General features: G+C 45.0%; 2 protein-coding genes across 2 annotated transcripts; both read right to left on the reverse strand.

Moving 5' to 3' along the window:
- Nucleotides 1-4,379: 4,379 nt before the first annotated feature.
- LOC143775586 (cysteine repeat modular protein 2-like) lies at nucleotides 4,380-427,120 on the reverse strand. Its single transcript, XM_077263910.1, has 16 exons — nucleotides 426,863-427,120; nucleotides 414,370-414,573; nucleotides 339,803-339,871; nucleotides 331,310-331,352; nucleotides 297,361-297,506; nucleotides 294,894-295,088; nucleotides 223,748-223,834; nucleotides 221,612-221,810; nucleotides 195,161-195,384; nucleotides 170,747-170,989; nucleotides 80,961-81,206; nucleotides 57,635-57,830; nucleotides 45,540-45,745; nucleotides 34,374-34,474; nucleotides 11,010-11,181; nucleotides 4,380-4,917 (listed from the first exon to the last, which is right to left on the reverse strand). Exons 1-16 carry the CDS (start codon nucleotides 427,044-427,046, stop codon nucleotides 4,508-4,510), a joined length of 2,925 nt encoding a protein of 974 aa, XP_077120025.1. The 5' UTR covers nucleotides 427,047-427,120; the 3' UTR covers nucleotides 4,380-4,507.
- Nucleotides 427,121-552,653: 125,533 nt separating this feature from the next.
- Nucleotides 552,654-553,316, reverse strand: LOC143773564 (chromobox protein homolog 5-like). Its single transcript, XM_077260971.1, has 2 exons — nucleotides 553,208-553,316; nucleotides 552,654-553,003 (listed from the first exon to the last, which is right to left on the reverse strand). Exons 1-2 carry the CDS (start codon nucleotides 553,307-553,309, stop codon nucleotides 552,770-552,772), a joined length of 336 nt encoding a protein of 111 aa, XP_077117086.1. The 5' UTR covers nucleotides 553,310-553,316; the 3' UTR covers nucleotides 552,654-552,769.
- Between the last annotated feature and the right edge of the window lie 23,400 nt (nucleotides 553,317-576,716).

Below are 576,716 nucleotides of genomic sequence, written 5' to 3' on the forward strand. Positions count from 1 at the left end.
ATCGTCGATTTATTGCTGGTTTTTCGGATATTGCTAAGCCATTGACCGATTTGACTAAGAAGGGTGCTGATGTTGCTGATTGGTCCCCTGATGCTGTGGAGGCCTTTCGGGAGCTTAAGCGCCGTTTTTCCTCTGCCCCTGTGTTGCGTCAGCCTGATGTTGCTCTACCTTTTCAGGTTGAGGTCGACGCTTCTGAGATCGGAGCTGGGGCAGTGTTGTCGCAGAAAAGTTCTGACTGCTCCGTGATGAGGCCTTGTGCCTTCTTTTCCCGTAAATTTTCGCCCGCTGAGCGGAATTATGATGTTGGGAATCGGGAGCTTTTGGCCATGAAGTGGGCTTTTGAGGAGTGGCGCCATTGGCTTGAGGGGGCCAGACATCAGGTGGTGGTATTGACGGACCACAAAAATTTGATTTATCTTGAGACCGCCAGGCGCCTGAATCCTAGACAGGCGCGCTGGTCATTATTTTTCTCTCGGTTTAATTTTGTGGTGTCATACCTACCGGGTTCTAAGAATGTTAAGGCGGATGCCCTTTCTAGGAGTTTTGAGCCTGACTCGCCTGGTAACTCTGAGCCCACAGGTATCCTTAAGGATGGAGTGGTATTGTCAGCCGTTTCTCCAGACCTGCGGCGGGCCTTGCAGGAGTTTCAGGCGGATAGACCTGATCGTTGCCCACCTGATAAACTGTTTGTTCCTGATGATTGGACCAGTAGAGTAATCTCTGAGGTTCATTCTTCTGCGTTGGCAGGTCATCCTGGCATTTTTGGTACCAGGGATTTGGTGGCAAGGTCCTTCTGGTGGCCTTCCCTGTCACGAGATGTGCGAGGCTTTGTGCAGTCTTGTGACGTTTGTGCTCGGGCCAAGCCTTGTTGTTCTCGGGCTAGTGGATTATTGTTGCCCTTGCCTATTCCTAAGAGGCCTTGGACGCACATCTCGATGGATTTTATTTCAGATCTGCCTGTTTCTCAGAAGATGTCTGTCATCTGGGTGGTGTGTGACCGTTTCTCTAAGATGGTCCATTTGGTTCCTCTGCCCAAGTTGCCTTCTTCTTCCGAGTTGGTTCCTCTGTTTTTTCAAAATGTTGTTCGTTTGCATGGTATTCCTGAGAATATCGTTTCTGACAGAGGGACTCAATTCGTGTCTAGATTTTGGCGGGCATTCTGTGCTAGGATGGGCATAGATTTATCTTTTTCGTCCGCTTTCCATCCTCAGACGAATGGCCAGACCGAGCGGATTAATCAGACCCTGGAGACATATCTGAGGTGTTTTGTGTCTGCTGGATGATTGGGTTGCTTTTTTGCCATTGGCGGAGTTCGCTCTCAATAATCGGGCCAGCTCTGCCACTTTGGTGTCCCCGTTTTTCTGTAATTCGGGGTTTCAACCTCGATTTTCCTATGGTCAGGTGGAATCTTCGGATTGTCCTGGAGTGGATGCTGTGGTGGAGAGATTGCATCAGATCTGGGGGCAGGTGGTGGACAATTTGAGGTTGTCCCAGGAGAAGACTCAGCTTTTTGCCAACCGCCACCGTCGTGTTGGTCCTCGGCTTTGTGTTGGGGATTTGGTGTGGTTGTCTTCTCGTTTTGTCCCTATGAGGGTCTCTTCTCCTAAGTTTAAGCCTCGGTTCATCGGCCCGTATAAGATATTGGAGATTCTTAACCCTGTTTCCTTCCGTTTGGACCTCCCTGCATCCTTTTCTATTCATAACGTTTTTCATCGGTCATTATTGCGCAGGTATGAGGTACCGGTTGTGCCTTCCGTTGAGCCTCCTGCTCCGGTGTTGGTTGAGGGTGAGTTGGAGTACGTTGTGGAGAAAATCTTAGACTCTCGTGTTTCCAGACGGAAACTCCAGTATCTGGTCAAGTGGAAGGGATACGGCCAGGAGGATAATTCTTGGGTGAATGCATCTGATGTTCATGCCTCTGATCTGGTTCATGCCTTTCATAGGGCCCATCCTGATCGCCCTGGTGGTTCTGGTGAGGGTTCGGTGCCCCCTCCTTGAGGGGGGGGTACTGTTGTGAATTTGGATTCTGGGCTCCCCCGGTGGCTACTGGTGGAATTGAACTGGTGTCTTCATCTTCTCTGTTCACCTGTTCCCATCAAGATGTGGGAGTCGCTATATAACCTTGCTGCTTTGTTAGTTGCTTGCCGGTCAACAATGTTATCAGAAGCCTCTCTGTGCTTGTTCCTGCTCCTAGACAACTACTAGATAAGTTGGACTCTTGTCCATGTTTGTTTTTGCATTTTTGTTCCAGTTCACAGCTGTAGTTTCGTTACTGTGTCTGGAAAGCTCTTGTGAACAGGAATTGCCACTCTGGTGTTATGAGTTAATGACAGAGTTTTAAAGTAATTTCTGGATGGTGTTTTCATAGGGTTTTTAGCTGACCATGAAAGTGTTCTTTCTGTCTTCTGCTATGTAGTAAGTGGACCTCAAATTTGCTAAACCTATTTTCATACTACGTTTTGTTATTTCATCTTAATTCACCGCCAATACATGTGGGGGGCCTCTGTCTCCTTTCGGGGTATTTCTCTAGAGGTGAGCTAGGACTAATATTTTCCTCTGCTAGCATTATTTAGTCCTCCGGCTGGTGCTGGGCATCTAGAATCAACGTAGGCATGCTACCCGGCCACTGCTAGTTGTGTGTTAGGTTTAGTTCATGGTCAGCTCAGTTCCCATCTTCCAAGAGCTAGTTCCTATATATGCTGATGCTATGTTCTCTTGCCATTGAGATCATGACATACAGTCATATGAAAAAGTTTGGGCACCCCTATTAATCTTAAGCTTAATGTTGTATAAAAATTGTTTTTTTTGCAACAGCTATTTCAGTTTCATATATCTAATAACTGTTGGACACAGTAATGTTTCTGCCTTGAAATGAGGTTTATTGTACTAACAGAAAATGTGCAATCCGCATTCAAACAAAATTTGACAGGTGCAAAAGTATGGGCACCCTTATCATTTTCTTGTTTTAAATACTCCTACCTACTTTTTACTGACTTACTAAAGCACTTTTTTTGGTTTTGTAACCTCATTGAGTTTTGAACTTCATAGCTAGGTGTATGCAATCATGAGAAAAGCTACTTAAAGTGGCCACTTGCAAGTTGTTCTCCTGTTTGAATCTCCTCTGAAGAGTGGCATCATGGGCTCCTCAAAACAACTGTCAAATGATCTGAAAACAAAGATTATTCAACATAGTTGTTCAGGGGAAGGATACAAAATCTGTTTTAGAGATTTAACCTGTCAATTTCCACTGTGAGGAGCATAGTAAGGAAATGGAAGAACACAGGTACAGTTCTTGTTAAGGCCAGAAGTGGCAAGACAAGAAAAACATCAGAAAGGCAGAGAAGAAGAATGGTGAGATCAGTCAAGGACAATCCTCAGACCACCTCCAGAGAGCTGCAGCATCAACTTGCTGCAGATGGTGTCACTGTGCATCGGTCAACTATACAATGCACTGTGTTTTTTTGCCGCCATGCATAACGCCTTTTTGTATTACCAAACAACTCAATCTTGGTTTCATGAGTCCACAGGACCTTCTTCCAAAAAGAAATTGGCTTCTCCAAATGTGCTTTTGCATACCTCAGCCGACTCTGTTTGTGGCGTGCTTGCAGAAATGGCTTCTTTTGCATCACTCTCCCATACAGCTTCTCATTGTGCAAAGTGCGTTGTATAGTTGACCGATGCACAGTGACACCATCTGCAGCAAGTTGATGCTGCAGATCTCTGGAGGTGGCCTGAGGATTGTCCTTGACTGATCTCACCATTCTTCTTCTCTGCCTTTCTGATGTTTTTCTTGGCCTGCCACTTCTGGCCTTAGCAAGAACTGTACCTGTGTTCTTCCATTTCCTTACTATGCTCCTCACAGTGGAAATTGACAGGTTAAACCTCTGAGACAGCTTTTTGTATCCTTCCCCTGAACAACTATGTTGAATAATCTTTGTTTTCAGATCATTTGACAGTTGTTTTGAGGAGTCCATGATGCCACTCTTCAGAGGAGATTCAAACAGGAGAACAACTTGCAAGTGGCCACTTTAAGTAGCTTTTCTCATGATTGCATAGACCTGGCTATGAAGTTCAAAGCTCAATGAGGTTACAAAACCAAAAAAAGTGCTTTAGTAAGTCAGTAAAAAGTAGGTAGGAGTATTTAAAACAAGAAAATGATAAGGGTGCCCATACTTTTGCACCTGTCAAATTTAGTTTGAATGCAGATTGCACATTTTCTGTTAGTACAATAAACCTCATTTCAAGGCAGAAACATTACTGTGTCCAACAGTTATTAGATATATGAAACTGAAATAGCTGCTGCAAAAAAAACCATTTTTATAAAACATTAAGCTTAAGATTAATAGGGGTGCCCAAACTTTTTCATATGACTGTACAAAGGATGGTGTGATATGTCCATTTCCATTGATCTCAGGCACTTTAAAATGTGCACATTGATTTCATGCTATCGAAGATGTGCGTAAACACTGTGATGATGGTCATCCTAGCATTTCATCCAAAAAAGCTACTATACTTTATTCATACAATCTTCATTATTCAGTAGCCCACTTTCAGCTGTGTGTATCTTGAAAGGTAGCTTCTTGTACACAGTCCCATCTTTAGTACTATATACTACATCACATTCACCTAAATTCTCCTCATCTTCTTCGTACTCCTGTTTGCAATCTTCATCTTGACATGACACATCCTGAGGACTATCTGCTAACCTTTCATAGCTCTGCTTCCAGCAAAGCATCTTCTTGGATTTGACCCCCCATATACTTAGTAGTGCAACAGCAATAATCAAAAGTAATGAAACCAAAACAGGAGCCACAGCAGAAAAATGTGGAGAGAGAGAGACTGTGGAGCTGGCTGGAAACTTCAGGTTCTTCAAAGAAACTTGCTCAGCTTCTAGTTGTAGATGTTTTATGCACAAAACTGCAATGCAGGAAAGTATATGATTAGTTACAGTAAGTCTTTCATGACCTTTTCTAACTCAAGTACTAACATTCTAACTATTCATAAATGAGAAGAAAGAATCCTAGGCAGCAATGAGTTCCCTGGTTGTCACAAAGGGGTTTGACAATACTCGGACACCCCCTTCCGGATCCCTATGTTTCCTCCCACTAAAATAATAACACCTATACTCACCTCCGGTACTGGCACCATTCCAGCGGTGTCGGTACTGGCTCTCCAGGGGCCCACATGACATTGATATATCACTTGATAACTGATAACTACAGTCAATCAGCACTAGCTTCATTCTCCCCTCCTTCAGACAAATCAAGACATCTGGAGGAAGTGAGAGCTGCTGCTGCCTTCTCACTTCCTCTGGATGTCAATTATGTCCATCTGAGAGGAGAGTGAAGGCAGCACTGACTCACCACAGGAATCGTGTGACATAACAACACCACATGAGCCCCGGAAGAGCCCGTGCTGACACCTCTGGAATGGCGCCAGTACCAGAGGTGAATATAGGTGTTTTTTTTACTGGAGGAGAATTCGATGTGAATACTTTTCTGTCCAATGATGACAAAAGTATTCTAGGAGTGATACCTTTATTGACTAACCAGAAAATAATATGTTTGCAAGCTTTCAGAGCAAAGTGGCTCCTGGAGGGGAAATAAAGGCATTTATAAGGGGTTGTCTGAGTAGTGGACAACCCCTTTAACGTCTTAACAGGAACCTGTCAGTATGATTTTACTAATAAAGGTAGCACTTCAGATTACTACAAAACAGGTATACTGTATATCAGTGTTCTCCAACATGTTCAGCCATACCATTTGATTAGTAAAAACATACTGAAAGGTTACACTCCTACATATAAGAATATACACATAGTATCTTTTCCCTCCCAGCTCAGTTGTCAACACATGACAACTTTATATACCTTTCTGGATTAGTATACCAGGAAATACACTTCTAGGCTCTACACTACAGCCCCTTACACTAACAATGGATATTCTTCACCACAATTGAGAGAAGAGTTTGGGAGAAAATCTACTATATAATTGCCTAAGGGTACTTCCGTCTTTCTGTAACGGTTATTCGTTCGCTGATTGGTCTCGGCAGCTGCCTGTCATGGCTGCCGCGACCAATCAGCGACGCGCACAGTCCAGAAAAAAATGGCCGCTTACTCCCCGCACTCACTGCCCGGCGCCCGCATACACCGCTCACACAGGGTTAATGCCGGCGGTAACGGACCGCGTTATGCCGCGGGTAACGCACTCCGTTACCACTGCTATTAACCCTGTGTGTCCCCAACTTTGTACTATTGACGCTGCCTATGCGGCATCAATAGTACAAAATGTAATGTTAAAAATAATAAATAAAAAAAAAAACCTGCTATACTCACCCTCCGCCGCCTTTCTCACTCCTCGCCACGCTCCCCGGACCGCTCCATTACAAGCGTCAGCTTGCGGTGAGGTCCCGTCCCAGGGCTGGTGTGCGGCAAGGACCTGCCGTGACGTCACGGTCACGTGACCGCGACGTCTTCATAGGTCCTGCTCCCACCAGCCCTGGCACTTGCAATGGAACTCGGCTTCAGGAAAATGGCCACTGCGATCTCGATCTGCGCACGCGTGGCATCCCGCGGCCATTTTCCTGAAGCCGAGCACTACCATCTGCACAGGATGAGGATCCCAGGAAGAGGAGACACGGGACGCAGAGGAGCAGCGACAAGAATGGTGAGTATGATACACTACAAGGGGCCCTCGGATCGTTAGGTGAGTATGTTTATTTTTTATTTTTTGGACCTGTGACATACGTGCCTCGGTAATATACTACGTCACTGGGCAATATCCTACGTGGCTCTGCTGTATACTACAAGGCTGGGCAATATACTACGTGGCTGGGCAATATACTACGTGGCTGGACAATATACTACAAGGCTGGGCAATATACTACAAGGCTGGGCAATATACTACGTGACTGGGCAATATACTACGTGACTGGGCAATATACTACAAAGCTGCGCAATATACTACGTCGCTGTGCTGTATACTATGTAGCTGGCCAATATACTATGTGGCAGGGCAGTATACTACGTGCCAGGGCAATATACTACGTGGCTGGGCAATATACTATGTGACTGGGCAATATACTACAAAGCTGTGCAATATACTACGTGGCTCTGTGCAATATACTAGGTAGCTGCGCAATATACTACATCGCTGTGCTGTATACTATGTAGCTGGCCAATATACTACGTGGCAGGGCAGTATACTACGTGCCAGGGCAATATACTACGTGGCTGGGCAATATACTACTTGACTGGGCAATATACTACGTGACTGGGCAATATATTACGTGACTGGGCAATATACTACGTGCCAGGGCAATATACTACGTGGCTGGGCAATATACTACGTGGCTGTTCAATATACTACATGGCTGGGCAATATACTACGTGGCTGGGCAATATACTACATGGCTGGGCAATATACTACGTGGCTGGGCAATATACTACGTGACTGGGCAATATACTACGTGCCAGGGCAATATACTATGTGGCTGGGCAATATAGTACGTCACTGGGCAATATACTACGTGGCTGGGCAATATACTATGTCGCTGGGCAATATACTACGTAACTGTACTACGTGGACATGCATATTCTAGAATACCCGATGCGTTAGAATCAGGCCACCATCTAGTGACTATATCTATAATATAACGCTGGGAGCGTCACTCTGTCCGAAGCCTCTATAGACTGCGCAAGCGCAAGCGCCGGCGCAGTCTGGACCGCACAGAGCGACGCTCCCAGGAGATCGCGGTATGCGTAAGCGCTGAACGCACACCGCGATCTCCACCGGACAAGCAGGGACGAGCCAGGAGGCGGAGGGTGAGTATACTTACCTGACCCGTTCCACCGACGCGCTTCCGGGCTGTGACTGTCCCCCTGCTCCCGGAATCGGCGCCTGCGCAGTCCGCGCTTTCCGGCGCCATTTTCTTGAAGACACATTGCAGTGTCTTCAAGAAAATGGCGCCGGAAAGCGCGGACTGCGCAGGCGCCGACTCCGGGAGCAGGACCAAGAAAATGGCCGCACCCAGCACAGCCGCCGCGCCCAGCACAGCCCCGCACAGCCGCCACCAGCAACGCACAGCCGCCGCACCCAGCACAGCCGACCATAGCCGCCCACAGCCACGCACAGGCGCCCACAGCCACGCACAGCCGCCGCACCCAGCACAGCTGCCCACAGCCACGCACAGCCACCCATAGCCACGCACAGCCGCCGCACCCAGCACAGTCGCCCACAGCCACGCACAGCCGCCCACAGCCGCCGCACCCAGCACAGCCGACCACAGCCACGCACAGCCGCCGCACCCAGCACAGCCGCCCACAGCCACGCACAGCCGCCCACAGCCACGCACAGCCGCCGCACCCAGCACAGCCACGCACAGCCGCCGCACCCAGCACAGCCGCCCACAGCCACGCACAACCACTGCACCCAGCACAGCCACCCACAGCCGCCGCACCCAGCACAGCCGCCGCACCCAGCACATCCGCCCACAGCCACGCACAACCGCCGCACCCAGCACAGCCACCCACAGCCGCCGCACCCAGCACAGCCGCCGCACCCAGCACAGCCACGCACAGCCGCCACAGCCACGCACAGCCTCCGCACCCAGCACAGCCACGCACAGCCGCCTACAGCCACGGACAGCCGCCGCACCCAGCACAGCCGCCGCACCCAGCACAGCCACGCACAGCCACCCATAGCCACGCACAGCCGCCGCACCCAGCACAGCCGACCACAGCCACGCACAGCCGCCGCACCCAGCACAGCCGCCCACAGCCACGCACAGCTGCCCACAGCCACGCACAGCCGCCGCACCCAGCACAGCCGACCACAGCCACGCACAGCCGCCGCACCCAGCACAGCCGCCCACAGCCACGCACAGCCGCCGCACCCAGCACAGCCGCCGCACCCAGCACAGCCGCCCACAGCCATGCACAGCCACCCATAGCCACGCACAGCCGCCGCACCCAGCACAGCCGACCACAGCCGCCGCACCCAGCACAGCCACGCACAGCCGCCGCACCCAGCACAGCCACCCACAGCCGCCGCACCCAGCACATCCGCCGCACCCAGCACATCCGCCGCACCCAGCACATCCGCCGCACCCAGCACATCCGCCGCACCCAGTACAGCCATGCACAGCCGCCACAGCCACGCACAGCCGCCGCACCCAGCACAGCCTCCCACAGCCGTCCACAGCCACGCACAGCCGCCCACAGCCACGGACAGCCGCCGCACCCAGCACAGCCGCCGCACCCAGCACAGCCGCCCACAGCCACGCACAGCCGCCGCACCCAGCACAGCCACGCACAGCCGCCGCACCCAGCACAGCCGCCCACAGCCACGCACAACCGCTGCACCCAGCACAGCCACCCACAGCCGCCGCACCCAGCACAGCCGCCGCACCCAGCACATCCGCCCACAGCCACGCACAACCGCTGCACCCAGCACAGCCACCCACAGCCGCCGCACCCAGCACAGCCACCGCACCCAGCACAGCCGCCGCACCCAGCACAGCCGCCCACAGCCACGCACAGCCGCCGCACCCAGCACAGCCACGCACAGCCTCCCACAGCCACGCACAGCCGCCTACAGCCACGCACAGCCGCTGCACCCAGCACAGCCGCTGCACCCAGCACAGCCACCGCACCCAGCACAGCCACCGCACCCAGCACAGCCACCGCACCCAGCACAGCCACCGCACCCAGCACAGCCACCGCACCCAGCACAGCCGTCCACAGCTGCCGCACCCAGCACAGCCGCCCGCACCCAGCACAGCCACGTCACATACAGCCGCCCGCACTCAGCACAGCCACATACAGCCGCCCGCACTCAGCACAGCCGCCCGCACTCAGCACAGCCGCCCGCACTCAGCACAGCCGCCCGCACTGATGGGGGCGCAGGATGGAGCAGCACGTGATAGGATGGGGGCGCAGGATGGGAGCACATGACAGGATGGGGATGAGGATGGAGCAGCACATGACTCGGTGGAGTGGCACATGACAGGATGGGGGCGCAGGATGGAGCAGCACATGACACGGTGGAGCAGCACATGACAGGATGGGGGCGCAGGATGGAGCAGCACATGACACGGTGGAGCAGCACATGACAGGATGGGGATGCAGGATGGAGCAGCACATGACACGGTGGAGCAGCACATGACAGGATGGGGGCGCAGGATGGAGCAGCACATGACACGGTGGAGCAGCACATGACAGGATGGGGGCGCAGGATGGAGCAGCATATGACAGGATGGGAGCAGCACATACCAGGATGGAGACCATATTCCAATATAAATGCTCGCCACCCGGGCGTAGAACGGGTTCAATAGCTAGTAATATAATAAAACTTCTATGTGTTCCAATAACAACACATTTCTCCTGGACTATTAGAATTATGTGCTGTTTGGGACAGCTCATAGAATCTGAGGGTTATCAGTATCATCTCTATGCTGATGACACACATATTTACATCTCTGGACCAGATATCACCACCCTACTAACCAGAATCCCTCAATGTCTGACCGCTATTTCATCATTCTTCTCTGCTAGATTCCTAAAACTTAACATGGACAAAACAGAATTCATCGTCTTTCCCCCATCTCACGCGATCCCCCCAACGAACTTATCCATTACAGTAAACGGAGACACAGGGCAGGATGGAGACATGGTGCAGGATGAAGACAGACGGGGCAGGAATATGGGGCAGGATGGAGACAGATGGTGCAGGAGACATGGGGTAAGATGGAGACAGATGGTGCAGGAACATGGGGCAGGATGGAGACAGATGGTGCAGGATTATGGGGCAGGATGGATTCAGATGGGGCAAGATGGAGACAGATGGGGCATCATTATGGGGCTGGATGGAGACACATGGTGCAGGAATATGGGGCAGGATGGAGACAGATGGTGCAGGATCATGGGGCAGGATGGAGACAGATGGTGCAGGATCATGGGGCAGGATGGATATGATGGAGAAGAAAAGCATATTATATTCCAGTGCTCATACCTGAATTGACATCACAAAAACAGCAGTCATTTTGATCAGCCTCTGAATCACAACAGTTAATACATCTCATTTCTTCAGGAGACCATGCAGTTTTACTATTGCAAGATATACAATGGTCAGATCCAGGTCCAGAGCAATGTCTACAGGAAGGATCACACGGCTGACAAACACTCTGCAATTAGAAAGATGTAATTATGGAAGTTTGACCTTATGGCATTTAGAGATTTACAAAAATATAAAAATCACTAAACCAAATCACTGTAGAAAATGGAGAAAGAGCACTCTTACAATAAAGAAAAATGTAGTAAAACACTTGTTTTCTTGAATGGATACTTTATATAGGTGTCTACATGTCCATGTGTTTTACATATATGTCTTTGATAAATACAAGTATTACTAATAGGACTAGAGTAAAAAAAACTACTTAAAGGGTTTGTCCACTTCTGGACAACCCCTGCTTAATCAATTTAGGGCTTCGCGGAGAATAAAAACAATGTACTGACCTGCTGCAGCGCTGCTGTTCCCAATGGAAGATGTGACATTGTTGTGTCACGTGCCCACTGCAGCCAAGGTGGGTCAGCCCCTACTATTTTGTCAGAGTAGATGGCCGACCTCATGGAATATTGATGCACTGCCACTGATCAGTCACCACTGATTGGCTGCAGTGGTAGATAGCGCCATTGGCGCCATTGTGAGAGGGCAGCTTACATTGTTTTATTTTCCAGTAGTGGACAGCCCCTATAAGTCTGAACTAGCTTCACATGTAGGCACATACAATAAAGATATTCCAGTGAAAACAAAGATTACAACCCAGCAATAAATATGAGACAATCCACAGAAAAGGAAGGAAGGTAGCTCCATCACCCTAACTACTCGAATTCTTTGTCTTGGGCTGGTCGGTCATCTGAAAAAACACGTTCAGTATTACTCAATGGGCATCAGTTTTGACATGCACAGGGCTGGTCCTATTTTGGGTTATGCCCTTTGATATATTCAATACAAAAAATGTCATCACGGTGGCTCATTGGTTAGCACTGCAGCCTTGCAGCACTGGAGTCCTGGGTTCAAATCCCACAAAGGACAACATCTGCAAAGAGTTTGTATGTTCTCTCCGTGTTTGCGTGGGTTTCCTCTGGGTTCTCCGGTTTCCTCCCACATTCCAAAGACATACTGATAGGGAATTTAGATTGTGAGCCCCATTGGGGACAGAGATGATGATGTGTGCAAACTGTAAAGCGCTGCGGAATATGTTAGCGCTATATAAAAATAAAGATTATTATTATATAGTACCAATGGCACGCATTGCTAAATTACAGTTACCTAAATAAGAATTATGAAATAGAGTGCTCAAATAATACCAACATACAGTGACCAAATAACTGCTCCAGATGTAATACAATTGAATAACACTGCTTTACAATGTATACATACCATTACTACACAATTCATAATAAGTTTTAACACCTCCTTGCCTCTTTTACCACTATATAAGGTTGGTCTGCATGCACTTATAGCATTGATAAGTATTCTGTAAACCTGCTGCAGGTCTGCCATGTGTGCATCCCCCCTGCATCTTTGCATTGTAAAACCAAACTATGAATCATTCACTTCTTTTATTACCAGAAAAAAGAAGTTAATGTCCTAAGTATAGTGCACCATCTAGTGGAAAAATGAAGGTATTTCATGCAAAAGTTTGCTACAACTGTAAATAGTTTAGGTATTCAAGTGTAGACTGTACAGCCCGATGCTGACACGCTTAAAGGGGTGGTTAAAGAAACAAATTAATTTTCATTCTATCTATTTAATGCTATATTCTAATCTCTTGTCTAATATACTTTAATAAAATAATTATAATTTTTATTTCTATAGCATGAATATATACTGCAGCACTTTACATTTCAGAGGGAACAAAAAAATCCCTATCCTTCCTTAGCTACACTGACTGCTTTTTCTTGGGGGCGGAACTGGTCTCTGCGTGCCAGGTATTCGTCTGTTATGACCCCAATGGCGAGGGTCTCAGAGAAACAAGTAAGTCTGAGACGTACAAAAATCCAGCTCATAGGGCAGTGGTAACTGGGTTGACCATATATCTACTCCTAACGCCAACACTAGCAGTAGCCGGGGAACATGCCTACGTTGGTCGCTAGATGTCTCGCGCCAGCCGGAGGACTAACTACCCCTAGAAGAGGAAAACAAAGACCTCTCTTGCCTCCAGAGAATAGACCCCAAAAGTAGGATAGTAGCCCCCCACAAATAATAACGGTGAGGTAAGAGGAAATGACAAACACAGAGATGAACTAGATTTTAGCAAAGAGAGGCCCACTTACTAATAGCAGAATGTAGTAAGATAACTTATATGGTCAACAAAAACCCTATCAAAATCCACGCTGGAAATTCAAGAACCCCCGAACCGTCTAACGGCCCGGGGGGAGAACACCAGCCACCCTAGAGCTTCCAGCAAGGTCAGGAAACAGATTATATACAAGCTGGACAAAAATGCAAACCAAAACAAATAGCAAAAAGCAAGAAAGCAGACTTAGCTTAATCAAGCAGGAACCAGGATCAGTAGACAAGAGCACTACAGATTAGCTCTGATATCAACGTTGCCAGGCATTGAACTGAAGGTCCAGGGAGCTTATATAGCAACACCCCTGACCTAACGACCCAGGTGAGCATACAAGGGATGAATGACATACCCAGAGTCAAATCACTAGTAGCCACTAGAGGGAGCCAAAAGGTAAATTCACAACAGTACCCCCCCCTTAGTGAGGGGTCATCAAACCCTCACCAAGACCACCAGGGCGATCAGGATGAGCGGCGTGAAAGGCACGAACTAAATCGGCCGCATGCACATCAGAGGCGACCACCCAGGAATTATCCTCCTGACCATAGCCCTTCCACTTGACCAGGTACTGAAGCCTCCACCTGGAGAGACGAGAATCTAAGATCTTCTCCACCACGTACTCCAACTCGCCCTCAACCAACACCGGAGCAGGAGGCTCAGCAGAAGGAACCACAGGCACAACGTACCGCCGCAACAAGGACCTATGAAATACGTTGTGGATGGCAAACGACACCGGAAGATCCAGGCGAAAGGATACAGGATTAATGATTTCCAATATCTTGTAAGGACCAATGAAACGAGGCTTAAATTTGGGAGAGGAGACCTTCATAGGAACAAATCGAGAAGACAGCCATACCAAATCCCCAACGCGAAGTCGGGGACCCACACCGCGGCGGCGGTTGGCAAAACGCTGAGCCTTCTCCTGTGACAACTTCAAGTTGTCCACCACATGCCCCCAGATCCGCTGCAACCTATCCACCACGGAATCCACCCCAGGACAGTCAGAAGGCTCCACATGTCCCGAGGAAAAACGAGGATGGAAACCAGAGTTGCAGAAAAATGGCGAAACCAAGGTGGCGGAACTAGCCCGATTATTAAGGGCAAATTCAGCCAACGGCAAGAAGGTCACCCAATCATCCTGATCAGAAGAGACAAAACACCTCAAATAAGCCTCCAGAGTCTGATTAGTTCGCTCCGTTTGTCCGTTAGTCTGGGGATGGAAAGCGGATGAAAACGACAACTCAATGCCCATCCTACCACAAAAGGATTGCCAGAACCTGGAAACAAACTGGGATCCTCTGTCCGACACAATATTCTCAGGAATGCCGTGCAAACGAACCACGTTCTGGAAGAACACAGGAACCAGATCAGAAGAGGAGGGCAGCTTAGGCAAAGGAACCAAATGGACCATCTTGGAGAAACGGTCACATATCACCCAGATGACAGACATGCCCTGAGACACCGGAAGATCAGAAATAAAATCCATAGAGATGTGTGTCCAAGGTCTCTTCGGGACAGGCAAGGGCAAGAGCAACCCGCTGGCACGAGAGCAGCAAGGCTTAGCTCGAGCACAAGTACCACAGGACTGTACAAACGACCGCACATCCCTTGACAAGGAAGGCCACCAAAAGGACCTTGACTGGATCCATCTCCACAGCAGAAGGGGAAAAAATAAACCCCAAAAAGGGAACCTTCTGTACACCAAAGAGACACTTTGAGCCTTTTACAAACAAAGAATTTTCACGCAGAATCTCAAAAACCATCCTGACCTGCTCCACATGCGAGTCCCAATCATCAGAAAAAAACAGAATATCATCCAGATAAACAATCAAAAATTTACCCAGATACTTCCGGAAAATGTCATGCATGAAGGACTAAAAAACTGAAGGTGCATTAGAGAGACCGAATGGCATCACCAAGTACTCAAAATGACCTTCGGGCGTATTGAATGCGGTTTTCCATTCATCGCCCTGCCTAATGCGCACAAGGTTGTACGCACCATGAAGGTCTATCTTGGTGAACCACTTGGCATCTTTAATCCGGGCAAACAAATCTGACAACAGCGGCAAAGGATACTGAAATTTGACAGTGATCTTATTTAAAAGCCGATAGTCAATACAAGGCCTCAAAGATCCGTCCTTTTTGGCCACAAAAAAGAATCCCGCACCATGAGGGGAAGAAGAAGGACGGATATGCCCCTTCTCAAGAGACTCCTTGATATATGAACGCATCGCGGTATGTTCAGGTACCGACAGATTAAACAGTCTCCCCTTAGGAAACTTACTGCCAGGAATCAAATCTATTGCACAGTCACATTCCCTATGAGGAGGCAGCGCACTGGACTTAGACTCGCTGAAGACATCCTGATAATCAGACAAATACGCCGGAACTTCCGAAGGCGTAGAAGAAGCAATAGACAAGGGCAGGGAATCTCCATGAATTCCATGGCAGCCCCAACTTGACACTGACATAGCCTTCCAGTCCAAGACTGGATTATGGGTCTGTAACCATGGCAAACCCAAAACAACCAAATCATGCATTTTATGCAGAACAAGAAAACGTATTACCCCCCGATGTTCGGGAGTCATGCACATGGTAACCTGTGTCCAAAACTGCGGTTTATTTTTTGCCAATGGCGTAGAATCAATACCCCTAAGAGGGATAGGATTTTCCAATGGCTCAAGAACAAATCCGCAGCGCTTGGCAAATGACAGATCCATAAGGCTCAGGGCAGCACCCGAGTCCACAAACGCCATGACAGGATACGATGACAGTGAGCAAATCAAAGTTACAGATAGAATAAATTTAGGTTGCAAATTACCAATGGCGACCGGACTAACAACCTTAGTAAGACGTTTAGAGCATGCTGAGATAACATGTGTAGAATCACCACAGTAGTAACACAAGCCATTCTGGCGTCTATGAATTTTCCGCTCATTTCTAGTCAGGATTCTATCACATTGCATTAAATCAGGTGTCTGTTCAGACAACACCATGAGGGAATTAGCGGTTTTGCGCTCCCGCAACCGCCGGTCGATTTGAATAGCCAGGGCCATAGAATCATTCAGACCTGTGGGAATGGGAAAACCCACCATCACATTCTTAATGGCTTCAGAAAGGCCATTTCTAAAATTAGCAGCCAATGCACACTCGTTCCACTGGGTCAGCACGGACCATTTCCGAAATTTTTGGCAATACACTTCAGCCTCGTCCTGGCCCTGAGACATAGCCAGCAAGGCCTTTTCTGCCTGAATCTCAAGATTGGGTTCCTCATAAAGCAAACCGAGCGCCAGAAAAAACGCATCAATGTCAGCCAATGCCGGATCTCCTGGCGCCAGCGAGAAGGCCCAATCCTGAGGGTCGCCCCGTAAAAAAGAAATAACAATTTTTACTTGCTGAGCGGAATCTCCAGATGAACAGGGTTTCAGGGACAAAAACAATTTACAATTATTCCTGAAATTTCTAAATTTAAATCGGTCTCCGGAAAACGGTTCAGGAATCGGTATCTTAGGTTCTGACATAGGACTTCTGATAACATAATCTTGTATGCCCTGCACACGAGCAGCAAGCTGGTCCACACTTGTAATCAAGGTCTGGACATTCATGTCTGCAGCAAACACAAGCCACTCAGAGGTAAAGGGGAAAAGAAAAAAAAAATGAGAGAGAGAAAAAAAAAAACTCAGAACTTTCTTTCTTATAATCCCGCTTCTGCAATGCATTTAACATTTAATACTGGCCTGGCAAACTGTTATGACCCCAATGGCGAGGGTCTCAGAGAAACAAGTAAGTCTGCGACGTACAAAAATCCAGCTCATAGGGCAGTGGTAACTGGGTTGACCATATATCTACTCCTAACGCCAACACTAGCAGTAGCCGGGGAACATGCCTACGTTGGTCGCTAGATGTCTCGCGCCAGCCGGAGGACTAACTACCCCTAGAAGAGGAAAACAAAGACCTCTCTTGCCTCCAGAGAATAGACCCCAAAAGTAGGATAGTAGCCCCCCACAAATAATAACGGTGAGGTAAGAGGAAATGACAAACACAGAGATGAACTAGATTTTAGCAAAGAGAGGCCCACTTACTAATAGCAGAATGTAGTAAGATAACTTATATGGTCAACAAAAACCCTATCAAAATCCACGCTGGAAATTCAAGAACCCCCGAACCGTCTAACGGCCCGGGGGGAGAACACCAGCCACCCTAGAGCTTCCAGCAAGGTCAGGAAACAGATTATATACAAGCTGGACAAAAATGCAAACCAAAACAAATAGCAAAAAGCAAGAAAGCAGACTTAGCTTAATCAAGCAGGAACCAGGATCAGTAGACAAGAGCACTACAGATTAGCTCTGATATCAACGTTGCCAGGCATTGAACTGAAGGTCCAGGGAGCTTATATAGCAACACCCCTGACCTAACGACCCAGGTGAGCATACAAGGGATGAATGACATACCCAGAGTCAAATCACTAGTAGCCACTAGAGGGAGCCAAAAGGTAAATTCACAACATTCGTCTAAGAGCGCTGTGTTGCCAGCTCGTTTGTGCAGGGAGAGGCTTGTAAGACAAGGGGATCAAGGCAGGAACAAGCTCACCATAGACCTGCAATGAACTAGTTAGTTGAGGAACATAGGCCCTGAGTCATCAAGACCGACATTGTTCGAGCCAGTCTTGATGAAGGGGCATACTGCTGTGAAACCCTCCTGATTCATTAAAGGGAACCTGACAGCTGAGAGATCCTGTCCAATCTGTGGGCAGCATGTATCTGTTGTGAATTAGACTTTTTTGGCTCCCTCTAGTGGTTACTAGTGATATGACTCTGGGATTTCCTTCCCTCTGTTTGCACCCAGCTGGGTCGTTACTTCAGGGGTGTTGTTATTTAAACCTCCTGGAACCTTAGTCCAGTGCCTGGCATCGGTGTTATCAGACACATTCTGTTTGCTCCTGTTTGCTGGTCCTGGTTCATGCTAAATTAAGCTAAGTCTTGCTTCTTTGTTTTTTTTGGATTATTTGTTTGCTATCATTTTTGTCCAGCTTGTACTAAATGTTATTCCTGACCTTGCTGGAAGCTCTAGGGGGCTGGTGTTCTCCCCCCGGGCCGTTAGACGGTTCGGGGGTTCTTGAATTTCCAGTGTGGATATTTTTGATAGGATTTTTTGCTGACCATATAAGTTATCTTTCTATATTCTGCTATTAGCTAGTGGGCCTCTCTTTGCTAAATACCTAGCTCATTCTTATGTTTGTCTTTTCCTCTTACCTCACCGTTATTATTTGTGGGGGGCTTCTATCCAACTTTTTGGGGTATTTCCTCTGGAGGCAAGAAAGGTCTTTCTTTTCCCTTCTAGGGGTAGTTAGCTCTCTGGCTGGCGCGAGACGTCTAGGATCAACGTAGGAACGTTCCCCGGCTGCTGGTATTTGTGGTGCTAGGATTAGTTATATGGTCAGCCCAGTTACCACTGCCCTATGAGCTGGTTTTCTGTATTTACAGACTTAGCATTATTCCTGAGACCCTCTGCCATTGGGGTCACAACAGTATGCCAGGCTAACATTGAATGTTTAAAGCATTGCAGAAGTGGGATAATAAGAAAGGAAATTCTGAGTTTTTTTTTTTTTCTTTCCTTCTCTTCCTCCCCTTTACCTTTGAGTGGCGTGTGCTTGCTGCAGACATGAATGGGCAGACCTTGATTACAAGTGTTGACCAGCTGGCAGCTCGTGTGCAGGGTATACAAGATTTTGTTACCAGTAGTCCTATGTCTGAACCTAAAATACCTATTCCGGAATTGTTTTCTGGAGATCGATTTAGGTTTAGGAATTTCAAGAATAATTGTAAATTGTTTCTTTCTCTGAGACCCCGTTCATCTGGAGATTCAGCTCAGCAAGTTAAAATTGTTATTTCTTTTTTGCGGGGCGACCCTCAGGATTGGGCTTTCTCGCTAGCACCAGGAGATCCGGCATTGGCGAATATTGATGCGTTTTTTCTGGCGCTCGGATTGCTTTATGAGGAACCCAATCTTGAAATTCAGGCAGAAAAAGCCTTGCTGGCTATTTCTCAGGGTCAGGATGAAGCTGAAGTGTATTGCCAAAAATTTCGGAAATGGTCCGTGCTTACTCAGTGGAATGAGTGTGCTCTGGCCGCAAATTTCAGAAATGGCCTTTCTGAAGCCATTAAGAATGTGATGGTGGGTTTCCCCATTCCTACAAGTCTGAATGATTCTATGGCGCTTGCTATTCAAATTGACCGGCGTTTGCGGGAGCGCAAAACCGCTAATCCTCTGGTGGTGTTGTCTGAACAAACACCTGATTTAATGCAATGTGATAGAATTCAGACTAGAAATGAACGGAAAAATCATAGACGTCAGAATGGGTTGTGTTTTTACTGTGGTGATTCTACACATGTTATATCAGCATGCTCTAAACGCCTAACAAGGGTTGTTAGTCCTGTCACCATTGGTAATTTGCAACCTAAATTTATTTTGTCTGTGACTTTAATTTGCTCTTTGTCTTCTTACCCTGTTATGGCGTTTGTGGATTCAGGTGCCACCCTGAGTCTTATGGATCTGTCATTTGCCAAGCGCTGTGGTTTTGTTCTTGAACCGTTAGTAAATCCTATTCCTCTTAGAGGTATTGATGCTACGCCATTGGCGGAAAATAAACCGCAGTTTTGGACGCAGGTGACCATGTGCATGACTCCTGAACATCGGGAGGTGATTCGTTTTCTTGTTCTGCATAAAATGCATGATTTGGTCGTTTTGGGTCTGCCATGGTTACAGACCCACAATCCAGTCCTGGATTGGAAGGCAATGTCTGTGTCAAGTTGGGGCTGTCAGGGAATTCATACTGATTCCCCGCCGGTGTCCTCTACTCCTTCGGAAGTTCCTGAGTATTTGTCTGATTATCAGGATGTATTCAGTGAGTCCAGATCCAGTGCTCTGCCTCCTCATAGGGACTGTGACTGCGCCATAGATTTGATTCCAGGTAGTAAATTTCCTAAGGGAAGATTATTTAATCTGTCAGTACCTGAGCATGCCGCAATGCGTTCATATATCAAGGAGTCTTTGGAGAAGGGGCATATCCGTCCATCCTCTTCCCCTCTTGGTGCGGGATTCTTTTTTGTGGCCAAGAAGGACGGATCTTTGAGACCTTGTATTGACTATCGGCTACTGAATAAAATCACTGTAAAATTTCAGTATCCTTTGCCTCTCTTGTCGGACTTGTATGCCCGGATTAAGGGTGCCAAGTGGTTCAACAAGATAGATCTTCGTGGTGCGTACAACCTTGTGCGCATTAAGCAAGGTGATGAATGGAAGACTGCATTTAATACGCCCAAAGGTAATTTTGAGTACTTGGTGATGCCTTTTGGGCTTTCTAATGCTCCCTCAGTATTTCAGTCCTTTATGCATGATATTTTCCGGAAGTATCTGGATAAATTTATGATTGTTTATCTGGACGATATTCTGGTTTTCTCTGAAGATTGGGACTGACATGTGGAGCAGGTCAGGATGGTGTTTCAGGTTTTGCGTGAGAATGCCTTGTTTGTTAAAGGCTCAAAGTGTCTCTTTGGAGTACAGAAAGTTCCCTTTTTGGAGTTTATTTTTTCCCCTTCTGCTGTGGAGATGGACCCAGTCAAGGTCCGAGCTATTCATGAGTGGACTCAACCCACGTCAGTTAAGAGTCTTCAGAAGTTCTTGGGTTTTGCTAATTTCTACCGTCGTTTTATCGCTAATTTTTCTAGCGTTGTTAAACCTTTGACGGATATGACCAAGAAAGGTTCTGATGTTGCTAACTGGGCTCCTGCAGCCGTGGAGGCGTTCCAGGAGTTGAAGCGCCGGTTTACTTCGGCGCCTGTTTTGTGCCAGCCTGATGTCTCACTTCCCTTTCAGGTCGAGGTGGATGCTTCTGAGATTGGGGCAGGGGCCGTTTTGTCACAGAGAGGCCCTGGTTGCTCGGTAATGAGACCATGTGCTTTCTTCTCTAGGAAGTTTTCGCCTGCTGAGCGGAATTATGATGTTGGCAATCGGGAATTACTGGCCATGAAGTGGGCATTTGAGGAGTGGCATCATTGGCTCGAGGGTGCTAAGCATCGTGTGGTGGTCTTGACTGATCACAAAAATTTGATGTATCTCGAGTCTGCTAAACGCTTGAATCCTAGACAGGCCCGCTGGTCATTGTTTTTCTCCCGTTTTGACTTTGTGGTCTCGTATTTACCAGGTTCAAAGAATGTGAAAGCTGATGCTCTTTCAAGGAGCTTTGTGCCTGACTCTCCTGGAGTCACAGAACCTGTTGGTATTCTTAAAGAAGGAGTTATTTTGTCAGCCATTTCTCCTGATTTGCGAGGTGTGTTGCAGAGATTTCAAGCTGGTAGACCTGACTCTTTTCCACCTGACAGACTGTTTGTTCCTGATAAGTGGACCAGCAGAGTCATTTCCGAGGTTCATTCCTCGGTGTTGGCAGGTCATCCGGGAATTTTTGGCACCAGAGATCTGGTGGCTAGGTCATTTTGGTGGCCTTCCTTGTCACGGGATGTGCGGTCATTTGTGCAGTCCTGTGGGACTTGTGCTCGAGCTAAGCCTTGCTGTTCCCGTGCCAGCGGGTTGCTCTTGCCCTTGCCTGTCCCGAAGAGGCCTTGGACACATATTTCCATGGATTTCATTTCTGATCTCCCGGTGTCTCGGGGTATGTCTGTCATCTGGGTGGTATGTGATCGCTTTTCAAAAATGGTCCATTTGGTGCCTTTGCCTAAGCTGCCTTCCTCTTCCGATCTGGTTCCTGTGTTCCTTCAGAATGTGGTTCGTTTACACGGCATTCCTGAGAATATTGTGTCTGACAGAGGATCCCAGTTTGTTTCCAGGTTCTGGCGATCCTTTTGTGCTAGGATGGGCATTGATTTATCGTTCTCGTCTGCCTTTCATCCTCAGACTAATGGACAAACTGAGCGAACTAATCAGACTCTGGAAGCTTACTTGAGGTGTTTTGTTTCGGCAGATCAGGATGATTGGGTGACTTTCTTGCCGTTGGCTGAGTTTGCCCTAAATAATCGGGCTAGTTCCGCTACTTTGGTTTCGCCATTTTTCTGCAACTCTGGTTTCCATCCTCGTTTTTCCTCGGGACATGTGGAGCCTTCTGACTGTCCTGGAGTAGATTCTGTGGTGGATAGGTTGCAGCAGATCTGGAATCATGTGGTGGACAACTTAAAATTGTCACAGGAGAAGGCTCAGCGTTTTGCCAACCGCCGCCGCGGTGTGGGTCCCCGACTTCGTGTTGGGGATTTGGTGTGGCTGTCTTCTCGATTTGTTCCTATGAAGGTCTCCTCTCCTAAATTTAAGCCTCGCTTCATCGGTCCTTACAAGATATTGGAAATCCTTAATCCAGTGTCCTTTCGCTTGGATCTTCCGGTTTCGTTTGCCATTCACAACGTGTTCCATAGGTCTTTGTTGCGACGCTACGTTGTGCCTGTGGTTCCTTCTGCTGAGCCTCCTGCTCCGGTGTTGGTTGAGGGCGAGTTGGAGTACGTGGTGGAGAAGATCTTGGATTCTCGTCTCTCCAGGCGGAGGCTTCAGTATTTGGTCAAGTGGAAGGGTTATGGTCAGGAGGATAATTCCTGGGTGGTTGCCTCTGATGTGCATGCGGCCGATTTAGTTCGTGCCTTTCACGCTGCTCATCCTGATCGCCCTGGTGGTCTTGGTGAGGGTTCGGTGACCCCTCCTTAAGGGGGGGGTACTGTTGTGAATTAGACTTTTTTGGCTCCCTCTAGTGGTTACTAGTGATATGACTCTGGGATTTCCTTCCCTCTGTTTGCACCCAGCTGGGTCGTTACTTCAGGGGTGTTGTTATTTAAACCTCCTGGAACCTTAGTCCAGTGCCTGGCATCGGTGTTATCAGACACATTCTGTTTGCTCCTGTTTGCTGGTCCTGGTTCGTGCTAAATTAAGCTAAGTCTTGCTTCTTTGTTTTTTTTGGATTATTTGTTTGCTATCATTTTTGTCCAGCTTGTACTAAATGTTATTCCTGACCTTGCTGGAAGCTCTAGGGGGCTGGTGTTCTCCCCCCGGGCCGTTAGACGGTTCGGGGGTTCTTGAATTTCCAGTGTGGATATTTTTTATATGATTTTTTGCTGACCATATAAGTTATCTTTCTATATTCTGCTATTAGCTAGTGGGCCTCTCTTTGCTAAATACCTAGCTCATTCTTATGTTTGTCTTTTCCTCTTACCTCACCGTTATTATTTGTGGTGGGCTTCTATCCAACTTTTTGGGGTATTTCCTCTTGAGGCAAGAAAGGTCTTTCTTTTCCCTTCTAGGGGTAGTTAGCTCTCTGGCTGGCGCGAGACGTCTAGGATCAACGTAGGAACGTTCCCCGGCTGCTGGTATTTGTGGTGCTAGGATTAGTTATATGGTCAGCCCAGTTACCACTGCCCTATGAGCTGGTTTTCTGTATTTACAGACTTAGCATTATTCCTGAGACCCTCTGCCATTGGGGTCACAACAGTATCAGGCCCTGGGTGTATGATCTCAGCCAGGTATGTTGGACTCTGAAATGCTGCGGTAGACTATGTAGACTAGTAGACGATGTAGAGTAGTAGGACTGGCAGGTCCCTGGTGGATTCTCCCCTCCCAATGCCTTAGATTGACAGGTCTCTCCCTATATATGCACACAAAGGGAGCCAGTGAGGGAAGCCATCAGGAACCCGCTTGTCTGAATAGTTTCCAGTGTGACTCAGTCTCTGGCGGCTTTTAAAGAATGTTTTCCTCTGAAATACCGCAGTGATCCAGAGTCAAAGCTACCTGGCTGAGACCATGCAACCCATGTCTGATACAGGTTACCCTGTATGTAATAGATGTCAAGGTTTCTTTTAAGAAATAATAGCAAGAAAACGAGCACTCACCATCTGTACAAAAGTCTTCCTTTATTGCGGCTTCATGTTAAAAAAGCAGGATATTACAGGGAGAACTGTGGTTCCTAATGACGACGATCGTTTCGCTCCTCTGAGCTTCTACGGGTCTGCAGAGTGCGGGTGAGCAGACCCGTAGAAGCTCAGAGGAGCGAAACGATCGTCGTCATTAGGAACCACAGTTCTCCCTGTAATATCCTGCTTTTTTAACATGAAGCCGCAATAAAGGAAGACTTTTGTACAGATGGTGAGTGCTCGTTTTCTTGCTATTACTGCTATATAGACATTGTTTCCTGTTTTCACGAGCACCCGATTCTGTTGTGGCAGTAACAACGCCTGGTTATTTCACACTTGCGTTTTGATCGGCAGCGTTTCAGCGCTAAAAAACGCATGCGTTTTTTTTCCTATACTTAACATTGAAAAACGCATGCGTTTTTTAGCGTGTGTTTTGACGCGTTTTCGGCAACGCATGCGTTATTTGACGCGTGCGTTCATTTGCAGAAATGCAACATGTAGTAATTTCTAGCGGCGTTTTTTTGCCGCAAAAAACTCATGCGTTTATTCGCGGCAAAAAAATGCATTGCTGTCTATGTAAACGCATGCGTTTTTAAGCACATGCGTTTGCTTGCGTTAAAAACGCATGCTTTTTTACCGAAAAACACAAGAAAACAAGAAAAAACAAGAAAACTCTAACCCTAACCCTAACCCTAAACACAAGAAAAAACAAGAAAACCCTAACCCTAACCCTAACCCTAAACACAAGAAAAAACAAGAAAACCCTAACTCTAACCCTAAGGTTAGGATCCCTAGTAACCCTAGGGATCCTAACCCTAACCCTAACCCTAGGGATCCTAACCCTAACCCTTAGGGTTAGGATCATAACCCTTAGGGTTAGGGTTAGGATCCCTAGGGTTAGGGTTAGTGTTACAGTTAGGGTTAGGGTTAGGATCCCTAGGGTTATGGTTAGGGTTAGGGTTAGGGTTTGGATCCCTATGGTTAGGGGTAGGGTTAGGGTTTGGATCCCTTTATCACCTTGATGGTGGGGGGTGGCTTATCAGTGACCTGGTGACCAGGACATTCTAATAAAAAGCTACACCTAACCCTAACCCTAGGGATCCTAACCCTAACCCTAACCCTAGCTAATTCTATTAATAGTGTGTTTTCTAGTTGATTTTGATGTTTGGCAGCTGTCACACACTTCTCAGCATGCGTTTCAAAAACGCAAACGCGGGAAAAAACGCATGTAAACGTGGGAAAACGCCGCGTTTTGCCGCGTTTTTTTTTTTGCCGCAAAAACGCATGTTTCTAAAAAACGCAGCGTTTGCATGCGTTTACATGCGTTTTTTCACCACGTGCGTTTTTTTAAAAAACGTTGCAGATCAAAACGCAAGTGTGAAACCAGCCTTAATGAATTAGGCACTTTTGAAAAGTGATATGTGCATCTCGCCACAAATCTTTTTTTTTTTTTTTTTTTAAATCATGTATTTTTTATTAAAGCATGACACGCCATTAACACAGTCCGATACAATTTCCAGACAAATACTGTACATTAGATACATGACCTGACAATATATTTTCATTTTACTAAACAACACCCTTACCACCTAACCAACCCCCCTCTCGCTCCCCCAATCTCTTGCCCATTATCCAATACAACCATCTGACAGCATCACCTCTTAAGAAAAGATAACAAGCTTCAGAAAAACACGCCTGTACATGTAGGAGTCCCCCCAGAATCAACTACACAACACCCATTCTACTTTGCAGTAGCTCAGCAGACGCCACACCTGGGCAATCCATCCATCCACCCCACACATTTTCAAAGTTTGTATTCTGACCTCTCTAAAGGCCCCGTCTCACATAGCGAGATCGCTAGCGAGATCGCTGCTGAGTCACTAGTTTTGTGACGCAACAGCGACCTCAGTAGCGATCTCGCTATGTGTGACACGTACCAGCGATCAGGCCCCTGCTGTGAGATCGCTGGTCGTGTCGGAATGGCCTGGACCTTTTTTTGGTCGTTGAGGTCCCGCTGACATCGCTGAATCGGTGTGTGTGACACCGATCCAGCGATGTCTTCACTGGTAACCAGGGTAAACATCGGGTTACTAAGCGCAGGGCCGCGCTTAGTAACCCGATGTTTACCCTGGTTACCAGCGTAAATGTAAAAAAAAACAAACACTACATACTCACCATCTGATGTCCGTCAGGTCCCTTGCCGTCTGCTTCCTGCTCTGACTGAGATCCGGCCGTACAGTGAGAGCGCAGCACAGCAGTGACGTCACCGCTGCGCTCTGCTCTCACTGTACGGCGACTCAGTCAGAGCAGGAAGCAGACGGCAAGGGACCTGACGGACATCAGAAGGCGAGTATGTACTGTTTGGTTTTTTTTGGTAACCAGGGTAAACATCGGGTTACTAAGCGTGGCCCTACCTGATCGTTGGTCGCTGGAGAGAGCTGTCTGTGTGACAGCTCCCCAGCGACCACACAACGACTTACCAACGATCACGGCCAGGTCGTATCGCTGGTCGTGATCGTTGGTAAATCGCTATGTGAGACGGGGCCTTTACTGTATATATTTCTTTCCATAAGGACAATAAAATTTATCTTGTTGATAAATTCCTTTTTCCCTGGCGGTTTTTCATCCAACCAGTGCATTGCAATAAGCTTTCTCGCAGCATACAACAATCTTGCGATAGTCAGCCTTCCACATTCATCCGTAGCAATATCATCCATACAGCCCAAAAGGCAAGTCAGCGGGTTACGCACAACATCTACTCCTGTCACCTCCTGGATCAAGTTAAGCACCTTCACCCAAAAGGGTTGGAGGCGAGCACATGACCACATCATATGTAGCAGATCAGCGCCTTCCTCACCACACCTGGGACATTCTGAGTCACCTCTCAGTCCTGCCTTCCTCATCCATGCTGGGGTCCTGTACACCCTATACACCAGGTATAGCTGTGACACCCTCTTAGCCTCACTCAGGGAAGCCCTGGGGATATATTGAAGTATGGACTCCCAAGGAGCCCACATCCGCCACCCATTTCTCCTTAATCCTTAATGGATGCTTCAATAAAAAGGTATCCATCAGACCCCTGTACATCAAGATAATGAACCCCCTTGTACTCCTCCGAGGCCCAACAAGATTCAACAAGCTATCTGACTGCAGATTCACGCGCGACACCTCATTTTGACAGTTTAGGGCATGTCTCAACTGCAAGTACTGAAAGAATGACTTCTGGGTTAAAGGAAACTCAGTCCTAAGTGTCTCGAATGTTTTAATAACATCTCCATCAAGCAACTGAGACACGAACCAAATGCCAATGCGCCTCCACTGACCGAACCCCCGCAATCTCATGAGCTCTGCCAACCTAGGTTCAAACCAAATTGGCGTATATCTCGTAAATTCCGTTACTCCCCTCCATTGCTTAATTTTCTGCCATACTTTCCCCATCATAGCTATTGTTGGGAATTTTGGGGGGTTAATTCTAAATCTACCGGCTTCAAGACTGGCCAACAATGGGCCCTTCCCTACCGCGCGTTCAATGATTATTCCCGCTGAAGAGCTCTGTTCTGGCTCTCCCCAACCTATCATGTGCTGGAATTGAGATTCTATATAGTAGATCCATGGATTAGGGACCGCCAGACCACCCTCATCCTTTGCCCTTTGCAGATGTTCCAATTTGTTGCGCGCCCGTCCACCCCTCCAAATTAAATCCCTAAATAGAGTATTGATCCTATAAAATTTACTCTGAGGCAGCCACACTGGAGCATTATGCAATATGTAGAGGAGCTGAGGGATAAGTATCATTTTGATCAAATTGGCTCTGCCTGCGACCGACAGAAATAGCTTCTTCCAGGCCCCAATCTTCTGCTGGAACTTCCCAAGCAAAGGAGTCAGATTGAGCCGCACATAGTCCTCTATTTTGTCCGAAACCACAATGCCCAGATACTTCAACTCATGTACTACTCTTAAGGGAACCCCAAGGTCAAGAGTCAGAGGAGCCACCGCGTCCATGGGCAACAACACAGACTTCTCCCAATTAATAGATAATCCGGAAAGAGCCCCAAATTTAGAAATACTCTTCATAGCGGTCCCCAGAGACTCCTGTGCATCTTCCAAGAACAATAACACATCGTCAGCGTACAGGGCTATTTTTTCTTCATAGTTTCCATACTGAAAACCCTTTACATCCCTGTCCCTCCATATTGCCGCCAAGGGCTCAACAGCAATTGCAAATAGCAGAGGAGACAAGGGGCACCCTGCCGCGTTCCCCTATATAAAGGGAAATCCCCTGACAAGACTCCATTCACCAGTATCCTGGCTCTTGGAGACGCATACATCAGCTGCACCCAAAGTATGAACCTCTGACCAAAACCCATAGCCTTCATGACCGCCCACAAATACCACCACTCCACACTATCAAACGCCTTAGCGGCGTCTAAAGACACCACAACCCTCCGACCCATATTATCCGTCGTTACCTGCATATTGAGAAACAGTTGTCGAAGATTACATGCTGTAGAACTATTGGGCATAAATCCGGACTGGTCCCGGTGTATTAGTGTTGTTATCACCTTGTTAAGATGGTTAGCCAATATCTTGGCCAAGATTTTGATTTCTATCGTTAATAACGAGATTGGGCGATACGAAGCTGGGTCCCTCGGATCCTTACCCTGTTTTGGCAGTACAACAATTATTGCCTCCCGCATGGACCTCGGCAGCTCCCCCTCCACCAGACCAGCAGCATACACCTCCAATAAGGCAGGAAGCAGTATCTCTTTATATTTTTTATACACCTCCCCCGGGATCCCATCTACCCCCGGGGCTTTATCATTGGGCATAGAGACCAATGCGGCGTCAAGCTCCTCCAAATTAAACGGCTCCTCGAGAAGTCCCCGATCGGCCACTGAGAGTCTGGGAAGCTGTACCCCTGTCAAGAAACCATCCACCTCCTCCATCGTTGGCTGTACCCGTGATTTATAAAGATCCGAGTAATACTCCGTCATCACCTCCAAAATTGCTTTGCAACCAGTGTGCTCCCTCCCATCCCTTCCCTTCAAAGCGACTATATGTGTGGAATCTCTCCGCGCCGTCACTATTCTGGAAAGGAGATGGCCCGCCCTGTCCCCCTCTTCAAAGTATTTGGCAGTTTGAAACATTCTTCTACGTTCCGCTGTTTTCATTGCCATCTGACATACTCTATTCTGTGCCACCTTTAACCTTCCCTGTGCCTCTGGGGATTGATCGTTAATTAATGCCTCCTCAGCCTCCTCCAACTCTTTTATCAACATCCGATCCTTCCTGCCTGTTTCTGCCTTGATTCGGGATATCCCCTTAATACAGAGCTCTCTGAAATAGGCCTTCATGGCCTCCCATACCATCAATACCGAAGCCGACCCAGCATTAATTTTAAAATACTCCTTAATTTCCCCCCCTATGTGTCCATCTAAATCAATAAGGTGTAGCCAGAACGGATTCAGCCTCCACATGCACCCCACACCCTCAAGTATCACACTTATGGGGGAATGATCAGATATTGTTCTAGCCATATACGTTACCTCCCCTACAAGGCCCAACATTTGTGAATTGCCCAAGGCCAGATCTATTCTTGACAAAGAAGCGAAAGAGGATGAAAAACAGGAATACTTATACACCCCAGGATGAGAAATCCTCCATAAATCATGCACAGCAGTTTCCCTCAGGACGGCACCAAATGGTGTGCAATTACCACCCGACTTCAATGGCTCTTGTCTCCCCTTATCCCAGTGTGCATCCGGAATGTTGTTAAAGTGCCCTATTATCAAAAACAGTATCCCCGGTGTCTCCTCCAATATTCCCAGAACTCTGTGGATAACTTTTCCACAATATGGTGGTGGAATATAAATTGAAACCAGACACATCAGACATCCGTACAATTTACAAAGCAAACATGCAAATCTACCCGACTGATCTATAACCACTTTGTGATACACAAAAGGTACCCCGGCACAAATGAGAATGCTGACCCCCCTGGAATATGCTGAAAATGTGGCATGGTACCCCACCTGAACCCATCTCTTAGCCAGAAAATGCGTTCTCTCCTTCACCATATGAGTCTCCTGCTGACAGATCACTGGCGGCTTGGCATCATTCAAAAATTTAAACACAGCTTGCCGCTTCACACCAGATGCCAAACCCCTGACATTCCAACTCACAATTCTCATTCTTCCCGCCATTTTCCCTCCTCAGTATATATTATCCCACATTCTTTCATCCATTTGCGGCCAAAGCCACAACCACAGTAACCATGGTGATGTACATTATACAAATATTTCCCCAACCCCACCCCCCTCCCCCCACACAACAGAAACATCCCCAACAAATCCCCATCCCATCCTTCCATCCCCTCCTATCATGGAGGGGAGAGCGCACTTTATCCGGAACAGTCTGTTAACCCCGTCCAACAGTCCCGCCGCTTGTCCCAAACTATTGGGACTCTCACATGACTTGTGGATTGCAGCCTATTTAAATTTCAACTCGAGATCCAACAAGGGCCCATCCCCACCTCATAAGAACACAAAAAACCCAGGGGGGGAAAAAGGAGCCAATGGATCCCTCAAAAAAGGAGGCAGTAAAAGAGAAACAAGAATAAGAAAGAACCGTTCTATCATCCCACTGAGTCCTTTAATTTCGCTTGACGCAAATGTTGCTCATTGCTGTCCAGCCATCCGAGTGCCTCTTTATCCTCCGTGAAGAAATGCACTTTCCCTTCAGCGACCACTCTTAGTTTGGCCGTGTACAGCATCGAATAAGTGACGCCGATCTCCCTCAGCCTCTTCTTGATATGGACAAATTTGTCTCTCTGCTTCTGCACCTCTATGGAGAAGTCCGGAAATATGGAAATCCTGGAGCCATTTATCTGCAAATCCGGGTTCTCTCTGGCATGTCTGAGAATGGCGTCTCTGTCACGGTAGTGCAAGACCTTGACTAGTACTTGTCTAGGAGGACGCCCAGGGGGGAGGGGATACATAGGCACGCGGTGTGCTCTTTCAATAGCATACATCCGAGATAACTTGTTGGCTCCAATATGGTTTAATGGCCATTTTCAAAGAACTCTGTTGGCGCCGCGCCTTCCGTCTTTTCAGGCACCCCAATCAGCCACACATTATTGCGCCTGGACCTATTTTCAAAGTCGTCCGTTTTCGCTTGTATGGCAGAAATCGCAGCACTCATGCGTTTTGTAGCCTTATCCGCCTTAGCAATACAGTCCTTGGCACCGCTAATGCGTTTTTCTTGCCACAAATCTTACTCCAGTGAAGAGACTGGAATAAGATTTGTGGCTTAAAACATTGTTATAAACTAGATGATCTGCTGCATCAAGTCCCTATTCCATCCCAGCTCTGCCTGTTTCAGCAAAGCTGGGTTTTAATGGCAGACTTCTGGCATATTCACTTTTGATCAATTGTGGCCATAGTCCGTGGCCAGCTATTCAGAGTATTTCAGAATAAAGCATAAATGGCTGCAATCACACAGCCAGGCTCTAAGTTATGCTGCCTGTGGTTTGGGCAGCACGAGTTTGATGACTGGTTCCTTTTAAAGAGGACTTGTCACTGTTCTATTCTCACTGCTCCCCTTAGGGTACCGTCACACAGTGGCATTTTTATCGCTACGACGGCACGATTCGTGACGTTGTAGCGATATCGTTACGATCTCGCAGTGTCTGACACGCTACTGTGATCAGACACCCTGCTGAGAATCGTACGTCGTAGCACATCGTTTGAAACTTTCTTTCGTCGCTGGATCTCCCGCTGTCATCGCTGGATCGTTGTGTGTGACAGCGATCCAGCGATGCGTTCGCTGGTAACCAGGGTAAACATCGGGTTACTAAGCGCAGGGCCGCGCTTAGTAACCCGATGTTTACCGTGGTTACCAGCGTAAAAGTAAAAAAAAACAAACCGTACATACTCACCATCTGATGTCCATCAGGTCCCTTGCCGTCTGCTTCCCGCTCTGTCTGTCTGCCGGCCGGAAAGTGAGAGCAGATCACAGCGGTGACGTCACTGCTGCGCTCTGCTCTCACTGTACGGCTGCACTCAGTCAGAGCAGGAAGCAGACGGCAAGGGACCTGACGGACATCAGATGGTCAGTATGTACTGTTTCTTTCTTTTTACTTTTACGCTGGTAACCACGGTAAACATCGGGTTACTAAGCGCGGCCCTGCGCTTAGTAACCCGATGTTTACCCTGGTTACCAGCGAACCTCGGCATCGTTGGTCGCTGGAGAGTGGTCTGTGTGACAGCTCCCCAGCGACCACACAACGACTTACCAACGATCACGGCCAGGTCGTATCGCAGGTCGTGATCGTTGGTAAATCGTATAGTGAGACGGTACCCTTAGTATTCCATTTTTGTTTTTAAATCTGAAAATTAGTCCTAATTTTTATCGTTTTTTATCAGTGCTCACAGATTGCTGGGAGAACGTGCTTTTCTGCGGCTCTCCATGATGAAATGGCGACCAATGCCCCCTTGAAAAAGACCAAACTGTATGGTGGAATTAAACAAAGGGAGGGAGGAGCAGGAATAATGAACTAAGAGCAAAATGTGGCCACTTTTAAAGGGAACCTGCATGTTCCCCATGCTCTCCAGCCCACCAGCATTTGTATATATCTTTATGACTTCCCTGCCTATTAAGCCCTTTATCCTGGATGACACATTAACAGAGATTTAAAAAAAGTATTTTTTTTAATATGTAAATAATATTTTAACTAGTAAGTGGAGGGCATTTGTTTCCCCAGACTAGTCACGGTCCGTCAGGCTTATTCACCCTGCTCACTCCCCTGCCCCCTTGCACACTGCACTATGCACCTTATTGATATGTTGATACCATTCTATATGGATTAAAGAAATTCAACATGAAGGACTGGGTGAGTGCTCCATTTTTTTTCTTCTTGTCTATATATTTTACGAACACTTCATGTGTAAGCACCACCCTGAAGAGATGCTTAACATGTGAGGAATTATTTGTATTTAACAAAGCACTGCCATCAGCTGAAGAAACTGGTGCCCAATCTTCTAAGTTTATTTAGAAAAATAATTAATTTAATCGGTAAACAGCGTAACAAGAAAAAAAAATTAAAACGCCAGAATTGAGGTTTTTTTTAGTCACTGCAACATTGCAATAAAATGTATTAACAGACGATCAAAACATTGTATCTACACCAAAATGGTATCGAAAAAACATCAGCTCAGCACACAAAAAAATAAGCGCCCACCCAGCCTCAGGTCCTGAAAAATGGAGACGCTACGGGACTTGGAAAATGGCACTTTTTTTTTTTTTTTTTTTTTTTTAACAAACGGATTTTTATTTCACCACTTAAATAAAAAAGAACTTATACGTTTGGTCTCTGCAAACTCTTAATGACCTGGAGAATCATAATGGCAGGTCAGTTTTAGCATTTAGTGAATATGGTAGAAAACATAAAATAGTTGTGGAATTAATTTTTTTCTGCAATTTCACTGCACTGGAATTTTTTTCTCACTTTCCAGTACATTATAGAGTCAAATCAATGGTGTCGTTCAAAAGTACAACTCGTCCTGCAGAAAACAAGCCCTCACATGGCCATATTGATGGAAAAATAAAGAAGTTGTGGCTCTTGCAAGAAGAGGAGCAAAAAACAAAAATGCAAAAACGGAAAAACCCAAGGTGGAGAAGGGGTTAAGGCAGGGTATTTATAAAGGAATATACAAATGCTGATGGGTTGGAGGGCATGGGGGTCTCTTTACATCATTCTGTTGTAGTTCAGGAATTATGCAGAAGTTGTTACTAATCTGAGGTATTTCAATGTGGTCTCTTATCTCATATGCTAAAGATATATCTGGAAGTTTTGCATCAGGTCTGATCTGTCATAGCTATGCTCTAAGTTGACAAAATGTGTTTTTTGATACTGACAGAGAATAACATATTACGCCCCTGTAGACACTCCCGGTTGCTTCTACTTGTACTGTCATGGATACCTTGGTAATATAGCACACTATGAGACATATATCTTATGTGAAACAAAGTCTGCCATGTAAGATTCGACAAAATCATTAAATTGTTTGATGAATATAAAGTAACAAACAGTGATAAGACTAGATAAGTGCAGAGCTCACTTACATCATCATCCAGGTACCGATGTTCCTCACACTGCGGGTAACAGATTCCTGCTTTAAAGCTGCTGCCTCGATCACAGGTTTTGCATCCTTGAACGGAAGAGTCTATATAGAACATATAGTCACATGTGGGTCATACTATAGAAATGTAGTGCGTAACCTTTCAGATAACGCTAATTAGGAATAGATTATCACAATATACCCCTTAAAATGGAAGACATCAGTAATAGTTCAAAAAATTGTGTTCGTGAATGCTATAGTGGAAGTTATTACTAAAGATGAGTGGATCTTTTGAAATTTTTATTCACCCACCTGGCCAAATGTTTCCAGAAGTTCGATTTGCGGCAAATACATTTGTGTGACTCTCAATGCTAGGAAACTTGTAATTGCTCAGAAGATACACGTGGGGAGAGGAAGGAGAGAATCCCGCTGACCATAAGAGCTTACATTCTGGGAGAGGTGGAGGGAGCGTGAAAGAGAGAGGGAGAGAGTATCAGAGAGATTGAGGGAGGAAGAGAGGGAAGAAGAGAGGGTAGACAAATGTAGGAGGGAGAGATAAAGGGAGAGAGAGAGATGGAAATGGAAGGAGAAAGAGGGAGAGAGGGGGGTTGGAAAGGGAGATAAGTTGAGGGAGAAAGAAGGAGAGAGAGAGGGAGAGGACCCCATTGATCATAAGAGCTTACACTCTTTGAGAGATTACCCGGTTGATCATAACAGCTTACACTCAGGAGAAAAAGATTTATTCAGTGCCTCTGGAAACGGAAAATGATTCTGCCATGCAAAAGTGCTTTGCTGGGAACCGCTGATGGCCCAGATGTTATGGCTGCAGGGCATTAAAGGGAAGCTTGTGCGCCGCAAAAATACATTAGCCTACTCTGATGCATCAGCAGTGTAGAAAATGGTGCAAAGCAATTTTTTGGGTGACAAGCAGAACAAATCTCAAATAGTTCGAATTTGAGTGAAACCACAAATTTCAGGAGATTCGATCCTTCGCAAATCGATCTGCTCATGAGTCGTTAGTACATTTACAGTGCCTTGCAAAAGTATTCGGCCCCCTGGAACTTTTTAACCTTTTCCCACATATCATGCTTCAAACATAAAGATACCAAATGTAAATGTTTGGTGACGAATCAACAATAAGTGGAACACAATTGTGAAGTTGAACAAAATTTATTGGTTATTTTAAAATTTAGTAGAAATTCAAAAACTGAAAAGTGGGGCGTGCAATATTATTCGGCCCCTTTACTTTCAGAGCAAACTCACCCCAGAAGTTCATTGTGGATCTCTGAATGATCCAATGTTGTCCTAAATGCCTAATGATGATAAATATAATCCACCTGTGTGTAATCAAGTCTCCGTATAAATGTACCTGCTCTGTGATAGTCTCAGGGTTCTGTTTGAAGCATAGAGAGGATCATGAAGACCAAGAAACACAACAGGCAGGTCCGTGATACTGTTGTGGAGAAGTTTAAAGCCAAATTTGGATACAAAATGATTTCCAAAACTTTAAACATCCCAAGGAGCACTGTGCAAGCGATCATATTGAAATGGAAGGAGTACCACTGCAAATCTACGAAGACCCGGCCGTCCCTCTAAACTTTCATCTCAGACAAGGAGAAGACTGATCAGAGATGCAGCCAAGAGGCCCATGATCAATCTGGATTAACTGCAGAGATCTACAGCTGAGGTGGTACAGTCTGTCCACAGGACAACAATCAGTAGTCAACTGCACAAATCTGGCCTTTATGGAAGAGTGGCAAGAAGAAAGCCATTTCTCAAAGATATCCATAAAAAGTGTTGTTTAAAGTTTACCACAAGCCACCTGGGAGACATACCAAACATGTGGAAGAAGGTGCTCTGGTCAGATGAAACCAAAATCAAACTTTTTGGCAACAATGCCAAACGATATGTTTGGCGTAAAGGCAACACAGCTCATCACCCTGAACACACCATCCCCACTGTCAAACATGGTGGTGGCAGCATCATAGTTTGGGCCTGCTTTTCTTCAGCAGGGACAGGGAAGATGGTTAAAATTGATGGGAAGATGGATGGAGCCAAATACAGGACCTTTCTTGAAGAAAATCTGTTGGAGTCTGCAAAAGATCTGAGACTGGGACAGAGATTTGTCTTCCAACAAGACAATGATCCCAAACATAAAGCAAAATCTGCAATGGAATGGTTCACAAATAAATGTATCCAGGTGTTAGAAAGGCCAAGTCAAAGTCCAGTCCTCAATCCAATCGAGAATCTGTGGAAAGAGCTGAAAACTGCTGTTCACAAACGATCTCCATCAAACCTCACTGAGCTCGAGCTGTTTGCCATGGAAGAATGGGCAAGGATTTCAGTCTCTCGATGTACAAAACTGATAGAGATATATCCCAAGTGACTAGCAGCTGTAATCGCAGCAAAAGGTGGCGCACCAAAGTATTAAGTTAAAGGGGCCGAATAATATTGCATGCCCCACTTTTCCGTTTTTGAATTTTCACAAAAATTTAAAATAACCAATACATTTCGTTCAGCTTCACAATTGTGTTTCACTTGTTGTTGATTCTTCACCAAAAATTGACATTTGGTATCTTTATGTTTAAAGCATGATATGTGGGAAAAGGTTGAAAATTTCCAGGGGGCCGAATACTTTCGCAAGACACTGTATGTATCCATATTTCTGCATAAGTGTTACTTAAAACTAGATAAAGAGAACCAAACAAAACAACTGAGTCAAAAATGCTAGACTTTGTACCTTTTAAAATAAGGAAAATTATCCAATATCTCAAGTCTAAATTGCAAAAGTATGTCTGATTAGCAGATAATTTGTCTGGTGTTCATAATTAATGGGCTGACAATCAAAGGCATTCAGACCTGTTTTAATTAAAGAATATTAATTTATCAAAGTCTGATATTCACAAAACATTTGTGGAAGTGTATCATGGCACAAAATTCAAAGTCCTGACCAGAAATGTTGTAGAAGGACCTGAAGTGAGCAGTTTGTGGGAGAAAACCAAACATAACAGAGATTAAGCTGTTTTATAGAGAAGAATGGGCTACAATTCCTCCAAGTCAATGTGCAGTAAAACAGTTACTGGAAATGTTTAGATACAGTTATTGCACAAGGGGGTCATCGCTTCCATGACTAAATACTGAATAAAGATAATTTTCTCCCCACTGAATTCAGATGCGTGCAGGCGCCGGGGGCAGCATATTAACACTGTTAACCTGTAGATTAACCGCATATTTGCAGGTTAACAGCTTTATTTTTGATGACAGGTTCCTTTTAGGGCCAAATCTGGAAAATTGGAACATTCAACAACTTTGAACCTCATATTTTGATTTAACTGTAAATTTTTATTGAAAATTTAAAGATGAAACATAGTAAGTATACATCAGGATATAACGATATAAACAATTAGGTGGAAACAGAGAGGGAAACAATAGAGGGGAATGTAGTAGGGTGAAATGAGGGTAGAGGAAAAGAGAGGAAAAGAGAGGGAAAAGCCCAAGTGGGGAGCCAGATCTATCTTTTGAATGAAAGTTTATTGAGGGGAGTTAGGAATGGTGGAAGCCTGCAGACGTAGTGGAGGTGACACAATGGGAGTGTGGTTAGTTAATTCTGACCAAGCTAACTAAATTTTTTCGAATTTGTGCACTTAATCTGTAAGTATAGCTGATAGTTTCTCATTGATCATATACCAAGAAATTCATCTCTTGACTTCTTTGAAATCTAGTCCTGTTTTTATCCAGGCTGAGGTTATAGTTTGTTTGGCCACTAGGAATATAAAGGAGATCAGGGTGTGAGTGTGAGAGTGTTTGGGTATATTGTGGATATGCTTTAAAAGCAGAGTTTCCCAGGGATCTTTCTTTAGGTTATGATCTTGACAGATAAAATTAAAAAAATATACCCTAATCCAGAGCGTGCGTGCTTTGAGGCAGAGCTACCATATGTGGTACATGTATACTTGCAAACTCTAAAGCACCAGGTCTATAGTTATGATCAGCTTCAGTAATTCTGGCTGGGGTGAGGTACCATTGCATCGTAACTTTATAGTTTGTTTCTAACATCAAAGTGTTAAAAGGGTATTCCGATCTCCAAGATCCTCTCTCAATACGTAGTAGCTGTAACAATATTAGCAAACAATTCCACTTAGAAGTGTAGTATAATTCTTCTGAATTGCTCAGTTGCTTACCTCATGTGCAGGGCATTGCAGCAGCTAAGCTATTCATGCTTGCGACCACTCATATAGTGACAGTTAGTTAGCTGTTAGCGGTCAGAACCATGGATACCTAAGCTACTGCAATGCACTGCACATGGGTTAAGCGATATAGAGAATCAGGAGAACTATGCTACATTTCTAATTGGAGTTTTTTGCTAATATTATTATTACAGCTACTACATGTTGTGATAGAATCTTTGAGAAGGGCTATACCCCTTTAAGTATACCGCTCGTGGTGGAGGACCAAAACTGTGTCCATTGTGTTGAATTTCATATTTTAAATGAAAAATATATACATTGTCATAAGATAGTAATAAATGCCATAAGCGGTAGGATAGAATTATGTTATGTATACATTGGGTTCAAACAATATACAAACCCTATAGATCCACTAGACAACGTATGTAGAGAGAGAGAGTCCTCTGTAGGCTAAGTACTATTGTACAATAGCAGTAGATCAACAGCCAAGTTAGCGATACAAAGTAATCCTCTAGGAAGGTATGTGTGCACAGACTTGTGGCCCACTATGGAGCTGGTGAATCCCATGGTGGGTCCCTGAGGAGGCTACCTTAAATGGACTACCACGGATGTTAAAATGACATATGAACAGTAAAAATAAACTACCCAATTTCCTATATACATGCTGCTGGCTAAGATGACTCCTGAGCCTGAGCAGAGGGTCTCATCTCATCCCTCCATGTGTACAGCTGCTGGGAGGTCACCATCACCTTGGCAATCTAGCACTTTCTAGTTTCTTGCTGCCAGCCGCTATACTCTTAGGTGACAAGCAGCAAATCCCTGGCATCCATCCACATTCTGGAGTTTAGCTGCACATGACAACAGTGGTATCTATGAACCCAAGCACCAACCTGCCAAGCACTAAAAGTGAGACCCCCCACGGAAAAGGATAAAGAAAGCAACTGTATTAATGCTTTGTTTTTACATTCTTTGTTTTATCCTCTGTCTCCTTTTGTTTGAGAACTATAACTCCCAGTAGGTCACAACAGCTGTAGATCTAAAAAACCAGCAGGGAGTTTGTTTTCTTATAGCTGGGAAGCTGCATATTGCATTAATCTCTTACCATCCCTGTAGTATTATACAGATAGGTCCATATATATTTGGACAGAGACAACATTTTTCTAATTTTGATTATAGACATTACCACAATGAATTTTAAACAGAACAATTAAGATGCAGTTGAAGTTCAGACTTTCAGTTTCATTTGAGGGTATCCACATTAAAATTGGATGAAGGGTTTAGGAGTTTCAGCTCCTTAACCCCTTTCTGACAATAGACGTACTATCCCGTCGAGGTGGGGTGGGCCCGTATGACCACCGACGGGATAGTACGTCATATGCGATCTGCCATGCTCACGGGGGGAGCGCAGCAGATCGCGGCCGGGTGTCAGCTGCCTATCGTAGCTGACATCCGACACTATGTGCCAGAAGCGGTCACGGACCGTCCCCGGCACATTAACCTCGGCACACTGAGATCAAAGATGATCGCAGTGTTCTGGTGGTACAGGGAAGCATCGCGCAGGGAGGGGGCTCCCAGCATGCTTCCCTGAGACCCTCGGAGCAACGCGATGTGATCGTGTTGCTCCGAGGGTCTCCTACCTCCTCCTCCCTGCAGGCCCCGGATCCAAAATGGCCGCGGGGCTATATCTGGGTCCTGCAGGGAGGTGGCTTACCAAGCGCCTGCTCAGTGCAGACGCCGGTAAGCCTGCAGCGCTGTAAGTCAGATCGCTGATATGTCACAGTGCTCTGCAAAGTGTCAGAATAGCGATCTTACACTATAACATGATGCCCCCGAGGCAATGTTACAGTGTACAAGAAAAAATATTCAGATGTGTAAAAAAAATTAAAAAAAATTCCTAAAAAAAAATATATATATATATTGTTCCCATAAATAAATTTCTTTATCTAAATAAAAGTACAAATATTTAGTATTGCCGCGTCCGTAACGACCCTACCTATAAAACTGTCCCACTAGTTAACCCCTTCAGTGAACACCGTAAAAAAACAAAAAAAAAAATGAGACAAAAAACAACGCTTTATTATCATACCATGGTACCGCTGAAAACGTCATCTTGTCCCGCAAAAAACGAGCCACCATACAGCATCATCATCGAAATTATAAAAAAGTTATAGTCCCCATAAAATAGTTTTTATCGTATAAAAGTGCCAAAACATTAAAAAATTATATAAATGAGGTATCGCTGTAATCGTACTGACCCCAAGAATAAAACTTCTTTATCCACTTTACCAAATGCAGAACGCTATAAACGCCCCCCAAAATAAATTCATGAATAGCTGGTTTTTGGTCATTCTGCCTCACAAAAATCGGAATAAAAAGCGATCAAAAAATGTCACGTGCCCGAAAATGTTACCAATAAAAACGTCAACTCGTCCCGCAAAAAACAAGACCTCACATGACTCTGTGGACCAAAATATGGAAAAATGATAGCTCTCAAAATGTGGTAACGCAAAAAATATTTTTTGCAATAAAAAGAATCTTTTAGTGTGTGATGGCTGCCAATCATAAAAATCCGCTAGAAAACCCACTATAAATAGTAAATCAAACCCCCCTTCATCACCTCCTTAGTTAGGGAAAAATTAAAAAATTAAAAAAATGTATTTATTTCCATTTTCCCATTAGGGTTAGGGTTAGGGCTAGGGTTAGGTTTAGGGCTAGGGTTAGGGCTAGGGTTAGGGTTAGGGCTAGGGTTAGAGTTAGGGCTAGGGTTAAGGCTACAGTACGGTTGGGGCTAAAGTTAGGGTTAGGGTTGGGGCTAAAGTTAGGGTTAGGGTTTGGATTACATTTGCGGTTGGGAATAGGGTTGGGATTAGGGGTGTGTCAGGGTTAGGGGTGTGGTTAGGGTTACTGTTGGGATTAGGGTTAGGTGTGTGTTTGGATTAGGGTTTCAGTTATAATTGGGGGGTTTCCACTGTTTAGGCACATCAGGGGCTCTCCAAACACAACATGGCGTCCCATCTCAATTTCTGTCAATTTTGCATTAAAAAGTCAAACTGCGCTCTTTCCCTTCCGAGCTTTCCCATGCGCCCAAACAGTGGTTTACCCCAACATATGGGGTATCAGCGTACTCAGGACAAATTGTACAACAACTTTTGGGGTCCAATTTCTTCTCTTACCCATGGGAAAATAAAAAATTGGGGGCAAAAAAATAATTTTTGTGAAAAAATATGATTTTTTATTTTTACGGCTGTGTATTATAAACTTCTGTGAATCACTTAATGGGTCAAAGTGGTCACCACACATCTAGACAAGTTCCTTAGGGGTCTACTTTCCAAAATGGTGTCACTTGTGGGGGGTTCAATGTTTAGGCACATCAGTGGCTCTCCAAACGCAACATGGCATCCCATCTCAATTCCAGTCAATTTTGCATTGAAAAGTCAAATGGCGCTCCTTCATTTCCGAGCACTGCCATGCGCCCAAACAGTGGTTTACCCCCACATATGGGGTATCGCTGTACTCAGGACAAATTGTACAACAACTTTTGGGGTCAATTTTCTCCTCTTACCCTTGGTAAAATAAAACAAATTGGAGCTGAAGTACATTTTTTGTGAAAAAAAGTTAGATGTTCATTTTTATTTAAACATTCCAAAAATTCCTGTGAAACACCTGAAGGGTTAATAAACCTCTTGAATGTGGTGTGGTTTTGAGCACCTTGAGGGGTGCAGTTTTTAGAATGGTGTCACACTTGGTTATTTTCTATCATATAGACCCCTTAAAATGACTTCAAATGAGATGTGGTCCCTAAAAAAAAATGGTGTTGTAAAAATGAGAAATTGCTGGTCAACTTTTAACCCTTATAACTCCCTAACAAAAAAAAATTTTGGTTCCAAAATTGTGCTGGTGTAAAGTAGACTTGTGGGAAATGTTATTTATTAGGTATTTTGTGTGAAATATATCTGTGATTTAATTGCATAAAAATAAAAATTTGGAAAATTGCAATATTTTCAAAATTTTCGCCAAATTTCCCTTTTTTTCACAAATAAACGCAGGTAATATCTAAGAAATGTTACCACTATCATGAAGTACAATATGTCACGAGAAAACAATGTCAGAATCACCGGGATCTGTTGAAGCGTTCCAGAGTTATAACCTCATAAAGGGACAGTGGTCAGAATTGTAAAAATTGGCCCGGTCATTAACGTGCAAACAACCCTTGGGGGTAAAGGGGTTAACATGTGCCACCCTGTTTTTAAAGGGACCAAAAGTAATTGGACAGATTCAATAATTTTAAATAAAATGTTCATTTTTAGTACTTGGTTGAAAAGCCTTTGTTGGCAATGACTGCCTGAAGTCTTGAACTCATGGACATCACCAGACGCTGTGTTTCCTCCTATTTGATGCTCTGCCAGACCTTCACTGCGGTGGTTTTCAGTTGCTGTTTGCTTGTGGGCCTTTCTGTCTGAAGTTAAGTCTTTAGCAAGTGATATGCATGCTCAATTGGGTTGAGATCAGGTGACTGACTTGGCCATTCAAGAATATTCCACTTCTTTGCTTTAATAAACTCCTGGGTTGCTTTGGCTTTATGTTTTTGGTCATTGTCCATCTGCAGTATGAAATGTCGACCAATCAGTTTTGCTGCATTTGGCTGGATCTGAGCACACAGTATGTCTCTGAATACCTCAGAATTCATTCGGCTGTTTCTGTCCTGTGTCACATCATCAATAAACACTAGTGACCCAGTGCAACTGGCAGCCATGCATGCCCAAGCCATCACACTGCCTCCGCCGTGTTTTGCAGATGATGTGGTATGCTTTGGATCATGAGCTGTACCATGCCTTCGCCATACTTTTCTCTTTCCCTCATCCTCGTATAGGTTGATCTTGGTTTAATCTGTCCAAAGAATGTTCTTCCAGAACTGTGCTGGCTTTTTTAGATGTTTTTTAGCAAAGTCCAGTCTAGCCTTTTTATTCTTGATGCTTATGAGTGGCTTGCACCGTGCTGTGAACCCTCTGTATTTACTTTCATGCAGTCTTCTCTTTATGGTAGATTTGGATATTGATACGCCGACCTCCTGGAGAGTGTTGGTCACATGGATGGCTGTTGTGAAGGGGTTTCTCTTCACCATGGAGATTATTCTGTGATCATCCACCACTGTTGTCTTCCGTGGGTGCCCAGGTCTTCTTGCATTGATGAGTTCACCAGTGCTTTCTTTCTTTCTCAGGATGTACCAAACTGTAGATTTTGCCACTCCTAATATTGTTGACATTTCTCGGATGTTTTTTTTCTGTTTTTGCAGCTTAAGGATGGCTTGTTTCACCTGCATGGAGAGCTCCTTTGACCCCATGTTTACTTTACAGCAAAATCTTCCAAATGCAAGCACCACACCTCAAATCAACTCCAGGCCTTTTATCTGCTTAATTGAGAATGACATAACAAAGGGATTGCTCACACCTGTCCATGAAATAGCCTTGGAGTCAATTGTCCAATTACTTTTGGTCCCTTTAAAAACAGGGTGGCACATGTTAAGGAGCTGAAACTCCTAAACCCTTCATCCAATTTTAATGTGGATACTCTCAAATGAAAGCTGAAAGTCTGAACTTCAACTGCATCTGAACTGTTTTGTTTAAAATTCATTGTGGTAATGTCTATAATATAATTAAAATTAGAAAAATGTTGTCTCTGTCCAAATATATATGGACTCAACTGTAGTTTGTCATTGTACGTGGATTATTCCTGCAGCAGTACGCTAAAGAAATCATGACCTCTGGAAAACCCAGGGATTAGTTCTTGGAATCTAGGTTTCCCTAGTACCAAGTTTCCAAACCTGAGCTGTAGATGAATTACCTTTTTCTATGTGACAGTTCTTTGGGGATGTCACGGGGCCGTGACCAGACTCCGTGGCCCTGGGCATGCAATAAAAATGTGAATGGGAAAGTATATGGGATTGATTTGTGACGCCACCCATGGTGTTTGGCAGGGGATTGCCGACGCTGCAGGTCAGGTCCACTGGGGCCTGTGGTGACACAGCAAAGATGGTGCCGCTCCCCACGGGTAGAGCGGGGTCCCAGAGCAGATATAGGGTAAATTTGATCATAGTCACTGTTGTAGTATTGGGCAGGTGATGCAGTAAATAATTCTGAGGACACAGCAGAGTGCAGTTTTCACACTTTACTCACAGTCTTAGGTTACAATCACCAGCTGGGTGCTGTGTCCTCTGGGTCGGTGGTCCAGCCAGCTTTCGTGTAGGTTGGGTGCACTTTTCTGGAATCCCCTTGTTGTGTACATTTCAAGGTCGTCTCTGCACTGGCTCACACACTCCTGCCCTGCGCCTCATACACAGTGTCCCAAGCCAGCAGCCTCAGGTCCTTGACCCTATGTGGCTGCCTTTTTCGCGAATGTGTGTAGATTTGGCTGTGGCACCTACAGACACCAATGCCTCCGGTTTGCTAGCCGAGTCCTACAGTCTCTCCACTAGTCTGGGGCCAGTCCCCACTGTGACCTGGTCCCTCCACCCGACTATGGTCGGCGTGGATTCTGGCCCACGGGTGGATTCTTCACTTTCCTGGCCAGTAGGACCCCTTTTCTCTGGAGCTCCTCTCCGACTCTCTCACCACTCTGACTCCTCCACCTACTAACTCCACCTCACTCCTGTTTCCATGACAACACTACACTACCAACTGTCACTCTACCTCCAAGTTTCCTACCCTTATCTGCTTCCTCCACCCACACCCTCTACCTAGTTCCCCTTCCAGCCTGAGATGGGGCTCTCCCTAAATAGGGTCCGCCCAGATCCCTTGGCTAGGAGTGGTGTGGTGCTGGATGCTAGTGTGCGAGTACCGGGTAGTGCCCCCTCCTTACCCGAAAGTGGGGTATCATACCTCTGGTTGAGGTGCAGTACCTCTGTGGTGACTTGACCCTCAGGGGCGCCACGTTTACATGTGAGCAAACATCTCAGACATAATGTTGTGACTACAGTAGAGTCTTACCATTACAGGTTCTGCAGCTTGGGTGACACTTTTTGCACTTGTTCCCATGTATGTAAAATCTCTCGGGGCACTTGCTAACACAGTGAGTGGTACCCTCCACTTGGAAAATACCTGGAGGACATTCTAGACAAGAATCCAAGCCAGGACCAGAGCAGAGCTGGCAGCGAGAGTCACATTTATCACATTGGTTATTTCTTTTATAATATCTGTGGACAAAAAAAAACTGTTTAAAATTAGGTTTTCCAAAAATGCTATGTTTTAGACATACAACAACCATAAGTTGCTCTCATAAGAGTAAATTTAAGTTCTGTATTTTCTTTAGTAGTAATGGTGCTTATAGGGATTGTGAATGAAATATGTGTTTGGTGTGTAAATTTAATGGAAAATGTCCATTGAAAGCACAAGTAAAGCTGGCTTTAGTAGGCAGAGCTGTAGGGGTACCAAGGTGTTACAGGGATTATCCTTACAGCTCATATTGTACATAAAGTGCAAAGTAGAGACACATAAGAACAGTAAATCATCAACTTTTTGACACTTTCCATGTGTCTCACTGCTTCTTTTTAGCATTACACAGTTCATTATAAGTTGAGTAAGGATCGCTCAAAAAATACCAAAAATACACTCCATAGATACATTTTACAGTATGGCACAGGAAAGCACAATGTCAGCATCGCTCCACCTGTACATGGATGGTTAGTAGAGGACCTACCTGGTGGGCTTGTCGGAGACTCTGGGTTAAGGCCGGGTTCACATTAGCGTATATGTGCGCAGAGTATGATCCGTATAGATCTGCATGCGTCATGCATACATATCTTTAACATGATGTACGCAGGGACATGTTTTTGCATGCTTTCGCATGTGGATGCGTAAGCATGCGTCGTTTCACAGTGTGCGGCAGTGTCCGGTGAACGCAACATGTTGCATTTTTTGAGGCATCAAATATTGTGCAATCATGCGCATGCGGATGAGTGCATAAAAAACGCATTACTGTCTATCGGAATGCATTGGTACGCAACGACATACGTACGCATGTGTTTGACACTCATGCATACTTTAGACTGTGCATGTCCAGGAAATGATTTTACCACCTCTACCATGCACATAAACAATGCAAACGCATGCCAAAACACATTTAAACGCATGCACATGCAGCAGGTTTTTTTTGTGTCATTCGTAAGATGATGCGGAGGCGTAAGCTTGCGTTTTGGCATTTGTTTGCTCTTGCAGATGATACGCTGCGCACAGAAACGCTAATGTGATCCTGGCCTAAGTGAGTACAATTTTTTTCTATCTGGGCCATAACCATAGTTGGAATAAATATATACTGATCCTGGCAACTAGCTGAAAAGGACATTTAGGCTGGAGACAGATGAGCGTATAACAGCTGATGCGAGAGCCTGAGTGCAATGTGCTACGATCGTCTCGCATGAAAGCATTGAAGCACAGGTGCAAAGGAGACAGAGAAAGTCATTTCTCCATCTCCTCCATCGTCTGTCTCGGTGTATCTCGGACTGCACTGGGATGACATATAAGTGCAGTCTGATGTTTCACATGCACCCATACATGTATCACCATGAGAAAATAATTGCTGATGTGCACTGCCCCATAGTATAACATTGGGCCGAGTGCTATCAGATAAAACATATCACTTGGCCGTGTCATACGCTCGTGTGAGCAAGACTAAGCACTGCAAATTTGCTGTTCAAGCCAGCAACATTGCTGATAACATTTTCAGAGATGCTTGTTGACTGTGACCAGCTGATAATTAGGGTTCTCCTCATTATTAGGGTTCACTTTTCGCCTGGGTGTCAGGCACAACTGCCCACTTTGGTCTCGGCTGCGGTAGGTTTTAATTTTTTATGAGAATTTTACATAGTTATAGAACAAGGTCAACTATAAAAAATTCTCATGACCGAGACACTTTACTGATTGCCAGTGTTTTTTAAAGATTGCTCCCCGTAATTTAGTTGCCTATTAGGTCACTATTGTGACTTGAGTTTCTGTTCCATTAGGCGGTTATCTAACCACTTTTCTCCTTGACTTGAAGTTCCAAAGCAGAATCTGTACAGTTACACCCATTTCAAGTAGACAGTCACAGCAATTGGCTCTTTTTATCATCTACAATTTTTTAATAATTTTTTTGCATTCAACCTGATGCTCTTGATATTCTGTCAATTGCTGGTCAGGAATAATAAGCTTTCTAAGTCACTAGTATGTATAACTTTAGTGGGTATTTGTATGGTTTTTATCTCCAGTCTATCTGGAGAATATTACTGACAGCTGCCATATCACATTTACAGTGCCTTGCGAAAGTATTCGGCCCCCTGAAAATTTTCAACCTTTCCCCACATATCATGCTTCAAACATAAAGATACCAAATGTAAATTTTTGGTGAAGAATCAACAACAAGTGGAACACAATTGTGAAGTTGAACGAAATTTATTGGTTATTTTACATTTTTGTGGAAATTCAAAAACTGAAAAGTGGGGAGTGCAATATTATTCGGCCCCTTTAACATAATACATTGTTGCACCACCTTTTGCAGTGATTACAGCTGCAAGTCACTTGGGGTATGTCTCTATCAGTTTTGTACATCGAGAGACTGAAATTCTTAACCATTCTTCCTTGGCAAACAGTTCGAGCTCAGTGAGGTTTGATGGAGATCGTTTGTGAACAGCAGTTTTCAGCTCTTTCCAGAGATTCTCAATCGGATTGAGGTCTGGACTTTGACTTGGCCATTCTAACACCTGGATATGTTTATTTGTGAACCATTCCATTGTAGATTTGGCTTTATGTTTGGGATCATTGTCTTGTTGGAAGACAAATCTCCGTCCCGGTCTCAGGTCTTTTGTAGACACCAACAGGTTTTCTTCAAGAATGGTCCTGTATTTGGCTCCATCCATCTTCCCATCAATTTTAACCATCTTCCCTGTCCCTGCTGAAGAAAAGCAGGCCCAAACCATGATGCTGCCACCACCATGTTTGACAGTGGGGATGGTGTGTTCAGGGTGATGAGCTGTGTTGCCTTTACGCCAAACATTCGTTTGGCATTGTTGCCAAAAAGTTTGATTTTAGTTTCATTTGACCAGAGCACCTTCTTTCACATGTTTGGTGTGTCTACCAGGTGGCTTGTTGCAAACTTTAAACAATACTTTTTATGGATATCTTTGAGAAATGGCTTTCTTCTTGCTACTCTTCCATAAAGGCCAGATTTGTGCAGTGTACAACTGATTGTTGTCCTATGGACAGGCTGTCCCACCTCAGCTGTAGATCTCTGCAGTTCATCCAGAGTGATCATGGGCCACTTGGGTGCATCTCTGATCAGTCTTCTCCTTGTTTGAGATGAAAGTTTAGAGGGACGGCCGGGTCTTGGTAGATTTCCAGTGGTATGATACTCCTTCCATTTCAATATGATCACTTGCACTGTGCTCCTTGGGATGTTTAAAGTTTTGGAAATCATTTTGTATCCAAATCCGGCTTTAAACTTCTCCACAACAGTATCATGGACCTGCCTGTTGTGTTCCTTGGTCTTCATGATGCTCTCTGTGCTTCAAACAGAACCCTGAGACTATCACAGAGCAGGTACATTTATACGGAGACTTGATTACACAAAGGTGGATTATATTTATCATCATTAGGCATTTAGGACAACATTGGATCATTCAGAGATCCACAATGAACTTCTGGAGTGAGATTGCTGCACTGAAAGTAAAGGGGCCGAATAATATTGCACGCCCCACTTTTCAGTTTTTGAATTTCCACAAAAATTTAAAATAGCCAATAAATTTTGTTTAACTTCACAATTGGGTTCCACTTGTTGTTGATTCTTCACCAAAAATTCACATTTGGTATCTTTATGTTTGAAGCATGATATGTGGGAAAAGGTTGAAAAGTTCAAGGGGGCCGAATGCAAGGCACTGTAAATGTGATATGGCAGCTGTCAGTAATATTCTCCAGATAGACTGGAGATAAAAACCATACTTTTGCAAGGCACTGTACATTGTGTCTACCATTTGGGAGACAAACGTTAGTAAGCAGGAAGCAAACGGGCAGTTTTGTGGATAGCCAGCTTCTTTAGCCACTATAATATCATCAGTTTTCATAATAAATCATCAGCCTTAGATTCTGACGGAATGTTTCTATACAGCTGTATGGTCTTTTAGTTCTAAAGTTCTAAGCATCTATTGCTGAAGGATACAGGCACATTCTGTATAGTTTTAATGCAGTTAATAGTGTAATAAACTAAAATCTTTATAATATATGAAAATTAAAGTGTATAGAATCTAAGTAATTCACACATATTTAGCCTATTAAGAAAAAAAAGTAAATGGAGAAAACGTATTCTCTATCTAAACTAGAACCTCAAACTGAATTTGTATTTCATATAACAAATTCCCGAGAACGCTCAATCTGAGCCAGATTTCCATGTAACAGACACCTATACTAAGGAATCTGAAGTGCAGAAGGCATTTTATATGTCATTATTTTATTACAGTCTGATAGCTTTATGCGTGTTCTAATGAGATCATTTTGCAGAGGAAGTAGTAATGAGCTGGACTCATGCGAGGTCTCATATTCTCTATGTATTATTTGAAATATACTGTGTGCCATAAATGAAATGCTGAAAACTTTATGGCTTTTCCCAAATGATTTGAAGTTTCTTCATTTTCCTTTTTTTCCCCTTTCTTACTCTAGAGGAATTGACATATATTTCAGAAAGTAGCAAGACTGTGGAGAGGCAAATCTTTTATATTTTAACACTTTACCGTTCACGGCATGGATATGTATCAGATTTGAGATACAATGAAGGGGGCAATAGTTTGTAAACTGTGTTCAAGGTCTTAAATGGGTAAAATTGCAAAGTGATCATAAGAACAAGCAACTTTGCACACTTTACCTTATTAAAAATCTTCCCTGTTCTTAAGAAGAGAGAGATCTTTAATTTTATAGTGTGCTACTCTTTACAACTGCGGTCTAACATCATTGGATGGCTTTCCAGGCAAGGAGCGTGCACCTGCAAGCTCCCTTCTTAAGAGCTTGCAAACTCAGCTCTGAAGTCAACTGGATTGCTGGATCCTACCAGCTTCAATGTCCCTGCGCTCCTCCGAACCTGCAGAGGAAAAGTTGCCTCTGCAGCAGACCAGTGGAGCGACTTTGCTGTTGGTCTGAACTGTCGCTCTTCAGGAGTACAGCATCCCTTTGCAAGCTGAAAGAGAGGCAGGGGAGTGGTGAGCATTCAAGAAAAAAAATTAGCAACCCCTTTAAATAAGGATACTTTTCAGCCTCTTCTGCATCCTCAATCTCAATTTCCATTTACTTCTACTCCAACACTCTCCCCCATGCTTCTCTGTGTGTAAGTAGTCGAATAGGCTATGATGGTATGAACTAATGGATGAGTTCTATAGTATTTTTACGGTGGAGTTTTTAATCTAAACTTTTTTGTTCTCTAAAGTAGGGCTGGGCCAGGGCATAACGTATACAGGGGGAGGGGACACAATTTTAAGTTAAAATATATATTTTTTTTATAGATGAAGGTGTACTCTGCAAGTGCATTGTGATTATAATGAATTCAATGATTGCCCTCATCTGTCTTGTTAAAAAAAATACACTAAAGCTCACCATCAGAAGGGAGGGAGCGTAATGGAATTTTTGCCTTGAGTACACAAATGCCTAGTACAAATGAGTACTGTGCCAATGCTTTGTACATTATCACTAATAACTTCATTAATGTTTCCATTACTTTTGTGCTCGGACATCATGGATTGAAGCACATAGAGTAGATCTCCATAGAAGATGCTTACACAAAACAACAGGAACCTTTTACATCAGCAGGAGCAAAGTAATACAGCAGGTGTCTAAATTAACAAATCCTATTATTTCTATAATATGACAAAACAATGTGGTTGCTATCCCCTTATTGTTGTATTATGAGCAATTTATCTTAAAGATTTGCAAGACCCTGGTCCAGTGACCACATCAGTAGTCCATGGCAGCCTGACCAGACCCCTGAAAACCTGCTCCTACCTGCTGGCATTGTTTTAGCATCCTTTCTAATTAGTAGATCTGGTGTGACAATTGCTATGGCTCAACAGGGTGTATGAAGGGCACCAATTCCCATTGTTATCATTCCCTTGCATAGTGTGCCAAGGGATTGTCATGAGAGTTAGGTGCCTGCTGAAGGACACACTTACTGGGCTTCATACAAGAATGTCAGTTATATTATACTAGATGGAGGCCCGATGCTATCGCATTGGAAGGGCGGTAATGTCACGATGGGGGCAGGCTTTGCAGAGTTGAGAATCTCTCCCACCCATGTGCTCACCCAACTATCCACTCTCTCTTTCCCCATGTGCTAAATTCTCCCGTCTGTGCTCTCTTCCTTGACCTGTCTACCCCATGTGCTATGCGCTCCTCCTGTACAAAGATGGTGGAGGGCAGTGAATCATTCGTCTGATTCCTGCAGCGGCGTGTTTCTGACAGTGTTCTGCTGGTGGTACCATGTAAGAGGCTGCATATGACGTATTCAGTGTGTGTGTGGTGAGTACAGCATATACAGTGCGTGTTTGTGTGTGTGTGTGTGGTGCGTACGGCGTATGCAGTGTGTGTGTGTGTGTGTGTGGTGCGACGGTGTTCTGCTGGTGGTACAGCGCAAGAAGCTGGTACCACCAGCAGTTTCCATAATGAGACACCCTTCACTTGGGTGTCCCAATATGGAGGTCGGTGAACGTCCGCCGCATGGAATTCTGGGATCCAGACACATCTGGACGGAACAGGATGTGAAGACATTACAAGGTAAGTAAACTGTATATTAAGATACTGCAATACAGTGGTTTTTTGGTATTGCAATATATACAGTTAGGTCAAGAAAAATTTGGACATTTACTGAATCTTCGTAATTTGGGCTCTGCAGGCCATTATTTTTTCATTTAATATTAAACAACTGAGATGTAAATGAAGTGTCAACTTTCAAGTTTAACAAAAGGGGTTGAACAAAAATATCCTGTGAAACATTTAAGAACTGCAACCATTTTTTCTACAAAGCCTCCTCATTTTGGGGGCTCAAAAGTATTCGGACAAATTAACTTTGTCATAAATAAAATGTTCATTTTAATACTTTGTAGAGAATCTATTGCAGGCAATGACCACCTGAATTCTGGAAGACGTGGATATCACTAAACGCTGGATTTCCAGCTTTGATGCTTTACCAGGCCTTTCTTGCAGGTGACTTCAATTGTTGCTTGTTTGTGCGTCGTTCTGCCTTAAGTTTTGCCTTGTGAAATGCATGCTCGATGGGGTTGAGATCTGGTGACTGACAGCTTTTGCAGAATATTTCACTTATTTGCCTTAAAAACTCCTGGGTTGGTTTTGCAGTATGTTTTGTGTCAGTGTATATCTGTGAAGCGCTATCCAATCAACCTTGCTTCATTTGGTTGAATCTCAACAGAAAGTATAACCCTGTACACTTTAGAATTCATCCAGCTTTTTCTGTCTTCAGTAACATCATCAGTAAACACTAGTGACCCAGTGCCATTGGAAACCATGCATTCCCATGACATAACACTGTCTCCACCATGTTTAACAGATGATGTGATATGCTTTAGATCATCAGCCGTTCCAAGCCTTCTCCATTCTTTCTTCTTCCCATCACTGCGGCACACTTTTATTTTAGTTTCATCTGTTGAAAGAATGTTATTCCAGACTTTAGCTGACTTCTTTTGATGTTTTTTGGCGAATTCTAATCTGGTTTTTCTATTTTTTGTAAAGGATTCTGTGATCATCCACCACTGAAGTCTTCTGTCGACCGCCAGGCCTTTTTGAGTTCCCAAGCTTCCCATTGCGTTCTCCTAATGATGGTCTGTTTCTCTTACATTGAGAGCTCCTTTGACTGTATGTTATGGGTTCACAGCAAAGCTTCCAAATGCAAATGCCTGAAACACCTGAAGTCAGATCCAGTCCTTTTAGCTGCTTAATTGATGATGGAATAATGAGGGAATAGTCCATGCAATCCATTAGGCCGGTTTCACACGTCAGTGGCTCCGGTACGTGAGGTGACAGTTTCCTCACGTACCGGAGACACTGACACACGTAGACCCATAAAAATCAATGCATCTGTTCAGATGTCATTGATTTTTTGCTGACCGTGTCTCCGTGTGCCAAACACGGAGACATGTCAGTGTTCGTGGGAGCGCACGTATTACACGGACCCATTAAAGTCAATGGGTCCGTGTAAAACACTGACCTCACATGGACGTTCTCCGTCTGGGGTCCGTGTGCGTGCAGGAGACAGCGCTACAGTAAGCGCTGTCCCCCCCACATGGTGCTGAAGCCGCGATTCATATGTTCCCTGCAGCAGCGTTTGCTGCAGAGAAAATATGAATAATAGTGTTAAAAATAAAGATCTATGTGTCCGCCGCCCCCCCACCCCCTGTGCGCCCCCCCCCCGCTGTTCAGAAAATACTCACCCGCTCCCACGTTGGCTGTCACTCCTTCCTCTCTGCCCCCATCTTCTCCTGTATGCGGTCACGTGGGGCTGATCATTTACAATCATGAATAGTCGGCTCCGCCCCTATGGGAGGTGGAGCCACATATTCATGACTGTAAATGATTGGCCCCACGTGACCGCATACACTAGAAGCCGCGGCCAGAGCAGGAAGCAGCGAGGGAGGCGGGTAAGTATTTTCTGAACAGCGGGGGGGCGCACAGGGGGTGGGGGGGCGGCGGACACATAGATCTTTATTTTAAACACTATTCTTCATATTTTCTCTGCAGCAAACGCTGCTGCAGGGAACATATGAATCCGCGATGCAGGGTACCACACGCGTGGGTACCACACGCTCCGTGTGGTACCCACTCGCCATACGGGCAGCACACGTGTGCCGCACGTATGGCCTACGTGAGTTCCCAGGCACACGGACACGGATAACTCCGGTACCGATTTATTCCGGTACCGGAATTATCTGGACGTGTGGGACAGCCCTTAAAGAGATTTTGAGATAACTGTCCAATTACATTTGGACCCTTTTAAAAGAGGCAGCTACATATTAAAGCAAAAACATCACAGGAAAAAGATACAGCCGTACAAACACTAGGTCAGATTACCAATGCACTAGCAGGATGCAGCAGATCCCCCTGATGAAGGTGGGGGCAGAACAGGTGCAAAATACTGATGCAAACAGCCACTCACAAACCTACCAATTCATGAAGGGGAAGGCTGTGTAGTATTAAGCATCACTGTGCATCACACGTATATGTGTGACTGGTGTCCTATGCATTTGTAATACTACACAGTCTATTAATATCAGCCTACAGCTGTCTGTTTAGCCTTTGCTGGTGAGTAATATTAGGGCAAAAATGCCACATCACTTTTTTCGTGTGGTCCCTCATTTACTAACCAGTAAAAGCTACGCAGACAGCTGTGAGATAATATTAATAGCCTAGGAAGCTTAATGGATATTGGCCCCTTCCCAGAATAATAACATCAGTCCCAGCTATCAGCTTTTTCTCAGATGGAGATAAAAATTAAGGGTGACACCACACCATTTTCTCAATTATTTATTTATTCATTTACATGTACAGTAAGCTCCAGTGCTGTATGTAAAGAAAAAAAAATTAAAAAAGACTTTGGGTCTTCCCTATTCTTGATAATCTGCGCAAATAAAGTTGACAGGTGCGAGATGCAGCCTCCAGCTGTCAGCTTTATCTTGACTGGTTATCAAAAATAGTGGGGTCCCCACGCTTATTTTAATTATTGAAATAAATAATTTTAAAACCGGCGTGAAGTCCCCCACATTTTTGACAACTAGCCAAGCTAAAGCAGACAGCTAGGGGCTGCTATTCTCAGGCTTAGTAGGGGCCATGGATATTGGCCGTCCCCAGCCTAAAAATAACAACCCACATCCTCCCCAGAAAAGGTGCATCTATTAGATTCTGGTGCTTTGCCCGACTCTTCCTACTTGTACAGGTGCGGTGGCAAGTGGAGTAATATATGTGGGGTAGATCTCAGCTTTGTATTGCCAGCCGACATGAAGCCCAGAGGTTAGTAGAGGCAGCTATCAGTTTCTCATAGATTCACGGCTGGATTCGCATCATGCTACCACTCAGCCATGCAATCTACATTAAGCAGAGTTGTCCTCTTCATGGGACAAATGGATTGTTATTGGACAGGTGAGGAATATGTTTTATTATTTTTAATTTTACAGTAATCAATGGATAAAAAAGTGTGGAGTGTTTATGTCAAATAAAGGATTTTTAATGTGTGTTTTGTACAATTAAAGGACTTTTTCACGTGTGTGTGTCCTTCTTACTTTCAATTACGGGGGTTATTAATGGAGCGTGTTACAGATGCCTTTCCATTACTAATCCCCGAGCTTGACGTCAGCTGACATTACAAAGCTGACATCAACTCCACAAACAAAGTTGGAAGAGTCGGGCAAAGCGCAGAATTAGCGCATATAATAGATGTGTTTTTTCTGGGGTGGCTGCGGGCTGCTATTTTTAAGCTGGGGAGGGCCAATATCCAAGGCCCCTTGTCTGAGAATACCAGCCCCCAGCTGTCTGCTTTAGCTTGGCTAGTTGTCAAAAAGGATGGGGGGAACACCCCATTAGTTTTTTAAATTATTTATTTAAATAATTTAAATTTAAAAAAACGGTGAGGGGACCCCTCTATTTTTGATGACCAGCCAGGATAATGCTGACAGCTGAGGCCTGCAGGCCCACAGCAGCTGGTTTTGCCTGCGCTGGTTATCAAGAATACTCCATACCATTTTTTAATTTTATTTATTTATTGCACAGTTGCCGGCTGATGAAAACTCATCATCATATGCCTGTACTTGCTACTATCAGTGAGACCATGTGTAGGTTGATGAGAGTAGTACTCTCATCAGCCAACGCCTGTGACCAGCGGTAACCTTTTTGCCACCGGTCACAGCCGCTGACAAACATGCTGTCAACTGTATGACAGCATGACAGCGTGGGAACCACAGCTCTCTGGCCGGCGGTAAAAAACTTACTGCTGATCAGAACTGGTATTTCATGCGCTGTCACACAGATGACAGCATGTTAAACGATGGTTATTCCGGCTGCCGAACATAAACAGTAACACAGACTACAAGGAGAAGTCCTTGTTCAGGGTCTGTGCACAGACCCTAGGTATTCAGTGCGGACCCCGAACTTTACCTTTCGGATTTGCCCATCCCTACTTCTTAATACATAAACATGTAACACATATACAATACATGTTCTCAATGTAATATTTGTATTGTTTGTCTTTGTACATCTATTTCTGCACATCACAAATATTTGTTTGCATGCATATGTATAGTGAGTTTTCATATGTGTCAGTGAAATCCCCCACTGTACTGTAAGGCCAGATTCACACATACATTTTTCAGGGTCTGAGTATGGACTACCATGCACAGATAATCTGCAGACCTCCTAATGTGAATTCAGTAGCCTCATATATGTGCTGGTCTATTGCATCACAGTCCATCATCTGACTCCAAAACACAGATATGTGAATGTAGTCTGACACAGATTGTCAGCACATCAGGGAAGGGATCATTACCCCCTTTATTTTATCCATTTGTATTATGTACTTACTTTCATAACACAGTAGTGCATCATAAATATAGAAATAATAGTAATAAGGAAATGCATTCATTCTTAACTAGGCAGATTCATTATAAAAGGGTATCATCTGGGTTCTTTAAAATTAATGTCTGAACCTTGTCGTATTCTTGACACCCCCACCAATCAAGTGTTTGAAATGGCCATGGTAATCTGTAGAGTGGTACTGCACCCACTTCATTACTTAGACTCCATACTTTTAGAAGTTGCTGTGGTCGTTATTGCTTTTCAGCCCATTTCACTTGAAACAATGAAGGAGACTTGCCATATTTCCTCAAGTATAATTAGAAACACAGGAACACATGAATTAACCAGTAGTAGCTAAATATACAATACACAAGCAGTAGACCGAACATAGCATGATTCGATGTTAGATATGTAAGGTAAGTGAAGATACAAAGCGGCAGTTATTAGCATGGATGACAGTACACATAAGCTACTAGAACATTAGAGCACATCAATGTACTTACCCAGGGGGGCAATGTAGTATGCAGAGGTGAAGCAGTTTGTAGTATCCCGAAGCACACAAATCACAGTCCTTGGCTGATCCTCCATGGCATGTTGTGCATACCTGGTGGCATGCTGAACAGAAGCCAAGTGTAATCCCATCTGCTTCTTCGCTTGTATTGTATGTCCCAGTGGGACATTGCTTTACACAAGTGCTTTCTGCAGTGAACAAAAGTTACATTATGTGTTGTTGTTGAGTTGACTTTAGAATGTCTCCTGTGTAATTTGCAATGAATTCTTCATTAACTAAAAATTCTGTAACTTTTTTTTCTTATGATTATTTATTGTGCCATTCCATTAAATTCTTCCTCAACATTCATGAATAAATTGACATCTGGGCGCTACCAGTTGTGGGTGATTAAAGCAAGGAGAGATACTTTGTTTGATTGGCTTGTTGTCCTGAGAGCCCATTTCTTGGCTTTTCATGAAATTATATGTAATGTGTGGGGACGGGGACTGATAGTAATATAGCAGAGATGAGTGAATTGATTCAATGGAAATTTAATTTGTATCATATTTTCGAAAATTAGCAGGTACAGGAAAATTCAAACAATTTGTAATTTTATCGTTATTAACCCCAATGGCAATCTCCTCAAAAATGCCTGCTGTAATTTTACACATAGCAGAAGTTTGCAGCAGCCAGAGAGGGATCATATGACCTAAGATGAGGCTGCACATGCTTCTTTATATGACATCACATGTTATAGCACAGCCAATTAACAAATTAAGCTGCACTCTGAAACGCTATAACATGTAAAGACTCAATACATGAAATTGGAACTGCATTACTGCTATAGAAAACATGTTAAAAAAAATTAAGGTACTTAGCGCACCAATTGGTCAATTCATGTGAGACCAATAGCCAGTCATATCCCTTTGTTGGGTCCTTAAACCTAACATGATGCCTCTTCAGGGCTAAAACCCTACAATTATATGGGAAGATAGGATCAAGCTCTATTTAAAAATGCCTTAAAGGGAACCTGTCACCCCCAAAATGGAAGGTGAGCTAAGCCCACCAGCATCAGGGGCTTATCTACAGCATTCTGGAAGCAAAGTACTGCAGTGCGCAGGCGCCGGGCCTCTCTGACCTTTCCCGGCGCCTGCGCACTGCAGTACTTTGCTCTGCCCTCAACAGGGCAGCCAAAGTATGTCTGCACCGGAGCCACAGAGTGAAGAGAAAAAGAGGACATCATCTGATGAAGATAGGAGGCGCCGGACCGCAGGCCGCGACACCCATCGGACCAGAACTGGACTGGGACCGCCCCTGGGTGAGTATAATCTAACCTCTTTTTCTCATCTTTTAGGATACATTGGGGCTTATCTACAGCATTACAGAATGCTGTAGATAAGCCCTTGATGCCAGTGGGCTTAGATCACCTTCCATTTTGGGGGTGACAGGTTCCCTTTAAGCTGATGGGAGGAGTGTTCAGCAGGGGAGAATAAAGATAATTTTCTCCCTGCTGAATTTGGTTGCGCGTAGGTGCTGGACAGCATAATAATGCTTTTAAGCTGCAGATTAATTGCATATTTGCAGGTTAGCAGTGTTATTTCTGGTGACAGGTTCTTTTTAAATTACACATTTTTTACGTCATTCTTCAAGCACTAGAAAGCAGCAATCCATCACAATATTTTCTAATAAAAATTTAACTTTGTGCCAGAGAAAGTGTGATTGTCACACGCGAGATAATGTACTGAGTTTTCACATTTCCTTTGCAAGTCTTTTGGCTGAGAGGGAAGAATTAATTATTTTTTAAAACAAAATTAACCAAAGACCAAACATTTATCTGTGACTGTATACCTCAAAATGTGTTGTCCGTGTCTGATGTGCGTCACAATTTTTTTTTTTGCATTGGAAGATGAGGAAAAGGTGTGTACTCCAGCTCCTTAGGAGCTGGAGTACACACCTTTTCCTCATCTTCCATTGCTGCACGTCTTGGTCGGGACGAAATCTCCGTGCTCCTTCGGTCTGTCGGTAAGCTGGCTGTGGCTTTTAGCCTTATTTTTCTATATATTTTTTTTTTGCATACCTGTTTTACTGGTCAAATTTCACATCTGCACAAGCCAATGCATGTCACAGTTGATGACTTTTTGGATATGTACCCTCCTAACATTTCTTGGTATGTCCTTTTTTGGGAAGGAATAATTGATTTTTAATAAAAATTATTAATATAAAAATCAAAATCCAAACATTTAACTTTGCATATACTGCATGGTTTTACACATTTTTTTTGTTTCACAACCGTACACTTCACGGATGTACTGTGTTTTTTGCTAGTTGTAGTTGTTTTGGATGTGGAAGTACCTACCTAGCATTTCTTGTTATATCCTTTTTGGGAAAAGGGGAGAATTTTGCTTAAAAATAGGAAGAAACTTGTATATAAAATAAAGACATTTAAATGGGACTTTGTTGTTTTGCACACCTGCATTACTAAGCAAATTTAACAACCACACATGACACACCAATGCTGTGTTCTGTTGCATTTGCTGGCTTTATGGATGTGTAGGTACGAACCTAACATTTCTTGTTACATTCTTTTTGGGAAGGAAAATAATTTTGTGAAAATAGCAAAAAAATTATTAATACTAAATAGTGTGTTTTTGCACATCTGTTATACTAGTCCAATTTAAGACCCATAAACACCATGCCAATACTGCATGCTGTTGCCACATATTGCTTTTTCAATGTGTACCTACCTACCTAGCATTTCTTTTTGTGTACTTTTCAGCAAGGCTAGAATAATTGGAGTTAAAAACAATTACTAAAGTTAATTATGGAAACAATGCATAGTAAAAGAGTAACGCAAAAAAACTCCATATCATAGCAGCTAAATCACTATCACTGGCACCAGCCATCTAGGCAGGAATACTACCAAATACAAGGGTATTAGCTGGGGAGTAGTGGAGAGTATTATGAATACATGGCACATCACTCATCTCAGTCATAGCAAGATGATACTTTTAACAAGAACACCATCAGCTTGCGTCAGTGTCCTTATGCATTGCCATAACAATTCATGTTTTACAATTCAAACTTTCAATGCTGTCAATGACAACTCTATCAGTTCTGTCCCTTAGTCCCCTAAGCCACAGTACTCTGGGGGCCAATATATAAGGAAAAATTTAGGAAATCGTTTGTGCCAACTGCTATGGGGATGTACAACAATAACATTAGGGTTAAATCATAAAGGGGATTGTCTACTTTATTTCTTCTACTTTTCAGTTCACCCGCTGTGTATGTCCTATTCTAATGTATAATGTCCTTCTGTCAACAAACTGTCATGTCAATTAAGTAATTCATTTTATGATTCTTATGATGTAAGTTGTGCTGCTGTGATACCATAATTTCCCACGGGATCAATAAAGTGTATCGTATCGTATCGTATCGTATATAAAAACTAGTGATGAGCGAATATACTCGTTACTCGAGATTTCTCGAGCATGCTCGGGGGTCCTCCGAGTATTTTTTAGTGCTTGGAGATTTAGTTTTTCTTGCCGCAGCTGAATGATTTACATCTGTTAGCCAGCATGAGTACATGTGGGGGTCGCCTGGTTGCTACGGAATCCCCACATGTACTTATGCTGGCTAGCAGATGTAAATCATTCAGCTGCGGCAAGAAAAACTAAATCTCCGAGCACTAAAAAATACTCGGAGGACCCCCGAGCATGCTCGAGAACTCTCAAGTAATGAGTATATTCGCTCATCACTAATAAAAACTTCTTCCAGTTGATTTGATGAATGAGATGAAGAGTTAGCATTTGTACTCAAATGACATGAGGCTGGAGAAGATGGAGAACATCATTCAAACACCTAGCTGTTTTTGTGGCTCTGTCAGCCATGGTAGTAGGGGCACTGGCACTGGCACTGTGAGTCAGGGTAAATCTAGAGAAGGGATCAGGTGAGAGACAAGGAGCTCTCGAAACTGAGGCAAAAGTCAGCCAAGTTAGGGATGATGACGATTGTGTGGAGGAAAGGCCTGAAAACCAGATCTGGGTATTTTGGCCAAAAGGTCTAACAGGGACTTACAGTACAGACCAAAAGTTTGGACACACCTTCTCATTTAAAGATTTTTCTGTATTTTCATGACTATGAAAATTGTACATTCACACTGAAGGCATCAAAACTATGAATTAACACATGTGGAATTATATACTTAACAAAAAAGTGTGAAACAACTGAAATTATCTATATATATAATTGTCTAAGGGTTTTTCTGTCTGTCTGTCTGTCTGTCTGTCTGTCCTGGAAATCCCGCATCTCTGATTGGTCGAGGCCGCCAGGCGACGGGCACAGTATCGACGTAGATGTCATAATGGTTGCCATGGCGACGATGATGTCATAAAGGTTGCCTCGACCAATCAGCGACGGGCACAGTCTGCCTCGAATTCTGGAATCATCATTGTCCATATACTACGGGGACATGCATATTCTAGAATACCCGATGCGTTAGAATCGGGCCACAATCTAGTGTCTTATATTCTAGGTTCTTCAAAGTAGCCACCTTTTGCTTTGATGACTGCTTTGCACACTCTTGGCATTCTCTTGATGAGCTTCAAGAGGTAGTCACCGGGAATGGTCTTCCAACAATCTTGAAGGAGTTCCCAGAGATGCTTAGCACTTGTTGGCCCTTTTGCCTTCACTCTGCGGTCCAACTCACCCCAAACCATCTCGATTGGGTTCAGGTCTGGTGACTGTGGAGACCAGGTCATCTGGCGTAGCACCCCATCACTCTCCTTCTTGGTCAAATAGCCCTTACACAGCCTGGAAGTGTGTTTGGGGTCATTGTCGTGTTGAAAAATAAATGATGATCCAACTAAATGCAAACTGGATGGAATAGCATGCCGCTGCAAGATGCTGTGGTAGCCATGCTGGTTCAGTATGCCTTCAATTTTGAATAAATCCCCAACAGTGTCACCAGCAAAGCACCCCCACACCATCACTCCTCCTCCATGCTTCACGGTGGGAACCAGGCATGTAGAGTCTATCCATTCACCTTTTCTGCGTCGCACAAAGACACGGTTGGAATCAAAGATCTCAAATTTGGACTCATCAGACCAAAGCACAAATTTCCACTGGTCTAATGTCCATTCCTTGTGTTTTTTAGCCCAAAGAAGTGTCTTCTGCTTGTTGCCTGTCATTAGCAGTGGTTTCCTAGCAGCTATTTTACCATGAAGGCCTGCTGTACAAAGTCTCCTCTTAACAGTTGTGGTAGAGATGTGTCTGCTGCTAGAACTCTGTGTGGCATTGACCTGGTCTGTAATCTGAGCTGCTGTTAACCTGCGATTTCTGAGGTTGGTGACTCAGATAAACTTATCCTCAGAAGCAGAGGTGACTCTTGGTTTTCCTTTCCTGGGGCGGTCCTCATGTAAGCCAGATTCTTTGTAGCACTTGATGGTTTTTCAAATAAATAAATCACCTGTGCTTGTGGAGTGGTAGTACTGGAAGGTGTCCTACATACTACCTTCCACCATAGGGAAGTCCTGGAAGTTGGCAAACACAGTAGTTCAATGATAAGCCTGGATCCTCAAAGGATTGTGCACATATGAATACGGACAAAACCTCCCCGAATAATCCACCCGATGGTAGCCCGTAATGCAAGCATGCTTACTGGTGTAAACACATGTACTCACTAGGTGTAGAAGCAGGAGTGAACACAGCGTGGAGAGTATCAGTCGTCCTGCTTGAGAGCGATGTTGTACTGGGCTTGGTAAGTGCGGACTGCACCATAGGGCTGCGGGGTAATGTGGAGGCTGGCTAGGCTGAAAGAATGTCCGCTCACTCAGCGATGTGTGTGAGCGGGGTGTTATGGACCTGGTGGTTAGGAGCACCCGAAATGACCTGATGGTTAAAACAGAAAAACCTGGGACAAGCTCTGAGAAGGTGGTAACTCTACTGACCGCAATCCCTAATCCTATCACACACACTAGAAATAGCCATGGAGCGTACCTAACTCTCCCTAGACGCCTCTTCACAGCCTAAGAGCTAACTACCCCTAAAGATAGAAATAGCAGCCTACCTTGCCTCAGAGAAATTCCCCAAAGTAAAGGTAGCCCCCCACAAATATTAACTGTGAGTTAAGAGGAAAGTAACAAACACAGGAATGAAACAGATTTTAGCAAAGGAAGCCGAATCTTCTCTAGATAGACAGAGGATAGGAAAGGGAACTATGCGGTCAGTATAAAAACTACAAAAACCACGCAGAGTGTGCAAAAAGACCTCCACACCGACTCACGGTGTGGTGGTGCAGCTCTGCACCCCCAGAGCTTCCAGCTAGCAAGGAAATATCATAATAGCAAGCTGGACTAGAAACATAGCATGTACTGAAAAATATATACAAAAAACGATGAACAGCAAATGACTAGCAAGGACTTAGCTTCTGCTGGAGTAGACAGGTCATCAGAGAAATCCAAGAGAGATCTGAACCAGTACTGAGACATTGACAGCTGGCATGAACTAACGACCTGGGCAGAGTTAAATAGGGAAGCCAGCAGAAGCAATAAACGAGGGCAGCTGAGAAAGCCAACCTCAAAGATCAGCAGTTCCACTCAAAGCCAGATTTAGTCTAGTGCCACCAATCAGTTCAAAAATGAAAAATAGCAAGGTAGGGCTGTAGTTACATAAATAATATATAGTAAAATATAACTTTTAATCTTATCTGTTTAAAATGAGCTGTAATATCTCATAAAATCCATATAATACACAACAAACAACATTTAAATACTCCTTAGTGCTTCAATCATGCACTATATTCTCCAGCACAATGCACTTTTTTTTCTTTTTCAATATATGGGATATTGCTTCCCCCAAAGAGAAAAAAATGCTTCTTAAAGTGGTCCAATCTATGTCTGAATATGCCACTTATATTAACCGTTGAAATACAGGAACAATCTCACCAAATAAAGTCCCTTGTTTCACGGTCTGAGTCAGGGTAGGTTGCGATGCTTCTATTCATGAGGGGGCTCTCCACTTGCCCTTTTCGAGACCTCATTACTCTAAGTCTCATCCAACTCTCCCGACGTCCTCCTTCATAACAGAATCTCCCGACGCGTTTCTTATTTCCCAGTCATCAGGGGAGAGGTCATTCAATATAGCGGCAAGTGTGCCATACACCATACAGGCATGCACACTTAGGAGGGTAGGTCACCGCGCGTACGATGTCTTACTTTTATACTGAAGTGTCCATCTCTCTGCGCGTGTGGATTGCCGGAGCTCCATTTCCGGGTGCCTGGCGGTCACATGATCTACGACGCAATGCGCTCCCTTCGGAGGTGTGTCATCATGAAACGCATGATGGCACGCAAGCTTCTCCACATGTAACTAAGGAGTCGCATAGTTAATCTGCAGTTTTCATTTTAATGCGGCGCATAATACTAAGCCAGCACCATTACCGGTCCGGAGGATGGTAGAATTCACTCCTTCTCCGGAGGGAGCAGAAAAAAGTGCCTGCCATGTATAACCTTATTTCACCCCTCCAATCCTCCTAACAATTCGTTATATATTTTGTATACAGGGGGGAGGGTATATTCCCATATTTCTTTAACACATCCTACAACCTCCAATCCTTGGAGGGAGGATCTAGTAGGCAATGTCTTTATGGTTTCCTAACTTCGGGTTTTCAACACATCTATCCCAGTGATTCCTCCAGGAATTTTCCCAGAGCTAATAAAGCCATATCCATTTCTTTTGATTTTTTAATTACTAATGATTTATTAATCAAAGATTTTTAATCAATGATTTTTAATCTTTTAATCAGAATTCCTATCCTAGGGGTTGTAGAGGGGGGTTTCCCTTCAGGTTGCAAGATATAGGGGAGTGGTAAATAGGGTCCTTTACTTTAAAGAGGTTCACCTTTATTTGTTTCAAATGTATATTTGGTTCCAGAAATTAGTCTTAGAGGGGGAGTGACGATTGGAGACCTAGTGGGCCTTGGGCTTGCTACTTCACCCTAATACATCCCTAATTTCCTTCCTACCTTGTCAGTGGGGGTTGGCACCCTAAAAACGAGAGCTGGCGCCCCCAACTCCACGGCGGCTGTCCCTACATAATCCTATCATTCCCTATCTTAATCAGTATTCTACCTATGTGCCAGAAAAAGGAACGCCATAAGTGTGATAGATCAGGATAGAATAGAGAGGGGTTTCTTTTAGAGGAATGAGACAGGGGGGTCGTTAGCAACACTAATTATAAAAATTGATATATGTTGCCAGGGTTACCGTTTTATAAGAAACAAGAAAAAGTCAGGTTCTCATTGAGACCCAGGGGTTGCTGTGTTTTAAGACGAAATATCCACTTCGTCTCGCATTGCAACACCCTCCTGTCCCAGTCTCCACCCCTTTTTGGTGCCTCTATCTTATCAATCCCCATGAATCTCAAGCCCGATACATCCCCATCATGTACAGTGGCAATGTGTCTTGCCAGGGGTGTATCTCTCCCCAAGGCAATGTCCCTCAGGTGTTCTCCCACTCTTCTCCTCAATTCACGTGTGGTCTTTCCCACATATTCCATGCCGCATGAGCATGTTGCCTTATATATGATTCCTCTAGACCGGCAATTTATAAAGTGGCGAATTTTGTATTCCTGGTTGGTAACATTGCTTTTGAAGTATTGGCCCGTTTTCATTACTGGACAACCTACACATCCCTTACATCTGTAACAACCTTTGATTTTATTGGTCAACCACATTTCATTTTTTGGAGGAGTAAAGTGGCTCCGTACAATCCTATCGCTTATTGATCTCCCTTTTTTATAGGTGATCAGGGGATAGGGTCCCACCAGGTCTCCAATGTCATCATCCATCCTCAAAATTGACCAATGTTTTGTAAGGATTGACCTAACTTTATCCGCTCCCGAACTATAAGTCGTAATGAATCGACTTTTCAAGTCTCCCTCTTCTCGGTTTGTTGGATTCAATAAACCCGTTCTATTCATGCCTCTCGTTTCTCTATAAGCTTTCCTGAGTATCCCATCCGGGTATCCTCTATTTTGGAACCGTTGACGTAAGTCCGTCGCCTGTTCCCTGTAATCCATTTCTGAGGAGCAGTTTCGGCGAATTCTTATATACTGCCCTTTGGGGATGCCCTTTTTCAAGGGAGGGGGATGGTGACTCTCCCACCTTAGAAGGGCATTTGTAGAGGTAGGCTTGCGGTATGTTTTTGTATGAATGTGCCCTTCAGCTCTCTTTTGGATACAGAGGTCTAAGAAAGGAAGTTGGTCCTTATTATATTCAAAGGTGAATTTTAGGCCTAAGGGATTTACATTCAATTTAGTGACAAAATTAACCAACTCCGATGTTTCTCCATTCCAGACTAATAAAACATCGTCCAGATATCGTGCCCAGAATATTATCTTTGAGCATTCATCCTCATAATCATCCCCAAAGACTATTGTCTCCTCCCACCAGCCCAGGAGCAAATTTGCGTACGATGGCGCACAAGAAATGCCCATCGCAGTGCCCCTGAGCTGGTGGAAGATTTTGCCATTGAATGTAAAGATGTTTCTTGTCAGACAGAATTCAAGTAACTCGAGAACAAACCTGTTGTGTTCCTGACATTGTTGACCTCTACCCTTCAGAAAATATTCTACCGCCCTTATTCCATCAGCATGGTTGATAGATGAATATAGGGCTTCAACGTCTATACTGCAGAGTATAGATTCTCGATCTAGGGTTAAGCCATCTAATTTTCTCAAAAGGTCCGTTGAGTCCCTAGTATAGGAGTTCAGAGCTGATGCAAAAGGTTTTAAAATCTTGTCTAGATATATCCCAACACAATAGCTAACGCTCTCAATTCCAGATACTATTGGCCTTCCTTTTAAGGGTAGTAAGCCCTTATGCACTTTCGGGAGGCAATAGAACGTTGCCATTGTTGGGTGTTTCGGATATAGGAAATTATATTCATTTTTATCAATAAGTATTTAAATGTTGTTTGTTGTGTATTATATGGATTTTATGAGATATTACAGCTCATTTTAAACAGATAAGATTAAAAGTTATATTTTACTATATATTATTTATGTAACTACAGCCCTACCTTGCTATTTTTCATTTTTGAACTGATTGGTGGCACTAGACTAAATCTACTAAATAACGGCATGGCCGGTTTTCTGACTAAGGGAATCAACACAGACACCTGGGTGGCAGAGGTAAAAGAGGTTTTCTCAGAGAATACCTTTATACAACCAAAATATACTCCTTCCTATAATAACGCATTTAAAGAGCTAACTAGAATCTACAAGAACCAAGTCTCTAGTTGGTGGGAAGTGCAGAGTTTGGAAAACTATATAAAGGCAGGAATAGTTCCAAGACACCTGAGAATAACTCTGCAACCAGGATTTAGGTACAGGGGGTGCCTCCTGGGAGAACGGTGGGAAAAAGAGGCAACGGCAGGCTCCTTGAGGTTTATGAATATCCTTCTTGAAGAAGAAAAAAAGACTCTATCAAAAACTAGTGATCAGTTGAAAGAACAAATAGAGATCACAAAAAAATTCTCAACGGAGCCTGACTTTGCCTCAAAAGAGACCCTTCTCCAAAACGTAATTGAAAGATACCAATATAATATAAAAGAAAGGAAGCATCGTAACTTTGTACGGGACCTACAAGAATTTAAAGAGAATAAGGCATACAACATCCCAGTGAATAGGAATTTCCAAAGTAATTCTAACAGAAATTTTGAGACGGACATATCCTCTACGGATACGGACCTCTCGGATTCAGAGATACGTACGAAACCACCTAGGGGGAGACAAAGAGGGAGGGGAAATCAAAGAAGTAGACCAGGGGACAGATTAACCAACAACCGTTTTTTAGATCAGGGCTATTTCCTGAGAAGCAAACCAGGAACAAACAACTGACAGAGGCCGAACCCAATCAGATCATTAATTTGTCTGAAAAGGTCTTGAATGATACAGAATTACAGGTGCTAAATAGAGGTTTGAGCTTTGTACCTACATCCGATTTTCAACTGTTTGAGAGCGTGAAAGATTTGCATCTCTTTGTGAGAAAATTGAAGTGGAGGAAGCACTTCATTAGGGAAGATAAACGCACAAGTATGGAGATGAATGTTCCAGACACATTGCTACCAGATATAAGATTACTCTATGGGCTATCTGACCCTTTACCAGAACATACAGGGGAGGGCCCGTTTACAGACTGTAGGGCCAAAAGCCATAAAATGCCCCCTAATTCAGGAGATCAATCCACACTGGATGTATTCCTTGAATTAGTAACGAAAGATCTGGAAAATCTAGCCAAGAAAAGGAATAGGGGGACTACTTTTAATCTATCTAAGCAAGAAATGGAGGCGCTGTTGAATTTAGAGCAAGATCGGAATATAGTTTGTAAGCCCTCAGACAAAGGTGGGAATATAGTAATAATGGATGTCACGAAATATCAACTTATGTGTGAGAATGTACTAAACAACTATGAGTCTTATCAACAGTTATCGAGTAATCCCACTCCCACCTTTGTCAGAACTCTAAAAGAGATCTTAGATAGAGGACTTACCAAATCACTTATTGATAAAAATGAATATAATTTCCTATATCCGAAACACCCAACAATGGCAACGTTCTATTGCCTCCCGAAAGTGCATAAGGGCTTACTACCCTTAAAAGGAAGGCCAATAGTATCTGGAATTGAGAGCGTTAGCTATTGTGTTGGGATATATCTAGACAAGATTTTAAAACCTTTTGCATCAGCTCTGAACTCCTATACTAGGGACTCAACGGACCTTTTGAGAAAATTAGATGGCTTAACCCTAGATCGAGAATCTATACTCTGCAGTATAGACGTTGAAGCCCTATATTCATCTATCAACCATGCTGATGGAATAAGGGCGGTAGAATATTTTCTGAAGGGTAGAGGTCAACAATGTCAGGAACACAACAGGTTTGTTCTCGAGTTACTTGAATTCTGTCTGACAAGAAACATCTTTACATTCAATGGCAAAATCTTCCACCAGCTCAGGGGCACTGCGATGGGCATTTCTTGTGCGCCATCGTACGCAAATTTGCTCCTGGGCTGGTGGGAGGAGACAATAGTCTTTGGGGATGATTATGAGGATGAATGCTCAAAGATAATATTCTGGGCACGATATCTGGACGATGTTTTATTAGTCTGGAATGGAGAAACATCGGAGTTGGTTAATTTTGTCACTAAATTGAATGTAAATCCCTTAGGCCTAAAATTCACCTTTGAATATAATAAGGACCAACTTCCTTTCTTAGACCTCTGTATCCAAAAGAGAGCTGAAGGGCACATTCATACAAAAACATACCGCAAGCCTACCTCTACAAATGCCCTTCTAAGGTGGGAGAGTCACCATCCCCCTCCCTTGAAAAAGGGCATCCCCAAAGGGCAGTATATAAGAATTCGCCGAAACTGCTCCTCAGAAATGGATTACAGGGAACAGGCGACGGACTTACGTCAACGGTTCCAAAATAGAGGATACCCGGATGGGATACTCAGGAAAGCTTATAGAGAAACGAGAGGCATGAATAGAACGGGTTTATTGAATCCAACAAACCGAGAAGAGGGAGACTTGAAAAGTCGATTCATTACGACTTATAGTTCGGGAGCGGATAAAGTTAGGTCAATCCTTACAAAACATTGGTCAATTTTGAGGATGGATGATGACATTGGAGACCTGGTGGGACCCTATCCCCTGATCACCTATAAAAAAGGGAGATCAATAAGCGATAGGATTGTACGGAGCCACTTTACTCCTCCAAAAAATGAAATGTGGTTGACCAATAAAATCAAAGGTTGTTACAGATGTAAGGGATGTGTAGGTTGTCCAGTAATGAAAACGGGCCAATACTTCAAAAGCAATGTTACCAACCAGGAATACAAAATTCGCCACTTTATAAATTGCCGGTCTAGAGGAATCATATATAAGGCAACATGCTCATGCGGCATGGAATATGTGGGAAAGACCACACGTGAATTGAGGAGAAGAGTGGGAGAACACCTGAGGGACATTGCCTTGGGGAGAGATACACCCCTGGCAAGACACATTGCCACTGTACATGATGGGGATGTATCGGGCTTGAGATTCATGGGGATTGATAAGATAGAGGCACCAAAAAGGGGTGGAGACTGGGACAGGAGGGTGTTGCAATGCGAGACGAAGTGGATATTTCGTCTTAAAACACAGCAACCCCTGGGTCTCAATGAGAACCTGACTTTTTCTTGTTTCTTATAAAACGGTAACCCTGGCAACATATATCAATTTTTATAATTAGTGTTGCTAACGACCCCCCTGTCTCATTCCTCTAAAAGAAACCCCTCTCTATTCTATCCTGATCTATCACACTTATGGCGTTCCTTTTTCTGGCACATAGGTAGAATACTGATTAAGATAGGGAATGATAGGATTATGTAGGGACAGCCGCCGTGGAGTTGGGGGCGCCAGCTCTCGTTTTTAGGGTGCCAACCCCCACTGACAAGGTAGGAAGGAAATTAGGGATGTATTAGGGTGAAGTAGCAAGCCCAAGGCCCACTAGGTCTCCAATCGTCACTCCCCCTCTAAGACTAATTTCTGGAACCAAATATACATTTGAAACAAATAAAGGTGAACCTCTTTAAAGTAAAGGACCCTATTTACCACTCCCCTATATCTTGCAACCTGAAGGGAAACCCCCCTCTACAACCCCTAGGATAGGAATTCTGATTAAAAGATTAAAAATCATTGATTAAAAATCTTTGATTAATAAATCATTAGTAATTAAAAAATCAAAAGAAATGGATATGGCTTTATTAGCTCTGGGAAAATTCCTGGAGGAATCACTGGGATAGATGTGTTGAAAACCCGAAGTTAGGAAACCATAAAGACATTGCCTACTAGATCCTCCCTCCAAGGATTGGAGGTTGTAGGATGTGTTAAAGAAATATGGGAATATACCCTCCCCCCTGTATACAAAATATATAACGAATTGTTAGGAGGATTGGAGGGGTGAAATAAGGTTATACATGGCAGGCACTTTTTTCTGCTCCCTCCGGAGAAGGAGTGAATTCTACCATCCTCCGGACCGGTAATGGTGCTGGCTTAGTATTATGCGCCGCATTAAAATGAAAACTGCAGATTAACTATGCGACTCCTTAGTTACATGTGGAGAAGCTTGCGTGCCATCATGCGTTTCATGATGACACACCTCCGAAGGGAGCGCATTGCGTCGTAGATCATGTGACCGCCAGGCACCCGGAAATGGAGCTCCGGCAATCCACACGCGCAGAGAGATGGACACTTCAGTATAAAAGTAAGACATCGTACGCGCGGTGACCTACCCTCCTAAGTGTGCATGCCTGTATGGTGTATGGCACACTTGCCGCTATATTGAATGACCTCTCCCCTGATGACTGGGAAATAAGAAACGCGTCGGGAGATTCTGTTATGAAGGAGGACGTCGGGAGAGTTGGATGAGACTTAGAGTAATGAGGTCTCGAAAAGGGCAAGTGGAGAGCCCCCTCATGAATAGAAGCATCGCAACCTACCCTGACTCAGACCGTGAAACAAGGGACTTTATTTGGTGAGATTGTTCCTGTATTTCAACGGTTAATATAAGTGGCATATTCAGACATAGATTGGACCACTTTAAGAAGCATTTTTTTCTCTTTGGGGGAAGCAATATCCCATATATTGAAAAAGAAAAAAAAGTGCATTGTGCTGGAGAATATAGTGCATGATTGAAGCACTAAGGAGTATTTAAATGTTGTTTGTTGTGTATTATATGGATTTTATGAGATATTACAGCTCATTTTAAACAGATAAGATTAAAAGTTATATTTTACTATATATTATTTATGTAACTACAGCCCTACCTTGCTATTTTTCATCCACTCAAAGCCACCAGAGGGTGTCCAAGGACAGAACTCACCAAAGTACCATTCACGACCACAGGAGGGAGCCCGAGAACGGAATTCACAACAGTACCCCCCCTTGAGGAGGGGTCACCGAACCCTCACCAGAGCCCCCAGGCCGATCAGGACGAGCCAAATGAAAGGCACGAACCAAATCGGCAGCATGGACATCGGAGGCAACAACCCAAGAATTATCCTCCTGACCATAGCCCTTCCATTTAACCAGGTACTGAAGCTTCCGTCTCGAAATACGAGAATCCAAACTCTTCTCCACCACATACTCCAACTCCCCCTCAACCAACACCGGAGCAGGAGGATCAACGGAAGGAACCATAGGAGCCACATATCTCCGCAACAACGACCTATGGAACACATTATGGATGGCAAAAGAAGTTGGAAGGGCCAAACGAAACGACACAGGATTGATAATTTCAGAAATCTTATAAGGACCAATGAAACGAGGCTTGAACTTAGGATAAGAAACCTTCATAGGAACATAACGAGAAGACAACCAAACCAAATCCCCAACACGAAGTCGGGGACCAACACAGCGACGGCGGTTAGTAAAACGTTGCGCCTTCTCCTGAGACAACGTCAAATTGTCCACCACGTGAGTCCAAATTTGTTGCAACCTGTCCACCACAGAATCCACACCAGGACAGTCAGAAGGCTCAACCTGCCCTGAAGAAAAACGAGGATGAAAAACAGAATTACAAAAAAAAAGCGAAACCAAAGTAGCAGAACTAGCCCGATTATTAAGGTCGAACTCGGCCAATGGCAAGAAGGTCACCCAATCATCCTGATCAGCAGAAACAAAGCATCTCAGATAGGTTTCCAAGGTCTGATTGGTTCATTCGGTTTGGCCATTTGTCTGAGGATGGAACGCTGAAGAAAAAGACAAATCAATGCCCATCTTAGCACAAAAGGACCGCCAAAACCTAGAAACAAATTGGGAACCTCTGTCCGACACAATGTTCTCCGGAATGCCATGCAAACGAACCACATGCTGAAAAAATAATGGAACCAAATCAGAGGAGGAAGGCAATTTAGGCAAGGGTACCAAATGGACCATCTTAGAAAACCGATCACAAACCACCCAGCTGACAGACATCCTTTGAGAGACAGGAAGATCAGAAATAAAATCCATGGAAATATGTGTCCAGTGCCTCTTCGGGACAGGCAAAGGCAAAAGCAACCCACTGGCACGAGAACAGCAAGGTTTGGCCCGAGCACAAGTCCCACAGGACTGCACAAAAGAACGCACATCCCGTGACAAGGAAGGCCACCAAAAGGACCTGGCAACCAAATCTCTGGTACCAAAAATCCTAGGATGACCAGCCAACACTGAACAATGAACCTCAGAAATAACCCTATTAGTCCATCTATCAGGGACAAACAGTTTCTCCACTGGACAGCGGTCAGGTCTATCAGCCTGAAACTCCTGCAGCACCCGCCGCAAATCAGGGGAGATGGCAGACAGAATCACCCCCTCTTTAAGAATACCAGCCGGCTCAGAGACTCCCAGAGAATCAGGCAAAAAACTCCTAGAAAGGGCATCAGCCTTCACATTCTTAGATCCCGGAAGGTATGAGACCACAAAATCAAAACGGGAGAAAAACAGTGACCATCAAGCCTGTCTAGGGTTCAACCGCTTGGCGGACTCGAGGTAAGTCAGATTCTTGTGATCAGTCAGGACCACCACGCGATGTTTGGCTCCCTCAAGCCAATGTCACCACTCCTCGAATGCCCACTTCATAGCCAACAACTCCCAATTGCCGACATCATAATTACGCTCAGCAGGCGAAAACTTTCTAGAAAAGAAAGCACACGGCTTCATCAAGGAGCCATCAGAACTTCTCTGAGACAAAACAGCCCCTTCCCCAATCTCAGAAGCATCAACCTCGACCTGAAAAGGGAGCAAAACATCTGGCTGACGCAACACAGGGGCCGAAGTAAAACAACGTTTAAGCTCCTGAAAAGCCTCAACGACCGCAGGTGACCAATTCACCACATCAGCGCCTTTCTTCGTCAAATCAGTCAAAGGCTTAACCACACTAGAAAAATTAGCAATGAAGCGACGGTAAAAATTAGCAAAGCCCAGGAACTTCTGAAGACTCTTCACAGATGTAGGTTGAGTCCAATCATAAATGGCCTGAACTTTAACAGGATCCATCTCGATAGTAGAAGGGGAAAAAATGAAGCCCAAAAAGGAAACCTTCTGAAATCCAAAGAGGCATTTAGAGCCCTTCACAAACAACGCATTAGCACAAAGGACCTGGAACACCATCCTGACCTGCCTTACATGAGACTCCCAATCATCCGAAAAGACCAAAATATCATCCAAATATATGATCATGAACCTATCCAGATACTTTCGGAAGATGTCGTGCATAAAGGACTGAAACACAGATGGAGCATTAGAAAGCCCGAATGGCATCACCAGGTACTCAAAATGGCCCTCGGGCGTATTAAATGCTGTTTTCCATTCATCGCCCTGTTTAATACGCACAAGATTATACGCCCCTCGAAGGTCAATCTTGGTAAACCAAATAGCCCCCTTAATCTGAGCAAACAAATCAGACAACAGAGGCAAAGGGTACTGAAATTTGACCGTGATTTTATTGAGAAGGCGGTAATCTATACAGGGTCTCAGAGAACCATCCTTCTTGGCCACAAAAAAGAACCCTGCTCCCAACGGCGACGAAGACGGGCGAATATGCCCTTTCTCCAAGGGCTCCTTTACATAACTCCGCATAGCGGCATGTTCTGGCACAGATAAATTAAACAGTCGGCCCTTAGGGAACTTACTACCAGGAATCAAATTAATAGCGCAATCACAGTCCCTATGAGGAGGTAGGGCACTGGACTTGGGCTCTTCAAATACATCCTGGTAATCCGACAAAAACTTAGGGACTTCAGAAGGAGTGGAAGAAGAAATTGACATCAAAGGAACATCATCATGTATCCCTTGACAACCCCAACTAGACACAGACATTGATTTCCAATCCAGTACTGGATTATGAACCTGTAACCATGGCAAACCCAACACGACAACATCATGCAAATTATGCAACACCAAAAAGCGAATATTTTCCTGATGTGCGGGAGCCATGTACATGGTCAGCTGAGTCCAGTACTGAGGTTTAGGTTTATTCTTGGCCAATGGCGTAGCATCAATCCCCCTTAAGGGAATAGGACTCTGCAAAGGCTCCAAGGAAAAACCACAGCGCCTGGCAAACTCCAAGTCCATCAAGTTCAGGGCAGCGCCCGAATCCACAAATGCCATAACAGAGTAGGACGACAATGAGCAAATCAGAGTAACAGATAAGAGAAATTTAGGCTGCAAAGTACTAATGGTGACAGACCTAGCGAACCTCTTAGTGCGCTTAGGACAATCAGAGATAGCATGAGAGGAGTCACCACAGTAAAAACACAGCCCATTCTGACGTCTGTGTTCTTGCCGTTCAGCTCTGGTCAAAGTCCTATCACATTGCATAGGCTCAGGCCTCTGCTCAGAGGACACCGCCAAATGGTGCACAATTTTGCGCTCGCGCAAACGCCGATCTATCTGAATGGCCAAAGACATTGACTCATTCAGACCAGCAGGCGTGGGGAACCCCACCATAACATCCTTAAGGGCTTCAGAAAGACCCTTTCTGAAAATTGCTGCCAGGGCACACTCATTCCATTGGGTAAGCACAGACCACTTTCTAAACTTCTGGCAATATGCTTCTGCTTCATCCTGACCCTGGCATAGAGTCAGCAAGATCTTTTCTGCCTGATCCACAGAATTAGGTTCGTCATAAAGCAATCCAAGCGCTAGAAAAAATGCATCCACATTAAGCAATGCAGGATTTCCTGGCTCAAGGGAGAATGCCCAGTCTTTCGGGTCACCACGCAACAAAGAAATAATAATCTTTACTTGCTGAATGGGATCACCAGAGGAGCGGGGTTTCAGAGCAAGAAACAGTCTGCAATTATTTTTGAAATTAAAAAATTTAGATCTATCCCCAGAATACAAATCAGGAATTGGAATTGTAGGCTCTAACATCGGATTCTGAACTACATAATCTTGAATACTCTGTACCCTAGCAGTGAGTTGATCCACACAAGAGGACAAACCTTGAATATCCATATCTACACCTGAGTCCTGAACCACCCAGAGGTTAAGGGGAAAAGAAAGACAAAACAAGCTGCAAAGAAAAAAAAATTGACTCAGAACTTCTCTTATCCCTCTTTTGAGATGCATCAACACTTTGTTGGCCAGCTGTACTGTTATGGACCTGGTGGTTAGGAGCACCCGAAATGACCTGATGGTTAAAACAGAAAAACCTGGGACAAGCTCTGAGAAGGTGGTAACTCTACTGACCGCAATCCCTAATCCTATCACACACACTAGAAATAGCCGTGGAGCGTACCTAACTCTCCCTAGACGCCTCTTCACAGCCTAAGAGCTAACTACCCCTAAAGATAGAAATAGCAGCCTTCCTTGCCTCAGAGAAATTCCCCAAAGTAAAGGTAGCCCCCCACAAATATTAACTGTGAGTTAAGAGGAAAGTAACAAACACAGGAATGAAACAGATTTTAGCAAAGGAGGCCGAATCTTCTCTAGATAGACAGAGGATAGGAAAGGGAACTATGCGGTCAGTATAAAAACTACAAAAACCACGCAGAGTGTGCAAAAAGACCTCCACACCGACTCACGGTGTGGAGGTGCAGCTCTGCACCCCCAGAGCTTCCAGCTAGCAAGGAAATATCATAATAGCAAGCTGGACTAGAAACATAGCATGTACTGAAAAATATATACAAAAACCGATGAAGAGCAAATGACTAGCAAGGACTTAGCTTCTGCTGGAGTAGACAGGTCATCAGAGAAATCCAAGAGAGATCTGAACCAGTACTGAGACATTGACAGCTGGCATGAACTAACGACCTGGGCAGAGTTAAATAGGGAAGCCAGCAGAAGCAATAAACGAGGGCAGCTGAGAAAGCCAACCTTCGTCCCTGACGAAGAAGGAGTGTATCCTTCGAAACGCATCGGATTGGTTGCCCTGTCCAAAGCCCGCCCTCCTACCCTGTGACGTCACATCAGGTACCACACCCCCAACAAACACCGCTACGGCTCTGGCGTTGCTTCCGGCCGGGGCACACTAGGAGTTCGCGGTCCCCGCTCACACACATCGCTGAGTGAGCGGACATTCTTTCAGCCTAGCCGGCCTCCACATTACCCCGCAGCCCTATGGTGCAGTCCGCACTTACCAAGCCCAGTACAACATCGCTCTCAAGCAGGACGACTGATACTCTCCATGCTGTGTTCACTCCTGCTTCTACACCTAGTGAGTACATGTGTTTACACCAGTTAGCACGCTTGCATTACGGGCTACCATCGGGTGGATTATTCGGGGAGGTTTTGTCCGTATTCATATGTGCACAATCCTTTGAGGATCCAGGCTTATCATTGAACTACTGTGTTTGCCAACTTCCAGGACTTCCCTATGGTGGAAGGTAGTATGTAGGACACCTTCCAATACTACCACTCCACAAGCGCAGGTGATTTATTTTTTTGTACTTCAGTATTTATTTCAGACGTGGTGCAGCACAGACCCCGTCACCTCACCAGCTGCTCACTACTCTTTGTTCTCTTTCTCCCGCTACCTGCTATACAATAATCCCCCTTTTTCTGGTCAAGTGCAGCGCCAGTGTATATCATTATTTTTATCCACTTGATGGTTTTTGCCACTGCATTTGGGGACACTTTCAAAGTTTGCCCAATTTTTTGGACTGACTGATCTTCATTTCTTAGAGTAATGATGGCCACTCGTTTTTCTTTACTTAGCTGCTTTTTTCTTGCCATAATACAAATTCTAATAGTCTATTCAGTAGGACTATCAGCTGTGTATCCACCAGACTTCTGCACAACACAACTGATGGTCCCAACCCCATTTATAAGGCAAGAAATCACACTTATTAAACCTGACAGGGCACACCTGTGAATTGAAAACCATTCCCGGTGACTACCTCTTGAAGTTCATCAAGAGAATACCAAGAGTGTGCAAAGCAGTCATCAAAGCAAAAGGTGGCTACTTTGAAGAACCTAGAATATAAGACATAACAAAAAAGTGTGAAACCACTGAAATTAAGTATATAATTCCACATGTGTTAATTCATAGTTTTGATGCCTTCAGTGTGAATGTACAATTTTCATAGTCATAAAAATACAGAAAAATCTTTAAATGAGAAGGTGTGTCCAAACTTTTGGTCTGTACCGTATCTCCTTCTTAAGGCATCAGCTTGGGAGCAGGAGATCCAAGAGTTGCTGTTGGTGGAAAAGGTTCAATATTGCCTGAAAGTTCTAGCCATGGTTGTGCTGGTAGCAAGTCTTACAATCAGGATTATTGGATACTAGATTGTGGCCCGATTCTAACGCATCGGGTATTCTAGAATATGCATGTCCCCGTAGTATATGGACAATGATGATTCGCGGCAGACTGTGCCCGTCGCTGATTGGTCGAGGCCCAGGCGGCCTCAACCAATCAGAGACGCGGGATTTCCAGGACAGACAGAAAAACCCTTAGACAATTATATATATAGACTAGATTGTGGCCCGATTCTAACGCATTGGGTATTCTAGAATATGCATGTCCCCGTAGTATATGGACAATGATGATTCCAGAATTCGCGGCAGACTGTGCCAATCGCTGATTGGTCGAGGCAACCTTTATGACATCATCGTCGCCATGGCAACCATTATGACATCTACGTCGATACTGTGCCCGTCGCTGATTGGTCGAGGCCCAGGCGGCCTCGACCAGAGACGCGGGATTTCCAGGACAGACAGAAAAACCCTTAGACAATTATATATATAGATAAGCCTACACATAGCCTTTTATATACAGTATGTGCTTCCACATGTCCTCTCTATATATACAAAATGAGTCCTCACATACCCCCCTGCATACAGTATGAGCCTCATATAGCCTCCAATATATAGTATGATCCCCACCTAGCCTTTCTATATACAATATGATCCCTCACATAACCTCCTATATACAGTGTGAGCCTGTGGCCCGATTCTAACGCATCGGGTATTCTAGAATATGCATGTCCCCATAGTATATGGACAATGATGATTCCAGAATTCGCGGCAGACTGTGCCCGTCGCTGATTGGTCGAGGCAACCTTTATGACATCATCGTCGCCATGGCAACCATTATGACATCTACATCAATACTGTGCCCGTCGCTGATTGGTCGAGGCGAATTCGCGGCAGACTGTGCCCGTCGCTGATTGGTCGAGGCAACCTTTATGACATCATCGTCGCCATGGCAACCATTATGACATCTACGTCAATACTGTGCCCGTCGCTGATTGGTTGAGGCGAATTTGCGGCAGACTGTGCCCGTCGCTGATTGGTCGAGGCAACCTTTATGACATCATCGTCGCCATGCTGTGCCCGTCGCTGATTGGTCGAGGCCTGGCGGCCTCGACCAATCAGAGACGCGGGATTTCCAGGACAGACAGACAGACAGAAAAACCCTTAGACAATTATATATATAGACTAGATTGTGGCCCAATTCTTAAGCATCGGGTATTCTAGAATATGCATGTCCCCGTAGTATATGGACAATGATGATTCCAGAATTCGCGGCAGACTGTGCCCGTCGCTGATTGGTCGAGGCAACCTTTATGAGATCATCGTCGCCATGGCAACCATTATGACATCTACGTCGATACTGTGCCCGTCGCTGATTGGTCGAGGCAACCTTGATGACATCATCGTCGCCATGGCAACCACTATGACATCTATATCGATACTGTGCCCATCGCTGATTGGTCGAGGCAAATTCGCGGTAGACTGTGCCCGTCTCTGATTGGTCGAGGCGACCTTTATGACATCATCGTCGCCATGCTGTGCCCATCGCTGATTGGTCGAGGCCTGGCGGCCACGACCAATCAGAGACGCGGGATTTCCAGGACAGACAGACAGACAGAAAAACCCTTAGACAATTATATATATATAGATGGGAATTCTTTTTCACATTTCTGGCTGATGAATCTTTTGCAATTTGCAGGCTCTGAAGGAGGAAACTGCCCTATGGCTAAGAGGAAAATTACTCAGGTCACAGTCACCTGAATACATTTGAACTGGGCTGTGATGTATTTCCTCATACAGCCTGTGACAAGAACCTGTATGCAGGAAACAAACAGTAAAAATAAAACAGTTCCTCACCATTGCTATGTCCCCTTCATTCTCAGGATCTGAGGGGATTACAGAGGTGACACCTCAATGATTCTATTCTACACATCACTTTATGAAATGGGAAACCCTTGTTGTCTGATAGTATTTCTATATTTACTCAAACTTACTCATTTGCAAACATTTTGAATGTTTGCTGACATAGAAATCTAAGATCACATTATTATATCTAGTACTTACTATATAGGTAGTACGGTACCAAGCAGGTTACACAGTTTTCAGCTGAGCGACCATCACATGATTCACATGTCTGATCACAAGAACTACATGTGAATAAATCATCTTCAAGGAAAGTTTTCGGAGGACATTGTGCATTCCCTTGCACACCACACATTTCACTTTCCTGGTCCAGAGTCAGTTGGCTTTGGCATTTTGTGCAGTCAGTTGGCTGTGGTCCAGAACATTTGGCACATGTTTTGTGACACTCTAAAAAAAAATAAGCATGTTATAAAAAAAATTATTAAAAAATAAGTTTTCTTAAAATGGAAAATAGTTCATCATTTGTTAATTTAAACATTTAGAATCTTGAAACAAAAATGAAAAGTGTTTTTGGAATTATTTTCTTTAGTAGACATCATGTTTTTTTTTACCATGTTCCCTAAATCCAGAAACTAACCAATTATTATGACTCTCCAGGTCATTACAAGTTTGTAGATACAAAACTTGTATAGGTTCTTTTTTTATTTAAGCAGTGAAAAAAAATCCAAAGATTGCAAAAAAAAATGTCACCATTTTCCAAGACCCGTAGGGTCTCTATTTTTTGTGATCTGGGGCCAGGTGAGGGCTTATTTTTGCATACCGAGCTGACAATTTTATTGACACCATTTTGGGATAGATACAATATAAAACCATAATTCTGGCGTTTATATTTTTTTCTCGTTACTTTTTATATATTGATAGATCAAGCGTTTCTGAATGCGTCAATACCAGATTTTTTTTATTGTTTTATTTTGAATGGTGCAAAAGGGGGGTGATTTGAACTCTTATATTTTTTTCATTTTTTTATTTGTTTAAAAACATTTTTTTTTCACATGCTTCAATAGTCTCCATAGGAAACTAGAAGCTGCAATCATCCGATTGAATGTGCTACACCCAGCAGGGTTGCGCAAAATGGGGGAACTCATGGCATTCCGGCAATTACAACCACAGGGGTTTCCTGTAGACCCCGGGTTGTCATGCCAACCCATTGGCGACCCGCAGTCATGTGACACGGGTGGAGATTGACAGCGGCATTTGAAATGTTAACAGCAGTGGGTGGATTGTAGCACTGTTTTTTGGCACAATATTCCCACAGAAACAGTTGAAGATTAAAAAAAATTGTTTTTACGTCCAGTACTCCCACAGACTCGAGTGCAAAGTATATCTCTTTAGAACCACAACTCGTACAGACACAGTGGCAAAGTATAATTATTTTTTAGCACACACACTGCTGCAGTGTACGCAGAAGATTTTTGGCACAGTACTCCCAGAGGTTTTTGTTACAGTACACACAGAGGCTTTTGAGCACAGTACTCGCAAAAGTTTCTGGGCACAATACATGCAGAGGCTTTTGGGCACAGATCAAACAGAGGCTTTTTGGCACAGTACTCCCAGAGGCATTTTGGTACAGTACAGAGGCTTTTTGGCACAGTACAAACGGAGGCTTTTTGGTACAGTAGAAATCAAGGCTTTTGGAACAGTACTCCGAGAGGCTTTTTTTTATAGTATAAACAGATGGTTTTTGGCACAATGTTCACAGAAGCTTTTTTACTCTACAATTTCGTTATGGCACAGTACTCCCAGAGTTTCTTTTGTACAGTACAAAGGCTTTTTGGTACAGTACTCCCATAGGCGTTTTGGTACAGTAGTAACAGAGGCTTTTTGGCACAGAACTCCCTTGGGCTTGATATGGAAATTTGGGTTGGATAAATTTATCCCTGTGTGTGCTGTGGCCGCTCCCAATAAGACTGAGTATTTTGAGCGCTCAAGGAATGAGACTGCACACCATGTTGTGTCAATAACATTCCATCAATACTGATACTTTATTATACATACATAGTTTTATATTTTCATATAGAAAGGAGTGGTTAGGGGTTGTTAGGGGTGGCTAGTTAATTACCATATTGTCTAGCTCCTCTGTCATTGGTTATCTAAACATATATGGAATATTGTGATCTTGTGATCTATACTGCATCTAGGACAGATTTGAGACATCTGATCAGCACTTAATACATCTGGCGTTGTTCCGCTTTTGAGATGGAAAACCCCATACAATCTGTCTGGCTTATATCAGTTTATGTCAGCCATTTTAAGCCATTGATTATAATGTATATATTAGCTGTGAATATATGAGTATATGTGATTATAGAGCAGTATACATGCAAGTGAGATCTACATGATATATATATTTCTATCACAAACCCCCCTTAGATATCACTTGCCCTAATCCTAGCCTCCTGTTCCAAAGCGCTGCAACTCTTTTGTGCTGTCGGTGAACTGACACAAGCCTAATGCCTGCGCCCCACTCCGTACAGACTTTTCGCAAATGGGCGGTGGGTCAGGAGATCTGTCCCTAACGGGGGTTCGTTGCAATCAGTCTCTTAGTCAATAGCATGTGTAGTGAGCGATGGGTATTCTTTATCAGGTAGGTCATCTATTCGGTCAGGCCACAACATCATTCTGGCTTGGATGTCATCTTCTGGTAGGGGAGCTTTCTTGCAATGCGATGAGTGGATCCAAGTGGGTCTTCCCTCCAGTTTCACAGAGGTTGGTGTCATCAGCAGCATTTGAACAGGACCATCAAATCTGGGATCAAGTGGTGTTCTCCTTACAAACTTTTTCACCAACACCCAGTCTCCTGGTTTCAAGGAGTGTGTACCGGACACTGAATCTGGATCTGGCAATGAAGAAAAAACTCGAGAATGGATGTTAGCAAGTTTCTTGGTGAGTTCAATTACATAAACAGACAAAGTATCATATTGCATAATCAGCTGCTGAGGGAAAGGATACCCCTGACCTGGGACTAGACCCAAACAAAATTTCATATGGTGACAGCTTTTCTGGGCCTCTGAGAGTGTGCCTAACACTGAGTAGTGTGATTGGGAGTGTGTAGGCCTAAGTCTGACCCTACTGCTGACTAGATCTCTCGTGTGAGATTTTGCTGTGAATGTGGGTCCCTGGTCACTCTCTATCACTTCTGGGACCCCATAGCTGCACATCTCGTCTCTGAGAGCAGCTTCTTTGCAGTAGTCTCTGCTGACTGGTTCCTCACTGGGAAAGATTCTGGCCATCCTGAGAACACATCCACGACCACAAGGGCATATTCGAAACCCCCACTTGGCGGCATCTGGATGTGGTCTATCTGGATCCTCGGGAAGGGGTACAGTGGTCTGGCAAGACGATGTGTGGGAACTTTTTCCATTCTTCCAGGGTTGCATTTGCCGCAGGTCAGACAGCTGCAAGTGAACTTGGCTGTTAGGTTGGGGATCCCTGGAGCAAACCAGTAAGCACCAATCAGATCATTCATCTGTGTCTTTAATCTGTGTGTGGGCCCATGTGCCCACTGGACCACGATAGGGTACATGCTTCGGGGTAAACAGGGTTTGTAGTCCATTGAGTATACCCTTCCTTCTTCATGTGTTGCTCCCTTCCACATCCAGCATTCCTTTTTGTCCTTTGGGGCTTGCTCTTGCAGCTTTTTTGAGCAGATCCCAGGATGTCATCTTGTCAGGAATCCTGTCTTCAGCCGTCCTGTAGTAGCCGTCCGGCTCTACGACCTCTTCCACTTTTCCATATTGTCTTCCCTTGACTGCTTCTTTGGCTGCCATGTCCGCCATGTTGTTGCCTCGTGCCTCTACTGTGCTTAGTTATCCATGCACTTTGACTTTTAGTACTGCCACCACTTTTGGAAGTTGAAGTGCGTTCAGCAGGTCCTTAATGGCTCCATGATGCTTCACGGTTGTTCCGCTTGCTGTGATGAAGTCCCTTGCAGCCCAGATGGGTCCGAAGTCGTGTGCTATGCCATGCGAGTACCTCGAATCGGTATACATTTTCTCAGTCTTGTCTTCTGCCATCTGGTAGGCCTTCATCAGCGCTATCAGTTCTGCTTCCTGGGCTGACAGACTGGGCGGCAGACTTCTGGACCACAGGATCTCTTGATTGCTGGTCACTGCACATCCCGTGTGGAATCTTCCTTCATCATCTGCAAATCTGGAGCCATCCACATAGAGGATCAACTCTGGGTTGGTCAGTGGCTCTTCTGCCACCTTGGGTAGTCCTTCTGTTTCCTGTTGCATGATGCTGAAGCAATCATGGTCATCCGTCCGGAGCAAATTCAGATCCCTGCAGAAGGTATCATGCAGATTTTGATCAGACTTTTTATCTGAAGGTCCATATCTGTATCCTCCCTTGGGAGTGGGAGTAGAGTGGATTGGTTGAGGACTGTGCATCTGGAGATGGTGACATTGTCGGGCAGCAGTAGAGAGCACTGGAGGCGAAGATGCCTGGCGGTGGAGAGATGTTTTAGCTGGGTTTGGTTGAGGATCGCTGAGATGTCATGCAGAGCCAGGATTTCCAATGGTTTTTCCACTGATGTCAGTAGTCCTGTCCAGGAGGGCGTGTGCTGCAACTGCTGCTCTCAAGCGGGAGGAAGAGGCTCCCCTTGCAACTGGATCCAGGCGAGCTGAAAAGTAGTCCAAAAGTCTCTGCTTCCCCCCCTGAAGCTGCGTCAGGACTCCAGTAGCAAGGCCTTCTTTTCTCATCAAGTAGAGACGGAATGGCTTCTCGTAGTCAGATAGGCCTAGTGCTGGCGCTGAGACTACAGACCCTTTTAACTTCTTGAATGAACTGAAGGCCACATCTGTCTGGAGGAACGGGGTCACGCTGACGTATTCACACAGAGGCTGCATTAGGACGGAAGCATCAGGGATCCAGGCTCTGCAATACGAAACTAGATCAAGGAAGGCCTGTAGCACCTTTGGAGTTGTTGGAGGAACCATCTTCTCCACTGTGGTCTTCCGGTCATCTGTCAGGTGTTTCGTCTGGTGAGCAATACAGTGTCTCTGGAACGTAACTCGCTTCAGACACCACTGGACTTTGTTCTTTGAGATCTTGCAGTGCTGTTCCACCAGGTAGAGTAGGAGATACAAGGAATGGACTTTACACATGTCAAAGTCAACTGCACAAAGGAGTAGATTGTCCACGTATTGTAGCAGGGTTACTTCTGCTTGTTCTGTGAACCAGTTGGTGAGGACTGTGGACATTGCTTTGGTGAACTGTGAAGGGCTGTTCTGGGCCCACTGTGGCATCACTGTCCATGTGTGGTGTCCCCCCTGGTGCGTTAAGGCAAACAGAAACTGGTCATCCGGGTGAAGGGGAACACTGAAGAAAACATTAGCCAGGTTGGTCACTGTGAACACTTTTGCTGTGGCAGGCAGATTTGAGAGCAGAGTGTGCGGATTCGGCATAATTGCAGTTTCAAACACCGTGGCGTCATTCACAGCTCTCAGGTCATTAACCATTCTGAACTTGGCTGGCTCTCCTTTTACAGTCTTTTTCTTGACGGGGAAAAGAGCAGAGGATTGCAAGGCGATGTGCAAGGAACAATGATTCCTATTTCCAGGCAGACCTTCAGTTGGTCAGAGGCAGCTTGACTCTAGGCCTGGCCTGGGCCTTACGAGGGTACGGGGTACATGGCTTGAGTGACACCTGTACTGGGGCAACTTGAGGTTTTCTCACGTGCTGAGGTCCCTTAGACCATAGACTTTCTGGTACTACATCCAGTACCTCCTTGGGTAGGCCTCATCGGTTGTTTAACATTCTTGTAGGGACGCCAGCATTCTTCTTGGGTCAGGGATGAAGAAAGTGTCACGGACCCATTTTCCTGGAACACTGTGGTTGCCTTCAGCTTCTGCAGTAGGTTCGCTCCCAGCAGGTTGAGTGGAAGGTCCTTGACACCACAAACTGGGACAGGATAGTGTCCTGGCTGAGTGCACACGCTCAGTGGCTTTGTAAGCTGAGAATGTCTGACTTGACCATAAATGCCCATGCGAGACACAGAGGATTCTGATAGGCAGGTGTGATCAGCGAGTTCCGCAGGTGTCGTCACACTTCTGGCTGTACCACGTTGGATCTGACAACGTCATCCATTTTAAGGGTAATTTGAGGTATTGGTCTTGCAGATGAAGTTTTACATGTCAGGAGCGTAGTGTCTTGCGGACCTGGCTTGCTTGCCTCTGTCCTATGGACGGGGTACTTCACTGCTTTCTGCACTTCTTCCTTGACCTGTTTCTCTGGACCAACTCTTGGATTGCATGGCTCCAGTCTCTTCGGGGGCGTGGGTGCTTTGCACTGGTTCTGGTAATGGCCAAACTTGCCACAGATGTAACATTTGACACTTCTTCTGTCCTTGTAGGGTGGTTGCGCTTCCAGGTCAGTGGTCACCATGAGAGGGGCTGTCTTCTGCACCCCTGGTTGGGACTCAATCCCTTTGGCTACTGTGGACAATGGCATGATGGGTACTGTAGCGGCAGCGGGGTCCGGCCTGCTGATTGAAGCTGCGGCGGTAAGATGGGGCCTGCAGGTGCATTCGTGGCGAGGCCCGGGGGTGCCATGAGACCGGCGACTGCATCCAACCCAAGGTCTTGGGGCATTACAGGGGCTGCGGCTGCATCTGCCGTCACTTCTTCCCCCCCAAGCAATCTGCTTGGTTCCGTCCCGGATCTCTTCTCTGGAGTCTGCAGCGGTTCTTCCGGTGTGTTGCTCGGCACTTTGCAGCGTCTTCACATCTGGCTCCCCTTCTGGTGTTCTCAGCAGTACGGCACCCATTTCCTTCTACGCGCTCTTTGTGGTGCTTTAATGGTGGCAGTTTTGGTGACAATTGGCAATAAACAGTCTCCTAGGCGCACATAAAACATTTTGCTGGGTCAGTCCACTGCTATTGACCTGTTCTCAGGCCTAGCCACTATCAGTGGTTTCCTAATTGGCTGTCTCAGTCCATGCACAAAGGCCTGTGCCAACATTTGCCTGTGTATCTGGTCATGAATGGTGAAGCCCAAGTCTTGGAATACTTGCATTACTCTGCCATGAAACTTCTTTACAGACTCTGTCTTTTCTTGGCTCATGTCCCATAAGCCGAGGGCTTATCCTGCCAATCTGCCTTCGGCCCACTCTCTGAGCAGTTCAATTAGCTGTGGCACTGACTCCCAAGCCTGTACATCTAATTCTGCTGGAAATTTGGATTGTTCCTTCATGATTGGCCAGAGTGCATCACCTGCTTCTATTTCCATTCATGGCCCAGAGATCGTGGCTGCATATGTTCGCTGGTTCTGCTACATTCTTCGGTAAAATGGCATGGGATGCATCCCTGGGTCTGGAAGATTGTCACCTGACTTGAAGTGCAGTGCACATAGTGTAATGGTGGTGCCTCTATCTGCCCCTGCATTCTTGGTGCCTGTGGGTTTCTTTTCCTAGTACTGGACAGCATGTATGATGGTCACTATTCCATGCTAATTCTCTTGGATCTCTCCGCAGCATTCGACACTGTGGATCATCAGCTCCTCCTCACTATGCTCCGCTCCATCGGCCTCAAGGACACCGTTCTCTCTTGGTTCTCCTCCTATCTCTCTGGCCGATCCTTCACTGTTTGTTTTGCTGGTTCCTCCTCCTCTCACCTTCCCCTTACTGTTGGGGTTCCTCAAGGATCAGTCCTAGGCCCCCTCCTCTTCTCTTTGTATACTGCCCCTATTGGACAAACAATCAGTAGATTTGGTTTCCAGTACCATCTCTATGCTGACGACACCCAATTATATACCTCTTCTCCTGTTATCACGCCGACCTTTTTAGAAAACACCAGTGATTGTCTTACCGCTGTCTCTAACATCATGTCCTCCCTCTATCTGAAACTGAACCTGTCAAAAACTGAACTCCTCGTGTTCTCTCCCTCTACAAACCTACCTTTGCCCGACATTGCCATCTCTGTGTGCGGTTCCACCATTACTCCAAAGCAACATGCCCGCTGCCTTGGAGTCATCCTTGATTCCGAGCTTTCATTCACCCCCCACATCCGATCACTGGCTCGCTCTTCTTATCTGCATCTCAAAAACATTTCCAGAATTCGCCCTTTTCTTACTTTCGACTCTGCAAAAACTCTTACTGTCTCACTTATTCATTCTCGTCTGGACTATTGTAACTCTCTACTAATTGGCCTACCTTTTACCAGACTCTCCCCGCTCCAATCTGTCCTGAATGCTGCTGCCAGGATCATATTCCTCGCAAACCGTTACACCGATGCCTCTACCTTGTGCCAGTCATTACACTGGCTACCCATCCAATCCAGAATCCAGTACAAAACTACTACCCTCATCCACAAAGCACTCCATGGCTCAGCACCACCCTACATCTCCTCTCTGGTCTCAGTCTACCAACCTACCCGTGCCCTCCGCTCTGCTAATGACCTCAGGTTAGCATCCTCAATAATCAGAACCTCCCACTCCCGTCTCCAAGACTTTACACGTGCGGCGCCGATTCTTTGGAATGCACTACCTAGGTTAATACAATTAATCCCCAATCCCCACAGTTTTAAGCGTGCCCTAAAAACTCATTTGTTCAGATTGGCCTACCGCCTCAACGCATTAACCTAATTATCCCTGTGTGGCCTATTAATAAAAAAACAACAACATAATCACGTTCCTCCATCATGTTCTCATACACTTTATGCAGTTAATAGCCTCTGTGTCTGTACTGCTACACACTTAGGCTGTTAACTGGTTCATGCAGCTTTACATGAACACCCGAGCCTTACACTATGGCTGGTCCAAATAACTAAAGCAATTGTTACCATCCACCTCTCGTGTCTCCCCTTTTCCTCATAGATTGTAAGCTTGCGAGCAGGGCCCTCATTCCTACTGGTATCTGTTTTGAACTGTGATTTCTGTTATGCTGTAATGTCTATTGTCTGTATAAGTCCCCTCTATAAGTTGTAAAGCGCTGCGGAATATGTTGGCGCTATATAAATAAAATTATTATTATTATTATTATTATTCCCTCTTCATCTTCATCAGAGGAATAGTTGTGATAGCGTGTACTGGGGTCATACACTGGCTGATATTGGACTTAGAAGTTGCCTTGTTCTTTTTCTTTGAGGGTGGATGTCTCCCCCCTTGCAGAAGCTGTGATGGATTAGGCTTATAGTTTCATGTTGGTGTGAATGTAGGCAGCTCTGACCGGTTCTGAAATTGTACATTATCAATACATGATGATATCAGTCCTCCCCCCTCTGCACCCAGGGCTGAGCTGTCTGCTACCTGATGTGTCTGGGGGCTGCCCACTGCAGGGGGGGGATTTTCACCTTCTTTCCCCGATATCACAACTGGCAATGGCTGGACTGTGCCAGGGGCATGGAAGGGGAACCTTGTGCTGTAACCACCACATTGTTTGAATTGGGCATTGGCCCAGCCGGCAACGAAGAGGAAAAAAGAGGAAGAAGAAGGAGGAGGGGTTGATTGAAGAAGGAGGAAAGAGGTGTGGAGGAGGAGATAGAGAGAGAGTGAGGAGAAGAGGGAGGAGAGATGGGTGTGGAAAAGGAAGTGGAGAGAGGAGGAGGGATGGGTGTGGAGAAGGAAAAGAAGGATGAGATAGGTGTGGTGGGGGAGTGGAGAAGGAGGAGAGAGAGAGTGAGGAGAAGAGGGAGGAAAAGATGGAAGGTGTGGAGGAGAGAGATAAGGAGGAGAATAGAGGAGTGGAGATGGGTGTGGAGAAGGAAGAGAAGGAGGAGATAGGTGTGGTGGGGGAGTGGAGAAGGAGGAGAGAGAGAGAGGGTGAGGAGAAGAGGGAGGAGAAGAGGTGTGGAGAAGAGAGAGAGGAGAATAGAGGAGTGGAGAGAGAGAAAAGTGTGGAGGGAGAGAAGAATGAGGAGAGAAAGAGTGACAGAGAAAAAGGAGGATAGAGGAGAACAACAAGAACAATAGAGTGGAGCAATGATGCCTTCTCCCTGTAGGGAGGGACCGGGCGCGCCACATACTGTGCAAAAAACTCCTTATATCATGGATTCTGTCTTATACACTCAAATAAAAACAAAAAAACACTTCCTGGTTTGCTCACATAACTTTCTATACCACCTAAACGATGTAAGCTCTGCTGCCACTTCATACCATGTATTAGTATTCAGCAATTTAACATCAGCTAACTTCCCTTATTTTCTTTCTACGTCATGCCATTCCGCAGCTTGAAGTCTGCCATTCTTAAGAATTTCACATACTTTATACCTTCCAAAATTCTTCACATACTTAACACCTTCGTGTTCTGCCACTATCTGGGGGCTGTTTGCTCTCCAGGAAGTAAAAGACCCTCCTGCTGCTTGGCCACCTTATTCCCCATAGCAAAAGCAAAAAAAATAAAACACCAAAAAACTTCTAAAAATGAGTATATAGAACTCCAAAAAAAACCAAAATGATAAAACCGTCAAAAACTTAGTACACTACCAAAAACTCAAAATTTTGATACACAGGGGAAAAAAAACTTCTTTTAAACAAAAAGTAAACAGGCAGAAAGGAAAAAACTTTGGAAAACTTTAAAATGTAAAAAAAGACAGAAGGAAAGAAGAAAAACCTTCAAAAAAAAACAAAAAAAAAAGTTGAAACGGCTTCTCTCTCTTTTTCTTCTTTTTTTTTTCCCCCTAAACTCTCTGCGCTTAAATGCAGTCAGAGACACACTTCCCCTTTTCTTATGCTATTGTATCCAATGCCACTAAAATCACGTATCTGAAAACACGTATGTCACATAAAAAATAATAGATACAATTTGTTTCATTTCTTCACAAATAGCTTCACATAGCCCAGCATTGCAGAAACAGCCAGAAAAAAACCAGATGTGACTGTGTGATTTACAATGCATATACAGTATCTCTGCTACGGCAGCTGGAAAAGAGGAAGTTCATAAGAGAGAGAGGAAAAAAACTTTCTTAACAGTTGTATGCTCTTAAAGCAGCGATACATGAATCGAACCAAACAGAAACAGAAACAGATAGATGTCCAGGAGATAGCCCTTTTTATTCTGTGACACGTGCAGGTTGTGCTGGGAACAGACTACTGCCAATCGCACTGGGCACACCTGTGCCCGGGCCGCCTGAGTGAGAAGCACAACAAGCGGGAAATCTACCACCCCGCTCCGGTCGTCCTGACTGGATCGCCGGCACTACGGGAATCTGTGGCAGCCCTCAAAGCTATCACCATCCGAGCCTGGATCCTGGAGCCACCTGCCCCGGAACTACCTGTTCCTCCTATTGCACAGGAATCTGTGATAGCTTATTCAGCAATTTGACCTCCTGCGGTCTGTTACCCAGCGACCACAAACAAAAGTCACTGCTCCAACTTTTTCTCCCGGATCTCACACAAACATGGAACACATACACGGCACACAGCAGACACTTTGACTAAAATCCCAGGGTTTTGGATTCAGGCTTTGGACTTTTTACACTACCTGGGTGGTGACCATACCTGACCGGCAAGAGGCATAGACCCGGACTGGGCACAGGGGACTTTCAGGTAAGATGATAACATTTTCTTACCTTACTTATGGAGCTGCGCAGTCTCTGTCCCGTGAACCAAGGCCGTGGCCAACACCTCCATCTCTCCGGTCAGCAGGGTCCCCGTGTGCGTTTCATCCCTTTGCCTCGCTGTTGGGGGCCATTTGATATGGAAATTTGGGTTGGATAAATTTATCCCTGTGTGTGCTGTGGCCGCTCCCAATAAGACTGAGTATCTTGAGCGCTCAAGGAATGAGACTGCACACCATGTTGTGTCAATAACATTCCATCAATACTGATACTTTATTATACATACATAGTTTTATATTTTCATATAGAAAGGAGTGGTTAGGGGTTGTTAGGGGTGGTTAGTTAATTACCATATTGTCTAGCTCCTCTGTCATTGGTTATCTAAACATATATGGAATATTGTGATCTTGTGATCTATACTGCATCTAGGACAGATTTGAGACATCTGATCAGCACTTAATACATCTGGCGTTGTTCCGCTTTTGAGATGGAAAACCCCATACAATCTGTCTGGCTTATATCAGTTTATGTCAGCCATTTTAAGCCATTGATTATAATATATACAGTATTAGCTGTGAATATATGAGTATATATGATTATAGAGCAGTATACATGCAAGTGAGATCTACATGATATATATATTTCTATCACAGGCTTTTTGGTACAGTACAAACAAAGGCTTTTTGGTACAATACTCCCATAACATTTTTCGTACAGTACAAGCAGAGGTTTTTAGGCACAGTACTCCCAGAGGTTTTTTGGTCAAGCACAAACAGAGACTTTTTGGCATGGTACACAGAGACTTTTTAGTACAGTACAAACAGAGGCTTTTTGGCCCACAAATGGGCTGCATGCAAGAATTTTTTTAAAATACATTACTCACAAAAGATGGCTTAAGAGACAAAAATAATTTTGGGCATACTACTCATACAGACATGGCTGTAGAGTACAGGATTTTTGGAACAGTACTCCCACAGGTGGGGTAGCAGAGTACATACAGAGGCTTAAATGCCCAGTATTCCCACAGGTGGGAGCAGGGCCGGTTTTAGACAAAGTGGGGCCCTAGGCAAAAGTTTAAAATGAGGCCCCCAATGCTCACATACATATTGCACCATGACGCTCACACATTTTGGTTGCATTTACATGCATTGAGTTCAGACCGTTTGATGCGTGCGATTGACAACATTGAAGTCGTTTGGCTCTTGTTTCTCGGCCTCTTTACACCGTCTGAGGATGAATGATGGGGACAGAACACTAGTAGATCAATCTGTCCCCATATAGTATAATGTTATAAGCAGCAGGGCTGTGTATACACACACATACACACACACTCTAGTCTGTTCAACCAATATTTTAAAATGTGCATGGAACACACACACTATCGCTGTATGTTTATATAGAATAATGCAAAAAATTATATTTATATATATATATATATATATATATATATACACACACATGACACATGCTTATACACACATACATGTACACGGCACACACTTATATACATACACACACACACACACACACACACATATATGGCATGCACTTATACACAGACACATACATAGCACACACATTTTATATATATATATATATATATATATATATATACACACACACACACAAACACACACATGGCACGCACTTATATACACACATACGTACATGGCACGCACTTAAACACATATATGGCACGCATTTATACACACACATACATACACACTTATATATACACACACACACGGCAAGCAAAGACACACTTATACACACACACATACACGGCACACACATGCAGCACAACAAATGCTCATTTGATACATGTGATTCACATAAGCACACACTACACATGACACACATAATACACACCACACACACACACACACACACACCTTTATGCTGGAGGGAATGAGATGATGCACACTATCAGATGCAGCTCCTCCTGCTCCCAGCAGACACCTTCCTGCCCTCTCCTCTGCTGGGACTGCCGACAAGAGCAGGAGGTGCTGACAGCAGGACAGGAGCCATCATCACCAGGAGCAGCACACACAGTGGGACGGTGCTCTTTACTTATCTGCCGGCTCAGGTTGTTACTGGTGCTGGGTCTCTCTCCCTTCCCCTCAGAGGCTCCGTACAGCAGGACAGGGCACTGGCCAATGAGCACTTCTATCACGCTGATGGGGGAGGTTCAGTGGCCGCTGCTCCTGTGCTTCACTGCAGGCTCCTATTTTACTGCTACAAACATTCCCAGAGTACATGGCCTGTGGTGACATCACGGTCACATGGCAGGTCACCTGATCATGATGTCACTACAGGTCCTTAACCAGTCTCTACTCGGAAGCTTCACTGATAATGCTATTATCAGTGAAGCTTCTGCTGTAGATGCTGGGGGCCCCCAAGGGACTGGGGCCCCAGGCAGCTGCCTAGTCTGCCTGGCCCTAACGCCGGCCCTGGGTGGGAGAGCAGAGTACACACTAAGGTTTAAAAGCAAAGTACGACAACAGGCAGGGTTGCAGAGCACACTTAAAGGCTTAAAAGCACAGTAATTCTACAGGTGGGGTTGCTAAGTACACACAGAGGTTTAAAGACACAGTCTAAGGGTGTGTTGAGGTCAAGTCATGCCCTGCATCCCTTTCTAGGAAAATAGGTACGTTTTAGTGTAACATGGTTTATTATGTGATGACATATGTGTAATGTATAGTTGTGTATTTTTCTAAGACTAGGGACAGAGTTAGGAAACTATAGCACAAATGATAGATTTAGTTAGAGTAGTAAGAATGGTTAGACTCAGGTTTAGTACAGTGGAGGGCACTGTAGTTTAGGATGTTAGGCAAGTTCAGTACAGAAATAGTTACTGCTATAGGGAATTTCCGAATTGGGAGAGGTTTGAGTAGGTATACTTGTGACACATCCTAGTTTAAGGCAGTTAAAGAGTTGGATGGAGATATGTGAGGTTGATCCAGAAGCAAGTTCAAAGAAGGACCAACAGTTCAGGGCCATAACTCTAAAAGTCACACGGATACGAGGAAACGGGAAAGCATGAGAATGGTAGCAACTTGGTTCAGTGGGATATCCAGGAAGGTCCGAGACCTACTGTCTGGAAAAGAGCCATCCTATATTTCGCCCTCAGAAGGGAAAATAGGTGGGGATCCCCAAGCAACAACTAGCCCAGGAAGTCAAGAAGCTGCGGCATTGGATGATACGTTTCAGGGACAAAGATTGCCAGGAGAGAAAGGGACAGCACAGCAGAAAGGAACTGTGATCAGTGAGAATTACTGTGTGGTATCTGTGACTGAACTGAACTTTTTGAGTACAAGTGATATGTTAAAAATGGACTCGGAGTCTGTCAGTCAATGTGTGGTGAAATCTGGAAACGGGACTGTGCACCCTGAGGAAATTGCCAATCCAAAAGTGAGTGATATGCACTTTACCCAAACCCCACGACAGACAGGATATTATCTTTTCTTTGCAGGGTGCCAGGGTGTGCCGGAACAGCAGCACATCGCCATGACTACTGTTATGATCCTAGTGGCAAGGATCGCAGGTCGGACTAGCTAAGTAACTGAACAGACTACTAGCTCTGGGGAAGTGGTAACTAGATTGACCGCAACCTGATCCTATCCGCAAACAACTATAGGCAGCCGTGGAACGTTACCTAAAAATCCTAGACGTCTCGTCACGGTCTGAGAAACTGACTATTCCTGGAGGGAAAGTAAGTCCTCACTTGCCTCAGTGGAATGACCCCAAAGATATAGAATAGCCCCCCACAAATATTAACGGTGAGTTAGGGGGAAAGCACAAACGCAGAGATGAAATCAGATTTAGCAAATGAGGCCCGCTAATACTAGATAGCAGAAAATAGGAAGGAAACTGTGCGGTCAATAAAAAACCCTATTCAAAATATCCACGCAGAGATTGCTCGAGCCCCCACACCAACTAACGGTGCGGGGGAAGCAACTCCGTACCCCAGAGCTTACCAGCAAAAAGAAATCACATGTTAGCAAGCTGGACTAGACTCATCATACACAGAAATCATATTGCAGGCAGATGAGCAAAAAATATTCAAACAGAACTTAGCTTATCCTGAAGAGGCAGAAAACGAGATAATCAGGAGTAATCAGAATAGCACTGAATACATTGACAGCTGGCAACAAGTGGAAGTGAAGCAGAGCTAAATAGGAGCCTCCCTGGTGAATAACGAGGCAGCTGATCCAGCAGACCCACAGGATAATAAACCAAACCACCAGGGGGAGCCAAAAAACCAAAGTCACACAATACCATCTGTGACCACAAGAGGGAGCCTGAAAACAGAGTTCTCAACAGTACCCCCCCCTTGAGGAGGGGTCACCGAACCCTCATCAAAACCCCCAGGGCGATCAGGGTGAGCCACATGGAAGGCACGAACCAAATCGGCCGCATGAACATCAGAGGCGACAACCCAGGAATTATACTCCTGACCATAGCCTTTCCACTTAACCAAATACTGAAGCCTCCGTCTAGAAATACGAGAATCCAAGATCTTCTCCACCACGTATTCCAATTCTCCCTCAACCAGCACAGGGGCCGGAGGCTCAACCGAAGGAACCACAGGCACCACATACCTCCGCAACAACGACCGATGGAACACATTATGAATAGCAAACGATGCCGGCAGGTCCAAACGAAATGACACAGGGTTAAGGACTTCCAAAATCTTATAAGGACCGATAAACCGAGGCTTAAACTTAGGAGAGGAGACCTTCATAGGAACAAAGCGAGAAGACAACCACACCAAATCCCCAACGCGAAGTCGGGGACCCACACAGCGACGGCGATTGGCAAAGCGCTGAGCCTTCTCTTGTGACAGCTTCAAATTGTCCACCACATGATTCCAAATCTGATGCAACCTATCCACCACAACATCCACTCCAGGACAGTCAGAAGACTCCACCTGACCCGAGGAAAAACGAGGATGAAACCCTGAATTACAAAAAAAAGGCGAAACCGAAGTAGCAGAACTAGCCCGATTATTAAGGGCAAACTCGGCCAATGGCAAAAAAGTCGCCCAGTCGTCCTGATCAGCAGAAACAAAACATCTTAAATAGGTTTCCAAAGTCTGATTAGTGCGCTCGGTTTGGCCATTCGTCTGAGGATGGAAGGCCGACGAAAAAGACAAATTAATGCCCATCTTAGCACAAAAGGTCCGCCAAAATCTAGACACAAACTGGGATCCTCTGTCGGAAACAATATTTTCAGGGATCCCGTGCAAACGAACCACATTTTGAAAAAACAGTGGAACCAACTCGGAGGAGGAAGGCAACTTAGGCAAGGGCACCAAATGGACCATTTTAGAAAAACGATCACACACCACCCAAATGACCGACATTCTCTGAGAGACAGGGAGATCTGAAATAAAATCCATGGAAATGTGCGTCCAAGGCCTCTTCGGGACAGGCAAAGGCAACAACAAGCCACTGGCACGAGAACAGCAAGGCTTAGCCCGAGCACAAATTCCACAAGACTGCACAAAGGAACGCACATCCCGCGACAAGGAAGGCCACCAGAAGGACCTAGCCACCAAATCTCTGGTACCAAAAATCCCAGGATGGCCTGCCAACACCGAAGAATGAACCTCGGAAATAACTCTGCTGGTCCATCTATCCGGGACAAACAGTCTCTCCGGTGGACAACGGTCAGGTCTATCCACCTGAAACTCCTGCAGCACTCGTCGCAAATCTGGGGAGATGGCAGACAAAATCACCCCTTCTCTGAGGATACCAGCTGGCTCTGAATCACCAGGAGAGTCAGGCACAAAACTCCTAGAAAGAGCATCAGCCTTCACATTCTTCGAACCAGGCAGGTATGAGACCACAAAATCAAAACGAGAGAAAAACAACGACCAACGAGCCTGTCTAGGATTCAGCCGCTTGGCCGACTCGAGATAAATCAAATTCTTGTGATCAGTCAAGAAGACCACCACACGATGCTTAGCTCCCTCGAGCCAATGTCGCCACTCCTCAAATGCCCACTTCATAGCCAACCACTCCCGATTACCAACATCATAATTCCGCTCGGCAGGCGAAAACTTTCTTGAAAAGAAAGCACATGGCTTCATCACAGAGCCATCAGAGCTTCTCTGCGACAAAACAGCCCCCGCTCCAATCTCAGAAGCATCAACCTCGACCTGGAAAGGAAGGGAGACGTCTGGCTGACATAAGACCGGAGCCGAAGAAAACCGGCGCTTCAGCTCCCGAAAGGCCTCCACAGCCGCAGGAGACCAATTAGTAACATCAGAACCCTTCTTGGTCAAATCCGTCAATGGCTTAACAACACCAGAAAAATTAGCGATGAAGCGACGGTAAAAATTAGCAAAACCCAAGAACTTCTGAAGACTCTTAACAGATGTAGGCTGAGTCCAGTCATGAATAGCCTGAACCTTGACTGGGTCCATCTCAATAGCAGAAGGCGAAAAAATGAAACCCAAAAAAGAGACCTTCTGGACTCCAAAAAGACATTTTGAGCCCTTCACAAATAAAGCATTGGCACGCAGGACCTGAAACACCATCCTGACCTGCTTAACATGGGACTCCCAATCATCCGAAAAAAACAGAATATCATCCAGATACACAATCATAAATTTATCCAGATATTCGCGGAAGATGTCGTGCATAAAGGACTGAAAGACAGAAGGAGCGTTAGAAAGTCCAAAAGGCATCACCAAGTACTCAAAATGGCCTTCGGGCGTATTAAATGCAGTTTTCCATTCATTACCCTGCTTAATACGCACAAGGTTATACGCACCACGAAGATCTATCTTGGTGAACCAACTAGACCCCCTAATGCGAGCAAACAGATCAGATAACAATGGCAAAGGATACTGAAATTTGACCGTGATTTTGTTTAGAAGGCGATAATCAATACAAGGTCTCAAGGAACCATCCTTCTTAGCCACAAAAAAGAACCCCGCACCAAGAGGGGAGGAGGAGGGGCGAATAAGTCCTTTCTCCAAAGACTCCTTTATATAACTCCGCATAGCAGCATGCTCCGGCACTGACAAATTGAAAAGTCGTCCCTTAGGAAACTTACTACCAGGAATCAAATTTATAGCACAATCACAATCCCTATGAGGAGGTAGAGAACTGAGTTTGGGCTCATCAAATATATCCTGGTAATCTGACAAAAACGCAGGGACCTCAGAAGGAGTGGATGAAGCAATTGACACCACAGGAGCGTCGCCATGAATTCCCTGACAACCCCAACTTGACACAGACATTGCTTTCCAATCCAGGACTGGATTATGAGTCTGCAACCATGGCAGGCCCAACACGACAACATCATGCAAATTATGCAATACAAGAAAGCGAATCACCTCCTGATGAACAGGAGTCATGCACATGGTCACTTGTGTCCAGTACTGAGGTTTATTTGTAGCCAATGGTGTAGCATCAATTCCCCTTAGTGGAATAGGGAATTTTAAAGGCTCCAAAACAAAACCACAGCGCCTGGCAAATGACAAATCCATCAGACTCAGGGCAGCACCTGAATCCACAAAAGCCATAACCGGGTAAGATGATAGGGAACAAATCAGGGTAACAGACAAAATAACTTAGGCTGTAAAGTACCGATGGTGACAGATTTATCAATCTTTTTTGTGCGCTTAGAGCATGCTGAGATAACATGAGCTGAGTCACCACAGTAAAAGCACAACCCATTTTGCCATCTGTAATTTTGCCGTTCACTTCTGGTCAGAATTCTATCACATTGCATAGACTCAGGTGTCTGTTCAGAAGACACCGCCAAATGGTGCGCAGGTTTGCGCTCCCGCAAACGCCGATCAATCTGAATGGCCAGAGTCATTGACTCATTCAGACCTGCAGGCGTAGGGAACCCCACCATGACATTCTTAATGGCTTCAGAAAGACCTTTTCGGAAATTTGCAGCCAGGGCACACTCATTCCATTGAGTAAGCACCGACCATTTCCAAAATTTCTGGCAGTACACCTCTGCATCATCTTGCCCCTGAGAGAGGGCCAATAACGCTTTTTCAGCCTGGTTCTCAAGATTAGGTTCCTCATAGAGCAATCCAAGGGCCAGAAAAAATGCATCCACACTGAGCAATGCAGGATCCCCTGGAGCCAATGCGAAAGCCCAATCTTGAGGATCGCCACGCAAGAAAGAAATAATAATCTTAACTTGCTGAACAGAATCCCCAGAGGAACGAGGTTTCAAAGAAAGAAACAACTTGCAATTGTTCTTAAAATTCAGGAACCTAGATCTATCTCCAGAAAACAACTCCGGAATAGGTATTCTAGGCTCTGACATAGGACTGTGCACAACAAAATCCTGAATACTTTGTACCCTTGCAGCAAGATGATCTACACTGGAGGCTAAACTCTGGATATCCATATCAGCAGCTGAACTCAGAGCCACACCAAGATTAAGAGGAGGAGAGAAGCCAGACACACAGCAGCTAGACACACGGCAGCAAAAAAAAAAAAAAAAATATCTCCAAGCTTCTTTTCTCCTGCTTCTGCCATGCAATTAACACTTTATAGGCCGGCTGTACTGTTATGATCCTAGTGGCAAGGATCGCAGGTCGGACTAGCTAAGTAACTGAACAGACTACTAGCTCTGGGGAAGTGGTAACTAGATTGACCGCAACCTGATCCTATCCGCAAACAACTATAGGCAGCCGTGGAACGTTACCTAAAAATCCTAGACGTCTCGTCACGGCCTGAGAAACTGACTATTCCTGGAGGGAAAGTAAGTCCTCACTTGCCTCAGTGGAATGACCCCAAAGATATAGAATAGCCCCCCACAAATATTAACGGTGAGTTAAGGGGAAAGCACAAACGCAGAGATGAAATCAGATTTAGCAAATGAGGCCCGCTAATACTAGATAGCAGAAAATAGGAAGGAAACTGTGCGGTCAATAAAAAACCCTATTCAAAATATCCACACAGAGATTGCTCGAGCCCCCGCACCAACTAATGGTGCGGGGGAAGCAACTCCGTACCCCAGAGCTTACCAGCAAAAAGAAATCACATGTTAGCAAGCTGGACTAGACTCATCATACACAGAAATCATATTGCAGGCAGATGAGCAAAAAATATTCAAACAGAACTTAGCTTATCCTGAAGAGGCAGAAAACGAGATAATCAGGAGTAATCAGAATAGCACTGAATACATTGACAGCCGGCAACAAGTGGAAGTGAAGCAGAGCTAAATAGGAGCCTCCCTGGTGAATAACGAGGCAGCTGATCCAGCAGACCCGCAGGATAATAAACCAAACCACCAGGGGGAGCCAAAAAACCAAAGTCACACCACAATACCATCTGTGACCACAAGAGGGAGCCTGAAAACGGAGTTCACAACAGACTACCACCTTGGCCACCTCACAACAGTACTCCCTCAGGCAGGGGTGCAGAGTAGACACAGAGGTTTTTTAGCACAGTACTCTCACAGGCGAGGTTGCAGAGTACACACAGAGGTTTAAAGGCACAGTACTCCCACAGTTGGGGTGCAGAGTACACACAGCAGCTTTTTGGCACAGTACTCAGACTCAGACATGTGTAGAATACACACAGCAGCTTTTTGACAGAGTGTCAAGTCTAATTTTGCCCCTCACAACAACTGCGTCCTGTCCCTACCCTAATCAGAGCAGAATGGCGGCGACAATAGTGACTCAGCATTTATGTGATGGCTCCGGAAGTGCCCACAGCCTAAAAGCTTGATGATTGGCCACACTGCAGCCTTTCAACAAACCTTATTTGGCATTCGAGCCCAAACTGCAAACCAGACATTCTGTTAAAAGTCCGTGTTCAGGGTTTGGTACCAGACACTAGGTTTCTGATACAGCCCTCGAAATTTATGGGTTTGCTCATCCCTACATGAATATTTTTTCAAAGCACTGTAAATCCCAAAATGCTCACACATATCTAAAATAACTTGCCATGATATGGGCCACTATGATATTAACAATGTGGAAAACTGTAAAATATTTTAGTGAATCAGAGTTTAATTTTGCTCATGAGAAAATAAGAAGAAAAGAGCAGATGAAGCTGACTGCATGTATAGAAGCATGGTAAGTAAGTGACTGTATAGTCTATCTAGTTTAGATATAGCCTTAAAGATTTCATAGCCAATTGAGAACAATGAGGCCGGGATCACACATGCGAGAAATATGACCGAGTCTCGCATGTTAATACCCGGCATTGCCGCCGTCTCTCTGGAGCGGAGCGTGCAGCCTCATGTATTGCTATGCGGCCGCACTCTCCGCTCCTGAGTGACGGCGGCAATGCCAGTTATTACCATGTGAGACTCGGACGTATTTCTCGCATGTGTGATCCCGGCCTTACTCATAAAACTGTTGGTATATGGATAGTATTACACTGCATACAGTAAATCTACAAAAGAGGGCATTTTTTGTATTAAGCAGTGTTCACATGCAGTGACCATACTGCGGGCGAAACCCACAGTAGCAGCTGCAGTGTTTAAGTTTCTTCCCTGCATAATTACTTAATTTTGCATTGAAACAGCTGTTTCACCAGCAAGACTGGGTGGCTGATTGTTATAGTCATACAGTTTTTCAGGTCAAACAGATATTTCTGTGTAAAATTAAGTCCACAGCAGGACAGGGTAACTCTTGAATGTGAGCGGAGACTTAAGAGTAGAGCTGAGTGCTCTTGCAGACTATTTCCCTCCACCCGTGCTTCCAGGCATAGTCCGTAGATGTATTGAAAAGTTCTGATATAAAATCAAAAGAGCACTATTTTACTTTACAGTGCCCGAATAATAGCACTATATGAATAGAATATGTAAAGTAAAATAGTCCAATACAGCGGCCAAAGTACAATTGTACATTGGTGTTAAATTTAGGAATAAGTGATTCTGAACTGCAAAGTTTAAAGAAGCACTCCACCCATGAAAGGTTTCATCCTCTTAATATATTTCAGTCATATTATATATCACTGTGTAGTGACAATTGCTCATTTTGCCTTTATATCCAGTTAATTTGTCATGCTTCCTTGAGTGGACCCTCTGCATCATGATACTAAACCTCCCCTGAGTGAGCTGACCTAGGGAAACCCACCCATAAACAGGGATCATCAGGGCAGGCCCAGGGGGGTCAAAATACCACAATGGCTGGTACCAAGAGGACGGCTCGTAGGAGACAGAGGAAGCAATGAAGAACAGAAGACTCTGAGGAGCAAGGAAAGAACCAGGAACAAAATTGGAATGCAGGAACCAGAGGCGGGAAACTGAGGTGAAGGAATGGGTACCGTAGAGCAGTGACCGAGGAGACAGGACTGGATCCAAGGACCACTAGGGGCCCAAGCGATTGCTGGCACTAAAAAGAGAGTGAAAGCGAAGCTGGGTAAGAACTGGGCAGAGAGAGCACTTGGAAGCACACTAGGACCTGAGTTACAAGGAAGCACCTAACTGAGCACCAGGACAGCAACAGAGCAGGCACTAATGTAATAATCAGGCACCTCCTCTAGCAGGAAGCAGCCTTATATACCGGAACATACCGCCAAGTCGGGAGGATGCTTCCGGGTCAGGACTTCCTGGTTGCGTAAAGCGCAGGAGGAGCACGCGCCCATGACCTAAGCTGCCCAGCGTGCATGGGCAAGCAGCGGGTTCCCTAGAGGAGCTGCACACCAGGAAATGCCATAGAGATGAGCAGGGATCCCCGCTCAGCCCCATGCTGGGAAGAGCAAGGAGAAAGGTGAGCATCGCAAGCATGAGGAGTGAGGCAGCGCTTGTAACAGTACCCCCCTCTTACACCCCCTCACACATCTTAAGGTTGGAAAGAAATTTCCCAAGAATATGAGGTGCATTGATGTTCTCCCGAGGTTCCCACAACCTCTCCTCAGGACCAAACCTTTTCCAATCAAGAAAAAAGTTCTCCCTCTAACCTTTTTATGGCGAGTATATCGCTTACCTCAAAAATGTTTTCGGTGCAAATGGGTTTAAGGGTGTAACAAGGAGAAGAATGAAAATGGTTAAGTACTACGGGTTTGAGGAGGGATACATGGAAGGTGTTTGGAATTCAGAGCAAGGCAGGTAGCTTAATCTTGTAGGCAACCTTATTAATTTGTCTCAAGATCTCAAAGGGTCTGATGTATCGAGGTCCCAATTTGTAGGAAGGAATCTTAAGTCTGATATACTTGCATGAAAGCCACACCTTATTGCCAGAACAATAAGGAGGAGAGTCCTAGCGCCTTTTATCGGCATATCTCTTCATCTTGTTACACGCTTTAACAAGCGCTTCCTTAGTCTCCTCCCAAATCTTTCAGAATTTCAAGGACAGAGAATAGGCTGCTGGCGCACCCGAGATGGGAGGAACTGATAGAGGCATATTAGGATGTTGTCCAGAGACAATGAAAAAAGGAGACTTGGAAGAAGACTCTCTGGTGTGATTGTTATAAGCAAACTCTGCCCAGGGAAGAAGACTGACCCAATCATCTTGGTGAGCATTGTAAAAATGCCAAAGATATGAAGTCAGGATCTGGTTAGTTCGTTCTACCTGACCGTTGGTCTGTTGGTCTGGGGGTGATACGCAGTCCAGTGTCACGTCCATAAGTTTGCAGAGGGCACTCCAGAACCAGGAGGTAAATAGAACTCCTCTGTCAGACACAATGTGTTGCTGGAATCCATGAATTCTGAAGATATGACTAATGAAAGTCCTAGCCAGTTCAGGAGCAGAGTGTAAGTCTGGCAGAGGGATAAAGTGAGCCATTTTAGAGAAATGGTTCATGAGTCACGACTAGCGTTGAGCATTCTGATACCGCAAGTATCAGGTATCGGCCGATATTTGCTGTATCGGAATTCCGATACCAAGTTCCGATATTTTTGTGATATCGGAAATCGGAATCGGAAGTTCCCAGTGTATGGTTCTCAGGGTCTGGAGGAGAGGAGACTCTCCTTCAGGCCCTGGGATCCATATTCATGTAAAAAATAAATAATAAAAATAAAAAATAGGGATATACTCACCCTCTGACGCGCCCTGGTTGTAACCGCGGCAACCGGCAGCCTCCGTTCCTACGAATGAGTGAGTGAAGGACCTTCGATGACGTCGCGGCTTGTGATTGGTCGCGTGAGCGGTCACGTGACCGCTCACGCGACCAATGACAAGCCGCGACGTCATTGCAGGTCCTTCACTCCCTGCATTCTTATGAACAGAGGCAGACGCTTGGACCGGTGAGAAGCGGGGCCGCCGGAGGGGTGAGTATATCAATATTTTTTATTTTTATTCTTTATTTTATACATGAATATGGATCCCAGGGCCTGAAGGAGAGTTTCCTCTCCTTCAGACCCTGGGAACCATCCAGGATACCTTCCGATACTTGTGTCCCATTGACTTGTATTGGTATCGGGTATCGGCGATATCCGATATTTTTCGGATATCGGCCGATACTATCCGATACCGATACTTTCAAGTATCGGAAGGTATCGCTCAACACTAGTCACGACCACTAGAATAACTGTACAACCAGAGGAATGGGGGAGGTCGGTGATAAAATCCATGGCTATATGTCACCAGGGAACCGATGGTACTGGAAGAGGATCCAGAGACCCAGAGGGTAGTTGCCTTGGAACTTTGTTCTTGGCACAGGACGGACATGAAGCTGTAAACTCCTTTATGTCTTGGCAAAGAGAGGGCCACCAATAGTGGCATGAGATAAGAGAGAGGGTCTTCTTAGTTCCAGCATGTCCAGCTAATTTAAAAGAATGACCACAGAGTAATACCCATTCTCTGTCTTCCTCCGCAATGAATATCTTACCCGGAGGTAAGGTAGCAAGATTTAGGGGAGCCAGTGTGATAATTCTTGAAGGATCGATATGTGGGATGGATCCTCTTCTGCATCAACAGGCTGGAAGGACCTTGACAGGGCATCAGCCTTGACGTTCTTATTGCCTGGTTAGAAGTGAAGTTCAAAATCGAACCGGGTGAAGAATAGAGACCACCTAGCTTGCAGGGGGTTGAGCCTTTGAGAGGATCAGATATAAGCCAGATTTTTGTGGTCAGTGAAAATTCTGAATGGATGAACTGCCTGTTCAAGTAGGTACTGCCATTCCTCTAATGTCAACTTTATGACCAGCAGCTCCCTGCCTACGATGGAGTAATTGCATTCAAACGTAGAAAACGCCTTGGAGAAAAAAATGCAGGTGACTAACCGACTGGAAGAAGACATCTGGGAAAGCACAGCTCCGTCTCCCGTGGAGGAGGCGTCCACCTTGAGAATGAATGGTCTGCTGGCCTCTGGAAGAGGAAGCACAGGGGTGGCTGCAAAGGCTTGCTTCAAGGACAAAAAGGCATTCTTAGCATCTGAAGACCAAACATTGGGATTGGCTCCCTTGTGGATAAGAACCAAAATTGGCATGGATAGCAAAGAAAAATGAGGAATGAACTGTCTGTAGTAGTTCACGAAGCCGAGGAACCGATGAATGGTCTTATCCCCGAGAGGTAGTGGCCAGTTGAGGATGGCAGACACCTTTTAAGAATCTATTCTTAAACCGGAGTCAGAGATGATGTACCCCAAAAATGGTAAGGATGTGTGCTCAAAAATGCATTTCTCGAACTTGGCATATAGTCGGTTTTGCCTCAATCGTAGCAGCACTTGGCAAACATTCTGTCTCTGAGATGGCAGGTCCAGAGAGAAAACGAGAATGTCATCCAAGTATACTACAATGCAGGAGTACAAGAGGTCCTGGAAAATTTTGTCAACAAACTCCTACCGTGGGAGCATTGCAGAGGCTGAAGGGCATGACCAAATATTCATAGTGTCCGACCCGCATGTTAAACATGTCTTCCACTCGGCCCCAGAGCGAATACGGATCAGGTTGTAGGCCCCACGAAGATCAAGCTTGGTGAAGATCCGTGCTCCCCTCAGACGATCAAAGAGCTCCGGGATAAGCGGCAGAGGGTATTTGTTCTTGACTGTGATATTGTTCAGTCCTCTCTAGTCAATGCAGGTATGAAGTGAGCCATCCTTCTTTTTGACAAAGAAGAACCCCGTGCCTGTGGGAGGACTTCCGAAAAAAACCCTTGGCCAGATTCTCCTACACATATTCCGACATGGCCTGAGTCTCTGCTGCAGATAGCGGGTAGATTCTGTGCACAGTCATATGGCTGATGAGGCGGAAGACTCTCTGCCTACTTCTTGTTGAAGACATCTGTGAAAGACCAGTAGGCCAATGGTAACCCAGCGGGAGCAGAAGGAAGCTGTGAAGCACCGATGGGATGGAAAGACAGCAGACACTGTTCCTGGCAGAACAAGAGATGTATGTCACCTGAACGCCAGTCGAGGGTTGGCTCATGCGCCCTTAGCCAGGGGAGACCGGGAAGAAGCACGTGAGACAAATTGGAAAGAACGTAGAAAGCTATCTTTTCTGAACGCAGGGCTCCCACCTGTAACTGTACCTCTTCGGTGACCTTAGTTACGGCTTCTTGTAAGTCTTTGCCGTCCACCGAAGGAATCATCCTAGGGTTCTCCAGGGTTTTAACTGGAATCCAGTACTGATTATCTTCTTCAAGCCTAATGAAGTTACCTGCCACACCAGAATCCACGCAAGCGACTTCAGAGTAACCATTAGGACACAGGATCAACTGGACAGACAAGGCTAGGGGTAGAGAGGAATCACATACACCCAAGACGGCTTCTTTTACTTGACCTAGGTGGAGGAGTTTCTCGGATGCTCAGGACAGGAACGGAGTAAGTATGAAGCACCCCCGCAGTAGAAGCATAGTCTCTCTTTGCGACGTTCCACTAACTTGAGCCTATCCACTTGCATTGGTTCAGGAGCAGCCACAGAGGTAGACACCATAGGTCGCTGACTGAGTTGTTTGTGGACGAAAAAGAACAGGCGACTAGGTCTCCTTTCCCGAGCAAATTCATGAGAACACTCCTGCAAGCGTAGGTCAATACACGTGGCGAGGGTGATTAATCCTCAAGAGAAGTTGGAGTATCCCGGCCCGTGAGCTCATCATTAATGCAACCCAACAATCCCCGCCTGAAGGCTCTGACCAGCACCTCGTTATTCCACCCTAACTCCGAGGACAAGGTGCAAAAGTGAATGGCATATTGGCCAACAGTAAGAGAACCTTGGCGAAGACTAAAGAGGGGCTTAGTAGTAGAGGCTAGACAACCCGGCTAATCGAACACTCTTAGAAAGGTCTCCAGGAAAATTGGCAACTGAGAAACTATGGGATCATCTCGCTCCCACAGTGGATTCACCCAAGCCAGAGCCTCCCCCTCCAGGTGTGAGACCACAAGCGCCACCTTAGCCCGATTGGTGGGGTACTGCTGATGCAACAGCTCAAAGAGAAGGTGACACTGATTCAGGAAGCCTCTGCAAAGCTTGGGATTGTCATTATACCTGGATGGCTTTCCCAGGCGAGGTGGAGGATGAGGTATAGCAACAGGATCAGGATCTCGGGGTAAGACTTGAGATGAGGCTGAGGCAGCAGACTGAAGATTGTAAAAACAATCATCCACTGAGGACATATAACTTAACATACAGGACTGTGTGTCACGTTGTTGGGATAGTTCCTGCTGGAGACTAGCAGGCTGAGTAGCATTTACTGGGTCAGAGGACTGCAAAGAAGTCATACAAGACTCCATGGATTGCATAAAAAACATAATGCAGTTCTGATTTTCTCGCAGAAATGCCAACTCCTTTAGTGAAACCGACCCCTATACAGGGATCGTCAGGGGCAGGCCCAGGTAGGTCAAAATACCACTATGGCTGGTACCAAGAGGATGGCTCGTAGGAGATGGAGGAAGCAATGAAGAACAGAGGACACTAAGGAGCAAGGAAAAAAACAGGAACAAACTGAAATGCAGGAACCAGAGGCGGGAAACTGAGATGAAGGAATGGGTACCGTAGAGCAGTGAACGAGAGACAGGACCGGAACCAAGGACCACTTGGGGCCCGGGCAATGGCTGGCACTAAAAAGAGAGTGAAAGCAAAGCTGGGTAAGAACTGGGCAGAGAGCGCACTGGGAAGCACACTGGGACCTGAGTTACAAGGAAGCACCTAACCGAGTACCAGGATAGGCAACAGAGCAGGCACTAATGTAATAATCAGGTGCCTCCTCTACCAGGAAGCAGACTGACATACCCGACACATGCCGCAAAGCTGGGAGGAAGCTTCCGGGTCAGGACTTCCTGGCTGCATAAAGAGCCGGAGGAGCACGCGCCTGCGACCTAAGCTGCCCAGCGCGCATGCAGCGGCAGCGGGATCCCCGGAAAGGTCGCACACCAGGAAGTGCCGGAGAGACGAGCAGGGAGCCATACTCAGCCACACGCCGGAAGGCACGAGGAGGAAGGTGAGCATCGAGGGTGCGAGGAGAGAGGTGAATATCGTGGGCGGCAGCGCTTATAACGTAATTATTTAATTTTCTTTGCTCATTGCAGAAACAGGAAGTCTCTTGTCCCTTCATGACTCATTCCCCTCTTCAAATCCCAACCCAGCTGCTGCCTCCTCCCCTTTGTCATAGACTTTTGCTGTGACTCATAACTTGTGCAGAGAATATTCACCTATTGTTTCTACACAGAGCTTAGAAGGATTCAGCTAGTCAGTTTTTATTTACATGATATCATGAGACCTAATGGATGTGTGATTGTGAATTTTGCACAGTGCTAGCGATGACGTCATGAAGTTTTCCCTAGTTCATTGGCTGGCTGACACTGAACTGAGCTTGGGAAGAGCTGGCAGTGACCGGCGGTAACCTCTATGTCATTATCGCTCATCACTGAAGCTGCACCCCAAGTTCAGCTCAGTGTGTCCTGGATTCAGGGCTGAGAAGTGTCATTATGCCATTGCTCAGCCATGTAATGCAGATGTAGCGGAGATGGAGTTATTCATGGGACAAATGGATTGTTGTTGGACAGGTGAGGAACTTTTTTAATATTTTGATTTTTACACTTATAAATGTGAAAAAGAGGGTGTGGTATATTTGAAATAATGGAGTCTGTGTATTTCTTTTAATTAAAGGACTTTATTATTGATGTGTATTTTTTACAATATGACTAAGGGGTTAGCAATGGGGATGTCTTATAAATGCCTCTCCATTACTAACCCCTGGATTTAATGTCAGCAGCTGTAAAACAGCTGACATCAATCCCAACCCTATTACCCAACTGCCACCGCACCAGGGCAAGTGTGAAGAGCGAGGTTAAGCACCAGATTTAGCGCATCTTATGAATGCATTATTTCTGGTGTGGCTGAGGGCTGATGTTGTTAGCCTGGGAGGGGGCCAATATCCCTGACCCATTCCCAGGCTATTAATATCATCCTACAGCTGTCTGTTTAGCTTTTGCTTTTTTTTATCTGGGGTTCCAAATAAACTAGTTAGTAAAGGCTAAGAAAACATTTGTGAGCTGATATTAATACCCTGAGAACCTTTTAGGATATTGTCACCTTTCACAGATTAGTAACATCAGCCCCCAGCCATGGGCTTTCCCTCTGCTGATTATTAAAATTGCAAGGGAGACCATGCCATTTTTTTTTAAATTCTTTATTTTACACACGATGTACACAGCAGGTGTTGAATGCAACCCCATCTTTGTTGCCTGGCTGAGCTGAGCGCAGGGAAACCAGGCAACAATGATCCGAGATGTATTAAGCACCCGGCACCTGGGAACAGCACAAACTGTGACGCTTTTTCCCAGGCATGTATGCAAGACGTTTTGCAGCCCATATTGCTGATAAAAAACATGTCCACTTTTTTTGCCCACGGACACACGGTCCATGTAAACACACTATGCACAGGCCCATTCATTTGAATGGGTCTACAAGAGTAAGCAGGGGCGACACTGACAGCTAGGGGTCCTTGTGCAATAAATGTGTCTGGGTTCCCCTCCTTTTATGGCAACAAGGCTATATATATATATATGTGTTGTGCTCAAAAGTTTACATACCCCAGCAGAATTTTTGTATTCTTGGCCTTTTTTCAGAGAATATGAGAGATAACACCAAAAGTTTTTCTACACTCATGGTTAGTGATGGGGTGAAGCTATTTGTGGTCAAACCACTGTGTTTTCTCTTTTTAAATCCTAATGACAACCCAAAACATCCAAATGACCTTGATGAAAAGTTTACATAACCAATTTCTTAATACCGTGTATTGCCCCCTCAAACATCAATGACAGCTTGAAGTCTTTTGTGGTAGTTGTGGATGAGGTTCTTTATTTTCTCAGATGGTAAAGCTGCCCACTCTTCTTGGCATAATGGAGCGCCCCCAGATGCAGGGCCGAGGGGTACTCGGTAACGGGCTTCTGTGTCTCAGTTCTGGGGTTGTCACGGTGGCTAGACCCGGTCCGTGACCCTGCTAAGGGGCGTCCAATGAAAGATGTAAGTGGTGGTGCGTGGTGCAAGTCGCAATGAATAACGAGGACACAGAGTTACAGTCTCTTTACCTCTTTACTGAAGGCTTCAAGGTCCTCAATCCAGAGTACGGTTAACAGGGCTGTAAGAGACCGGCCGGTCCGATGGCACCTCCAGAGTTCCCTTTGCAGGTGGAAATCTGTGCCTACCTTCTAGCGCCTGTGTGTTGTAGTACTTCCCTGCTGAGCACCACGGGATAGTCCTCACAACTGTTGTGTCTGTTTCTGATGGTATTTCCCACAACTTATGTCTGTTCTGATGTTCTTCTCCGTCCCCCAGATGATATGGATAGGACGCACCCGTATGACGGGAAGGCCTGGAGTTCTTCCGGGACCCTAGTATCGCCCCTCTCCCACAGTTGCTCCCTATGTCTTCTTAGGTGATTTTGGTGAGACAGCAAACCTAAATTCAACTGTCCTGCCTCTGTTTGAAGTATTGCTTGGAGCCTAATACTTCCTCAGCGTTCTGGCCACTGGCTACGCGCCTCAATAGGATGTTGCCTCGATCTTACAGCACGACTCCTACTGGTGTTATCTCCTTTTTGCTTTGATCTTGTTTCTCACTCTCCACAATAAACCTCGCTTCTTGTCCTTTCTTGAGATACCGCAACGATGTAGTGCAGGCGCGGTTCCTTAACGTTCTTTCCTGATCGCTAGGCCTCTGTCAGGATCCCACCCCTGACAGGGACCCACCTAAATCTTCCCCTGCAACACCCTCTGCCACAGGATGTTGCTTGGTTCCAACCCAGTCAGCTTTCTCCCTAACTTTCTATCTAACCCCCAGTTTTACCAGATTGTGAGGAGTGGCCTAATACATAGCGCCCTTAGCTCCCCCTGGAGGCCAGACTATGAAGTGTATTGGTGTCTGTGATACCTGGTCAGGTGAACTCTTTCAATGCCATCAGACATACCATCACTCCCCTTAGCGGCGGAGCATCAGTACTGCAACGACCAGGACTCTGGGGCGCTGCAATAACGCTTCCAGTTCCTGTAAATTCCTGGGCTGTCTAGCATGAACTGCACATTTGAGATCTCCCCAGAGTGGCTCAATGATATTGAGGTCAGGAGACTGAGATGGCCACTTCAGAACCTTCAATTTGTTCTGCTGTAGCCAATGATAGGTCGACTTGGCCATTTGTTCTGGATCTTTGTCATGTTCAATATGTCCAAGTACGTCCCATGCGCAGCTTCCGGGCTGATGAGTGCAAATTTGCCTCCAGTATTTGCTGATAACAAGCTGCACTCATCTTTCCTTCAACTGTGACCAAGTTTCCTGTGCCTTTGTAGCTGTACAGGACTCCTTTATTATGTATATTGCTGTCCCTTAACATACAGTGTCCTCTCTTGTTATGTACAGCACCATCCCTTACATATTGAATTATACAGAGCCCTGTTTTTTATTACATACCGTCCTGTCTTGTTAGCTGTATAATGGAATGATGGGTGATGGAGCATGGGAAAGCTTATTTTCTAATGGAGGAGATGATGGACTGGTAGTCTGGTCACCGGCTCTTCCATCAGCAGTCATTTTATATCTAGCAAGAGAGGGGACTATGTAATAAAAGAGGGTGCTGTGAATAACAAAAATAACAAGAATACATTATGTAAGAGACAGCACTGTACATAACAGCAGAGGAAGCTATATAATAAGGGATGGCATCAGATATAACTAGAAAGGATGGTACGTAATAAAGGATGTGTTATACATAATAAAAGAGGAAACTATGTAACTAAAGATGGTGTTATACATAATAAGTGAGTACACTATATACTAAGGGACTGTGTTATACATAATAAGTAAGTACACTATATACTAAGGGACTGTGTTAGACATAATAAGCTAGTACACTATATACTAAGGGACTGTGCTATACATAAGTGAGTACACTATATACTAAGGGATTGTGCTATAAATAATAAGAGAGTACACTATATACTAAGGGGCTGTGCTATGTATAATAAGTGAGCACACTATATACTAAGGGACTGTGTTAGACTTAATAAGCTATAATAACATTTCCCTCCACCTCCCCCTGTTCTTAAATCCATTATAAACCCTCCTTCCTCCAATCCCAATCTCCCACACCCCTCATTATCCTCCTCCTCCCTCCGCATCCCATTATTGTCCTCTCCCCTTTGCCCTCTTTACCACCATCATTGCCTTCTTCACCACCTCAATCATTGTCTTCTCCCACTCCACCCCATCATTGCCCATTCCACCACCTCCATCATTTCCTTCTCCCCCACCACCCCATCATTGCCCATTCCACCACCTCCATTATTTCCTCCTCCCCCACCACCCCATTATTGCTCTTTCCACCACGACCATCATTGTCCTTTCCACCACCACCATCATTGCTTTTCCTCCACCACCCCATCATTGCCCATTCCACCACCCCCATCATTGCTTTCTCTCCCACCACCCCCATTGTTGTCTTTTCCACCACCTCCATCATTGCTTTCTCCCCCACCACTCCCATCATTAGCCTTTTCACCACCTCCATCATTGCTTTCTCACCACCACCCCATCATTGTCTTCTCCCCTACCATCCCCATCATTGCCCTTTCCACCACCTTTATAATTGCCTTCTCACCCACCACCTCCATTATTGCCTTTTTCCCCACCACCCCATCCTTGTCCTTTCCACTGCCTTCATCATTGCCTTCTCCCCTACCATCCCCTTCATTGCCCTATCAATCACCTCCATAATTGCGTTCTTATCCACCACCTCTATCATTGCCTCTTTCCCCACCACCCCATCATTGTCTTTTCCACTGCCACCATAATTGCCTTCTCCACCACTATCCCCATCATTGCCCATTCTACCACCTCCATCATTTCCTCCTTCTTCACCAGCCCCATCATTGCCCTTTCCACCCCCATCATTGTCCTTTCCACGTCCACCATCATTTCCTTCTCCACCACCTCCAACATTTCCTCCTTCCACACCATCCCCATTATTGCCCTTTCCAGCACAAACATCATTATCCTTTCCACCACCTCCATCATTGCCTTGCCCCCCACCACCACCATCATTGCCCATTCCACCAACTCCATCATTTCCTCCTCCCCCACCACCCCCATTATTTCCCTTTCCACCACCCCATCATTGTCATTTCCTCCACCTCCATCATTGCTTTCTCCCCCACCGCTCTCATCATTGCCCTCTCTATCACCCCCATCATTGCCTTCCCCGCCAACACCTCATCATTACCTGTTGTGAATTTGGATTCTGGGCTCCCCCGGTGGCTACTGGTGGAATTGAACTGGTGTCTTCATCTTCTCTGTTCACCTGTTCCCATCAAGATGTGGGAGTCGCTATATAACCTTGCTGCTCTGTTAGTTGCTTGCCGGTCAACAATGTTATCAGAAGCCTCTCTGTGCTTGTTCCTGCTCCTAGACAACTACTAGATAAGTTGGACTCTTGTCCATGTTTGTTTTTGCATTTTTGTTCCAGTTCACAGCTGTGGTTTCGTTACTGTGTCTGGAAAGCTCTTGTGAACAGGAATTGCCACTCTGGTGTTATGAGTTAATGCCAGAGTTTTAAAGTAATTTCTGGATGGTGTTTTGATAGGGTTTTTAGCTGACCATGAAAGTGTCCTTTCTGTCTTCTGCTATGTAGTAAGTGGACCTCAAATTTGCTAAACCTATTTTCATACTACGTTTGTTATTTCATCTTGATTCACCGCCAATACATGTGGGGGGCCTCTGTCTCCTTTCGGGGTATTTCTCTAGAGGTGAGCTAGGACTAATATTTTCCTCTGCTAGCTTTATTTAGTCCTCCGGCTGGTGCTGGGCATCTAGAATCAACGTAGGCATGCTACCCGGCCACTGCTAGTTGTGCGTTAGGTTTAGTTCATGGTCAGCTCAGTTTCCATCTTCCAAGAGCTAGTTCCTATATATGCTGATGCTATGATCTCTTGCCATTGAGATCATGACAGTTTGACCGGCCCACTAAAGGGTTAAAATCCTTGGCTGAGAAAGGAGAGAAATAAGTAGTCTGCTGAAATTTTTTTTTTTTTTTTTTTTTCTCTCCTTTGAATGGCTCTGTGTTCACCTGTTTGCAATGGATCTTCAGAGTGTAACTGCAGGTTTGAATAATCTCGCCACGAAGGTACAAAATTTGCAAGATTTTGTTTGTCATGCACCTGTATCTGAGCCGAGAATTCCTTTGCCGGAATTTTTCTCGGGGAATAGATCTGGGTTTCAGAATTTTCGAAATAATTGCAAATTATTTTTGTCCCTGAAATCTCGCTCTGCCGGAGATCCTGCACAGCAGGTCAGGATTGTGATTTCCTTGCTCCGGGGCGACCCTCAAGACTGGGCTTTTTCATTGACACCAGGGGATCCTGCGTTGCTCAATGTGGATGCGTTTTTTCTGGCCTTGGGGTTGCTTTATGACGAACCTCATTTGGAGCTTCAGGCAGAAAAAACTTTGATGTCCCTATCTCAGGGGCAAGATGAAGCGGAAATTTACTGCCAAAGATTCCGTAAATGGTCTGTGCTTACTCAGTGGAATGAGTGCGCCCTGGCGGCGACTTTCAGAGAGGGTCTCTCTGATGCCATTAAGGATGTTATGGTGGGGTTCCCTGTGCCTGCGGGTCTGAATGAGTCCATGACAATGGCTATTCAGATCGATAGGCGTTTGCGGGAGCGCAAACCAGTGCACCATCTGGCGGTGTCCACTGAGAAATCGCCAGAGAGTATGCAGTGTGATAGAATTCTGTCCCGAAGCGAGCGGCAGAATTTTAGACGGAAAAATGGGTTGTGTTTCTATTGTGGTGATTCTACTCATGTTATATCAGCATGCTCTAAGCGCACTAAAAAGCTTGGTAAATCTGTTTCCATTTGCACCTTACCGTCTAAGTTTATTCTATCTGTGACCCTGATTTGCTCTTTGTCATCTATTACCACGGACGCCTATGTCGACTCTGGCGCCGCTTTGAGTCTTATGGATTGGTCCTTTGCCAAACGCTGTGGGTATGATTTAGAGCCTTTGGAGACTCCTATTCCTCTGAAGGGGATTGACTCCACCCCATTGGCTAATAATAAACCACAATACTGGACACAAGTAACTATGCGTATTAATCCGGATCACCAGGAGATTATTCGCTTTCTGGTGCTGTATAATCTACATGATGATTTGGTGCTAGGATTGCCTTGGCTGCAATCTCACAACCCAGTCCTCGACTGGAAAGCTATGTCTGTGTTGAGCTGGGGATGTAAGGGGGCTCATGGGGATGTACCTGTGGTTTCCATTTCATCATCTATTCCCTCTGAAATTCCTGAGTTCCTGTCTGACTATCGTGACGTCTTTGAAGAATCCAAGCTTGATTCGTTACCTCCGCACCGAGAGTGCGATTGTGCCATAGATTTAATCCCGGGTAGTAAATACCCAAAGGGTCGTTTATTTAATCTGTCTGTGCCTGAACATGCTGCTATGCGAGAATATATAAAGGAGTCCTTGGAAAAGGGACATATTCGTCCATCGTCATCTCCCTTAGGAGCCGGTTTTTTCTTCGTGTCAAAAAAAGACGGCTCTTTGAGACCATGTATTGATTATCGGCTTTTGAATAAAATCACTGTTAAATATCAATACCCATTGCCGTTGCTGACTGATTTGTTTGCTCGCATAAAGGGGGCCAAGTGGTTCTCTAAGATTGACCTTCGTGGGGTGTATAATTTGGTGCGAATCAGGCAGGGGGATGAGTGGAAAACCGCATTTAATACGCCCGAGGGCCACTTTGAGTATTTAGTGATGCCTTTTGGTCTTTCAAATGCTCCGTCAGTTTTCCAGTCCTTTATGCATGATATTTTTCGCGATTATTTGGATAAATTTATGATTGTGTATCTGGATGATATTCTGATTTTTTCGGATGACTGGGACTCTCATGTCCAGCAAGTCAGGAGGGTTTTTCAGGTTTTGCGGTCTAATTCTTTGTGTGTGAAGGGTTCTAAGTGTGTTTTTGGGGTACAGAGGATTTCCTTTTTGGGATATATTTTTTCCCCCTCTTCCATTGAAATGGATCCTGTCAAGGTTCAAGCTATTTGTGATTGGACGCAGCCCTCTTCTCTTAAGAGTCTTCAGAAATTTTTGGGCTTTGCTAACTTTTATCGTCGATTTATTGCTGGTTTTTCGGATATTGCTAAGCCATTGACCGATTTGACTAAGAAGGGTGCTGATGTTGCTGATTGGTCCCCTGATGCTGTGGAGGCCTTTCGGGAGCTTAAGCGCCGTTTTTCCTCTGCCCCTGTGTTGCGTCAGCCTGATGTTGCTCTACCTTTTCAGGTTGAGGTCGACGCTTCTGAGATCGGAGCTGGGGCAGTGTTGTCGCAGAAAAGTTCTGACTGCTCCGTGATGAGGCCTTGTGCCTTCTTTTCCCGTAAATTTTTGCCCGCTGAGCGGAATTATGATGTTGGGAATCGGGAGCTTTTGGCCATGAAGTGGGCTTTTGAGGAGTGGCGCCATTGGCTTGAGGGGGCCAGACATCAGGTGGTGGTATTGACTGACCACAAAAATTTGGTTTATCTTGAGACTGCCAGGCGCCTGAATCCTAGACAGGCGCGCTGGTCATTATTTTTCTCTCGGTTTAATTTTGTGGTGTCATACCTACCGGGTTCTAAGAATGTTAAGGCGGATGCCCTTTCTAGGAGTTTTGAGCCTGACTCGCCTGGTAACTCTGAGCCCACAGGTATCCTTAAGGATGGAGTGGTATTGTCAGCCGTTTCTCCAGACCTGCGGCGGGCCTTGCAGGAGTTTCAGGCGGATAGACCTGATCGTTGCCCACCTGATAAACTGTTTGTTCCTGATGATTGGACCAGTAGAGTCATCTCTGAGGTTCATTCTTCTGCGTTGGCAGGTCATCCTGGCATTTTTGGTACCAGGGATTTGGTGGCAAGGTCCTTCTGGTGGCCTTCCCTGTCACGAGATGTGCGAGGCTTTGTGCAGTCTTGTGACGTTTGTGCTCGGGCCAAGCCTTGTTGTTCTCGGGCTAGTGGATTGTTGTTGCCCTTGCCTATTCCTAAGAGGCCTTGGACGCACATCTCGATGGATTTTATTTCAGATCTGCCTGTTTCTCAGAAGATGTCTGTCATCTGGGTGGTGTGTGACCGTTTCTCTAAGATGGTCCATTTGGTTCCTCTGCCCAAGTTGCCTTCTTCTTCCGAGTTGGTTCCTCTGTTTTTTCAAAATGTTGTTCGTTTGCATGGTATTCCTGAGAATATCGTTTCTGACAGAGGGACCCAATTCGTGTCTAGATTTTGGCGGGCATTCTGTGCTAGGATGGGCATAGATTTATCTTTTTCGTCCGCTTTCCATCCTCAGACGAATGGCCAGACTGAGCGGATTAATCAGACCCTGGAGACATATCTGAGGTGTTTTGTGTCTGCTGACCAGGATGATTGGGTTGCTTTTTTGCCATTGGCGGAGTTCGCTCTCAATAATCGGGCCAGCTCTGCCACTTTGGTGTCCCCGTTTTTCTGTAATTCGGGGTTTCATCCTCGATTTTCCTCTGGTCATGTGGAATCTTCGGATTGTCCTGGAGTGGATGCTGTGGTGGAGAGATTGCATCAGATCTGGGGGCAGGTGGTGGACAATTTGAGGTTGTCCCAGGAGAAGACTCAGCTTTTTGCTAACCGCCGTCGTCGTGTTGGTCCTCGTCTTCATGTTGGGGACTTGGTGTGGTTGTCTTCTCGTTTTGTCCCTATGAGGGTCTCTTCTCCTAAGTTTAAGCCTCGGTTCATCGGCCCGTATAAGATATTGGAGATTCTTAACCCTGTTTCCTTCCGTTTGGACCTCCCTGCATCCTTTTCTATTCATAACGTTTTTCATCGGTCATTATTGCGCAGGTATGAGGTACCGGTTGTGCCTTCCGTTGAGCCTCCTGCTCCGGTGTTGGTTGAGGGTGAGTTGGAGTACGTTGTGGAGAAAATCTTAGACTCTCATGTTTCCAGACGGAGACTCCAGTATCTGGTCAAGTGGAAGGGATACGGCCAGGAGGATAATTCTTGGGTGAATGCATCTGATGTTCATGCCTCTGATCTGGTTCGTGCCTTTCATAGGGCCCATCCTGATCGCCCTGGTGGTTCGGGTGAGGGTTCGGTGCCCCCTCCTTGAGGGGGGGGTACTGTTGTGAATTTGGATTCTGGGCTCCCCCGGTGGCTACTGGTGGAATTGAACTGGTGTCTTCATCTTCTCTGTTCACCTGTTCCCATCAAGATGTGGGAGTCGCTATATAACCTTGCTGCTCTGTTAGTTGCTTGCCGGTCAACAATGTTATCAGAAGCCTCTCTGTGCTTGTTCCTGCTCCTAGACAACTACTAGATAAGTTGGACTCTTGTCCATGTTTGTTTTTGCATTTTTGTTCCAGTTCACAGCTGTGGTTTCGTTACTGTGTCTGGAAAGCTCTTGTGAACAGGAATTGCCACTCTGGTGTTATGAGTTAATGCCAGAGTTTTAAAGTAATTTCTGGATGGTGTTTTGATAGGGTTTTTAGCTGACCATGAAAGTGTCCTTTCTGTCTTCTGCTATGTAGTAAGTGGACCTCAAATTTGCTAAACCTATTTTCATACTACGTTTGTTATTTCATCTTGATTCACCGCCAATACATGTGGGGGGCCTCTGTCTCCTTTCGGGGTATTTCTCTAGAGGTGAGCTAGGACTAATATTTTCCTCTGCTAGCTTTATTTAGTCCTCCGGCTGGTGCTGGGCATCTAGAATCAACGTAGGCATGCTACCCGGCCACTGCTAGTTGTGCGTTAGGTTTAGTTCATGGTCAGCTCAGTTTCCATCTTCCAAGAGCTAGTTCCTATATATGCTGATGCTATGATCTCTTGCCATTGAGATCATGACAATTACCCTCTCCTCCATCAACACACACACACAGATACACACAGCACCATTCACCTCTCTGCACGTTCCTCCACAGCGCTATGCATGCACGCACACACACCATTACTCATCTCTGCACAAACATGTACATACATCTACAAACACAGCACCTCTCAGCTCTCCGCACACTCTCCCGCAGCCGCAGCATCACCATCGCCGGAAGCTTCCTCTCTCTGGCACAGCTGCATGCAGAATCATGTCATCCAGCCATTCTGCTGACTGCTGTGTGAGACAGGAAGCGTGAGTAGGAAGCAGGACAGATCTCTCCCTGCCCGCTGCACATGAGGGCAAGCTGGCCAGGGGTCCCCCAGAGCCTTGGGGCTGGAAAAACAGGCCAGATTACCCTCATTATTAGCCACCCTGCAGGGGCCCTATCCACCTCTGGGCCCCGATGCAGCTGCACTGGCTGCACATGCGGTATGTCCGTCTCTGAGTGAAAGTGTCTCCGATACGTGTGAAAGTGTCACCACACGTGCCGGAGACACTGACGTATGAAGGAGGCCTTATACCTCCTAAAACACGCAGAGCTGCTTCTGAAAAGATACTTGAAAGTATAGTTATGCTTTAATATTTCACAGCAGTAACTAGGTGGTTTTCTGTGGTGTTTACATTTAAATTAAAGCCTCTTAACCCTTGCAAAATGTGCTTAAATTCCTAGTATAAAGCATAATTTCTATATTATGCATTCACTGTTTAATTTCACATATATAACCTTTGAATAGCTTCTAGGAGAGATAAGTTAAATCAGCTGGAAGATCTTACTGTGATTTTCCAGAGTTCCATTCACTTGCTAACAATTTGCTTTTCGCTGTGGCCAGGTGCCTCTTCTGAGAAGGTGGCATTTATATACTACAGTAGAACCTGTTATTACTTCCCTCTTGCTAACCACACATGCTAGTTCCTCTTCAGTAAAACGTATAAAAGGCCCATTCATTGAGCAGCATTGAATGACTGCACCGTTTTCCTTGCAACTTGTTTTCTGGCCACCAATCTATAGCAGTACTATGTGCCAAACAAGCAGTGCAAGGAAGTGTGAATCTCCTTCCGAAACCTCATTATTATTCTTTCCGTCAAGAGACTTTTTGACCTTCTTAATCATATATTTTGTGTGTTGTTTGCCGGTTTCTCACCATGTTTTCAGGTACTGCACAGTAAATGTACTAGCCAGTTAAAAGTTAAGTGGATGGGCAGTACATTTCAAGCAATAGTTCCTCAAGAGAAACATTTTAGTGTATTATACAAATATACTTATAAATGAAACATCAATTATTTATGGCAGGAATACAGGTTATAAAGTAAAGCAAGCATGAAAGGGGGGTCCAAAGGCATACTCATTTTGCTCCTAACTCCTTACCTATTTGATGCTATAATCTAAGCTATTTTCTAATATACAGTACTTGCTTTAAAAAAAAATCCCTACAATTCCGTAACTACACTTTATAACAGCTATTATACTTTTTTCTCTACTTCATATGTGAGGACGATTTTGTTAATCAAACAAAGTGTCATCATTGGGCAGATGCTGCAGTCACTGTTACAGCTCCTACCCTCTCCCTGAAATGAAGCATAAGTAAAACTTGTTTTAGTGACGATGCTGTCCCCAGGGCAGCCAATAGGTATTTTGGGACCCCATATTGACAAAATTTTCTGGGCCCCCTTGAGACTCTACCCTAGCTCTGCCTCCACCCCTCAAACCGTCCACAGTCTCACCACCCACTCTAGGAAAAACTCCACTTCTGCACTACATTCTCACCAATCACACATTAACAGTTCCCATCACCAGATCACATACATAGCAGCTTTTGTTTTGGCCAAAAAGATTTGTTAATCCACCACAACAACAAGGTAGACTCCGTTGGCCGGGCCCTACTCTACTGTAACTTATTAAACATTTGTAAAAATATCCAATACTCTTTAGGTATATTTTTATATATTTTTCAATTTTTAAAATGACCAATAATATCACATACAAGGAACAAATACCACCGCACCATTACCAGACCACATATTACCACCACAGTGACCAAATAATACCACATACAAGGAACAAATAACGACACACCATGACCAGACCACATATTACCACCACATAGTGACCGAACAATACCACATACAAGGAACAAATACCACCACACCATGACCGGACCACATATTACCATAACATAGCGACCGAATAATACCACATACAGGGGACAAATAGCGCCACACTATGGCCAGACAACTTTTTACCACCACAGTGACCAAATAATACCACATACAAGGAACAAATACTGCGACATCATGACTAGATCACATATTACCACCTCACAGTGACTGAATAATACCACATACAGGGAACAAATAACGACACACCATGGCCAGACTACATATTACCACCACAGTGACCGAATACTACAATACTGATCATTAATACAAAAACACAGTACTAATATCACTGTAAGTGACATTATACACAGGAGATCTGCATTTAGTATACAGTGTCAGTGTACAGATAATACAGTGATCACCAGTGACATTATATACAGTAGCTCTGTATATAGTGTCAGTATATAGGTAATTCAGTGATCACCAGTAACAATATACACAGGAGCTCTGTATATAGTGCCAGAGTACAGGTAATACAGTGATCACCAGTGACATTATACATAGGAGCTCTGTATATAGTATCAGTGTACAGGTAATACAGTGATCATCAGTGGCATTATACACAGGAGCTCTGTATACAGTGTCAGTGTACAGGTAATACGTTTATCACTGTTCATATTATACATTAAGCTCTGTATATAGTGTCAGTGTACAGGCAATTCAGGGATCACCAGTGAGATTATACACACGAACGCTGTATTTAGTGCACAGATAATACAGTGATCATCAGTGATATTATGCACATGAGCTCTGTATACAGTGTCAGTGTACAGGTAATACAGTGATCACTGGTGATACTGTACACAGGAGCTCTGTATATAGAGTAAGAAAAACCTTAAGGCACGTAGTTGATTCTCTTTTCATTTTATTTTTTCCTTCCCTGTAAAACAGCAAGTTGACTCGTTTTGGCGTTTGTGGCTATTATTCCTATTATGATCTATTTTACCCCCCAAGGGAATATTACATACTTATATTACAAGGGAATATTACATATTTTATGTACCTTAGGTTACTTGTGTACTTACCTATTTACATTATTCAGAAGATATATAGGTTATCTCATATATATTTCTATGTTTTCGCATAGTGTCCTATATACCTGAGGGATGAGGACCCTCTTCTTTCAAGCATACCCCTATTTACAAATAAAATGTCCATATACAGTATTATATTGATGTTATGTTATATTGATGTATATTTGCTTATATGTCTCCTTTCTGTTTGTTTAGATAACTGCAAACAAGGTCCTTAACGGCTGAAACTTTGTTTTTTTTCACTATACCAAATTATTGTTTATGCCAAGCGTGTATCAGTGATCATGATCAAATAAATATACAACATATCCTTGGAATCAACGACGTGCCTTTAGGTTTTTCTTATATTATTAATTCCATTTCCTGATGGGCACTTTTTTTGGTCAGCAATCCCCCTTGCCGCTGCTCTGTATATAGTGTCAGTGTACAGGTAATACAGTGATCACCAGTGACATTACACACAGGAGCTCTGTATATAATAATCAGTATATATTGTGTGTGTACATGTAATACACTGACTCACCAGTGACATCTGTAGTTGAAGTCCTTCATCTTCGCTTTTCATCTTCATTTAGCACAGACCGCCATCATTTCTTCTAGCCAGTACTCGTCTCTGCAGGAAATAACACAGTTATTAGAGCACTGTTTGCAGAGCACATTACTTAATCTTTTCCCAAATTCTACACTACACCAGATGAAGAAAAAGGCAACATAGTGTCACTCTGCACAGTAACAGGACCCCCCATTGAAAACAGAATCCTTAAAAAATAAAATACATCACTGCAGTAATAATATCCGTTAATTAGCCCCTACAGTAATAATATCCCCATCCTAGCTCCCTTGTGTCTCATTCATTCCTGGCTCCAGCCATGTGCTCTCCCCATTCTGCCCCATCTGTCTCCATTCCGCCCCATCTGTCTCTATCGTGCCCTATGATCTTGCACCATGTGTCTCCATCTTGCCTCATGTGTCTCCATCCTGCCCCATGATCCTGCCCCATCTGTCTCCATCCTGCCCAATCTGTCTCCATGCTGCCCCATCTGTCTCCATGTTGCCCCATCTATCTACATCCTGCCCCATCTGTCTCCATCCTGCACCATTTGTCTCCATCCTGCACCATCTGTCACCATCATGCCCCATGATCTTGCCCCATCTATCTCCATCCTGTCCCATCTGTCTCCATTGTGCCCCATGATCCTGCACATGTCTCCATCCCTCCCCATCTGTCTCCATCCTGCACCATGATCCTGCACCATATGTCTCCATCCTGCCTCATTTGTCTCCATCCTGCCCCATGATCCTGCACCATGTTCCTGCCCCATCTGTCACTATCGTGCCCCATGATCCTGCCTCATCTATCTCCTTCCTGTCCCATGTGTCTCCATAGTGCCACATGATCCTGCACCATGTGTCTCCATCCTGCCCCATCTGTCTCCATCCTGTCCCATCTGTCTCTATCCTGTCCCATCAGTTTCCATCCCTCCCCATCTGTTTCCATCCTGCCCCATCTGTCTCCAACCTGCCCCATGATCCTGCACCATGTTCCTTGTTGTGAATTCCGTTCTCGGACTCCCTCCTGTGGTCATGAATGGTACTTTGGTTAGTTCTGCTCTTGGACTCCCTCTGGTGGCTTTGAACGGAACTGCTGGTCACTGAGGTTGGCTTTGTCAGCTGCTCTCGTTTATTGCTATGCTGGCTTCCCTATTTAACTCTACTCAGATCGTTACTTCATGCCAGCTGTCAATGTTTCAGTATTGGTGCAGATCTCTCTTGGACTTCTCTGAGGACCTGTCTACTCCAGCAGAAGCTAAGTCTTTGCTAGTTCATTTGTTGTTACTGCTTTCTGAATATATTTCTTAGTACTGCTAATTTCTAGTCCAGCTTGCTATCATGATATTCCCTTGCTAGCTGGAAGCTCTGGGGGTGCAGAATGGCACCTCCACACCGTGAGTCGGTGTGGGGAGTCTTTTTGCTTACTCTGCATGGTTTTTTGTAGTCTTTTGTGCTGACCGCATAGTTCCCTTTTCTATCCTCTGACTATTTAGTGAAGTATGGCCTCCTTTGCTAAAACCTGTTTCATTCCTGTGTTTGTGACTTTCCTCTTAACTCACAGTCAATATATGTGGGGGGCTGCCTTTACCTTTGGGGAATTTCTCTGAGGCAAGGTTAGGCTTCTATTTCTATCTTTAGGGGTAGTTAGCTCTTAGGCTGTGAAGAGGCGTCTAGAGAGAGTTAGGTACGCTCCACGGCTATTGCTAGTGTGTGTGATAGGAGTAGGGTTTGCGGTCAGCAGAGTTCCCACTCCACAGAGCTAGTTCCGATTTTGAGTTTACTCATCAGGTCATTCCGGGTGCTCCTAACCACCAGGTCCATAACAGTTCCTGCCCCATCTGTCTCCATCCGGTCCAAGATCCTGTTCCATCTGTCTCCATCATGCCCCATGATCCTGCCCCATGTATCTTCATCCTGCTGCATCTTTCTCCATCCTGCCCCATCTGTCTCCATCCTGCCCCATGATCCTGTCCCATTTGTCTCCATCCTACCCCATCTGTCTCCATCGTGCCCCATGTGTCTCCATCTTGCCGTCAAAACATACTTGGGTTTGCTGCTTTCAATAAAAAAAACAAAAAACACTGTTTCCTTACCTGGCCCGGGTCCAGCTGTGACGTCCCCTCCAGCCATTTCAAGTTTGGACTCGCCAGCAAATGACATTGACATCATACACTGGTGACGTGCATGCTGACGTCAGCTGCCAGCCTCCGATTGGATGGCAGCTTTTAATTATTGCCGTGCGGGCCCCCATGGCAATAGATTTTAACTGAACCTGCATCTCGGATGCAGGTTCAGTTACTGCACCGACAGAATCCTGATGCTTGGGCCTGGTGAGCAGAAGAGAGGGTGCCCCATACAGAAGTAATGCTCTGATGGCAGTCCTGCACATATATACTCACATTACAACACAAACAACCCGCACACATACCATACACAGGTGACATATGGAGCGGCCCCCAAACGCAGGGCAGCGGGGTACTCAGTACCGGGTCCCTCGGTCTCGGTTCTGGGGGTGTCACGGTGGCCCGACCCAGTCCGTGGCCCTGCTAAGGGGCACCCAAATAAAGGTGTAGGTGAGAGTTTGTCAAGTGTTCGTGACGCTACCTGTGGTGTTCGGTCAGGGTGACCAATGCTGCTAGGGGTCCGCTGGGGTGATGGAATGGCAGCTAGATGGTGTAACTTCCCACAGGTGAAGTAAGTTCCCAGGGCTTCCTTTGATGAGTAGATGGTGATGGTGTAGGTTGCAGTAAATGACGAGGACACAGGGTTGCAGTCTCTTTACCTTTTTACTGAAGGCTTCGGCATCCACAATCCAGAGCACTGCTAACCGGGCTGGCTGAGACCGGCTGGTCCGAAGGCACATCCAGAGTTCCCTTTGCAGGTGGAAATCAGTAGCCTTCCTACTAGCGCCTGTGTGTTGTAGTACCTCCCTGCTGAGCACCACGGGATAGTCCTCACAACTGTCATGTATGTTTCTGTTCTCTCCCTCCGTCCCCCAGATGGTATGGATAGGACGCACCCGTATGACGGGGTAGGCCTGGAGTTATTTTATAGGGACCCTAGAGATGCCCCTCTCCCACAATTGCTTCCGCTGTCTTCATTAGGTGTAAAGGTGAGACAGCCAACCTAGAGTTAACTGCCCTGCCGTAGTTCAGAGTAATGCGTAGAGCCTATTACTCCCTCGGCGTTCCGGCCGCCGGCTACGCGCCTCAGAAGGATGTTGCCGATCTTGGGGCACGACTCCTCCTGGTTCTATCTCCTTTGTGCTGTGATCTTGTTTCTCACTTCTCCACAATATACTTCGCTTCGTGTCCTTTCTTAGGATGCCGCCGCAATGAGGTGCAGACACGGCTCCGTAACGATCTGTCTCGTACTAGGCCACTGTCAGGATCCCACCCTGAGTCTTCCCAAGCAACGCTCTCTCTCACTAGATGTTACCTGGGCAAAACCCAGTCAGCTTCTCCCTAACTTCCTATCCGACTCCCAGTTTTACCAGAGTGTGAGGAGTGGCCTAATACATAGAACCTTTTGCTCCCCCTGGTGGCCGGAGTGTGAAGTGTAGTGTGTGACTGTGATACCTGGTCAAGTGAACTCCTTTAGTGCCATCAGACGTACCATCACTCCCCCTTGTGGAAGAGCGACAATACTGCAACGACCAGGACTCTGGGGCGCTGCACATACACATACAGTTGGGGAAATAAGTATTTGATCCCTTGCTGATTTTGTAAGTTTGCCCACTAACAGAGACATGAACAGTCTATAATATACACTCACCAGCCACTTTATTAGGTACACCATGCTAGTAACGGGTTGGACCCCCTTTTGCCTTCAGAACTGCCTCAATTCTTCGTGGCATAGATTCAACAAGGTGCTGGAAGCATTCCTCAGAGATTTTGGTCCATATTGACATGATGGCATCACACAGTTGCCGCAGATTTGTCGGCTGCACATCCCAAAGATGCTCCATACAAGGCAGGATGGATCCATGCTTTCATGTTGTTTACGCCAAATTCTGACCCTACCATCCGAATGTCGCAGCAGAAATCGAGACTCATCAGACCAAGCAACGTTTTTCCAATCTTCTACTGTCCAATTTCGATGAGCTTGTACAAATTGTAGCCTCAGTTTCCTGTTCTTAGCTGAAAGGAGTGGTACCCGGTGTGGTCTTCTGCTGCTGTAGCCCATCTGCCTCAAAGTTCGACGCACTGTGCGTTCAGAGATGCTCTTAGGCCTACCTTGGTTGTAACGGGTGGCGATTTGAGTCACTGTTGCCTTTCTATCAGCTCGAACCAGTCTGCCCATTCTCCTCTGACCTCTGGCATCAACAAGGCATTTCCGCCCACAGAACTGCCGCTCACTGGATTTTTTTTCTTTTTCGGACCATTCTCTGTAAACCCTAGAGATGGTTGTGCGTGAAAATCCCAGTAGATCAGCAGTTTCTGAAATACTCAGACCAGCCCTTCTGGCACCAACAACCATGCCACGTTCAAAGGCACTCAAATCACCTTTCTTCCCCATACTGATGCTCGGTTTGAACTGCAGGAGATTGTCTTGACCATGTCTACATGCCTAAATGCACTGAGTTGCTGCCATGTGATTGGCTGATTAGAAATTAAGTGTTAACAAGAAGTTGGACAGGTGTACCTAATAAAGTGGCCAGTGAGTGTATATAGAAATATATATAAAATAGGTTGATTTTAACATTGAGAGATAGAATATTAAAAAAAATCCAGATAATCACGATGTATAAATTATATAAATTTATTTGCATTTTGCAGTGAGAAATAAGTATTTGATCCTCTACCAACCATTAAGAGGTCTGCCTCCTACAGACCAGTTAGACGCTCCTAATCAACTCGTTACCTGCATTAAAGACATGAACAGTCTATCATTTTAAGAGTAGGCTAATTTTAACATTGATAGATAGAATATCAAAAATAAAATCCAGAAAATCATATTGTATAAATTATATACATTTATTTGCATTTGGCAGTGAGAAATAAGTATTTGATTACTTTGGCAAATAAGACTTAATACTTGGTGGCAAAACCCTTGCTGGCATGCACAGCAGTCAGACATTTTTTGTAGTTGATGATGAGGTTTGTGTACTTGTCAGGAAGAATTTTGGTCCACTCCTCTTTGCAGATCATCGCTAAATCATTAAGATTTTGAGGCTGTTGCTTGGCAACTCGGAGCTTCAACTCCCTCCATAAGTTTTCAACGGGATTAAGGTCTGGAGACTGGCTAGGCCACTCTATGACCTTAATGTGCTTCTTTTTGAGCCACTCCATTGTTGTCTTAGCTATATTTTTTGGGTCATTGTCTTGCTGGAAAAACAAGTCCACGACCTATTTTTAATGTCCTGGCAGAGGGAAGGAGGTTGTCTCTCTGGATTTTAAGGTACATGGCTCCATACATTATCCCGTTGATGCAGTCAAGTAGTCCTGTATCCTAAGCAGAGAAATACCTTCAAAACATAATGTTTCCACCTCCATGCTTGACAGTGGGGATGGTGTTCTTTGGGACATAGGCAGCATTTCTCTTCCTTCAAAAATGGTGAGTTGAGTTAATGCCAAAGATCTCAATTTTTGTCTCATCTGACCAAAGCACCTTCTCCCAATCACTCTTAGAATCATCCAGGTGTTCATTGGTAAACTTCAGACAGGCCTGCATATGTGTAAACAACAAAGGGCAGGGTGGTCCACAGTATATATTTCAAATGCAATTATAATAATCACAGGGTGCTACTAACGCATAGAAGGGAGGAGCAATAACTGGAGGAAAGACTAATGCGTATGTAGAAAGTGCACACCCGAGGTACAGAAAATATCAAAAACTACTTTATTGTCACCAAAGCACAAACATGATTAAAAACATTTAAAAACAACAATGATAACACCCCCATCCATGTACTATAATACATCTATGTGACCCTAGGACATGATACCGTAGCAACATAGGCACTCATACGATATGCGTGGGGCTCTCCCACACTCCCATCTTTCCACGCCATCCATCTCCCTCCCTTCATCCACGGGCTTCCTGCTGCCATTATCTCTATTGTTTTGGGGACTTTTTAGCTATTTACATGGGCTCTCCCCTGTGATTACCACCTCGTTCTTTTGCAGTGCAGCATATCTATTTGACATTGCAGGTATTCAATATTGGATAATAACTTTGTCCACTATCATACATTTTTTCTCCGCTCTTGTTCCAATTTGTATAGTGCTATTTTGCAGGCATGAGGGACTTAGGATGGCATCCTGTCACAGTATGTGACCCCCCTTCTTTGGACAATTGCTTTATCTTTCTCAGAAACCGAGCTTACACCTGTGGGGACACCCACATTCCAGGGTTCATGGTATGTGCACTCAGCCAACTATATTGACTTAATTGATTGTTATTTTATTATTTACAGCTGGATTGTTATGACCTTATGATAACTTTTTGGTGTTTATGGTCCTGGTTGTTGCAGTACTGTGGCTCCGCCACTATGGGGAGCTATGGTACGTCTGATTGCACTAAAGGAGTTTCTCTAACCAGGTAACACCTCACTACACTTCACACTCCGGCCACCAGGGGGGGTGGTCCTATCTAGTAGGCCACTCCTCACACTATGGTAAAACTGGGGGTTGGACAAGAAGACAGAGAGAAGTAACTGGGAAGAGCTAGTGAGAGGACCTGTCAGGGATGGGATCCTGGCAGACTTCTAAGAACAGAACTAACCAGTGAACAACGGGAATACAGTAAAAAGGAATTAGGACCAGAAGGAGTCGTGCTGCTAGACCGAGGCAACATCCTTCTGAGGCGCAAACAGTCGGTGGCCGGAACGCCGAGCAAGTAAGAGACTCTAAGTACTACTGCAAACCACGGCCGGACAGCCGATTATAGGTTGGCTGTCTCACTTAACACCTAGTAAGCAGACAACGGAGGCAGCTGTGGGAGAGGGGCGACTCTAGGGTCCCGGAAGAACTCCAGGCCTACCCCGTCATACGGGTGCGTCCTACCATATCATCTGGGGGACGGAGAGAACGAACATCAGAGACAGACAGAAACAGTTGTGAGGACTATCCCGGGAGCTTAGCAGGGAAGGACTACAACACACAGCACTAGAAGGTAGACACTGATTCCCACCTGTAAAGAGAACTCCTGATGTGTCTTTGGACCGGCCGGTCTCTGACAGCCCTGTTGACAGCGCTCTGGACTGAGGACTCTAAAACCTTCAGTAAAGAGGTAAAGAGACTGCAACCTGGTGTACTCGTTATTTGCTGCACCGCACCACCATTCACCACTATTCTATCACCGGACGTCCCACACCGCCGCAGGGCATCCCTGACAGGTCCTCTCACTAGCTCTTCCCAGTTACTTCTCTCTGTCTTCTTGTCCAACCCCCAGTTTTACCATAGTGTGAGGAGTGGCCTACTAGATAGGACCACCCCCCCTGGTGGCCGGAGTGTGAAGTGTAGTGAGGTGTTACCTGGTCAGAGAAACTCCTTTAGTGCAATCAGACGTACCATAGCTCCCCATAGTGGCGGAGCCACAGTACTGCAACAACCAGGACTCTGGGGTGCTGCACTCCCCCCCGGTTAAATCCAGTACTCCGGGACTGGGAAAACAAGAACAATAATACATGTTAACAGAAAACACACAAATTTTTGAAATAGCATAACAATTGCTTCCCTTTACGGGAGGTGAGGATTCTTGAACGTTGCGAAAGTTAGGTCATACACAGTTTATGACTCTCAGTTCAGTGGTTGAAAGGCGGGGACCCCGGGTAAACAAAAGGGGTCCCCCTTATGAAAGTTTTTGAGCAATTCACCGTCCATTACTCTATTGTCCATTTAAAACCTGTAACAAAAATACACACAAAGACATTCTTAACTAAAGAGCAGCCCTATTTAATACCTCCAAGTTTTGTAGCGGAGGGGAGTTTGGTTTTGAGTGCTGCGTGTGGACCTTCGCAGCGCAGGGGTTGCTATTGGCCTAACAGGGCCCGCTATGCTTGCTACCGCTGGTGTAGTGCACTGTCTTCTAGCTACACTTCTAGTGAGTCGGGGTAGCACTGGCAGGTTAGGGCTCTCAGAGCTGCTGCTATCAACAGTGGGTACAGCAGATTCACCGATAGCAGAGGGAGGATTTGTCGGTTCAACGGTTGGCATGGCGTTTTCAGGTAAGGCTTGTTGAGGTAGCGGGACCAGATGATCTGGTACCACAATTGCTTCTGGTGGGTCTGGCTGTTGAAACATTATAACAGGCACCACGACGGCTTGATTTATCTGAGTCCAGGACTGGGGAAAGTCACCAAGGACGGTATGGATCATCTTCTCCTTTTCTTCCGGCGGGGAGATCTCTGGGACCGTCTCCCTCTCTTTCAACTTATCGGGGCAGACCTTAAGGTGATCCCTGGATACCGCTGTTGAGGTCTCCCCTCGGTCCTTGCTGATGAGACAGACCTTCGTGTTGTCGAAGTCGGACGGCAGGATGGTATACGGTTCCGCTTCCCATTGGTCATCGAGTTTATGTAATCTCCTCTTTCGTTTAAGTACTTGCTCACCAGGTGATAGAGGAATCGCAGGAGCGTGTTGGTTGTAGTCCCTTTCTTGTTTCTGCCTAGCCTGGGCGAGGCTCTTCTCTACACACTCCTGTACTTCGCGATATCTTCGCTGCCATCCTGTATCCCAATCTGCCTCCGGTGAGGTATCTTCGGGTACTAGGACCCCCATGTCCAGATCAACGGGTAACCGACTAGATCTTCCTCGCATCAGGTACGCTGGAGTACAGTTGGTGGAGCTCACTGGGTTGTGGTTGTACATATCCACCAAGTCAGGTAACTTTATTGGCCACAGGCTCCGTTCCTCCACCGGTAGGGTCTTCAATAAATCGATTACCACCTGGTTCATCTTCTCGCACATCCCGTTGGTTTGAGGGTGGTATGGTGTGGTTCTGATCTTCTTGCACCCGTACAGTTGGCAGAATTCCTGGAACACTTCTGCTTCAAAGGCAGGTCCCTGGTCGGTCAGTACCTTCTCTGGGTAGCCATGGGGCCTACAAAAGTGCTGCTGGAAGGCCCTGGCGGCAGTCCTAGCCGTTAGATCTTTAACAGGCACAACCACCAAAAACCTGGAGTAGTGGTCCACGATGGTAAGGGCGTAGATATAGCCCGACCGGCTAGGTGTCAGCTTCACATGATCCAGCGCGACCAGTTCCAGCGGTCGTTTGGTGATGATAGGCCGCAGGGGAGCCCGTTGACTGTCACGGTCCTTTCTGCGCAGACTACATGGACCACACTCCCGACACCACTTCTCAATGGTTCTCTTCATGCCAATCCAATAGAACCTCCCTCGGAGCAGCTTCTCCAGCTTCCTCCATCCGAAGTGTCCGGCTCCATCATGGTAGGCTCCCAGAACCATGGGCGCATCTCGCCTTGGCACCACTATCTGCCACACCAATTCATGAGTACGTGGGTCGATGCTCCTCCTGCACAGCTTGCCATCATGGATAAACAGTTTGCTTCTCCCCTTCCACAGCTGTTGGGTTTCTTGTGGATCATCTGGGCCAGGGTGCAACCCAGCCTGCGTCAAGAGCTCCTTCACCTGACGGACCGCGGGGTCACTATCCTGGGTTTCTGCCCATCCGTGGTGGGGCAGGGGATTCAGCGTGGCATCCGGTTGGTTCTTGTGCCTGTTCTTCACATGGTGAGAGTTCTGAGTGGCTTCGGGGCGATGGAAGGCAGGCAGCTCCACCTCTTCAAGTGCCTCCGGGTCTTCTCCCACTTCTGGTAAATTGGGCATTCGGGACAGGGCATCGGCATTGGCATTCTGGTGTCCTGCCCGATATTTGATGGTGAAATCATAGTTGGACAGCCGGGCCATCCACCGCTGTTCCAAAGCCCCGAGTTTGGCAGTATCCAGATGCGTTAGCGGATTATTGTCCGTGAAGACCGTGAATTTCGCGGAGGCCAGGTAGTGCTTGAACCTCTCGGTCACTGCCCAGACAAGGGCAAGGAATTCCAGTTTGAAGGAACTGTAGTTGTCAGGGTTCCTTTCTGTGGGACGGAGTTTCCTACTGGCGTAAGCGATCACTCTTTCTTTGCCTTTCTGGACTTGAGACAGCACGGCTCCTAGTCCCACATTACTGGCACATGTGTACAGCACAAACGGTTGGTCGTATTCGGGGTAAGCCAGTACCTCTTCTCCCGTCAGCGCCGACTTCAAGCAGGTGAAGGATTCCTCCAGCTCCCCGTTCCAGTCAAAGGGGGTGTTCTTCCCCTTGGTCTTCTTTGGTTGGCCCACCAACAGGTTTTGCAAGGGTGCGGCCTTCTTGGTGAAGTCTTTAATGAACCTCCGGTAATAGCCTACCAGCCCGAGGAACTGCCGGACTTCATGGAGGTCACTGGGCTTTGGCCAGTCCTTGATCACTGTGACTTTGTCGGGGTCTGGGGCCACTCCTTCAGCGCTCACCACATGGCCCAGGTACTGCACTTTAGGTTTCAGCAGATGACACCTGGACGGTTTCACTTTTAGGCCGAAGTTGGACAAGGCTTCAAACACCTCGGCCAGGTGCTTCAGATGGTCTTTGTAGGTTTTAGAGAAGACTATGACGTCATCCAGATACAGCAGCACAGTTTCAAAGTTCATGTGTCCCAGGCAGCACTCCATCATCCTCTGGAACGTCCCGGGAGCATTGCACAATCCGAAGGGCATGTAGTTGAACTCGCAGAGACCCATTGGTGTCGTGAAGGCCGTCTTCTCTTTGTCCGCCTCCGCTACAGGAACCTGCCAGTACCCACTGGTGAGATCTAAGGTAGAGAAGTAGTTAGCAGATTTTAAAGCAGCCAGGGACTCCTCTATCCTGGGCAGTGGGTATGCGTCCTTATGTGTAATGCGATTCAACTGCCTGTAATCCACACACATCCTCATTGTACCATCTTTCTTTTTAACAAGGACTAACGGAGCTGCCCAGGGGCTACAGCTGTCTCTCACCACCCCAGCCTCCTTCATTTCCTGCAACATGTCCTTGGCACACTGGTAATGAGCTGGGGGTACAGGGCGATATCTGTCTTTTATGGGTCGGTGATCTCCCGTGGGGATGTGATGTTGGATTCCTTTCACCTGCCCGAAATCTAAGGGGTGTTTGCTGAATACCTGCTCGCATTCATGTACCACCCTGTAAGCCCCCTGTATTTGATGAGATGGGGTAGAGTCAGTGCCCACATGCAATTCCCGACACCAGTCTTTCGAGTGCTCTGCGGAACCTATGTTCTCCGCCACGTTTGACGGGACCAAGGGTTCAGGTGTCTGTATTACACTATTATTGACAGTGAACAGTTTGGCGAGCGTGGTATACTTGGTTAGGTGGACCTCTTCCTCCCCACAATTGAGGACACGTACGGGCACTCTCCCCTGACGGACGTCGACCACCCCCCGGGCTGTCAGAACAGTAGGTCTATTGTCTGAATATACGGGTTCTACCAAGGCCTGGTAGTCCTTACCCCTGAGGCCTATGGCTGCTCGACACCATATTAACATTTCACTCTTGGGGGGTATCGCGATGGGGTTTGAATCACTCACAGTGACACGACCAATCTCACCACCAGTCAGCTCTACCTGCTGTCTCTGCATCAGAGCTCTGATTTCCTTCTGCAGGGCACGTTGCTCACTGTGGCCAGCGGTTTCTGCCACCTGTTGCAACAAAACAATCACTTCTGCAAGACAATTTTCTATAACATTAGTACCAAGAGTCATCATGGGATTACATTCTCGACGATCAATATCAACAATCACAATCCCTTGGGCTTTCAATTCCACCCGCCCCACTTTGATGGTGACCTCCTTATACCCCACTTGTGGCAACGGCTGACCATTACTAGCTATTATGGTGAAATCATCGTCAGGGCCACAAGTAACATCAGTGTCCTCCCAATACCGTTTGTAGAGCACGTAAGGTATAGTCGTCACCTGAGAACCGGTGTCCAGCAAAGCATTCAAGGGGATTCCATCAATCACTACAGGGAGAACTGGTCGTCCTCCAATATACTTGGTTCTCCAATGCTGCGGGCCTGACCGTCCTACTCCTGGGGGTTGGCCCTTTGCCCCAGGGGTTGCTCGTTTAAAGGACAGTACCTTGCAAGATGGCCCACCTGGTGACATCGGCGGCAGATGGGTCATCCGTCCTGATGGAAGCGATCGCTGTCCCGGCCTCTGGTCGGTGGGGTCCTCTTCTGTCGCGTCCAGGGAACATCCTCTGGTCCGGAGGCTAGCTGGATCTTTTCTTTGGGGGCCTCCTGTAAGGACTGCACTGTCCGGGCTAGGGCAGCAACGCTCTTGGTCAGCTCCTGCATCTGAAGACGGAGTCCTGCAGGGGAGTCATCCTCGAAGCTCTGGGCGTCGGCCTCCGCGGCAACTGGGGTATCCGATGCCACCTCCTGGTGGTATGTGAGAGCGGGGCGCCTGGGTGGTATTGCGCGGCTGGGCTGTCGCTCCTGCAATGCCTGGATAGCTTTATCTTTGAATTGCGCAAAAGTCAAGTCTGGATTTTGCATGGCCAGGAAGTGCAATTGGCCCCGCTGGTGACTGCACAGGAGCCCCTCAATGAACCGCTCCTTCAGGAGTTTATCCTCATCCTGCATGCTGCCGGGGTCACTCTGCTTAATGGCCCGCATCGCCTCCTGGAGATTAAGGGCATAGTCCCGTAAGCTATCCTGCGGTCTCTGTTTGCATCCATAGAAAGTCAGTTTAATTTCTGTAGCAGTGCGAGTATCGAAGGTGGCTTTAAGCTTTGCAAAAATCTGTTGTGCAGTTCCCTTATCCTCGGCGGGCCAGGACTTCAATTCTCTCAGAGCTGCCCCAAAGAGTTGGCCGGTTATCATATGAACCTTCTGAGGCTCTGTCAGGGGATAGAACTCGAGCAGGCTGCAAAGCCCTTCCTTAAAGTCAGTGAATGTATGCGACTCCCCAGAGTATCGTGGGAGCCAGGCCGCTCCGGGCAGGTACGGCATAGAGAAGGGCATTATGGCTTTTGTGTTAGCGGCAGTGTCCGACTGGCTGAGGGGGACAGCGGGTTCTGCGGCAACCGGTGGTGGTATTAGGGCCGCGGCTTCGCTCGCTGCGGGGACCGGAGCTGCCCCTGCGTCCGCGGCTGACACCTCCTCTCCTCCCGACTCGGACATGGCTGTCCCTTCCTCCCACTAACCTGCTGGAGGTTGGAGTTCCTCTTCCGGGATTGGCGCCTTACCGCGCTTTCCGTTCCGCGCTTCTTTTGGCCGGTTCCGCCCACGAAGCTAAGGCTCCTCCCTCCGTGCGCGGCAATGGCGAATTTTGGCGGTAAATGGCAATACACAGTCCAAGCACAATAAATCACAGTTCCAAGGCACACATGACCTGATTCTTCAGGCTTAAGTAGATCCTGTTCGTGACGCCAAGTTGGAGCGCCCCCACACCGCCGCAGGGCCGAGGGGTACCCGGAGCCGGGCCTCTGGGTCTCAGTCCTGGGGTTGTCACGGTGGCTAGACCCGGTCCGTGGCCCTGTCTGTCAGTGGGGGACGTCCGGTGATAGAATAGTGGTGAATGGTGGTGCGGTGCAGCAAATAACGAGGACACCAGGTTGCAGTCTCTTTACCTCTTTACTGAAGGTTTTAGAGTCCTCAGTCCAGAGCGCTGTCAACAGGGCTGTCAGAGACCGGCCGGTCCAAAGACACATCAGGAGTTCTCTTTACAGGTGGGAATCAGTGTCTACCTTCTAGCGCTGTGTGTTGTAGTCCTTCCCTGCTAAGCTCCCGGGATAGTCCTCACAACTGTTTCTGTCTGTCTCTGATGTTCGTTCTCTCCGTCCCCCAAATGATATGGTAGGACGCACCCGTATGACGGGGTAGGCCTGGAGTTCTTCCGGGACCCTAGAGTCGCCCCTCTCCCACAGCTGCCTCCGTTGTCTGCTTAGGTGTTAAGTGAGACAGCCAACCTATAATCGGCTGTCCGGCCGTGGTTTGCAGTAGTACTTAGAGTCTCTTACTTGCTCGGCGTTCCGGCCACCGACTGTTTGCGCCTCAGAAGGATGTTGCCTCGGTCTAGCAGCACGACTCCTTCTGGTCCTAATTCCTTTTTACTGTATTCCCGTTGTTCACTGGTTAGTTCTGTTCTTAGAAGTCTGCCAGGATCCCATCCCTGACAGGTCCTCTCACTAGCTCTTCCCAGTTACTTCTCTCTGTCTTCTTGTCCAACCCCCAGTTTTACCATAGTGTGAGGAGTGGCCTACTAGATAGGACCACCCCCCCTGGTGGCCAGAGTGTGAAGTGTAGTGAGGTGTTACCTGGTCAGAGAAACTCCTTTAGTGCAATCAGACGTACCATAGCTCCCCATAGTGGCGGAGCCACAGTACTGCAACAACCAGGACTCTGGGGTGCTGCATTTACATTACTCATGCATATTGCACTTCCATTATGAATGCCTATGTTGCTACGGTATCATGTCGTAGGGTCACTTAGATGTATAATAGTCCATGGATGGGGGTGTTATCATTGTTGTTTTTAAATGGTTTTAATCATGTTTGTGCTTTGGTGACAATAAAGTAGTTTTTGATATTTTATGTACCTCGGATGTGCACTTTCTACATACGCATTAGTCTTTCCTCCTGTTATTAGGCCTGCATATGTGGGCACTGCAGCATTGTAAATCTTTATGGCGTAATGTGTTAGCAATTATTTTCTTGGTGACTGTGGTCCCACCTGCCCCCCCCCCCCTGTAGTTTTAGGTTAATCTCTCACCTTCCTCATGATCAAGGATACTCCACTAGGTGACATTTTGAATGGTGCCCCAGATCAATGTCGACAATGTTGACAGTCATTTTGTATTTCTTCCATTTTCTTACTATTGCACCAACAGTTGTCTCCTTCACACCCAATGTCTTACTTATGGTTTTGTAGCCAATTCCAGCTTTGTGCAGATCTATGATCTTGTCCCTGACATCCTTAGAAAGCTCTTTGGTCTTGCCCATTTTGGAGTAGAGTCTGACTGATTAATTGAGTCTGGGGACAGAAGTCTTTTATAAAGGTGACTATGTAAGACAGCTGTCTTTAATGCAGGTAACAAGTTGATTAGGAGCATCTAACTGGTCTGTAGGAGACAGAACTCTTATGGTTGGGGATCAAATACTTATTTCTCACTGCAAAATGCAAATAAATGTATATAATTTATGCAATGTGATTTTCTGGATTTTGTTTTATATTCTATCTCTCAATGTTAAAATTAACCTATTTTATATATATTTATATATATTATAGACTGTTCATGTCTCTGTCAGTGGGCAAACTTACAAAATCAGCAAGGGATCAAATACTTATTTCCCCCACTGTATATCTCTACATAAATATATACACAAACAAGCCTACTATGTAATAGATCTGTAATTTAGTTTTGCATCCTTCTTCACTCTACATATCACAAGAGAAGGAAGGAAGGCTCTGGAACAAGAGTGATCTACAAATATCAGAGAAGAGGAAGGCAGCACTGCAGACAACTTCCTGCCATGTTGTTCTATCTCTAAAGTATGTAGAACTATGACTCTTCCCTGTTCGTTCCTCCCTTCTCTGTCTGACACTTGAGATTCATGGCAAAGGCTCTGCACCTTTGCCTCAGATGATTACTGTTGCAGCTGCTGTCCACACAAAGCAGTAGGTGAAGAAAACAAATAGGTGCTCTGTGTGTAACCTGTTATAGATTGCTGTGACTTTGACACCCCCACTGACTTTGCCCAGAGCATATGCCCACTTGCACTCCCACCTTTTTATTCCCCTACCGGAATCTTCTGGTTAGATTTGTGTCTCACAGGGGTTTTTAATGTAAACAATTATTCAGCACATCAATTAGACATGTTGTTAGAATGTGATCACTGGAAGTCCAATTACTGCAACCTTTACCAATCCCAAAAACAAAGGGTTCCAGTCTTATTGGAGAGTACACACATATGGTCACTCTCCCTGAAATGAATAAAAAGATAAGCCACACTTAAGTCAGAAAACTTGGATTTTTGTCTACTCCCCATTTATTGAAGTACTGACTCCTTCTTTTCAAGTTCTGAAAAGTTCCATTGGTTGGATGTCCTATGATTGCACATCTCTAGCATATTTGACTTAGTATGGAGGACATCATTAATTCTTTTAGTCATTTAGTTCAAGTTGGCACTTAAGTACTGCCTTCTCAACTGTTAACACAGCAAAAAGTCCAATGATTTACAGAATTAAATGGCATTAGGACATTTTAGCCATCTTTAGCTCCCAAATGTCTATAATTACATGCAATCAACAGTAAGTAGAGCACTTAAAAACTGCTAGATGGAGTGATTATAGTGCAAGATTTTACTTAATGGTTTTACTAGAAGCCGTTGTACTGTTCATTGAACACAGGGAAATATACAGATTTTCTCTGTTTAAAAACCATCAGAAAAAGTTAATTACAGTTCTTCTGATCCTAAAATAATATGCATGTATATTATGTTACTAAATAAAATATTATATGGCTGACCAATAGAAATGAGCAAATCAATTTGATGCAAATTGAATTTGTGTGGAATCTCATAAAATCCGCATGTCTGTTAAAGAAATGGTTTAAATCTGCTTTTCAGAATATATTTGTTTTTCTGTGGGTATCATCTGTGTCTCCATAAGCATTCTTGTTCTCCTAAAATTGAGCAATGGATGACCTTGCCCATATGAACGTTTTTGGCTGTACAAAACCCCCTTTTCTTAGAAATCATGGCAAAGCACATTGTGACGGGGTGTACGGCAGAGCAAGAAGGGACAACAGGCCAAGGGATGATTCCACAGATTTATTATTCAGAACGCTGGAACAACACATGCAGGTAGATCTACAGAGTCCACAATTAGTCCACCGGAACCGGTTCGGGGGCACTTCCCGATAATCCTTGTGCCAGCTAACAAAACAATAGTCCACACGAGTCCAAGGGATCCCAAAACAATCCCACGAACGACGAGATATGTCCTCAGCTCAAGTCTCGCCCCGTTCGCTTCCGCAGTCACAGATGGACATGGGGTCTTGCCTCAGCTAAGAATCCCCACTCCTCCTTCAAGGATCAACTCACATCTGATCTCAAAAATAAGAATGGCTTGTCTGAGCTCCTGGGATCCGCCCATGAAGGGGGTAGGGGTCACACCTTCTATTCAATGGTTGGGTTCACCAGAAGATTCTATTCTGGTCGGCTCCGCTTAGTCTACGTAGTATGTACATTTGACTAGCCACCTGCTGTGAGGAAGAATGGCTATTCCTTCACTAGTTGACAAAGCTTAATTACATTAAAGCTTAGGGCTGCAAGTATTGGGGGAAGGAGACATTGTTACAGGTGAACTCCCAGCACAAGAAAATACATAAATTACAGCTAATAGAAACCAGAGAACAGTTATATACATCAAATGGCATATTTTCAAATACAGGACAGGGCAAAAGTACATATCATGACACACATAATTTTCAATTCCAGCCAAGGACAAACTGTTTATGGTGATTTTTGAGACATAAACATAGACATCACGATGGCGGCACAAGTATAATCCATCATATCAAAAGTCGTGGTCTCTGCCAAATAATTGTGTCTATCAATAATCATGCCAAACATTGGGTAATATTGTGAAATACTCTACGTAATCAGATCCCCAATAAAAGATGGGCCCATCACATAATAAACTTGAATTCCTTGAAAGACAACCTGGAGGGTGTGTCTTTGCTGTTTAATCTTCAACCAGCTTTTGTATCTAGGCTGATCAGCTCTACCTGAGAGAACATCATGTCTCTGACATGTTGCAGCAAATTCAAACAATTTGTGATTTGATTCATATGAATAGTCAAAAAAGCTCACCATCATATTACATATTGCAAAAGATTGCATCAGCCACCAAAAACTCACATGACTTCAGGGTAATTTAGTATCTTACTGCGATTGCTATAGGAAGAGAGAGCTCTAAAACATCAGGCAAATACCCCAAACAGTAAGGCGTTGTACAACTGCAGCACTCAAAAAACATCTTTCTAGTTGATAGTGTTAGAGAGAGATATTAGCGATGCTAGCAGCAGTGCCAGACTTGAGGTTATTGGTTAGTGATATAGAGTAGCTTGCATTTGTCTTCCTGTATTTGAATTAATAATTTTTTTATTTTTAATACAATAGACAGCAGCAGCAAGCAAGAACAATATTTTTACAGGGATAAAAAATCTAGGGTCAGAAATGATATTAGCTAGTCATAAATGACTGTACTGAGTTTTTGATTCCTTGTGCAATCCTATTTGTGAAGAGGCAAAAAATGAATAAGTCGGTTCACCCAACAAAAGATCTGATGCATGGAAGCTTGTAGTACCACAAGAAATAATGTAGTAACTGAAAAAATCTAGTATCAAGATCGTCAGATAAAAACATATGTTTATTGAAAGAGAACAAGAACAAAAAAAGTCGCAACTCCCATACCAGGATAAATTAGCAAACATGTTTCAGATATAGTTTAGAGTCATTGCATATTTTTGTGAAGGGAGTATAAATGCTTTTTAAAAAACAAAATAAAATTCCCCAAAATCCAGGCATCTAACTGCAACTGTCTTCCTCTCAAAGTGTGCATATCGCAAATAAATTTTTCTTAGATAAAAACATATTACAAGACTTTGTTTTATGAATGGGCACTGTCTAAAATATTCTAGTATACCAGTGGGATTTGCATTCAAATTAAATGTATTCAGGAGTCCCACACTTCTACAGTCCTTCTACTTAAAATAGACATTTGGTTACTTCATTCTGGGCTAAAGATATTACACAAAAACAAGTATACACAGAGGGGAAAGAAAAGTATCTAGTCAGCCACCAATTGTGCAAGTTCTCCCACTTAATATGACAGAGGCCTGTAATTGACATCATAGGTAGAACACAACTATAAAAGTCAAAATGGGTCATTCCATGTCAAGTGAACCAATGATTTTTACCACTATATTTTTAATTCTTTTGAGATTTTGTTATTTGGTAATAGTGTGTCAGAGAATGCAAAATGTGAAGAAAAAAAAATTCTAGATATTTTTTTATTTTTTATTGATTTTCAAAGTTCGGAAAAACTGCGAATTTCGGTGTTGCCTGCCTTTACATTTCTCCCCATAACTCAGGCTAGAAAAGAGATAGAGAAACAAAATAAACACCATTCTACTCAGAACTGTACAGGTTTTCACCAGATATGTCACAAGAGTATCTTTAATAATATTTTACCTATGCGAACGCAAGCGCAAAACTTTAAAAAGCATTTCCGAAAAAAACGTTTAATTTAAAAATGTCAAAAACTGCCCATGTACCTGCTATGCTCCTAGCCACTTCTGCACCAAAATACAAGCTGGGATCGTGGTGGGATCATATTTTAAAAAATAAAACTATTACAGTGTCAGTTCAAAAATCTTGATCTCAGATCTGTTCAGCCTGTGGTCTAACAGTGTGGGGTCTAGATTTACCAAATAATCCATGATTGCTAGATATTACGGTATTATTTATTATGTTACAGAGTATTAGAAGCAGGAGAGGACAGAGGAGAAGCTTTGTTAGGGCTGAGGATGACCAGGGGTAGACGGTGACTGCAGAGCAGATGACCGGCCGGCAGCTCCAGAGGCCATATTCACACCAAATCTTATCACCCAGGAGAGGTAACTCCTCAAGTGGAGGGAGAAAAATATTCTTAACATCCAGTTCATGTATTGTACAAACCAGGACTACGAAAAGGAGGAGAGTTTGTTATATCGGTTACAGGAAGCAGAACCCATCACAGGGACTCCGCAATACCGGACTGTCATCCCATGTAGTGGAAATAAAGACAGTGACGTCCATGAAGTGGTAGAAAGCGGCACAAGATCGGCAATGGATGACACAACTGGCTATGTGACTTGTGAATATGATTAGCGCTGACGGCTACTGGACTCTCCAAAGATTGTGAAAATGAAGACGTAGAAGTGACTCTTCTGCACCTTCTGGTCCAGCGCCGTCCTTTGTGTATCCAAGAAAATCAGACATTGTAAAAGTGAACAAAAATCAGATATAACTCAGGTGGAGCCGAACACCATGACAGCCGCACATACTCCGACACAGAAGGAAACGGCCATTGCTAGTGAGCGCTTATGGGCAAGATGACATTTCACCCACTAGAAGGGACACATTGATGATAGAAGGCCAGTGTAACAACCTACTATTAATTGTCTGATTAGTTCATATTTTATAGTACGAGGATTTAACTACTGGACTATTTTTCTTAAACACTTCATAAATTACATGTTTAGTGATATAGTTGAAAAAAAATTGTTCCATGTATAAATAGGTGGTAGAAATATTGGTTCTTTTAATCTGGTTTTTAACATATAATTAGGATCAGACTGTATTTAGAAAACCACACTTGAGGATATGATCACGTTTTTTCTTTTGGCTTGTTCAATGCATTCAGGTTGAAAATGCTGAGCAAGTTGTGTTATGATGATTAAGATGTATTTATTCTGGCACTTTGGTATTTGTTTTTTGTGTTTCTTTATTGTTACATATAAATGTTGAATGCAATAAGTTGTAATTTGAAAAGAAAAAGGGAAGAAACTCACACAAACATAAAATCAGATGATTCAAGGCTTAAAAAAAAATACAAATGTGATAGGTCCCAAGTTGAATCCCTGTACAAATATAAACAAGGTCACAAGTAACACACATGCATGTTTTCACAATTTTAAAACATACGTTTTTTTCAGAATTGCGCATCAAAATGTTTAATTTGATTTCACCAAAACAAAATATAAAGAAACATAGTCTTGTGACATATCAAATGAAAGCCGGTACCGTTCTGAGAAAAATGCTGCCTCTCCCACCTCTATATCTTAATTCTAGCCCGAGATATGATAAAAAATGTAAAGCCATACCAGGCCAAAATCTGCGCTTTTTTAAAACTTTAAAAATCTGTAAAAAATTAACTGATGAAGGAAAAAATTCTAAACTTTTAATTTGTAATTAACTAAAGTTGTACTTCATAAAAACAAAAAATAAACAAAATCTAAAGACGTCAGGTAAAAAAAATATTCATATTTGGATCACTTGATATGGAATGACCCAAATGAGAAAACAAATTCAGAAAATCACTTTGCCTGATTTGGCAAGATTTATTTTGCAAATTATGGTGGAAAATATGTATTTGGTCACCTAAAAACATGCAAGATTTCTGGCTCTCATAGACCTGTAACTTCTTCGTTAAGAGGCTCAGCGCAAAGCTCAGAAGGCAAGGAACACCAGATTTTACTGTTATGGGTTGCATGTGCCATGATCCACTGGGAGAGCCCATGAGGTGCCAGAACAGCAGAGATCCCCGTAAGTAACCCAATTTTACAAACTACACCTCTCAATTAATTCATCTAGAGGTGCAGTGATCATATTGATACCACAATTTTATACCATTTGGCAGTTAAGAAAAAATAACTACATTTTTACCACCAAAAATTTGTTTTAGCTCCAGATTTTACATTTTCACAAAAGAAGTGAGTAAAAATGTCAGAAACATTTGCCCCACAATTTCTGCTGAACGTGGCAATACCCCATATGTGTCTGTACAGTACTACTTAGTTATACAGAGAGACTCGAGAGGAATGGAGCGCTATTTGCCTCCTGGAGCGTAGATTTTCTTAGAACAGTTTGCAGACTCCATATACAGAGCCCCTAATTGCTAGAAGAGCAGAATCCCTTCTCAAGTGACCCCATTTTGGAAACTATATCCCTTGGGGAATTTATGTACAGGCGTAGTGACGATTTAGACTCCATGGGTATTTTCCAGAAGCTAGCAGCAATGAATGTTGCCGAGTGAAAATTGCAAACTGCCGTTGTAGTGACCAGTACGTTGCATTTACCAGTATGTTATGCCCAGCTTCCTGTCAGCACTGCTGTGCCCGCTAGGTGTGCCAGTTTGGATCAGTGGCATCATCGACCATGTCATCTTCCAATTCCTCATTTTGATCTTCCTTCTGAGTTGCGATTTCAGACAGACCTGATGGCAACTGTGCATCATGATTATCCTCCATCTTTTCAGATATGAATTCTCAAATTCATGTGATACAAATAAGTGTGTCCACAGAATGTAGCCCTACTGCATAAGTATAATAGGTTCAGACCATACCCTTATATTAGTATCCCAGGGATAGTTAGGCATATATTTATAAATATAGTGCCATTACCTGGAGGAGATTACAATATATCTAATAGATTACCTCTACAATTGTCTCTACTACCTATACCAGTGATGGGCAACCTTTTGAGCTCGGTGTGTCAAAATTCGCCAAAAAAACGAGCATAACTTGGGTGGTGTGTCACCTTGATAAAAAAACATAATTTTGCGACATGTATAGTTTAAATAACAAATATGTATAATTAGAATTAACTTACCTGCTTAGTGACTTCTTTGTTCATCTGTCAGTTGGTTTCTTTTGTTGGTCTTGCTATTATTTAACTTGTGTGGGGTGCCGTGAACTAAGGGTACTGTCACACAGTACCATTTTGATCGCTACGACGGCACGATCCGTGACGTCGCAGCGATCGTATGATTATCGCTCCAGTGTCGTAGACTGCGGTCACACGTTGCAATCACGGCGCTGGAGCGATGCCGAAGTCCCCGGTAACCAGGGTAAACATCGGGTAACTAAGCGCAGGGCCGCGCTTAGTAACCCGATGTTTACCGTGGTTACCAGCGTAAACGTAAAAAAAACAAACAGTACATACTTACATTCCGGTGTCTGTCCCCGGCGTTCTGCTTCTCTCCACTGTGTAAGCGCCATAGCCGGCAAGCACAGCGGTGACGTCAGACGTCACCGCTGTGCTCGCTTTCCGGCCGGCAGACGCTCACACAGTGGAGAGAAGCTGAGACGCTGGAGGACAGACACCGGAATGTGAGTATGTACTGTTTGTTTTTTTACGTTTACGCTGGTAACCACGGTAAACATCGGGTTACTAAGCGCGGCCCTGCGCTTAGTTACCCGATGTTTACCCTGGTTACAAGCGAACACATCGCTGGATCGCTGTCACACACAACGATCCAGCGATGTCAGCGGGTGATCAAGCGACAAAAGAAAGTTCCACACGATCTGCTACGACGTACGATTCTCAGCAGGATCCCTGATCGCTGCTGCGTGTCAGACACTGCGATATCGTAACGATATCGCTAGAACGTCACGAATCGTACCGTCGTAGCGATCAAAATGGTACTGTGTGACAGTACCCTTAGATAAGTGAGGGGGAGGGGGAATTCTTCCAGTGATGGCGAACCTGTGGCACTCCAGCTGTTGCAAAACTACAATTCCCATCATGTCTTCACAGCCAAAGCCTTTGCTTTGAATGGCCAGTCATGATGGGAATTGTAGTTTTGCAACAGCTGGACTGCCACAGGTTCGCCATCACTGATGCCTCCCTCTCACTTATCTCAGTAATGGCCAATGACACCCCACAGTTCACTGGATGATGGTTGCTGTAGTAGTCACAGGGCCTCCAGACAGCAATCACAGGGCCTGAGTCCAGACAGCAATCACAGGGCCTGAGTCCAGACAGCAATCACAGGGCCTGAGTCCAGACAGCAATTACAGGGCCTGAGTCCAGACAGCTATCACAGGGCCTGAGTCCAGACAGCTATCACAGGGCCTGAGTCCAGACAGCTATCACAGGGCCTGAGTCCAGACAGCTATCACAGGGCCTGAGTCCAGACAGCTATCACAGGGCCTGAGTCCAGACAGCTATCACAGGGCCTGAGTCCAGACAGCTATCACAGGGCCTGAGTCCAGACAGCTATCACAGGGCCTGAGTCCAGACAGCTATCACAGGGCCTGAGTCCAGACAGCAATCACAGGGCCTGAGTCCAGACAGCTATCACAGGGCCTGAGTCCAGACAGCAATCACAGGGCCTGAGTCCAGACAGCAATCACAGGGCCTGAGTCCAGACAGCAATCACAGGGCCTGAGTCCAGACAGCTATCACAGGGCCTGAGTCCAGACAGCAATCACAGGGCCTGAGTCCAGACAGCTATCACAGGGCCTGAGTCCAGACAGCTATCACAGGGCCTCCAGACAGCTATCACAGGGCCTCCAGACAGCAATCACAGGGCCTGAGTCCAGACAGCAATCACAGGGCCTGAGTCCAGACAGCTATCACAGGGCCTGAGTCCAGACAGCTATCACAGGGCCTGAGTCCAGACAGCAATCACAGGGCCTGAGTCCAGACAGCAATCACAGGGCCTGAGTCCAGACAGCTATCACAGGGCCTGAGTCCAGACAGCTATCACAGGGCCTGAGTCCAGACAGCTATCACAGGGCCTCCAGACAGCTATCACAGGGCCTGAGTCCAGACAGCTATCACAGGGCCTCCAGACAGCTATCTCCTCAGGCCTCAGAAGTGCAGCCTGGGACTTCTGGTCGGTGCAGCCTGGGACTTCTGGTCGGCGCAGCAGGGAGCAGCGCAATGTCGCCCAAACAACACAGATCCGACGCAGAGGCCTGGGACTTCCGGGAGCTGCGCCTGGCCTACCGCAAGTCCCAGGCCTAGACGCTCTGCACCGGAGCTCTGTTGTTTGGACCCACAGACCTCCTGCATGGCATCCGATCCGATAAAAAATCGGATCGGATGCCATTGTTTACTTTAGTATTCCGATACCGCAAGTATCGGGTATCGGCCGATATTTGCTGTATCGGAATTCCGATACCGAGATCCGATACTTTTGTGGTATCGGGTATCGGTATCGAAACAACATTAATGTGTGTAAAATAAAGAATTAAAATAAAAAATATTGCTATACTCACCTCTCTGACGCAGCCTGGACGTCCGCGAGGGAACCGGCAGCGTTGTTTGCTTAAAAATCGCGGTTTTCCTTCCTTACTTGAAGTCCCGGCTTGTGATTGGTTGCGTGCCGCCCATGTGACCGAGACGCGACCAATCACAGCAAGCCGTGACGTAATTTTAGGTCCTTCAGGATTTTAAAATTACGTTCCGGCGTTGTGATTGGTTGCGTGCGGTCACATGGGCGACGCAACCAATCACAACGCCGGAACGTAATTTTAAAATCCTGAAGGACCTAAAATTACGTCACGGCTTGCTGTGATTGGTCGCGTCTCGGTCACATGGGCGGCACGCAACCAATCACAAGCCGGGACTTCAAGTAAGGAAGGAAAACCGCGATTTTTAAGCAAACAACGCTGCCGGTTCCCTCGCGGACGTCCAGGCTGCGTCGGAGAGGTGAGTATAGCAATATTTTTTATTTTAATTCTTTATTTTACATATTAATATGGTTCCCAGGGCCTGAAGGAGAGTTTCCTCTCCTTCAGACCCTGGGAAAGAAGCAATTTCTATGGGGCCGCGGCCGGCGGCCGGCATGTCACTGAAAATGACTACGCGTGTCAGCACTGACACGCGTGTCATAGGTTCGCCATCACTGACCTATACTAATAGCACTGTATACTAGCACATTGAACTTTTTTATACATTTGGTATGATAGCTATTTTTGTGCATTAGATATCAGTTTTATTGGTTCAACTATCTATTTAGGTTTATTCCACCCTTGGACCCTTCATCTCCCTGCCGCATTGGAGGTTTTTTGCTTTATCTTATTAATATCTTATTTATGTCTTTCTCCTTATTGTTATAAATAAACATCTATTTTTAATCTTAACATTTTTAGTTAGAATCTCTTCTTGTATAGCGGCTAATTACCGCAAGAGACAATGTTGATGTATTAATGTGAAGTGTCTAACGAATTTTGACCTTTTTGGACACAGGAATTACTCTTGTAATAACTGCAAAGTGTATTGTGAAGTCCCCATCACGATGTCTTTCAGCGTGTATGATGCAGACCCCTTAGTTTAATTTTTGGAAACCTTTATACATTGGGCAAAGCTCAAATTTCTACTCTCAATCTCTATATATTCTATTATAATTAGTTTTTCGTGTTGCCTTTCTCACGGTCTCTTTAAGCACGTATCTGGTAGCCTGATGTTGATTTTTGGTTGTGCACTTGGGCATTTTGGTATATGAATGCAGCAATATGCTCTACACAATTCTTCAGGTTTCAGCCTTAGACAGAATAATAATATGAGTAATGAAGCATGCTCTATATATATGCTGCTAATTCTAAAATCTTTATAAAAGGGAAAATCTTTATAAAGGGAAATTCGACATAATACCTCTGTTTGCATACACCATATACTGCTCATATACACAGCACCCCAGTATGTGGCTGGAACGCCTGGGTACAAAATCTGTGTCCGACGGTGAAACGACTGGCCCTTCCCCTATGTTACATCATTCCCACTCTGCAGTCCAGGAAGGAGACGCTGAGGCCTCCAGTCAACAACCTGCAGTTGCACAGACACAACAAAAGTCAGCAACCACGTCCAGTTCGTTGTCCCAGCGCAGCGTTCAGTTGTGCCTTGTCAGCATATATATCTGTTCACAAATTGTTAGTTAGATAGGTCATACTTAGCACTTTACATTGTCCAGTGCTGGACAAAGACCACTGCTCACTTCTCCAGGATCCTAAATGAGACTTCTGTTTCTTTATTAAACTGTCGCTACCCTTACATTTTCTGCATTTGGGTCCTGACAAAAAAATGGTGGTGGGGTATTGGCCAGTTTCAGTACATTTTAATCACATCTAAGAGACTGGGTTAAAACACTCCACTGACCTATTCAGGCCGCAGCCTTACACATATTGGAACATGGGCATTGTCACACTAAGGCTTTTACTTGAGCTCTGTAGCACTGCCTGTCACCTGAATAATACACTCCACAGACCTCAACACTGTCTGGGACATATCCTCTCATTACTCCAATGTTGCTCAAAACCATGCAAAAGATACAGTACATTTTGCCTGGTTGAGTAGTTTCCAGAAGAAGTGCTTGGTCTTGTGCAGATTGGTCAATGGTACTCCTGTCTCTTTCCCATGCTTCCAAGTAAAATAAAGGCTTGTACATGTTCCTGACATGGGTTTCTGGCATGACAGACTGACCACAATACAGGCCCTCACTTGCATACACTGTATTCAGAATTTAATTCTAATGCTTTTGGTGTCTGGTAGAATCCAATTTCCTGACATTGATCATACAGCTCCCCCAACTTCTGTATTATATTTACCTTACAGCGGCTTAACCCGCTATGACAGTGGTTCCATTGTGATCCGGTAGCAAAAATGAACTGTGGACCTTACAAAATGCAGGTTTGACAGCACCTGGCACTTTTCAAATTGTACGCGAGAACCACATAATGACATCACAGTGGATATGGTGGTGGTGGCGGACAAAGCCCAAAATTCAAATGGGCATGTTTGAAATGGCATTGTAAAGGGATGGAAATATGTATTCAACTATCTTGCTAACTATTTGGCATGAGGGAGGGACCTCCCAAATGTAGGAGTGAGAGCTCTCCCAAATATATGATACAGAGCCACCTGAGGGCCCTTACCACACTCAGGTTTCATGGCACCTGCCGACACTCTGCAAATTCTAAGCGAGGGCCGCATAATGACATGGCAGTGGACATGGTGGTGGTGATGGGCGAAGCCCAAAATTCAAATTGACATGTTTGAAATGGCATTCTAAAGGGATGGGGAAAATGTATTCCACTATCTTGCTAATTATTTGGCATGAGGGAGGGACCTCTCAAATCTAGGAGTGAGAGCCCTCACAAATGTTAAAGGAAAAACTAAAGTCAAAACGCTCTGTGTGAACATATGCTAAAGGGGAGGTATAATTTATTTATTTTTTTTATTTTTACTTAGCATTATATACATGTAATTATGAAGGAAAAAAATGTTACTAAGCATTTTTCCCTTAAAAAATTTTTTTTTTAGTTTGGTTAGGTAGTAGTGTTGAGCGATACCGTCCGATACTTGAAAGTATCGGTATCGGAAAGTATCGGCCGATACCGTCACAGTATCGGAATCCAATCCGATACCGATACCCGATACCAATACAAGTCAATGGGACTCAGGTATCGGACGGTATTCCTGATGGTTCCCAGGGTCTGAAGGAGAGGAAACTCTCCTTCAGGCCCTGGGAACCATATAAATGTGTAAAAGAAAGAATTAAAATAAAAAATATTGCTATACTCACCTGTCCGACGCAGCCGGGACTTCAGCGAGGGAACCGGCAGCGTTGTTTGTTTAAAAATCGCGCTATTACTTGGTTACGTGAATTCCCGGCTTGTGATTGGTCAGGTCGGCCATGTTGCCGGGACGCGGACCAATCACAGCAAGCCGTGACGAAATTACGTCACGGCTTGCTGTGATTGGTCCGCGTCCCGGCAATATGGCCGCCCTGACCAATCACAAGCCGGGACGTCACGGGAGGCTGGACACGCGCTCATTTTAAAATGGGCGCGTGTCCAGCCTCCCGTGACGTCACGGCTTGTGATTGGTTGCGCCGCGATCAACCAATCACAAGCCGGGAGGCTGGACGCGCTCATTTTGAAATGGGCGCGTGTCCAGCCTCCCGTGACGTCACGGCTTGTGATTGGTTGCGCCGCGATCAACCAATCACAAGCCGGGAGGCTGGACGCGCTCATTTTGAAATGGGCGCGTGTCCAGCCTCCCGGCTTGTGATTGGTTGACCGCGACGCAACCAATCACAAGCCGTGACGTCACGGGAGGCTGGACACGCGCCCTTTTTAAAATGAGCGCGTTTCCAGCCTCCCGTGACGTCACGGCTTGTGATTGGTTAATGGCGGCCATGTTGCCGGGACGCGGACCAATCACAGCAAGCCGTGACGTATTTTCGTCACGGCTTGCTGTGATTGGTCCGCGGCCCGGCAACATGGCCGCCCTGACCAATCACAAGCCGGGACTTCGCGTAACCATGTAAAAGCGGGAATTTTAAACAAACAACGCTGCCGGTTCCTGCGCTGAGGTCCCGGCTGCGTCGGACAGGTGAGTATAGCGATATTTTTTATTTTAATTCTCTATTTTACACATTTTAACATTAATGTTGTTCCGATACCCGATACCCGATACCACAAGAGTATCGGAATCCCGGTATCGGAATTCCGATACAGCAAGTATCGGCCGATACCCGATACTTGCAGCATCGGAATGCTCAACACTATTAGGTAGGTCTTTTTAAAAATCCGTAAAATCGGCGCAATACTCTGACAACTGTCATGAATCCCCAAAGGCTAGGGATAGCACAGGACAAACAAAGTACAAATAAATAACGGACGAGCTCTAGGGTGATGGAACCTGGGCTGACCGCTGCCCTACGCCTGACAAACGCAACTAGAGATAGCCAGGGAGCGTGCCTACATTGGTTCTAGACGCCACGCACCAGCCTAAGAGCTAGCTAGTACTGCAGAGAAAATAAGACCTCACTTGCCTCCAGAGGAATGAACCCCAAAAGATATAGTTGCCCCCTCACATGTATTGACGGTGAAATGAGAGGAAGGCACACACATAGAGATGATATATATAGCTTTAGCAAATTGAGGCCCGCTGTAAACTAGAAAGCAGAAAGATACAAAAGGGGACTGAGCGTTCAGCAAAAAACCCTAATCAAAAATACCATCCTGAGATTACAAGAACCCATGTGCCAACTCATGGCACATGGGGAGAACCTCAGTCCACTAGAGCTACCAGCTAGCATAGAGACATAATAAGCAAGCTGGACAAAAAACCAAACAACTGAAAATCAGCACTTAGCTTATCCTGAAAGATCTGGGAGCAGGTAGGCAGGAACCAAACAGAGCACATCTGAATACATTGATAGCCGGCAAGGGAATGACAGAAAGGCCAGGTAAAATAGGAAACACCCAGCCTCTGATGGACAGGTGGAAACCAAAGGCCGCAACCCACCAAAGTCACCCAGTACCAGCAGCAACCACCAGAGGGAGCCCACAAACAGAATCCACAACAGTACCCCCCCTTGAGGAGGGGTCACCGAACCCTCACGAGAACACCCAGGGCGATCAGGGTGAGCTCTATGGAAGGCGCGGACCAAATCAGTCGCATGAACATCGGAGGCGACCACCCAGGAATTATCCTCCTGACCATAACCCTTCCACTTAACCAAATACTGGAGTTTGCGTCTGGAAACACGAGAATCCAAGATCTTCTCAACAACATACTCCAATTCTCCCTCTACCAGCACCGGAGCAGGAGGCTCAACCGAAGGAACAACGGGTACCTCATACCTCCGCAACAACGACCGATGGAACACATTATGAATAGCAAACGATGCTGGGAGATCCAAACGAAAAGATACAGGGTTAAGAATCTCCGAGATCCTATAAGGACCGATGAACCGAGGCTTGAACTTAGGAGAAGAGACCTTCATAGGGACAAAACGAGAAGACAACCACACCAAATCCCCAACAAGAAGTCGGGGACCCACGCGGCGACGGCGATTAGCAAACTGTTGAGTCTTCTCCTGAGATAACTTCAAATTGTCCACCACCTGATTCCAAATCTGATGTAGCCTGTCCACCACCACGTCCACTCCAGGACAATCCGAAGACTCCACCTGACCAGAGGAAAAACGAGGATGAAACCCCGAATTACAAAAAAAAGGAGAGACCAACGTGGCAGAACTAGCCCGATTATTAAGAGCAAACTCGGCCAGTGGCAAAAAAGCAACCCAGTCATCTTGATCAGCAGAAACAAAACACCTCAAATAAGTTTCCAAGGTCTGATTAGTTCGCTCCGTCTGGCCATTCGTCTGAGGATGGAATGCAGACAAAAAAGACAAATCAATGCCCATCTTGGCACAAAACGTCCGCCAAAATCTAGACACAAACTGGGATCCCCTGTCAGAAACGATATTCTCCGGAATCCCATGCAAACGAACCACGTTCTGAAAAAATAACGGGACCAACTCAGAGGAGGAGGGCAACTTAGGCAAGGGCACCAAATGAACCATCTTAGAAAAGCGGTCACACACAACCCAGATAACGGACATTTTCTGTGAAACCGGGAGATCAGAAATAAAATCCATGGAAATGTGCGTCCAAGGCCTCTTCGGGATGGGCAAGGATAACAACAACCCACTGGCCCGAGAACAGCAAGGCTTAGCTCGAGCACACACTTCACAAGACTGCACAAAGGTACGCACATCCCTAGACAAGGAAGGCCACCAAAAAGACCTGGCCACCAAGTCTCTAGTACCAAATATTCCAGGATGACCAGCCAACACAGAAGAATGGACCTCGGAGATGACTCTACTGGTCCAATCATCCGGAACAAACAGTCTTTCTGGTGGACAACGATCCGGTTTATCCACCTGAAACTCCTGCAATGCACGTCGCAAGTCTGGGGATACGGCGGACAATATTACCCCATCCCTAAGGATACCAGTAGGCCCAGAGTCTCCAGGAGAGTCAGGCACAAAACTCCTGGAAAGAGCATCTGCCTTTACATTCTTTGAACCTGGCAGGTATGAAACCACGAAATTGAAACGAGAAAAAAATAACGACCAACGAGCCTGTCTAGGATTCAAATGCCTGGCAGACTCAAGGTAAATGAGATTCTTGTGATCAGTCAAGACCACCACATGATGTTTAGCACCCTCAAGCCAATGACGCCACTCCTCAAATGCCCACTTCATGGCCAAAAGCTCCCGATTACCCACATCATAATTGCGCTCGGCGGGCGAGAATTTTCTAGAGAAGAATGCACATGGCTTCATCACCGAGCCATTAGAACTTCTCTGCGACAAAACCGCCCCCGCTCCAATCTCGGAAGCATCAACCTCAACCTGAAAAGGAAGTGAAACATCTGGTTGACACAACACAGGAGCAGAAGAAAACCGGCGCTTAAGTTCCTGAAAGGCCTCCACAGCCGCAGGAGACCAATCAGCAACATCAGCACCATTTTTAGTCAAATCAGTCAAAGGTTTAACAATACTGGAAAAATTAGCAATGAACCGATGATAAAAATTAGCAAACCCCAAGAACTTCTGAAGGCTCTTAACAGATGTAGGTTGTGTCCAGTCACAAATAGCCTGAACCTTGACGGGATCCATCTCAATAGTAGAAGGAGAAAAAATGTACCCCAAAAAAGAAATCTTCTGGACTCCGAAGAGACACTTTGAGCCCTTCACAAACAGAGAATTGGCCCGCAGAACCTGAAACACCTTCCTGACCTGTAGAACATGAGACTCCCAGTCATCAGAAAACACCAAAATATCATCCAAATACACAATCATAAACTTATCCAGATATTCACGGAAAATATTGTGCATAAAGGACTGAAAGACTGACGGAGCATTGGAGAGTCCAAAAGGCATTACCAAATACTCAAAATGGCCCTCAGGCGTATTAAATGCGGTTTTCCACTCATCACCCTGTTTTATCCGCACCAGATTATACGCACCGCGAAGATCTATCTTAGTGAACCACCTAGCCCCCTTAATGCGAGCAAACAAATCAGTTAATAATGGCAATGGATACTGATATTTGACTGTAATCTTATTCAAAAGGCGATAATCTATACAAGGCCTCAGGGAACCATCTTTTTTTGCTACGAAAAAAAAACCTGCTCCCAGAGGGGACGAAGATGGACGAATATGTCCCTTTTCCAAGGACTCCTTAATATAATTCCGCATAACAGTATGCTCTGGCAGTGACAGATTAAATAAACGACCCTTAGGGAACTTACTGCCAGGAATCAACTCTATAGCACAGTCACACTCTCTATGAGGAGGGAGCGAATTGAGCTTAGGCTCCTCAAAAACATCCCTATAGTCAGACAAAAACGCAGGGATCTCAGAAGGAGTAGATGAAGCAATTGAAATCGGAGGTGCATCACCATGAACCCCCTGACATCCCCAGCTTAACACAGACATTGTTTTCCAGTCCAGGACAGGATTATGAGTTTGTAACCATGGCAGACCAAACACTAGTACATCATGTAAATTATACAGTACAAGGAAGCGAATCACCTCCTGATGAACGGGAGTCATGCGCATGGTCACTTGTGTCCAGTACTGCGGTTTATTCATAGCCAATGGTGTAGAGTCAATTCCCTTCAGAGGAATAGGAACTTCCAGAGGCTCCAGACTAAAACCGCAGCGTTTAGCAAATGACCAATCCATAAGACTCAGGGCAGCGCCCGAATCCACATAGGCATCGACGGAAATGGAAGACAGTGAAAAAATCAGAGTCACAGACAAAATGAACTTAGGCTGCAGAGTACCAATGGCAAAAGATTTATCAACCCTTTTTGTGCGTTTAGAGCATGCTGATATAACATGAGCCGAATCACCACAATAAAAACACAATCCATTTTTCCGCCTATAATTTTGCCGTTCACTTCTGGACTGAATTCTATCACATTGCATAGTCTCAGGTGCCTGTTCAGAAGACACCGCCAACTGGTGCACGGGTTTGCGCTCCCGTAAACGCCGATCAATCTGAATGGCCATAGCCATAGACTCATTCAGACCTGTAGGCGTAGGGAACCCCACCATAATATCCTTAATGGCCTCAGAAAGACCATTTCTGAAGTTTGCAGCCAGGGCGCACTCATTCCACTGAGTAAGCACCGACCATTTCCGAAATTTTTGACAATATATTTCCGCTTCATCATGCCCCTGAGAGAGGGCTAATAAAGCCTTTTCAGCCTGAATCTCCAGGTTAGGTTCCTCATAGAGCAATCCCAGTGCCAGAAAAAACGCATCCACACTGAGCAATGCAGGATCCCCTGGTGCCAATGCAAATGCCCAATTCTGAGGGTCGCCCCGCAGGAAAGATATTACAATCTTGACCTGTTGAGCAGGGTCTCCAGAGGAGCGAGATTTTAAAGAAAGAAACAATTTACAATTGTTCCTGAAATTCAGGAAGGTAGATCTATCTCCAGAAAAGAACTCTGGAATAGGAATTCTAGGTTCAGACATGGGAGTGTGAACAACAAAATCCTGTATGTTTTGAACTTTTGCCGCGAGATTACTCAGGCTGGAAGCCAAACTCTGGACATCCATGTTAAACAGCTAAGATCAGAGCCATTCAAGGGTTAAGAGGAGGTAAGAAGCAGCTAGACAGCAATTAAGGGCTAGGCAGCAAAACTCTGAAGGGAAAAAAAAAAAAAAAAAAAACTTAAACACTTCTATTTCTCCTGCTTCAGCCCAAAATATTAACACTTTGTGGGCCGGCTATACTGTCATGAATCCCCAAAGGCTAGGGATAGCACAGGACAAACAAAGTACAAATAAATAACGGACGAGCTCTAGGGTGATGGAACCTGGGCTGACCGCTGCCCTACGCCTGACAAACGCAACTAGAGATAGCCAGGGAGCGTGCCTACGTTGGTTCTAGACGCCACGCACCAGCCTAAGAGCTAACTAGTACTGCAGAGAAAATAAGACCTCACTTGCCTCCAGAGGAATGAACCCCAAAAGATATAGTTGCCCCCTCACATGTATTGACAGTGAAATGAGAGGAAGGCACACACATAGAGATGATATATATAGCTTTAGCAAATTGAGGCCCGCTGTAAACTAGAAAGCAGAAAGATACAAAAGGGGACTGAGCGTTCAGCAAAAAACCCTAATCAAAAATACCATCCTGAGATTACAAGAACCCATGTGCCAACTCATGGCACATGGGGAGAACCTCAGTCCACTAGAGCTACCAGCTAGCATAGAGACATAATAAGCAAGCTGGACAAAAAACCAAACAACTGAAAATCAGCACTTAGCTTATCCTGAAAGATCTGGGAGCAGGTAGGCAGGAACCAAACAGAGCACATCTGAATACATTGATAGCCGGCAAGGGAATGACAGAAAGGCCAGGTAAAATAGGAAACACCCAGCCTCTGATGGACAGGTGGAAACCAAAGGCCGCAACCCACCAAAGTCACCCAGTACCAGCAGCAACCACCAGAGGGAGCCCACAAACAGAATCCACAACAGACAACATTATTCCCAGATAGCATATGTGAGTCAGAAAGGCATGCATGCATCTTCTCCATGCTGTTCCCATTTAGTTTTAGCTCTTTCCCATCAATTTCGGCTTTTTGTCTCATGCCCCCAGATCTGTTTGTTGGGTCCAGCAGAAAAATATTCTGCTTTCCCATTGACTTGCATTGGATTCGTTATTCAGTACGAATACACGGATATTATAAATTATTTGTGCCGATTTTCCCGAATCCGAATATTTCACTATTTATGAACAAAAGCTTCTCCAAGGACATATGGGAAAAGCAAATTTTTGTGTTAAGACCTCATCTTCTGATTTGTGTCTGCTGAGTCATTCATAGGATGTTCTTGTCTGCAGAGCACAATCTTGTTAATTTTATTTATTATGTTGCCAGTGCCAGCTTAGATTTGCTCCAACAGGCATTCTGTTCTATTCTGAATAACAAAACTCTCCACCCTTTCATGTTTTCTGTACCAAGACAACCAGACATATGGTACAGGTGCCAATGACTAGCAGTGCGTTTTTATGCAAGTTTGTATTTTCCTTGAAAATTCTATTGGCAGACAAGTTATTCTCTGTAAATTTAATGTCCATTATTATGCTCTGAGGTTTTTCCAGACCCCAGAGCATAATAAATTTAATACGTAAAAAATAAAGGGAATCCTTATACTCAACTTACCGTTCACATCTCCTGCCCCTCAGCTGCTCACTGTCAAAGACAAATAATCCTTATACTCACCTAACTGTCTACCTCTCCAGCCTCTCTACTCCTCTATCAGGTCATCATCATATCTTCAGATCCACGCCCCACTCAGCCAGGTCTTTTGGCTCTGATAAGGCCCGTGAGGGTTCTTCACAAGCACGCAAAAGATCATGACACCATGACATCACAACGTGTGTTGTGAACTTGTGCACAGATGCACAGAACCTTTCCAGGCCTCATCAGAGCCAGAAGTCCTGGTTGAGTATGAGAGGCCTGGGAATTTCAGCGTATGCGGCGGGGATCAGAAGATGTGACTAGGACCGGACGGGTGGTAGTGAGTGACAGTTAAGTGATTATCAGGATTATTTGTCTTTTAACCTTTTGATAGCCCTTTGCGGTTCAAAAAAACGGTGGCCAGCAGATTTCGGCATCCGCACAGAAGCAAATTATAAAAAAAAATCAGCATTTTGCCGAATGCTGATTTTGTAGAATTCAAGTAGAATTGAAAGTCCACTCAAATTCAATCGCTCATCTCTAATTAGCAGCAATGGAAAAACTGAAATTGGTCACAAATCTTCCATATGAAACGTTTTACTATAGAAGAAGATTTGGGGGAAAATTTATCAATACTGTCTATTTGTTACTGCAAACTTAAGACTAGGTAGTCTAAAATGAGCAACATTTTTCAAAGTGGTTCATGCTATTTGATAAATCTAATTTTAAGACTGTCTAAATGTAACTTTGCACCATCTATTAGTTGGCTTACATTGTGCCAGAAATAGTTCTACCACTCATAAAAATTGTCTAACCATCATAATTACGGTGCAAGTCATTAAAGACAGTTTTTAGAGCAAATTGTGCCAGAATTGTGGGGCATTTAGCTTGATAGATAAGCCCAATTTCTGCCAAGAAACTGAAGCTGAATTCCCAGAAAAGTTTTTTTTTACTTCTGCCTTGTTTACATGAAGTAAATAAAAGTACGTCGGTGACGTACAATGGGTGCAACGCAAACAAGAACCTATGATGTAAAGGAGCCACTGCCACCTCCAAAACCGCAATCAGCTTCTGTTACATATACATCAAAATGTGTTATGATAAAGTAACCCCCGGATAAGGCACGGAGGGTCCGAAAGGAGGGGGCCATGACCGGGCAGGTTGCAAGTGACGGATATGGGGGGGGAATTGGAAAAAGGCAATGGGACAGCAAGAATAAGCAGGGGGGGTGAGAAGTAGTGGGGGTTTGATAAAAGGGGAAGTGACATAGGGGAAGTGACCTAGGACGGGGGAAGGGGGGGCACAGGGGGTTAAAAAGAATGCAGGGAGGAGCCGGGATCCTCTTTCGCTCAGGATGGCCGGACATCAAGCAGCTCTCCCACCCGCAGGCACACCGAGCTCCCCCACATCTTACCAAGCATGGACGTCATAGCCAGGCTCCAGGCGGCTGCCAGCGCTCACCCCCCAGGATGGTTGGAAGGTATCCTGGGGGGGCGGCGGTGGTAGTAGCGGGGAGTCCTCGGTGCCAGCTGGTGGGGCAGGTACGGGGCACAGGAGTGAGGGCAGCGCAGGATCCCGCAGGACGAGCGCAGGGGGTTCCATCGGCAGGAGGAGTGCACCTGTGAGTAGGTGCCAGGCGGCGGATGCTGCACGCTCCACTGGGCAGGAGAGGCAGGGGGAATGGGGTCCGGAGCCGACAGTGGGGCGGAGGAGGGAGTCCACAAGACCCACCGCAGCACAGCAGCAGGGACAGGGATCACCAAGGGGGCATCCGGTGGTAGTTCCAGCAGCAGAAGGGCCCAGGGGTGTGAGCATTCTCCCCGCAGCCAGGCAGGAGAGCCAGGACACATGGGTCCTTTTCAAAGGCCCCCGGGAAGCGGGCTGCCCAGCGAGGCGCCGGTTGAGAAAATGCAGATTCCGGGGCCGTCTAACCAGATGCCTGTGGGGGAAGAGGGGGGGAGGAGGACAACCCGCAGGACTAGGCCCCCCGAAAGGCTGTCCATGGAGATGCCTGTAAGGGGGCAGCAGCGCAGGACGAGGAGCCCTTCCAGGGAGCGGGGGGCAAGCGTTAACAGAAGGCGACGGCCCAGGACTATGAGCACCCCCAAGGAGCCAGGGCCACGCATCGGTTTGCAGGGCCAGAGCCACCAGAACACCCAGGGCAGAGACAGGCAGGTGCATAGAACTTGTGACAGGGCGGCCACCACACAATATAGCCACGGGAGCCAAGAAAGAATGGGTGAGGAGCGCGCTGAGGATGGACGCTGGTCGCAAGGAACAAGATGGCCCTCATCCCTGGACGCGGACAGCGACAGCAAGGAGGATTCCAGGAGCACAGCGGCCGGGGGGAGGATGACTACCGGCGGCCTGGTAACTATGAATCCATGTTTCCATCATACCCAGATGCAGGCCCATTGCTAGCGGATGGGGGGAGCCAGAGATCACAAGTGGGTAGTATAGCCCCTATTTTAGGGTCCTTGGAGGCCACCGCTAGGGAAATGAGAGCAATGATAGCAAGCCTGGCAGACAGAATGGATCGTTTTGAGGGACGCGGGCCTGGGCATTTATCAGCTTGGACGAGCCCATACTTGCAGCCTGGGGCCGCTGGGGGTGGGGATGATATAAACAGGGCCACCGAGTCGGCAGCAGCTGGGGATGAGGAGAATGGGCAATTAGATGACACGCACGGGGATATATATTTTTGTTTTACGGGTAACTTGGGTATCCATCTTAAGAAAGAATGAAAGAAAAAATATGGAGGAACGAGTATGTGGACATCTTCGCGCTTTTGCCGGTAGAGAGGTTGAGCACAAAGTTAGGAAAGGAAGGAGGGAGGAAAGAGGAGGAGTGAACAATTACGGTGGCACATACGTTTACAAATTGGTGGCATGCATTCACGATATTGGGTAGCGTGATTGGGGAAAAGGCGCCAGAAAATTGCTCTCAACTGTTTTGCTACATGGACGCAATTGGGGAGGCTTACAAGTCGTATGGGGGACAAGCTTGGCTGCGGTATGATGAACAGTTTCGTCAGCGCAAGGCCATGCGGCCATCTATGAGATGGGATCAAAAAGATATTGGCCTGTGGCTTCAGATCATGTCTCAGAATCACAGACATTGGATGCCCTTTCAGGGAGGGGCCGGTGGCGCCGGCCATACAGGATACAGCGCAGGAAGCATGGCAGGGGGGAACTTCCAAGGTCGGGGCGGGAATCAAAAACATGGGCTCTGCTGGCAATTCAACAAGGGACAGTGCAAATTCGGAACGGGCTGTAAATTTAGGCACACATGTTCTAAATTTTGGGGGATCGGCACATGGGGCCAATAGGTGTCCTAGGAAGTACCACCGTAAGGTGGGAGGAGCCGGTCATGGTCAAGGGCAAAACACCAGTCAAGCTACACGCAATGCTCCCTTATCTAAGTAGATACCCGGATAGGGAAAAAGCAGACTTATTAAGCAAAGGTTTCAAGGATGGGTTTGTTATCCCTTCCCCGGCGTGCCAAACGCCACAGAAGCTGAAGAATCTCAGTTTGGCCTATCAGCACCCCGCAGTCATAAAGCAGAAACTTGAGAAGGAGGTGATGATGGGCCAGATGGCGGGTCCTTTTAGTTTCCCACCCGTTTCGGACATGGTGGTTTCTCCATTGGGCATTGTACCAAAGAAGGAACCAAACAAGTTCCGAATGATACATCACCTTTCATATCCTCGTGGTAAGTCCGTCAACGACGGCATCGATCCGGAGTTATGTGCGGTGCTATATGCATCATTTGACCGGGCGTTATATTGGGTAAGAAAATGCGGAAAAGGGGCGCTGATGGCAAAAACGGATGTGGAATCTGCCTTTCGGCTACTGCCGGTACACCCGGACAGTCAGCGATTGCTCGGGTGCTATTGGGAGGGAGAGTATTTCATAGACAGGTGTTTGCCAATGGGATGCTCGTTGTCGTGCTCATTGTTCGAAGCCTTTAGCACATTCCTGGAGTGGGTAGTGAAGGATATCACGGGATTGGGATCGTTGATCCACTACCTCGATGACTTTTGGTGCGTAGGTCCTGCACAATCAAAGGTGTGCGATACCATCTTAAAAAGTTTGAAGTGGGTTGCTAAGGAGTTCGGGGTGCCATTGGCTCCCGAAAAAACGGTTGGCCCAACGTCATGCATTTCCTTTTTGGGAATCGTGATCGACACTATACGGTGGGAGTGTCGTCTCCCAGGAGAGAAGGTGGCAGCCCTAAAAGAGGAAATAGGCAGGGCCAGGAGGGTTAAAAAACTGAAGCTGCGGGAGGTGCAGTCCTTGCTGGGGAGTTTAAATTTTGCATGTCCAGTCATGCCGATGGGCAGGATATTCACGAGGAGATTGGCGGCGGCGACGGCTGGTGTAAGATCGCCACATCATTATGTGCGATTGACGGCGGACAACAAAGCAAATCTGGCAGTTTGGGACACATTTTTAGAAAAGTACAATGGGCTTTCACTGTTGATGGAAAGGGGATGTTGTAATTCGGATATTGAATTATACACGGATGCAGCGGGCAGTCATGGTTTTAGAGCTTACTGTCAGGGGCAGTGGTGCGTGGCAGCATGGCCAGAGGAGTGGGTGCGCTCAGGGCTGACAAAAAACATCGCATTACTGGAAATTTTTCCAATCCTGGTGGCGGTAACACTATGGGGACATCGGCTGAAGAACCGGAAAGTTAGGTTTAAATGCGATAACATGGGAGTGGTCATGGCCATAAATAACATCACCGTGTCTTCGCCGCCAGTAATTAGAGTATTGAGACAGCTGGTGTTGGAATGCTTAGTTATCAATGCTCATGTTACAGCATCTCATGTTCCAGGAGAATTTAACTCGGTCGCTGATGCACTTTCTCATTTTCAGTGGCAGCAGTTTCGGGCGTTGGCCCCCGAAGCGGAAGAAGAGGGCTTACCCTGCCCTCCCGGACTATGGAACGTGGCATCAGGGCTGCCGAACCGCTGATCAAGTAATCCGTAACAAGTAGCACGTGGGCGGCGTAAGGATGGTCGTGGAGGCAGTGGGAACAATGGCTAGGCCGAGGGAGCAAGGACTTGTCAGAGGAGGAACGGATTGGGGTGTTATTGATGGGAATTAGGCGGGCCGCAGATGATAGCTGGTCAAAAAATTAGTCAACTAATTGCAGGATTAGCATTTGGGTTTAAACTGAGGAACAGAGCGGATTTGACAAAGAGTTTTTTAGTCAGACAGGCATTAAAAGGTTACCGTAAGGGAAGGGTTAGAAAGGACAGCAGGCAGCCGGTGTCATTCGGCCTGTTAGAAGAGTTAGGAGGGCAGTTAGAAGGGGTGTGCAGGACACAATTTGAGGTGGGCCTGTTTAGGTTGGCCTTTTCACTTGCATTCTTTGGAACTATGAGGGTAGGGGAACTGGTAGCGCCAGGCAAGGCCATAGCGGGGGGCATTCTATCCGAGGACATTATGAAGACAAAAGGCGGGTTGGAATTTTGGATTAGGAGATCAAAGACAGACCAAAATGGAAAAGGAAAAAGGGTGTTATTGGGAAAAGTAAGCGGTTCTATTATGTGTCCATGGAAATGTTTCGGTATATTCTCGGCAGGCAGGCCTAAACAAGGGGGACCGTTGCTATGTCACGAGGATGGGTCATTTTTGTCCAGGTATCAATTTATTAAGGTATTCTGGATGTGTGTGGTAAGGGCAGGTATGGATCCTGGTGGATACACGGGCCATTCCTTTCGGATCGGGGCGGCAACGGAGGCCGCGGTGGGTGGGCTGAGCCCGGAGACAGTGAAGCGAATTGGCCGGTGGGAGTCGCAATGGTACAGGTCTTACGTATGACCTAAAGGTTACGAGGCAGGGATTCCCCCCAGAGTTGGTACATCACACTAATTTCTTTTGGTTTGTTACAGGACAAGGTCCGATCATCATTTGGATCTTAGAACATTCATACGTTTACTGGGGAGGACAGCGGGCTGACAGACGGATGGGTGGGAGACAGTTAGGTATTGCAAGGGATAGGGCGGTGATTAGGTGGTTGGGATATCGGGGTTTAACATGGGGCCGGGTACTGCACAAGTTTGACAGGGCGGTATACCTCTACGGGGTCCCAGATATATTAATATTACATGCCGGGGGTAATGACTTGGGGTCTAGCTCGGGAAAAGGGTTGAGTGCCAAAATCAGAAAGGATGTAAGACAACTTGGGTTAGCATGTCCAAACTTGAGGCTAGTCTGGTCTGACATGTTACCTAGAAGGAAGTGGCGAGGGGCGCGGACAGTTGGAAAGATTAACAAAGCCCGGGTAAAAGTTAATAAAGAGGTATCTAAGTTCGTGTTAAGGAACGGAGGGGTGACGATACGTCACGCAGGCTTGGATTCTACAGAGCGAGATTGCTGGTTAGGGGACGGGGTGCACTTGAACACTGCGGGTACTGACCTATGAATTGAGGGCTTGCTCGAGGGTATACGGAAGGCCACAGCAGGGTCAGTTGGTGGGGTCTCGAGCACTTGAGGGGGGGTCAAGTGCTCTCGGTGTGGCGTTGGTGGGTCCTCGAAGCTGGCAAAAAGTCCGGTAAAGGGGGGATTCTTGCATAGCGGGACCCCCACTACCATGGATAGTTACTTTGTTGGTGGTCTGGTGATACTTGGGTGATACCCGACGAGGCAGGTCGGGGTCACGTTATCGTGGGACCCGGAGGGCCACCTGATGTTGGAGGTCGGGTGCGTGGTACCGATGGGTGGGTACCCGACGATGGAAGTCGGGTACAGGTTAACTGTGTGTAGGCAACCTCTTCCCTCAACTCGTGGTGCTTCCGAGCATGGGGAAAACGCGGCTGGAAGTAAGGCTGAGAGGGAAGAGGCAGTGCCGACGAGATAATCACCAGACCAGAATCGGGTTAGCTTCGAGGGCCTCACCAAGGGTCTTTTATTATTATCAATAATAAATTGGCTGCTGTGGCCGTTATTATCCAAAATACTGGTGTGGTGTGTTTATTCAAGAAAAGTGTGGGGAGTCACGGGGAGTCAACCGTGCCAAGGTCAAGTATTGCACTGGAAAGTGCCCTTATACTGTAGTCAATCTTCTGGCCATGTATTCTGCTAGAAGTGCCTTTAAGTTACCCATCGGTAATTACTGAATTATCGGCTCCTTTTTAGTTCTTTAGTTATATGAGGTGATTTTAAGGTCTGGATCATACGGGCTCTTATGTGTGCACTGTAGGTCAGTTTCTCTATGCACTTTAATGACGCAATGTAGTTCATAGAAATGACTTGTATTTGACATAGAAATGAGGATGACAGTCATAGGAATGCATAAAGAACATAATTTTCTGTATCATATTTATCATTGATTTTATATCTTGCTCTAGACTTTAAATCAGTGATTTCTGAACCTGCACAGAATGTATGAGTAATGTACAGTATCCTTCTTTTATCCCACTATGATAGAAAAATAGGACTGTCATCCTGTGGACATGATGGGATAATATGTCAAAGAATGAAGATGTGAAGCTCGTCTTCACTCCATTTATTATGAAATATGTAGGGTCCAATTTATTATTGCATTTGTGTCTATTTTTTTACTTTTAGGGTACGTTCACACAGGACTTTTTTGCTGCGTATTTTTGCTGCGTTTTTTTATGCTAATTTTCAGCTGCTTTTTACAGTACCAGCAAAGCCTATGAGATTTCAGAAATCTCATGCACACACATTGGGTTTTTGTTTGATCAGTATTTTCTGCTTTGCTGCGTTTTTTGGACATAGGGCATGTCACTTCTTTCAGCGTTTTTGCAGCGTTTTTGCAGCGTTTTTTCACCCATTGACTTGAATGGGTGATGGAAAAAACGCTGCAAAAACGCTGCAAAAACGCATGTAGCATTATTTGCTGCGTTTTTTGTGCAGAAAAATCATGGCCAGCAGGAAGTGATCTCACAGCCAAGAGCTTTGAGGTGTGGTTAGTGAGGTGTGAAGAGCCATTGTGAACCATTGTGAGGTGTGAAGAGCCATTGTGAGGTGTCCTGATTGTGATCTATTGTGAGGGAGTTCCTGGTAGTGAGGTGTGAAGAGCCATTGTGAGCCATTGTGAGGTGTGAAGAGCCATTGTGAGGTGTCCTGATTGTGATCTATTGTGAGGGAGTTTCTGGTAGTGAGGTGTTAGCCATGTCTTGGTATAGGAGGATGAGCATTAATGTTTCCCAACTAATCATGGAGGTAATATTTTTTTTAATTTGTGATATATCTATATCCGATTGTTTGCAATGGTACACTTTGCGATGCTCATGTGCTGTTATGTACATGTTCATGTGTTCTGCATGTGTATGTTTGTATCTTCCTTGTCATGAATGTTGGCTTCATTTCATCTTGCATTTGGTAATTACTTTTTCATTTATTTTTCCAAGGTGGAAGCAATGCCTGTAATTTGGGATGTAGCTTGCCCAAACTACAGTGATCGTCAAAAAAAGGCCGATGCATGGCATGTAATTCGCCGTAAATTGTTCCCCCGCTGGGATTCAGGAAGCGATGCTAAGCTCCACTGGGGTCACTCAACTTTATTATCATGCACAAATAGACAAAAAAACTCACCAAAATCGCACAAAAAACGCATCTGTAAGCAGCTGAAAATTGGCATAAAATATGCAGCAAAAATACGCAGCAAAAATACGCAGCAAAAAAGTCCTGTGTGAACTTACCCTTAGTGTTTTGTGCCATTTTTGTTTTAGCCATATTCATTTTTCCATTGACACCTCTTATGAAGTCTATTTTTTATGTGTTCATTGGATTTTGTTTAAATTTGCCATTGAAAGCAAAAACAGCCACATGTAAAAAGAATGTCAAAAGAGTTATAAAATTAGAAGTGAAGATTCAGATGATGAGCAAACATGGATATAAATAGAGATGAGTGAATCTCTTTGGGTCAAATACTTAACATCCAGCGCATCTTTGGACGAATGATCCCAGGAAATCCAAGGTTTCTTAAAACATCAATTTATTTCTTCATATTAAAAACAGGTAACAAAAAAGGTCAGGCAGTTTGGATACACTCATGATTTTAAAAAAAGGCATAGAAACCAACATTTTTCGACCCAGGCAGGCCTTAATCATGGAGTTTATCATGGAGTACAACAAACTTTATTGTTCATCATATTTTGTGGTTCTATGACTTGTGAGGCAGTGACCCCTGTTACAGCTAGGGGGCACTGTATGTTCTCCTCAGAATATGCAAGGAGGCGTATTGAGGCCATGTGAGTGCATAGCAGTCGCAGGCGTAACTGTGATGGTGAGACAGTGACTGGTGTCATTGTGAATGGCCGGTATGTGTCGCAGAGATGGAGAATGTCCTCTACGCTGTAAGCCCGTAATGTCGTTGTAGTACCACAAGTATTGGTTTAGTTTAAAGGGAGGCTTACATGGTTAGTGGGAGAGCTGGGCGGGCTTGACTAACCTCACATACACTGCCCACCTCTGGGGTGGTTACAGCTACATAATGTGACCAATGTTTGGGTCACGTGGCCTGTGTTAAGAGTGTAAGGACCTGAATGGTCAGTGTGTAAGGTCCTGGATGGCCTGTGTGTTGGAAGGTGCTGGGAGTAGGACTGGATTCCTGAAGAGCACATGAAGAGGCCATGGACCTGAAGGCCTGTGTGTTGGGTGGTCCTATGAGTGGACGGATGTCCTGAATAGCACACAGAGAGGCTGTGGACCTGGATGGCCTCTGTGCTGGAAGGTCCTGGGGGTAGGACCGGATTCCTGAAGAGCATGGGGTAAGGCCATGGTCCTGCAGAGCCTGTGATGGCTACTGTGTTGGGGAAGCTACAGTCCTTCTGTGATTTCTGTGATTCTGGAATGGTCGGGTGGCCAGGTGAGCAAGGCATGGTCTGGGACGGTGATCCCAGTTAGGCAGCTTCCCCAGGAGAGAGGACTGACGAGGATTCAGAGTGTGGAGCAGGAGCTCCTGGAAGGTAACAGAGTATGGGGGACTGTGTGCACTGACGAGGGTCAGTTAATGAACTGTGCGGTCGCCCATGGTAACTGGACGGCATATGGTCCGGCGTGTTTAGAGACTGCAATCTAATGTTGTGTAATGCTATGTGAGTAGAGACATTGATACGGCACATGGACAACCCTGGGAACTAGTCAGAGGAGGACTGGCGAGTGTATTGTCTGTCAAATGAAGGAAGCCGTGTAGTATGAACTATATGTGTGTGATGTGTAACATGACGATTTATGACATGTAAATATACTGCATGGACTGTTTAATGGAGAAAATCGTGCCTGTGAGACTGAATCCCGTTGCTAAGCGAATGTCCCCCAACACATGCAGTAAGCGCTATCTTACAGACTCTATTTTCCCTGTAGGATTACAGATGCATTTGTAGAAGTAGCACTTGTCGGCCACTCAGTGAAGATGAAGATTCCATAGGAGGGACTCATGCAAATTGTCTCTTCAGAGAGGAAGAGGACTAGAACTCTAGTGCCACCTATTGGAAGTAGCAATCCTAAAAGTCAATGTCGACCCTTTAACGAGACTTGTCACAAGACTTAGGAAAAAAGCCAAATCAGAATCTCATAATGTTGTGCAACTATGACAGCAGAGGATTTAGCCCTCTCCATAGCTGGCAATACATATAAAAGTATATCACACATGCAGGCATTTTGTGGCTCTAAAGACATGAGCGCCCACATGCACATTTTTTTAATGTGTTAAAAAAATTTGATAGAACTCATAAGTACAAAATTGATGTCTGAATGAACCCTTCCAAGTAAGACTAAGACTTGGGGAGAATCCTCTTGGTGCTACTGCAATCAGACTACATTATAGAAATAGAAAACGTTGCCATACCTTGGCACTCACTGAGTGCGTAGTTATAAAAGGTTGCAGGAGGACAGCTAGTCAGACACTTCCCTTGGTACAGCTTTGGGTTAGCAGAAGGACAGGTCTCACAATCATCATCTGATGTTCCTGAGCATGTCTCACAGCTGATGTGACAGGAAACACATCTTCCAGCATCCAGATCCTCATAGTAGCCATTAGGGCAGGAAGCCTTGCAAGTGCCATTGTAGAGAAGATACAAGTAACTGCATTCTTTCAGGAGGAAACAAGAGAAAACCCTTAGTAAGGCTAAATGTAAGAGTTTATCATTAATTATTTCTGCACTTTGAGGTTTTTGAATTTTGCTGTCTGTAAGATGAATCTAAACAATATGAAATATAAGTTTTCTATGGAATGATTTCTTATGTAGTCCCTTGGCTAAAAGATATATAATCCGATCAAATGAATAATTATTTAGAAATGTTTACTGAAAATATAATCAGGGTCATAAACCACAGTGAACGCACAGATAGCTGTTTTACCCAGGACATGTAGTTTGAGGGGACCTAAATGCCCCATACCAAATAAGAAAACATCGGGCTTATAGATGGCAAGTATTGGATGCAGAGCTCTTACTTGTAGGAACTTGAACTTAACATTGTGATGTAAGAATGCTTCAATAAAAGTAACATGAGTGTTTCCATAACAGACACAACTAAGCATCAGAAAAGGAAAACGGACCCCGATAATAGAACCGTGTGCAACCACTAGCTATTTACAGTACTCAAGTAGATAATGACACCCTAATGACACCCTAAAAGTTTTTAGACCAGTTCAGTGCAACTCTGATTATTAGATATTTACAGATTTGATAAAACCTCCATAAGATTTAATAAGTACAGTGAACAGTGAACCTCTGCCTTGAGAAGTATCATTCTGACTGTTTCTTGCGTGTTCCTGCATATATTATGTATGTGTTGTATGTGTGTGTCTGTATATATATATATATATATATATATATATATACACACTTCGAATGTGTCTACATGTACAATATTGTAATTTAGATTTCAGCTATTTAACCTCTTCGATATTATTAGTGCTCATTCAGACGTCAGATTTTCTCACATATGAGAAAAACGTGTCAGTTATTCAGATCAGACTTTGATCAGAGTGTGGTCCAAGTGTCATTCAATTTTCACATAGGTGGGGAGAAAATAAAAAAGCCTTTTTCTCCATCTTCTCCATTCTAACAGTGTGTGAAAACTGGACCATGCTAAGATGTTATCCGAGTGCAGTCTGATTTTTCCATGGACTCATAGACTCCCATTGCCGATTTTGATTGGATCAAAATAGGACACGTCTCCAATGTTTGCCATGGTCCACTCGGTCTGAGGAAAAGAATCGGACATGTGAACAACTCCAAAGAATATCATATGTATGAATGCTATCTGTAAAAAAAATGGATAGCACTCATACAAGAAAAACTGACATGAATGAGCCCTTAAAGAGGATGTCCGGCCCTGAAATCTCTCCCAAATTTTTTTTAAAGGGAACCTGTCACCAGAAATAATGCTGCTAACCTGCAGATATGCGGTTAATCTGAAGGTTAACAGTGTTATTATGCTGTTCACTGAATACAGCAGTGAGAAAATGAAGTTTATTCTTCCCGCCAGCATTTGTTTCAGTCATCGGGGTGGGGGCTCCGCAGGTTCAGTCACCACTCTGAGTATACAGAGCAGTGTCTGTAACTGTGTACCTGGCCCTGACTGACAGCTGAACCCCCTACATAGCGAATGTCAGTCAGGGCTGGGGGCACAATTACAGCTGTATACTCAGAGTGGTGACTGAACCCTTGGTGTCCCCGCCAAATTCACTGGAAGCCTCTGAGATGACTCATTTCATTTAAGACACAGCAGCAATTGGTGAACACTTGAAATACTTTTAGGAAGAAAGTGTGATGTTTAATGCTGGTTTATGTTCTCACTGCAGAATTTTTTTATTTAGTTAAATTAGTACTAGCGATGATGAGCGAATATACTCGTTACTCGAGATTTCCTGAGCACGCTCGGGTGACCTGCGAGTATTTTTTAGTGCTCGGAGATTTAGTTCTTCTCACCTCAGCTGAATGATTTACATCTCTTACCCAGCTTGATTACATGTGGGGATTCCCTAGCAAACAGGCAACCTCCACATGTACTTATGCTGGCTAACAGATGTGAATCATTCAGCTGTGGCGATGAAAACTAAATCTCCAAGTACTAAAAAATACTCGGAGGCCACCTGAGCATGCTTAATTTGTACGACTTTATGCTTCAGGTTATAGAAAAAGCTAAATGTGCAATTGTGTAATACCAACATTACAACATTGTGATTATAGGTGGGATGAACCCACCCCATAATGGCGTAACAGAGAGGTGACAAATCCAAAGTATGACTGCACTTTCAGGTAACTCTTCAGGAACATTTTTGGCCGCTATATGACTTATATACTGCATTATTTATCTCATCTGCATACTCTAGTCACTAGAAGCCTCTACACATTCTCTTTGACTGTTTCTGCCTCTTTCTCTCTTACTTTCCCCCCTTTGTAGATTCCTATAAGCAGCAGGTGTAATTTGATCCTTCACAAAAGACAGATCTATAGACAGATTTTAGCAGTTTTCTGAATTTGAGAGTGAATGTGAGAGAAGTGATTGATCATGCGTAAAAGGGAGCTTAATCTTTTATACTGTAACACTTTTCTTGTTTCTTTTCTATTGATTTATGAAAAAATAGAAATATTGCTCCTTTTTAACACCTTTGTGACCAATTAACTTTTGCAATATGTGTGAGTGCTTGTTTAATGCAGTGTGACACTATTCACTACTCACGGACAGAGCGTAAGGCAGAGAAGTCAGACAATCTGGGGTCAGACCCAAGAGAACATGTGGATAATCAATGGAAAAGACAAAGGCATAAGTCAGTTCATGGTCCAAGGGTCAAAATACCAGGAGATAGCGGATCAAAGCAAAAGGACAAGAAAAAGGGATAATCAGAACATGGTCAAAAGAGTCAGGCAGCAGAAGATCAAAACTCAGAACAACAGAATCATACAAATGCTCACCAAGAATCACAAACTATGTTGGCAGGGATCAGGGGCAGACAGCTCAGTTAAATGGCTTTGGCAATTGCCAGAACACCTGGAGAAAGTCCCGCACCGCTCAGTCACAGATTGGACAGCCGAGCTGTCAATCAAAGCACCAACAGCTCAGCATGCGCGTCACAAGATTAGACAGCGGAGCTGTCAATCAAAACACTGGCAACTCACCATGGCCCAGTTTCCATAGGACAGTATAACAAGCACTCACTGAGTGGAGGAATCATGACATGTGGTAGGAGTTGCAGATTGGAATGACACCATTAATTTTACCATTCATTTTTCATTATTCACTTTTCTATAACTTACTGAAAAATGGGAAAAAAATCCAACTAGGTTGAAATTGTAATTTTAAAAAACTGCAACTCAGATATTGTTTTTTGGGGTTTTGTTTTTATCGTGTTCAGTAAAAATGACCTGGCCAGATCAGGGTGATTACAATTATATCAAATTTGTACGTTTTAAGTTTATAAGTATTTCTTTAATTTTCTTTGTAGAATATATTTGGTTAGTGTTGCCATTTTCTGACACATGTATCTCTGTAACCACAGATGGGGCTGGTTGAGGATTTTTTTTGTGCACCAAGCTGATGTTCTTATTGATGTTATTTTGGGGCACTTAAGTTTGTTAATTTTTTTCTTTAGTTAGAGGGCATTTCACATATTGTTTAAATAATTTCATAATGTTGTACGTCTGAATTTTATGAATATAGATATACCAAATAAGCTTATTTATTTTTTTAAGGGATTTGAACCTGCAATCATTTGATCGTTTATATTATATACTGCAATGCTGCTGTATAATGCACAGTTTTGCAGTACTGTATATAGTTTTACTAACGTCTTCCAGCCACAAGCTTTTCTTCATAGGACAAACATGACAAAAAACGAAGATGTTCAGCAGACCTCTATTTGCTATATTAACCCATTAGCAGACTGCAATTGAATTGTGGGGCACAGGGAGGACAATGGGAGCTAATGCAAGAGCACACCTGCAAATGCACCTTTAAGAGTAGATGTACAAGGTCAGAAATTGGCAGCATTGCATCCAAAGCGCTGCCGGCTTTTGAATGCAGTTGATTCTGCATTTGTTTATTGAACCGTGTGGAATCACCGCATCCAATACCTTGTATGGGTCAGATTTATCTTGCGGAGACTCTCTGCGCTCTGGAAAGACATGCTGCATGTCTGTCTCCACAGGTAAGTTGCGGGCGTCGGAGCACGCATAGTGGACATAGAATTTCTCGAAATCCCATCCACTATGCTGTAACATCAGGATGCTGCGAGTTGGATGCTGCAGGTGAACGTTGTCCAAACTGCAGCGTTTACTGACCGTGCCACGTACCCTTACATGTCATTATCGGTGATTGTTAGTGACATTTAATTGGTTGAGAGAGTTTTTCACATTCAGTAATGTGGACCCCAAACACTCTAAAATACCAAACAGATCAGGTATTCACCATCCCCAGGTTCACCACCGGCTCCCCACTGCTGCTGCTCGGGTCTCAGTGTAGGCAATCACTTGTCTGTGAGGTAAATGATATGAGTCACTGAGCTCAGTAACTAGCTATTAGAGATGAGCGATGTTCGAGTTGAACTGTTGGCCAATTTCAAATTCGAGCTGTTTTGGGCGGTGTTCGAGTCGTTCGACGAACCCGAACAATTTGCTTAAAATTCGGCTGTTCGAGTTTCTGTTCGGTAACTGTTCGTTCACCAAAAGCCCAGCTTGATTTGCACATTAAAACTGTTTATCATTGTTAATGGACTGTTTCAGTGTATAGTGGGCGGGGGCGGGGATAGATCTGTGCTGAAATAACACCGATCTCCATTTTTTTTTCTTTCCCGCATCTACAGAGGGGCGGTGCAGTCTCTCAGCTTATCAGCAGTGCGCACACACACAGCAATGTGCACGTGATGCAGACAAGCAAGGGCATGTGTCATTGGCTGTGTATGTCACATGTCACTCCTTGCCCAATGAGAACAAGCCATTTGCCCCGTTGTCACCATTTCCTCACTGCTGCAGCTTAGTGTTAGACGGCACCGCTGCTGCTGTGGGTGCTATACAGTCAAAGAGTCTTTTTCTGGCAGCGAATTTTCTGAGAGATAGGTTTAGGGAGTCGGGAGTTGGAACTAGTTGTAATATCTGCCCTTTTCAGGGTAGGTTACAGCAGTTCATAGCACTGTTTGCCAGGCAGGTCTGAGCCAGTGCTGTGCAAGTGTTAGTCACAGCATTTGGTGTAATCTAGCTCAGCCAATCCTTTTGAGCTAGAAGCATTGTCTGATAGTCATCTGAGTAGCCCGCCTGTGAAGCTAGCTACACCGACTGTGTATCTCAATTTTTACTGCATCTAACCCAGTAAATCGTTTTGGGGTTTTGGGCTTAGTAGCAGTGTCTGCACGTCAGCAGAGTAGCCCGCCTGTGAAACAAACTATACCGCCTGTTTATCTCTATTTTCACTGCATCTAATCCAGTTGATAGTTTTGGGCCTAGTAGCATTGTCTGCACATCAGCAGAGTAGCCCACCTGTGAAACAAACTATACCGCCTGTGTATCTCTATTTTCACTGCATCTAATCCAGTTGATAGTTTTGGGCCTAGTAGCATTGTCTGCACGTCAGCAGAGTAGCCCGCCTGTGAAACTAACTATACCGCCTGTGTATCTCTATTTTCACTGCATCTAATCCAGTTGATAGTTTTGGGCCTAGTAGTATTGTCTGCACATCAGCAGAGTAGCCCGCCTGTGAAGCTAGCTACACCGCCTGTGTATCTCAATTTTTACGGCATCTAACCCAGTAAATCGTTTTGGGGTTTTGGGCTTAGTAGCAGTGTCTGCACGTCAGCAGAGTAGCCCGCCTGTGAAACAAACTATACCACCTGTGTATCTCTATTTTCACTGCATCTAATCCAGTTGATAGTTTTGGGCCTAGTAGCATTGTCTGCACGTCAGCAGAGTAGCCCGCCTGTGAAACAAACTATACCGCCTGTGTATCTCTATTTTCACTGCATCTAATCCAGTTGATAGTTTTGGGCCTAGTACCACAGTTTGGCCACTCAGTTCTGCTCAGTTTTCATCCATCGGTTGTTGTGCCAACAACTTCAGATACAGAGTTGCCAATTAAGCACTAAAATGAGTGGCAAAAGGCCTGCTGCTGGTGGAAAGGGGAATAGGCGTGTTGGAAAGGGAAAAAAAGGTTGTGTCCGTGAGGTAGTTGGCAAAGCAACAGTAACATCTGCAGAAGAAAGACCATCTTCCAGCCAAAGTAAGATGTATAATTCTTTTCGTGGACAATCTGATATGATCCCTTTCTTACGACCATCGCTACAAGCATCGCTTGTCTCCAGCTGCCCGTCTGAGCATGGGGTAGCACACATGGTTGAGTCTGTAGAGTTGTTTACGCATACTATAGCCTGGGAATCAGAGGTCTGCTCCAGAGTTTCTGTGAATCCAGACGAGGAAATGATATGCACTGATGCCCAGAATCTTTGTGAGTCGGATCCAGGCCCAGATGAAGAAGGTTCTGAGCATAATGTAGACCCTCGTTCCCAAACTGTAACTCCTGTTGGTGGAGACAATGAGGAAGATGATGATGAGACTGAGATACCTGATTGGAACGAAAACTTGACTTCTCGGTCGGGGCAGGAAGAGGTTGGCTCTGAGGACGACGGGTGTGAGAACACACAGGATGATGATGACGAGGTTGTAGACCCCACTTACTATCAACCTCCAGTCCGCCAGTCCATGAGGACAGCAGAGGAGTGGAGGAGGATGCTAGTGACGAGTCTGATGACGAGGTAATGGTGCGCCTTCCTGGACAGAGACGGAGTACTGGAAGCACGTCAACAACTGCATCCTCAACCCCAATTGTGCCTCAGACCAGAAGTCGTGGTGGCTCTTCAGGTCACACAGGCTCTAAGCCTGGGCATTTTTTGACATCACAAAGGATGACCCAACTCATGTTGTCTGTAAGATTTGTCTACAAAATCTCAGTAGAGGCCAAAAAATCACTAGCTTGAGTACTTCATGCATGAACCGTCACATGGATATGAGGCATAAATTGCAGTGGGAAGCTCACTGTGCTACAATGCGGCCTAGTGGGCCGGGTCAACCACTGTCTGCCCCATCAAGTGCATCCATGTCCTTTTCATCCTCTGTGACTGTGGGGACAGCAGTCGCACATGGTTTTGGAAGCAGACCTTCCACCTCTTTACCGCAACAGCCAGTGTGATTAGCAGGTCGTCAGGACATTTGCTAGTGGAAACACCTGCTGGTGTTGAGCGCTCTCCGACATAAACACCACATTTTGATCAAGGCAACATAACATCTCCGCCTGCACCTTCCTCACAGACCAGCAGTTTGCCGGGGACACCCTACTCAACTCCGTCTAAGCACGGCAGCCAGCCCTCAGTCCCTCAGATGTGGACAAGTAAAAGACCATTTCCTCCTAGCCATGACAAAGCTAAGAGGTTGAATTTCTCCATCTGCAAGCTGTTGGCTACAGAAATGCTGCCTTTCCGCCTGATGGACACAGAGGATTTTCGAGACCTTATGTCCGTCGCAGTGCCCCAGTACCAGATGCCCAGTCGCCACTACTTCTCAAAGAAAGCTGTGCCTGCGCTACACCAGCATGTCGCACACAACATCACCACTTCCTTGAGAAACTCTGTGTGTGACAGGGTGCATTTCACCACAGACACTTGGACGAGTAGACATGGACAGGGGTGTTACATGTCGGTGACTGGGCACTGGGTAACTACGGCGACATCAGGAGAAGGGGTTGCTGTCCAAGTCTTGCCGTCCCCACGAGTTGCTCGTCAATCCTCTGTATCTAGAAGTTCCTCCACTGCTTCTGCCACCTTAACCTCCTCTCAGTCCTCCACCTGCACCCAAAGCCTGTCTGGTAATGCCACCTGCGTTGTAACTGTGCAGAAGGAATCCTGCACACCTCCTCACTATGCTGTCACCAGCGCTCAACGGCATCAGGCAGTGTTTACATTGAAATGTCCGGGAAATGTGAGTCACACAGCTAAGGAGTTGTGGTCAGCTCTGGAGACCGAGTTCCATCAATGGTTGTCTCCACTCAACCTGCAGCCAGGGAAGGCCACGTGCGACAATGCTGTAAACCTGGGTGCGGCCCTTCACCGGGGCAATGTCACACACGTGCCTTGTATGGCTCACATTTTGAACCTGGTTGTAAAGCAATTTTTATCCCACTATCCCGGACTAGATGGGCTTCTGCAGAGGGCACGGTCGCTGTGTGCTCACTTCCGCCGTTCGCATCCCGCAGCTCAACAACTTGCATCTCTACAGAAGTCGTTGGGCCTGCCAGTTCACCGGCTGAAATACGACACACAGTAATTCAACTCTGCACATGTTGCAGCGACTGTGGCAGCACCGACGAGCTCTGGTGCAATACATTATGACGTATAGCCTGGGTCAACGAGATCAAGAGGTGGGGCAAATCACGCTGCAGGAGTGGTCTCAGTTCAGGGACCTATGCACCCTTCTGCACAGTTTTGAAATAGCAACGAAGATGTTTAGTGCTGACGATGCCATTATCAGCATGACCATTCCGGTGATTTACATGCTGGAGCACACCTTACACAGTGTTCGGAGTCAGGTGGTGGAACAAGAGGAGGAGGAGGAGGAACAGGAGGAGTCGTATGCAGAAGGGATCATATCTCCAAGGTCAAGAAGGTTGGCAGCATCAAGGCGGCTGGCATTGGAGGCTGGGGGAGAGGGATTACCGAGGGTTCATGGTAGCAGCCAAACTGTTGAGGAAGGTGCAGGAGGTGAGGAAGAAGTGGAGGACGAACTGGCGCTGGGCATGGAAGACTCATCAGATGAGGGAGACCTTGATCAAATTTCTGTTGTGCGAGGTTGGGGGGAGAGGGCAGACGATGGAAGCATGATTCTCACCTCGCCACCACCAAGACAACAAGGACTTGGTCCTCCTGGATGCGCAAGACACATGAGTGCCTTCTTGCTGCACTACCTGCAACATGACCCTCGGATTGTCAGAATCCGAAGTAATGCCGACTACTGGGTTGCCACACTCTTAGATCCCCGGTACAAAAGCAAATTTGGCAAAATAATTCCTGCCATAGAAAGGGATTCACGCATGCAGGAGTATCAGCAGAGACTGTTACAGAATCTAACATCTGCTTTTCCACAAAACATCAGTGGTGCACGTAGTGAATCTCTGAGTTCTAACTTGCTAACCGTGGGAGTATTGAGTCATCACTCAATCCGTAACAGTAACATCATATCTGGTGGTAACAGCAATTTTTTCCAATCATTTCAAGATTTTTTTAGACCATCCTTTGCAAGGCCACAGGAGACAAGAAGTCTGACGCACAGCCAATGCCTAGAGAGGATGGTACAAGAGTATCTCCAAGTTAACATCGATGCCATGATTGTGGAACTGGACCCTTGCTCATTTTGGGCTTCCAATCTTGAAAAATAGCCTGAGCTCGCCACTCATGCCTTGGAGATCTTGTCGTGCCCCGCAGCCAGCGTTCTCTCTGAACGTGTGTTCAGCGCTGCTGGTGGTGTGCTGACAGATAAGCGCACGCGGCTGTCCAGTGACAATGTAGACAGACTAACGTTCATCAAGATGAACAAATCCTGGATCCGCAAGGACTTTTCTACCCCTGTGTCATCTTGGGGAGTCTAAAAGCTTGATGATTTTTGAAAATCACCTCACCAACCATTTTAAAAAACTCGAAATTGGCAAAATTGATGCCACTTAAGTGGTGTCTGTGGCCACATTTTTGGAAAAAATGGAGACTCTTTGATTTAGTCTTCTTGCTAAGTTTTACATGACGTTGCCATCGTCAATTCCAGGTGGGTGGGGTCATCTGCAGAGTTGTTTACTCATACTATGGCCTGGGATTCAGAGATCTGCTCCAAAGCTTCAGTGTCTGCTAGTCAGCAGAGTAGCCCAGTCACCCACCGCCTGTTTACCTAAGTACTATTTTTAACAGCATCTGGCCCAGGAAATCCTTTGGGGCCTAGTAGAATTTGGTGCTACTCAGCAGCGTACCCCACCCATGAAGCAAGCTACACCTCCTGTTTACCTAACTACTATTTTGTAACGGCATCTAGCCCAGGAAATCCTTTTGGGCCTAGTAGAATTTAGTGCTACTCAGCAGCGTACCCCACCCATGAAGCAAGCTACACCGCCTGTTTACCTAACTACTATTTTGTAACGGCATCTAGCCCAGGAAATCCTTTTGGGCCTAGTAGAATTTGGTGCAACTCAGCAGCGTACCACACCCATGAAGAAAGCTACACTGCCTGTTTACCTAACTACTATTTTGTAACGGCATCTCGCCCAGGAAATCCTTTTGGGCCTAGTAGAATTTGGTGCAACTCAGCAGCGTACCCACCCATGAAGCAAGCTTCACCACCTGTTTACCTAACTGTTATGGACCTGGTGGTTAGGAGCACCCGAAATGACCTGATGGTTAAAATGGAAAAACCTGGGACAAGCTCTGAGGAAGTGGTAACTCTACTGACAGCAATCCCTAATCCTATCACACAGACTAGAAATAGCCGTGGAGCGTACCTAACTCTCCCTAGATGCCTCTTCACAGCCTAAGAGCTAACTACCCCTAAAGATAGAAATAGCAGCCTACCTTGCCTCAGAGAAATTCCCCAAAGTAAAGGTAGCGCCCCACAAATATTGACTGTGAGTTAAGAGGAAGTAACAAACACAGGAATGAAACAGATTTTAGCAAAGGAGGCCGAATCTTCTCTAGATAGACAGAGGATAGGAAAGGGAACTGTTATGATCCTTAGTGGTTGAGGATCACAAATTACTCCAGCTAAGTAACATACATAGGACAAGCTCTAGGGAGGTGGCAAACTGGACTGACCGCAAATCTGAACCTATCCAAACACACTAGAAGTAGCCGGTGAACGTGTCTAAAAATCCTAGACGTCTCGAGCCAGCCTGAGGAACTAACTACCCCTAGAGAGAAAGAAAGACCTCTCTTGCCTCCAGAGAAATAATCCCCAAGATATAGAAGCCCCCAACATATAATAACGGTGAGGTAAGAGGAAGGCACATACACAGGGGTGAAAAAAGATTTAGCAAATGAGGCCCACTAATACTAGATAGCAGAAAATAGAAAAGGGGTCTGTGCGGTCAGTAAAAAACCCTTACAAAATATCCACACTGAGATTTCAAGAACCCCCGCACCAACTAACGGTGTGGGGGGAGAAACTCAGTCCCCTAGAGCAACCAGCAAGCGAGGAAATCACATTTTAGCGAGCTGGACTAAAAACATAATAAATGCTGATAATCAAAAAATGATCAAACAAAAACTTAGCTTGTCTTGGAGAGACTGGGAGCAAGGTAGTCACAAGGAATCTGAAGAGCACTGAATACATTGAGAGCAGGCAAGGAACTGAGTATCCAGGTGAGCTAAATAAGAAACCAACCAAGGATAACGAACCAGCTGATGCTGCCAACCTGCAGAAAGACAACACTACACAGTACTGCTTGTGGCCACTAGAGAGAGCCCCAAAACAGAGTTCACAACAGTACCCCCCCTTGAGGAAAAGTCGTCCCTTAGGGAATTTACTACCAGGAATTAAATTTATAGCACAGTCACAATCCCTATGAGGAGGCAGGGCACTGGACCTGGCCTCATCAAATACATCCTGGTAGTCAGACAAAAACTCAGGGACCTCAGAAGGAGTGGAAGAAGCAATAGACACCAACGGAGCATCGCCATGAATTCCCTGACAACCCCAACTTGACACAGACATAGCTTTCCAATCTAAAACTGGATAATGAGCCTGCAGCCATGGCAGACCCAAAACGACAACATCATGCAAATTATTTTTTTTTTACAACAGAGTATTTTTGACCTCACTGTGCTCTTTTGTGTCTTCAAGTTTTCTGGTGGTGTGAACAGGTTCCAACAGACTTGTTCAATGTGCAAGTGGCACATGTGTTTCTGGTTCTATAATTGTTCTCTTGTTTCTACAAGACTGGGGAGTCCACCACTCCTCTGTGGGTCATTTGCATTTAAGCTGTTCCATCCTGCATGTCCACATGGATAGTCCTTCACTGAACCCTGCTTATACAGGTACTATACAGATGATCAGGTTTTAAATACATCAGATAGGGATTCTATACATTAGTTAGGACTGCTCTATAAGGGTATACCTTGACGATTTGGTGGAGCAGCTTAGTATACATTTTTTTGCAAAAAAACGTATCAACCAAATACCCTGTTTTCTTTACATCTTTTGACTAGCACTTGCTGATTACTGTGATTTTTTTTTTTACAACAGAGTATTTTTGACCTCACTGTGCTCTTTTGTGTCTTCAAGTTTTCTGGTGGTGTGAACAGGTTCCTACAGACTTGTTCAATGTGCAAGTGGCCCATGTGTTTCTGGTTCTATAATTGTTCTCTTGTTTCTACAAGACTGGGGAGTCCACCACTCCTCTGTGGGTCATTTGCATTTAAGCTGTTCCATCCTGCATGTCCACATGGATAGTCCTTCTCTGAACCCTGCTTATACAGGTACTATACAGATGATCAGGTTTTAAATACATCAGATAGGGATTCTATACATTAGTTAGGACTGCTCTATAAGGGTATACCTTGACGATTTGGTGGAGCAGCTTAGTATACATTTTTTTGCAAAAAAACGTATCAACTAAATACCCTGTTTTCTTTACATCTTTTGACTAGCACTTGCTGATTACTGTGATTTTTTTTTATTACAACAGAGTATTTTTGACCTCACTGTGCTCTTTTGTGTCTTCAAGTTTTCTGGTGGTGTGAACAGGTTCCTACAGACTTGTTCAATGTGCAAGTGGCCCATGTGTTTCTGGTTCTATAATTGTTCTCTTGTTTCTACAAGACTGGGGAGTCCACCACTCCTCTGTGGGTCATTTGCATTTAAGCTGTTCCATCCTGCATGTCCACATGGATAGTCCTTCTCTGAACCCTGCTTATACAGGTACTATACAGATGATCAGGTTTTAAATACATCAGATAGGGATTCTATACATTAGTTAGGACTGCTCTATAAGGGTATACCTTGACGATTTGGTGGAGCAGCTTAGTATACATTTTTTTGCAAAAAAACGTATCAACCAAATACCCTGTTTTCTTTACATCTTTTGACTAGCACTTGCTGATTACTGTGATTTTTTTTTTTACAACAGAGTATTTTTGACCTCACTGTGCTCTTTTGTGTCTTCAAGTTTTCTGGTGGTGTGAACAGGTTCCTACAGACTTGTTCAATGTGCAAGTGGCCCATGTGTTTCTGGTTCTATAATTGTTCTCTTGTTTCTACAAGACTGGGGAGTCCACCACTCCTCTGTGGGTCATTTGCATTTAAGCTGTTCCATCCTGCATGTCCACATGGATAGTCCTTCTCTGAACCCTGCTTATACAGGTACTATACAGATGATCAGGTTTTAAATACATCAGATAGGGATTCTATACATTAGTTAGGACTGCTCTATAAGGGTATACCTTGACGATTTGGTGGAGCAGCTTAGTATACATTTTTTGCAAAAAAACGTATCAACTAAATACCCTGTTTTCTTTACATCTTTTGACTAGCACTTGCTGATTACTGTGATTTTTTTTTTTTTACAACAGAGTATTTTTGACCTCACTGTGCTCTTTTGTGTCTTCAAGTTTTCTGGTGGTGTGAACAGGTTCCTACAGACTTGTTCAATGTGCAAGTGGCCCATGTGTTTCTGGTTCTATAATTGTTCTCTTGTTTCTACAAGACTGGGGAGTCCACCACTCCTCTGTGGGTCATTTGCATTTAAGCTGTTCCATCCTGCATGTCCACATGGATAGTCCTTCTCTGAACCCTGCTTATACAGGTACTATACAGATGATCAGGTTTTAAATACATCAGATAGGGATTCTATACATTAGTTAGGACTGCTCTATAAGGGTATACCTTGACGATTTGGTGGAGCAGCTTAGTATACATTTATTTGCAAAAAAACGTATCAACTAAATACCCTGTTTTCTTTACATCTTTTGACTAGCACTTGCTGATTACTGTGATTTTTTTTTTACAACAGAGTATTTTTGACCTCACTGTGCTCTTTTGTGTCTTCAAGTTTTCTGGTGGTGTGAACAGGTTCCTACAGACTTGTTCAATGTGCAAGTGGCCCATGTGTTTCTGGTTCTATAATTGTTCTCTTGTTTCTACAAGACTGGGGAGTCCACCACTCCTCTGTGGGTCATTTGCATTTAAGCTGTTCCATCCTGCATGTCCACATGGATAGTCCTTCTCTGAACCCTGCTTATACAGGTACTATACAGATGATCAGGTTTTAAATACATCAGATAGGGATTCTATACATTAGTCAGGACTGCTCTATAAGGGTATACGTTGACGATTTGGTGGAGCAGCTTAGTATACATTTTTTTGCAAAAAAACGTATCAACTAAATACCCTGTTTTCTTTACATCTTTTGACTAGCACTTGCTGATTACTGTGATTTTTTTTTTACAACAGAGTATTTTTGACCTCACTGTGCTCTTTTGTGTCTTCAAGTTTTCTGGTGGTGTGAACAGGTTCCTACAGACTTGTTCAATGTGCAAGTGGCCCATGTGTTTCTGGTTCTATAATTGTTCTCTTGTTTCTACAAGACTGGGGAGTCCACCACTCCTCTGTGGGTCATTTGCATTTAAGCTGTTCCATCCTGCATGTCCACATGGATAGTCCTTCTCTGAACCCTGCTTATACAGGTACTATACAGATGATCAGGTTTTAAATACATCAGATAGGGATTCTATACATTAGTTAGGACTGCTCTATAAGGGTATACCTTGACAATTTGGTGGAGCAGCTTAGTATACATTTTTTTGCAAAAAAACGTATCAACTAAATACCCTGTTTTCTTTACATCTTTTGACTAGCACTTGCTGATTACTGTGATTTTTTTTTTTTTTACAACAGAGTATTTTTGACTTCACTGTGCTCTTTTGTGTCTTCAAGTTTTCTGGTGGTGTGAACAGGTTCCTACAGACTTGTTCAATGTGCAAGTGGCCCATGTGTTTCTGGTTCTATAATTGTTCTCTTGTTTCTACAAGACTGGGGAGTCCACCACTTCTCTGTGGGTCATTTGCATTTAAGCTGTTCCATCCTGCATGTCCACATGGATAGTCCTTCTCTGAACCCTGGTACTATACAGATGATCAGGTTTTAAATACATCAGATAGGGATTCTATACATTAGTTAGGACTGCTCTATAAGGGTATACCTTGACGATTTGGTGGAGCAGCTTAGTATACATTTTTTTGCAAAAAAACGTATCAACTAAATACCCTGTTTTCTTTACATCTTTTGACTAGCACTTGCTGATTACTGTGATTTTTTTTTTTTTTTTTTTTACAACAGAGTATTTTTGACCTCACTGTGCTCTTTTGTGTCTTCAAGTTTTCTGGTGGTGTGAACAGGTTCCTACAGACTTGTTCAATGTGCAAGTGGCCCATGTGTTTCTGGTTCTATAATTGTTCTCTTGTTTCTACAAGACTGGGGAGTCCACCACTCCTCTGTGGGTCATTTGCATTTAAGCTGTTCCATCCTGCATGTCCACATGGATAGTCCTTCTCTGAACTGTCATGTTCTCAATGGCAAGAGAACATAGCATCAGCATATATAGGAACTAGCTCTTGGAAGATGGGAACTGAGCTGACCATGAACTAAACCTAACGCACAACTAGCAGTGGCCGGGTAGCATGCCTACGTTGATTCTAGATGCCCAGCACCAGCCGGAGGACTAAATAATGCTAGCAGAGGAAAATATTAGTCCTAGCTCACCTCTAGAGAAATACCCCGAAAGGAGACAGAGGCCCCCCACATGTATTGGCGGTGAATTAAGATGAAATAACAAACGTAGTATGAAAATAGGTTTAGCAAATTTGAGGTCCACTTACTACATAGCAGAAGACAGAAAGGACACTTTCATGGTCAGCTGAAAACCCTATCAAAACACCATCCAGAAATTACTTTAAAACTCTGGCATTAACTCATAACACCAGAGTGGCAATTCCTGTTCACAAGAGCTTTCCAGACACAGTAACGAAACTACAGCTGTGAACTGGAACAAAAATGCAAAAACAAACATGGACAAGAGTCCAACTTATCTAGTAGTTGTCTAGGAGCAGGAACAAGCACAGAGAGGCTTCTGATAACATTGTTGACCGGCAAGCAACTAACAGAGCAGCAAGGTTATATAGCGACTCCCACATCTTGATGGGAACAGGTGAACAGAGAAGATGAAAACACCAGTTCAATTCCACCAGTAGCCACCGGGGGAGCCCAGAATCCAAATTCACAACACTGAACCCTGCTTATACAGGTACTATACAGATGATCAGGTTTTAAATACATCAGATAGGGATTCTATACATTAGTTAGGACTGCTCTATAAGGGTATACCTTGACGATTTGGTGGAGCAGCTTAGTATACATTTTTTTGCAAAAAAACGTATCAACTAAATACCCTGTTTTCTTTACATCTTTTGACTAGCACTTGCTGATTACTGTGATTTTTTTTTTTTTTTTTTACAACAGAGTATTTTTGACCTCACTGTGCTCTTTTGTGTCATCATGCAAATTATGCAGAACAAGAAAGCGAATCACCTCCTGATGTACGGGAGTCATGCACATGGTCATTTGTGTCCAATACTGAGGCTTATTCTCAGCCAATGGCATAGCATCAATTCCCCTCAGAGGAATAGGAAATTCCAAAGGCTCCAGGACAAAACCACAGCGCCTGGCAAACGACAAATCCATCAGATTCAGGGCAGCACCCAAATCCACAAAAGCCATAACCAGGTAGGATGACAAAGAACAAATCAAAGTAACAGACAAAATAAATTTTGGCTGCATAGTACCAGTGGTGACAGGTTTAGCGATTTTTTTTTAAGCGTTTAGAGCATGCTGAGATAACATGAGTAGAATCACCACAGTAAAAGCACAATCCATTTTGACGTCTATGACTTTGTCGCTCAATTCTGGTCAGAGTTCGGTCACATTGCATAGACTCAGGTCTCTGTTCAGAAAACACCGCCAAAGGATGAGCAGATTTGCGCTCCCGCAAACGCCGATCAACCTGAATGGCTAAAGCCATAGAATCACTCAGACTTGTAGGGGTGGGAAACCCCACCATAACATTCTTAACAGCCTCAGAAAGACCTTCTCTGAAATTTGCAGCCAGGGCACACTCATTCCATTGAGTAAGCACCGATCATTTCCGAAATTTTTGACAATACACCTCTGCTTCATCCTGACCTTGAGAGATAGCCAGCAACGCTTTTTCTGCCTGATTCTCAAGATTAGGCTCCTCATAAAGCAATCCAAGAGCCAGAAAAAATGCATCTACATTAAGCAATGCAGGATCTCCTGGTGCCAAAGAGAAAGCCCAATCTTGAGGGTCGCCACGCAACAAGGAGATAACAACTTTAACTTGCTGAGCGGAATCACCAGAGGAACGAGGTCTCAGAGATAGAAATAACTTACAATTATTCTTAAAGTTTAGAAACCTAGATCTATCACCAGAAAACAACTCCGGAATGGGTATCTTTGGTTCTGACATAGGGCTATGAATAACAAAATCCTAAATACTTTGCACCCGTGCAGTCAGATGATCCACACTAGAAGTCAGAGTCTGAACATTCATGTCTGCAGCTGAGCTCAAAACCACCCAGAGTTCAAGGGGATGAAAGAAGCTAAACAGACTGCAGCAAAGGAAAAGCGGGAGGAAAAAAAAAAAAATTTACTCAGGTCTTCTTTTTATCCCACTTCTGCGATGCATTAAACACTTTTGAGGCCTGCTCTATTGTAATGATCCTTAGTGGTTGAGGATCACAAATTACTCCAGCTAAGTAACATACATAGGACAAGATCTAGGGAGGTGGCAAACTGGACTGACCGCAAATCTGAACCTATCCAAACACACTAGAAGTAGCCGGTGAACGTGTCTAAAAATCCTAGACGTCTCGAGCCAGCCTGAGGAACTAACTACCCCTAGAGAGAAAGAAAGACCTCTCTTGCCTCCAGAGAAATAATCCCCAAGATATAGAAGCCCCCAACATATAATAACGGTGAGGTAAGAGGAAGGCACATACACAGGGGTGAAAACAGATTTAGCAAATGAGGCCCACTAATACTAGATAGCAGAAAATAGTAAAGGGGTCTGTGCGGTCAGTAAAAAACCCTTACAAAATATCCACACTGAGATTTCAAGAACCCCCGCACCAACTAACGGTGTGGGGGGAGAAACTCAGTCCCCTAGAGCAACCAGCAAGCGAGGAAATCACATTTTAGCGAGCTGGACTAAAAACATAATAAATGCTGATAATCAAAAAATGATCAAACAAAAACTTAGCTTGTCTTGGAGAGACTGGGAGCAAGGTAGTCACAAGGAATCTGAAGAGCACTGAATACATTGAGAGCAGGCAAGGAACTGAGTATCTAGGTGAGCTAAATAAGAAACCAACCAAGGATAACGAACCAGCTGATGCTGCCAACCTGCAGAAAGACAACACTACACAGTACCGCTTGTGACCACTAGAGGGAGCCCAAAAACAGAGTTCACAACAGGGAACTATGCGGTCAGTATTAAAAACTACAAAAACCACGCAGAGTGTGCAAAAAGACCTCCACACCGACTCACGGTGTGGAGGTGCAGCTCTGCACCCTCAGAGCTTCCAGCTAGCAAGGAAATATCATAATAGCAAGCTGGACTAGAAACATAGCATGTACTGAGAAATATATTCAAAAACCAATGAACAGCAAATGGACTAGCGAGGACTTAGCTTCTGCTGGAGTAGACAGGTCATCTGAGAAATCCAAGAGAGATCTGAACCAGTACTGAGACATTGACAGCTGGCATGAACTAACGACCTGGGCAGAGTTAAATAGGGAAGCCAGCAGCAGCAATAAACGTGGGCAGCTGAGAAAGCCAACCTCAAAGATCAGCAGTTCCACTTAAAGCCACCAGAGGGTGTCCAAGGACAGAACTCACCAAAGTACCATTCACGACCACAGGAGGGAGCCCGAGAACGGAATTCACAACATCTAACTACTATTTTGTAACGGCATCTCGCCCAGGAAATCCTTTTGGGCGTAGAAGAATTTAGTGCTACTCAGCAGCATACCCCACCCATGAAGCAAGCTACGTCGCCTGTTGATCTAATTACTAATTTCTAACTGATCTAGCCCAGGAAATCGTTTTGTACCTAATAGCATTTTGTGCTACTCAGCAGAGTACCCCACCTATGAAGCAAGCTACACCACCTGTTTACCTAACTACTATTTTTTAATGGCATTTGGCCAAGGAAATCCTTTTGGGCCTAGTAGCAATTTCTGCTACTCAGCAGAGTACCCCACCCATGAAGCAAGCTACACCGCCGTCTTTCTTTCTAACCCCTCGGCTCTGGGGTGTCCACTCTCCCTCCAGCTCTCTCCTTCTCACAGGTGGACTACCTCGTGTTTTCACACTGTGGCGAATCTTTTGGGCCCAGGCATAAGAAGTCGTCGAGGTAATGGATAATATGCGCCGCCTTACAAACGTCCATGACGACACATTCGAGGAAGCAACTAAACGCCTCAAATAGTGAGCAGGATATGGAGCACCCCATGGGCAAACAGCGATCTATGTAGTATGCTCCTTCACAGAAGCAGCCCAATGGGAGGACACTATTCGGAGGCACAGGCAGTAACCGGAGCGCCCCCTCAATGTCTGTTTAACCATTAGGGTGCCCCTTCCCAACTTCTTGACCCACCTGATTGCCTCGTCAAAGGAGGTACAGTACATAGTACTGTACTTGGTTCCGCGTCAATGTTGTCGTTTACTGACCTGCCCCTTGGATATGACAAATGGTGGATTAGTCTGAATGTTTTGGGTTCATTTTTTGGCACAACTCCCAACGGGGGTACCACTACGTCTTCTAAGGAAAGTGTTCTGAATGGACCCGCCGCCATTCTACCTAAAGATATTTATTTTGGTTTTTTTTGTCAAGACGTCTGGGTGTTGGTAGAGTGAGTTTAGATTTTTACTCCAGCCTTTCTTAACTTTAGAAGGGCATGACATGCCTATATCTGTGTCTCCTCCTCCTTTTACTCCTCCACCTCTTGTCTTTTCGCATGACTATGTGTGTAGTTGTGACTTTTCCATGTGTTTGTTGTGTCTTCTGAGCAGTTTGTCAGCTTTTGGACATCTTTTAAGGTGTTTTCTATGTGTTTTCCATGTGTTTGTATGTGTTTGTGTTTGCCTGCCATTGGTTTCAATGGGGTTTGACGGTGTTCGTCGAACATTTCGGCGAACATCTCCCTGTTCGACGAACCGAACCGAACCCGAACACTAGGGAGGTGGCTCATCTCTACTAGCTATATCAGTGATGCACGCTTTAAATGTAACTTCACCCTATAGAAAAAATACTGAGACCCAAGCATCGGCATGGATCTGCCGTCAGACCCAGGATGGAGAATACCTGCTCTATTTCTTAATTGCCGTATTTAGAACATTTAGGGTTCACTTTCCTTAAAGTGGTAAACCTCTGTAAACAGCCTCTATCAGAGCTAATTCCAGTTTCTCCTGTTACCGGTAGATGTTGGCTGTGTAAGACAACCTGCATTTGCCAGTATAGAGCAGGATCGGGGTTAGCAATGTGGCATGGAGTGTTCAAAAGGGTTAACCTTGCAGATCAGTAATCCTTATGTAAACTAGGATCTTTGCACATATGTTTCAATCATTTAATGTAATTATTTAACTGAGCATGACAAAATACAGCAATCCTTGAAAACTAATATAACTATATAAAAAAAACCTGTTACCTACAGGGACAAACTGTACATAAGCATGACTTTCATGCACCATGTTTAAAGAGTACGAAAAATAAATTACTGACTTATTTTCTATATATTATTATAGACCTTTTAATTAACTACTGATAAGTGGGTTCTGGATCCTGAGACCTCTGAGAAGTGCACAGCTCAGGAGTGCAAGCTAATTCTGAACTTATACTCTGCCGTCTGTTCACTCATATATGAGCTGTGCCTTCCTGCCGCCTGAGATATGCACTCCTCAGGTCTTTTGAGCATTCAATGAGGGTCTCAGGATTAGGATACCGTCCAATCTACAGAATTTCAATAGGCCTTACAAATCTACAAAAATTAAGTTAAAAGATTATTTACTTGTTAATAGCAAGATATTCACAAGACAGAGGGCAGTATATCACAGTGGGTCACAATGGCCTTAACAAATATTATATTAATGTTTTGTAGTGCTCTGTCACAGTATAGAATTGTCTATGTAAAAAATGAGACTGGAATTTTGAGGCCACATAATAATAATAATAATAATAATCTTTATTTTTATATAACGCTAACATATTCCGCAGCGCTTTACAGTTTTGCACACAATTTCGTCATAATAAGTGCTATTTGCTTAGGAGTTGTTTTAACTAGATATTTTAAAACATTCATGAATAGACAATAATGTTCATTGCGATGTAGTTTAACTTTAGATAAAATTGTAACTTTATAAGTTATTTGGACAGTATTGGCAAAATATCCTCCTGGGTTTGGATTACAAATAGTAGGGTAAAAAAAAAAATCACCAAATATTATAAGTGTGCGTGGCCTTAAAGATACATGGACATTATATCAGAGTCCCCCACTCTTGATTTCTCCTTAAAGTGAAGAAACACTAACAAACTGCATGTCAGCATGATGGACCCAACCCTATTACATTTCTTCTAACTACTTCAGGAGAAATATATGGTCATCACATCACAGCTTTTCCTGGTGATTACAGCAAATCATCTAATTATAATTTTAGCTTTTCTTTTAACTCCTTTATGACGGAGCCCTTTTTCGTTTTTGCATTTCTGTTTTTCACACCCCTTCTTCCCAGAGCCATAACTTTTTTATTTTTCCATTAATATGGCCATGTGAGGGCTTGTTTTTTTATGGGACAAGTTATATTTTTGAACATCGCCATTGGTTTTACCATATCATGTACCCTAAAATGGGAAAAAAATTCCAAGTGTGGTGAAATTGCAAAAAAGGGCAATTCCACAACAGTTTTTTAGATTTTATTTTTACCATATGCACCAAATGCTAAAACTGACCAGTCATTATGATTCTCCAGGTCATTACAAGTTCACTGACACCAAACATGTCTAGGTTTTTTTTAACTGGTGAAAAAAAATCCAAAGTTTGTTAAAAAAAAATTGCATCATTTTCCAAGACCATGGATATTGCCCCCCCGGCTACAAATACCATTCCGCAGCCGCCCCGGAAATGGCTCCAATTCTGGCACTTAGCCCCTCTCTTCCCACTCCCGTGTAGCGGTGGGATATGGGGTAAAAAGGGGTTAATGTCACCTTGCTATTGTAAGGTGATATTAAGCCAGGTTAATAACGGAGAGGCGTCAATAAGACGCCTATCCTTTATTAATCCAATACTAGTAAAGGGTTAATAAAACACATACACATTAGGAAAAAGAGTATTTTAATATTCTTCATTTCACCATACTTACCATACTTCAGCGCCTGCAAAAAACATAAAATAATAAACTGTATACTACCTGTCCACCATAGTCCAATTAATAACGAGTGTCCCACGACGATCTCCCCTATAGAACAGTGACATCAGGTGATGTCACTACTCTATAGGACCTTCATTGACACACTGACAGAAGACAATGGCTCCTGCAGTGCATCACTGAGAGGTTACCTTAGGACAAAGTCTTACTTTATGGCAATTGCTGTGTGGGAAAATGTCTCACACAGCAATGGCATAAAGTGAGACCATGGACTTTTTTTTACAGCGGAGGAGGAATACAGTGCGGAACGATACCTTCCTCCCGTCATTGTGTTCCTGGAGCCCCTAGAGAGCGGTCGCATCAGCTGATGCTGCCGTTCTCCACGGGAGATCGTCGTGGGACACTCGTGGATTTCTGCGGACAGGGAGTTTATTCGTTGTTTGTTATTTTAATCTTTTTTACAGATGACACTGGCTTCGGGGAACAAAGTGACAAGTAATGGTGAGTATGAACTCTATGTTTAATGTACTGTATGTCTATATGTATGTATTGTATGTAATGTATGAATGTATTGTATGTATGTATGTAGTATGTATCTAGTATGTATGTTGTATGTTGTATGTATGTTGTATGTATGTATCTAGTATGTATGTAATGTATGTATGTATGTAGTATGTATGTAGTATGTATGTAATGTATGTAGCATGTATGTAGCATGTATGTAGCATATAGTATGTATGTAGTATGTAGCATGTATGTAGCATGTATGTGGCATGTAGTATGTATGTAGTATGTAGTATGTATGTAGCATGTATGTAGCATGTAGTATGTATGTAGTATGTATGTAGCATGTATGTAGCATGTATATGGCATGTAGTATGTATGTAGTATGTATGTAGCATGTATGTAGCATGTATATGGCATGTAGTATGTATGTAGTATGTATGTAGCATGTATGTAGTTTATAGTATGTATGTAGTATGTATGCAGCATGTATGTAGCATATAGTATGTATGTAGTATGTATGTAGCATGTATGTAGCATGTATGTAACATGTAGTATGTATGCAGTATGTATGTAGCATGTATGTAGTATTTTTTTTACATTCAACACATTAGCCGGATGATGGGACTACTACTGTCCCATCATTGGCTAATGTGTCAATCACTGTCACTGTAGCAGGCATCGTCTGATGGGACTTGTAGTCCCATCGGACAATGCCTGCACACACGCACAGAGCCCCGGCAGCCCACACAGAGCCCCGCACAGAGCCCCGGCAGCCCGCACAGAGCCCCGGCACGCCGCACAGAGCCCCGCACAGAGCCCCGGCAGCCCGCACAGAACCCCGGCACGCCGCACAGAGCCCCAGCACGCCGCACAGAGCCCCGGCAGGCGCGCACAGACCCCCCCACAGTCCCGCACAGACCCCGCCTGCACAGAGACACGCAGTCTCCGCCCACACCCCAATATAGTGCATTATTGCACTATGGGAACTTCTGATTCTGATATCGCAAAAATATCGGAACTCGGTATCGGAATTCCGATACAGCTAATATCGGCGATACTTGATATTTGCAGTATCGGAATGCTCAACACTATCCGTAACACGTCATGTTTTCAGGATTTCCTAAGTATACACGCCTAGAACATACCTAGATTGCTGCATATAAAAGCTTTATTTGTACAGTATTTCCATAAAAAAATCTAATAACTAAACATGAGTAAACTATGTAGCAATGTTCAGTTATACCTAAACATGTTCTTTCATCTGCACAGACAGTGCAGTGGGCTGGACAGTGCTTGCAGATACCCTCCTCATCAGGATAATACCTCACTGAGCAGTTCTGAAGGCATTTATTATTCTCCAGATATAGGCCATCCACACAAGACAAGCAATTTCCTTTGTTTCCCTCACACGTCCAGCAGGAACCCTCACATGTTTCACATGAGCCTTCAAGGTTTTCATAGTAACCTCTATAAGAAATGACAAAAAAAAGTCAAACTTCTGCAACAGAAATCACTATAGGAAGAAATAAACTCAAGAGGATTAAAATTATCCAATAGCACACACTGAATCCTGCAATATATTATACCTGGTCAGGTATTCGTAAGTAGGCACTTTTTATCTGTTTTTGGTTCAAAAATAGAATGAAAATCTCAGCAGGCTCTTGAAAAAAAACATCTAACAATGACTGTCTTGCATGTCTCCCGGCATTACCTACATGCCTTCCTTAAAACTTGTTTTTCAAATAAACGTAATTTTCTTTTAATTTTACTTATACAGTGGCTTACAAAAGTCTTCACCTGCCCTTGGCATTTTTTGTGTTTCTCTACGTCACAACCTGGAATTTCACTATGTTTTTGAGGCTTTGCATCAGTTCATGTAAAGAACATGCCTACAACTGTAAACATTTGGCTTTCTTTTTATTTTGATGCAAACGACAAATAGGACAAAATAACTTCAGTGTGCATAACTATTCAACCCCCTAAAGTCAGCACTTTGTAGAGCCTCTTTTTGCAGCAATTACAGCTGCAAGTCACTTTAGATAAGTCTCTAGGGGCTTTCCTCATCTTGCCAATTGGATTTTTGCCCATTCCTTAAGGCAAAACTGCTCCAGCTGCTTCAAGCTGGTTTTCTCTGGTGAATAGCAATCTTCAAAGTCTGACCACAGATTCTCAATTGGATTAAGGTTTGGGCTTTGCCTAGGTGACTCCAAAACATTTCCACTTTTCCCCTTAAACCGCTCGGGTGTTGTTTTAGCAGTATGTTTTGGGTCATTGTCTTGTTGGAAGGTGAACCAGTCTCAATTCACTGACAGACAGAAACAGGTTTTGCTCAAGAATATCCCTGTATTTCGAACCATCCATCTTCCCTTTGATTTGGACCATTTTCCCTGTTCAAGCTGCCGAAAAAAACCATCCCCACAGCATGACGTTGTCACCACCATGTTTTGTTGTAGGGATAGGGTGATCACAAGGCCTTGGGTACTGCCCTTGTAAGAGCATGAGCAATGTAGGGGCATGACAAGGAGTTTTAGAAGAAAAGAGTAACTTCTCCCTCCCCGCTTCCATTACTGTTGTTCCTCGCCTGCTCCTGTCCTGTCAACCTGGGACAGAAAGACAAAAGAAAAAAACTACATTGGTGAGGTCAAACCAATTTTTATTATGAGCACTGATTTTGTTTTGTTTGTTTTTACATCCCAACCCTGACTTGTACTTTTCAACAACTTTGTCCCTGACTTGTTTGGAGATCTATTTGGTCTTCAAGGTGTTGCTTGGTTAGTGGTGCCTCTTGCTTAATGGTGTTGCAGCCTCTGTAACCTTTCAGAAAAGGTGTGTATATACTGATGAGGGGCAAACACCCCGAAACAGCTGCCTGTGGATGGATACCATGCTTGGCATAGGTGGTTTTCCTGTATTGGATGTTTTCCTTTATTGGATGCTGCCCTTCCCGTGGTTGTTCCCTCCCGGGGAAAGGTCTGGCTATTCACTGCTTGCGTCGAGAAACACGTGATGGTGTCTCCGCAGCTATCCTACATGTATTTGCATATTTCCCATAAGGGATGGGGGCAGTGTTCTGGATCACTGCGTTGAGAAACACGTGATGGTGTCTCCGCGGTGTTGGATGTTTTGGTCTCCCCGAGGCCAATCATCTGTTCCTTCACAGCCTTTTACTAGGCACTGCTCCTAATAGCCAGATTCCTACTCCACACTGATGAGGGGCAAACACCCCGAAACAGGTGTCTGTGGATGGATACCATGCTTGGCATAGGTGGTTTTCCTGTATTGGATGTTTTCCTTTATTGGATGCTGCCCTTCCCGTGGTTGTTTCCTCCCGGGAAAAGGTCTGGCTATTCACTGCTTGCATCGAGAAACACGTGGTGGTGTCTCCGCAGCTATCCTACATGCATTTGCATATTTCCCATAAGGGATGGGGGCAGTGTTCTGGATCACTGCGTTGAGAAACACGTGATGGTGTCTCCGCGGTGTTGGATGTTTTGGTCTCCCCAAGGCCAATCATCTGTTCCTTCACTGTATATACTGACAGACATGTGACACTTAGATTGCACACTGGTGGACTTTCTTTCACTAAGCATGTGACTTATGAAGGTAATTGCTTGCACCTGTAATTTTTAGGGGCTTCATAGGAAAAGAGGTGAATACATATGCACATGCCAATGTTTAGTTATTTGATCCCATAAATGAAATTTTGTAATGTAACAAAATAGGTATAACGCCAAGGGGATGAATACTTTCGCAAACCATGGTATACACAGCCAAAATTGTTAAAACATTTTTATTTATTCAGTATCGAGTGTAAGTGCCACATGAAGAAATACATGTACTTACTGCCTTGGTTGCTATCAATGAGATTATTAATGGTTGCCTAAGGAATGTGCTGGCATGTTGAATGCACTTTGCTATGCAAATCATCAAGATCCTCTACTGGCAGCTCCCTTTGCTAGTCGTGAAACCAGTAGTATGGCCATTACACCAAAGTGTCACTGAATCGGTTTTCAACATGACAATACCAGGCCGCATGTTGTTCATACTACTGTAAGCAACCTGCGTGGCCTAAACATGTTAACCATGGTGTGCAGCATCTTCAAACTTGTCTCCTTTCGAGCACATCTGGGATGTCATTGTTCGACAATTGCAAGGAGCTGACAGCAGCGAATCCTGATGATTTGCATGTTAAAGTGCATTCAAGGTACAGTAGCAGAGCATTCCTCAGAAAACCATTAATAACCTCACTGATAACATGCCAAGACATGTTCATTCGGGGATTACTAGCATGACGCTATACTTAATGCTGAATAAATTGAGATACTTTGAAAATGTTTTTTCCATTTTTTTCATGACTTCTATATCATTAACATGTCTATCGATCCTGTGATTTCCATAACTCCATGACTTTTCCTTGTTGGTATTGCAATTTCAATCTTGAGGAGTGTAAAATTTTGCAATGTTCATTACTGGGTTACTGCATTTAACACAGTTGAGTTTCAATGTAAATGAAGGTACATACAGTATATATATGTAAAAAGTCTACACACTAATATTAAAGGGAACCTGTCACCCCCCTCAGGCATTTGTAACTAAAAGAGCCCCTGAAATCGTCCCGGGGGCAGGTCTTTCCTTCCAACGCAGGCGCCGGGACGACAATGCAGCAAGAGGAGGTGGCGCCCGGCGCGCACAGCTCCGGAGTGACAGCTGTGCGGCATCTAATTAGGAAGGAAAGACCCGCCCCGGGACGATTTCAGGGTATGAGGGGGCACATTTTATAAGTGTTTATTTCAGCGTGTGCAGGTGTTTGTAACTAAAAAGCCACCTTGTCAGAATGCAGCATTAGTGCTGCACAAGGTGGCTCTTTTAGTTACAAACGCCTGAGGGGTGACAGGTTCCCTTTAAAATCCTAAGTTTTTGTCATGGAAAAATAATCACAATCAAAAACTTTTCCACCTTTAATGTAATTTATAATCTGTACAATTCAATTGAACAATAAACTAAAAAATTTTCAGGTGGAAAAATTAAAATAAAGAGCTAAAATAATATGGTTCCATTAATTTGCACATCAGCACATAGAAAGCTGAATAACTTTGGAAATACATCAGTGTATAAGCTATTCTTAACTTAATCAATTCCCATTCAATTCATAGTAGATGGCTGGCTACTGGGCTTATACTGCCAGAAGATCAATATTGCAATAGCAACCAAATGTAAATTGTATAATACTATAAACAATGAATAAAAATGCAAAAATAAATTACACATAGTGAAAAATTGCTAATAAGGTTGAGGGATATACATTTACTGTATGGACTTCATTACTGACAGTATGTCTTCCCATAGCTTTGTGGTGCTGTGGAGTGTGAAAGGTATTGTCTTATAGACGCTGCGGATTTGTTTAAACTGATTTTAGTATTCTCAATACAAAGGGTGAAATTTGAAGAACATCAGTAGAATTTCCAAGATTTGGTTACAGGAAAGATATATATCTTGGTACCGTGTTAGCCAATAGATAGAAAATATTTAGAATTGAGAGTCCTCAGTGGTTGATACCTTTTAATGGCTAACTGAAAAGATGGTAACAAATTGCAAGCTTTCAAGACTACTCAGGTCTCTTCATCAGGCACAGACTAAAAGAAATTCTGAAGAATCACATATTTATGCACAACATAGCACAGAACAAAAAAAAAAAAAAAAAACATGGATAAGACAGGTGGCATGAAGCAGAATTACCATGAGTGATAAACAGTTATGTCCATAAATATTGGGCCAGTTCTTAGATAAGGATTGTTTTATTGTCCTCTGATTGGGGTCTCGTTCTGTTGTGATGACCCCACATGGTCTGAGGGGCAAGTTTCTTAGTTGATGTAAAAAGACATAAATCCATGCGACACATTCATTCCTGCAGTGAGAGTGTCAAAGGTCGTCATCAGTTTATATTCCCAGACTCTTCTGTCTATCTTAGATTTGAAGCTACCTTTTAACACAAGTAATTTCATGTCCATAATGTTATGATTTGGGAGACAAAAATGTTTGGCCACAGGTAGATCCATTCTTTTTTCTTTTATTGTATGGCGGTGAGAATTTATCCTTGTTCTCAGTTTTTGCCCTGTCTCCCCCACACACAGACCCCCAGCTGGACATTTGGTACAAATAATTAAGTACACCACATTAGATGTGATGCAGCTGAAGGTACCTGGGATCTTGAAATCCTGATGTGAGTTGGGGATCTTTATCTTGTCCGTGGTCATTATAAATAGTCAGGATTTACATTTTTTCTGGTTGCAAGGAAAGGTTCCTGCCGCTATTGGATAGGACAGGGAACTTCATCTGCAAAGAGTTTGTATGTTCTCTCCGTGTTACCATCTTTTCAGTTAGCCATTAAAAGGTATCAACCACTGAGGACTCTCAATTCTAAATATTTTCAAGATTTGGTTCGCATTTTGCCCTGTGAACAGTGTCAAAATATTAGCAGTACAAGCACCCAGAAATTCTACTCTGAATCTCTCTGACTCCAAATATATAAACTAGATACAGCAAAGTCAGCCCTTAAATATCAGTTAAAACTTAACATTTAATATATATATACCTAAAAAAAGACATAAGTAAACATTAGACATAAAGTGCTCGTGATTATCAGTGCACTAGATAAAAAATGGCACAATCTCACCCAAATTGCTGTTTGCTGGCATTCAGAATTTTGCTCCAATATCATGAAACCAGACGATGGGGAGAAAGGATATCAAGACCAGAAAACTACGGAGGGGGGAGGGGGGGAACACGGGGGCCTGTTTACCCTGTCGTGCCCTCTGCAATCAACTCCTGCCCTTACAAGGGCAGTACCCAAGTGTGAGCCTGTTTCGTAGTGTCCATGATCAAATATAGCCTCCCTTAAAATTTGTGTCTTCCCTACGCGTTTCCCCTCCCGTTTAGGGGGTTCATCAGGGGAAGTTTATCCAGGCTAGAAAAAACAAACGAGGTCACCTGCAGTGGCAGAGTGTGACCTCTCTGTATGCCGAGATCCTGTGTGTGAGGAAAAAGTGGTCTCTCACCTATTCCATGTTAACTGCCATTATATAGAGGGGGGATATAAATTGGAGGGTGGTGCTAAAGTTTAGCGTCTGACCTCACTTCCTCCTTTATTCCAGGAGCAGATATATTTCTTTTTTTCTGCATAACATTATGTTTTTTATAGATTGATTTCATACCCCTTATTTTCACTTATTTCTCCCATGAGAAATAGCGTTCCCTTTGTTACCTGTTTATAAATATGTTTTTTATCGTTTGCTGAAGTTTGCGCAGGCGCCGTGGCAACCGTACAGACCATGTGACTCCAGGTCCTGATCGGCGCTAGTTTACTTCTGCGCATGCGTTCTCAACTCAATACAAAAGACCCGGTCAGCTGATCACAGGTCCTAGGCATCCTACATTCGTGACAGTTTACAGAAAAAAAGAAATATATCTGCTCCTGGAATAAAGGAGGAAGTGAGGTCAGACGCTAAACTTTAGCACCACCCTCCAATTTATATCCCCCCTCTATATAATGGCAGTTAACATGGAATAGGTGAGAGACCACTTTTTCCTCACACACAGGATCTCGGCATACAGAGAGGTCACACTCTGCCACTGCAGGTGACCTCGTTCGTTTTTTCTAGCCTGGATAAACTTCCCCTGATGAACCCCCTAAACGGGAGGGGAAACGCGTAGGGAAGACACAAATTTTAAGGGAGGCTATATTTGATCATGGGCACTACGAAACAGGCTCACACTTGGGTACTGCCCTTGTAAGGGCAGGAGTTGATTGCAGAGGGCACGACAGGGTAAACAGGCCCCCGTGTTCCCCCCTCCCCCCTCCGTCGTTTTCTGGTCTTGATGTCCTTTCTCCCCATCGTCTGGTTTCATGATATTGGAGCAAAATTCTGAATGCCAGCAAACAGCAATTTGGGTGAGATTGTGCCATTTTTTATCTAGTGCACTGATAATCACGAGCACTTTATGTCTAATGTTTACTTATGTCTTTTTTTAGGTATATATATATTAAATGTTAAGTTTTAACTGATATTTAAGGGCTGACTTTGCTGTACCTGTGAACAGTGGACATACCTATAGGCCACTATCATACGTTTAGTATTTTGTTATTATTTTACATTTGTATTTAAACCAGGAGTGGGTGAAAAATACAGAGGTGGTGATTTGTTTCTATTATACTTTTCCTCAGATTGTTCCCCTCCAGGTTTTGGCTTCCAAATACTGATGTAAAATACTGACTAAATACTGAATGTGGCCTAAAGAGACTCAGAAAAGCGAACATTTTCTAAAAAAAAGACGGTGAAGAGATTAGTAAAGCAAATATGTTACCAATAGCCCCGTCCATGAAAGCCTAATATGCAGGAAACATGGACAGGGGACAATTCCTTTCATCTTGTTTGCAGTAATTTCTTAAAATTGCTTAATATGTACATTCTCCAAGAATTTAAGTAAAATTATTAATTATTTTTATTCCCAACATGCCTCACTCTGGACAAGATAAAATATTCTGTCTACACTGGTTTTTATCAGCTAAGGGAAAAATAAGGTGAGTATAGCCTTTTCTTTTTTCAAATCAATCTGATCATTTTGTCTCCACAGAAAACCCTTTAATTCAACAAACTTTAAAAGTATATAAATGTATAAGTGTTTTCACTTCTGTGCAATCTATAATCTTCCTAATGCAATATTGAAACTGAATTTAATTGTTAGATTAGTGAAAGCTGCAATAGTTTCATAAATAAGGAAAAGATGAAGATCAATTCACATCAATCGCAAGCTTGGGACTTTACATACTTTAGTATGTAACACAATAGATAAAAATAGCAGTACCAAATGTGACCAACAAGTGGCAGTATAGAACTCCTTCACTTCTAGTGTACATGTATCATTGCGATTTAATTTTGGCTTGTTGCTTCGTGCTCGAGACAGTATATGATTAAGTGACATGTTATATACATGTGTATATATATATATATATATATATATATATATATATATATATATATATACTAAAAGATGGGCACACACAGAAGAGGACTCCTGTGCAAGAATGTATTGGCTCTTTGCAAACAATTGTTAATCATAATACACCCTCTTATGTGTCTGTAACAGAAATTACTTGCTGATTTTAGAGCTGTTAGTTGCCACCCCTATGTTGGGCCCATGTGCAGCTGCACAGGTTGCACCGATGCTATGTCCAGGGGAGTAAGGATCACGGGGATATACAGTGAGTACATAAAGTATTCAGTCCCCTTTACATTTTTCATTCAAATTCAAAAAAGTTCATTTTTTTCTCATTAATGTACACTTTGCACCCCATCTTGACTGAAAAAAACAGAAATGTAAAATTTTTTGCAAATTTAATAAAAAAGAAAAACTGAAATACCACATGGTCATAACTATTCAGACCCTTTGCTCAGACACTTATATTTAAGTCACATGATGTCCATTTCACTGTGATCCTCCTTGAAATGGTTCTACTCCTTCATTGGAGGCCAGTAGTGTTTAATTAAACTGATAGGACTTGATTTGGAAAGGCATACACCTGTCTATATAAGACCTCACAGCTCACAGTGCATGTCAGACCAAATGAGAATCATGAGGGCAAGGGAACTGGCCAAGGAGCTCAGAATTGTGGCAAGGCACAGATCTGGCCAAGGATACAACAGAATTTCTGCAGTACTCAAGGTTCCTAAGACCACAGTGGCCTCCATAATCCTTAAATGGAAGACGTTTGGGACCACCAGAAGTCTATCCAGACATGGCCGTCCAGCCAAACTGAGCAATCGTGGGAGAAGAGCCTTGGTGAGAGAGGTAAAGAAGAACCCCAAGATCACTGTGGTTGAGCTCCAGAGATGCAGTAGGGAGATGGGAGAAAGTTCCACAAAGTCAACTATCACTGCAGCCCTCCACCAGTCAGGCCTTTATGGCAGAGTGGCCCAACGGAAGCCTGTCCTCAGTGCAAGACATATGAAAACCTGCGTAGAGTTTGCTAAAAAACACATGAAGGACTCCCAGACTATGATAAATAAGATTCTCTGGTCTGATGAGATGGAGATAGACCTTTTTAGTGATACCGGTAATTCTAAGCGGTATTAGTGGAGAAAACCAGGCAGTGCTCATCACCTGCCCAATACAATCCCAACAGTGAAACATGGTGGTGGCAGCAACATGCTATGGGGGTGTTTTTCAGCTGCAGGGGCAGGATGACTGATTGTCATTGACGGAAACATGAATTCGGCCAAGTACAGAGATATCCTAAATGAAAACCTCTTCCAGAGTTCTCTGGACCTCAAACTTGGCAGAAGGTTCACCTTCCAACAAGACAATAACTCTAAGCACAGTTAAAATAACAAAGGAGTGACGTCAGAACAACTCTGTGACCATTCTTGACTGGCCCAGCCAGAGCCCTGACCTAAACCCAATTGAGCATCTCTGGAGAGACCTGAAAATGGCTGTCCACCAACATTCACCATCCAACCTGACGGAACTGGAGAGGATCTGCAAGGAAGAATGGCAGAGGATCCCCAAATCCAGGTATAAAAAAACTTGTTGTATCATTCCCAAGAGACTCTTGGCTGTACTAGCTCAAAAGGGTGCTTCTACTCAATACTGAGCAAAGGGTCTGAATACTTATGACCATGTGATATTTCAGCTTTTCTTTTTTATTAAGTTTGCAAAAATTTCTACGTTTCTGTTTTTTTTTCAGTCAAGATGGGGTGCAGAGTGTACATTAATGAGGAAAAAATTAACTTTTTTTGAATTTACCAAATGGCTGCAATGAAAGAAAGAGTGAAAAATTTAAAGGGGTCTGGATACTTTCCGTACCCACTGTACATTTGTGTGCAAAAGTGTTTGCCCCCTTCCTGATTTCTTATTCTTTTGCATGTTTGTCACACTTAAATATTTCAGATCACCAAACAAATTTAAATGTAAGAGAAATATAACACAACACAAAATGCAATTTTTAAATAAAGGAATTTTTTATTAAGGGAAAAGAAATGCAAGCCTACAGGACCCTATGTAAAAAAGTGATTGCCCCTAAACCTAATAACTAGTTGGGCAACCCTTAGCAGCAACAACTGCAATCAAGTGTTTGCAATAACTGACAATGAGTCTTTTATAGTGATGAGTGAGCATACTCGGTAGTGCTTGTTACTCGCCCGAGCATCGTTGTACTCGCGGTACTTGGCATGTACCGATCATTTCTGGGTTTGCTCGGCGGGAGCTCGAGGTCTCCGCCCTGCATGATTGGCGCTCTTTACAGAGCCAATGAACATGCAGGGATTGTCTGCCATGCACTGTAATGCCGCAGCCATCTTTGTTGTGGTATTTACAGTGATTGGCTGGCCACACAGCCTCATCAGGTCTATAAGAGACCTAGCGCTGCCCGGCTCGGTGCATTCAGCTCCGGAATCAGACAGTGTAGGGACAGCTGCTGCTGAGATAAGGTCAGATTTGTGCTTTTATTAGTTAGTGTGAGTATATCATAATTGAATCCATATACACATATCCAACTAAACCAACAGTCCTTCTAAGGACTAATAACGGGGTATATACTGTCGATTGGTAGGTAGGCAAGGGAGTGTATGTGTGTATTTACACATCAGTGCAAGGCATGCAAGCACTGTATGTGGCTATTAAGGTATTGCATACATCAAGAGGTTCCATTACTGTCTGTTGCTGCCTATTACATATATACCTAGCTCCAGGTATCAGTGGCTAGCAATATTTTTTTTTGCACCTTAATCCAGATTATTTTATTTCAAAACAATCCAGACCCCCTTTTTTCTCCATTTGCTTTTTGACAATTCAGACTACAGCAAGATCATTTTAATACTACAGTGTGAAAATCCAGCAATTTTAAATGGCTTTTCCCATCCCAGACATCACATCTGAGTGCGAAGAAAATTCTGGCATTTTTTGTGTAAGGCTGGTTTCACACTTGCGTTTTGATCTGCAGCGTTTTAGCGCTAAAAAACGCATGCGTTTTTTTTTCTATACTTAACATTAAAAAACACATGCGTTTTTTGCATGCGTTTTGACGCATTTTTGGCAACGCATGCGTTTTTTGACGCGTGCGTTTAGTTGCAGAAATGCAACCTGTAGTAATTTCTAGCGGCGTTTTTTTGCCCCAAAAAAACGCATGCGTTTATTCGCGGCAAAAAAATGTATTGCTGTCTATGTAAACGCATGCGTTTTTAAGCACATGTGTTTGCTTGCGTTAAAAACGCATGTGTTTTTATAGAAAAACACAAGAAAACACAAGAAAAAACAAGAAAACCCTAACCCTAACCCTAACCCTAAACACAAGAAAAAACAAGAAAACCCTAACCCTAACCCTAACCCTAAACACAAGAAAAAACAAGAAAACCCTAACCCTAACCCTAGGGTTACTAGGGATACTAACCCTAACCCTAAGGTTAGGATCCCTAGTAACCTTAGGGATCCTAACCCTAACCCTAACCCTAGGGATCCTAACCCTAACCCTTAGGGTTAGGGTTAGGATACTAACCCTTAGGGTTAGGGTTAGGGTTAGGATCCCTATGGTTAGGGTTAGGGTTAGGATCCCTAGGGTTAGGGTTAGGATCCCTAGGGTTAGGGTTAGGGTTAGGATCCCTAGGGTTTCTAGGGATCCTAACCCTAACCCTAACCCTAACCCTAGCTATTTCTGTTTATAGTGGGTTTTCTAGTTGATTTTGATGATTGGCAGCTGTCACACACTTCTCAGCATGCGTTTAAAAAACGCAAACGCAGGAAAAAACGCATGTAAACGCGGCAAAATGCCGCATTTTTTTTCTGCATGCAAAAACGCATGCGTCTAAAAAACGCGGCGTTTTGCCGCATTTACATGCGTTTTTTCACCACATGTGTTTTTTTTAAAAACTCTGCAGATCAAAACGCAAGTGTGAAACCAGCCTTACTGTAGTATTTTTTGTCAAAAATTTTTGAGACCATTTTGCTGACCAAAAAAATATTTATCTTCCCAAAATATATTTAGCTGCTCAAAAAATATTTCTGTCCAAAAAAACTTTAGCTGCTCAAAAAGATATAGCTGCCAAAAAAATGTAGCTGCCCAAAAAATATTTATCTTGCCAAAAAATTTTTAGCTGCCCCAAAAATATTTAGCTACAGTTCATATATTTAACACTGTGTTTTGCATCGCATATCATTGCGCTAAATATACAATTTTAGTCCTCCCAATTTTTTTTTTTTTGTAGTGTCATAGCCTAGTTATTGACACAATTTTGGTGGGCAAAAAAAAAAATCCAGGCCACATATTTATCAGTGTGCTATCTCCGTCAGAAGCCTGATCTATCTGTGGCCTACAAATTGTGGCATTACAGGCCTACATTCTTCTTTTCTGCCTGTGTCTTACCGAAATTCTATACAGTATTTTTCATTAAGAAAACAAACATACAGACCACATATTGAACAGTCTGGTATCTCCGTCAGATGCCAGATCTATCTGTGGGCTACAAATTGTGGCATTTCAAGGCTACATAGCCCTTTTTTTGCTGTGTCTTACCCTAGATCAATAGACTACTTTGGGGTAAAACATTTAAAAATACAGGCCAGATATTGAGCAGTCTGGTATTTCCGTCAAACGCCAGATCAATCTGTGGGCTATAAATTGTGTCATTTCAGGCCTACATTCCCTCTTTTTGCCTGTGTCTTACTGTAATTCTATACAGTATTTTTCATTACAAAAACAAACATACAGGCCATATATTGAACAGTCTGGTATCTCCGTCAGATGCCTGATCTATCTATGAGCTAAAAATTGTGACATTTAAGTGCACCTTTGAACTGGTTTTCCTGTGTCTTACCCTAGTTCTTAACAACAACATTTAAATAAAAATACCTACATTCCAGAGAATTAAAACTGTGGTTTTTACGCACACTGATCATGTATAAGTTTGCACCAAATTCAGCCACTTGTAGTGAACGTGGAGAATATTTTAGTAGTCCATGTAAAATGGGCAAGGTGCGTGGCAAGGGACGGGGAAGTGGACGTGATGCTGATGATGCATGCAGAAACCGAGGACATGGGCAAGCTGAAAGTGGGTCACAACAAACACCCACATCTTCTCGCTCAACCTTCCTGTCACAATTACTAGGGGACCGCAGCACACCTCTATTAAACCCAGAGCAGTGTAAAAAGGTTGTTGGTTGGATAGTGGATAATGCTTCCAGTCACTTTGCCGCCTCCACCACCACTGCTACCACGTCTTCCACAGTCAAGTCTGAGTAGCTGTGAGTCTGGTCCGCATATTACTCACCCTGATCCTCCTTCTTCCCACCATGACGAGTGGCCACAGACAACTGATCGCACAGTTGGACACTCCGAAGAGCTGTTCACTTTTCCATTTATAGATTCGGGACTCTCGTATGGTCCACTTAAAGCAGGGCAAGATGAGATTGCATGTAGCTATGCCCAAATATTGAGCAGCCACGGTCACAAGAGGTGGACGATGATGAGACATAATTGCCAGAAAATCAGGAGGAGGACCAGGGGGCGGATGTGGAAGACGAGGAGGTGGATGATATAGTAACTGATCCAACCTGGCAGGAGTACATGCAGAGAAGGACAGCAGCACACATGTGGAAGGAGTTATAGCACCCCAACAAGCAGGAAGAAGCAGTGTGGTGGCTGCAGACAGAAGGCATGCATCCATTCCCCATAACACCAACATGACGGAAGTTGCCATTCCAACTTTTAGGTCTTCCCGAGTCTGGTTGTTTTTTAAAGACTCTGCCGTTAACCCCAAACAGGCCATTTGCACAACCTTCCATGCCCGTATCAGCAGGGGTAGCAAAACTACCAGCCTGACCACCACCAGCATGATCAGGCATATGGCAGCAAGGCACCTGACTTTGTGGGCCAAACCCCAGGCTCCAGGAACAGTGTCTGCGGGTGACACCACTGCTTCCTCCACTGTTTTGCGTGTCAGCCAATCCCCTGTCCATGGTGCATGTGAAGATGCCTCGTGCACTGCACTGTTGTGAATTCCGTTCTGGAGCTCCCTCCTGTGGTTGCTAATGGTATTTTTGGGAGTTCTGCCCTTGGGCTCCCTCTGGTGGTTTCGAGTGGAACTGCTGCTCCTTTAGGTAGCTGTAGCAGCTGCCATCACTGATCGCCTTGCCTGGGTTTGTTATTTAAACCTGCTCTGGGCTTTAGTTCATGCCAGCTGTCAATGTCTTAGGTTGGATTTTGTTCTCTCCTTGGATTTCTCATATGGCCTGTCCTTGTCAGCAAAAGATAAGTTTCTGCTAGTTCTTGTTTGTCCATTTGCTTTGGACTTATTGTTTTGCAAATATGTCTCTTTTTGTCCAGCTTGTCACTATGTCATATTCAGGCTAGCTGGAAGCTCTGGGAAGCAGATTTGCCCCTCCACACCGTGAGTCGGTGTGGAGTTCATTTTTGTAAACTCTGCGTGGATTTTTGTAGTTTTTAATACTGACCGCACAGTATCCTTTTCTCTCTATCAAGTTTAGTATTGGCCTCCTTTGCTGAAAACTGATTTCATTTCTGTGTATGTCATTTCCCTCTTTACTCACAGTCAATATTTGTGGGGGGCTATCTTTCCTTTGGGGGTTTTCTCTGAGGCAAGATAGCTTTCTATTTCCTTCTTTAGGGGTAGTTAATTCTTAGGCTGTGAAGAGGTGTCTAGGGAGAGTCAGGAACATCCCACGGCTATTACTAGTGTTGTTGTTAGGATTAGGGATTGCGGTCAGTAGAGATACCACCTCCTCAGAGCTCGTCCCATGTTGCGTTTTAGCCACCAGGTCATATCAGTGTGGCCTTTTAACCACCAGGTCATAACACTGCACCTGTCATTGCCCACAGTCAACTAGCACCATCATCAAGCACGTCCACGTCCTTGTCCCAGCGCAGCCTTCAGTTGTCCATACCCAAGTCATTGGAACGCAAGTGGAAATACACAGCCAAAGCCCCACAGTCCACAGTAATAAATTTACACATTTCTCATCTGCATGCAGTCAAAATGTTGCCTTTTAGGCTTGTGGAGATGGAAGATTTCCACAACCTGATGGTGGTGGCCATCCCAAGGTACTCGGTCCCCAGCTGCCACTATTTCTCCCGGTGTGCCACACTGGCATTACACCAGCATGTGTACCAAAACATTACCCGTGCCCTCAACAATGCTGTTACTGAGAAGGTCCACCTAACCACGGACAAGTGCTTGTGGGCAGGGACGGTACATCTCACTGATGGCACACTGGGTTAATATAGTGGAAATTGGGACCCAGTAGGACCTTGGGATGGAACACATCCTCCCGACACCGAGGATTGCAGGCCCTACATCAATCAGGGTTGCCCCCACAGTCTACAGCTCCTGCACCTCCTCCTCCTCCTCTTCAGCCTCCATCTCTGAAATGAGCACATCAGTCACAAGCTGGAAGCACTGCAGCACTGCCTCAGCCAAGCGACAACAGGCTTTGCTGAATCTAATCTGCTTAGGTGACAGGCAGCACAATGCTGAAGAGTTCTGGACAGCTCTGAAAAAGCAGTCAGATTTGTGGCTGACCCCTCTGAACCTACAGCCAGGCACGTTCGTGTGTGACAATGGCCAGAACCTGGTGGCGGCTTTGAGGTGAGGTAAGCTCACACATGTACCTTACCTGGCCCATGTGCTTAACCTCATCATTCAATGATTTCTCAAAGGCTACCCGGAGCTGCCGGATCTGCTTGTGAAAGCACAACGCCTTTGTGCCCATTTTAGAAAGTCAGCTACAGCTTTAGCCGCCCATGCCATGCTTCAGGAGCGTTTGCAGCTTCCAGCTCACTGACTGGTGTGTGATGTCCCCACGCGTTGGAACTCTATGCTGCATATGTTGGAAAGGATTTGTGAGCAGAAGAGAGCAGTTGTTGACTAACCAGCATCAACAAGGCCGTCATTATTCAGTTCAGACTCCACACATAAAACCTCAGGAGTGGACATGGATGTCAGACATATGTACCATCCTACAAAACTTTGAGGACTCCATCAAGATAGTGAGAGGTGATTATGCCATAATTAGCATCACCATCCTGCTTCTCTGCATTCTGAAAAGCTCTGTGCTCACAATGAAAAATGATGCATTGCAGGCGGAGCACGAGGACATGGAGCAAGGAACCATACAGGGTGATTACACACAGCCCAGCCTCATGTTGTCCCAAAGTGGATTGGTAGACAATGAAGAAGAGGAGGAAGAGGAAGAACAGGAGCTACTTTCATGCGCTACAGATGGTACTACAAGCACAACTGTCATGCCGTCTGTTCAGCATGGATGGCCTGAGGACAGGGAGGAGGAGGACAGCATGGTCAGTCATTCTGTTGGTGAGGACACGCAAGTCTTGCCTGTTAGCAGTCTGGCATGTTGCGCTGCCTTTCCCATGACCCTCACATTATGAAAATTTTCGGTGACATTCATTACTGGTTGGTGATACTTCTAGACCTATGCTACAAGGAGAAATTTCAATCTCTTCTTCCAGAGGCAGACAGGTCTACTAAAATGGTGCAGTACCAGAGGGCTCTTGTTGCGAAATTACTAAAAAAATTCCCATCTGAGAACATTGGCGGCAGATGTCATAGTTCCTTGGACAACCAAGGTGTACAGACGAGAGAGACACAACTCCAATCCAGTAGAAGTAGGGGAACACTGGCAAAGTTCTGGGAAAGTTTTCTCAGACCCTCCCATCACCCTGGCACAGAGGCAAGGGGTACTGTCAACAGGAGTGCAATGTTTTGGAAGATGCTGAGGGAGTACCTTGCTGACCGTACCAACGTTCTCTGTGATTCCTCAGTGCCTTTTAATTTTTGGGTATCCAAGCTGGACAAGTGGCATGAACTTGCTCTCTACGCCTTGGAGGTCCTGGCCTGCTCTGCCTCTAGCGTTTTGTCAGAGTGGGTTTTTAGTGCCGCTGGTGGAATGATAACTGATGAGCGCATCCGCCTGTCAACTGAAAATGCTGACAGGCTGACTCTTATAAAAATGAACAAGGGCTGGATTGGGCCACACTTCTCTACACTACTGAGTGATAACAGTGAAACATAACCTCCAATTCAGTGTCTTTTTTGAGAGGTGTATTCCCATGCACCTCTTCACACCCGCACATGGGTATATTCTTCCTGATTTTGGCTGTTTGGAGTTATCCTCCTCTTTCTCCTCATCCTCATCATCGACCACCACTAGAACACCAGGGTCAATGTGTTCCGTGATGGTACTGCCACTCTATTTTTTTGCAAGCGTGTTTACGATGCCTGTAAACAATTAAATTGAAAAAATGTGTACACCCCATGTCCCCAGGGACATTCCAAATATAGGAATAGAATAGATTCTTAGGAGGACATCCTCCATGTCCCTTCAGACACCACCACTAGAACACAAGGGTGAACATATTCCGTGATGCACCAGTCACACTATTTTTTGTCAAGGGTGTTTATGATGCCCGTAAATAATTTAAAATAAATAAAAAATGGGTACCCCCCAGGGCGAAATGTTTGTCAGCCCATACACTTAGGGTATGGGCATTACAAGTATAGGAGACCTGCTCCTTTAAATTGAGAATAGATTCTTAGAAGGACATCCTCCACGTCTCTTCAGACACCACCACTAGAACACCAGAGTGAACGTATTCCGTGTTGCAACAGTCACTCTACTTTTTGGCAGAGGTGTTTATGATGCCCGTAACTAATTAAATTAAAAAAAAATGTGTACCCCCCAGGGGGAAAAGTTTGTCAGCCTATACACTTAGGGTATGGGCATTACAAGTATAGGAGACCCGCTCCTTTATAATATGAACATTTTTTTTTTAGGCGCTCCTCCACATCTCTTTCACGGGGCATTGGAGTGCATCCTAATTTTTTGCAGGCCTTGCATTCATTGCATAGGCAAACAGTATGGGAGTCCCACTTCCTAATAATGGGAACATTATTTTCAGGAGGCCCACCTCTGCGTCTCTTCCAAGGCTTATTGTGGTGCGTGTTACTTTGATGCAAGGCAGGCCTTGCATTCAATGCATAAGCAAACAGCATGGAATTACCAAATTCATATTAATGGGAACTTTGGTTTCATGTGGCCATCCAGGACGTCTGTTCCAAGGGTTATTGGGGTGCGTGTAACTTTGGTGCAGGGTAGGCCTTGCATTCAATCCATAGGCTAACAGTATGGCAGTACCGAATGAAAAAAATGGGAGCTTTGATTTCATGTGGCCATCCAGTATGTGGGCTCAAAGGCTTATTGGGGTATGTGTTATTTTGGTGCAGGGCAGGCTTTGCATTCAAAGCACAGGCAAACACTATGGGAGACCCACTTTCTTATAATGGGAACATTATTTCAGGATGCCCTCCTGTACGTCTCGTGAAAGAGGTATTGGGGTGCATCCTAATTTTTGGCAGACCTGCCACTCACTGCATAGGCAATAACAGTATAGGAGACCCACTGTATAATAATGGCCCTTTAAGAATATTAATGCCGCCTGGTGCCACTATAAAAATAGGCTTTGTGACTTTAAGAGTCCCTCCTTTATAAATTAAACAAGATGTGTCTGATGATGTGTCACACACCACATGGCCAGCTAAGTTTGTTCAATGTTACAATGACATTTCCCAGTGAATTCATTTGTATTGGTTGAAAGCAATGTTAAAATTGAAAAATGCATCAAAAACGCTACGTGTGAACATAGCCAAAGTGGTGGAGGAACATTTTTGTTTTTGGTTAATTATTTTGCCTTATATATAATTCATTACCCTGGAAAGGATTTTCATTAACATATTTCCCAGGAAAATCCATTTTGGTTTTGTTTTGGCATGTTTTTGGATGCGCCTGTAAAAATGGCATAAGACTCTGACAACATTGATCAAAGCTGTGACCTGGGAATTAGAAATGCTTCCTGGGGCATTCCCCATGATGTTCCTGCAGCTCCCCAGAGTCCTGGTCATTGCAGTACTGACGCTCCACCACTAAGGGGAGTGATGGTACGTCTGATGGCACTTAAGGAGTTCACCTGACCAGGTATCACAGTCACACATTACACTTCACACTCTGGCCTCCAGGGGGAGCACCTTCCCCTCTGCGTTCAAACATGCCACAATCACGCCTATGCTTTAAAAAGCCAACCCTCGATCCAACTGCTATGTCCAGCTATCGCCCAATATCGCTGCTCCCATTCGCTTCCAAACTCCTGGAGCAGCACGTCCATGCTGAACTCTCCTCCCACTTCTCATCTAACTTGTTGTTCGACAATCTACAATCTGGTTTCCGCCCCCATCACTCAACTGAGACTGCCCTGACCAAAATCACTAACAACCTACTTACCGCCAAAGCTACTGGACAATACTCTGTACTCCTCCTTCTAGACCTGTCCTCTGTTTTCGTCACAGTTTACCTCTGCCTCCTACTACAGATCCTCTCCTCCTTTGACATCAAAGACCTCGCCCTATCCTGGATCGCCTCGTACCTTTCCAACCGCACATTCAGCGTCTCCCACTCCCACACCACCTCCTCATCCCACCCTCTCTCTGTTGGAGTCCCCCAAGGCTCTGTTCTAGGACCCCTACTCTTCTCAATCTATACACTTGGCTTGGGACAACTCATAAAGTCCCATGGATTCCAGTACCACCTCTATGCTGATGACACTCAGATCTACCTCTCTGGCCCAGATGTCACCGCTCTGCTGTCCAGAATCCCAGAGTGCCTATCATCCATATTCTCCTTTTTCTCCTCTCACTTCCTGAAACTCAATGTGGACAAATCTGAACTCATCATCTTTCCTCCATCCCACAAATCTCCTTACCTGACCTATCTATCGCAATCAATGACATCATGCTTTCCCCCGTACCCGAAGTCCGCTGCCTCGGAGTAACCTTCGACTCTGCCCTGTCCTTCAAACTGCACATCCAAGCTCTTTCCATCTCCTGTCGCCTCCAGCTCAAAAATATCTCCAGAATCCTTCCTTTCCTCAACCCTCAATCTACTAAAATGCTTGTGCATGCCCTCATCATCTCCCGCCTTGACTACTGCAACATCCTTTTCTGTGGCCTCCCTGCTAACACCCTTGCACCTCTCCAGTCCATCCTTAACTCTGCTGCCCGACTAATCCATCTCTCTCCTCGCTACTCCTCCACTTCCCCCCTCTGCAAATCTCTTCACTGGCTCCCATTCCCTCAGCGTATCCAGTTCAAATTACTAAAACTGACCTACAAAGCCATCCATAACCTGTCTCCTCCATATATCTCTGAACTAATCTCCCGATATCTTCCCTCATGTAATCTCCGGTCCTCCCAAGACCTCCTTCTCTCCTCCACACTTATTCGCTCCTCATCCAATCGCCTCCAAGACTTCTCCCGAATATCCCCCATCCTCTGGAACTCTCTGCCCCAACACGTCCGACTATCAACCACAGTCGGATCCTTCAGACGGAACCTGAAAACTCATCTCTTCAGGAAAGCCTACAGCCTGCACTGACACCGCTGCCGCCTCATCACTATCGAAGCTACTGCCTCACCAACACCGGAGCTCATGCAACCCCCAACCTACTGTCTCCTTCCCAATAATCCTGTAGAATGCAAGCCCGCAAGGGCAGGGTCCTCGCCCCTCTGTATCAGTCCCTCATTGTTAGTTTGTTTACTGTAAGTTATATCTGTAACTTGTATGTAACCCCTTCTCATGTACAGCACCATGGAATCAATGGTGCTATATAAATAAATAATAATAATAATAATGTATTAGGCCACTCCTCACAATCTGGTAAAACTGGGGGTTGGATAGGAAGTTAGGGAGAAGCTGACTGGGTTTGATCCAGGCAACATCCTGTGGCAGAGGGTGTTGCGGGGGAAGATTCAGTCAGGGGTGGGATCCTGACAGCGGCCTAGCGAAAAGGACAGAACGTTACGGAGCCGCGCCTGCACCAGTTGCGGTGGCATCCTAAGAAAGGACACGAAGCGAGGTTTATTGTGGAGAAGTGAGAAACGAGATCACAGCACAAAGGAGGATAGAACCAGTAGGAGTCGTGCCTTAAGATCGTGGCAACATCCTACTGAGGCGCGTAGCCGGTGGCCAGAACGCCGAGTAAGTATTGGGCTCCAAGCACTACTTCAAACAGCGGCAGGGCAGTTGACTTTAGGTTGCCTGTCTCACCTAAATCACCTAAGCAGACATAGGAGGCAATTGTGGGAGAGGGGCGACTCTAGGGTCCCGGAAGAACTCCAGGCCTACCCGTCATACGGGTGCGTCCTAGCCATATCATCTGGGGGACGGAGAAGAACATCAGAAGAGAAATGATAGTTGTGAGAAAGAACATCAGAAACAGACACAACAGTTGTGAGGACTATCCCTTGGTGCTCAGCAGGGAGGTACTACAACACACAGGCGCTAGAAGGTAGGCACTGATTTCCACCTGCAAAGGAAACTCTGGATGTGCCTACGGACTGGCCGGTCTCAGCCAGCCCTGTTAGCAGTGCTCTGGATTGCGGATCCTGAAGCCTTCAGTAAAGAGGTAAAGAGACTGCAACCCTGTGTCCTCGTTATTCATCGCACCTTGCACCATGCACCACCATCATACCTTTCATTGGACGCCCCTTAGCAGGGTCACGGACCGGGTCTAGGCACCGTGACAACCCCAGGACCGAGACAGAGAGGCCCAGTACCGAGTACCTCACGGCCCTGTGTCTGGGGGCGCTCCATTCCCATGTCATTTGAGCACTGTTTCCATCATTGTCAGATGTTTTTAGACCTTAAAAGGACCCCTGGGGGGATTGTGGTAAAAATGCTCGGGTTTCCCATAGACTTACATTGGGCTCGTTGTTCTGGCCAAGTACCCGAGTACTACAAATTACTCAACCTGAGCAACGAGCACCTGAGCATTTTAGTGTTCGCTCATCACTAGTGTTTTACAATGTTCTGGAGGAATTTTAGCAAACTAATTTTTGCAATATTGTTGTATTTCAGCCAAATTGGCGGGTTTCCTAGCACAAACAACCTATTTAAGGTCATGCCACAGCATCTCAATTGGATTAAAGTTAAGAGTTTGACTAGGCCACTCCAAAGTCTTAATTTTACTTTTCTTATGCCATTCAGAGGTGGACTTGCTGGTGTGTTTTGGATCATTGTCCTGCTGCATAACCCAAATGCGCTTCAGCTTGAGGTCACAAACAGATGGCCCGACATTCTCCTTCAGGATTTTTTGGTAGACAGCAGAATTCATGGTTCCATTAACCACAGCAAGTCTTCCAGGTCCTGATGTAGCAAAACAGCCCCAGACCATCACACTAACAACACCATATTTTACTGTTTGTATGATGTTCCTTTTCTGAAATGTTGTGTTACTTCTACACCAGATGTAATGGGACATACACCTTCCAAAAAGTTCAACTTTTGTCTCGTCAATCCACAAAAGTCTTGGGGGTCATCAAGATATTTTCTGGCAAAACTGAGATGAGCCTTTATTTTCTTATTGCTCAGCAGTGGTTTTTGTCTTGGAACTCTGCCTTGCAGGCCATTTTTGCTCAGTTTCTTTCTTATAGTGTAGTCATGAACACTGACCTTATCTGAAGCAACTGACGCCTGCACTTCTTTGGACTTCTTCTATGTTGTTGTGGGGTTTTTGTGACATCTTAGATGAGTCGTCACTGCGCTCTTGGGGTAATTTTGGACACTCCTGTGAAGGTTCACCACTGTTCCATGTTTTTGTCATTTGTGAATAATGGGTTTCACTGTTGTTCGATGGAGTCTCAAAGCTTTAGAAATGGCTTTATAACCTTTTCCAGACTGATTGCTCATTACTAGTGTTGAGCATTCCGATACCGCAAGTATCGGGTATCGGCCGATATTTGCGGTATCGGAATTCCGATACCGAGATCCGATACTTTTGTGATATCGGGAATCGGTATCGGGATCGATATTAATGTGTAAAATAAAGAATAAAAATAAAAAATAATGATATACTCACCTCTCCGACGCAGCCTGGACCTTACCGGTGTAACCGGCAGCTTCCGTTACTAAGAATGAGCGCTTGAAAGACCTTAGATGACGTCGCGGCTTGTGATTGGTCGCGTGGCGGTCATCTATTTTTATTCTTTATTTTACACATTAATATGGATCCCAGGGCCTGAAGGGGAGTTTCCTCTCCTTCAGACCCTGGGAACCATACAGGAAACCTTCCGATACTTGGTGTCCCATTGACTTGTATTGGTATCGGGTATCGGTATCGGGCGATATCCGATACTTTTCGGGTGTCGGCCGATACTATCCGATACCGATACTTTCAAGTGTCGGATGGTATCGCTCAACACTACTCATTACTGATTCCAGACTCAATTACTTTGTTTCTTATTTGTTTCAGAATTTCTTTGGATCGTGGCATGACGTCTAGCTTTTGAGGTCCTTTTGGTCTATTTCACTTTATCACACAAGTCCTATTTAAGTGATTTCTTGATTGTGAACAGATGTGGCAGTAATCAGGCCTTGGTGTGGCTAGAGAATTTGAACTCAGCTTCTCAAAGATGTGATAAACCACACTTAATTTATGTTTTAAGGGGGAAAAAAATCACTTTTTCATACAGGGCATTGTAGGTTTGGAGTTACTTTTCCCTTAATAATAAAGACCTTCATTCAAAAATCACATTTTGTGTTTACTTGTGTTATATTTGTCTAATATTTTAATTTGGTTGGTGATCTGAAACATTTAAGTGTGGCAAATATGCAAAATAATATGTTCTATGTTGATAGAAGATATATAAGAGAATGAGGGGCATATACAACAGGATATGACCATAATATGGGACATATATACAGGACGAGGGTCATATATATCAAGATGGACCCAGGATGGCAAAATATGTACCAGGAAAAGGGACACATAAAGCAGGATGGGTGCATATAACCCGGAGTGGGCCTAAAATGGGGGACATGTATAGCAGGATGCTGGACATACAGTGCCTTGCGAAAGTATTCGACCCCACGGAACTTTTCAATCTTTTCCCACATATCATGCTTCAAACATAAAGATACCAAATGTAAATTTTCAACAGCAAGTAGAACACAATTGTGAAGTTGAATGAAATTTATAGGTTATTTTAAATTTTTGTGGAAATTAAAAAATTGAAAAGTGGGGAGTGCAATATTATTCGGCCACTTTACTTTCAGTGCAGCAAACTCACTCCAGAAGTTCATTGTGGATCTCTGAATGATCCAATGTTGTCCTAAATGCCTAATGATGATAAATATGATCCATATGTGTGTAATCAAGTCTCCACATAAATGCACCTGCTCTGTGATAGTCTCGGGGTTCTGTTTGAAGCACATAGAGCATCATGAAGACCAAGGAACACAACAGGCAGGTCCGTGATACTGTTGTGGAGTTTAAAGCCAGATTTGGATGCAAAACTTTCAACATCCCACGGAGCACTGTGCAAGCGATCATATTGAAATGGAGGTAGTATCATATCACTGCAAATTTACCAAGATCCGTCCGTCCCTCTAAACTTTCATATCAAACAAGGACAAGACTGATCAGAGATGAAGCCAAGAGGCCCATGATCACTCTGGATGAACTGCTGCAGAGATCTACAGCTGAGCTGGGACAGTCTGTCTATAGGGCAACAATCAGTCATACGCTGTACAAATCTGGCCTTTATGGAAGAGTGGCAAGAATAAAGCCATTACTCAAAGATATCCATAAAAAGTGTCGTTTAAAGTTTGCAACAAGCCACCTGAGCGACACACCAAACATGTGGAAGAAGGTGCTCTGGTCAGATGAAACCAAAATCGAACTTTTTGGTAACAATGCCAAACAATATGTTTGGCGTAAAGGCAACACAGCTTATCACCCTGAACACACCATCCCCACTGTCAAACATGGTTTGGGGCTGCTTTTCTTCAGCAGGGACAGGGAAGATGGTAACAATTGATGGGAAGATGGATGGAGCCAAATACAGGACCATTCTTGAAGAAAACCTGTTGGAGTCTGCAAAAGGCCTGAGACTGGGACGGAGATTTGTCTTCCAACAAGACAATGATCCCAAACATAAAGCAAAATCTACAATGGAATGGTTCACAAGTAAACGTATCCAGGTGTTAGAATGGCCAAGTCAAAGTCCTGACCTCAATCTAATCAAGAATATGTGAAAAGAGCTGAAAACTGCTGTTCACAAACGATCTTCATCAAACCTCACTAAACTCAAGCTGTTTGCCAAGGAAGAATGGGCAAGAATTTCAGTCTCTCGATGTACAAAACTGATAGAGGCATACCCCAAGCGACTTGCAGCTGTAATCACAGCAAAAGGTGGAGCAGCAAGGTATTAAGTTAAAGGGGCCGAATAATATTGCACACCCCACTTTTCAGTTTTTTGAATTTCCACAAAAATTAAAAAAAAAACAATAAATTTCGTTCAACTTCACAATTATGTTCCACTTGTTGTTGATTCTTCACCAAAAATTTACATTTGGTATCTTTATGTTTGAAGCACAATATGTGGGAAAAGGTTGAAAAGTTCCAGGGGGCCGAATACTTTTCCAAGGCACTGCATATACTAGGATGTGTTAGGTGTTGAGTTCCCGCCGCTGCACAGGGGGAATCTCGAACCATGTCTGCTGCGGTCTCACATTCTCCAGCCGCAGTGGAGCCTGCTCAGCGGAGACGTCGGTCCCAGCGTCTGGCTCAGGCTGACACTGGACGACTGGTTACTACTGCCCTTCCAGGCTCTGTCATTGTAGCCAGCAATGGTCAGCAGCGAGCAGGTCTTTTTGGGACTAAGTCCCGCTTTTCCCATACTGAGCATACTCATGGGACGATCTCCCATTGGAGGTCTGGAGTGACATGATCAGGTCCTGCAGCAGCTCCTATTGGACCACCAAGAAGGTCCTTGTCTGCTACAGCTATAAAAGGTTTGTATGGCAGCACGGCCATGCGCTAGTATCAACCTGTGTTTTGAGCTTTGCTACTGTGTGGTCATGTTTCCATGAGGTCAGGGTTGGCTGAAATAAGCCCCTAAAATATCGGCACCTCCGGTGAGGAGTTTTGTGTGTTTGGATTAGGGTCTTGGCTGAAATAAGCCCCTAGAATACCGGCACCTCCAGTGAGGAGTTGTTTGTGTGCTATGCTGACTGCATTACCATAGTTTTGCTCTGTTTGGTAGCTGTGTTTCTCTGTGAGGTTAACAGGGCACAGCGTTTCCCTATCCTAGCAATTCTGTGAAGTAACAGAGTTCGCTAATACCGCCATATAGCGCTGCCAATTGCTAGCAGCAGGTTCCTCTCCTGCATGGTGGACCCCGGGTTGCGAACGCACCTATTATTACATAAATTTATACTCGGTGTGTTCTGCCAACCCTAACAGGATGGTCCCAGGATGAGTGCAATATATACCAGGTTGGGGGACATATATACCTGGATGGGTCCAGGATGAAGGACATTAGTACAGGTAGGGGGATATTACTACATAATGGTGGAGGGGGGCAACAAAGTATGTCCTTATAAGATTTAGAGTTTTACAAGGGCCCAAGCATCTAACTAACATGCAGGGGAGCACCAGGTGCAAATTCTGCAACAGGCCCATTGGATTCTAGTTACGCCACTGGCTATGTCCGCCCCTGATATGCATAGGTAAAAAGTGTGATACCAGATGGATTGTTTCTTTTCTCACCACACTACTACTTACTCCAGACAATCAGGAACACAGCGCCCTTCATGTAGAAAGAGGTTCTCCTCTTTTGTGTTACATTTCAGGCAGTTTTCACTGCTACCTGCACAGCTTTCACAGGTCACTGAACACTTTTCACATGTTTGAGTGAATGGATCACCAAAGAATCCCTGTGGACAGGTTTGCACACATTGGTTTTCTTCATCCAGATAATAACCTAGAATACATATGAAGCATGTGTTATTCACCCAGCAAGGTCACATTGCATCGGGCGATTCTGATTAATGACATCATTTAGAGTTACCGTCATTGCACATACATACCATGCAAGAAGGCCATACAGGTTGTTGAAATTTAGATGACCACAATACAGTATGTTAAAGTGAAAAATGACTTTAAATCTCAATATATATGTCCCTGGGAGGTTCTAGAAATTGTAGAGAATGTGATCATAAAGGCTACTATATGACCCAGCCTAACGAAACACAAACCAAATAGACAGTGCTTAGTTCTATGGCACTACTAAGTAATACATTTAGTGTTCGTAAGTTTACTTTATCAGAACTCAGAGTCATATGAAAAACCTCAGTGTAATGAATCCCAATCGTCAACTATTTTTTTTTCAAAGGTAGAAATAGTGGTTATCCAAAATGTACTTACATTTCAGATCGATGAAAATATGTTAATGCCCACATAGAAGAACGCACAACTGGAAGATGTCTATCTAAGTCTCAGTGTAAGGGCTCGCTCACACTAGTAGATAACATGGCCGAGTGCTGTCTGATGTTTTATCGTATAGCTCTTTAGCCCAGTGATATACTATGGCGCAGTGCAGATTTGCAATTATTTTTTCATGCCAATTTGACATGAGAAAACAATCACACTATGGTGCAAGTGCATCCAATAATCCAAAGCACCCATACAAGTCTATCTGAGCACTTGAAACTGACTGCACTCGGATGATGCCAAGCACACCATTGTTTTTCTTGTGAAATTCTCAATAAGTTTGATGTGTCTCCTGCTCTGTGGCCTCCCCTCGAACACTCTCGCACCCCTCCAATCTATTCTAAACTCTGCTGCCCAACTAATCCACCTGTCCCCCCGCTATTCCCCGGCCTCTCCCCTCTGTCAATCCCTTCACTGGCTCCCCATTACCCAGAGACTCCATCCACAACCTGTCTCCTCCATACATCTGTGACCTCGTCTCCCGGTACTTTCCTGCACGCAACCTCCGATCCTCACAAGATCTCCTTCTCTACTCCCCTCTTATCTCCCCTTCACATAATGGCATATAAGATTTCTCTCGTGCATCCCCCCTACTCTGGAACTCTCTACCACAACATATCAGACTCTCGCCTACCATCGAAACCTTCAAAAAGAACCTGAAGACCCACCTTTTCCGACAAGCCTACAACCTGCAGTTACCACCGATCGACCAAACCATTGCACGACCAGCTCTATCCTCACCTACTGTATCCTCACCTATCCCTTGTAGATTGTGAGCCCTCGCGGGCAGGGTCCTCTCTCCTCCTGTTCCAGTTGTGACTTGTATTGTTCAAGATTATCGTACTTGTTTTTATTATGTACACCCCTCCTCACATGTAAAGCGCCATGGAAAAAAATGGCGCTATAATAATAAATAATAATAATAATGTGTCACATGACCCTCTTCCCATTGGAAAAAATAAAGTTGGATCCAAAATGGCAGACTTCAAAATGGCAGCCATGATCACCTCCCATCTTGAAAAGTTTCCCCCTCCCATATACTAATGTGCCACAAACAGGAATTTGATATCACCAACCATTCCCATTTTATTTAGGTGTATCCATATACATGCCCCACCCTGTAGATAGCTACATAGTATGGTCTAGTTGTTCAGCAATAAAAAATGAATTAAATTGTCTATTCAATGACAAAATGCACAATACTGAACTGTTCTGTATCACAAAAACACACATTGTCATCACAATTACACAAACAGAAAATGTCTTGCACTTTACTAGCACACGCATGCACTTTGAGAGTACAATTTGTGAGATTATATTAGTACCTTTGCCTAGTAAATATCTCCCTCTATGTTACAAATGTAATAAAATAAGAAAATGATCCTGACACACACAGCAATTGGAAAAGAGAAGATGGCTATACAATACCAGAATGGCAGGAGAAGCAATCTTGTGCTTGTGGGCCAAAGCAACTTTGACAGGACTGGTCACAGGCATAGCACTTGCTGTCTGCCACTTAAGAATAAAATTGTAATTATTATATTGTTCATTGACATTTTACTTTGCATTCATTTGATTGCAACAATGGATTATGTCCTATAGATTGTTTGTATGATCTAGCTAAATACTGAATTTTGTAGACAGAAGAAGCAGGACAAGGAGTCATCCCGCTAATTCAAATAAATACTTTTATTCTCACATTATTAAAAATATATTCAAGGACATGTATAAAAAAAAGTGGGAGGCTATAGTTAAAAATGTTCTCAATACTATGACCAGACCAACGATCTGTGACCCAAGAGGCTGGCAAATAATACACCTAGCAGAGCCATTCAAAATGTTCATAGAATAAAGTGCTTTAAGATCATTAAGACCAATTACACATACTGTATCTAGATCATAACACGAGTATCATGATGTATGTGTTTGTTTTACCCATCTTCTATTTGACCAACTCTCACTTCCTCAGCCTATTCAGTGGGGGAAATAAGTGTTTGATCCCTTGCTGACTTTGTAAGTTTGCCAACTGACAAAGACATGAACAGTCTATAATTTTAAGGGTAGGTTCATTTTAACATTGTGAGATAGAATGTCAAAAATTAAATCCAGAAAATCACATTGTATAAATTACATAAATTTTTGGAAACACAATTTTTTTTGTTAGGATGTGATAAGGGTTAAAAGTTGACCAGCGATTTCTCAGTTTTTCAGCAAAATTTCCAAAACCATTTTTTTAAAGGGAACCTGTTACCTGAATTTGGCGGGACCAGTTTTGGGTCATATGGGCGGGGTTTTCGGGTGTTTGGTTCACCCTTTCCTTACCCGCTGGCTGCATGCTGGCCGCAATATTGGATTGAAGTTCATTCTCTGTCCTCCAGAGTACACGCCAGTGCAAGGCAATATTGCCTTGCGCTGGCGTGTACCTCGGAGGACAGAGAATGAACTTCAATCCAATATTGCGGCCAGCATGCAGCCAGCGGGTAAGGAAAGGGTGAATCAAACACCCGAAAACCCCGCCCATATGACCCAAAACTGGTCCCGCCAAATTCAGGTGACAGGTTCCCTTTAAGCACCACATTACATTTGAAGTGACTTTGAGGGGTCTATATGACAGAAAATACCCAAAAGTGACACCATTCTAAAATCTGCACCACACAAGGTGCTCAAAACTACATTCAAGAAGTTTATTAACCCTTCAGTTGCTTCATGACAACTGAAGCAATGTTGAAGGAAAACATTAATATTTAACTTTTTTCACCAAAAAATTACTTTAGACCAAACTTTTTTATTTTCACAAGGGTAACAAGTCACATTTGGAGAGCTCCTGATGTGCCTAAACAGTGAAAAAAAACCACATGTGATGCCATTTTGGAAACCACGCCCATCAAGGATTTTATCCAGGGGTATAGTGAGCATTTTGAACCCACAGGTATGACACAGAATTTTATAACATTATGTTGTCATACTGAATATGTCATCATTAGTGTTGAGCGCAAGTGCTCCAGTTTGCATGAGGTACTCGGGTATGCACCGAATATCGCAGGGTGCTCGGATGACATGCTCTAGTCCCTGTCCCATGTTTTGTGGCTGCTAAACACCCCCAAAAATGTGGGGAGTCGCAATACTCCGTGCATAATCGACCAACCGATGCAAACTCGAGTAGCGAGCACTTGCTCTCAACACAAGCCGTCATATCGCCATATTTTTTTTTTACTTTTGAAAAAAACCAATTCTAACTCTAACCCTAACAAAACCCTAACCCTAACATAACCCTAACCCTAACACAACCCTTACCACAGTCTTAACCCCAAGTGTAACCCTAACCCGAACCAAACCCCAACCCTAACTGCAAAGAATGGAAAAAATTAAAACATTTTAATTTTAGCATTTTTATCTAACTAAGGGGGTGACAATGGGGATTTGATTTACTACATTTTTATTTTGATCACTGTGATAGGGTCTATCACAGTGATCAATAAAATCCAGTAGAAAAATGTCCCTATTGTTGCCGGGTACCCGCTGGCAGATCACGGCAGGCACACTGCGTGAAAAGCCTTCCTTTTTTCCAGAAAGATGACTCAGAGGGCCGGGGGACAGATCAGGAGGGCCCGTGATTGCCAGCAGTACAGGGAAAATCAGGGAACCCGATTTCTCTCTTTTCTGATACCCATACTATACATCCGTACACACATACACCCATAAATTAGTATAATGCAAGAATACAGTATATTGTATTTGGAATTCTTCCTAGCTGATAGGACTCTTGGCAACTGGCAATCTACCTGTAGGATGATAAAGAGTTTGTTGCAACCACTAAGTGCAAGCATGCCCATTTATTGACATTGCTTAAACATGGGACACAAGGTATATAATATGTATGGCATCCCAGCACTGGTAATTCAGTTGTCACTCAAATTTCAATTATGGATGGGTTTGTCCTTAATTGTGTTTACCTTGCTGCAAATTGATTTAGAGCTATGATAGGCTGGTACAGAATATCATATTATCCCTTACCTTTCTGAAAAAAGACCAGCTAGATATTATTTCATTATTCATAGATTTTTGTATCTGTAAATAAAACTTCTTTGAGATCTTGTGCACATGTAATGTGAAGTATTCATGTGGCCTCTGTAATGTTGCACCCAATAGACCATGTGACTTTTTTTTCCCACAGCAATTTTTCTGTAGCCTGCTGTTGGTGTTGGATTATGGATCTCATGGATATTACTAAAAACAGCATTTTATAAGTATTTTTATGTCCGTATGCTGATATAATGGTTTAGTCTTCGCAGCGAGTTGTCATGGCTTTACGCAGTATGCTGCTTTGCAATATGAGAATTGATCTCCTAGACGTTCGTACCCGACTTTTTGCTTCTTACAGTTTTAATAGTTATATTTCAGGAAATATTTTTTGAGAGCTATTGATTTTTATGACACAATACGTACCCTTAGGGCGCAGTCAGATGGCCATATAACATGGACGAAGGTCGCATGGCAATGCTCGGACTGGCCAGCTGCTCTCTAGAGCTAAGCGTGGCAACCTTTATTTCTATGCAGTTGTCCCGCTCAGGTCAGAAGAGCCACCGGCAGTCCGTGAACTGCGATGTGATCGTAATCTGTGTTATACAAACATCTGACTGAGCGCTTACTTCTGTAATAGGCTCTCTTTAAAATAGCAGTCATTCCAATTGATGAATACTTTACTGTAAAAACCAAAGTTATTAAATGCCACAAATTGGTAAGCTGACACGTTTGAAATCAAAATATTACAAAACTGTCTAATTTTTATAGTACAACTGTTAATATGTTGTACCTTCTGGGTGAGGAAATAAGGTTGGAGGATGCAGTTTAGTGTAGAACTGTGAATATCGCTTATCTAGCACTCGTGGGAATTTCTAAAAGCTTGGAACATTGACTACTTCAGCATTTCCCAAATTCCCAGCATCAGGACCATAGCGTGGGATTAATCATGTTACACTTGGCTATCTTACCTCAGCACACTAGGCTGTACTGTTGTTCCTATAACAATAGCCAGGTCTGTCTAATTAATCAAGATGTGATAGATGCTGCTTTGCAATAGCCAGGAAAGTCAAAAATACATGCTCCAATTAGTTATTTAAATGACCAACCAATCTGAATTTCTTCAGAGCCAAATATTCTGTATAGATTTATGGATTTCTAATACTTAATGGAAATCTGAACTCAACATTATCCTAATCAAAAGTAGCATAATTGGGGGAAATCAATATCCTTGTGGTTTCCCCATTATCTAATCCGTAAAGTGCAGGAATCTGGGGAACCGTACAAAATCTGCAATTTCCCCTGCTTTCTTTTGCTTATTTTAAACATTTTTCACATTAATTTAAATAGCAAGTTTATGAATACATAAATCTATAGCATTTAAAAGCTATACAGAGCTGAATAGAATCTTTAAATAATATAACTAAATCAATTAAAGTAGAAAATAAAAGGCAGGAGCCTAGGAAAGCAAGGCAAATCCGAAGAGATTCTTTAAAAAAAAAAATGAATAAAAAAAAAACAAAGTTTGCACACATGAGTCCAATAAATAATGCTAAATATTGGTAATGGGTAGGGTTGAGCGACTTTTACTTTTTCAGGATCGAGTCGGGTTTCGCGAAACCCGACTTTGTCAAAAGTCGGGTCGGGTGAAATCGGCCGATCATTGCGAAAAGTCGGGGGCCGACTGAAACACGAAACCCAATGCAAGTCAATGGGGAATAAAAGTCGGCAGTGAGTGGAGGACAGGAAAATACCTACAGAGCCCATTTTAATGTCAAAAACATCAATTATTGTTACCTAAGCTTGTAAATCTTAATTAACCTTATAATAATAGTCAGGTATTGAAAATTGGGGGTCATTTGGTTAAAGTTGTGGGGGGGGAGGGCTGGCTCAATTTTTTCTTGGGCCCAGGAAATGTGGAATACGCCACGGCGGTGAAGCAGGGAGAGGTAAGTATTTCAACTTTGCAAGTGCTGTGATCCAGAGCAAGCAGGGGGGCCCACTCGTTCGCATTGGCACTGGCACAGGGCCCCTCAAAGTACGGCGTTGTGTTTGACGGCGGGGGCGCCTCCCACCGGCAGTGACACTTTTGCGTACTATGACGGGCCCTGTGACAGTGACGTCGCCAACGAGTATGCCCCCCCCCCCCACCTGATGAAGGAACCTGCACTTTCATATGCACCTTCCTCTTTGTCCCCGTGTAAGGTGGTATAGTATGCGGGAAGGGGGACCTGACTTTCAGCAGGGTCAGATTCTGGCTGTGTAGAGTGCAAGGGGAATGTAGTGGTCTGGGTCAATGTACCAGCAGACACATCTAGCAGTGGCTGGGCAATGAGCAGGACGAGGAGGAAACACAGATATAGGCCCAAAATAAAAAAAGGAGGCTAAAAGCAGAAAAAAAATGGTAACAGGAGTAAACAGGCAGCATTGCTTTGTTCAGTGGAGGACAACAACAAGCAGCAGCAGGCACTGTTATTAGGGCCCAACCAAACTAGTAGGGCAAATACAGTTTCAAATTCTAAATACAGGCCGAAAGCCTGTAGATTGAAACTCAGCTTTGTTTCTTTGAGGAAACCAAGAGGCAGCAGCAGACGTCACTAGGCCCAAACCAAGAACCAGGCCAAATGCAGTTTCATATTGTTGATAGAGGCCGAAAGCCTGTAGATTCAAACTCAGCTTTGTTTCTTTGAGGAAACCAAGAGGCAGCAGCAGACGTCACTAGGCCCAAACCAAGAACCAGGCCAAATGCAGTTTCATATTGTTGATAGAGGCCAAAAGCCTGTAGATTGAAACTCAGCTTTGTTTCTTTGAGGAAACCAAGAGACAGCAGCAGACGTCACTAGGCCCAAACCAAGAACCAGGCCAAATGCAGTTTCATATTGTTGATAGAGGCCGAAAGCCTGTAGATTCAAACTCAGCTTTGTTTCTTTGAGGAAACCAAGAGGCAGCAGCAGACGTCACTAGGCCCAAACCAAGAACCAGGCCAAATGCAGTTTCATATTGTTGATAGAGGCCGAAAGCCTGTAGATTCAAACTCAGCTTTGTTTCTTTGAGGAAACCAAGAGGCAGCAGCAGACGTCACTAGGCCCAAACCAAGAACCAGGCCAAATGCAGTTTCATATTGTTGATAGAGGCCGAAAGCCTGTAGATTCAAACTCAGCTTTGTTTCTTTGAGGAAACCAAGAGGCAGCAGCAGACGTCACTAGGCTCAAACCAAGAACCAGGCCAAATGCAGTTTCATATTGTTGATAGAGGCCGAAAGCCTGTAGATTCAAACTCAGCTTTGTTTCTTTGAGGAAACCAAGAGGCAGCAGCAGACATCACTAGGCCCAAACCAAGAACCAGGCCAAATGCAGTTTCATATTGATGTGCGTCAAACTTTGCATCAGCAGACGCATAAGTGGGATGCTCATGCTTATGATGGCGTTGTCTGCACTTGCCAGCCATGTGCATTCCTCGAAACACTGAAGGACTTGACAGAGGTCTTGTAGCTTGGACCACTGCACACCAGATAACTTCATGTCTGCCATCCAACTGCCTGCCCGTGTATGCGTATCCTCCCACAAATACATGACAGCACGCCTCTGTTCACACAGCCTCTGAAACATGTGCAGTCTGGAGTTCCACCTTGTTGCAACGTCGATAATTAGGCGGTGCTGTGGAAGATTGAGCGATCGCTGATGGTTCAGCATACTGCTGGAGTGTACGGGTGTTATGATCCTAGTGGCTTAGGATCACAAATCTAACCAGCTAAGTAGAAAATAATAGGACGAGCTCTGGGGATGTGGTAACTGGACTAACCGCAAACCTGATCCTAACCGCACACACTATAGGCAGCCGTGGAACGTTTCCTGAAATCCTAGACGTCTCTTCACGGCCTGAGAAACTGACTACCCCTAAAGAGAAAGTAAAGACCTCACTTGCCTCAGAGAAATCCCCCAGAGATATAGATGCCCCCCACAAATAATAACAGTGAGTTAAGAGGAAAAGACAAACGCAGAGATGAAACAGGTTAAGCAAATGAGGCCCGCTAACGCTAGATAGCAGAAAATAGCAAGGGATCTGTGCGGTCAGTAAAAAACCCTATGCAAAAATATCCACGCAGAGAATGCGAGAACCCCCACACCAACTAACGATGTGGGGGGAGCAACTCAGCACCCCAGAGCACCAGCAAGCAGGGAAATCACATATTAGCAAGCTGGCCAAAAACTCATCATATACTAGGAAACATCTTGAACACAGATGAGCAAAAATAAGCAAACAGAACTTAGCTTCTCTTGGAGAGACTGATAACGGATGTAGACAGGAGCAATCAGAATAGCACTGAATACAACGGCAACAGGCAAGGAATGAAGGACCAGGTGGATTAAATAGGAAACCTAACTAGCAGATGACGAGACAGCTGATCCTGCCAGAAACCTGCAAAATAACAAAAAGAGCCACCAGGAGGAGCCCAAAGAGAGAACTCACACAGTACCACTCATGACCACAGGAGGGAGCCCGGAAACAGAGTTCACAACAGTACCCCCCCCCCCTTGAGGAGGGGTCACCGAACCCTCATCAGAACCCCCAGGGCGATCAGGGTGAGCCACATGGAAGGCACGAACCAAATCGGCCGCATGAACATCAGAGGCGACAACCCAGGAATTATCCTCCTGACCATAGCCCTTCCACTTAACCAAATACTGAAGTTTCCGTCTTGAAATACGGGAATCCAAGATCTTCTCCACCACGTATTCCAATTCTCCCTCAACCAGCACCGGAGCAGGAGGCTCAACAGAAGGAACCACAGGCACCACATACCTCCGCAACCAAGACCTATGGAACACATTATGGATGGTAAATGATGCCGGGAGGTCCAAGCGAAATGACACAGGGTTGAGGATTTCCAAAATTTTATAAGGACCGATAAAACGAGGTTTAAACTTAGGAGAAGAAACCTTCATAGGAACATAACGAGAAGACAACCACACCAAATCCCCCACACGAAGTCGGGGACCCACACAGCGACGACGGTTAGCAAAGCGCTGAGCCTTCTCTTGTGACAACATCAAATTGTCCACCACATGGTTCCAAATCTGCTGCAACCTATCCACCACAGAATCCACCCCAGGACAGTCAGAAGACTCAACCTGACCCGAGGAAAAACGAGGATGAAAACCAGAATTACAAAAAAAAGGCGAAACCAAAGTAGCCGAACTAGCCCGATTATTAAGGGCAAACTCGGCCAATGGCAAAAAAGCCACCCAATCATCCTGGTCAGCAGAAACAAAACATCTCAAATAAGTTTCCAAGGTCTGGTTAGTTCGCTCGGTTTGGCCATTCGTCTGAGGATGGAAGGCCGACGAAAAAGACAAATCAATGCCCATCAATGCAAACCACCCAGATGACAGACATTCTCTGAGAGACCGGAAGATCCGAAATAAAATCCACGGAAATATGCGTCCAAGGCCTCTTAGGAACCGGCAAAGGCAAAAGCAAACCACTGGCACGAGAACAGCAAGGCTTAGCCCGAGCACAAATCCCACAGGACTGCACAAAGGAACGCACATCCCGCGACAAGGAAGACCACCAGAAGGATCTAGCCACCAAATCTCTGGTACCAAAAATCCCAGGATGACCCGCCAACACTGAAGAATGGACCTCGGAAATAACTCTGCTGGTCCATCTATCTGGGACAAACAGTCTCTCTGATGGACAACGGTCAGGTCTATCCACCTGAAATTCCTGTAACACCCGTCGCAAATATGGGGAAATGGCAGACAAAATTACCCCCTCTTTGAGGATACCAACCGGCTCAGAAACTCCAGGGGAGTCAGGCACAAAACTCCTAGAAAGAGCATCAGCCTTCACGTTCTTCGAACCAGGAAGGTACGAGACCACGAAATCGAAATGTGAGAAAAACAACGACCAACGAGCCTGTCTAGGATTCAACCGCTTAGCCGACTCAAGATAAATCAAATTTTTATGATCAGTCAAGACCACCACACGATGGTTAGCTCCCTCTAGCCAGTGTCGGCACTCCTCAAATGCCCACTTCATTGCCAACAACTCCCGATTACCAACATCATAATTTCGTTCAGCCGGCGAAAATTTTCTTGAAAAGAAGGCACATGGCTTCATCACAGAGCAATCAGAGCTTCTCTGTGACAAAACAGCCCCTGCTCCAATTTCAGAAGCATCAACCTCGACCTGGAAGGGAAGAGAGACATCTGGCTGACATAAAACTGGAGCCGAAGAAAACCGGCGCTTCAGCTCCTGAAAGGCCTCAACGGCCGCAGGAGACCAGTTAAGGCCCCGGCACACATAGCGATTTACCAATGATCACGACCAGCGATACGACCTGGCCGTGATCGTTGGTAAGTCGCTGTGTGGTCGCTGGGGAGCTGTCACACAGACAGCTCTCTCCAGCGACCAACGATCAGGGGAACGACTTCGGCATCGTTGAAACTGTCTTCAACGATGCCGAAGTCCCCCTGCAGCACCCGGGTAACTAGGGTAAACATCGGGTTACTAAGCGCAGGGCCGCGCTTAGTAACCCGATGTTTACCCTGGTTACCAAAAAAAAAAAAACAGTACATACTCGCCTTTCGGTGTCCGTCAGGTCCCTTGCCGTCTGCTTCCTGCTCTGACAGTGCGGCCGGTACAGTGAGAGCAGACCACAGCGGTGACGTCACTGCTGTGCTGTGCTCTCACTGTACGGCCGGATCTCAGTCAGAGCAGGAAGCAGACGGCAAGGGACCTGACGGACATCAGATGGTGAGTATGTACTGTTTGTTTGTTTTTTACATTTACGCTGGTAACCAGGGTAAACATCGGGTTACTAAGCGCGGCCCTGCGCTTAGTAACCCGATGTTTACCCTGGTTACCAGTGAAGACATCGCTGGATCGGTGTCACACACACCGATTCAGCGATGTCAGCGGGACCTCAACGACCAAAAAAAGGTCCAGGCCATTCCGACACGACCAGCGATCTCACAGCAGGGGCCTGATCGCTGGTACGTGTCACACATAGCGAGATCGCTACTGAGGTCGCTGTTGCGTCACAAAACTAGTGACTCAGCAGCGATCTCGCTAGCGATCTCGCTATGTGAGACGGGGCCTTTAGTCACATCAGAACCCTTCTTGGTCAAATCCGTCAAAGGTTTAACCACACCAGAAAAATTAGCAATGAAGCGACGGTAAAAATTAGCAAAACCCAAGAACTTCTGAAGACTCTTAACCGATGTAGGTTGAGTCCAATCATGAATAGCCTGGACCTTGACTGGGTCCATCTCAATAGAAGAAGGAGAAAAAATAAAGCCCAAAAAGGAAACTTTCTGGACTCCGAAGAGACATTTGGAACCCTTCACAAACAAGGCATTGGCACGCAGGACCTGAAATACCATCCTGACCTGCTTCACATGGGATTCCGAATCATCTGAAAAGACCAAAATATCATCCAGATACACAATCATAAATTTATCCAGATATTCTCAGAAGATATCGTGCATGAAGGACTGAAACACAGAAGGGGCATTAGAAAGTCCAAAAGGCATCACCAAATACTCAAAATGGCCTTCGGGCGTATTAAATGCTGTTTTCCATTCATCGCCCTGTTTTATACGCACAAGATTATACGCACCGCGAAGATCTATCTTGGTGAACCAACTAGACCCCCTAATCCGAGCAAACAGATCAGACAACAATGGCAAGGGATACTGAAATTTGACCGTGATTTTATTTAGAAGGCGATAATCTATACAGGGTCTCAACGAACCATCCTTCTTGGCCACAAAAAAGAATCCCGCACCAAGAGGGGACGAGGAGGGGCGAATATGTCCCTTCTCCAAAGACTCCTTTACATAGCTCCGCATAGCGGCATGCTCTGGTACAGACAAATTAAACAGTCGTCCCTTAGGGAACTTACTACCAGGAATCAAATTTATAGCACAATCACAATCCCTATGAGGAGGTAGGGCACTGGATTTGGGCTCATCAAATACATCCTGGTAGTCCGACAAAAACTCAGGGACTTCAGAAGGAGTAGAGGAAGCAATTGATACCAAGGGAGCATCGCCATGAATTCCCTGGCAACCCCAACTCAACACAGACATAGCTTTCCAATCCAGGACTGGATTATGAGCCTGCAACCATGGCAGACCCAACACGACAACGTCATGCAAATTATATAACACAAGAAAGCGAATCACCTCCTGATGTGCAGGAGTCATACACATGGTCACTTGAGTCCAGTATTGAGGTTTATTCTTGGCCAATGGTGTAGCATCAATTCCCTTCAATGGAATAGGGAACTGTAATGGCTCAAGGATAAAACCACAGCGCTTGGCAAATGACAAATCCATCAGATTCAGGGCGGCACCTGAATCTACAAAAGCCATAACTGAGTAGGATGACAGAGAGCAAATCAAAGTAACAGACAAAATGAATTTAGGCTGTACAGTACCAATGGTGACAGATCTAGCAAAGTTTTTTGTGCGCTTAGAGCATGCTGAGATAACATGAGCTGAATCACCACAGTAAAAGCACAACCCATTCTGACGTCTATGATTTTGCCATTCAATTCAGGTCAGAATCCTATCACATTGCATAGACTCAGGTTTCTGTTCAGAAAACACCGCCAGATGGTGCGCAGGTTTGGGCTCCCGCAAACGCCGATCAATCTGAATGGCCAAAGCCATTGACTCATTCAAACTCGCAGGCGTGGGGAACCCCACCATAACATTCTTAATGGCTTCAGAAAGACCTTCTCTGAAATTTGCAGCCAGGGCACACTCATTCCATTGAGTAAGCACCGACCATTTCCGAAATTTTTGACAATACACCTCAGCTTCATCCTGACCCTGAGAGAGAGCCAGCAAGGCCTTTTCTGCCTGGTTCTCCAGATTAGGTTCCTCATAAAGCAATCCAAGCGCCAGAAAAAACGCATCCACATTCAGCAATGCAGGATCTCCTGGCGCCAGGGAGAAGGCCCAATCCTGAGGGTCGCCGCGTAACAGAGAGATAACAATTCTAACTTGCTGAGCGGAATCACCAGAGAAACGAGGTCTCAAAGAAAGAAATAATTTACAATTATTCTTAAAATTCAGAAACCTAGATCTATCTCCAGAAAAAAACTCAGGAATAGGTACTTTTGGCTCAGACATAGGACTGTGAACAACAAAATCCTGAATGCTTTGCACCCTTGCAGCAAGATGATCCACACTAGAAGTCAGACTCTGAATATCCATGTCTGCAGCAGAACTCAAAGCCACCCAGAGATTAAGGGGAGGAGAGAAGCAGGACAGACTGCAGAGCAGAAAAAAAAAAATTTAACTCAGGATTTCTCTTATCCCACTTTTGCGATGCATTTAACACTTTAGGCCTGTTGCACTGTTATGATCCTAGTGGCTTAGGATCACAAATCTAACCAGCTAAGTAGAAAATAATAGGACGAGCTCTGGGGATGTGGTAACTGGACTAACCGCAAACCTGATCCTAACCGCACACACTATAGGCAGCCGTGGAACGTTTCCTGAAATCCTAGACGTCTCTTCACGGCCTGAGAAACTGACTACCCCTAAAGAGAAAGTAAAGACCTCACTTGCCTCAGAGAAATCCCCCAGAGATATAGATGCCCCACACAAATAATAGCGGTGAGTTAAGAGGAAAAGACAAACGCAGAGATGAAACAGGTTAAGCAAATGAGGCCTGCTAACACTAGATAGCAGAAAATAGCAAGGGATCTGTGCGGTCAGTAAAAAACCCTATGCAAAAATATCCACGCAGAGAATGCGAGAACCCCCACACCAACTAACGATGTGGGGGGAGCAACTCAGCACCCCAGAGCACCAGCAAGCAGGGAAATCACATATTAGCAAGCTGGCCAAAAACTCATCATATACTAGGAAACATCTTGAACACAGATGAGCAAAAATAAGCAAACAGAACTTAGCTTCTCTTGGAGAGACTGATAACGGATGTAGACAGGAGCAATCAGAATAGCACTGAATACAATGGCAACAGGCAAGGAATGAAGGACCAGGTGGATTAAATAGGAAACCTAACTAGCAGATGACGAGACAGCTGATCCTGCCAGAAACCTGCAAAACAACATAAAGAGCCACCAGGAGGAGCCCAAAGAGAGAACTCACACAGTACCACTCATGACCACAGGAGGGAGCCCGGAAACAGAGTTCACAACAACGGGTGACCGGCGGATGTGCGAGCAAAGTCTTCGCACCTTCAGGAGCAGGGCTGGTAACTCCGGATAATTTCCAAGAAAGCACTGCACCACCAGGTTCAAAGTGTGAGCCAGGCAAGGTATGTGTTTGAGTTGTGAAAGGGCTATGGCAGCCATAAAATTCCTTCCATTATCACTGACTACCTTGCCTGCCTCAAGATGTACACTGCCCAGTAGAGTTGAGCGACTTTCATTTTTTTAAGATCGAGTCGGGTTTTGTGAAACCCGATTTTGTCCAGAGTCGAGTCGAGTGCAGTCGGCAGATTATCGCTAAAAGTCGGGGATCGACCGAAACACGAAACCCAATGCAAGTCAATGGGGAAGCATAGTCGGCAGTGAGTGGAGGCCAGGAAAACACCTACAGTGCCCATTTTAATGCCAAAAACATCCATTCTTGTTTCTGAAGCTTGTCAATCTTAATTAACTTTATAATAATAGTTGGGCATAGGGAATTGGGGGTCATTTGGCAAAAGTTGTGGGGGGAGTAGGGCTGGCTCAAGTTTTTCGTGGGCCCAGGAAATGCGGACTACGTCACGGCGGTGTTGCAGGGAAAGGTAAGTATTTCAATGTTGCAAGTGCTGTGATCCTGAGCAAGCAGGGGGGGCCCACTCGTTCGCATTGGCACTGGCACAGGGCCCCTCAAAGTACAGCGGTGTGTTTGCATGGCGGGGGCGCCTCCCACCAGCAGCGACACTTTTGCGTACTCTGAGGGGCCCTGTGCCAGTGACGTCGCCAACGAGTATGCCCCCCCACCTGATGAAGGAACCTGCACTTTCATCTGCACCTTCCTCTCTGTCCCTGTGTAAGGTGGTATAACATGCGGGAAGGGGAACCTTACTTTCAGCAGGGTCAGATTCTGGCTGTGTAGAGTATAAGGGGAATGTAGTGGTCTAGGTCAATGTACCAGCAGACTCATCTAGCAGTGGCTGGGCAATGGGCAGGATGAGGAGGAAACAGATATAGGGCCAAAGAATAAAGTAGGCTAAATGCAGTTCAAAATTGGTAACAGGACTAAACAGGCGGCATTGCTTTGTTCAGTGGAGTAGCAAACCCAACAGCAGCAGACACTGTTTCAAGGGCCTAACCACACTAGTAGGCCAAATGCAGTTTAATATCTGATAGTATAGGGCAAAAGCCAGAATGTGGAAGCTCAGCTTTGTTCAGTTGAGGACAACATTAGGCAGGGGCAGACAGACACCTTTAGTAGGCCGGAACAGCCAATTTTTTTAAAAAACAGCAGTTAGTAAGAGGCAGAAGGTAGAAGCTCAGCTTTATTCAGTTGAGGACAACACCAGGCAGGGGCAGACCCCTTTAGTAGGCCGGAACAGCCAATTGCATTTTTAAAAATGGTAATTTGGAACTGAAGGTTGAAGCTCAGCTTTATTCAGTTGAGGACAACACCAGGCAGGGGCAGACAGACACCTTTAGTAGGCCGCAACAGCCAATTGCATTTTTAAAAATGGTAATTTGGAACTGAAGGTTGAAGCTCAGCTTTATTCAGTTGAGGACAACACCAGGCAGGGGCAGACAGACACCTTTAGTAGGCCGGAACAGCCAATTGCATTTTTAAAAATGGTAATTTGGAACTGAAGGTTGAAGCTCAGCTTTATTCAGTTGAGGACAACACCAGGCAGGGGCAGACAGACACCTTTAGTAGGCCGGAACAGCCAATGGCATTTTTAAAAATGGTAATTTGGAACAGAAGGTTGAAGCACAGCTTTGTTCAGTTGAGGACAACACCAGGCAGGGGCAGACAGACACCTTTAGTAGGCCGGAACAGCCAATTTTTTTTAAAAAACAGCAGTTAGTAAGAGGCAGAAGGTAGAAGCTCAGCTTTATTCAGTTGAGGACAACACCAGGCAGGGGCAGACCCCTTTAGTAGGCCGGAACAGCCAATTGCATTTTTAAAAATGGTAATTTGGAACTGAAGGTTGAAGCTCAGCTTTATTCAGTTGAGGACAACACCAGGCAGGGGCAGACAGACACCTTTAGTAGGCCGGAACAGCCAATTGCATTTTTAAAAATGGTAATTTGGAACTGAAGGTTGAAGCTCAGCTTTATTCAGTTGAGGACAACACCAGGCAGGGGCAGACAGACACCTTTAGTAGGCCGGAACAGCCAATTGCATTTTTAAAAATGGTAATTTGGAACTGAAGGTTGAAGCTCAGCTTTATTCAGTTGAGGACAACACCAGGCAGGGGCAGACAGACACCTTTAGTAGGCCGGAACAGCCAATGGCATTTTTAAAAATGGTAATTTGGAACAGAAGGTTGAAGCACAGCTTTGTTCAGTTGAGGACAACACCAGGCAGGGGCAGACAGACACCTTTAGTAGGCCGGAACAGCCAATTTTTTTTAAAAAACAGCAGTTAGTAAGAGGCAGAAGGTAGAAGCTCAGCTTTATTCAGTTGAGGACAACACCAGGCAGGGGCAGACCCCTTTAGTAGGCCGGAACAGCCAATTGCATTTTTAAAAATGGTAATTTGGAACTGAAGGTTGAAGCTCAGCTTTATTCAGTTGAGGACAACACCAGGCAGGGGCAGACAGACACCTTTAGTAGGCCGGAACAGCCAATTGCATTTTTAAAAATGGTAATTTGGAACTGAAGGTTGAAGCTCAGCTTTATTCAGTTGAGGACAACACCAGGCAGGGGCAGACAGACACCTTTAGTAGGCCGGAACAGCCAATGGCATTTTTAAAAATGGTAATTTGGAACAGAAGGTTGAAGCACAGCTTTGTTCAGTTGAGGACAACACCAGGCAGGGGCAGACAGACACCTTTAGTAGGCCGGAACAGCCAATTTTTTTTAAAAAACAGCAGTTAGTAAGAGGCAGAAGGTAGAAGCTCAGCTTTATTCAGTTGAGGACAACACCAGGCAGGGGCAGACCCCTTTAGTAGGCCGGAACAGCCAATTGCATTTTTAAAAATGGTAATTTGGAACTGAAGGTTGAAGCTCAGCTTTATTCAGTTGAGGACAACACCAGGCAGGGGCAGACAGACACCTTTAGTAGGCCGGAACAGCCAATTGCATTTTTAAAAATGGTAATTTGGAACTGAAGGTTGAAGCTCAGCTTTATTCAGTTGAGGACAACACCAGGCAGGGGCAGACAGACACCTTTAGTAGGCCGGAACAGCCAATGGCATTTTTAAAAATGGTAATTTGGAACAGAAGGTAGAAGCTCAGCTTTATTCAGTTGAGGACAACACCAGGCAGGGGCAGACATTCACCTTTAGTAGGCCGGAACAGCCAATTGCATTTTTAAAAATGGTAATTTGGAACTGAAGGTTGAAGCTCAGCTTTATTCAGTTGAGGACAACACCAGGCAGGGGCAGACAGACACCTTTAGTAGGCCGGAACAGCCAATTGCATTTTTAAAAATGGTAATTTGGAACTGAAGGTTGAAGCACAGCTTTATTCAGTTGCAGCTTCTTGGCAATAATATAAAGAAGACGAGACAGGACAACACTCGTTGGATGCCATATCTGTGTTTTCACTGGAAAAAAAACTGTCATTTAACTACTTGTAGGAGAAAGTTTTTGTAGCTGGAGGCCACTTTTTGTATTGTACCAGTTTTTGGTTGTATGTTTGGAACTGAAGGTTGAAGCTCAGCTTTATTCAGTTGAGGACAACACCAGGCAGGGGCAGACAGACACCTTTAGTAGGCCGGAACAGCCAATTGCATTTTTAAAAATGGTAATTTGGAACTGAAGGTTGAAGCTCAGCTTTATTCAGTTGAGGACAACACCAGGCAGGGGCAGACCCCTTTAGTAGGCCGGAACAGCCAATTGCATTTTTAAAAATGGTAATTTGGAACAGAAGGTTGAAGCACAGCTTTATTCAGTTGCAGCTTCTTGGCAATAATATAAAGAAGACGAGACAGGACAACACTCGTTGGATGCCATATCTGTGTTTTCACTGGAAAAAAAACTGTCAGTTAACTACTTGTAGGAGAAAGTTTTTGTAGCTGGAGGCCACTTTTTGTATTGTACCAGTTTTTTGTTGTATGTTTGGAACTGAAGGTTGAAGCTCAGCTTTATTCAGTTGAGGACAACACCAGGCACGGGCAGACACCTTTAGAAGGACGGAAAAGCCAATTTTTTTAAAAACAGCAGTTAATCTGAGCCAGAAGGTAGAAGCTCAGCTTTATTCAGTTGAGGCCAACTTGAATTAGGGACTGCAGACAGACTTTGCAGGCTGTCCCTTGTGTGGACCATGCATCCAATACATTAACCCATTGAGCCACAAAGGACACGTAACCTTCCGTGGCCAGGCCTACAGGTCCATGTGTCTGTTGTCAGGTATACCTTTGGACTGACAAATTGACAGAATGCAAGGACAATGCGGTCTTTAACATGCAGGTGGAGGGGTGGGATGGCTTTTCTCGCAAAAGAATTGTCAACTGGGTAGCTCATAGCGTGGTATATCGTAGTTCATCCTGGCTTTATTAATATTAAATTAAATTAAAAAATAGGCTCTATGCACTTTATAATTGGTTCCAGGGGTACACGGGCAGCAGTGGTCTGGTCAGTGGAGGCCTAGTGGAAGGAGGGACCGCAGACAGGCTTCGAAGGCCTAACATAATTAAATTGGGCTGGCTGTAGGCACTTTATTATTAGTTACAGGGGTACACGGGCAGCAGTGGTCTGGTCAGTGGAGGCCTAGTGGAAGGAGGGACCGCAGACAGGCTTCGAAGGCCTAACATAATTAAATTGGGCTGGCTGTAGGCACTTTATTATTAGTTCCAGGGGTACACGGGCAGCAGTGGTCTGGTCAGTGGAGGCCTAGTGGAAGGAGGGACCGCAGACAGGCTTCGAAGGCCTAACATAATTAAATTGGGCTGGCTGTAGGCACTTTATTATTAGTTACAGGGGTACACGGGCAGCAGTGGTCTGGTCAGTGGAGGCCTAGTGGAAGGAGGGACCGCAGACAGGCTTCGAAGGCCTAACATAATTAAATTGGGCTGGCTGTAGGCACTTTATTATTAGTTACAGGGGTACACGGGCAGCAGTGGTCTGGTCAGTGGAGGCCTAGTGGAAGGAGGGACCGCAGACAGGCTTCGAAGGCCTAACATAATTAAATTGGGCTGGCTGTAGGCACTTTATTATTAGTTAAAGGGGTACACGGGCAGCAGTGGTCTGGTCAGTGGAGGCCTAGTGGAAGGAGGGACCGCAGACAGGCTTCGAAGGCCTAACATAATTAAATTGGGCTGGCTGTAGGCACTTTATAATTGGTTCCAGGGGTACACGGGCAGCAGTGGTCTGGTCAGTGGAGGCCTAGTGGAAGGAGGGACCGCAGACAGGCTTCGAAGGCCTAACATAATTAAATTGGGCTGGCTGTAGGCACTTTATTATTAGTTACAGGGGTACACGGGCAGCAGTGGTCTGGTCAGTGGAGGCCTAGTGGAAGGAGGGACCGCAGACAGGCTTCGAAGGCCTAACATAATTAAATTGGGCTGGCTGTAGGCACTTTATTATTAGTTACAGGGGTACACGGGCAGCAGTGGTCTGGTCAGTGGAGGCCTAGTGGAAGGAGGGACCGCAGACAGGCTTCGAAGGCCTAACATAATTAAATTGGGCTGGCTGTAGGCACTTTATAATTGGTTCCAGGGGTACACGGGCAGCAGTGGTCTGGTCAGTGGAGGCCTAGTGGAAGGAGGGACCGCAGACAGGCTTCGAAGGCCTAACATAATTAAATTGGGCTGGCTGTAGGCACTTTATTATTAGTTACAGGGGTACACGGGCAGCAGTGGTCTGGTCAGTGGAGGCCTAGTGGAAGGAGGGACCGCAGACAGGCTTCGAAGGCCTAACATAATTAAATTGGGCTGGCTGTAGGCACTTTATAATTGGTTCCAGGGGTACACGGGCAGCAGTGGTCTGGTCAGTGGAGGCCTAGTGGAAGGAGGGACCGCAGACAGGCTTCGAAGGCCTAACATAATTAAATTGGGCTGGCTGTAGGCACTTTATTATTAGTTACAGGGGTACACGGGCAGCAGTGGTCTGGTCAGTGGAGGCCTAGTGGAAGGAGGGACCGCAGACAGGCTTCGAAGGCCTAACATAATTAAATTGGGCTGGCTGTAGGCACTTTATTATTAGTTAAAGGGGTACACGGGCAGCAGTGGTCTGGTCAGTGGAGGCCTATTGGAAGGAGGGACCGCAGACAGGCTTCGAAGGCCTAACATAATTAAATTGGGCTGGCTGTAGGCACTTTATAATTGGTTCCAGGGGTACACGGGCAGCAGTGGTCTGGTCAGTGGAGGCCTAGTGGAAGGAGGGACCGCAGACAGGCTTCGAAGGCCTAACATAATTAAATTGGGCTGGCTGTAGGCACTTTATTATTAGTTACAGGGGTACATGGGCAGCAGTGGTCTGGTCAGTGGAGGCCTAGTGGAAGGAGGGACCGCAGACAGGCTTCGAAGGCCTAACATAATTAAATTGGGCTGGCTGTAGGCACTTTATTATTAGTTAAAGGGGTACACGGGCAGCAGTGGTCTGGTCAGTGGAGGCCTAGTGGAAGGAGGGACCGCAGACAGGCTTCGAAGGCCTAACATAATTAAATTGGGCTGGCTGTAGGCACTTTATAATTGGTTCCAGGGGTACACGGGCAGCAGTGGTCTGGTCAGTGGAGGCCTAGTGGAAGGAGGGACCGCAGACAGGCTTCGAAGGCCTAACATAATTAAATTGGGCTGGCTGTAGGCACTTTATTATTAGTTACAGGGGTACACGGGCAGCAGTGGTCTGGTCAGTGGAGGCCTAGTGGAAGGAGGGACCGCAGACAGGCTTCGAAGGCCTAACATAATTAAATTGGGCTGGCTGTAGGCACTTTATAATTGGTTCCAGGGGTACACGGGCAGCAGTGGTCTGGTCAGTGGAGGCCTAGTGGAAGGAGGGACCGCAGACAGGCTTCGAAGGCCTAACATAATTAAATTGGGCTGGCTGTAGGCACTTTATTATTAGTTACAGGGGTACACGGGCAGCAGTGGTCTGGTCAGTGGAGGCCTAGTGGAAGGAGGGACCGCAGACAGGCTTCGAAGGCCTAACATAATTAAATTGGGCTGGCTGTAGGCACTTTATTATTAGTTACAGGGGTACACGGGCAGCAGTGGTCTGGTCAGTGGAGGCCTAGTGGAAGGAGGGACCGCAGACAGGCTTCGAAGGCCTAACATAATTAAATTGGGCTGGCTGTAGGCACTTTATTATTAGTTACAGGGGTACACGGGCAGCAGTGGTCTGGTCAGTGGAGGCCTAGTGGAAGGAGGGACCGCAGACAGGCTTCGAAGGCCTAACATAATTAAATTGGGCTGGCTGTAGGCACTTTATTATTAGTTCCAGGGGTACACGGGCAGCAGTGGTCTGGTCAGTGGAGGCCTAGTGGAAGGAGGGACCGCAGACAGGCTTCGAAGGCCTAGCATAATTAAATTGGGCTGGCTGTAGGCACTTTATTATTAGTTACAGGGGTACACGGGCAGCAGTGGTCTGGTCAGTGGAGGCCTAGTGGAAGGAGGGACCGCAGACAGGCTTCGAAGGCCTAACATAATTAAATTGGGCTGGCTGTAGGCACTTTATTATTAGTTACAGGGGTACACGGGCAGCAGTGGTCTGGTCAGTGGAGGCCTAGTGGAAGGAGGGACCGCAGACAGGCTTCGAAGGCCTAACATAATTAAATTGGGCTGGCTGTAGGCACTTTATTATTAGTTAAAGGGGTACACGGGCAGCAGTGGTCTGGTCAGTGGAGGCCTAGTGGAAGGAGGGACCGCAGACAGGCTTCGAAGGCCTAACATAATTAAATTGGGCTGGCTGTAGGCACTTTATAATTGGTTCCAGGGGTACACGGGCAGCAGTGGTCTGGTCAGTGGAGGCCTAGTGGAAGGAGGGACCGCAGACAGGCTTCGAAGGCCTAACATAATTAAATTGGGCTGGCTGTAGGCACTTTATTATTAGTTACAGGGGTACACGGGCAGCAGTGGTCTGGTCAGTGGAGGCCTAGTGGAAGGAGGGACCGCAGACAGGCTTCGAAGGCCTAACATAATTAAATTGGGCTGGCTGTAGGCACTTTATTATTAGTTACAGGGGTACACGGGCAGCAGTGGTCTGGTCAGTGGAGGCCTAGTGGAAGGAGGGACCGCAGACAGGCTTCGAAGGCCTAACATAATTAAATTGGGCTGGCTGTAGGCACTTTATAATTGGTTCCAGGGGTACACGGGCAGCAGTGGTCTGGTCAGTGGAGGCCTAGTGGAAGGAGGGACCGCAGACAGGCTTCGAAGGCCTAACATAATTAAATTGGGCTGGCTGTAGGCACTTTATTATTAGTTACAGGGGTACACGGGCAGCAGTGGTCTGGTCAGTGGAGGCCTAGTGGAAGGAGGGACCGCAGACAGGCTTCGAAGGCCTAACATAATTAAATTGGGCTGGCTGTAGGCACTTTATAATTGGTTCCAGGGGTACACGGGCAGCAGTGGTCTGGTCAGTGGAGGCCTAGTGGAAGGAGGGACCGCAGACAGGCTTCGAAGGCCTAACATAATTAAATTGGGCTGGCTGTAGGCACTTTATTATTAGTTACAGGGGTACACGGGCAGCAGTGGTCTGGTCAGTGGAGGCCTAGTGGAAGGAGGGACCGCAGACAGGCTTCGAAGGCCTAACATAATTAAATTGGGCTGGCTGTAGGCACTTTATTATTAGTTAAAGGGGTACACGGGCAGCAGTGGTCTGGTCAGTGGAGGCCTATTGGAAGGAGGGACCGCAGACAGGCTTCGAAGGCCTAACATAATTAAATTGGGCTGGCTGTAGGCACTTTATAATTGGTTCCAGGGGTACACGGGCAGCAGTGGTCTGGTCAGTGGAGGCCTAGTGGAAGGAGGGACCGCAGACAGGCTTCGAAGGCCTAACATAATTAAATTGGGCTGGCTGTAGGCACTTTATTATTAGTTACAGGGGTACACGGGCAGCAGTGGTCTGGTCAGTGGAGGCCTAGTGGAAGGAGGGACCGCAGACAGGCTTCGAAGGCCTAACATAATTAAATTGGGCTGGCTGTAGGCACTTTATTATTAGTTAAAGGGGTACACGGGCAGCAGTGGTCTGGTCAGTGGAGGCCTAGTGGAAGGAGGGACCGCAGACAGGCTTCGAAGGCCTAACATAATTAAATTGGGCTGGCTGTAGGCACTTTATAATTGGTTCCAGGGGTACACGGGCAGCAGTGGTCTGGTCAGTGGAGGCCTAGTGGAAGGAGGGACCGCAGACAGGCTTCGAAGGCCTAACATAATTAAATTGGGCTGGCTGTAGGCACTTTATTATTAGTTACAGGGGTACACGGGCAGCAGTGGTCTGGTCAACGGAGGCCGATTGTAATGAGTGTCTGCCAGTTAGTAGTCCAAAACAACAACTAAATGTGAATGTCTCGCATTAAAACAAAACAAAAACACTAAAGGGTGCAATCATTAGGTTCAGGGGTGGGATCCTCTGCGTTGTTTCAGACCTACTAATTTTGCGCAAAGTATTTACTGTGGTAAATAGAGGACACTGCCCCTGACTATGTTAAGTACCATCATACATGTCAACACAATGGTATTGTCAGTGGCAGGTATGGAAGGATGTCAGCGCATAGACTTAACATTGGTGGAAGTGTGAGAGATAACTGTGGACGTGGTAGAGCAATGTTTGACCTGGGGGTGGGTGAACTCTCTTGTGGCCGGCGTTACAGGCCCAAGGCCCCTCATGTTACAACAGTGTGTCTGACGTTGGGTGCGCACCACCACCGCCAGAGACACTTTATTGTACTATGAGGAACCCAGTAGCAATGCCGTCGACCAAAAGCGAGTACACCCACCTCTTCAGACAAACAGCAGTCTCACGGGTGCTTGCGCCAAGTCGCGATACCACGGCCCCGTGTGGGGAGTTTGGCCATTTAGGGAGGTGTAAACATGTCGTATGCTGGACAATCAGCTGCAGCAAATTAGACATTAGAAAAGTAATTCACAGTAGTCCACAGGCAAGAGCTTTTCATAGGAAAGCTAGGTGTCGGCCGGGCAAGGTGGGGCAAAAGATTTCGAAATCCAGTTGTGGTTCATTTTAATGAATGTTAGATCGTCAACATTTTGGGTAGCCAGACGAGTCCTTTTTTCGGTTAATATTGAACCTGCAGCACTGAATACTCTTTCTGATAGGACACTTGCTGCCGGGCAAGCAAGCTCCTGCAATGCATATTCTGCCAATTCTGGCCAGGTGTCTAATTTTGATGCCCAGTAATCAAATGGGAATGACGGTTGAGGGAGAACATCGATAAGGGATGAAAAATAGTTAGTAACCATACTGGACAAATGTTGTCTCCTGTCACTTTCAATTGATGCAGCAGTACCTGTCCTGTCTGCGGTCATAGCAAAAACACTCCACAACCTGGTCAGAAAACCCCTCTGTCCAATGCCACTTCTGATGTGTGCACCCCTAACACTCCTAGTCTGTTGCCCCCTTGAGCTCGTGTGAGAACGATCACGTGCGCTGTGTGCTGGGAATGCCTGAAGCAAACGGTCAACAAGAGTTGATTGTTTGGTTGCTAATATTAGTTCCAAGTTCTCATGTGGCATAATATTTTGCAATTTGCCTTTATAGCGTGGATCAAGGAGGCAGGCCAACCAGTAATCGTCATCGTTCATCATTTTCGTTATGCGTGTGTCCCTTTTTAGGATACATAAGGCATAATCCGCCATGTGGGCCAAAGTTCCAGTTGTCAAATCTCCGGTTGTGATTGGGTGAGGGGCAGTTGCAGGCAAATCTACGTCACTTGTGTCCCTCAAAAAACCAGAACCCGGCCTTGACACGCAACCAATTTCCAGTGCCCCCGGGAAAGGTTCCGCATTAAAAATATACTCATCCCCATCATCCTCCTCGTCCTCCACCTCCTCTTCGCCCGCTACCTCGTCCTGTACACTGCCCTGACCAGACAATGGCTGACTGTCATCAAGGCTTTCCTCTTCCTCTGGTGCAGACGCCTGCTCCTTTATGTGTGTCAAACTTTGCATCAGCAGACGCATTAGGGGGATGCTCATGCTTATTACGGCGTTGTCTGCACTAACCAGCCGTGTGCATTCCTCAAAACACTGAAGGACTTGACACATGTCTTGCATCTTCGACCACTGCACACCTGACAACTCCATGTCTGCCATCCTACTGCCTGCCCGTGTATGTGTATCCTCCCACAAAAACATAACAGCCCGCCTCTGTTGGCACAGTCTCTGAAGCATGTGCAGTGTTGAGTTCCACCTTGTTGCAACGTCTATGATTAGGCGATGCTGGGGAAGGTTCAAAGACCGCTGATAGCTCTGCATACGGCTGGCGTGTACAGGCGAACGTCGGATATGTGAGCAAAGTCCACGCACTTTGAGGAGCAGGTCGGAGAACCCAGGATAAGTTTTCAATAAGCACTGCACCACCAGGTTTAAGGTGTGAGCCAGGCAAGGAATGTGTTTCAGTTGGGAAAGGGAGATGGCAGCCATGAAATTCCTTCCGTTATCACTAACTACCTTGCCTGCCTCAAGATCTACTGTGCCCAGCCACGACTGCGTTTCTTGTTGCAAGAACTCGGACAGAACTTCCGCGGTGTGTCTGTTGTCGCCCAAACACTTCATAGCCAATACAGCCTGCTGACGCTTGCCAGTAGCTGGCCCATAATGGGACAACTGGTGTGCAACAGTGTCATCTGCCGATGGAGTGGTTGGCCGACTGCGGTCTGTGGAAGAGCTGTAGCTTCTGCAGGAGGACGAGGAGGAGGAGGAGGAGGGGGTGCGAACGCCTACAGCCAACTGTTTCCTAGACCGTGGGCTAGGCACAACTGTCCCGAAATTGATGTCCCCTGTGGACCCTGCATCCACCACATTCACCCAGTGTGCCGTGATGGACACATAACGTCCCTGGCCATGCCTACTGGTCCATGCATCTGTAGTCAGGTGCACCTTTGTACTCACAGATTGCCTGAGTGCATGGACGATGCGCTGTTTAACATGCTGGTGCAGGGCTGGGATGGCTTTTCTGGAAAAAAAGTGTCGACTGGGTAGCTCGTATCGTGGTTCAGCGTACTCCATCAGGGCTTTGAAAGCTTTGCTTTCAACTAACCGGTAGGGCATCATCTCTAACGAGATTAGTCTAGCTATGTGGGCGTTAAAACCCTGTGTACGCAGATGCGAGGATAAGTACTTCCTTTTTCTAATCAGAGTCTCATTTAGTGTGAGCTGAACTGGAGAGATGGAGATCGTGGAACTTGCGGGTGTGCCGGTGGACATGGCAGACTGAGAGACGGTTGGAGACGGTATTGTTTCCGCCGGTGCCCTAGATGCAATATTTCCGCCTACAAAACTGGTGATTCCCTGACCCTGACTGCTTTTGGCTGGCAAAGAAACCTGCACAGATACTGCCGGTGGTGCGGAAAATGGTGGCCTTACAGTGACGGAAGGGATGTTGCGTTGATGACTAGCTTCATTGGCCGAGGGTGCTACAACCTTAAGGGACGTTTGGTAGTTAGTCCAGGCTTGAAAATGCATGGTGGTTAAGTGTCTATGCATGCAACTAGTATTGAGACTTTTCAGATTCTGACCTCTGCTTAAGCTAGTAGAACATTTTTGACAGATGACTTTGCGCTGATCAATTGGATGTTGTTTAAAAAAATGCCAGACTGCACTCTTCCTAGCATCGGATCCCTTTTCAGGGATTGCAGACTGAGCTTTAACCGGATGGCAACGCTGTGCTCCAACAGGTTTTGGCTTTGACACGCGTTTTGGGCCAGATAGGGGCCCGGCAGATGGAACCTGTTGCGATGTTGATGCCTGCTGCGGCCCCTCCTCCACCTCCGCTTCTGAACTACTGCTGCCTGCACCCTGTTCCCCCAATGGCTGCCAATCGGGGTCAACAACCGGGTCATCTATTACCTCCTCTTCGAGCTCGTGTGCAACTTCGTCTGTGTCACTGTGTCGGTCTGTGGTATAGCGTTCGTGGCGGGGCAACATAGTCTCATCAGGGTCTGATTGTGGATCTGTACCCTGAGAGGGCAATGTGGTGGTCTGAGTCAAAGGAGCAGCATAGTACTCTGGCTGTGGCTGTGCATCAGTGCACTCCATGTCAGAATCTACTTGTAATGGGCATGGCCTGTTAAGTGTTTCACTTTCTAAGCCAGGGACGGTATGTGTAAAGAGCTCCATGGAGTGACCCGTTGTGTCACCTGCTGCATCCTTCTCTCTTGTTGTAGTTTTTGCTGAGGAGGACAAGGAAGCGACTTGTCCCTGACCGTGAACATCCACAAGCGACGCGCTGCTTTTACATTTACCAGTTTCAGAAGAGGAGGCAAAAGAGCTAGAGGCTGAGTCTGCAATGTAAGCCAAAACTTGCTGTTGCTGCTCCGGCTTTAAAAGCGTTTTTCCTACTCCCAGAAAAGAGAGCGTTCGAGGCCTTGTGTAGCCAGACGACGAAACTGGCTCCACAGCTCCAGACTTAGGTGGAATATTTTTATCCCCACGACCACCTGATGCTCCACTACCACTACCATCATTACCAGCTGACAATGAACGCCCACGGCCACGACCTCTTGCACCAGACTTCCTCATTGTTTTAAAAAATTAACCAAAGTAACTTTATTTGTTGCTGTCAAACAACTTACACGGTGAGCTATAACTTCAGTATGATTTCTATATCCCTTAACTGGTTGGTGAGACCACAAGGAAAATCAGGCACAATGTTACACACTCTGTTTTCTGTGGCACAAAATCACAGAGATGACACACACGCAGGACTGTCACTCAAGCACTAATGTCAATATTATTCTCCCACCTAATTTTTTTTTTTTTTTTTTTTCTCAGGGAGACTTTAGAAACCAAATAAGATAAAATGTTTTTTTCAGGGACAATTTAGAAACCAAATACTAATAAAAAAAATAAAAAAATAAAATAGCCTTTCTATGGCCCACAATTAGAGAGAGAGAGGTGGCACACCCAGGAGTCAAGACTGGCACACAAGCTGAAAGGGCAATATTACTCTCCCACTGTTTTTTTATGTATTTTTTTTTTTTCAGGGAGACTTTAGAAACCAAATAATATTAAACAAAGCAAAAAAATAAATAGGCTTTCTATGGCCCACAATTAGAGAGAGAGAAGTGGCACACCCAGGAGTCAAGACTGGCACACAAGCTGAAAGGGCAATATTACTCTCCCACTGTTTTTTTATGTATTTTTTTTTTTCAGGGAGACTTTAGAAACCAAATAATATTAAAAAAAGCAAAAAAATAAATAGGCTTTCTATGGCCCACAATTAGAGAGAGAGAGGTGGCACACCCAGGAGTCAAGACTGGCACACAAGCTGAAAGGGCAATATTACTCTCCCACTGTTTTTTTATGTATTTTTTTTTTTCAGGGAGACTTTAGAAACCAAATAATATTAAACAAAGCAAAAAAATAAATAGGCTTTCTATGGCCCACAATTAGAGAGAGAGAGGTGGCACACCCAGGAGTCAAGACTGGCACACAAGCTGAAAGGGCAATATTACTCTCCCACTGTTTTTTTATGTAATTTTTTTTTTTTCAGGGAGACTTTAGAAACCAAATAATATTAAAAAAAGCAAAAAAATAAATAGGCTTTCTATGGCCCACAATTAGAGAGAGAGAGGTGGCACACCCAGGAGTCAAGACTGGCACACAAGCTGAAAGGGCAATATTACTCTCCCACTGTTTTTTTATGTATTTTTTTTTTTTTTCAGGGAGACTTTAGAAACCAAATATTAAACAAAGCAAAAAAATAAATAGGCTTTCTATGGCCCACAATTAGAGAGAGAGAGGTGGCACACCCAGGAGTCAAGACTGGCACACAAGCTGAAAGGGCAATATTACTCTCCCACTGTTTTTTTATGTATTTTTTTTTTCAGGGAGACTTTAGAAACCAAATAATATTAAAAAAAAGCAAAAAAATAAATAGGCTTTCTATGGCCCACAATTAGAGAGAGAGAGGTGGCACACCCAGGAGTCAAGACTGGCACACAAGCTGAAAGGGCAATATTACTCTCCCACTGTTTTTTTATGTATTTTTTTTTTTTCACGGAGACTTTAGAAACCCAATAATATTAAAAAAAACAAAAAAATAAATAGGCTTTGTATGGCCCACTGAATGAGAGATGGCACACACAGGAGTGGCACACAAGCCCTGACTGAGGCCAATATTTTTCTCCCACTGATTGATGTAGTGTTTTTGTGTTGAGGTAGATTTTAGAACACAAATCAAGGAAAAAAATAAATAGGCTTTCTATGGCCCACTCAGTGAGAGATGGCACACACAGGGATGGCACTGTAGCAGAAATGTCAATCTTAATCTTCCACAAAAAAAAAAAAAAAAAACAGGGACTGTCCTACAATTACTATCTCCCTGCAGTAATGTAAGCCAGGTATGGCAGGCAGCAATAGGAGTGGACTGATGCACAAATTAAATAAAAAGTGTGGACAAACAAAAAAGATAGCTGTGCAGAAAGGAAGGAACAAGAGGATATGTGCTTTGAAAAAAGCAGTTGGTTTGCACAGTGGCGTACACACAGCAATACAGCTATCAGGGAGCCTTCTAGGGCAGCCCAATGAGCTACAGCGCTGAGGGAAAAAAAAAAAATGTAGCTTCCAGTGTCCCTGCACACCGAAGGTGGTGTTGGACAGTGGAAATCGCTACAGCACAAGCGGTTTGGTGGTTAGTGGACCCTGCCTAACGCTATCCCTGCTTCTGACGAAGCGGCAGCAACCTCTCCCTAAGCTCAGATCAGCAGCAGTAAGATGGCGGTCGGCGGGAACGCCCCTTTATAGCCCCTGTGACGCCGCAGACAGCAAGCCAATCACTGCAATGCCCTTCTCTAATATGGTGGGGACCAGGACCTATGTCATCACGCTGCCCACACTCTGCGTTCACCTTCATTGGCTGAGAAATGGCGCTTTTCGCGTCATTGAAACGCGACTTTGGCGCGAAAGTCGCGTACCGCATGGCCGACAAGCACAGGGGTCGGATCGGGTTTCATGAGACGCCGACTTAGCCAAAAGTCGGCGACTTTTGAAAATGAACGACCCGTTTCGCTCAACCCTACTGCCCAGCCATGACTGAGTTTCTTGCTGCAAGAACTCGGCCAGAACTTCCGCAGTGTGTCTGTTGTCGCCCAAACACTTCATTTCAAACACGGCCTGCTGACGCTTCCCACTAGCTGTTCCGTAATGGGACACCTCGTGTGCAACACTGGCAGCTGCGGATGGAGTGGTCGTGCGACAGCACTCTGTGGATGAGCTTTCGCTTCTGGAGGAGGAGGAGGTGGGGTGGCGAACGTCTACAGCCAACTGTTTCCTAGATCGTGGGCTAGGCAGAACTGTCCCACTATTGCTGTCCCCTGTGGACCCTGCATCCACGACATTAACCCAGTGCGCCATGATGGACACGTAACGTCCCTGGCCATGCTTACTGGTCCATGCATCTGTTGTGAGGTGCACCTTCCCACTGACAGACTGCCTCAGTGCATGGACAATGCGGTCTTTGACATGCTGGTGGAGGGCTGGGATGGCTTTTCTCGCAAAGAAGTGGCGACTGGGTAGGTCATAGCGTGGTACTGCGTAGGCCATCAGGGCTTTGAAAGCTTCTCTTTCAACCAACCGGTAGGGCATCATCTCTAACGAGATAAGTCTGGCAATGTGGGCGTTCAAACCCTGTGTACGCGGATGACAGGATGAGTACTTTCGTTTCCTAACAAGAGTCTCTTCTAGGGTGAGCTGGACTGGAGAGCTGCCTATGGTGGAACTAGCGGTGGTGGTGGTTGTGGACATGGCAGATTGAGAGTGAGTTGGTGATGTTGGCCTACATACAGTGCTTCCTACCAATAACCTTCTGACTCCCTGACTGTTTTGGCCTAGCGACGATCCCTCCACATTTGCTGCTGGTGTCCTAACCGGTGGGCTTACAGTGAGGGAAGCAATGTTGCGGTGCTGACTTCCTTCATTCAGACCTGGTGCACCAATGGTACGGGACGTTAGGTATTTAGTCCAGGCTTGCAAGTGCATGCTGTTTAAATGTCTACGCATGCACGTTGTATTTAAATTGTTAAGAATCTTCCCTCTGCTAAAGGTCTTTGAGCATTTTTTACAGATCACTTTTGACTGATCATTGGGATCTTGGTCAAAAAAATGCCACACTGCACTCTTCCTACTATGGAATTCCTTTTCAGGCATTGCACGCTGTGCAACTTTCACAGGATGGCCACGCTGTCCTAAAACTGGTTTTGTCAAACGTTTTTTGCCTGATACGAGCCTGCCAGATGACAGCTGTTGCGATGTAGATTGGTGCTGCTGTGGATAACCCTCCTCCGCTTCTGAGCTAGTGGCAGCGCCATCCTCTTCCCCCAATGGCTGCCAATCTGGGTCAACAACTGGGTCATCTATCACCTCCTCCTCCTCAATGTCATGTGCACCTTCCTCAGTGTCACTGTGTAAGGTGCTATAGCGTTTGGGACAGGGCACCATAGTCTCATCAGGGTCAGATTCTGGCTCAGCAAACTGCGAGGGCAATGTAGTGATCTGACTCAATGGAACAGCATAATAATCTAGCTGTGGCTGTGCATCAGTGCACTCTGTCATGTTCTCAATGGCAAGAGAACATAGCATAAGCATATATAGGAACTAGCTCTTGGAAGATGGGAACTGAGCTGACCATGAACTAAACCTAACGCACAACTAGCAGTGGCCGGGTAGCATGCCTACGTTGATTCTAGATGCCCAGCACCAGCCGGAGGACTAAATAATGCTAGCAGAGGAAAATATTAGTCCTAGCTCACCTCTAGAGAAATACCCCGAAAGGAGACAGAGGCCCCCCACAAGTATTGGCGGTGAATTAAGATGAAACAACAAACGTAGTATGAAAATAGGTTTAGCAAATTTGAGGTCCACTTACTACATAGCAGAAGACAGAAAGGACACTTTCATGGTCAGCTGAAAACCCTATCAAAACACCATCCAGAAATTACTTTAAAACTCTGGCATTAACTCATAACACCAGAGTGGCAATTCCTGTTCACAAGAGCTTTCCAGACACAGTAACGAAACTTCAGCTGTGAACTGGAACAAAAATGCAAAAACAAACATGGACAAGAGTCCAACTTATCTAGTAGTTGTCTAGGAGCAGGAACAAGCACAGAGAGGCTTCTGATAACATTGTTGACCGGCAAGCAACTAACAGAGCAGCAAGGTTATATAGTGACTCCCACATCTTGATGGGAACAGGTGAACAGAGAAGATGACAACACCAGTTCAATTCCACCAGTAGCCACCGGGGGAGCCCAGAATCCAAATTCACAACAGTACCCCCCCCTCAAGGAGGGGGCACCGAACCCTCACCAGAACCACCAGGGCGATCAGGATGGGCCCTATGAAAGGCACGAACCAGATCAGAGGCATGAACATCAGATGCATTCACCCAAGAATTATCCTCCTGGCCGTATCCCTTCCACTTGACCAGTTACTGGAGTCTCCGTCTGGAAACACGAGAGTCTAAGATTTTCTCCACAACGTACTCCAATTCACCCTCAACCAACACCGGAGCAGGAGGCTCAACGGAAGGCACAACCGGTACCTCATACCTGCGCAATAATGACCGATGAAAAACGTTATGAATAGAAAAGGATGCAGGGAGGTCCAAACGGAAGGAAACAGGGTTAAGAATCTCCAATATCTTATACGGGCCGATGAACCGAGGCTTAAACTTAGGAGAAGAGACCCTCATAGGGACAAAACGAGAAGACAACCACACCAAATCCCCAACACAAAGCCGAGGACCAACACGACGGTGGCGGTTGGCAAAAAGCTGAGTCTTCTCCTGGGACAACCTCAAATTGTCCACCACCTGCCCCCAGATCTGATGCAATCTCTCCACCACAGCATCCACTCCAGGACAATCCGAAGTTTCCACCTGACCAGAGGAAAATCGAGGATGAAACCCCGAATTACAGAAAAACGGGGACACCAAAGTGGCAGAGCTGGCCCGATTATTGAGAGCGAACTCCGCCAATGGCAAAAAAGCAACCCAATCATCCTGGTCAGCAGACACAAAACACCTCAGATATGTCTCCAGGGTCTGATTAGTCCGCTCGGTCTGGCCATTCGTCTGAGGATGGAAAGCGGACGAAAAAGATAAATCTATGCCCATCCTAGCACAGAATGCCCGCCAAAATCTAGACACGAATTGGGTCCCTCTGTCAGAAATGATATTCTCAGGAATACCATGCAAACGAACAACATTTTGAAAAAACAGAGGAACCAACTCGGAAGAAGAAGGCAACTTGGGCAGAGGAACCAAATGGACCATCTTAGAGAAACGGTCACACACCACCCAGATGACAGACATCTTCTGAGAAACAGGCAGATCTGAAATAAAATCCATCGAGATGTGCGTCCAAGGCCTCTTAGGAATAGGCAAGGGCAACAATAATCCACTAGCCCGAGAGCAACAAGGCTTGGCCCGAGCACAAACGTCACAAGACTGCACAAAGCCTCGCACATCTCGTGACAGGGAAGGCCACCAGAAGGACCTTGCCACCAAATCCCTGGTACCAAAAATGCCAGGATGACCTGCCAACGCAGAAGAATGAACCTCAGAGATGACTCTACTGGTCCAATCATCAGGAACAAACAGTTTATCAGGTGGGCAACGATCCGGTCTATCCGCCTGAAACTCCTGCAAGGCCCGCCGCAGGTCTGGAGAAACGGCTGACAATACCACTCCATCCTTAAGGATACCTGTGGGCTCAGAGTTACCAGGCGAGTCAGGCTCAAAACTCCTAGAAAGGGCATCCGCCTTAACATTCTTAGAACCCGGTAGGTATGACACCACAAAATTAAACCGAGAGAAAAATAATGACCAGCGCGCCTGTCTAGGATTCAGGCGCCTGGCGGTCTCAAGATAAATCATGTTTTTGTGGTCAGTCAATACCACCACCTGATGTCTGGCCCCCTCAAGCCAATGGCGCCACTCCTCAAAAGCCCACTTCATGGCCAAAAGCTCCCGATTCCCAACATCATAATTCCGCTCAGCGGGCGAAAATTTACGGGAAAAGAAGGCACAAGGCCTCATCACGGAGCAGTCAGAACTTTTCTGCGACAACACTGCCCCAGCTCCGATCTCAGAAGCGTCGACCTCAACCTGAAAAGGTAGAGCAACATCAGGCTGACGCAACACAGGGGCAGAGGAAAAACGGCGCTTAAGCTCCCGAAAGGCCTCCACAGCGTCAGGGGACCAATCAGCAACATCAGCACCCTTCTTAGTCAAATCGGTCAATGGCTTAGCAATATCCGAAAAACCAGCAATAAATCGACGATAAAAGTTAGGAAAGCCCAAAAATTTCTGAAGACTCTTAAGAGAAGAGGGCTGCGTCCAATCACAAATAGCTTGAACCTTGACAGGATCCATTTCAATGGAAGAGGGAGAAAAAATATATCCCAAAAAGGAAATCCTCTGTACCCCAAAAACACACTTAGAACCCTTCACACACAAAGAATTAGACCGCAAAACCTGGAAAACCCTCCTGACTTGCTGGACATGAGAGTCCCAGTCATCCGAAAAAATCAGAATATCATCCAGATACACAATCATAAATTTATCCAAATAATCGCGAAAAATATCATGCATAAAGGACTGGAAAACTGACGGAGCATTTGAAAGACCAAAAGGCATCACTAAATACTCAAAGTGGCCCTCGGGCGTATTAAATGCGGTTTTCCACTCATCCCCCTGCCTGATTCGCACCAAATTATACGCCCCACGAAGGTCAATCTTAGAGAACCACTTGGCCCCCTTTATGCGAGCAAACAAATCAGTCAGCAACGGCAATGGGTATTGATATTTTACAGTGATTTTATTCAAAAGCCGATAATCGATACATGGTCTCAAAGAGCCGTCTTTTTTTGACACAAAGAAAAAACCGGCTCCTAAGGGAGATGACGATGGACGAATATGTCCCTTTTCCAAGGACTCCTTTATATATTCTCGCATAGCAGCATGTTCAGGCACAGACAGATTAAATAAACGACCCTTTGGGTATTTACTACCCGGGATTAAATCTATGGCACAATCGCACTCTCGGTGCGGAGGTAATGAACCAAGCTTGGATTCTTCAAAGACGTCACGATAGTCAGACAGGAACTCAGGAATTTCAGAGGGAATAGATGATGAAATGGAAACCACAGGTACATCCCCATGAGCCCCCTTACATCCCCAGCTCAACACAGACATAGCTTTCCAGTCGAGGACTGGGTTGTGAGATTGCAGCCAAGGCAATCCTAGCACCAAATCATCATGTAGATTATGCAGCACCAGAAAGCGAATAATCTCCTGGTGATCCGGATCAATACGCATAGTTACTTGTGTCCAGTATTGTGGTTTATTATTAGCCAATGGGGTGGAGTCAATCCCCTTCAGAGGAATAAGAGTCTCCAAAGGCTCTAAATCATACCCACAGCGTTTGGCAAAGGACCAATCCATAAGACTCAAAGCGGCGCCAGAGTCGACATAGGCGTCCGTGGTAATAGATGACAAAGAGCAAATCAGGGTCACAGATAGAATAAACTTAGACGGTAAGGTGCAAATGGAAACAGATTTATCAAGCTTTTTAGTGCGCTTAGAGCATGCTGATATAACATGAGTAGAATCACCACAATAGAAACACAACCCATTTTTCCGTCTAAAATTCTGCCGCTCGCTTCGGGACAGAATTCTATCACACTGCATACTCTCTGGCGACTTCTCAGTGGACACCGCCAGATGGTGCACTGGTTTGCGCTCCCGCAAACGCCTATCGATCTGAATAGCCATTGTCATGGACTCATTCAGACCCGCAGGCACAGGGAACCCCACCATAACATCCTTAATGGCATCAGAGAGACCCTCTCTGAAAGTCGCCGCCAGGGTGCACTCATTCCACTGAGTAAGCACAGACCATTTACGGAATCTTTGACAGTAAATTTCCGCTTCATCTTGCCCCTGAGATAGGGACATCAAAGTTTTTTCTGCCTGAAGCTCCAAATGAGGTTCGTCATAAAGCAACCCCAAGGCCAGAAAAAACGCATCCACATTGAGCAACGCAGGATCCCCTGGTGTCAATGAAAAAGCCCAGTCTTGAGGGTCGCCCCGGAGCAAGGAAATCACAATCCTGACCTGCTGTGCAGGGTCTCCGGCAGAGCGAAATTTCAGGGACAAAAATAATTTGCAATTATTTCGAAAATTCTGAAACCCAGATCTATTCCCCGAGAAAAATTCCGGCAAAGGAATTCTCGGCTCAGATACAGGTGCATGACAAACAAAGTCTTGCAAATTTTGTACCTTCGTGGCGAGATTATTCAAACCTGCAGTTACACTCTGAAGATCCATTACAAACAGGTGGACACAGAGCCATTCAAAGATTAGAAGGAGAAAAAAAAAAAAAAAAAATTCTCAGCAGACTTCTTATTTCTCTCCTTTCTCAGCCAAGGATTTTAACCCTTTAGTGGGCCGGTCAAACTGTCATGTTCTCAATGGCAAGAGAACATAGCATAAGCATATATAGGAACTAGCTCTTGGAAGATGGGAACTGAGCTGACCATGAACTAAACCTAACGCACAACTAGCAGTGGCCGGGTAGCATGCCTACGTTGATTCTAGATGCCCAGCACCAGCCGGAGGACTAAATAATGCTAGCAGAGGAAAATATTAGTCCTAGCTCACCTCTAGAGAAATACCCCGAAAGGAGACAGAGGCCCCCCACAAGTATTGGCGGTGAATTAAGATGAAACAACAAACGTAGTATGAAAATAGGTTTAGCAAATTTGAGGTCCACTTACTACATAGCAGAAGACAGAAAGGACACTTTCATGGTCAGCTGAAAACCCTATCAAAACACCATCCAGAAATTACTTTAAAACTCTGGCATTAACTCATAACACCAGAGTGGCAATTCCTGTTCACAAGAGCTTTCCAGACACAGTAACGAAACTTCAGCTGTGAACTGGAACAAAAATGCAAAAACAAACATGGACAAGAGTCCAACTTATCTAGTAGTTGTCTAGGAGCAGGAACAAGCACAGAGAGGCTTCTGATAACATTGTTGACCGGCAAGCAACTAACAGAGCAGCAAGGTTATATAGCGACTCCCACATCTTGATGGGAACAGGTGAACAGAGAAGATGACAACACCAGTTCAATTCCACCAGTAGCCACCGGGGGAGCCCAGAATCCAAATTCACAACAGCACTCCATGTCCGATTCTTCTTGTAATGGGCAGGGTACAATTTCCCTTTCTAACCCAGGCACGGTATGTTTAAAGAGCTCCATGGAGTAACCTGTTGTGTCGCTTGACGCATCCTTCACTTTTGGTTTGGGAGAAGGACCCAAGGAAACGTCTTGTTCCTGACCGAGAGCATCCACTGACGACTGGCTGCTGTGACATTTTGAACTTTGGGAAGAGGAGGCCAAAGAGCTAGAGGCTGAGTCAGCAAGGAAAGCCAAAACTTTTTCCTGCTGCTCCGGCTTTAAAAGCTGTTTTCCTACTCCCAGGTAAGGGAGCCTTCGAGGCCTTGTGTAGCCAGATGATGACGCCGGCTCAACACCTCCAGCCTTAGGTGCTACTGTGCTTTTGCCACTACCACCAGATGCAGCACCACCATCAGTACCAGCTGACAACCCCAGCCCACGGCCTCTTCCACCAGACTTCCTCATTTTTGGGGGAGACACAGAACCACAACTCTGGCCCAGTGGTATAACAGTAAATTATGAACGTGGCAGAAAGTGGCTGCCTGATATATACGACACACTAGCAGTACAGCAGAATATACACTGTGTGCGAATTTTAATCTCCCTTTTTTTGGGGGGGAGACACAGAACCACAACTCTGGCCCAGTGGTATAACAGTAAACTATGAACGTGGCAGAAAGTGGCTGCCTGATATACGACACACTAGCAGTACAGCAGAATATACACTGTGTGCGAATTTTAATCTCCCTTTTTTTTGTGGGGAGACACAGAACCACAACTCTGGCCCAGTGGTATAACAGTAAACTATGAACGTGGCAGAAAGTGGCTGCCTGATATATACGACACACTAGCAGTACAGCAGAATATATACTGTGTGCGAATTTTAATCTCCCTTTTTTTGGGGGGAGACACAGAACCACAACTCTGGCCCAGTGGTATAACACAACACTATGAACGTGCCAGAAAGTGGGTGGAATTATTATTTAAAAAAAAAACAAACAAAAAAACAAGCTCCCTACAATGAGCTCAGGACAAGTATGGCAGCAATAAAAAGGACTGCTGAACACAAAAATGTGGACAAATAAAAAAGATAGGTAACTGTGCAGAAAGGAGCAACAGGAACTTTGCTTTTAAAAATGCAGTTGGTTTGCACAGCACCGTGCACACAGCTATGCAGCTGCTGCACTAAAATACGACCTCCACTGTCCCTGCACAAAATGTTGGTGTGGAACAGTGAAAATCCCTCCAGCACAAGCGGTTTGGGGGTTTATATTTCCTCCCTAACTCTGTCCCTGCTTCTGACTAACTGCAGCAACACCGCTCAGATCGGCAGAAGTAAGATGGCGGTCGGCGTGCACGCCCCTTTATACCCCCTGTGACGCCGCAGACAGCAAGCCAATCACTGCCATGCCCTTCTCTAAGATGGTGGGGACCGAGACCTATGTCATCACGCTGCCCACACTCTGCGTCCTCCTTCATTGGATGAAAAACGGCGGTGACAGCGTCATATGAAACGCGACTTTGGCGCTCTGATTGTGTATCGCATGGCCGATCCCACACTAGGATCGGTTCGGGTTTCATGAAACCCGACTTTGCCTAAAAGTTGCCGATTTATGAAAATGACCGATCCATTTCGCTCAACCCTAGTAATGGGAAATTCGTCACTGATGATCAAGAGAAGGCGAAATTACAGAATGGATTCTTCAGCTTTGCAGATACCAAAGTAGAGAGAGCTGTGGACATACCATAATCGATTCCAAAGCCCTTAACCTCTTCACGACCTTGGACGTATCCATACTTCCAGGTTGCACAAGGATTAAAAAATGACGATAAATGGTCCAGGATAATATCAAAAAGTAGCAAATTTTAGTAATGAACAAATACATAAACAAGGCACAGGGGGTTGGGACACATAAATGTGTGGCATTGTAACAAGCTGTAAGAAGAGGGGAGTGCAATATAGGAACAAATACAATTATATCTACATATACATTTATCATATCAATTGACATAGAACAAGATGTTGAGGAATTACTATATCATGCAAAGATACATTCCATTGTACCAATATAATATAGTGTAATATGATGTCAGTGTATATATATATACCGTATATACTCGAGTATAAGCCGAGATTTTCAGCCCATTTTTGGGGGCTGAAAGTCCCCCTCTCGGCTTATACTCGAGTCATACCCGGGCGTCCCTGCTTCTTCCAGCGCTGCATATTCTTCCTGTACTGAGCGGTCACATGGTCCCGCTCATTACCGTAAGGAATATGCGGCTCCACCTCCCATAGAGGTGGAGCTGCATATTCATTTCGGTAATGAGCGGTAACTGTGACCGCTCAATACAGGAAGAAGATGCAGCGCAGGAAGAAGCAGGGACTCGCAGGGACCGCGCCAGCAGTAGGTGAGTATACAGCGCTGCGCGATATTTACCGCTCCTCGTTCCGGTACTGCTCCGTCATCAGCGTCCTCTGGCTGTGACGCTCAGGTCAGAGTGTGCGGTGACGTAGTCAGTGAGCGCCCTCTGCTGGACGTCAGTGCTGAAGACGGAGCCGCACGAGGAGCAGGTAAATATTGAAAGTGCCGGGGGTCCTGAGCGAAGAGAGGTGAGTATGTGATTTTTTTTTTTTAGCGCAGCAAAAGCATATGGGGCAGTGACTGTACGGATCATCTGTATGGGGCCATAACGATTGTGCAGCACTATAAGGGGCAGTGACTGTACGGAGCATCTTATGGGGCCATAACGATTGTGCAGCACTATATGGGGCAGTGACTGTGCAGAGCATCTGTATGGGGCCATAACACTTGTGCAGCACTATATGGGGCAGTGACTGTACGGAGCATCTTATGGGGCCATAACGCTTGTGCAGCATTATAAGGGGCAGTGACTGTACGGAGCATCTGTATGGGGCCATAACGATTGTGCAGCACTATAAGGGGCAGTGACTGTACGGAGCATCTTATGGGGCCATAACGATTGTGCAGCACTATATGGGGCAGTGACTGTGCGGAGCATCTGTATGGGGCCATAACACTTGTGCAGCACTATATGGGGCAGTGACTGTACGGAGCATCTTATGGGGCCATAACGCTTGTGCAGCATTATAAGGGGCAGTGACTGTACGGAGCATCTGTATGGGGCCATAACGATTGTGCAGCACTATAAGGGGCAGTGACTGTACGGAGCATCTTATGGGGCCGTAACGATTGTGCAGCACTATATGGGGCAAGTGACTGTACGGAGCATCTGTATGGGGCCATAACGATTGTGCAGCACTATAAAAGGCAGTGACTGTACGGAGCATCTGTATGGGGCCATAACGATTGTGCAGCATTAAATGGGGCAGTGACTGTACGGAGCATCTGTATGGGGCCATAACGATTGTGCAGCACTATAAGGGGCAGTGACTGTACGGAGCATCTTATGGGGCCATAACGCTTGTGCAGCATTATAAGGGGCTGTGTCTGTACGGAGCATCTTATGGGGCCATAACGATTGTGCAGCACTATATGGGGCAAGTGACTGTATGGATGATCTTATGGGGCCATAACACTTGTGCAGCATTATATGGGGCAAATATCTCTATGGAGCATCTTATGGGGCCCTTATTACCCTTTATGCAGGATTATGTGGGGCATATTTTAATATGGAGCATCTAATGGGGCCCATTAAACTTTATGGAGCATTTTATGGGGCTCCTGATTTAATATGGATTCAAAAACACTTAACCTACTGATGTCTCAATTAATTTTACTTTTATTGGTATCTATTTTTACTTTTGAAATTTACCAGTAGCTGCTGCATTTCCCACCCTAGGCTTATACTTGAGTCATTAAGTTTTCCCAGTTTTTTTGTGGCAAAATTAGGGGGTCGGCTTATACTCGAGTATATACGGTATATGTAAAATTATCAGCATGCACCAGTGCCAATGTGCACAGCATGCAACTATAGAAAGCAATGTAAAATACCTTGGACACCAATGTTGTACAGGAATTCCTAAGGATTGTGTGTCCACCACGACACGTGTTTTGGTCCTGCCTTCGCAAGCAAGTTAGTAAGATCATGCGCAGTGCATGATCTAATTAACTTATGTCAGTGCAGAACTGACAGTTATAAAGCATAGCAATACTCCTGCATTGCTCTGCTTTATAACTGCAAATTTTCAGAATGCTGAAAATGTAAGTCCCATAGTGGGAGTAAGTAAGAAAGTTAAAAAAAGTTTAAAAAATTTTAAAATATGTAAAAAATCACAATATAATTATATATATGTATACACACTGCTCAAAAACATAAAGGGAACACTAAAATCCCACATCCTAGATATCACTGAATGAAATATTCCAGTTGTAAATCTTTATTCATTGCATAGTGGAATGTGTTATGAACAATAAAACCTAAAAATGATCAATGTAAATCACAACTAATATCCCACGGAGGTCTGGAGTTGGAATGATGCTCAAAATCTTAGTGGAAAATGAAGTTACAGGCTGTTCCAACTTCATTGGAAATGCCTCAAGACAAGGAAATGATGCTCAATAGTGTGTGTGGCCTCCACGTGTCTGTATGACCTCCCTACAATGCCTGGGCATGCTCCTGATGAGGCGGTGGATGGTCTCCTGAGGGATCTCCTCCCAGACCTGGACTATAGCGTCCGCCAACTCCTGGACAGTCTGTGGTGCAACATGACGTTGGTGGATGGTGCAAGACATGATGTCCCAGATGTCTTCAATCATATTCAGGTCTGGCGAACAGGCGGGCTAGTCTATAGCTTCAATGCCTTCATCTTGCAGGAACTGATGACAAACACTCCAGCAATGTTAGGTCTGGTATTGTCCTGCATTAGGAGGAACCCAGGGCCAACCGCACCAGCATATGGTCTCACAAGGGGCCTGAGGATCTCATCTCGGTACCTAATGGCAGTCAGGACAGCTCTGGCGAGAACAGGGAGGGCTGTGCGGCCCGCCAAAGAAATGCCACTCCACACCATTAATGACCCACTGCCAAACCGGTCATGCTGAAGGATGATGCAGGGAGCAGATCGCTCTCCACGGCGTCTCCGGACTTTGTCATGTCTGTCACATGTGCTCAGTGTGAACCTGCTTTCATCTGTGAAGAGCACAGGGCACCAGTGGTGAATTTGCCAATCCCGGTGTTCTGTGGCAAATGAAAAGCATCCTGCATGGTGTTGGGCTGTGAGCATAACCCCCATCTGTGGACGTCGGGCACTTAGACCATCCTCATGGAGTCGGTTTCTAACCGTTTGTGCAGACACATGCACATTTGTGGCCTGCTAAAGGTCATTTTGCAGGGCTCTGGCAGTGCTCCTCCTGTTCCTCCTTGCACAAAGGCTGAGATAGCGGTCCTGCTGCTTGGTTGATGCCCTCCTACGGCCCCCTCCATGTCTCCTGGTGTACTGGCCTGTTTCCCAATAGCGCCTCCAGCCTCTGGACACTACGCTGACAGACACAGCAAACCTTCTTCCGAAAGCTCACATTGATGTGCCATCCTTGATGAGCTGTACTACCTGAGCCACTTGTGTGCGTGGTAGAGTCTGTCTCATGCTACTACGAGTGTGAAAGCACAACCAACATTCAAAAGTGAATAAAACATCAGCCAGAAAGCATTGGTACTGAGACATGGTCTGTGGTCCCCACCTGCAGAACCACCTCTTTATTGAGTGTATCTTGACAATTGCCAATAATTTCCATATTTTGTCTATTCCATTTGCACAACAGCATGTGAAATTGATTGTCAAACAGCGTAACTGGACAGTTTAAGTTCACAGAAGTTGGATTTACTTGGAGTTATATTCTGTTGTTTAAGTGTTCCCTTTATTTTTTGAGCAGTGTATATATATATATATATATATATACATACAGTGGGTACGGAAAGTATTCAGACCCCTTTACATTTTTCATTCTTTGTTTCATTGCAGCCATGTGGTAAATTCAAAAAAGTTAATTTGTTTTCCCATTAATGTACACTCTGCACCTCATCTTGACTGAAAAAACAACAGAAATGTAGAAATTTTTGCAAATTTATTAAAAGAGAAAAACCAAAATATCACATGGTCATAATAAGCATCCATACCCTTTGCTTAATATTAAGTAGAAGCACTCTTTTGAGCTAGTACAGCCATGAGTCTTCTTGGGAATGATGAAACAAGTTTTTTATACCTGGATTTGGGGATCATCTGCCATTCTTCCTTACAGATTCTCTCCAGCTCCGTCAGGTTGAATGGTGAACGTTGGTAGACAGCCATTTTCAGGTCTCTCCAGAGATGTTCAATTGGGTTTAGGTCAGTCCTCTGGCTAGGCCAGTCAAGAATGGTCACAGAGTTGTTCTGAAACCACTCCTTTGCTATTTTAGCTGCGTGCTTAGGGTCATTGTCTTGTTGGAGGGTGAACCTTTGGCCAAGTCTGAGGTCCAGAGCACTCTGGAAGAGGTTTTCATCCAGGATATCTCTGTACTTGGCCGCATTCATGTTTCCTTCAATGGCAACCAGTCATCCTATCACTGCAGCTGAAATACAACCTCATAGCATGATGCTGCCACCAGGCTTGATTGGTGGAAGGCTGCAGTGATAGATGACTTTGTGGAATTTTCTCCCATCTCCCTACTGCATCTCTGGAGCTCAGCCACAGTGATTTTGTGGTTCTTCTTTACCTCTCTCACAAAGGCTCTTCTCCCACAATTGCTCAGTTTGGCTGGATGGCCAGGTCTAGGAAGACTTCTGGTGATCCCAAACTTCTTACATTTAAGGATTATGGAAGCCACTGTGCTCTTAGGAACCTTAAGTACTGCTGAAATTGTTTTGCAACCTTGGCCAGATCTGTGCCTTGCCACAATTCTGTCTCTGAGCTCCTTGGCCAGTCCTTTGACCTCATGATTCTCATTTGGTCTGACACGCACTGTGGGCTGTGAGGTCTTATATAGACAGGTGTGTGCCTTTCCAAATCAAGTCCTATCAGTTTAATTAAACACAGTTGAACTCCAATGAAGGAGTAGAACCATCTCAATGAGGATCACAAGGAAATGGACAGCATGTGACTTAAGTATGAGTGTCTGAGCAAAGGATCTGAATACATTTCTTTTTTGTTCAGTCAAGATGGGGTGCAGAGTGTACATTAATGAGAAAACAAATCAACATTTTTGAATTTACCAAATGGCTGCAATGAAACAAAGTGTGAAATATTTAAAGGGGTCTGAATACTTTCTGTACCCACTGTATGTATGTATATATATATATATATATATATATATATATATATATATATATATATATATATATATATATATAGTACCATAAATAAATATTTTTATGAAAACATTTTAAAAACGTACGTATAAAATGAAAAACTAGGCAAAAAGCTATGTTTTTTCATATAACATAAAAATACTAAAACACAAAAAGATGAATTTAACCCCTTCATGACCCAGCCTATTTTGGCCTTAATGACCTGGCCATTTTTTGCAATTCTGACCAGTGTCCCTTTATGAGGTAATAACTCCGGAACGCTTCAACGTATCCTAGCGGTTCTGAGACTGTTTTTTCGTGACATATTGGGCTTCATGTTAGTGGTAAATTTAGGTCGATAATTTCTGCGTTTATTTGTGAAAAAAACGGAAATTTGGCGAAAATTTTGAAAATATTGCAATTTTCACATTTTGAATTTTTATTCTGTTAAACCAGAGAGTTATGTGACACAAAATAGTTAATAAATAACATTTCCCACATGTCTACTTTACATCAGCACAATTTTGGAAACAAAATTTTTTTTGCTAGGAAGTTATAAGGGTTAAAATTTGACCAGTGATTTCTCATTTTTACAACAAAATTTACAAAACCATTTTTTTTAGGGACCACCTCACATTTGAAGTCATTTTGAGGGTTCTATATGGCTGAAAATACCCAAAAGTGACACCATTCTAAAAACTGAACCCCTCAAGGTGCTCAAAACCACATTCAAGAAGTTTATTAACCCTTCAGGTGTTTCACAGCAGCAGAAGCAACATGGAAGTAAAAAATGAACATTTAACTTTTTAGTCACAAAAATGATGTTTTAGCAACAATTTTTTTATTTTCCCAAGGATAAAAGGAGAAACTGGACCACGAACGATGTTGTCCAATTTGTCCTGAGTACGCTGATACCTCATATGTGGGGGTAAACCACTGTTTGGGCGCACGGCAGGGCTCGGAAGGGAAGGAGCACCATTTGACGTTTTGAATGAAAAATTGGCTCCAATCTTTAGCGGAAACCATGTCGCGTTTGGAGAGCCCCCGTGTGCCTAAACATTGGAGCTCCCCCACAAGTGACCCCATTTTGGAAACTAGACCCCCCAAGGAACTTATCTAGAAGCATAGTGAGCACTTTAATCCCCAAGGTGCTTCACAAATTGATCCGTAAAAATGAAAAAGTACTTTTTTTTCACCAAAAAATTATTTTAGCCTCAATTTTTTCATTTTCACATGGGCAAAAGGATAAAATGGATCCTAAAATTTGTTGGACAATTTCTCCTGAGTACACCGATACCTCACATGTGGGGATAAACCACTGTTTGGGCACATGGTAAGGCTCGGAAGGGAAGGAGCGCCATTTGAGTTTTTGAATGAAAAATTATCTCCATCGCTAGCGGACACCATGTCACGTTTGGAGAGCCCCTGTGTGCCTAAACATTGGAGCTCCCCCTCAAGTGACCCCATTTTGGAAACTAGACCCCCCCAAGGAACTTATCTAGAAGCATAATGAGCACTTTAAACCCTCAGGTGCTTCACAAATTGATCCGTAAAAATGAAAAAGTACTTTTTTTCACACAAAATTTCTTTTAGCCTCAATTTTTTCATGTTCACATGGGCAACAGGATAAAATGGATCCTAAAATTTGTTGGGCAATTTCTCCTGAGTACGCCGATACCTCATATGTGGGGGTAAACCACTGTTTGGGTGCACGGCAAGGCTCGGAAGGGGAGGCGCGCCATTTGACTTTTTGAATGGAAAATTAGCTCCAATAGTTAACGGACACCATGTCGCGTTTGGAGAGCCCCTGTGTGCCTAAACATTGGAGCTCCCCTACAAGTGACCCCATTTTGGAAACTAGACCCCCCAAGGAACTTATCTAGATGAATAGTGAGCACTTAAAACCCCCAGGTGCTTCACAGAAGTTTATAACGCAGAGCCATGAAAATAAAAAATAATTTTTCTTTCATCAAAAATGATTTTTAGCCCTGAATTTTTTATTTTTCCAAGGGTAATAGGAGAAATTGGACCCCAAATGTTGTTGTCCAGTTTGTCCTGAGTACGATGATACCCCATATGTGGGGGTAAACCACTGTTTGAGCGCACGGCAGGGCTTGGAAGGGAAGGCACGTCATTTGGCTTTTTGAATGGAAAATTAGCTCCAATCATTAGCGGACACCATGTCGCGTTTGGAGAGCCCCTGTGTGCCTAAACATTGGAGCTCCCCCACAAGTGACCCCATTTTGGAAACTAGACCTCCCAAGGAACTAATCTAGATGTGTGGTGAGCACTTTGAACCCCCAAGTGCTTCACAGAAGTTTATAACGCAGAGCTGTGAAAATAATAAATGTGTTTCCTTTCCTCAAAAATATTTTTTTAGCCCAGAATTTTTTAATTTTCCCAAGGGTAACAGGAGAAATTTGACCCCAAAAGTTGTTGTCCAGTTTCTCCTGAGTATGCTGATACCCCATATGTGGGGGTAAACCACTGTTTGGGCACATGCCGGGGCTCGGAAGGGAAGTAGTGACGTTTTGGAATGCAGACTGATGGAATGGTCTGCGGGCATCATGTTACGTTTGCAGAGCCCCTGAAGTGCCTAAACAGTAGAAACCCCCCACAAATGACCCCATTTTGGAGACTAGACCCCAGAAGGAACTAATCTAGATGTGTGGTGAGCACGTTCAACCCCCAAGTGCTTCACAGAAGTTTACAACACAGAGCCGTGAAAATAAAAAATAATTGTTCCTTCCTCAAAAATTATGTTTTAGCAAGTAATTTTTTATTTTTGCAAGGGTAACAGGAGAAATTGGACCCCAACAGTTGTTGCCCAGTTTGTCCTGAGTACGCTGGTACCCCATATGTGGGGGTAAACCACTGTTTGGGTGCACGTCGGGGCTTGGAAGGGAGGGAGCATCATTTGACTTTTTGAACGCCAGATTGGCTGGAATCAATGGTGGCGCCATGTTGCGTTTGGAGACCCCTGATGTGCCTAAACAGTGGAAACCCCTCAATTCTAACTTCAGCACTAACCCCAACACACCCCTAACCCTAATCCCAACTGTAGCCATAACCCTAATCACAACCCTAACCCTAACACACCCCTAACCACAACCCTAACCCCAACACACCCGTAACCCTAATCCCAACACTAACCCTAATCCTAACCCTAATCCCAACCCTAACCCTAATCCCAACCCTAACCACAACTGTAACCCCAACACACCCCTAACCCTATCCGTAACCCTAACTACAAGCCTAATCTTAACCCTATTTCCAACCCTAGCCCTAATTCCAACCCTAACCATAAGGCTATGTGCCCACGTTGCGGATTTGTGTGAGATTTTTCAGCACCATTTTTGAAAAATACGCAGGTAAAAGGCACTGCATTTTACCTGCGGATTTACAGCGGATTTCCAGTGTTTTTTGTGCGGATTTCATCTGTGGATTCCTATTGAGGAACAGGTGTAAAACACTGCGGAATCCGCACAAAGAATTGACATGCTGAGGAAAATAAAACACAGCGTTTCCGCGCGGTATTTTCCGCACCATGGGTACAGCGAATTTGGTTTTCCATAGGTTTACATGGTACTGTAAACCTGATGGAACACTGCTACGAATTTGCAGCGGCCAATCCGCTGCGGATCCGCAGCCAAATCCGCTGCGGATCCGCAGCCAAATCCGCTGCAGATCCGCAGCCAAATCCGCACCGTGTGCACATAGCCTAATTCTAACCCTAACCCTAGTTCTAACCCTAATTCTAGCCGAAACCCTAACCCTAAGGCCAGGTTCACACTGCGCTAGCAGCAGCCCATTCAGCACGTACGTTAACGGGCTGCTGCTAGCGCAAGTGGCGACGTTTGCATCGCGCTAGCGCAGATAGAGCATCTGCTAGCTCTATCTGCGCTAGCAGTGACGGACCCGGAAACGCTGCAGTCCGCCTCTCCGGGTCCATCACTCAATGACGGCACATCCCTAGCGCACAGCCATTTTGGGCGTGCGCTTGTGATGCGTCCGACATTGCTGTCAATGGCGGCTATAACGGACTACGTTATACCGCGTTTATGCCGCGGTGTAACGTAGTCCGTCAAACGGACTGCTTAGACCCTACCTATGGGGGTGATAAAGGGGGGGGTTAATTTTTTTTTTTAATTTTGATCGCTGTGATAGAACCTATTACAGCGATCAAAATGTATCTGTAACGAATCTGACGGCCGGCAGATTCGGCGGGCGCACTGCGCATGCGCCCGCCATTTTGGAAGATGGCGGCGCCCATCGAACAGACGGACCGACACCGGGAGGGACACAGGTCGGTAAGTATGAATGGGGGGGTGATCGGAAAGCGGGGGGGGAGCGGACAGCGTGGGGAGCGCACAGGAGGACGGAGGGGAGCAGGGGGCGCTATATGACAGGACGGAGGACCGGAGGGGAGGAGATCGGTGGCGGTGGGGGGGGCTGATCACGATTTCCAGCCATGGCTGATGCTATTGCAGCATCGGCCATGGCTGGATTGTAATATTTCACCAATTTTCATTGGTGAAATATTACTATCGCTCTGATTGAAAGTGAAAGTGAAACGTCACTTTCAACAGCCAGTCAGAGCGATCGTAGCCACGGGGGGGCGAAGCCACCCCCCCTGGGCTAAAGTACCACTCTCCCTGTCCCTGCAGGCCGGGTGAAATTACAGTTAACCCTTTCACCCGGCCTGCAGGAGCGCGATCCGGCCATGACGCATATGCTGCGTCACAGGTCGGATTGGCACAGGTTTTCATGACGCATACGCTGCGTCAAAGGTCGGGAAGGGGTTAAATAAAATAGTAAAATAGTAGAGCTGAAAACGTCATCTTGTCCCTCAAAAAAAAAGCTGCCATACAGCTCCATGAGCGGAAAAATAAAAAAGTTATACCTTTCCGAATAAAGTAATGCAGAAATAATTATTTTTTTCTATAAAATAGTTTTTATTGTGTAAAACCGCCAAAACATAAAAAATTATATAAATGTGGTATTGCTGACTTATCAATTTTACCACACGTGGAACAGTATAAAAAACACAAAAAAACTATTCCAGAGTTTTTGTTCATTCTGCCTGACAAAAATAGGAATAGAAAGTGATCAAAAAATGTCATGTACCCGAAAATGGTACCAATAGAAATATCAATTCATCCCTTAAAAACAAGCACTCGCATGACTCAATATCATTGAATCATAGAATGTTAGAGTTGGAAGGGACCTCAAGGTCCAACACCCTGCTCAATGCAGAATTCACTAAACCATCTCAGACATATTTCTGTCCAGCCTCTGTTTGAAGACTTCATAAAAAATATGAAAAAATTATATGAAATATGGAAACATTATAGCTCTAAAAATATGGTGATGCAAAAACTAATTTTGCAAAAAAAAGCATCTTTTACTGTGTGACAGCAGCCAAACATAAAAAAGATATAAATCTGGTATCGCTGTAATTGCACCAACCCAAAGAATAAAGTTGTGTAATAATAATAACCTTTATCTTTATATAGCGCTAACATATTCTGCAGTGGTTTACAGTTTGAACACATTATCAGTACTGTCCACGATGGGACTCACAATCTAATTCCCTATCAGTATGTCTTTGGAATGTGGGAGGAAACCAGAGCACCCAGAGGAAACCTACGCAAACATGGGGAGAACATACAAACATTTTGCAGATGTTGTCCTTGGTGGAATTTGAACCCAGGACTCCAGTGCTGCAAGGCTGCCACTGAACCACCGTGCTGCCCTGTGTAATCACTTATATTACATGATGAATGGCGTAAATGATAAGTAAAACCTATTCTTGACCTGCTGTTGATTTGTTCATTCTGCCTCCCTTTGATAGCAGTATGGCTTGGCTCACACTTATCCTGCACTTTGCACTGAAACATACACAGGGGTTTCCATGTAAATTTCTGAAATATGTGATTCAGATGGAATCCCAGGGGAAGATTCCCTATAATGAGGCAGATGGAGACACTGTGGACATTATCTGGCCTATGATCCAGCAATGTCCGTCTTTTTAGGCATGCATAAAAGTGCTGTCAGCCACAGTTTTATGCACCTCTGAAAAAAAGGACACCGCTGTACAGAGGCCAGACTGAGTCCTGAGTAACTCTGCTGCCTCATCCTAGTGAATGGATCCTTGTGGGTTTTCATCTGAATCACGTCATTCAAAGATTTAGATGGACAGCCTGATATAAGTGCTCAACACCGAGGGCAAGATAAATATGATCCCAAATGTTATGTAAAATGTTCCCAATAAAAGCTTCAACTCAATCCACAAAAAAAAACAAGTCTCCACTCAGGTCCCTCATCTGTTAACCCCTTCATGACCAGAGGAATTTTCATTTTTGGTTTTTGCTTCCCTTTTTCCCAGAGCCATAACTTCTTTTATTTTTCTGTCAAAGTAAACATTTGAGGGCCTGCTTTTTGCTGGACAAGTTGTACTTTTGAACGGCACCATTGATTTTAACATATCGTGTACTGGAAAACGGGAAAAAAATTCCAAGTGCTGTGAAATTGCAAAAAAAAGAGCAATTCCACAGTTGTTTTTTTTTTTTTTTTTTAACATGTTCACTAAATGCTAAAACTGATCTGCCATTATGATTCTCCAGGTCATTACGAGTTCATAGACAGCAAACAAATCTAGGTTCTTTTTAATTTGGTAAAAAAAAAAATCCAAACTTTGGTTAAAAAAAAAGGCGCCATTTTCCATTACCTGTAGTGTCTCAATTTTTTGTGATTTGGAGCTGAGTGAGAGCTTATTTTTTGTGCGTCGAGCTGACATTTTTATTCATACCATTTTGGTGTAGATACGATCTTTGGTCGCTCATTATTGCATTTTATTGCAATGTAGCAACCACCAAAAAAACTTAATTCTGGCATTTTGAGTTTTTTTCTTATTACGCCGTTTACCGATTGGGTTCATTTTTTTTTAATATTGCTAGATTGGGCGATTCTGAATGCGGCGATACCAAATATGTGTGTTTTTTTTCTTGTTTTATTTTGAATGGCGCGAAGATAGAGTGATTTGAACTTTTATATTTTTTTATTTTTTTTTATATTTTGTAAAACTTTTTTTACCTTTTGCAGGCTTTAATAGTCTCTTTGGGAGACTGCAAGCAGCAGTTGTCTGATCGGCTCTGCTATATACAGGCGATGATCAGATCGCCTGTATGTAACAGAAACGCTCATAGCAATCCGGCTATGACAACCATAGAAGTCTGCTGGAGATCTCTGGTTGTCATGCCAACCCATCGGTGACCTGCAATCATGTGACAGGTTCACTGATGGGTGGGATTTCCGGAGCGCTTACCGGAAGCGCAAGTTAAATGCCAATGTCAGAGATTGACAGCAGCATTTAACAGGTTAACAGCTGACATGTGCCGGGAAAGATGTGGGCTCAGCATCGGATCCCACATCAAAGGGAGTGATTCTGTCGTGGGCGTACTATTATGCCTAATGTCGGAAAGGGGTTAATATATAGGGGGCTTCCATGTTACTGATAGTACAAAGGATATGGAAAAGCAATATGGATTCTCACCCCCCAAAATAAATCCATCAAATTCTGTACTCCCAAATCCAAATGCTCAATCCATTCTGAGCCCCACAGTGTGCCTAAACTACATTTAGCGTCCACATGATTGACAATTCTATAGTGACGAGAGCCCGCTTAATTTATGGGTGCATGTCTCTAGAAGCATGAGCTGAGCATAAAGTACTGGGCACTACAACTACTACCGAAATTGACAAATTTTGGTGCCATTTTTATTCATTTCCCCATGTGAAAATGTAAAATCGGGGGCTAAAACAATTTTTTTGTAAAAATGTAATTATGTTTTCTTCAATGCCCAAAAATTTTGTGTCACACCCGTGGTGTCAGTATGATCACAGCACTAGGGTTGAGCGAAACGGATCGGACAAATTAAAAAATCGCCGACTTTCGGCAAAGTCGGATTTCATGAAACCCGACCCGATCCTAGTGTGGAATCGGCCATGTGGTCGGCGATCTTCGCACCAATGCCGCGTTTCGTATGACGCGTTCAGCGCCATTTCTCAGCCAATGAAGGAGGACGCAGAGTGTGGGCAGCGTGATGACATAGGTCTCGGTCCCCACCATCTTAGAAAAGGGAATGACAGCGATTGGCTTGCTTTCTGCGGCGTCACAGGGGGTATAAAGGGGCGTGCACGCCGACCGCCATCTTACTTCTGCTGATCTTAGCATAGGGAGAGATTGCTGCAGCTTCATCAGAAGAAGGGCTATAGTTAGGGAGGGAAGATTAACCCCCAACAGCTTGTGCTGTAGCGATTTCCACTGTCCAACACCACCTTTGTTTTGCAGGGACAGTGGAGGCTATATCTTTGTGCATCAGCTCTGTAGCTTATAAGGCTGCCTTATAAGGCTCCCTGATAGCTGCATTGCTGTTTGCACGCTGCTGTGCAAACCAACTGCTTTTTTAAAAGCAAAAATCATGTTGCTCCTTTCTGCAGTTATCTTGTTTATTTGTCCACACTTTTGTGTGCAGCAGTCCTTTTTGTTGCTGTCATACTTGTCCTGAGATCATTGTAGGGAGATTGAAATTGTACTACAGTCCTTGGATTTTTTCAGATATCTTCCAGCCACTTTCTGCCACTTACATTGTGTTGTGTTACACAATGGGCCTGAGTTGTGGTGCTGGCTCCCCCCCAAAAAAGGGAGATTCAAATTCTCACAAAGTGGATATACCTCAGTCCTCTTAGTTTGTCATGTATCAGCCAGCCACTTGCTGCCACTCACATTGCGTTGTAAAATACACTGGGCCTGAGTTTGGGTTCAGTCTCCCCCCCAAAAAAGTGAGATTCAAATTCTCACAAAGTGGATATACCTCAGTCCTCTTAGTTTGTCGTGTATCAGCCAACCACTTGCTGCCACTCACATTGCGTTTTTAAATACACTGGGCCTGAGTTTGGGTTCAGTCTCCCCCCCAAAAAAGTGAGATTCAAATTCTCACAAAGTGGATATACTAGAGTCCTGTTAGTTTGTGGTATATCAGCCAGCCACTTTCTGCCATGTACATTGTGGTGTTTTATGCACAGGGCCTTTTTTTTTGGTTCAGTCTCCCCCCCAAAAAAGGGAGATTCAAATTCTCACAAAGTGGATATACTAGAGTCCTGTTAGTTTGTGGTATATCAGCCAGCCACTTTCTGCCACTTACATTGTGTAGTGTAATACACTGGGCCTGAGTTTTGGTGCAGTCTCCCCCCAAAAAAAGGTAGATTTAAATTGCCACTAAGTGGATCTACGTCAGTTCTGTTAGTTTGTCGTATATCTTCCAGCCACGTTCTGCCACTTACATTGTGTAGTGTAATACACTGGGCCTGAGTTTTGGTGCAGTCTCCCCCCAAAAAAAGTGAGATTTAAATTGCCACTAAGTGGATCTACGTCAGTTCTGTTAGTTTGTCGTATATGTTCCAGCCACGTTCTGCCACTTACATTGTGTAGTGTAATACACTGGGCCTGAGTTTTGGTGCAGTTTACCCGCCAAAAAAGGGAGATTTATATTCTTAACAAGTTTATATACACCTTCTACCTTGTTTTACAGTACCATATAACGGTTGTTATTTTGGTTACATTTTCCCAAAAATGAGGAAGTCTGGTGGAAGAGGCCGTGGGCGGTCATTGCCAGCTGGTAATGATGGTGGTGGTGGTGGAGCATCTGGTGATAGTGGGAACAGCAAAATAGCACCTAAGTCTCGAGGTGTTGAACCAGCGTCATCGTCTGGCTACACAAGGCCTCGAAGGCTCCCTTATCTGGGAGTAGGAAAACCGCTTTTAAAGCCGGAGCAGCAGGAAAAGGTTTTGGCTTTTCTTGCTGAATTCAGCCTCTAGCTCTTTCACCTCCTCTTCCGAAAGTTCGAAATGTAAAAGCAGCGAGTCTTCAGTGGATGCTTCCAGTCAGGAACAAGTCGCTTCCTTGTGTCCTTCACCCAAACCAAAAGTGAAGGATGCGGCAGGCGACACTACGGTTTACTCCATGGAGCTCTTTACACATACCGTGCCTGGGTTAGAAAGGGAAATTGTTAACAGCCCATTACAAGATGAATCGGACATGGAGTGCACAGATGCACAGCCACAGCTAGATTATTATGCTGTTCCATTGACTCACATCACTACATTGACCTCGCAGTGTACTGAGCCAGAATCTGACCCTGATGAGACTATGGTGCCCCATCCCGGACGCTTATAGCACCTTACACGGTGACACAGAGGAAGGTGCACATGACATTGAAGAGGAGGTGATAGATGACCCAGTTGTTGACCCAGATTGGCAGCCATCGGGGGAAGAGGGTGCCGCTGCCAGTAGCTCAGAAGTGGAGGAGGATGATCCGCAGCAGCCATCCACATCGCAACAGCTGTCATCTGGCAGGCCCGTATCAGGCCAAACACGTTTGTCAAAAACAAAAACAGTTTTAGGACACCGTGGCCATCCGGTGAAAGTAGCACAGCGTGCAATGCCTGAAAATGTTATCCATAGTAGGAAGAGTGCAGTGTGGCAATTTTTTAACCAAGATCTGAATGATCAGTGAAAAGTTATCTGTAAGAAATGCTCAAAGACCTTTAGCAGAGGGAAGAATCTCCAAAATTTAAATACAACGTGCATGCGTAGACATTTAACCAGCATGCACTTGCAAGCCTGGACTAACTACCAAATGTCCCGCACCATTGGTGCACCCACTCAGAATGAAGGTAGTCAGCAACGCTACATTGCTTCCCTAACTGTAAGCCCACCGGTTAGGACACCACCAGCAGCAAATGTGGAGATATTGTCGCAAGGCCAAAGCAGTCAGGAATCACAAGGTTCTTGGTAGGAAACACTGTATGTAGGCCAACATCAAGAATACCATCACCAACCCTCTCTCAATCTGCCATGTCCACCACCACCCCCGCTAGTTCCAGCATATGCAGCTCTCCAGTCCAGCTCACCCTACAAGAGACTCTCGTTAGGAAAAGGAAGTACTCATCCTCTCATTCGCGTACACAGGGTTTGAACGCCCACATTTCTAGACTAATCCCGTTAGAGATGATGCCCTACCGGTTGGTTGAAAGCAAAGCTTTCAAAGCCTTGATGGCCTACGCAGTACCACGCTATGACCTACCCAGTCGACACTTCTTTGCGAGAAAAGCCATCCCAGCCCTCCACCAGCATGTCAAAGACCGCATTGTCCATGCACTGAGGCAATCAGTCAGTAGAAAGGTGCACCTCACAACAGACGCATGGACCAGTAGGCATGGCCAGGGACGTTACGTGTCCATCATGGCGCACTGGGTTAATGTGGTGGATGAAGGGTCCACAGGGGACATCCATAGTGGGACAGTTCTGCCTAGCCCACGGTCTAGGAAACAGTTGGCTGTAGGCGTTCGCCACCCCTCCTCCTCCTCCTCCTCCTCCAGAAGCGATCGCTGAATCTTCCCCTGCACCGCCTAATAATCGACGTTGCAACAAGGTGGAACTCCACACTGCACATGCTTCAGAGGCTGTGCGAACAGAGGCATGCTGTAATTTATTTGTGGGAGGATACACATACACGGGCAGGCAGTTGGATGGCAAACATGGAGTGTCTGGTGTGCAGTGGTCGAGGCTACAAGACCTCTGTCAAGTCCTTCAGTGTTTTGAGGAATGCACACGGCTGGTAAGTGCAGACGACGCCATCATAAGCATGAGCATCCCACTAATGTGTCTGCTGATGCAAAGTTTGACGCACATTAAGGAGCAGGCGTCTGCAGCCGATTAGGAGGGAAGCCTTGATGACAGTCAGCCATTGTCTGCTCAGGGAACTCTCCTGGACGAGGTGGCGGACGAAGAGGAGGAGGATGATGGGGATGAATATTTATGGGAGGAGGATGCTTCTCAGGGGGCAATAGAAACTGGTGGCGTTGCAAGGTCAGGTACAGGGTTCTTGCGGGACACAAGTGATGTTGATTTGCAAGAAAGTGCTCCTCAACCCAGCACAAGCAGTGAATTGACACCTGGAACATTGGCCCACATGGCTGAGTATGCCTTTCGTATCCTAAAAAGGGACCCCCGCATTATCAAAATGATGACCGATGACGATTACTGGTTGGCCTGCCTCCTGGATCCACGATATAAAGGAAAATTAAAAAATATCATGCCGCATGAGAACCTTGAGCAAATATTGGCTACCAAGCAAGCAACTCTTGTAGACCGTTTGGTTCAGGCATTCCCAGCACACAGCGGCGGTGATGATTCTCACACGAGCCGTAGGGGGCAACATGGCAGAGGTGTTAGAGGTGCACAAATACGAAGTGGCGTTAGACAGAGGGGTTTTATGACCAGGTTGTGGAGTGATTTTGCAATGACCGCTGACATGACAGGGACTGCTGCATCGATTCAAAGTGACAGGAGACAGCATTTGTCCAATATGGTTACAAACTATTTTTCCTCCGTTATCGATGTTCTCCCTCACAGGTCATTCCCCTTTGATTATTGGGCATCTAAAATAGACACCTGGCCTGAATTGGTAGACTATGCATTACAGGAGCTCACTTGCCCAGCTGCTAGTGTGCTATCAGAAAGAGTCTTCAGTGCTGCTGGTTCAATACTGACCGAAAAAAGGACACGTCTGGCTACCCGAAATGTTGATGATCTAACCTTCATTAAAATGAACCAATCATGGATTTCAAATTATTTTGCCCCACCTTCCCCTGCTGACACGTAGCTTGCCTGAAAAATGTCTTGCTTTTGGCCTCCTCTTACTGACTGCTCCAATTCCTCCATTTGCAGCTGCTGAATGTCCACCATAGGCCATTTTTATACCTCCCTAAATGGGCTGACTCCCCCCACAGGGCCGTGGTCACCACTTGGTGCAAACACCCGTGTGAGTGCCGTTTGCCTGGACAGGTGGGTGTGCCCACTCTTGGGCGATGGCACTGGCACAGGGTCCCTTATAGTACAATGAAGTGTCTCTGATGGTGGTGGTGCACAACCAACGTCAGACACACTGTCGTAATATGAGGGGCCCTGTGCCAGTACCGCCGCCCACGAGAGAGTGTTCCCCCCCAGCTCGAACAGTGGTCTACCACTTGCAAAACTTACCTCTCCCTGCTCCACCACTGTGTAGTCTGTGCAGTTAAATCCTTCAATGGCACTGCCAATACAAATTTGTTGAAATGATAGATGATAGTAAAAATATACAGGGGCCCTAGCCTCCATTTAGACCAGTTAATACTTTGCGCCAACTACCACTATCTGCTACTCAGCAGAGGAGCCCACCCCTGTACCTAGCTATGCCACCTGTTTATTTATGAACTTTTTTTGGCAGACATTTAGCCTACTTACTTATTTGGGCCTAGAAACTGTGTTAGCCAGTCCTTACAGTTGTCCTCCACTGAACAAAGTTATGCCGCCTGTGTACTCCTGTTACCAATTTTGAACTGCATTTAGCCTACTTACTTATTTGGGCCTAGTAACTGTGTCAGCCAGTCCTTACAGTTGTACTCCACTGAAAAAGCTATGCCGCCTGTGTACTCCTGTTAGCAATTTTGAACTGCATTTAGCCTACTTTTTTATTTTAGGCCTACTACCTGTGTCTTTCTGCGCCAGTCCTTACAGTTGTCCTCCACTGAACAAAGCTATGCCGCCTGTGTACTCCTGTTACCAATTTTGAACTTCATTTAGCCTACTTTTTTATTTTAGGCCTACTACTTGTGTCTGTCTGCGCCAGTCCTTACAGTTGTCCTCAACTGAACAAAGCTATGCCGCCTGTGTACTCCTGTTACCAATTTTGAACTGCATTTAGCCTACTTTTTCATTTTAAGCCTACTACTTGTGTCTGTCTGCACCAGTCCTTACAGTTGTCCTCCACTGAACAAAGCTATGCCGCCTGTGTACTCCTGTTACCAATTTTGAACTTCATTTAGCCTACTTTTTTATTTTAGGCCTACTACTTGTGTCTGTCTGCGCCAGTCCTTACAGTTGTCCTCAACTGAACAAAGCTATGCCGCCTGTGTACTCCTGTTACGAATTTTGAACTGCATTTAGCCTACTTTTTTATTTTAAGCCTACTACTTGTGTCTGTCTGCGCCAGTCCTTACAGTTGTCCTCCACTGAACAAAGCTATGCCGCCTGTGTACTCCTGTTACCAATTTTGAACTGCATTTAGCCTACTTACTTTTTTGGGCCTAGTAACTGTGTCAGCCAGTCCTTACAGTTGTCCTCTACTGAACAAAGCTATGCTACCTGTGTACCCCTGTTACCAATTTTGAACTGCTTTTAGCCTACTTTTTTATTTTGCGCCTATATCTGTTTTTCCTCCTCATCCTGCCCATTGCCCAGCCACTGCTAGATGAGTCTGCTGGTACATTGACCCAGACCACTACATTCCCCTTGCACTCTACACAGCCAGAATCTGACCCTGCTGAAAGTCAGGTTCCCCTTCCCGCATACTATACCACCTTACACGGGGACAAAGAGGAAGGTGCAGATGAAAGTGCAGGTTCCTTCATCAGGTGGGGGGCATACTCATTGGCACTGGCACAGGGCCCCTCATAGTACGCAAAAGTGTCTCTGGCAGTGGGAGGCGCCGCCCGCTGTCAAACACACCGCCGTACTATGAGGGGCCCTGTGCCAGTGCCAACTAGTGCCCCCCCCCTGCTTGCTCAGGATCACAGCACTTGCAAAGTTGAAATACTTACCTCTCCCTGCTCCACCGCCGTGACGTATTCCACGTTTCCTGGGCCCAAGAAAATCTTGAGCCAGCCCTACCCCCCACAACTTTAGCCAAATAACCCTCTGTTTTCAATGCGTAACTATTATTATAAAGTAAATTAAGATTGACAAGCTAAAGTAATAAGAATTGATGTTTTTGGCATTAAAATGGGCACTGTAGGTGTTTTCCTGTCCTCCACTCACTGCCGACTTTGATTCCCCATTGACTTGCATTGGGTTTCGTGTTTCAGTTGGCCCCCGACTCGATCCTAGAAAAGTAAAAGTCGCTCATCTCTACACAGCACCTTTAGATGAATTCATTAAGAGATGTAGTTTGTAAAATGGTGTAAATTATGGGGGGTTCTACTGTTTTGGCACCTCAGGGGCTCCCCCAGTGGGGCATAGCACCCGCAAACCATAGCAATAAAATCTGCGGTATAATATGGTGCTCCTTCTCTTCTGAGATTTGTACTGTGCCTGAAAAGTAGTTTGCGATTACATATATTGTATTGACGCAATCAGGAGAAATTGTACAGCAAACTGAGAGGTTCATTTTTTCTTACTAGCCCTTATAAAATTAAAAATTTGGGACAAAAACAACATTTTAGCAGTAAAAATGTAATTACTCTTTCTTCACTGACAAATGAAAACATGTGGTGTCTACATGCTCACTACAATCCTAGATGAATTCAATGAGCGGTGACGTTTGTAAAATGTCTACACTTATGGGGGATTTATGCTGTTCTGGCACTTCAGGGGCTCTAATAATGTGTCATGGCACCGTAAAACCATTCTAGCAAAATCTGAACTGAAATTCTGAGTTTTGTACTGTGCCTCAAAAGTAGTTTTCAACCATATATGGGGTATTTGCATACTCAGGAGAAATTGTGCTGTACAATAAATTGTATAATGCAACTTCTCCTGTTAGCCTCATGAAAGTAAAAAATTGATGCATAAAGAGCATTTTTGTGGGAAAAATGAGTTTTTTTCTATTTTCACAGTTCAACATTATAAACTTCTGAAAAGCACCTGGGGGATAAAGGTGCTCAACACTCATCTAAATACTTTCCCTGAGGAGTCTAGTTTTCAAAACCTGAGGGAGAAGTTCCACTGTTTAAGCAAATCAGAATCTCTCCAAATTTGGCATGACGTTCGCTAATGATTTCAACAAATTTTACATTCAAATACTCAAATGACGACCCTATCCTTACGAGCCATGCCTTTCACCAAAACTGTAGTTTTCCCCTATATATGGGGTATCAGCGTACTCAGGGACATTTTATTTTCACAGCTCAACATTATAAACTTCTGTGAAGCACCTGGATGATAATGGTAATCACCACACATCTAAATACATTCCTTGAGGGGACTAGGATCCCAAATGGGGTCACTTGTGGAGGAGTTTCCACTGTTTGAAGGCAATACAAAGATCATGCCCACATATATAGGAACACCTCCACATATAACAGTATAAAAAATTGTATATTATTAGCAAACCTCAAAAAAAGTTATATATGTGAAGAACAAAACGCACACAACAATTAAAAACACTTAAAAATTGCAAATATGCAAATAGTACCTATACATATGTCATGCCCTAGTATTGGTGGCAATGACAACCCACAAAACATGTGTCACCCACCACAAGAATGTCAAAATAGTATTACTGCAAAATATAAATGATACAAATCCTCAGAGCCCCATTATGTAATATGCATGATATCAATATCACAGTACCATATAGACCCAACAATAAGGTGCATAATTTTAGCGCAATAGTATTTAGCAGTTAAAGACATCAAACACATGACGAAAAAATGAAAAAAATGAAAAAAATGAAAAAAAATAGAGCTATGAATAGGGGCAGGGAGGGAACTAAAAAATATATAAGAACCCAACCTCAAACCAAAACCCCCTCATACCCACAGTCCAAGAAAATGCTGCATAAAGTCATGTGAAGTGGGGAGACAAGATGTGGGATAGGTTCCCACGTGTATCGCCGCCCAAATTGCGGCTTCCTCAGGGAAAAGAGTAGTATGGTGTTGAGCGACCTTCACAATTATATATACATACTGTATCTCTCATACTAATAAAGGGTGTTCACCTGTGTGAAGAGACTCCAGGGATTGGCATATGGGGCATAATGCGGCCACGTCCATCTTGTAAATGTCAAAACCCGGGTTATACAATAAAGTTGTATTAGATGACTACTGCGCATGCGCGAGATTATGAATGTGATGTGCAGCAGCAGACCATAGCTGGCCAGTGAAGTCCCTATTGCGCAAGCGCAGGAGAAAATGCTAACGCATGCGCAATGCACAGCGCTGCACCATGGGGAGCATGACGATTGCAGACACTTTCCAAGCACACATAAAGCTGAGCTACCAACATTAGAATATGATCATGTGCTTGGTCTGTCTAGCACCAACAGAGTGAGTGGATACATGCACATACATACACACACATACACACATATGCACATACAGTACATGTACATACACACACATATACATATATATATATATTATATACATATATATATATATATATATATATATATATATATATATATATATATATATATATATATACACAGTTATATGAAAAAGTTTGGGCACCCCTATTAATCTTAAGCTTAATGTTTTTTAAAAATTGTTTTTTTTTGCAACAGCTATTTCAGTTTCATATATCTAATAACTGTTGGACACAGTAATGTTTCTGCCTTGAAATGAGGTTTATTGTACTAACAGAAAATGTGCAATCTGCATTCAAACAAAATTTGACAGGTGCATAAGTATGGGCACCCTTATCATTTTCTTGTTTTAAATACTCCTACCTACTTTTTACTGACTTACTAAAGCACTTTTTTGGTTTTGTAACCTCATTGAGCTTTGAACTTCATAGCCAGGTGTATGCAATCATGAGAAAAGCTACTTAAAGTGGCCACTTGCAAGTTGTTCTCCTGTTTGAATCTCCTCTGAAGAGTGGCATCATGGGCTCCTCAAAACAACTGTCAAATGATCTGAAAACAAAGATTATTCAACATAGTTGTTTAGGGGAAGGATACAAAAAGCTGTCTAAGAGATTTAACCTGTCAATTTCCACTGTGAGGAACATAGTAAGGAAATGGAAGAACACAGGTACAGTTCTTGTTAAGGTCAGAAGTGGCAGGCCAAGAAAAACATCAGAAAGGCAGAGAAGAAGAATGGTGAGATCAGTCAAGGACAGTCCTCAGACCACCTCCAGAGAGCTGCAGCATCAACTTGCTACAGATGGTGTCACTGTGCATCGGTCAACTATGCAACGCACTTTGCACAAGGAGAAGCTGTATGGGAGAGTGATGCGAAAGAAGCCGTTTCTGCAAGCACGCCACAAACAGAGTTGGCTGAGGTATGCAAAAGCACATTTGGAGAAGCCAATTTCTTTTTGGAAGAAGGTCCTGTGGACTGATGAAACTAAGATTGAGTTGTTTGGTCATACAAAAAGGCGTTATGCATGGCGGCAAAAAAACACAGCATTCCAAGAAAAACACTTGCTACCCACAGTAAAATTTGGTGGAGGTTCCATCATGCTTTGGGGCTGTGTGCCAATGCTGGCATCGGGAATCTTCTTAAAGTTGAGGGTCGCATGGATTCCTCTCAGTATCAGCAGATTCTTGACAATAATGTTCATGAATCAGTGACAAAGTTGAAGTTACGCAGGGGATGGATCTTTCAGCAAGACAATGATCCAAAACACTGCTCAAAATCTACTCAGGCATTCATGCAGAGGAACAATTACACTGTTCTGGAATGGCCGTCCCAGTCCCCAGACCTGTCATCATTGAACATCTGTGGGATCATTTGAAGAGGGCTGTCCATGCTCGGCGACCATCAAACTTAACTGAACTGGAATTGTTTTGTAAAGAGGAATAGTCAAAAATACCTTCATCCAGGAACTCATTAAAAGCTACAGGAAGCGACTAGAGGCTGTTATTTTTGCAAAAGGAGGATCTAATAAATATTAATGTCACTTTTCTGGTGAGGTGCCCATACTTATGTACCTGTCAAATTTTGTTTGAATGCAGATTGCACATTTTCTGTTAGTACAATAAACCTCATTTCAAGGCAGAAACATTACTGTGTCCAAAAGTTATTAGATATATGAAACTGAAATAGCTGTTGCAAAAAAAACAATTTTTATAAAACATTAAGCTTAAGATTAATATTGGTGCCCAAACTTTTTCATATAACTGTATATATACACATACACATACACACACACACATACACATGACTGCATGTGCATATGCACAAAAAAGGAAAAATAAACAAGTAAATAGATGGATAAAGTTATAATCCTCTAATTGTGCAAGGAATTATCAGCTAATTAGAAAATCTTTGTACAAAAATAAACAAATTATAAAAATAATAAATAATAAATAATCAATGGAACACCTCTTACTCAGAAAAATCTTTTTGTATTTGAGCCTGATATACGTGAGGTTTGACATATATCACATCCACATAGAGTGATATGTCAAATAGATCAAATAGGACCAGCTTGATAACAAAGAGAAAAAAAAAGGCTTAGATTGGGAAGTATCCAAAAAAATATAAAAAATGTTGACACAAAAAGGCATCCACTAATGATTCCAGCAAATTTTAAGTTCAAAAAGTCAAATGGCACTCCTTACATTTCAAGCCCTGCCATGCGTAGAAATAGTAGTTTTTCTCAACATATTGGGTATCGGTGTACTCATAAGAAATAGCACATCAAATTGCTTGGTGCAATCTCTCCTGTTACCCTTGTGAAAATGCAAAATGTGGGGCTAAAAATATTTTTGTGGAAAAAATTTGTGGATTTTTTAAAATTTTCACAGCGTTACATTATAAACTTTGTGAACCATCAGGGGGTTCAATGTTCCCACCACATATCTAGATAAGTTCCTTGATGGGTCTAGTTTTCAAACTGTGGTCATTTGTGAGGATTTCTACTGTCTAGGCACGTCAAGTGCTTTCCAAACGTGAAATGACGGCCGCTCTTTATTCCAGTCAATTTTGTGTTAAAAAAAGTCAAGCGGTGCTCCTTTCCTTTCGAGACCTGCCGTGCACCCAAACAGTAGTCATTCCTTACATATGGGGTATCTGGCACTCCTGAGAAATTGCACAACAAATTTTGGGGTCCATTTTCAAGGTTTCTTAACCTTGTGACAATAAATAAATGTGGGTCTAAAATAAAATTTTGGTTAAAAAATGTTGTTTTGAGCACCTTGAGGGTGACATTTTTAGAATGCTGTCAATTTGGGGTATTTTCTGTCATAAACGCCTCTTAAAGTCACTTCAAATGTGATGTGGTCCCTAAAAAAATTGGTTTTGTAAATTTTGTAGAAAAATTTGCTGGTCAACTTTTAATGTGTTTAATTTCCTAAAAAAAATTATGTTTCAAAAATTATGCTGATGTATAAGTATGCATATGGGAAATGTTTTTGCTAACTATTTTGCATGACCTAACTCTCTGGTTTAACCCCTTCCCGACCTGTGACACAGCGTATGCGTCATGAAAGTCGGTGCCTTCCCGACCTGTGACGCATATGCTGTGTCACAGAATGATCGCGTCCCTGCAGATCGGGTGAAGGGGTTAACTCCGATTTCACCCGATCTGCAGAGACAGGGGGAGTGGTGCTTCAGCCCAGGGGGGGTGGCTTCACCCCCCCGTGGCTACGATCGCTCTGATTGGCTGTTGAAAGTGAAACTGCCAATCAGAGCGATTTGTAATATTTCACCCAAAAAAACGGTGAAATATTACAATCCAGCCATGGCCGATGCTGCAATATCATCGGCCATGGCTGGAAAACCTAATCTGCCCCCACCCCACCCCACCGATCGCCCCCCCAGTGCTCCGGTGCGCAGTCCGCCCCCCTAATAAGTTCTGTCCGCTCCTCCGTCCTCCTGTACGCTCCCCCGTGCTCCGGTGCCCCCTCCCTGTGCTCCGATCCCCCCCCCCTGTGCTCCGGTCCCCCCCCCGTGATCCGATCACCCCCCCTTCATACTTACCGGGCCTCCCGATGTCCGTCCGGCTTCTCCATGGGCGCCGCCATTTTCCAATATGGCGGGCGCCTGCGGCTGGCAGATTCATTTCACAAGTATTTTGATCACTGCGATATAGCCTATCGCAGTGATCAAAATGAAAAAAAAGTAAATGACCCCCATTTATCACCCCCATAGGGACAATAATAAAAATAAATAAAATATTTTTTTTTTTTTTCTGCTAGGGTTAGGGTTAGAACTAGGGTTAGAATTAGGGTTAGAATTAGGGGTAGGGTTAGGGTTAGGGGTAGGGTTAGGGCATGTGCACACAGTGCGGATTTGGCTGCGAATCCGCAGCGGATTGCCGCGGATCCGCAGCGGATCGGCCGCAGATCCGCAGCGGATCGGCCGCGGATCCGCAGCGGATCCGCCGCGGATCTGCAGCGGATCGGCCGCGGATCCGCAGCGGATTGGCCGCGGATCCGCAGCGGATTGGCCGCTGAGAATTCGTAGCAGTTTTCCATCAGGTTTATAGTACCATGTACACCTATGGAAAACCAAATCTGCTGTGCCCATGGTGCGGAAAATACCGTGCGGAAACGCTGTGTATTTTCCGCAGCATGTCAATTTTGTGCGGATTCCGCAGCGTTTTACACCTGTTCCTCAATAGGAATCCGCAGATGAAATCCGCACAAAAAAACACTGGAAATCCGCTGTAAATCCGTAGGTAAAACGCAGTGCCTTTTACCTGCGGATTTTTCAAAAATGGTGCGGAAAAATCTCACACGAATCCGCAAAGTGGGCACATAGCCTTAGGGTTAGGGTTGGAATTAGAGTTAGGGTACCGTCTCACAGTGGCACTTTGATCGCTACGACGGTACGATCTGTGACGTTCCAGGGATATCCATACGATATCGCTGTGTCTGACACGCAGCAGCGATCAGGGACCCTGCTGAGAATCGTACGTCGTAGCAGATCGTTTGGAACTTTCTTTCGTCGCTGGATCTCCCGCTGTCATCGCTGGATCGTGGTGTGTGACAGCTATCCAGCGATGCGTTCACTTGTAACCAGGGTAAACATCGGGTTACTAAGCGCAGGGCCGCGCTTAGTAACTCGATGTTTACCGTGGTTACCAGCGTAAAAGTAAAAAAAAAAAAAAAACGTACATACTCACATTTCGGTGTCCTTCAGGTCCCTTGCCGTCTGCTTCCCGCTCTGACTGTCTGCCGGCCGGAAAGTGAGAGCACAGCACAGCAGTGACGTCACCGCTGCGCTCTGCTCTCACTGTACGGCGGCACTCAGTCAGAGTGGGAAGCAGACGGCAAGGGACCTGAAGGACACCAAAATGTGAGTATGTACGTTTTTTTTTTTAATTTTACGCTGGTAACCACGTTAAACATCGGGTTACTAAGCGCGGCCCTGCGCTTAGTAACCCGATGTTTACCCTGGTTACCCGGGACCTTGGCATCGTTGGTCGCTGGAGAGCGGTCTGTGTGACAGCTCCCCAGCGACCACACAATGACTTTCCAACGATCACGGCCAGGTCGTATCGCTGGTCGTGATCGTTGGTAAGTCGTTATGTGAGACGGTACCCTTAGGGTTGGAATTAGGGCTAGGGTTGGAAATAGGGTTAAGATTAGGCTTGTGGTTAGGGTTAAGGATAGGGTTAGGGTTGTGTTGGGGTTACAGTTGTGGGTAGGGTTGGGATTAGGGTTAGGATTAGGGTTGGATTTAGGGTTACGGGTGTGTTGGGGTTAGGGTTGTGGTTAGGGGTGTGTTGGGGTTAGTGTTGAAGTTAGAATTGAGGGGTTTCCACTGTTTAGGCACATCAGGGGTCTCCAAACGCAACATGGCGCCACCAATGATTCCAGCCAATCTTGCGTTCAAAAAGTCAAATGGTGCGCCCTCCCTTCCAAGCCCCGACGTGCGCCCAAACAGTGGTTTACCCCCACATATGGGATACCAGCGTACTCAGGACAAACTGGGCAACAACTATTGGGGTCCAATTTCTCCTGTTACCCTTGCAAAAATAAAAAAATACTTGCTAAAACATAATTTTGAGGAAAGAACAATTATTTTTTATTTTCACGGCTCTACGTTATAAACTTATGTGAAACACTTGGGGGTTGAAAGTGCTCACCACACATCTAGATAAGATCCTTTTGGGGTCTAGTTTCCAAAATGGGGTCACTTGTGGGGTGTTTCTACTGTTTAGGCACATCAGGGGCTCTGCAAATGCAACGTGACGCCCGCAGACCATTCCATCAAAGTCTGCATTTCAAATGTCACTACTTCCCTTCCGAGCCCTGACGTGCGCCCAAACAGTGGTTTACCCCCACATATGGGGTACCAGCGTACTCACAACAAACTGGGCAACAAATATTGGGGTCCAATTTCTCCTGTTACCCTTGTGAAAATAAACAATTGCTTGCTAAAACATCTTTTTTGAGGAAAGAAAAATGATTTTTTATTTTCACGGCTCTGCGTTGTAAACTTCTGTGAAGCACTTGGGGGTTGAACGTGCTCACCACACATCTAGATAAGTTCCTTGGGGGGTCTAGTTTCCAAAATGGGGTCACTTGTGGGGGGTTTCTACTGTTTAGGCACATCAGGGGCTCTGCAAACATAACATGATTCCCGCAGACCATTCCATCAAAGTCTGCATTCCAAACCGTCACTACTTCCCTTCCGAGCCCCGCCATGTGCCCAAACAGTGGTTTACCCCCACATATGGGGTATCAGCGTACTCAGGAGAAACTGGACAACAACTTTTGGGGTCAAATTTTTCCTGTTACCCTTGGGAAAATTAAAAAATTCTGGGCTAAAAAAATATTTTTGAGGAAAGAAAACACATTTTTTATTTTCACGTCTCTGCGTTATAAACTTCTGTGAAGCACTTGGGGGTTCAAAGTGCTCACCACACATCTCGATAAATTCCCTTGGGGGTCTAGTTTCCAAAGTGGGGTCAATTGTGGGGAGTTCCTACTGTTTAGGCACATCAGGGGCTCTGCAAACACAACGTGACGCCCGCAGAGCATTCCATTAAAGTCTGCATTTCAAAACGTCACTACTTCCCTTCCGCTCCCCGATGTGTGCCAAAACAGTGGTTTACCCCCACATATGGGGTATCAGCGTACTCAGGAGAAACTGCACAACAACTTTTGGGGTCCAATTTCTCCTGTTACCCTTGGGAAAATAAAAAATTGTGGGTTAAAAAATCACTTTTGAGGAAAGAGAAATAATTTTATATTTTCATGGCTCTGCGTTATAAACTTCTGTGAAGCACTTGAGGGTTCAAAGTGCTCACCACACATCTAGATTAGTTCCTTGGGAGGTCTAGTTTCCAAAATGGGGTCACTTGTGTGGGAGCTCCAATGTTTAGGCACACAGGGGCTCTCCAAACGCGACATGGTGTCCGCTAATGATTGGAGCTAATTTTCCATTCAAAAAGCCAAATGGCGTGCCTTCCCTTCCGAGCCCTGCCGTGCGCCCAAACAGTGGTTTACCCCCACATATGGGGTATCATCGTACTCAGGACAAACTGGACAACAACATTTGGGGTCCAATTTCTCTTATTATCCTTGGGAAAATAAAAAACTCCGGGCTAAAAATCATTTTTGAGGAAAGAAAAATATTTTTTTATTTTCATGGCTCTGCGTTATAAACTTATGTGAAGCACCTGGGGGTTTTAAGTGCTCACTATACATCTAGATTAGTTCCTTGGGGGGTCTAGTTTCCAAAATGGGGTCACTTGTAGGGGAGCTCTAATGTTTAGGCACACAGGGGCTCTCCGAACGCAACATAGTGTCCACTAACGATTGGAGCTAATTTTCCATTGAAAAAGTCAAATGGCGCGCCTTCCCTTCCAAGCCTTGCCGTGCACCCAAACAGTGGTTTACCCCCACATATGAGGTATCGGCGTACTCAAGAGAAATTGCCCAACAAATTTTAGGATCCATTTTATCCTGTTGCCCATGTGAAAATGAAAAAATTGAGGCTAAAAAAAATTTTTTGTGAAAAAAAAGTACTTTTTCATTTTTTACGGATCAATTTGTGAAGCACCTGAGAGTTTAAAGTGCTCACTATGCATCTAGATAAGTTCCTTGGGGGGTCTAGTTTCCAAAATGGGGTCACATGTGGGGGAGCTTCAATGTTTAGGCACACAGGGTCTCTCCAAACGCGACATGGTGTCCGCTAACGATGGAGATAATTTTTCATTCAAAAAGTCAAATGGCGCGCCTTCCCTTCCGAGCCTTGCCGTGCACCCAAACAGTGGTTTACCCCCACATGTGAGGTATCAGTGTACTCAGGAGAAATTGCCCAATACATTTTAGGATCCATTTTATCCTGCTGCCCATGTGGAAATGAACAAATTGAGGCTAAAAGAAATTTTTTGTGAAAAAAAAAGTACTTTTTCATTTTTACGGATCAATTTGTGAAGCACCTGGGGGATTAAAGTGCTCACTATGCATCTAGATAAGTTCCTTGGGGCGTCTAGTTTCCAAAATGGGGTCACTTGTGGGGGAGCTCCAATGTTTAGGCACACGGGGGCTCTCCAAACGCGACATGGTGTCCGCTAAAGATTGGAGCCAATTTTTCATTGAAAAAGTCAAATGGCGCTCCTTCGCTTCCGAGCCCTGCCGTGCCCACAAACAGTGGTTTACCCCCACATATTAGGTATCAACGTACTCAGGACAAATTGGACAACAACTTTTGTGGTCCAGTTTCTCCTTTTACCCTTGGGAAAATAAAAAAATTGTTGCTAAAAGATCATTTTTGTGACTAAAAAGTTAAATGTTCACTTTTTCCTTCCATGTTGCTTCTGCTGTTGTGAAACACCTGAAGGGTTAATAAACTTCTTGAATGTGGTTTTGAGCACCTTGAGGGGTGCAGTTTTTAGAATGGTGTCACTTTTGGGTATTTTCAGCCATATAGAACCCTCAAACTGACTTCAAATGTGAGGTGGTCCCTAAAAAAAATGGTTTTGTAAATTTTGTTGTAAAAATGAGAAATCACTGGTCAAATTTTAACCCTTATAACTTCCTAGCAAAAAAAAAATTTCTTTCCAAAATTGTGCTGATGTAAAGTAGACATGTGGGAAATGTTATTTATTAACTATTTTGTGTCACATAACTCTCTGGTTTAACAGAATAAAAATTCAAAATGTGAAAATTGCGAAATTTTCAAAATTTTTGCCAAATTTCCGTTTTTTTCACAAATAAACTCAGAAATTATTGACCTAAATTTACCACTAACATGAAGCCCAATATGTCACGAAAAAACAATCTCAGAACCGCAAGGATCCGTTGAAGCGTTCCTGAGTTATTACCTCATAAAGGGACACTGGTCAGAATTGCAAAAAATGGCAAGGTCATTAAGGCCAAAATAGGCTGGGTCATGAAGGGGTTAAGGGGAAAAAAATTAAAGTTTAAAAAATTGCAAAATTTTCGCCAAGTTTCCAATTTTTTTTTCCACAAATAAACGCATGTCATATCGAACAAATTCTACCACAATCTTGAAGTACAATATGTCACGAAAAAAATTCTTAGAATCAGTGCGATTAGTTGAAGCATTCCAGCATCATTACCACATAAAGTGACACTGGTAAGTATTGTAAAATTTGCCTTGATCGTGAAGGTGAAAACAGTATTGGGGAATGAAGGGGTTAATAAGTCATCTAATATACTCAGTTGGTTAAACCCATATGTGGTCCAAGCGCAGCTAAATAAAATCAATGTGAACACGGCTCGGACCAGTCCTTAAGAAACTCACCTCAGTTATAGTTTGGCACCTGTACAATATTTTTAGAGACCCTCTACTGACTGGTAGCAAAGCAAATGTGGTTCTCATTTTCAAAAAATGCTCCAGGTAATTATAGACCAGTAAACTTTACATCCAGTGTAGGAAAAATGTTTGAGGGGCTTGAAATGAATGATAACTACTGTATACTCAGCTTCTGCCTCTCTCCACATACTGATCTCTGGAGATGAAAGATGAAAGCTGTCCGTCAATCACACTCAGGTCTGCTGTGCTAAAGCACATGTCAGCATTCTGCAGTGAGGAGAGTGTTTAACAATACACGTGTCACTGACTTACTGAGCCTGTTCTAAGCTATCATTGGAGCATATTCTTCTTTCTCCATTGTGAGAGTTGTGGTGAATGACTACTACTGTCAATGGTCCTTGGTTAGGAGTGGTTTACGCCAAGGTTAAGTGCTTGGTCCTCTATTATTCAATTATTTATTAATGATATAGAAGATGGAATTAATTAGGTTGCTTCTATTTTTGCTGTTGACACCAAGGTATATACTGTAGTATAGTGCAGTGTACGGAAGATGTTCATAAAATAAAAGCTGATGTGAAAAAAATGAGTATTTGGGCATTTGGTTGGCAGATGGGGTTTAATGTGGATAAATGTAAAGTTATGCATCTGGGTACTAGTAATATATACCAGGAATAGTAAAACTAGGAGAGTCACTTGTAGAGAAGGCTCTGTGTGTATTTGTAGATCACAGACCAAGTAACACCATGCAACGTCAATTCGTAACTTCAAAGGTCACAAGGATAATGACATTTTTTAAAACAAGTATGAACTCTAACAACTGTGTTAATTACATGTCTCACACTAGTGACACCACCTTCCATTTATAATAATCTTTGGAGACAGATTATCATGCAGATCATTGTCCGGCCCATACAAAATCATTAGTAGTGGAACCAATGTTCAATGGTGTATTCTGCAGGCTGCGATGTTGAATTGGATCACAGGTAATGAAATTCTACACTTGCACTTCATATTCTCCTTTTGGTTACATTCAAATACAACACTGTAGATTATTATCCTTTCATTGTATAGGTGATGGATGTCATAATTAGGGAATCACATGCTGTCTCCAAAGTTATACGATCCCAAAATATTTTATGTGCAGTAACACATCATTGTAAAGGATTGTAATAGGATGCTTGGTGCTTTTTCTTGTAAAGCAACTTTTGCACTATTATTTGAATTTACGTAACATGGATTTTGCTAATTTCACAAGTTACTGGGAGTTTAAAGAATATCAATAAAACATTTAAAACCCATTGTTGCATCAAACTATTATATTGTTGACATACCATTTAAAAATTGTTCATCTGAGCAAGTCACAAAATAACACATTCCAAAGGATGGCTGCTTCCCTTCTGGGCACAAGTCACAGTCCTGAGGAGAGAGCCCATGACAAGTCATGCAGGATTTGTGGCAGGCTTCACATTGCCACTTCTTTTTATCTTGGAACATGCCTCCTGGGCATTTTGTCACACATTTAGCATCTGTAAAAAAAAATGTGTGTTTTTTTTATAACTTAAAATTAAACTTGTCAAAAATAAATCTAAATTCATGGCAGTCTATCGGCTTGACAAAACTTTAATGCTAAAAAAAACTGTCATAAAAGCTTTGAGTTGCTCAAAAACGTTGGAACTTTTTGTATTTTCACACCAGTTTCTCCCAGCTGTGCCAAATTGGTGGAGGTGGGTGGGGCAGAGGCATGATACTGGTTTTATGTCATATCACAGCTGGGCAGCACGGTGGCTCAGTGGTTAGCAGCACTATTGCTTTGCAGCCCTGGGGTACTGAGTTCAATTATATTGCTTGATACTCTGAACTGTTATATGTCATAAGGCTAATGGGCCATTTAGTATTATACTTTATATTTTGGATCTTGTTGTTCTTAGTCCATGTTGTGGACTATTTTAAGTGCTATTAAATTGTATGTTGTTCTATAATATAGATTTGTTCATTTATTTATATATTTTTTTGTGATCCCTGTCTTTTTACATATACTTTTTTATGTGGTTTTGTTATATCTCTTGTCTATATGCAGTAGGTGATCCCGATCAGTGATGAACGAATATAGTCGTTACTCGAGATTTCCAGAGCACGCTCGGGTGATCTCCAAGTATTTTTTAGTGCTCGGAGATTTAGTTTTCCTCACCGCAGCTGAATGATTTACATCTCTTAGCCAGCTTGATTACGTGTGGGGATTCACTAGAAATCAGGCAACCCCCCACATGTACTTATGCTGGCTAACAGATGTAAATCATTCAGCTGAGGCGATGAAAACTAAATCTCCGAGCACTAAAAATTCTCGGAGGACCCCAGAGCGTTTCGGGAAAATCTCGAGTAAAGAGTATATTCGCTCACCACTAATCCCGATGTATTTTGAGGTGGTGCCCGCTCATACCTATTTACTTGAACATGTTAAGAGGATAAAAACTCTGATAAAATCTTTGATGGGGGTGCTTCTTTTAGAGTCATGTGCCTCTTAATGAATCAGGAGGCCCAGACTTTTACATGCCCCCTTATCACCACCAGCAAGAAAATCACCAATATTGATGAATCTATCACTATATGTGTAATGATAGAAAATCTTCATACATGTGATATTATTGATCAAAAGTAATAATGATATACACTGTATGCTAGAAACAATAATAGCAGACGTGGAAAAACCACCTCATATCATACCACATGTAACTGTAAATCAGTACTGGTAACAATCGCATGTGACTAAGGGTACTGTCACACTCTGCAACTTTCCAACGATCACGACCAGCGATACGACCTGGTCGTGATCGTTGGAAAGTCGTTGTGTGCTCGCTGGGGAGCTGTCGCACAGACAGCTCTCCAGCGACCAACGATGCCGAAGGCCCCGGGTAACCAGGGTAAACATCGGCTTACTAAGCGCAGGGGCGCGCTTAGTAACCCGATGTTTACCCTGGTTACCATCGTAAAAGTAAAAAAAAAAAAAACGTACATACTCACATTCCGGTGTCCGTCAGGTCCCTTGCAGTCTGCTTCCCACTCTGACTGAGTGCCGCCGTAAAGTGAAAGCACAGCACAGCGGTGATGTCACCGCTGTGCTCTGCTCTTACTTTACGGCCGGCAGTCAGTCAGTGCAGGAAGCAGACTGCAAGGGACCTGACGAACACCGGAATGTGAGTATGTACGTTTTTTTTTTTTTACTTTTACGATGGTAACCAGGGTAAACATCGGGTTACTAAGTGCGCCCCTGTGCTTAGTAACCCGATGTTTACCCTGGTTACAAGCGAACGCATCGTTGGATCGGTGTCACACACACCGATCCAACGATGACAGCGGGAGATCCAGCGACGAAAGAAAGTTCCAAACGATCTGCTACGACGTACGATTCTCAGCAGGGTCCCTGATCACTGCTGCGTGTCAGACACAGCGATATCGTATGGATATCGCTGGAACGTCACGGATCGTACCGTCGTAGCGACAAAAGTGCCACTGTGAGACAGTACCTTAAGGATATTTAGAAAGTTTTATATTTCACAACGCAATAAAGCATATAAAAGCACTTAACAGCAAAGAAAACTGAAGTCTTGTGATTTCTTCTCATGAAATGTTATATAGAATTGTAAAACACATTCTGTTTGCCATGACCATAACTGACAGCAATAAGCAGGGTGTGTAGTGTCTTTTATCTCACTATGTTGAACCATTCACCACTGAATAAATAAGAACAAGTGACAGGTATGTAGAAAACTGCCTGATAAGCTTTCACAGCCCTCTTCTTACCATGTAAATAATATCCACTTTGACAGGAAGAGCAGTGTGTTTCATTGTGGCATTCTATGCACCCTGATGCACAAGCAAGACACAACTTTCCACCATTGTCCTCATACGTTTTCGAGGGGCAATGTTTTCGGCATTGTAGATGGTACCTAAAATCAAATGCAGGTTTTATAGAAATGAAACATCCATACATATTAGAAAGTCTGATGGAATATTCAAGGCAAGGGTCAGCTGTCATTATTTCGTACTAGTACTAACAAAGCTCTGATTGGAAATATACTGCTGAGATACAAAACACTGTGAGACAGGGGCGGACATACCGCCTGTGCAGCTGGTGGGGGCCCCTGCAGGGTGGCTAATAATGAGGGCAATCTGGCCTGTTTATCCAGCCCCGAGGCTTCGGAGGCCCCTGGCCAGATTGCCCTCATGTGCGGCGGGCAGGGAGAGATCCCTGCAGCTCCCCTGCATAGAAGAGAAAATGGCAGCAGAGTTGAGCTGCAGCGATCCGTCCTGCTTCATGCCCATGCTTCCTGTCTCACACAGCAGTCAGCAGAGTGGCTGGATGACATCATCATTCAGTGCCGCAGCAGTGCCAGAGAGAGGAGGCTGCCGGCGACAGTGATGCTGCGGCTGCGGGAGAGCATGCGGAGAGGTGACTTATTAAACTTATTATGTCTAACACAGTCCCTTAGTATACAGTGTACTTACTTATTATGCATAACACAGTACTTTAGTATATAGTATACTCACTAATTATGTATAACACCATCCTTATTTACATAGTTTCCTCTTTTGTTATGTATAACACCGTCCCTTAATACGCACCATCCTCTCTAGTTATATATGATGCAGTTCCTTATTATATAGCTTCCTCTGCTGTTATGTACAGTGCTGTCTCTTAAATAGTGTATTCTTGTTATTTTTGTTATTCACAGAGCCCTATTTTATTACATAGTCCCCTCTCTTATTAGATGTAAAATGAATGCTGATGGAGGGGCTGGGCATGCTTAAAACTGCGGGGATAGATATATAGATAGATAGATAGATAGATAGATATAGATATATATATATATATATATATATATATATATATATATATATATACCCACCTCCTCATTCACATCTAATTACTCTTAGCTGGAGATATATTCAGACCCATGAGTCTGATCCAGACTTTAGTCTGATCCATGTATCTTTCAAATTACATCTTTAAAGTACAGATTTCAAAGTACAATACAATACTTTTTAGACTTGATTAGACTTGATTGAACTAATTAGACTTGATGCACTTCGACATTCATCACTGCTGTAATATCATCATCATCACCATAACCATCTGTATCATCTAATCGAGTTGTTTCCTCTTTCCACAGGTATGCTTTATATCTACTCAGCTTTCCCTGGCATCTGACTGTCTATGTGCAGCAAATATAATCTTTTTCTGGTATGCTTTTCTTACCTATCGTCTTGTTTCCATGATCTGTTTAATTTCTCTTACTGTTATTCTGGCATATCTTTGAATGGTCACTCCAACCCCTCCCACTCTTTATGACCTTTGGTTAACTCTCAGCATCTGGTCTCGCCATACCCACCCACCTCCTCATTCACACCTGATTGCCCTTAGCTGAAGATATATTCAGACCCATGAGTCTAATCCAGACTCATGAGTCTGATCCAGACTTTAGTCTGATCCCTGTTTCTTTCAAATTAGCTCTTTCAAAGTGCAGATTTCGAAGTACAATACAATACTTTGAATTAGACTTGAATTGGACTGGAATTGACTGTAAGGTAAAGGGATAGAAAACCACTACAATGTTTCTGTTTCTTTTCACTTTCACCCCCATACTACTTTACTTCTTACAATCTCCTGCAATCCCTCCACCTAGTAAAGAACTAGTCAATTCTTTCTCCATCCTCCCCAGCCATCTCACCTCCCCCTCACAACTGTTCCTCCACATACAATCCTTTTTCTCCAGACACACATGGCCACATCATGTCCTACCCAGCTCCCACCTTCTAACGCTCTGTCTGCTGCTCCTCATTGCTGGCGACGTATCCCCAAATCCTGGCCCACCTCAATGTATCCCCACACTCATTTCTAACACCCTGCCACTATCCTATCCAAGTTTTCACAATTTCCTTACATGATACAGATGCTGCTACTTTATACAACACCACAATAACAGCAGCACTCGATTCAACCGCCCCCTCACACACAGCAAAACTCGTAAAATCAACAGACAACCCTTGCTGACCAGCCGAACCAAAGAACTGAGATGGCTTCCAGGGTTGATGAGCGGAGATGGAAGAGATAACATCAGAGAAAGCTTTGGCCTGCAGCCCCCAATGCCCCTCCTCTTAACTGCTCAGCCCTGTTCTTCCAAAACTAGCTTCTCCACCATGACAGAAGATCGGCTTTCCACCCTTCTGTCAAGATCACGTCTCACTACTTGCACGCTTGACCTGCTCCCATCCCACCTCATCCCTAACCTCGCCACAGTCTTCATCCCAACCCTAACACATCTCTTCAACCTTTCACTTGCAAATAGTGTCTTCTCCTCATCCTTCAAACATGCCTCAATCACACCCATCCTCAAAAAGCCCTCCCTCGACTCATCCTCTGCATCTAGCTATTGTCCGATATCACTTCTCCCTTATGCCTCAAAACTACTGGAACAGCATGTACATCTTGAACTGTCCTCCCACCTCTCCTCCTGCTCCCTGTTTGATGAGTTACAATCTGGCTTCCAACCACATCACTCAACTGAAACTGCCCTAACTAAAGTCATCAATGACCTACTAACAGCCAAGAGCAAACAACACTACTCTGTCCTCCTTCTCCTGGACCTGTCTTCTGCCTTTGACACTGTGGACCATTTCCTCTTGTTACAGATTCTGTCACCTCTTGGCATCACAGATTTGGCCCCATCCTGGATCTCATCATATCTAACAGACCAGACATTCAGTGTCTCCCACATCACCTACTCACCGAACCCCCTCTCTGTCAGTGTTTCCCAAGGCTCAGATTTAGGACCCCTACTCTTCTCCATCTACACCTTTGGCCTGGGACAGCTCATAGAATCTCACGGTCTGCAGTATCATCTCTACGCCGATAACATGCAGATCTACCTATCTGGACCTGACATCACCTCCTTACTGACCAAAATCCCACAATGTCTGTCCGCTATTTCATCCTTCTTTTCTATATAGATTGGGATAATTCTGGTAAATTTCTGAGCTGCTGAATCACTAGGATTCCAGAATTATTAGTACATGCGGCTTTATTATTTTACGCGTTTCAGAGATCAAGACTCCTTCATCAGGAAACCACACAGGACATTTGTATCTGTATCTGTATCTAACGGGTGGTCCTTCCTGGACTCATGGATCTGCTGCAGCTAATCCTTTCAATGCTTCAACTTAGCTGCATATGGTGAGTGCAATCTTATGGATTAAGCTTTTAACCTTCTCAGATAAGACACTATTTGCGCTCCTTCCTTCAACAGTTTTCATAGTATCTTTCTTTTCTACTCGCTTTCAAAAACTGAACACGGACAAAACAGAATTCATCATCTTTCCCCCATCTCACTCTACCTCTCCACCAGACCTATCCATCAATGTCAATGGCTGCTCATTTTCCCCAGTCCCGCATGCTCGGTGCTTTGGGGTGATCCTCGACTCTGCCCTCTCTTTCAAGCCACATATCCAAGCCCTTGCCTCCTCCTGCCGACTCATACTTAATAACATTTTCCGAATCCATACATTCCTTGACCAAGAAACTGCAAAAACGCTCATGCATGCCCTCATCATGTCACGCTTTGACTATTACAACCTCCTACTCTCTGGCCTCCCCTCTAGCACTGTTTCACCACTGCAATCTATACTAAACTCTGCTGCCTGACTAATCTACAGTACCTGTCTCCCCATTATTCCCAGCCTCTCCTCTCTGCCAAGCCCCTAACTGGCTTTCTACTGTCCAGAGGCTTCAGTTCAAAACCCTAACTATGACATACAAAGCCATCCACAACCTGTTTCCTCCATACATCTGTGACATGGTCTCCCGCTACTTACCTGCACGCAACCTTTGATCCGCTCAAGATCTCCTTCTCTACTCCCCTCTTATCTCTTCTTCCCACAACCGCATACAAGACTTCTCCCATGCTTCCCCCATACTCTGGAACTCTCTACCCCAACACATCAGACTTTCGCCTACCACGGAAACTTTCAAAAGGAACCTGAAGACCCACCTCTTCCGATAAGACTACAACCTGCAGTGATCCTCATTCTACGGATCCACCGTATGACCAGGTCTACCCTCTCCTAGTGTATTCTCACCCACCCCCTGTAGACTGTGAGCCCTCGTGGGCAGGGTCCTCTCTCCTCTGTGCATGTGTGCCTTGTATTGTTCATGTTTATTGTACTTGTCTATGTATGCCCCTTTTTCACAAGTAAAGCGCCATGGGATAAATGGCGCTATAAAAATGAATAATAATAATAATAATATACATTTATATATACATAGTTTCCTCTTTTGTTATGTATAACACCGTCCCTTAATACGCACCATCCTCTCTAGTTATATATGATGCAGTTCCTTATTATATAGCTTCCTCTGCTGTTATGTACAGTGCTGTCTCTTAAATAGTGTATTCTTGTTATTTTTGTTATTCACAGAGCCCTATTTTATTACATAGTCCCCTCTCTTATTAGATGTAAAATGAATGCTGATGGAGGGGCTGGGCATGCTTAAAACTGCGGGGATAGATATATAGATAGATAGATAGATAGATAGATAGATAGATAGATAGATAGATAGATAGATAGATAGATAGATAGATATATATATATACCCACCTCCTCATTCACATCTAATTACTCTTAGCTGGAGATATATTCAGACCCATGAGTCTGATCCAGACTTTAGTCTGATCCATGTATCTTTCAATTTACATCTTTAAAGTACAGATTTCAAAGTACAATACAATACTTTTTAGACTTGATTAGACTTGATTGAACTAATTAGACTTGATGCACTTCGACATTCATCACTGCTGTAATATCATCATCATCACCATAACCATCTGTATCATCTAATCGAGTTGTTTCCTCTTTCCACAGGTATGCTTTATATCTACTCAGCTTTCCCTGGCATCTGACTGTCTATGTGCAGCAAATATAATCTTTTTCTGGTATGCTTTTCTTACCTATCGTCTTGTTTCCATGATCTGTTTAATTTCTCTTACTGTTATTCTGGCATATCTTTGAATGGTCACTCCAACCCCTCCCACTCTTTATGACCTTTGGTTAACTCTCAGCATCTGGTCTCGCCATACCCACCCACCTCCTCATTCACACCTGATTGCCCTTAGCTGAAGATATATTCAGACCCATGAGTCTAATCCAGACTCATGAGTCTGATCCAGACTTTAGTCTGATCCCTGTTTCTTTCAAATTAGCTCTTTCAAAGTGCAGATTTCGAAGTACAATACAATACTTTGAATTAGACTTGAATTGGACTGGAATTGACTGTAAGGTAAAGGGATAGAAAACCACTACAATGTTTCTGTTTCTTTTCACTTTCACCCCCATACTACTTTACTTCTTACAATCTCCTGCAATCCCTCCACCTAGTAAAGAACTAGTCAATTCTTTCTCCATCCTCCCCAGCCATCTCACCTCCCCCTCACAACTGTTCCTCCACATACAATCCTTTTTCTCCAGACACACATGGCCACATCATGTCCTACCCAGCTCCCACCTTCTAACGCTCTGTCTGCTGCTCCTCATTGCTGGCGACGTATCCCCAAATCCTGGCCCACCTCAATGTATCCCCACACTCATTTCTAACACCCTGCCACTATCCTATCCAAGTTTTCACAATTTCCTTACATGATACAGATGCTGCTACTTTATACAACACCACAATAACAGCAGCACTCGATTCAACCGCCCCCTCACACACAGCAAAACTCGTAAAATCAACAGACAACCCTTGCTGACAAGCCGAACCAAAGAACTGAGATGGCTTCCAGGGTTGATGAGCGGAGATGGAAGAGATAACATCAGAGAAAGCTTTGGCCTGCAGCCCCCAATGCCCCTCCTCTTAACTGCTCAGCCCTGTTCTTCCAAAACTAGCTTCTCCACCATGACAGAAGATCGGCTTTCCACCCTTCTGTCAAGATCACGTCTCACTACTTGCACGCTTGACCTGCTCCCATCCCACCTCATCCCTAACCTCGCCACAGTCTTCATCCCAACCCTAACACATCTCTTCAACCTTTCACTTGCAAATAGTGTCTTCTCCTCATCCTTCAAACATGCCTCAATCACACCCATCCTCAAAAAGCCCTCCCTCGACTCATCCTCTGCATCTAGCTATTGTCCGATATCACTTCTCCCTTATGCCTCAAAACTACTGGAACAGCATGTACATCTTGAACTGTCCTCCCACCTCTCCTCCTGCTCCCTGTTTGATGAGTTACAATCTGGCTTCCAACCACATCACTCAACTGAAACTGCCCTAACTAAAGTCATCAATGACCTACTAACAGCCAAGAGCAAACAACACTACTCTGTCCTCCTTCTCCTGGACCTGTCTTCTGCCTTTGACACTGTGGACCATTTCCTCTTGTTACAGATTCTGTCACCTCTTGGCATCACAGATTTGGCCCCATCCTGGATCTCATCATATCTAACAGACCAGACATTCAGTGTCTCCCACATCACCTACTCACCGAACCCCCTCTCTGTCAGTGTTTCCCAAGGCTCAGATTTAGGACCCCTACTCTTCTCCATCTACACCTTTGGCCTGGGACAGCTCATAGAATCTCACGGTCTGCAGTATCATCTCTACGCCGATAACATGCAGATCTACCTATCTGGACCTGACATCACCTCCTTACTGACCAAAATCCCACAATGTCTGTCCGCTATTTCATCCTTCTTTTCTATATAGATTGGGATAATTCTGGTAAATTTCTGAGCTGCTGAATCACTAGGATTCCAGAATTATTAGTACATGCGGCTTTATTATTTTACGCGTTTCAGAGATCAAGACTCCTTCATCAGGAAACCACACAGGACATTTGTATCTGTATCTGTATCTAATGGGTGGTCCTTCCTGGACTCATGGATCTGCTGCAGCTAATCCTTTCAATGCTTCAACTTAGCTGCATATGGTGAGTGCAATCTTATGGATTAAGCTTTTAACCTTCTCAGATAAGACACTATTTGCGCTCCTTCCTTCAACAGTTTTCATAGTATCTTTCTTTTCTACTCGCTTTCAAAAACTGAACACGGACAAAACAGAATTCATCATCTTTCCCCCATCTCACTCTACCTCTCCACCAGACCTATCCATCAATGTCAATGGCTGCTCATTTTCCCCAGTCCCGCATGCTCGGTGCTTTGGGGTGATCCTCGACTCTGCCCTCTCTTTCAAGCCACATATCCAAGCCCTTGCCTCCTCCTGCCGACTCATACTTAATAACATTTTCCGAATCCATACATTCCTTGACCAAGAAACTGCAAAAACGCTCATGCATGCCCTCATCATGTCACGCTTTGACTATTACAACCTCCTACTCTCTGGCCTCCCCTCTAGCACTGTTTCACCACTGCAATCTATACTAAACTCTGCTGCCTGACTAATCTACAGTACCTGTCTCCCCATTATTCCCAGCCTCTCCTCTCTGCCAAGCCCCTAACTGGCTTTCTACTGTCCAGAGGCTTCAGTTCAAAACCCTAACTATGACATACAAAGCCATCCACAACCTGTTTCCTCCATACATCTGTGACATGGTCTCCCGCTACTTACCTGCACGCAACCTTTGATCCGCTCAAGATCTCCTTCTCTACTCCCCTCTTATCTCTTCTTCCCACAACCGCATACAAGACTTCTCCCATGCTTCCCCCATACTCTGGAACTCTCTACCCCAACACATCAGACTTTCGCCTACCACGGAAACTTTCAAAAGGAACCTGAAGACCCACCTCTTCCGATAAGACTACAACCTGCAGTGATCCTCATTCTACGGATCCACCGTATGACCAGGTCTACCCTCTCCTAGTGTATTCTCACCCACCCCCTGTAGACTGTGAGCCCTCGTGGGCAGGGTCCTCTCTCCTCTGTGCATGTGTGCCTTGTATTGTTCATGTTTATTGTACTTGTCTATGTATGCCCCTTTTTCACAAGTAAAGCGCCATGGGATAAATGGCGCTATAAAAATGAATAATAATAATAATATACATTTATATATACAGGGTGGGCCATGTATATGGATGCGCGCACTGAATTTGCAGAATGGGTAAAACAAAAATTGGAACAGGACCCTCAGTTTAAACAGAACATTATGTTCAGTGATGAGGCAAACTTTTTTGGGTGGGCCATTTATATGGATACATCTAAATAACATGGGAATGGTGACAGTTTTCTTGCTTAGGGTGCCTTGCATTGAAATCTGCTGCAATGATCTGGTACTGCATTCACCAGACATCAACACAATTTCTATCCGCTTCTCACGTGTTAAGCTCTGCAGCATGTCAATGCCTGTAAACAAAGAGAAACTTGTAAATAACTCATGAAAGAATAAAGTTACGTTAAAGCCAAGAACACTATTGTTTTTCTTGTGAAATTCTCAATAAGTTTGATGTGTCACATGACCCTTTTCCCATTGGAAAAAATAAAGTTGGATCCAAAATGGCTGATTTCAAAATGGCTGCCATGGTCACCACCCATTTTGAAAAGTTTCCCCCTCCCATATACTAATGTGCCACAAACAGGAAGTTGATATCACCAACCATTCCATTTTATATCTGTGTATCCATATACATGGCCCACCCTGTATATGTAACTTTGTTGCCATAAAAGGTGGGGGGCCCAGACACATTTCTTGCACAGGGGCCCCAAGCTGTCAGTGTCCGCCCCTGCTGTGAGAGTAAGATTTAGATTAGTAGGGAGGGAACAGGAGGAAAGGGTGTGAAAAAAATTAACTTTTATTTCAAGATCATAAAATGTAACATAAATTGTAAAATACACATACATCTGATTGTGATGTAAGATCACAGCTACTAATATTGTAGTCACAGCTGTGATCCACTAAATCCCGATGAATGCCAGATTGTGGAGTCAGGTTCTCGATCACAGTCCATAGAAATTACTTGTCAAGTTATTAATACCCAAATTTACAGGGTCAATGGGGGATTGCATCTCTATCTTAACTCCTTTACACCGAGGGTGGTTTGCATGTTAATGACATGGCCAATTTTTACAATTCTGACCACTGTCCCTTTATGAGGTAATAACTCTGGAACGCTTCTACCAATCCCACTGATTCTGACACTATTTTCTCAGCCCATGTTGCTAGCGGGGATCTCACCGTAGCTCAGCCTGGCTGGGAACAGAACCCAGTGACTGGAGGTAACCTCTATGATGTCACCCCCAGTCACTGATGTTGTGCTCGCAGCATCTCATTCAGCAGTAGTTCTCAGCATGGACGGTCGCATCTTGGCACCATCCAGATTGAAAACAGAAATGGATTATGGCGTGGGACAGAACGGTAGACAGGTATTGTATATTGTTGTTTTTTTATTTTAGTTTTATTACAGGAGAACGAGGGCTTTGCTGAAATTAGGCGAGGTTGTAAGTATGGTTTAATTAAGATTATTAAAGGAGTCTGTCATTTTTTCAAATAAAGGACTTTATTCTTGGTATGTGTGTTTTTATACAATGTGACTATGGGATTCGTAATGGAGGCGCCTCTCCATAACTAACCTTAGGGCTTGATGTCACCTGACAATACAAAGGTGAAATCAACCCCACTTGCCACTGCTACAGGGCAAGTGGGAAGAGCAGGGCAAAGCGCCAGAATTGCTGCATCTGAAAGATGTGCCTTTTCTGGGCAGTTGCAAGCTGCTATTTTTAAGCTGGAGGGAGGTCAATATCCATGGCCCCTTACCAGCCTGAAAATACCAGTCCCCAGCTGTTAGCTTTAGCAAGGCTGCCTGTCAAAAATGGGGGGAATCCCACACCATTTTTTTAAATATTTATTTAAATAATTTAAAAAAAACAGTGTGGGGACCCCTCTATTCTTGATAACCAGCCTTGATGAAGCTGACAGCTGAGGGTTGCCTTAACCAGCCCCCAGCTGTGAGTTTTGCCTGGCTGGTTAAAGAAAATACAAGGGAACGTTTTTTTCATTTATTTATTTATAGCGCAGGTGGCAGATGATGAATGCCTCCATCATCTGCTCCTGCTCACTGTTATTAGCAGCAGCAGGTATAGGCTGATGGGGTAGTAGTCCCATCAGCCACCACCTGCTATCTCTTTTATCACTTAAATATAACTCTTATCATTCTCCCCTGCTCACGCCGATTGCCGACAGAGCAGGGGAGAATGATGATAGCCGTGTTCAGCACCCGGCGCCAGGGAATAGCACTTACTGTAATGCTTTTTCCCTGACAGTTATCCGTGTGGTACTGATGTGGCACACGGATGCCACACGTGTGCCACTGCCACAAGTATTACGGACACGGATACTTACATCTCCGATACCTGAAATATCAGGACATGTGAAAGAGGTCTTATAGTGGGTTTTTGTGTTTGGCTGCTGTCACACACTAAAATATGCTTTTTATTGCAAAAAATAATTTTTGCATCACCACATTGTAAGAGCTATTTGTCAGAGCTTTTTGTAAGTGTCAGACAAGTTTATATTGATTATTTTATTACCTGGGTTTGTCACCTTGGTCCCAAGATATGTAATATAATTATCTCTCCACGAGTATGGAAATTCCCTTGTTATTATGCTTATTAATTCCATAAAAAAGCACAACATTTTCGATTTGGTTTGGTTTATTTTATAAAATGAGATTTGGGAAAATAATCTAATTAGCCTATTAATCTCTCATAGAGAATTTAAAGTTTTAGTTATTGTTAATATAGTATCAGCATATAAATTTACTTTGTAGTGCCTAATCTCTGTAAAGATACTGTCATGCCCTCAGCCACGGGCCCGGTCTCTCATGGATAGGGAAACCGGCGCTCATCACGTGGTGCTATGCACCTCACCCGCTCTGTCCCTGCTGCGGGTTCAGTCTCCACTGTGCAGTGAAACGCTGCTCTACTGGTACTGCTCACCCTGTCCGTGGCTCCAGATGATTGGCGGTTCCTTTCTCTGCTAGGAACCTGCATCCCCATGGCAGGTCTCCTGGAAATGCTCTTAGGAGGAGCGCCCCGCTTCCTACATATTCTTAAAGCAGCAGGGCACCTGTTCTATATTAGAGCTGTCTGAACTGTGATGCTCTGTGCATAAAAGGCATCTTCCCCTTAAGAGAGGTGCCTGGGCAACGTGTTAATTCTGTAGGATCGTTGCCTCCTGCTCAGGCCATACTCTGCTGTGCTCTGCGATTTGAAGACTGTTGCTTTGCATTGTTACTATTGCCTCTGTCTCATCAGAATCCTCTGCTGGCAGTTCCCTATCCTGGATCTCTCTGGACACTCTTGATTCCACTCCAGGCTCGCCTCTCCTCTCCTCTCCTCATGGAATTATCCAGATACTTCTGCCAGCTGGATCAGCCTTTCTGGGATTACACGGAGCTTCCGGGATTTTTTCCACCGACAGAGCCTTTATTCCATCGTCTCTTCTATACGGTCTGCACGGGTCATCCCTCTGGTCCGGGATTCGCGGCATTTGGGCCTAATGGTATTGCAACTGGGGGAATCCCTGTATATGGGTACACCTTGCCCAGTGCCCCACAGTACAGTGTCGTGATCCAGAGGGTTCTCCCCTCAGGCACTGTTTCCCTTTTGTTAAACTTTCTTTAATAAATACCTCTGGTTTTGAAGCTCATCCTCTTGCCTCTTGAGTATCGGATATACAGCTTCCACTGCACCATCAGTGGTCTAGTGAGTCCACTATACATTGTCATGCTCTGTGGGCATAACTGATACCTGTGATTATGGGATTTACTCCTATTGATTGGGTAAATGGTTCCATAATTAAAGATAACAGTAAGGGCAAAAGGGGGCACCTTTGTCTAAGTGCCATTGGTTATCTTAAAACTTTTGCATAAATAGTTATTCATAAGGACATTGGCAGAAGGACATGTATCTAAAGCTTGTATGACATTAAGAATTTCACCTTCAAATCCAAATTTTCGGAGAGTGGCAAGTGTATATCCCCAATGGATCCAATCAAAAGCCTTTTAGGCATTCTTTATAATTAATAGTGAGGCAGTTTTATTTTTTTCTATCAGGGAGATTAGATTTAGGATATTTCTTGTTCCAACCATAGTTTGTCTACCAAGGAAAATCCCACATGATCTGAGTGAACCACATCTGGGAGAATGTTTGATGATCTTTGTGCTATTAGCTTAGAATAGATTTTTATATCTACCATATTTAATAATTAAATTGTTCTGTAATTAGGTATTTTTATGGTGTCACTGCCTGTTTTGGGGTATTGCTGTTATAGTGGCCAGTAGTATTTCTTTAGGAAAAATTGCTTCTTTCATTGCATAGTTAAACATTTCAACTAGTGGCTTGAAGATTATTATATTGGTGATAATATTCGTTTGTAAATCCATCCGGCCCAGGAGATTTATTTTCTTTTAAAGAGAAACTGTAATCAGGATTTTGCTTAGTATACTACAGGTCAGGTTGGTACTTGCCTCCTATTTTAAATACTGCACTTACACAGTTCATATTGGGGTCTTTGGGAAAAAATGAGGCAGGTCCCTGAAGGTTCAGTGACCTCTCATTTAAGCCCATAAGGATGGATATGAGGACAGAGCACCAAAAAGACCCACCCAGAGGCCGCTCCTGAGCACAAAAATTTCATTAACTGAAAACTGCAAATACAGATTAAACAACAACCACAAGATGGATTTAATTAACCCAGGTATCATTTTAATCAGTATAACTGTGCCAGCCTGACAGTGCCTATAGTTTACTTAGCAAAATCCTGATGGCAAGTTTGCTTGAACTAATTTAAGACAGATATGAGTTCTTCTACTCTAAAAGGTAAGTTTACATTAGCTAAGTGGTCTGTATTCAGTGTTAGGAGAAGTATCTTGGTCAAGATTTGATTAATAATTTGTTCATAGGGTTGAGGTGTGTTTTTGTCATTTTTAAGGTTATATAGATCCGAATAGTAGGATGCAAATGCATCAGATACATACTGTGGATGGGAAGGAGTTACTTCATTTTTTCTATGCATTTTCAATACATGTAATTCTTGTTTTATTTCTTTGTTTTTTCCTTTTATTGGCCATTCGTTTGGTCATTTTCTTGTAAGAGAAGTAGTAATTCATTTTAATTGTTTGTAACATTTAATCATACAGTAGTCATCCAATAGTAAGCGTTTGAGTTTAGCTCTCTATTTGGGTATTTTCAAGTGAATCAGATTGGATGGATTTTTTGTTTTTTCATTTCTTCCCTATTTATTTCTGATATAACCAATTGGATTCTCCCTTTAATTTGTTTTTATATTGGCAATTGAGTTGAATTAGGACGACTCTGAGTACTGGTTTATGAGAACTCCATATTGTATATGAAGAAACTTCTTGTTTTACATTTTTCTACAAGTAATATTTACCTTACTTAATATTTTAGCTTTATATGAAGGCAGTTTCAATAGAAATGAGCTACATCTTCACAAATTAAAGTTATTGCGATGATCTAATGATTTAATGGACAACAGGACTGGGAAGTAGTGATGAGCAAGTGTACTCATTGCTCAGGGTTTCCCGAGCAAGCTCGAGTGACCTTCGAGTATTTGTCAGTGTTCGGAGATTTAGTTTTCTTCATGGCAGCTGAATGATTTACAGCTACTAGCCTGCTTGATTACATGTGAAGATTCCCTAGCAACCAGGCAACCCCCACATTTACTCAGCCTGGCTAGTATCTGTAAATCATTCAGCTGCCCCAATGAAAACTACATCTCCGAGCAGTCATAAATACTAGGAGGTCACCCGAGCGTGCTCAGGAAAACCCGAGCAATGAGTTCACTCGCTCATCACTACGGGGAAGTCATTGGACCAAGATATTTTCCCAGATATTGTACGCTCAAATTTTTGAATTGTGTGAATTGGAGTCAAGATTAAATCTATTCTGGTAATTGTTTCATGCCTAGCAGAATAATATGTGTATTCTTTTGACATAGAGTTGAGACATCTGAAAACATGAAATAAGTCTTGTTTTATCAACCAGTTCTTAAGTGCAAAGATCTTGTGTCTTGAGGTAGATGTGTCTTGACCTAGAATATTAAAGTATGAGAATAATATTAAATCTCCCTTATATATTATTTTTTACTAGTTTATTCAGGAATGAAGTTTGTCCTCGATTAGATGCGTAGATGTTTACTAGGGTGCATTCTCTATTATCTATTTTACATACAAGGATACGTCGTTTACATCCTCTAATTCTGTAATAAATTGAAATGAGACCGTGTCCTTGATAGCTGTTATAACTCCTACATTTTTTCGTCAGCATAGGTACAGTAAATATGTGGGATTTTTTATGCTGGAATATTGGTGAATCGTTTTTTGCAAAATTTTGATTCTTGGAATCCTGTAATGTCTGATTTGGATAAGCATGCTTACTTCCAGGCCAAGTGCCTCTTCAAAGGGCTATTAAGTCCTTTGATATTTAAAGTGAGAAATTTGACTGTCATTTGTGATTTTAGGATAAATTGTGTTGTGAAACGAGAAACCCATGAATACCTGTAATAAATTCCAAAAAACAATTTTGCGTACAGTATTGTACTAGCAAGTGCATACACTTTTGAGTCACAGAATCAACAAACACACAATGAAACAACAAAGGAAAAACAATCCAACTATTTAAACCCATCATATGATAATTCCCAGAGACCTAGAGGTGTAATCTGGATCAAAAAATAATTTTTGCCAGAGCTGTATTTTAAGAGACCACTACAAAATGTTCAGTTTGTCTGATTTTTCACTTTATAGGTATATTTTTGAGTAAAATGTTAATTGTTCACTTATTCTATAAACCTCTGACAACATGTCTCCAAATTTCCAAGCAATACTTTTGCATTTTTTTCTAAAAAGGAGAAATGGTAAAAAAAAAAGTGCTTTCAGACCTCAAATAATGCAAAGAAAACAAGTTCATAATCATTAAGAAACATCAATACTAATGTTTTAACTCAGGAAGAGTTCAGAAATCAATATTTTGTGGAATAACCATGATTTTTAATCACAGCTTTCATGCGTCTTGGCAAGCTTTCCACCAGTCTTTCACACTGCTTCTAGAGCAAAAATGTAAGCAGTTCTTCTTTGTTTGATGGCTTGTGACTATCCATCATCCTCTTGATTACATTCCAGAGGTTTTTAATGGGGTTCAGGTCTGGAGATTGGGCTGCCCATGACAGGGCTTTGATGTGGTGGTCTCTTAATTTTTGCCAGAGCTGTATATCCATAAAACACCTAAATTCTTAGTTTGGCACAGATTCTGCAAAAAGTTACCTGAAAATAAAGTTATATAACATTTTGAAGGATATAATCCTATTAAAAACCTGGTAAGAAACCTTTATACTCTTCTTAAATTTTTGTCAAACAATTACGTTTTTGCTTTCCTTGTGGATGGCTTTTCTTTCTTTTTTAAACTCTTTATGGAATCCAGAAAATTGCAGCCTTCTTCAGGGATTTAAATGCTCACAAATTTTCCATTAAAAAATACAATTAACTTGGTTGGAAATCTCCTCTTATATTGTATATTGTTTAGTCTGAGAGAATATGTAACTTCTGCAAAGTTTTTCATTGCTTATAATGTATCTTTTGAGAAATCAGAGTACATTGTCTAGTAAGGAAAAGGAAGAGTTCTTTTTTTCCTTAAAAAAGAATCTCTGGACATGGACACTTCTTTTGTATGGAACTATACTTTTGCAGTCTGTGGGCCCTATGAATTGTAAAGTCCAAGTCACCAGTTGATGGAAGAATTTTTTGTAGCATCTGTTTGATATGTCGGATGAGGTTGCCTTGTTGCACCCTTTCTGGAATACAGCGGATTTATATGTTATTATGATGGTTTCTATCCTCCATATCTGAAATTGTGGTCCTCACTTAAAGCCTTGATTTAAGAGAGTTTTGACTTAATTCAATATTGTCTAGTCTATTTGAGACTAAATCTACGTTTTTTTTCTGTCTCTAGGAATCCGTTCTAACCTCTTGTAATGATGTTTGGAGTGAATCAAATCTTTCATTCATAGTTATTTTATTGAATTAGATGATGATGTACTTAGATTACATAAGAGTCTTTAAGAAGGAGGAATGTTTTGCATGAAGAACTCTGTTTCTTGAAGCTGTGTATTGTTTTTGTTATTTATTTAATAAGAAAATTCTATTGGATCTTTAACTTTCATCCTTGGGCATTGTTTCGGGGGGCTAGGGTCTGGGGTATAATCCTCTGAATCACCTTTGGAGTCTTTGAATAATAGGGCAACTGTCCCTTTAAGTCTCGGAGTTGATTTCAAAGTCCTTTCTTTTATTTCATTTTTGTATTCAAAATATCATCCATTGAGTCCTTACTAGCTAGTAAAAATTCTTGATAAGCAGGCATGTTTAAATATGGACTTTGTTGATCTTCAAAATCTATCCCCTTTTTGTATCTATTGTTGCCATTGTGTAATCCTTGATATTATTGCTGTTACTTATGTCCTTAAGTGGAGATCTGTCTCTATATATGTGAGTAATCCTTTTAGAAGAACTGAGAATTTGGTATGTTTGCTCTGAATTATATCTCTTGTCCTGATAGTAAGGATCTTTGTTTTGTTGAGCCTCCTCTACAGTATCTTGGTATAGAGATTCTTTATATACCGTCTTAGAATGTTTATCATATGTGTCTGGATCACCTCTCCTTTCTTTATTCCTGGCCCCTGGGTTTGAATCTACACTGACAGGTTTTAGGGTTGGCGGATTGCACCAAATAAAAATAAATAACAAATAAGGTGGAATCGCAACCTGGGGTCCACCGTGCAGAAAACTGCAGCTAGTGTGAACAATGACGGATAAAAAATTAAAACTAGCAAACATTCCTCCTAAGGGTGCGTGTCCACATTCAGGATGGCCGGCGGTATCGTCGGAGCGGCTAAGCCGCTCGGCGCTAAGCCCCGCCCCCTTCTGGGACGCGATTATGCCGGATGTGTTCACTGTACACATCCAGGATCATCGCACCCCTCGCATAGGGCCCTGTGTTATTCCTTGCGGCGACGCAGCGGCGACGCAAGGTACACGGACATGCTGCGATCTGAAAAGACGCGCAGCATGTCCGGAGCCGCAGGGCCACCGCGTGCGTGTTTCCACGCATAGTGGACACGGGATTTCAAAAAATCCCCTCCACTATGCTGGGACATCTGGACGTCAAACACGCAGCGTTTACTGACCATGGACACACGGCCTTAGGCTAGTTTCACATTTGCGTTTAAAAACGCAGCGTTTAAAACGCAAATGCAGGTGTTGAAAAAACGCATGTAAAGGCGTGAAAACGCTGCGTTTTTTAGACGCATGCGTTTTTCTCATGCGGTAAAAAAACGTGGCGTTTTGACGCGTTTACATGCGTTTTTTCCTGCGTTTGCGTTTTTCAAACGCATGCTGAGAAGTGTGTGACAGCTGCCAATCATCAAAATCATCTAGAAAACCCAATATAAATAGAAAAAGCTATATTTACTTCAGCGCGATATATGTGAAAAGCCGGTAATTCAATTGCCGGCTTTTCATTTCTCCCACCTAAAAACCAGACATGATATGAGACATGGTTTACATACAGTAAACCATGTCATATCCCCATTTTTTTTTGCATATTCCACACTACTAATGTTAGTAGTGTGTATGTGCAAAATTTCGGCGCTGTAGCTATTAAATTTAAGGGTTAAATCGCGGAAAAAATTGGCGTTGGCTCCCGCGCAATTTTCTCTGCCAGAGTGGTAAAGCCAGTGACTGAGGGCAGATATTAATAGCCTAGAGAGAGTCCATGGTTATTGGCCCCCCTGGCTACAAACATCTACCCCCAGCCACCCCAGAAAAGGCACATCTGGAAGATGCGCCTATTCTGGCACTTGGCCACTCTCTTCCCATTCCCGTGTAGCAGTGGGATATGGGGTAATGAAGGGTTAATGTCACCTTGCTATTGTAAGGTGACATTAAGCCAGATTAATAATGGAGAGGCGTCAATTATGACACCTATCCATTATTAATCCAATTGTATGAAATGGTTAAAAAAAAACACACACACAATATTGCAAAGTATTTTAATGAAATAAACACACAGGTTGTTGTAATATTTTATTGCTCTCTCAATCCACCTGAAGACCATCGTTCTGTAACAAATTAAAAATAATAAACCAACAATATACATACCTTTCGTAGATCTGTGACGTCCCACGATGTAAATCCATCTGAAGGGGTTAAAATATTTTACAGGCAGGAGCTCTGCTCGTGCCTGTAAACCCCGGGGAATGAAGGTAATGTAGGTCAATGACCTATAGTTACCTTCAGTCGCGATGATGCGCCCTCTGCATGTCTCATATCATGTCGGGTTTAGGCAGGAGAAATGAAAAGCCGGCAATTGAATTACCGGCTTTAGGGTTAGGGGTAGGGGTAGGGTTAGGGTTAGGGTCCCTTTATCACCTTGATGGGGTGGCTTATAAGTCTGTATTCTTGTTTTTTTCTATAAAAACGCATGCGTTTTTAACGCAAACAAACGCATGTGCTTAAAAATGCTTGCGTTTAAATAGACAGCAATACGTTTTTTTGCCGCAAAAAAACGCATGCGTTTTTTGCGGCCAAAAATGCCTCTAGAAATTACTACATGTTGCATTTCTGCAACAAAACGCAAGCATGAAAAAAACGCATGCGTTGTCAAACGCAGCAAAACGCATGCAAAAAAAGCATGCGTTTTTAATGTTAAACATAGGAAAAAAAACGCATGCATTTTTTTGCGGAAAAACGCAGCGGCAAAAAACGCAAATGTGAAACCAGCCTTAGACACACTGAGTTAACTCCACACAGTGTGAATGGAACACAGAAAACCAAACCCAGATACTACTGAGAGATGCACAGGGAGAGGAGTACCAGCTCAGCTAACCACCGAGAGGTACAGGGACAGTAAGTACCAGCTCAGCTAACCACCAAGGGGTACAGGGACAGTAAGTACCAGCTCAGCTAACCACCGAGGGGTATAGGGAAGTATAGCATACACACAGGACGGAAACAGCAAAAACTCACAGTCAGCGAGAACACGTAGCAAACCTCCTCTCCAGAGGAGCCGGAATTCTAATGGCTTTATGCCAGCCCTGAACTCACACAGACAATCTCCTCTCCGTAGATGACGGATTTCTAATGGCATAGGGCCATGTTATGATCCGGTGACCTAGGAGCCGCATGAGAGACTTTCTCAGGAGTAAGTGGTATCTGTACTGACCGCAAACCCTAAACTAACACCGCGACTAGAAGTAGACGTGGGGTGTGCCTACCCATCCTAGACACCTCGACACAGCCGGAGGACTCAATACCCCTATAGGTGGAAATGGGAATTCTATCTTGCCTCAGAGCAGAGCCCCAAAGGATAGGCAGCCCCCCACAAATATTGACTGTGAGTTTAAGAGGAAAGACAAAGCAGGCAGAAAAACAGAATGTAGCAAAAGAGGCACTTCTAGCTAAATAGAAAAAGATAGGACAGAATTCTAAGCGGTCAGTATTAAAATCCTAAAATATCCACAGCAGAAAATACAAATATACTACATCTAACTAAACACATAGCAAGTATATCTGCAACTCCTGAGATTCCAGCATGACTGAAAAATCCAAACAAAGTCAAAGCTGGACAAAAACACAAATGGATTGCACTGAATTACAAGCACACTGCATGTGTGCACAGAGATAAAAAAACAGACACTTATCTTAGCTGAATTGGCAGCAAGGCATGAGGAACCAGAGAGAGAAGCAATCCCTCCAAGAACAATGGACAACTGGCACTGACTAATGAATCCAGCAGCCCTAAATACCCCAGTCAGGCCTGCAAACAGCAGAAACACCTGACCAGAACTGCTAGCCAGGGACAGCTGCAATACCACCAACAACCACCGGAGGGAACCCAAGAACAGAATTCACAACAGTACCCCCCCTTGAGGAGGGGGCAACAAACCCTCACCAGAGCACCCAGGCCGATCAGGACGAGCCAGATGAAAGGCACGGACCAAATCAGCAGCATGGACATCAGAGGCAAAAACCCAAGAATTATCCTCCTGGCCATAACCCTTCCATTTGACAAGGTACTGAAGCCTCCGCCTCGAAAGGCGAGAATCCAAAATCTTCTCAACCACATACTCCAACTCCCCATCAACCAACACAGGAGCAGGAGGATCAACAGAGGGAACAACGGGCACCACATATTTCCGCAATAAAGATCTATGGAAAACATTATGGATGGCAAAAGAGGCCGGAAGGGCCAAACGAAAAGACACCTGATTGATGATCTCAGAAATGCTATAAGGACCAATAAACCGAGGCTTAAACTTAGGGGAAGAAACCTTCATAGGAACATGACGGGAAGACAACCAGACCAAATCCCCAACCCCAAGCCGGGAACCAACACACCGACGACGGTTAGCAAAACGCTGAGCCTCCTCCTGAGACACCAAATTGTCCACCACATGAGCCCAAATCTGCTGCAACCTGTCAACCACAGAATCCACACCAGGACAATCAGAAGGCTCAACCTGCCCCGAAGAAAAACGAGGATGAAAACCAATATTACAAAAGAAGGGCGAAACCAATGTAGCAGAACTAGCCCGATTATTAAGGGCGAACTCGGCCAATGGCAAGAAAGCCACCCAATCATCCTGATCAGCAGACACAAAGCATCTCAAATAAGTTTCCAAAGTCTGATTAGTTCGCTCGGTCTGGCCATTTTTCTGTGGATGAAATGCGGAAGAAAAAGACAAATGCCCAGCCTAGCACAAAAGGCCCGCCAAAACCTAGAAACAAACTGGGAACCTCTGTCGGACACAATATTCTCCGGCATACCATGCAAACGAACCACATGCTGGAAAAACAACGGAACTAAATTATTATTATTATTATTATTTATTTATATAGCACCATTAATTCCATGGTGCTGTACATGAGAAAGGGGTTACATACAGGGTTATAGCTATCAACCAAACCAAATCAGAAGAGGAAGGCAATTTAGGCAAAGGCACCAAATGAACCATCTTAGAGAACCGGTCACAAACCACCCAGATAACCAACATCCTCTGGGAAACCGGAAGATCTGAAATAAAATCCATAGAAATATGCGTCCAGGGCCTCTCAGGGACCGGCAAAGGCAAAAGCAACCCACTAGCATGGGAACAACAAGGCTTGGCCCGCGCACAAGTCCCACAGGACTGCACAAAAGAATGCACATCACGCGACAAAGAAGGCCACCAAAAGGACCTACCAACCAAATCTCTGGTACCAAAAATACCAGGATGGCCTGCCAACACAGAACAATGAACCTCAGAAATCACTCTACTAGTCCATCTGTCAGGAACAAACAGTTTGCCCACTGGACAGCGGTCAGGTTTGTCAGCCTGAAATTCCTGCAGAACCCGTCGCAAATCAGGGGAAATGGCCGAAAGGACCACCCCTTCCTTCAGAATGCTGACCGGTTCCAGTACCTCAGGAGAATCAGGCAAAAAACTCCTAGAGAGGGCATCAGCCTTAATATTCTTAGAACCTGGAAGATACGAGACCACGAAATCAAAACGGGAGAAAAACAAGGAACATCGAGCCTGTCTAGGATTCAGCCGTCTGGCAGACTCGAGGTAAATCAGATTTTTATGATCGGTCAAGACCACAATACGGTGCTTGGCTCCCTCAAGCCAATGTCGCCACTCCTCAAACGCCCACTTCATAGCCAACAACTCCCGATTGCCGACATCATAATTGCGTTCAGCAGGTGAAAACTTACGAGAAAAGAAGGCACACGGTTTCATCAAGGAACCAACAGAATTCCTCTGAGACAAGACGGCCCCTGCCCCAATCTCAGAAGCGTCAACATCAACCTGAAACGGAAGAGAAACATCCAGCTGACGCAACACCGGGGCAGAAGTAAATCGGCGTTTAAGCTCCTGAAAGGCAGAGACAGCCACAGAGGACCAATTCGCTACATCAGCGCCTTTCTTCTTCAAATCGGTCAGGGGTTTAACCACACTGGAAAAGTTAGCAATGAAACGGCGATAAAAATTAGCAAAGCCCAAAAATTTCTGAAGGCTCTTCACGGATGAGGGCTGAATCCAATCATGAATGGCCTGAACCTTAACCGGATCCATCTCTATAGATGAGGGAGAAAAAATGAAGCCCAAAAAAGAAACCTTCTGCACTCCAAAGAGACACTTAGACCCCTTCACAAACAAAGCATTATCACGAAGGATCTGAAATATCATCCTGACCTGTTTCACATGAGACTCCCAATCATCGGAAAAAATCAAGATATCATCCAAATATACATCATGAATTTATCAAGATAATTCCGGAAGATATCATGCATGAAAGACTGAAAAACAGATGGAGCATTAGAGAGTCCGAATGGCATCACAAGGTATTCAAAATGACCTTCGGGCGTATTAAACGCAGTTTTCCATTCATCACCCTGCTTAATACGAACAAGATTATATGCCCCCTGAAGGTCAATCTTAGTAAACCAACTAGCTCCCTTAATCCTGGCAAACAAATCGGAAAGCAAAGGCAAAGGGTATTGAAACTTGACCGTGATCTTATTCAAGAGGCAATAATCAATACAGGGTCTCAAGGAGCCATCCTTCTTAGCAACAAAAAAAATCCCGCTCCCAAAGGTGAAGAAGATGGCCGAATATGCCCCTTCTCCAAAGACTCCTTAACATAACTCCGCATGGCGGTATGTTCCGGCACAGATAGATTGAAAAGTCGGCCCTTGGGAAACTTACAGCCTGGAATCAAGTCAATAGCACAATCACAGTCCCTATGCGGTGGAAGGGAACTGGACTTGGGCTCATCAAATACATCCTAAAAATCAGACAAAAACTCTGGAACCTCAGAAGAGGTGGAAGAGGAGATTGACATCAAAGGAACATCACTATGAACCCCCTGACAACCCCAACTAGTCACAGACATAGACTTCCAATCCAACACAGGATTATGTATCTGCAACCATGGAAAACCCAGCACAATAGCATCATGCAAATTATGCAACACCAGAAAACGACAATCTTCCTGATGGGCTGGCGCCATGCACATGGTCATCTGTGTCCAAAACTGGGGTTTATTTTTAGCCAAAGGTGTAGCATCAATGCCCCTTAAAGGAATAGGGTTCTGTAAAGACTGCAAGGGGAAACCACCACGCCTGGCAAATTCAAAGTCCATTAGATTCAAAGCGGCGCCTGAATCCACAAACGCCATGACAGAAAATTACGACAATGAGCAGATCAAGGTCACAGATAACAGAAATTTAGGTTGTACAGTACTGATGGTAACTGAACTAGCGATTCTCTTTGTACGCCTAGGGCAGACTGAAATGACATGAGAAGCATTGCCACAATAAAAACACAACCTATTCTGACGTCTGAATCCTTGTTGTTCCATTCTAGACAGAATCCTATCACACTGCATAGGCTCAGGCATCTGCTCTGAGGACAACGCCACAGCGCGCACAGTTCTGCACTCCCGCAAGCGCCGATCAGTCTGAATGGCCAGAGACATAGAATCACTCAGACCAACAGGCGTGGGAAACCCCACCATAACATCTTTAACAGATTCAGAAAGACCCTTTCTGAAAATTGCAGCCAAAGCTTCATCATTCCATTTAGTCAGCACAGACCATTTTCTAAATTTCTGACAATACAATTCTGCCGCTTCTTGACCCTGAGACAGGGCCAACAAGGACTTTTCCGCTTGATCCACAGAATTTGGTTCATCATATAATAATCCTAGAGCCTGAAAAAAGGCGTCTACATTAAGCAAGGCCGGATTCCCAGATTCCAGTGAAAATGCCCAATCCTGAGGGTCACCACGCAACAGGGAGATGACAGTTTTAACCTGCTGAATGGGATCACCAGAGGAACGAGGTTTCAGAGCAAAAAACAGTTTACAGTTGTTTTTAAAACTCAAAAATTTGGACCTGTCCCCAAAAAACAAATCAGGAGTAGGAATCCTAGGCTCTAAAAGTGGAGTCTGAACCATATAATCCGAAATACCCTGTACCCTAGCAGCAAGCTGGTCTACACGAGAAACTAATCCCTGAACATCCATGCTAGCACAAGTCTCCTCAGTCACCCAGAGGAAAAGAGGGAAGGAAAGAAAAAACAGGCTACAGAAAAAAAAATGGCTCAACACCTTTCTTCCCTTCTTCTGAGATGCATTTAACTCATTGTTGGCCAGTTGTACTGTTATGATCCGGTGACCTAGGAGCCGCATGAGAGACTTTCTCAGGAGTAAGTGGTATCTGTACTGACCGCAAACCCTAAACTAACACCGCAACTAGAAGTAGCCGTGGGGTGTGCCTACCCATCCTAGACACCTCGACACAGCCGGAGGACTCAATACCCCTATAGGTGGAAATGGGAATTCTATCTTGCCTCAGAGCAGAGCCCCAAAGGATAGGCAGCCCCCCACAAATATTGACTGTGAGTTTAAGAGGAAAGACACACGCAGGCAGAAAAACAGAATTTAGCAAAAGAGACGCTTCTAGCTAAATAGAAAAAGATAGGACAGAATTCTAAGCGGTCAGTATTAAAATCCTAAAATATCCACAGCAGAAAATACAAATATACTACATCTAACTAAACACATAGCAAGTATATCTGCAACTCCTGAGAATCCAGCATGACTGAAAAATCCAAACAAAGTCAAAGCTGGACAAAAACACAAATGGATTGCACTGAATTACAAGCACACTGCATTTGTGCACAGAGACAAAAAACAGACACTTATCTTAGCTGAATTGGCAGCAGGGCATGAGGAACCAGAGAGAGAAGCAATCCCTCCCAGGAACAATGGACAACTGGCACTGACTAATGAATCCAGCAGCCCTAAATACCCCAGTCAGGCCTGCAAACAGCAGAAACACCTGACCAGAACTGCAAGCCAGGGACAGCTGCAATACCACCAACAACCACCGGAGGGAACCAAAGAACAGAATTCACAACAGGGCCAGCCCTGAGCACATGCTGACACAGATCACTGACGTCCCAATGGTAGCCGATACAGTGCTAAACACACAAAACGCACAGACAGAGTGGTAGTGTATCCACCCACACATACACCAAACACAAGTGACGCTAGCACGCCCGCATACTGAAAGCCCTTTATGTGCCATGCTCCACCCCCAAAACATTCACGCCCAGTCAGACGGGGCATTGCCCATGGGCCAATCCAGAGCTGCCACATCACCAGAGAAGAAAGCATCGGAGCATCAATGACAAGGCGCCACATAACAGACATAATAAGTTGATTTCTGGACTTAGACTCCAGGAGTGGGGCTACCTCTGTATACCACTGGTTACCATAGACTTTAGCTAGAGAGACAGCAGTAACCACACGTATAACAGGAGCCTGAGCAAGAATCTGGGACCAACTTCTGTGCTAAACAGCAGACCCAGCGGCCTGGCCTGAATGGAGACCATAGCACCAAACAGTGCCTGTGATACATCCCACATGGCAGGGAAGTCCTGGGCTATAACAACAGGTGTTTTTGTCTGCAATGCTTGATGTATCTTGTGGTGCAATGGATTGTCATGATGCAATAAATCCTTACATGGAGTCTCTGCACTGGTTTTCTTGACTATTTGTGTCCCCACTAAGTTTCCCAGGATTGTTCTTTATATTTACTTCAGCATTGGCATTATCTCTGCGGTGCTTGAGCACTGTGACTCATGCTGCAAAGAATTTCCGTCATGTCCTGGGGTAGCGTGTTCTTTTCCTCCATGCAGGGACTCCTCTGATGTGTGCTGGGAGTCCCTGCCCTGCTCGACAGGGGCACTGTGAGCTCCGTTCAATACCTGAACCTCAGCGCCAGATTCCATATCCAAACCGAGCCTCTGGCAAAGGAGAGAATACTGCATCTATGATTTTGCTGGTCTCCCTTGTGGCTGACAGATCAGGGAGGAGACGTTAACTGCACAAAGACATTGCTATCAAGAGACCTGTCTTTAAGTGCAGGGACTCCTCAAGCTCATGCCGGGAGTCCCTGCCCTGGGTGACAGTATAGCTGTATGTTCTGCTTGTTGTCCGGAGCTCAGCACTTGTGTTTGAACCTTCATTACATGCAGGAGGCTGAACTTCTTAGGTGACAGAATGGAGGGGTGCAGTAACCGCACATCCGAGCAGTGATCAGTTGTCTTGGAACAGAGGGTCTTTGTGTAAGTGACAGGACTCCTTCAGCACACTCTGAAAATCCTTACTTTAGTGACAGGAGCACTATGCACTCCACTAAGTGTCGGAGGCTCAGAACTAATGTCCAATTAATGCAAATTTTTATAATCTATACAATGAATATGACTTTTAAGGTGGGACAATCCCTTTATAGATTAATTGTTGAAAAAATATTTCTAGGGTGTGCAATCAACACTGTGTATGATTAATGTGAGCCCAACCTCTCAGTCCTGTTTTAGTCCATATGTTTTTTTACCAACTCTACTGTATGAATTTTTGTTATGATAACATTAATTACTGCAATGAAAAAGAAAAATCGAGTGGGCACCACTACAAATACATAACCTTTATCAAAGGGAGGGTGCAACTAATGCGCCAAGAAGCATGCATAAAGAAGAGAGAAAAAGAAGCGCAAATAAAGTGCACACACAACCTGTTAGGGCTAGCGGAACGCACCGAGTAAATATAGAGATGTTATTTGGTGCGTTCGTAGCCCGGGGTCCACCGTGCAGGTAAAGAACCTGCTGCTGGCAAACGGTGGCACTATGTGGTGGTAGAAGCGATCTCTATTGCTTCACAGAGTTGCTATAAAGAAAGGACTGTGTCCTCTTAAACTCCACAGGAATACACAGCAACTGCTGAGCAGATAGCAGCTTGTGGTCACGCAGTCAAGGAGGCAAACATACAATCTCCTCACCGGAGGTGCCAGTATTCTAAGTGGCTTATTTCAGCCGGGTCCCTGAATCCACACAAGCGTGACCACATTGGCGCAAAACTCATGACATGCATTGATACTAGCGCATGGCCATGCGGCCATGCGAACCTTTTATAGCTGCAGCAAGTATAGGGCCTTCCTAGAAGGACCAATGAGAGGCTGCCACAGAGCCTGAGCACCTTCAGGACCTTCCTGGGGAACCAATGGGCTTTGCTGCAGTATCCAAGCATGTGACCCTCGATCTCCAATGAGAGATCTTACCCTGGGCATGCTCAGAAGGAGAAAAGCAGGACTTAGTCCCAAAAGCATCTGCTCGCTGCTGCCCAGCACTGGCTTCAATGGCAGAAGCTGGAAAAGCAGCAGTAACCCTTTGCACAGAGTCAGACTGAGCGAGAAGCTGGGACCGACATCTCCGCTGAGCAGGCTCCACTGCGGCAGAAGAATGGGAGACCGCAGCGGAGATGGCCCGAGATTCCCCCTGTGCAGAGGCGGGACCTCGACCCCTAACATGGCCCCCCTCCTTGGACCTCGCTACGCTCGAAGGCAGCAATGAGCTGCAGAGCCTGAATGTGCTCAGCAGGCTCCCAGGACCTGTCCTCAGGACCATAACCCTTCCAGTCCACCAAATAAAATTTTTTGCCACGTACCACCATGCACCCCAAAATAGCGTTCACCTCGTAATCATCCGTAGACGAACCCGATGTCCCGGCAGATGACTCGGAAAACCGAGACATGTATATGGGTTTCAAGAGGGACACATGAAAGGTGTCGGTGATACCCAGGCGTGGTGGAAGGGCTAAATGGTAGAACACAGGGTTACCCTGTTCGAGGACCTTGAAAGGGCCCAAGTAGCAAGGTGCAAACTTAGTGGACTCAACTCGGAGCCTGATGTTACGGGCGGAGAGCCACACCAAGTCGCCAGGAGCAAAGGTCGGAGCGGGGCGCCGATGTGCATCGGCGGAGGACATCATTCTCTCCTTGGAGACCCGAATGGCATCCTGAGTGCGGTCCCAAATATCCCGTGCCTCCACAGCCCAGTCTGCCACCCTAGAGTCAGAGGAAGACACGGGCATAGGCACAGCTACCCGCGGATGCTGACCATAGTTAAGGAGGAATGGGGTTTGTCCAGTGGAATCGGCTACGGCGTTGTTCAGCGCAAACTCTGCCCATGGTAGCAGGGAAGCCAAATCATCCTGCCTGGCTGAGACAAAATGTCGCAGATATGTGACCAAGGTCTGGTTGGCTCTCTCTACCAACCCATTCATCTCGGGGTGATATGTGGAAGAGAGATTCAACTCAATGCTGAGGAGACGACAAAGCTCTCTCCAGAACCGAGACGCAAACTGGGGACCCCGGTCACTGACAATTTTGTCCGGCATACCGTGTAGGCGGAAGATGTGTTTTATGAACAACGCTGCCAAGGCCCATGCAGAAGGTAGCTGTGGAAGCGGCACCAAATGCACCATTTTAGAAAAATGATCGGTGATAACCCAAATGATGGTACAGCCACGAGACTTGGGCAAACCCACCACAAAGTCCATCCCGACCATCTCCCAGGGCCTGTCTGCCACCGGCAAGGGATAGAGTAACCCAACTGGCCGTTGTCGAGGAGACTTATTTTTGGCGCAGGAGACACACGCCCGAATATAATCTCCGACATCACGGACCATATATGGCCACCAGTACGTTCTCGCCAGCAGCTCAGATGTCTTCTTTGCCCCAAAGTGTCCACCCACCCTGGATGAATGAGCCCAAGAGAGAACCTCCGGTCGCAAATTAATGGGTACAAAAGTCTTGCCCGGAGGCACAGACTAGCGAAACCGGAACTACGGTTCTCAGGCTCTCAGAAGGGACAATAAGCCGAGGCTCCACTTCCTCCTCCTCAGATGACACAACGGAGCAAGAGAGGGCATCAGCACGAATGTTCTCCCCAGCGAGATAATGGAGGATGAAGTGGAACCCGGAGAAGAACAAGGACCATCTGGCCTGATGAGAATTTAGCAGCTGGGCTGTTTGTAAATAAACCAAATTTTTGTGGTCCGTGAAGACTTGGAAAGGAAAGCGAGCCCCCTCCAAAAGATGTCTCCACTCCGAGAAGGCTAACTTCATTGCTAGCAACTCCCTGTCCCCGATGGAATAATTCCTCTCCGCTGGTGTGAAGGTCTTGGAGAAGAAGAAGCAAAGACGCTTCTGACCTTGAGCATCCTTTTGGAAGAGGACTGCTCCTGCACCAACGGATGAGGCATCCACCTCCATTATAAACGGCTTATCAACATCGGAACGATGTAGGATGGGAGCGCTAGCAAAATGAGACTTAATAGAAGAAAAAGCGTTGGAGACCTCTTCAGACCACAATTTGGGATTTGCTCCCTTGGTGAGGGTACCAAGGGAGCTACCAAAGTTGAGAAGTGGGGAATGAACTGACGATAGTAATTTATGAACCCCATAAAGCGCTGCACCGCTTTAAGAGAATGGGGTTCTTGCCAGTCCATCACAGCCTGTAGTTTGGCAGGATCCATAGCCAATCCCTGGGTGGAGATGATATAGGAAAGGTAAAGACTCCTGCTCAAACATACACTTCTCCAACTTTGCATAGAGGGAGTTTGCCCATAAGAGGTCAAAGACTCTGCCAACATCTCTCCAGTGGGAGTCAATATCTGGAGAGAAGATGAGAATATCATCCAGATAGACTATGACCGAGGTGGAGAGCATATCCCGGAAGATATCGTTGACAAAGTCTTGGAAAACGGCTGGGGCATTACAGAGCCCGAAGGGCATCACCAGATACTCATAGTGCCCATCCCTGGTATTAAACGCCGTCTTCAATTCGTCCCCCTCACGGATGCGAATCAGGTTATAAGCACCCCGCAGATCTAATTTGGTAAATACCCTTGCTCCCCCTAGTCTATCAAAGACCTCAGAAATCAGGGGCAAGGGGTATTTATTCTTATCGGTGATGGCGTTAAGACCCCTGTAATCTATGCAAGGACATAATTCTCCGTTCTTCTTCTGCACGAAGAAGAACCCCGCTCCTGCAGGTGACACTGACTTCCTAATGAACCCTCTTGCCAAATTCTCCTGGATGTATTGGGACATAGCCTCCATTTCCGGGAGAGAGAGGGGATAGACCCATCTCCGAGGATGTTCTGCTCCAGACAAGAGATCAATAGGACAGTCATAGGGACAGTGAGGCCGAAGGGTCTCCGCAGCCTTTTTGGAGAAGACGTCTGCATAGGACCATTAGCACTTGGGAAGGGAAGAGAGATCTGCGGGTATCTCAGTAGAGGAAACCTGAATACACTCCCTCACACATCTGCCCTTACATCAATCACTCCAACCCAATATCCTCCCAGAGGTCCACTCAATATGTGGGGAGTGGAAACGGAGCCAGGGTATTCCCAGCAGAATCTCGTCCATTACCTTGGGAAGAACAAGAAGGGAAATAATTTCCTGGTGGGAAGGGCACATAGGTAACGTGAAAGGGACAGTCTGGTGTGTGATTTGTGAGGGAAGTGTCGACCCATTCGCTACTCTAACAGTCACCGGTTTGGCGAGCATCACCAGAGGTATTGCATGGCACAGAGCAAAAGCAGAGGACATGAAATTCCCCTCTGCTCCAGAATCCACACAAAGCACGACTGTGAGAGTGGATGAGCCTAACATGATTTTCCCTTTGAAGGACAGCTTGGAGGAAAACGTCGCTGTGTCTAGTGAACCTCCTCCAACGGTTACTAGACACAATCGTTTACCCGACCGCCGTGACATTTATTTGCATAATGTCCTTGTTGTTGGCAATTTCTACAAACCACGGGTACTCGAGCTGTCCGAGACTTAGGTCCCGCTCGAGAAACCTCCATGGCCTCATGGGAGTCGGACGCCTGAACAGAAGATTTTAGAGGTCTGGCAAAGGTGGGAGCCAGCCGAAACCTCTGCCTACACTGGGTCCACTCTAACCTCCGCTCGTTAAAATGGAGGTCGATGCGGGTAGATATAGTAATGAGCTCCTCCAGTGTGGTGGGAATCTCCCTGGTGGCCAAGACGTCCTTCACATGGTCTGCCAGTTCTTTCCAGAACACCGGAATAAGGACTTTATCTGGCCACTCCAGCTCAGAGACCAGAGTCCAGAATTGCACGGCGAACTGGCTGACCATGGACGAACCCTGTGCTATTGCCAACAATTGGAGCGCGGTATCGTGGGTGACACAAGGTCCCAAAAAGACCTGTTTCAGAGCGTCCAGGAAGAGAGGAGCACTCTGCACCACACGATCATTAGGCTCCCGTAGCGGCGTTGCCCACTCCAACACTCCTACACTGGCAGCCTGAGCAGTGACTGCGGTAACATCCACAGATGAGGTTGTGCGCTCAAGAGCCGCCAACCTACCCTCCAGCTGCTGGATGTACCGCTGTGGACGCTGATCGTCCGCCATTTACCAGCAAGACCCTGGTGCTAGTATACTGTTAGGGCTGGCGGAACGCACCGAGTAAATATAGAGATGTTATTTGGTGCTGGCACTATATGGCGGTAGAAGCGATCTCTGTTGCTTCACAGAGTTGCTATAAAGAAAGGACTGTGTCCTCTTAAACTCCACAGGAATACACAGTAACTGCTGAGCAGATAGCAGCTTGTGGTCACGCAGTCAAGGAGGCAAACATACAATCTCCTCACCGGAGAAGCCGGTATTCTAGGTGGCTTATTTCAGCCGGGGCCCTGAAACCATACACACAATCTCCTCACCAGAGGTGCCGGTATTCTAAGTGGCTTATTTCAGCCGGGTACCTGAATCCTCACAAGCGTGACCACATTGGCGCCAAACTCATGACATGCACTGATACTAGCGCATGGCCGTGCGGTCATGCGAACCTTTTATAGCTGCAGCAAGTACAAGACCTTCCTAGAAGGACCAATGAGAGGCTGCCACAGAGTCTGAGCACCTTCAGGACCTTACTGGAGAACCAATGGGCTTTGCTGCAGTATCCAAGCATGTGACCCTCGATCTCCAATGAGAGATCTTACCCTGGGCATGCTCAGAAGGAGAAAAGCAGGACTTAGTCCCAAAAGCATCTGCTCGCCGCTGCCCAGCAGTGGCTTCAATGGCAGAAGCTGGAAAAGCAGCAGTAACCCTTTGTACAGAGTCAGACTGAGCGAAACGCTTGGACCGACGTCTCCACTGAGCAGGCTCCACTGCGGCAGGAGAAGAATGGGAGACCGCAGCGGAGATGGCCCAAGATTCCACCTGTGCAGAGGCGGGAACCCAAACACAACCCATATAAAGTGAACAAGGCTTTGCAGGATGTCCTCATGAACTGGAGCCTTGGAAAAGTTCCCACGCTCGAGTTCATATGAGTTCATCCAGCAGAGGGCGCCTCACCGTGACTCAATGTAAGTACAGATCACCCAGCTTTCCTTTCAGCACCCGGGGTTTACAGGCACGAGCGAGTGCTTTAGCACAGCTTCTGCCTGTAAAATGATTTAACCCCTTCAGATGGATTTACTTCGTGGGACGTGACAGATCAACAGAAGGTATGTATATTGTTGGTTTATTATTTTGCAGAGCGAGGGTCTTCAGGTGGATTGAGAGAGCAATAAAATATTAAAAAAACCTGTGTGTTTATTTCATTAAAATACTTTTTAATAATGTGTGTGTGTTTTTTTAACCCTTTCATACAATTGGATTAATAATGGATAGGTGTCATAATTGACACCTCTCCACTATTAATCTGGCTTAATGTCACCTTACAATAGCAAGGTGACATTAACCCTTCATTACCCCATATCCCACCGCTACACGGGAGTGGGAAGAGAGTGGCCAAGTGCCAGAATAGGCGCATCTTCCAGATGTGCCTTTTCTGGGGTGGCTGGGGGCAGATGTTTGTAGCCAGGGGGGGCCAATAACCATGGACCCTCTCTAGGCTATTAATATCTGCCCTCAGTCACTGGCTTTACCACTCTGGCGGAGAAAATTGCGCGGGAGCCCATGCCAATTTTTTCCACGATTTAACCCTTTATTTTAGCAGCTACAGCGGCCAAATTTTGCACATACACACTACTAACATTAGTATTGTGGAATATGCAAAAAAAAAGGGGATATGAGATGGTTCACTGTATGTAAACCATGTCTCATATCCTGTCGGGTTTGGGAAGGAGAAATGAGAAGCCGGCAATTGAATTACCGGCTTTTCACATATATCGCGCTGAATTTAATATAAATACAGAATATATATATATGTGTCTCAATGATATATATATATATATATATACTGTATATATGTTTTAACGAACATTTGAGCACATAAATCCATTAGATGTCGGTTTTGCAAGCCTGCGAGAAAATATCGCAGTACGGATGCCATACGGATTACATATGGAGAATGCCATGCGCAAAATACACTGACACACCCTGCCTACGGATGACATACGGACCACTATTTTGGGGACTTTTCTGCGTATTACGGCCGTAAAAAACGGACCGTATTTACATACGCTGAGTGTGACGCCGACCTCATATTCACTCTTATTTGTGGATAATTACTGCTCACCAGGATCCCTTTTGGGATTATTTATTTCCTTGAGCCTGCTTGAATCACATCCTCACACACATACAGGGGGTGTTACTGTTGATTGGGTATGGTTTTTACATGCTTTTTAAAATGTTTTTATATCTTGTAAGCTCTTTTTGTCTCAATAAAGCCTTGTTCACTTTATATGGGTTGTGTGTGCACTTTATTTGCACTTCTTTTTCTCTCTTCTTTAAACATTAATTACTGCACTACCATTCATTATCAATAAACATGCTAATTCTACCAATAATATAAAAAATACAAATAACTTACAGGTAATATCCTTGAAGACAGCTGAGGCAGATTTCTGGATCATCTATAAAAACAAAAAAATATATTTCACATTTGGATGATTGTGCCCATATACTGATTCACACCAACTTTTGAGGTTGCATTCAAACCACTGGGCTCTATTGTATTCAAAGAGACCCTGCACTCTGGGACTCAGTGTAACTATACATTTATAATAAATAGGCACCGTACCTTGTGCCCTCCTTCTACTGCCTCCTCTTCACAAATTGGCGTTCCTTATCTTATGCTTCCCAGATGGCATGGGAAGTAATAAGTTCAGGCATCTTGAAAGCAGGATAAGAGGAACATTGATCTAAGCAGAGGAGTCAGTGGGAGGCACCAGGTATAAGAAATGTATAGTCATTTTTCTGTAGCTCTTTGAGTTTTTGCATACATTAACATAATAATAAAGTAGTTGGAGCACACAATTAATACAAACAGAATTATGCATGGATACAAAAAAGTTAATACAATTGAAACCTTATTGTAAAATATAGATTCAATATTGTGTCTACCCTTTGCCTTGATAACAGCTTGGTACATCCTTTGCATTCTCGTAACCTACTTCATAAAGAAGACATCACTAATGTCTTTCTAATAGCGTTGAAGAAATTTCAATGAATTACAAGCACATATTGATTGCTTTACCTTCATTCTACAGATCAATTAATTCAAAAGCATCTCTTTTGGGTTCAGGTGAGTGAAATCAGTAAGCCAAGCCATCTGCCAAAGCTCTCCATCACTTACCTTTTTTTTGTAAAATGACTACCACACAGCCTGGATGTGTGTTGTGTCTCATCATACTCTTGAAAAACAAAATGGTGGTATGACTAAGCGCTAAAGAGTTGGAATAGTTACAAATCACTGTAATAGTAATACCACTAAAAGGACCCTTTAATTCTACCCTTACACCTTTACTTCTCCTCTCCAATGATTGAAAGCACATACTACACATCCAGACATTAATCATTTAAGTTCTCAGTGTTATATTGAAGTTGTAGACAAAAATCCCGTGTTTAGACTCCTTAGTCCAAAAGGCAGATTTCCACTGGCCTGATGTTCACTTCCCAAGTTTCTTGGCCCAAACAATTATCTTCTTATGATGTCTCTCTACACAGTGATGTCATTGCATGGAGTCCTGTTTCTCACACTATGAACAGTAGATGCCACGGGATCATAGGATGCCAATGGGTTGCCATATGGCAGCCGTGTTACAGCTAAAGGACCCCATTACTGACATCTTGATGCTCATGTGAAGATCAGCTACAGGTTGTACTTAGAAGGAGATTGTGATTTGTACTAAATCTTGAAATACTGAAGTCTTTGATCACAAGTTCAGGTTCCCTATGAGGACTAAAAAAAGAAGTGTAATAAAAAAAAGGTTTTAAAAATATGTAAAAAATAAAAAATGTAAAATATTTTTGGATGGCAAAATTAAAATAAGACATAAAAAAATGCATATTCATTATAAAGGCATTAAAAACAAATGTTATGGGTCGCAGAAAATGTCAACACAAAACAGATTTTTTTTCAAAGTTCAAGAATTTTAAGTCACTAGAATAATAATAAAATGAACGTACACAAATTTGGTATTGTCGTAATCGTACTGACCAGAAAAATTATAATGCCTGTTCATTTTAACCGCCCAATGAATACTGCAAAAATCAAACACAGTAAACAATGGAGGAATTATGTTTTTTTCCTCAACATTTCTTTTCACTTTGGATTTTTTTCCAGTACATTTAATGATAAAGTGAAGGATGTCATTTAAAACTAAAACTAATTTAACACAAAAATGTGCCCTCGTATGACTGTTAATGGTAAAACAAAAAAAGTTATGACTTTAGGAAGAAGGAGAGAAAAAAATGAAATTGCAAAATAAAGAAAATTGGCTGTGTCTTTGAAGTTGTTGTCCACTACTCGGACAACCCCTTTTAAATACTATATTCCCCAATATAAAATAAAAAATAACATATACTCATCTCCTGCCCTGGTGACATTCCAAGCAGTGTCAACATTATGTCACGTGACCACTGCAGCCAATAAGTGGCCGTTAATAGGCTTCTTTCCTTCTATTTTACTTGGACAAGGATTTCACCGCCCACAAGTGCTGCCTCCTGCTGTGATCCACTCACACTAATGGAATACTTCCAGCACCGTCTCTTGTCTAGAGAACGTCTGATCCTGCAGACAGTCGGATCCAAAATTACTATACCACCAGACACTATTACTACCCAGGATTTCTCGGAGGAAGATACTAATCTTATGAAGAAATTGTTCCACAACTTGGAGGAGAACATTAAAGAAGAAATACATCAAAGTCTGGATGCAAGGTTTCTTGATATTTATATAGATGAACATTTATGTCCACGGGGATTACGTATAGACCTTAGATGTCCGTTCCCCACGGACAAAGATTTAAATAATGAATGGAGCACAATATTATCCGATTGTATGCACAGAATTTTAGGCTGCCTGTATAAAAAAAGAACCTTCCTTGCTGAACAAACAACCATGAGGGTGCAAAAAATCAGCAATGAACTATTAAGGTTTAATAATCATCCTTTATATAGAAATATTAATTCCAGTATCTCTACGAATGTAACTAAAATTGAACATGATGCTATTATCAGGAGGTCTAAAAAACTGACCAGAGACCGAATTGATTTTGGTCTTATTTTGAGTGAACCTACTCATAGTGAGGGTGAAAGTATGGAGGTTACACCTGCCGTATTAACCCCGTCATTGGTTAATAATCATACATGCATCTTTGTTAACAGTAACAAATATTCTCAAAGGGGAACCCATCCAGGGGGTGCAAAAAATTGTAGTAGGAATAATAATAATAAAAATTTGGGAAGCATTAATGATCACACTGTAGATCTAAACAAAGTTATTGACAGCAATATTGAAAAATTTGAGAAATCTGCTGAGAACAAAATTTCCAAACCCTTATCTGAATCAGCTGAATTAGTGTTAAAAAACAGAAGGGAGTCAGCTTCCTTCACATTACCGCTTTTCGACCCAGAGATAAAAACTGCTGATGCTAATGATGTATGTAAAAATGATATTGATGAGAATCTATTAAATCTGTCCATTCACGAAGTTTCAATATCAGAAGAACCTTTGATTTATTTAGACGATGTAACCATAAACATTGGCAATAATACCGTATTTTCCGGCGTATAAGACGACTGGGCGTATAAGACGACCCCCCAACTTTACCAGTTAAAATATAAAATCTTCTTAAAAGTCGGGGGTCTTCTTATACACCCTATGTCGTCTTATAGGGCCGGTGAATATGTGCCTTTTGGGGGGGGGGGGGAGTGATCCTGATGACGAGGGGGCGTCTCACAGGAAAGTGAGTATCCCCCATTACCTTATCGTAGCGGTGCAGCGTGGGGGTCTCAGTGCTGGGAGTGGCGGCGGCGGCTGCTGTGCTCTGGTGCGGCGGCTGCTGTGCTCTGGTGCGGCGGCTGCTGTGCTCTGGTGCGGCGGCTGCTGTGCTCTGGTGCGGCGGCTCCTCTTCTGTGTGGGGCCTCTGTGCTGTGCGGTGGCGGTGGCGGTGGCGGCGGCATATCTTTATCCAGTTGGGGCTCCTCCGGCATCTCCTTAGCCCTGGAGGCCCCGCCGCAACTCCATGAGTGCAATGCAGCGGCCATTTTCCCGGAGGCAGCTCAATAGGTGCGATGCGGTGGCCTCCGGGAAAATGGCCGCTGCTCAGATTCAGATCTCGTCCCGAAATCTCGGGACACGAGATCTGAATCTGAGCAGCGGCCATTTTCCCGGAGGCCACCACATTGCACCGATGGAGTTGCGGCGGGGCCTCCAGGGCTAAGGAGATGCCGGAGGAGCCCCAACTGGATAAAGATACGCCGCTGCCGCCGCCACCTCACAGCACAGAGGCCCCACACAGAAGAGGAGCCACCGCACCAGAACACAGCAGCCGCCGCCGCTCCCAGCACTGACACCCCCACGCTGCACCGCTAGGATAAGGTAATGGGGATTACTCACTTTCCTGTGAGACGCCCCCTCGTCATCAGGATCACTCCCCCTCCCCACCCACCATATACACCGGCGTACAAGTCGATTCCCGGCGTATAAGACGACCCCCGACTTTTAAGAAGATTTTCGGGGGTTAAAAAGTCGTCTTATACGCCGGAAAATACGGTAATAATAATATTAGTACAAACTTAATACATAAGACATCTGACACCACCCAGGCTGCAACTGCCCCTATTAAGTGTACACCTGTCATTATTGACAATTCAGGAGCAGGATGTTCAGCAGCTGTCCCTTTTCTTCCAAGGGTTGATAACTCAATTCCATCTACCTCCATTTCCTCCCTTGATATAAATAGTACTACCAATTCTAAAACTATCCCTCATTTTTTTCACAAGGCTCAATTAAAAAGAAAAGTAAATATAGAGGGTCAAGAGGAAAAGGGAAGGAAAAAAGGCAAAAACGATCCTCAATAACACCTAACAATGTTTTTAACCTCTCCTCCTTGGCACTGACTACAAATGATTTAACTCTTTTATCTAGAGGTCTCTCATACTGCCCTAATTCAGGTAGTAAGAATCTTGAGGTATTTCTTGATGTGCACAGTTTTGTGAGAAAACTCACTTTAAAGAGACATTATGAAATTAAAAAAAATGTCCATAATACTACTGACTATGAAGGACTCTCTAATACACTTGAAACCACAGGGTTACATTTGGATGTTAAAAGAGAAAGCAAATTTTACCCGACAGACAGTAAGGGTCCTCATTTGGAAACATTCTCTAATTTACTACTAAAAAAATTTTAATAATATTGAAAAAAATTCCAAGGCAAAACCACAAAAAAGTGGGAATTTAACACCAGGTGAGAAAGCTTCCCTTTCAAAACTTAAAAATAATATGGAGATAGTCATTAAAGCTGCAGATAAGGGTGGTGGTATAGTGGTGCAGGACCGAGGTGACTATATTAAAGAAGCCTATAACATTCTGTCTGACCATGAGTTCTATTCCAAAATAAGTAATGACCCTTTTTCTGAAATGAAAAAAGTTTACAATTCCATGATTAAGGATGCCTTTGACAGTGGTGTCTTAAATGAGAATGAGGATAAGTATCTTTCTATAATAAATCCAAGTGTACCATTTATGTATCATATTCCCAAAATTCACAAGAGCCTTAAAAATCCCCCTGGTCGCCCCATTATCTCGGGTATTGGTTCCCTAACCTCAAACCTATCCAGGTATATAGATAGCATCATGCAGTTACATGTGACCCAATTGAGGAGCTATATCAAGGATTCTGCACATGCGATCAAACTCATTAGAAATATTAAATGGAAAGACAGTTATATATTTGTTACAGTTGATGTGTGCTCCCTATATACAAATATCAAACATGAAATTGGTCTTGAAAGTATGAAATTATTTATGGATACAGATCCGAGATTATTGGATAAACAAAAACAGTTTTTAATGTCAGGAATGGAGTTCATTTTAAAAAATAATTATTTTACTTTTTTGGGTGAACTGTACCACCAGACACGTGGTGCAGCGATGGGTTCCCGGGTAGCGCCTACATATGCTAATTTATTTATGGGTCACTTTGAGAATTCTTTTATCTATAATAGTGCTTTTATTGATTGCATGGTTTTTTATGGACGTTATATTGATGATCTTGTTTTTATTTGGGACCCAACTTTTAAACCTCCGGAATTTTTAATGTTAGAGCTCAATAACAACCCCTGGGGTCTTGAGTTTACTTCTGTTTTTAACAAAACTGCCATTAACTATCTAGATGTGACATTTTTCATTGTGGATGGAGAGATTCATACAAAAAACTTTTAAAAAAAAGTAGATAGTAATAGCTATGTTCATTATAATAGCAACCATCTTGATAAATGGCTTAGTAACATTCCAAAAAGCCAGTTCATGCGTATTAGGAAAAATTGTTCTTCTGATAGTGATTTTAAGGACCAATCTGAGATTTTAAAAAATAAGTTTTTAGCACAAAAATACCCCAGAGATTTGGTGAATAGAGCACTTGAACATGTTTATAAGAATTTTAATCAAGAATTGTTACTAAAAAAAGAAAAAGCTGACCTTGTAGCCAGCCCAGAAGAATACACCTGTAGTTTTGTAACCACATTCAGCACAGACCACAAATTCATTAAAAAATCTATCAATGAGTTGTGGCATATAGTAAGAGAGGATAATATACTGGGAAAGCTGGTGCCGCAACATCCTAAAATTATCTTTAGGAGAGCACCCAGCTTGAAAAATAAACTGGTACCTAGCAGACTCCCTGATGAATTGAAAAAATCACCTTCTTCACAAAAACCAGGTATATTCAAATGCTCTCACAAGAAATGTTTGTGCTGTGGTATCATAGCACATACCAGTACAGCATTTAAACACTCCTCTTTTCCTCACCCTTTTCCAATCAGTCACCATTTCACCTGCACTACCTCCTATGTTATTTACATTATTACTTGTCCATGCAACAAGATATATGTTGGCAGGACAACACAACCACTTCACCTCCGTATGAATTCCCATCGACACAATATTAAAATAGGTTATCTCAAACATGGTCTTTCCAAACACTTCAGCATCTCACATAATAGTAATCCTTCACTATTTCATGTTCACCCCATTGATCACGTTCCTGCACATGTCCCTAATCGCACACAGTCACTTAATAAGAAAGAGGTTTTTTGGATATATACCTTGAATTCACTGGAGCCTGAAGGGCTAAATGTAATGTCAGACCTCCTGTGACTTAATAAATTCTCTAATTGAAGTGTGGTTCCTATCATTGAGCCTCATTCCAAATAACAATTTTTCTTTTGGTCCCATGGGATGGTTCTAGTACTACTCATGTTGTAATAATTTTAATATTTTTTAACTATATATAATTTATAATAACAATTACTCCATGCAATTTTTTAGTAATTAATAATGGCATATATTCGCTCTTTTGCCCATAAGATCATTTTCAGATTTTTTATCTCCACAAGAGAAATTAATAAAGAACTTATCAGTATTCTGTGGCGCAAGGACTAGAATAGCTTAAACAATAGAATTATTATACAAAGTTCCCCGGTTCGAATACCCATTAGGTTACTTATGTCTTTTTTTCAGGGCTTATTTATATTTTTAAATTTTAAATTTATTTTTTCTATTTCAATTAATGTTCCTAGGTTATAAATAATAAAGAGTAATGTTTTTATATGTTATTAATATGTGTTTTAAAGGTGTTTATGTATTATAATACAAGGGCCTTGGGGCCCCTCCCCTTCCCTTTTGTATAAATATACCCCATATTTGTGTGTTGTACTATATGCCCTGAAGAAGAGAGCAAGATAGCTCTTGAAACGCGTAGGCTTCAATAAACCACCTTAAATCTACCTCGTGTGCGCGGTCTTCAGTTCGCCTAAGACTATTACTTGGACAAGGAAGGAAGGAAGTGTGAGAACTGAAACTCATTAGTAGCTGCTAATTGACTGCAAAGATCATGAGGCATAAAAATCTCACGCGAGCCCTGAAAGACATTGCTGGAATGGAGCCGCAGAGGAAGATGAATATTTGTTATTTTGATTTTACATTTGAGAATATAGTATTTAAGAACTGGTTATTTGAACAGTGGAAAACATCATTAAGTGGTTAAAGATCATTACAATTGGAATACATTTTGGGGACATAAAGAGTATTATTGAAAATTAAAGTATGTGTTTGTGGGGGGGGGGGGGTAAATATCGAAAATAGCTGAGTAAAAAAAAAGGTTCTGGGTATACCAGTTAAGAATACTTGCCATTTGGCTGCTTTCACACATCAGGTTTTTGCCGTCAGGCACAATCCAGCAAATGTTGAAAAAAACGCATCCATTGCAGATTGTTAAAAACTGATGCGACGGATCTGTTTTTTCGACGGATCCGACTAGCTGATCCAGCTAATTGGATCCTAAAAAATCCGAGCATGCGCAGTTAAAAAAACAGAATCCGGCATCGGAATCCGCCATCTGACGGATCCGGCGCCCATAGGCTTCCGGCGCTGTCCGGTTTTTCGCCACAGACAAAAACCTTAACTTTGCACGTTTTTTCCATATGCCAGACAAACACTTTTCGCTGGATTTGGCGAAAGACGGATGAAACGTGAGGCCATCCAGCGCAATCCGACGATAATACAAGTCTATGAGAAAAAAGCCGGATCAGTTTTTTTCAAAATTCCCCGGATTGAGCCTGACGGCAAAAACCTGATGTGTGAAAGGGGCCTTAATGAGATGAAAATAGATTTTGAATTAAAATGTTTTCTGAAGGAATACATATATCTGAAGAAGTACCGTCCCACTCACTGTAATGTAGCCTGACACTGTAATTGTAGTTGATGGTTTGGATATATTTTTTACACTAATTGATTAATTCTTAAGAGTTTCTATGTTTGTTACTGAATTTATATTGAATTATTTTTGTTGCCTTACCTACTTCACAAGTTTTACATCCAGTCTCGCAGTCGACACATTCTCCAGTGTCAGGATCTTCCATCTGTCCTATAATGTGTGATAAAAACATGATATATCTATAAGCCATTGGCAAAATACAGCAATGCAGGATGAAGAGGAACATTATTATTATTATTATTATTATTATTATTATTAACATCAACCATCGATTTTCTGAAATTACCTAGATAATACTGGGAACAGAACATTACAGTTTCTTTCCCACATGGAAATCTTTCATCTATCCACAGATTTAGCTGAAAAATGTATAATCACTGTCGAACATGCACAAACAGTAAAAGCGAAGCCCTGGATGTTCAGGTTAGGCAGCTATGGCAAACAGTTACAAAAAAGGTTTGGTTCGGGTACCAGAAAAATACCCAAGCCCGAACCTGGTAAAATCCTTATCACTGGTCAGAGAGACATGGTTCCGACGCTGTCAAATGATAGCATGATCCGCAGCTGTGATCGAAAGTAAAAAGTTTACCTCCGGCCCTGGTGTCAGCTGATGGGACCACTAATCTGCCAATGCCTGATTCCGCTAATAAAAGTGAGAGCAGGTGCTGCTGATGGGAGTATAAATATTTGTTTTTTATAAAATGGCGTGCGTCCCCTGTATTTTTGATAACCAGCCAGGCAAAACTGATAACTGCGGGCTGCAACCCTCAGCAGTCAGCATTAGCAAAGCTAGTTATCAAAAATAGAGGGGTCTCCATGCCATTTTTTTAAATTATTTAAAATAAATAATTTAAAAAAACGGTGTGGGGGTCCCCTTCATTTTTGACAAGCAGCCAACCTAAAGCAGACAGCTGGGGGCTGGTATTCTCAGGCTGGTAAGGGGCCATGGATATTGGCTGTGCCTACTCTCACTGTTATTAGTATCAGCAGGTGTCAGCTGATGGGAGTAGTAGTCCCATCAGCTGACGCCAGTGACCGGAGGTAAAGTTTGTATATCCTATCACAGCTGTGGGCTCACAGCATGGGAACCATGGCTCTCTGACCAGCAGAAATTATTTACTCGGGTCAGAGTAACAGCTGTGGGATCACGCTAACATCTGACAGCGTGTCCCCACAGCACTCTGACCAATGTTAACAATCTTACCAGTGGCAACGTTACCACCAATCAGAAACGCCTGTAAGAACACAGCCTTAGTGGAAACTCGATCATTTACTGAATTTTGTGGAAAATGCTCGGGAATCTGAACACAAATCTGAATGTGTAATGTTCGTGCTGACTTTGAGATTGGTAAACGTTTTCCAATCAAGTTCGCTCATCTCTAGTCTTTAGTCCCCTATTTCTATGCTATCAGCCAAACATTTGCCAAATGGTCATTTCCTAAGCATAAGGTGGTTCTTTATAGGTTATTAGCACCTTGTACAACATATAGTAAGGGGCACTGGACCAGGGCAAAATGTGGATCCAACTACATACTATCGTTCAAAAGTTTAGGGTCACTTAGAAATGTCCTTACTTTTGAAAGAAAAGCACAGTTTTTTCCAATGAAGCTAACATTAAATGATTCAGAAATACACTCTATACATTGTTAATGTGGTAAATAACTATTCTAGCTGCAAACGTCTGGTTTGTAATGCAATATCTTTATAAGTATATAGAGGCCAATTTCCAGCAACCATCACTCCAGTGTTCTTATGGTACTTTGTGTTTGCTAACTGTGTAAGAAGGCTAATGGATTGTTAGAATACCATTGAAAACCCTTGTGCAAGTATGTTAGCAGAGCTGAAAACAGTTTGGCTGATTAGAGAACCTATAAACCTGACCTTCCTTTGAGCTAGTTGAGAATCTGGAGCATTACATTTGTTGATTCCATTAAACTCTAAAAATGACCAGAAAAAAAGAACGTTCATGTGAAACTCGACAGTCTATTCTTGTTCTTAGAAATGAAGGCTATTCCATGCGAGAAATTGCCAAGAAACTGAAGATTTCCTACAACGGTGTGTACTACTCCCTTCAGAGGAGAACACAAACAGGCCCTAACCAGAGTAGAAAGAGAAGTGGGAGGCCCCACTGCACAACTGAGCAACAAGACAAGTAAATTAGAGTCTTTTCTTTGAGAAATCGATGCCTCACAGGTCCCCAACTGGCAGCTTCATTAAATAGTGCACGCAAGACGCCAGTGTCAATGTCTACAGTTAAGAGGCGACTCCGGGATGCTGGCCTTCAAGGCAGAGTGGCAAAGAAAAAGCCATATCTGAGACTGGCTAATAAAAGGCAAAGATTAATATAGGCAAAAGAACATAGACATTGGATAGAGAAAGATTGGAAAAAAGTGTTATGGACAGATGAATCCAAGTTTCAGGTGTTTGGAAAACACAGAAGAACATTTGTGAGATGCAGAACAACTGAAAAGATGCTGGAAGAGTGTCTGACGCCATCTGTCAAGCATGGTGTAGGTAATGTGATAGTCTGGGGTTGCTTTGGTGCTGGTAAAGTGGGAGATTTGTACAAGGTAAAAGGGATTTTGAATAAGGAAGGCTATCACTCCATTTTGCAACGCCATGCCATACCCTGTGGACAGCGCTTGATTGGAGCCAATTTCATCCTACAACAGGACAATGACCCAAAGCACACCTCCAAATTATGCATGAACTATTTAGGGAAGAAGCAGGCAGCTGGTATTCTATCTGTAATGGAGTGGCCAGCGCAGTCACCAGATCTCAACCCCATTGAGCTGTTGTGGGTGCAGCTTGACCGTATGGTACGCAAAAAGTGCCCATCAAGCCAAACCAACTTGTGGGAGGACTTCTGGAAGCATGGGGTGAAATTTCTCCAGATTACCTCAGCAAATTATCTGCTAGAATGCCAAAGGTCTGCAATGCTGTAATTGGTGTAAAGGGAGCATTCTTTGACGAAAGCAAAGTTTGAACATGAAAATTATTATTTCAAAAAAAAAATCTTTTTTTCGAACCTTGTCATTGTGTGGACTAGATTTTAAATTCATTTGACAACTCATTTTATTAATAAAAATATGAGTTTTCATGGAAAACATAAAATTGTCTGCGTGACCCTTAACTTTTGAACGGTAGTGTACATATACAGTATAGATATAACATCAACAAGACAAATGTGCTGGATATACAGTGATGAGCAGTGATGAGCAATACACACTTCCAAAGTTGGGAATACTGGTTGATTCACTTGGGTATATATACAGCTTTTTCTTCACCTCTATCCACAAGTATTCAATTGGGTTGAGGTCTGAAGACTGTGGGGGCCAATTCAGCACCTCTATTTCATTGTCATTGAACCATTTCTTGACAAATGCTTCTCGTCATTGTCCTGCTGGAACACTAAGTCATCCTTTTCAAACCCATGGTACTCGAGTGTAAGAAGTAACTTGTCTTGTGGGGTACTCACATAAATCTCAGCATTGAGACCACAATCAATCCTGGTCAAGTATCTAACGCCTTTAGCTGTGAAACAACCCCATATCATAAGGCTTCCTAAACCGAACTTAATAGTTCCTTCAATTTTTGAACCAGTTAGCCCCTTTTTGTCTTGTTTCTTCAAGATCCATTTGCACACATCAGGGCCAAGTCTATTGACTTTCGTCTCATTGCTCCAAATCACCTGTTTCTAATCTTCTATTGTCCACTTTTGGTACTTTTTTGCAAACTCGAGCTGATGTTTCTTATTACGATATTGAAGTTGAGGCTTCTTCACCTTTTTTAGACCAACATTCCAGACTTGTGTAATGTGCGTCAGACGGTGCTTGCATGGATGTCTGTAATCTCACTATTAGTGTTGAGCATTCCGATACCGCAAGTATCGGGTATCGGCCGATACTTGCGGTATTGGAATTCCGATACCGGGATTCCGATACTTGCCGCGTATCGGATACCGGAATCGGAAGTTCCCAGATTCAAAATGCACAAATTCAGCCAATGAGAATGATTTCAAGTGTGGGCACATCCTGTTCAGCATGGAGGGCATGAAACTACTGGCATGGCTGTGATTGGCTGCTGAAATGATGTCATGATGCAGTTTAAAAGTCGCTGGCGCCATTTTGCGATCACTCTGCTGTGAATTCAGTTAGTGACAGGACGCTGTTTGCTGACTGAGGGCCAGTTTAGAGATAGCGATTTGCTTCTTTGTGCTTTCCAAAGGCTAATTTAGCAACCGCTGTGTTCACCTACTATTCACCTTGCTTTTGCCTTGTAGCGCTGTTTTCACAGCGATCTGCAAGGTCTGTGTGTGTGTGTGTGTGTGTGTGTGTGTGTGAGTGCAGCCCACTCTCTAGTCTGAGTGCAGCCACATAGGCCATCCATAGCTGGTTGTATTCAGTTCAGGGAGGGTGGTTCATTGCCTCATACTGTTCTTTTTTTTTTTTTTTTTTTCCAAGTAGTGTAGTCTGCTGCTAATTTTTAACAAAAAATCCTATTAGTGTCTTTCCACCCGTCTCCAGCTAATTTGTGGAAAAACACTACATAGGATAACGTAGAGGAGGGTTTTTGGGCCTTGCAGCGCCGTTTACGGCTGTCTGCACGGTCTCCGTGTGACTGCAGCTCGCCCTGTAGTCTGTGAGCAGCCATAGCCTGGTTGTCTCCAGCTCAGGGTTGTTCACTGCGTCATACCGCAAAATCAATTTTCATTTTGTTTTAAGTAGTGCAGGCTGCTGCACATTTTTTCAAAAAATTCCTATTAGTGTCTTTCCACCCGTCTCCAGCTAATTTGTGGAAAAACACTACATAGGATAATGTAGAGGAGGGTTTTTGGGCCTTGCAGCGCCGTTTACGGCTGTCTGCACGGTCTCCGTGTGACTGCAGCTCGCCCTGTAGTCTGTGAGCAGCCATAGCCTGGTTGTCTCCAGCTCAGGGTTCTTCACTGCGTCATACCGCAAAATCAATTTTCATTTTGTTTTAAGTAGTGCAGGCTGCTGCACATTTTTTCAAAAAATTCCTATTAGTGTCTTTCCACCCGTCTCCAGCTAACTTGTGGAAAAACAACACATAGGATAACGTAGAGGAGGGTTTTTGGGCCTTGCAGCGCCGTTTACGGCTGTCTGCACGGTCTCCGTGTGACTGCAGCTCTCTCTGCTGTCAGTTCAGCCCCCAAAAAATAAATAAATAATAAAGTTCACCAAACACACCAGTGACACCACTTTACATTTCTGTAGGCCACATTAGCTCATATTAAAGTCTAGTCCACACTTTAGAAAATTAGTGTTTCTTATACCTGTTAGGAGGAGTTGTTCAGGAATAAGCACACAAAGCCGTTAGTACTTTTCTGCTTATCTTTATCAGTCACCCAAGATGAAGAAGGCAGTGAGTAAGGCACGTGGGCGTGGGCGTGGGCGCGGAGCAGGGAGGGGACGTGGGGATTCTGTGCCCGCTGCGGGCACCGGTGACTCATCAGCACCCACTTTCACAAGGGAACAGTCATTCATGCGCAGCTTTGTGTCAGAGCGCCGTACACCGCTGCTGCGTGAAGACCAAATTGAAGCCGTTGTCGGATGGATGGCAGCTAATGCATCAACTTCAATTAGTGCCACATCCTCTCAGACACAGAGCACTGGAGAGCAGCCATCTGTCTCTTCACCACCTGCCAAATTGCCCAGGCAGACAGAGAGCCCAGGACAGGAGCCGTCTCTACTTCTGTTCTCTGAATCTCTTGGCTTGGAAACAGGGGGCCAGCCAAGCAGCATTGGAGAAATGGAAGAAGAGGCAGGGTGCAGTGATGCCCAACAGCTTTTTCTCTCTGAGTCTGAAGAGGCGGGTGGGCCAGTGCCTCCGGTCACCACATCGCAGGCCGCATCCGCTGATGATGACACTCAGGTGCCACTTACTGGTGCGTGCTCTGCTGCTGAGACTACCCAGGAGGAGCAGTTGGGGGCAGAGGGTAGTGTAGATGATGAGGTCCTTGACCCATCTTGGCGTGAGGGACAGGAAGGTGGTGGGAGCAGCTCTGAGGAAGAGATTCCCCGTACGGCCCAAAGAGGGAGAGGGAGGGGGAAGACTGTGGATCCTGCAGCCTCCGCTTTGGCACCCGTTAGGAGCATGTCTCTTCCAAAAGCCAAAAAGGGCGCTCCCAAGACTTGCAGTGCCTGGGCCTTTTTTGACACAGTTGCAGATGACATTTGCTATGTCAAATGCAAGGTGTGTCATCACAAAGTCAAAAGAGGTCGAAATGTCAGCAGCCTCAATACCTCCAACATGTGGAAACATGTGCGGACCAGGCACGCGGCATTGTTAGAAAGACACACTGAAGAGCTAGGCCAACCAACAGCGGCAGCTACCACCTCTTCAGCTCGTGTTGCCTCTTCCTCCAGCTCACACGCAGCTGGTTCGGCTTCCTCCCAGGATCGCCGTGGAAGAACCTCTGGCCCTGTTGTCCAGAGACCCGCTGTAATTCCACCCGCAGCACCACTTTCCCAGTCATCCACACACTCCCAGCCCAGTCTACAGCCATCGGTAGTACAGGCATGGGAGAAAAGGCGGCCTTTCTCGTCAAACCACCCACGAGCACAGGCTCTGACTGCAGGCATTGCCAAACTTCTGTCATTGGAAATGCTGTCATTTAGGCTGGTGGAGACTGACAGCTTCCGTGACTTGATGTCATTGGCAGTCCCACAGTACAATGTGCCCAGCCGCTTTTACTTCAGCAGGCAAGCCGTCCCTGCCCTGCACAAGCATGTGGAGGGACACATAAAACACGCGCTACTGAACGCCGTCAGTAGCAAGGTCCACCTCACCACCGATGCGTGGACCAGTCACCATGGACAGGGGCGATACCTTTCCCTCACTGCCCATTGGGTTAATGTCGTTGAGCCGGGTACAGACCGTGCGAGTGGCGCAGGACGTGTCCTGCCCACTCCAAGGATTGCAGGAATCCAGTCTGTACGCATTGACTCCTCCTCCTACACCAGTTCCTCAGAATCATCGCTGCAGGAGCCGTCACAGTCCACCTCCACATGGACCCGTGATGAACGTGTACCTGTTACGACCGACATGAGCACAGCCGTGGCCAAACGTTAACAGGCCGTCTTGAAATTAATTTCTTTGGGGAATCGAAGCCACACAGCGCAGGAGCTCTGGAATGCCATCAAGCAGGAGAGCGATGTGTGGTTTGTGCCAGCGAATCTCCAGCCAGGCATGGTAGTGTGTGATAATGGCCGAAATCTGGTGGCAGCTCTGGGCCTAGGCAACCTCACTCACATCCCATGTCTGGCACATGTGCTCAATTTGGTCGTGCAGAGTTTTCTGAGGGACTATCCGGATCTTGATGCACTGCTGCACAAGGTCCGCCTAGAGTGTGCTCACTTGCGGCATTCCAGCACGGCAAAAGCGCGCATTGCGGCTCTGCAGCGCCGACACCGCCTGCCGGAACATCGCATCATATGTGACCTACCTACCAGGTGGAATTCCACGTTACATATGTTGGAGCGGTTGTGTGAGCAGCACCATGCTGTAATGGAGTACCAGCTGCTTCAGGCGCAAAAAGTCGCACTCAGCGCCGTACAGACTTCACAACCACAGAGTGGGCCACTATGAATGACGTCTGCCAGGTTTTGCGTCCCTTCGATTATTCCACGCGGATGGCGAGTGCAGATGATGCACTAGTCAGCATGACTGTCCCCCTTATCTGCCTGCTTGAAAAATCACTGCAAGCGCTAAGGGATGATGTTGTGGAAGAGGTGGAGGATGAGGATTCAGCATTTCCATCATCTTCTGGACAGTCAGTGCCACGTGGTTCCTCACAAACGCGTAGGCAGGGGACAGTTTGTGAGGAGGATGAGGAGGAGTCAATGGAGGAGGAAGACATCCGTCCAGAGGAGGGAGTAACACAATTGTCCAGTAGTCAGTGTGTACAGCGAGGGTGGGGTGATGACGAGCAGGCAGAGATCACGCCTCCAGCAGGGGACAGCGTTTCTTGGGCAGTTGGCAGTCTGCAGCACATGGTGGATTACATGCTGCAGTGCCTGAGAAACGACCGCCGCATCGCCCACATTCTCAACATGTCTGATTATTGGGTGTTCACCCTCCTCGATCCTCGCTACCGGGACAACGTAGAAAGCCTCATCACACCGTTGAACCGGGAGCGAAAAATGCGGGAGTACCAAGACACACTGGTGAATTCCATCATCTTCTCCATTCCAAGTGAGAGAAGTGCTGCTAGTGCATTACAAAGCAGCTCAGTGCGTCCAGGCAGTGGTGGAGGCTCTGCACAAAGAGGGAGCAGAAGCAGTGCCTCTGCCCAAGGCAAGACCAGTATGGACCAACTGTGGCACAGTTTTCTGTGCCCGCCACAAAAGTCTACACCATCACAGACGGCTCCAGTCAGCAGGAGGCAACGGTTCCGTCAGATGGTGACAGACTACATGTCTTGCCCTCTTGCTGTACTCCCAGACGGCTCTTCCCCTTTCAAGTTTTGGGTCTCAAAGCTGGATACATGGCCAGAGCTAAGCCAGTATGCATTGGAGGTGCTGTCTTGCCCTGCGGCCAGTGTATTATCGGAACGTGTCTTTAGTGCTGCAGGTGGTGTACTAACAGACCGTCGCATGCGACTATCCTCCGATAACGTTGACCGGCTTACTTTCCTGAAAATTAACAAGGCCTGGATCTCGCAGGAATTTGCCACTCCTCTTCCTGATTAAATAATTAGGTGACTGTCTACAGTATCCAGGTCTCCTGTTGTGTTCATCTTTCTACCACCTGAACTTAAATTCCTGGGCTCCAACACCGCCAGTTGAGGCTCAGAAGTGCCGTCTGCACAGTCAAAACATACGACCCAGTGTTATTGGGTTTCAGTAACGTCAGCTGATCCCCAGCTGTGTAGCCGGCAATGTGTCCTGCGACCGCCATGCTGACACAACAACTGAAATGTAAGGGAACCTGTCCCCCCCCCCCAAGGCGTTTGTTACTGAAAGAGCCACCTTGTACAGCAGTAATGCTGCACAAGGAAAAGGTAGCTATTTTTGTTTAGCTCCTTGCACACGCAGAACTTAACACTTATAAAATGTGTCCACTGATACCGTAAAACCGTCCTGGAGGTGGGACTTTCCTTCGTAATATGACGCAGCACAGCCGTCATTCCTACCCCCTTGGCGCCGTGCCCCGGCTCCTCAGCGTTGTTTGATTCCGTCCCGGAGCCTGCGCTGTTATGTTATCCCTTGGCCAGGCACACTTAGCGCTGTGTTATGACCCCAGTGGACAGGGTCTCAGAGGAACGTGTAAGTCTGCGAGATTCAAAAATCCAGCTCATAGGGCTGTGGTAACTGGGTTGACCAAATAGCTACTCCTAACGCCAACACTAGAAGTAGCCGGGGATCATGCCTACGGTGATCGCTAGATGACTCGCGCCAGCCGGAGAATCTAACTACCCCTAGGAGAAGAAAACAAAGACCTCTCTTGCCTCCAGAGAAAGGGACCCCAAAGCAAGATACAAGCCCCCCACAAATAATAACGGTGAGGTAAGAGGAAATGACAAACACAGAAATGAACCAGGTTCAGCAAAGAGAGGCCAGCTTACTAATAGCAGAATATAGCAAGATAACTTATCTGGTCAACAAAAACCCTATAAAAATCCACGCTGGAGATTCAAGAACCCCCGAACCGTCTAACGGTCCGGGGGGAGAACACCAGCCCCCTAGAGCTTCCAGCAAAGGTCAGGATACAGATTGGAACAAGCTGGACAAAAATACCAAACAAAACAAAAGCAAAAAGCAAGGAAGCAGACTTAGCTTGAAATACAGGAACCCGGATCATAGGACAAGAGCACAACAGATTAGCTCTGATTTCAACGATGCCAGGCATTGAACTGAAGGTCCAGGGAGCTTATATAGCAACGCCCCTGAACTAACGGCCCAGGTGAGGATATAGGAAAAGACAGAAGCTCCAGAGTCAAATCACTAATGACCACTAGAGGGAGCAAAAAGCAAAATCACAACAGTACCCCCCCCTTAGTGAGGGGTCACCGAACCCTCACCACGACCACCAGGGTGATCAGGACGAGCGGCGTGAAAGGCACGAACTAAATTGGCCGCATGAACATCAGAGGCGACCACCCAGGAATTATCTTCCTGACCATAGCCCTTCCACTTGACCAGGTACTGAAGCCTCCGCCTGGAGAGACGAGAATCCAAGATCTTCTCCACCACGTACTCCAACTCGCCCTCAACCAACACCGGAGCAGGAGGCTCAGCAGAAGGAACCACAGGCACAACGTACCGCCGCAACAAGGACCTATGAAACACGTTGTGGATAGCAAACGACACAGGAAGATCCAGGCGAAAGGATACAGGATTAAGGATTTCCAATATCTTGTAAGGACCAATAAAACGAGGTTTAAATTTGGGAGAGGAAACCTTCATAGGAACAAAGCGGGAAGAAAGCCACACCAAATCCCCAACACGTAGTCGGGGACCCACACCACGGCGGCGGTTGCCAAAGCGCTGAGCCCTCTCCTGTGACAACTTCAAGTTGTCCACCACAAGATTCCAGATCCGCTGCAACCTATCCACCACAGAATCCACCCCAGGGCAGTCAGAAGGTTCCACATGACCCGAAGAAAAACGAGGGTGGAAACCAGAGTTGCAGAAAAACGGCGAAACCAAGGTGGCGGAACTAGCCCGATTATTAAGGGCAAACTCAGCCAACGGCAAGAAGGTCACCCAATCGTCCTGATCAGCAGAGACAAAACACCTCAAATAAGCCTCCAAAGTCTGATTAGTTCGCTCCGTCTGTCCATTAGTCTGAGGATGGAAAGCAGACGAAAACGACAAGTCAATGCCCATCCTACTACAAAAGGATCGCCAGAATCTGGAAACGAACTGGGATCCTCTGTCTGACACAATATTCTCAGGGATGCCGTGCAAACGAACCACGTTCTGGAAAAACACAGGAACCAGATCGGAAGAGGAAGGCAGCTTAGGCAAAGGAACCAAATGGACCATCTTGGAGAAGCGATCACATATCACCCAGATAACAGACATGCCTTGAGACACCGGAAGATCAGAAATGAAATCCATGGAGATATGTGTCCAAGGTCTCTTAGGGACAGGCAAGGGCAAGAGCAACCCGCTGGCACGAGAACAGCAAGGCTTAGCTCGAGCACAAGTCCCACAGGACTGTACAAATGACCGCACATCCCCAGACAAGGAAGGCCACCAAAAGGATCTGGCCACCAGATCTCTGGTGCCAAAAATTCCTGGGTGACCTGCCAACACCGAGGAATGAACCTCGGAAATGACTCTGCTGGACCACTTATCAGGCACAAACAGTCTGTCAGGTGGACAAGAATCAGGCCTATCAGCCTGAAATCTCTGCAACACACGTCGCAGATCTGGAGAAATAGCTGACAAGATAATACCATCCTTAAGAATACCAACAGGTTCAGCGACTCCAGGAGCATCAGGCACAAAGCTCCTGGAAAGAGCATCGGCCTTCACATTTTTTGAACCTGGTAAATACGAGACAACAAAGTCAAAACGGGAGAAAAACAATGACCAGCGGGCCTGTCTAGGATTCAGGCGTTTAGCAGACTCGAGATACATCAGATTTTTGTGATCAGTCAAGACCACCACACGATGCTTAGCACCCTCGAGCCAATGACGCCACTCCTCAAATGCCCATTTCATGGCCAACAACTCCCGATTGCCCACATCATAATTTCGCTCCGCAGGCGAAAACTTCCTAGAGAAAAAGGCGCAAGGTCTCATAACAGAGCAACCAGGGCCTCTCTGCGACAAAACGGCCCCTGCTCCAATCTCTGAAGCATCCACCTCAACCTGAAAGGGAAGCGAGACATCAGGCTGGCACAAAACAGGCGCCGAAGTAAACCGACGTTTCAACTCCTGGAAAGCCTCCACGGCAGCAGGAGCCCAATTAACCACATCGGAGCCCTTCTTGGTCATATCCGTCAAAGGTTTCACAATGCTAGAAAAGTTAGCGATAAAACGACGGTAGAAGTTAGCGAAACCCAAGAACTTCTGAAGACTCTTAACTGACGAGGGCTGAGTCCAATCAAGAATAGCTCGGACCTTGACTGGGTCCATCTCCACAGCAGAAGGGGAAAAAATGAACCCCAAAAAGGGAACCTTCTGTACACCAAAAAGACACTTTGAGCCCTTGACAAACAAAGAATTTTCACGCAAAATTTAGTAGCCGGGGATCATGCCTACGGTGATCGCTAGATGACTCGCGCCAGCCGGAGAATCTAACTACCCCTAGGAGAAGAAAACAAAGACCTCTCTTGCCTCCAGAGAAAGGGACCCCAAAGCAAGATACAAGCCCCCCACAAATAATAACGGTGAGGTAAGAGGAAATGACAAACACAGAAATGAACCAGGTTCAGCAAAGAGAGGCCAGCTTACTAATAGCAGAATATAGCAAGATAACTTATCTGGTCAACAAAAACCCTATAAAAATCCACGCTGGAGATTCAAGAACCTCCGAACCGTCTAACGGTCCGGGGGGAGAACACCAGCCCCCTAGAGCTTCCAGCAAAGGTCAGGATACAGATTGGAACAAGCTGGACAAAAATACCAAACAAAACAAAAGCAAAAAGCAAGGAAGCAGACTTAGCTTGAAATACAGGAACCCGGATCATAGGACAAGAGCACAACAGATTAGCTCTGATTTCAACAATGCCAGGCATTGAACTGAAGGTCCAGGGAGCTTATATAGCAACGCCCCTGAACTAACGGCCCAGGTGAGGATATAGGAAAAGACAGAAGCTCCAGAGTCAAATCACTAATGACCACTAGAGGGAGCAAAAAGCAAAATCACAACAGCGCTGCCCGTCTTCTGACATCATGTGCGGCCGCGCTGGCCGAGAGCCCGCCTCGCAGTGTCTTCTGATTTCATCCCACTGGGGGCCTGAGATCCATGGACATGCGCAGTGCATATCTGAACCTCCACCTCTCACTCATCTCCCTACGGCTTCTTCAGAATGTGCGGTGTCAGCTGGTCCCTAATAGCATGCCACGGCCGTGACACCGCACAGTCTTAAGAAGCCGTAGGGAGGGGAGTGAGAGGCGAGGATATGCACTGCGCATGGCCACGGATCCCAGGCCCGCGGTGGGATTACATTAGACGACACTGCGAGGCGGGCTCTCGGCCAGCGCGGCCGCACAGGCGCAGCCAGCCTGACACCAAATGATGTCAGAAGATGGGCAACGCTAAGTGTGCCTGGCCAAGGGATAACATAACAGCGCAGGCTCCGGGACGGAATCAAACAACGCTGAGGAGCCGGGGAACGGCGCCAAGGAGGTAGGAATGACGGCTGTGCTGCGTCATATTACGAAGGAAAGTCCCACCTCCGGGACGGTCACACGGTATCAGGGGACACATTTTATAAGTGTTTAGTTCTGTGTTTGCAAGGAGCATCATGAAAAGAGCCACCTTTTCCTTTTGCATCTTTTTTGCTGCACAAGCTGGCTCTTTCAGCTACAAACGCCTTTGGTGGGGGTTAAAGGTTCCCTTTCGACTTTCTCCAATCAGGCTTCGGCCTACATTGTGTTCCTCTGCTTCTCCTCCTGTCCCTGGGCTCCAACACCGCTAGTTGTTGCCTGGTAGTGCTGTACGCACAGTCAACAGTCCCTCCTCTGTTATTGGGGTTCAGTAACGTCAGCTGTTCCCCTGCTGTGTGTGTGGCAATCCCTCCTACCTCCTCCTACCTCCTCCACCTCCTCCACCTGTCCCTGGGCTCCAACACCGCTAGTTGTTGCCTGGTAGTGCTGTACGCACAGTCAACAGTCCCTCCTCTGTTATTGGGGTTCAGTAACGTCAGCTGTTCCCCTGCTGTGTGTGTGGCAATCCCTCCTATCTCCTCCACCTCCCCCTCCTGTCCCTGGGCTCCAACACCACTAGTTGCCGTCCGGTAGTGCTGTACGCACAGTCAACAGTCCCTCCTCTGTTATTGGGGTTCAGTAACGTCAGCTGTTCCCCTGCTGTGTGTGTGGCAATCCCTCCTACCTCCTCCTACCTCCTCCACCTCCTCCACCTGTCCCTGGGCTCCAACACCGCTAGTTGTTGCCTGGTAGTGCTGTACGCACAGTCAACAGTCCCTCCTCTGTTATTGGGGTTCAGTAACGTCAGCTGTTCCCCTGCTGTGTGTGTGGCAATCCCTCCTATCTCCTCCACCTCCCCCTCCTGTCCCTGGGCTCCAACACCGCTAGTTGCCGTCCGGTAGTGCTGTACGCACAGTCAACAGTCCCTCCTCTGTTATTGGGGTTCAGTAACGTCAGCTGTTCCCCTGCTGTGTGTGTGGCAATCCCTCCTACCTCCTCCTACCTCTTCCACCTCCTCCACCTGTCCCTGGGCTCCAACACCGCTAGTTGTTGCCTGGTAGTGCTGTACGCACAGTCAATAGTCCCTCCTCTGTTATTGGGGTTCAGTAACGTCAGCTGTTCCCCTGCTGTGTGTGTGGCAATCCCTCCTACCTCCTCCACCTCCTCCTCCTCCACCTGTCCCTGGGCTCCAACACCGCTAGTTGTTGCCTGGTAGTGCTGTACGCACAGTCAACAGTCCCTCCTCTGTTATTGGGGTTCAGTAACGTCAGCTGTTCCCCTGCTGTGTGTGTGGCAATCCCTCCTACCTCCTCCTACCTCCTCCACCTCCTCCACCTGTCCCTGGGCTCCAACACCGCTAGTTGTTGCCTGGTAGTGCTGTACGCACAGTCAACAGTCCCTCCTCTGTTATTGGGGTTCAGTAACGTCAGCTGTTCCCCTGCTGTGTGTGTGGCAATCCCTCCTACCTCCTCCACCTCCTCCTCCTCCACCTGTCCCTGGGCTCCAACACCGCTAGTTGTTGCCTGGTAGTGCTGTATGCACAGTCAACAGTCCCTCCTCTGTTATTGGGGTTCAGTAACGTCAGCTGTTCCCCTGCTGTGTGTGTGGCAATCCCTCCTACCTCCTCCACCTCCTCCACCTGTCCCTGGGCTCCAACACCGCTAGTTGTTGCCTGGTAGTGCTGTACGCACAGTCAACAGTCCCTCCTCTGTTATTGGGGTTCAGTAACGTCAGCTGTTCCCCTGCTGTGTGTGTGGCAATCCCTCCTACCTCCTCCACCTCCTCCTCCTCCACCTGTCCCTGGGCTCCAACACCACTAGTTGCCGTCCAGAAGTGCTGTCCGCACAGAGCCAAACACCTCGCCAATGTGTTAGTGGGGTTCAGTAACGTCAGCTGTTCCCCTGCTGTGTATACGGCAACGTGTACTGCGACCGCCACGCAGGCACAACAAGTTAAATTTAAGGGAACCTGTCCCCCCCCCAGGCGTTTGTTACTGAAGGAGCCACCTTGTGCAGCAGTAATGATGCAAAGGGAAAAAGTGCCCCTTTTCGTGGTGCTCCTTGCACATGCTGAACCTAACACTTATGAAAAGTGTCCCCTCCTACCGTGATACCGTCCGGTAGGTGGAACTTTCCTTTGTGATGTGACGCAGCACAGCCTTCATTCTTACCCCCTTGGCGCCGTGCGCCGCCTCCTCAGCGTTGTTTGAATCAGTCCCGGAGCCTGCGCTGTTAGGTTAGCCCTTGGCCATGCACACATTTTGCGCTGCCCGTCTTCTGACATCATTTGGTGTCAGGCTGGCTGCGCCTGTGCAGCCGCGCTGGCCGAGATCCCGCCTCGTACTGTCTTCTGATTTCATTCCACTGGGGGCCTGAGATCCATGGACATGCGCAGTGCATATCTGAACCTCCACCTCTCACTCATCTCCCTACGGCTTCTTCAAACTGTGCGGTGTCAGCTGGTCCCTAATAGCATGCCACGGCCGTGACACCGCACAGTCTGAAGAAGCCGTAGGGAGGGGAGTGAGAGGCGAGGATATGCACTGCGCATGGCCACGGATCTCAGGCCCCCAGTGGGATTAAATCAGAAGACAGTACGAGGCGGGATCTCGGCCAGCGCGGCCGCACAGGCGCAGCCAGCCTGACACCAAATGATGTCAGAAGACGGGCAGCGCAAAATGTGTGCATGGCCAAGGGCTAACCTAACAGCGCAGGCTCCGGGACTGATTCAAACAACGCTGAGGAGGCGGCGCACGGCGCCAAGGGGGTAAGAATGACGGCTGTGCTGCGTCACATCACAAAGGAAAGTTCCACCTACCGGACGGTATCACGGTAGGAGGGGACACTTTTCATAAGTGTTAGGTTCAGCATGTGCAAGGACCATAATTAAAAGAGCTAAGTTTACCTTTTCCAGCATTAGTGCTGTACACGATGGCTCTTTCAGCTACAAACGCCTGGGGTGGGGGTAAAGTTTCCCTTTCAACTTGCTCCAGTGCAGGCTTCAGCCTACACTCTGCTCCCTCTCCTCCTCCTGCTGACCCTGGGCTCTAACACCGCCAGTTGGGGCCCAGATGTGCTAGCTGCACAGAGAAAAACACCAGCCAATGTGTCAGTGGGGTTCAGCACCGCCAGCTGTTCCCCTGCTGTGCAGCCAGCAACGTGTCCTGCAACAGCCACGCAGACACAAGAACTGGAATTGAAGGAAACCCCTCCCCCCTCCCCCAGGTGTTTCTACGTTTTACAGCCACCTTGTACGACAGTAATGCTGCATGTGTGCAAGGTGGCTCAGAAACTTATTCTCCTTGCCCATGTTGAACTGAACACGTCTAAAATGAGTCCTCTGCGACCATTAAAACGTCCCTCAGGTGTGATTTTCCTTTGTATTGACACGCAACAAGCTCCTTGGTAGCGCTGCCCGTCTTCTGGCATCATTGTTTGGCTGCCTGCGCCTCTGCGGCCGCCTTGCCCCACACAACGCCCCTCGGTGTCTTATTTATTTGGACTGCGAGGGTGTGATTGATGGGCATGAACGGTGCATTTCTTCGCCTGTCCCTCATCTCCTTCCGCCTTCTTCGGACTGTGCGGCTTCATGGCCGTGGCATGCGATAAGGGATCAGCTGACGCCGCATAGTCTGAAGCGGGTGTAAGAACCCAAGCGAGAGGCGAACATATGTACTGCACCAGGCCATGAATCCCAGCCCCGCAGTGTTTTAACAATGTTAAGACACTGCGGGGCTGGGATTCATGGTCATCGCAAACCGCAACGGCCGACATTACATGATGTCAGAGGTTGGGCAGCGCTAACAGCGCAAGGCCAAGGGATAACACGACAGCGCAGACTCCTGTGCAACAAATAACGATGCTCAGGAGGCCGCGCCAAGCACCAAGGTGGCATTTTTGCCAGCTGTACTGCGTCTCTTTACGAAGGGAACTCACGCCTCAAAATCAGTTTGACTGTGTAAGGGCCTAAATGTTATACGTGTTCCTTTCAGCGTGTGCAAGGAGCAAAATTAAAAGAGCAACCTTTGACTTGTGCAGCATTACTGCTGCATAAGCTGTGGCTCTTCTACTTTGTAACACCTGAGGGGGGGTTAAAGGTTACCTTTGAAATTGGTTCAATTAGGCTTCGGCCTACACTCTGCTCCCCCTGCAGAGCCCGGGCTCCAACACCGCCAGTTGGGGCCCGGTACTGCTAGCTGCACAGAGAAAAACACCAGCCAATGTGTCAGTGGGGTTCAGCACCGCCAGCTGTTCCCCTGCTGTGCAGCCGGCAACGTGTCCTGCAACAGCCACGCAGGCACAACAGACCCAAAGCTGCCGCCAGTGCAGGCTTCGGCCTACACTCTGCTCCATCTCCTCCTCCTGCTGACCCTGGGCTCTAACACCACCAGTTGGGGCCCGGTACTGCTAGCTGCACAGAGAAAAACACCAGCCAATGTGTCAGTGGGGTCCAGCACCGCCAGCTGTTCCCCTGCTGTGTAGCCGGCATCGTGTCCTGCAAAAGCCACGCAGACACAAGAACTGAAATTGAAGGGAACCTGTCCCCCCTCCCCCAGGCGTTTGTACGTTTTACAGCCACCTCGTACAGCGGTAATGCTGCATGTGTGCAAGGTGGCTCATAAACGTATTCTCCTCGCACATGTGGAACTGAAAACACGTCTGAAATGTGTCCTCTGTGTGACCATTTAACCGTCCCGGTGGTGTGACTTTCCTTTGTAATGACACGCTGCAACCCCCTTGGTAGCGCTGCCCGTCTTCTGGCATCATTGTTTGGCTGCCTGCGCCTCTGCGGCCGCCCTGACCCACACAACGCCCCTCGGTGTCTTATTTATTTGGACTGCGAGGGTGTGATTGACGGGCATGAACGGTGCATTTCTTCGCCTATCCCTCATCTCCTTCCGCCTTCTTCGGACTGTGCGGCTTCATGGCCGTGGCATGCGATAAGGAATCAGCTGACGCCGCATAGTCTGATGCAGGTGTAAGAACCCAAGCGAGAGGCGAACATATGTACTGCGCCAGGCCATGAATCCCAGCCCCGCAGTGTTTTAACAATGTTAAAACACTGCGGGGCTGGGATTCATGGTCATCGCGAACCGCACCGGCCGACATCAAATGTTGTCAGAGGACGGGCAGCGCTAACAGCGAAAGGCCAAGGGATAACACGACAGCGCAGACTCCTGTGCAGCAAATAACAATGCTCAGGAGGCCGCGCCAAGCACCAAGGTGGCATTTTTGCCAGCTGTGCTGCGTCTCATTACGAAGGGAACTCACGCCTCCAACACAGTTTGACTGTATAAAGGGCTAAATGTTATACGTGTTTCATTCGGCGTGTGCAAGGAGAAAAATTAAAAGAGCAACCTTTGACTTGTGCGGCACTACTGCTGCATAAGCTGTGGCTCTTCTAGTTTGTAACCCCTGAGGGGGGGTTAAAGGTTACCTTTGAAATCGGTTCAATTAGGCTTCGGCCTACACTCTGCTCCACCGGCAGAGCCCGGGCTCCAACACCGCTAGTTGCTGTCCGGAAGTGCTGGCTGCACAGAGCCAAACACCTCGCCAATGTGTCAGTGGGGTTCAGCACCGCCAGCTGTTCCCCTGCTGTGTAGCCGGCAACGTGTCCTGCGACCACCACGCAGGCACAACAGACCCAAAGCTGCCGCCAGTGTAGGCTTTGGCCTACACTCCCCTCCCCCTGCTCCTCCTCCTGCTCCTCCTCCTGCTCCTCCTCCTCCTGCTGACCCTGGGCTCTAACACCGCCAGTTGGGGCCCGGTACTGCTAGCTGCACAGAGAAAAACACCAGCCAATGTGTCAGTGGGGTCCAGCACTGCCAGCTGTTCCCCTGCTCTGTAGCCGGCAACGTGTCCTGCGACAGCCACGCAGACACAAGAACTGAAATTGAAGGGAACCTGTCCCCCCTCCCCCAGGTGTTTCTACGTTTTACAGCCACCTTGTACAGCAGTAATGCTGCACGTGTGCAAGGTGACTCGTAAACTTATTCTCCTTGCCCATGGGGAACTGAACACGTCTAAAATGAGTCCTCTGAGACCATTAAAACATCCCTCAGGTGTGATTTTCCTTTGTATTGACACGCAACAAGCTCCTTGGTAGCGCTGCCCGTCTTCTGGCCTCATTGTTTGGCTGGCTGCGCCTCTGCCGCCGCCTTGCCCCACACAACGCCCCTCGGTGTCTTATTTATTGGGACTGCGAGGGTGTGATTGATGGGCATGATCGGTGCATTTCTTCGCCTGTCCCTCATCTCCTTCCGCCTTCTTCGGACTGTGCGTCTTCATGGCCGTGGCATGCGATAAGGGATCAGCTGACGCCGCATAGTCTGAAGCAGGTGTAAGAACCCAAGCGAGAGGCGAACATATGTACTGCACCAGGCCATGAATCCCAGCCCCGCAGTGTTTTAACAATGTTAAGACACTGCGGGGCTGGGATTCATGGTCATCGCAAACCGCAACGTCCGACATTACATGATGTCAGAGGATGGGCAGCGCTAACAGCGCAAGGCCAAGGGATAACACGACAGCGCAGACTCCTGTGCAGCAAATAAAGATGCTCAGGAGGCCGCGCCAAGCACCAAGGTGGCATTTTTGCCAGCTGTACTGCGTCTCTTTACGAAGGGAACTCACGCCTCAAAATCAGTTTGACTGTGTAAGGGCCTTAATGTTATACGTGTCCCTTTCAGCGTGTGCAAGGAGAAAAATTAAAAGAGCAACCTTTGACTTGTGCAGCACTACTGCTGCATAAGGCGTGGCTCTTCTAGTTTGTAACACCTGAGGGGGGGTTAAAGGTTAACTTTAAAATTGGTTCAATTAGGCTTCGGCCTACACTCTGCTCCCTCTCCTCCTGCTGACCCTGGGCTCTAACACCACCAGTTTGGGCCCGGTACTGCTAGCTGCACAGAGAAAAACACCAGCCAATGTGTCAGTGGGGTCCAGCACCGCCAGCTGTTCCCCTGCTGTGTAGCCGGCAACGTGTCCTGCAAAAGCCACGCAGACACAAGAACTGAAATTGAAGGGAACCTGTCCCCCCTCCCCCAGGCGTTTGTACGTTTTACAGCCACCTCGTACAGCGGTAATGCTGCATGTGTGCAAGGTGGCTCATAAACGTATTCTCCTCGCACATGTGGAACTGAAAACACGTCTAAAATGTGTCCTCTGTGTGACCATTTAACCGTCCCGGTGGTGTGACTTTCCTTTGTAATGACACGCTGCAACCCCCTTGGTAGCGCTGCCCGTCTTCTGGCATCATTGTTTGGCTGCCTGCGCCTCTGCGGCCGCCCTGACCCACACAACGCCCCTCGGTGTCTTATTTATTTGGACTGCGAGGGTGTGATTGATGGGCATGAGCAGTGCATATCTTCGCCTGTTGTCACTCATCTCCTTCCGCCTTCTTCAGACTGTGCGGCTTCATGGCCGTGGCATGCGATAAGGGATCAGCTGACGCCGCACAGTCTGAAGCGGGTGTAAGGACCCGAGTGTGAGAGGCGAACATATGTGCTGCGCCAGGCCATAAATCCCAGACCCGCAGTGTTTTAACAATGTTAAGACACTGCGGGGCTGGGATTCATGGTCATCGCGAACCGCACCGGCCGACATTACATGATGTCAGAAGATGGGCAGCGCTAACAGCGCTAGGCCAGGGGATAACACGACAGCGCAGACTCCTGTACAGCAAATAACAACGCTCAGGAGGCTGCACCCAGCACCAAGGTGGGATTCTTGACATCTGTGCTGCATCTCATTACGAAGGGAACTCGCGCCTCCAACACAGTTTGACTGTATAAAGGGCTAAATGTTATACGTGTTTCATTCAGCGTGTGCAAGGAGAAAAATTAAAAGAGCAACCTTTGACTTGTGCGGCACTACTGCTGCATAAGCTGTGGCTCTTCTAGTTTGTAACCCCTGAGGGGGGGTTAAAGGTTTACTTTAAAATTGGTTCAATTAGGCTTCGGCCTACACTCTGCTCCCCCTGCAGAGCCCGGGCTCCAACACCACCAGTTGGGGCCCGGTACTGCTAGCTGCACAGAGGAAAACACCAGCCAAAGTGTCAGTGGGGTTCAGCAACGCCAGCTGTTCCCCTGCTGTGCAGCCGGCAACGTGTCCTGCAACAGCCACGCAGGCACAACAGACCCAAAGCTGCCGCCAGTGCAGGCTTCGGCCTACACTCTGCTCCCTCTCCTCCTGCTGACCCTGGGCTCTAACACCGCCAGTTTGGGCCCGGTACTGCTAGCTGCACAGAGAAAAACACCAGCCAATGTGTCAGTGGGGTTCAGCACCGCCAGCTGTTCCCCTGCTGTGTAGCCGGCATCGTGTCCTGCAAAAGCCACGCAGACACAAGAACTGAAATTGAAGGGATCCTGTCGCCCCACCCCCAGGTGTTTGTGTGTTTTCCAGCCACCTCGTACAGCAGTAATGCTGCATGTGTGCAAGGTGGCTCATAAACGTATTCTCCTCGCACATGTGGAACTGAAAACACGTCTAAAATGTGTCCTCTGTGTGACCATTTAACCGTCCCGGAGGTGTGACTTTCCTTTGTAATGACACGCTGCAACCCCCTTGGTAGCGCTGCCCATCTTCTGGCATAATTGTTTGGCTGCCTGCGCCTCTGCGGCCGCCCTGACCCACACAACGCCCCTCGGTGTCTTATTTATTTGGACTGCGAGGGTGTGATTGATGGGCATGAGCAGTGTATATCTTCTCCTGTTGTCACTCATCTCCTTCCGCCTTCTTCAGACTGTGCGGCTTCATGGCCGTGGCATGCGATAAGGGATCAGCTGACGCCGCACAGTCTGAAGCGGGTGTAAGGACCCGAGTGCGAGAGGCGAACATATGTACTGCGCCAGGCCATGAATCCCAGACCCGCAGTGTTTTAACAATGTTAAGACACTGCGGGGCTGGGATTCATGGTCATCGCGAACCGCAACGGCCGACATTAAATGATGTCAGAAGATGGGCAGCGCTAACAGCGCTAGGCCAAGGGATAACACGACAGCGCAGACTCCTGTACAGCAAATAACAATGCTCAGGAGGCTGCACCCAGCACCAAGGTGGGATTCTTGACATCTGTGCTGCGTCTCATTACGAAGGGAACTCGCGCCTCCAACACAGTTTGACTGTATAAAGGGCTAAATGTTATACGTGTTTCATTCGGCGTGTGCAAGGAGAAAAATTAAAAGAGCAACCTTTGACTTGTGCGGCACTACTGCTGCATAAGCTGTGGCTCTTCTAGTTTGTAACCCCTGAGGGGGGGTTAAAGGTTACCTTTGAAATTGGTTCAATTAGGCTTCGGCCTACACTCTGCTCCACCGGCAGAGCCCGGGCTCCAACAATGCTAGTTGCTGTCCGGAAGTGCTGGCTGCACAGAGCCAAACACCTCGCCAATGTGTCAGTGGGGTTCAGCACCGCCAGCTGTTCCCCTGCTGTGTAGCCGGCAACGTGTCCTGCGACCGCCACGCAGGCACAACAGACCCAAAGCTGCTGCCAGTGCAGGCTTCGGCCTACACTCCCCTCCCCCTGCTCCTCCTTCTGCTGACCCTGGGCTCTAACACCGCCAGTTGGGGCTCTAGGAAGACAAGCTTGAATAGGTCCCCATCCTGGTTCCAGTACCGTCAGCTGGTTCCGGGCAGAGCCTTTTGGCTTAGGTGCCTCCCTCTGGGTATCCGAGTTCCACCAACGTCAGGTGGTCCTTGGTAGTGCTTTCAGGCACGGGTACCTCCTGCTTAGTAACCGGGTTCCAGTAACGTCAGCTGGTCCTCGGTAGCTCCATTGGCTCTTTGACCTTCGGCTACCCATCTGGGTTCCAGTACCGTCAGCTGGTTCTCGGCAGTGTCTTTTGCTCTTGTACCTTCTGCTCCCCATCCTGGTTCCAGTACCGTCAGCTGGTTCCGGGCAGAGCCTTTGGCTTAGGTGCCTCCCTCTGGGTATCCGAGTTCCACCAACGTCAGGTGGTCCTTGGTAGTGCTTTCAGGCACGGGTACCTCCTGCTTAGTAACCGGGTTCCAGTAACGTCAGCTGGTCCACGGTAGTTCCATTGGCTCTTGGACCTTCGGGTAGCCATCCGAGTTCCAGATCCATCAGCTGTTTCTCGGCATTTTCTCAGCCTTCTTGTACCTTCTGCTACATTTCCAAGTTCAAGACCCTAAAGACGATGACCCGGAAGACCACCCCTAAGATGATGACGACACCAGAGACGACAACCACCAAGATGACGACGACCCTGGAGACGATGACCCTGAAGACGACCCCGATGACGACGACCCCGATGACGACGACCCCGGAGACGACGACCCTGGAGACAACGACGACATGGGAGACCGAGAAGCAGAAGAACAAGAGGCTGCAGAACAAAGAGCAGAAGAACATTAAGCATAACACTAAATATCAGAGCAAAAGATATTATCTAAATTATAAGCAGAAGAAGACTAAGCAGTGTATGGGGGTGAGTCCGTTCCTCCTCATGGTGCCCCTGGATAAAGCCTGATGCTGCAGGCCAAACTGAACGCGGACAAATGTACCTCTTTTGTGACAGGCAGAACGGAAGGTGTAATCTTCAAACTTTTATAGATAACAACTACGGGAATGCCTGTCACAAATAAGAATATGATGAAGAAGTTGAATATGAAAAAGATAATAGTTAAATAAAAAGAATATGAACAATGTAAAAAAAAAAAATTAGAGGTAGAAGAAGATGAATAAGGTGAAGATAGTTGATGTCAAAGAAGCTGATGATGAGGATAATGAAGAAGAAAGTGTGGGAGAAGTAAAAAAGAAGGTGAAGGACGTGGAAGTAGTGAAACATCAATATCTGACAAAATAAAAATAAAAAAATAGTCAAAATCTTTCTAACGCCGACCGTCATAAAAAAAAACAAAAAAACCTGCTATTCTATTTGTTTGGGCTAAACCTCTGTGCCTTCCTTTAATGTCTCCGCCACCTCCCCCAATACATCCTACATTATTCTTAGTTGTTTTCCTTCATGTAGAATGAACCTACAAGGAAAGAAAGGGTTTATTTTAATTCCGATATTTTCGTCCCATTGACTTGCATTGGGATCGGGTATCGGTATCGGATTAGATCCGATACTTTGACGGTATCGGCCGATACTTTCCGATACCGATACTTTCCGATATCGGAAGGTATCGCTCAACACTACTCACTATTACAAAGTATACGAGCCACCTCCACTGCTGTGTTTTCATGCCAGAATTGAAAGACCTTGTGATGAGCCGACTTTTTGACTCTGATATTTTGCCTGGACATCCACTTCTTAGCGTTTGAATGGATGGATGAACTTCATTTCATAGTCTTCCACTGTCATGGCACTCATATAATGCTGTTTAGCAATTTTCTTGGATTAGATATGGCTATCAATGAACTCAAAGATGTTTCTCTTTTCTTGGGAAATCTTCTTCATGGCTGCTCTTTAATTAAAACCAGTGACCTTTCGCTTGGGAATCAACCTAATAACACACTGAGTTATTAGGGAATGTGAGAACAGGTTGTATTTTGTAGTATACAGAAAGAAAAATATTTTTCCACCAAATGGAGCAATATAGTAACAATGCAGTGACATGACATGAATCTGCATAACTAATCATATGCAAATGAGTTGCAAGCCAAATTTATTTATGAGATAGCCAAGATGATTGTCAATAAACAACATCATGCTTTACCCCGTACCGATAGTCCGCTGCCTAGGTGTAACCCTTGACTCTGTCCTGTCCTTCAAACTGCACATCCAAGCTCTTTCCACCTCCTGTCCCTCCAGCTCAAAAATATTTCCAGAATCCGTCCTTTCCTCAACCCTCAATCTACTAAAATGCTTGTGCATGCCCTCATCATCTCCCTCCTCGACTACTGCAACATTCTTTTCTGTGGCCTCCCTGCTAACACTCTCTCACCTCTCCAGTCCGTCCTTAACTCTGCTGCCTGACTAATTCATCTCTCTCCTCGCTACTCCTCCGCTTCTCCCCGCTGTAAATCTCTTCACTGGCTCCCATTCCCTCAGCGTATCCAGTTCAAATTACTAACTCTGGTCCTCCCAAGACCTCCTTCTCTCCTACACACATATTCGCTCCTCATCTGGTCACCTCCAAGACTTCTCCTGAACATCCCCCATCCTCTCAAATTCTGTGCCCCAACACGTCCGACTATCAACCACATTCAGATCCTTCAGACGGAACCTGAAAACCCACCTCTTCAAGAAAGCTTTCAGCCTGCAATTTCCCCGCTGCCTCACCAATACAGGAGCTACTGCAAACTCCCAACCTACTGTCTTCTTCCCCACCATCCTGTAGAATTTAAGCCCGCAAGGGCAGGGTCCTCTTTCCTCTGTAACAGTCTGTCATTGTTAGTTTGCTTACTGTAAGTGATATCTGTAAACCTCTTCTCATTTACGGCACCATGGGATCAATGGTGCTATATAAATAAAAAATAATTATAATAATTGTCTATAAAATGATGGTAGTCTCATGTTTGAAGCTGTAGTGCATGGTGAGATATGGAGCCTGAAAGTCAAAAGTTCTAAACATTGTTACCCTTTTGCTCCTCACTGTAAGTACTTATTTATGTATTTATTTTACTCACTTAAGTAGTGACATATTCAATAAAAAAAATGCATATATACCGTAAATTTATTGAGTACTACTAAAAGACATAAAAAGGATGCCATAATACACAGACACTTTAAAAAAAAGCCAGAATTGCATACAAAAAAAATAAATATGTGGTACAGGAATCACCTCAAACAAATGAGGACAAAATTAAAGACTAAAAATGACAAAAATACCAATAAGATACAACGTAAATTTTCAAAGTCACCGTGAAAAGAAAACAGATTCCGTAGATACTAGAATTAGAAAGTATAATGGTGGCTTGCCCACCATACACCCGACTTGCGTTTCTCAAAAGCTTCCTCTGGAGTCACCCTGTTTCTAATTTTTTTTTTGCCATTTTTTGTCTTTACTTTTGTCATCATATGCTTGAAATTATTTATTTGCCATTTAAATTTTTAATGCAATTCTGGCTCACCAGCCATTTCTTACATGTGTCTATGTATTCCAGTGTCCTTTACATGTATTTTAATGGTAATTAATAAAAGCTATATTAATTTGTATTGAATATATGATTACTTATATCCATTACATTTGTATTTTAGGTTTATTCGCAAATTTGGTTTAAATGATATGATCATTCAAATTGCAAACATACACCATGTCATAGAAAACATAAAAATCCATAAAGCCACTCTAGCGAGGGTGTATTCATCCCCCTCCTCCTCTCTCACACAGAATTTCGAGTAGAATTGCATGATGGAAGAAGAGAAATGGGTAATTTACATATAGCCAGGGGGTGAGAATCAATTAAGATATGAGTATCTAACCATTCAAGTGCCTTTTGAAGCCCAAAATACCTACAGAGTACAGGTAGACAGGAAAGATCTTTCCTGAGGTCCAAATAACAAAAGAGACATGTGTTTACATATAGATAGAGAAGTGAAAAAGTGTCCTTTGTCCCCAGGAAAGAAATCCTGAGGTGAAAGGAAAATGTTGTTCCCTTCAGTTGAAAAGTTACATTTGCAACCAGACACAGGGGCACAGGTGGAAAGTTATGAATATTGGGGTTTGGATAGATCCAATATTGATGAGACATACTGTACATCTTCAACTTCAGGTCTAATCGGGGAAGAATATGCATATTTTTTCATAAATGTGACACCTGCCTATAGCCCCAAATCAATAGTGGTCAGATTGCTGACACCTGCCATAACAAGTTTACTATCCTTGAAAAGTTAAAATCCAGATAAAAAATATGGTGGCAATCTCAAACTTCTGTGATCATCAGGACTGAAGATACTGTTAATGTTGGGAATTTCATAAAATCCTGAAGGGCTGAGTGCATCCCACAACATGGCCCACATGAGCTCAGCAAGGAGGGAGGGTGGTGTGGGTATAAGTCAGGTTCTAATAAAAGGTCAAGGCGATTTATGATGTATGTCCCTGTAGAGAGATACATATTGGTGAATGCATGATTCTCGTTCACCGTACATTTCCAATCAAAGTGCTCTTCTTCGCTAAGCTGAATCATTCCTGTGATCAGCGTAGTTAGTTTCTTCTGTTATTTGTTTTAATTTTATGTAACTGTATATGCTGTATTGTTTTATCCCAGTTGTAAAATCTTTTCAATATTTTAATAAACACTGCCTATCATTCTGGATTAAATATAAAATGAAATATTTCCGTTCCTTTTGTTCTGTAAAACCACACTCCTCAAAGCCATTTCGCTACCTGTCAGGCACCCAGTCAGCTTGTATAAATGACTGGTGGTTGCAGAGAGTAGTTGTTGGGATATCATGGATTTAACAGTGACCATATGTTGTGAATTCCGTTCTCGGGCTCCCTCCTGTGGTCATGAGTGGTACTGTGTGAGTTTGTTCTTGGGCTCCCTCTGGTGGCCTTTAGCGATATGGCTGGGCTCAGCTGCTTCATTTCCTTCTATGCTGGGCCTATTTAACTCACCTGGACCTTCATTTGTTGCCTGCTGTCGGTGTATTCAGTCCTGATTCTGAGCTCTCCTGAATATTCCTTGTGACCAGTCTCCTGCTGGAAAAGCTAAGTTTGCTTGTTCATTTTGCTCATTATTTCCTTGAAAACATTTCTCAGTATATGATGAGTTCAGTCCAGCTCGCTTTTATGTGATTTTTTGCTTGCTGGTTAGTTCTGGGGTGCAGAGTGCGCCCCTCACATCGTGAGTCGGTGTGGGGGTTCTTGTATTCTCTGCGTGGTTTATTTTTGATAGTTTTTGTACTGACCGCACAGATTCCTATCTATTTTCTGTCTATCTAGTGTTAGCGGGCCTCATTTGCTAAACCTGTTTCATTTCTACATTTGTAATTTCCCCTTAACTCACCGTTATTATTTGTGGGGGGCTGTCTATAACTTTGGGGTTATTTCTCTGAGGCAAGTGAGGTCTTTGCTTTCTCTCTAGGGGCAGTCAGTTTCTCAGGCTGTGAAGAGGCGTCTAGGTTTTTAGGTAACGCTCCACGGCTGCCTTTAGTGTGTTGGATAGGATCAGGATTGCGGTCAGTATAGCTTCCACATCCCCAGAACTTGTCCTATCATTCTGGTTATATGTGTCAGGTCAGTTTTGAGATCCTACCACCGGATCATAACACCATACCAGGAGTATATACATACATTTCATGCATTGGAATCGGAGGTGTATCTACCACATGCTCACTGTTAATTTTCCAATAACCGGACTATTAGTGGAAACAGCCTGTGGTCCATTACATTAATTGTTGGTCAATCGCGTAATTGTCCAGACAATAGGGGGCAGCAGATAGCTGCTCGTGACAAAAAAAATAACAGCAGGGTGGTTCAGCGTTACTACCCTGGCTGTGATCTTTGACAATTGGTGGCAGCAGTGGTTTTCTGTGTAGTTTACCAGGTGTCGTCCATTGACACACCATATTTCAATAGAAACAGTCAGAGGTTTTCATACTCCTGTGTATAGATGTGGATACTCTGAAGGAATAGTAATAGTAAATTCTCAAAAGTGACCTTCGGCACTCAAAACATGACACTTCATGTATAGTTGAATAGAGTCAAGATTTTAAATTCACAGCCAACATATGAAAAAACAGAAAATTATTTTCAACCTTTTGGCATTTGAGACTTTTCAAGGATATCTGTCTCAGGTTGCGTCAGCGTGTGAGGCGTGCTTGCTGTCCTGAGGTATGACATGTGAGGGGTTATTCTATCTTAGACATTTGTTCATATTTACAGGATATGTCTTCTGTCTGGCAGAGATAGTGTCACGTAATGACAAGAGACTGTGGGCACCTACCCGATCCCTTGAACTAGGGTTATTCTAGTCTATCCCTTTCCCACGGATTACTCCTGAAGCTGGAGATATTGGGTTCTCCTACATATCTACGCTACTAACTTACCCTTATCTGATCCCTCCCCTACCCTAAAAGGTGAGGGGCTGAAGCGTATAGGAAAACACTAACCAGACAGACATGGTTAACAGACAGTAATTAAAGAAAATTACAATAATACAAATATACTCAGAAGGGACAAGGAAAAGCACGCAAACCAACTCCACACAGCAGTCTATAGAAAAACTCTCCAACTTCCAACTCCAAACATGGGACTTTCTCCTTCATCACCAAACCAGGAAGTAAAACTATCACTGGCAACTTGCAAGTGCCAGTGGTGGGCATATATACTTGCCAGCCCAGAACAGCTGAGCCAATTCAAGATGGAGAACTCCAGGAGATAAACTAAACTGATTAACCCTTACCATGACGGTGACAGTGAGGAAACCTACACTGTTTAATAGCAGTTCTAATAAGTGAAGGAGTTCAAGTAACCAGACACCGCAATCTTCTGGTCCCTCTCTGTTGTGGTATCCCCATGACAGTAACCCTCCTCCTAAGAAGGACCTCCGGGAACCTCAGAACCAGGTTTATCTGGGTGTGAAGTGTGGAAAGACCAGACCAAACTGATCGCATGAACGTCAGATGCTGGTAGCCACAATCTCTCCTTAGGATCGTAAACCTTCAAATGAACCAAACATTGAAGAGGCCAGCATACCAAGCGAGAATCGATAATCTTCGCAATTTGGAATTCCAGATTCCCATCAACAATGACAGGGGATGGTGGTGGTGGAGATGGTTTAGAGGAATTTGGACCCCATCTTTCTCAAATTATTAAGAACCCCTTACCACATTGATGTAATGGATGAAGAAAACCGTTCCTTATCAGGTACTCCTGAAGAATGATTACTGTTGAAAGAGCAGATTTGAGAGAAAATACTCAGGCTTGAGGATCACTATAGAGATGAGAGATTACAATCCCCACCCATTGCTCCTCGGTACCCGAGGAATGCGGGCGTAATCTAAAATGAAGTCTGCAGACTCCCTGAAAACTACAAACTTATCCTGACCCCCAAAGAACCTATTCATCAAAGCAATCTTGGGCTCCATCAGGGGTTGCCTGGGAGCCATGGGTCCTAAGCCTGGAATCGATGGGTGTTGTAAAGCCATAGAGCACAAGTCTGCCACCTCCAGGCAGAGTTATTGTAGCTTCTCTACCAGTGATAAATAATGTCAAGTAGTGAGTAGGGGCTGTGGGCACCTACCTTATCCCTCGAACTAGGGATGCCCTAGTCTATCCCTGTCCCCGGATTACTCCTGAAGATGGAGACGCCGGGTTCTCGTACTAATCTATGCTCCTAACTTACCCTTATCTGATTCCTCCCCACACAGGGAAGTGATGGGCTGAAGTGTATAGAAAACCACTAGCCAGACATACAGTGGGAAACAGAGCAGGAATAGGAAGGGGAACCAAATGTGAGAGGTAAGAAAAAACATGCAAACCAACTCCACGTAGTAATCTCCTGAAAATCTCTCCAACTGCCATCTTGAAACACTGAACTTTCTCCTTCACCACAAAATCAGGAAGTAGAGCTATCACTGGCAACTCCCAAGTGCCATTGGTGAACACATACATACCACACACCTACCCTCCCACTTATTTTTCAATTTTAATTAGTTTGGTTACTTGGGACAAAGCTATGATTAATCGATGTTGGAAATATGCTTATAAGGGATGGTATGGGGGAGCTGGCAGGCTCTGAAACCCCCAAGTGAACTTAATTTAGTCATGGTGGGCAGTGGAACATCCGCAAAAAAGGGGGCCTTTGAGAGGGGCTCATGGGTAGTGGTAATGTTAATATGCCAGGTTGTTTTACATGGTGCCTCCGAGTAGTTGTCATCATATTGGCTACAGGTAATGTGACCTAAGCATCCATTATGCATTTAGTGGTCCCGTCAGGCATATGGGACTTCGAGGACCATTCCCCTTCCATTGTTTGGGATATTTGGGAAGATATTGCTATTCATGTGGTTATTCTATGTTATATCTTTATTTAAGACTGCTGTGACCAATTCATTCCATATCACGGTCTGTAACCACTTTATTTGTAGTATGAATAGAGGGGAGGGGGACCAATCATAGGGGTGAGAGGTGGATTTTAAAAAGGTGTTTTGTGAAATGACTCGCCAAAACCCTTTGTCAAGTCCCATTACCACTACAATTCAAACACATTCATTTTCATGGCAGTAGTAACGTAAAAGCCACCATGGAAATGATAATGTCTCAATTATCTGAATTAATTTCTTAAACATGGATATTCCAATAACTTAAGATATACATTTTCTTTGCAGGCTGGCAGCTCTCCATGGTTTGTTGCAGCCTTTGATGTACTAAATAGTGCAGAATCAACATGTTTTTGATGTATTCAGTATCCTGGCCACATGTATTCCTCAGATAACCAGTAGGAGTGATGAATATGTTTTATTATACAATCCCCTCCACCTATGTTATCTTATCTGAACAGTACAGCACCCTGGAATAGATGTCTTTCTTTGAAAAAGGTCATACCTTTATGGACAAAAATTTATTTGTTTGGACTTGAATAGAGAATCTTAAGTGTTTTTAGATTATTGACACTTTTAAAGGTGAGGAGTTAAAATGCTCTTCTCAATTCAATGTATGAATAGTAGTATAAAGTCATATATATCATGCCTGTTATAAGTCACAAGCTCTAACAAGGCAATATAGATAGCATAAAGATTTGTGTATGGTTGACGAGTATATATTAACAGTTTGTCACGTATACAATGTCTAGCACGTGAGGTGGGTACGACTGCAAGGAGTTAATTTCCATTCACTTAATCTTCCACTCACCATCCATTCTGGATGCAAAGTGATCACAAATCACACCCCACTACAGTCTACAAACACTAGATACAAAACATACTGCCACCACTCAAACAAATGTGTTCCTGGTTCCCCAAAACACACACTTCTGTCCAAAAGTCAAATGGCCAAACTCTATCCAAAAGGCTGTGGATTGATTAGAACACACAAGAACCAAACTTATTTCAGTTTTAAGCTCTAAAATAAAAGGTACAGTTCTTTCAATAAAATTTAAAATGAAATAAAAAGGAGTAATAACAGAAAATACCAAAGAATTTTAGTCTATAGTTGCAACCATAAATGTATGGCTGTAGGCATAGGCGGATTCTAAAGAGGGCAATCTGGGCTATCGCCAGGGGCTCAACCCTCTGGGGGGAAGTCATGGACAGATTTATTGTGCGACACCATTGGTGGTGCACATCTCCATGCTACAAAACAGATTGGCAGCAGAGCTCCCTCTGCCTTTTATGTGACAAGCTGCAGCTGGTGTCGGCTGACAAGTACGTGCTGACTACCAGAAGTAGCGTTGCAGAGGATTGCATAGAGAGGTAATTATGAAAAACTTTTTTTTTCATAAAACTAATTAAATGGGGCTTGGGGAGAGCAAATGATGCTATATTGAGGGCAAGGGAGAGCAAATAATGATGAATTGATGGTAGGGGTGGGGACAGCAAATGATGAATTGAAGGTTGGGGTGGGCAAAGAAAATGATGAATTGAGAGTGGGGAGAGTAAATGATGATGTATTCAGAGTGGGGAGAGCAAATATTTATGAATTGAGACTGGGGAGGTGCGGGACAGCAAATTATGTTAAAATGAGGGTGGGGTGGTGAAAAACAGCAAATGATGATGAATTGAGGATGGGGGTGTGGAGGACAGCAAATGATAATGAATTGAGGATGGGGTGGTGGGGGAATGCAAATAATGATGAATTGAGGGTGGGTGGTAGTAAATGAGAGCTGGTGTGAGAGCACATTGTCACTGAGAAGAGCAGTGTACAGTGACAGGAATCTACTGAGCATGCATCAGAATTGGCAACCGACACATAATCAAAACAGAAGGGACCAGTGCAACCACTGGAAACAATCATCACTGATGACTCTTCTTTTGAGAGAGGGGGAGAGACTGCGGCAGTGACCACAGCCTCTGCCTCATGATTATGTTTCATTTTAGCATCCAGCATGCATTCAATTTAAAGCATTAACAACAATCTGATCATAACTAACACTTGCCTGTAGATCTCCTGCAAGAAATAAACAAAACTTGAACAATCAGCATCTCTTCAGTTGAAGCTTTTCGTCTGTCTTCAAATAGCAAAGGCTAACTATTCTCAAGTACTTTTATCATTCTTTGTTATTACAAAGTCCTGTAGTTTAAGTTAAATCAGAGTCTATTCACTCAGGTAAACTCTTTTGTAAAGTACATAACTAGGAGGTACCACTCGGGTTTGTTTACCAGGTCCATAGAATGGTTTGTAAAGTATCATCCATTCTTTTATGGTCCAGTGATTCTTCTTACCCTAGGTTCCTATCGATATCTTCGGGCAACTGTTGTTTGATCGTCAGGTCTGAAATGAACCTCGGTTGTGTTTCTTGGTACGAACTCTGGAGCTTCAAGGCTTAGTTCACTTTCATGAGGATGGTAATTTTCAATTCTTGTCAGTATGCGAACTACAAACGTCTGGTCTTTTTCATCTGGACTCTCAAGGTCACTGTCCACCTCAGAAGCTTCAGTCTGTGGTAGTTTCTCAGTTGATTTTGATCAAAGTTGATCCACCTCCAGGATGTCTTGTTGTGGTGGGAGATAATCACAGGGTAGTAGCAAGTTCCAATGTACAATTCTCGTTTTGTTGTCTCCCATTTCCAGACTGATTTCATAAACTGGGCTCTTGTCAGACTTCCTCTTGATGACCACATACAACTTGTCTTCCAGTACGAACAAAGTTTTCCTGGACCACCTTTCTCACATACATTTTTGAATAGAACATGACTTCCAGGTATCAGTTCCGCTCCATTACATTTCTGATCACAGTATGTTTTGCTCTTGTTTTGCCCTTCTGTGACCACTTTTGATGCTATGTCGTATACTTCTGCCATACTTTCTTTCCATTTCCGAACATAGTTAGGGTACGTCTTTTAAGTCTTTGAAACTGAAGTGTACAGCATTATATCGATTGGTAGTCCTTGAGAACGACCAAACAACAGGAATAATGGTGAATAACCCATTGCTTTGCTCTAGGTACAACGGTAGGTATGCATCTCTTTTGATACAGAACTCTTCCAATCTTTCTTCTCGTCTTCTGTTAAAGTTCACAACATTGACAGTAACATACAGTTTAAATGTTCCACTTGTCCATTGCCTTCAGTATGATAGGGTGTAGTGTGAGATCTCTGGATCCTACAGTATTTTGCTAACTTGGCAAAGAGCTGGTTCTCAAATTCTCTTCCCTGGTCATGATGTAGTCTTGTTGGGAACCCAAACTTCAGAGCGAAGTCATTGAAAATCTTAGCTATCGCTGTCTTACCAGACTTATTGGTGGTAGCATATGCTTGAGCAAATAGAGTAAAATGGTCCACTATCACTAAGATGTATTCATATCCACCTTTGCATGTCTTGAGATGCAGAAAGCCTATTGAAACCATGTCAAATGGGTAGGTCATTTGGATGTTGTCAATAGGTGCTCAGGTTGGTGTTTTAGGACTCTAGCCTTTCAAACAACCGCACTCTATGGTCACAAACCTCTCCATATCTCTTTGCATGTACAGCCAGAAGAAACATTCACAAACCAGGTTTGTAGTCCTTTCTACTCCGAGATGTCCCATGTCTTTTTGGAGTTCTTTGAAGACCAATCAATGATATATTCCAGGTAGTAATAACTGTTGTAACTGTCCCCTTTTGTGATACAGGATACCGTTTGTTCTGAGGAAGAGCTTCGCCCATTCTTAAGACAGCTACTGCTGGTGAATCCGTAACTCTCTCGCTTCCTCAGGAACCGATTTTGTTCCACATAAGGTAGAATTCTGCAAATTATTTGATCTTCCCATTGTGCTTTCTGAATTGTTTCTTTTGATAACTGTTGAATGGGGGCATGGGGTTGTCTTGTTCCTGTGCTTTCACGGTAGTTGCCACCATCAACGGACACCACAGTGGTGTGCATTCCTAATGCTGAACTTGTATTTCTTGTGTGGTGCTCACAACAGCTTCTAGACTACATTCTTTGGAGCACTCTTGCATGAACTCTTAAGACTCTAATGGTATTCTTGAAAATCCGTCTGCATCCGCATTGCATTTTCCTGGCCTTTACTTGACACTAAAGTTTAAGTCAGCTACCCATCTCTGACCTGTAGTATTCAGTTTGGCTTTAGTGAGGACATACTGTTGGTCAGAGGGTTGTTGTCAGTGCATACCTCAAACCCTTTGCTGTAATAGAAATAATCTCTAAATCTTTAACAGATAGCCCATTTCAATGCCAGGAATTTCAGTTTTCCAGAATGGAGATGGTAATTCTTCACTGCCTCTGTCAGCATTCTGGAACCGTAGACAATGATTCTCAATTTAACATGTTGATGCTGATGCAGGGCAGCTGCAATTCCCACTTGAGAAGCATCACAATGTAGGACAAATGGTTGGTAGAAGTCAGGATATCCCATTATGGGTGGTTTTACAAGGTAATCCACTAATTCTTCCTGTATCTACTGGGGATCTGACATCCAGCTAATTGGCTGCTGAGCAGAAACTGTGTTTTTTTCTTTAGACCGAATCCTGCTCGTGTTCCTTCTCTTCTCCAATGATGTGGCTGGATTTGTTTTTTCCCCCAAGAGGTGGTATAATGAAGTGGCAATCCAGGAAAAGTACTTTATGTAACTTCTGTAATAGGAGAAGAATCCTAAGATCTTCCTCAGCTCTCCCACATTAGACGGATGCTTGTTTTGTAACCCCTTCATGACCGGAGGTATTTTTGTTTTTTGCTCCTCTTCTTCCCAGAACTATAACTTTTTTTATTTTTTGGTCAGGTTGGCCATGTGGTGGCTTGTTTTTTTGGGGATGAGATGAACTTTTGAACAACACCATTGGTTTTATCATATCGTGTACTGGAAAACAGGAAAAAAAAATCCTAATGCGGTGAAATTGCAAAAAAAAGTGCAATCCCACAGTGGTTCTTTGTTTTGCTTTTTTTACTATGTTCACTAAATGCTAAAACTGACCCGCTATTATGATTCTCCTGGTCATTACTAGTTGATAGACACAAAACATGCATAGGTTCTTCTTTATCTAAGTGGTGAAAAAAAAATCCAAACTTAGTTAAAAAATTGCGCCATTTTCCAATACCCGTACGGTCTCAATTTTTTGTGATCTCAGGTTGGATGAGGGCCTATTTTTTGCATGCCAAGCTGTCGTTTTTATTGATACCATATTGGTGCAGATACTATCTTTTGATCGCCCGTTATTGCATCCTAATGCAATGTTGTGGTGACCAAAAAATGTAATTCTGGCGTTTTGATTTTTTTTCTCACTACGCCGTTTAGCGAATAGGTTAATCCTTTTTTATTGATAGATCGGGCGATTCCAAATATGTGTATGTTTGATTTTTTTATTTTATTTTGAGTAGGGCGAAAGGGGGTGATTTGAACTTTTATATATATATATTTTTTTTTATATTTTTAAAAACATTTTTTGAACTTTTGGCATGCTTCAATGGACTCCATGGGAGACTAGGAGCTGCCATAACCAAATCAGCTCTGCTACATACAGGCGATGATCAGATCGCCCTGTATGTAGCAGAATTACTCACTTGCTATGAGCGCCGACCACCAGGCGGCGCTTATAGCAATCTGGCAGTGACAACCATTAGAGGTCAAATAGAACTTGGCACACCTTTTCAATGCTGAAATAATATATTTATTACACAAATAGAAAAAACAGAAAGATCCACATAAAAAAAGCCTTGACGTTTCAGCCTAATCGGCCTTCCTCAGAACATGAGGTGGATCAATGATGAATAATTGCTGTATGCTATACAGGCAGTAAAGCCTACAGTAGAAATGAGACATCCTGCGCTGCAAAGAAAAGCACAACCGTGCTGAGTTCACACTCACCACTGATCACCTATATGCATCTTATTACTATTTGGTGATTTTGATCCCATATATGACATTTTTCATGATATTTCCCCCTACCATTTGTTCCTCCTTTGCTTCAAGACCTTTTGTTTGCTGTTTGATATTTTTTGTACTTTATTGAATAAACCTAATCTTTTATTTCATCTTTGTGGCTTATGGCTAATACAATTTTATCTCTTTGTTTGCAATCAGTAGGAGTACTCCACTCATATACCGGTATATCCTTCACAATGGGGAAACTGCATTACATTGATTACATTTCCGACTCTATAGATTTATAATATGCATCTTGAATTTTTTATTAACACATAGTCATCTATGTACAGCTGCAGATATCATCCCTTAACTCCTCTAGACATGCTTCCATGCTCCTCTGGATTTCTGCCAGTTCAGAGATGAGCCCAAATGGTAAACTGATCCGCTCGTATGTAAGGGGGTGGCAGGTCCCCTCAGTTGTGCCCTCTCCTCCTTCCATATGACCCCCTGTGCACTTTATGTCTTGTGATGTAATGTATTATGTTGAGCAGCATTTGTCTGGTCTTGCAATGTATATGCTGTATTTGTATTGTAATATGCATGTTCCCTTTAAATGCTAATTCACTGCTGCCTGTATATAGTTAGGGAGAGTGAATGGTTAATGTTGGGGGCTGGACTTGCAGCCACGAGGAGAGAGGAAGCTGTTTCTTCCTCAGAACTGCCTGGATACGTTAGCCAGAGCAAACGTGCTTTACAGATGGGCCACTGCCAGACCCCCCTGGACGGGAGAGGCCTATTGTCCCAGGCTAAAGACCAAGGACTGGACAAAAGGGCTAAGGACTGCAATACGGGCCCCAGGACTCTGAAAGGGCCCCCACTAGGGTTGAGCGAAACGGATCATTCATTTTCATAAGTCGCCGACTTTTGGCAAAGTCGGCGTCTCATGAAACCGAGCCGATCCCTGTGTGGGGTCTGCCATGCGGTACGCGACTTTCGCGCCAAAGTCACGTTTCAATGACGCTAAAAGCGCCATTTCTCAGCCAATGAAGGTGGACGCAGAGTGTGGGCAGCGTGATGACATACAGGTCCTTCTCAAAAAATTAGCATATAGTGTTAAATTTCATTATTTACCATAATGTAATGATTACAATTAAACTTTCATATATTATAGATTCATTATCCACCAACTGAAATTTGTCAGGTCTTTTATTGTTTTAATACTGATGATTTTGGCCTACAACTCCTGATAACCCAAAAAACCTGTCTCAATAAATTAGCATATTTCACCCGTCCAATCAAATAAAAGTGTTTTTTAATAACAAACAAAAAACCATCAAATAATAATGTTCAGTTATGCACTCAATACTTGGTCGGGAATCCTTTGGCAGAAATGACTGCTTCAATGCGGCGTGGCATGGAGGCAATCAGCCTGTGACACTGCTGAGATGTTATGGAGGCCCAGGATGCTTCAATAGCGGCCTTAAGCTCATCCAGAGTGTTGGGTCTTGCGTCTCTCAACTTTCTCTTCACAATATCCCACAGATTCTCTATGGGGTTCAGGTCAGGAGAGTTGGCAGGCCAATTGAGCACAGTAATACCATGGTCAGTAAACCATTTACCAGTGGTTTTGGCACTGTGAGCAGGTGCCAGGAAGCATGAAGTGCTCCAAAATCTCCTGATAGCTAGCTGCATTGACCCTGCCCTTGATGAAACACAGTGGACCAACACCAGCAGCTGACATGGCACCCCACACCATCACTGACTGGGTACTTGACACTGGACTTCAGGCATTTTGGCATTTCCTTCTCCCCAGTCTTCCTCCAGACTCTGGCACCTTGATTTCCGAATGACATGCAAAATTTGCTTTCATCAGAAAAAAGTACTTGGGACCACTTAGCAACAGTCCAGTGCTGCTTCTCTGTAGCCCAGGTCAGGCGCTTCTGCCGCTGTTTATGGTTCAAAAGTGGCTTTACCTGGGGAATGCGGCACCTGTAGCCCATTTCCTGCACACGCCTGTGCACGGTGGCTCTGGATGTTTCCACACCAGACTCAGTCCACTGCTTCCTCAGGTTCCCCAAGGTCTGGAATCGGTCCTTCTCCACAATCTTCCTCAGGGTCCGGTCACCTCTTCTCGTTGTACAGCGTTTTCTGCCACATTGTTTCCTTCCAACAGACTTACCATTGAGGTGCCTTGATACAGCACTCTGGGAACAGCCTATTTGTTGAGAAATTTCTTTCTGGGTCTTACCCTCTTGCTTGAGGGTGTCAATGATGGCCTTCTTGACATCTGTCAGGTCGCTAGTCTTACTCATGATGGGGGTTTTGAGTAATGAACCAGGCAGGGAGTTTTTAAAAGCCTCAGGTATCTTTTGCATGTGTTTAGAGTTAATTAGTTGATTCAGAAGATTAGGGTAATAGGTCGTTTAGAGAACCTTTTCTTGATATGCTAATTTATTGAGACAGGTTTTTTGGGTTATCAGGAGTTGTAGGCCAAAATCATCAGTATTAAAACAATAAAAGTAGATGCTGAGAAAGCTGAGTGCACTCACCGGTCTTCCGTGAAAAAAGGCTTCTTTATTAACAGTAAAACATCCAGAGACAGGTGGAGGCCGGGGGAGAGAGGGAGCAGGGGAGGACGACGGCCGTTTCGCGCTTATCGGCGCTTCTACGGGTCCACCCGTAGGACCCGTAGAAGCGCCGATAAGCGCGAAACGGCCGTCGTCCTCCCCTGCTCCCTCTCTCCCCCGGCCTCCACCTGTCTCTGGATGTTTTACTGTTAATAAAGAAGCCTTTTTTCACGGAAGACCGGTGAGTGCACTCAGCTTTCTCAGCATCTACGTTTGTATTACATTGAAGATTTCATTCATATGAAGGAGCACCCGAGGTCGACCAGGATAGTTCGTATCTGAGTATTTGCCTCTACCTGCATATTCGGTTCTGGTGTATGGGACAGTGCCGTTCAGTTTTCTCTTTTTGTGTTAAAACAATAAAAGACCTGACAAATTTCAGTTGGTGGATAATGAATCTATAATATATGAAAGTTTAATTGTAATCATTACATTATGGTAAATAATGAAATTTAACACTATATGCTAATTTTTTGAGAAGGACCTGTAGATCTCAGTCCCCACCATCTTAGAGAAGGGCATTGCAGTGATTGGCTTGCTTTCTGCGGCGTCACAGGGGCTATAAAGGGGCGTTCCCGCCGACCGCCATCTTACTGCTGCTGATCTGAGCGTAGGGAGAGGTTGCTGCCGCTTCTTCAGAAGCAGGGATAGTGATAGGCAGGGTACATAAAGCCACAAACCGCTTGTGCTGTAGCGATTTCCACTGTCCAACACCACCTTTTGTTTGCAGGGACAGTGGAAGCTACATTTTTTTTTCCTCAGCGCTGTAGCTCATTGGGCTGCCCTAGAAGGCTCCCTGATAGCTGCGTTGCTTTGTGTGTACGCCGCTGTGCAAACCAACTGCTTTTTTCAAAGCACAAATCCTGTTTTTCCTTCCTTTCTGCACAGCTATCTTGTGTGTTTGTCCACACTTTTGTGTGCAGCAGTCCTTTTTATAGCTGCCTGCCATACTTTTCTGACATTACTGCAGGGAGATAAATATTGGCAAGTCTGCCTCTGTGCCAGTCCTGTGTGTGGCATCTGTCTCTCATTGTGTGCCACCAAAAACCACTGTGTAATACTTGGCCATTTTTTTTTTTTTTTTTTTACAAATTCTCCCTTTTCAAAAAAAAAATAATTAGAGGGAGATAAATATTGGCAAGTCTACCTCTGTGCCATTGCTGTGTGTGGCATCTGTCTCTCAGTGTGTGCCACCGAAAACCACTGTGTAATACTTGGCCATTTTTTTTTTTTTTACAAATTCTCCCTTTTCAAAAAAAAATAATTAGTGGGAGATAAATATTGGCAAGTCTGCCTCCGTGCCATTGCTGTGTGTGGCATCTGTCTCTCATTGTGTGCCACCGAAAACCACTGTGTAATACTTGGCCTTTTTTTGGGGGGGTAAATTCTCCCTTTTCAAAAAAAAATAAATAGTGGGAGATAAATATTGGCAAGTCTGCCTCTGTGCCATTGCTGTGTGTGGCATCTGTCTCTCATTGTGTGCCACCGAAAACCACTGTGTAATACTTGGCCTTTTTTGGGGGGGTAAATTCTCCCTTTTCAAAAAAAAAAAATTAGTGGGAGATAAATATTGGCAAGTCTGCCTCTGTGCCATTGCTGTGTGTGGCATCTGTCTCTCATTGTGTGCCACCGAAAACCACTGTGTAATACTTGGCCATTTTTTTGGGGGGGGTAAATTCTCCCTTTTCAAAAAAAAATAATTAGTGGGAGATAAATATTGGCAAGTCTGCCTCTGTGCCATTGCTGTGTGTGGCATCTGTCTCTCATTGTGTGCCGCCGAAAACCACTGTGTAATACTTGGCCATTTTTTTTTTTTTTTAAATTCTCCCTGAAAAAAAAAAATAGTGGGAGATTAAGATTGGCATTTCTGCTTGAGTGCCTGTCCTGTGTGTGCCATCTGTCTCAAATTATTGGGGCACAGAAAACCAAGTGTGTAACATTGGGCCTGATTTTCCTTTCAGTGTCAGGCACCTGTAAAGGTATATATAAATCCTACAGAAGTTTGAGTTCACCTTATAAGTTGTTTTACAGTAACAAATACCGTTACTTTGGTTACGTTTTGCAAACAATGAGGAAGTCTAGTGGAAGAGGTCGTGGCCGTGGGCGGTCATTGTCAGCTGGTAATGATGGTTGTGGTGGTGGAGCATCAGGTGGTCATGGTAAAAGCAGTACATTACCTAAGTCTCGAGTTGTTGAGCCAGGTTCGTTGTCTGGCTACACAAGGCCTCGGACGCTCTCTTTTCTGGGAGTAGGAAAACCACTTTTGAAGCCGGAGCAGGAGGAACAAGTATTGGCTTTCATAGCTGCCTCTGCCTCTAGCTCTTTCGCCTCCTCCTCGGAAAGTGCCAAATGTCAGAGCAGTGTATCGTCAGTGGATGCTCCCGGTCGGGAACAAGTCGCTTCCTTGTGTCCTTCACCCAGAACAACAGTGAAGGATGCGTCAGTCGACACAACAGGTTACTCCATGGAGCTCTTTACACATACCGTTCCTGGGTTAGACAGTGAAACAGTTAACAGGCCATGCCCATTAGAAGTTGAATCGGACATGGAGTGCACAGATGCACAGCCACAGCCAGATTACTATGCTGTTCCTTTGACTCAGACCAGAACATTGCCCTCGCAGTGTAGTGAGGCAGAATCAAACCCAGCGGAGACTATGGTGCCCCGTCACGAACGCTATACCACCGGCTTACACGGTGACACAGACGAAGTTGCACACGACATAGAAGAGGAGGTCATAGATGACCCAGTTGTTGACCCCGATTGGCAGCCATTGGGGGAACAGGGTGCAGGCGGCAGTAGTTCTGAAGCGGAGGAGGAGGAGCCGCAGCAGGCATCAACATCACAACAGGTTCCATCTACCGGGCCCGTATCTGGCCAAAAACGCGTGGCAAAACCAAAACCTGTTGGAGGACAGCGTGGCCATCCGGTTAAAGAAGCTCAGTCTGCAATGCCTGAAAAGGTATCCGATAGTAGAAAGAGTGCAGTCTGGCATTTTTTTAAACAACATCCAAATGATCAGCGCAAAGTCATCTGTCAAAAATGTTCAACTACCTTAAGCAGAGGTCAGAATCTTAAAAGTCTAAATACAAGTTGCATGCATAGACATTTATCCACCATGCATTTGCAAGCCTGGACTAACTACCAAACATCCCTAAAGGTTGCAGCACCCTCGGCCAATGAAGCTAGTCAGCAACGCTACATCCCTTCCCTCACTGTAAACCCACCATTTCCCGCACCACCTGCAGTATGTGTGCAGCTTTCGTCGCCAGGTCAAAGCAGTCAGGGAATCACCAGGTTTGCAGTAGGAAACACTGCATGTAGGGCACCGGCAAGAATAACATCTCCAACCCTCTGTCACTCACCCATGTCCACCGGCACCACCGCTAGTTCCACGATCTCCAGCTCTCCAGTCCAGCTCACCCTACATGAGACTCTTGTTAGGAAAAGGAAGTACTCATCCGCGCATCCACGTACACAGGGTTTGAACGCCCACATTGCTAGACTAATCTCATTAGAGATGATGCCCTACCGGTTAGTTGAAAGCGAATCTTTCAAAGCGCTGATGGACTACGCTGTACCACGCTACGAGCTACCCAGTTGGCACTTCTTTTCTAGAAAAGCCATCCCAGCCCTCCAACAGCATGTTAAAGAACGCATCGTCCATGCACTCAGGCAGTCTGTGACTGCAAAGGTGCACCTGACAACAGATGCATGGACCAGTAGGCATGGCCAGGGACGTTACGTGTCCATCACGGCACACTGGGTGAATGTGGTGGATGCAGGGTCCACAGGGGACAGCAATATTGGGACAGTTCTGCCTAGCCCACGGTCAAGGAAAGAGTTGGCTGTAGGCGTTCGCCCCCCCTCCTCCTCTTCCTCCTCCTCCTGCAGAAGCGAGAGCTCGTCCACAGACCGCAGTCGCACATCCACTCCATCCGCAGCTGCCACTGTTGCACACCAGGTGTGCCATTATGGGACAGCTAGTGGCAAGCGTCAGCAGGCTGTATTGGCAATGAAGTGTTTGGGCGACAACAGACACACCGCGGAAGTTCTGTCCGAGTTCTTGCACCAAGAAACTCAGTCATGGCTTGGCACTGTACATCTTGAGGCAGGCAAGGTAGTGAGTGATAACGGAAGGAATTTCATGGCTGCCATAGCCCTTTCACAACTGAAACACATTCCTTGCCTGGCTCACACCTTAAACCTGGTGGTGCAGTGCTTCCTGAAAAGTTATCCGGGGTTACCCGACCTGCTCCTCAAAGTGCGCAGACTTTGCTCGCATATCCGCCGTTCACCCGTACACTCCAGCCGTATGCAGAACTATCAGCGTTCTTTGAACCTTCCTCAGCATCGCCTAATCATCGACGTTGCAACAAGGTGGAACTCCACACTGCACATGCTTCAGAGACTGTGCGAACAGAGGCGTGCTGTTATGTATTTGTGGGAGGATACACGGGCAGGCAGTTGGATCGCAGACATGGAGTTGTCAGGTGTGCAGTGGTCGAAGCTACAAGACCTGTGTCAAGTCCTTCAGTGTTTTGAGGAATGCACACGGCTGGTTAGTGCAGACAACGCCATAATAAGCATGAGCATCCCCCTAATGCGTCTGCTGATGCAAAGTTTGACGCACATAAAGGAGCAGGCGTCTGCAGCCGAGGAAGAGGAAAGCCTTGATGACAGTCAGCCATTGTCTGGTCAGGGCCGTGTAGAGGACGCGGTAGTGGGTGAAGAGGAGGAGGAGGACGAGGAGGATGATGGGGATGAGTACTTTTTTAATGAGGAAGCTTCTCCTGGGCCAACAGAAATTAGTGGCGTTGCAAGGCCGGGTTCTGTTTTTTTAAGGGAGACAAGTGACGTAGATTTGCCTGTAACTGCCCCTCAAACCAGCACAACCGCAGATTTGACAACTGGAACTTTGGCCCACATGGCGGATTATGCCTTACGTATCCTCAAAAAGGACACACGCATTATTAAAATGATGAGCGATGACGATTACTGGTTGGCCTGCATCCTTGACCCTCGCTATAAAGGCAAATTGCAAAATATTATGCCACATGAGAACCTCGAACAAATATTAGCAACCAAACAAGCTACTCTTGTAGACCGTTTGATTCAGGCATTCCCAGCACACAGCGCCGGTGATGGTTCTCACACAAGCTGCAGGGGGCTACAGGGCAGAGGTGTTAGAGGTGCACAGATCAGAAGTGGCGTTGGACAGAGGGGTTTTCTGACCAGGTTGTGGAGTGATTTTGCAATGACCGCAGACAGGACAGGTACTGCAGCATCTATTCAAAGTGACAGGAGACAACATTTGTCCAGTATGGTTACTAATTATTTTTCATCCCTTATCGATGTTCTCCCTCAAGCGTCATTCCCATTTGATTACTGGGCATCCAAATTAGACACCTGGCCTGAATTGGCAGAATATGCATTGCAGGAGCTTGCTTGCCCAGCAGCTAGTGTGCTATCAGAAAGAGTATTCAGTGCTGCTGGTTCAATATTAACCGAAAAAAGGACTCGTCTGGCTACCCAAAATGTGGATGATCTCACCTTCATTAAAATGAACCACTCCTGGATTTCAAATTATTTTGCCCCACCTTTCCCGGCTGACACCTAGCTTTCCTATAAAAAGGTCTTGCTTGTGGACTGTTCTTACTGAGTGTTCCAATCTCTTAATTTGCAGCAGCTGTTTGTCCAGCATACGACATGTTTACACCTCCCCCAATGGGAAAACTCCCCCCACGGGGCCGTGGTCTCGCCACTTGTCGCAAGCACCCGTTACAGTGCTGTTTGTCTGAAGAGGTGGGTGTGCCCGCTTTTGGTCGACGGCACTGCCACTGGGTCCTTCATAGTACAATGTAGTGTCTCTGGCGGTGGTGGTGCGCACCCAACGTCAGACCCACCGTTGTAACATGAGGGGCCCTGGGACGGTACCGCCGGACACAAGAGAGTTCCCCCACCCCCCCAGCTCAAACTGTGCTCTACCACGTACAAAATTATCTTGCACAGCTCCACCAATGTTTAGTCTATGCACTGACATCATTCAATGCCTGGCAGGCACTGACAATACCAATTTGTTGACATCTATGATGCTAGTTAAAGTAGTCTGGGTCAGTGTCCTATATTGACACCAGTAAATACTAAGTTACTGCCAAATTACTTTGTCAGAAACTCAGCAGATGAGCCCACCCCTGTACCTAAGTATGCCACCTTTTTTTTTTGTTGTTGTTGTTTTGCGAGACATTAACATCTATTTATTTTTTGTGAGTACTAACTGTGTCAGACACTCCTTGCAATCCTCCTCCGCTGACCACAATGCTGCCTGTGTATCCATGTAACCGATTTAAAACTGCATAGAGCCTATTTTTTGTTATGTTAGGCCTTCGTAAGCCTGTCTGCGGTCACTCCTTGCAATACTCCTCCGCTGACCACAATGCTGCCTGTGTATCCATGTAACTGATTTAAAACTGCCATGAGCCTATTTTTTGTTATGTTAGGCCTTCGTTAGCCTGTCTGCGGTCACTCCTTGCAATACTCCTCCGCTGACCACAATGCTGCCTGTGTATCCATGTAACCGATTTAAAACTGCCATGAGCCAATTTTTTGTTATGTTAGGCCTTTGTTAGCCTGTCTGCGGTCACTCCTTGCAATCCTCCTCCGCTGACCACAATGCTGCCTGTGTATCCATGTAACCGATTTAAAACTGCCATGAGCCTATTTTTTGTTTTGTTAGGCCTTCGTTAGCCTGTCTGCGGTCACTCCTTGCAATCCTCCTCCGCTGACAACAATGCTGCCTGTGTATCCATGTAACCGATTTAAAACTGCCATGAGCCTATTTTTTGTTATGTTAGGCCTTCGTTAGCCTGTCTGTGGTCACTCCTTGCAATCCTCCTCCGCTGACCACAATGCTGCCTGTGTATCCATGTAACCGATTTAAAACTGCCATGAGCCTATTTTTTGTTATGTTACTCCTTCGTTAGCCTGTCTGCGGTCACTCCTTGCAATCCTCCTTCGCTGACCACAATGCTGCCTGTGTATCCATGTAACCGATTTAAAACTGCCATGAGCCTATTTTTTGTTTTGTTAGGCCTTCGTTAGCCTGTCTGCGGTCACTCCTTGCAATCCTCCTCCGCTGACAACAATGCTGCCTGTGTATCCATGTAACCGATTTAAAACTGCCATGAGCCTATTTTTTGTTATGTTAGGCCTTCGTTAGCCTGTCTGTGGTCACTCCTTGCAATCCTCCTCCGCTGACCACAATGCTGCCTGTGTATCCATGTAACCGATTTAAAACTGCCATGAGCCTATTTTTTGTTATGTTAGGCCTTCGTTAGCCTGTCTGCGGTCACTCCTTGCAATCCTCCTCCGCTGACCACAATGCTGCCTGTGTATCCATGTAACCGATTTAAAACTGCCATGAGCCTATTTTTTGTTATGTTAGGCCTTTGTTAGTCTGTCTGCGGTCACTCCTTGCAATCCTCCTCCGCTGACCACAATGCTGCCTGTGTATCCATGTAACCGATTTAAAACTGCCATGAGCATATTTTTTGTTATGTTAGGCCTTCGTTAGCCTGTCTGCGGTCACTCCTTGCAATACTCCTCCGCTGACCACAATGCTGCCTGTGTATCCATGTAACCGATTTAAAACTGCCATGAGCCTATTTTTTGTTATGTTAGGCCTTCGTTAGCCTGTCTGCGGTCACTCCTTGCAATACTCCTCCACTGACCACACCAATGCTGCCCGTGTACCCCTGGAACCTATTTAAAAGTTCATAAAGCCTATTTAAATATTTTATTTAATATTAATAAAGCCATGATGGACTACGCTGTACCACGCTACGAGCTACTAAGTCGGCACGTCTTTTCTAGAAAAGCCATCCCAACCCTCCACCAGCATGTAAAAGACCGCATTGTCCATGCACTCTGGCAATCTGTGAGTACAAAGGTGCACCTGACAACAGACGCATGGACCTGTAGGCATGGCCACGGAAGGTTACGTGTCCATTACGGCGCAATGGGTTAATGTGGTGGATGCATGGTCCACAGGGGACAGCCTACTAAGTCTGTCTGCAGTCCCTAATTCAAATTGTCCTCCACTGTCTAAATCTGAGCTTCAACCTTCAGGCTCTCATTAAGTGCTTTTTTAACCAAAAATTGGTGGTTGGGGCCTACTAACGGTGTCTGCCCCTCCCTGGTGTTTGTCCTCAACTGAATAAAGCTGAGCTTCAACCTTCTGGCTTTCGGCCTATAGTATCAGATATTAAACTGCATTTGGCCTTCAACTTTGGTTACGGCCTACTAACGGTGTCTGCCCCTCCCTGGTGTTTTCCCTCAACTGAATAAAGCTGAGCTTCAACCTTCTGGCTTTCGGCCTATAGTATCAGATATTAAACTGCATTTGGCCTTCAACTTTGGTTACGGCCTACTAACGGTGTCTGCCCCTCCCTGGTGTTTGTCCTCAACTGAATAAAGCTGAGCTTCAACCTTCTGGCTCTCATTAAGTGCTGTTTTTTAAAAAATTGGTGGTTAGGGCCTACTAACGGTGTCTGCCCCTCCCTGGTGTTTTTCCTCAACTGAATAAAGCTGAGCTTCAACCTTCTGGCTCTCATTAAGTGCTGTTTTTTTAAAAATTGGTGTTTAGGGCCTACTAACGGTGTCTGCCCCTCCCTGGTGTTTGTCCTCAACTGAATAAAGCTGAGCTTCAACCTTCTGGCTCTCATTAAGTGCTGTTTTTTTTAAAATTGGTGTTTAGGGCCTACTAACGGTGTCTGCCCCTCCCTGGTGTTTGTCCTCAACTGAATAAAGCTGAGCTTCAACCTTCTGGCTCTCATTAAGTGCTGTTTTTTAAAAAATTTGGTGGTTAGGGCCTACTAACGGTGTCTGCCCCTCCCTGGTGTCTGTCCTCAAGTGAATAAAGCTGAGCTTCAACCTTCTGGCTTTCGGCCTATAGTATCAGATATTAAACTGCATTTGGCCTTCAACTTTGGTTACGGCCTACTAACGGTGTCTGACGCTCCCTGGTGTTTGTCCTCAACTGTATAAAGCTGAGCTTCAACCTTCTGGCTCTCATTAAGTGCTGTTTTTTAAAAAATTGGTGGTTAGGGCCTACTAACGGTGTCTGCCGCTCCCTGGTGTTGTCCTCCTCCTGAGTGTTCTCCTCCTCCTTGGTGTTCTCCTCCAGGTTGCCTTGTCTGAGCTTCAACCTTCTGGCTCTCATTAAGTGCTTTTTTAACAAAAAATTGGTGGTTAGGGCCTACTAACGGTGTCTGCCGCTCCATGGTGTTGTCCTCCACTGTATAAAGCTGAGCTTCAGTCTTTAGGCTTTTGGCCTATAGTAGCAGATATTAAACTGCATTTGGCCTACTAGTGTGGTTGGGCCCTTAAAACAGTGTCTGCTGCTCCTGGGTTTGCTACTCCACTGAACAAAGCAATGCCGCCTGTTTAGTCCTGTTACCAATTTTGAACTGCATTTAGCCTACTTTATTCTTTGGCCCTATATCTGTGTTTCCTCCACATCCTGCCCATTGCCCAGCCACTGCTAGATGAGTCTGCTGGTACATTGACCTAGACCACTACATTCCCCTTGCACTCTACACATCCAGAATCTGACCCTGCTGAAAGTAAGGTTCCCCTTCCCGCATGTTATACCACCTTACACAGGGACAAAGAGGAAGGTGCAGATGAAAGTGCAGGTTCCTTCATCAGGTGGGGGGGCATACTCGTTGGCGATGTCACTGGCACAGGGCCCCTCAGAGTACGCAAAAGTGTCGCTGCTGGTGGGAGGCGCCCCCGCCGTGCAAACACACCGCTGTACTTTGAGGGGCCCTGTGCCAGTGCCAATGCCAACGAGTGGGCCCCCCCTGCTTGCTTAGGATCATAGCACTTGCAAACTTGACATACTTACCTCTCACTGCTCCACCGCCGTGACGTAGTCCACATTTCCTGGGCCCATTAAAACCTTGAACCAGCCCTACCCCCCACAACTTTTGCCAAATGACCCCCAATTTCCAATGCCCAACTATTATTATAAAGTTAATTAAGATTGACAAGCTTCAGAAACAAGAATGGATGTTTTTGGCATTAAAATAGGCACTGTAGGTGTTTTCCTGGCCTCCACGCACTGCCGACTATGCTTCCCCATTGACTTGCATTGGGTTTCGTGTTTCGGTCGATCCCCGACTTTTAGCGATAATCGGCCGACTGCACTCGACTCGACTCTGGACAAAGTCGGGTTTCACAAAACCCGACTCGATCTTAAAAAAATGAAAGTCGCTCAACCCTAGCCCCCACTTCTGAAGGGGTCATCCCGGCACATGGAATTCCTCTAATCTTTGGCTGCTGCAGCTGCTGTGGGTGCAGTTGGAGAGTGTGGCAGGGAGAGAGTAGGAAAACCAGTGTTGTACTCATGCTCTTCTTCTTCTTCTTCTTCACCACTGTTCATTAAAGAATTTGTTTTCCCTGTTGGACAACAGTTGCCTTGGTGTGCTTCAAAACGTCCGGACTGCTGTGACCAGAAGAGAAGTTAATCTGTGTGGAAAAACTGCTTCACTCCTCTATTACATGTACAAGGGTTCAGGGGTGCTCGCTGAACATCTCGGCTCAGTGGACTCTGTTGGTGAACTGTACGTTTAAATAGCTCGGCCACAACTACCCCCCCCCCCCTGGTTCCCCTTGTTACACGTACAATCTCCATGGTGTGATGAAGGCTGTCAGGGGTCCACTTGATTCTTTGACAAACCGTTGGTGGTACGCCATATCCTGGTTAAGAACAGAGAACCAGGTACTTCCGGAAAAACTATCCAGCATGTCTATAATCTTAGGTATTGGGTGCGGATCAAGGATTGACTTCCTGTTAAGGTCCCGGTAATCACAACAGAGCCTCAACGTGCCGTCCTTCTTCCTAACATAGACAATAGGAGAGGTGTGTGAAGACTTCGATTTTTGGACGAAATCTCTGTAAATTAGGTCTTGTAGATATTCTTTCACTTTACAGTGCAATGGTTTAGGCACAGTCATGTATCTTCTGGTTACTAGGGTATCATTCAGGTTGATCTTCAGGTGAAATGACAGGATACACCCTATATCAGAGTTATCCTTTGAGAACATGTGACACTTTTCCCTTAACATCTGTTTTGCTACCGCTAAATCTTCGGCACTCAGGTGCTCAAGGGACACTGGATTATCCCAGGCTCCTGAAGTTGGTCTTGTGGTTCTCAAAAAAACAACTGTCCAGCTAATTAAAGTAGAGGAGTATAACGCAAAACAACTATCAACAAAACACACCTACCCCTTAAAACGTGAATCTTTATTAATATTCTATTTAATACAGAAAATCCCTATAAAAACATCCCAATTAGGGGACCACAGGTTTCTAGGGTTAGGGACTCCACTCGTCTATCTCCAATATAAGTACCAGAAAAATAACTCAATAGAAAAAATCAGCAAAATGTGAAAAAATAACCCAAAAAAATCAAAAAACATGAAGAAAAAAAAAAAAAAAAAATCAAAAATTAATATATACTATGCCTATATTGGCCCTAATGTGCCCTTAGGTCTAATGCCCTTCCTAGCAGCGGAGGTTGGCACCCTAAATAGTCGATATGGCGCCCCCGCTCACCGGCGGCTGTCCCTTCTCTCCCTAAACGGCCCCTAACAATCTAAAAGACCACAGACAAATACACCATATAATATGGATCAATACAAATCCATAAAAACACACACTATTAGTGATGCACCTGATACCCTACACCCTCTGAGGTAAATCTATGATGAGCTTAACAATAGACCCAAAATTTGTTATGTAAAGGATGTGTAGTCTATATAGACATAGAGCTGTACCTAGATTATTACAGATGGCTTATATCCAATCTAAGCTTAGTAATGTGGTGGATATATAGTAATCCATATAGAAAAACTGCCCGTGATTTATTATGTAAGTAACTCAATATAACTATATCCTCCCAGCACCCCTGAATTCATTCAAGGTGCAGACTTAGATTCTTCAGAAACTCATACATTATTTAGAAAAAATGTTTTAGAGGAAAAATTGTCCGTCAAAGATCATATCGGGAATAATCACCCACTAAAAAATATATATATAGTTATTTTAGGCAGTTCACCCCCACATACCCAGGTACCCTCTTTATGTCTGCTGGGTTATACATATGATATATGCATCACTATTATTTGCCAGATAAAGTGCTCAATATGCCAACAATTGTATCATCAGACAAAGCCAGTGCTATTTTTCAACTTAGCTCCTTATTCATCAGACGTTCCCTCATGGCCGCCACTTCAATCCATCGGCTCATGTACACGCTGTCCCGACGCGTTTCTCCCCCGTTTAATTCATCCAGGGGGTTCATCAGGGGACTTTAGATCATTGCACCATAATAGGTTATAGAGCCACACGCAGGAATCAAGGTAATGAGTTCCGTAGTCTGTGCTGTCTCTAACTCACTCCCCTCATTTATATAGCATACCCTTAGACGCTCCACCCACCTACATCTGGCAGCGGCGTCTTCCCAGGATCGGCGCCATAATACATGTGTTTACATTGCAGCAGGAAGTATGGTGGCTTGCAGCGTTCAACCGCCTCTGCTGATGACGTGCTTTGGACCGCATTAGCGCACATTGATGACACGCATGCTGTGCTGAAACGCACAGCCATATCTCAACCTGCTGCGCAACCGCAGAGTAATACCGGCCAAATGCTCTGTTTACCGCTTGCACTTATTACACGGCTTCTAATGACATTTGCGGCTAACGCTGTATACCTAACCACATAGTGGATGTACTATTTGTCTTAATGAGATATCTAATCCAAATCTCATAACTTTGTGAACTGTCCACCGGCTAATGTGCACATACCTACATGCATGCCATGTCAATATAACCGGGTTCTCCCATCACATATCAACAAGGGGATATGAGCTACCAGTATAGGTTATAAGGCATAAGATAAGAATCTACCACATCTAAACCTTACATATTCTCTAAAGGATGTTACTGACAGGGGTATCTTTACCACCTGACTTTACCTAGATACCACACCAACAATATGTACATAAGCTATATTGTTTCCTATCATGGGAGATGTGCTCACCATTATGTCTTAAATGAAGCTCGAGAAGGTCAACTGTTCATTCAGACCATTTGGATGGATACTATCCATCCAGAAAATCCATCTCGTTTCTCTCTGTAGGATCTTCTTGTCCCAGTCTCCTAAGCGGACCGACGGTTCCACCACCTCTATCACCCTAAACCCGATAGACCCTAGATCACCCCCATGTTGCATGTTCACATGACGCGCCAAAGGTGTCTCTCTTTTGTTGCGTATATCTCCAAGATGCTCTCCAATCCGAATTTTAAACTGTCTCTTCGTTTTACCAATGTAATTTAATGGACAAGAGCATGTGCACAGATATACAACACCTACTGTTTTGCAGTTTGCAAACTGTTTATTGTTATACGTCCTCTTGGTCGTTACACTTGTGAACGTGTTGGAAGGTGTAACATATCGACAGTAGCTACAATGCCCACACCTGAAGGTCCCTATGGCTCTATTATCGAGCCATGTCCCTTGTTTTTTAGGTAGGGCAAAGTGACTGTTAACAAGTTGGTCCTTTATTGATTTGCCCCGTCTAAATGTCACCGACGGTCTCGGTGTAATCCATTTGGCAATATCCGAATCAGTTCTCAATATGTTCCAGTGTTTTCTTAGGATATGCATAACTCTAGGGTTTTGGTCATCAAAAGTACCTATCAGTCTAGTAAGTGACTCTGGATCCTGCTCATTCTTAGTGGTCAGCAGAGATGTCCTCTCAGTCCTAAGTGCATTCTCATATGCCCTCTTTATCACTGGTCCTGGGTACCCTCGATCTCTAAATCTTTTTGTGAGGTCACATGCCCTATTGCGGAAATCTGCTGTTCCCGAGCAGTTCCTCCTGAGACGAAGAAACTGCCCTTTGGGGATGCCCTGTTTTTGAGGGACAGGGTGGTGACTTTCCCATCTCAGTAAACTGTTTGTAGCCGTAGGCTTTCTAAAGATCGAGGTTTTTAACGAGCCATCTGATTGTATAGTAATGGCCACATCCAGGAAAGCAATCCTATCACCACCCACCTCATATGTGAATTTCAGGCCCAGGTCATTAATGTTAAGCTGCTGGACAAAAGTGGCAAATTGTTGCACATTTCCTGACCAAAGGACGAGGATGTCATCTATATATCGGCCCCAGAATTGTATCTTGGGGCCCCAGATGACATCCCCGTCCTTGAACACCACCGTATCCTCCCACCAGCCCAGGAGTAAGTTGGCATACGTGGGAGCACAAGGGCTCCCCATCGCTGTACCCCTGAGCTGGTGGTAAAACTTCCCCCCCAAAAAGGAAGAAGTTGTGTCTGAGTACAAATTGTAATAGAGTCAGTATGAACTCATTATGAGCTGTTAGATGCCTACCTCTCATACTCAGAAAGTATCTCACTGCCATTAGGCCCTGTTCATGAGGTATACTTGAGTACAGCGATTCTACATCAATCGATGCTAAGATGGTTCCTGGTTCAACACTGATACCATCCAACTTGTTTAGAAGGTCCGTGGTGTCCCTAAGATGTGATGGCAATGCCGTCACGAAACTCCTCAGGACTTTATCCAGATAGACACTGCTATTCTGACATAATGCATCAATCCCGGACACAATAGGTCTCCCTTTAAGAGGGGGGTATCCCTTATGTATCTTAGGGTTAGCATAAAATGTCGCAATTAGTGGGTGTTTAGGCAAAAGAAAATCCATTTCATTGGAAGAAATGAGGCAATTCTGTTTGGCTTCAGATACTATCTCTTTCAGAGCTTTAAAGTAGACTGGGCTGGGATCATATCTCAAAATCTCATAAGCTGTCCTATCAGACAGCAGTCCTAAGCACATTTCTTGATATTGTTCACTGTTCATCAACACTGTATTACCCCCCTTATCTGAAGGTTTTATAATAAGGGATGTATTCTCTTTCAAGTTCTGTATTGCATGTAACTCATCCACTGATAGATTACGGGGTGTACAGTGTTGTCTTCTATTGATCTTCCTAATGTCCTCCTCCACTAGTTTCAGAAAAATATCGATACTATTCACCTCTCCACTCGGTGGCATCCTCACACTCTTACATTTCAAGTTTGTAAAGGGACCTTCCCCTATGTTCCTTTCTCCTTCCCTAGCCAGGTCAGTAAGTAAAAGTACGTCAGGAAGTTCTTCAATTGATATCCCCAATTCCTGGCACTTATTTCTATCATTGTGAGCAAAAAATTTCCTCCACCTAAGTTTACGCAAAAATAAGTGTATATCCTTGACCCATAAAAATGGGTCAAACCGAGTAGTAGGGACAAACGTCATTCCAGCTTTCAATACCTTGAATTCAGATGTAGTGAGTGTGTGAGAGGATAGATTAATAATACAGTTTTTTTCTGATTCCTGTGTGCCCCAGTCTCTTTCTACATCAATCCCGGCCCCTATTTGTTTCAGGTGACTGTGCGACCTCTGAGTTGATATCGGGCATCCCGACTCTCTAAAAAAGAGGCAGAAGAGGAAGACGGGGAGCGTTGAGTTGAATAAGAGGATGAAAATGCAGAGGCTGGGCCCTGATAGGAACCCCCCCTTCCCCCCCTTTCTCCTCCCTTCCTTTGCCATCTCTTCGGGCGGCCTCCTCTCCTATTTAAGTTAGAAAATCTCTCGTAGGATCTACCAGAATCCCTAGAGTTTCTATCAGAGTCTGATGATTCTATATCAGAAGAGGATATGTCAGTATTGCCTGTCTCCCGTGTCTGCAAGTTCGGATATGCCTGTTTGTCTCTAAATTCTGACAGGTCCCTAAGAAACCGCTTGTGTTTCCTATCCTTTAAAACTGCTTGATATTTTTCCACAGCCACCCTTAGATTTTCCTCCTTAGTAGTAAAGTCAGTCTCGTTTTTAAACTTCAAAATCCCTTCAATAAGTTCCTTGAGTCTCTTGGAGGTTTTATCAAAACTGTGTTTGTCTTCCTCCAATAATATGTGCATAAATCTTATGGATGATGCTATGGACTCTTTCTCCCACTTCTCTAACAGAGCCGGTGTACGACTCCTAAGGGCAGGTGTCACTCTAATCCTCAATCCTCTAGGCACAATATTATTTTTAATGTAATTGTCCAGTGATTGGACTTCCCAACCAGATTTGATGTTATCTTTGTATGCCTCTAATAATTCCGAAAAGAGATTTCTTAAATTGGGACCTGACGCAGTCCCTGATAAGTTCTCCTGCTCAGAGAACACTTCTCTTGCCTCATCCAGCCATTTATTGGTGCTAAAAGGTCCCGACAGGAAACCAGCCATTACACTTAGCCAAAAAAACAACTGTCCAGCTAATTAAAGTAGGGGAGTATAACGCAAAACAACTATCAACAAAACACACCTACCCCTTAAAACGTTAATCTTTATTAATATTCTATTTAATACAGAAAATCCCTATAAAAACATCCCAATTAGGGGACCACAGGTTTCTAGGGCTAGGGACTCCACTCGTCTATCTCCAATATAAGTACCAGAAAAATAACTCAATAGAAAAAATCAGCAAAATGTGAAAAAATAACCCAAAAAAATCAAAAAACATGAAGAAAAAAAAAAAAAACACATAAAAAAATCAAAAATTAATATATACTATGCCTATATTGGCCCTAATGTGCCCTTAGGTCTAATGCCCTTCCTAGCAGCGGAGGTTGGCACCCTAAATAGTCGATATGGCGCCCCCGCTCACCGGCGGCTGTCCCTTCTCTCCCTAAACGGCCCCTAACAATCTAAAAGACCACAGACAAATACACCATATAATATGGATCAATACAAATCCATAAAAACACACACTATTAGTGATGCACCTGATACCCTACACCCTCTGAGGTAAATCTATGATGAGCTTAACAATAGACCCAAAATTTGTTATGTAAAGGATGTGTAGTCTATATAGACATAGAGCTGTACCTAGATTATTACAGATGGCTTATATCCAATCTAAGCTTAGTAATGTGGTGGATATATAGTAATCCATATAGAAAAACTGCCCGTGATTTATTATGTAAGTAACTCAATATAACTATATCCTCCCATATGGTAGCTCATATCCCCTTGTTGATATGTGATGGGAGAACCCGGTTATATTGACATGGCATGCATGTAGGTATGTGCACATTAGCCGGTGGACAGTTCACAAAGTTATGAGATTTGGATTAGATATCTCATTAAGACAAATAGTACATCCACTATGTGGTTAGGTATACAGCGTTAGCCGCAAATGTCATTAGAAGCCGTGTAATAAGTGCAAGCGGTAAACAGAGCATTTGGCCGGTATTACTCTGCGGTTGCGCAGCAGGTTGAGATATGGCTGTGCGTTTCAGCACAGCATGCGTGTCATCAATGTGCGCTAATGCGGTCCAAAGCACGTCATCAGCAGAGGCGGTTGAATGCTGCAAGCCACCATACTTCCTGCTGCAATGTAAACACATGTATTATGGCGCCGATCCTGGGAAGACGCCGCTGCCAGATGTAGGTGGGTGGAGCATCTAAGGGTATGCTATATAAATGAGGGGAGTGAGTTAGAGACAGCACAGACTACGGAACTCAATACCTTGATTCCTGCGTGTGGCTCTATAACCTATTATGGTGCAATGATCTAAAGTCCCCTGATGAACCCCCTGGATGAATTAAACGGGGGAGAAACGCGTCGGGACAGCGTGTACATGAGCCGATGGATTGAAGTGGCGGCCATGAGGGAACGTCTGATGAATAAGGAGCTAAGTTGAAAAATAGCACTGGCTTTGTCTGATGATACAATTGTTGGCATATTGAGCACTTTATCTGGCAAATAATAGTGATGCATATATCATATGTATAACCCAGCAGACATAAAGAGGGTACCTGGGTATGTGGGGGTGAACTGCCTAAAATAACTATATATATATTTTTTAGTGGGTGATTATTCCCGATATGATCTTTGACGGACAATTTTTCCTCTAAAACATTTTTTCTAAATAATGTATGAGTTTCTGAAGAATCTAAGTCTGCACCTTGAATGAATTCAGGGGTGCTGGGAGGATATAGTTATATTGAGTTACTTACATAATAAATCACGGGCAGTTTTTCTATATGGATTACTATATATCCACCACATTACTAAGCTTAGATTGGATATAAGCCATCTGTAATAATCTAGGTACAGCTCTATGTCTATATAGACTACACATCCTTTACATAACAAATTTTGGGTCTATTGTTAAGCTCATCATAGATTTACCTCAGAGGGTGTAGGGTATCAGGTGCATCACTAATAGTGTGTGTTTTTATGGATTTGTATTGATCCATATTATATGGTGTATTTGTCTGTGGTCTTTTAGATTGTTAGGGGCCGTTTAGGGAGAGAAGGGACAGCCGCCGGTGAGCGGGGGCGCCATATCGACTATTTAGGGTGCCAACCTCCGCTGCTAGGAAGGGCATTAGACCTAAGGGCACATTAGGGCCAATATAGGCATAGTATATATTAATTTTTGATTTTTTATGTTTTTTTTTTTTTTTTTCTTTTTTTCTTCATGTTTTTTGATTTTTTTGGGTTATTTTTTCACATTTTGCTGATTTTTTCTATTGAGTTATTTTTCTGGTACTTATATTGGAGATAGACGAGTGGAGTCCCTAACCCTAGAAACCTGTGGTCCCCTAATTGGGATGTTTTTATAGGGATTTTCTGTATTAAATAGAATATTAATAAAGATTAACGTTTTAAGGGGTAGGTGTGTTTTGTTGATAGTTGTTTTGCGTTATACTCCCCTACTTTAATTAGCTGGACAGTTGTTTTTTTGGCTAAGTGTAATGGCTGGTTTCCTGTCGGGACCTTTTAGCACCATTAAATGGCTGGATGAGGCAAGAGAAGTGTTCTCTGAGCAGGAGAACTTATCAGGGACTGCGTCAGGTCCCAATTTAAGAAATCTCTTTTCGGAATTATTAGAGGCATACAAAGATAACATCAAATCTGGTTGGGAAGTCCAATCACTGGACAATTACATTAGAGACTCAAGGAACTTATTGAAGGGATTTTGAAGTTTAAAAACGAGACTGACTTTACTACTAAGGAGGAAAATCTAAGGGTGGCTGTGGAAAAATATCAAGCAGTTTTAAAGGATAGGAAACACAAGCGGTTTCTTAGGGACCTGTCAGAATTTAGAGACAAACAGGCATATCCGAACTTGCAGACACGGGAGACAGGCAATACTGACATATCCTCTTCTGATATAGAATCATCAGACTCTGATAGAAACTCTAGGGATTCTGGTAGATCCTACGAGAGATTTTCTAACTTAAATAGGAGAGGAGGCCGCCCGAAGAGATGGCAAAGGAAGGGAGGAGAAAGGGGGGGAAGGGGGGGTTCCTATCAGGGCCCAGCCTCTGCATTTTCATCCTCTTATTCAACTCAACGCTCCCCGTCTTCCTCTTCTGCCTCTTTTTTAGAGAGTCGGGATGCCCGATATCAACTCAGAGGTCGCACAGTCACCTGAAACAAATAGGGGCCGGGATTGATGTAGAAAGAGACTGGGGCACACAGGAATCAGAAAAAAACTGTATTATTAATCTATCCTCTCACACACTCACTACATCTGAATTCAAGGTATTGAAAGCTGGAATGACGTTTGTCCCTACTACTCGGTTTGACCCATTTTTATGGGTCAAGGATATACACTTATTTTTGCGTAAACTTAGGTGGAGGAAATTTTTTGCTCACAATGATAGAAATAAGTGCCAGGAATTGGGGATATCAATTGAAGAACTTCCTGACGTACTTTTACTTACTGACCTGGCTAGGGAAGGAGAAAGGAACATAGGGGAAGGTCCCTTTACAAACTTGAAATGTAAGAGTGTGAGGATGCCACCGAGTGGAGAGGTGAATAGTATTGATATTTTTCTGAAACTAGTGGAGGAGGACATTAGGAAGATCAATAGAAGACAACACTGTACACCCCGTAATCTATCAGTGGATGAGTTACATGCAATACAGAACTTGAAAGAGAATACATCCCTTATTATAAAACCTTCAGATAAGGGGGGTAATACAGTGTTGATGAACAGTGAACAATATCAAGAAATGTGCTTAGGACTGCTGTCTGATAGGACAGCTTATGAGATTTTGAGATATGATCCCAGCCCAGTCTACTTTAAGGGTATGTGCACACGTTGCGGATTTCTTGCAGAAAATTCCTGAAGAAAACCGGAAATTTTCTGCAAGAAATCCGCATTTTTTTTTTTGCGTTTTTTTTCCGTTTTTTTCGCGTTTTTTTTAGCATTCTGCAAGCGTAATTAGCTTGCAGAATGCTAAAGTTTTCCAAGCGATCTGTAGCATCGCTTGGAAAACTGACTGACAGGTTGGTCACACTTGTCAAACATAGCGTTTGACAAGTGTGACCAACTTTTTACTATAGATGCTGCTTATGCAGCATCTATAGTAAAAGATAGAATGTTTAAAAATAATAAAAAAAATAAAAAAAATGCTTATACTCACCCAGACATCTCCTCAGCGGCCGTCCGGCTCCTCTTCTAGCTGGTCTGTGCGCACAGGACCTCCCGTGACGTCACGGTCACGTGAGCGGTCACATGACCGCTCACGACCAATCACAGGACAGTGACGTCATTCGGCGAGGTCCTTCAGCGCACACCAGCTACAGGAACCGAACGGCAGCGTGCGAGGAGGCGGGAATACATCGAGGGTGAGTATAGGACTGTTTATTATTTTATTTCTTATTTTTTGACCACTTATATGGTGCCCAGTGCGTGGAGGAGAGTCTCCTCTCCTCCACCCTGGGTACCAACCGCATATAATCTGCTTACTTCCCGCATGGTGTGCACAGCCCCGTGCGGGAAGTAAGCAGATCAATGGACTCCTAGGTGTGCGGAATCCCTGCAATTCCGCATTTTTAATGAACATGTTGCTTTTTTTTCCGCTATGCGATTTTTTCGCGGAAAAAATCGCAACATTTGCACAAAAAATGCGGAATACCCTGTAAATAATAGGAGGCTTATGTAAGCGGTTTTTTTCGCGTTTTTATCACGTTTTTATAGCGAAAAAACGCGAAAAAAACGCTAACAATCCTGAACGTGTGCACATGGCCTAAAGCTCTGAAAGAGATAGTATCTGAAGCCAAACAGAATTGCCTCATTTCTTCCAATGAAATGGATTTTCTTTTGCCTAAACACCCACTAATTGCGACATTTTATGCTAACCCTAAGATACATAAGGGATACCCCCCTCTTAAAGGGAGACCTATTGTGTCCGGGATTGATGCATTATGTCAGAATAGCAGTGTCTATCTGGATAAAGTCCTGAGGAGTTTCGTGACGGCATTGCCATCACATCTTAGGGACACCATGGACCTTCTAAACAAGTTGGATGGTATCAGTGTTGAACCAGGAACCATCTTAGCATCGATTGATGTAGAATCGCTGTACTCAAGTATACCTCATGAACAGGGCCTAATGGCAGTGAGATACTTTCTGAGTATGAGAGGTAGGCATCTAACAGCTCATAATGAGTTCATACTGACTCTATTACAATTTGTACTCAGACACAACTTCTTCCTTTTTGGGGGGAAGTTTTACCACCAGCTCAGGGGTACAGCGATGGGGAGCCCTTGTGCTCCCACGTATGCCAACTTACTCCTGGGCTGGTGGGAGGATACGGTGGTGTTCAAGGACGGGGATGTCATCTGGGGCCCCAAGATACAATTCTGGGGCCGATATATAGATGACATCCTCGTCCTTTGGTCAGGAAATGTGCAACAATTTGCCACTTTTGTCCAGCAGCTTAACATTAATGACCTGGGCCTGAAATTCACATATGAGGTGGGTGGTGATAGGATTGCTTTCCTGGATGTGGCCATTACTATACAATCAGATGGCTCGTTAAAAACCTCGATCTTTAGAAAGCCTACGGCTACAAACAGTTTACTGAGATGGGAAAGTCACCACCCTGTCCCTCAAAAACAGGGCATCCCCAAAGGGCAGTTTCTTCGTCTCAGGAGGAACTGCTCGGGAACAGCAGATTTCCGCAATAGGGCATGTGACCTCACAAAAAGATTTAGAGATCGAGGGTACCCAGGACCAGTGATAAAGAGGGCATATGAGAATGCACTTAGGACTGAGAGGACATCTCTGCTGACCACTAAGAATGAGCAGGATCCAGAGTCACTTACTAGACTGATAGGTACTTTTGATGACCAAAACCGTAGAGTTATGCATATCCTAAGAAAACACTGGAACATATTGAGAACTGATTCGGATATTGCCAAATGGATTACACCGAGACCGTCGGTGACATTTAGACGGGGCAAATCAATAAAGGACCAACTTGTTAACAGTCACTTTGCCCTACCTAAAAAACAAGGGACATGGCTCGATAATAGAGCCATAGGGACCTTCAGGTGTGGGCATTGTAGCTACTGTCGATATGTTACACCTTCCAACACGTTCACAAGTGTAACGACCAAGAGGACGTATAACAATAAACAGTTTGCAAACTGCAAAACAGTAGGTGTTGTATATCTGTGCACATGCTCTTGTCCATTAAATTACATTGGTAAAACGAAGAGACAGTTTAAAATTCGGATTGGAGAGCATCTTGGAGATATACGCAACAAAAGAGAGACACCTTTGGCGCGTCATGTGAACATGCAACATGGGGGTGATCTAGGGTCTATCGGGTTTAGGGTGATAGAGGTGGTGGAACCGTCGGTCCGCTTAGGAGACTGGGACAAGAAGATCCTACAGAGAGAAACGAGATGGATTTTCTGGATGGATAGTATCCATCCAAATGGTCTGAATGAACAGTTGACCTTCTCGAGCTTCATTTAAGACATAATGGTGAGCACATCTCCCATGATAGGAAACAATATAGCTTATGTACATATTGTTGGTGTGGTATCTAGGTAAAGTCAGGTGGTAAAGATACCCCTGTCAGTAACATCCTTTAGAGAATATGTAAGGTTTAGATGTGGTAGATTCTTATCTTATGCCTTATAACCTATACTGGTAGCTCATATCCCCTTGTTGATATGTGATGGGAGAACCCGGTTATATTGACATGGCATGCATGTAGGTATGTGCACATTAGCCGGTGGACAGTTCACAAAGTTATGAGATTTGGATTAGATATCTCATTAAGACAAATAGTACATCCACTATGTGGTTAGGTATACAGCGTTAGCCGCAAATGTCATTAGAAGCCGTGTAATAAGTGCAAGCGGTAAACAGAGCATTTGGCCGGTATTACTCTGCGGTTGCGCAGCAGGTTGAGATATGGCTGTGCGTTTCAGCACAGCATGCGTGTCATCAATGTGCGCTAATGCGGTCCAAAGCACGTCATCAGCAGAGGCGGTTGAACGCTGCAAGCCACCATACTTCCTGCTGCAATGTAAACACATGTATTATGGCGCCGATCCTGGGAAGACGCCGCTGCCAGATGTAGGTGGGTGGAGCGTCTAAGGGTATGCTATATAAATGAGGGGAGTGAGTTAGAGACAGCACAGACTACGGAACTCAATACCTTGATTCCTGCGTGTGGCTCTATAACCTATTATGGTGCAATGATCTAAAGTCCCCTGATGAACCCCCTGGATGAATTAAACGGGGGAGAAACGCGTCGGGACAGCGTGTACATGAGCCGATGGATTGAAGTGGCGGCCATGAGGGAACGTCTGATGAATAAGGAGCTAAGTTGAAAAATAGCACTGGCTTTGTCTGATGATACAATTGTTGGCATATTGAGCACTTTATCTGGCAAATAATAGTGATGCATATATCATATGTATAACCCAGCAGACATAAAGAGGGTACCTGGGTATGTGGGGGTGAACTGCCTAAAATAACTATATATATATTTTTTAGTGGGTGATTATTCCCGATATGATCTTTGACGGACAATTTTTCCTCTAAAACATTTTTTCTAAATAATGTATGAGTTTCTGAAGAATCTAAGTCTGCACCTTGAATGAATTCAGGGGTGCTGGGAGGATATAGTTATATTGAGTTACTTACATAATAAATCACGGGCAGTTTTTCTATATGGATTACTATATATCCACCACATTACTAAGCTTAGATTGGATATAAGCCATCTGTAATAATCTAGGTACAGCTCTATGTCTATATAGACTACACATCCTTTACATAACAAATTTTGGGTCTATTGTTAAGCTCATCATAGATTTACCTCAGAGGGTGTAGGGTATCAGGTGCATCACTAATAGTGTGTGTTTTTATGGATTTGTATTGATCCATATTATATGGTGTATTTGTCTGTGGTCTTTTAGATTGTTAGGGGCCGTTTAGGGAGAGAAGGGACAGCCGCCGGTGAGCGGGGGCGCCATATCGACTATTTAGGGTGCCAACCTCCGCTGCTAGGAAGGGCATTAGACCTAAGGGCACATTAGGGCCAATATAGGCATAGTATATATTAATTTTTGATTTTTTTATGTTTTTTTTTTTTTTTTTTTCATGTTTTTTTTTTTTTTTGGGTTATTTTTTCACATTTTGCTGATTTTTTCTATTGAGTTATTTTTCTGGTACTTATATTGGAGATAGACGAGTGGAGTCCCTAACCCTAGAAACCTGTGGTCCCCTAATTGGGATGTTTTTATAGGGATTTTCTGTATTAAATAGAATATTAATAAAGATTAACGTTTTAAGGGGTAGGTACGTTTTGTTGATAGTTGTCTTGTGGTTCTCACCCCTGGGCACACTTTGCTCCTTGGTTCAGAAAATGAATTCACTGCTGAAACCTGGACTGGCCTCTCACTGGCTGGATACACTGCTTTAATGGTTTCAATGTGACCTAACACAGTCTTAGGGTTAAATCTAACTTCATGTTTCATCGTATTTATCAACAGCACTGTCACTCGGGCAAAACCACCAGTAGGGATCATAAACACAGTCTCACCTTGGATGAGACCCTAGGGAAGTTCTGATGAGTCTTTTGGCACAAACAGTCTCCTCTGGAGTTTTCAGGTTACCGTTTCTGCCTGAACTCCACACCTCACTCCCACCATTCTGTTTGCAGGAATGATGGTTGGACGCAGGCCTATCTTTACTTCTTTCATGTCCATTGTGTTCTGTTGTTTACTTAACCAACCAATCAAGTTTTCCTCCACGACTTTGGATATGGCCAGAGATGCGGCTACCACCTCCACCACGCATATCCCTGATTTATGTTTATTGATAACCTCACTGATCACATTGAAATCCAGCATAGGTTCTTTGGCCACATTTTGATAACTGGTGACAAGGAAGGATAAAAATAACTAAATGGCGTTGCTGTTCTTCGTGGCGCTGAGTTGAAATGTCATTTTCCAGCAGGCAGATGTGTGGCAGATATTATCTTCTCCATTTTTCATTTAGGAGGCTTGCTTGGGCACCTGTTTCCAACAGCGCTTTCACCAGGAATCCATCTAACTTGCATTGTATGAAGCACCTTTCACCGATTAGGTTGATAAGGCTATCCTTACTGACCAACAAATTTCTTGTTCCCAGGAATGCATAGTCTGACTTCCGCAGAGGACATTAAGTAGCTGATGCCTCTGTCTCTCTTCCAGCTGTTGAAGATGGTCACACACCTGAGGATACTGCTGATGCAGCCGTTTCATCTCAAAAGCTTTTCTGGGGGTTGGCGGTGTTTGTTTCTGGGGCCTCATCCGTTTTGCAGTTACCAGCCGTCCTGCACCGGCAGCCTGCTGCCTTTTAACCCAAAAATCGTGACACTTGACATTCATTAATAATAATAATGTTTATTTTTATATTTCGCTAACATATTCTGCAGCACTTTACAGTTTGCACATATTATCATTGCTGTCCCCTATGAGGCTCACAATCTAAATTCCCTATCAGTATATCTTTGGAGTGTGGGAGGAAACTGGAGTACCTGGAGGAAACCCACGCAAACATGAGAAGAACATACAAACTCTTGTGTGACAGGGTCACTGGTGCAGTGTATGAAGGGAGATATGTGTCACTGCGTATATTAACTTCAGTGATGTAAAACCAGTGTGTGTGTCTTGGGATAGGAGGTACTCCCACGTAGCTCCAAGGAGGAGCTGAGGACAATGTGTGGTGTCTGCAGGTTGAAACCTACAGAGAAAGGACTCCATTGAACTGTTGTTTTCCGTTAAGCTAGGAAGGCTCTGCTTTTCTTTTTCTGAACCCTGGCTTGGTGTATGCTGACTTTAATAAACTAACAGGTGTTTCACTACCAAAGTGTTCCTCTGTCTACCTGAAGGAGCAAATAAGCGTGTCAACCTCTCACAATTGGCATAATGTCCTTCTTCACCACATCTGAGGCAATGGACACAGGCAGCACTCTAGACTTTGATGTCCGGCAAGGCTCACAAGCAGGATATATTCAATTTTGGAACCTACCCCTGAGTCTAAATGGTCTGGGCTCTGGCCTGGTGTGAATCAACCTCTTTACCTCTGTAAACTCAGCTCAGAGTTTTCCGATTACCTCTTCTCAGTCAGTGCCAGCTGTTTTCTCTTTCACTGGAGATTTGTGGTTCACTCTCGGTAGTGCTGTTGGAGAGTCTCCAGGATGATCGTCTGACTGACAGCTAGGGGTCTCCAACTTCAACTGATTTACTTTGGTAGTTTTGGAAGCAGAGCCTTTCTTTCATTTCTGCTCACTCTCTTACTCCAACCTGGCCGCCTGATTCATCTTTTCAATTGAGATTTCATCCAGAATGTCAGGACCTTCTAGTTACGGTTTCATCTGCAACTTGATATCTTTGCTGATTAACCTTGTTCCTAAGATCTCAAAAACTTCTTCTTGACTAACCCGGCATCAAACTTTTCCTCCGCCTCTGCATCACAGGATGCAAATAACAGTCTTTCCTTAAGTTCAATTGCTCTGAACAAGAAACTTTGATGAGACTTCTTATGGTCCAGTGAGATATTAGTGAGTTGGTGGAACAGTTCTGAAGTGCTTTCCTCTTTATAGTGCCCCTTTAAAATCATCTTCAGATGTGGTAATGTCAAGTGACTTTTCATTTCCAGCATATTTTGGACATTCAGTACTGGGTTGATATCTTTTACCACCCCCTCGACGATCTCATTTGACTGGTAAGCTTTCTGCAATCATGCATCAATCTGGTGCAACAAGTTTATAAAAGACAGTTTCTTCTGTTTGCCCTCCCCAATCTGTCCAAGGATCTTAAAATCTTTCCTTATGGTGATTTACCGTGTTAGAGAGGTCTGCCTTTCTGGTTTACCTAACCCGGGTGGGCTAGAGGTTCTGTCAGAGTCTACCACGAGTTCATGAGATTCGGCAAATTTCTGCACGGCTGCCCTCAAAGCGATGAATTGCTCTTTCAATTCCTTTTGTTCTGTCTGTGGAAGGAGTTTCCCAGTGGATTGTCTGCAGTGGAGACAAGCTGTTGGAGGATAAGAGCCAGGGCAAGTCCGGGGGAGCAGTTCACATAGGTGCGTCGTCAGATCGGAGACGGAGCCGTCGGAGATGCGGAGTGGGCCTTGGAGCTACCAGAGAGAGCTGCCAAAGAGGGAGCCACAGAAGAGAAGATGGCCAGTGGTGGTGGTGGTGTCTTCTGTGTTGTGGGAGGAAGGCAGAGGAGGAAAGGTGGATCTGGGCGGTGCAAACGGTAAGCGCGGGAAGAAGTCTGTGCTTACCACTGATTGACTCAAGGCCAGATTGACTCCTACAACTGCCTTCTAACATATAAAGTTGCAGTCTGTAATGCTATAGCATGTAAGTGCAGCGCCCCAGAGACCTGGTCGTTGCAGTACTGACGCTCCGCCACTAAGGGGAGTGATGGTACGTCTGATGCACTAAAGGAGTTCACCTGACCAGGTATCAGAGTCACACATTACACTTCACACTCTGGCCACCAGGGGGAGCAAAGGGTTCTATGTATTAGGCCACTCCTCACAATCTGGTAAAACTGGGGGCTGGATAGGAAGTTAGCCAGAAGCTGACTGGGTTGGATCCAGGCAACATCGTGTGGCAGAGGATGTTGCAGGGGAAGATTCAGGGGGGTCCCTGTCAGGGGTGGGATCCTGACAGTGACCTAGCGAACAGGACAGAACATTACGGAACCGCGCCTGCACTTGAATGCGGTGGCATCCTAAGAAAGGAAACGAAGCAAGGTTTATTGTGGAGAAGTGAGAAACGAGATCGCAGCAAAAAGGAGATAAACCAGTAGGAGTCGTGCCTTAAGATCGTGGCAACATCCTACTGAGGCGCGTAGCCGGTGGCCGGAACGCCGAGGAAGTATTGGGCTCCAAGCAGTACTTCAAACAGCGGCAGGGCAGTTGACTTTAGGTTGGCTGTCTCACCTAAATCACCTAAGCAGACATAGGGGGCAATTGTGGGAGAGGGGTGACGCTAGGGTCCCGGAAGAACTCCAGGCCTACCCGTCATACGGGTGCGTCCTAGCCATATCATCTGGGGGACGGAGAAGAACATCAGAACAGATACGAGTTGTGAGAAAGAACATCAGAAACAGACACAACAGTTGTGAGGACTATCCCGTGGTGCTCAGCAGGGAGGTACTACAACACACAGGCGCTAGAAGGTAGGCATTGATTTCCACTTGCAAAGGAAACTCTGGATGTGCCTTCGGACCGGCTGGTCTCAGCCAGCCCTGTTAGCAGTACTCTGGATTCCGGACCCTGAAGCCTTCAGTAAAGAGGTAAAGAGACTGCAACCCTGTGTCCTCGTTATTCATCGCACCTTGCACCACGCACCATCATCACACCTTTCATTGGACGCCCCTTAGCAGGGTCACGGACCGGGTCTAGCCATCGTGACAACCCCAGGACTGAGACTGAGAGATCCGGGATCGAGTACCCCGCAGCCCTGCGTCTGGGGGCGCTCTTCAAACATGAAACATATGAATTCATATATTTCATGATTTCATGCTATAGTGTTACAGAGTGCAACTTTATTTGTTCGTTATATATGGAGATGTCTACTCTTTGTATGCACCTGTTCACACCTGTTCTGTTTGGAATTGATATTTGTATTTACAACTGCCTCCTGTCCTGCCTCTTTCAGGCTTCGTCCGACCTGCCCTCCTCTATTAGAAGCCAGGAATACAAGCAAACAGCTTGCGCATGTGCAGTACTAAGCTTCAGCAGAAAAAAAAATACGGATGTGCTTTTACTGCCAGACACTAGAGACGGCAGAAGAAAACACTCAATTTTAACAGACATTCCATAAATTTACGGGCATTTGGCAACCTAAAGCACACCCACTACACAATGACAGACAAAGGTAAACAATGAAGGGGTAAAGACTACAGCCCTATCAATTATCTGAACAGTATGAGTTCTGTGAGACAGAATTTCGCAGATCTCACGTTGATGGACAATCCTGAGAATAGTCTATCAATATCAAAGTTAGAAAAAGACAAGATTTATTATGAGAATCAAAGAAGATGCAAGTTATGTCACAGGTGAAAAGATAACATTATATAGACTGTTGCAGTCTGGGCCTTGATGTTGCACTCACACTGTCCAATAGTGGACAGTTGCCTCTAAGAAACTGCTCTAAAAGGCAACAATAGTAAAAAAAAATAGCATCACACTGAATATAATCAGTCACCATTCTTGAACTTCATACTAATCTTGTTTGTAGAGATCTACTCTGGGTTTCTTGCCCTACTTGTAGGTACAGGGGATCAGGCATCTTGACCCCTTGTCATCTTGTCTCTCTTGTACAGGTGCTTCTCACAAAATGAGAATATCATCAAAAAGTTAATTTATTTCAGTTCTTCAATACAAAAAGTGAAACTCATATATAGAGTCATTACAGTGTGATCTATTTCAAGTGTTTCTGTTAATGTTGATGATTATGGCTTACAGCCAATGGAAACTCAGAAGTCATTATCTCAGTAAATTAGAATACTTTATAACTCCAGCTTGAAAAATGATTTTAAAGTCCGAAATGTTGAACTACTGAAATGTGCGCTTATAGTGATCGCTCGCTGTTTAGTTCCATCATTGTTCACTAGCAGCAGTTTTCCATCTCTGCACGGTGGACCCCAGGTTGCGATTGCACTTTATTATTTATTTTTTATTTAGAGCAATATGCCAACCCTAACACCTGGCAAACGGGTGTGCTGACTTTGGTCTTGAACATAGAGGACCTACACCAGCAGATGACATGGCTCCCCAAACCATCACTGATTGTGGAAATGTGACACCCCATGAGTCCGGTTGTCACAGTGGTATTGCCTTCCTCTCGGGGAAGGTGATACCATGCTTGGAAGCAAGGAAGATCCCTTTAACAGGTATCATGCCCATACAACACTGTTCTGCCTCCAGGCCAGAAGGGGGAGCTCGAGACCCGGATTCAGGGGAACGTCCCTATATATTCTGGCTGGAGAAGGAGTTAGAGTCAGTCTGTCAGAGGAGTCTGTCGGGGACAGAGACCAAAAGAGTCTGTCTGAGAGGAGCGAGGAGTGAGCAGTGGAAAGCTGGGGCCGTGCAGCTCCTGGGAAGGAAAGAGAAAGACAGAGCAGTCTGTAGGAGAATGTGAAGGAGGATGGAGCACAGGAGAAGTATAGAGCTGGAGGGGAGCTGCATCTGAGCTCCCACCACACAGAAGGGCAAGAATACCGGAGGCCAGAAGTCCGAGGTTGTGGGGGTAACTGTATGCCCCACAGCAAAAACCGTCGGGCAGGAGATTTCAAGTCGCCTGTCCATCATTAACACCCAAAGGCAAAGCAACATATAGAGCCTGGAGTCACAACCAAAGACACCTGCAAAAGGCTCGAGTTGCCTGTAGTGTCTTACTTAAAGGGACAGAGAGAAAGTGAGGACCTTGTGTGAAGCCTTAGGCAGCAAGGGACTACAACACAGCACAGTAAGGAAGGCTTCCAACCCCACCTGGCTAGGGGGATTCCAAATTGCTTCCAAGCTGGCCTGATTTCACCAGTACCTGTGATCCGTACCCTGAACTGTGGCCGCATCATACCAGTAAAAGGTAAAGAGACTGCAACCTTGTGTCCTCTCATTCTTTGCTGCACTTCGCCATCTACCATCTTTACCTACTACACAGTGAGCCCTGGGGACTAAGCTTCACCTGTGGGAAGCCATATCATCCCTGCTGCAGTATTATCACCCCAGTGGACCCCTTTAAGCAGCATCGGTCATCCCTGACTGAATACCACAGGTGGTGTTACAAACAACCCCTTTAAAGTCCTTCCCTTTAACTTGGACACCCAGGGCCATGGTCCGGGTCGCTGCCACCATGACCACCCATTTAACGACCACCGGACCCGGGCCCGAGTACCCCAGGGTCTTATCAGGTGCTCCAGAAACTTAAACTAGACCTCAAGCAGCTTGGGTTGTGTGCCTCTCCACTCTTCCTCCAGACTCTGGGACCTTGATTTTCAAATGAAATGCAAAATTTACATTCATCTGAATACAACACCTTGGATCACTAAGCAACAATCCAGTTCTTTCTCTCTTTGGACCAGGTAAGAAGCTTCTGGCATTGTTTATTGGTCATGAGTGGCTTGCCACAAGGAATGCGACACTTGTAACCCATATACTGGATACATCTGTGTGTGGTGGTTCTTGAAGCAATGACTCCAGCAGCAGTCCACTCCTTATTAATCTCCCCCAAATTTTTGAATGGCCTTTTCTTAACAATATTTTCAATGCTGCGGTTATCCCAGTTGCTTGTGCACCTTTTTCTATCACACTTTTTCTTTCCACTCAACTTTCCATTAATATGCTTAGATACAGCACTCTTTGAACAGCCAGCTTCTTTAGCAATGACCTTTTGTGGCTTACCCACCTTGTGGAGTGTGTCAATGACTGCCTTCTGGGCATCTGTCTAGTCAGCAGTCTTCCCCATGATTGTGGAGCCTACTGAAACAGACTAAGGGACCTTTTTAAATGCTTAGGAAGCCTTTGCATGTTCTTTTTGTTAATTATTCTAATTTACTGAGATAAAGTCTTTAAGGTTTTCATTGGCTGTAAGCCATAATCATCAACATTAATAGAAATAAACACTAGAAATAGATCACTCTGTTTGCAATGACTCTATATAATATATGAGTTTCACTTTTTGTATTGAATAACAGAAATAAATTATCTTTTTGATTATATTTTAATTTTGTGAGAAGCACCTGTATCTTTCCACAGCAGTTCTGCTTTACTGTACATCTCCGGTCTATCAATGACACTGGAGATCCAAAGCACAATACCAATATCCCAGACACATGGTTCTCAACAGTGGTTCCTACCACAACTACATGCACTCTCTGCTGTGTTTCAGCCACATACTAACTGCCACCCTCTATCTCAGCTCTTTTTATAGTACTTGGTACAACACTGGTATTACAAGCATTCACTATGATGATTTGCATACAGAGAATTTAATAAACAGTGTTTCTCAGAGTAAGCATAGCAGTTTAGTATGTAATGGGGTAAATGCTAGCAGTGTCGGACTGGGGTGACAAGGGCGCACCAGTAACATTGATTTTGGGGGGGCACATTTCACCTGCATGCAAATATTATACTACCTTGGTTCACAAATTTACCTATATCTCTATATAATAATAAACTGAGTAGCGTGGTTAATGAATGATGAGATGCTGCTTTTTTCTGTACAGAGTGAATCAAGTGAATTATGTCAAGTACTGCCCATACAGTGGGGTTGGGGGCCCTGATCTACACAGGGGCCCACCGGGGGATTCCCCTGTTATTCTGTGGGCCACTCTGAGCCTAAATGCTAGTCACTTTGGGACCAATTCATCTAGCTTTTCTGGGCAGTTTCATAGCATAAAACTGCTTGAAATGTCACAATTGTTGAGTTGCTCAAATAGATTGATGCATATTTGTCGTAATTTGTGCTACCTTTGTGGCATAAATTATGAGGAATTTGTCAAGCATACATGTCTATGCCATCGCAACCAACCTCCAAACACTTTTCACAAAATTGGCAGTGATGGTCGGCACTTGCACAAGTTTGAGATGTGTCAAAATTTCAAGTAATTTAACTCCTGAATTCTGACAAAAAGTGCTTGATCAGTTAGGGACAAAAAATGGGTTCTGTAATAGTGGGTTCTTCTCTAGCACTTTGAATTCTCCCATAGCATCCACATGTGATAATACAACCCAACCATATGTACTGTAGCATATCACTCTGCCTTCTGTAATTCAAGTTAGTGCAGGAAAGGATTCAACAGGTTGAAAATTGGGCTGGCATTATATCCATGTATGAGAAGAGAGACAACTGTGAGAATAAGAGATGAATAATAAGGCAGCATGCTGTATGAGCGCTCTGCTTGATCATCAGGGGGTTCTGGTCCTGCTAATCCATTCAACTGCAAAGACCCTGATTGGCCTTATGATTGAAGCTTAAAAAATACAGTACATCTCACCTATGGAACTATTGTCTTTTCAGCTTATTTGACAAGTCAGTTTTTCAGTCATGTATTCTGTCCGTGATTTTCACAGAACTTGTACGCATTATAGTCCATGGAACTGTTCACATGTCCGTGCTATTTTGCGGACTGCGTGTCTGTGCAGAAATCATGGAGACATGTTTGTTTTTCATCAGCTTCATGGATGAAAAGTACCAATACAAGTCTATGTGTCTGTGAAGACCACAGACAGTACAAAGATTGCATCAGTGTTGAATTGCAACTTTCAAGACATGACCACATAGTGGGGCTCTCTCTCTCCCTTGCTCAACCATACCTTGATTAAAGGGGTTGTTCCCTTTCAGACAATGATCTGCATCAGTTGGAGTTGGTTAAAAACCATCAAAATGCACTTCACTAACCTTCCCCTTGTCCACCAAGGACTCTCTACCACTTCTCCCGGTGTTTGGCATTGACTGCGGTACTGACAGGCTCAGACTGACCCATAGGGTGACAAGGGAATCCCCTGGTGGGTCCCTGTACAGATCTGGGCCCTCAACCCCACTATATGGGCAGTACTTGACATAATTTAATTGATTCACTCTGTACAGAAGAAATTAGCATCTCATCATTCATTAGCCAAACTACCCAGTTTATTATTATATAGAGATAGAGGTAAATTTGCAAATGAGGATAATGTAGTATTTGTATGCAGGTGAAAAGTGGGCCCCCACAAAGTCAATGTTACTGGTGGGAACTTAGCATCCCAGTCCGAAACTGGATACTGACATCACCTTTCCTGGCTCCTATCTGTTATTGTGCAGTTGTACTGTATTGTTATTGTCTCCTGACCTCAGCTATGTTCCTGACTTCATTCTAACCTAGCCATGCCTGTTGCCCGTTTTTAACACTAATAGATAGGAGACGCTTTGTAATTTAATTTTTTTTATCCATACATGATAATCATTGGTGAAAACTTACTCATAGACAAAACACTGATGAAAAAAACTGACACGCTGACCAAACACTGATGAAACTTAGATCCAAAACACTGATTACACTTGGACCATTTTTTGTGCACATGAAAAATCATGGAAGTCTCAATGAGGCCTTAAAAGAAGATATGCTTCCTGCTACCACTGACTGGCATAAACCTTGAACTGGTAGTGAGAGTGGGCACATCTGAGGAACTTTAGGTGAGGGAAGGTGGGGACAATGAGATACAGCCAGTAAATGAAGGTGAATGGGCAGATGTGAGAGGTTCATGTAAGTCTTTAACGCAAGACTTTTTTATAATCAGCACATTTGGATACTAGAACAGTCAGATGAAAATTCCTTTACTTAAATAGTTTAAAAGTTGTATGGTACAGTACCTGGCAGACATTGGATTAAGTAACACTCGCCATGTTGAAGCTTGTAGTTGCTTTTGCATTTCTGACAACTATTAGCATTAGAGCAAATGTCACAGTTCAGTAAACAAGAATCACAGCTGTAAGTCTCACGCTCTGGATAAAAACCTCGAGGACAGTGTACTTTACAGCGACTGCGGTGGAGGAAGCGCTCAATTCCATCTTGATCTTAAAAATGAAAAGATAATAATTACAAATTAGTGGGAAAAAAATAGCAACATTTTGAAAAAATGTACATCAATTTTGTGATTACTGCTTGCTGTCATTTGGTTTATTGGTTATGTCCAGAGGATAAAAATCTGTCAAGGTGCAAAGCTCGTTACATCGGAGATTTATTTTACATGAAGCCATAAACATGTGTGATCATCAACTCATGATCACATGTAAATAACCCTGAAAAGTCACCAAATTTTTGTAAAATGCTAGGCTGCACAAAAATGTTGCCACTTTTGGCAGTAGGATAAAATTACCCAGCTCAAACAAAGTGGGTGAAGCTCAGGCAGGACTGGGCATGTTGACCACTGTTCATCAAATTCAATACCAACTGCCGTGTTCCTTACACCACCGATTTTACCCTAAAACACCCTCTCACCAAGACTGGCATGAATTAACATTGGTCTTGATGAATCAGGGCCCAAGTTTTAAAATCAGTACTATTTTCAAGCAATCTGCTTCTTGGCTGTAGTTGCAAACACTGCTGTTTAGTTACAAAGACTGACATCCTACAGTCCACTTTCTCATATCTATGGTTTGTTACAATGTATCAGAACATAGTGAATTCTATTAGAGCTAAATAAAACAGTACAAATTTCACTTCTTTCCTGAACTTTAGAGTGATAGCTAAGCTGTGTCCTTTATCAGATACAGTTGTATGAAAAAATGTTTGCCCTTTTCCTAGTTTCCTATGTGTGTTTGTCACACTTAGATGTTTCAGACAACCAAATTTAAATATTAGGCAAAGATAACACAGCTAAAGACAAAATGTAGTTTTTCAATGAAGGTTTTTATTATTAAGTAAAAAAGAAATCCAAACCTACAGGGCCCTGTGTGAAAAAGTGTTCCCTAGTCACTGGCCTGATTACTGCCACACCTGTTCTCAATCAAGAAATCATGTTGCGATATCACGTCGCAATCCAAGGAAATTCTGGAACAAATGAAAAACAAAGTAATTGAGATCTATTAGTCTGAAAAAGGTTATAAAGCTATTTCTAAAGCTTTGGGACTCTAGCTAACCAGAGTGAGAGTCATTATCTACAAATGGCAAAAACATGGAATAGTGGTGAACCTTCTCAGGAGTGGCCGGCCAACCAAAATTACCCCAAGAGCGAAGCGATAACTCATCCAAGAGGTCACAAAAGACCCCACAACAGCATCCAAAGAAATTGAGGGCTTGCTTTGCTCAGTTGAGGTCAGTGTTCATGACTCCACCATAACAAAGAGACTGGGCAAAATGTTCTGCATGGCAGAGTTCCAAGTCAAAACCAACTGCTGAGCAATAAGAACATAAAGGGTCACCTCAGTTGTGTCAGAAAACATCTTGATGATCCCCAATACTTTTGGGAGAATACTCTGTGAACTGATGAGACAAAAGTTGAATTTTTTGGAAGGTGTATGTCCCATTACCTCTGGCTTGGATGTAACACAGCATTTCAGAAAATGAACATCATACCAACATCAAAAAATGGTGGCGTTAGTGTGACGGTCTGCAGCTTTTTTGCTGCTTCAGGCCAGGAAGATTTGCTGTGGTAAATGGAACCATGAATGACGTCTACCAAAAAAATCCTGAAGGTTAATATCTGGCCATCTTTTCCTGATCTTAAACTGAAGCGCACTTGGGTAATGCATCAAGAAAGTGATTCAAAACACACCAGCAAGTCCAACTCTAATGGCTTAACAAAAACAAAATGAAGACTTTGGAGTGGCCTAGTCAAATTCCTGACCTTAATTTGATTGAGATGCTGTGGTATGACTTTTAAAAGGCGGTTCATGCTCGAAAATTCTCCAGTGTGGCTGAATTACAACAATTCTGCATAGATGGGTGGGCCAAAATTCCTCCAGAGCGTTCTAAAAGACCAGTTATCACAAATGCTTGATTACAGTTGTTGCTGATATGGGTAGCCCAACCAGTTATTAGGTTTATTATTAATAATAATAATAATAATAATAATAATAATAATAATAATTTTTATATATATAGCGGCAACATATTCCGCAGCACTTTACAATTAAGCGGGGACATGTACAGACAATAAATTCAATACAAGCTAAGACAATTTAAACAGTGACATTAGGAGTGAGGTCCCTGCTCGAAAGCTTACAATCTACAAGGAAATGGGGGACACAATAGGTGAAAAGTGCTTGTTATTTCAGGTCTGGCAATTATAGTAAATATGGGTTTTCATATAAAGCTGCATGATCCGGTCATCAGCCAGTGTGTTTAAGTGCAACAGTCAAGTAGTCAAGTAGTCAGGTTTAGGGGCAATCACTTTTTCACAGAGGGCCCTGTAAGTTTTTATTTCTTTTCCCTTTTATAATAAAGACCTTTATTTAAAAATGGCATTTTGTTTTACTTGTATTATCTTTGACCAATATTTAAATTTGTTTGGTGATCTCAAATATTTAAGTGTGACAAACAAGCCAAAGAATAGGAAATCAGGATTGGCAAAAACCTTTTTTTACACAACTGTATATACCTTTCTTTAATCCATTAGCTATGCAATTATTTTATTTTTTTGCTCTCATCTTTATATCCATGTCTTGCAAGAGTCATAATCTTTTAATTTTTCCCTCAACATCGATTTATGGGGGAATGCTAGCTCCTACTTATGGCTGGGCCTAATAGGCCACCAAAGCTAGCAAACAATTGCACACCATGATCGTGTCTAACAGGATCAGTGGGGTAAAAGAGGAAGCCCCCTTCTTCTATGAATCATCTAAATTCTCCTTTTGCTATTGACCACAGCATCTAGAGGATTAAATCGCAAGGATTGGTACTGACATGGATGCTGGCTGTTGCTGAGGGAGCTCAACTGTATTAAAGGAATCTGTCAGTAAGGTCAGCCCCCTCTAAACCAGGGCATGCAGGTCTTTAGAATGTAAATCCATTGACAGCTTTATACCTTCTGTCTGTGACTGCATTTTCAAGAAAACCATATTTTACTTCATAGGCAAGTGAGCCATTACGTGCTCTGAGTATGACAGAACAGTTCCCACACTTTTGCCATCTGAATTTGTTTCCTACAGCATGACCTACCTTTGTGGCTTGATTGATAGCTCAATATCTTTCTGGCATCATGTGCCAGTCAACTAAATCAGATAGTAAGCTATCAATCAAGCTAAAGAAGCTGGTGAAAGGCCAGAAAACAATCTTGGGAGTCAGAGGCTCAGGAATTGCTCTGTCATGCCAAAAGCACTTAATGCTCCATTTTCAAATGAATTAACGTCTTAATTTCCTGAGAATGCAGCAACAAATATAAATTATAAAGTTGTTGATAGATTTAGTTTTCAAAGACCCATATATGTGTAAGGGGGTTACAAGGACTTTATTATTACTCATCCCGATTTTAAATGTGTTACTCTGTCTTTATATAAACCGTTTTTCTCATGTGCTGTTGAATGTATACTGATACTTAGGGAAAGTGCAGTACCTCAATTAGGACACTAGATGGGGTACCTTAGGATACATAGTTAAGATAGGCCACTGTGGGTAAGCTATGAACATTTCCTGATTGTGGGTAGTGGGGCCAGGGAGCTCAAACAGTCTGGACAGGCTTTAGAGCCCTGGGACAGCATAGTTACCCCAAAACGTTGTGAAGCAAGGATCTCAGCCATCCAGGGTCTATAGTGGCCAGAAGCTTCAGGAGAAGGCTACCGCAGAAGTCACAGCAGAATAGAATAGCAGGTCGCTCCAAGATGTGACAGCTTTCTACATGGTCAGATGCAATTATGTCTGTGTGAAACAGACAGGGGAACCCCTGAAAGTAGTTAAGCCATACAGGCTGCAGTACCAAATGAGATGGTATGACCCGAGAGCATCCCCGGAGACGTGAGGAGGAGCACAGGGAGAGTGAAGGATGTGTACTTTGTGGAATCCCATGTCAATGCTGTAACTTATCTGGAAGTGCTGCATATGGAAACAAGTAAAGTTGTTCATTTAAAGTTGGAACTGGACTCTGTCTCTTTATGCACTAAAGTGAAGGAAGAAGTTTCTCTGCGACTCTGAGAGGACCCTGAGAACTAGGCAAGTGGAACTGTGTGTATGTGGTACAAGTGGCCAGGGCACGCAAAAGCAGACATCTGTGCCAGCCATGAATACGGCCCTGGCTGCTGCTCACACTTGGCCTAGTTGGCAGGATCCTGCATCCTTGCAATGCGGGGATGCCGTGAAAAATGAAGGTGCTGATACCCTGGATATGACTAGTATATCGGATGTGACTGAAACCCTGGATGTGACTGACACTGTATTTGTGACCAAGATGGTGACTCTAAAGATGGTGGAAAATGGTGCCAAAGTGGAGAATGACAAATTTGATCCCACTCCTAAATGGGGTCCTGACCCAGAGATGGTGAGAAAATCAAGCTGACAGCATAGCCTAGTCTGCCCATGGTGGGCGAGTATGAGAAGAAGGCCTTGCCCCTTACAACAGATTGCAGTGAAATGGGTGGAGTGGACAGAAGCGACCCCACCTTAGAACATGTGAGGCCCAGAAGAAAACCCCAGGTGCAGCTGCGTGTTGTCATTGCGAGACATGGCACTGGCAGTGATGGACCACTCTTGCACCCATTGTCATGGCAGGATAGGCCACGTCGAGTTGCAGTGGCAGAAAGAAGAGGAGCAGACAACAGAAGGGAGTCGCCAATGAATTCCAGATGGACCGATTCCCTGTACCTGCGGAGGAGAGCTGCCGGCGGCTGCCGGAGCTGGAACATCATCCTTGGGACCTGGAATCTCTTCACCCGAGGCCAGTGCTTCAATGTCATTGGGAACTGGAAACAACAACCGCCCTGGAGGAGCCAGTGCTGGAAATGAAGGCTGAGCTGGAACTTCAACATCGGGAGCAGGAGTGCACAGCTGTATTGGCAGAGAAATTCAGCGGACATGGGACGGGCGCTGTCAGGATGCTGGAACAGAAGGTGGTGAGTGCACCTTGGCCCTTGATCCTGGCAGGCTGGTCCACGCCTCGGCCCCTCACCCCGGAAGCCCCGTCTGTCACTTGGCTTCCTGTCCCGGGGGCGAGCCCCTGCGTAGCGGTCACAGGCCTCTCATCCTGACTCCCGCTCACCAAACCCAGGAGACTAGACACATGTCTAGTAACAGCCAGTCCCGTTCCCATCCACAGATGGAGGGTCCCTTCCCATCCCCTGGGCAGGCCGCCTGGATTGTGGGAGTTAATGAGGGAAATAAGCAGCATGAGAAAGAGGTCTGGGTGGAGCTATGCCGACATGGAGGGGCACTATGGCCGGGCGTCGCACTCAGGGACAGCTAGTCTACACGGACATTGATCATGGGTATGGCTTCATACGAGAGGAAGGTACTAACGACAAGGTCTATGTCAATGCCGCCTCTGTCAAATTTGGAAGGCCCCTGGAAGAAGGGGATTGAGTTTCCTTTTTTAAAGAGGACAACCCACAGGGATATTTCACGGTGGCTGTCACCCTGTACCAGAATGATGATCTGGAGCTGTGTACGGCCCCGGAGCAGGCCCAGTCAGCCCCCTGTTCCCGGGCCACTGCTTCATCAAACTCTGTCTCTGTTCTGCCTTGGCATTTCTCGTCTCTTGTGGCTGTAGAGTCATCTTTGGCCCAAACCCGGGCATGGGGCTCAAAGGAGGACAATGCGGCATGGGATGTGTGCCGATGAAGTATAAACATTTCTGCTAAAAGGAGAGAGTTGTGCTTGTTGCACTATAGGAAAAAAAATGAAGCAGGACTGTTCCGTGTCCCGCCCTGAGGTACCCCCAGAGTCAGGTGCAATGAGGTCGGTACGGCCAGGAGAAAATGTTTACTTTGCCTTTTTGTTTTGTTGTACCTGTTGTTCTTTCCCTGCTGGATGACAGGACTATGCCCTTGGACTAGGAACGAAACGTGTGCGGCTGTTGCAACAGACTGTGCTCCAGTTACAGGCAGTGCACATGCAAAGAAAGGGCAGTGCTATGGACAAAAGAAAGGGGGGAACACTAGGGTGCCAAGGAAATGCATGGTAAAAATTAAGTAGCAAGTTTTTGAAGGTCTTACCTGCTAATTTTGTTCCTTTTTGGTCATAGATATTTTATCATTTTCTTTTTTTAAGATTAGTTATCATTTACTGGTTGCTTAATGGCACATCATATTGCAGTTTTAAATGTTTGTTTAGTATTTTTAGTCATGAATATCCTGCTTTATGTATGGTATATTATGCCGTTTACCAATCAGATTAATTAAATTTACGTGAAAAACTGAACTGACTGCTACACTGCTACTAAGTACTTATACATGTACAATGTACATAATTGTGTAATGCATATTTTACTGTATTAGAATGCTTACTGCCATTCTATGTTTTTTTAATTATAAATAGTATATCCAGTTAAAGATATGATGACAAACTGAGTGGTTATTGTGTGTACAATATTGTGGAAAATAAGAAACATGGAATAATTCACATGCCTTGAACAAGTGGTAAATCTAAATTTAATGTCAGCATATTTTACATGGTGATTCCTTATGCCAAAAGGAACAAATTTGAGGGGTTAGACTCACCAATTTGCAAAGTTCATTTTTCCTTGGCACCCTAGGGAACACCCTCCCCAAGGACTGAGGACCTATCAGATAGGTCCAATTGGTTTTTCTTGTTCGGGTCTCGAGGACGGGACTGGGGCGTGGAGGACTGTGTGTCAGGCCCTCTTCAGAGAAAAGGGACTCTTATGTGTTTTAAAAAAAAAAAAAGACTTTGCTCGCGGTGAGCCATATATCTTTACTTCAATTGCCTTCCTGTACAAGTATTACGTTGTATATAATAAAGTTTTAAGCGCGATTGGTCGGGGATGACCATTATTGAAGGAAGGGGGAATGTAATCGGGTTACAGGGACATTATTATTACTGGTCCCGGTTTTGAATATGTTACTCTGTTTTTATATAAACTGTTTATGTCATGTGTTGTTTAATGTATACTTAGGGAAAGTGCAGTATCTCAATTACGACACTAGATGGGGTACCTTAGGATACATAGTTAAGATAGGAGGGGCCACTGTGGGTAAGCTAGCAACATTTCCGGATTGTGGGCAGTGAGGCCAGGGAGCCCAAACAGTCCGGATGGGCTTTAGAGCACTGGGACAGCATAGTGACCCCGCAACATTGTGAAGCTAGGAGCCCAGCCATCCAGGGTCTATAGTGGCCAGAAGATACAGGAGAAGGCTACCGCAGAAGTCACAGCAGAATAGAATCAGAAGTCACTCCAAGATGTGGCAGCTTTCTATGTGGGCAGATGCTCTTATGTCTGGAGCAAAATGGACAGAGGAACCCCTGAAAGTTGTTAAGCCATACAGGGAAGACACTGTGGTACCGAGTGAGACGGTACGACTCAGGAACAGCCCCAGAGATGTGAGCAGTAGCACAGGGAGAGTGAAGGATATGTACTGTGTGGAATCCTATGTCTATGCTGTAACTGATCTGGATGTGCTGCGTATGGAAACAAGTAAAGTTGTTTATTTAAAGTTGGAACTGGACTCTGTCTCTTTATGCACTAAAGTGAAGGAATACGTTTCTCTGCGACTCAGAGAGGACCCTTAGAACCAGGCAAGTGAAACAGTGGGACTCTGTATTTGTACGGGTGGCCAGGGCATGCTAAACCACGTATCTGTTGCGGGCCATGACTACGGCCCTGGCTGCTGCTCACATATGCATGTCCATAAATAATAATACTATTAACCACCACGCTAAAAAGAAGCTGAAATGTCACTGTACTTACTTATAATACAGCTGTTTCTGTGTTGTGTGGGGATCCTTGTGCATAAAGGGGTACACCCGGTTATATTGGGTTACTGCAAGGTGAAATAAACAGAATAACGATATATTACTTGGACCCTGCAAGCCTGGTGCTGAGATTCCCCTAGGCACGGGTATCCACAACGGAGACATAGCCCTGACGAAGAGGGGAGCCACCCCTCGAAACGCGTTGGCAGCTTGTCTCTCTCGCGCACCTGTCCCTGCTTTTTGTGATGTCACACTAGCTCCGCGTCCTCAGCGTTTGCTTCCGGCCGGAGCACGCGAGGTGCTGGTGCCTTCCTGCCTCTCACTGGGACGTTACCGTCCAGGAATCTCAGCCCCAGGCACTGACTGCACCATAATCCATCAAGCAGAGGGAGCGGTACAATCGGCACTGCATCCTGCGCATCACCTTACCATCTTTATCGCAGGTAGCCTTCTACGCAGGATATGGTGAGTGCCCGTTGATGTTCATTAACACCAGTGTAATTATCGTGGCTCTCATTGACCTAGAGTGCCGCTTGCTATACCGCTCTACCCTTATCTTATTTATCTATTTATTAGTATCAGTTTACCACACTGGTGAAAAGGAAAAAAACACCAAAGCTCACACAGGAACACTTCAGGTGCATCCTATACAGGTGTATAAAAGGAGTAAGTGGATCTAATTAACACCCCTGTTTAATCCTTGTTAACCCATTTGGACATTCTAAATAACACATCATTTTTTTTTTTTTTTTTTTGTTTGCTTTTTTTGCTCATTTTACCTTCTAGTATTGGTTTACCACACTGTGAAAAAAAGAAAACAAGAAACCTTTATACCCACATACACTCACTGGCCACTTTATTAGGTACACCTGTCCAACTTCTTGTTAACACTTAATTTCTAATCAGCCAATCACATGGCGGCAACTCAGTGCATTTAGGCATGTAGACATGGTCAAGACAATCTCCTGCAGTTCAAACCGAGCATCAGTATGGGGAAGAAAGGTGATTTGAGTGCCTTTGAACGTGGCATGGTTGTTGGTGCCAGAAGGGCTGGTCTGAGTATTTCAGAAACTGCTGATCTACTGGGATTTTCACGCACAACCATCTCTAGGGTTTACAGAGAATGGTCCGAAAAAGAAAAAAAATCCAGTGAGCGGCAGTTCTGTGGGCGGAAATGCCTTGTTGATGCCAGAGGTCAGAGGAGAATGGGCAGACTGGTTCGAGCTGATAGAAAGGCAACAGTGACTCAAATCGCCACCCGTTACAACCAAGGTAGGCCTAAGAGCATCTCTGAACGCACAGTGCGTCGAACTTTGAGGCAGATGGGCTACAGCAGCAGAAGACCACACCGGGTACCACTCCTTTCAGCTAAGAACAGGAAACTGAGGCTACAATTTGTACAAGCTCATCGAAATTGGACAGTAGAAGATTGGAAAAACGTTGCTTGGTCTGATGAGTCTCGATTTCTGCTGCGACATTCGGATGGTAGGGTCAGAATTTGGCGTAAACAACATGAAAGCATGGATCCATCCTGCCTTGTATGGAGCATCTTTGGGATGTGCAGCCGACAAATCTGCGGCAACTGTGTGATGCCATCATGTCAATATGGACCAAAATCTCTGAGGAATGCTTCCAGCACCTTGTTGAATCTATGCCACGAAGAATTGAGGCAGTTCTGAAGGCAAAAGGGGGTCCAACCCGTTACTAGCATGGTGTACCTAATAAAGTGGCCGGTGAGTGTAGGAACACCTCAGGTGCAGTTTGTACAGCCTCTCAAAAAGAGTAAGGCTATGTTCACATTTGCGGTCGGCGCCGCAGCGTCAGGCGCCGCAGCGTCGCCGCATGCGTCATGCGCCCCTATATTTAACATGGGGGCGCATGGACATGCGTCGCACTTGCGTTTTGCGCCGCATGCGTCCCTGCGGCGCCCGCGTCCGGGCGCAGAGGACGCAGCAAGTTGCATTTTTGCTGCGTCCAAAATCAATGAAAAAAAGGACGCATGCGGCGCAAAACGCAGCGTTGTGCATGCGTTTTGCTGCGTTTTTGTTTGCGTTGTGCGTTGCGGCGCCGACGCTGCGGCGCACAACGCAAATGTGAACGTAGCCTTAGTGCATTCAACCGACACCCCTGTTAAATAAATTTGCAGGGTCCAAGTAATATATCGTTATTCTGTTTATTTCACCTTGCAGTAACACAATATAACCGGGTGTACCCCTTTATGCACAAGGATCCCCACACAACACAGACAACAGCTGTATTATAAGTAAGTACAGCGACATTTCAGCTTCTTTTTAGCGTGGTGGTTAATAGTATTATTATTTAGTTTATTATTTTTTCAACAGAGTCTTGCACAGAACCTGTTTTAACCACCTGCAGCTTTCGTGGCCCTCCATCTTATCCTTCCAGGTGACTAAGCGCCAGTGTATATACATCTTATACATGTCCATAAATGTGGTTTGACGTTTGGAGGGGTTGATCTTACTGCCAGATTCCTTAAAAGCCAAATGTCTGCAGTGATTTCGCTGGGCAAATCTACACCAAGTATGACCAAAATTTGCAATAAGGATCAAATATAGATGCACATAAGATGTGCTCTGATCATGCCTTTACAGTCACCCACCTACTGGAGCCAATCACAGGAAGACAAAAGAATGGGTTGTTGCGTCATCACTTCCTTTCCTCGTGCAAACTAGTAAAGCCCCGGAATTAGATTAAGTGGGTATGCCTAATTTTTTTTCCTAGAAAGAGAGGGGCACAATAGCGCAGTTACCAAAATAACAATTAGTTTACTGTAAGCTAAAATTCTCACCTACACACGTTGTGAGTATGCACAACACATATAGTAAGTATGATAAGAGGGCTGCAGGATCTTCAAGAAATTCTGGATAGGATATTTAAGATGCTGACAATTCCGCACTCCTCAAAAATCAGGCAAGGGAATCACAGAGTTCAGAAGAGTTGCATACTTTATTCAGAGCTATAAAACTACGCGTTTCGTGGATGTCCAATTCAATATGCAACTCTTCTGAACTCTGTGATTCCCTTTCCTGATTTTGGAGGAGCGCGGAATTGTCAGCATCTTGAATATCCTATCCAGAATTAGATTTTTTTTTCTAGATTTTGAAGCCATCTCTGCAGTTTGTAAATTTTGTTTAGAGGTCAAACAACACCATTAACTAAATCTCCAAATTTATGCTCAGATCATACAGGTGTATTTTACCCAATGATCCCAAATGTAAACATATTATGATACACATATCTGAATATGGAAGTGAAGCAGACTACTATTCCCTACAGTTTTTTTCAAAAAAGTATACCGATCCATACTAGCCTGATTTAGACCAAAATGACACTCTTTTGGGCCTATGGCTTGATGTATATGCCAGGCGGTTACCCAGCACATACTACTAATGTAAATATGAACCTAGCCTGATTTGCAAGCTGCTCATGATCACCCCCTGACAAAGTGTAAAGTCATACAAACATGTTACTGTGGAAATATCAACATATTGCCACACTTTATGTATATATACTTTTCCATAACACCTTCTTCAGTTACGTCAAGATGCATGACCTGGGGTCATACTTGCAGTTCTAGCAGTCATTTTTTTTTTTTGCTTTACAATTTAACTGAATGAACTGACAAACCGATGACCAATTGACATCGATTTACATCAGAATATGAGATATGATAATTATCAGATTATCAGGGTTTTTTAATATATCCGTTCCCCACAATATTAAGAAGAAAAAAACTCTACCTGGGTGTAAACTAGCATGAACAATTACAAATTAGCACTAATAAAGCTTCAAAATCCTGAGCCAAATGCCAGTCTAACTCCTCAATCAGAAATCCATGTAAAACAGTCTGTGTAGTACAGACTGAGATGCATGGACTGGCAGCGGTCCTCCTGACCCAAATTTGCTAACCTTGCAGGAATATACGAGTTCAGGTCAGGAGACCCGTGGCCGGACCGTGCATCATGGTCCTACATCGACATCTGAATGTAGATTAGAGTTTACACTCACAAATATGATATAAGAAGGAGAATAACACAAATATCCATATTCACATCAATGTAAAAAAATAAACAAACGTTTATTAATAAACAGAGTGGAAAAATCTGTAGCCACTATATTACTACTATATTACTACCACTATATTACTATATTACTATGTTACTATATTAACAAGAAAAGTCCTTTACTGTGATCACATGGGTTATTTTGGATTGTCTAGAATGTAATATAGCAAATCACATTAAGCCAATTTTATTTTAATTATTTTGTGTTTTTACCAGTGGGTTTGTTCCTACTGCACTTAGTAGATTGGCCCTATAAACACATGATGCATTTGTTGCACTTGCTTCCAACTTTGTGAGGTGTCGCAGCATCCATACAAACAAGCTAAAACTTATCAGAAAAGTTCTGTCCGGATGTAAACATAAAAGGTTATGTGAGCAATTTAACATCAATTACAGTTACCAGTCACACACTGTTACTTACCCATGCCACACTGGGTGCATTCATAGGGCTCCTGCCCACTGCATTCCTCACAGTTAGAGTGGCAGTTCACACACTGAGCGTTAAGTGCAAACTGACCATTGGGACACATCATGGCCGACAAGAGGCCACAAACTTGCAAAAGAAGCAGCATAGAGCTGTATACTGTTGATTTTTTCAGCTCCATTTCTCGGGGCAGACTCTCCCTGCAAAGTGTCTGCTATCCAACAGGTGCACCCTGACAATGAGCAGGGAGAGAGAGTTTCCTTGAATGAATTGCAACATGAAATTAGAGTCACAGACTAGTCAAACCGGTTTCTATCCACTTTCCCGCAGATCAAATTCCAGAATTATTGAAGGAGAGCAGTATGGGCAGGAAAAAATGTCCTTTAGCCTCTGGTTAACTGAGCTACTTGTAGTAGTGGAAGAGCTGTGTCTGTGGTATCTATTTGTTCTATAGGTGGTTGATCCAGGTGCATTATCCACAAGGAAGCCATTACTCTCTGACTACCAATATAGTTTTGCCAATGATGTTATCTGACACAGTCTGTACTCATATTATAGATCTAGAGAGTATATTCTTTCATGTGAAAAACTTTTTATCCAACATTTTATAAACAAAAATAGGTAATATAAAGGAAATAGAAAAAAAGAGAAGTTGTTTGTGAGCCATAACCTGACTTTTAAAGTCCATGATGTGTCTTTATTTTACTTGTATCAAAGATTTCGTTAACATTGTTCTGACTGTCTAAGCAGCATTTATGAAAAATGAACAAACTCCCTCTAAGTATAAGTTGTCCTTACCGTAAACTGACATTATATATATATATATATATATATATATATATATATATATATATATATATATCTGAAGCTGGTAAACCAGAGAAGAAGCAAATACAGTACCTTGAAAAACTATTCATACCCAATGAACTTTTCTGCATTTTTCACGTTACACCCACAAACTGAAATGTATTTTATTGGAATTTTATGTGCCATACCAACACAAAGTAGCAAGTATTTGTGATGCGTAGAGGAAATGATTCATGGTTTTATGTGTATTTTAAAAATATAAATTTGAAAATTGTGACATGCATTTGTATTCAGATTAGGTGGACGGCCATGTCTTGGTAGGTTTGCTATTGTGCCATATGCCTTTGATGATGGATTGAACAGTGCTCTGTAACATATTCTCAACTTTATCCCTGACCTGAGAGGTGTGTTCTTTGGTTTTCATGATGCAGTTTGATCCCTAATGTTCTCAAACCAACCTCTGAGGCCTTCACAGAACAGCTGTAGTTATACTGAAAATAAATTTCACACAGGTGGAACCAATTTACTAATTATGTGACTTCTAGAGGCAATTGGTCACTCAGGATTTTATTTAGGGGCCGAAAACAAATGCATGTCACAATTTCCAGATTTATAGTTTTAAAATAATTAGAAAACCATGTACCATTTCCTTTACACTTTGCAAATGCTTGATACTTTGTGTTGGTATATCAAATAAAATCCCCATAAAATACATTTCAGTTGTGGATGTAACATGAAAAAATGTGGAAAAGTTCACAGGGTATGAATATTTTTCAAGGCACTGTAAATTCCAAAATGCTTACACATGTCAAAAATTTTCCATGATGTGGGTCACTGTGATATTAATAATGTGCAAAATTGTAAAACATTTTAGTTAATCAGATGTTTCATTTTGCTATTGAGAAAAGAAGAAGAGAAGAGCAGATGGAGCATTTAGAGGAGCACAGTAAGTAACTGTATAGTCTGGTTTAGATACAGCCTTAGTTTCATAGCTAGTGTTGAGCGATACCTTCCGATATTCGGAAATATCGGTATCGGATTGGATCGGCCGATATCCAAAAACTATCGGATTTCGCCGATACCGATACCTGATAACAATGCAAGTCAATGGGACAAAAATATTGGAATTAAAATAAACCCTTTCTTTCCTTGTAGGTTAATTCTACATTAAGGAAAACAACTAAAAACTAGATGGGCATTTCCTGAAGGAAATACATGGTGCTTGAACAGCGCTGCCAGCTTTACAGGAGCACTTTTCACACACGGGACTGGGGGGCGCACTTACTTTTGCACACGGGGCCGGGGGCGCACTTACTTTTGCACACGGGGCTGGGGGCGCACTTACTTTTGCACACGGGGCCAGGGGCGCACTTACTTTTGCACAAGGGCCCGGGGGCGCACTTACTTTTGCACACGGGCCGGGGGCGCACTTACTTTTGCACACGGGGCCGGGGCACACTTACTTTTGCACACGGGGCCGGGGGCGCACTTACATTTCACACACGGGGCCGGGGGGCACTTACTTTTCACACACGGGGCCGGGGGGGGCACTTACTTTTGCACACGGGGCCGGGGGCGCACTTACTTTTGCACACGGGGCCGGGGGCGCACTTACTTTTCACACACGGGGCCGGGGGGGCACTTACTTTTCACACACGGGGCCGGGGGGGCACTTACTTTTCACACACGGGGCCGGGGGGCACTTACTTTTCACACATGGGACGAGAGGGTGTCATAGTCACTTTATTCTGATGTTTGACTTTGATAAATGATCATGTCCTAAAATGGACACCGTACATTTGCATAGCTGCCATCTTTGGAAGGTCAAGTTGGGGATAATGGAAAGTTCGCCATTATTTCCCATGGGAAATTTTTTTTTTAAAATGCAATTTAAATAAAATCTACATATCGGATCGACTATAAAAGTCATAGCACACCTGTCCCCACCGAGGCCTTTGAAACGCCGCCTGAACGGGGTCTCTGCGCCGAGCGGTTCGGGCCGCATTTATTGCGCAAAACGCGGAGAAGAATAATAACTAGATGGGCATTTCAAGTCAATGGGACAAAAATATTGGAATTAAAATAAACCCTTTCTTTCCTTGTAGGTTAATTCTACATTAAGGAAAACAACTAAAAACTAGATGGGCATTTCCTGAAGGAAATACATGGTGCTTGAACAGCGCTGCCAGCTTTACAGGAGCACTTTTCACACACGGGACTGGGGGGCGCACTTACTTTTGCACACGGGGCCGGGGGCGCACTTACTTTTGCACAAGGGCCCGGGGGCGCACTTACTTTTGCACACGGGGCCGGGGGCGCACTTACTTTTGCACATGGGGCCGGGGGCGCACTTACTTTTGCACACAGGGCCGGGGGCGCACTTACTTTTGCACACGGGGCCGGGGGCGCACTTACATTTCACACACGGGGCCGGGGGGGCACTTACTTTTCACACACGGGGCCGGGGGGCACTTACTTTTGCACACGGGGCCGGGGCGCACTTACTTTTGCACACGGGGCCGGGGGCGCACTTACTTTTCACACACGGGGCCGGGGGGCACTTACTTTTCACACACGGGGCCGGAGGGGCACTTACTTTTGCACCCGGGGGCACACTTACTTTTGCACCCGGGGGCGCACTTACTTTTGCACCCGGGGGCGCACTTACTTTTGGGGCCGCACTTACTTTTGGTGGGCGGGGCTCCTCGGCCTCCGATTTGGTTGGTGGGGCCCCTCGTCCTCCGATTTGGTGGGCGGGGAACCTCGGCCTCCGCTTTGGTTGGCGGGGCCCCACGGCCTCCGATTTGGTGGGCGGGGTCCCTCTCCCTCCGCTTTGGTGGGTGGGGCCGCTCGGCCTTCGATTTGGTGGGTGGGGCTCCTCAGCCTCCAATTTGGTTGGTGGGGCCCCTCGGCCTCCGATTTGGTGGGCGGGGCACCTTATCCTCCGATTTGGTGGGCGGGGACCCTCGGCCTCCGATTTGGTGGGCGGGGCCCCTCGGCCTCTGATTTGGTGGGCGGGGCCCCTCAGCCTCCGATTTGGTGGGCGGGGACCCTCGGCCTCCGATTTGGTGGGCGGGGACCCTCGGCCTCCGCTTTGGTGGGCGGGGCCCCTCGGCCTCCGATTTGGTGGGCGGGGCCACTCGGCCTCCGATTTGGTGAGTGGGGCCCCTCAGCCTCCGATTTGGTGGGCGGGGCTCTTCGGCCTCCGATTTGGTTGGCGGGGCCCCTCGGCCTCCGATTTGGTGGGCGGGGCCCCTCGGCCTCCGCTTTGGTGGGCGGGGCCAGGCCCCTCAGCCTCAGCTGTGGTGGGCGGGGCCGCTCGGCCTTCAATTTGGTGGGCGGGGCTTTTCGGCCTCCGATTTGGTTGGCGGGGCCCCTCGGCCTCCGATTTGGTGGGCGGGGCCCCTCGGCCTCTGCTTTGGTGGGCGGGGCCGGGCCCCTCAGCCTCCGATTTGGTGGGCGGGGCCCCTCAGCCTCCGATTTGGTGGGCGGGGCTCTTCGGCCTCCGATTTGGTTGGCGGGGCCCCTCGGCCTCCGATTTGGTGGGCGGGGCCCCTCGGCCTCCGCTTTGGTGGGCGGGGCTGGGCCCCTCAGCCTCCGCTGTGGTGGGCGGGGCTCCTCGGCCTCTGATTTGGTTGGCGGGGCCCCTCGGCCTCCGATTTGGTTGGCGGGGCCCCTCGGCCTCCGATTTGGGGGGCGGGGACTCTCGGCCTCCGATTTGGTGGGCGGGGACCCTCGGCCTCCGATTTGGTGGGCGGGGACCCTCGGCCTCTGATTTGGTTGGCGTGGACCCTCGGCCTCCGATTTGGTGGGCGGGGACCCTCGGCCTCTGCTTTGGAGGGCGGGGCCCCTCGGCCTCTGATTTGGTGGGCGGGGTCCCTCTGCCTCCGATTTAGTGTGCGGGGACCCTCGGCCTCCGCTTTGGTGGGCGGGGCCCCTCGGCCTTCGATGTGGTGGGCGGGGCTCCTCGGCCTCCGATTTGGTTGGTGGGGACCCTCAGCCTCCGATTTGGTGGGCGGGGACCCTTGGCCTCCGATTTGGTGGGCGGGGACCCTCGGCCTCCGATTTGGTGGGTGGGGCCGTCGGCCTCCGATTTAGTGGGCGGGGCCCCTCGGCCTCCGCTTTGGTGGGCGGGGTCCCTCTGCCAAAACTTTGGTGGGCGGGGCCGCTCCACCTCCGATTTGGTGGGCGGGGCTCCTCGGCCTCTGATTTGGTTGGCGGGGCCCCTCAGCCTCTGCTTTGGTGGGCGGGGCCCCTCGGCCTCCGCTTTGGTGGGCGAGGTCCCTCTGCCAAAACTTTGGTGGGCGGGGCCGCTCGGCCTCCGATTTGGTGGGCGGGGCTCCTCGGCCTCCGATTTGGTTGGTGGGGCCCCTCGGCCTCCGATTTGGTGGGCGGGGCCCCTTGGCCTCCGATTTGGTGGGCGGGGCTCCTCGGCCTCCGATTTGGTTGGTGGGGCCCCTCGGCCTCCGATTTGGTTGGCGGGGACCCTCGGCCTCCGATTTGGTGGCCAGGGACCCTCGGCCTCCGATTTGGTGGGCGGGGACCCTCGGCCTCTGATTTGGTTGGCGTGGACCCTCGGCCTCCGATTTGGTGGGCGGGGACCCTCGGCCTCCGATTTGGTGGGCGGGGACCCTCGGCCTCTGATTTGGTGGGCGGGCCCCTCGGCCTCCGCTTTGGTGGGCGGGGACCCTCGGCCTCCGATGTGGTGGGCGGGGCCCCTCGGCCTCTGCTTTGGTGGGCGGGGCCGGGCCCCTCAGCCTCCGCTTTGGTGGGCGGGGCCGCTCAGCTTTCGATTTGGTGGGCGGGGCTCCTCGGCCTCCGATTTGGTTTGAGGGGCCCCTCGGCCTCCGATTTGGTTGGTGGGGCCCCTCGGCCTCCGATTTGGTGGGCGGGGACTCTCGGCCTCCGATTTGGTGGGCGGGGACCTTCGGCCTCTGATTTGGTGGGCGGGGACCCTCGGCCTCCGATTTGGTGGGAGGGGACCCTCGGCCTCCGCTTTGGTGGGCAAGGTCCCTCGGCCTCCGATTTGGTGGGCGGGGTCCCTCTGCCTCCGATTTGGTGTGCGGGGACCCTCGGCCTCCGCTTTGGTGGGCGGGGCCCCTCGGCCTTCGATTTGGTGGGCGGGGCTCCTCGGCCTCCGATTTGGTGGGCGGGGACCCTCGGCCTCCGATTTGGTGGGCGGGGACCCTCGGCCTCCGATTTGGTGGGCGGGGACCCTCGGCCTCCGATTTGGTGGGCGGGGCCACTCGGCCTCCAATTTGGTGAGTGGGGCCCCTCAGCCTCCGATTTGGTGGGCGGGGCTCTTCGGCCTCCGATTTGGTTGGCGGGGCCCCTCGGCCTCCGATTTGGTGGGCGGGGCCCCTCGGCCTCCGCTTTGGTGGGCGGGGCCAGGCCCCTCAGCCTCAGCTGTGGTGGGCGGGGCCGCTCGGCCTTCAATTTGGTGGGCGGGGCTTTTCGGCCTCCGATTTGGTTGGCGGGGCCCCTCGGCCTCCGATTTGGTGGGCGGGGCCCCTCGGCCTCTGCTTTGGTGGGCGGGGCCGGGCCCCTCAGCCTCCGATTTGGTGGGTGGGGCCCCTCGGCCTCCGATTTGGTGGGCGGGGCTCTTCGGCCTCCGATTTGGTTGGCGGGGCCCCTCGGCCTCCGATTTGGTGGGCGGGGCCCCTCGGCCTCCGCTTTGGTGGGCGGGGCTGGGCCCCTCAGCCTCCGCTGTGGTGGGCGGGGCTCCTCGGCCTCTGATTTGGTTGGCGGGGCCCCTCGGCCTCCGATTTGGTTGGCGGGGCCCCTCGGCCTCCGATTTGGGGGGCGGGGACTCTCGGCCTCCGATTTGGTGGGCGGGGACCCTCGGCCTCCGATTTGGTGGGCGGGGACCCTCGGCCTCTGATTTGGTTGGCGTGGACCCTCGGCCTCCGATTTGGTGGGCGGGGACCCTCGGCCTCCGCTTTGGAGGGCGGGGCCCCTCGGCCTCTGATTTGGTGGGCGGGGTCCCTCTGCCTCCGATTTAGTGTGCGGGGACCCTCGGCCTCCGCTTTGGTGGGCGGGGCCCCTCGGCCTTCGATGTGGTGGGCGGGGCTCCTCGGCCTCCGATTTGGTTGGTGGGGACCCTCAGCCTCCGATTTGGTGGGCGGGGACCCTTGGCCTCCGATTTGGTGGGCGGGGACCCTCGGCCTCCGATTTGGTGGGTGGGGCCGTCGGCCTCCGATTTAGTGGGCGGGGCCCCTCGGCCTCCGCTTTGGTGGGCGGGGTCCCTCTGCCAAAACTTTGGTGGGCGGGGCCGCTCCACCTCCGATTTGGTGGGCGGGGCTCCTCGGCCTCTGATTTGGTTGGCGGGGCCCCTCAGCCTCTGCTTTGGTGGGCGGGGCCCCTCGGCCTCCGCTTTGGTGGGCGAGGTCCCTCTGCCAAAACTTTGGTGGGCGGGGCCGCTCGGCCTCCGATTTGGTGGGCGGGGCTCCTCGGCCTCCGATTTGGTTGGTGGGGCCCCTCGGCCTCCGATTTGGTGGGCGGGGCCCCTTGGCCTCCGATTTGGTGGGCGGGGCTCCTCGGCCTCCGATTTGGTTGGTGGGGCCCCTCGGCCTCCGATTTGGTTGGCGGGGACCCTCGGCCTCCGATTTGGTGGCCAGGGACCCTCGGCCTCCGATTTGGTGGGCGGGGACCCTCGGCCTCTGATTTGGTTGGCGTGGACCCTCGGCCTCCGATTTGGTGGGCGGGGACCCTCGGCCTCCGATTTGGTGGGCGGGGACCCTCGGCCTCTGATTTGGTGGGCGGGGCCCCTCGGCCTCCGCTTTGGTGGGCGGGGACCCTCGGCCTCCGATGTGGTGGGCGGGGCCCCTCGGCCTCTGCTTTGGTGGGCGGGGCCGGGCCCCTCAGCCTCCGCTTTGGTGGGCGGGGCCGCTCAGCTTTCGATTTGGTGGGCGGGGCTCCTCGGCCTCCGATTTGGTTTGAGGGGCCCCTCGGCCTCCGATTTGGTTGGTGGGGCCCCTCGGCCTCCGATTTGGTGGGCGGGGACTCTCGGCCTCCGATTTGGTGGGCGGGGACCTTCGGCCTCTGATTTGGTGGGCGGGGACCCTCGGCCTCCGATTTGGTGGGAGGGGACCCTCGGCCTCCGCTTTGGTGGGCAAGGTCCCTCGGCCTCCGATTTGGTGGGCGGGGTCCCTCTGCCTCCGATTTGGTGTGCGGGGACCCTCGGCCTCCGCTTTGGTGGGCGGGGCCCCTCGGCCTTCGATTTGGTGGGCGGGGCTCCTCGGCCTCCGATTTGGTGGGCGGGGACCCTCGGCCTCCGATTTGGTGGGCGGGGACCCTCGGCCTCCGATTTGGTGGGCGGGGACCCTCGGCCTCCGCTTTGGTTGGTGGGGCCCGTCGGCCTCCGATTTGGTGGGCGGGGCCCCTCGGCCTCCGATTTGGTTGGTGTGGACCCTCGGCCTCCGATTTGGTGGGCGGGGACCCTCGGCCTCCGATTTGGTGGGCGGGGACCCTCGGCCTCCGATTTGGTGGGCGGGGCCCCTCGGCCTCCGATGTGGTGGGCGGGGTCCCTCAGCCTCCGATTTGGTGGGCGGGGACCCCCGGCCTCCGATTTGGTGGGCGGGGCCCCTCGGCCTCCGATTTGGTGGGCGGGGACCCTCGGCCTCCGATTTGGTGGGCGTGGACCCTCGGCCTCTGATTTGGTAGGCGGGGCCTCTCGGCCTCTGATTTGGTGGGCGGGGACCCTCGGTCTCCGATTTGGTGGGCGGGGACCCTCGGCCTCCGATTTGGTGGGCGGGGACCCTCGGCCTCCGATTTGGTGGGCGGGGACCCTCGGCCTCCGATTTGGTGGGCGGGGACCCTCGGCCTCCGATTTGGTGAGCGGGCCGAGGGGGCACTTACTTTTCACACACGGGGCCGGGGGGCACTTACTTTTCACACACGGGGCCGGGGGGGCACTTACTTTTCACACACGGGGCCGGGGGGCACTTACTTTTCACACACGGGGCCGGGGGGGCACTTACTTTTCACACACGGGGCCGGGGGGCACTTACTTTTCACACACGGGGCCGGGGGGGCACTTACTTTTCACACACGGGGCCGGGGGGCACTTACTTTTCACACACGGGGCCGGAGGGGCACTTACTTTTCACACACGGGGCCGGGGGGTACACTTACTTTTCACACACGGGGCCGGGGGGGCACTTACTTTTCACACACGGGACGAGAGGGTGTCATAGTCACTTTATTCTGATGTTTGACTTTGATAAATGATCATGTCCTAAAATGGACACCGTACATTTGCATAGCTGCCATCTTTGGAAGGTCAAGTTGGGGGTAATGGAAAGTTCGCCATTATTTCCTATGGGAAATTATTTTTTTAAAATGCGATTTAAATAAAATCTACATATCGGATCGACTATAAAAGTCATAGCACACCTGTCCCCACCGAGGCCTTCGAAACGCCGCCTGAACGGGGTCTCTGCGCCGAGCGGTTCGGGCCGCATTAATTGCGGAGAAGAATAATAATAAAATATAAGAAATCGGATTACAATATGTTGCTTGAACCTAGGAGGTTCAAGCACCATAAATATAAGAAATCGGATTACAATATGTTGCTTGATCCTAGGAGGTTCAAGCACCATAATAATAATAATAAAATATAAGAAATCGGATTACAATATGTTGCTTGAACCTAGGAGGTTCAAGCACCATAATAATAAAATATAAGAAATCGGATTACAATATGTTGCTTGAACCTAGGAGGTTCAAGCACCATAATAATAATAAAATATAAGAAATCGGATTACAATATGTTGCTTGAACCTAGGAGGGTTCAAGCACCATAATAATGTAGGATGTATTGGGGGAGGTGGAGGAGACATTAAAGGCATAGAGGTTTAGCCCAATCAAATGGAATAGCAGGAATTAATTTTTTTTTAAGAAGTTCGGAGTTACAAAGATATTGACTATGTTAAGATTTTTTATATTTTGTCAGATATTTATGTTTCACTACTTCCATGCTCTTCACCTTCTTTTTTACTTCTCCCACAATTTCTTCTTCATCATCCTCAGCAGCAGCATCTTTTCACCAACTTCTCTTTCACCTTATTCATCTTCTTCTTCATCATCTTCTTCCTATTATGCTTTTTTTTTACATTCTTCATATTCTTTTTATTCAACTATTATTCTTCTTCATATTCTACTTCTTCATCTTCTTCATATTCTTCTTCTTCATCATATTCTTATTTGTGACAAGCATTCCTGTAGTTGTTATCTATAAAAGTTTGAAGATTACACCTTCCGTTCTGCCTGTCACAAAAGATTTACAACAGGATTTGTCCGCGTTCAGTTTGGCCTGCAGCAGCAGGTCTTTTCCAGGGGCACCACGAGGAGGAACGGACTCACCCCCATACACTGCTTAGTCTTCTTCTGCTTATAATTTAGATAATATCTTTTGCTCTGATTTTTAGTTTATTGCTTAATGTTCATCTGCTTTTTGTTCTTCTGCTTCTTGGTCTTTTTTGGGGTGGTCTTCAGGGTCGTCGTCTCCAGGGTCATTGTTATGATCTGGTGACCTTGGAGCCGCATGGGACTTTCTCAGGAGTAGGTGGAACCTGTACTGACCGCAAACCCTAAACTGACACCGCAACTAGAAGTAGCTGTGGGGTGTGCCTAACACATCCTAGACACCTCGACACAGCCGGAGGACTAAATACCCCTATAGATGGAAATGGGAATTCTATCTTGCCTCAGAGCAGAACCCCAAAGGATAGGCAGCCCCCCACAAATATTGACTGTGAGTATTAGAGGAAAAGACACACGCAGACAGAAATCAGGATTTTGCAAAAGAGGCCACGCTAGCTAAATAGGAAAGGATAGGACAGAATACTAAGCGGTCAGTATTAAAACCCTAAAAATATCCACAGCAAATAATACAAAAATTCCACATCTAACTAAAGACATGGAATGTATATCTGCTTCTCCTGAGAATCCAACTTGACTGAAAATATCCAAACACAGTCTAAGCTGGACAAGAAAAAACCATGAACAGCACTGAACTGTAAAGCACACAGCATGTGTGCTGTAGAAACAAAAACCAGACACTTATCTTTGCTGAATTAGCAGCAGGGCAGGAGGAACCAGACAGAGATGCAAAACCTCCAAGAACAATGGACAACTGGCAAGGCCTAATGAATCCTGCACACCTAAATATCCCAGTCAGAGCTGCAATCAGCAGGGACACCTGCCCAGGATTGCAACCCAGGGACAACTGCATTACTATCAACAACCACCGGAGGGAACCCAAGAGCAGAATTCACAACAGTACCCCCCCTTGAGGAGGGGTCACCGAAGCCTCACCAGAGCCCCCAGGCCGATCAGGACGAGCCAGATGAAAGGCACGGACCAAATCAGCAGCATGGACATCAGAGGCAAAAACCCAAGAATTATCCTCCTGGCCATAACCCTTCCATTCGACAAGGTACTGAAGCCTCCGCCTCGAAAAACGAGAATCCAAAATCTTCTCAACCACATACTCCAACTCCCCATCAACCAACACAGGGGCCGGAGGATCAACAGAGGGAACAACGGGCACCGCATATTTCCGCAATAAAGATCTATGGAAGTCATTATGGATAGCAAAAGAAGCCGGAAGGGCCAATCGAAAAGACACCGGATTAATAATCTCAGAAATCCTATAAGGACCAATAAAGCGAGGCTTAAACTTAGGGGAAGAAACCTTCATAGGAACATGACGGGAAGACAACCAGACCAAATCCCCAACCCGAAGCCGGGAACCAACACACCGACGACGGTTAGCAAAACGTTGAGCCTCCTCCTGAGACAATACCAAATTGTCCACCACATGAGCCCAAATCTGCTGCAACCTGTCAACCACAGAATCCACACCAGGACAGTCAGAAGGCTCAACCTACCCCGAAGAAAAACGAGGATGAAAACCAAAATTACAAAAGAAGGGCGAAACCAAGGTAACCGAACTAGCCCGATTATTAAGGGCAAACTCGGCCAATGGCAAGAAAGCCACCCAATCATCCTGATCAGCAGACACAAAGCATCTCAGATAAGTTTCTAAAGTCTGATTAGTTCGCTTGGTCTGGCCATTTGTCTGAGGATGAAATGCGGAAGAAAAAGACAAATCAATGCCCAGCCTAGCACAAAAGGCCTGCCAAAACCTAGAAACAAACTGGGAACCTCTGTCGGACACAATATTCTCCGGAATACCATGCAAACGAACCACATGCTGAAAAAACAACGGAACCAAATCAGAAGAGGAAGGCAATTTAGGCAAAGGCACCAAATGGACCATCTTAGAGAACCGGTCACAAACAACCCAGATGACCGACATCTTCTGGGAAACCGGAAGATCAGAAATAAAATCCATAGAAATATGCGTCCAGGGCCTCTCAGGGACCGGCAAGGGCAACCCACTAGCACGGGAACAACAAGGCTTGGCCCGCGCACAAGTCCCACAGGACTGCACAAAAGAACGCACATCACGTGACAAAGAAGGCCACCAAAAGGACCTACCAACCAATTCTCTGGTACCAAAAATACCAGGATGGCCAGCCAACACAGAACAATGAACCTCAGAAATCACTCTACTAGTCCATCTATCAGGAACAAACAGTCTCCCCACTGGACAGCGGTCAGGTTTGTCAGCCTGAAATTCCTGAAGAACCCGTCGTAAATCAGGGGAAATGGCAGAAAGGACCACCCCTTCTTTCAGAATGCCGACCGGTTCAAGGACCTCAGGAGAATCAGGCAAAAAACTCCTAGAGAGGGCATCAGCCTTAATATTCTTAGAACCCGGAAGATACGAGACCACGAAATCAAAATGGGAAAAAAACAAGGACCATCGAGCCTGTCTAGGATTCAGCCGTCTGGCAGACTCGAGGTAAATCAGATTTTTATGATCGGTCTAGACCACAATACGGTGCTTAGCTCCCTCAAGCCAATGCCGCCACTCCTCAAACGCCCACTTCATAGCCAACAACTCCCGATTGCCGACATCATAATTGCATTCAGCAGGCGAAAACTTACGGGAAAAGAAGGCACACGGTTTCATCAAGGAACCAACAGGATCCCTCTGAGACAAAACGGCCCCTGCCCCAATCTCGGAAGCGTCAACCTCAACCTGAAACGGAAGAGAAACATCCGGTTGACGCAACACCGGGGCAGAAGTAAATCGGCGTTTAAGCTCCTGAAAGGCAGAGACAGCCGCAGAGGACCAATTCGTCACATCAGCACCTTTCTTCGTCAAATCGGTCAAGGGTTTAACCACACTGGAGAAGTTAGCAATGAAACGGCGATAAAAATTAGCAAAGCCCAAAAATTTCTGAAGGCTCTTCACGGATGTGGGTTGAATCCAATCATGAATGGCCTGAACCTTAACCGGATCAATCTCTATAGATGAGGGAGAAAAAATGAAGCCCAAAAAAGAAACCTTCTGCACTCCAAAGAGACACTTAGACCCCTTCACAAACAGAGCATTATCACGAACGATCTGAAATACCATCCTGACCTGTTTCACATGAGACTCCCAATTATCGGAAAAAATTAAAATGTCATCCAAATATACAATCATGAATTTATCAAGGTAAGTCCGGAAGATATCGTGCATGAAGGACTGAAAAACAGATGGAGCATTAGAGAGCCCGAATGGCATCACAAGGTATCCAAAATGGCCTTCGGGCGTATTAAACGCAGTTTTCCATTCATCACCCTGCTTAATACGAACAAGATTATATGCCCCCCGAAGGTCAATCTTCGTAAACCAACTAGCCCCCTTAATCCTAGCAAACAAATCGGAAAGCAGAGGTAAAGGGTATTGAAACTTGACCGTGATCTTATTCAAGAGGCGATAATCAATACAGGGTCTTAAGGAACCATCCTTCTTGGCAACAAAAAAAAATCCTGCTCCCAACGGTGAAGAAGATGGCCGAATATGCCCTTTCTCCAAAGACTCCTTAACATAACTCCGCATGGCAGTATGTTCAGGCACAGACAGGTTGAAAAGTCAGCCCTTAGGAAACTTACAGCCTGGAATCAAGTCAATAGCACAATCACAGTCCCTATGTGGTGGAAGGGAACTGGACTGGGCTCATCGAATACATCCTGAAAATCAGACAAAAACTCTGGAATTTCAGAAGAGGAAGAAGAGGAGATTGACATCAAAGGAACGTCATTATGAACCCCCTGACATCCCCAACTAGTCACAGACATAGACTTCCAATCCAACATAGGATTATGTACCTGCAACCACGGAAAACCCAGCACAATAGAATCATGCAAATTATGCAACACCAGAAATCGACAATCTTCCTGATGGGCTGGTGCCATGCACATGGTCACCTGTGTCCAGAACTGGGGCTTATTTTTAGCCAAAGGTGTAGCATCGATCCCCCTTAAAGGAATAGGGTTCTGCAAAGACTGTAAGGGAAAACCACAACGCCTGGCAAACTCAAAGTCCATTAAGTTCAAAGCGGCACCTGAATCCACAAACGCCATGACAGAAAATGATGACAATGAGCAAATCAAGGACACAGATAACAGAAATTTAGGTTGTACAGTACTGATGGTAAATGAACTAGCGATCCTCTTGTTACGCTTAGGGCAGACTGAAATGACATGAGAAGCATCGCCACAATAAAAACACAACCTATTCTGACGTCTGAATCTGCGTTGTTCCATTCTAGACAGAATCCTATCACACTGCATTGGCTCAGGCATCTGCTCTGAGGACAACGCCACAGCGCGCACAGTTCTGCGCTCCCGCAAGCGCCGATCAATCTGAATGGCCAGAGACATAGAATCACTCAGACCGAAAGGAGTGGGAAACCCCACCATAACATCTTTAATGGATTCAGAAAGACCCTTTCTGAAAATTGCCGCCAAAGCATCATCATTCCATTTGGTCAACACAGACCATTTTCTAAATTTCTGACAATACAATTCTGCCGCTTCTTGACCCTGAGACAGGGCCAACAAGGTCTTCTCTGCTTGATCCACAGAATTTGGTTCATCATATAATAATCCTAAAGCCTGAAAAAAGGCATCTACATTAAGCAAGGCCAGATTCCCAGATTCCAGGGAAAATGCCCAATCCTGAGGATCGCTGTTATGGTTTCCAATGGCAAGGAAACATCAGAAGCATAGAATAAACGGACAAGCTCTCGGGTGATGGAAACTAGAGCTGACCGCGATGCTAAACCTACACACCACACTAGAAGTAGCCAGGGGGCATTCCTGCGTTGTCTCTAGATGCCGCGCGCCAGCCGGAGAACTAACTACCCCTGGTAGAAGAAAACACAGTCCTGGCTTGCCTCCAGAGAATGTCCCCACAGGAGATAGCAGCCCCCCACATATAATAACGGTGAGAGCAGATGAAAAGACACACGTAGTATGAAAGCAGATTTAGCACAGAGAGGCCCGCTAACTAAATAGCAGAAAGATACAACAGAGGACTTCGCGGTCAGCTGCAAAACCCTTCAAAACACCATCCTGAAATTACCTTAACTCATGTGTCAACTCATGCCACTGGAGTGGTAATTTCAGCCCAACAAGAGCTTCCAGCTGCAGAGATTCACATAAGTGCAAACTGGACAAAACATACAAAAATAGGCTTAAGGACTAAAGTGTCCAACTTAGCTGAGCAGAAAACTGGGAGCAGGAACATGCAACAGAATCACTCTGGATACATTGATGGCCAGCATTAGAATGACTGAGGAGCAAGGTTAAATAGGATACTCCCACATCCTGATAGGAACAGGTGAACTGAGAAGGCAAAGCTTGCAGGACACCAGTACCACAAGAGACCACCGGGGGAGCCCACGAACCGAATCACAACAGTACCCCCCCCCTTAAGGAGGGGGCACCGAACCCTCACAAGAACCACCAGGGCGATCTGGATGAGCCCTATGAAAGGCACGGACCAAATCAGAAGCATGAACATCAGAAGCTGTAACCCAAGAATTATCCTCTTGACCGTAGCCCTTCCATTTCACCAGATATTGAAGTCTCCGTCTGGAAACACGGGAGTCCAAGATTTTCTCCACCACGTACTCCAATTCACCCTCAACCAGCACAGGAGCAGGAGGCTCAACAGAAGGCACAAGTGGTACCTCATACCTTCGCAATAATGACCGATGGAAGACATTATGGATAGCAAAGGTGTCATGAATCCCCAATGGCTATGGTTAGCACAGGACAAGCAAAGTAATAATAAATATCGGACGAGCTCTATGGTGATGGAACCTGGGCTGACCGCTGCCCTACGCCTGACAAACGCAACTAGAGATAGCCAGGGAGCGTACCTACGTTGGTTCTAGACACCACGCACCAGCCTAAGAGCTAACTAGTACTGCAGAGAAAACAAAGACCTCACTTGCCTCCAGAGGAATTAACCCCAAAGGTATAGTTGCCCCCCACATGTATTGACGGTGAAATGAGAGGAAGGCACACACGTAGAGATGATGTATATAGTTTTAGCAAATAGAGGCCCGCTGAAAACTAGAAAGCAGAATGACACAAAAGGGGACTGAGCGGTCAGCAAAAAACCCTAATCAAAAAAACCATCCTGAGATTACAAGAACCCATGTGCCAACTCATGGCACATGGGGAGAACCTCAGTCCACTAGAGCAACCAGCTAACAAAGAGACATTCTAAGCAAGCTGGACAAAAAACCAAACAACTGAAAATCAGCACTTAGCTTATCCTGAAAGATCTGGGAGCAGGTAGGCAGGAACCAAACAGAGCACATCTGAACACATTGATAGCCGGCAAGGGAAATGACAGAAAGGCCAGGTAAAATAGGAAACACCCAGCCTCTGATGGACAGATGGAAACCAAAGGCCGCAACCCACCAAAGTCACCCAGTACCAGCAGTAACCACCAGAGGGAGCCCACAAACAGAATCCACAACAGTACCCCCCCCTTGAGGAGGGGTCACCGAACCCTCACGAGAACCCCCAGGGCGATCAGGGTGAGCTCTATGGAAGGCGCGGACCAAATCAGTCGCATGAACATCGGAGGCGACCACCCAGGAATTGTCCTCCTGACCATAACCCTTCCACTTAACCAAATACTGGAGTTTGCGTCTGGAAACACGAGAATCCAAGATCTTTTCAACAACATACTCCAATTCTCCCTCCACCAGCACCGGAGCAGGAGGCTCGACCGAAGGAACAACAGGCACCTCATACCTCCGCAACAACGACCGATGGAACACATTATGAATAGCGAACGATGCTGGGAGATCCAAACGGAAAGATACAGGGTTAAGAATCTGAGAGATCCTATAAGGACCGATGAACCGAGGCTTGAACTTAGGAGAAGAGACCTTCATAGGGACAAAACGAGAAGACAACCACACCAAGTCCCCAACAAGAAGTCGGGGACCCACGCGGCGACGGCGATTAGCAAACTTCTGAGTCTTCTCCTGAGATAACTTCAAATTGTCCACCACCTGATTCCAAATGTGATGTAGCCTGTCCACCACCACGTCCACTCCAGGACAATCCGACGACTCCACCTGACCAGAGGAAAAACGAGGATGAAACCCCGAATTACAAAAAAAAGGAGAGACCAACGTGGCCGAACTAGCCCGATTATTAAGAGCAAATTCGGCCAGTGGCAAAAAAGCAACCCAGTCATCCTGATCAGCAGAAACAAAACACCTCAAATAAGTTTCCAAGGTCTGATTAGTTCGCTCCGTCTGGCCATTCGTCTGAGGATGGAATGCAGACGAGAAAGACAAATCAATGCCCATCTTGGCACAAAACGTCCGCCAAAATCTAGACACAAACTGGGATCCCCTGTCAGAAACGATATTCTCCGGAATCCCATGCAAACGAACCACGTTCTGAAAAAACAAAGGAACCAACTCAGAGGAGGAGGGCAACTTAGGCAAGGGCACCAAATGAACCATCTTAGAAAAGCGGTCACACACAACCCAGATAACGGACATTTTCTGTGAAACCGGGAGATCAGAAATAAAATCCATGGAAATGTGCGTCCAAGGCCTCTTCGGGATGGGCAAGGATAACAACAACCCACTAGCCCGTGAACAGCAAGGCTTAGCTCGAGCACACACTTCACAAGACTGCACAAAGGTACGCACATCCCTAGACAAGGAAGGCCACCAAAAAGACCTGGCCACCAAGTCTCTTGTACCAAATATTCCAGGATGACCAGCCAACACAGAAGAATGGACCTCGGAGATGACTCTACTGGTCCAATCATCCGGAACAAACAGTCTTTCTGGTGGACATCGATCCGGTTTATCCACCTGAAACTCCTGCAATGCGCGTCGCAAGTCTGGGGATACAGCGGACAATATTACCCCATCCCTAAGGATACCAGCAGGCCCAGTGTCTCCAGGAGAGTCAGGCACAAAACTCCTGGAAAGAGCATCTGCTTTCACATTCTTTGAACCTGGCAGGTATGAAACCACGAAATTGAAACGAGAAAAAAATAACGACCAACGAGCCTGTCTAGGATTCAAACGCCTGGCAGACTCAAGGTAAATGAGATTCTTGTGATCAGTCAAGACCACCACGCGATGTTTAGCACCCTCAAGCCAATGACGCCACTCCTCAAATGCCCACTTCATGGCCAAAAGCTCCCGATTACCCACATCATAATTGCGCTCGGCGGGCGAGAATTTTCTAGAGAAGAAAGCACATGGCTTCATCACCGAGCCATTAGAACTTCTCTGTGACAAAACCGCCCCCGCTCCAATCTCGGAAGCATCAACCTCCACCTGAAAAGGAAGTGAAACATCTGGTTGACACAACACAGGAGCAGAAGAAAACCGGCGCTTAAGTTCCCGAAAGGCCTCCACGGCCGCAGGAGACCAATCAGCAACATCAGCACCCTTTTTAGTCAAATCAGTCAAAGGTTTAACAATACTGGAAAAATTAGCAATGAACCGACGATAAAAATTAGCAAACCCCAAGAACTTCTGAAGGCTCTTAACAGATGTAGGTTGTGTCCAGTCACAAATAGCCTGAACCTTAACGGGATCCATCTCAATAGTAGAAGGAGAAAAAATGTACCCCAAAAAAGAAATCTTCTGGACTCCGAAGAGACACTTTGAGCCCTTCACAAACAGAGAATTGGCCCTCAAAACCTGAAACACCTTCCTGACCTGTAGAACATGAGACTCCCAGTCATCAGAAAACACCAAAATATCATCCAAATACACAATCATAAACTTATCCAGATATTCACGGAAAATATTGTGCATAAAGGACTGAAAGACTGACGGAGCATTGGAGAGTCCAAAAGGCATTACCAAATACTCAAAATGGCCCTCAGGCGTATTAAATGCGGTTTTCCACTCATCACCCTGTTTTATCCGCACCAGATTATACGCACCACGAAGATCTATTTTAGTGAACCACCTAGCCCCCTTAATGCGAGCAAACAAATCAGTAAATAATGGCAATGGATACTGGTATTTGACTGTAATCTTATTCAGAAGGCGATAATCTATACAAGGCCTCAGGGAACCATCTTTTTTTGCCACGAAAAAAAAACCTGCTCCCAGAGGGGACGAAGATGGACGAATATGTCCCTTTTCCAAGGACTCCTTAATATAATTCCGCATAGCAGTATGCTCTGGCAGTGACAGATTAAATAAATGACCCTTAGGGAACTTACTGCCAGGAATCAATTCTATAGTACAGTCACACTCTCTATGAGGAGGGAGCGAATTGAGCTTAGGCTCCTCAAAAACATCTCTATAATCCGACAAAAACGCAGGGATCTCTGAAGGAGTGGATGAAGCGATAGAAATCGGAGGTGCATTATTATGAACCCCCTGACATCCCCAACTTAGCACAGACATTGTTTTCCAGTCCAGGACAGGATTATGAGTTTGTAACCATGGCAGACCAAGCACTAGTACATCATGTAAATTATACAGTACAAGGAAGCGAATCACCTCCTGATGAACGGGAGTCATGCGCATGGTCACTTGTGTCCAATACTGCGGTTTATTCATAGCCAATGGTGTAGAATCAATTCCCTTCAGAGGAATAGGAACTTCCAGAGGCTCTAGACTAAAACCGCAGCGTTTAGCAAATGACCAATCCATAAGACTCAGGGCAGCGCCTGAATCCACATAGGCATCGACGGAAATGGAAGACAGTGAAAAAATCAGAGTCACAGACAAAATGAACTTAGACTGCAGAGTATCAATGGCAAAAGATTTATCAACCCTTTTTGTGCGTTTAGAGCATGCTGATATAACATGAGCTGAATCACCACAATAAAAACACAAACCATTTTTCCGCCTATAATTTTGCCGTTCACTTCTGGACTGAATTCTATCACATTGCATAGTCTCAGGTGCCTGTTCAGAAGACACCGCCAACTGGTGCACGGGTTTGCGCTCCCGTAAACGCCGATCAATCTGAATGGCCATAGCCATAGACTCATTCAGACCTGTAGGCGCAGGGAACCCCACCATAATATCCTTAATGGCCTCAGAAAGACCATTTCTGAAGTTTGCAGCCAGGGCGCACTCATTCCACCGAGTAAGCACCGACCATTTCCGAAATTTCTGACAATATATTTCCGCTTCATCATGCCCCTGAGAGAGGGCTAATAAAGCCTTTTCAGCCTGAATCTCTAGGTTAGGTTCCTCATAGAGCAATCCCAATGCCAGAAAAAACGCATCCACACTGAGCAATGCAGGATCCCCTGGTGCCAATGCAAATGCCCAATTCTGAGGGTCGCCCCGTAGGAACGATATAACAATCTTGACCTGTTGAGCAGGGTCTCCAGAGGAGCGAGATTTCAAAGAGAGAAACAATTTACAATTGTTCCTGAAATTCAGGAAGGTAGATCTATCTCCAGAAAAAAACTCTGGAATAGGAATTCTAGGTTCAGACATGGGAGTGTGAACAACGAAATCCTGTATGTTTTGAACCTTTGCCGCGAGATTACTCAGGCTGGAAGCCAAACTCTGGACATCCATGATAAACAGCTAAGATCAGAGCCATTCAAGGGTTAAGAGGAGGTAAGAAGCAGCTAGACAGCAATTAAGGGCTAGGCAGCAAAACTCTGAAGGAAAAAAAAAAAAAAAATTTTCCTTGAACACTTCTTTTTCTCCTGCTTCAGCCCAAACAATTAACACTTTGTTGGCCGGCTATACTGTCATGAATCCCCAATGGCTAGGGATAGCACAGGACAAGCAAAGTAATAATAAATATCGGACGAGCTCTAGGGTGATGGAACCTGGGCTGACCGCTGCCCTACGCCTGACAAACGCAACTAGAGATAGCCAGGGAGCGTACCTACATTGGTTCTAGATGCCACGCACCAGCCTAAGAGCTAACTAGTACTGCAGAGAAAACAAAGACCTCACTTGCCTCCAGAGGAATTAACCCCAAAGGTATAGTTGCCCCCCACATGTATTGACGGTGAAATGAGAGGAAGGCACACACGTAGAGATGATGTATATAGTTTTAGCAAATAGAGGCCCGCTGAAAACTAGAAAGCAGAATGACACAAAAGGGGACTGAGCGGTCAGCAAAAAACCCTAATCAAAAAAACCATCCTGAGATTACAAGAACCCATGTGCCAACTCATGGCACATGGGGAGAACCTCAGTCCACTAGAGCAACCAGCTAACAAAGAGACATTCTAAGCAAGCTGGACAAAAAACCAAACAACTGAAAATCAGCACTTAGCTTATCCTGAAAGATCTGGGAGCAGGTAGGCAGGAACCAAACAGAGCACATCTGAACACATTGATAGCCGGCAAGGGAAATGACAGAAAGGCCAGGTAAAATAGGAAACACCCAGCCTCTGATGGACAGATGGAAACCAAAGGCCGCAACCCACCAAAGTCACCCAGTACCAGCAGTAACCACCAGAGGGAGCCCACAAACAGAATCCACAACACAAAGGATGCTGGGAGGTCCAAACGAAAAGACACAGGGTTAAGAATTTCCAAAATCTTATAAGGACCGATGAACCGAGGCTTAAACGTAGGAGAAGAGACCCTCATAGGGACAAAACGGGAGGACAACCACACCAAGTCCCCAACACGAAGACGAGGACCAACACGACGATGGCGATTAGCAAAACGTTGAGTCCTCTCCTGGGACAACTCCAAATTGTCCACCACCTGCCCCCAAATACGATGCAACCTATCCACCATGGTATCCACTCCAGGACAATCCGAAGACTCCACCTGACCAGATGAAAAACGAGGATGGAACCCTGAATTGCAAAAGAAAGGGGAGACCAAAGTGGCAGAACTGGCCCGATTATTAAGGGCAAACTCAGCCAACGGCAAAAAGGAGACCCAGTCATCCTGATCAGCAGACACGAAACACCTCAAATAAGTCTCCAAGGTCTGATTAGTACGTTCCGTCTGGCCATTTGTCTGGGGATGAAATGCAGACGAAAAAGACAAATCAATGCCCATCCTGGCACAAAACGCCCGCCAAAATCTAGACACAAACTGGGATCCCCTGTCGGAAACGATATTCTCCGGAATACCATGCAGCCGAACCACATTCTGAAAAAACAGGGGCACCAACTCAGATGAGGAAGGCAGCTTGGGCAAGGGCACCAAATGAACCATCTTAGAAAAGCGGTCACACACCACCCAAATGACGGACATCTTCTGAGAAACAGGGAGATCAGAAATAAAATCCATAGAGATGTGTGTCCAAGGCCTCTTAGGAACAGGCAAGGGCAACAACAACCCACTAGCCCGAGAACAACAAGGCTTGGCCCGAGCACAAACATCGCAAGACTGCACAAAAGTACGCACGTCCCGAGACAGGGAAGGCCACCAGAAGGACCTAGCCACCAAATCTCTGGTACCAAAAATTCCCGGATGACCTGCCAACGCAGAAGAATGAACCTCCGAGATGACTCTATTGGTCCACTCATCCGGCACAAACAATCTACCAGGCGGACAACGATCAGGCTGATCCGCCTGAAACTCTTGTAAAGCACATCGCAGGTCTGGGAAGACAGCAGACAATATCACCCCATCCTTAAGTATACCCGTAGGTTTAGAATCACCAGGGGAATCAGGTTCAAAACTCCTAGAAAGGGCATCCGCCTTCACATTCTTAGTACCCGGCAGATACGAAACCACAAAATTAAACCGGGAGAAAAACAACGACCAGCGCGCCTGTCTAGGATTCAGACGTCTGGCCGACTCAAGATAAATCAAATTTTTGTGATCAGTCAAGACCACCACCTGATGTTTAGCACCCTCAAGCCAATGACGCCACTCCTCGAATGCCCACTTCATCGCCAAAAGCTCCCGATTACCGACGTCATAATTTCGCTTGGCGGGCGAAAATTTTCGAGAAAAGAACGCACAAGGTCTCATCACTGAACAATCTGAACTTTTCTGCGACAAAACCGCCCCCGCTCCGATCTCGGAAGCATCAACTTCCACCTGAAAAGGAAGAGAAACATCAGGCTGGCACAACACCGGAGCAGAAGAAAAATGGCGCTTAAGCTCCCGAAAGGCCTCCACAGCAGCAGGAGACCAATCTGCAACATCAGCACCCTTTTTAGTCAAATCAGTCAAAGCCCTGACAACGCTAGAAAAACCAGTTATGAATCGACGATAAAAGTTAGCAAAGCCCAAAAATTTCTGAAGGCCCTTAAGAGAAGTCGGTTGCGTCCAGTCACAAATAGCCCGAACCTTCACAGGATCCATCTCAATAGAAGAGGGGGAAAAAATGTACCCCAAAAAAGAAATCTTCTGAACCCCAAAAACACACTTTGAACCTTTAACAAACAAAGAATTGGTCCGCAAAACCTGAAAAACCCTCCTAACTTGTTGAACATGAGATTCCCAGTCATCCGAAAAAATCAAGATATCGTCCAAATACACAATCATAAATTTATCCAGATATTCACGGAAAATATTGTGCATAAAAGACTGAAAGACCGAAGGGGCATTTGACAGACCAAAAGGCATCACCAAATACTCAAAATGGCCCTCGGGCGTATTAAATGCGGTTTTCCACTCATCCCCCTGCTTAATTCGCACCAAATTATACGCACCGCGAAGATCAATCTTAGAGAACCACTTCGCCCCCTCAATGCGAGCAAATAAATCTGTCAGCAATGGCAAAGGATACTGATACTTGACTGTGATCTTATTCAAGAGTCTATAATCAATACAAGGTCTCAAAGAACCATCGCTTTTAGCTACGAAAAAAAACCCCGCTCCAAGAGGAGACGAAGAAGGACGAATATGTCCCTTTTCCAAGGACTCCCTAATATACTCTCGCATGGCAGCATGTTCAGGTACAGACAGATTGAACAGACGACCCTTAGGAAATTTACTGCCAGGGATCAAATCTATGGCGCAATCGCAATCTCTGTGAGGAGGAAGAGAATTAAGAGTAGATTCCTCAAAAACCTCACGATAATCAGACAAAAACTCAGGAATTTCAGAGGGAATAGATGAAGCAATGGAGACCAAAGATGTGTCCCCATGATTTCCCTGACATCCCCAGCTTAGCACAGACATTGTTTTCCAGTCAAGGACTGGGTTATGAGTTTGCAACCATGGCAATCCCAGCACCAACACATCATGTAGATTATACAGTACAAGGAAGCGAATCACCTCTTGATGGTCTGGAGTCATGCGCATAGTCACTTGTGTCCAGTATTGTGGTTTATTACTAGCCAATGGTGTAGAATCAATACCCTTTAAAGGTATAGGAACTTCCAGAGGCTCTAGATCAAACCCACAGCGCCTGGCAAAGGACCAATCCATAAGACTCAAAGCGGCGCCAGAATCCACATACGCATCCGCAACAATAGAAGATAACGAACAAATTAGAGTTACAGACAAAATAAACTTGGACTGCAAAGTGCCAATAGCAGAGGATTTATCAACTTTCTTTGTTCGTTTAGAGCATGCTGATATAACATGAGTAGAATTTCCACAATAGAAGCACAAATGATTTTTGCGCCTATAAATCTGTCGTTCGCTTCTGGACAGAAAGCTATCACATTGCATACTCTGTGATGCCTCTTCAGAAGACACCGCCAACTGGTGCACAGGTTTGCGTTCCCGTAAACGCCGATCAATCTGAATTGCCATTGTCATGGACTCATTCAGACCAGTAGGCGCAGGAAACCCCACCATGACGTCTTTTACAGCATCAGAGAGACCTTCTCTGAAAATTGCCGCCAGAGCGCACTCATTCCACTAAGTAAGCACAGACCATTTTCGAAATTTTTGGCAATATATTTCGGCTTCATCTTGCCCCTGAGAGAGGGCTATTAGGGCTTTCTCAGCCTGAATCTCCAAATTTGGTTCCTCATAAAGCAACCCCAAAGCCAGAAAAAACGCATCCACATTGAGCAACGCAGGATCCCCTGGTGCCAATGAAAATGCCCAATTTTGGGGGTCACCCCGCAGTAAAGAAATAACAATTTTTACTTGCTGGCAGGATCTCCAGCAGAATGAGATCTCAGCGAAAGAAATAATTTACAATTGTATTTAAAATTTAGAAAACAAGATCGATCTCCAGAAAAAAACTCCGGTATAGGAATTTTAGGTTCAGACCGAGGAGCATGTAACAAAAAATCTTGTATATTCTGAACTTTAGAGGCAAGATTATACAAATTGGTAGCCAGACTCTGGGGATCCATATTTCAACAGATAAAGTCTGAGCCATTCAGGGGTTAAGAGGAGAGGAAAACAGGAGACTGCAATTAGAGCTGGAGTGCAACTTCAGAGGAAAAAAAAAAAAAGGTTTCACACAGTTCCTTTTCTCTCCTGCTTCAGCCTATAGATTAAACATTTGGGCTGGCCATACTGTTATGGTTTCCAATGGCAAGGAAACATCAGAAGCATAGAATAAACGGACAAGCTCTCGGGTGATGGAAACTAGAGCTGACCGCGATGCTAAACCTACACACCACACTAGAAGTAGCCAGGGGGCATTCCTGCGTTGTCTCTAGATGCCGCGCGCCAGCCGGAGAACTAACTACCCCTGGTAGAAGAAAACACAGTCCTGGCTTGCCTCCAGAGAATGTCCCCACAGGAGATAGCAGCCCCCCACATATAATAACGGTGAGAGCAGATGAAAAGACACACGTAGTATGAAAGCAGATTTAGCACAGAGAGGCCCGCTAACTAAATAGCAGAAAGATACAACAGAGGACTTCGCGGTCAGCTGCAAAACCCTTCAAAACACCATCCTGAAATTACCTTAACTCATGTGGCAACTCATGCCACTGGAGTGGTAATTTCAGCCCAACAAGAGCTTCCAGCTGCAGAGATTCACATAAGTGCAAACTGGACAAAACATACAAAAATAGGCTTAAGGACTAAAGTGTCCAACTTAGCTGAGCAGAAAACTGGGAGCAGGAACATGCAACAGAATCACTCTGGATACATTGATGGCCAGCATTAGAATGACTGAGGAGCAAGGTTAAATAGGATACTCCCACATCCTGATAGGAACAGGTGAACTGAGAAGGCAAAGCTTGCAGGACACCAGTACCACAAGAGACCACCGGGGGAGCCCACGAACCGAATCACAACAGATCGCCACGCAGCAGGGAGATGACAATTTTAACCTGCTGAATGGAATCACCAGAGGATCGAGGTCTCAGAGCAAAAAACAGTTTACAGTTGTTTTTAAAACTCAAAAATTTGGTCCTGTCCCCAAAAAACAAATCAGGAGTAGGAATCTTAGGCTCTAAAACTGGAGTCTGAACAATATAATCAGAAATACTCTGTACCCTAGCAGCAAGCTGGTCTACACGAGAAGCTAATCCCTGAACATCCATGCTAGCACAAGACTCCTCAGTCACCCAGAGAAAAAGAGGGAAGAAAAGACTAAGCAGGCTACAGAAAAAAAAATGGCTCAACACCTTTCTTCCCTTCTTCTGAGATGCATTTAACTCATTGCTGACTAGTTGTACTGTTATGATCTGGTGACCTTGGAACCGCAGGGGACTTTCTCAGGAGTAGGTGGAACCTGTACTGACCGCAAACCCTAAACTGACACCGCAACTAGAAGTAGCCGTGGGGTGTGCCTAACACATCCTAGACACCTCGACACAGCCGGAGGACTAAATACCCCTATAGATGGAAATGGGAATTCTATCTTGCCTCAGAGCAGAACCCCAAAGGATAGGCAGCCCCCCACAAATATTGACTGTGAGTATTAGAGGAAAAGACACACGCAGGCAGAAATCAGGATTTAGCAAAAGAGGCCACGCTAGCTAAATAGGAAAGGATAGGACAGAATACTAAGCGGTCAGTATTAAAACCCTAAAAATATCCACAGCAGATAATACAAAAATTCCACATCTAACTAAAGACATGGAATGTATATCTGCTTCTCCTGAGAATCCAACTTGACTGAAAATATCCAAACACAGTCTAAGCTGGACAAGAAAAAACCATGAACAGCACTGAACTGTAAAGCACACAGCATGTGTGCTGTAGAAACAAAAACCAGACACTTATCTTTGCTGAATTAGCAGCAGGGCAGGAGGAACCAGACAGAGATGCAAAACCTCCAAGAACAATGGACAACTGGCAAGGCCTAATGAATCCTGCACACCTAAATATCCCAGTCAGAGCTGCAATCAGCAGGGACACCTGCCCAGGATTGCAACCCAGGGACAACTGCATTACTATCAACAACCACCGGAGGGAACCCAAGAGCAGAATTCACAACAGGTCATTGTCTCCAGGGTCGTCGTCTCCAGGGTCGTCGTCTCCGGGGTCGTCGTCTTCTTCGGGGTGGTCTTCAGGGTCGTCGTCTCCAGGGTCGTCATCTCTGGGGTCGTCGTCTCCGGGGTCGTCGTCTCCGGGGTCGTCGTCTTCTTCGGGGTGGTCTTCAGGGTCGTCGTCTTTAGGGTCATCGTCAGGGAGATCCAGAGTGATTAGCAAAAACCATTTCCAAAAGCTTGAACTTGGAAATGTAGCAGAAGGTGCAAGAAGGCTGAGGAACTGCTGAGAACCAGCTGATAGTACTGGAACCCAGATGGCTACCCGAAGGTACAAGAGCCAATGGAACAACCGAGGACCAGCTGACGGTACTGGAACCCGGTTACTAAGCAGGAGGTACCCGTGCCAGAAAGCACTACCAAGGACCACCAGACGTTGGTGGAACTCGGATACCCAGAAGGAGGCACCTAAGCCAAGGCTCTGCCCGAAACCAGCTGACGGTACTGCAACCAGGATGGGGAGCAGAAGGTACAAGAGCCAAAGACACTGCCCAGAACCAGCTGACTGTACTGGAACCCGGATGGGTAGCCGAAGGTACAAGAGCCAATGAAACTACCGAGGACCAGCTGACAGTACTGGAACCAGGTCACTAAGCAGGAGGTACCCATGCCAGAAAGCACTACCAAGGACCACCAGACGTTGGTGGAACTCAGATACCCAGAAGGAGGTAACTAAGCCAAAGGCTCTGCCTTGAACCAGCTGACGGTACTGGAACCAGGATGGGGAGCGGAAGGTACAAGAGCAAAAGACACTGCCGATAACCAGCTAACGGTACTGGAACCCGGATGGGTAGCAGAAGGTACAAGAACCAATGGAACTACTGAGGACCAGCTGACGGTACTGGAACCTGGTTACTAAGCAGGAGGTACCCGTGCCAGAAAGCACTATCAAAGACCACCAGACGTTGGTGGAACTTGGATACCCAGAAGGAGGTACCTAAGCCAAAGGCTCTGCCTGGAACCAGCTGACGGTACTGGAACCAGGGGGACCTATTCAAGATTGTCTTCCAAAGAACCAGCTAATGGTGCTGGAACTCAGATAGGCAGCTGAAGGTCCACATGAAAAAAAAATTGATAGACCTGAAGAGGTGGTAGGTGCCGCTGTAGGTTGGCCTAGGTCTTCAGTGTGTTTTTGTAACTCCACCACGTGCTTGGTCAGCACGTTTCCACATATTTGTGGTATTGAGGTTGCTGACACTTTTCCCTCTTTTGACTTTCTGATTACACAGCTTGCATTTGACAAAGCAAATGTCATCTGCAACTGTGTCAAAAAAGGACCAGGCACTGCAAGTCTTGGGAGCGCCCATTTTGGATTTTGTAAGAGGCATGCTCCTAATGGGTGCCGAAGTGGAGGCTACAGGCAACGCAGACTTCCCCCTCCCTCTCCCTCCTTTTTGGGCCGTTCGGGGAATCTCTTCCTCAGAGCTGCTCCCACCACCTTCCTGTACCTCACGCCATGATGGGTCAAGGACCTCATCATCTGCACTACCCTCTTCCAACAACTGCTTCTCCTGGGTAGTCTCGGCAGCACAGTACGCACCAGAAACTGGCACCTGAGTCTCATCATCAGATGCGTACTGAGGTGTGCTGACCGGAGGCACTGGCACACCTGCCTCTTCAGATTCAGAGAGACAAAGCAGTTGGGCATCACTGCATACTGCCTCTTCTTCCATTTCTTGAATGCTGCTTGGCTGGCCCCCTCTTTCCAAGCCAAGAGATTCAGAGAACAGAAGTAGAGATGGCTTCTGTACAGGGCTCTCTGACTGCCTGGGCAATTTGGCAGGTGGTGAAGAGACAAATGGGTGCTCTTCAGTGCTCTATGCCTGAGAGGATGTGGCACTAATTGAAGTCAATGCATTAGCTGCCATCCATCTGACAATGACTTCAATTTGTTTGTCCCGCAGCAGTGGGGTACGGCGAGCTCCTACATAGCTGCGCATGAAGGACTGTTCCCTGCTAAAACTGGGGGATGATGATGAGTCACCGGTGCCCGCAGCAGGCACAGACTCCCCATGTCCATTCCCTGCAGAAACTCCACGCCCACAACCACGTGCCTTACTCCCTGCCTTCTTCATCTTGGTAGACTGATAAAGATAGGCAGAAAAGTACTAAGGGCTTAGTATGCTTATTCCTGAATATCTGCTAACAGGTATAAAAAAACACTAATTTTATAAAGTGTGGACTACACTTTAATATGAACTAATGTGACCTACACAACTGTAAAGTGGAGTGTTTGGTGAACTTTATTAACTTTTTGTTTTTTTCACAGAACAGACTACAGCGTGAGCTGAACTCACACAGAGACCTTGCAGACTGCCATGAACGGCACTGCAAGGCCATAAAAAGCTCCTCTTTGTACTCCTATATAGTGTTTTTCCACAATCTAGCAGGATACGGATGGAAACCCACTAATAGGATAAATCTGAAAAAATGCGCAGCAGGCAGCACTAATTGAAAAAAGGACAATGAAACAGTATGAGGCCGTGACGCACGCTGAGCTGACTACAACCAGGGCCCCCCGAGGAAGCCGTGGGCGAAACGCGCATAGGGGCGCGTGTTGACACACATGGACAAGGAGAAGGGTAAGAGGACAGCATGGGACTAGTTCCCTTATATTGATAGAACGATGGTCACTGGACTATAGGGTATATCCCTTTTACCTTGTGTAACACTTATCATTGTGGTATACTAAACATTGGCACTTTAAGATACAGATACCCAGTACAATTGTGTTACTACATTGTATGCCCCTCTTTGTCCATGGTGCAACACTGGTGTTGGTGCACCCATTTCCCAACATTCTTATGACTCTGTGGTAAATACTATTGATTTTCTGGATTGTAATTATTTTTTGGTACATTTATTTTTTGTTTGTTTGCTTTTCTGTAAATTCAATAAACATATATATATTTTTTAATATATTCATGAGTTATATACTTCGTGTTTTTTGGTTCTGACAACTGTAAAGTGGAGTGTTTGGTGAACTTTATTAACTTTTTGGTTTTTTTACAGAACAGACTACAGCGTGAGCTGAACTCACACAGAGACCTTGCAGACTGCCATGAACGGCCCTGCAAGGCCATAAAAAGCTCCTCTATGTACTCCTATATAGTGTTTTTCCACAATCTAGCAGGATACGGATGGAAACCCACTAATAGGATAAATCTGGATCAATGTGCAGCGGGCAGCACTAATTCAAAAAAGGACAATGGAACAGTATGAGGCAGTGACGCACGCCGAGCTGACTACAACCAGCTGTGGCTGCAGAACAGACTACAGCGTGAGCTGCACTCACACACAGACCTTGCAGACAGCCGTGAACAGCGCTGCAAGGCCAAAAAAAAGCTCCTCTATGTAATCCTATATAGTGTTTTCCCACAATCTAGCAGGATACGGATGGAAACCCACTAATAGGATAAATATGAAAAAATGTGCAGCAGGCTGCACTAATTTAAAAAAGGACAATGAAACAGTATGAGGCAGTGACGCACTCTGAGCTGACTACAACCAGCTGTGGCTGCAGAACAGACTACAGAGTGAGCTGCACTCACACACAGACCTTGCAGACAGCTGTGAACAGCACTGCAAGGCAAAAACAAGGATCTCACACAGCCGTTGCTAAATTAGCCTGGGTAAAGCACAATGAAGCAAATCGCTATCTCAAACTATCCCTCAGTCAGAACAGCAGCATCCTGTCCCTAACTGAATTCACAGCAGAGTGAACACAAAATGGCGGCAGCGGCTTTTATAGTGCATCATAACATCATTTCAGCAGCCAATCACAGCCATGCCCTTACTTACATGCCTAACATGCATAACAGGATGTGCCCACACTTCTTAGGATTCCTCACTGGCTGAATTAAATCAAACTGGCTCATTGAATTATGGGAACTTCCGATTCCGGTATCCGATATTGAGAAAGTATTGGAACTCAGTATCGGAATTGTGATACCGCGAATATCGGTCGATACCCGATATTTGCAGTATCGGAATGCTCAACACTAATTTTGGGGTAAAAAATAAAAAAATACAGGTCACGTATTGAACAGTCTGGTATCGCTGTCAGACGCCTGACCTATTTGTGGCCTACAAATTGTAGCAATTCAGGCCTACATTCCACTGTCTTTGCTGTCTATTACCCTAGTTCTGTACCCTATTTTATGGTAAAAAAAAATAAAAAAATACAGGTGACGTATTGAACAGTCTGTAATCTCCGTCAGATACCTGGTCTATCTGTGCTCTACAAATAGTTGCTTTTCAGGCCTACATTCAACTTTTATTGCTGTCTGCTACCCTAGGTCTATTATACTATTTTGGGGTAAAAAATAAAAAAATACAGGCCCCGTATTGAACAGTCTGGTATCGCTGTCAGACACCTGATCTATTTGTAGGCTACAAATTGTGGCAATTCAGGCATACATTCCACTGTCTTTTGTTTTCTGCTACCCTAGTTCTGTACACTATTTTGGGGTAAAAAAATAAAAAAATACAGGCCATGTATTGAACAGTCTGTTATCTCCGTCAGACTTCTGGTATATCTGTGCCCTACAAATAGCTGCTTTTCAGACCTACATTCCACTTTTTTGGTGTCTGCTACCGTAGGTCTATACACTATTTTGGGGTAAAAAATAAAAAAATACAGGCCACATATTGAACAGTCTGTTATCTCCGTCAGGTGCCTGGTCTATCTGTGCTCTACAAATAGTTGCTTTTCAGGCCTACATTCCACTTTTTTGTCTGTCTGCTATCTTAGGTCTATACACTATTCTGGGGTAAAAAATAAAAAAATACTGGCCATATATTGAACAGTCTGGTATCTCTGTGACATGCCTCATCTATCTGTGGGATACAAAGTGTGCTTTTGAGCCTTCCATTCACCTTTTTTGGTGTGAGTTACCCTAGCTCAAAACACTGTTTTGGGGTAAAAAAAAAAAAAAAAACAGGCCACATATTGAGCAGTCTGGTATCGCTGTCAGATGACTGAGCTATTTGTGGCCTAAAAATTATGGTAATTCAGGTCTACATTCCACTGTATTTGCTGTCTGTTACCCTAGTTCTGTACACTATTTTGGGGTACAAATTTTAAAAATACAGGGCACATATTGAAATGTCTGGTATCTCAGTCAAATGTAAATTATAAACAGGATACAACGGTATTATATTTCACCAGACTAACATGTACTAATACCTAAAACTTTAATTTTTATTGAACATATAAAAAGAAAACAAAAATACACAAAGGCCCAAGGTCTGCAAACACATTGATTTGATACTCTTCGATATACCGTATACCCCTAAATGGCCCTACCGGACCCTGTTACACCTTTCCTACCAGCGGAGGTTGGCACCCTAGCTTGTACGCAAAATGGCGCCCCCACTCACCGACGGCTAACCCGTTCAAGTTCAAAATAAAAAGTCTTTATTCCAGAAAACTCACATAAACAGGTAAACAATATCCTCCAGTGCCGTTTCTCTTGGGTGCGTCAGCAGCTTTGAAGTCCCTGGCTCTGTGTTAACTTCATACAGGTCTGGGTTGCACAGAGCCTCCTTCTCTGCAGCTTGCAAAACAAAACTGATCCACCCAAGACAAAACTGAGAGTTTAAATGGGAAATCATGAACATAGAGCCACTCTCAAGTCCCGGAGTGGAGGGAGAGATTTGCCCCACTACCAAACCTGCAAATCCCTCCAAAATTTCCTAAAAACTGACTTGGTTAACTACTTTGACCAAATCTATAATCACATTTACATTGTCTTGGAATCACAGACGTTTTGCCGTAATCACAATGCGCTACAGCGGGTATGATATGTCTCTATACGCATCCTGAGGGACACATACCGGCCTTCGTATATGATCTCCCTCACGCATGATCAAACTTGTGGGGTGAGATATATCTACTATATGATTGTCTAAGGGTCACTTCCGTCTTTCTGTCTGTCTGTCTTTCTGTCTGTCTGTCTGTCACTGATATTCATTGGTCGTGGCCTCTGTCTGTCATTGAAATCCAAGTCGCTGATTGGTCGTGGCAAAACGGCCATTACTAATCAGCGACGGGCACAGTCCGGTGGCAAAATGGCCGCTCCTTCCTCCCCACAGTCAGTGCCCGCTCCATAATCCCCTCCAGTCAGCGCTCACACAGGGTTAATGGCAACGCTAACGGACCACGTTATGCCGTGGGTAACGCACTCTGTTACCTCTGCTATTAACCCTGTGTGACCAAGTTTTTACTATTGATGCTGCCTATGCAATAATAAAAAAAATTAAAAATCGTTATATGCTCACCGTCCGTCGGCCCCTCGGATCCAGAACCGGCCTTTCCTGCTCCTCGCGACACTCCGGTGACCGCTCCATGCATTGCGGTCTCGCGAGATGATGACGTAGCGGTCTCACGAGACCGCTATGTCATCATCTCGCGAGACCGCAATGCACTCTTGGGACCGGAGCACACGAGGAGCGTCGGTAACCGCTTCTCCTGGATCCGGGGCCAACGGAAGGTGAGTATATCACTACGTTTTATTTTAATTCTTTTTTTTTACCAGGGATATGATACCCACATTGCTATATACTGCGTGGGCTGTGCAATATGGTACGTGGGTTGTGCAATATAATACGTGGGCTGTGCAATATACTACGTGGGCTGTGCAATATAATACGTGGGCTGTGCAATATACTACGTGGGCTGTGCAATGTACTACGTGGGCTGTGCAATATACTACGTGGGCTGTGCAATATACTACGTGGGCTGTGCAATATAATACGTGGGCTGTGCAATATACTACGTGGGCTGTGCAATATAATACGTGGGCTGTGCAATGTACTACGTTGGCTGTGCAATATACTACGTGGGCTGTGCAATGTACTACGTGGGCTGTGCAATGTACTACGTGGGCTGTGCAATATACTATGTGGGCTGTGCAATGTACTACATGGGCTGTGCAATGTACTACATGGGCTGTACAATATACTATGTGGGCTGTGCAATGTACTACATGGGCTGTGCAATGTACTATGTGGGCTGTGTAATATACTACGTGGGCTGTGCAATATACTACGCGGGCTGTGCAATGTACTACATGGGCTGTGCAATGTACTACGTGGGCTGTGCAATATACTATGTAGGCTGTGCAATATACTACATGGGCTGTGCAATGTACTACGTGGGCTGTGCAATGTACTACGTGGGCTGTGCAATATACTACGTGGGCTGTGCAATATACAACATGGGCTGTGCAATGTACTACGTGGGCTGTGCAATATACTACATGGGCTGTGCAATATACTACATGGGCTGTGCAATGTACTACGTGGGCTGTGCTATATACTGCGTGGGTTGTGCAATATAATATGTGGGCTGGGCAATATACTACGTGGGCTGTGCAATATAATACATGGGCTGTGCAATATACTGCGTGGGCAGTGCAATGTACTACGTGGGCTGTGCAATGTACTATGTGGGCTGTGCAATGTACTACGTGGGCTGTGCAATATACTACATGGGCTGTGCAATATACTACGTGGGCTGTGCAATGTAATACGTGGGCTGTGCAATATAATACGTGGGCTGTGCAATGTACTACGTGGGCTGTGCAATATACTACGTGGGCTGTGCAATGTACTACGTGGGCTGTGAAATGTACTACGTGGACTGTGCTATATACTACATGGGCTGTGCAATATACTACGTGGGCTGTGCTATATACTACATGGGCTGTGCAATATACTACGTGGCTGTGCTATATACTCCATGGGCTGTGCTATATACTCCATGGGCTGTGCTATATACTATGTGGCTGTGCTATATACTATGTGGCTGTGCAATATACTACATGGCTGTGCTATTTACTACGTGGGCTGTTATATACTACATGGCCAGCCGCGAACAATCAGCGACTGGCGCAGTCCGGCCGCGAATTGGCGTGGGATTTGAACCACGCTTCACTAATTGGTCAGTCGAATCCTGTGTATTCAATGCATTATTCTAAAATCTTCATAAATAAACTACATACATATTCTAGAATACCCATTGCGTTATACCATCTAGTATATATACAGTATATATATATATATATATATATATATATATATATATATATATATACTGTATATATAGAAGAATGTAGTAGAATTTAATTGATCATTAAACTTTGAATGGATCAATTGATTTGAGGTTTACCTGCAGTAGAATGGCTGATCTGGCATAATACCATCTATTCTTCTATTCTAGTCTTCCCCAATTCAGCTCTGCTACCTGCGTGTATTTATCCACCTACATTTTTTCCTTCATGGAATATTGCGTAGCCATTTTTGCTCTCTAGAGACAGAAGCTATTGATTTACATTTAAATGTCCTTCTCTAGGAGAATTCAGCCAAGGGAGGGGAGTAATCACATCAAGAAAGAATGTTATACAGTATCTCATGAATTGGAGTTACACAAAGGGACCGCTGAAGCATAATAGTCTTTCACTGTTCCTCATTTCAGATTACAAAGGCCTCCTGTAGGGCTCAGTTAAGTCATAGAAGTCACAGCTCCTGTCGGAACAGCTAATGCTGTGTTCACATCACGTTTAGGACCTATGTTTGGCGTATACACTCGGCAAAAGCATGTACGACCAATGTATTTTGAGGACTACATTCACTCGATGGAGGCCAAAGGAGACTGGAATTAGTCCAATATACCTTTTTAGTGACATGGAGCAGCACATTAGACTAATCTATGCTATTCCAAGCAGTTTTATACTAAAACATGTATACTTAGAGGTTAACATGTTTTTTTTTTTTTTTTTTAAGTAGGTTACATTCATGATAGCTTTCGGTCAAAAGTATTTGTCTGTTGATGTGGGAAATACAGCAGACTTCCATTGGAGATACATGCCAGGTGATCCACTTAATATATAGAATTAACACGGGCTCTTAACATGATATGAACAGAACCTAAATCCTCAAAAAAGATTGGAGTCATGTCTCATGGTGTCGGAAATAAGTGTGTGGGAAAATGCGCACAGAAGAAGGAGGAACTGTGGAGGGGCACACTGTAACATCAGTGAGGGAGAAGGGTGGCTTTTAAGGAGGAACTTTTGAAAGGGGTAGTCATTTTAGATGAAACCTGGGAACTGCAATCTCCCACCCTCCTTTTATTCTGGTTTATAGTTGCTTAGATGGTTGTTGTTTTGGGTCCTGAATTTCAGCAGGTTTAGAGGGAATTTGTCTTTGGGAACCTGGCAGAGGGCAGATGGGTCTTGAATAATTAGGCAGGATGTATTTTTTTTGGCTAATTCTGATAACTTAGTTGTCTTTATCATCGCACTGGGTTGGGGGGGGGGGAGTCCATGAAGATGGGTGACATGGTTCATGGTGAATGGTGGGGAGTGGACCTGCAAGGTTCTGGATCCCTCAGGTAGTCTTATTTATGTTATTGTGGGTACTAAAAACTCCACATTAAGGGCTTAAGGGGAACACAGGTTGTGGCTTATAAATAAATTAAAAGTTGCTTATTAGGTGCCTCTGAGTTGGTGGCGAAACGGATAGAGGTAGCATGACCCGAGTAGGTATATTACCCGTCAGAGGTGAAGAGCTTCAGGGAACATCACATTCCATTTAACACCATATAGGATGGGATCAATTGGGGATTATAGTTGTTTGTTATTAATTTAATGAAGGCTGCCATAGTTAATTTACCGTAATCTATTTCAGTGTGGCCTTGTTATTTCAGGAGGGATCTGAAGAGATAAAGTATTGACTGGCCATTACCCTATGTGAGTAATTTTCAGCATGTGAATATACCCTGATATATTACACAGGTCTACAAAAAAAATATTTTTTGTAATCATTGCAGGTGACTTTATACTTTCTTGAATCATCTTTTTGTCCTGATTTAAAAAACGTATATAGTTTTTTTCTGTAGCACGTATAGTTTCCATGGAGCAGCATCATTATTATAATGTATAGGATATACACTCACTGGCCACTTTATTAGGTACACCTGTCCAACTTCTTGTTAACACTTAATTTCTAATCAGCCAATCACATGGCGGCAACTCAGTGCATTTAGGCATGTAGACATGGTCAAGACAATCTCCTGCAGTTCAAACCGAGCATCAGTATGGGGAAGAAAGGTGATTTGAGTGCCTTTGAACGTGGCATGGTTGTTGGTGCCAGAAGGGCTGGTCTGAGTATTTCAGAAACTGCTGATCTACTGGGATTTTCACGCACAACCATCTCTAGGGTTTACAGAGAATGGTCCGAAAAAGAAAAAAAATCCAGTGAGCGGCAGTTCTGTGGGCGGAAATGCCTTGTTGATGCCAGAGGTCAGAGGAGAATGGGCAGACTGGTTCGAGCTGATAGAAAGGCAACAGTGACTCAAATCGCCACCCGTTACAACCAAGGTAGGCCTAAGAGCATCTCTGAACGCACAGTGCGTCGAACTTTGAGGCAGATGGGCTACAGCTAGTGTTGAGCATTCCGATGCTGCAAGTATCGGGTATCGGCCGATACTTGCTGTATCGGAATTCCGATACCGGGATTCCGATACTCTTGTGGTATCGGGTATCGGGTATCGCAACAACATTAATGTTAAAATGTGTAAAAGAGAGAATTAAAATAAAAAATATCGCTATCCTCACCTCTCCGACGCAGCCGCGACTTCAGCGAGGGAACCGGCAGCGTTGTTTGTTTAAAATTCGCGCTATTACTTGGTTACGTGAATTCCCGGCTTGTGATTGGTCAGGTCGGCCATGTTGCCGGGACGCGGACCAATCACAGCAAGCCGTGACGAAATTACGTCACGGCTTGCTGTGATTGGTCCGCGTCCCGGCAATATGGCCGCCCTGACCAATCACAAGCCGTGACGTCACGGGAGGCTGGACACGCGCCCATTTTAAAATGAGCGCGTCCAGCCTCCCGGCTTGTGATTGGTTGACCGCGGCGCAACCAATCACAAGCCGTGACGTCACGGGAGGCTGGACACGCGCCCATTTTAAAATGAGCGCGTCCAGCCTCCCGGCTTGTGATTGGTTGACCGCGGCGTAACCAATCACAAGCCGTGACGTCACGGGAGGCTGGACACGCGCCCATTTTAAAATGAGCGCGTCCAGCCTCCCGGCTTGTGATTGGTTGACCGCGGCGCAACCAATCACAAGCCGTGACGTCACGGGAGGCTGGACACGCGCCCATTTTAAAATGAGCGCGTCCAGCCTCCCGGCTTGTGATTGGTTGACCGCGGCGCAACCAATCACAAGCCGTGACGTCACGGGAGGCTGGACACGCGCCCATTTTAAAATGAGCGCGTGTCCAGCCTCCCGTGACGTCACGGCTTGTGATTGGTCAGGGCGGCCATATTGCCGGGACGCGGACCAATCACAGCAAGCCGTGACGTAATTTCGTCACGGCTTGCTGTGATTGGTCCGCGTCCCGGCAACATGGCCGACCTGACCAATCACAAGCCGGGAATTCACGTAACCAAGTAATAGCGCGAATTTTAAACAAACAACGCTGCCGGTTCCCTCGCTGAAGTCCCGGCTGCGTCGGACAGGTGAGTATAGCGATATTTTTTATTTTAATTCTTTCTTTTACACATTTATATGGTTCCCAGGGCCTGAAGGAGAGTTTCCTCTCCTTCAGACCCTGGGAACCATCAGGAATACCGTCCGATACATGAGTCCCATTGACTTGTATTGGTATCGGGTATCGGTATCGGATTGGATCCGATATTTTGCCGGTATCGGCCGATACTTTCCGATACCGATACTTTCAAGTATCGGACGGTATCGCTCAACACTAGCTACAGCAGCAGAAGACAACACCGGGTACCACTCCTTTCAGCTAAGAACAGGAAACTGAGGCTACAATTTGTACAAGCTCATCGAAATTGGACAGTAGAAGATTGGAAAAACGTTGCTTGGTCTGATGAGTCTCGATTTCTGCTGCGACATTCGGATGGTAGGGTCAGAATTTGGCGTAAACAACATGAAAGCATGGATCCATCCTGCCTTGTATGGAGCATCTTTGGGATGTGCAGCCGACAAATCTGCGGCAACTGTGTGATGCCATCATGTCAATATGGACCAAAATCTCTGAGGAATGCTTCCAGCACCTTGTTGAATCTATGCCACGAAGAATTGAGGCAGTTCTGAAGGCAAAAGGGGGTCCAACCCGTTACTAGCATGGTGTACCTAATAAAGTGGCCGGTGAGTGTATACTGGCGACATTAAGAAAACAATAATCTACATATCAGAAAAAAAAATGTTTCACCTTACAAAACAGTTTTTATTGAACCAAAATAATTTCACATGCAAAATAGAAACCAAAATATGAGCAGAAATGAAAAGACATTAGACCAGGGGTGGGCAATTAATTTTCCCAAGGGGCCACATGAGGAACTGGGACAGTTGTGGAGGGCCGAACAAATCAGCTAAGCTTAATTCAGCTTTAATTAGAAGTATATACAGGTGGGAATACAGGTTACAATAAGCTTTATAGTAAACTCTACTAGGAGCTAGTCAACATGTTACCCCTACAGCACGTACATTTTCACTACTTTGTCTTTTTAACATAACATACTTTAACTAGTGATGTAATGATTGCATATTGCACACTTGCAGTCATGTGTCTGCCTGGCACGAAAATCCTCACAGCGAGTAGTGCACGTGCTGTGAGGATTCACAAGTCTGCAGTCACAGAGTGACTTGTAACTAGTGATGAGCGAGTATACTCATTGCTCGGGTTCCCTCGAGCACACTCGGGTGGTCTCCGAGTATTTGGAAGTGCACAGAGATTTCGTTTCTGTCGCCACAGCTGCATGATTTGTGGCTACTTGACAACCTGAATACATGTGGGAATTCCCTAACAAACAGGCAACCCCCACATGTATTCAGGCTGTCAAGTAGCCACAAATCACGCAGCTGCGGCGACAGAAAATAATTCTCTGAGCACTTCCAAATACTCGGAAACTATCTGAGCATGCTCGGGAAAACCGGAGCAACGAGTATACTCGCTCATCACTACTTGTAACCAAAAGGCCGGATAACTCCTTTCATGATGTTTTCCACTGATAAGTTTCTAGTATTTAATCTCCAGCGCTGCATTAAAATATTAAAATATGATGTTACTCACCCCAAATTTATCTCTATCATTTCGCCAATGCACTGATCTCTATTTACTGGCTGCAGTACTGACAGTCCAACTACAGCTCATATCACTGCTACTGCCAATCACAGAGCTTAACAGCTCATGCTGTCTACATGGAGCAGAGTCGCTGAGCTCATTGGCAGTGGAGGTGATGTCTGCTGCACTCAGTCACCAGAGATCATAGCAGAGGCACAAAGGTAGCCATGGAATCGGGGAGGGTGCATAACATTCAATTTTATTATTGTAACCTACTACTGGCTATTAGAGGCCAAAAACTTATAACTGGAAAATATCATGAAATAATAACGCACTCGTATACTTCCTTCACTGGCACCGTTCTTCCACTCTGAGCCCTCGCGTACCCATGTCATTGTCACATGAAGGCTGCTGTCATGACGGATAATGCTATTTACCCACAGGTGTGTAGTTAATCTGCAGGTAAATAGGTTTAGGCTATGTGCCCACGATCCGGACGTTGTAGCACTTTGGATGCTGCATCCAATGTCTTCCCGTACCCTTAGGGTATGTTTCCACTTTCAGGAAACACTGCAGAGAGGACGCAGCTCTGCCTAAAGCACTGCCCCCTTTTTTACGCACGGTGATTCCGCATGTGTTCATTGAACCGTGCGGAATCACCGCATCCTATACATGGACTGGGATATTTATCTTGCTGAGACTGAGCATCTCCGCAAGATAAATAGACGTGCTGTAGTCTATAAAGACACGCCGCATGTCCGGTTATGCAGGTCTGCCACCTGCGTGTTTCATCGCATAGTGGAGATGAGATTTCATAAAATCCCCTCCACTATGCAGTAACATCTGGCACTGCAGATTGGACGCTGCAGTTGTACGCAGCATCCAATCCGCAGCGTTTCCTGAACGTGGAAACATACCATTCAGCTGCTACACGGATAGCCCAGCAACCGGGAAGAAATTAACCTTATTCCTACCGGCAGCATCTGACATTCAGTCAGAGACGCGGCTTCAGTCACTGCTCAGTACATGGTGAATGGCAGATGGAAGCAGTAGCAGCCACGTGTGTACTGATGTGCTGCAAAGCAAGCTGTCAAAGTCTCGGGACATGCTTCTAGCCGCCGCTCACTATGTATGGAGCTGTGACTGTAGCCGTGTCTCAGCCTGAGGCTGCCGGGAGGATTAAAGCTCATATCTTCCCATAGCTGAGCTTTCACTGTGGCTGCATAGCTGTAGAACACTATTAATCTGCAGATTAAACCTTTATCTGCAGGATAATAGTGTTTACACATTATGACGGTCATTTCTATACATGTGCCTTATTTAAAGGGGTTGTACAGGCTTGGGGCTCAAGTCTGCAGTTACTCTATGTAACGGTGTATGCATTGTCAGGATTCTCCAGGAGCGAGCGGGCAGTTGTGTGACCACAAGTACGTGATTTGCATTCCTGCGACCATATTTCTCACTTGTAAAGCGCCATGGAATAAATGGCGCTATAACAATAAATAATAATAATAATAATAATAATATTTTGGCTAGACGTATCCGGCCTCGCTCAATGCACTTGCATTAATCCAGGCCGTGCTCATCTAGTCGGATTGTGCCGGGAATACGTAAATCACATACTTGCGATCACACAATTGCCTGCTCACTCCTGGAGAATAGCGCACACGGCGCTATGTGAGGGCTCACATGTAGAACGCTGTGTCACACAGAGAGACTACAGACTTTAATCTCAACTCTGGACAACCCCTTTAAATTGTATTAAACATATAGGGCCTCATGCACATGTGGATCCGTGCTCTTTACGTGTCACATTTGTATGAAGCCCAACATCTTGCCCTATTGTTACCTGGGACATGCCTTTAATAAAGCTAGAGCTTTGTGTAATGGGGTGTACTGAGGCTGGTGTACTCAATGTGACAGGTCAGGGAGAGAGTCCAGGGCAGCGTGCTGTGGTCAATGACCTGCGTCTCTATGTATCTCTTTGCAGGTCAGATGCACACAGCAATGTTCAGGACCTTGAACAGCACCGCCCTCCGATCTGCCTCCTCTCTGCCCTCCTCTGATGTTCTCATGCTGGCAGCAACATGGCCGCACCACCTCCTCCCCGCCCCCCTCTCAAACCTTATGCAGTCTTCACGATGGCCACTCTGCCTCCTCTCCGCCCTCCTCAAACTCCTCACTACATGCTGATTTGCTACCTGGCCTGCTCTGCACACTCCGGAGAGCTGTCACTGCTGGAGCATTCCTTCTAGCCTGTCTGCGGGCCAGAGAGACACAGGCAAAGGGCCGGATGTGGCCCGCGTGCCGCAGTTTTCCCAGCCATGCATTAGACTATCATTGGTATGATTTTTCAGGGTTGTTGCTATATAACATCCAACAGTAATCTGCCATCATTGAGTCATTCCAAAACCCCTGGCAGCGGTGTTCCATTACTTTAATGTCCTGGTGAAGCCGCTCACCTTGTTCATCGCTCACATTCCCAAGATTTTGAGGGAAGAAATCTAAATGTGAATGCAAAAAGTGCATTTTCAGAGACATGCGACATCCAAGACACAGGTATGCATTTAGCAGTTCCTCAACACCTTCAACATATTCTAGAGATTTTTTTTTCCTAAGAAGTTTTCACAGATCCACTTGAAGCTTTTCCAAGATCTCAATTCCTTATCATTTAGAGTTCTTTTAAACACTTCACCTTTCATAAGCTCTCTGATCTGAGGACCAACAAATACCCCTTCCCTCAGTTTTGCTGGTGAAATGTTGGAGAAATTCTGTGAAATGTACTGGAACCCTTGTGAATTTGTCTTTGCCATGGCTTTGACAAAGTTTTTAATCAAGCCCAACTTTATATGTAGAGGAGGAAGAAAGATTTTTGTTGGATCAACTAAATGATTATGCTGAACATTGTCTCTACCTGGAGCATAGCTGTTTCTCTGTCCCCAATCATGACGAACATAATGCTCTACTGTATTTCTACTGTCCCATAAACACAAGAAGCAACAATATTTTTTGAAACCTCCTTGCATTTCCATTACCAGACCAAACACTTTCAAATCTCCACAGATTTTCCATTGATGATGCTTATATTGTATAGCACACAAAACAACTGACATATTTTCATAACTTTCCTTTATATGACATGAGTGAGCAACAGGGATTGATGGTTTCATATTTCCATTATGAAGCAACACTGCTTTCAAACTTCTCTGGGATGAGTCAATATACAATCGCCAATATGCAACAAAATACTCTTGATTCAGTTCTTCAAAGAGTCCGTTCACATTGTTACAGTACACCAACTCACTAAAACCTTTACTGATGTTGTCCCTGTAAGAAAATTCACAATTAAGTAAGACAAGCAAAGAAATGGGAATAACATAGGAAAAACCACATACATTGAAAATGCAGAAATAATGTAATAACAAAAATACTTCTATCTCAGAAACTTTATGTGATAGAGCAAAACTAAGCATATTTTTGGAATCAGTACATCAAACTCCATAAAACAGACATATTACCTTTGCTGATGATTTTTTTGTGATGACCAGTGTTTTTTGTCGGATGGTTCTTTATTTACTGCAAAAGATAAGAAAAAAGTACATTGAAAGATGGTATTTCCCATATTGTTTGTAAAACGACAGTTTTGCTTTAAATCATAGTGATATGTCATCTAATATATAATTGCCAATCGGCTCTGTCACAGCTTCCGGCGATTGTGTTGCTACCACAATCCACCGCAGCCGGAAGGCCACAAACTGTGCCTCTACAACGCTATTACGTCAGGAGATCAGCGGCGCTAGCTCATCTCCTGCAGCAGGGAGGTCAGCGGCGACACAGCCGGTAGATGAGCGACACCACGCGGCTTTGGCGGGGGATTTCAATCCGGTGTAACAGGCCAAAGTAACCCCGTCCCAGATTAACCCCGGGTATAATTTGGCCTAGGCCAGAGTATACCCCGGGGTATAAACTGGCCTAGGCCAAACTATACCCAGGCATAAAATGGCCTAGGCCAAACTATACCCCGGGGTGTAAAATAGCCTAGGCCAAACTATACCCCTCCAGGCCACATTATACCCCCCAGGGTTAAAGTGGCCTAGGCTACATTTAACCCTGGGTATATTTTGGCCTAGGCCAAACTATACCTAAGGATGTAAAACAGCCTAGGCCAAACTATAACAGGCCACACTATACCCTCAGGCCAGACTATAGCCTTTTACTGGTTGCTATGGGATTTTACATGGCCACTTTATCCTAGCAACGCCCTGGATACGGTTGGAAAAGGGGTTTATCTACCTTGGGGGGCACCCTCACAGCACTGCGGGGAAGCCGGGGAACCCTTTTACTGGTTGCTATGGGATTTTACATGACCAATTTATCCTAGCAACGCCTTGTATACGCTTGGAAAAGGGGTTAATCTACCTTGGGGGCACCCTCACAGCACTGCGGGGTGGGTGGGGATCCCTTTTACTGGTTGCTATGGGATTTTACATGGCCACTTTATCCTAGCAACGCCCTGGATACGGTTGGAAAAGGGGTTTATCTACCTTGGGGGCACCCTCACAGCACTGCGGGGAAGCCGGGGAACCCTTTTACTGGTTGCTATGGGATTTTACATGACCAATTTATCCTAGCAACGCCTTGTATACGCTTGGAAAAGGGGTTAATCTACCTTGGAGGACACCCTCACAGCACTGCGGGGTGGGTGGGGATCCCTTTTACTGGTTGCTATGGGATTTTACATGGCCACTTTATCCTAGCAACGCCCTGGATACGGTTGGAAAAGGGGTTTATCTACCTTGGGGGCACCCTCACAGCACTGCGGGGAAGCCGGGGAACCCTTTTACTGGTTGCTATGGGATTTTACATGGCCACTTTATCCTAGCAACGCCTTGGATACGCTTGGAAAAGGGGCTTATCTACCTTGGGGGCACTGTCGCAGCATTGCATGGAGGCTGGGGAACTCTTTTCCTGGTTGCTAAGCGATTTCAAATGATCAATCTAAGGTACTTACACCATGTAAAACCCTATAGCAAGCAGGGTGCCCCCAAGGTAGATAAACCCCTTTTCCAAGCATATACAAGGCATTGCTAGGATAAAGTGGTCATGTAAAATCCCATAGCAACCAGTAAAAGGGTTCCTCGGTGTAACAGGCCAAAGTAACCCTGTCCCAGATTAACCCCGGGTATAATTTGGTCTATGCCAGAGTATACCCGGGCATAAACTGGCCTAGGCCAAACTATACCCCGGGGTGTAAAATAGCCTAGGCCAAACTATACCCCTCCAGGCCAGATTATGTAACTAATCTGGGGTTAAAGTTGCCTAGCCCAATTTATACCTCTCAGCTCATATTATACCCCAATGAAATCATTTGCATTGAGTGATATACACAAGAATTACTTAATGCTTCAACATTTTATTGAGAAACCAAACTGACAATTCTTAAAGAGTACCTCCCACTATACAAAACTTTTGCCCATGGCAAAAGTAGTTGTAAAGGGGGGTATTTGTAATGCATATGCATTACAAATACCCCCCCATTTTATAGTTACCTTAGGGGGGCTGCCCGATTACCCCCCCTCGCTAACCGCCGCTGCCCGTCTCCTGGTAGACGGGGTCCCCCTCCTGCCGCTAGGTGGCGCTGCCTCTCCATGCGCCGACGTCACAGCCAGGCGCCATAGAGGAGAGCGGCACCTGGCTAGTGCCGTTGGAGCTTGTAGAAGCAGAGCCAGCACCACCTAGCGGTGGGAGGGGGGGCAATAATTTCTCATTAGCTATAAGTCACTTATCATGCAATGCAATTATCTGGGGCAACAAATCGCCCAACAGTCATTCTGTGTATTATGACATTTAGTCTAGCATGTCCTTGCTACCAAATTAACGTTTAAAGCTAAACACTGATAACAACATTGAAATGATCGTGCTTATTTTCAAGATACAGTGCATGTTCAGTTGTTGACTGCAGATTGAAGCTTGCAGGATATGTCAACCAATCCATGGAGTCACCGACGTTTGTGTAGATTATTATGTCGCAACTCAACAGATTCGCCGTGGTCATGATCTCTGCATCAGTTGCCCAGACTCCATCACGAGAGATTCCAGAGATGTTCACATATTCATTCACATTTTGGTTCAAGTAGTCCTGTAGTTTTTTTGTCAAGTCAGTTTTCATATGGTGGATGACTTTATCTCTGAGAAGGGAATGGTTGTCCTCTGTTCCTGTCAAGATGTAGCTGATGGCCCGGAAGAAGCAGTTTCCATCACCTTTGGTTTTATATGTACGCCGTGGTTGTTCAAGGTCTCGTCTGCATCCACAGTATACAACCTTACTAAACGTAAGGCCAAGAGTGGTGCTAAGATACTTCCTTCTTGAACTTGGTAGTAGGTTGAAAGCCTTAGTTTGCTTATTTTTCTGTGTGGCAGAGTCACTGGAATAATCATCATCGGATGGTGGAGAAGCCTCTTTATCCTGGTAAATCTTTAGGTTGCTGGTGTGGTATGTGTTGCTTAATATCTTGCCAGTTTTGTTGTTCTTAAGTTTTACTCGTCCCTTGGTCAAGGATTCCACAACTAAATAAGGTCCAATCCAGCGTGGTTCCATCTTTGAACCTATGCGTTGAATACGGCGCTGATTCTTGATATAAACTATGGTACCAGCAGTGATTTCTTTGTTGCTTTTGTGTCGGCGATCAAAGGCACACTTCTGGTGTTCTTGAGCAGAGTGGATGTTGGTACTGACGTCTGAGTGCAGCTTTTTAAGAATGCTTGACAGTGTATTTAGCACATCAGGGGTGGCATGATCTGAAATGGGCATGGGATCCACCGTATCATCTTTTGAGGGATTAAGGTCCATGGGAAGCTTGGCCTTCCGTCCATACATGACCTCAAATGGAGTAACCTTGGTTGAAGCATGCACAGATGTGTGATAGGCAAACAGAACACCAGGGATGAATTGATCCCAGTTGTTTCCTTGGTCATTGACAAGCTTACTAAGAGCTTCTTTAAGTGTCCGATTATCACGTTCCCGCTGGCCATTTGTTTGTGGGTGGTATGCAGATGAAATACGGTGATCTGTTTGAAAATGTTCCATCAGGTTGTCAATGATCGAGTTTACAAACTCTCGTCCCTGGTCGCTAATCAGAGTCTCCATACAGCCAAGGCGACAGATAACGGAGTACAAAAAATTTGCCACTGACTTGGCACTCTTATCTGGGACAGCTGTTGCTTCAGTCCATTTGGAGAAATGATCAGTGGCAGCAACTATATATTTGTTGCCATTTGATGTTTCCTGAAGAGGGCCAATCATATCAATCCCAACTAAGCTCCATACTTTTCCAGGCACTGATATACTGTTGAGTGGTGGAGCTTCCTTTGTGATTTTGGGATTTATAACAAAACATTTTTGACAGGCTTTCACATACTGGTGAACGTCATTTTTCATTCCCTTCCAGTAAAACCGGTCAGAGATTTTGGCTAAAGTTTTATCTCTGCCAAAATGGCCCCCAGATATTGGGTTGTCATGACAGGCCTTCAGGATATTTGGCAGTCGACTTTTAGTAAGAACCTCCTTTTCCCTATGATAAACAATTCCTCCTTGGGCTCGATATGGCTTTGCTGTTTGTCTAAACTGGGACTTGGCATTTGCACGTTTCTCAGGAGGTAGATCGTAGGTATACTGAGGGTACCTTTGTTCTGTTGCAGTGTAGAATCTCAAAAGCTGGTCATACAATTGATCTTCCATGGTTGTCAAAATTGGAAAAGATTTGGTGTCATAGAGAGCAGAGAGGTGTCATAGAGAACATACAAAACAAGTTATCATTAACTATGCACTGACAGGACAGCGCCATCTACTGTCAGTTCAGATCTGCACACTTTTCAACAAATAAGCAATAGGGTGAGAAAAACAGTGAAGTGATAACATTATGGCCTAGAGAAATACTATAAAAACTATTTTATACCCCCTGGTATAAAGTTTATCCCCCGGGGGTATACTATGGCCTAAGTCAGCTTTTGAATTTTTGTGCTGTTTCCTTCCTCAGTAAAAGGGTTCCCCGGCTTCCCCGCAGTGCTGCGAGGGTGCCCCCATGGTAGATAAACCCATTTTTTAAGCGTATCCAAGGCGTTGCTAGGATAGAATGGCCATGTAAAATCCCATAGCAACCAGTAAAAGGGTTCCCCACCCACCCCGCAGTGCTGTGAGGGTGCCCCCAAGGTAGATTAACCCCTTTTCCAAGCGTATACAAGGCGTTGCTAGGATAAATTGGTCATGTAAAATCCCATAGCAACCAGTAAAAGGGTTCCCCGGCTTCCCCACAGTGCTGCAAGGGTGCCCCCAAGGTAGATAAACCCCTTTTCCAAGCGTATACAAGCCGTTGCTAGGATAAAGTGGTCATGTAAAATCCCATAGCAACCACCTAAGGGGTTAACCACCTATCCTTAAGTGCTGCGAGAGTGCCCCCAAGGTAGATAAACCCCTTTTTCAAGCGTATTCAAGGCGTTGCTAGGATAGAGTGATCATGTAAAATCCCATAGCAACCAGTAAAAGGTTTCCCCACCCACCCGCAGTGCTGCAATGGTGCCCCCAAGATAGATAAACCCCTTTTCCAAGCGTATCCAAGGTGTTGCTAGGATAGAGTGATCATGCTATATCCCATAGCAACCAGTAAAGGGGTTCCCCACCCACCCCTCAGTGCTCGTCAGTGCCCCCTAGGTATACAAAGCCCTTTTCCAAGCATATCCAAGGCGCCAAGACAACGAGCTGGCACGAGCAGGGCTGAAGATTTCATGTCACATGTGACTATAGGGAGGGGGTGGGGCTTAGAAAGGGAGATCCCTGGCGTCACCAGAGGTGGAGGAGCTTGAAAAGGAGCAGTGCCCGATGGGAGGGGGAGCTGTGACCTAGAAGAATGAGCAGCTTTCCCTCAGCTTACCCTGGGGGGTATAATCTGGCCTGGAGGGGTATACTTTGGCCTAGGCTATTTTATACCCCGGGGTATAGTTTGGCCTAGGCCAAAGTATACCCGGGGTATAATCTAGCCTAGGCCACTTTAACCCCGGGTATAGTCTGGCCTGGGGGTATAATCTGGCCTGTTACACCGGCACGCCTGATGCAATAGCATTGGGCCTATTTCTAGTATAGTGATAATTGCTATATATTAAAACACCAAGAAATAAGTCATTCACAAATTCCACAAATATATGCTTCCAGCCTTGATGCGTACATTGTACAGTGTAAGAAGAACTTGTGTTTTTTCCTTCCCATTTATGAGAATATGCTCTTAGTCTTTTTCTATATGACTATTCAGAAGACATTTTCTAATGGTCTACTGAGGCCATTACATCACTAGTTAATAAATTTCATCTCATTTTAAGCTGTTTTACCCTCTTTGTTTTCTCATGAACATCTCAACTGCAGCATGTTTATACATCAGCAAATCTATATAACCCTTCCTTAAAGATTCATTACTGTGCAAGGTATTGTCTCTGCGGGACACATTCAGGCCTGCTGCATTATTTGTCTCTGACCTTGACCATTCTTTCAGATTTTCCTGCCTTTGTTCTAAACATCTTTTTATCTTAAAATTGAGGCCTCATTTGAACTTGTGTGTTTACACCAGTAGTTCACAATATAATTTAAGGCACCAGGAGTGTAGAATAAATAAAGAAGACCTTTAATGAAAAGATTTGAACGTCTTCCGTGTTGAGGACCCATTCATGGTTTTGGCTTACAAATACAGATGCATATACTGATGTCAGTATAGACGTAGCATTAAATTAAGTTCAAATAGGACATTATGTGAACCTGAAGAAAGAGTCTTCCCATTAATTATATCAGCTGTAACAGTATAATCAGTGAAGGCTTCACTATAATTATTGGAGATTCAATCACTTCAAACCTCACTGATTATGAGAACAATGGGTTCCTCATCCCCAATCTCTATGAAAGTTTATCCAAATAGTCAAGCTATAAGGTCTTATAGCATAACCGTACAATACCACAGTAATGTTTTATATAGGTGTTATTAATGTGATAGATAGATAGATAGATAGATAGATAGATAGATAGATAGATAGATAGATAGATAGACAAACAGACAGACAGACAGGGGCATAACAGCCGTAATCACAGAGGTCATGACTGGGTGCATGCAGGTGAGCGGTCCACCGGCGCCAGCAGAAACTTCAATTGGATGGGAGTCCTTAGACACACACTCAGAAGAAGTTTTTTGCCATACAAAGACCCGTCAGGTCTGAGCACGTCAATACACACTGCCAGCCAATCAGAGGCCAACAGCTGAAGTCGAAGTCACAGAATTTTACAACATTAAGCAGTGAAAATGAAAAAACAATTTTTTTCCCCAAAAAATGTTGCTTCAGTCACAACTTTTTCATTTTTATAAGGGAAACAGGAGAAAGTGGACAACAATATTATTTGTTGAACAATTTCTCCTGAGTGGACCGATACCCCATATGTGGAAAACTACTACACTGTGTTCCAAATTATTATGCAAAAAATATTTCCTCATATTTTCTCTAAATTACCTATCTGAATTGCAGTCATTGTTATTTTCCAGTCATCTACTATTCTAGTATAATTGCAATGTTTTGCAACAAACTGCCTATGAAAACAGTATCTTTTTAAAAAAAATAAACACTTAAAATGCATGTTCCAAATTATTATGCACAGCAGAGTTTTCAACCTTTTTTGTTTTATTACAAAATGAAATCAAACAGTTTTCAAGTGAAAACTTTATTCTAGGTGATGTTACATTTGCACATAGGACCCCTTGTTCGAAAGAAGCTTCTGAACTCTATCGTCCATTAAATTTGTCAGTTTTTGGATGGTTTCTGCTTCAATTGTTTTGCATGTGGACAGAATACCCTCCCAGAGCTGTTGCTTAGATGTGAACTGCCTCCCGCCATCATAGACACTCCTTTTGATGATGCTCCAGAGGTTCTCAATGGGGTTGAGGTCAGGGGAGGATGGTGGCCACACCATAAGTTTGTCCTCTTTTATGCCCATAGCAGCCAGAGATGCAGATGTGTTTTTTGCAGCATGAGATGGTGCATTATCATGCATTAAAATGATCTGACTGCGGAAAGCACGGTTCTTCCTCTTGAACCATGGCAGGAAGTGTTGTTTTAGAAACTCCACATAGATTATGGAGTTCATCTTTACCCCTTCAGGGATCATAAAGGGGCCGACAATCTCTCTCCCCATGATTCCAGCCCAAAACATTACTCCACCTCCTCCTTGTTGGCACCTTAGCCGTGTTTTCATGAGGTGTCCATCAACCAGCCATCCTCCACTCCATCCATCTGGACCATCGAGCGTTGCACAGCACTCATCGGTGAACAAAACAGTTTGGAAGTCAGTTTTCATGTATCGTTTGGCCCACTGGAGCCATTTCTGCTTGTTTGCAGTGGATAGAGGTGGTCGACAGGATGGCTTACGCACAGCTGCAAACCTCTGAAGGACCCTGCATCTTGTTGTTCTGGGGACGTTGGAGGCACCAGCAGCTTCAAAAACTTGTCTGCTGCTATGACAAGGCATTTTTGCAGCTGCTCTTTTAACCTTATGCAATTGCCTGTTGGAAAGAGTCCTCAATTTTTCCTTATCAGCACGCACACGTGTGTGCTGGGAATCAGCTACATACTTCTTGATTGTGCGATGATGACGATGAAGTGTCTTGGTAATGTTGATTGTAGTCATGCCTTGACCTAAATACTCCATAATTTGTTGCTTCTCAGCAGCCGACACATCCTTTTTCTTTCCCATTTTGGCAAAAAATGAAGGCTGCTTAAAAATGTGGAACAGCCTTCTTAAGTAGTCTTGCCTTTATTTGGACACACCTGCCAAACTAATTTGCACAGGTATCTGCAATTGCTTTCAGTGATATAAAGAGCCCTGACACACATCACCATCAATGAGTTTAAATGACAAACAAAAAAATTCTAACCTTATCACTCCTAAACTCTTTGTGCATAATAATTTGGAAAACAGTGTATTTCGGAGCACGGATGCGGACATCCGCCCATCGGTTACCCCTATCATGTGATCTTGGTCACTGATGGGTTTGGCATGACAATCAGAGGTCTCCTGGAGACCTCCATGGTTGTCACTGCTGGATTGCTATGAGTGCCACCCGGTGGTCGGCGCTCATAACAAGTGAGGTATTCTGCTACATACAGGCGCCTGTATGTACCTGAGATGATCGAGTTATGGCAGCTTCTAGACTCTCATGGAGGCTATTGAAGCGTGCCAAAAGTGAAAAAAAATGTTTTTAAAAATATTAAAAAATAAAAAAATATAAAAGTTCAAATCACCCCCATTTCGCCTAATTCAAAATGAAACAATAAAAAAAATCAAACATACACATATTTGGTATCACCGCTTTCAGAATCGCCCGATCTATCAATAACAAAAAGGATTAACCTGATCGTTAAATGACATACCAAAAAAAAAATAAAAACGCCAGAATTACTTTTTTTTGTCGCCGCAAAATTGCATTAAAATGCAATAATGGGCGATCAAAAGATTGTATCTACACCAAGTTGGTATAATTAACCCCTTCCTGACATCAGACGTACTATCCCGTCGAGGTGGGGTGGGCCCGTATGACCGCCGACGGGATAGTACGTCATCACCGATCAGCGGCGCTCACGGGGGGAGCGCGGCCGATCGCGGCCGGGTGTCAGCTGCATATCGCAGCTGACATCCGGCACTATGTGCCAGGAGCGGTCACGGACCGCCCCGGCACATTAACCCCCGGCACACCGCGATCAAACATGATCGCAGTGTACCGGCGGTATAGGGAAGCATCGCGCAGGGAGGGGGCTCCCTGCGGGCTTCCCTGAGACCCCCGGAGCAACGCGATGTGATCGCGTTGCTCTGAGGGTCTCCTACCTCCCTCCTCACCGCAGGTCCCGGATCCAAGATGGCCGCGGCATCCGGGTCCTGCAGGGAGGGAGGTGGCTTACCGAGTGTCTGCTCAGAGCAGACACTTGGAAAGCCTGCAGCCCTGCACAGCAGATCGTCGATCTGGCAGAGTGCTGTGCACACTGCCAGATCAATGATCTGTGATGTCCCCCACTGGGACAAAGTAAAAAAGTAAAAAAAAAATTTTTCCACATGTGTAAAAAAAAAAAAAAAAAATTCCTAAATAAATAATAATAAAAAAAAATATATTATTCCCATAAATACATTTCTTTATCTAAATAAAAAAAACAAAACAATAAAAGTACACATATTTAGTATCGCCGCGTCCGTAACGACCCAACCTATAAAACTGCCCCACTAGTTAACCCCTTCAGTAAACACCGTAAGAGAAAAAAAAAAAAACGAGGCAAAAAACAACGCTTTATTACCATACCGCCGAACAAAAAGTGGAATAACACACGATCAAAAAGACTGATATAAATATCCATGGTACCGCTGAAAACGTCATCTTGTCCCGCAAAAAACAAGCCGCCATACAGCATCATCAGCAAAAAAATAAAAAAGTTATAGTCCTGAGAATAAAGCGATACCAAAATAATTATTTTTTCTATATTTTAGTTTTTATCGTATAAAAGCGCCAAAACATAAAAAAAATGATATAAATGAGATATCGCTGTAATCGTACTGACCCGACGAATAAAACTGCTTTATCAATTTTACCAAACGCGGAACAGTATAAACGCCTCTCCCAAAAGAAATTCATGAATAGCAGGTTTTTGGTCATTCTGCCTCACAAAAATCGGAATAAAAAGCGATCAAAAATGGTCACGTGTCCGAAAATGTTACCAATAAAAACGTCAACTCGTCCCGCAAAAAACAAGACCTCACATGACTCTGTGGAGCAAAATGTGGAAAAATTATAGGTCTCAAAATGTGGAGACGCAAAAACTTTTTTGCTATAAAAAGCGTCGCTGGTTTCACACTTGCGTTTTTGTCTGCAGCGTTTTTTGCACAAAAAAACGCATGCATTTTTTCCCTATATTTGACATTGAAAACGCATGCGTTTTTTTTGTACGCGTTTGGTCGCGTTTTCAAACGCATGCGGTTTTTTTCTGCATGCGTTCATTTTCAGAAATACAACCTGCAGTATTTTCTTGCGTTTTTAAGCACATGCGTTTGTTTGCGTTAAAAACGCATGCATTTTTATCGAAAAAAAACAGAAAACACACTGAAAAGCCACCCACCACCATCAAGGTGATAAAGGGATCCAAACCCTAACCCTACCCCTAAACTCATCCCTAACCGTTTAATGAACATTTTCTGACAGTCATAGTGCCACGTATTTCAGTGCCACGTATTTCAGTGCCACGTATTTCAGTGCCACGTATTTCAGTGCCACGTATTTCAGTGCCACGTATCACGTATTTCAGTGCCACGTATCACGTATTTCAGTGCCACGTGTTTCAGTGCCACGTATTTAAGTGCCACGTATCACGTATTTCAGTGCCACGTATTTCAGTGCCACGTATTTCAGTGCCACGTATTTCAGTGCCACGTATTTCAGTGCCACGTATTTCAGTGCCACGTATTTCAGTGCCACGTATCACGTATTTCAGTGCCACGTGTTTCAGTGCCACGTATTTAAGTGCCACGTATCACGTATTTCAGTGCCACGTATTTCAGTGCCACGTATTTCAGTGCCACGTATTTCAGTGCCACGTATTTAAGTGCCACGTATTTCAGTGCCACGTATTTCAGTGCCACGTATTTCAGTGCCACGTATTTCAGTGCCACGTATCACGTATTTCAGTGCCACGTGTTTCAGTGCCACGTATTTAAGTGCCACGTATCACGTATTTCAGTGCCACGTATTTCAGTGCCACGTATTTCAGTGCCACGTATTTCAGTGCCACGTATTTCAGTGCCACGTGTTTCAGTGCCACGTATTTAAGTGCCACGTATCACGTATTTCAGTGCCACGTATTTCAGTGCCACGTATTTCAGTGCCACGTATTTCAGTGCCACGTATTTTAGTGACACGTATTTCAGTCACGTTTAGGGTTAGGGTTAGGGGTAGGGTTAGGGTTAGGGCTAGGGTTGCAGGTAAAGTTAGGGTTAGGGTTTGGATTACATTTACGTTTGGATTAGGGTTGGGATTAGAATTATGGGTGTGTCAGGGCTAGGGGTGTGGTTAGGGTTACCGTTGGGATTAGGGTTAGGGGTGTGTTTGGGTTAGGGTTTCAGGTAGAATTGGGGAGTTTCCACTGTCCAGGCACATCAGGGGCTCTCCAAGCGCGACATGGCGTCCAATCTCAATTCCAGCCAATTCTGCGTTGAAAAAGTAAAACAGTGCTCCTTCCCTTCCGAGCTCTCCCGTGCGCCCAAAAAGGGGTTTACCCCAACATATGTGTTATCAGCGTACTCGGGACAAATTGAACAACAACTTCTGGGGTCCAAGTTCTTTTGTTATCCTTAGGAAAATAAAAATTTGGGGGGCTAAAAATCATTTTTGTGGGAAAAAAAAGATGTTTTATTTTCACGGCTCTGCGTTATAAACTGTAGTGAAACACTTGGGGGTTCAAAGTTCTCACAACACATCTAGATAAGTTCCTTGGGAGGTCTAGTTTCCAATATGGGGTCACTTGTGGGGGGTTTGTACTGTTTGGGTACATCAGGGGCTCTGCAAATGCAACGTGACGCCTGCAGACCAATCCATTTAAGGCTGCATTCCAAATGGCGCTCCTTCCCTTCCGAGCTCTGTCATGCACCCAAACAGTGGTTCCCCCCCACATATGGGGTATCAGCGTACTCAGGACAAATTGGACAACAACTTTTGGGGTCTAATTTATCCTGTTACCCTTGTAAAAATACAAAACGGGGGGCTAAAAAATCATTTTTGTGAAAAAAAAAAGAATTTTTATTTTCACGGCTTTGCGCTATAAACTGTAGTGAAACACTTGGGGGTTCAAAGTTCTCACAACACATCTAGATAAGTTCCTTGGGAGGTCTAGTTTCCAATATGGGGTCACTTGTGGGGGGTTTGTACTGTTTGGGTACATCAGGGGCTCTGCAAATGCAACGTGACGGCTGCTGACCAATCCATTTAAGTCTGCATTCCAAATGGCGCTCCTTCCCTTCCGAGCTCTGTCATGCGCCCAAACAGTGGTTCCCCCCCACATATGGGGTATCAGCGTACTCAGGACAAATTGGAAAACAAATTTTGGGGTCCAATTTATTCTGTTACCCTTGTAAAAATACAAAGCTGGGTGCTAAAAAATCATTTTTGAGAAAAAAAATAAAAATTATTTTCACGGCTCTGCGTTATAATCTGTAGTGAAACACTTGGGGGTTCAAAGCTCTCAAAACACATCTAGATAAGATCCTTAGGGGGTCTACTTTCCAAAATGGTGTCACTTGTAGGGAGTTTCAATGTTTAGGCACATCAGGGGCTCTCCAAACGCAACATGGCGTCCCATCTCAATTCCAGTCAATTTTGCATTGAAAAGTCAAATGGCGCTCCTTCCCTTCCAAGCTCTGCCATGCGCCCAAACAATGGTTTACACCCACATATGGGGTATCAGCGTACTCAGGACAAATTGGCCAACATTTTTTGGGGTCCAATTTCTTCTCTTACCCTTGGGAAAATAAAAAATTGGGGGCAAAAAGATCATTTTTGTGAAAAAATATGATTTTTTATTTTTACGGCTCTGCATTATAAACTTCTGTGAAGCACTTGGTGGGTCAAAGTGCTCACCACACATCAAGATAAGTTCCTTAGGGGGTCTACTTTCCAAAATGGTGTCACTTGTAGGGGGTTTCAGTGTTTAGGCACATCAGGGGCTCTCCAAACGCAACATGGCGTCCCATCTCAATTCCAGTCAATTTTGCATTGAAAAGTCAAATGGCGCTCCTTCCCTTCCAAGCTCTGCCATGCGCCCAAACAATGGTTTACACCCACATATGGGGTATCATCGTACTCAGGACAAATTGCACAACATTTTTTGGGGTCCAATTTCTTCTCTTACCCTTGGGAAAATAAAAAATTGGGGGCGAAAAGATCATTTTTGTGAAAAAATATGATTTTTTATTTTTACGGCTCTGCATTATAAACTTCTGTGAAGCACTTGGTGGGTCAAAGTGCTCACCACACATCAAGATAAGTTCCTTAGGGGGTCTACTTTCCAAAATGGTGTCACTTATAGGGGGTTTCAGTGTTTAGGCACATCAGGGGCTCTCCAAACGCAACATGGCGTCCCATCTCAATTCCAGTCAATTTTGCATTGAAAAGTCAAATGGCGCTCCTTCCCTTCCAAGCTCTGCCATGCGCCCAAACAATGGTTTACACCCACATATGGGGTATCATCGTACTCAGGACAAATTGCACAACATTTTTTGGGGTCCAATTTCTTCTCTTACCCTTGGGAAAATAAAAAATTGGGGGCGAAAAGATCATTTTTGTGAAAAAATATGATTTTTTATTTTTACGGCTCTGCATTATAAACTTCTGTGAAGCACTTGGTGGGTCAAAGTGCTCACCACACATCAAGATAAGTTCCTTAGGGGGTCTACTTTCCAAAATGGTGTCACTTGTAGGGGGTTTCAGTGTTTAGGCACATCAGGGGCTCTCCAAACGCAACATGGCGTCCCATCTCAATTCCAGTCAATTTTGCATTGAAAAGTCAAATGGCGCTCCTTTCCTTCCGAGCTCTGCCATACGCCCAAACAGTGGTTTACCCCCACATATGGGGTATCAGCGTACTCAGGACAAATTGTACAACAACTTTGGGGGTCCATTTTCTCCTGTTACCCTTGGTAAAATAAAACAAATTGGAGCTGAAATAAATTTTGTGTGAAAAAAAGTTAAATGTTCATTTTTATTTAAACATTCCAAAAATTCTTGTGAAACACCTGAAGGGTTAATAAACTTCTTGAATGTGGTTTTGAGCACCTTGAGGGGTGCAGTTTTTAGAATGGTGTCACACTTGAGTATTTTCTATCATATAGACCCCTCAAAATGACTTCAAATGAGATGTGGTCCCTAAAAAAAAATGGTGTTGTAAAAATGAGAAATTGCTGGTCAACTTTTAACCCTTATAACTCCGTCACAAAAAAAAATTTTGGTTCCAAAATTGTACTGATGTAAAGTAGACATGTGGGAAATGTTACTTATTAAGTATTTTGCATGACATATCTCTGTGATTTAAGGGCATAAAAATTCAAAGTTGGAAAATTGCAAAATTTTCAAAATTTTCGCCAAATTTCCATTTTTTTCACAAATAAACGCAAGTTATATCGAATAAATTTTACCACTAACATGAAGTACAATATGTCACGAGAAAACAATGTCAGAATCGCCAAGATCCGTCAAAGCGTTCCAGAGTTATAGCCTCATAAAGGGACAGTGGTCAGAATTGTAAAAATTGGCCCGGTCATTAACGTGCAAACCACCCTTGGGGGTGAAGGGGTTAAAAACATCAGCTTGGCATGCAAAAAATAAGCCCTCACCCAACCCGAGATCACGAAAAATGGAGAAGCTACAGGTATCGGAAAATACTTTTTTTTATCAATAATTTGGAATTTTTTTCACCACTTTGATAAAAAAGAACCTAGACATGCTTGGTGTCTATGAACTCATAACCTGACTTGGAGAATCATAATAGCAGGTCAGTTTTAGCATTTAGCGAACCTAGTAAAAAAGCAAAACAAAAAACAATTGTGGGATTGCACTTTATTTTGCAATTTCACAGCACTTGGAATTCTTTTCCCGTTTTCCAGTACATGATATGTTAAAACCAATGGTGTCGCTGAAAAGTACAGCTCGTCATTTCCATATTGACAGAAAAATAAAAAAAAGTTATGGCTCTGGGAAGAAGGCTAGCAAAAAACGAAAATGCAAAACCGAAAATACCTCCGGTTATGAAAGGGTTACATTTATAGGATTCAGAATGGACAAAAACCAGCAATTCACAAATTGTTTTTTTCATGCTGTTCACCGTATGGTAAAGGTGATCCTACAGCTTTATTCTTTGGGTAAGTACGATTACAGTGATACCACATTTACATATTTTTTTATGTTTTGCTGCTTTTACAGCTATTACAACTAGTTTATGGAAAAAAGAATTGTTTTTGCATTGCTATATTCCTGAGAGCTATTATTTCTCTGCTGATGTATGATGCCTTGTTTTTGCGTGACAAGAAGACATGACATTTTCAGCAATATCATTTTTATTTTCATTTTACTTTTTGATTGCGTTTTATTTCACTTTTTGTTCTGCAGTATGATGAAAAAACATAGTTTGTGCCACTTTTTTACGATGTTCCCTGAAGGGGTTGACTAGTGTGACAGTTTTAGAGGATGGATTGTTCTGGACATGGCAATACCAAATATTTTGTACTTTTTTTGGTTTGTTTTTGTTTTTACATAAATAAATCTATTTATTGGTACAGTATTTTTCATTTATTTTGTGATATTCTTTTAAAATATTTTTTACTTTTTTACTTAGTCCCTCTCTGGAACTTTAACTTTTATTAGTCTGATTGCTGGTATAATGTGCTGGTATGTGCTGCACTTACATAATGCCTTTAGACCATGCTCCTGGCATAGTCTAAACAGGATCCTGTAGCCGGTAGACCTGGAGGTTGTTCTGAAAACCTCAGGTTGCCATGAGAATGATCGGGCCTTTGTGATGACATTTCAGGGGGTGCCGATTGGACTGGAGAGGGAGTTCCCTTACTCTTCTATCCCCCTAAATGTTGCTACCAAAATCGCTAGCGACATCTAGGGGGTTGGCAACCAGGGAGGTACAGGCACCGCTCCTGAGGGTGGCAACCGAGGCCAGGCTATAATGTATTCCTAGCTCCCAGCGACCATTGTGTGCGCACCGCTCTTGTGCCCACACAATCGCTATGACATACCTATACGTCAAAGTTCGTGAACCCCTACTGCACCATGACATATAGATTATAGGTACGTTAAAGGTTGTGGAGAGGTTAAATGAAATATGTCACCAAGTTTTTGATACCCTATCAAATAGCAGAATGATGTAGCGACAAAAACCCTGAAATGACACGTGATGCACAGTGCCCAATCATCGTTATCGTCACTGTCTCCACTTTTTTGCATCGCCATATTTTGAGAGCTATAGTATTTTGGAAACTTTCGGACACACTGAATATGAAGTGGAAGTCCGGCAACAGCTGATATCGGACTTCATCTTCATTTCTACAGGAGGCGGAAAAAGTGACGCCAGAGATGATTGGGTGCCGGGCATCACGTGTCATTTCACCACATCACAGTCCCAGGACCATGAGTTCCTGCACCACTGGAACAGAGCCTGCATGGCAAGTGAGTATAAGTTTAATTATTTTATCAGGGCCAAACATTTAGTTTAAGGTAGTGGACAACCCCTTTAATGTAATGTAAAGTGGAATGAAAAATTATGTTTTGTCAATGAAAATCTTATTTTAGCCCCAAATTATTAATTTTCCACAAGGTCAACATGAATAAAATTGACCCCACAATTTGTTGAGCAGTGTTCCAGAGTACAGATACCCTACATATGGTCAGAAACTACGGTTTGAGTACACACAGGGTTCCGAAGGGAAAGAGTGCTATTTTACTTTTTTATTTTGAATTCATCTATGTTCATTTTCCACAATTTTAACAGGAGAAAAAATGTTGTGCAGTTTTTTCTGAGTACTAATACCCTATATGCGTTCAGAAACTACTGTTTGGGTAGAGCTCATATGGGAAATAGAGCTTGAGTTTTTTAGTGCAATTTTAGTTGGAATAGACTGTGATCGCCTTTTTACACATTTCAAGAGTTCCTGAGGTGCAAAAACAGCAAAACCTCAAAAAGTTAAATACTTCTGGAAACTACTCCTCTGAAGGAATTCATCTAGAGGTGTACCGTGGACAAGAATTTTAGAAAATTCAGTGGTGAAAATTAAAAATTACATTTTTTTCCACTAATTAGCCCTAAATTTTCATTTTCACACGTAATTGAGTTTTTTGTGAGTATGCCAAAATCTAATATAGGGTCAGAAACTATTGTTTCTGCACACTGTAAAGGCAATTTTGAGTGAAAATTTAAGTGGAATGGTGAATGGATTAGCAGAGCCACTAAGTGGTCAGGACAGTGGAAATCCCCAAAATTGACCCCATTTGATAAACAATAGTCCTTATTAAATTTATCGAGGAGTATAGTGAGCATGTTGACAGCACAGATGTTTCACAAAATTTTATACCACTGAGTAATAAAGATTAAAAAAATTACATTTTAACATCTAAAATTATTTTTGCCCAGATTTTGCATTTTTGCCACGGATAAGAGGTGAAACTAGATACCGAATTTAGTATACAATTTTTCCAGGATGCAGAAAAACCCCATATATTGTAGGAAACTTCTGTTTGAACACACGGCAGGGATCAGAAAGAAGAAGTGCTATTTTTACTTTTGCAGCACATATTTTACTGGAATAATTTATGGGTGCCATTTGCAGAGCACCTGAGGTGCCAGAACATTACACCCCTTTAAGGTATTCCTTTTTGGAAATTACATACTTCTGGAAATTCATTCAGATTTATCAGCTATTTTGGCTCCACAGGTGTTTTCCACAAATAAGCACACAGTTGGTGTTACAGAATAAAAATTGCAAATATGTCATTTTAGTGCCCAATACATTGTGCCCAGCTTGTGCTTCTAGAAACACTACATCTGTAAAGTGGTTTCTTCCAGCTACAGTAACGCTAAATATGTGAATACTAAATGTACATTAGGCACACAGAGAGACTCAAAATGGAATGGGGGAATTTGGATTAGCGAATGCCGATTTCAATAGGTTTTATTTTTGGAAGGGGGGCAATGTTGCATTTCCAGAGCCCTTGTACTACAAGTAATGTGGAAAATCCCTACATTTCCAATGATTGATGATAAATATGAGTGGGGCTTGTTTTTTGTGGGTTCCATTGAAGCTTTTATCGGTATCATTTTGGGGCATATGACATTTCAGGTCACTTTTTAAGGCAAGGTTCATATTTATCCTGTGTTCTACAGTGTGCACTTACGTAATGTTTTCATTTTAAATCTGATGAGATGTTTTGAAGACAATAATTAAATTTTTCAATCATGTGCTTATCATTAGCAAAACCACTAGACCTGTGATTTCCATAGCTCCACGACTTTTCTGTCTTTGTTTTGCAATTTCAACTTTGAGAAGTGTATTTCTACTGCAGTGTGTGTTAGGACTGGTGGAACGCACCAAATAATAATATTGGAGAATATGAGGTGCGTTCGCAGTACGGGGTCCACCGTGCAGAATGACACCTGCAGCTGAGTAATGGCGGATGGACACTTGCTCACACTTGGGTTTGACCTCACCCAGCGTGAATAGTAGCGAACTCTGTTGCTTCACAAAGTCGCCGTAAATACGCTGGGCCCTTTTAGCAGTCACAGGGTGCAGGTGAAAGACACTAGTGGGATCCCTATGAATCACCCCCACTAAACTGGTGATTGGACTCGCTCTGACCCTCGGTGGTTTTTGAGCCCGCGTCTGAGGACACCCTGAGTCAGATGCTGAGTCCAAGGAGGAGTTCCCACCCTACACTGACCGGCTGTCAGGAAAGCACACTGATTGCGCACGGTGCCGTACAGGCGGGCACTGCGAATAGACGCAGAAATGTGTGCTAAGTGTACAGGTAGCACTGTCGGGTGTTAGATAGCTTCCACCATTCGCGAGCAGTCATCATCACTAGGAATGGGAATGATTAAGGAGCTTTCATCCATTGACAGACATTCATCTACACACACACACGTTAGCAAGTTTATACTAGCGCATGGCTAGCGTGCGGCCATGCAAGCCTTTTATAGCTGTAACTCTCAAGGACTTTCCTAATGGTCCAATAGGAGCTGCTACAGGACCTGAGCATGTGACCCCCGACCTTCAATGGGAGGTCGTCCCGTGGGCATGCTCAGTATGGGAAAAGCAGGACTTAGTCCCTGAAACGCCTGCTCGCTGCTGATCAGCACTGGCTACAAAGGCAGAGCCTGGAAAGGCCAGCAGTTACCAAGCACACAGTATCAGCTTGAGCCAGACGCTGGGACCGACGTCTCCACTGCGGATGGAGGAGAATGGGAGACCGCAGCAGACATGGTTCGAGATTCCCCCCTGTACAGCGGCGGGAAGTCAACTCCTAACAGTGTGTCTGCTTCACAAGCTTATTATGGTTCATTACAACCTTCTTGTAAAGAGCTGTACTTCAAAACCACAATAAACTTCAATACATGAGTCTGGTTTCATATACAGTGAAGGAAATAATTATTTGATCCCTTGCTGATTTTGTAACTTTGCCCACTGACAAAGATATGAACAGTCTATAATTTTAAGGGTAAGTTAATTTTAACATTAACAGATAGAAAATCAAAAATCAAATCCAGAAAAGCACATTGTATAAATTATATAAATTTATTTGCATTTTGCAGTGAGAAATTAGTATTTGATTCCTCTGGCATATAAGACTTAATACTTGGTGGCAAAACCCATGTTGGCAAGCACAGCAGTCAGACTTTTTTGGGAGTTAAATATGAAAGGGGTATTCCCATCTCCAAGACCCTTTCCAAATATGAAGAAGATGTAATAATAATAATATTTGAATAATATTCGTGCAATGCCTGCTCGTATCCCAATGTCCAGCAAACACTTTCTGATGATTTGCGCAGACATTTGATGCCTTAGGCTTCATTTGCAGCATCCAATTTCACTTGCAGTACAGAATAAAATCACTAAGTGCCATTTTTCGAATTTGACAATCTATTCATGCAGAACTTTGCCTCTGTGCACCCCTTGCTGTCAATCCAGTTAGTCATTGTTCTTCCAATCACTGGCACCTGTAACATTGAGCAGTGTTGGCATCTGCCAGAGTGATAAATCAAGGTCTATCAGTTTAAGGATTATGTCTCTCTTAGGCTTGCAACAAGTTATAATAACTGACAGGTCAACGAACAGGAGGCAACACATAATGATATCACAATTTGATTTGCTTTCAATGTGGCATGTAAGCCTTTTCCAGATGCCACAGATTGGAACTAGGTGCTTGGAAATTTGACCATTTACACATCTTAATGACACCTGCTAGTTCCTTGATTTGTGTAACCTTACATCTTGTACTTCTTGGTCACTGCAATTTCAATTTTTAAGAGTGTATGGGATTCAGACAAAACCATTCAATGTAATGAGGCAGATGGAAACACTTTGGACCCTGTTTTTAAGTGGTGCACAAATCTGAGGTTAATTGCGGTTTTGTGCATGCCTAAAAAGATCGCACACCGCTTGGAAAAATGTCAAATCAAGACTAAAGTAAATGATTCTGCCTGAGATTTTATCAAATTCATGTGTTTCAGAGATTTAGTCTGAAATCCAGGAGAAACTGATTAGCGCAGAACACAGGAAAAATGTGAACTGGTCCTTATTCTGATTTTTGGGAGGCAGAATGAAGAAATAAAGACAAGACTTCATGAGAGCAATTACCGTGGGTTCACCACAAGGTGCAAATCACTAATCCCTTACCAATACCTGCCATAAAAGTATGGCGTAAGTCGGTAGTGGGTGTATGGAGTTGGCAGATCATGACAGTGTGTTACAGGCAGCAGCCGCCTATCAACAATCACGGGTAGCACGAAGTGCCACCCTCGATTGCTAACCTGTTAAATGCCGCTGTCAAACTCTGACAGCGTAATTTAACATGCGCCGGCATGGATGTGCTTCATTAGATGCGCCCATTGACAAGCCTGTGACGTGACCGCGGTTCACCGATTGATTGCTATGATAGCCTGGGGTCTGTTGAAGACCTGCATGCTTGTCATTACAGAGCTCCCTTGAAACCCTGCCTGTGGCTGGGCTGCAAAGGAAACCATGATTTTTACTATGTACAGCAATGTGGGTCTTGGAAATTGGAGGCACAAACCCCCCCCCCCCCCCCCCCCAAAAAAAAAAAATAAATAAATAAATTTCAAACTATTAATTTTTTTTCACCATTAAAATAATAAAAAAACTTGACATGTTTGGTATGACCGTAAGCATACTGATAAGCAGAATTGTGCTACAAGATCATTTTTTCCACATAAGCACATAATGTAGGCAGTAAAAACAATTTCTGAAAAACAATGGCTGAATAGCGTTTTTCCATCATTTCACAGCATTTGGATTTTTTTTTCCATTTTCAAGTAGAACTTGTGCAGCAAAAAAACAAACCCTCATACATCCATGTGGATAGAAAACTAAAAAAGTTATGGCTCTGGAAAGAAGGAGAGGAAAAAATGAAAAAGAAAAACGTATAATTAGCCTCAACGGGAATAGGTTAATAAACCTTAAAAATAGAAAGGCAGATTAGAATTAGGCTAAAAAAAAATCTAAAGAAGCCAGCCCAGTTCTGGAAAAGCATTCTTTGAAAAGATGAAAATAAGATCAACTGTACCAGAATAATGAGAAGAAGGTATGGAGAAGGCTTGGAACGAATCATGATCCAAAGCAAACCACATCCTCTGTAAAACATGGTGGAGACGGTGTGATGGCATGCACATGTACACATGTATGGCTTCTAATGGCACTGCATCACTAGTGTTTATTGATGAGGTGACTGAATACAGACGCAGCTGGATGAATTCTGAAGTGTATTGGGAGATACTTTCTGCTCAGATTACACCAAATGCAGCAAGGTTGATTAGATGGCACTTCACAGTACAGATGGACAATGACCCAAAACATACTGCAAAAGCAATCCAGGAGTTTATTAAGGCAAAGCAGTTAAATATTCTGCAAAAGTCGAGTCCATCACTAGATCTCACCCTACTGAGCATGTATTTCTAATGCCTAATTCAAAACTTAAGGTAGAAAGACCCACAGACAAACAACAGCTGAAGTCAGATGCAGTAAATTCCTGGCAAAGTGTCACAAAGGAGGAAGCCCAGGGTTTGGTGATGTCCATAACTTTCAGACTTCATGCAGTCATTGCCTGCAAAAGATTCCTTACAAAGTATTAAAAATGAACATTTTTTTATGGTAAAGCTAATTTGTCCAATTACTTTTGAGCCTCTGAAATGAGAAGGCTTTGTAGAAATATGGTTGCAATTCCTAAATATTTCACAGGATATTTTTGTTCAACCTCTTTAACCCCTTCCCGACCCATGACGCCACATAGGCGTCATGAAAACCCGTGCCAATCCGACCCATGACGCCTATGTGGCGTCATGGAATGATCGCGTCCCTGCAGATCGGGTGAAGGGGTTAACTCCTATTTTACCCGATCTGCAGGGAGAGGGGGAGTGGTACTTCAGCCCAGGGGGGGTGGCTTCACCCCCCCGTGGCTACGATCGCTCTGATTGGCTGTTGAAAGTGAAACTGCCAATCAGAGCGATTTGTAATATTTCACCTAAAAAACTGGTGAAATATTACAATCCAGCCATGGCCGATGCTGCAATATCATCGGCCATGGCTGGAAACACTAATGTGACCCCCCCCCCACCCCACCGATCGCCCCCCCAGTGCTCCGTTATAGGGTCCGGTCCCCTCCGTCCGCCTGCCGGCTCCCCCGTCCTGCTGTCCGCTCCCCCGTCCTCCTGCCCGCTCCCCCCCTGCTCCTATGTCACCCCCCCGTGCTCCGACGCCCCCCCCGTGCCCCGATCTCCCCCCCCTTATACTTACCGAGGCTCCCGGTCCCCGTCCGCCTCCATCATGGGCGCTGCCATCTTCCAAAATGGCGGGCGCATGCTCAGTGCGCCCGCCGGCCGGCAGATTCATTAGAGGTACATTTTGATCGCTGTGGTAGGTTCTATCACAGCGATCAAAATAAAAAAATAATAAATAAACCCCCCCCTTTATCACCCCCATAGGTAGGGACAATAATAAAATAAAGAAAATATTTTTTTTTCTTTTTCCACTAGGGTTAGGGTTAGAACTAGGGTTAGAACTAGGGGTAGGGTTAGGGGTAGGGTTAGGGTTACGGGTAGGGTTAGGGTTAGGGGTAGGGTTATGGCATGTGCACACAGAGCGGATCGGCCGCGGATCCGCAGCGGATCGGCCGCGGATCCGCAGCGGATCGGCAGCGGATCGGCAGCGGATCGGCAGCGGATCCGCCGCGGATCGGCAGCGGATCCGCCGCGGATCGGCCGCGGATCCGCCGCGGATCCGCCGCGGATCCGCAGCGGATCCGCAGCGGATCCGCAGCGGATCCGCAGCGGATCGGCAGCGGATCCGCAGCGGATTGGCAGCGGATCGGCAGCGGATCCGCAGCGGATCCGCAGCGGATCGGCAGCGGATCGGCAGCGGATCCGCAGCGGATCCGCAGCGGATCCGCAGCGGATCGGCAGCGGATCCGCAGCGGATCGGCAGCGGATCGGCAGCGGATCCGCAGCGGATCCGCAGCGGATCCGCAGCGGATCGGCCGCGGATCCGCAGCGGATCCGCAGCGGATTGGCCGCGGATCCGCAGCGGATTGGCAGCGGATTGGCCGCGGATCCGCAGCGGATTGGCCGCTGCGAATTCGAAGCAGTTTTCCATCAGGTTTACAGTACCATGTACACCTAAGGAAAACCAAATCCGCTGTGCCCATGGTGCGGAAAATTCCGTGCAGAAACGCTGCGTTGTATTTTCCGCAGCATGTCAATTCTTTGTGCGGATTCCGCAGCGTTTTACACCTGTTCCTCAATAGGAATCCGCAGGTGAAATCTGCACAAAAAAACACTGGAAATCTGCTGTAAATCCGCAGGTAAAACGCAGTGCCTTTTACCTGCAGATTTTTCAAAAATCATGAGGAAAAATCTCACACGAATCCGCAACGTGGGCACATAGCCTTAGGGTTAGGGTTGGAATTAGAGTTAGGGTTGGAATTAGGGCTAGGGTTTGAAATAGGGTTAAGATTAGGCTTGTGGTTAGGGTTACGGATAGGGTTAGGGGTGTGTTGGGGTTACAGTTGTGGTTAGGGTTGGGATTAGGGTTACGGTTGGGATTAGGGTTAGGATTAGGGTTGGAATTAGGGTTACGGGTGTGTTGCGGTTAGGGTTGTGGTTAGGGGTGTGTTGGGGTTAAGGTTGTGATTAGGGTTATGGCTACAGTTGGGATTAGGATTAGGGGTGTGTTGGGGTTAGTGTTGAAGTTAGAATTGAGGGGTTTCCACTGTTTAGGCACATCAGGGGTCTCCAAACGCAACATGGCACCACCATTGATTCCAGCCAATCTTGCGTTCAAAAAGTCAAATGGTGCTCCCGCCCTTCCAAGCCCCGACGTGCGCCCAAACAGTGGTTTACCCCCACATTTGGGGTACCAGCGTACTCAGGACAAACTGGGCAACAACTGCTGGGGTCTAATTTCTCCTGTTACCCTTGCAAAAATAAAAAATTACTTGCTAAAACATAATTTTTGAGGAAAGAACAATTATTTTTTATTTTCACGGCTCTGCGTTATAAACTTCTGTGAAGCACTTGGGGGTTGAAAGTGCTCACCACACATCTAGATAAGTTCCTTCGGGGGTCTAGTTTCCAAAATGGGGTCACTTGTGGGGTGTTTCTACTGTTTAGGTACATCAGGGGCTCTGCAAATGCAATGTGACGCCCGCAGACCATTCCATCAAAGTCTGCATTTCAAATGTCACTACTTCCCTTCCGAGCCCTGACGTGTGCCCAAACAGTGGTTTACCCCCACATATGGGGTATCAGCGTACTCACAACAAACTGGGCAACAAATATTGGGGTCCAAATTCTCCTGTTACCCTTGTGAAAATAAAAAATTGCTTGCTAAAACATCTTTTTTGAGGAAAGAAAAATGATTTTTTATTTTCACGGCTCTGCGTTGTAAACTTCTGTGAAGCACTTGGGGGTTGAACGTGCTCACCACACATCTAGATAAGTTCCTTGGGGGGTCTAGTTTCCAAAATGGGGTCACTTGTGGGGGGTTTCTACTGTTTAGGCATATCAGGGGCTCTGCAAACGCAACCTGACGCCCGCAGAGCATTCCATCAAAGTCTGCATTTCAAAACGTCACTACTTCCCTTCCGAACCCCGACGTGTGCCAAAACAGTGGTTTACCCCCACATATGGGGTATCAGCGTACTCACAACAAACTGGGCAACAAATATTGGGGTCCAAATTCTCCTGTTACCCTTGTGAAAATAAAAAATTGCTTGCTAAAACATCTTTTTTGAGGAAAGAAAAATGATTTTTTATTTTCACGGCTCTGCGTTGTAAACTTCTGTGAAGCACTTGGGGGTTGAACGTGCTCACCACACATCTAGATAAGTTCCTTGGGGGGTCTAGTTTCCAAAATGGGGTCACTTGTGGGGGGTTTCTACTGTTTAGGCATATCAGGGGCTCTGCAAACGCAACCTGACGCCCGCAGAGCATTCCATCAAAGTCTGCATTTCAAAACGTCACTACTTCCCTTCCGAACCCCGACGTGTGCCAAAACAGTGGTTTACCCCCACATATGGGGTATCAGCGTACTCAGGAGAAACTGGACAACAACTTTTGGGGTCCAATTTCTCCTGTTACTCTTGCAAAAATAAAAAAATTCTGGGCTAAAAAAATATTTTTGAGGAAAGGAAACACATTTTTTATTTTCACGGATCTGCGTTATAAACTTCTGTGAAGCACTTGGGGTTTCAAAGTGCTCACTACACATCTAGATAAGTTCCCTTGGGGGTCTAGTTTCCAAAATGGAGTCAATTGTGGGGAGTTCCTACTGTTTAGGCACATCAGGGGCTCTGCAAACGCAACCTGACGCCCGCAGAGCATTCCATCAAAGTCTGCATTTCAAAACGTCACTACTTCCCTTCCGAACCCTGACGTGTGCCAAAACAGTGGTTTACCCCCACATATGGGGTATCAGCGTACTCAGGAGAAACTGGACAACAACTTTTGGGGTTCAATTTCTCCTGTTACCCTTGGGAAAATAAAAAATTGTGGGCTAAAAAATCATTTTTGAGAAAAGAAAAATTATTTTTTATTTTCATGGCTCTGCGTTATAAACTTCTGTGAAGCACTTGGGGGTTCAAAGTGCTCACCACACATCTAGATTAGTTCCTTGGGAGGTCTAGTTTCCAAAATGGGGTCACTTGTGCGGGAGCTCCAATGTTTAGGCACACAGGGGCTCTCCAAACGCGACATGGTGTCCGCTAATGATTGGAGCTAATTTTCCATTCAAAAAGCCAAATGGCGTGCCTTCCCTTCCGAGCCCTGCCGTGCGCCCAAACAGTGGTTTACCCCCACATATGGGGTATCATCGTACTCAGAACAAACTGGACAAAAACATTTGGGGTCCAATTTCTCCTATTACCCTTGGGGAAATAAAAAATTCTGGGCTAAAAATCATTTTTGAGGAAAGAAAAATTATTTTTTTATTTTCACGACTCTGCGTTATAAACTTCTGTGAAGCACCTGGGGGTTATAAGTGCTCACTATGCATCTAGATAAGTTTCTTGGGGGGTCTAGTTTCCAAAATGGGGTCACTTGTAGGGGAGCTCCAATGTTTAGGCACACAGGGGCTCTCCAAACGCGACATGGTGTCCGCTAACGATTGGAGCTAATTTTCCATTCAAAAAGTCAAATGGCACGCCTCCCCTTCCGAGCCTTGCCGTGCACCCAAACAGTGGTTTACCCCCACATATGAGGTATCGGCATACTCAGGAGAAATTGCCCAACAAATTTTAGGATCCATTTTATCCTGTTGCCCATGTGAAAATGAAAGAATTGAGGCTAAAAGAAATTTTGTGTGAAAAAAAAGTACTTTTTCATTTTTGCGGATCAATTTGTGAAGCACCTGGGGGTTTAAAGTGCTCACTATGCCTCTGGATGAGTTCCTTGGGGGGTCTAGTTTCCAAAATGGGGTCACTTGTGGAGGAGCTCCAATGTTTAGGCACACAGGAGCTTTCCAAACGCGACATGGTGTCCGCTAACGATGGAGATAATTTTCCATTCAAAAAGTCAAATGGCGCTCCTTCCCTTCCGAGCCTTACCATGTGCCCAAACAGTGGTTTACCCCCACATGTGAGGTATTGGTGTACTCAGGAGAAATTGCCCAACAAAATTTAGGATCCATTTTATCCTGTTGCCCATGTGAAAATGAAAAAATTGAGGCTAAAATAATTTTTTTGTGAAAAAAAAGTACTTTTTCATTTTTACGGATCAATTTGTGAAGCACCTGGGGGTTTAAAGTGCTCACTATGCTTCTAGATAAGTTCCTTGGGGGGTCTAGTTTCCAAAATGTGGTCACTTGTGGGGGAGCTCCAATGTTTAGGCACACGGGGGCTCTCCAAACGCGACATGGTGTCCGCTAAAGATTGGAGCCAATTTTTCATTAAAAAAGTCAAATGGCGCTCCTTCCCTTCCGAGCCCTGCCGTGCGCCCAAACAGTGGTTTACCCCCACATATGAGGTATCAGCGTACTCAGGACAAATTGGACAACAACGTCCCTGGTCCAGTTTCTCCTTTTACCCTTGGGAAAATAAAAAAATTGTTGCTAAAAGATCATTTTTGTGACTAAAAAGTTAAATGTTCATTTTTTACTTCCATGTTGCTTCTGCTGCTGTGAAACACCTGAAGGGTTAATAAACTTCTTGAATGTGGTTTTGAGCACCTTGAGGGGTGCAGTTTTTAGAATGGTGTCACTTTTGGGTATTTTCAGCCATATAGAACCCTCAAAATGACTTCAAATGTGAGGTGGTCCCTAAAAAAAATGGTTTTGTAAATTTTGTTGTAAAAATGAGAAATCACTGGTCAAATTTTAACCCTTATAACTTCCTAGCAAAAAAAAAAATTGTTTCCAAAATTGTGCTGATGTAAAGTAGACATGTGGGAAACGTTATTTATTAACTATTTTGTGTCACATAACTCTCTGGTTTAACAGAATAAAAATTCAAAATGTGAAAATTGCGAAATTTTCAAATTTTTTGCCACATTTCCGTTTTTTTCACAAATAAACTCAAAAATTATCGACCTAAATTTACCACTAACATGAAGCCCAATATGTCACGAAAAAACAATCTCAGAATCGCCTGGATCCGTTGAAGCGTTCCTGAGTTATTACCTCATAAAGGGACACTGGTCAGAATTGCAAAAAACGGCAAGGTCATTAAGGCCAAAATAGGCTGGGTCATGAAGGGGTTAATCACACCTGAAAGTCTACACTTCAATAGAATCTCAGCTATTTAATTTTAAATCCAAAATAGTGGCAAGCAAAGCCCAAGTCTCAATTTGCTCACTGTCCAAATATTTCTGGACTTAAATGTACAGACAAAATAAATTAGACAAAAGACGAATTAATAAATAACACATTTAATGAAACATGATAATTATTATAATATTTTCTATTTCTTTCTATGGTAAATAATTGTTATTTTATTCACATGCACTAGCACTTTGTTCTTATGCTTGAACCTTATGGAAGCCTTTTTCCTTTATGTAGACATACAGACCTTTTAACCCCTTCACAACATTTGACATACTTTTTCTTCAAAAGTCGTGTCAATGCCTTTGATGCAAGTTTCCACGCAAAGCCCGCCTCTTTCCCCACACATGACTGATTTAATCAGTCATCATGTGCTTTTAACAGCCATGGGTGGAGCTGTTGACCTGCTAAATTCCACTGTCAATCTCTGACAGCGGCATTTAACACATGCAGGCAGGGAGCGTGTCATTCTACGTGCTCATGACGTGATCACAGGGTGCTGATGGGTTGTCATTAGTGATGGGTGAACCCGTGCATGTTCAGGTCCTGCAGTTAAAAAAAGTTTGGTTCATGTACCAGAACAGTACCCAAACCAGAACCCAGAACCCATTCAGATGAATGGGGGGCCCAAACATTCATTGTATAACAGTGGGACATACACAGCCAATGATCGGCGGTAAGATCATTCCCCTCTTGTTCTATATTGCAGCTGTAAAGAAATCTTAAAGCCTTGCAAAATCCTGTTTCATCAAGGCCAACAGATGTGCTACCTTTATCTTGCATTAGTCGTTATCGCCTGCGTGCATTATTAGAATTACATTGCCTCCAAACTGACAGCTGCATTTCACAACCATTGGAAGCAGCTGGGTCCAACAAATGCCTCTAACCTCTTTCCAAAAAACGGAATCCCATGAATTGCCTAAATTAAGTCCAATAGGACGGATGCCTGCTCTCTTTTATACCCAAAAATAAAAGAATGTCTTATAACAAAAAACGTTTGTTTCGGCGTAAACCCTGCAATGGTAAGAAATAACGACTATCCATAAAGTATCCCCTTGAGTAAGCCATATATGCACTTGCCACTTTCAATAACAGAGAAAACATTTATATGATGAGATTGGGGTGTATTTAACTTCTAAACCAATCAGATTTCCACCTGCCTAGTGCTTTAACTTCCCCTGGTGACATATCGCACGCATCCGCTGTCGTAGCTGCCTGAATGCGGAAAAAATGTGTCCCAAATTCCGAGGGGGTTAAACCTAACTCGCTCATGCCCTTTTTAAAAACTGCTGAGAATTTGTAACACATCAACTGTGTATTATCCTTATGCAACAAGAAAAATCTACCTTTTCCTCTTACTGCCAAATATTCCTGTATCATTTTCAATGTGCAGAATTCTGTATGCAACTGGTTCACCGATAACCAAGTGCTTTGTCCGAATACATCAGTCTTTGACCTTCTAATATATATTTTCAATATTTTCCTGCAGATGACCACATCTTTGAACAAAAGACCGTTCATTGAATTCTTTGAGTATGGAACTAATTCTACAACCCTTAAAACAAATCAAGACCAGAATCCTCATTAGTTTAACTAAGAATTTATAAGAAATGGGACAGCACTTGTCAGATGCCACCATCTCTTTACGACATCCTTTCACTATTTGTCGTACCTCGAAAACCTTTATCACATCTTTAAGCTCATGCAGTTTTAAAAAGAACACTACGCCAGCTAAACATTTTGAAACCTTGTTTGCCTAAGCACTTCCATGTGTTAATTCTTTTAAATAATCTAAAGTTACTGATAGCAAGTCAGTTGACTACCCAGGAACAATACCCTTCACATATACCAACCAATCCTTCCACCTTCTTTCATGTCTTTGGCACATTTCACCCAACACTGAGTTCCGTACTAAACTGACAAGTTCCTCTCTACTATGCTCCATAAGAAATGTGGGCAATACCAACCAACAGAATCTGCTGATGGATGAAGATCTCGGAAGACCTGCATTTAAGAACGGGATAACGCATTAGCCTCAACATTGTGTGATCCCGGAACGTGCTGTTATGATCCGGTGACCTTGGAGCCGCATGAAACTTTCTCTGGAGTAGGTGGAAACTGTACTGACCGCAAATCCTGAACTAACACCGCAACTAGAAGTAGCCGTGGGGTGTGCCTAACAAACCCTAGACACCTCGACACAGCCGGAGGACTAAATACCCCTATAGATGGAAATAGGAATACTACCTTGCCTCAGAGCAGAACCCCAAAGGATAGGCAGCCCCCCACGAATATTGACTGTGAGTAGGAGAAGAAAAGACACACGCAGGTAGAAAACAGGATTTAGCAAAAGAGGCCACTCTAGCTAAATAGGAAAGGATAGGACAGAATACTAGGCGGTCAGTAATAAAACCCTTCCAAAAATATCCCCCGCAGATAATACAAAAAATTCCACAATCTAACTAAAGACGTGGAATGAATATCTGCAACCCCAGAGAATCCAACAAGACTGTGAAAATACTGACACAATCTAAGCTGGACAAGAAAACACAAAAGAATAGCACTGAATTATGAAGCACACAGCATGTGTGCCACAGAAACAAAACCAGACAATTATCTTTGCTGATTTGGCAGAAAGGCAGGAGGAACCAAGCAGAGGTCCAACACCTCCCAACAACAATTTACAACTGGCAAGGACTAATGAATTCTACACACCTAAATACCCCAGTCAGAACTGCAATCAGCAGACACACCTGACCAGGACTGCAACCCAGGGACAACTGCGTTACCACCTACTACCACCGGAGGGAACCCAAAAGCAGAATTCACAACAGTACCCCCCCTTGAGGAGGGGTCACCGAACCCTCACCAGCGCCCCCAGGCCGATCAGGACGAGCCAGATGAAAGGCACGGACCAAATCAGCAGCATGGACATCAGAAGCAAAAACCCAAGAATTATCCTCCTGGCCATAACCCTTCCATTTGACAAGGTACTGAAGCCTCCGCCTCGAAAAACGAGAATCCAAAATCTTCTCAACCACATACTCCAACTCCCCATCAACCAACACAGGGGCCGGAGGATCAACAGAGGGAACAACGGGCACCACATATTTCCGCAATAAAGATCTATGGAAGACATTATGGATAGCAAAAGAGGCAGGAAGCGCCAATCGAAAAGACACCGGATTAATAATCCCAGAAATCCTATAAGGACCAATAAACCGAGGCTTAAACTTAGGGGAAGAAACCTTCATAGGAACATGACGGGAAGACAACCAAACCAGATCCCCAACCCGAAGCCGGGAACCAACACACCGACGATGGTTAGCAAAACGTTGAGCCTCCTCCTGAGACAACACCAAATTGTCCACCACATGAGCCCAAATCTGCTGCAACCTGTCAACCACAGAATCCACACCAGGACAGTCAGAAGGCTCAACCTGCCTAGAAGAAAAACGAGGATGAAAACCAAAATTACAAAAAAAAGGCGAAACCAAAATAGCCGAACTAGCCCGATTATTAAGGGCAAACTCGGCCAATGGCAAAAAGGCCACCCAATCATCCTGATCAGCAGACACAAAGCATCTCAAAAAAGTCTCCAAAGTCTGATTAGTTCGCTCGGTCTGGCCATTTGTCTGAGGATGAAATGCAGAAGAAAAAGACAAATCAATGCCCAGCCTAGCACAAAAGCCCCGTCAAAACCTAGAAACAAACTGGGAACCTCTGTCGGACACAATATTCTCCGGAATACCATGCAAACGAACCACAACCCTTCCAAAAATATCCACCGCAGATAATACAAAAAATTGCACAATCTAACTAAAGACGTGGAATGAATATCTGCAACCCCAGAGAATCCAACAAGACTGAGAAAATACTGACACAATCTAAGCTGGACAAGAAAACACAAAAGAATAGCACTGAATTATGAAGCACACAGCATGTGTGCCACAGAAACAAAACCAGACAATTATCTTTGCTGATTTGGCAGAAAGGCAGGAGGAACCAAGCAGAGGTCCAACACCTCCCAACAACAATTTACAACTGGCAAGGACTAATGAATTCTACACACCTAAATACCCCAGTCAGAACTGCAATCAGCAGACACACCTGACCAGGACTGCAACCCAGGGACAACTGCGTTACCACCTACTACCACCGGAGGGAACCCAAAAGCAGAATTCACAACAGTACCCCCCCTTGAGGAGGGGTCACCGAACCCTCACCAGCGCCCCCAGGCCGATCAGGACGAGCCAGATGAAAGGCACGGACCAAATCAGCAGCATGGACATCAGAAGCAAAAACCCAAGAATTATCCTCCTGGCCATAACCCTTCCATTTGACAAGGTACTGAAGCCTCCGCCTCGAAAAACGAGAATCCAAAATCTTCTCAACCACATACTCCAACTCCCCATCAACCAACACAGGGGCCGGAGGATCAACAGAGGGAACAACGGGCACCACATATTTCCGCAATAAAGATCTATGGAAGACATTATGGATAGCAAAAGAGGCAGGAAGCGCCAATCGAAAAGACACCGGATTAATAATCCCAGAAATCCTATAAGGACCAATAAACCGAGGCTTAAACTTAGGGGAAGAAACCTTCATAGGAACATGACGGGAAGACAACCAAACCAGATCCCCAACCCGAAGCCGGGAACCAACACACCGACGATGGTTAGCAAAACGTTGAGCCTCCTCCTGAGACAACACCAAATTGTCCACCACATGAGCCCAAATCTGCTGCAACCTGTCAACCACAGAATCCACACCAGGACAGTCAGAAGGCTCAACCTGCCTAGAAGAAAAACGAGAATGAAAACCAAAATTACAAAAAAAAGGCGAAACCAAAGTAGCCGAACTAGCCCGATTATTAAGGGCAAACTCGGCCAATGGCAAAAAGGCCACCCAATCATCCTGATCAGCAGACACAAAGCATCTCAAATAAGTCTCCAAAGTCTGATTAGTTCGCTCGGTCTGGCCATTTGTCTGAGGATGAAATGCAGAAGAAAAAGACAAATCAATGCCCAGCCTAGCACAAAAGCCCCGTCAAAACCTAGAAACAAACTGGGAACCTCTGTCGGACACAATATTCTCCGGAATACCATGCAAACGAACCACAACCCTTCCAAAAATATCCACCGCAGATAATACAAAAAATTGCACAATCTAACTAAAGACGTGGAATGAATATCTGCAACCCCAGAGAATCCAACAAGACTGAGAAAATACTGACACAATCTAAGCTGGACAAGAAAACACAAAAGAATAGCACTGAATTATGAAGCACACAGCATGTGTGCCACAGAAACAAAACCAGACACTTATCTTTGCTGATTTGGCAGAAAGGCAGGAGGAACCAAGCAAGGTCCAACACCTCCCAACAACAATTGACAACTGGCAAGGACTAATGAATCCTACACACCTAAATACCCCAGTCAGAACTGCAATCAGCAGACACACCTGACCAGGACTGCAACCCAGGGACAACTGCATTACCACCTACTACCACCAGAGGGAACCCAAAAGCAGAATTCACAACACGTGCTTGGCTCTCAACCAAATGTTATGTTGAAGGCACCTGAGCACTGAATGTCTTATCAAAGCTAAGACCAGGGGGATGCCTACGCTTATGTATTGTGGTATTGATAGCCTATAGCACCACTACATTATCTGTCCAGCAAACTTCTAACGCCATTACTCTTGGGAATAACTCTAAGGCTGGAGTCACACTAGCATATGGGATTCGATGCTAGAGTATCGGGTGTGATATGATAATGACCCTCGGCTGCTGCTCTGCTGAGAATGGGAGCCGATTGTCATGCTACTGTGCTCCAATGCTTTCACACAGTGAGGATTGGAGCACAGCTGCGGAGGAGGCGGAGAAAGTAATTTCTCCATCTCCTTCGCTGCCAGTGTATATTGCACTGCATTCGGATGATATCTTTGTGCTGTGCGTTATGTCAGTTGCACCCGTAGACTTATATGGGTGCAAGTGAGTCTCGGTGCCAATTCAACATGCTGCGATTGTTCTCACATGCCGATTCGGTATGAGAAAATATTTGCATATGTGAGCTGCTCCATAGAGTAACACTGGGCTGAGTGCTATGCAATGTTTTATCACATAGCACTAAGCCGTATTGTACGGTAATGTGACTCCGGCCTAATATAGCCATATTTATGGTCAGATTCACCACAAACCATTGCTCCCCTGCACCACTGATTACCGAAAACTACTGAGAATCCATTGCCTCCAGCTGCATCTGTGAATAGGCTAATATCATCAATAGAAACCTTGTCCTCTTGGAATAATATCCTACAGTTGACTATATGCAGAAATACTTTCCAAACCAGTAGATCTGTCCCTCATGCCCCAAGTTACCCTAATAAAATGGTGTGCCTGCAAAATACTCCTGGTTGAGACAATCTCCTGGAAAAAAAAACTCTACCCATGAGTATCAGCTTGAACACAAAATTCAACAAAACCAACAAAACCTGTAACTGGTGTAAAGTAACTTTCTTAGAACTACTGACCAGATTCACATAACTCTGCATTTTTTTTTCTACTTTTCTATCGGCAACCGTAAAAAACAAACTGATCTGTATCGATCTCTATTAGTGATTAGCGAATGTACTCGTTACTCGAGATTTCTCGAGCATGCTCAGGAGTCCTCCGAGTATTTTTTAGTTCTCAGAAATTTAGCTTTTATTGCAGCAGCTGAATGATTTACATCTGTTAGCCAGCATAAGTACATGTGGGGATTCCCTAGCAACCAGGCAACCCCCACATGTACTTATGAAAACTGTTCACAAACGATCTCCATCAAACCTCACTGAGGTTCCTTAATCAGTTCAGGGCCATATAAACCTTGCAGTTTAGCTCTCTATTTTGTAGACTACAGGTCACTTCAGGCCTGCAGCCAGAAGAATAGCAGGGTAGTGCACAGAATGTTAAAGTCCTGGTGTTGGCAGAATTATGTGGTGATATCCTGTGTGTGCCTAAGTGTGATGGTCTCGCCACATCGTTTAGCCCGTGCTCTGTTTCTTACAGTGCTGGACTCACCAGGTTATGTGGTTAAATGAGCATATGATATTTTTTAATTTAATGGCCAGTATTTGTATTTGTAGGGGAACTGTACATGGTATCACACTATATGGAGATCATGCAATGTGTGGGGGCATTACACTAATGAGGCTATCCTACTGCATGGGGTTTATGGGGAATCAATGTGGGTGGCCTGTGGAGTCATCATACTGTGTGGGGAGGTTGTCAGGCCACTATACTTTGGTGGATAATACTGTGTGTGGGGGACAATAATGTCTGAGGGGGCATTAAACTGTGTGTGGAGGTCATGCTGTTTGTAGGAAATCATGCGGTGTGGAGTGGATCATTTTGTACGTGGGGTATCATACTGTCTGTGAGGGATTAACATGCCATTATACTATGTGTGGAGAATGCTGTGTGTTTGGGCAGAAGGTGTTTCTGTGATGGTGGGATATGGTATGTGGATATCATTTTATTTGTATTAATATTTTACTGATTTTCATGGTGTTCTCTTGTAGGATGAGTTGTTATTTGCTAATTGATGAATGGCTGTGGTTGCCATCTGATATCAGCCCCACAGTACTGAATTGTTGTCTTCTCACAGGGTCAGTGAATAATCCTGTTTGCTAATATGCTAATGACCTATTGAACTAGCTTGTTGAAACAATGAGCCCCTGTGACCTTCTCCCTCCCAGCCTGTGATGAGGAGAGGGACTTTTAAAATATCAGGGTGGTGAGACACTAGAGCAGATCCTGTGTGGAACTATGATGTGATCACAGCACCTCAGAGAGAAAAAGGAGAATATGGACTATGTTATCCTCTGTCTGCTGGATTGTTGGACTTTTATCCTGTTACTGAACTGCATTTGGCTCCTGGACTATCTTATCCTTTGTGTGGTGGATCGTATATGGACATTTCGTATTTTTGCCTAAATAAAGGTCTTGGGATTGTTCACTCTTCTCTTGCTCTGTTGATTGTGTGATACCGAGAAGGACCCCATGACAGTTTCAGCGGGATTTAGTTTTTGTACAGGCTGCAAATAAAGATGAGCGAACCTTCCAAAGTTCTGTTCGATTTGGCGAATGTCCCGATGTTCGTCAAACATGTACGCCAAATGGTTTGTCGAACATACCCGAACCCCATTGAATTCAATGAGAGGCAAAACCAAACGCATAGAAAACACCTTGAGGGGAGGCAAAAAGCTGCCAAAGCAGCTCAAATAAGGGGCAGACACCAGGAAAAGTGGCATCAATTGACATAGAGTACAAATAGTATAATTGCACAGAACGGATGCCTGGAGCAGGGCCTGGGACAGGACTTGGACCAGCATTTCTAGCTTAAACATTGATCAGTGACAGGTGGATAAGTGGCAGCTGTAGGCCTGCTGCTTTGAAAGCCCTGCCAAATTCAGGCAACACACATAAAGGAGACCCAACTTGGAGTCCAAACATTTACAACAATTAGGGGCAGACACCAGGAAAGGTATCATTAATTTACCCGCAGTAGAAACTTGATAATGGAGCAGCAGCAGTCAGCCATGGGCCATGCATGAGGTATCATGGTCTGAGCCAACATTCAAAGGGAACCTGTCACCCCAAAAATCGAAGATGAGCTAAGCCCACCAGCATCAGGGGCTTATCTACAGCATTCTGTAATACTGTAGATAAGCCCCCGATGTATCCTGAAAGATGAGAAAAAGAGGTTAGATTAAACTCACCCAGGGGCGGTCCGGTCCGGGGCCTCCCATCTTTTTACGATGACATTCTCTTCTTGTCTTCATGCTGCGGCTCCGGCGCAGGCGTACTTTGTCTGCCCTGTTGAGGGCAGAGCAAAGTACTGCAGTGCGCAGGCTGTGGGCCTCTCTGACCTTACCCGGCTCTAGATAATGCTGCACCATCCTCTCTAGTAGTTCACAAAGTGTCAGCCTTTTACTCTATTGTGCTGGTGAACGGGTTGGTGTAAAAAATGTGTGAAAGGACTCACAGAAATTGCTTCTGCCACTTACACTGCTGCTGCTGGTTCTAATGTTTTCGTGTTGATGACTCGACAATCCCATGGTTGGACATCTATAACTGCGATTCATACTGTGTACCTCACTGCTATCTTGGGAAAAAACACTCTTAAGATGGTCTACAAGCGTGTTTTAATACTCCAACATGCGAGCATCCCTTTGCAGAGGGGAAGCATCTGGCAAAATTTACTCTTGTACTGTGGATGTAACAGAGTGGCAATCCAGTAGTCAGCACTATTTCGAATCCTAACAATACAGGCATCATGCTGCAGGTGCAGCAAGAAGACACTCATGTGTCAGGTGCTTCCATGAAGTCCATGTCCATGGTGTGTTGGTGGCAGGGTAACACTCAAGCTTGCTTCTTCCGACCCCTCCTGCCACCCTCTTCATCTCCTGACTGTTGTGTGGCCATCACCTCTTCCTCCTCATCCTCCTTCATTGTTCCTTGGCTCCTGCACCTTCACTAACAGTTTATCTGGTACCATGAGTCCCCCTCGATCGCTGTAATCCAACCTCCCATGGCACCTGCTTGTGCGACGTCAGTCCAGAACTTAGAGATACTGTTATTCCTTTTGCATTCCTCCCTGTTTCCACATCTTCCTCTGGGACCATTACCCCCTCTCGCAGACTATTCAAAGTGTGCTCCAGCACGTAGATGTCTGGAATACTGATGCTGATGACAGCATTGTCAGAGCTAACAATCTTAGTAGCCAGTTCAAAACTTTGCAGAAGGGTGCAGAGGTCCTTCATCTGTGCCCACTCTGTAAGCATGATTACACCATGTCCATACAGCGTTGATGCAGGCTATGCAAAAGAACATACTGCACCAGGGCTCATTGCTGCTGCCACAGTCGCTGCAACATGTGAAGAGTGGAATTCCACCATGTCGGCACATCGCAAATCAAAGAGTTACACGGTAGGCCGAAAGCCCTATGTAATAATGCAAGTTGCTAACCTGCAGGGTGTGAATGGCAGACGTGAGCACACAACGACTGTGCTTCCTGCAGCAGCAAATCCAGGCAGGGATAGTGATGGAGAAATTGCTGTACCACTAGGATGAGGACGTGAGTCATGCAAGGCACATGTGTGAGGTTGCCCCAGCTTATGGCCACCACCAGGTTTGCACCGTTATTGAACTTGACCTTCCCTGGCTCGAGGTTCAGTGGAGACAGCCATTGCTCAAACTCAGCCTGAATAGCTGTCCACAACTGTTGAGCTGTGTGACTGCTATCTTCAAAGCACATTAACTTAAATACTGCCTAATAGTGGTGAGGCCTGGCTGCACAGTACGGAGGTGGGGGGGTTCTTTCTGCACTGCTGGAATGTGTGTCTCATTAAGGGAGAGGCTGGGGCATAGGTGGAGACCTTAGAGTAGGTGGAGGCGGCAGAAGCAGTGGAGGAAGTGTTAGATACAGAGGTTTGTCCTGCAAGCCTTGAGGATTCTAAACCTTGTGGAGGAGCCCCTTGCCCGCCTGCCCCCACAACCAACAGCGTCACCCAGTGCCCAGTCAGTGAGATGTAGCACCCCTGACCATGTTTGCTCGCCCAGGTGTCAGGGGTGAATTGCACTCTGGCAGACATAGAGTTTTTCAAGGAAAGGATGACATTGTCTGCAACATGCTAGTGTAGCAAAGGCACAGCTTTCTTAGAAAAATAATGGCAAGTGGGCAACTGGTACTGGGGGACTGCGTTGGCCATCAGCTTTAGGAAACCATCTATATCCACTAGGTAGAAAGGTAGCATTTCCGTGGCCAACAGATTGGAGATGGTGGAGTTCAAGCTCTTAGTGATGGCATCATGTATAGGAGGAAACATTCTTTTACGTGACCACAACTGCGGGACCGAAGACTGGCTGCTGTGCTGAAAGAGGGTGGAGTAGAGTGAACAAGACAAACTGCTAGACTGTGAGTGAGGTGCAGGCAGAGATGTTATGGTTGATTGAGAAAGATGTGGTGTGCTCGGTGAAACAAAAACAGCCAGTGTCTCCACTTCCAGAACAGCTGATGGGCTCTCACTCAACCCAACTGTGGGGTGTAAACAAGTGGAGGTTCTGTGGCTCTACATTGAGAACATTTGCCACAGTGAAAGAGAAAGAAGCAGCACATGCAGTTGATGGAATGGCTGGTGGTTGGCGAGGCCCACTAGTCTGCATTTTAGCATAGTGAGATTACCAAACCAATGCATGTTGATTGCAGATGCGCCAGATCATTCATGTAGTAGTCAAATTACTGCAATTTTTGTCTCTACTTAGTCTATTTAGATTAGTAAATGTAGCCTCCTGCCTATAACCACAAAATTAGCACAAACCATTTAAAGTAGGAAATGCGGCTTCCTGCCTGCACCACAGTATTAGCCCAAACGAGTTAGATTAGGAAAAGTGACCTCCTGCTTGCACCACACCACTGGCACAAATGGGTTAGATGCTGGAAGGTCGATATCACACAGGATTATTTTTACCATTCTAAAATTATTTTTGCTGAATATAAAAATATAACATTGAAATAACAGAGTCCCTTTAAAGGGAACCTGTCAGCAGGATTGTGCACAGTAGCCTACAGACAGTGTCAGGTTGGTGCCGTTATATTGATTAAAACAGTACCTTGGTTGATGAAATCCATCTTCTGGTTGTTGTTTAATCTTTATTTTCAGTTTTGAGTTAATCATATGCATGTGTTGTGTGGAGGTCTTCATTTGGTGTTCTGATTGGGTATTCAGCAGTATCGCTTCTAGTTTACATAATGAATATTGTATGTATATACTGTATATCTTGAAAAAAAATCCCCTTCTGCGGTGGCGCCTGCGCTGTAGCATGATCACATATGTAATATGTATATAATTCATTTGTTTGAGGTTATTCTGATATTCATTAAAAAAAATCCATTTGAAAAAGGCACCGGCCGAACCTGGGCAATAGCAGTTATAATCCAATAGCTGCCACTGTGCAGGCGCCAGAGGCACCATCTTTGTAGAGAAAAAAATTTCCTCCTAGAAGATAGCACCGCCTACGCAGTAGCAGCTATCGGCATTCGGCAATCCTTTATACCTACACTGAACTTGTGTGTATTTTGAAATAAAAACAGTAAGAACTTGCATTCAACTAGAGTTGAGAGAAGAAGGGAGTAGTAGTGTACCGATATAAACCAACCAGACTCACAAGATAATACGAACATGGATAAAATAAAATACCAATCATACAAATATACTCATATAAACAACATAGGTATACAATGAGGCATGGAGGATGCGGTAAAACCAAAATAGGAGACAAAAGGGAATTAGCACACATCCAAAACCTAGCAACAGTCACAGATAAATCCATCAAACGCCTTCTCAAATAGCAACCAACAACCTCCAGCCATGCAGCAAAAACTACTCTTACAATGAGTGCTTGTCAGGGCCCAGATAATATTGGAGATGGGAGTGGATAACATTGATCGGCTGAGAGCCTTAATGCAGGAAAGCTTCCAGGAGCTCTCAACTGAGCAGATTAACCCATGCACTGGTAAAAGAAACCTGCACCGCCAATCTGACGATTGCTGGGTGTCTCCCAGTAGGACCCCCAGTGATCAAAATGCTTGACCAAGGAAGCCTTAAAAAAAGTTCTTAGATTTTCTTGGGGTCATTCTGTTGGATCTAAGTTAATACATGACATGAAATGGTGAGGAAGGATTAGTGATAGACATTGGTGTCTCTGTTAGTGATAAATTGACTGTCACATAAAATCCATGGAAATAGTAATCTGTAAACATCAGTTAATAGAAACAGAAGGTGTTCACTGTTTGCGGGGAAAGGTGATTCTACATTGACATGAAAGTGAATTAGCTTTTCTGAGCTTTTTCAATCGAGACGTAGTATTCAGTGCTGCCAATTAGTGCAGTAAACAATTCAGGTACCTAATACCCAGGGAAATGGGGTGCAAAGATCGTTACAGCTGTCCTGACAAGTCTATTTTAATCATTAGACACAACAGGATTTTATTTTAATAAATGCTTGTAATCTCTATAAATCCAATCCTACAGCTTTTTTCCTAAGAATTCTTCTGTCATGTGTTATTTCTCACAAAATTTATGATTAATTTACAATTCAATTATACTATTCCCCTTATCAATGAGACATGTCCTTACACACTATAAGGCTATTTTGCCAAGATGAACTTTTGGTGGGTTTTTGATGTTGCAGATTTTTTTTCACCATTTATGCACCCATTAAGTAAAATAGGGTACTTGTATTTTTTCGAAAATATTCAGCCGAAAAAACTCATCATGGGAACATAGCCTAATACTTTGCAACCGCTACTGACAATCAGGCTGTTTAGGCAAGAAAACACCAGTTCTGGATGAAATGCACTGCATACAATATCTTCTAATAAAGCTTATATTAATAATCCAGTAATTCTTCATTTGAGAGACTTGATAGAAGCAACCTGTAAATGCATTGCTGTTTTATTATTTTTTACTTAAGAAACATTTTTTCTTTGCTTTTTTAATGTGGAAATCTCTATCAAGCACATGTAGAGTCCAGACACAGTGTCTTCACTATGTGTTGTTTTTGACCATGCCTAACATACAGAATGAAACCCCATACTAGAGACATCACACTAGGTAATTACATGAACTTTTGTACCCAGCAATCAATATTTAGATTAGATGGATCATAACTTTTTGATATTTTTGTTGACAGAAATGAGCTATATTTTAAACCCCTTCATCCCCGAAGGTGGTTGGCACATTAATGACTGGGCCAATTTCTACAATTCTGACCACTGTCAATTTATGTGGTTATAACTTGGGAATGCTTCAACAGATCCTGGTGATTCTGAGATGGTTTTTTCGTGACATATTGTACTTCATGATAGTGGTAAAATGAGGGGCGTGGCCTGCATGCAGACTAGAGAAGCAGCATAACTCACAGGCTCCTGCTTCTCCGGACTTAAATCGGCTAATATCAGCACTTTTTATTATCTCTTCTCCTCTCTGTGCACTGTAACGGCTCCTGGAAGATCTTGGGCACATGATGACCCGAGGGAGATCGCAGAAAAGCAGTTCCCCACCGAGGCTCCCAGATTTCTTCCCCAGAAGACAGTCTGCACATGCGGCAGGTAAAATGGCAGCAGCTTCCCCCTCGGCTTCCTCCCACTCATCTGGTGGCTCTGGAGGGAGGGAGACATCTGAGACTCTTAGCAACTTGTCTCCTATTACTAAAGGAGACATGAAGGAATTTTTAGCCAGTCTATGTTGCAAGAGATTAGGGGGGAAGTCTCATCCTTGGGGGAGAGGACTGCACATGTTGAGAGCAAGATGGCCGAATATGCCACAGCTATAAATGCTCTAGTGGATGAAAACAAAGCTTTGAGGGAGGATATGGATATGGTACAAGATAAGATGCATGACTTGGAAGATAGATCACGGAGAAATAATGTACGTGTCAGGGGTATACCAGAGGACATTCCAGACAAAGATCTAGCTGACTTTTTAATTAAGTTCATGCAATCTGTGCTCCCTTCCTTGCTCCCCAGGGATTTCCTAATTGATAGGATACATAGACTCCCTAAGCCACGGCATGTGAACCCAGCCTTGCCCAGAGACACTTTGGCGCGCGTACATTTCTATTCTACCAAAGACGCCTTCATGCAGAAGATGAGGAAAACCCCTGAGCTCCCTGCTGAATACCATGGCTTACAAGTGTTCTCTGACTTATCAGCGCCCACACTGGCAAGGAGGCGAGAATTTGCTCATGTCTGTAAAGCACTACGTGATGTTCATATCCGATACAAATGGGGATTCAACCCTGTCAAGCTGATAATTTCCTATGAAGGTCGTGGTGTAGTCTGCCAATCTCCCAAGCAGGCTGAGATCATGCTAACTGAATGGAAGATTTCCTTCACTCCCCGTCAGAATCCGACAGGAAAGAAAATTGCTCAGGACTGGTTTCAAACTTGAAGAGGAGAATGAGTTGCTGTCCGGATGCAGGACTATGCTGTGAGGGTGCTGCGGATCTTATATTCTGTTTCTCTATTTTTGTTGTTTTTTTTTTTCTCTCCACCTTTTTTTCTCTGCTCCAGCACCCCGTCCAAGATAACTCCTGGTTATTTTTACCTGTTTGGGAGTGACTCTTGGAATTGCCCTGAGCTGGCATCCACCTACGGTCTAGGACTGACCTTTTAGGTGTTTATCGCCTGACCAGCCTGGCCTTTGGCCTAGTGGCTACATGACTTTGTGTTTAGAAGTTCTTCTAGTTTTCTTTGTATTTTGTTTCCCTTGTCTTTCTTTTTTTAGGTACACCTCCGAGATGGGTCTTTTTAATGTGGTTCCTGTGATCTTTTATGTGGCTAACACAGGTACACTGATGCAAATGATGTGGGTTCATGAAGATGTATGTGTGATAGCAAGGTTTAGAATGTTCAATTATGAGTGTTACCATTTTGTCTCTGAATGTTAGGGGGTTGAACTCCCCCTGTAAGAGGTCCATCCTATGGAAAGAAGTGAAAAAATCAGGTGCGGAGATCATCTGCCTGCAGGAGACACATCTGATAGAAGCTGATAATTTTAGGCTTTGTCACCCACAATTCTCTAATATCTACTTCGCTAATAATAACACTAAAAAAGCTGGGGTGTGCATCATCTTTAAAAATACTTTAGCCTTTAAATATATTCGGAGGGTGGCGGATCCTGCGGGCAGATTTCTGATCCTCATATGCACATTGAATGGCGAGTTGCACACCATCACAGTCCTATATGCCCCAAATAATTCGCAACAGTCATTTATCCGCAAGGTATTACAAAGAGTGGATGGTTTGGCACAGGGTGAAAAGTTATATTGCGGAGACTTTAATCTCCCCATGGATAGAGATTTAGACTGCTCACGAGGTGGCGTTCGGCCTAGGGGAGAGTTGAAAGGCTTAACCAAAGAATATCATCTACATGATTTCTGGAGGTACTCCCATGCGAGTGAAAAAGATTATACCTTCTATTCTTTCCGACACCGTACATACTCTCGGATAGACCATATTTTGGTAGATACTACGGTTCTTTCAAGATGCATCTCCTCCAACATAGGACTAATTACCTGGTCTGACCATGCTCCCATTGTGTTACAGTTAGCATTAAAACATCATGTGAATCCTGCCTTTAGATGGCGCCTGAACCCTTCTCTCTTACTAAATGAGAGGGTGACGTGTGGTATTTCTAATGAGCTGACCCACTATTTCCACATTAACAATAATGGGGAAGTTTCAGATGAAACTCTATGGGCTGCACATAAAGTGGTTATTCAGGGATATCTCATTCAACAAGCCTCCATACTGAAGCGCAATAGAGGGTTACGGGATGACCTCTTAACTAGACTTGATCAATTGGAATCACTGAATAAAACCTCACCCTCTCAGGCGGTATCGGATGAGATATACGGGGTTCGCTTTAAATTGCGGGAGAATTTGCTTTCTACCTATGCCCATAATTTACGTAAATTTAAAACTCATTTTTATGCCACTGGAGATAGGGCGGGAGCTATACTGGCCCGTAGGGTACGCAAGCGAGAGGCTAAATCCAGATTAGATGGTTTGCTAGGGCAGAATGGGTGTTTGGTTAGGAATCCGATTGAAATCGCAGAGACATTTGCAAAGTATTACTCCCATTTATATAACTTACATTCTGACCAGCAGACCCGTCAACCCACCCAGGTATCAATCGACTCATATCTACAGTCAGTTAATTTACCATGCGTATCCCAAGAACAAGTACTCTTGTTAAATGCCCCATTTACAGAGGAGGAGATTAAAAAAACCATTAAAAGTAGTAAGCTGCACACCGCACCTGGTCCGGATGGACTATCAAATGAATATTATCGCACTTTTCAGGATCTTCTGGCCCCATATCTATTGAGGTTGTTTTCTAGTTGGAGGGAATCAGGCAAAGTTGCTGCCTCCAATCTGGAAGCTATTATTACCACTCTCCCTAAGCCAGGTAAGACCCCTGATAGTCCTGGAAATTTTAGGCCCATTGCTTTATTGAATTGTGATTTAAAGATATATACCAAATTGTTAGCCTCCCGCCTTCATTTGATAATCCCCTCTCTTGTCTCTCCTGACCAGGTCGGTTTTGTGGCTGGCCGGGAAACTAAGGATGGTACCCGCCGAATGTTGAATCTCATCAGGGTGGCGGAACTGTCGGGCCTTCCCAGTGCCTTTCTGTCTTTGGATGCTGAGAAGGCTTTTGATAGGGTACATTGGGGATATTTGGGAAGTGTTCTTCGGAAGTTCGGTTTGGAGGGCCCCATCCTATCGGCGATCTCGGCCATATATTCCACTCCATCTGCCAGAGTTCTCGCCTCTGGAGTAGTATCTGCCCCCTTTCTGATCACCAATGGGACGCGGCAGGGATGTCCATTATCCCCCATTATATTTGCATTATGCATGGAGCCATTGGCGGAGAAAATCCGTTTTAACTCGGATATTTCAGGCCTGATGGTGGGCCCGGCTGCTCATAAGATTGGTCTATACGCGGATGACGTTATCATAACTTGTGTGGATCTGGAGCGGTCGTTCTCGGCAGTCATGGCTGAACTAGAGGATTTTGCGTCAGTATCCTATTACAAACTGAACGCATCCAAATCTTTGGTATTCCCTGTCGCGGTCCCTTTGGTCGTCAGAACTGAATTAGAGAATAAGTTTCCCTTTCGTTGGACTGATCAGGGTATCCCTTTCCTTGGTATAAAGCTTACATGTTCTCAACATATTATAGAGGTGAATTATTCTGCTCTATTCAGAGAGATTAAGTCTGAGTTAGACACCTTGCATATGTTTATGACATCCTGGGTGGCCAGAATCAACATTTTCAAAATGAAAATTCTCCCCAAGATATTATATTATTTTAGATGTCTCCCTTTGAGGGTTCCAAGCAAAATTATAACAAACTTTCAACGCTTAACAAATAGATACATATGGGCCCACAAAACTCCTAGAGTGGCTAAATCCCTTATGTACTACCCTTATGAGTTGGGGGGAATGGGATTACCAAATTTGATGGCGTACTATAAGGCCTCGGTGGTGGCAGGGTTGCGGGACTGGTGGCAGCTTGATAAGGATCATAGATGGTTGCAAATTGAAAATTTCTATGCAACTAGAGGCTCCACCCGATTCATGCTGGAGGTTGAAGCTTTGGGTCCGCGGACAGGTAGTCTCCCCCTACCGACCATGTCTACTGCACTGCATTTTTGGAGACAGACGGTCCCGTCTCTTATTAAAATTCCGTTAACTGAAGTGTCACTGAAGGCGCTAGAATTACATATTCCATATATAGATTTACAGCCATGGGTACTAGCTGGTGTAAAATCACTTCATCAGCTGCTTGATGACACAATGATTAAACCGTTTGATCGCCTAGTTGCGAAACACCCTGATATTCGGCATAGATTTTATCAGTTTTTACAATTAAGACATCTTATGCACACTTCTCAACTGACGCCCTTTTTTAAACCAACCTAGTTCGTACAGTAAATGGTCTTTTCTTGGTGCCTGGTCCTAGTACTCGCAATGTATCTATTTTGTATAGAGCCCTGAATGATCCTGACCCAGAGGTTAAGTTGCAATTCATGAGCCAGTGGGAGGATGACTTGCAGGTCACCCTAGCGCCTGATGGGTGGCGAGAAGCGGTGTTAGAGGTTCGGAGAGTATCCTCATGTGTAAACCATCTGGAACAATTAAAAAAAGTCCACTTACGCTGGTACTATTACCCAGTTAAAGTTGCCCATTTTGGCCCTCAATGCTCCCCATTGTGCTGGAGAGGCTGCGGTATGTTGGGGACGCTTAGCCATATGTGGTGGTCATGTCCGAAATTACAAAATCTTTGGGATAGTTTAGAGGACGTGATAGCGGAGGTGACTGGGATTCGGGTGGCCCTGCGACCTAGTATGGTTTTATTGCATATTGGTTTGGATGAGATCCCACATGGGCTGAGAGGTGTGTTCTCACATTTGTTTATAGCCGCTAGACTGGCAGTGGCTTCCAAATGGAGAGTGACTAGCGCACCGACCATACAATCTGTGATTGATAGGATGAACCTTCATTGCCAATACGAACGGGCACTGGTGTTATCTGCGTCATCAAAAACAAAAAAGTCTCAGATCTGGGAGCCGTGGCTTGATAGCCGGTTTTCCTTTATCCCAGCGTGAAGACGCTTGTCCTACTGTGATCTGGGATCTGATACTCCCGGCACGTGAAAATCTTGCACTGTGCCTAGCTGTCTAGTTTATATGTCGCTTTGACTTTCAGGAACCTGTATTTCAGTAGGTTAGTTTATGTTTAGACCTTTGATCTAAATAATCTACAGTTGTATACCTATGTGTACCTACTCCCTTTCCCCCCCCCTCCCTTGCGTTGGTATGTCTGTTTTCTTATTGTATTAATAATCTACTCTGCTCTGTTTGCGGAATTGTTGTGTTTATCTGTGTAACCTGAAAATTTTTTAATAAACATGATTCAGTAAAAAAAAAAAATGATAGTGGTAAAATTACTTTGCGCTGACTTGCGTTTATTTGTGAAAAAACAAATTTGATGAAAATTTCTCAATTTTCCAACTTTGAATTTTCATGCTCTTAAATCAGAGATACTGTATGTCACACAAAATATTTGATCAGTAACATTTCCCCATGTCTACTTTACATTAGCACAATTTTGGAACCAAAATTTTTTTAATTAGGAAGTTGCAAGGGTAAAAAGTTGACCAGAGATTTCTCATTTTTACAACAAAATTTACAAAACCATTTTTTAAGGGACCACATCAATTTGAAGTCCCTTTGAGGGGTCTAAATGATAGAAGATAACCAAAAGTGACACCATTCTAAAAACTGCACCCCTCAAGGTGCTCACAACCGCATCAAGAAGTTTATTAACCATTCTGGTGCTTCACAGGAATATTTGGAATGTGGAAGAAAATTAACATTTAACTTCTTTTTCACAAAAAAAAATTATTTCAGATCCAGTGTTGTTATTTAGACAAGGGTAACAGGAAAAAATGGACTTCAAAATGTATTGTGTAAATTCTCCTGAGCATGCCGATACCCCATGTGAGGGAGAAAACCACTATTTGGGTGCATGGCAGAGCTCGGAAGGGAAAAAGTGCCATTTTACTTTTTCAATGGAAAATTTGCTTGAACAATTGGTGGATGCCATATTGCATTTGGAAAGCCTCTGATGTGCCTAAACAGTTAAAATCCCCCACAAATGACACCATTTTTAAAACTAGACCCCTCAGGGAACTGATCTAGATATGTGGTGAGCACATTAAACCCTCAGGTGTTTCACAGAAGTTTATAACGTTGAGCCGTAAAAATAAAAAATTCACATCTTCCCCACAAAAATGTTATTTTGGCCCCAAAGTTTGTATTTTCAAAAGGGTAACAGGAGAAATTGCACCATACAGTTTGTTGTGCAATTTCTCCAGAGTACGCCAATACCCCATATGTGGGAGAATACTACTTCTGAGGCACAGTGCAAAAGCTCAAAGGGGAACAGGCGCCATATTGGCATTCAGACTGCTGGAATGGTTTGAGGGTGCCATGTCACATTGACAGAGCCCCTGAGGTGCCAGAACAACAGAAATCCCCATAAGTGACCCCATTTTACAAACTACACCTCTCAGTGAATTCATCTAGGAGTGCAGTGAATTTTATATCATTGGACAGTGAAGAAAAAATATCTACATTTTTACCACCAAAATTTTGTTTTAGCGCCAGATTTTACAGTTTCACACAAGAAGTGGGTAAAAATGGCATCAAAATTTGTTCCCCAATTTCCACTGAACGTGGCAATACCCCATATGTGGCTGTACAGTACTACTTAGCCATAAGGAGAGACTCAGGAAGAACAGAGCGCTATTTGCCTCCTGGAGCACAGATTTTCCTAGAACAATTTGCAGACTCCACGTACAGAGCCCCAATTGCTAGAAGAGCAGAATCCCCCCTCAAGTGACCCTATTTTGGAAACTACCTTTGGGGAATTTATCTACAGGTGTAGTGACGATTTTGACTCCTTGGGTATTTTGCAGAAACATGCAGCAATGAATGTTGCTGAGTGAAAATTGCAAATTGCAGTTGTAGTGACCAGTATGTTGTAGTCATCAGTACTTTATGCCCAGCGTGTGCTTCCGGAGGCATGCACCCGTAAGTTAGGCGGGCTCTCATTGCTTCAGAAATGCCAAACGTGGGCGCAATATGTGGTTTAGGTACAGTTTGGGGCTCATAAGGGAGGGGGGATTTGGATTTGAGAGCAGAGAATTTGCAGAATTTCTTTTGGTGGTTGAGGAGCCATTTTGTTTTCCAGAGCCCTTGTACTACCAGCTTTTCCAGAGCCTTCGTACTATATTTCCGTTAACAGATGTGAAACACCGGTGGGTTTGTACCTTGTTTCTCCGGCATTATTCTACATGTCTCTGCTTCAACCCTTTGCTTCTCTCCAGCTTACTAGCAGGGATACTGTTGTCTGTTACCTGTTTGGATGTTGCTCAGTTCCCTGCTCTGCTACGTAGTTGTACATGTGTTGCGATGTCTTTGCACCACTGTATGACAATCCGCATGTGAGGTCCCTGGCTGCCGCTGTGGAAGCTATCTGTTGTTTGCGAGGTCCTCTGCAGCTGGTGCATGACTTTCCACATGTGCCCAGGCTTGCAGCCGCTGCCAGGTGCCCTAAGCCACAGTTCCTGTGCTTGCTGTGTTGTACTGGTGCAACGCCCCAGAGTCCTGGTCGTTGCAGTACTGTGGCTCCGCCACTAAGGGGAGCTATGGTACGTCTGATGGCACTGAAGGAGTTCATCTGACCAGGTATCACAGACACCAATACATTTCACAGTCGGGCCTCCAGGGGGAGCTAAGGGTTCTATTCATTAGGCCACTCCTCACATACTGGTAAAACTGGGGGTCAGGCAGGAAGTTAGAAGAGAAAGCTGACTGGGTTGGAACCAGGCAACACCTTGTGGCAGAGGGTGTTGTGGGGGAAGATTCGGTAGGGTCCCTGTCAGGGGTGGGATCCTGACAGAGGCCTGGCAACTTGAGAGAACGTCACGGGACCGTGCCTGCTCAGCATAGCGGCGGTGCCCAAGGAAGGATTAGAAGCGAGATAGATTGTGCTGAGTGAGAAACGAGATCAAAGCAAGAAGGAGAATACCAGTAGGAGTCGTGCTGTGAGACCGAGGCAACATCCTACTGAGGCGCACAACCGGCGGCTGGAACGCCAAGGAAGTATTACTATATTCAGCTTCAGGCAATACTTCAAACCAACGGCAGGACAGTCAGTTATAGGCGGGCTGTCTCACCTAAATCACCTACGAAGACATAGGGGGCAACTTGTGGAGAGGGGCGACTCTAGGGTCCCGGAAGAGCTCCGAGCCTACCCGTCATACGGGTGCCGTCCTAACCGTAACATCAGGGAGGGATGGAAGATTAGCAGGACATCATCTAATCGAGTTGTGAGGGAACTTAAGAAACAGACACAACAGTTGTGGGGACTCTCCGTAAGCACAGCAGGGAAGGACCACAACACATAGCGCTAGCAGGAAGGCACAGATTTCCACCTGCAAAGAGGACTCTGGAAGTGCCATTGGACCGGCCGGACTTGCGCAGCCTGGTTAACCGTATTCCGGATTGAGGACCCAGAGATCTTCAGTAAAGAGGTAAAGAGACTGCAACCTGGTGTCCTCGTTATTTACTGCACCGCACCACCACCACTATCCATCACATCTATTATTGTACGCCCCTCAGCAGGGTCACGGACCGGGCCTAGCCACCGTGACAACCCCAGAGCAGAGACTCAGAGGCCCGGCACCGGGTACCCCTCGGCCCTGCGGCAGTGGGGGCGCTACAACTTGGCGTCACGAACAGGATCTACTTAAGCCTGAGGAATCGGGTCATGTGTGCCTTGGAATTGTGATTTATTTTGCTTGAACTGTGACTTATTGCAAAGACTGTGGATTGCCACTTGCCGCCAAAAGTTCCCGCCAAAACCGCGGCCATTACAGCGCTAAGGAGAGCGCAGGAGAAGACGAAGGGCGTGGAAGTGGGCGTGAACAAGCTGGAGAGCGCGAAAGACAATGGCCGCCCAGTCTAAATATTTCTGCCCCTTGAGGACGTGTCCGTCAGCAGCCGAGATCCGCCTACTGATCCTCAATGGGGGGCGGAGACAACGAAAGCGAAACCGCCCACGAAGGAGAGAGCGGGAAAAGGACCAGGAAGAAGAATTCAGCGACATGGAGGATGCCATGGCCAGCCGCCCGGAGCCGGAGCGTGGGGTCGGAGCCGAGGACTCCCCCAGCTACCCGGAGAGGCACCGCAGCCAGACCTCCATAGTTGATGCTGACCTCCTGCAGACCGGAGCGGACGAGCAGATCCACCAACTCCTGCAGACGCAGCTGAGCACTGAGGCCGGGTGGAAGAAGGCCATCATCGGGAGCCTCGCCAGACGTCTGTCGGCAGCCTCGTCTGGTCCGGAGCAAGAAAGAAGTTCCAGCGCTCCGAAGCCAGAATGCAAGGCCCTGCCGGAAAGCGAGATGCTGCGAGCAGAGATGACAACGTCGCAGCACGAGGCCCTGCAGCCAGCATTCCAGACCCCAGCAGAGGCAGAGCAGACCGGCACCGGAGGGACCGCATCTGAAGCAGGTATGAAGGACGACCCTGCCCTGACAACCGACATCACTCCAGTGACTGCTAGTGCCCCAGCTGCTGACTCCTTTCCAGAGACTGATCTTGCAGCAACCGCTACCTCTGCTGCAGCAAATGCCCATACTCAAGCTGCGCAGACATCCATCGCTGCGCATGATTTAACTGTACATGAAAGACGGATTAACGGCGTTTGTCCATCACTGGGTGTAACCCTGGACCTCACTTTGCCCAGGCCAAGAAGGGTTAAGTGCCAGGTGCAGCCCTGGAAGCCGTCCAACTAAACCTCGGAAACCTGAAACTGTAAATAGTTAACTGTTTGTTTCCTGCTGTTTTGCTGCTTTAAACCCGTCCAGGGTTAACTCTTAAAGGGATCCCTTTGTTGACCCGGGATCCCTATTGTTTCTTATTTTTGTTTGTTTTCTACTTTTTGCACAAGTTATCCAGAACTGCTGAATCATGAACAATGCATGATACAAACTCCTTGTATATAGTTTGCACCTTCTTAACCCCTCTGTGACCTTAGACGTACTATCCCGTCGAGGTGACCTGGGCCTATCTGACCCTCGACGGGATAGTACGTCATAGCCGATCGGCCGCGCTCACGGGGGGAGCGCGGCCGATCGCGGCCGGGTGTCAGCTGCATATCGCAGCTGACATCCGGCACTATGTGCCAGGAGCGGTCACGGACCGCCCCCGGCACATTAACCCCCGGCACACCGCGATCAAACATGATCGCGGTGTACCGGCGGTATAGGGAAGCATCGCGCAGGGAGGGGGCTCCCTGCAGGCTTCCCTGAGACCCCCGGAGCAATGCGATATGATCGCGTTGCTCCGAGGGTCTCCTACCTCCCTCCTCGCCGCAGGTCCCGGATCCAAGATGGCCGCGGCATCCGGGTCCTGCAGGGAGGGAGGTGGCTTACCGAGTGTCTGCTCAGAGCAGACACTTGGTAAGCCTGCAGCCCTGCACAGCAGATCGCAGATCTGGCAGAGTGCTGTGCACACTGCCAGATCAATGATCTGTGATGTCCCCCCCTGGGACAAAGTAAAAAAGTAAAAAAAAAATTCCCCACATGTGTGTAAAAAAATAAATAAAAAAAATATCCTAAATAAAGAAAAAAAAAAAAATATTCCCATAAATACATTTCTTTAGCTAAATAAAATAAAAAAAACAATAAAAGTACACATATTTAGTATCGCCGCGTCTGTAACGACCCAACCTATAAAACTGCCCCACTAGTTAACCCCTTCAGTAAACACCGTAAGAAAAAAAAAAAAAAAACGAGGCAAAAAACAACGCTTTATTACCATACCGCCGAACAAAAAGTGGAATAACACGCGATCAAAAAGACAGATATAAATAATCATGGTACCGCTGAAAACGTCATCTTGTCCCGCAAAAAACGAGCATCATCAGCAAAAAAATAAAAAAGTTACAGTCCTGAGAATAAAGCGATACCAAAATAATTATTTTTTCTATAAAATAGTTTGTATCGTATAAAAGCGCCAAAACATAAAAAAATGATATAAATGAGATATCGCTGTAATCGTACTGACCCGACGAATAAAACTGCTTTATCAATTTTACCAAACGCGGAACGGTATAAACGCCTCCCCCAAAAGAAATTCATGAATAGCTGGTTTTTGATCACTCTGCCTCATAAAAATCGGAATAAAAAGCGATCAAAAAATGTCACGTGTCCGAAAATGTTACCAATAAAAACGTCAACGCGTCCCGCAAAAAACAAGATCTCACATAACTCTGTGGACTCAAATATGGAAAAATTACAGCTCTCAAAATGTGGTAACGCAAAAAATATTTTTTGCAATGAAAAGCGTCTTTCAGTGTGTGACGGCTGCCAATCATAAAAATCCGCTAAATAACCCGCTATAAAAGTAAATCAAACCCCCCTTCATCACCCCCTTAGTTAGGGAAAAATAAAAAAATTAAAAAATGTATTTATTTCCATTTTCCCATTAGGGTTAGGGTTAGGGCTAGAGTTAGGACTAGAGTTAGGGCTAGGGTTAGGGCAAGGGTTAGGGCTAGGGTTAGGGCTAGGGTTGGGGCTAGGGTTAGGGCTAGAGTTAGGACTAGAGTTAGGACTAGGGTTAGGGTTAGGGCATAGGTTAGGACTAGGGTTAGGGCTAGGGTTGGGGCTAGGGTTAGGGCTAGGATTAGGGCTAGGGTTGGGGATAGGGTTAGGGCTAGGGTTGGGGATAGGGTTAAGGCTAGGGTTAGGGCTAGTGTTACGGCTAGTGTTAGGGCTAGTGATAGGGCTAGGGTTATTGCTAGGGTTAGGGCTAGGGTTAGGGTTAGGGTTGGGGCTAGGGTTGGAGCTACAGTTAGGGTTGGGGCTAAAGATAGGGTTAGGGTTTGGATTACATTTACGGTTGGGAATAGGGTTGGGTGTGTCTGGGTTAGAGGAGTGGTTAGGGTTACCGTTGGGATTAGGGTTAGGGATGTGTTTGGATTAGGGTTTCAGTTATAATTGGGGGTTTCCACTGTTTAGGCACATCAGGGGCTCTCCAAACGGGACATGGCATCCGATCTGAATTCCAGCCAATTCTGCGTTGAAAAAGGAAAACAGTGCTCCTTCCCTTCAGAGCTCTCCCGTGTGCCCAAACAGGGGTTTACCCCAACATATGGGGTATCAGCGTACTCAGGACAAATTGGACATCATCTTTTGGGGTCCAATTTCTCCTGCTACCCTTGGGAAAATACAAAACTGGGGGCCAAAAAATAAGTTTTGCGGGAAAAAAAAGATTTTTTATTTTCACGGCTCTGCGTTGTAAACTGTAGTGAAACACTTGGGGGTTCAAAGTTCTCACAACACATCTAGATAAGTTCCTTGGGGGGTCTAGTTTCCGATATGCGGTCACTTGTGGGGGGTTTGTACTGCTTGGGTACATCAGGGGCTCTGCAAATGCAACGTGACGCCTGCAGACCAATCCATTTAAGTCTGCATTCCAAATGGCGCTCCTTCCCTTCCGAGCTCTGTCATGCGCCCAAACAGTGGTTCCCCCCCACATATGGGGTATCAGCGTACTCAGGACAAATTGATCAACAACTTTTGGGGTCCAATTTATCCTGATACCCTTGTGAAAATACAAAACTGGGGGCTAAAAAATCATTTTTGTGAAAAAAAAAAAGAATTTTTATTTTCACAGCTCTGCGTTATAAACTGTAGTGAAACACTTGGGGGTTCAAAGTTCTCACAACACATCTAGATAAGTTCCTTGGGGGGTCTAGTTTCCAATATGGGGTCACTTGTGGGGGGTTTGTACTGTTTGGGTACATCAGGGGCTCTGCAAATGCAACGTGACGCCTGCAGACCAATCCATTTAAGTCTGCATTCCAAATGACGCTCCTTCCCTTCCGAGCTCTGTCATGCACCCAAACAGTGGTTCCCCCCCACATATGGGGTATCAACGTACTCAGGACAAATTGGATAACAACTTTTGGAGCCCAATTTATCCTGATACCCTTGTGAAAATACAAAACTGGGGGCTAAAAAATCATTTTTGTGAAAAAAAAAAAAGAATTTTTATTTTCACAGCTCTGCGTTATAAACTGTAGTGAAACACTTGGGGGTTCAAAGTTCTCACAACACATCTAGATAAGTTCCTTGGGGGGTCTAGTTTCCAATATGGGGTCACTTGTGGGGGGTTTGTACTGTTTGGGTACATCAGGGGCTCTGCAAATGCAACGTGACGCCTGCAGACCAATCCATTTAAGTCTGCATTCCAAATGACGCTCCTTCCCTTCCGAGCTCTGTCATGCACCCAAACAGTGGTTCCCCCCCACATATGGGGTATCAACGTACTCAGGACAAATTGGACAACAACTTTTGGAGCCCAATTTATCCTGATACCCTTGTGAAAATACAAAACTGGGGGCTAAAAAATCATTTTTGTGAAAAAAAAAGGAATTTTTATTTTCACGGCTCTGCGTTATAAACTGTAGTGAAACACTTGGGGGTTCAAAGTTCTCACAACACATCTAGATAAGTTCCTTGGGGGGTCTGGTTTCCAATATGGGGTCACTTGTGGGGGGTTTGTACTGTTTGGGTACATCAGGGGCTCTGCAAATGCAACGTGACGCCTGCAGACCAATTCATTTAAGTCTGCATTCCAAATGGCGCTCCTTCCCTTCCGAGCTCTGTCATGCGCCCAAACAGTGGTTCTCCCCCACATATGGGGTATCAGCGTACTCAGGACAAATTGGACAACAAGGTTTGGGGTCCAATTTATCCTGATACCCTTGTGAAAATACAAAACTGGGGGCTAAAAATCATTTTTGTGAAAAAAAAAAAGGAATTTTTATTTTCACGGCTTTGCGTTATAAACTGTAGTGAAACACTTGGGGGTTCAAAGCTATCAAAACACATCTAGATAAGTTCCTTAGGGGGTCTACTTTCCAAAATGGTGTCACTTGTGGGGGTTTTTAATGTTTAGGCACATCAGGGGCTCTCCAAACGCAACATGGCATCCCATCTTAATTCCAGTCAATTTTGCATTGAAAAGTAAAATAGCGCTCCTTCCCTTCCGAGCTCTGCTATGCGCCCAAACAGTGGTTTACCCCCACATATGGGGTATCATCGTACTCAGGACAAATTGCACAACAAATTTTGTGGTCTAATTTCTTCTCTTACCCTTGGGGAAATAAAAAAATGGGGGCGAAAAGATCATTTTTGTGAAAAAATATGATTTTTATTTTTACGGCTCTGCATTATAAACTTCTGTGAAGCACTTGTTGGGTCAAAGTGCTCAACACACATCTAGATAAGTTCCTTAAGGGGTCTACTTTCCAAAATGGTGTCACTTGTGGGGGGTTTCAATGTTTAGGCACATCAGGGGCTCTCCAAACGCAACATGGCGTCCCATCTCAATTCCAGTCAATTTTGCATTGAAAAGTCAAATGGCGCTCCTTCCCTTCCGAGCTCTGCCCTGCGCCCAAACAATGGTTTACACCCACATATGGGGTATCAGCGTACTCAGGACAAATTGCTCAACAATTTTTGGGGTCAAATTTCTTCTCTTACCCTTGGGAAAATAAAAAATTGGGGGCGAAAAGATCATTTTTGTGAAAAAATATGATTTTTTATTTTTACGGCTCTGCATTATAAACTTCTGTGAAGCACTTGTTGGGTCAAAGTGCTCACCACACATCTAGATAAGTTCCTTAGGGGGTCTACTTTCCAAAATGGTGTCACTTGTGGGGGTTTTTAATGTTTAGGCACATCAGGGGCTCTCCAAACGCAACATGGCATCCCATCTTAATTCCAGTCAATTTTGCATTGAAAAGTAAAATAGCGCTCCTTCCCTTCCGAGCTCTGCTATGCGCCCAAACAGTGGTTTATCCCCACATATGGGGTATCGTCGTACTCAGGACAAATTGCACAACAAATTTTGTGGTCTAATTTCTTCTCTTACCCTTGGGGAAATAAAAAAATGGGGGCGAAAAGATCATTTTTGTGAAAAAATATGATTTTTATTTTTACGGCTCTGCATTATAAACTTCTGTGAAGCACTTGTTGGGTCAAAGTGCTCAACACACATCTAGATAAGATCCTTAGGGGGTCTACTTTCCAAAATGGTGTCACTTGTGGGGGGTTTCAATGTTTACGCACATCAGGGGCTCTCCAAATGCAACATGGCGTCCCATCTCAATTCCAGTCAATTTTGCATTGAAAAGTCAAATGGCGCTCCTTTCCTTCCGAGCTCTGCCCTGCGCCCAAACAATGGTTTACACCCACATATGGGGTATCAGCGTACTCAGGACGAATTGTACAACAATGTTTGGGGTCTATTTTCTCCTGTTACCCTTGGTAAAATAAAACAAATTGGAGCTGAAACAAATTTTGAGTGAAAAAAAGTTAAATGTTTATTTTTATTTAAACATTCCAAAAATTCCTGTGAAACACCTGAAGGGTTAATAAACTTCTTGAAAGTGGTTTTGAGTACCTTGAGGGGTGCAGTTTTTAGAATGGTGTCACACTTGGGTATTTTCTATCATATAGACCCCTCAAAATGACTTCAAATGAGATGTGGTCCCTAAAAAAAAATGGTGTTGTAAAAATAAGAAATTGCTGGTCAACTTTTAACCCTTATAACTCCGTCACCAAAAAAAAATTTGGTTCCAAAATTGTGCTGATGTAAAGTAGACATGTGGGAAATGTTACTTATTAAGTATTTTGCATGACATATGTCTGTGATTTAAGGGCATAAAAATTCAAAGTTGGAAAATTGCTAAATTTTCAAAATTTTCGCCAAATATTCGTTTTTTTCACAAATAAACGCAAGTTATATAGAAGAAATTTTACCACAATCATGAAGTACAATATGTCACGAGAAAACAATGTCAGAATCGCCAAGATCCGTTGAAGCGTTCCAGAGTTATAACCTCATACAGGGACAGTGGTCAGAATTGTAAAAATTGGCCCGGTCATTAACGTGCAAACCACCCTTGGGGGTGAAGGGGTTAAAGGTGCTCCCTACTGGTTTTACTTAAAGAAAGACTCTTTGTGAAGATACCGCACCGGAGCCTTTGCTGAGTACGGACTGGTAGCTTGAGAAGATGTGCTACCTCATAGAGACTTGATCCCCTCTTAAAGGGGATGTTCACGTATTGCGCTGATGAACCGTATTGCCTTAAGACAGTTGGGTGGCAATAATGTCTTGAAAAGAGAAAGTAATAATGCTGATATGTAAGAGTTAAATGTAACTAACTAGTTAATTGTAAGAAAGGTTCAATAATGTTGAAAGAAAAATGAGGACAGAAAGTGAACCCGTACGGGGTTAGTCAGCGAGTCCTCTTTGGAGCCATATGGGGATGGCTCAGTGATTTCAAACTGAAAGTAAATGTTATGTTCTATACTGTGTATAGTAGTTGAAAAGGCAGTAGGCCCGGGCTGAAAGGGGCGGTCCTGTAAAGAAAGGAGAGGCAGTAGGCCTGGAGCAGTTAGGACAGGCGGTCCTGCAGATTTAACGAAGGAGAATGAAAGAGAAAGAGTTCAGAATAATTCTTTAGTGGGTTTAGTCTGTACGCCCTTGAAGAAGAAGTCAGTTTCATAATGTTTTATAAGTAACGTCTTTAGTGGATAGGAAGTGTACGTCCTTAAGGACAATGTTAACTTATTATTCAATAGTTTGCACTAAGTAGAATACCCGGTTGGGTAACAGGAGTTATTTATAGCCTGTAATTTATAATGTTTAACCATGTTTGTAACGTTCAAGTGTCCTCACCTCCCATAAAGGGAAGCTCTGTTCAAGCTTACTTATTGTTATTGCATTTTCAAAATTGTATGTCTTTTTGCTAACCTGTATTGTTGTTTTCTTCCCAGTCCAGGAGTACTGGATTTAACCGGGGGGGGGAGTGCAGCGCCCCAGAGTCCTGGTCGTTACAGTACTGTGGCTCCGCCACTAAGGGGAGCTATGGTACGTCTGATGGCACTGAAGGAGTTCATCTGACCAGGTATCACAGACACCAATACATTTCACAGTCGGGCCTCCAGGGGGAGCTAAGGGTTCTATTCATTAGGCCACTCCTCACATACTGGTAAAACTGGGGGTCAGGCAGGAAGTTAGAAGAGAAAGCTGACTGGGTTGGAACCAGGCAACACCTTGTGGCAGAGGGTGTTGTGGGGGAAGATTCGGTAGGGTCCCTGTCAGGGGTGGAATCCTGACAGAGGCCTGGCAACTTGAGAGAACGTCACGGGACCGTGCCTGCTCAGCATAGCGGCGGTGCCCAAGGAAGGATTAGAAGCGAGATAGATTGTGCTGAGTGAGAAACGAGATCAAAGCAAGAAGGAGAATACCAGTAGGAGTCGTGCTGTGAGACCGAGGCAACATCCTACTGAGGCGCACAACCGGCGGCTGGAAAGCCGAGGAAGTATTACTATATTCAGCTTCAGGCAATACTTCAAACCAACGGCAGGACAGTCAGTTATAGGCGGGCTGTCTCACCTAAATCACCTACGAAGACATAGGGGGCAACTTGTGGAGAGGGGCGACTCTAGGGTCCCGGAAGAGCTCCGAGCCTACCCGTCATATGGGTGCCGTCCTAACCGTAACATCAGGGAAGGATGGAAGATTAGCAGGACATCATCTAATCGAGTTGTGAGGGAACTTAAGAAACAGACACAACAGTTGTGGGGACTCTCCGTAAGCACAGCAGGGAAGGACCACAACACATAGCGCTAGCAGGAAGGCACAGATTTCCACCTGCAAAGAGGACTCTGGAAGTGCCATTGGACCGGCCGGACTTGCGCAGCCTGGTTAACCGTATTCCGGATTGAGGACCCAGAGATCTTCAGTAAAGAGGTAAAGAGACTGCAACCTGGTGTCCTCGTTATTTACTGCACCGCACCACCACCACTATCCATCACATCTATTATTGTACGCCCCTCAGCAGGGTCACGGACCGGGCCTAGCCACCGTGACAACCCCAGAGCAGAGACTCAGAGGCCCGGTACCAGGTACCCCTCGGCCCTGCGGCAGTGGGGGCGCTACACTGGTTTCTGCTTGTGCCTAGGGTGCGCGCGGCCACACCTTCCCTGCTTTTATTAGGGTTTGTGTGTGCACCTGAGTTGCTTTCCCAAGCCTATTGCTGAGAGGCAGCTCCAATATAAACTCCCTCTTTCCTATTGGGCGTTGCCAGAGCTTTGCATTATGTTTCTGAGTCTTGCCATGTGTATTTGGTGTTCAGCTCCTGTTCTGCCTGCGTTCAGTTCTAGGAAAGCTGATGCCTGTTCTTCTGCCTGCTCTGGGGGCTGAGTACCCAGATCCATTTGTGTCCTATTTCCGTCCGCTTGCTCTGGGGGCAGAGTACCCAGATCCGCCTTTCCTGGAGGCTGCTTACCATTTTTGTTGTGTTTTGTGTTCCCACCATCCTGAGGGCTGCATTCTCAGGCCTGGACCCTTGATCCTGCATCCATTCCTGTACCTGACCCTGTTATGTTCTTGAAGTCCCTCTGTGTCTGCAACCCTGTACCCAGTGACTGTGAACTACCTGGGTTCGTCTTTTAAAGATGGAGTCTGGTGTTTTTGCTGAGCGTTTACTATGCTGTGCTCAGCCTGCTATGCGGTCTGCCATCCCACTTGAGTTCCTTCCTAGGTCTGATGCCCGGAGCCTGACGACCGTAGTTTGGAATCTGATAACCGCTGCCAGGTGCCTGGAGCCCGACCACCGCTGACTGGTCTTTTGCCGTCAGTGTCGCAGCCATTGTCCTGAGCTGTCACACCAGTGTTCATGGTCCTGTGCCATCCGTGTCCCAAATGATTACCTGGGCTGCCACGCCTGTGTCCCAGATGTCTTACAGGTGTCTCTGATGTTCTGATGTAACAGATGACCTGGGTTTCCACGCCTGTGTCCCACATGTCATTCCTCTGTCTTGATGGCCTGATGTCCAGCCTGTGTCCTGATGTCCAGATGCCCAACCTGTGTCCTGATGTCCTGATATCCAGCCTGTATCCTGATGTCCAGCCTGTGTCCTTATGTCCAGCTCGTGTCCCGATGTCCAGCCTGTGTCTTGATTGTCCTGATGTCCAGCCTGTGTCCCGATGTTCCGTGGGTTCCCGAGGTCCACCCTGTGATGACGTCTGTCCGAGGTCGGTGTCTGATGTTCTCCTGCTGAGCCTGTGCTGTGCCTGAGGCCTGAGAGAGGCCATTGTAGTATGCCCGTGCCAGATAACCCTGGACTGCATCAACCCGTGATGTCCTCCTGCCTTCGTCTGTTATCCTGAGATGTGTACCCTTCCTTGATGTGTGGAATCAGGAGCCTGTTCTGTTTGTGTACTGTGATTTTGTGGCTCCCCAGGAGATCGGGTACCACAGTAGTGCTGCCTTCCTCTCGGGGAGGGTAGTGCTATGCCTGGAGACAAGTGAGATTCCCTTTGGTAGGTTATCACATATACAACACCTTCCAAATCCAGGCCAGGAGGGGGAGCTCAAAACCCTGTTTTAGGGCAGCTTCCCTGAATAAAGATCCTGGTTTGGAGGAGGAGCCAGACAGTTGGTCCCAGGAGACCAGTGAGTGCAGTTCAGTCTGTACAGAGAGTCTGTGAGCGAGGACAGACAGGAAGGGAGTAGAGAGGAGATACAGGACTCAAAGATGGTAACAAGTAGGCCTCCAAGGAGTCGGTGCACAGAAACCGGGTACCGGGAACCCGAGGCTTTTGTGGAAATTCTAAGATACAGAGCAGAACCAGAGGGCATAGGATTACACGGACATTGCCCATTCATATCTGTGGTACAGCAGCACCCTGGAGCCTGGAGTCACCGTGCGGAGACCCCCAGCAGGGACGGCTCAAGGTGCCTACCATACAGGTACCTGTCCCAGGACAGGGAAAACAACTAGGACCTTGTTTGGAGCACTTAGTGGCAGCAGGGACCTCAGACACAGCAAGCGCAGAGTGGAAGTCCCCCAACCTGACTTGCCAAGGGGATTCCACATGTCTCTGGACTGCCTGGACTCCTAATGTACCTGTTGCCAGTGCCCTGGACTGTGGCCTACCATCTGCAGTAAACCAGGTAAAGACTTACAATTTGTCGCCTCCATTTATTTATCGGGACATACCATCATCTTGGCCACACACCATAGGACCCCTGGGGATGCCGCTTCACCTGTGGGAAGTGTAACACCCGTGCTGCTACAACATCCCCCAGGGGACCCCTTCAACGCAGCGTCGGTCCCACTACTGACCGAACACCACAGGTGGTGTCAAGACAGGCTTTGAACATTTTCTCCTTTAAAGACAGTTCCCCTTTAACATTGAGCCCCAGGGCCACAGACAGGGTCGCAGGCATCATGACATCCCCCTTCAGATTGGACCCGGTACCGAGTACCCCACTGCCCTGGCTGGGCAATTCAACTTAATTTAAGTAAACTTTGTTTCTTCATACCTGAAATTGTGTGGTCTAATCTAGTTCTGCATATCACCATCTTGTCCACATGCTCAACTGCCACAAACCCTGCCCGCTACCCTTCCCTAGTCTGGGTAGCTCCAGGTTACCGTATGTGGTCCAATGGGTCCACATTCTGTTCCCACCTGGGACGCTTTCCCCACATCGTCATGGTCTGGCGACGTGGAGGCGTCTGTGGTCGCAGTCATTTACAAGATGACAGACCGTATGACAGACCGTCGGGGCGCCGGAGGAGGACATCCACTATACGGGCACTTATCTGGTAAGGTGTTGGCTGTTGATTTATTGAACAGGGCTTTTTCACTTGGTATTTACCTTGGGCACTCACAGCGGTCCCCATTAGTTTATACATTATAGAGATGTGGTTTTCTTTCTCTTGTTATACACTAATCTGATGGGTATCAGAGTGAGGCACGCATGTGTTTTAGGTGTTACAGCTCTAGCATATTACACAGTGCAGCCTTTCCTTGCCAGCTATTATTGATTTCTCTGATACGTATTAAATTTATATGTGCTAGTCTGTGGGTGGATGTTCCCCTCTGATCTAGGGTTACTGTTCGTGTCTAAATATTTTAAGTGGTTATATGGATCTTTTATGTGTTTCTAATAAATGTTAAATTTTAAATGATTTCTTTATTGGTGAGCTTCATTGTGTCAACTACTTATTGGTAGTTGCTCTAGTGTGATATGCTTTGAGAAGTACCTCTAGTTTAGTGTGGGACATTTTAGTGATTCAAGATGACAGACCTGTCTGGGGACTTGTTTTTATTTTGTGGACTGAGTTGAAGACTTTATTGGGAACATTTTACGTAACGTTTGGGATCACATTTATTCGGCGCTCTACAGTGACCACTTACTTTGGGGTTCCCATCTAAATCTCTGAGTGACGTGATTCATATGAAACCCCCATGGGATCCATTCACCATAATGAGGCAGCAGAGTTACAATGGACTCCATCTGGCCTCTGTTCAATGTTGTCCTTCTTTTCTGAAGTGCACAAAACTGTGGCTGACGGCACTTTTATGCAATCCTAAAAAGACAGACACTGCCGGATCACAGGTCAGATGGCGTCTGCAGCGTCTCCATCTGCCTCAGTATAGGGAATCTTCCGCCAGTAGGTCCGTCTGAATCATGTATTTCAGAGATTTACAAGGAAACCCCGAAGCAAGGGCTCAGCTCAGAGCACAGGATAAATGTGCGCTGAGCCTTACTGCGATCTTTGGCACGCAGAATGAAAAAATCAACAGCAGGTGAATAGGTTTTATTTATTTTTTTACACCATTCCTCGTGTGGAATAAGTGATTAGATGACTTTATTCTTCGGGCCGCTGCAATTACAGTGATATCAGATTGATATCAGATTTTTATGTTTGGCTGCTACCACACACTAAAAGACGCCTTTTATTGCAAAAAATATTTTTTGCATCACCATATTTGAGAGCTATAATAATTCCATATTTTGGCCCACAGAGTAATGTGAGGGCTTGTTTATTGCAGGTCGAGTTGACGTTTTTGTTGGTACCATTTTCGGACACATGACATTTTTTGATCACTTTCAATTCCGATTTTTGGGAGGCAGAATGAACAAAAACCAGCAATTCAGGAATATTTTTTTCCGTATATTTACGGAATGTCATAAACTCCCCACTAAAAAAAAATTGATAAGGCAGTTTTATTCTTCGGATCAGCAAAATTACAGCGATACCTCATTTATATAGGTTTTTATGTTTTAGCGCTTTTACACATTGAAAACTATTTTATATAGACAAAATAATTATTTTTGCATCACTTTATACTGAGAGCTAAAACTTTTTTTTATTTTCCGCTGATGGAACTGTATGGCAGCTTTGCGGGACAAGATGATTTTTTCAGCGGTACCATGTATATTTATATCCGTCTTTTTTATCGGGTTTTATTCCACTTTTTGTTCAGCGGTATGATGATAAAGCATTGTTTTTCCCTTGCATGTTTTTTTCCTTGCTTTTTTATGGTGTTCACTACACGGGTTATCTAGGGGGACAATTTTATAGGTTGGGTCGTGTACTTTTATTGCTTGGTTTTTTTTCCATTCAAATATTTATTTATGGATACAATATTTTTTTATTTTAATTATTTTTTATTTATTTTTTTAAATATTTTTACAGTTATTTAAAAAAACCTTTTTACTTTGTCCCACTATGGGACTATCATTTTTTGGAGGCTGATTTCTTCTACAGCATGGGGATGCAGCAGCTCTGCACTGACAAGCATGTTGCTGATTATGCACTACACATGATCAGCAAATTTCCTAGCTCTGGTGACCTGGATGTTGTCATGATGACATCAGGTCACCATGGCAACGATCGGGACCCTGTGTGAAACCACGGGGTCTCCGATCCAAAAGCATAGAGGCTGTCAGTCATCTGCCAGCTCCTGGAATGCTGAGATCTCGTTCAATTGCAGCATTTAAGTTGCTAAAGTGCCAGGTGTCAGCTGTCAATATCAGCTGACACCCAGTGTTGATCGCCCGCACACCACCTGTGTGCGTGGGCGATCGCGCGGACATAATAATCCGTCCCAGGTCAAATAGGCCCAGGTCACATGGATGAAATATTACGTCTGATGTCAGAAAGGAGTTAATGCTACTATTTTACTTATCATATATTTTACTGAAAAACGTCTTTGTGATGCTTCAACTTTGCAGCTGACTTTTATTTTAATTAAAAAAATTCATAACTTGTTTATTTTTTAATAAATCTATGGAAGGGCTTATTTTTTGCTAGACGAAAAAGGGAAAGACCAAAAAGCAGTCATTCTGCTGTTTTATACAGTGTATAAAATGGTAGTTAAATAACCTAATATTTTAATAGTGTGGATTGATACAGACTCGGCAATGCCATATTTGATTTAAAATTTTATATTTTGTGTTCAGTTATGTTAGTCTTTCTTAGCAAACTAGGCAACTAGCATGGAGTGCCTATTCATGGCCAATATGTATAATAAGTTAGACAGACAGCTTTGTTATGTTCAGTTGGGTGTCTGACTCTAAGCATGGGGGGAGTAAATAAGATTGAATATGTACTCCCTCTAAATCCTATGGCTCTAGCACCGATGCTCTGGTATTCTGAAGTGGTATGCCATCACAGACACATCCGATAATGCCAAGTCACATGCCAAGTCCCCAGTCTGCTGTAGCCAATCATGGGCCTAAGTATTCAGCTGACCAAAGAATAGAACATCATCACTTCCTAGAAGAGCAATATGCATTGTTTTACTATTTTTTACTTATCCCTTGCTTGTATAATTTTGTAAATTGAGCAACCTCTTTAATATGCTCCTAAATCTATTATTAATTATAGGTAATTTATAATACGTGTAAATTATGTATATTCAAGTTATATCCCTTTATATATTTTTTAATAATAGAAAAAACTGTGTTAGACTATGTTTGTATTGCGGCTGGGCCACACGGTTGGACTACACGGCTGGGCTGCCTCTGTTTGAGCTTCTGTCTGAAGCTGTGGAAAACAAGATTCGGACGAAACTTCCAAATCATTCACTTTGGATGGAATTACTTTGTGCTCTGTCTTTCCTTTGATCCTGCAGGGTATGTTTTTTTCGTTTATAAGAAGGCACAAAAAAGTGTTGGACCATACTTTTGTTGCTGCCTAAAATGAAAGAGACTGCCGAAACGTAGGCCATGGAGAGAACAAAGTAATGCAGTTTGCCTCTGTTAGAGAAGAGTAAGGAACACAAATCCTCAGCTCTGGTGATCAGTAGTTGTATCAACAATGGAGAAATCTACTGCATCTCATGATCAGTAAGAGAGAGTGTTTGGGTGACACTGAAGTGCAACAAAAGCACATCTTTATGAGTTAGTGCTTGCCCTGAAATCTCCTGTGATGGACTGAGACAGTGAAAACAATTGGATTGTTACCTGTATAAAAGACACCTGTCCACACACTCAATCAATCACACTCCAACCTCTCCACTATGACCAAGACTAAAGAGCTGTCTAAGGACACCAGGGATAAAATTCTAAACCTGCACAAGGCAAGGATGGGCTACAGAACAATAGGCAAACAACTTGGTGAGAAGGTAACAACTGTTGGCACAATTATTAAAACATGTAAGAAACACAACATACTGTAACTGTCAATCTTCCTCGATCTTGGTCTCCATGCAACATCTGCATTGTGGGATAAGGATGATTCTGAGAAAGGTCAGGAAACAGCGCACAACTACATGAGAGGAAGTGATCAATGACCTGAAGAGAGCTGGGACCACAGTCTCAAACATTACCATTAGAAACACACTATTCCGTCATGGATTAACCCCTCACTGACCTCGGACGGGATAGTACGTCCGAGGTCAGCTCCCCTGCTTTGATGCAGGGCTCCGCGGTGAGCCCGCATCAAAGCCGGGACATGTCAGCTGTTTTGAACAGCTGACATGTGCCCGCAATAGCGGCGGGTGAAATCGGGATTCACCCGCCGCTATTAACTAGTTAAATGCCGCTGTCAAATGCAGACAGCGGAATTTAACTACCGCATCCGGCCGGGCGGCCGGATATGAGCGCATCGCCGACCCCCGTCACATGATCGGAGGTCGGCGATGCTTCTCCATTATAACCATAGAGGTCCTTGAGACCTCTATGGTTACTGATCGCCGGTAGCTGTGAGCGCCACCCTGTGGTCGGCACTCACAGCACACCTGATTTTCTACTACATAGCAGCGAACAGCAGATCGCTGCTATGTAGCAGAGGCGATCGTGCTGTGCCTGCTTCTAGCCTCCCATGGAGGCTATTGAAGCATGGCAAAAGTTTTAAAAAAAAGTGAAAAAAAAGTGAAACAAATAAAAAAAATATAAAAGTTTAAATCACCCCCCTTTCGCCCCAATCAAAATAAATCAATAAAAAAAAATCAAACCTACACATATTTGGTATCGCCACGTTCAGAATCGCCCGATCTATCAATAAAGAAAAAGCATTAACCTGATCGCTAAACGGCGTAACGAGAAAAAAAATTAAAACGCCAGAATTACGTTTTTTTGGTCGCCGCGACATTGCATTAAAATGCAATAACGGGCGATCAAAAGAACGTATCTGCACCGAATTGGAATCATTAAAAACGCCAGCTCGGCACGCAAAAAATAAGCCCTCAACTGACCCCAGATCATGAAAAATGGAGACGCTACGAGTATCGTAAAATGGTGCAATTTTTTAGCAAAGTTTGGAATTTTTTTTTACCACTTAGGTAAAAAAAAAACAAGTCATGTTAGGTGTCTATGAACTCGTACTGACCTGGAGAATCATAATGGCAGGTCAGTTTTAGCATTTAGTGAACCTAGCAAAAAAGCCAAGCAAAAAACAAGCGTGGGATTGCACTTTTTTTGCAATTTCACCGCACTTGGAATTTGTTTCCCGTTTTCTAGTACACGACATGGTAAAACCAATGATGTTGTTCAAAAGTACAACTATTCCCACAAATAATAAGCCCTCACATGGCCAAATTGACGGAAAAATAAAAAAGTTATGGCTCTGGGAAGGAGGGGAGTGAAAAACGAACACGTAAAAACGAAAAATCCCAAGGTCATGAAGGGGTTAAAATCCTGTAGGGGACACACATGTTCAGACCCATTTGAAGTTCGCCAATGACATCTGGATGATCCAGAGGAGGCATAGGAGAAGGTCAAGTGGTAAAATGAGACCAAAATAGAACTTTTTGGTATCAACTCCACTCACCGCATTTGGAGGGAGAAGGAGTGCAACCCTAGGAAAATCGTCCCAACCATGAAGAATGTTGAGGGAAACATCATAATTTGGGGTGCTTTTCTGCAAAGGGTACATGACGACGGCACAGTATTGAAAGGAGGATGTATAAGGTCATGTATTGCAAGATTTTGGCCAACATCCTCCTTCCCTCATTAAGAGCATTGAAGATGGGTTGTGGTTTGCTCTTCCAGCATGACAATGACCTGAAACACGCAGCCCGGGCAACTAAGGAGTGGCACCATATGAAGCATTTCAAAGTCCTGAAGTGGTCTAGCCAGTATCCAGACCTGAACCCAATAGAAAATCTTTGGAGTGAGCTGAATTTCAATGTTGCCTAGCGACAGCCAGGAAACCTGAAAGATCTGGAGAAGATCTGTATGGAGGAGTGGGCCAAAATCCATTCTACAGCATGTGCAAACTTGGTCAAGAACTACTGGAAATGTCTGACCTCTGTAATTGAAAACAAAGTTTTCTTTATCCAATATTAAGTTCTGTTTTTCTATTGTATCAAATACTTATTTCATGCAATAAAATGCAAATTAATTATGCAAAAATCATACAATATGATTTTCTTTATTTTTTTAAGATTCTGTCTCTTACAGTTGAAAAGTACGTATAATAAAAATTACAGACCTCTCCATTCTTCATAGGTGGGAAAACATGGAAAATTGACAGTGTATCAAATATTTATTTTCCCAACTGCAACAGGGCTTCAGCCCTGCTATGTGTAGCAGAAATGATCATCTACTATGAACACCAGCCACAGGGCGGCGCTCATAGCAGATCTGCAATGACCAGCATGGGGGTCTTCTGCAGATCCCCGGCTGTCATGCCAACTCATAGGCGCACTATGATGATGTGACCAGGGTACCGATGGGCGTGGTTTGTGACATGCTTCCTGCATGCTCATGTTGAATGCCACTGTCAGTGATTGAGCTTATGGCGACCTGTGACGTATAGCTATGCTATAGGTTGCAAAGGGGTTAAATAAATCTAAATAATGTCTGTTTGTCATTATTTTTTGGAGGATCCACCTCAGTCTCCTGTATTCAGATTGTGTTATCATTGTAATCAAGCCACATGGCTTCATTCCGCCAGATATCAGAACGTGAACACTGCAGGTGAGCCCATCAAACAGAATGAGGTCTAAAGAAGCTCGCATTATGTAAAGCTGATTAAAGTCTCATTTATTAGCATAGTTATAGTGTAATCTCTGTTTAAAGGTTCCATCCAGTGTGATGCTTTTATGCTAGACTGCTAGCAGCTCTTAGCAATATATTATGTATGCTAACAAGAATTGACTCTTGTGTTACTGTAATGTAATAATGTAAAGAAGCTTCTATTTAGCACGTATGCTCAGTTTTTGTTCCGTGAGACAGCATTGTAAATTGTGACCATATTAATTAACTAGATGGAGGCCCGATGCGATTTTTCTCCTATAATTGAGCAATTCTATATGCAATAATATCCTTAATATAATAGCAATATGATCAAAGTTATTCCCCCCTAAGTGTAAGAGGTTATAGTTATCTGGATATTGGGCAAGCTTGGAAACCACACTAGAAAACCATAGCTTTGCTCCTGACCAGAGATGAGTGAAAATTGATGCAAAAGTGGCCTAGTTGCAAGGTTCAGTGTAAAGTGCAACTGACTAATTTTACTATTGCTAAGAGCAAACTACATGAGGAAGGAATTAGTAATCTTTTTAGGATATGTGATTCATGTCAAAAGGATGATATATGCAAGGCTGCAGTGCAGTTCTAGCTCCATTTGTAGCCTTGAAGGTGCACTCAACAGAGCTACAAGTGCTTCTCACTAAATCAGACTGTCATCAAAAAGTTAATTTATTTCAGTTCTTCAATACAAAAAGTAAACACAGTGTTTACAAATTAAGACTCTGGTTTGGCTTTTATCCTAAGTCATGTGACAAGGCTCGTTAAAGGGTCGACATTGACTGTTAGGATTGCTAATTCCAAAAGGTGGCACTAGAGTTCTAGTCCTCTTCCTCTCTGAAGAGACAATTTACAATACAAAAAGTGAAACTCATATATTATATAGAGTCATTACAAACAGAGTGATCTATTTCAAGTGTTTATTTATGTTAATGTTGATGATTATGGCTTATAGCCAATGAAAACCCAAAAGTCATTATCTCAGTAAATTAGAATACTTTATAACACCAGCTTGAAAAATTATTTTAAAATACGAAATGTTGGCCTACTGAAATGTATGTTCAGTAAATGCACTCAATACTTTGTCTGGGCTCCTTTTGCATCAAGTACTGCATCAATGCAGTGTGGTATGGAAGTGATCAGCCTGTAGCACTGCTGAGGTGTTATGGAAGCCCAGGTTGCTTTGATAGCAGCCGTCAGCTCGTCTGCATTGTTGGGTCTGGTGTCACTCATCTTCCTCTTGACAATACCCCATAGATTCTCTATGGGGTTAAGGTCAGTCGAGTTTGCTGGCCAATCAAGCACAGTGATATTGTTGTTTTTAAACCAGCTACTGGCATAATGGAATGGCATAAAAAAAATCCTGAATTGCTGGATTTTGCTCATTCTGCTACCCGAAAATCAGAATAGAAAGTGATTAAAAAAAAGCCATGTGTCAGAAAATGGTATAAATTAAAATAACAACTCATCCTGTGAAAACAAGCCGTGATTCAGACGGAACATGGAGGAAGATTCCGTATAATGCAGACACAGTGGACACCGTCTGGCCTATGATCCAGTGGTGTCTTTTTAGGCATGCATAAAACTTGGTTTGCCACAGTTTTGTGCAACTCTGAAAATAATCACATCGCTGAACAGAGGTAACCCTGTGTTAGGAGTCGAGTTCCCACTGCTGCACAGTGACAGCAGTGCACAGGGGGAATCTCGAGCCGTGTCTGCTGCGGTCTCCCATTCTACATCGGCTGCAGTGGAGCCTGCTCAGCGGAGACGTTGGTCCCAGCGTCTCACTGAGTCTGATACTGTGCAAAGGGTTACTGCTGTCTCTCCAGGCTCTGCTATTGTACCCTGCACTGATCTGCGGCGAGCAGGCTTTTCTGGGACTAAGTCCTGCTTTGCACACACTGAGCATGCCCAGGGTAAGATCTCTCAGTGGAGATCAAGGGTCACGTGCTCAGGTACTGCAGCAACTTCCATTGGTCCTCCAGGAAGGTCCTGTACCTGATCAAGTTCTGTGGCAGCCTTCCATTGGTCCTTCTTGGAAGGTCCTGTAGGTGCTGCAGCTATATAAGGTTCTCATGACCGCACGGCCATGCGCTAGTGTCAAATATGTACGAGCTCAGCGCCAGTGTGGTCGTGTGTGTGGTCAGGGACCCGGCTGAAATAACCCACTAGAATGCTGGCACCTCCGGTGAGGAGTTTTGTGTATGCAGTCAGGGACCCGGCTGAAATAAGCCCCTAGAATGCTGGCACCTCCGGCGAGGAGTTTATGTGTGAATTCAGGGCTGGCTAATAGCCGATAGAATTCCGGCTCCACCGGAGAGGAGCTGCGTGATGGTTGGACTGCATGACCACTGTCGGCTCTACACAATAGCTGTGTCCCCTGTGAGCTAAACAGGGCACAGCGTTCTCTTTACTACGGGCTCTGTGAAGTAACAGAGTTCATTTATTCTAATTTTCTTCGAGCCTTACTTAGCAGCAGGTTCTTTCCTGCACGGTGGATCCCAGGTTGCGAACACACCTATCCCATCTAATAAATATATTCGGTGCGTTCCGCCAACCCTAACACCCTGCTGTCTCATTATAGTGAATGGATCTGTTAGGGGTTTCATCTGAATCGCTCGTACATTTAGATGGTAACCCCAAAGTAAGTGCTCAGCGTAGAGCACAGGATATATATGATCCCAAACGTTATGTAAAATGTCCCCATTAAAAACTTCAACTCAATCCGCAAAAAAGTCTCCACTCAGGTTTGTCATCTGTCAATGGAAATATAGGGGGCTCCCACGTTACTGATAGCACAAAGACTCTGGAAAAGCAAAATGGCTCTTGGCCCCTCAAAATAAATTCAGCAAATTCTGCATGCTTTGAGGTGCTTTTTTGTGTTATGTAATACACCCAAAAATCGTTGAAATATTTCCCTGGGCCATATTTCTCATCCATACACTATTCCTTAGTGTGGAGTACATTTCTGTGATCTCAACAGCTTTTCAAAATTTTGTAGGCTTCCATATCTCAGCCATACAGTGTTAGTGGCCGGTCTACATTTCTGAGATCCATAAACCTGAAAAAAGTAATTCAGACTTTTTTCTGGATTGAATTTGATTGTCATCCATACACTTTTGCATTCTTTCTGTTACATTACGGTTGAGTAAAGTCACAAACTCCACTTTGATTGCTGAAGGTGACCAATTTTTTTTTTCTATTAAAAATAAACTTGGTTTTAAGAGCCCTAGCAATTACTAAATGCATAAGGCGTGTGGTAAGGGATGGGGAAATACGGTAAGTACTGAAAATGTAGCAGCAGGTGCCGAAGACAAGGGGTAGGTGCAACTACACCTGTTGCTGGAGCACAAGAAAAATGCCCATCCACGACACACAGGGCTCCTGTCCCACTTTGTTGGGAGGCACGGTACTGCACTTCTGAAGCCATAGCAGTGTAAACAGGTGGTCAGTTGGATAGCAGATAAGGCTACTTTCACACATCAGGTTTTTGGTGCCTTGCCGATTCCAGCGTCGCGCCACAGAGCCGGATCCGGCGTAATTTGTAAAAACCGTATGGAACGGATCCTGTTTACCGCTGGATCCGATACCCAGATCCGGTGGTAAACTGGATCCGTTCCATATGGTTGGCATCCATTTCTTCCGTTTTTTCATCCGGATTTTAAAAATGCCCCTGGGAGGCAACAAAAGGTTGTAGAGGAGCAAGTGTTTGGAGAGCAAGATGGATGTCGTTATTGCGAATATTCTGAAGATCAACGTGGATTTCACTGTGGAGGCGAATCGCTTGAAAACAATTGTTCTGGAGAAGGAGCGAGAGAAACAACGCATCATGCATCTGCGCCGATGGCATTTGTGGATCCAACCCATCACTGCAAAGAGAATGACACGTGGGGTGTTTTCTACACTGCTCATGGAGCTACGAGGAGACCCAGAGAAATTTTTCTCATATGTGCGGATGAAAGCGGAGAACTTCGATCTATTGGTGGACCGAATTGGACATCTCATCAGAAGGATACGTATTGCCGATTCTCCATTTCACCGGTGGAGTGTCTGATGGTCACTCTTCGGTAAGCCATTTTTATTGTACGTCCTCCTAATAAAGCACGCGTTAATGTTGTTGCTGTGTTTTTTGTTAGAATAGTTTTTAGTGATCTTTTTTATCGCATCTCATACTGTTAATGCTGCTTTATAACTGTAATGTTATTGCTGGTATTTTGTAATAATTTTTGCCTTGCATTTATTCACAGATTCCTTGCAACTGAAGAATCCCTTTCCTCACTACATTTCTAGTTCAGACTTGGAATTTCCACCATCTCTGGAATTGTCAAGCACACCTGCCGTGCACTGTGGGACTCTTTGCACTGTGAATTTATACCACATCCCACAATGGAGAGTTGGTTGGAAGTAGCCGTGAAATTCCATCAAGTGTGTCAGTTTCCAATTGCTTGGGTGCAGGGAACGGGAAACATATCGGCATCGTGAAACCGGCTGGTTCTGGCTCAGAATATTTCAACTATAAAAAATACTTCTCCATTGTTTTGATGGCTATCGCTGATGCGGAATACAAATTTATAGAGGTGGATATTGGGGCATATGGCTGCTCCAATGATTCCCAAGTTTTCAAACTGTCTGCAATGGGGAGTCATCTGTATGGAAACACCTTCCAATTCCCCCCCACCCCCCAAGACCACTGCCTCAAACCTCTGGGCCACCAATGCCTTTTGTTTGTGTTGGGGATGAAGCTTTCCAGCTGTCGGAACACCTGCTGAAACCCTACACCAGCAGTGGGTTAACGCAAACTAAAAGAATTTTTAACTACTGCCTCACACGAGCACAGAGAATAGTTGAGTTCATTTTGGGATTTTGATTTTAGTTCTATTGACAGCTATAAACTTGAAGACTGACACTGTTGACGAGGTGGTGAAAGCATGTGTTGTCCTGCACAATTATGTGGTATGCAAGGAACATATTTCCATTGAAGACCACTCAGAAGAAACCTGTAATAATTATAGGGGATAACTCAGGAGACTCTTTGCGTGGAACAAGACAACTACAGGACACAGTTTTATAAGTGGTAAAGTCTATATTATCACACGGTGATTCAAACAGGTGCAGAGAGAAACTCAAGTCCACAAAATTTGGTGCAAATATCAAATGCAGCTCAGCAGTCTATAGGAAACTTCAGAGGAAAATGCAATCACGCAGAAAGTCTATGAAGCACAATTATTCTTGAGGATACTTGACATGAATAAGTCCTTACTTAGTCCAAAACACAGATAGATATGTGTTATGACCTGGTGGTTAGGAGCACCCGAAGTGACCTGATGGTTAAAACAGAAAACCTGGGACAAGCTCTGAGGACGTGGTAACTCTACTGACCGCAATCCCTAATCCTATCACACACTAGAAATAGCCATGGAGCGTACCTAACTCTCCCTAGACGCCTCTTCACAGCCTAAGAGCTAACTACCCCTAAAGATAGAAAAAATAGCCTACCTTGCCTCAGAGAAATTTCCCAAAGTAAAGGTAGCCCCCCACAAATATTAACTGTGAGATAAGAGGGAAGTGACAAACACAGGAATGAAATAGATTTTAGCAAAGGAGGCCGAATCTTCTCTAGAAAGACAGAGGATAGGAAAGGGAACTATGCGGTCAGTATTAAAAACTACAAAAACCACGCAGAGTGTGCAAAAAGACCTCCACACCGACTCACGGTGTGGAGGTGCAGCTCTGCACCCCCAGAGCTTCCAGCTAGCAAGGAAATATCATAATAGCAAGCTGGACTGGAAACATAGCATGTACTGAAAAATATATTCAAAAACCGATGAACAGCAAATGACTAGCAAGGACTTAGCTTCTGCTGGAGTAGACAGGTCATCTGAGAAATCCAAGAGAGATCTGAACCAGTACTGAGACATTGACAGCTGACATGAATTAACGACCTGGGCAGAGTTAAATAGGGAAGCCAGCAGCAGCAATAAACGAGGGCAGCTGAGAAAGCCAACCTCAAAGATCAGCAGTTCCACTTAAAGCCACCAGAGGGTGTCCAAGGACAGAACTCACCAAAGTACCATTCACGACCACAGGAGGGAGCCCGAGAACGGAATTCACAACAGTACCCCCCCTTGAGGAGGGGTCACCGAACCCTCACCAGAGCCCCCAGGCCAATCAGGATGAGCCAAATGAAAGGCACGAACCAAATCGGCAGCATGGACATCGGAGCAACAACCCAGGAATTATCCTCCTGACCATAGCCCTTCCATTTAACCAGGTACTGAAGCTTCCGTCTCGAAATGCGAGAATCCAAAATCTTCTCCACCACATACTCCAACTCCCCCTCAACCAACACCGGAGCAGGAGGATCAACGGAAGGAACCATAGGCGCCACATATCTCCGCAACAACGACCTATGGAACACATTATGGATGGCAAAAGAAGCTGGAAGGGCCAAACGAAACGACACAGGATTGATAATTTCAGAAATCTTATAAGGACCAATGAAACGAGGCTTGAACTTAGGAGAAGAAACCTTCATAGGAACAAAACGAGAAGACAACCAAACCAAATCCCCAACACGAAGTCGGGGACCAACACAGCGACGGCGGTTAGCAAAACGTTGCGCCTTCTCCTGAGACAACGTCAAATTGTCCACCACGTGAGTCCAAATTTGCTGCAACCTGTCCACCACAGAATCCACACCAGGACAGTCAGAAGGCTCAACCTGCCCTGAAGAAAAACGAGGATGAAAACCAGAATTACAAAAAAAAGGCGAAACCAAGGTAGCAGAACTAGCCCGATTATTAAGGGCGAACTCGGCCAATGGCAAGAAGGTCACCCAATCATCCTGATCAGCAGAGACAAAGCATCTCAGATAGGTCTCCAAGGTCTGATTAGTTCGTTCGGTTTGGCCATTTGTCTGAGGATGGAACGCTGAAGAAAAAGACAAATCAATGCCCATCTTAGCACAAAAGGACCGCCAAAACCTAGAAACAAACTGGGAACCTCTATCCGACACAATGTTCTCCGAAATGCCATGCAAACGAACCACATGCTGAAAAAATAATGGAACCAAATCAGAGGAGGAAGGCAATTTAGGCAAGGGTACCAAATGGACCATCTTAGAAAACCGATCACAAACCACCCAGATGACAGACATCCTTTGAGAGACAGGAAGATCAGAAATGAAATCCATGGAAATATGCGTCCAGGGCCTCTTCGGGACAGGCAAAGGCAAAAGCAACCCACTGGCACGAGAACAGCAAGGTTTGGCCCGAGCACAAGTCCCACAGGACTGCACAAAAGAACGCACATCCCGTGACAAGGAAGGCCACCAAAAGGACCTAGCAACCAAATCTCTGGTACCAAAAATCCCAGGATGACCAGCCAATACTGAACAATGAACCTCAGAAATAACCCTACTAGTCCATCTATCAGGGACAAACAGTTTCTCCACAGGACAGCGGTCAGGTCTATCAGCCTGAAACTCCTGCAGCACCCGCCGCAAATCAGGGGAGATGGCAGACAAAATCACCCCCTCTTTGAGAATAACAGCCGGCTCAGAGACTCCCGGAGAATCAGGCAAAAAACTCCTAGAAAGGGCATCAGCCTTCACATTCTTAGATCCCGGAAGGTATGAGACCACAAAATCGAAATGGGAGAAAAACAGTGACCATCGAGCCTGTCTAGGATTCAACCTCTTGGCGGACTCGAGGTAAGTCAGATTCTTGTGATCAGTCAAGACCACCACGCGATGTTTGGCTCCCTCAAGCCAATGTCGCCACTCCTCGAATGCCCACTTCATAGCCAACAACTCCCGATTGCCGACATCATAATTACGCTCAGCAGGCGAAAACTTTCTAGAAAAGAAAGCACACGGCTTCATCAAAGAGCCATCAGAACTTCTCTGAGACAAAACAGCCCCTGCCCCAATCTCAGAAGCATCAACCTCGACCTGAAAAGGGAGCAAAACATCTGGCTGACGCAACACAGGGGCCGAAGTAAAACGACGTTTAAGCTCCTGAAAAGCCTCAATGGCCGCAGGGGACCAGTTCACCACATCAGCGCCTTTCTTCGTCAAATCAGTCAAAGGCTTAACCACTCTAGAAAAATTAGCGATGAAGCTACGGTAAAAATTAGCAAAGCCCAGGAACTTCTGAAGACTCTTCACAGATGTAGGTTGAGTCCAATCATAAATGGCCTGAACTTTAACAGGGTCCATCTCGATAGTAGAAGGGGAAAAAATGAAGCCCAAAAAGGAAACCTTCTGAACTCCAAAGAGGCATTTAGACCCCTTCACAAACAACGCATTAGCACGAAGGACCTGGAACACCATCCTGACCTGCCTTACATGAGACTCCCAATCATCCAAAAAGACCAAAATATCATCCAAATATACAATCATGAACCTATCCAGATACTTCCGGAAGATGTCGTGCATAAAGGACTGAAACACAGATGGGGCATTAGAAAGCCCGAATGGCATCACCAGGTACTCAAAATGGCCCTTGGGTGTATTAAATGCTGTTTTCCATTCATCGCCCTGTTTAATACGCACAAGATTATACGCCCCTCGAAGGTCAATCTTGGTAAACCAACTAGCCCCCTTAATCCGAGCAAACAAATCACACAACAGAGGCAAAGGGTACTGAAATTTGACCGTGATTTTATTGAGAAGGCGGTAATCAATACAGGGTCTCAGAGAGCCATCCTTCTTGGCCACAAAAAAGAACCCTGCTCCCAACGGTGACGAAGACGGGCCAATATGTCCTTTCTCCAAGGACTCCTTTACATAACTCCGCATAGCGGCATGTTCTGGCACAGATAAATTAAACAGTCGGCCCTTAGGGAACTTACTACCAGGAATCAAATTAATAGCGCAATCACAGTCCCTATGAGGAGGTAGGGCACTGGACTTGGGCTCATCAAATACATCCTGGTAATCCGACAAAAACTCAGGAATTTCAGAAGGAGTGGAAGAAGAAATTGACATCAAAGGAACATCAGTATGTATCCCTTGACAACCCCAACTAGACACAGACATTGATTTCCAATCCAGTACTGGATTACGAACCTGTAACCATGGCAAACCCAACACGACAACATCATGCAAATTATGCAACACCAAAAAGCGAATATTTTCCTGATATGCGGGAGCCATGCACATGGTCAGCTGAGTCCAGTACTGAGGTTTATTCTTGGCCAATGGCGTAGCATCAATCCCCCTTAAAGGAATAGGAATCTGCAAAGGCGCCAAGAAAAAACCACAGCGCCTGGCAAACTCCAAGTCCATCAAATTCAGAGCAGCGCCTGAATCCACAAATGCCATAACAGAGTAGGTCGACAATGAGCAAATCAGAGTAACAGATAAGAGAAATTTAGGCTGCACAGTACTAATGGTGACAGACCTAGCGAACCTCTTAGTGCGCTTAGGACAATCAGAGATAGCATGAGAGGAGTCACCACAGTAAAAACACAGCCCATTCTGACGTCTGTGTTCTTGCCGTTCAGCTCTGGTCAAAGTCCTATCACATTGCATAGGCTCAGGCCTCCGCTCAGAGGACACCGCCAAATGGTGCACAACTTTGCGCTCGCGCAAACGCCGATCGATCTGAATGGCCAAAGACATTGACTCATTCAGACCAGCAGGCGTGGGGAACCCCACCATAACATCCTTAAGGGCTTCAGAAAGACCCTTTCTGAAAATTGCTGCCAGGGCACACTCATTCCATTGAGTAAGCACAGACCACTTTCTAAACTTCTGGCAATAAACTTCTGCCTCATCCTGACCCTGACATAGAGTCAGCAAGATCTTTTCTGCCTGATCCACAGAATTAGGTTCGTCATAAAGCAATCCAAGCGCTAGAAAAAATGCATCCACATTAAGCAATGCAGGATTTCCTGGCTCAAGGGAGAATGCCCAGGCTTGCGGGTCACCACGCAACAAAGAAATAATAATCTTTACTTGCTGAATGGGATCACCAGAGGAGCGGGGTTTCAGAGCAAGAAACAGTCTGCAATTATTTTTGAAATTCAAAAATTTAGATCTATCCCCAGAAAACAAATCAGGAATTGGAATTCTAGGCTCTAACATCGGATTCTGAACTACATAATCTTGAATACTCTATACCCTAGCAGTGAGTTGATCCACACAAGAGGACAAACCTTGAATATCCATATCTACACCTGAGTCCTGAACCACCCAGAGGTTAAGGGGAAAAGAAAGACAAAACAAGCTGCAAAGAAAAAAAAATTGACTCAGAACTTCTCTTATCCCTCTTTTGAGATGCATTAACGCTTTGTTGGCCAGCTGTACTGTTATGACCTGGTGGTTAGGAGCACCCGAAGTGACCTGATGGTTAAAACAGAAAACCTGGGACAAGCTCTGAGGACGTGGTAACTCTACTGACCGCAATCCCTAATCCTATCACACACACTAGAAATAGCCGTGGAGCGTACCTAACTCTCCCTAGACGCCTCTTCACAGCCTAAGAGCTAACTACCCCTAAAGATAGAAATAATAGCCTACCTTGCCTCAGAGAAATTTCCCAAAGTAAAGATAGCCCCCCACAAATATTAACTGTGAGATAAGAGGGAAGTGACAAACACAGGAATGAAACAGATTTTAGCAAAGGAGGCCGAATCTTCTCTAGAAAGACAGAGGATAGGAAAGGGAACTATGCGGTCAGTATTGAAAACTACAAAAACCACGCAGAGTGTGCAAAAAGACCTCCACACCGACTCATGGTGTGGAGGTGCAGCTCTGTACCCCCAGAGCTTCCAGCTAGCAAGGAAATATCATAATAGCAAGCTGGACTGGAAACATAGCATGTACTGAAAAATATATTCAAAAACCGATGAACAGCAAATGACTAGCAAGGACTTAGCTTCTGCTGGAGTAGACAGGTCATCTGAGAAATCCAAGAGAGATCTGAACCAGTACTGCGACATTGACAGCTGGCATGAATTAACGATCTGGGCAGAGTTAAATAGGGAAGCCAGCAGCAGCAATAAACGAGGGCAGCTGAGAAAGCCAACCTCAAAGATCAGCAGTTCCACTTAAAGCCACCAGAGGGTGTCCAAGGACAGAACTCACCAAAGTACCATTCATGACCACAGGAGGGAGCCCGAGAACGGAATTCACAACAGATATGCTTATAAGGCAGTTCAAACAATATCTTAGCTCAACCAGGGAGGCCTGGGTAATAGTCTCAGGATCTTGCAGAGCAGAAACAGCTTACATTTCCAGCAAATGCAGATGGAAGTAAACACGAGCAACAGATGAAGGAGGATTACTGGAACTGGTGTATGCAGCAGGAACTCAGAGCAGAGTAGCAGGATAACCCCACAGGTTCACAGGAGCAGGTATATAGCCAGGGAGTCACCAGAGGTCAGGAGCTGGATGCAAGGCAGAATACTCTAGCACAGACTGAAGGCTGGGGTGGAGTTTTATAGCAGGAAGACACAGTGCACATGAGACCAAAGACACCATCTTAGAAAAGGGCAGTAATGCACAAAAAGGTAATAAAAAATGTTCAGAGTCCTGACATTACTCCCGCCTTAGAAGCGGCCTCAGGACGATCCTGGACCTGGTTTCTCATGGAATCTCTGATGAAAACGAGAAATCTTCTGTTGGGCATTGATGTTTTCCACAGGTTCCCAAGAGTCTTCCTCAGGGGGATATCCCTGCCATCTTATCAGATATTGGAGCCGATTCCTGCGAATCCTGGAATCAACAATTTCCTCCACCACAAATTGTTCTTGCCCATCAATCACCACAGGCTGCGGAGGTGGCACAACACGTCCCTGGAAGGTATTAGGAGATACAGGCTTTAGTAAAGATACATGAAAAACTGGGTGTACCTTCATAGTCCTAGGCAGCTTCAGCCGGCAGGCCACAGAGCTCACAATACCGTTGATCTTGAAAGGGCCAATGAATTTCTGTCCAAGTTTTTGTGAAGGAACGTTTAACTTCAGATTCTTAGTTGCTAACCACACGGAATCTCCTACCTTGAACATGGGTGCAGATTTACGGAATCTATCAGCCGATCTCTTGTAACGTTCTTGAGCTGTGGTCAGGGATTCCTTCAGAACCTCCAGATTTTGCCTCATCGCAGTCAGCCTTTCCTCCACTGCCAGAACCGGATAAATAATTGGAGACCTAAGTAAGATACACAGATGATAACCCAGATTGGCAAAGAAAGGTGTAAATTTAGTGGAGGAGCTCTGAGAATTGTTATATGAAAATTAAGCTAACGGCAGCAACTCCAACCAATCATCCTGGAGATGGCTGACATAGCATCTTAGATATTGTTCCAGCGTCTGGTTGGTACGCTCAGTCTGACCATTTGTCTGGGGATGATAAGCGGAAGAGAGACAGACATTAATATTGAGAGCAAAACCCCTTCCAGAATCTTGAAGTGAACTGCACTCCATGGTCAGAGATGATCTCATCCGGAACCCCATGCAAACGAAAGACATTCTGTATAACCAAGTTCACCGTATCTTTAGCTGAGGGGAGGCCGGTGCATGGAACAAAATGAGCAGCTTTAGTCAGGCGATCAACTACCACCATGATTGTATTCATGCCCCCCGATGTGGGTGGAGCGCCCCCACGTTAAGGGCAATAGGGTACTCGGTACCGGGTCCCTCTGTCTCGGTTCTGAGGACGTCACAGTGGCCCAACCCGGTCTGTGGCCTTTCTGAGGGGCGTCCAATTAAAGGAGAAGTTTGTCTGGTGTTCGTGACGCCACCCGTGGTATTCAGTCAGGGTGGCCGACGCTGCTAGGGTGATGGAATGGCAGCTAGATGGTATACCTTCCCACAGGTGAAGTATGTCCCCAAGGCTTCCCAGATGTGTAGGTGGTGATGGTGGACATTGTAAGGCGCAATGAATAACAAGGACACAAAGGTTGCAGTCTCTTTACCTTTTACTGAAGACTTCAGGGTCCACATTCCAGAGTACCATTCACAGGGCAAGCAGAGTCCAGCCGGTCCGAAGGCACATCCAGAGTTCCCTTATCCAGGTGGAAATCAGTAGCCTTCCTACTAGCGCCTGTGTTGTGTAGTACCTCCCTGCTGAACACCACGGGATAGTCCTCACAACTTTCATGGATGTTTCTGATCTTCTCTCTCTCTGTCCCCCAGATGGTATGGATAGGACAACCCGTATGACGGGGTAGGCCTGGAGCTTATTTATAGGGACCCTAGAGATGCCCCTCTCCCACAATTTGCCTCCGTGTCTTCTTAGGTATTAAGGTCGGGCAACCAACTTGGAATTGACTGTCCTGCCGGTCTCTGAAGTAATACTTAGAGTCAATTACTTCCTCGGTGTTCCAGCCACCGGCTACGCACCTCAGAAGGAGGCTGCCGATCTTGGGGCAGAACTCCTCCCGGTATTATCTCCTTGTGCTGTGACTTCGTTTCTCACTCTCCACAATACACTTCGCTTCATGTCCTATCTTAGGATGCTGCCGCAAAGGGTGCAGGTGCAGCTCCGTAACGTTCTATCTCGTGCTTGGCCTCTCTCAGGATCCCAACCCTGACAGGGACCCTCTGTCTGCAGCTCAGATGTTCCTCCTTCTCCCCCTGTCTGCGTGACAGGTCATCTCTGGGTCAAATCCAGGTAGCTTCTGACTAACTTCCTATCCAACCCACCAGTTTTACCCGTGTGTGAGGAGTGCCCTAATAGATAGAAGCAAGGCTCCCCCTGGTGGACAGGAGTGTGAAGTGTAGTGTGTGACTTGTGATACCTGGTCAGGTGAACTCCTTTAGTACCATCAGACGTAATATCACTCCCCCTGGTGGAAGAGCGACATTACTGCAACGACCAGGACTCTGGGGCGCTGCATAGGCAGCTCCACAATAACACAATAAAGTCCATTGATATAGACCCCCAAGGGTGGGACGGAACAGGTAATGGTTGTAGAAGACCCGTAGGTGCCACATGAGGAGTCTTGTAACGAGCACATACCTCGCAAGAGAGAACATAGTCCTTGGTATCCTTCAGGCAAGTTGGCCACTAGAAGAATCGGCTCAGGAACTCTTGTATCTTCTGTACCCCCCTGTGACCAGCCAACTTGGAGTCATGTACCAACTTGAGGATCTGCAGAGAGACGACCTCAGGGACATAGATACGTCGATCTCTGAACCACATGCCACCCTTAAAGACAAGATTAATATCCACAGGTGGGTTGGCCAGAAATACATCACCGTCATAGGCCTCCCTGCACTCCTTCCACAAGTCCTGATCGTGGATAACTCCGATGAAATTGGCATCAGATAGAATGGTCTTGGACGGGGCTCCAGGTACAGAATCCGCAGCATGGATTCGGGATAAAGCATCAGCCTTCCCATTACGAGAACCTGAAAGGTACGAGATAACAAAGTTAAATTGATTTAAAAATAACTTCCAATGAGCCTGACGAGGAGAAAGACATCTAGCGGATCTAAGGAACTCTAAATTGCGATGGTCAGTTAGCACTATGATCTGTTGTGCAGCTCCTTGCATATGATGCCTCCATTCTTTGAAAGCTGCAATAATAGCCAGCAATTCCTTGTCTCCCACATCGTAATTCTTCTCTGCTGAGGTTAGTCTATGGGAAAAGAAAGCACAAGGATGTAGCAGACCCTTCTATCCAGTTCTTTGGGAGAGAATAGCCCCCAAAGCATTATCAGCATTACTAGATTCCATGTTCAGCCCCTGGGGAGAGATGATATAACCTAAGAACTGTATCTCAGAATGATGGAACTCGCATTTCTCCGGCTTAATATACAGATGGTTCTCTTTCAGACGTCTTAAAACAGTTTTGACATGTTCTTCATGTTCCTGTAGAGAGTCAGAAAAGATTAGTATATCGTCCAAATAGATCACTACAAACTGGTCCAGCAAATCTCTGAATATGTCATTAGCAAGATGTTGAAACGTTGCAGGGGCGTCACAAAGCCCGAAGGGCATCACAAGAGATTCAAAGTGTCAATACCGGCATCTGAATGCTGTCTTCCACTCATCCCCTGGACAAATACGCACCAAATTATAAGCCCCACGAAGATCCAGTTTAGAGAACACCTTAGCATGGCGGACTCTTTCCAGTAATTCGGGAATCAGAGGCAAAGGATAATGGTTTTGTACGGTTACCTTATTGAGTTCCCGATAGTCAACACAGGGTCTCAGGGTCCCATCCTTCTTCTTTACAAAAAAGATAGGTGCCCCTGCTGGTGAGGAAGAAGGACGTATGAAGCCTTTGGCCAGATTTTCATCAATATACTCCTTTAAGGCTTGAAGCTCGGGTGCCGCCAAAGGGTATACGTTACCAAAAGGAATAGCTGCCCCAGGAAGAAACTCAATGGGACAGTCATAATGCCTGTGTGGAGGAAGCTGATCTGCATTCTTCTTGTCATAGATGTCAGAGAACTCTTTATATGCTGGAGGTAAAGAAAATACCTGTACATGTGGTTCCGTAGCCGTGGACTCAGGAACAGCTTCAGTTAAGGCTGAGTTGCTCCTTGTTGGAAAGATAATCTCCTTGGTCTCCCAGTTGATAATTGGGTTCTGAGAACGTAACCAAGGAATGCCTAAAATCACAGGAAAATGAGGAGAAGAAATTAGCAAGAAAGAAAGTTGCTCCTGATGATTAGGCTCCAACAAAATTTCAAGGGGTACGGTCTCCTGATCCACAGGCCCAGAGATTAAAGGTGACCCATCCACTGTTTCCATGGTAATTGGAGAGGCTCTTTGCTGAATTTCAGTACCATGTTCCTTGGCAAATGCGATATCCATGAAATTGCCACCTGCACCAGAGTCAATCATAGGCTGGTTTCACACTTGCGTTTTGATCTGCAGCGTTTGTAAAAAAACGCATGTGGTGAAAAAACGCATGTAAACGCGTGCAAACGCTGCGTTTTTTAGACGTATGTGTTTTTGCATGCAGAAAAAAATGCGGCGTTTTGACGCGTTTACATACGTTTTTTCCTGCGTTTGCGTTTTTGAAACGCATGCTGAGAAGTGTGTGACAGCTGCCAATCATCAAAATCAACTAGAAAACCCACTATTAATAGAATTAGCTAGGGTTAGGGTTAGGGATAGGGTTAGGGTTAGGATCCCTAGGGTTTAGGGTTAGGGGTAGCTTTTCATTAGAAGAATGTCCTGGTCACCAGGTCACTGATAAGCCACCCCCCACCATCAAGGTGATAAAGGGATCCAAACCCTAACCCTACCCCTAACCCTAAACTGTTGTGAATTCTGCTCTTGGGCTCCCTCCGGTGGTTGTTGGTGGTAGTGCAGTTGTCTTGGGGTTGTAATCCGGGCAGGTGTTTCTGCTGATTGCAGCTCTATTAGGTATTTAGGTGTGCAGGATCCATGAGTCCATGCCAGTTGTCCATTGTACTTGGAGGGATTGCATCTCTCTCTGGCTCCTCATGCCCTGCTGCCAGTTCAGCTAAGATAAGTGTCTGTTTTTTTGTCTCTGTGCACACATGCAGTGTGCTTTGCAATTCAGTGCAATTCATTGTGTTTTTGTCCAGCTTAGACTTTGTTTGGATTTTTCAGTCATGCTGGATTCTCAGGAGATGCAGATATACTTTCTATGTCTTTAGTTAGATGTAGAATATTTGTATTATCTGCTGTGGATATTTTTAGGATTTTAATACTGACCGCTTAGAATTCTGTCCTATCCTTTTCTATTTAGCTAGAAGTGCCTCTTTTGCTAAATCCTGCTTTTCTGCCTGCGTGTGTTTTTCCTCTTATACTCACAGTCAATATTTGTGGGGGGCTGCCTATCCTTTGGGGTTCTGCTCTGAGGCAAGATAGAATTCCCATTTCCATCTATAGGGGTATTTAGTCCTCCGGCTGTGTCGAGGTGTCTAGGACGTGTTAGGTACATCCCACGGCTACTTCTAGTTGCGGTGTTAGTTTAGGGGTTGCGGTCAGTACAGGTACCACCTACTCCTGAGAAAGTATCTCATGCGGCTCCAAGGTCACCAGATCATAACACTAACCCTAGGGATCCAAACCCTAACCCTAACCCTAACCGTAACCCTAGGGATCCTAGGGATCCATAGGGATTGGCTATTATGTTGACCTGGAGACCAGGACATTCTTCTAATAAAAAGCTTTGTTCAATGTGGACACCCCAAGATATACGGTATTGCTATAGAGTACTAAAAATATAAACTCGGAGAGTATTCACTGTTGTGAACTCTGTTTTTGGGCTCCCTCTTGTGGTCACAAGTGGTACTGTGTGAGTGCTGTCTTTGGGCTCCCTCTGGTGGCTCTTTGTGAAATTCTGCAGGTCTGAGGCTGATCAGCTGTCTCGTTATCTGTTAGCTGGTTTCCTACTTAGCTCACCTGGACTATCAGTTGTTGCCTGCTGTCGATGTATTCAGTGCTATTTTGATCTCTCCTGAATTCCTTCGTTATCAGTCTCGCCAAGAGAAGCTAAGTTTCAGTTTGGTTATTTTTTGCTCATCGGTGCTCAATATGTTTCTTGGTTATTTATTTGTCCTTGTACAGCTTGCTAATATGTGATTTCCTTGCTTGCTGGTAGTTCCTGGGGGCTGAGTTTCTCCCCTCACACCGTTAGTTGGTGTGGGGGTTCTTGAATTCTCAGCGTGGATATTTTGTATAGGGTTTTTTACTGACCGCACAGTTCCCTGTCTGTCTTCTGCTATCTAGTATTAGTGGGCCTCATTTGCTGAATCTGTTTTCATTTCTACGTTTGTATTTTCCCCTTACCTCACCGTTATTATTTGTTGGGGGCTTCCTATATCTTTGGGGTCATTTCTCTGAGGCAAGTGAGGTCTCACTTTCTCTATAGGGGTAGCAAGTTTCTCAGGCTGCGTCGAGACGTCCAGGAATTTAGGCACGTTCACCGGCTGCCTTTAGTGTGTTTGGTTAGGATCAGGTTGCGGTCAGTCCAGTTACCACCTCCCTAGAGCTTGTTCAATGTTCAGTAACTTAGCTAGTCCATTCTGTGATCCTCAGCCACTAAGGATCACAACAGTACAGCAGGCCAACGGTGTTTAATGCATCGCAGAAGTGGGATAAGAGAAGTCCTGAGTACAATTTTTTTTTTTTTCCTTTCCTTTTGCTGCAGTCTGTCCAGCTTCTCTCATCCCCTTAATCTCTGGGTGGCTTTGAGTTCAGCTGCAGACATGGATATTCAGAGTCTGACTTCTAGTGTGGATCGTCTTGCTGCAAGGGTGCAAAGCATTCAGGATTTTGTTGTTCACAGTCCTATGTCTGAGCCAAAAGTACCTATTCCTGAGTTGTTTTCTGGAGATAGATCTAGGTTTCTGAATTTTAAGAATAATTGTAAATTATTTCTTTCTTTGAGACCTCGTTCCTCTGGTGATTCCGCTCAGCAAGTTAGAATTGTTATCTCCCTGTTACGTGGCGACCCTCAGAATTGGGCTTTCTCCCTGGCGCCAGGAGATCCTGCATTGCTGAATGTGGATGCGTTTTTTCTGGCGCTTGGATTGCTTTATGAGGAACCTAATCTTGAGAACCAGGCAGAAAAGGCCTTGTTGGCTCTCTCTCAGGGTCAGGATGAAGCTGAGGTGTATTGTCAAAAATTTCGGAAATGGTCGGTGCAATGGAATGAGTGTGCCCTGGCTGCAAATTTCAGAGAAGGTCTTTCTGAAGCCATTAAGAATGTTATGGTGGGGTTCCCCACGCCTGCAAGTCTGAATGACTCAATGGCTTTGGCCATTCAGATTGATCGGCGTTTGCGGGAGCGCAAATCTGCGCACCATCTGGCGGTGTTTTCTGAACAGAGACCTGAGTCTATGCAATGTGACCGAATTCTGACCAGAATTGAGCGGCAAAGTCATAGACGTCAAAATGGGTTGTGCTTTTACTGTGGTGATTCAACTCATGTTATCTCAGCATGCTCTAAGCGCTTAAAAAAAATCGCTAAAACTGTCACCGTTGGTTCTATACAGCCTAAATTCATTTTGTCTGTTACTTTAATTTGTTCTTTGTCATCCTACTCGGTTATGGCTTTTGTGGATTCAGGTGCTGCCCTGAACCTGATGGATTTGTCGTTTGCCAGGCGCTGTGGTTTTGTCCTGGAGCCTTTAGAATTCCCTATTCCACTGAGGGGAATTGATGCTACACCATTGGCTGAGAATAAGCCTCAGTATTGGACTCAAGTGACCATGTGCATGACTCCTGTACATCAGGAGGTGATTCGCTTTCTTGTGCTGCATAATTTGCATGATGTTGTCGTTTTGGGTCTGCCATGGTTGCAGGCCCATAATCCAGTACTGGATTGGAAAGCTATGTCTGTTTCAAGTTGGGGTTGCCAGGGGATTCATGGCGATGCTCCTTTGGTGTCAATTGCTTCTTCCACTCCTTCTGAGGTCCCTGAGTTTTTGTCGGACTACCAGGATGTATTTGATGAGCCCAGATCCGGTGCCCTGCCTCCTCACAGGGATTGTGATTGTGCTATAAATTTGATTCCTGGTAGTAAGTTCCCTAAGGGACGACTTTTTAATTTGTCTGTACCAGAACATGCCGCGATGCGGAGTTATATAAAGGAGTCTTTAGAGAAGGGACATATTCGCCCGTCCTCCTCCCCTCTTGGTGCAGGATTCTTTTTTGTGGCCAAGAAGGATGGTTCTCTGAGACCTTGTATAGATTATCGTCTTCTAAATAAAATCACGGTCAAATTTCAGTATCCTTTGCCATTATTATCTGATCTGTTTGCTCGGATTAAGGGGTCCAGTTGGTTCACCAAGATAGATCTTCGTGGTGCGTATAACCTTGTGCGTATTAAGGAGGGGGATGAATGGAAAACAGCATTTAATACGCCCGAAGGCCATTTTGAGTACTTGGTGATGCCTTTTGGACTCTCTAATGCTCCTTCTGTGTTCAAGTCCTTCATGCATGACATTTTCCGAGAATATCTGGATAAATTTATGATTGTGTATCTGGATGACATTTTGGTCTTTTCTGAGGATTGGGAGTCCCATGTGAAACAGGTCAGGATGGTATTTCAGGTCCTGCGTGCTAATGCCTTATTTGTGAAGGGCTCAAAATGTCTCTTCGGAGTACAGAAGGTTTCGTTTTTGGGTTTTATTTTTTCCCCTTCTACTATTGAGATGGACCCAGTCAAGGTCCAGGCTATTCATGACTGGACTCAGCCTACATCTGTTAAGAGTCTTCAGAAGTTCTTGGGTTTTGCTAATTTTTACCGTCGCTTCATTGCTAATTTTTCTGGCGTGGTTAAACCCTTGACGGATTTGACCAAGAAGGGTTCTGATGTGACTAATTGGTCTCCTGCGGCCGTGGAAGCCTTTCGGGAGCTGAAGCGCCGGTTTTCTTCGGTTCCAGTTTTGTGTCAGCCTGATGTCTCTCTTCCTTTTCAGGTCGAGGTTGATGCTTCTGAGATTGGAGCAGGGGCTGTTTTGTCGCAGAGAAGCTCTGATTGCTCTGTGATGAAGCCTTGTGCTTTCTTTTCAAGAAAGTTTTCGCCTGCCGAGCGGAATTATGATGTTGGTAATCGGGAGTTGTTGGCTATGAAGTGGGCATTTGAGGAGTGGCGACATTGGCTCGAGGGAGCTAAGCATCGTGTGGTGGTCTTGACTGATCACAAAAATCTGATTTATCTCGAGTCTGCCAAGCGACTGAATCCTAGACAGGCTCGTTGGTCGTTGTTTTTCTCCCGTTTCGATTTCGTGGTCTTGTACCTGCCTGGTTCGAAAAACGTGAAGGCTGATGCTCTTTCTAGGAGTTTTGTGCCTGACTCTCCGGGAGTTTCAGAGCCGGCTGGTATCCTCAGAGAGGGAGTGATTTTGTCTGCCATTTCCCCAGATTTGCGACGAGTGCTGCAGAAATTTCAGGCGGATAGACCTGACCGTTGCCCACCAGAGAGACTGTTTGTCCCAGATAGATGGACCAGCAGAGTTATTTCCGAGGTTCATTCTTCGGTGTTGGCAGGCCATCCTGGGATTTTTGGTACCAGAGATTTGGTGGCTAGGTCCTTCTGGTGGCCTTCCTTGTCGTGGGATGTGCGTTCCTTTGTGCAGTCCTGTGGGATTTGTGCTCGGGCTAAGCCTTGCTGTTCTCGTGCCAGCGGTTTGCTTTTGCCTTTGCCTGTCCCGAAGAGGCCTTGGACGCACATTTCCATGGATTTTATTTCGGATCTTCCAGTCTCTCAGAGAATGTCTGTCATCTGGGTGGTGTGTGATCGTTTTTCCAAAATGGTCCATTTGGTGCCCTTGCCTAAGTTGCCTTCCTCCTCCGATTTGGTTCCTCTATTTTTTCAGAATGTGGTTCGCTTGCACGGCATCCCTGAAAATATTGTGTCTGACAGAGGATCCCAGTTTGTTTCCAGATTTTGGCAGATCTTTTGTGCTAAGATGGGCATTGATTTGTCTTTTTCGTCGGCCTTCCATCCTCAGACGAATGGCCAAACCGAGCGAACTAATCAGACCTTGGAAACTTATTTAAGATGTTTTGTTTCTGCTGATCAGGATGATTGGGTGACTTTTTTGCCATTGGCCGAGTTTGCCCTTAATAATCGAGCTAGTTCTGCTACTTTGGTTTTGCCTTTTTTCTGCAATTCTGGTTTTCATCCTCGTTTTTCCTCGGGTCAGGTTGAGCCTTCTGACTGTCCTGGGGTGGATTCTGTGGTGGATAGGTTGCAGCAGATTTGGAACCATGTGGTGGACAATTTGAAGTTGTCACAGGAGAAGGCTCAGCGCTTTGCCAACCGCCGTCGCGGTGTGGGTCCCCGACTTCGTGTTGGGGATTTGGTATGGCTGTCTTCTCGATATGTTCCTATGAAGGTCTCCTCTCCTAAATTCAAGCCTCGCTTCATCGGTGCTTATAAGATTTTGGAAATCCTTAACCCGGTGTCATTTCATTTGGACCTCCCAGCGTCGTTTGCCATTCATAACGTGTTCCATAGGTCTTTGTTGCGGAGGTATGTGGTGCCTGTGGTTCCTTCTGTTGAGCCCCCTGCCCCGGTGCTGGTTGAGGGCGAATTGGAGTACGTGGTGGAGAATATCTTGGATTCTCATATTTCTAGACGGAGACTTCAGTATTTGGTTAAGTGGAAGGGCTATGGTCAGGAGGATAATTCCTGGGTTGTCGCCTCTGATGTTCATGCGGCCGATTTGGTTCATGCCTTCCATGTGGCTCATCCTGATCGCCCTGGGGGTTTTGATGAGGGTTCAGTGACCCCTCCTCAAGGGGGGGGTACTGTTGTGAACTCTGTTTTTGGGCTCCCTCTTGTGGTCACAAGTGGGTACTGTGTGAGTGCTGTCTTTGGGCTCCCTCTGGTGGCTCTTTGTGTAATTCTGCAGGTCTGAGGCTGATCAGCTGTCTCGTTATCTGTTAGCTGGTTTCCTACTTAGCTCACCTGGACTATCAGTTGTTGCCTGCTGTCGATGTATTCAGTGCTATTTTGATCTCTCCTGAATTCCTTCATTATCAGTCTCGCCAAGAGAAGCTAAGTTTCTGTTTGGTTATTTTTTGCTCATCGGTGCCCAATATGTTTCTTGGTTATTTATTTGTCCTTGTCCAGCTTGCTAATATGTGATTTCCTTGCTTGCTGGTAGCTCTAGGGGGCTGAGTTTCTCCCCTCACACTGTTAGTTGGTGTGGGGGTTCTTGAATTCTCAGCGTGGATATTTTGTATAGGGTTTTTTACTGACCGCACAGTTCCCTGTCTGTCTTCTGCTATCTAGTATTAGTGGGCCTCATTTGCTGAATCTGTTTTCATTTCTACATTTGTATTTTCCCCTTACCTCACCGTTATTATTTGTTGGGGGCTTCCTATATCTTTGGGGTCATTTCTCTGAGGCAAGTGAGGTCTCACTTTCTCTATAGGGGTAGCAAGTTTCTCAGGCTGCGTCGAGACGTCCAGGAATTTAGGCACGTTCACTGGCTGCCTTTAGTGTGTTTGGTTAGGATCAGGTTGCGGTCAGTCCAGTTACCACCTCCCTAGAGCTTGTTCAATGTTCAGTAACTTAGCTAGTCCATTCTGTGATCCTCAGCCACTAAGGATCATAACAATTCACTGTCATATTGTTAGGGTTAGGGTTAGGGGTAGGGGTAGGGTTAGGGTTAGGGTTAGGGGTAGGGTTAAGGTTAGGGTTTGGATCCCTAGGGTTAGGGTTAGGGTTAGGGTTAGGGTTAGGATCCCTTTATCACCCTGATGGTGGGGGGTGGCTTATCAGGGTATATTCTTGTTTTTTTCTATAAAAACGCATGCGTTTAAAATGCAAGCAAACGCATGTACGCAAAAACGCATGCGTTTCCATAGACATCAATGTTTATTTTTTGCCGCAAATCAAACGCAAATGAACGCATGCGTTTTTTTGCGGCAAAAAAACACCTCTGAAAATTACTACATGTTGCATTTCTGCAAAAGAACGCATGCAGCAAAAAAACGTATGCGTCGTTAAACGCGGCAAAACGCGTACAAAAAAAACGCATGTGTTTTTAATGTTAAACATAAGGAAAAAAAACGCATGCGTTTTTTTTGGTAAAAACGCTGCAGATCAAAGCGCAAGTGTGAAACCAGCCATAGCTGCACTGGAAATCCACTGTCCTGAACACAGGATCTTAATAGGGAGAGAACAGTGAGAGTTCTTTTCCTTAAGCTCCTTGGGGGGTGAAGTCATAGAAAGTGAATGGAATACAGCGTTTAAAGGCAGGCTACATTCAGAGATGTCAGATTCATCATCACAGTTGTCATACTCCCCTACTGCTGCTAGCACCTTGTTAGGCCGTCTAGGACACTTAGGACAATTGATCAAGAAGTGGTCAGACTGGCCGCAGTAGAAACATAGACTTTCACGAAGGCGATGCTCCCGACGCTCATTGATCTCACGCCTCTGAACGGAATCAATTTGCATGGGCACCTCCTCCACCTCCCGAGATGTTTTACCTGCAGGCTCTTTGGAAGGGAAAAGTTAGAAATATGGTTATATGCAGCAAACTTCTCCTGCCTACTCTCAGTAAGGCGAATGTCAATGCGCACACAATGCTGTATAAATGTCTCTAGCTCTTGTGGTGACTCAGAGCGAGCTAGTTCATCTTTTACAATACTAGACAGACCCCTTTTAAAAATAGGCAATTGTGCATAACTGTCCCAATTGGTATCTACCGCTAATCTCCTGAATTCAGTAGCATACTCAATAACAGAACGTTTTGCCTGGCATAAAGACAATAAAGAAGATTCAGCGGTTGCACGGCAATTAGGATCATCAAACATTAATGCCATAGCGGCCAAGAAATCATCCAAGTTATTTAACCGTGGGTCACGAGACTCAATCATCGGATTCGTTCAGGCGAGCGCTTGTGCAGTCAGCGGCATTATTACACACAATACTTTGGATCTATCATTAGGAAAACGGTCAGCATGCACATCAAAATATAGCATACATTGATTCACAAAGCCACGAAATTTGTCGCGATCACCATTAAATCTGAATGGGGGCAACTTAGGTGGGCTAGCTGGTGGCGGTTGCCCAGAGGGAAAAGTCGCTTGTGCAGCTATTTGCGTGCTTATGTCCTGAAAAGCCCGTCCATACTGGGACTCTATGCCAGGAAGTTTGTTTTCCTTGGCTGCCATGCGGGTGCTTAAGTCCTGCAAAGTATGTCCAAACACTTGCTGATTGTGTTTAAAGCTTCCAACCTTCTTTTGCAGACCTTCCACATCTTTCTGCAGTGATCTAATTGTGGAAAACACCTGCTCTAGTCTGCTTTCTGAAGTCATTGTTCCAGCAGTCTCCTTTTTTTTTTTAGGCTAGAGTATCCTGTAATAATTATAGGGGATAACTCAGGAGACTCTTTGCGTGGAACAAGACAACTACAGGACACACTTTTATAAGTGGTAAAGTCTATATTATCACACGGTGATTCAAACAGGTGCAGAGAGAAACTCAAGTCCACAATACTTGGTGCAAATATCAAATGCAGCTCAGCAGTCTATAGGAAACTTCAGAGGAAAATGCAATCACGCTAAAGTCTATGAAGCACAATCATTCTTGAGGATACTTGACACGAATAAGTCCTTGCTTAGTCCAAAACACAGATAGATATGCTTATAAGGCAGTTCAAACAATATCTTAGCTCAACCAGGGAGGCCTGGGTAATAGTCTCAGGTTCTAGCAGAGCAGAAACAGCTTACATGTCCAGCAAATGCAGATGGAAGTAAACACGAGCAGCAGATGAAGGAGGATTACTGGAACTGGTGTATGCAGCAGGAACTCAGAGCAGAGTAGCAGGATAACCCCACAGGTTCACAGGAGCAGGTATATAGCCAGGGAGTCACCAGAGGTCAGGAGCTGGTTGCAAGGCAGAATACTCTAGCACAGACTGAAGGCTGGGGTGGAGTTTTATAGCAGGAAGACACAGTGCACATGAGACCAAAGACGCCAACTTGGAAAAGGGCAGTAATGCACAAAAAGGTAATAAAAAATGAGTCAAACAAAACCACCTTGGCTGATTATAACAACATTACGTATACAAGTTCTGTGGCAGTTTCCCGAATGAGGGACCAATTCGCAGAATACTTTATTTCACCTGAAGGAAGAATAAACTGTCAGGATGAGAGAGTTTGAACAATTTTTCTTGGACCTTGTTAACCGTATTTTACCTTATTGTACCCAAGTTGTGTACCTGTTTGTGTTGCCCTCAAAGTATTTAACCTTTAACCTTATATTACCAAAGTTGTGTACCTGTTTGGGTTGTACCCAAAGTATTTTACCTTCTTTTACCAAAGTTGTGTACCTGTTTGGGTTGTACCCAAAGTATTTTACCTTCTTTTACCCAAGTTATGTACCTGTTTGGGTTGTACCCAAAGTATTTTACCTTCTTTTACCCAAGTTATGTACCTGTTTGGGTTGTACCCAAAGTATTTTACCTTCTTTTACCCAAGTTATATAATAGAGTGCAGGATAGAGTATGTCACCGCGGAACAGACAGACCAACTGTTGAGGGGGGTTTATTAACAGATATTAACAGGGGCAAAATTCTCCTTGCAGGGAGAAAACAGTAGAATATAAACTGATAAAATAACGGTGCAAAATATATGGGAAGCAGTATAAGTTCCCAGACAGTCAAACAGTATAACAGTAGTAAACGGAATCTCTTGGGAAAACACTTATCAGTCTGATGAGGACTTGCTTGTAGGGTTGTCTTCTCCAACGTAGGCGCTGAGAAACAGCGGCACTTATCGTCCCTCTGTTATCCGTGGGCTGTGTAGTCTCTAGGAACCTGCAACCTGAGGTTTAAGGGGTTACTGTGGTGAGCAGAGGGGATGCTAGGCAAACCGGGTCCCCTGTGCTCTGAGTCTTTTGCTTCAACAGTGCAGCCTATCCCAGTCTATTATTGGGTCTCCCAACAGGAATCAGGGGCTCTGCACTAATACCATGGGTACTAGGGGCCACTGTCTCTGCACGGGTCACTGTCTCTGTATGGGTCACTGTCTCTGCATGGGTCACTGTCTCTGCACGGGTGTCAGGGCGCACCTCTCCAGTCACAGCAGAGTCCGCTTTCACGTACTCACAAGATGCAGTCTTTCTGGACAATCTCCCTGTCTCAGTCCTCCAACCGGGAGCTCTCTCTCTCTTCCCCGAAGCGCAGCTGCATGCTGTTCTATCCACTGTATCCACTGTATCCGCTGTTCAACCTGCTGTGCCCGCTGCGCTCTCCGCTGCACACGCTGCTATTAGATGCTCACCATCGTTGACCTGAAGAACGACAGGGCTTGGGCATATTTATATCTGCTCCTGCGTCCTCCAGATCCACTCGGGGCCCGCATCTCTTTGTTGAACTCCTTCTTGAAGCGATCCCTGATCGACCGCCACCGCTTGACAATCCTCTCACCTGAAAAAAAAGGAAAAACACAAATTGGTTAGGAATCAGGATACAACACTTTAAATCCATCAACATAACTGAACTGTGTATACTTACGTGCTTGATTCTGGGCCGAACATCGAGGTCCTCCCAGTTGTCAACCAGCTGTTGGCAGACTTGCTCTCAGACCCGACGGGTCACAATGACATCAGCGTGGCGGCGGTCACCCATGTTCCACAGCGGCTCCCTCTCTCGGATCAGATCGATGAGGAGGTCAATATTTAGCCCAACCTCCTCACTGTCCGACTCGGGAGCACGCTGTCAAGTTTGTTGAAAAATGAAGAAAAAAAAATTACATTCAAAACAACATAAAGTTAAAAAAAAAGGTGCTTATACGCTGACGACCGCCCTGACTCTCACGCCGACGACCCTGGGAGCCGCTCTGAGGGCTCTGAGGACCTCTAGATCAAGCACCAGAATCAGAAGACTATAAGAAAAAAAATAAAAAATTATGTGCTTGTATGTTGGCTTTTTATGTGTTGTGTGCACTGTGATGTCTATAATGATCAGTTTGTATGTGTTGAGTGCAGTGTTCTTTTTGTAATGATCTTTTGTTTTTATGTGTTGGGTGTAGTGTGAGGTTGTGGTTCCACGATGCATGCAAGAAACATACCAATTGCGATCCCACTCCAGGTCTCTCTCCACCCCTTCAGTCTTCTTCTGGAAGCACCTCTTCTGCTGCAGCTTCCTGTTATCCAAAAATGATAGATTGATAAACACATTAATAAATTATATATATATATATATATATATATATATATATATATATATATATATATAGGACAGTTAGATAGATATGGGACAGACAGATAGATAGATATGGGACAGATACATAGATATGGGACAGATAGATATGGGATAGATAGATAGATAGATAGATAGATAGATAGATAGATAGATAGATAGATAGATAGATAGATAGATAGATAGACAGTGCAAAAAAAATATTCACTAAAAATAAAACTTTCATTTACCTCAGTGCGCTGCCGATGTGGGGGAAGGTTCCCAGAAGACATGGCTGATGCCTGGCTGATGGCTGAGATGCTCTCTGGCTGGCAGGCTCTCTGGCTGGTAGGCTCTCTTTTGCTGGCAGGCTCTTTGGCTGGCAGGCTTTCTCTGCTGGCAGGCTCTCTGCTGGCAGGCTCTCTCTGGCTGGCAGGCTCTCTCTGCCTGGCAGGCTCTCTCTTGCTGGCAGGCTCTTTGGTTGGCAGGTTCTCTCTGGCTGGCAAGCTCTCTGGCTGGCAGGCTCTCTTTGGCTGGCAGGCTCTCTCTTGTTGGCAGGCTCTCTTTTGCTGGCAGGCTCTCTTTATGGCTGGAAGTGAGTGAGGACCTCACTAGCATTGTTTATATATGTGTCCTGGGGGCAGGCCAATTGGTTCTGAGCATGCTCAAATTAAAAAACTGGATCAGGCCTCCGGCTTTTTCCGGATCCGGCGCATTCCAGCGTCCATAGACATGTATTGTAGCAAAAAGCCTTTCTGGCTTTTTCGCTGCAGACAAAAAACGTTACTGTAGATGTTTTTTCCAGATGCCGGAATTGAAAATTTCGCCGGATGCGGAAAAAAACGGAAGGAACGGTGGGCCATGCGGTGCAATCCGGCACTAATACAAATCTATGGGGAAAAACCGGATCTGGTTTTTAATTTCGCCGATTCCGGTTTTTCTAAAAATAGCCATAATGGGCCAGAATGAAAAAACCTGATGTGTGAAAGTAGCTTAATGCTTCATGCAGGCTTGGCAGCACCAGACAATCTTCCACACAATCCCGTCTCACCAGCCTAATGTCTGGATTACTTAATCCTCATCATGATCCTCCTTCCTCCCACCATGTTGAGACCCAAGAGACTAGTGATCCCACACTGGGACACTGGGGAGCTCTTTACAACATAATTTCTTGATTGTGGCTTCTCAATCTGCATGCTCTAAAAGGAACAGGAGGACATACTGTTTAGTGATGCACAAAACTTAGAGTAGCCACGACCACAAGAACATGATGGTGGGGAATGGCAAATTTGGGATAAGGAGGAATATGAAAAAGAGACACAGTTGCCTCTAAGTTATGTTGATGTTAAGTCACAAAGTCAGGAGGTCCAGGATGCGGTGGTAGAAGACGAGGTGGTGGATGACGAAGTCACTGACCAATCCTCGCCAGAACTGCCGCATCTAACAGATGCGCCTTTTCTAGGCGGCTGTAGCTGCTATTTTTAGGCTGAGGGCGTCAATATCCATGGCCCCTTACCAGCCTGAGAATACCAACCCTCAAGTTATCTGCTTTAGCAAGGCTGGTTGTCAAAAATGAGGGATCCCCATGCCATTTTTTTTCATTATTTAAGTTTAAAAAAAAAAAAAAACAGAGTGGGGACCCCTCTATTCTTGATAGCTAGCCTTGATAATGCTGACAATTGCAGCCCCCAGCTTTCAGTTTTGCCTGGCTGATTATAGAATATACAGGGAAACCCATGTCAGATTTTTTATTTATTTATAGCGCAGGCGGCGGGTGATGAATACTCCCATCAGCCAACGCCTGCTCTCACTGTATTAGCGGCAGCAGGTGTAGCCTGATGGGAGATTTAGTCCCATCAGCAGCCGCCTGATCTGATTGTTATCACTTGAATATAACTTTCATCATTCTCTCCTGCTCTTGCTGATAGCCGGCAGAGCAAGGGAAAATGATGAGAGCCATCTTCAGCACCCAGCCCAGTACTGCTGCTTCTCAGGTGCCGGTACGTGTCACATGGATGACTTCCCTGTGTGTCATCCATGTGCACATGTGCAGGACGTTTTGTGGCCCATGCTGCTGTTAAAAAACGGACATGTCATCGTGTTTTGCAGAACAGGTACATGGTCCGTAGAAACACTCTGAAATGCAAAGACCCATTCACTAGAATGGGTCTATGTATGTAAGTGTCTGTGTATGAAAATTGTCATCACACGTACGGACCACTGATCTCTGAAACAGGTCTTAGATGAAGCCTGGCTTGGCACATGGAGAGCACCTGCTCATTGGATTGTACCCAATAATTTCCTTTTCCTGCAACATCACCATAACCCAAAGGAAAGGGGCTTTGCAGGACCGCAATCCTGCAGAACAGCAACAACAGAAGAGGTGTTATCATTCCGGCCAAGCCTTCCCTATCGTTGTGCCTAATTTTGCAAATTTTTTTTACTTACCTGTTTGGTTTTTGTGATATCACACAAGAGAGTGCCCCCATTTCTTTTTGCCTTTCAGACAAAAATATCTCTGGAATATCCATTTATATTCATCGAAGTGCAGAAATTAAACCCCATTTTTCCCTGCTACTGTATCTTGGACTATAATTAATAAACTTGTCCTTTTTCACAATCAGTGCCTTCCACGTCACATATGAATATATAATCACATCCTGAGAGAATATACAGTCTCTCAGGTCCAAGAAGAGACAATTGCTTGCAGATTCATACAATTTGCAAATTTTTATTTAGACAATATATAAAAACAGAATATTAAAATAACAGTGAATACCTACAGGGGTCTCTACACACATACTGCTGACAATGAAGACTACTGACTAGAGATGAACAAACGTGTTGGAAAATGTTCATCAATTCAGCACAAACGTAGTACATTTGGATTTGTGTTTGTTTTCACGAGCAATTTTACTCAAAGTCAGCCACAGTTCAGTAAATCATCGCGTTTCCACGAATGCTTTTGTTATTACTTTCACTAGGATAGTGGTGCTGTATGATGAGCGGGGAGGGGCGGGGAATGTGTTTGATGAGGGGAGGGGGTGTGGAGAGGTTAGAGGAGTGGCAATCTCTTTTTTTTTCCCCCCCTTAACTTTATGTAGGTTGATTCCGTCAGCCAATCGGGGCTCAAAAACCATCCACAACATCATGACACAAGGTCTTCTGTGATTAGCTACCGAAGTCACATGTCCTTGGCCATATAAAAAAGCAAACATCTTGTTTTGCTGGCACCATTGTCTCAGTGTCACTCCTGCCCTAGAGCTGGTGTTGAAAGTGAACTTGTCAGTTAAAAAGATTGGATCCTGTCCTATGTGAAATCCATCTTCCAGCATCAAAGTAGATTGTACAAAAACTGTGTGGCAGTCTCCGGAGGCACTGTTTGCCACTCCAAATCTTTTCTGATAAAACTGTGTTTCAGTAGCTAACACTGGTCAACGCAATTTTTCTGGCAAAAGGTTTTAAAACATATTTTAAGTCAATTTTGGCTGCTGATTACGAATATGAACTCCGCTTTTGGCTATCACATCGGGATATCGAGATATTTTCAATTTTTGATGAAAATTACTCCTATCTAATGTTTTATGATAAAAACACATGATTTTTGATACTACATTGTATATTTTTAATCAAGGAATAATAAAGATTACAAAGTCTATGTACAGCAAATCAAATATACTTACAGAATTAAACTACAAAATATAAAAACACAAATATATGGCACACAGATGAATGGCAAATGGCAGTTATTTGAACTTTCTTTTCTTGGCTGATCTGTGATGTACAGCTTCTGGGTTGTCTCTCATCAAGCTCCAGCTATAGTCAGCCATCATATGTGAGTCCCACCGGCCTTGATACCGTTCTTCCATTGTTTTAATGTCCTGATGAAAACGCTCCCCTTGTTCCTTGCTCACATCCCCAAGATTCTCTGGAAAAAAGTCCAAATGGCTGTGTAAATAGTGAATCTTGATACTCATTCTACATCCAAGATTTTGCAGACTCATTAGTAGCTCTTCCACAATCTCTTCATAGTGGTCTGCATTCTTATTCCCTAGAAAATTCTGCACCACATTACAAAATGTATTCCAAGCTCTTTCTTCTGTCTCATTCATTAATGTGATAAAATTTGGGTCTCTCGTAAGTGTTCTTATTTGAGGTCCATCAAATATTCCAGCCTTTTTCTTCTCTTCAATAAGACCAGGAAAAGTTGAACATATATAATTAAAGCATTCTCCACTGTGATTGAGAGCTTTGACGAACTGCTTCATCAATCCAAGTTTTATGTGTAAGGGAGGGAAGACAATGTCCTTCCTATCCACTATAGGATCATGGATGACATTCTTATCGCCAGATGCCAAACTCTGTCGCTGAAGCCATTCAGTTTTCACCCAATGATCTGCTGTAGCTCCACTGTCCCAGTAGCACAGAAACCAAGGGAGTTATCATAACAAATAGGAATTATGCATGTTCAAAGAAAACAAAGATATTCTCACATTTATTGGGAGACTAAATGAAAACTAAATTTACCTTAGTGAATCGTATAAACGGGCACTTTTCATACACTACTTATATTTATCATGGAATTCTTGAAAATGGGCTATATACCTGTAGCGCAAAAACGTGATGTGATAGAGAAATTATAAGATCTGATTTGAATTCAGCACCCTCAAATTAGCCTAAAACTGTTCTTAAAGTCCATGCCAGAAACATTTTTTTTTTGTAGACCAGTGTAATCAGCCAGATAAAAATCGTTAGGCCTAATATTAGGGTGCAGCCTAGAGGGCCAATTAGCTACTCCAATAAGTTTGCTAAGTTGGCAGATGAGGGGGGTGCTAGTACAGGGGTAGCACTGCTGCAGCCAGGAATGTCCTCTGAAAGCCGGAGGAGTGTCTGCTCCAGTAAGGAGGGAAATAGGAGAGCAGTGCAGGCCAGACAGGTGCTGGTAGTGGAGGGTTCAATTATTAGGGGAACAGATAGGGCAATCTGTCACAAAGACAGGGTTCGTCGAACGGTGTGCTGCCTACCTGGTGCTCGAGTCCGACACATCGCTGATCGGGTTGACAGATTACTGGGAGGGGCTGGCGAGGAACCAGCGACAGTCACAGTCTGATTAGTCCCTCCCTACTCCCCTGCAGTCAGTGCTCGGCGCCCGCTCCATACTTCCCGCAGTCACCGCTCACACAGGGTTAATGCCAGAGGTAACGGACCGTGTTATGCCGCGGGTAACTCACTCCGTTACCGCCGCTATTAACCCTGTGTGACCAAGATTTTACTATTGATGCTGCCTATGCAGCCTCAATAGTAAAAACATCTAATGTTAAAAATAATAAAAAAATAAAAAATCGTTATATACTCACCTCGGGCCTCCTTTCCCGCTCCTCGCGACGCTCCGGTGACCGCTCCATGCAAGCGGCAGGTTCCGGTGCTAAGGATGTTGTGCGACAAGGGCCTGCCATGACGTCACGGTCATGTGATCGCGACGTCATCACACCCTGGGACCGAAAGCTGCTGCCTGCACCGCACACAGGCGACAGAACTACAAGGGTACCCTCAGAAGGTGAGTATGTTTATTTTTTATTTTTTAACCTGTGACATACGTGGCTGGGCAATATACTACATAGCTGGGCAATATACTACGTTACTGGCCAATATACTACGTGGCTGGGCAATATACTATGTGGCTCTGTGCTGTATACTATGTCGCTGTGCAATATACTACGTGGCTCTGTGCTGTATACTACATCACTGGGCAATATACTACGTAACTGGGCAATATACTATGTGGCTTTGTGCTGTATACTACGTTGCTGTGCAATATACTACGTAACTGGGCAATATACTACATGGCTCCGTGCTGTATACTACGTCACTGGGCAATATACTATGTAACTGGGCAATATACTACGTGGCTGGGCAATATACTACGTCACTGGGCAATATACTACGTAACTGGGCAATATACTACGTGGCTCTGTGCTGTATACTACGTTGCTGTGCAATATACTACGTGGCTCTGTGCTGTATACTACGTTACTGGGCAATATACTATGTAACTGGGCAATATACTACGTGGCTCTGTGCTGTATACTACGTTGCTGTGCAATATACTATGTGGCTCTGTGCTGTATACTACGTTACTGGGCAATATACTACGTAACTGGGCAATATACTACATGGCTCTGTGCTGTATACTACGTCACTGGGCAATATACTACGTAACTGGGCAATACACTACGTGGCTGGGCAATATACTATGTGGGCTGTGCAGTGTACTACGTGGGCTGTGCAATATACTACGTGGACATGCATATACTAGAATACCCGATGCGTTAGAATCGGGCCACCATCTAGTTCATTTTATAAGAGGGGAAGATAGTGCAGATAGTGACCTGGGCACAAATAATGAAATTGGGGGTGGGGTTAGAACAGTTAATAATTTAAGAAATAATAGAGGTCCAGAGAGATGCATAAAGTGTATGTATACTAATGCCAGAAGCCTCACCAACAAAATGGAGGAATTAGAATTAATTTTGTTGGAGCATAATTATGACATGGTGGGGATATCTGAGACATGGCTGGATGAGAGCCATGACGGGCTGTTAACTTACAGGGCTATAGTCTGTTCAGAAATGACCGAACGGATAAGCGAGGGGGAGGGGTGTGTCTGTATGTAAAATCAACCTTAAAACCCATCCTGCATGATAATATAGGTGAAGGTGAATCTAATGAAAATGTAGAGTCCCTGTGGGTGGAGATAAGGGGAGGGGGAAAAAAAATAATAAATTACTGATAGGGGTTTGTTATAAGTCCCCAAAAATAATGGAAGCAGCAGAGAATATCCTCGTAAAGCAAATAGATGAAGCTGCGACTCAAGGAGCAGTCATTATTATGGGGGACTTCAACTACCCTGAAATACATTGGGGAACAGAAACCTGCAGTTCCAGCAAAGGTAATCGGTTTTTGACAACTATGAAAGACAATTACTTTTCTCAACTGGTTCAGGACCCAACAAGAAGGGGGGCACTGCTAGACCTAACATTAACCAACAGGCCAGACCGCATATCAAATATAAGGTTTGGGGGTCACTTGGGGAATAGTGATCACAAAATAATAAGTTTTCATGTATCCTTTAATAAGATGTGTAGTAGAGGGGGTTACAAGGACACTAAACTTCAGGAGGGCAAATTTCCAACGGACGAGAGATGATCTTGGTGCAATTAACTGGGACGATATCCTGAGACATAAAAACACACAAAGAAAATGGGAGACGTTTACTAGCATCCTGAATAGGACCTGTGCACAGTATATACCGCATGGGAACAAACTTACTAGAAATAGGAGGAAACCAATATGGCTAAATAAAGCTGTAAGGTGTTGTGATTTTGCTTTTTGCTCCCTCTAGTGGTCATTAGTGACCCTGACTTTGACTCTGGAGCGTCTGTCTTTTCCTATATCCTCACCTGGGCCGTTAGTTCAGGGGCGTTGCTATATAAGCTCCCTGGACCTTCAGTTCAATGCCTGGCATCGTTGAAATCAGAGCTAATCTGTTGTGCTCTTGTCCTCTGATCCTGGTTCCTGTTTTTCAAGCTAAGTCTGCTTCTTTGCTTTTTGCTTTTGTTTTGTTTGGTATTTTTGTCCAGCTTGTTCCTATCTGTATCCTGACCTTTGCTGGAAGCTCTAGGGGGCTGGTGTTCTCCCCCCGGACCGTTAGACGGTTCGGGGGTTCTTGAATCTCCAGCGTGGATTTTTATAGGGTTTTTGTTGACCAGATAAGTTATCTTGCTATATTCTGCTATTAGTAAGCTGGCCTCTCTTTGCTGAACCTGGTTCATTTCTGTGTTTGTCATTTCCTCTTACCTCACCGTTATTATTTGTGGGGGCCTTGTATCTTGCTTTGGGGTCCCTTTCTCTGGAGGCAAGAGAG

This window comes from Ranitomeya variabilis, chromosome 5 (assembly GCF_051348905.1).
Source record: "Ranitomeya variabilis isolate aRanVar5 chromosome 5, aRanVar5.hap1, whole genome shotgun sequence".
Classification (NCBI taxonomy): domain Eukaryota; kingdom Metazoa; phylum Chordata; class Amphibia; order Anura; family Dendrobatidae; genus Ranitomeya; species Ranitomeya variabilis.

What these genes read in the sequence shown, in the direction of transcription:
- LOC143775586 (XM_077263910.1), bottom strand. Translation starts at nt 427,046, where the DNA reads ATGGAGCTGAAAAAATCAACAGTATACAGCTCTATGCTGCTTCTTTTG. An exon ending in TGTGTTCCTGATTGTCTGGA is followed by an intron (nt 195,385 to 221,611) that starts GTAAGTAGTAGT and finishes CATTTCTTATAG; the next exon opens with AGGTTACTATGAAAACCTTG. An exon ending in AGATGAAAGAACATGTTTAG is followed by an intron (nt 170,990 to 195,160) that starts GTATAACTGAAC and finishes TCCTCCTGAAAG; the next exon opens with AATGCAGTTACTTGTATCTT.
- LOC143773564 (XM_077260971.1), bottom strand. Translation starts at nt 553,309, where the DNA reads ATGAGGCAAAATCTGGAGGTTCTGAAGGAATCCCTGACCACAGCTCAA. An exon ending in AATCTGCACCCATGTTCAAG is followed by an intron (nt 553,004 to 553,207) that starts GTAGGAGATTCC and finishes AATACCTTCCAG; the next exon opens with GGACGTGTTGTGCCACCTCC.